At 33.3% G+C, this 576,716-nt stretch overlaps 3 protein-coding genes and 1 pseudogene across 3 annotated transcripts; 3 read left to right on the top strand and 1 right to left on the bottom strand.

Moving 5' to 3' along the window:
• The first annotated feature begins 113,720 nt into the window (after positions 1-113,720).
• On the top strand, positions 113,721-114,681 carry LOC149580322 ((R)-mandelonitrile beta-glucosyltransferase-like). The gene is made up of 2 exons (XM_089804110.1): positions 113,721-114,183; positions 114,272-114,681. The coding sequence occupies exons 1-2, from the start codon at positions 113,721-113,723 to the stop codon at positions 114,679-114,681; spliced, it is 873 nt and encodes a 290-aa protein (XP_089660236.1).
• A 29,599-nt stretch (positions 114,682-144,280) lies between these two features.
• Positions 144,281-145,806, top strand: LOC149580321 (linamarin synthase 2 pseudogene; annotated as a pseudogene).
• Positions 145,807-213,667: 67,861 nt separating this feature from the next.
• On the top strand, positions 213,668-215,318 carry LOC149580320 (linamarin synthase 2-like). The gene is made up of 2 exons (XM_089813514.1): positions 213,668-214,157; positions 214,246-215,318. The coding sequence occupies exons 1-2, from the start codon at positions 213,668-213,670 to the stop codon at positions 215,208-215,210; spliced, it is 1,455 nt and encodes a 484-aa protein (XP_089669640.1). The 3' UTR covers positions 215,211-215,318.
• A 318,212-nt stretch (positions 215,319-533,530) lies between these two features.
• LOC149580319 (7-deoxyloganetin glucosyltransferase-like) lies at positions 533,531-535,362 on the bottom strand. The gene is made up of 2 exons (XM_089813505.1): positions 534,754-535,362; positions 533,531-534,675 (listed from the first exon to the last, which is right to left on the bottom strand). The coding sequence occupies exons 1-2, from the start codon at positions 535,259-535,261 to the stop codon at positions 533,693-533,695; spliced, it is 1,491 nt and encodes a 496-aa protein (XP_089669631.1). The 5' UTR covers positions 535,262-535,362; the 3' UTR covers positions 533,531-533,692.
• Between the last annotated feature and the right edge of the window lie 41,354 nt (positions 535,363-576,716).

The following is a 576,716-nucleotide window of genomic DNA, read 5'->3' as shown; positions in this document are numbered from 1 at the left end:
TTCAATCTTGAGAGCTCTGATTTTTTCTATTTGATCTCTATTCTTCTCCATTAAGTTTGCTATTGCTACATCAAACTCCTTGGAATCTCTATTTGGAAATACTTTTGAGGTGTCAATCTCCTTGTATTGTGTATCATTCTCAGCTATGGCAATCTCTCTTCTTCTTTTTAGGGATTTTCTTAGTTCTTCCCTAGCTTCTTCCAAAGAATTCAAAATGAGATGTATCTCAATCTCTTGGTTCTCTACGATCTTCCTAGGTTTGCAGACTTCCATTTCTAGATCTTTTTCTCCAAGTTGTAAGGCTTCTCCTTGTTAGAAATAGCTATGATACCAATTATTGGAATTTACAAGTGGTAAGATTTACTTCTGAGAGGGGGGGTGAATCAGAAGTAACATATTTTACCCTCTAACACTTTTAAACTATGATTATTCACATGCATCTAACACATCTAATTAACATGAAATTAAAGACATGCATGAAAATAGATAACATGAGATTTTGGTCACCCAGAAACCCTCCAAAATGACAAGGTAAAATTGGCATGGGGATGACACCCACAACTTATCACTACAACAATATGTAACTAGTTAAGGTTACAAAGTTTGACCACCATCAATGATCTGCCCTATGAAAGGCCTACCCTATTAAAGGCTTTGCACTCTGTTAAAAGTGACCTGTCTAAATGATTTACATACATTCACTTGGAATGTTACCCTATTAAAGGATTTAACACCTTGTTAAAGGTTCTACAAAATAGTTGCTAAGCCAACCTATCTTCATATTATTTCATTCTCCTAATAGCTAGAAAGTATAGTAGAATGTATTGATCTAATGACTTACAACCTGATGGGGACACAACCCAAGAATAGAATGGACACAACAGAAAAGGGAAATTATATTAACTGAGAAAATAAGCTAGTACAAATAGTACAGAGAAAATAAACTTCAGAACATGCCCTAAGGGCTTACAATAGCATAAATCTGGAGAATATTTCTCCTTTTAGCACCTCCTCTCAAACTCCACTCCGAACTGCCTTTTACAATGCCAGAAATCTCCTTAAATAGACCCTGGAGGGTTAAGGACTAGGAGTACATTCTAGAAAGTGCTATTAGGCATCCACCAACGAAATAGAAGGTTCCAAAAGCTGCGTTAGAAGTCGGTGCAAATCTAGAAGAATCCAGAAATGGTAACCAAACTTTCGAGAGGCATAACTTTTGAATCGTAGCTCCGATTGATGAATCGTTTACATTTTCAAAAAGCTCTCAAAGCGCTCTATAGCTCTATGAACAAGTTTTTCTCATCCCCCATTTTTTGACCCTTTTTGAGGTCATTTAATGTCCCAAACCTGACTTTGAAGCATTCTTAGGAGGTCTCCAAAACTTGAAAAACTGCAATAACTTTCAAACCGTGGGGCCTATTGACCTGATTCTTTTTTTGGAATGCTCTAAATCATGATTACATTCATCTGGCCAATTCACACCTTCTAGTTGACCGAAATGATGGCCCAAATACATGCTCCTATTTTTTTAGGATTTTCAAACGCACTGATAGTTGAACTATGAGAGTTGGAACCTTTATTTGAGCCAAATGGGTATCCAAAAATGTAAAGACATGAAATAGAAACTAAGTCTAAGTACATTTTTTTGGGTGACACAGGATTGCCCTTATACCTATGGATGCTCCTACATCACAACCTTCAATTGCTGATTCTAGATCCTTATTCTACTCAATCTCTTCTGATCCTTCTTGATCTAATATATCTCTATTTGAAGTGTTGATGCTCTATTCCTACCAACTAGATCCTAAAATGTTGTTCCTCTTCTAAGTCTTCTCACCCCTTCCAAAACTTCATTAGCATTCACTTATGCATTCCCACATGACCTCTTACTCTCTTCCATTCATACTAAATTATGGGGTTTCAATCTCATTATAAAGGCTTCGAGACTTAGGGTTAGGTATGAATCTATGATGGAGATTCATCAATCTTTTTCAGCTTAATTCTTTCCACTTTTCTAATTGGTTTCATGCTCTATCCATTTTTATATTGGTTGCATGTTGATTACATAGGGAATGTAAAAGATTCAATCTTATCTTTAAGATCCTTCAAGATTCATCTTGAGTCGGCTCTAAAATAGTTTACATCTAAGTTTGTGAAGGCACAAACTCATATGTTGATTTTGTGTTAGTCAGCACTTATTGATTGCTAATGCTCAACACATATAATATTTCTATCTTGCTCAACTTCTATAGTAACTCTGTCTCACTTGGCAACTATACTGACTCGGCATCAATAGTCACTCAGAACTTGAAACTTTCTTGGCACTTGAATAACTTGGCACCTATTAAGTTGTAGGCTCAACACATACTATAGCTCAGCATCTATATTATTCTTGGCATCATCCTAGAAATTTCTCAAGTGTGGTCACACTCAATTGTCAAAACCAATATGAGGCCAAGAAGTTCTTCTCGAAGTTCACTTACAATATTTCTTTGTTCTCCACTATTATATCCAGAGTTCCTTTCATGGTTCCTTCTACCATTCCTTCTTTTTCCAAATTTTCTTCTATTGTTTCTTTTATCTCCAAATTTTCTATCCATTCTATAGTACTTCATTGTGTGTCCAAAGTTATTGCATAATTGACATATAGGTGCTCTGCTTCTAGGATTTTGCTGATCATCAGGTACATGACAATTATGAGCAATATTTCCTAATTTGTTAAAATTATAACACATGATATATATTCTATCTTCATAAGATCTTCTTTCTTTCAATGTCCTTAGATTAAATCTTTTTCTAGCTGTAGGGTTAGCATATCTAGAGATCCTACTATTTCTTCTATCATTATCATACTTAGGTTTCCTACAATCAATTACATTATGATTTATACCATGAAAATTATGACAATAAAAGTCCTTAAAATGGTTGAATGACTTATTAGTACAATCTCTTTTCATATGACCTATTTTATTACATAAAAAACACTTACCTCTAAATTCATACATGGTTTCCTTAGGAGTTTCCACTTTCTTTGGTTCATCCAAGATTTCATCTTCCTTATTTTTCTCTACTTCTTTAGGTTTCTTAGAAGATTGACTAGATTCAATCTTATCATCATATCCATCTTTTTATTTTAGATATAATCTAATCTCGAGTTTCTTTGCAGACATGTAAATTAGATAGCCAAGACCAGTCTTGTCATAAGAAGGTTTCTGTATAGACATTGAGTTATCAAGCTTTTCTCTGCTAGAAAAAAGTTTCTCAAGTTGTTGTTTGTTAGGATTAAACCATGGATAGAAATAAAAATTACATGCAACTATAACCAATAACAAAAAATAATATATCACATAGAAAAGAACACAAGACACCAAGATTTAACGTGGTTCACCTAATCCCTGGGCTACATCCACCAAACTGCATATTCGATATTATTACAATCTAGTGATTATAACTTGATGACAATCTATAATCCCTTACAGATTAATACTAGAAGAACCAATTTCTCATCACAACTTAATAAAAATACCTAACCCTAGCCCATTTTATATAAGTAATTTTATGTTGCTTTAGGGTTACAACATGTTGGCCATAAATTGGTGAATATTAGCCATTACTTTAGTGGAAAATCTACAAATAGTATGTACAATAATTTTCTAATTAGTCACCACAAACTAACATTGTTCACACTATGTTAGCTAACCTTTCACAATAGTATTGTACTTAAGGAGTTCTTCATGATCTTTTAATGTTTCAAGTTCAAATTTTTTTTTTGCTAGAATTTCTCTCAAATCTACATTTTTAGTCTTCAGTTGAGATTCAATTTTGCTAGGATCATTTCTCGAAGTCAAATTTAGATTTGTAATTTTGAATTCATACTTCAAGATCTTGTATTTTGTCTTCAACTTTGAATATTCAACATTAGTGGTTTTAGATTCAATAGATTCAGACTTGGATTTGAGATGTTCAATATTTTCCTTCAACTAACCAACATATACTTTTGAGTCTTATATTTTTCCTTTAGTTTATCTCTTTCTTTAGCAAGGAGATCAATTTGTTCAAGAGCTTGTTTAGGGTTCTTATTCAATTCTTGCATATCTATAGGGATCTTACACAAGTTGTTAAGATTCTTCAAAGCAATTGTCCTTTGATACCAATTGTTAGCAATAGGGATTACTAGGGGGGGGGGGGGGGGGGGTGTGGGGTGGGCGTGTGAATCAATAATCGAAAAACTTTAGTCTCCAACTAGATATTGTTACTTAATTTAAACCATGCATAACCAAGCAATAAAGTAATGTTGAATAGTAACAATAGCAATGCACAAAGATAACTCATAATACCATAAATTTTTAACTAGGGAAACCCTGGTGGACATGATCCCCATTATATAATAAACTAATATATAATTTCCTTGTTAGAGGATGGACCTTGTTAGGAGTCAATGAAAAAATTTAGTATAAGAAGTCCCTATTAGGAGACTTTGAATCCTTGTTAGGATTTGTAGTACAATGTATGCAAGAAGAGTCCACTACCCAAACATGCAATTTCAACTACAAGAAGAACATACTCCTCACACAAGTAATTTACTTTTATTTGTCTTCCTTGTTTGATCTTTGATCTTAGACGTGATCTCAAATCACCAAATACCTCATACAAAACTTTGAATATACTACTTTCAAAAAAGTTTACTCACGAGAACATACAAGTACTTCTCTTCCTTATTATTTTAAGATAGCACACTTCTTATCACAAGGAGTCCTTTGCCTAAATACCAAGCCTTTACATAAGTTACTACTAGGTCAGCTAAGAACAAAATTCAGTTTTCCAAGTTAGGGTAAACATCTTGGATGTCGGCCCTAATTGGACAAGTAATTGTTTTGTAATAAAACAATTCTTTCCTTCAATTCTTCTTTCTTGTTTCATCAAAACATGATTAACTCTATTTTGTACAGTTTGCACAAAATTTTGAGGTTATACATGTCATCACCAAAATGTGTAATAGTTCCATGTAAGTTTTTTTGTAATAATATGATGTGTGCAACACTAAGTATCCTTATTTTGAAGTTTTTTGTCAACATGTACATCATGTTTTGCCATTAATGACAACAATTACATATCACAATTAGCCAATTTTCAACATAATAGTGGTGAGTATCTACTTACTCTTTTATAATGTATAATATTAACACATTTATTGAGAGAATATATAATTAGCTATGTAGAGGGCTATGTACAAAGGAGAAATAGTTCCCAAATAAGAATCCTCAAATTATTTTTCTAGTACATCCAATGAGTTTTAATGGTTTTTCTTTGAAATAAATTTGGTCTTATGTTTCATTTCATTCTATGGTTATCATATACGAAGAAAAAGGGTCCCCATTGCCACAAACTTTCCAACACTCTTTTTTTTCACCTAAAATTTCCATGTAAAGTTCTACCATCTCCAATTTATTATCAGTATCTTTATGCAAACTCTATTTATTCATCTTTCCTATACATTCTATCCTTAACATAATCTATAAATCACACATTTTTCTTTCCTTCTCTTTACCATGCATAGTCTAGCCTAACCTCATCCCCAACTCCTATATAGGGCCTCCTTTTATTGTTTTTTTTAAGTTTTATTTATTTATTGATGTAGATGCTAATTATAACACCCTAAAGTTAGTCTAAAAGAACCAATATCTTCCAACATTAATTGAATTTCAATATTACATTTTATTTTGTAACTAGTATCTTTGTGCCCATGTCTAATTTGTGGAAACTACCTCTGATTCTAACATATTATTATTGAGACATTACAAGCTCAACAACACAAAATTATTTTGTTATGAATATACTTATTGATTTGTGTTTTATGACCCACCAAATAGTAGCAAAATACCATATATGTTATCCTCTCTTGAACAAAGTCTCATGTATGCCAATATTGATAAAAAAATCATACAACAACTCCAAGGTTCCTTCAATGTCAAGTCATGAATGTGGATTAGCTCAGTGGTTGATGTAATTTTTTAATTATCTCAAGGGGCCTTACATGTTTTTACTCATATTCATTTTAAGAAATGCTAGATGTGCAAGCTATCTAAAGGTTTTGTGATGAAGTACCATTTGGGTTTTAACAAAATACGCAGAAGTGAAATGTCACAGGGTTTAGAGATTCTAATCTATTTGTAAGAGAAGAAAAAAATTGTAATTTTTTAGAAAACCTAAAAAGAAGAAGAAATTTTTTTCTCAATGGATAGGCCTATTGATATTCTCCCAATTTGATTTGATTTACACAAATCATTACATATATTGGATTTATCTCACCTTGTAGCATCCAGATAATGTAGGATACATGGTACCATAGAGCAGGAGGAGATGCATTGTTTGATGTTCATTTTAAGGGTAAACTTGGCATTGTGAGGAAAGATTTAATTTTCAAAGTTGTATGAGCCTATGGAAATTTTAAATTTAGAAGAAAACTTCCTTGAGCTCAAATAAGATATCGATAAGAAACCAAGAAGTGGATGTGGAGGAAATACTTGGCACAATGTCCATAGCCTTTCACATTCAAAATTTACTTGTCCATCCTGTCAAGATACCATTGACTTGATCAAGTTCCAAATGGATTAGTATGAGGAGATATCTCTTAAGGGTGGTACTGATTTCTTCCAAATCCCAAGTTGGATGTCAAAGGTAGGTGGTAGTCATCAGTCATGTTGGGAACTAAAGGTTAAAGAGAGAAATCAATTGAATCAAGGAAGCATGGTTGAGCATAATTAAAATAAATATCAAGAGGAAGAAGTTTTGCACATCATTCTGCAAAGTGTTGAAAATAAAATCAAGGACATAATCATTTTCATCAAATGAAGAGTATACATAGAAGAAAAAGATCATCATAATGAAGAACTAGAAGAAACTCACCATAGGTATGAGGAGGTGGTCCTCAAGGAACTTTCTCCTATGATACAAAGTCAAATTCTTGAGGATGACTCACAAGAAATTTCACATGCCCTTGAAAGAGAAGTAAATAAGGTGGACAGAATGAACAAAGAATTACAAGTTATCACAAATGAATCAAGGTACAGAGAAGAAGTTGGAAAACCATCAAAGATAATACTAAAAACATTGGGAAGTGCTAAATGATATCATGAAGGAAGTTTATTCATTTCCAAATGTAGTTCAAAATGATCAAGTTACTACAAGTGGCATGGTTCACCATCAAATTTGGTCTTCAAAAATATACCACCTTTTATTGAATTTGATGATGAATTTATGAAGCCATTGGATGATCTTCCTTTTAGTCACAAGAATTCTATGCTTAACGAGATTCTACATAGAGAAATGTAATATGTTCCTAAAGATAAATCTACATGCAACACCATGAATAAGGATGATGAAGAATAATTTGAGTTGGTTAATATCACAATTGGATATTTCATTCAAATAACTTGGTGTTGAGAATAGATTAATACAAGTATAAATATGTGTTTCGATCATTATTTTTTCACTGATGTCAAACCTTCTAATTTATGGTAAATTTCTTAGATTATTATAGTACAATCATATGTTTGATTGATGAAGAGGATTTGATCAAATAGGGTAACAATGAAACCTAGAGGAAAGGTTGAGTTATGATATAGAAAAGGAGTACAAGGATCAATAAAGAAATTGAAATTATAGTGCATTGATAATCTATTTTAGGTTGCAAAGGATGGGTACACTGATTAAGTTCAAAAGAACAAGTTAAACAAAGTATGTCTACCAAGACTAATAATCTACATAATAGGTGCTAAGTAAAGTCTAGTTGATTTTGAGCATAGTGAACTTTAGTTCATCCTGAGTATTTTAATAGTGGATTCCAAGGAATGCAATATGTATCAAGCATCAGAAAAAAGTTAATGCCAAGTTTCAACATTATGAGAAAGATCATGAATTTGATGAATCTTAGCTGATAGGTTTGATTTCTTTCATTGTGTGAGCTATGTGGAAGATAAGCTTGTTGAGCTGGTGGCATAGAATTCAAGGGGAATGATTTGAGGAAAATTCAAAGAGGATAGAAGGAGAAGTTACTAGAAGGAAATGAAATTAAATTGTGGGTAGGTTCATTGAGTCGTACCTAATCCAACCTAACCCTAAAATAGGCAATGGAGGTTGAACAACAAAAGATCTTAATTTTCTATTTATAGAGATGGTTGGATAGAAGCAAAGGTTGTCACATGTGAGAACCTAAGGAAGATAATAAATCTAGTGTATTGCTTCATTCAGTGATAAGAGAAGAGACTACATTGATAAGAAAAGTAAGAAGGATTAAGGGTATGGATGCTTGAAGGGTGAACAAGCTATTAGAATTGAAGTGTCAGATAGCCAAGTAGAATGGAGGACTAAAATAGAGATTTTTAATCTACAAGTGTGTTGTAAGTTATTATCAGATAAAGCCCTACTATTACTTTCTAATCATTGTACTAGTCTAGGGTAAACACTTTGGATTAAGGTTGACCTAACAGTCATTTGAAAATTCTTTAATCAAGTGACATTCCAAGTGAATAATTTAAAGTCCTATAACAAGGCTCACTCCTAATAGGGTGATTGGAATCCGTTAACTAGGTCATATTTCACAATGTGCATTGTAACCTTTAACAAGGTTAGCCTTTCATAGGGCATCACTTCAGAAGAGGTAGAATGAGTAGCATGTTACTGGTGGGTTTTCCCAAATTGGGTTTCCATGTTAAATCATTGTGTTAAATGTGTTATTGAATTTGTTATGTTTCATGCTTATATTTCTGTAAAGTTGATTTGACAGTAAACTGCAAGTTTAAGAGATTGTATGATCTAATGAGTGCATGCATTATGAAAATGATTTATGAATATGGGTTCACTGAGTTGTGAAAAGTTTTAATTATACATCTGGACCTTGGATAACTGATTCACCCCTCTCGGTTATTTTAAAGAATTCCAACAATTGGTATCAGAGACATCTACTTAAGAGGACTAGTTTGAAGGTAATAGAAGAAAACAGATCAAGATGTCAGAAAGAGAGGTACCCAAGCTTAATAGAGATAAATTTATTGCGTGACAAAGTCTGATGAAGCTAGACCTAGGAAGTCTTGGAAATTACGCACAATCTACTATTACCATAGAGCATGTTGATATTGTTGGAGCCCTAATTACTAAAGATCTAAAAAAGAAGAAAGAAGACAACTAGACAATGTTGGAGATTGCCTCTACCCTAAGTTATGCCAAGTTTGATGATATCAAGGGTTGTGATAGTGTAAAAAAAAATGTGGTATGCTATTCACACTATTTAGGGAGGACACAAAAATGTTCTAAGAGCCAAATCTAAAAGTCTTACATGTAAGTTTGATGATATGAGAATGCAAAAAGGTGAGAATATTGCTCAATATTATTGTAGGATAATATATGTTGTTAATGTAATAAGAATATCTAATGGTATAATAGATGAAGAGACTATACTTAGTGAAGTCTTGAGAACAATTCTACCCATATCTGCTATTAGATTTTTTGCAATACAAGAACTAAGATGAATACCAAGTTCTAATATAACTCTTGAAGGTCTAGTAGGTAGGCTCACTTCTTTTGAGCTATCTAATTTTGATAATTTCAAACCTGACAATGTTGAATCTACTTTCAAAGTCAAGTAGTCATCAAAGGAACCCAATGAGAAGAAAAAGGAAAAAGTAAAGTATGTGTCCAGTGAAAATGATATAGATGAGGAGGATGTACAACAACTTGAAGCACTATTAGCAAGGAGATTTCATAGAGATAAAGGAAAGTTTAGAGGTAAGTTACATATCATGTGTTTTAATTGCAATGCGGTTGGTCATATTTTTGGTAGATGTCCAAAGAAGAAGAATTACAGAGGTGGAGATAAGTAAAAAAGTAGAAGAGATCAAGATAATGAAGATTACAAAGACAAAGGTGAGAAGTCTTGCTACATTGTTGAAGAAGAAAACAAAGATAAATTTGATGATTGTGATGATGAAGTGGTGTATATCACAATGAAGGATGAATTTGATGAGGATGAGGCAACTACACTAGTGTCTTGTGTGAACAAGAATGATAGATGGATCATTGATAGTGGGTGATCACATCACATGACTAGAGACAAAAGTAAGTTCATTACCTTGAATTATTATGATGGAAACAGTGTAAGGTTTTGTAATGATGCACCTTGTCTAACGAAAGGAAAATTTTCTATAAAACTCACAGAAAACATTTTATGTGAAAATGCCTCTTATTTTGAAGGACTTACCAATAATTTTTTGAGTGCAAAGTAATTCAATAATTCAGGTACTAAGGTTGAGTTTGAAAATAAGATTGCTAAGATATATGATACTAATGGAAAAACAATTGGAAAAGGTGATCAAACTAGATCTAATCTATTCTACCTTGATATAGAGTATGCTACTTGTTCAGTTGTAGAATTTGATGATGTGACACTATTGAATAAGAGGTTATGTCATGTAAATTTTGATAACTTGGTCAGTATCAGTAACATGACAAGAGTTAGAGGTTTGCCTAAGTTGAAGAAACTTGACAACATAGTTTGCAAACAATGTTAGTTAGGAAAAATGACAAAGTCAAGTTTTAAGACAAAGACTTGTACCTCTAAAGGAATATTAGAGATTGTTCATACTAACTTTTTTGGACCGACTGATGTGCAAAGCTACAAAGGAGATAAGTACATTATGCTATTTGTTGATGATTATTCTAGAATGATGAAAATTATGTTTCTAAAATAGAAATTTGACACTTTCCAAATATTTAAGTGGTACTTAGCAAGAGTTGAGAAGGAAATAGGTAAAAATTTGAAATGTTTGTGATCTAACAAAGGAGGATAATTTACATCAAATGATTTTAAGATGTTTTTTAATGACAGTGGAATCAAAAGACATACATCTCCTCCTAGGATCCCTCCACAAAATGGAATTAATGAAAAGAGGAATAGGTTTGTAATGGACTATGCTAGGACACTCATGATGGAGAAAATTATTGTTTTGAAATACTAAAGATGAGATGTAAGCACAAATTTCTATAACTTGAACTACATGCAAGTCATGAAAGATATTCATTTAACACCTTTTGAACTATGGTATGGATACTCACCCAATGTAAAATATTTTAAGGTCTTTGAAAGAAAGTATTATATTATCAAAGATTTTAGGAATGATAAATTACATGCAAAAGTGAAGAAAGTATATTCCTTTGTTATTCCACAAGAAGTAAAGCTTATAAGATTTTAAATACTAACACTAACATGGTCGTGAAAAGTGCAAATATGAAATTTGATGAATATATAGAAGTACATGAGGCTGAACCTATGAAGGAACCAAAAGAATACAAATCATTTATATACATTTATGAAGGTATGCCTACAGATGAAGATGTTATAAATCAAGTTTTAAATCAAAAGCAAGTTTTAGTGACTATCGAGTGATGTGCTATGAATGTCAAGTTACATTTAGAAGCCATGCTATAGTTAGGTGCTGAGTTGTAGAATGAAGTTGAGGCACATTTTGATTGTGATATTAGTGTACATGAAAGAGATTTCAAACTACCTAAAAGAGATGTACATAGTGATTTATATGTTGAGAGAAGAAATGAGGAAAACAAAGTAGAACCAAAATTGTCTAAGTATGTCAAGAGACATCACCCTGCTACACAAATCATTAAAGATAAATATTCTAGACAAATGATAAGGAAAAAATTGAGAAATGATACATTTTTGGTGAGCATGCAAGAACCTAGAACAATGAAAGATGCCTTAAAAGATATGCATTGGAGTAAAGTCATTAAAGAAGAGATTCAACAAATTGAAAAAAATAAGACATGGACTCTAGTTCCTAGGCCAAAAGATAAAGTTGTGATTGACACCAAGTGGGTATATAGAAACAAGTTAGATGAAAATAGTGAATTCACAAGGAACAAGGAAAGATTAGTTTGTAAAATATATGCACAAGAAGAAGGCATAAACTATGGAAAAATATTCACTCCTATTGGATGATTGGAAGAAGTAAAAACATGGCTTGCTTACTTTGCATAGAAAGGTTTCAAATTTTATCAAATGGATGTTAAGTCTACATTTCTAAATGGTATATTGGAGGAAGAGGTCTATATAGAACAACCAAAAGGATTTGTTGATGCAGGCAAAAAAAAATGGTATGTAAACTACACAAAGCTTTATATGGTTTGAAGCAAGCACCAAGAGCTTGGTATGGAAAGCTTCATAGTTATCTTGTGAAGATTGGATTTGAGAGGACTGATGATAACAACAATCTATACTTGAAGACATAGAAAGGAAAAGATATTTTAATATCTAAATTTTTTGTTGAAGATATCATATTTGGAGGTCAAGATACTTTATGTAAGGCTTTTGCAAATGAAATGAAGAAAGAATTTGAGATGTCTATGTTTGGAGAGATCAAGTTCTTTGTGGGTTTTCATGTACATAAGATGAAATATGGTATTTATATCACTTAGTCAAAATATGTAAAGGAGATATTGAAAACTTTTTGATTGGAGGATTCAAAACCAGTAAGCACATCTGTAGTGACAGGCCATAATTGTTAAAGAATGGTGAATCAGCTGAGGTGAACCAAACATTATATAGGTCTATGATTGGAAAATTATAATATGTACTACACAAGAGATGTAATATTGAATTATTTATTGGGATAGTTGCAAGATTTTCTAGGGAGAATCATCTGATATTTGTTAAGAGAATAATGAAATATCTCAAAGGAACATAAGACTATGGTCTATACTACAAGAAGAGTCAGAAATTCAAATTGAGAGCCTACACTGATGTTGATTGGGCTAAAAATATAGATGATAGAAAGAGCACTAGTGGAGAAGAATTTTTATTATGCAAAAGGTTAGTTACATGGACTAGCAAGAAACAAAACTATATATCTCAATCTACTACTAAAGTTGAATATGTTGTTGCTATAGTAAATTATACAAACATTGTATGGATCAAATAACTACTCAAAGGTATGAAGGAGGAAATCATAGAACTTGTGATACTTTATTGTGATAATACATGTGCTATAAATATATCAAAGAATCTTGTGATGCATACAAAGACTAATCACATTGCAATCAAGTATCATTACTTGAGAGAGTTAGTTCAAGATAAAGATGTGAAGATGGAAAATGTTAACACAAAAGAGAAAATAACTTAAATCTTCACAAAAGAGTTAACTAAGGATGCTCATGAGTATCTAAGATGTAAACTAGGGGTGATAACCCTATCAAATACTATCTAAGAAGCATGAGAAGTGCTTTGCTTCAAAAAAGTTGATTGACATATGTTACACATTAATGTAGTGGATTTTACTTTAGGAGTTGCCTAATGTAATCAAAGAGATAGAGTTACAAATCAATCACAAGCTAGGTGACTAAGGGAGAAACTAAAAATGTTCATATCTACATGTTAAAGATGAGAAGTCTTTGGAATTTTTGTCAAAGAGGGAGAAATCCTCTACGGAAAGAGAAATCTTGTAAAGGGAGATATTTTTGTCAAAGAAGGAGATGAAAGTAAACACAAAAGAAACCTGGAATACCTATTAAGTGGGATTTAATGTCAAATGAGATATAAAAAGTGATCTAGAGGGAGTCATAAGGATGATTCAATTGATTTTTTGTTGATCAAAACAATTTTTTTTAACCTATTCAAAATATGAAAGTTGCTAAAAGAGGGAGAGATTTCAATACAAAGAACTATTTTTGTTTTGGTATTTTGTTGGTTATACTAATCAAGTTTGGAAAGTTTGGTTTTCCATCAATGCTAAAGGGGGATATTATTGAAAATAGATTGATATAAGTATGAATATGTGTTTTAGTTATTATTTTGTCACTAATTTCAAACCTATTACTTGCTGGTAAGACAATTGCTTAGATGATTTTAGTATTGTCATTTGTTTGATTGATGAAGAGGATTTGATCAAATGAGGTAACAATAACACCTAGAGGAAAGGTTGAGAAATGATATGGAAAAGGAGTATAAGGATTAGTTAAGATAGTGGTATTATAGTGCATTGATAATCTACTTAAGGTTGTAAAGGATAGGTATACCGATTTTCATTTTAGATGCCAAGAAAAGTAAGTGTAAGTCAAGCAAAAAAATAGTTAGAGATGAGAAAAGTCAATTTTAGTGTAAGTTGAGTAAAGTTGAGTTGATGTCGAGCACTAGAAAACTTTAGTTTGTGCTATGTGTTTTGATAGTGGATGTTGAGCAACACAATATGTGTTGAGCATTAGAAGCAAGTTAATGTCAATTGTCAGGATTATGAGAAATATTGTGAATTCGATAAATCTAGGCAAACAATTTTCATTTCTTGGATTGTGTTAACCATGTGGAAGATAAGATTAATGAGATGGTGGAACATAATTCAAGGTGATCCATCTTGAGGTGAATTCAATGAGGATTGAGGGAGAAGTTACTAGAAGGAAATGAAATGAAATGATGGATAGATTCATTTAATCCTATCTAATCCAACCTAAATCTAAAATGGATGATGGAGGTTGAACAACAAAAAGATCTTGATTTTCTATTTAGAGATATGGCTATTTAGAAGATAAGGTTGTCATGTGTTAGAACCTAAGAAAGACAAGGAGTCTAGGGTATTACTTCATTGAGTGACCTAAGAGAAGAGACTACATTTCCAAGCCAAAAAAATCCTTAAGGTTATGGATGCTTGAAGGGTGAACAAGCTATCAAAATTGAAGTGTGTGAAAGCCAAGTATAATGTAGGACTAAAATAGAGATCTATAATCTCCAAGTATGTTGTAAGTTATTATCAAATCAAGCTTTACTATTACTTTCTAATCATTGCACTAGTTTAGGGTAAATCATTTGGATTAAGGTTAACCTAATAGTCATTTGTAAATTATTTAACTGGGTGACATTCCAAGTGAATGAGCTAAAGTCCTCTAACAAGGCTCACTCCTAATAGGGTGATTGAAATCTTTTAACCAAGTAACATTTAACAGTGTTTCTTGTAACCTTTAACAGGTTTGGCCTTTCAAAGGGCATCACTTCAAAAGAGTGAGAATGAGTAGCATGTTACTAGTGGTTTTTCCTAAATTGGGTTTCCATGTTAAAGCATTGTGTCAAATGTGTTATTGAATCTTTTATGTTTCATGCTTATATTTCTTCAAGGTTGATTTGATAGTTGCCTACAAGTTTAAGTGATTGTATCATCTAATGGATACATGCATGATGAAAATGATTTATGGATATGGCCTCACTAAGTTAAGCAAACTTTTAATCATATGCCTAGACCTTGGATAACTGATTCACCTCCCTCCCCATTATTCTAAAGAATTCCAACACTTGGGACTATATATAAAGGAGACCTCATGAAGTAATCCTTGATTTTTAATGATTCATATAGTAATACACACTAGGATGCAAGGTTCATGCTATATAAGGAAAAGCCACCAAATGCACTATTTCAAGTGCTTAATCACAAGAGTTATCCAACCTTGATCACCCATGAGTTTGATGTTTCCACCAAAGGGGTAATACACCACCAACTACATCCTCCTAAAGTTGTGAATAATCTACAAGGATTTGAACATGAATTACAACTTGAGACATGCCAAGTTGTTTCTTTCCTTTCTTCTAATGTTAATTTTTTTGATAATTTTTTTTTTTGATTATGGAGGTTTAGGAAAGAAAATTTTAATTTGGATTGACCATGGACCAAATGAATTGCCTCCACTATTGGTTGTGGATGATAATTTTCCTAAGTTTGAAAATAGGGTAATAAGTTTTTTTTATTGGAGTACAAGGATAAAAATGCCAATTTGAGAACCCTTACCCAAGCCTTGTTAGTCTTGAAAATATTGAGAAACCATGTTGGATAAAGTTTATATATTTATTTGTTTTTTGTCATCACTTTGGGATTCTTGTGCATACATAGAGTAGGTTTATCTTGAACCACTTGGTTCAAAAGGGTTAGAGTAGGTTTATTTTATGTTGGTTAGAATAGTTGTTCTCTTTTTAAGCTAGGAAGCTAATTTTCCCCAAGTCAATTGACTTGAGATTGATTTGAGTGGTTTACTTGTTGTTTCCTTTGGTTTTCTATCCCCCTTTAGTTTAGTTTACTTCTTTTTTAGTTTAGTGAGGGGAATCTAAATTTGTGAGAAAGGTGGAGTGTCAGAAAAAATATTATTGGTATTTTATCCAAGTGGATTTGTTTTGTATATTTGTTGGATATCTCTTTATCAAGTTCTTTGAATTGGAAATTGAATTCCTACTAACCTTATCTTGTAAAAATGATTTGTACTAAATTTGGATTGAATTCATGTCAGATCTGAGTAATTCAAGTCTTCTATCACAACATTTTACTCACACTTAATTTCTCTGAGTACTTTGAGAGCTCTCAAGGTGAAATTGGTATTATTGAAAATCATACATTTTCTTTAGTGTTTTTATGGGTATCCAAGACCTCTATGAGATTCAATTCTCATAAGCCAAAAAAAGGGTTGAAAATATAGAAAAATAAGGGAAAAAATGAAAAAATGAAATGGTTTGGATTTGGGTGTGTAGATAGCTCTCTGAGTGTTATAAAAATAATCGTTAGAGATAGAAAAATGTTCATGGTTAACTAAAATGATAACCTTGTCGAGGCTATAGATGCTTGACTAGCATCAAGGCTCTATCGAGGATACTTTTGAAGTAAGGATATCAAAATAGCTAAGTCCAGTGGAAGTGAGAGGCTTTCCAGGTTTTTGTCAAGCACAAAATGAATACACTTATGTGTACACATGTGTAATTGAGGATGCAAGTGTGTAGCCCAATTTTTGATTTCTTCCAATTTGAGTGTATTTCCTAGTTGTTGGATAGGTAGTAGTGGAGTCACTCAAAGAATCTTGGTCTTGCACAAGCTTCCTCCTTGCAATATTCAAGAACATTTCTTTGGTTAAGTGCTAGATGTTGTGGCATTTTCACACCTTGGCCCCATTGCAAATGGGAACCCCCTTTTTGTCTCTTGGTCTTTTCCTTTTGGCTTTAGTTCTTGGTAGTCTTGGGCTCAGTCTTCAAAGATCTCCTCTTTTGAATTTGAGTGGGTAAAATTGGCCAAGTCTAGAAAGTGTTGTCCATGTGGCTCCCAAAATGGAAACAATTTCTTCTTTGAGAATTGAATGTCTTGACATACTATTTTTATCTTGTCTATTTTTAGTAAATTTCATTTCCTCCTAGATTGACCTTATTTTAACTTTGGAAACACTTAATATTTTTATAAAGTCTATTTTTGGTAGGTCTATTTTGGCAACAAGTGAGCTCTATTGATAAAGAGACAAAAGGGTATATATTTCAATATCCAAACAAATGAGAAAGCAAGACAATGAATCATAAAATAGTTAAGTCTAGAATCACCCTTGAAATATCCAAAAGTTGAAAGGCATGAACCCATAAGGAAAAATGGTTTTTGCAGAGTTCTTCCATCATGGGAAAAATTAATGGTCACTCAAAAAGTTATGCCTTGGAGAAAAATGGTTGTTGCAAAATTCTTCCATCATGGACAAAATCAATTATCACTCAAATAATATCAACTTCGAGAAAACTAGTTGCTGTAGAATTCTTCCATCATGGACAAAATCCATGACCACTCAATAAATCCCTTCTTGGAGAAAATGATTGTCGCGGAATTCTTCCATGCTACAAAATTCTTCTATCATGGACAAAATCCATGATGACTCAAAATTTCCACTAATAAGAAAACTAGAAATCTTGGAAAAATGGCCAAGCATTGCAAATTTATCCTTCATGGAAGAAAAAATGGCTAAGTGTTTGAAATGTGTCCTTCATGGAAGAAAAACTAGCTAAGTGTTGGAAATTCCTCCTTCATGGAAGAAAAATAGCTAAGTGTCATAAATTCCTCATCCATGGAAGAAAAAATGACTAAGTGTCACAAATTTCTCCTTCATGGAAGAAAAATGGCTAAGTGTTCGAAATTTCTCCTTCATAGAAGAAAATATCTGTAATTGTTGGAAATGTCTCCTTCGTGGATGAAAATGGCCAAGTGGCTGAAATTCCTCCTTCGTGGAAGAAAAATGACTAAGTGTTAGAAATTTCTTATTCACGGAAACAAAAATGTGTAAGTGTTGGAAATTCCTACTTCATGGAAGACAAAATGTCTAAGTGTTGGAAATTTCTCCTTCATGGAAAAATGAGAATGACTATGTTTTGGAAAAAATTTCATTCATAGAGTAAATTGCAAGGAGTAGATAAAATTTGGCTTAATATCTTTCTAGAGAGCCAAAGAATATGTAATTGGTCTATAAGTTTCATTTTTGTTTTTTTTCATGATTCTTATATTGCCCATTTCCATTTTGTAGGAGGAGAGAGCTCTAGTTCTAAAAATTCAAGAAAAATGCTCGAGTCCCAAATTCTAGTTCCAACATCAAAGACATCCAAATATTGAGTGATCCAGTCATAACCATTAAAAGTTCAATAATCAAAGTCCAAATTCAAAAATACAAGAACATAGCGATGGAAGTTTAATATGAAGAAATTATAAAGTGACATAATCATTAGCAAGAGATTGCAATCCATTTTAGGGAGATAAATTTTCAACCAAGTACATGCAAGACAAAAATGTTTGAGGAGAGATTTTTAGAAAAGTTAGTCAATGTTGGATCTTAGTTATAAAATGATGCAGTTGGATAGAACTCAAGTGTAAATGACTTCCATTATCATTTTGTGGCATCCAATTATCTTTGATGAAGAATTAATGTCTCCAAGTCAAACTTCTATGCATTTAGAGAATGGAATCAATAATTAATTATTCAAGGAAGATTGAGTGTTTATTGAGTAATGGACATGCATAGGTTATTGCACTCCACTCTCTTTCTGTGGAAGTGTGCATAGTGGGAATCTATTACCCACCATGGTAGTGGATTTCTTATTATATTAATATTTATATATATATATATATATTCCTTTTCTTTTTCCTAACCCTAACTAGGGCCGATGTGGCATGATATGGACAATTGATTATTGTGATCATCTTGACCATCTATTGTAATCAAGAACCTATGTAATGGCCTCACTCCTCATTTGCAAAGGGAAGATTTTATAAGATTGTTGCTATGAGCTACTAAGATAATAGAGTTTTCATTGAAGCTTAGTGAATACTTGATGTGTCTCAGTGCTTGCTTGTTCTCTTAAATTCTCTCAATTATTAGATTTATTTTAGCCTAGTTTAAGTGTTGTGATTGCAAGAGGGAATATGGTGGTGAATTTATGAATTCCTTTGGTTCATACTTTTGACATTTAGTGATTCTAAATCATTGTGCAAAGTTAGCCTAAACCTATTTCATGCACATCTTTAACTTCTATCTTTCATATACATTATTCTTTATGATTATGTATGTGGTGGTATAAAAATCTTTTGCAAAACCCTTGAAGATTGCACCAGTTCATGTATAGTTATAGTATAACTTGGTGAAGCGGAGCTTGGTAAATTAAAGAATTTGTCTACCAGAGTACCATTTATTTTCATGAATTCTCTTACGAATATAATAGAATCTTTAAACCCTAACACATTTTATTTTCACATATTTTGTGTAAACCCAAGAGGTACATTATCACAAAACCTTTAGATAGATCCCACATCTAGTATATCTTAAAATGAATTAGAATAAACACATGTAAGGCCCCTTGTGGTAATCAGCAAATCACATCAACCACTGAGCTTATCCATAGTCAAGACTTGACATTGAAGGAACCTTGGAGTCATTGTATGATCTTCTAACAATCTTAGCATAGGCAAGACTTTGTTCAAGATAGAATAAGATATTTTGATATTTTGTTCTACTATTTGATGGGTCATAAAACCCATATCAACAATACTGAATGACTATAGTCATTCTGAAGCTTGATACAAAAATATTGGTAAGTATATAGTAAATTTGTAGGAAAGGCATTTTAATATGGTGCCCATAAACCCAACAATTTAGTTATTATGAATTGTTCTAACAGTCACTATTATTTCTTTGTTTGCTATTCATGATTGAAGGAAGCTTATTCCGTAATTACTTCTCAAAATTGTTAGTTTTAAATGAAAATTAATATTATTATTTTTCAACATCTTTACAGAATGGTTCCATAAGAAACCATATTATTTGACTTAGGTGGACAACATGCAAAGAAAATTTCAATGTATGCTATATCTTTTTCGTAATGATTCGTAGCTCTCTGTTAGCTTTGTTTTGTTGGAATATTAATTGTAGTTGGTCATTTCTCCCTGGAGCCAAATGCCCACCTACCACCCTTGACGGATTGCACAATAGCCAAAAAATTTATTACAGGTAGTTGAGTTTTCAAATTTGCAAATCAGCGGCAAAAACATTTTTGGTAGAGGACAAAAAGGAATGATTAGTTTTCATTTGACTAGTAGACAGAGAGAAGAAGAGAAGATTAGAAGTTGCAGAGAAGGAAGATGAGAGAAGTGATCAACAGATTCAAATGTCAGAGTGCAGAGAAAAGGAAGTTCATTACATGCCTGCAGTTGCACGTGTTTCTTCTCTGATCATTTTGTAAGTTGAATGTTTTATTGTTTCATTCATTCTGTTGAAGTAGTGTTTGCTCCAAGCATTGTAGTATGCAGTCATTAGAGCTGTAAGTTTGAAGTTTTTCTAGTTTGAAGTTTTAGGGTTATTTTAGGGTTTTCTGGTTGAAGCTGAATGCTCCCAAATTTTGTAATGATTTAATCCAAGTTGAATAGAAAGAAAGTAGGCATAATCCATTTGTCTCCTATTCATTACATTTGAAAAGTTTTATTCGGAAGCTTCAAGTTTTGGATTTCTAGTTTTAATGTTGAAAGTTGTTCACATTATAAATCTTCACTTGGTTAAGTCTCGTTAAAAGATCTTATCTCTATTGTCTCTACTGAGCTCACTCAGTATCTTCATCTATCGAACTCCACTTTCCAGTGGCTATCGAGTTCACTCGGTAATCGCATTGCTTACTGAGTTCACTCGGTAATCGCATTGTTTATCGAGTTCACTAGGTAATCACGCCCTGTAGTGTCTACCGAGTTCTTCATTTACCAAGTTGTTTCTTCATCTACCAAGTTTCTCTTCTACCAAGCTCACTCGGTAAACTCTCCTGCCACTTGGTTTCTTTGGTTACCGAGCAAAACTATCACTCAGTAATAGTTGTTGCCGAGAAAATTTTTAGGTTTAGGGTTGTGAGTTTTGAAGTTGTTTTAATATTTCTCACATGGTATCAGGCCTTTGAGGCCCCACATCCAAAGTGAGTTAGGGCATTTATTTTCTTGGGATATTTGACATGGCAGGAGGTGCAAGAAAGATATGGCAGCAACCACCACCCTTCAATGGACAAAATTATGATACATGGGAAAAGAAGATGAAGAACATAATGGTTGCAAATGATTTGTGGGAATTTGTAGTTAATGGATTCAATGATGTGACAGACCCAGTTCAGTATGTTGCCCTCACAAATGCACAAAAGACCCATTTGAAAGAGTCAAGAAGGAAGGATGCTAAGGCATTAAGTTTGATTGAGGTAGCAATGAAAAATATAGTTTTTCCAAAGATTGTAGCAGCAAATTATGCAAAGGAATCTTGGGATATCCTTGAGATGAACTTCAAGGGGACTGATAAAGTCTGCATAGCAAAGCTACATAATATAAGGAGGGAGTTTGAGAACCTTCAGATGAAGAAAAATGAATCAGTTGTAGATTTCAATTCAAGGACCTCCAATGTGATTAACCAACTGAAATCAAATGGAGAAGACTATCAAGAGTAGAGGATAGTGGAAAAGATATTGAGGAGTTTACCTCATAAATATGACAATTTGGTCATGACCATAGAAGAGGCAAAAGACCTCACTATTTTGACAATGGATGAATTGATGGGTACTCTTCAAACCCATGAGCATAGGATTAACAAATCTACATCTTCTTCTTCCCAAGAGCAAGCATTCAAGGCTTAGTCAAATCCAAGAGGAAGGGGGAGAGGAAGAAATGTCTCAGGCAGAAACTTTAGAGGTAGAGGTCGAGGTAATGGAGGACAAAAAAATGCTACAGTAGAAAGCTCAAGAAGAGCAGATGGAGCAAGTAGCTCACAAAATACCTCAAGAGGAGGTAAGAAAAACTACAACTCAAATAGGAGTAATGTAGAATGCTACTACTATCATAAATATGGGCATTATGCAAGTGAATGTTGGAAGAAGCAAAATGATCAGTCAGGACAAGAAAATGTGGCTAATGTGAACATGGGAAGTGGAAACAATACCACTACCTTCATCATGTGTAATGTTGGTGAAGAAGGAAGCCCTGAGGTTTGGTACCTTGATAGTGGATGTAGCAACCACATGAGTGGTAATGAAACCTTCTTTTCATTCATTGACAAGAGTTTCAAATCAGAGATTAAAATGGGTAATAATGGAACCCTACTAGTTGTGGGCAAAGGATCTATTATGGTCTGCACCAAGAAAGGTGAGAAGAAGGAAATAAAAAATGTGTATTTTTCCCCTGGTATGAAGCACAATTTGATTAGCATTGGTCGGCTCATTCAAAATGGATACAAAGTGCTGGTGGAGAATGATATGTGTGTCATTCAAGAAAAATATGGGAGCAAGAACCTACTTGCAGCAGTTAAAATGACAAAGAACATAATGTTTCCCTTGAGGATAAAGACATGTTTCTCATCTCAAGTTGGTGCTGCACCTCCCACATAATTACCTCTAAGGAGTGTGATTGAAGACCCCTCACAGCTATGGCACCTTAGATATGGTCATCTTGGCTATGCTGGTTTAAATTTGTTGTCAAATAAAAGAAAGGTAGAAGGTTTTCCACGCATAGGAAATTCATGTGACAAGTGTGAGGCTTGTATTTTGGGTAAGCAACATAGGCTTCCCTTTAATTCTAGAAATTCTAGGAGGGCTAGATATCCATTAGAGTTAGTGCATACTGACCTAGTTGGTCTTATGCAAGTTACTTCCATTGGGGGGAGTACATATTTCATGACATTCATTGATGATTTCAGTCATAGAACATGGGTGTATTTTTTAAAGAATAAATTTGAAGCATTTGATAAATTTGTAGAATTTATAGCCCAGGATGAAAGAGAATGTGGACACTATATCAAGGTCCTAAGATCAGATAGATGAGGGGAGTATACCTCCAATTTTTTTAATAAATTTTTGTAGGAAACATGGCATAAAGAAAGAGCTCACAGCCAGCTATACACCATAGCAAAATGGAGTGGCTAAAAGAAAGAATAGGACCATTGTTGAAATGGCAAGGAGCATGATGAAAGAGAAAGGTCTCCCAACTAAATTTTGGGTAGAGGATGTGGCAACAACAATTTACCTAATTAATAGGTGTCCTACAAAGGCAGTCTGTGATAGAATTCCAATGGAAGCATGGTCATGAGGAAGATGGACAGTTGAACACCTATGGGTGTTTGGATGTGTAGCATATGCACATGTGCCTAAAGAGAAAAGGTAGAAATTGGATGATAAAGGTGTGAAGTGCATCTTCACAGGGTACAACTTAGAATCAAAGGCATACAGATTGTATGACCCATTGAACAACAAGATTATTCTTTCAAGAGATGTGAAATTTCTTGAAAATCAGTCTAGGTATGGTTCAATTGATGAGTCACTGAGCACATCAAGTAAAGTGCCATTAATGAGTGAAGATGCTGATGAATAGAAAGAAGAAGGAGCAGATAGAAGAAAAGGCAAGCAGCCTCAGTCATTACCAAACTCCTCTAGGCATGACTGAGTGTCAGGGCCAAGCAGCAGTAGTGAAGATTCTAATCCCACACTCTCCTCCCTATTACCAAGAAAGACTAAGAGTCTTAAGGAGATATACCAAGATGAAAGGTATGAAGATTATGATGAGAGTGTTAATTTCACATTATTTTCTCATAGTGATCCAATTTATTTTGAAGAAGCTATTAAGGAGAAGAAATGGTATAAGGCCATGGATGAGAAAATAGATGCTATAGAAAGAAATGAGACATGGGAGCTAACTGAATTTTCTCCCAAGAAGCAAGTGATTGAAGTGAAATGGGTCTACAAGACCAAATGCAATGTTGAAGGCAAGATTGATAGGCATAAGGAAAGGTTGGTAGTCAAAGGCTACAAACAGTAGTATGGAAGACACTATGATGATACCTATGCCCCGGTTGCAAGAATGGAAACTATGTGTGTTGTCATAGCAATTGTAGCTCAGCACAAAAGGAAGGTATGTCAAATGGATGTGAAGTTTGCCTTCCTAAATAGTGTATTGAAAGAAGAAGTGTATGTGGAGCAACCACCTGGTTATGAAGTTGTAGTTGAAGAGAATAAAGTATATAGATTGAAGAGAGCTCTTTATGGGCTCAAGCAAGCTCCAAGGGCATGGTACAATAGGATTGAATCATATTTGATGAGAAATTGCTTTAGCAAAAGAAATGGTGAGCCCACTCTTTACATCAAGTCAGAAAATGGTAATGTGTTGATTATTGTTTTGTATGTAGATGATTTGATTTTTGCTGAAAATGACAAAGCTCTAATTGGTGAGTTCAAAGAGGCCATGAAAAGTGAATTTGAAATGATAGACCTAGGTCTCTTGAAATATTTTCTAGGCATAGAAGTAAAACAAATGCATGATGGCATCTTCATCTCTCAAGAAAAGTATGTAGGGAAAATCTTGGAGAGATTTAAAATGCAGAACAGTAAGGCAGCCCCCACAACAATAGTAGTAGGTCTAAAGTTGAGCAAGGAAGACTCTAGCAAGAGAATGGATCCAACACTATGCAAGAGTATGGTTGGAAGTTTAGATGATTGGGCTATAAGTTTAGATGATAGGAAGAGCACTTTCGGATACATGTTTCATATGGGATCGGGTGCGATTTCATGGCCATCCAAGAAGTAACCTATTGGTTCTCAATCTACACCAGAGGATGAATACATAGCAGCAAATGCAGTAGCATCTTAAGCTATCTGGTTAAGGAGGATCTTGATAGATTTAAATGAAAGGAAAGAGGATGGAACAACAATTTATTGTGACAACATCTCATCTATTGCATTGTCCAAGAATCTAGTCTTCCATGGGAGAAGCAAACACATAGAAATTAGATATCACTTCATCAGAGAGTTGGTGGAGAATGGGGTTATCAAGATGGATTTTTGCAAGTCTGAGCAACACCTAGCAGACCATTTTACCAATCCATTAGGCATTAGGACTTTTGTACACCTAAGAGAGTGTCTTGGTGTAGTTGATTTGGATCAGTAGTGATCCTTGTTTTTTTGGCTTGGGATAAAGAGGGAGTGTTGGAATATTAATTGCAGTTGGTCATTTCTCCCTGGAGCCAAATGCCCACCTACCACCCCTGACGAATTGCACAACAGCCAAAAAAATTATTATAGGTAGGTGATTTTTCAAATTTTCAAATGAGGGGGAAAAACATTTTTGGTAGAGGACAAAAAGGAATGATTAGTTTTCATTCGACTAGTAGACAGAGAGAAGAAGAGCAGATTAGAAGTTGCAGAGAAGGAAGAAGAGAGAAGTGATCAACAGATCTAGATGTCAGAGTGCAGAGAAAAGGAAGTTCATTTCATGCCTGTAGTTGCACATGTTTCTTCTCTGATCATTTTTTAAGTTGAATGTTTTATTGTTTCATTCATTTTGTTGAAGTAGTGTTTGCTCCAAGCATTGTAGTATGCAGTCATTAGAGCTGTAAGTTTGAAGTTTTTCCAGTTTGAAGTTTTAGGGTTATTTTAGGGTTTTCTAGTTGAAGTTGAATGCTCCCAGATTTTGTAATGATTTAATCCAAGTTGAATAGAAAGCAAGTAGGCATAATCCATTTGTCTCATGTTCATTACATTTGAAAAGTTTTATTTGGAAGCTTCAAGTTCTGGATTTCTAGTTTTAATGGTGAAAGTTGTTCACATTATAAATCTTCACTCGGCTAAGTCTTGTTAAAAGATCTTATCTCTGCTATCTCTACCGAGTTCACTTGGTATCTTCATCTATCGAGCTCAACTTTCCAGTGGCTACCGAGTTCACTCAGTAATTGCATTGCTTACCAAGTTCACTCGGTAATCACACCCTGCAGTGTCTACCGAGTTCTTCATTTACTGATTTGTTTCTTCATCTATCGAGTTGCTCTTCTACTGAGCTCACTCGGCATCCTTTAGCTACCGAGTTTCTTTTTCTTCATTTATCGAGCTCCCTCAGTAAACTCTCTTGCCACTTGGTTTCTTTGGTTACCAAGCAAAACTATCACTCAGTAATAATTATTGCCGAGCAAATTTTTAGGTTTAGGGTTGTAAGTTTTGAAGTTGTTTTAATATTTCTCCCAAGTTTTACTATTTCCTATAAATGAGTTTCAAGAATCCTTTGAAATGAATGTTATTTGGAATATGAATAATTTCAATCTATACCCACCCGATGACACAAGGGTTAATAGAAAGTTGTTTATGAGATGCTGAACTTGCTTTAGTAACATATTGATGCATAGATCTGGTCATGGAGTATGCCAATAAGTGTAATCTAAACATTGAAGATTTTTGAAAAATTGACAATAGGGTTCTCATAATATTTGATTAGAATAGCTTCTATCTTACTAATAGAGAGGTTTATTTACACTAAAATTTCACCTTGTCACAAAAACATGTGAGTGAGAAAAACAGATTCTATAATGTACCATTTGTTATATGTGAGAAAAAGCATGCAATTTTAAATATGTTGCATATAATACTAGAGCATCATGACATGAGAAAAAGAAATTATTATGAAATTTTTCATTATATTGATGTACATTTATCTAATATCAAATATGATCAACAGTCATAATATTAAATTTATTTGAACTTAGTTAAACGATAAGTATTTAAAAAATATATAAATGATTCATTGCACAAGGAAGGGTACCATGACAGTGTGCAGGCCATTCATCTTCATGTCTTTGGCCTCACCCATTGGAATTTCTTCTTGATGTATATAGACTTCAATACCTTTTCATGTTTTCACCTGTTCGTTGAGAACCATAAATTAATATACTTCTCTTGGCATTAAAGTTAATTTAGCTATTCCTGTCTTTTATGTGAGAACTAATGCTTTAAGTTTTTGCTTTATAAAGTATACCAAGTGACCACGCATTCATTGGCATTTGGTGGTAAATAATGATTGATAATGAAATTTATCCTAACGTTTTGTGTTTATCTGTTTATCATCTCTAATATGATTTCAAGTGGCCAAATGAATTGGCTTCTTTGATTTCATAGAGAATTGACCACTACATTATTTTTCCCCTTCACATACTCAATGTTATAGTCAAATGCTTGGAATTTTCTCACCCACTTATATTGTCATTCATTTAATTCTCTCTTCTCTAAGAAATATTGCAAGTTGTTTTGATCTATGCATATGACATTTTTTTTCTGATGAGATATGGTCAAAACATTGTAAGTGTGTGCATGATGGTGATCATCTCTTATTTTTATACAAAGTATAATTACTCGTCTTCTAATAAATTTTGTCTCTTGAATATAATGGGGTGACAATATTTCATCAAAACAATGTCAATATTTTCTTTTGATGCATCACATTCCAAGATGAAGGGTCAATTGAAACCAGGTAGTTCCATCACTAGAAATTAACTCGTGACTTCCATTTTTTTCAAATTTTTTGGTTGTGCACTAAGTTGTGAGAACCACTTCAAAAACCTTTTGTAATAACTACATAATCCAAGGAATCCATGTAGATAAAAGAGAGTCTTGGTTAGTGGCCAATCGAAGATGGCCTGAATCTTTTCCTAGTGTACCTAAACCCCTCAAACTTTGATTATGTGCCCTAGATACAATATCTCTGTCATTCCAAATTTACATTTTGATCTTTTTGAAAATAGTTATTGTAACTCCATTATCTCAATCAATTCATCCAAATTCCTCAAATTTTCCTCCCATATATTATTGTAAATACATATGTCATCAAAAAACTAGTAGGAACTTTCAAAGTTGTTTGTTGAAAATGTGGTTCATGCATGAGTAAAAAGTAGATGGAGTATTAGTCAAGCCAAATGGCATGAACAATGCATAATAACTGTAATGAAAATGGAACTTTAAGTATTCTCCACATCTTCCTTCCTCATGGTAATTTGATTGTAACTAGAATGAAGATCTATTTTGGAAAAATAGACTTCATCATGTAACTCATCCAATAATTTGTTGATCTTTGGAATGGGGTACCTATTTTTTATCATTTCCATGTTTAGTGCACAATAGAACACACACATTTGGAGAGTTCCATCCTTATTCCTTACCAAAAATATTGATGACACAAAAGGACTATAACTAGGTTTGATCCTTCCATTGTCTAGAAGTTCTTGGATTTTTGTCTCTATCTCATCCTTAAACCTTTTAGGACGTTAGTATGGGGTAGTGATGAAGATTTTTTCTCCTTCCTCCAACTCAATAGTGTGATTAAAGCCTCTATATGGAGGGATGAAAGGAGGGATGTTGGAAAATACCATACTATGCTTATCCAATACTGCTTGTAACTCATCACCCTAGTAGTCAATCTATTGCACCTTCATCAATTCTATTGAGATCAAACAATGTACTACCCACACAATGTCATGATGTCAAAAAATGACGTCCATCCATTGTGATGAGATTTCCTTAGACCCTATATTTGACATTTCCCTAAGGACCACTTTATTTCCATTCATTTGAAACTTTGTGCATACTCATCTCAAGTTTCTATCTATTAGATGTTGAGAATGACATCCATGTCATATAGATCTACAATAAAGAAGTATTGTGTCATTGTATGCTTCCCTATGGTGATTCTATGTTATGGGACTAGATGGGTATAGAAAAAAATGTTTCCTCCTAGTACCTTGACTTGGAATCCTACATGTTCCTTTGTAGCCAAACCTCTTCATTTTATAAGTGTTGAACTAATTAAATTGAGTTTGACCCCACAATCTAACATGAGTATGATCTATTATCCTTGGAGATTGCCTTGTACTAATTGATAATAGTACACCTTAGGGTGCCACAAAGAGAAATGGTACCTCCTATTGTTAATCTCATTATGGTTTTGAAAAAGTAGTGACAAAACACTTAGTCATTATCTAACAAAGAAAAGTACAAGCTAAATTCATAGTGTATGTTGAGCATAAACCTATGGGAAATACAAGCTGGGTAATATGAGAATTAGTGCTGAGAAAATAGAAGGAGCCAATAAAATAGTGTGTGCTAAGGGATTCAGGTGCTAAGTAAGAGTAAGTGTTTAGCCATTCAGAAGCTAAGTATCAATATAAAGACCATAGTGAAGACCAAGCATTAAATTCTATTGATATCGAGTTACTAGCCTTTGACATAGATGTTTGTTATCACACAAACTTCTATGTAAACCATTTTGGCTGACATAAACATGAATTTTTGATATTAATAAATAAGGATCAAGACATATTATGAATCCCTATGCCAATACATGCAGCCAATTAGATAAAGGGAAGAATTAGGACGCAATAAGGATTAACCACTGTTGTTGATTATGACCCAACCCATCTGTATAATTCCTAGTTAAAGAGGTAAACCATAAGAGGGAATTATCATGATGTGAAGAGAATTATTACATGCACAAGGAAAGGAATGCCAATAGCATAGAGAGCATTTCATGGTGGAAGTGATGGCTAAGTTGTGGAACTACAATGCAGAATCAGTTTGAGAAGAACATAGATAAGTGGTGAAAGGATAGAGAAGATAGATCTGATTAGGAGGATCAAGAGATAACTAGGAAAGACAAGATCTAACATCAACTAGCAAGGTGTTGATCGAAGGATCAAATATTGAATCATTTTGATAGGTGATATAGAGTAAATCTCTTAATAGAGTAGTCCCAATAGACTTTTTTGAATCTCCTAACAGAGTGCCTACTTAGTTATGAGTTTAAATCCTTTAGTCAAGGTGAGACCTAACAATCTTGTGAACCTTCAATAAGTATGGGCTTTCAAAAGGTAGATCATAGTTTGTTATCAAAACTTTGTAGCCATAATTGGCAACACTTTACAAGTGTAGTAGTGAAGATTTATGGGTCGCATCCCCACCCTAGTTTTACCTTCTCATTGGAGGGTCTTTGGGTAACTCAAATCTTATGTATTATGTTTTGATTTACATTATTCTTTGGATGTGATGCATGGTTACTTATTTTAGTTTACATGTTAAGTTATGAGATGGATGATTGGTGATTTTTTTATAGTAAAAGTTTGAAGTGTTGATTCAACCCCCTCCCCCTCTCTTAGAACTTAATTTCCCATTGTTATTTCCAACACCTAGATGTAATAGTGTGACAATCCTTTTTGCATGGTTTATGTTATCCTCTTTGGAAGCTTATTGATCATCTTCTTTGATTTCTAGTTCTTCATCCTCTTCATTGTTTGATACCACCTCAATCTAATGGACCTTCCCCTTGCCTAAGCATAAGTGTCATGGTTGCTATGACTCCTTACAATTAAAACAAAGCATCCTCCTACCTAAATCTTGTCACATGGCTTCATCCATTGATTTCTTCAATAGATGGAGCTTTTTTACTTTATCTTTTAGAGTAAGGGACATCTTGTTGTGTGAGTAAATTTTGGAAGAAGAAATTATTGTTGTCTTTTCCCATGCCTTCCTGATTATTTCCACAAGTGTGATGGTGTTAAAAAAATTCACCTAAACCTTTAAGGGCTCACTCAATCCATACATGAATAAGGAAACAAACCTTGTCTCTAAAATATATGTTACTAGTACTGATAGCCTCTGAAACTTTTTGATGTAGCTCTCCACTAATCTAGTTTTCTTTGGTTGTGCCAACTCCTTGAAGTTGAGCTACATATTCTTTACATCAAATTAGTCAATAAGTCTCTCTATGAAGTCAAAATATGAGTGAATCCCTCCAATTTAAGTCTCATGAACTTGATTGCCTCTTCTTTAGGCACAAGGTTGAGCTAGAAGTATGTATCAACCATCTAAACCCATGCTTGTGTTGATGTATGACCAAATCCATCAAAGCATGAAAATTTTATCTTTTATTGTAATTTTCCTATCTCCTAGAGTAACTTATCCTCAAATCCAAATAATCTTTAAAGAATAATTTTGCTCCAAATTTGGCATCAAAATAGTCTTGTCAAAATTGATCTTGCATCTTGTAGAGGGTAGGATCTTGTTCCCCACATTGTTCTAACCGTGAGGAAATGTTGCCATAATTGGTCATGTGTGGTAACACTCTATGTGAAGCCTCTCATTGATAAAGTTATCATTGCACCCATTGTTTTTTCTATTTGTCCTTCATTCTACCAAAAATCAAAGGGTCTCACCAATTTCTTCTTGCCCCTTTGCCAAGGTCTCATCAAGTTGTCATTTTCCATTCAAAAAAGGTTTAATCAGTTGTTATTGCCCTCCTTTTAGATCCCTTTGAGCTTGCATCATCTTATTTCTTCATTCACCCATCCTTCCTATTGATTGGGATCTTGGCAGCATCCAAAGTCACTAATAGGATTGCAATATCACTAGCTCTGATACCACTATAATGTATCAAACCTATTGATCAATGAAGGATGATGGTATATGGAGGTGTAGACTATTTAAGCATATAGAGGAGTGAAGTCTATGGCATACTAAAGAATGAGTATGGTATGCTTATGGTGGATGGAGGGAGGAGTATAAAGGGATGTAGTATGGTCAATGAAGGGAGGAGTACAAATAGGTCTAGTATAGTGAATGAAGAGAAGAGTATGATGGATGGAAGGAGGTAGTACAATTGATAGAGAAATGAGAACAAAGGGAGACCTATTATGATAGATGCAGGGAGGAGTATGGAGGAAGTAGTATGGTAGATGGAGGGAGGATTATGGAGGGAGGTTAAAGTCATAAAGGGTGTTTCTACATAAATTGGAAAGAGAATAAAAAATTATATACATGATAGTATTAGAACACCAAATCATCAAAGAAAATGCCAAGCATGAATAGATACTGAATGTAAATAACTTTCAATTAATACTCATAGACAAAGATGGTTCTCTAATTTTCTAGATTTGAGAAAAGTATTATAGGAAATAGAATAGGGTGAGGGTTGAATCCCATTGAAATGAAAAATCCAATTAGGGAAGATCTTCCACTTACTCAATGGCGAACAATCTAAAGCTACAACAAGAATTCACGATTACAAAGAAATAATCCAAATCACATGTCTTAAACAACTTAGAAGCTAGCCAATGAAACTTCCTGAAGGATTACAAAAAATACTGCAGGGAGACAAACTACAAAAATAAAATAATGAGCAAGCCTAAAGATAAAAACATCAATTATTGACCACATTACAAAAATTAATATTTGATAAATTTGATAATGTCACAATGAAAACCCTCCTTGCATTTATCTTGATATTTATTTATTTATTTATTAATAAAATTACAAATTATAATCTACCATATTCATTCTCAAAGTAAGCAATGCTCTTCCAAACACTGATTGAATTTTAGCCTTATATTTTAATTTTTAACCAATACGGACATTCACATTGTATCTATATTTGCTGAAATTGTATCTCATTATTCGCACATCTTATTAATGAAATTTATAATAGTATTTGAAATCTATTTTCAAAGATCAAATTATTAAAAAAATAACTAAGAAAGAAAATGGTGACAATAGATAACAAAGTATTTTATTGATTTGATTACATAGATAAAATATATTACCTACTCTCTATAAATAGATGACTTCCCATATGTATACTGGAGAAGAAACCTCTATAATGAAGATATGGATGACAAAATGATGACAAGACTAAGTTCACTATTGCAATTTGGCCATGTGTTTAACCATTAGAGATATTTCAAGAAATGTGCTAAGGGCTCCTAACAAATCTGTAGTTGAGTTTGAAATGGTCTGTGATTTGATGATGGTGGTATTGATTATTCCAAAACCTCCCTTAATTTCTACCATTAATAGCTTTGTGTGTTGGAGAAATTATTACCATAAAAAAATCAAATAAGATAGTTCTTAACATTAAGCCTTCTTACATGTACCCACTTACAACAAAACATTTGTGTTCCCCTTATCACCATTACTTTAAAAGATTCAGTCCTCTTGTCATGATGCTTATTGGCTTTTAACAAGTTTACCCAAAACTATTTGGATTTCCACCAACTAGTGTAATTGCTTTGATTTAGGGTTTTTCACCCAAACAAGTGGTTTTAGCTTACCAAAAACTCTTCAAAAAATGCTTTAGGGTTTTTCACCCAAACGGGTGGTTTTAGCTCACCACAAACCCTTCAAGATCTTTGTTAAAAAAACTGTTCCAATAATGGGTAAACGAGCTCTAAAATTTTGTCATGCACACTAATATTGAGTCTATATGAAAAATAATCCATCCATTGAGGCACATGGGTACCCATTCATTGTGCTCACTAGTTCACTTGGAATATTTTTCAAATACATGGTTCATCAATACGTAAAACATTTTGAGGTGTCAAACACAACCGATAATGCACCTCTTACTACAATCATAACTAATTTGATCTATAGGACTTTTAGCTTATTCTTTAGAACTGATCATCCCAACATAATCCAAACTTTTTGTACTAAGAATACATGATTTATTTATAAACCAAACCAAGCTTGTATGTTGTGTAAAGGAATAGAACTAAAGTTTGATAACTTATTAAAGCCCATTTCTCCCAGCCTATAACTCTTTTTTATTAAGAAAAAACTTACATCCAATAGTTTTAATGAAAGAAAATATTATTCAAACTAGTTTCTCTTGACTACATAGTCATTGATCCAATTATATCATTGTAGAGTTGCTCAATACCTTCATGCAATTAAGTTTTTAACACACCTGTCTCCTTTAAAGACTTGTCATTCTTGGTGGAGATAGTTTTATTTTAGGAATCAAAACACTCATAACACCTCCTATTGTTTGCAACACTAGTGACAATGGGGTAACATCAAGCAACAAAAATTCTTGTTCTTTCTCATTTTCTTCTTTGCTTAAAATTGCAGCCTGGAGAGAAACACCATAAGAAACTATTTTCATCAGGGTTGATGCTCTTACATAACTACATTCCTATTCATTCAAGAACTCTTATAGAAATTTGTAAAAAAAATATTACACAAAGAAAAATGCCATTCCTAGGAATCACATAGGCTCTAATACTGTATTAGAAAATTTTTTAAAAAAATTAAAAATGAAGACATTAAACATGAAGCTATTATCATTGAATAATAGATGCATATTTATACGATATCTTAACCCATTGAAACATTCCTAAATGACTACTAGTTAGATTAACAACACAAACATACATTTGATAGTTAATTGAAACTTATGGACACCTAACTCAAACACATCTACAATTAGATATCGATTCAAACTAAAACTCTTTGACAAACACCTAAACTAAAATTATGTTGCTAGCAACTTAAATAATGGTTTCCACATGCACAACATTTAATTATTAACTACTATTAGAGAATTAACTCCAACACCCCCACTTAATGTGACAACTAAAGGAAACATTATGTAGAAATTATACTTTGAAAATAGGTCATAGACAAGTAAGACTTCCTCAAATTGCTCTCAACTACTGGTATAGTCATACATCTACCATCAAGCTTTGAAACACCATTGGACACACCATCTCCCCATGAAATGCCTCAAAAACCTCATAAAGGTATGATGCCAAGCTTCTATATTTTCAGATCTGTATAAACTATTGGACACTAATCCACACATATGTATCTCATAACCCCAATGAGGTATAGTTTATCTGGTCTATTAGCTGCTACTACATCCTTTCCTATTTCTAGATCACAAACTTGTTTAAAATAAAATAAATTTTTCATTTTCAATGATGTGATCATCACCATCAAGATCTTTTAGTTCTTCTCTAGGCCTCATCTTCTTGATAACTTTTTTTTTCTAATAGACATAATTTAACAAGAACTATGCTTTGATACCATATTAAAAAAAAAAGAACTAAGAAAGAAAATGGTGATAGTAGATAACAAAGTATTTTATAAATTTGATTGCACACATAAAATAGATTACATAACCTCTCTAAATAAATAACTTCTAGCATGTATGCATATGGAGAAGAAGCCTCTAGAATGAAGACATGGATGACAATATGTTGATAAGATTGACTTTATTATTGTAATATGGCCATGTGTTCAACTGTTAGAGATATTTTAGGAAATGTATTAAGGTCTCCTAAAAAATCTATAGTAGAGTTTGAAATGGTCTAGTGATTTGACGATCTGATAATGGTGGTATTGATTATTCCAACACACGTTTCTTTATGGGTAGATAGGAAACTCCTACATCATAATTATATATACAATTGAGCTATGTCTACCTCATCTAGGTAAAGAGTTTACATCTTCAATGTACATTTTCATCTCTATAAACATTGAAATAAAAGATAAATTTTTTAATCTTCTCTTTATAATCAAAATTTCTTTAAAATATAAGTTAAATCTATTCCACAATACAAGATAAGTAAGCCAACTAGTGTTCAAATCTCAGCAACAAACATAGCCATTAAGTGGCTTCAAATAGAAACATTCGAAATTATTTATTAAATTTTAAGGAAACACATTGTAATAATCATTCTATTACAAATCAATGGTGATTTGATAACTCCATTATTTGGAGATTGAACATTCAGAGAAAATTTATTTCTCTATTTGCTTTTCAGAATTTGAAATGCAAAAGAAATTGATGTTTGAAGGTGAGTTATTCCATTATTACTCCAAAAAGTTAGGGTCAAATGAGAATTTATAATATTACCTTTTCACCATCTCTATACATGATGCATCAATAAGAGACTATCAAATATATTTAACTAAAGTGGAATCTCAGTATCTACTATATATTTTTCATGGTGATGAGTAGCTCTTGGTTAGCTTAGGTTCACCAATGTCTATAAATGTATTTCAAGAAGCCTGCCAAAAGAAAGATTGTTATTTAGAATATGAGAGATTTTAATTCATGATACCAATGAAACCAATAAAATTGAGGGAAATTCTATAAAAGATTTAGACAAGGGCTACAAAGATGTAGCTTGAATCCCTGACTTTAGGAGGAAGTAGTAGATAGTTGTTTTGACATGTCTATATGATAGTACAATAGTATGATGATACATACACTTTCAAAGATCCCCATAGTCCTATTGTCTTAAACTATTTGAATTTAATCTGTCATCAGTGTATTGAATTGAATAGTATGTTACCATGTGATTTGAAGTGAAATAAATCTCAAGCTTGCAATAAAGAAAATCCACATTCTTTTTAAAAAATCAACATTCTTTTAGTGGTTATGTGTAGTTCTAAATAAATGTGCAATGAAACAATAATATTTCCAAGGAGAAATATTATTTTCTATTGATTGAAAATAACATTACACTTTTAAAAAACATGTCAAAGTTGAGAAAAACCTAACCTAAGAGCTAATATGGATTTTCAACCAAATCCAAAATGGCATGATAATTCAAAGGTTTATGTATAGTGTGTATTTGTTGGCATAAAATTGAAGTTGTTTAATGTAAAAAATGTGTCAGTGTACATAAGTATTTATTATTTACACTTTACTTAAGTTTACTTAGGTTAATGTGTTGGTTTACATAAGTATTTACTATTTACACTTTACTTAAGTTTACTTAGGTTAATGCATATTCATATTAGTTGTCATGTAGACAACTAAGAGTTTGCATATTCATATGAGTTGTCATGTTGAAAACATAGTAGTTTGCACTCCAATTGAGCATATGTTATCTACTACCCCTCTGTATAAGATAAACCTTTACATTCTTATCCTCTCATTGTTGTGCATACATTCATACACAATGGAGGATAATCCACTCTTGGTAGACATGTGCTTGGTTGTTATGCTTAACTCTTTTTTCACTCCTAGTCATATAAGTTTCATTTATATACAAGGAAATTCTATAATTTATTCATCCAATTATATGATATCCAATTATCTAATTAATCCATTCTCATTTGATCATGTCTTGTCTCTCTTGTGCTATCTCTTGAGCTTCTAGATCTTGGCATTTCATTCTTGCCTTAGGAAAATTCTTATATGCTATCAAAGTTATACCAAATTCTTACATGGTGTTAGAGCTATACCAAATTCTTACATCATATCAAAACCATAGGAGTTTCATTGCATAGCCATTAAACAATTTTTATCTTTTTTTTTTCCAAGTCATGGTTGGAGCTTGCTGATGCAAATTAGATATTGGTATCACATTCAGAAGGTCAAAAAACCTCTGAATTGACTTTTGTTTCATCAAAATTTGACATCTAAGGTGAAATCTAGATTCATTTGATTTTTTGAGGTTTGACAGTGGTGATTCAAGAAAAATAATTATAGAGGTGATTTTTAAATAGTGATATCTCCCTCATACAGACTCCATTTTGTGACCATTTTTTTTTTGTTTTCAGGTAGGATTTAGTGATCTACACATTGATGCAAGTTGTTTGTGATCTCTATTCCTAAATTTTTTGAAAATTATCAATCATAACTTTTACAAATTTAGAGGCTTGGTTTGTGCTCATATGGACACATATTCAGGTGCTATTTTTTTTGAAAGTGCATAATTTTTGTTTGCTTTCTAGATCTAGTATTAGTTTGGATTAATTTTGAGTAGACATAGTACTTTTAGTATTTGGTCATTTTTGGCCTTATTTGGCATTCGTAATTAAATCTTTGAGATATCTTGTGTGTTATATTGTTGAGTCTGATATAGCTTCATATTTGTTGTTGTATCCATCAAAATTAGAAATCCACTTTGGTTCATTTTGATAAGTGAAAATTGTACACGCACTAAGTATAAAGTGTCAAAATCATCCATTTGGGGGTGGGTGGGGGGGGGGGGGGGGGGGGGGTATTCTTTGATTGATGATTGAGTGGTTTGGGGTGTGTGTCTTGAGTGTTTACACTTGTCTTTCTCTTGTGTTCTCTTATTTTGCATCATGGTTTCTCCTAGGTTTCCACTTTTAACTCCACATAATTATGCTACATAGAAAATTAGAGCATGAAGTAAACTGATGGAAAAAGGTTTAATTGATTATGTTGATGGAATCATGGTTGCACCTTCTGATCCTGATAAACTAAATGAATGGAATTATAACAATAAGGTTACTATTGGTACTTTGAGGAAGTATGTACATGAAGATTTTATCTTCCACATTGATAATTGTAAAACAATAAAGGAAGCATGGGATAAGTTTTCTAGCTTGTATGCAAAAGTAGACAAAGCTAGACATTTTGAACTTGATTAAAATATCATGTCATTAGATCCAAAGGAGTTTGACATAATTTAAGACTATATAATCAATGCACATGTGCTAAGGTCAATGGTTAAGGATTGTGGAATTACCATAGAGGATGAAAAATAGATCTATAATTTGATGAGAAAACTTCCTCTAGAGTATGCATCATTTTTTTTGAGCTTCAACACTCATAAGTTGACCTTAGGTTCTTCCTAAACCATGCATTCATTTGATTCCTTCATAGAGATGTTGATGGTAGAGCAATCAAATTTGATGAGCATGGTGATTCTAAAGTCTTAAAAGTCCAAAAAAATTGTGGCTAGTAAAGGAAATCAAGGAAAAGGGTCTAACAAGAAGAAAAAATCATGACAAAAACATTCACAACAAGAGAAAGAACACTCAACCTCCTCACCACAAGAGAACTACAACAGTAAGGGTAAATCATCCAAGAAGGAGTTCCTTGTGAATATTGCAAGAAGAATGGACATGAAGAAATCATTGTTACAAGAAGGAAATTGATGAACTCAAGAATCTTATCAAGAAGAATCAAATTGGTCTACCTTAAGAATGACTACTACACCCTCTTCTTCACATTTAGATTTTAATAAAGGAAAGGATCACATGGGAAAAGGTCAAGCCTTAGTAACTACTTCAAGTCGAGATTCAAGGAAATGACTTCTAGATTTAGGGGCTTCTCATCATATGGCATCTTCATAGTCTATGTTTTCATCATTACATCCTTGTCATAATCCACCTATCTTGATTGGAAACCATACTTACATGAATGTTGGTGGAAAAGGAAATATTGATAAGGGGGAGGAATACTTCAAAGATGTGTTGTGTGTACCTCACCTAAGTCACAATCTTCTTTCCATCTATCAACTCACTCATGGAGATAGAGGAAGGACTATGGAATTCACACATGATTTAGTTTTTAGTAGAGACTTGGAGACTAGAGAGATCATTTCTATAGGGGTCCTTGATCATGCATCTTGGCTATACTACTTCTCAAAATTTGATCATGATGATGACAGTGATTATTTAGCAGATTCTTCAGTAGATTTTTTTATCACACTTCTAGTGTTTATGCAGACTTTGAGGAGGACTTTGGCTACTTGAACTTGGGTATTCTCAAATGTGACCAAGTTCTTGAGCCATCCATTACCTCTTCTCCTATTGATATTTCATCTACTATTGTTCTTGATGATAGTTGTATTCACATAACCATGGATTCAAGTGATTCAGTGTAGTAGGATATTCATTGTCTTCTAGACTTAGTTCCATGGGATGACTACTTGACAGACATTTCTAGTTTGTTTATGAAGTCCTTCATTGGAAATTTTAGAGTCACTATTGACGGCATTCATCTTCTCTTTGGTGAAGGTAATTCTTCTTCAGTTGTTGTGAGGGAACACTATAACCCTCATCTTCATTCTCTACTTGATCAGTCGTTTGAGGTTGACATGATGGTAGATCCTTTGATACAATAGTTGGAGGAGGTCATTTTCTCTTCAAAGGAGACACTTGAGTCTTTGATACATGTTCTACATTCATCCTTACTTGAGCTTAATTTATCATTTTCAGTAGAGTGGCATAGTACACATGATTTGGAGGAGGCACCTTTCAATATTGACATGAGGACACTTGAGTAGGTTTCAAAGATTTCATACATTTTGAGGTTTCTTCTTATAGATGGGAGAGGCTTCATTGATACACCTTTGGTAATGTTTCTTCCTAAGGGAAGGAATGCTATTCTACACTCATGGAGGAGTTTTTACATTGAACCTTGCGCATCTACAATATTTGTACATTCTACTTTGAGGAATGGTTACTTGGTCTATCTTCCTCTTCTTCTCTCTTATGGGGGGGGGGATCTTTTCCTCACATGAGGTCTTCTTCTCTCTCATTTTCTTTTACTGTACTTATCTCTCTTTTTGGGAGGGGGTTTTTCCCATGTGGTTTTCCCTCTTTCCCCACTTTATGAGAGATTGCATTGCATCTATATTTTGCACTTTCATATTGTACATGGGTACCTAACATGGACTAGTAGTTAGGACCCAGCTTGCATTATTATATAGCTTTTGTGAATTTAAGTACATTTTCCTAAATTTCACTTAAGGAGGGGTGTTGGTGTAAATAAGTATTAACTATTTAAAGTTTAGTTAAGTTTACTTAGGTTAATGCATATTCATATTAGTTGTCATGTAGACACCTAGGAGTTTGCATATTCATATGAGTTGTCATGTTGACAACATAGTAGTTTGCATTCCAATTGAGCACATGTTGTCTACTACAGCTCTTTATGAGATAAACCTTTACATTCTTATCCTCTCATTGTTGTATGTATATTTATTCACAATGGAGGATAATCCACTCTTGTTGGACATGTGCTTAGTTGTTATGCTTATCTCTTTACTGACTCCTAGTCATATGAGTTGCCTTTATATACAAGGCACTTCTATAATGTATTAATCCAATTATTTGATATCCAATTATTTTATTAATCCATTCACATTTGATCATGTTTTTTCTCTCTTGTACTATCTCTTGAGATTTTAAACCTTGGTATTTCATTCTTACCTTAGGAAAATTCTTCCATGATATTAGAGTTATACCAAATTCTTACATGGTATTAGAGCTATAAAAAATTCTTACAAAATGAATTACATGTCTTGTATTGTACTCAGCTTCAAAGTTATATGATAAAGTTTTGTTTTATAAGGTTTTCTATTGAATTTGTAGAACTATTTTAATTATGTATAAGACATCTAGCCAAAGTTATTTTAGACAAGATGTCCATTTCGTCTTTATGGTTTTGGGTATTTATACTCAAAATATAATTTTTTAATATTGTAATGCAACTTACTACATCCTTGAATATGTCAATTCTATCTATAGCTATTAGGGAAATTAAATTCAAAATTCCATGTAGACATGACCAATCAAATAACTAAGATGCAATTGATTCGTATGTCATGCATGGTATTTCACTATGTGAATTACACTTATCTATCGGATTGGGTCTAAAATGGGACAAGTCTGCAATTTTATTTAAAAGGTATCCAAATCAAAATATATATAGCTCAAATTATTTGATATGGAAATATGTTTTTTTTATAAAAATCTCAAATATTCAACATAAAGATTCATAAACTTGATAAAAAAATGTTGATGTATTCAACTGTCATTGAGAATGATCAAACTAATCATTGACATCTACATAATTTATGTAATGAATATCTAAACAATGATTTAATATACTCATGACATCAAAGAGAGAGCTTGTCTGAAATGTCAAAATTGTAGCAGGATGATACATTGCCCTATGCTTATCAACTCAGTGTCATATGGTTTAAAGATCCATTCTAGGTGTGTGAATATTAATGATAATGTCTTCCCAATGTATTTGATATTGTCAATTCTCCTTATGTATTTTCAATGAACTTGTAGCAGGCTTACATGGCAAGAAAGAACCATACAAATGAATTACATTTGATTTTCTCTAAATAATTGTAGAATTGAGCATTAGGGTTGAAAAGTATTTTGAGTAGATAAAAGCCACCTATTGTTTCTCTTCAAAGTGCATAGGCAAACCTTCAAGCTATAGTTGCTCGGAAAACATGGGCATGAACATAAGTAGAAAAATAGTAAATAAGAAGATATAAATCTTGTAGAAACCCATGATAGCTCTAATAAAACTTGTGAAAGCTGGATGGAAAAAAAACACTAAAATGGAAAAATATTCAAAGTGTTGCAACACTAATATATTTTCTTAACTTTCCCATATCAATTACATTGCTCATATCAATTAAATTTTGTGGATGTATCAATAACATTACAAGATGCCTCTATTTATAGGGGACATAGATTATTTCTAAAAACATCTAAATTAACTGACATAGAACAAATAATTTTTTCTAGAATTACCTACACATAAATGACTTCTAGAACTTTACCTAACCCTATTCATCAATCCAAGAATTTCTAGAATTGTCTATTATGCCTTTACATTTCATTTGAGGGCAACACTCTCCCCTAATTTCAACCTCAAATATTGTTGTATACAAATTCAAGTGTGCCATGACTATTATTTATGTTTCTTTTCCTATATCCTCATGTCCACATCCAAGCTGTAGATTTTGAAACCTTTTGCCTTTTTGAGGCCTTTCTCTAATCTGTTCACAATGTTGTTGCATTCCTTCTTGCACTTGAACATTTGTACATGAATCAACCTCTGATAATGAAGGTTGGGGCATTCAAGTTCCTTTTTTTCTTGCTTGTTGTTTTCTTTTTGTTATCATTATTAACTATCCAAATCCTTTCTTTTGTCTGATGCCAAAATTGTTAGAAATAGAAATTACTGAGAGGGGAAGGTGAATAAGTAATGTAAAAAATTTAGTCACCAAATAAATTTTATTTATTACTTTGAACCATACATAAGAAATTAAACAAGTAATGCTAAACAATAACAATAACCATGCATAAAGATAACTCATAACACCATATTTTGTTAACTAGGTAAACCCTAGTGGGGATGATACCTACTATATAATATACTAATATTTATGTTCCTTGTCAGAGGATGGACCCTATTAAGAGTCAATGAGAAAATTTAGTATGGAGAGTCCCTATTAGGAGACTTTGAATCCCTATTAGGAGATTCCAACCCTACCAGGAGTTGTAGTACAGTAGATGCAAGATGAGCCCACTGCTCAAACATGCACTTCCAATTACAAGAAGAGATCAATACCCAAAGAAGTAATTAGTCCTTAGGTATATAGGTTTTGTAACTTCCTTCTTGACTAATATTTGACCTTAGGTAGATCTTGGATCACAAAATCAAGTTCTTAAAACTTCACATATATCACTCCACAAGATGTTCGTATATCACTTATCACAACACAATTGCACTCTCAATACACACATGAATCACAAGATGTCCTTTGGATAAAACCCATGCCTTTTAACAAATTGAAGCTAGGTCAGCTAAGACCATAATATAATTTTTCAACTTAGAGTAAATGTATAAGATGTCGGCCCTAATTGGTCAAGTAATTATTTTGTAAACAAACTAATTCCTTTACATTTAATTTCGTTGTTCTATTCACTGGTAAAATGTAAATATCTCTTTTCTGCATAGTTTGTACTGATGTCTGAGGTTATACACATCATCATAAATATGTATAATATCTCTATCTAACTTCTCTATTCATAATATGACTTTAGTAACAAGTTACATATAAAATAATACACTATTGTAAACCAATTTCATACTTAAACAATTTTCTATGTACGAAAAGCTAAGTATTTTTTTTTTTGAGGTTTTCTACAAGAATGTACATCATGTATTTCCATAAATGAAAATAATTACATATCTTCATTAGCCAATTTTCAACAATCTCCCCCTTTGGCATTGATGGCAACAAGATAGGACAAATTGGCGAAGTATCAAAAACTTGTCAAAACATTACAGTATCAATACATTAATCATCTTTTACAACTTATCGATCTTACATATGCTCCCCCTTTCAATATAGTTTCACACCTTACCTTACTTATAACTTTCTTATGCATCTTCTCCCCCTTTGAAATTAATGAAAAAGGTCAAAATGTCAAAAATTGTTCATCTGTTGTCAAAAACTTTGAACATCATCTGCCTTAAACTAATAATATCTTCATGCAATCATCAAAACCTTCCTTGACACTATTTAAACCTTTTATCCATGTATCCTTGGTTGTTTTAGCAAAAGTTAGAATTGCACATAGGGCATATGATTCAATGTCAATTGCATTGAGATTAGGGTATAAGAAATTTGAATAGGTGTCCTTGGCTTTAACACATTCCTCCAACTGTCTTTCAATAGTAGATATCTTTAGAGCAATGGATTCTCTTAATTTTGATAATCTCTTCAAAATATGTTCTTTCTTAAGTTCCTATTTCTTGATATCATTGTGAACATAGGCCACTTGTTCTTCAAAGTCATCAACTTTGTTGGAAGGTTATTGTATCTGGCTTGATAGATCTTCTAGCTCACTCATCTTTACTTCAATCTTTTTGTCAAAATCCTTGGTCAAATTATGAGATAAAGATACACTTAATGTACAATACCTTTCCATCTTGTTGACATCTCTAAAGTTGTTTGATACAAATATCAAGACTTAGCAAATCATTCTTGGTATTTTTACAAATTTGGTCCTAAATAGATTAGCATCACATGAAATTTGGGCCTTTGACTCTACAACATTCAATAAATTTGTAAATTCTTCATCAAAAGATTTTAACATTGCTTGTGCCCTCTATTTAGGATCTTCCTTTGTATGCTTGATAGCTAGAGTATTTTGTAATATGTCAATTACCTCCATTAAGGTTCTTCATAATCTCTTTACTTTTCTATTATTCTCAATTCGTTTTGTCAAAGATTAGATCAAGTTAGTTTGATCATCATCATCACTTATTAGGATAGCAAGAGAAAGTGGAGTAGATGAACTAGATGGTTTAGTTTCATCTTCCCTTTGCTTCTTCTCTGCTACCTCTTTAAGTCTTCTCTCTTCTTTCTCTTTCTCTTCCTTTTCTTTTCTTTCCTTTTGTTTCTTTTCTTCCTCCTCTATTCTCTTCATCTTTTCTTCCTCTACTCTCCTTTTCATTTCTTCTTCAAGAAATTTCTACTTGGCTTCTTGGATTTTTCTTTTTTTTACCTCTAATTTCCTCTTTTCCTCTTTAATTAGTTTTAATTGATCTTGAATAACCTCAGCCTAAGATTCAAGTTGTTTGAAACTCTCAAAAGGGTTAGTGTCATCAATGTTAATAGTAACATTGGCCTAGTCAATATTTATAGTGTCACCACTTACTAACACTTCCAGAGTTTTAGGTGCTGGTGTAGGTGTTGCCTTTGACTCATCATCTAACTGATAGTTGTAGTTATTTCATTCCTTATTGTATTCTTCTCACCCACCATAATAGAAATGGTCTCACCTTGTTTCTCAAGTAGGGTGCTAGATTGTTCAACAATATCTTGACTTGTTCCTCATCATTTGTTTTTCATATTGTCCTTATCATAGACTACCGAAGTTCTATAACCTCTTCTTGAGCTAGTGCTTTCTTCCATATAATTCTGTATTAGACTTTATGATTTATTGTGCCTTCAATATCCTTAAGTTTCAAATTGTTGACAATCATATATCTTATAGTAGAGCTATCAATCTGATCTTTCTCAATATCATTATATAAATCATAAAATTTGTGCATCTAAACAAAGTTTCCTTCATTTGTAATGGCTGAGTTTATCTTCTCAATCTTTGGCTTCCAAGGTTGCCTTGCTTTTCCTACTATATGTTTAGAAATAGTAATTTTCTGTGCCTGTTTTTCTTCTTGTTCTCCTTCTTCTTCTTCACTAGATTCCACAATTGTCAACAATGACTTCTATCTTTTTCCTTGTCTAGTAGCTTGTTGTTTGACTCTTTTAGTTTTTGTAGTCATAGCTTCTACTAATCTCTCAAATTTTCTCTCTTGTACACATGTTTGTTTAGTTGATACTATAGCATATTAAATTCTTTTTCCTGAATAATTTTTTGCAATAGACACTGATAATGGTTGTACATACATTATTCCTTGTTTCATTTTTTGACTAACTACCTATGACTCACTTTATGTCATGCTAGCCTCAATTAGATATTTTTTTTTATTATTGTCTCAACAAAAATATTTTGATATGATACTCAACTCATCTTGTCCATCTCCAATGGGGATGAAGGACACTATGATCTAGAAAGCTTTGTTCCTATATAGTAATAGGAACACTCAATGTTCTAGAATCCTACATATTGAATCATCTGAGAATATTACCAATATACTTACTCTAGCCTAGCCAAAGATTTATGTTTTGTCTATCTCTTATAATCTTCATTCCAAGAATGTACCTTCATGCACTAAGATCTTTCATTTCAAACTTTGCTAAGAGTAGAGATTTTAATTCTACAATCAAACCTTTTCCTATGCCAATAAATAACATGTCATCAACATATAAGGTAGTAACTAGGAAATAATCACCATTTGACTTGTAATATATATAGTGATCAGATTTGGATCACATAAATCCCAAACTCAATATTTATGTATCAAAATTTTGGTACCACATCCAAGGACTTTTTTTTAAACCATACAAGGATTTCTTCAATTTACAGACCAAATGACTTTTACCTTTCACCACTAAGTGCTTTGGTTATGTCATATAAATTTCTTCCTCCAAATCTCCATGAAGAAAATTTGTCTTCACATCCATTTTCTCAACTTCTAAATCATAAGCTAAGTTGCAATAGAAAGTGAAAATTGAATGGATGTCATTTTTTCTACAGGAGAAATTTTTTTGCCATAATCAATTCCTACAACCTAGGAGTAACCTTTTGCAACCAATCATGCTTTATACTTCTCAATGCTTCTATCTAAGCCCATCTTCCTTTTACACACCCATTTACAACCAACAGGCTTCTATCCTTTAGGCAATGGTACAAGCTCCCATGTGTCATTCCTCTTAAGAGTTTTCATCTCTTCTTCCATGGCTATTTTATAGGACTCTGAATCATTCATACCAAGAGCCTCTTCTATAGATTTTAGTTAATCAATATTAGCATTCAAAGAAAATATACACCTCAAATAATCATGAGAATATCCATACCTTTCTGGTACTTTCCTCTTTATACTAGATCTTTGAACAAGATCTAGTTTAGGTTCATGTTCAGGTTCATGATTAGAATCTCCCTCTTCCTCTAATGATTTAGAACTCTGGTTGCACATGAAAACTGACTAGTTGTTATGGAAAAAATTTCTATAGCCCTACTTCTTTGACATTAAATCAAGTTTCCATTTCTAAACTCTAGTTAATGCCCTATCCTATAGATATATTCACGTCTCTTTAGTAAAATCCAATCCAACCTAAGATTTCTCTTTTTTGGTAAAATTAGTTTAAAGAAGGATTAGGCCTACTTACCATTTTTTTAACATGTTGTAATGTTTAAATTCATTTTTTATGTTGCATGTACTAGAACAAACGTGTTCAGAGCTTAGAGTGTCCTCTACACAAGATGCGTAGAATGTCTAAAGTGGAATGTCCTGAATAATTATTTGCAATAGAAACTGATAATGGTTGTACATACATTATTCCTTATTTCATTTTCTATCTAACTACCTATGACTCACTTTTTGTCATACTAGCCTCAATCAGAGATTTCTTTATTATTGTCTCAATCTTCTTGTGATATGCTTTCTCTAAGGATGCTTGATGAGCCGATAGGGTAATCTCTTCGTATGTCTCGAATATATACTCATCTTAGTCCTTCTTAGAGTTCAACAATAGATTAATATATTTAATTGCTACATCATCACTTAACTCATAACCTAATGGATCAAAGAATGTTTCTTAAGGTTCTACTGCTTTAATATGAGTTAAATCTATATCAACCATAACACATATATCATTTTTGAATATTTCTAAAATTGCAAGCGTAATTCTAAATATTTGTTTCATCCCATACTGAAATGTTTTCATGATCAAATTTTTGCTATCCATGATTTTGTCTTCTACATACATATGTAATCTTCTCCATGGTACATCTCTCACTAATCATAATCTCAATGACAGATATGTATGGAAATCTCTCAAGTACATGAAAAAAAAAATGATTGATCAATGACTGAAATCTAAACTCACCATTCCTTGTCCTCTTGATTTTCTCTACATTTTCAAGAAGTTGTACTCTCAGAATTTCACTTAGCTTAATTATTCTTTGTCAACACAAATCTTATAAGCTACATAGATGAATCTTGCTGATAATTCATCAATCTTAGAACTTGCACAAATAGATTAGGCAATGATTCTACTTAGAAATCTTACATCATCTTGTTTAATGGTGTTGATCCCCATGGCCCTCCCATTATAAATTTCTTTTGTGTAGCTCTTAACCTTCTTCTTCACTAGTTTCTCACCTATAGGTACACTACCTTGTTTGCTAAGACCAATTACCTCATGAATAAGGTCAGCTAAAATGTCAATTACATTGTCTTCCATCAAAAATTTTCCATCATGAGTTCTACCTAGTATGATCTGAGTCCATTCTTCATTGTCCAATTCTTAGTAAAAGTGATATTTGAATAGGTCTAGTTCTTTCAAATGTTCAAATTTGGGCTTTACAGTCATATCATGGTTAAAGACAATTTCCATATCTTTGTTCATATACTCGCTTCCAATAGTTGCAAACTTTCTATTAAGATAACGTCTTATGTCTTCCAAATACACTACATTTTTTAGAGTAATAGATAATGCTGAATTAGGGTTCCCTTCTATGGGTTTCATGGAAACAACCTTCAATTTCTATCTCTCCTCATTCTCAACATTATGAACTACTAACATATCTATGATTTCATCAAATATTAAATTTATCAAAGAAATTATGTAGATAAATGAAAAAAACCTCTTTTTGAAAATATGGTTTGGTTTCAAATTACCTTGTCAAGTTGCTTCTAAGTACTCTATGCTTTTGATGTAATCATAATGAAGTGATAATCAAGTTTGTACTCCATTTTAGTCATCCAATTCGAACTTGCATTAATTGCATACTTTGCAGACATGAAAAAGAAGTCAATCACATTCTAAAATCAAATCTATGCTTGGAGTCTTTGTTTGATCTTCAAATGCTACTCGAAGTTTATCTTAGCTTCCTTGCATCACATGACAATGCTCTAGGAATATTTACTCCATGATATTTTTTGTAAAAGCATAGTTTTCATCTTCTTCTATAGAATTAACTTTCTCCATAATAATAGTAACTCTTAATTCCTTGGTAACAATTTTCGATAAGCTCCAAATTTCAAGCGAGCTTAGATATAGTCAAAACTTACCTCGATGCACATTTTACCAACTTTGCTATGCATAGTTCTATCTCTAACTGAAGTTTCAAATTCTAGTGCTATGAACAAGCTTAATTAAAATTAGTTGAATCAAACTTGATTATTGACTTCGATCTTCCTATCTCATCATCTTCTAACTTCTCTTCTGAGATGTCTAATCCTTTTAGGAATGCCTTATTGAGTTCTTCTTGAAGTTCAATGACTACATTTCTTTTTTCTTCATTGTCTTTGTTAGTTCCAAATTTCCTTTCATGGTTACTTCTATCTCCAAAGTTTATGTCCATTCTAGAATACTTTTTTGTATGTTCAAAGTTGTTGCATAATCAACATACTAGAGTTATGCTTCTAGGATTCTATTGATCAACATGTGCATGAAAATTCTATGCTATATGTCTAAAATTGTTACACTTATATCACATGATCTACCTTCTTTCTTCATAAGGTCTTCCTTCTCTCAATGTCATTTCATTAGATATTCTTCTATCTATAGGATTAGTCTTTCCAAACATTCTACAATTCCTTCTACCATTATCATATTTAGGTTTCCTACAATCAATTGCTTTATGACCCATACCATGAAAATTATGACAATAAAAATCTATAACATGATTAAATGATTTATTTGTACAATCTCTTTTCATATGACCTACTTCATTACATGAAAAAAACTCACCTCTAAATTCATACTTGGTTTCTTTTGGAGATTCCACTTGCTTAGGTTCATCCAATTTCATAGTTTCCTTATCTTATCCAACTTCTTTAGGTTTATCAGAAGATTGACTAGATTCAATCTTATCATCATATTTATCTTTCTCTTTTGGATCTGATCTATTTTTAGGTTTCTTTGCAGACATGTTAAATAGATAACCAAGATCAGTCTTATCATAGGCAGGTCTTTGTACTGACAAATAATCATCAAGCTTTTCTCTACTAGAATAAATATTTTCAAGTTATTCTTTTCACTGAGTTAATTCAACTTTCACAATAGTGTTGTACTTATGAAGTTCTCCATGATCTTTTGTCAATGTTTTAAATTTAGATGTCTTCTTTAACAAACTCACTCTAGGATATGTATTTTTAATCTTCAAGTAAGATTCAATTTTTCTAGGATGACTCTTCAAGGTCAACCTTGGATTGGTAATATTCAATTCCAGCTCCAAGATCTTATACTCTATCTATAATTTTGAATAATCATCATCACTAGTTTCAGATTTAGGCTTGGATTTGAGATTCTTGATCTTGTCCTTCAATTGTCCAATATATACTTTGGAGACTTTATATCTTTCTTTCAATTTATCTCTTTCTTCACTAAGGAGATCAATTTTTTCAAGATCCTCTTCAAGGTTCTTCATGAACTATTCCATATACAAAGGGATCTTACTCAAGTTTTTTAAGCCTCTTTTGAGTAACTGTGCTCTAATACCAATTGTTAGAAATAGGAATTACTGAGAGGGTGGTGAATAAATAATTTACAAACTTTAGTCACAAACTCAATGTTATTTATCACTTTGAATCATACATAATAAAATAAACAAGTAATGTTGAATAGTAATAGTAACCATGCACAAAGATAACTCATAACACCTTATTTTGTTAAGTAGGGAAACCCTCGCCAAGGGGAAACCCCAGTAGGGATGATACCCACTAGATAATATACTGATATATATGTTCCTTGTTAGAGGATGAACCTTGTTAGGATTCAATGAGAAAATTCAATATAGAGAGTCCCTATTAAGAAAGTCCAACCCTATTAGGAGTTGTAGTATAGTAGATGCAAGATGAGCCCACTGCCCAAACATGCAATTCTAATTACAAGAAGAACTCACTGCCCAAACAAATTATTAGTCCTTAGGTATATAGGTGTTGTAACTTCCTTCTTGATTGATCCCTAACCTCAGCTAGATCTTGAATCACAAAATCAGGTTCTCAAAACTTCACATGTATCACTTCACAAGAAGTTTGCATATCACTTATTACAATACAATTGCACTCTCAATACACACATGAATTTTCAAGATGTCCTTTGCATAAATACCATGCCTTTTCACAAATTGTTCCTAGGTTAGATAAGACCATAATATACTTTCCCAACTTAGAGTAAACATCGAGGATGTTGACCCTAACTGGTTAAGTAATTATTTTGCAAACAAAATAATTCCTTTACCTTTAATTCCACTATTTTTTTCATTCGTAAAATATGAATATTTATTTTTTGTATAGTTCATACTGATTTTTGAGGTTATACAAATCATCATCAACATGTCTAATATCTCTATCTAGCTTCGCTAGTCATAGCATGACATCAATAACAAGGTACATACAAAAGAATACACTATTGTAAACTAATTTCATACTTAGACAATTTTCTGTGTACCAAAAGCTTAGTATCTTTATTGCCAAGTTTTTCTACAAGCATGTACATCATGTGTTTCCATAAATGACAATAATTACACATTTCATTAGCCATTTGTCAACATAAATGCCATTATCCAAATCCTTTCTTTTTCCTGATGCCAAAATTCCATTATCCAAAACCTTTCTTTTTCCTAATGCCAAAATGCCATTATCCAAATCCTTTCTTTTGCCTAATGCCAAAATGCCATCATCCAAATTCTTTCTTTTTATCTTCCATGACTACGACGTTTAAATTTTACAAATAATTTTTCAGCAATTGGAAAAATCTTTTACCAAGATTTCCTCTTTTTACAGGACCAACTGATAATTTTTCCTCGTCTATCACAAATGTCGGTGATAGGATTCACTAAGAACCTTGATCAGATTCATGTCTTCTTTCAACTACCCCTTGAAATCCTCCTTATGACATCTACCACAAAATGGTGATAGGATTAACTAGAAATTTAAATTAGCTTCATCAATCACAAATAACGACAGGGTTCTTCGAATAACCTTGCTCTACAAATTAAAAATTCTCTTTGTTGTCACAAATGATGAAAAAAAAATTCCTTCCTTCTTCAACTATCCCTTGATTAGCTACTTCTATAAAAAATGGTGACATGATTCTCCCAATTAACCTAGATTTTATTTGCCAGTCACAAATTGTGATAAGATTTTATTAACAAAAATTGTCTACAAAAATTTTGCAGGGTTCAAGTTTTAATTCAAACGGGTGTTTGCAAGAAACATATAAAAGGGAAATGGTTTCTCTAATGTCATAGTGATTGGATTCAAGACACACAAGTCACTAGAACATCATTCAAAGTCAAGATAAAATGTTATAAAAAGCTTACATCTAATAAAATATAGATGACATGGTCTAATTAATGATTTTCATCTAGGCAAAAATGGGCCTTTGAAGTAGGATAAGTTATTTGGCTAAACAAGTAAATAAGTGCAATTCTCTCAATTTCCTTGTAATAAGACATGCCCAATATAGGATAATTGTGGAGCTCAACATTAGTGATTATACCCTAATTTCTAATTTCTTTTTTTCAATATTATGTAGCAACTTAATGTTCTTCATTCTAAGTTGTTTCAAAGTGATCTCCTAATGTCATAATTATTCAAGAAGTCTCCTAATGTTGTCATTATACCACTTCAACATGGATAGTTCTTGGTGTGTTGTAATTATACAACTTCAATTTGGATAGTTCTTGGTGTAAAATTAAAGATAGCTGTTCTAAACAAAACATAAATGTAGAATAAAATTTAGAAGAATACTATTAGCTAGAACTATGAAGATCGACCATTTGGTTGGATTAAAGTGGTATGGATTCTTTTCTCAAAATTCTACTAAACAATAGAGGGCACTAGGATGGATCTTAAAAACTTTGAGGGACTGTTGGACAACATCAACATGACAATTTCCTAGGCATCATCCCCCTAGTTAATAGGAGTTATTGCTGTAAAAAATATAAACATCTACACTTCAAAACAAAAAAACACCTAACATTAAAGCCTACATTAAAAAAAAAAATTACTCATATTCAAAAGACTTGAAGCCTTTACCTCAAAAACAAACTAATTCTCACATGTCATTGTAGTGCAACCTACAATAAAATTAATGATAATCAAAGAACAAAATTACTAAACCCATAGCATAAGAAGCCAAACGTTACTGAACAACAAGTATACTAAGATTTTGTAACTATTATTCACTCCATTGATAATATTGAGCTTCTTCAATTACCTTAGTAGACATTGCATGTAAGAAAAATGTGACAAAAAAACCCAACCATATAAATTGTTTACAAAGAGCCAACTACAAAAGCTTTGACAAGAAATGTTTTATTCAATTTTCTACTATTTATTCAATTTTTCTACTAGTTTATATGGAGAAAAAACAAAGAGACTACAAGAAAAATAGCATACAACCAATAGAAAAAAAATATAAAAATAATAATTGTACATTACTAAAAAAAAATTTGAAGTGACCATAGGATAAACTAATATTTGTGTAATTCTAAAAGAGATCTATTAATATGAGAATGGCATCTGAAAACATTAGTCTTATGCCTTTACTGTAGGACAAATTATGAACAAAATAATGTGTTCTAGACTACACTATCCTAGGTTGGAGATACTAGGTTAGGACAGATTGGTTCTAAAATAATTTTAGGATAGGATTAAAAATCCTATAATAGACTAAATTATACAAAGCTTAATAGAAAGTGGGTTACTAGAAACTGAAGCATAGATTTGATTATAAAATATATGAATCAATATGATCCAAACATCTAGTACTTTTGAATAGATAAAAATAAGATTTTTCAGAGTCCTAAACTAGATTTTCATAATCCTAAACCAGATTCTAATTTGCAATTGCTTTAATCTAAATAATTGATATGATTATTTACTTGAAGATTTATTTTTAACTGAAAATGATAGCTATACTATAATGTATCATTTATTATTATATATGAAAAGGGATGTGCCACTTAGAATATGCCACATTTTGGATTATCCTTAATATTGAACATGATTGACATAAACATAATATTAAATGTATTTTAACTTATTAAAATGACTTATATCAAATTCGTTCATCACAAACTCTCATGCCATACAACATAATATATAATTTCCTATGTCAAGTCAAGTTATTTGATACATGTTATACACACTATTCAATAAATTACATAGTTGAAGAAATATTTAAATGAGAAAAGAGATGGTTTTGCTCTAGGGAAATTTTAGCAAAAGCCAATTTGGAAAGTTGCATCAAGTCATCTTGATGTCTTTCAACTCTTGAAATGGGGTTTCTTTAGCATAGGCATTCATCTTCATCTATTTAGACTTCAATACCCACTTATGTCTTGAACTAATTATTTCGATGAGGACCATAAAGTAATATACTTCTCTTGGCATAAAATTTGATTTAGCTATTAATGGAAAATGGTCGATTCTTCCTATCTTTTATGTGAGAACTGGTCCTTTAAATTTTCTCTTTTTAAAGTATGCCTGGTGACCACACATTCATTTTTATTTTGTGTCGAATAATGATGGACATTGAAATTTATAGTAACATTTTTTTTTTTTATCATCTCTTATATGGTTTTGAGTGGCTAAAATAATTGATTTCTTTGATTATGCAAATTCAACTAACTATTATAGAGATCTCAAAAAGTGCATAATAATATAATTGAAATAACAATGAATGCATAACACAATGATTACTATGGGGAAACCCTTCTAGGAGAAAAACCCCACCCTCCAAAATATGCACAATATATTCTTAAATCAAAATATTACAATATACTTGCAATGCATGTTCTTATAGGAGTGCATCACCACAACTCAAACTCAGACTCAGACTTAGAGAGACTCCTTCTAGCATCCAATCTTGTAAATAGAACTTGATGATACAAACACCTACCTAGGCCCTCCTTTTATATTTATTTACATCTTGGAAACCATTTGTGGTCTTATAAAACCATGGGCCAAAATTATGGGCAAAACAACCATGCCACATGTTACCCACTTGTCATTTTTAACTCCAAGAATAGCATTTTTGTCCATAATTTTGTCCTCTAGTTTAGACCCCCTTAAAATTCATATCATGAGTTGTTTATATACTCTAAAATTTTTTCTCCTATATTGTAATAGGGACAAGACACATTTTTAACAACTCATACACCTTTTTCCAACTCATAAACATGTGTAAAACTACCACAAACGAATTCTAGAATTTTTTGAGAAAAGCTTACAAGGTGAGACACAATTCTCAACATTCTCCCACTTGTTGAACACTTTGCAAGAGTTAAGGGATCCAAAGTGTCATGGACTTAATTGCTAAGGGCTAAGAGGCCCATGGACTCTGAACACCATCTAAACTTCTCTATGCTCATGGGCTTAGTTAATGCATCAGCAACATTCACCAAAGTCTCCACCTTCTCCAGCTTTACCTTATTGTTACTATAAGGTATTAATTGTTACTATACCCTATTTGAACTCCATATCTAAACATAGTTTCTTTAGCTAGATATCTTCCTTGCAGGCATGAGTAGCTTCCATATATTCTGCCTTTGTAGTGCACAAAGTGACCACAACTTGTTACTTGCTCATCGAACTGATTGCACCACAAAATAATGTAAATAGATATGCACTGGTGGATCTTCTTGTATCAACATCGCCAAGCAAGTCTGAATCCACATAGCCTTGAATATCCAAAGGATGCTCATTTCCTATTCCATGGAAACATATAGAGTACTTTTAGGTACCTTGCATTTCAAAACTCATATTACTACATCTCAATGTGTTCTCCCTAAATTAGACATGTAATAGGAAAGTACTTCCACTACTTGGGAAATGTTTGGTCTTGTATAGACCATAGAACTTTCAAGAATATTATGATATGATACTCAACTCATCTTGTCCATCTCCAATGGGGATGAAGGACACTATGATCTACAAATCTTTGTTCTTATAGTAATAGGAACACTCAATATTCTAGAATCCTGCATATTGAATCTTCTGAGAATATTACCAATATACTTACTCTAGCCTAGCCAAAGATTTATGTTTTATCTATCTCTTATAATCTTTCATTCCAAGAATGTACCTTCATGCACTAAGATCTTTCACTTCAAACTTTGCTAAGATCAGATATTTTAATTCTACAATCAAACATTTTCTTTTTCCAATAAATAATATGTCATCAACATATAAGGCAATAACCAAGAAATAATCACCATTTGACTTGTAATATATATAGTGATCAGATTTGGATCACATAAATCCTAAACTCAATACATATGTATCAAACTTTTCGTACCACATCCTAGGACTTTGTTTTAAAAACCAAATGACTTTTACCTTTCACCAAAAAGTGTTTTGGTTATGTCATATAAATTTCTTCCTCCAAATCTCCATGAAGAAAATTTGTCTTCACATCCATTTTCTCAACTTCTAGATCATAAGCTATTGCAATAGAAAGTAAGAAATGAATGGATGTCATTTTTTCTACAGGAGAAAAAATTTCACCATAATCAATTCCTACAACCTTGGAGTAACCTTTTGCAACCAATCATGCTTTATACTTCTCAATGCTTCTATCTGAGCCCATCTTTCTTTTGCACACCCATTTACAACCAACAAGCTTCTGTCCTTTAGGAAATGGTACAAGGTCCCATGTGTCATTCCTCTTAAGATTTTTCATCTCTTCTTCCATGGCTATTTTCTAGGACTCTGAATCATTCATACCAAGAGCCTCTTCTATAGATTTTAGTTCATCAATATTAGCATTCAAAGCAAATATACACCTCCAATCATCATGAGAATATCCATACTCTTCTGGTGCTTTCCTCTTTCTACTAGACCTTCAAAAAAGATATGGTTCAGGTTCATGATTAGAATCTCCCTCTTCCTCTAATGATTTAGAACTCTGGTTGCACATGAAAACTGACTAGTTGTTATAGAAAAAATTCTTGTAGCCCTACTTCTTTGACATTAAATCAAGTTACCATTTCTGAACTCTAGTTAATGCCTTCTCCTATAGATATATTCATGTCTCTTTAGTAAAATCCAATCCAACCTAACATTTCTCTTTTTTGGAAAAATTAGTTTAAAGAAGGATTAGGCCTATTTACCATTTTTTTTAACATGTTGTGATGCTTAAATTCATTTTTTACGTTGCATGTAATAGAATGAACGTGTTTAGATCTTTGAGTGTCCTCTACACAAGATGAGTGGAATGTCTAAAGTGGACCATCAAGTGCAAATGTGCATACCAATACTTAGCATTGAAACATTAACATCAATAGCATTCTGAGTTGTAAATGGTTGCAGTAAATAGGTTGTTAAGAAAAGTCATTTAAATTTATGTTTTGGTTGTTCTCCAAACTACATGCTATTATATGTAAAATATAAATTTTCATTATGAAAGTTAGTTTTATTCATTTTTTATTGTTACAATATTATAAATGTGAGTTTAAGAGGAACAAATTAGTAAAATTATGAGATACAAAAAAATACAAGGGTGTTGTGTTGTCATCATAGAATATAGCATGCAGACACAAGTTTAAATAGATGGAACTAAAATAGTTTTATGAAATTATTTATATCATGGTCAATGTTAATTTATCTATAATTTTTAGTATTGAGTATGATCATGAATAAATGATTACCTGATTTAAGTAGTGTAATATTTCAACTATTTCATTTTTACTTTTAAAAAGTTAATATTCAAAATTCATTTGATATTACTATTTTTTTCTAGTTATTATCTTATTTATAAATGTCTTTAGTTTTTATTTAAAATATTGTGCACGAAAAAAAAGTTTAATTCATTTTGATGTTGAAATTAAATAAAATAGATGGAATTAAAATAATTTAATCAAATTTGAATATATATCATGGTCAATGTTAGTTTATCTATCATTTTTTGTGAGTAAATGATTACTTGATTTAAGTAGTATGATATATCAACTATTTCATTTTGACTATTAAAAAGTTAATAGTCAAAATCTAGTTGATGTTACTATTTTTTTTCTAGTTATTATCTTATTTATAAATGTCCTTAGTTTTTATTTAAAATATCATGGACTAAAAAGGTTTAATTCATTTTGATGTTGAAATTAAAAAATAGAAGAATTATGATTAAAATAATAATGAAATATACATTTATTAATGTAAAATATTTTATAAATAAAAATAAAAATATAATAATTACTTATATTTTATAATCTATGTTATATTTATTCTATTGATAAAATACAAAAAATATTATATAAGCTGTTGTAGTTTTGTTCACATGTCATGTAAATTGTATTATATATAGATCATTAATTCTCATTTGCTAAAATAAATTCTCTTGTAAATTTCAATTACAACTAAAATTTTCAGATTTTTCAAATGAAACAAAATCATCTCTAGTACATTAAGTGAATTATAAATAATAGTATTTAAAAAAAAAGTATTTTAATAGTTATTCAAGAAATGATGAAATGTTTGAGACATGTGAGATCAATTTTAATGAAAATGTAACCAATTTACAATTTCACATGAGATCAAATCCTAACTATTGTTTCTTTTTCCACAATTTTCATTTTTAGACTGTTCATTTTGCTCTAGAGGTACAACTTTTGTATTTTTATTTTTTTTAGTTTGGTAGTTTTACTTTACATTAATATTTGAAATGCATTTCAGTAGTGTGGTGAGTAAAGTTTGATGTGCTTAACTTACATTTGTATAGACTAGGTGTTGTAGAAGTATTTAGTTAGTTGTTTATTTGGATTATTCAGCGTCTTGATCTCATCAGATTATAATTTTAACTTTAGAATGGAAAAATTGGATTCTGGTTCAGGCGATAAGTTGGGCAATGGCAATTAGCCTCCAGTTTCTAGGACTTGGTAGGTAAATACTGGTAGATTTGACAAGAAGACATTTTAAGAGGTCAAGCTTAAAAATGGAGGTGAGATTAAAGAGGAGAAGAGTGTGAGAAGGGCATTGGCAGGATTGTGAATTGGTCCAAACTAGGCAGTGGGAGATGCACTCTACTGTTACCAAACACCAATATGATTTCTTCTTGAATTATTGTGTGTTATTTGGAAGTTGATATTTTAACTATCTCAAAAAATCATTGTTCTTTATAGGAAAAATTGTGTATGACCATTGACCAGTTGATGGTTGTGGGTGGGTTTCTAAATTGTAAATCTTTATTTTAGAAATATAAATATGTAGAGTTAACTCTTTATTAGATTTGTAAAGATATACAGTAAATTGTATTTTGAAAATTTATCATAGCTTTACATCAGAATTTTTTTGTGTTAGGAATATTAATTTCTACTAATCGTCTGATGCTTCTAGATTATTAGATTTAGGTTTAGGGTGTGTCAGTTAAAGTATTTTCTAGAAGTTTGAGTCAGTTATAATATTTTCCATAAGTTTGCAGATATTTTGTCTTCTCGGCTAATGCTATATTTCCCTACAATATTGAATGCTTGCCTATAAAATGGCACTATATACTCATTTGAGATCACGATGAATTAAATACAATATATTGTGTTCTATTTGTTTTTGTTTTTGTTTTTTTTATGCCTTTGCCCATCCAATACAATGGTATCAGAGCCCAAGGTTAAAGATCATGGAAAGATAAAGATTTCATAGCACAAGGATCAAAACTCTGGAGAGTTGAAGACTACAAAGTCAATGGTTGAAAAATGCTGGTAAGATTTGAGCTTATGTGAAGCTTTGTTAATATTTTGTGTTGAGAAGTTAAGATAGAAAATAGAAATGTAGATAAGGCTAAAAATGAATGGTTGTTTAAAGTTATAATTCTATGAAGAGGAAAATGCATGACTTTATTTGTTTCAAATGTGTTATTATACTAGTTTGCAGAAAATGAATGAATGAAGTTTCATATGTTAATTGTTGAAAGGGGTAAATATTTATTTGTGAAAAAAGCTTTAAATAAGTTCATAAAGAAATTTTGAAAGGATACAATAGTGAAAAAGGATAAAGTGTGTTTAATCTCTTTTGTTTCAATAGGAAAAGCTGGTAGAGTTCAAAAAGAGAAGACAAATAAGTTAGAAGAAGAATTAGTGATGGTGAAGAAAGAAAATGCAAGATTATTGTGTGAAAAAGATATTTTGCAAAAGGAATTGGAAAAAGTAAGAAATGAAATTGGAGAAGAAAAATCTAAATTGTGATGCAGGAGCATCCAGAGGTATAAGGGCAATCCTGTGTCACCCAAAAAATGTACTTAGACTTAGTTTCTATTTTATGTCTTTACATTTTTGGATACCCATTTGGCTCAAATAAAGGTTCCAACTCTCATAGTTCAACTATCAGTGCATTTGAAAATCCCGAAAAAATAGGAGCATGCAATTTGACCATCATTTTGGTGACCTAGAAGGTGTGACTTGGCTAGATGAATGTAATCGAGATTTAGAGCATTCCAGAAAAAGAATCAAGTCAAAAGGCCCCACGGTTTGAAAGTTATTGCAGTTTTTCGGGTTTTGGAGACCCCCTAAGAATGCTTCAAAGTCAGATTTGGGGCATTAAATGACCTCGAAAAGGGTCAAAAAATGGGGGACGAGCAAAGCTCGTCCATAGGGCTATAGAGCACTTCGAGAGCTTTCCGAAAATGTAAACGGTTCGTCAATCGGAGTTACGGTTCAAAAGTTATGCCTCCCGGAAGTTCGGCTACCGTTTCTGGATTCTTCTAGAATTGCACCGACTTCTAACGCAGCTTCCGGAACCTTCTATTTTGTCGGTGGATGCCTACTAGCACTTTCTAGAATGTACTCCTAGTCCTTAACCCTCCGGGGTCTATTTAAGGAGATTTCTGGCATTGTAAAAGGCAGTTCGGATTGGAGCTTGAGAGGAGGTGCTAAAAGGAGAAATATTCTCCAGATTTATGCTATTGTAAGCCCGCAGGGCATGTTTTGAGTTTATTTTCTCTGTACTATTTGTACCAGCTTATTTTCTCAGTTAATATAATTTCCCCTTTCTATTGTGTCTATTCTGGTTGTTGGGTTGTGTCCCCATCAAATTGTTAAATGAAATTAGTGTCCATATAGAGGAAATTGAAGAGCTAAAGGATAGGATAAAATTTGTGGAAGAAGTACATAATTGACAGGTGAAGGAAACATGTAAGCTTAGAGATAAAAATAAAGAATTAGAAGAAAAGTTAAAATTGATTGATGATGTTGAGAAAAAGAACAAAATTTTAGAAGAAAATGTGAAGAAATTGGAAGAGGAAAATAGTATGCTAAAGAAGGATTTGTCTACTTTGAAACAAGAGAATGAATGTTTGAATGTAAAACCATTTGTATGTGATGTATCTTATGACACAAATGATTTGAGTGATTATGGGATTGAGAAATGTGATTTTTCTAAAGCTAAAAGTGTTTGTGATGAGAAGTGTAAGAAAGTAAATAAGAAGAAGTTTGCAGATTTTGTTTGTTATGATATTAATAGTATTGGCTTGAACATTATGGAAAGAATGGGTTTCAAATGTAAAGGTTTAGGAAAGGATGAATAGGGATTATGAAATCTGATTGAGACTACAGTCAGACAAAAATATGTAGGTCTTGGATATGATGTAGGCAATGGAAAGATGAATAAAGGTTCAAGAGAATCAATTGAAAGCGTAAAGATTCTGCAATGTTCACATTGTAATAGGAAAGGGCATACACAGGATAGATGTTGGAATGTACATCCTTGTAATATTTATGGTTTGAAAAATCATTTTGATAACACATGTTGGAATAGAGATTGCAAAAATGATTCTATGGAAGGTTTTATAAAAATGGATTGTGGATGGAGCTATGGATCAAATTGGGACAGAATTGCAGAAATGATCAAAGGTTTATTCAAGTACAAATGTTCAAGTGTAAGAAGAAATGCACCAATAACATTGGGAAATAGATTAGAGCAAGGCATCAAAGAGGAAAAAGGTTATTAGTAAATCCTATCACTAACATTTGTGACAGATGAGGCAAGATTAGCAGTGGATCCTATGAAAACAGGAAGTCATTGGCAGCCAATTGTTGACAAAATATTTGTAGAAATTAAAACCCATAGCCTTGGAATACAGTACTCATGTATTAACAGATATGAAGATTACATGGCACATTGGAATTTGAATGCTACAAATTTTGATAGTAGAAATTACGGGGGAGTGTTAGAAATATTAATTTCTACTAATTGTGTGATAATTCTAGATTATTAGGTTTAGGTTTAGGGTGTGTTAGTTAAAGTATTTTCTAGAAGTTTGAATCGGCTATAATATTTTCCAAAATTTTGTAGATATTTTGTCTTCTCTGCTAATGCTAGATTCTCTAGAATATTGTATGCTTGCTTATAAAAAGGTACTATGTACTCCTTTGAGATCACAGTGAATTAAATATAATATATTGTGTTCTATGTTTTTTATTTCTATTTTTCATGTGCCTCTACCCATCCAACATTCTAGAATTTGATTGTGTCTAAGTTTTTTAGCATCAACATTTCCATCACACACACTAATCTATCATCAGGATGAAGAGTGGAAAATAATTAATTTGTTTTTCTTTTTTGGTTGTGAATATGAATATTTAATGTATAGAAAATCTAAAATATTTTAGGATGTTTACTTGCAGATCTTTATACTAAAAACTCTTTCATTATACATTTTAAAAAATTTCAAAATATGAAAATGTTTTATGAGGGATGAAATTTTATAGTTAAATATATTTGAGCTCAAGGAATTGGGATGAGGAATATCTTGAAAGGTTCAATACTCCACTTTTATGAGTATCATCTAGATGCAATGAGTACAATTCATTCTCATGAAAGAGAGTTTCTTGTGAACCAGTACTCATTAAACATATAGCAATGAATTTGACTCAAAATTGCAAAGTTGAATCCTTATGTTATTTTACATATAATTTATTTGTAAAGAAACCTAAAAAATAGATTTTAAATATTTTATAAGATAAAAAAATTATTCTAAAATAACAAATAAGTTGTTTTAATGCTATGGACTAGGAATAAAAATATATAAGTTGGGTGATAAACTTGTTTATTTAACTTTTAGATTGATTTTTTATTCTTAATTATGGATAGACCTATTTATCAATAAAGAATGATCAATGTGAGGCTATTTTTTGTAGTATTTATCTTTTATATTGTAGATAGATAGATAGATATACCTATATAGATAAATAGATAGGATAGATATGACAAGATTTAATTATCTATCCATTTGTAGACTTGGTTCTTCAATTTGAACAGACTGGGGATTGCCATACCATGCATAAAATTTAATAATTGATCAAAAGACAATTATATATTAAAAATTGTGAATATATATGAAACAACACAAAAGATAAGAAAAATTCAATGGTTGCTAGAGATTTTCCTCTAGTTAAAATATTGAACCAAACAAATACATCTGAATTGATTTCTACTCCATATGACTTTTTTAAAATGTTGTTCGTTGTAAGTTGTCTAGATAATTAAAGTGAAACAAATCCAATGTTGATACCTTATACAGAGTTCCAAATTCAAATCCCAAGAAGAACATATGGTATTCACATGGAAATAACAAACAAAGGTATGAGGTTAATAATGAGACATTTAATATTCCCCCTCTCTGAAATTCTAAAAATTGTATATGTTGGAATTAACAAGTGGGAATATTTACTTCTGAGAGGTGGGGGTGAATCAAAAGTAACTTAACTTTAACCTTTTTAAAACCTTTTAACTAAAAACATTCACATGCATCCAATTCATCGAGTAAGCATAAAAGTAAAAGATATGCATGAAAATAGATAACACACAAATTTGGTAACCCAGAAACCCTCCAAAATGAGAAGGTAAAACTGGGGTGGGGATGACACCCACAAAATATCACTACAACAATATCTAACTATTCAACGTTACAAAGTTTGACCACTTCCAATGGTCTACCCTGTGAAAGGCCTATTCTGTTAGACTTTACACTCTATTAAAAGTGACCTAGTTAAAGGGTTTAACAACCCTGCTAAAAGTAGGCCTGGTTAAAGGACTTTAGTATATTCACTTGGAATGCCACCCTATTAAAGGATTTACAAATGACTACTAGCCTAACCTAAGTCTATAGGATTTCCATATCTAATACAATAGCTAGAGAGTATTAGAAAGTCTTGACCTAATAACTTGCAATCTTCTATTGTTGATTACAGATCCTTGTTATGCTTTGCCTTCCTTGATCCTTGCTTGATTTGATATGTCACTCTTTGAATTTATGATACTCTGTTCCTAATCAATTGGATTTTGAAATGCTACTCTGTTCTTCACTAAGTTTTTTCAGTCTTCTACACTACGCTATAATTCACCCATACACTTCTCTCTCGCACATCCTTTTAAAGATTTCAAAGACTTAGGTTTAGGTATGAATCTATGATCAATATTAAATCTTCATTTCTCATTAATTTCTTTCACTTTTCCTATTGGTTAAATGCCTTCTCCATTTTTCTTATTGGATGCATGCTGATTACATAGGTAATGTAAAAGATTTGTTCTTATCTTCAAGATCCTTCAAGATTCATCCCATGTCAACTTCAAAAATGGTTTGCATTTGAGTTTGTGAAGGCACAAACTCATATGCTGATTTTGTGTTACTTGGCACTTACTAGTTTTTGATGCTTGACACATAGAAATTATGTATCACTCGGCTCCTATAGCAATTTTATTTCACTTGGCATCTATACTTTGCTTGACACCCATAGTGACTTGGCACTTGAACTTTTCTTAGCACCTAAAGATCGCTCAGCACCTAAAGTTCACTCAACACCTATTGAATTCTCTTGCTTGGCACACACTATAGCTTAGCTTCTGTATTATACTTGGCATCATCTTAAAAATTGGTTAATTGTGTTGACACTCAATTGTCAAAACCAATCTAAGACTAACAATCTCCCCCTTTGACATTAGTGGCAAAAACACTTAACTAAACATTATGCATCTGATCTCTATGAGTATACTACATATTCTCTTAGGCATATGTACAAGACTTCAAAAACTTGTTCAAAATTTTGTATACCTCAAAGTTTTGTAACTCCCCCTAAGCTAATGTTCCATTTCCATTCCTATAACCAAAATTCTTGTGCTGATTGTGTTTCATGTTGATGTATCTGATATTCTTTACCTTGTCTACCCTTGTTTCTATATCTGTGTGCCCTATTTTGCTTCCTATACTCTATACTTGTTCCCCTTTTTTTACATCTTCTTGCAATTTTGTGTCCTTTTAGATTTATTACTTCCTCAAAATTTGAATTTGAATATCTCACCCTTTGGATATTCTTTATTTCCATAAAAAAATGTATTATCTATCATTCTTATTCACATCTCCCCCAAAATTTTAAATCTTCTCATTCTTATTAGATGCAATAATGAATTATCTCCCCCTTTTTGACACTTATGTCAAAGGGTCCTAAGAATGAATAGAATACTTTTCCAAAAATGTTTTATTTACCTCCCTAATCATCTTGAGAGAAGCATCCCAATTATCTAAAGCAATTTCCAATGATTTGTGGTAGATGTCTATCTCTACAGCAAGATGTACAAGGCCTTGTAAAGTAGAAAGATTAGGATCTTTCTTTATAAAATTTTCCACATAGGTCATTTATTTATGGAGTACTTCTAAATGTGGGGTAATGGAAGATCAAATTTGTATCAATTTGTCCTTAATATTGGCCTCTTCTGGTGTCCATACAACTAACTCCTTCTATGTGTAAAGTGTAGTTGCAAAATGCTTCTCACTCTAAGCTAGATCTTTGGGTAGTTGTGTGCTAGAAATCTTGAGATTTTGTTCCAAGCTCATTATCCTTTGGCTAGTTTCTTGTGTGAAATAGGATGAATCACACAACTTAGAGTACAATGAGAATACATTCCCAAGTACTATTTTTTCCTTTTCAATCTTCTTAGTCAATTCAACTTGTGAAAGTGCTATTTGACTTGATATTTTCTCATTCACTTTTATTTGAAACTTCTTTTCTGACCATTCTAATAATTTTACATTTGGATCAAGGTCTTCATTTTGTACCTAGTCCACAATGTTGGACAATTGATCCATGATGGGTTGGGTTTCATCAAGTACTTGCAAGCTGAATGCATCAAGAAATATGTATTTTATTTCTACAAGTGCTTGCTTCTATCTATACTCATTTTTGAGTATCTCTTGTCTCTTTCTTCTCTCAAGTACCTCTTGCACTTCATTTATTTGTGCTAAATTCATTGTCCTTGAGTCATAACTCGGTATGACTATTTCTTCATCAAGTGTAGGGTCTCCATAGTTAATTTCCCTTGCAATCTTGGTAGAGCTCGAGCCTAGCACTTAAATTTGCAATGGTACTACATCAGTGCTTGGCTTCTTATTAGGAGTCCCCGAGGTAGGCAAGTTTGCCAATGTTTGTATTGCCTCTTGCTCATTTTCTTTAGGGGTTCTCTCCTCTTCTTCCTCCTCTTCTATACTACCTTGATCAATAATGATAATTTGAGGAGGTGCACCTTTACTTTGTGTAGTAGGAACATCTTGCCCTATTTTTCCTTTGTTGGCTCCTCGATAGTTGTTGTGACTATATCTGTATTATCAACCTTAGCAATTTTATCGTGTGCTTCTTGCTCTTTAGGTTGATCTGTTGTTGCTATGGGAGGTTGTGTAGGTGGTTCTTGTGTATTAACCTTCTCCCTTGTGATTTCTACTATACCCTTCTACAATTCATCCATTCTCACCAAAATTGGATTTGTACATAGCTATGATTGTAGTGTAGTTTGGTGAAGGATCTTTTTGAGATCCTTTGCAGTTGATGGATTGATGTTCTAAGTTGAAGTGTCAGGAACATCCTTTATAATTACTATATCTACAGGTGTTTTATGTGGAGGACTTGGTGATGGTAGCTGGGTGTCTTGGGCACTCTATTCTGGTTGCTACTCTTCAGCTGTTGCCTCTTCACCATGTGTTTTCTCTACTATTTCTTCTTCTTTCTCTTTCTCTCCTTCCTCATCCTTCCCCATCCTTCCCATTTTCTTCTTTTTCTTCTTCATCATTTCTTCCTTCTAATGGGTCTTCCTACCCTTCCTTCATAGTTGTCAATCGATATATTAGTTTCCTCATTTATGTGGACTTTTGCACAACATCTTCAATCTGATTTTGTAAAATTCTAAAGGCTCTATATGTGGGTGCAAATTTGTTCCCATGTTTCTTATTAGCATTTGTTATTTGACCTTTAGTAAGGTCTGGCATTACTCAAGCCAATGTTGATACCCTTATTTCCTTTTCCATTTTGAGATAGTAATGCTATTTATTTTCAACTAATGAGCTTAGCTCCTTAGGCATTGAGTTGTCTAGCTCAAGTGGGGTGGTCCTGAACTTAGCCATCATAGTGTAGATGGACTCTTCCACTATGCTTTTTTTTTCTTTTGACAACTTATTAAAATCAATAGTCTTTAGACTAGTTAAATCAGCATTGTCTCTAAGATTATTGCAAATGCTTTCCAATTTAGATGTGGTAAAATGTCTTACCAATCTGAATTGTTCTTCATCATACTTTGTCTTTTCTTCATCTAATTCAAGAGGTGCAACATAACTTCTTATTTTATTCTACTTTGTATGTGCTCCCTGTTCTATAGCCTTTTGTTTCTCTTGCTCTTTTACTACCTGAGTTATAGCCCTAGTATCAGCCCTTGTAGTTGGCTTGGCTAGACTTGGCTTTGTAGCTTTCTTCTTTCTTTTAGGCTATGCAACTAGCTATTTTTGAGCTTTTCTTTTCTTTGGCTTAGCCTTGGGTGTTTCTTGCTTGACACCTTCCTCCTCAACATCCTCTCCCATACCTTGGGTTAATGCAAGTGGTCCCTAACCTTGCTCCTCTTCATCATCCTTGGCATCTTCACCTTCTTCTTCTGCTACTTTTGCAATGCCTTCCCCAAATTTGGCTTTTAACTTCTTAACAATTTTATCTTTCCTTTTTAGAGTGGAGGCAGTCTTTAAATCCATATCCACTTTTGATCTCACCATGTCATAAGTTCCAAAATGTGGTACATCCTTGTCTATTTACTCTACTAGTAATGCAGTTCTTGTTGCTGATGCTTCATCTATATTTATTTCATATCCAAGAGGTCTTAGCCATCTCACTCTTGGTATGGTAGCTTGAATGTATGTATAGTCAATATCTACAAGAAAACATACATCATTTACATATTTCTCCACTAATAACACTAGAATTCTTAGCCTTTTCTTCATTGACTTCTTAAAGTCTTCAAAAGAGCTAATCATTAATGTCTTAAAATTAGCTCCCATCTGCTCTATGTATTCATTTACTTGAGCTATGATTGATCTATTTGTATTCCATGCAACTTTTCCAAAATAAGGAAATTCATTTTGAACATAAAAGAATATACATATCAAAATAGCACCAAATTTTCTTTGGGCTCCCTTGGTTCTCCTAATAGCTACTAGATTCTCATTAATCTGTTGCAGTTGCAGTTTTGCAAGATCATAGGTATGATCCTTCTTCACTAGTTTATATCTTATATCCACTGTAATGCAAAGCACATTATTGAGTTTGCTAGATTTGTAGAACTTTTGTGCAATCACCCTAATAGAAAAATCAACAAGAGGGTCTTGGATGGTATCAATTGTAATCCCTCTCTTGTTCCACTTAGCTCCAATATTTTTCTCAATTGCCTCGTTGAAATCACTCCTAAGTGTTTTTAGCTGATCTAGGGTTGGGTACCCTATCACTCTATATACAATTATCTTTGTGATTTTTATTGGTCCATCCTCCAACCATAAGCTTCCATCATGTATTTGGCTAAGTACTAGTCTAATCCATTCAGTCTTCAAAATGGTGGGGAATTCTAGGGCTCATGTCAAACCCTTCTTCTAAAAAATCTTGTATTCTTCCTTTAACACTCCATTCTCACATCATTTTTTATAGGCCTCCCTCATTTCTATGTCACCTATGGCTTCAATCTTGTAATTATAGCATCACCTTACATCTTGAACCATTACAACCTTAGGAGGTATGATGTATAGGGCTCTAGTTAGGTCACTCTTATATGCTACCTCTGGGATTCAACAGAAATTAGGTTGTTTGACCTAATTAGACACTAGCTGGACTTCAAAAGGTTCCTTCTCTTGAGTTTTCCTAGAGCTAGAAGCTATTTTTGCAATCTAGGGTTTGTATGCAAAGAAAATATGAAAATGTGTAGCTTGGTACAAACAAAACTACCTCAAGATTGATGAAATCATGTTGAAAATGTTGTTGAGATCTCCTTAGACACTAGATTCTCTACTTTGAACTTTCTCTACACTCTTTCTTGTCTTTGCTCTTTGTTCACAATGGAAAAAAATGATTGAAAATGTGATAATATACCCTATTTTCATTGCATATAATTCTTAGTGTGTTTATAGCTATCCACTTGGCTTTTGAAGGATTTATACATTGCTTAGCTTCCATTGTCTTTCCACCACTTAGCTTCCATAGGAGTATTCTTTACTTGGCTTCAACTGAGATTTCTTTCTTCACTTGGCTTGCTCTACCAACTCAGCTCCTACTAATCATTTAGCTTCTACTATTTTGACAATCAACTCAACATGTACTAGAATTTTACTCAGCTTCTGAGGGAAACTCGAAAATACTTACAAAATCTTGAAACATTAACTTTGCATCTTTGTTCATGCTGATCTCTTCTTTTTAGTACTTGCTTGTTTAGGAACTGATGTATGATAAAATTTTGTAAATCAATCCCTCATGTCTTTTCTTTCTTGGTTTGATGAAGTGTGACCACTTGACCTATTAGGTGAAATGATCCCTTCATTTGATGTGCTATACCCATCTTTCTTCTTCCATGTCTTATTCATTTCTCTTTTGATGTGTTCAACATCTACCTTCTCTTTACCTTTGTCATTCTTTGAGTTGGGTGCCTTTGACTTTGTTGTGCAATTTCTACTAATATGATTAGTCTTGAATCAACTGAAACATGTGGTTTGGCTCAACCATCTACTGTAGTTCCCTCTCAAATGTGTCCTTATGCAATTTTAAGGAATGTGTCCATATTCCTAATAGTAATGACAACTATACCTAGTGTTGTAGTCCCAATTGTAGTGATGTCCATTATTTCCTCTAGTTGGCTAATTTGGTGTCCTCATAGGTTTTGATCTGCACTCAAAAGCTCCATGTCCATACTTCTTGCAATTGTAGTAGTAACCTTATAATTTTGGTGTTCTAATAGTCCTAGTCTTGTAGTTGCGTGCTTGATGACCTTGCCTTTTGCACTTATGACAATGACTTGCATTCTTAGGTTTGTCATGTTGATGGGCATTCTTGCTCCTACGTACATTAGAGGTATGTCCCTTTTTACCACAGAAATGACAAGTAGGTTTAGTGTTCTTACCTTTGTTACTCCTTTCTTCTATAGTCTTGGAAGACTCTCCTTGTTCAGTGCTGGTGTATCCTAATCCTATAGTATCATTGCTTGCCCTTAGTGATTTTATAGTTGCTCAAAGTACTTGATGGCCTCATTAGGTTTTTTGAAGCTCTCTACAATCTACTTCTCTCTTTTCAAGTCATTTTTTAGTTGTTCATTTTGTATCTTCAGTATAGAGATCTCAATATCCTTAATATTCAGTTCATGATGTTTATTCATCATCTGACTTAGGGTGTCTAGCTACATGTTTGAAATTCTTGCAAGCTCAATTGACTTTTCTTCCAGTCTGTTGGCAAGGTTTCTCTTGTCTTCTTCTAGCATAGCCTTGTCTTCAATGGCTCTTTCCTTCTATTCAGTCACTTCACAAAGCATCATGGATTATGGCTCTTGTTCAAGCTTGAGTGTTCTTATTTCTTTTGCTTGACCTCAATTCTTCTCTATCAAGTCTGCTATTGTTGAATCAAACTCTTTGGAATCTCCATTTTAAAATAGATTTGAGGTGTCAATCTCCTTGTATTGTGTATCATTCTCAGCTATGGCAATCTCTCTTCTTCTCTTTAAGGATTTTCTCAGTTCTTCTCTAGCTTCTTCCAAAGCATGTAAAACAAGTTGTATATCAATTCCCCAATTCTCTATGATGTTCCCAAGTTTTTAGACTTCCATTTCTAGATCTTTTCTCCAAGCTATAAGGCTTCTCCTAGTGAGAACTAAGCTTTGATACCAATTGTTGGAATTAACAAATGGGAAGATTTACTTCTTAGAGGGGGGGGGGGGTGAATCAGAAGTAACTTAACTTTAACCTTTTCAAAACCTTTTAACTAAAAACATTCAAATGCATCCAATTCATCTAATAAGCATAAAAGTAAAAAAATGCATGAAAATGGATAACACACAAATTTGGTAATAAAAAAACCCTCCAAAATGAAAGGTAAAACTAGGGTGGGGATGACACCTACAAAATATCACTACAGCAATATGTAACTATTCAAAGTTACAAAGTTTGACCACTTCTAATGGTTTTCCCTATGAAAGGCCTATCCTGTTAAAGACTTTACACTCTGTTAAAAGTGGAATGGTTAAAGGATTTAACTACCTTGCTAAAAGTAGGCCTGGTTAAAGGACTTTAGTGCATTCACTTGGATGCCACCCTATTAAAGGATTTACAAATGGTTGCTAGCCCAACCTAAGTCCATAGGATTTCCATATCTAACACAAATGTTAGAGAGTATTAAAAAGTCTTGACCTAATAACTTGCAATCCTTTATTGCTTATTATAGATCCTTATTCTACTCTATCTACTTTGATCCTTTCTTGATTTGATATGTCCCTCTTCAAAGTTCTAATACTCTATTCTTGATCAACTAGATTCTACAATGCTACTCTATTCTTCACTAAGTCTTTTCACCCTTTTGTACTTTGCTATAATTCACCCATGCACTTCTCTCTCTCACATCCTCTCTTGCATAATGGGGTATTGTCCTCCTTTTAAAGATTTTAAAGACTTAGGGTTAAGTATGAATCTACAATCAATAAAATTTTCATTTCCTTCTCATTTCTTGCTCTTTTCCTATTGGTTGCATGCCTTCTCCATTTTTCTTATTGGTTGCATGCTAACTACATAGGTAATGCAAAAGATTCATTCTTATCTACAAGATCCTTTGAGATTCATCCCATGTTGCCTTCAAAAATGGTTTACATTTGAGTTTGTGAAGGCACAAAACTCATATGTTGATTTTGTGTTACTCGACACTTACTAGTTGTTGATGCTTGACACATATAAAAATTATGTATCACTCAACTCCTATAGCAATTCTATTTCACTTGGCATCTATACTTTGCTTGACACCTATAGTGACTTAGCATTTGAACTTCGCTCAGACCCTGAAGTTCACTTGGTACCTATTGAATTCTCTTGCTTGGCACACACTGTAGCTTAGCTTCTATATTATACTCAGCATCATCTTGAGAATTTGTTAAGTGTGTTGATGCTCAATTGTCAAAACCAATCTAAGACTAATAGTATATAGTTTTTAAAAAAATATTAAAAATGATCTTTGATTCATCCTACAATAGTAAGAACAAATATGGGATATTGTACTATTTAATAAAAAAATATGGCATGTTCAAAATTGGAAAACATCTTCAAATGAGTGTGTCTTTGTTTGAAGGTTTTGTTGTGAACATAACTACATTTTTACTTTACATGAGATTCCAAACTAATGATTTAACCACTATAATTTTAATAGTATACTCACCAATGATTTGTATTATAACTCACATCTCACATGTATGTATTCATAGGAAACGAAGAATGCTTTCAGGTATCTTGATGCAAACATCATTAGAATGATCAACCTACCGATCACTAAGGAATACAAACATAATCCATGCTAATCACATTATCAATTACATCATCAATTCCACATAAAAATAAATAATTTAATTATGATATTCTTCATAATAAATTGAGATTTAAAACTCATCAAATTTTCTATTTATTATGAAAGGAAAGGGCCTTTCTCCCTCACAAAGATACTTTCAAAAATAACATAACTGATCATAGACACCAAAATATTCTAACCTCAAATAACCACAAGTAGAAAAACTACCCTGCTCGAAATATATCCAAAAGATAATTTAGAAATAAAGTCTTACAACACTCATCCCTTAGATCTAAACTATTCAAAATCCATATTACAATCTTAATATGATTAACAATAAAATTTCCACTAACCTTCATGTGTAGGCTAGTACTACAAATATTATAACCATAATAAAAATAAACCAAAATATTGATAGAATAAAAACTATAAATTTATGCCAAACTAATAGTAAAATATGATATAACTATAACTTGCTAACTTAAATCCTAACCTACTAAACCTCATCTAAATTGTGCATATAGAAACAATATCAAAATTTGCAAAAAGAAAAAAATGACCTAAGGACCAAAAGTCCTATGAGAACCATAGCATAAGCCACTATGAAGAAGGTCCTAATTTTTTGGTATACTTTGAGGATACATATTCCATGCATCTTGATCCATTAGTTGGTCTAGATTCAATTTAATGAGGAACTCTACTAATTTCCACTCTCATAAGCATTATCATTCATAACTACATGCATTAAGTTCATCAAATGCCAAACTTAGGTATAAAAATGACTCTAATAATTAGTATTAGATTAACATCCAAAACTAAGTTGGTATATTAAATTTTCTTGTTGAACATTAATATACTCTTATCACCATGATGATATGATCAAAATGTTGTTTCAAACAAGACATCAAATCAACTACTCCACTCACAACCTATAGCTCAATTTTCTCCCAATGCTCATTTGTGTGCTTCAACATATATGATGGTGTTAGCACTAATGTATTTGTTCAAGAAAATGATGAAGCCCCCAAAAACAACCTCAACTCACCACTAAAAAATAAAAGTTCTTCTAATACATTCCTAATTCATATCTTAATCATATTCTAATATTTTTCTTTCCCTTTATAAATAATTTACTCTTCAATTATTGATAATAAAAAAAATCACAAAATATAGAAAAGATTTACAATATAGTTTTGTAACATCTTTCTTTTATATCCATTGACATTAGTGATAAACCAATGCCAACATTTCCTTTCTTTAGAGGGGTTTGGCTTAGTAAAAGGGATTTTATGTTTTTCTATGTCACCTTCGAGATCCTTCATTTATAAGATATCATTTGTAAGAACATTGGTTTTAGCTTTATAATATTTTTTTGGGGTAGGTTATATTGTCTTAGGAGGTAACTGGTTAATTTCCATAATCTATATCTACACCAATTTGTGAGGTTTATCAACTTGGTCAATAAAAATATTACTAGGATAGGATATAAAACAATAACTATGAAAGGAGTGTTCAAGCTCAACTAGATACATGGAGAATATATTAACTTGATGAATATTGAGAGGGATCCCTTTGGTAATGTTTGTGCTTAGTGAGAAAGAAAGAAATGAAAGTCTATATTTTCTCCCTAATGAATGTCATTGAGAATGAGAAGATTGTAGTCATCTGTAATATTGTGATACCCTTTAAGGGTGAAATATTTCATCACATTATAACTAGTCATAGTATAAAAGGGAGGTAGAAGAGACCTAACATGGCTACTTTGGATCACCTTCAGTCATTCTGCCTTTTATATAATTTCTTGACAAAATCCTTGCATTCTCTTGAACTTGTTTTCTTTATAATCAATCCTTCAAATTTTTGGTTGGTTACCTCCTCTATGAGTTTAGTTTTTACAATGAATTTGATGTTTTTTATTGTCATGATTCCCCTTTGCAAAGAATTTGGGTATTAGATCAATAATGACCCATTATAACCCTTCACACAGCTATGAAATAGGAAATAATATCTCTCATTTTAAATATGTCTCACAATTCATCAATCTACATTAATTCCTTCCCATGCTTTGGTTATATGTTTTTAAGAGCCCCTCAGATTGGGTTGTTATCCATAGCAACAAAAAAAAGAAAAAATAAAATGATAGGATAAGTAGGCCCACAAAGAAAATTAGGACTAAAAGAAAAATAGACAAATTACTAAAGGTGAGATTGATTCTTTAAATTACACAATAATATATGCTCTATGCTTTAAAGTATTAAACACCCAGACTTGACTGAGACTCTCTAAGATTAAATACTACAAATTGATAAGGATATAGTAGGACTAGTAAATGTTGGGTTCATATCTTAAATTCTATAAAGGGCATTTTTGGGGTTTAATCATTATTGACAAGTTAGTATGAAAGAATATGCTCTTTTGTTACTATCCTTTATATAGATGAGAAAGATCTTATCTTAGTTGTTAAATACTTATGAAGATGGTATTCCATATTTTTTACTAGGTGAAAATAAGTTTAAAGGGACCTCAATCCCTTTACAAATAGATTTTGAGAGGGATATGGAACTCCACTAAATAACCTATTACAAGGGTATAACACTATAAATTAGCAACTAATGAAAAACTAAGAATCAACATCCTAGAAACATAAAAAAAATATTTTCCTAGGCTCCATTAACTTGAAACATGTTTTTAACAAGGCTCTCATAACCTTCATTTTTACTAGCTATAAGATAGAGAAATAAAACCATATAATAGGGTCTTTACATGATATATTAACCTAAATAATAAGTTTTAACAAGGATCTCACAATCTTAATTTCTTCTATTATTCAAATAAAGTATATACAAATCAATGGGGAGAAAGACCCTCCCAAACAAAGAAGATAACTATGAGGCCTTTGAATGATATCCTAACCACTTCAAAATGGGTTTTAAATTAGCTCCCAAAACTAAAGTAGACACCAATAGACTCTCACCATCCAACCCATCTACAACACTATTTCTATACTCCTCTCCACTTAAACTCAAAAGTATCATACCTCCATAAGACCAATAATTGAATAGACCACCTAAAGTGAAATAAATACCAAATTCAACCCTATAGTCAAGCAACCACAACTCAGAGAAGACCAAGTAAAGCCAAAATTGACCTATTTCCAAAATCTATAATTTTCATCCATAGAACAAGCCTCCACCTTAATAGTGTTGGAATATTGCGTAAATTATGCATTCTTCAAAGATTTTTATCACATATTTAGGAGATGTCTTGTCATTCATACCAATATAATTCTTTCCCTTTGTCATTTTTCTAGGTATGGTTAGTGAGAATCTTGGCTTAGTATGTCTATTACATTGAAGATAATCTCTTATGTTTGTTCAATGTGTTTCAAGGATGTTTGTGGTTGACATATACCGATTTAAAGAGGTTGGAAAACTAGTTTGAGAGAGTTATATGTGATTGTCTAGGGACTTGTATTTTGTATTTTTTGGAAGAGATTGTGTTATGATTTTTTAATTCATGTACATGGATTATGAAATATTTTTGGTTGTTAACTTGGTGGTCTTAATGGGACATATCTTTGTGTCCTAGTCTTGATTAATTCCTGATTTGAATGGTGAAATCAATTTTCTTTAGTGACAAAGGTTATTGATTGATGCTTCTCATTAACACAACATAGATACTGATAAATTTTGAGTAATAGTTTTTTGGTTTTATTATGAGATTCCATGTTGATTTTTAATGTTTCTAGATCATGTCCTATTTATGTTGATGGTTAACATTTATTGGTGTGATTGGATTTGGTGATTTTATTGCGGCTTGGTGATGTTTTTATTGCTCTTGTCCAACATGATGGTGTAGCATGTTGTGATGTATAAACGAGTGATTTAAGATGTTGAACACTATGTTTGAGTATGATGATTTGGGTCCTAACTATGTCTTGGCTTACATGTTCTGAATCACAGTGTCATTTTAATTGTATATGATATTTAGAATTGAGGTATTCAGGATGTGTCAACATTGGTTATATTAACAAGATTGATGAAATGTATAAAAGATGCAATGATGTATGATCACAAAGATATGATAAGAGTATGTGTGTATGTGTGTATGAGAGATTTTTTGAAGATGTATGGTTAGAATCTACAATTAAAGAATTTATCAAATGTATTATGTACACTTCATTGGAAGTGTATTGACATGAAAAATATGTTAATATCTAGTTCATGATTTGTGGATTATTATTTGTGGTTGACTATATTCCATTCAAGGTTGTAGCCTTCATTATATTTCTTATGGTTGTTTCCCTTATTTATATTTGAGGACTAAGTTCTAGGCAATGTTCTTGAACCCATGCACACATTACCCTTATAATAATCGTAACTAGATAAAGAACTCAACAAATTATATTATCATGTGGGTTTAAAATCCACCATGGCTATTTCCCCAACAAGGTTTCACATCAAAAATATTGGTGCTATGTGTTATTTTGAATTATTTATTTCATGTTTAACTTTAATATATGAGGTTCACTGTTATAATTTGGTTAACATTTTGAAGTTGTGGAGACAATTGATTCACCCCCCTCTTAATCATGTGCATGATGCCTTGTTATTTCAAAAGGGACATATAGGAAAGAAGAGAATGAGATCAAGATGAGCCAATCCCACATCAAAGACACAAAGAGACTCCATCTCCAAATAGGTAAACCTCATCTTAATAGGAATCTCACTAGGAAGAACTCAACCACAAGCAAGAATAAGAGAAACTTGTCTAATAATATCCACCATAGAGAATACCAAGCGTAAGAAAGGAAAAGTGTAACCTAAAAAAAAAAAATCCCTTACCAAAAATATAATAATGGTAGATTGGGCCCTTGAAAGATAAGTTCAATGATGTAATTAACACAGGGAGGATGAATAACTAGTGCTAAAGGTACACCTAGCTATTCAAAATGCTTACACAAAGTCAACATAGTAGAAATAACAACAAAATAAACAAATCCAAAGATAGAGGAAGAAATTTCCTTCATTCAAATATTCATCCAAAGTTCTATAACATGACCAGCTGTAAGGCCTTTTGGGTTATGATACCAACTCAATTATAATCTTTGATGATCCAACTTCACATTCTTCTTCTACTCTCTTAGTCCTATATCCCTAAATCTAGTCCCTAAGACTCAAATCAAGATCTCTTAAATATATGTACAACCACAAGTCAACTTGTTGCAAATACACCAACTTAAACTCTCAAATTTAATGCTTGGACAAGCCACAAGTCAGCTCGTAGTAGATATCTAATACTGAATTAAATGTAAAGGTTAGCCTCAATAGGAAACTGAACACACACAACTCGACAAACAAAGAAAACACAAAATACTAATAGTCAACAAAACAATGAACTCAACATCTACTAAATGCATGATAACCACACAAACTTAGTAACCACATGAAATTGACATCCAAAGGATGACTCGACAACCACATGAACTTGGCATCCAGAGGATGACTTGGTAATCAAAGGGCACTCGGCAGCAACTGAGAACTCAACATCAACTAGGAATCTTAGCATCTACTAAATGGTTGGCACCTATTGAGAACTCAGCAATGCAAGACATTACACCTCAAAATAAACTAGGTAAATCAAAAAGCATGCAAGATAACAGTGCAACCCAAGATGCTCCTACATTAGTAACCTATCAAATAATAAACCCACGACCAACAAGCCCCACAAAGAGGCAAGAAAGATAACCCCAATAAGAAAGAAAAAGAAAAACACACCACAAAGGAACCAAAGGGAAAAAAAACCATAGAGCTAAGAATCAATGGACATAGAGTAGGATACCCAAGATAAATGACACCTAAAAACTATATGTCCACACTAAAGAAAGAAACACCCACATAAACCTTGCACAACAAGACAAAGAGAATGGTCACCAAAAGGATGGAAATTAATATCCCTACCTACATAAGGATTAAGATAAAGAGTCACAATATTAAATAGAAACCCTCGCTAAATGATGTTGTTTAGTGTGGAGCCTGATCAGTCCCCAAGTGGGAGATTGTTAGATTATGGTGACTGATCAGGAAAGTACTGTACATACTTCATAATATGGCCGACATGTTATAACCCTAAAGTGGTTTAATACTTGTATAAAAAGGGTTTAGGGTTGGGTATTTTTTATATGTGGTGATACAAAATTGGTTCTTGCGGTCGTATTGAGCTGTAAGGGATTACGGATTGTAATCAGGTTGTAATCACTAGATTGTAATAAGATCGGACTTGCTGTTTGGTGGACGTAGCCCAGGGATTGGGTGAACCACATTAAATCTTGGTGCCTTGTGTTCATTTCTGTGTGTTCTATTATTTTTGTTATTGGTTATATTTGCATGTAGTTTTTATTTCTGTCCGTGGTTTATCCTAACAAATGATAGTAGATAAAAGAAAAATAACCAAAAACCCCAATAAATGACACCATAAAAAAGACACCAACCATAGAGGAAGAGAAGGCCTTGAAAACCTAAAAAGAATAGAGCAAGACAAAAAAAAAGCCATAGATGGGCACTAAAGAGGCTAAAAAGGAAATATAGCACAACCATCAACTTTTCAACCTCAACCTAGAAAAAGACCTTCACCAACATAAAAACTCTACCTATGGACAACAAAGGCCATAAAATAAATAACAACACCCAATTACACAGCACCATGCTTCCCATCATCCACATCTTCCTCCTTGTCAACCTCTACAAACCCAAAATCTCTCATTCTCTTGCTGCTCTTGCCTCTCTCAATCATCTTAAAACTATCTCGTTGAGATTACATTCCATGTTAGTTGTACTCAAGTTCATTCAAAAGTTTTATAAGCCTAAATTAATATCCATACATATCAAGAAGCCTAGTATTAAAAAATAAATTAGGTGATCATCCTAAATGACACAATAAATGAATTAGTTAGTGATAAATAATAATGAATTAAAATATATGAATCATGGACTAATCAAATTAGATTTTAATAACTATAGATTTATAAGTGAAAATATGATTTCCTTGTAAAGGTTTTGAAATTATAGAAATTTATTTTCTATATAAGAGGAATTCACTTATTAGGACAACATTGGAAATATATTAAATGGCAAACTATGATAGATGTGCTAGTATAATAAGTAGGTTTATCTGCTATGACAAAGGTTACTTCAAATAGGTTAATGAAAATTTATCCTTGATTGAGTGAATTTGTTACAAATATTAACTAAATCTTGAAGTTACTCTGTTATTAAATATTTGGAAATTCTTGTATGAGACTAGTAGTTGTACATATTTTGGTTTATTAATGATATGTGTTAGGATAAATTATGACTAGTAATTTGAAAAATATATATTGATGTTTCATATTTAGGAAATAATAAGAATATGTTATAATGATGGATCAAATTGTGACAAGTCCCCACACAATAATTTTAATTGACATTTAGGGGAGAAGGTCCAGTAATGGAATACCCCAATTATAGCATTTTCAAAATCTCACATGAAAATTTCAAATCACTCCCCTTTTACAAGATCTTACATGGTAAGTTTCTTATTTATAATTAAGATTTTGGGATTATATCATCAAATTTAATGCTACATCAACATGCTTTTTACCAAGGTGTCCAAAATAACCCCCAAACAAAAATAAAAAAAGTGAGGTGGATGATAATACAAAAAGGATATACATGTAGTTGATGTGTATCATTGGTTACTTTTCGATTTTAAGGGTACATTTGGTATAAGTAGTCTTAAAAAAAAAACAATTTTAATGTCATAATTATTGTACAATTTTCTTAAAAATATAAATATTGTTTAGGAAGGAACTATTCATCAAAAATAAATAAATAAAATTCAATCAACAAATGTAAGTAGTAAATTAATAAAAATAATTATTAAATAGACAACTTCTAATACAATTATTAGATTATATTCAAATATTAGATCTTTTGTATTGACTAAATTAAAAATTTATTATTAAAACCTTATTTTTATTATAGAATACACCATAGTGCAATAGATATACAAAAAAACTCTCAATTTATATAAGAATAATAAAAATATTAATTAAATATACTAAAATGAACTAAAGAGGCTCAATTTTAGTTGTTGCATAATAAAAGAAAATAAATTAAATGTATTTTGATCAATGACATATTGAAGAAAAATTTGATATTCAAATAAGAAACAAGAGGGTTGGGGACAATAAAAGTTGTATGCAGATATTCTATTCGACTGGACAAGAATTGTGTACACTACTTACAAAGTTATAAACCTAATATTTCATAAAAAAATAATCTTGAAATATAACCACTAAAAGGCCATATACAAAGCTTTTAAAAAATGATTCAAAATCATTAAAGTGTCTAAGTCGGCCTTCTTCCTTTGGATGGTTATAATCCTTTGGGATCTCATGGATGATTGAATTAGCACTGTCACTATGAAAACATTATACTTGAAATCATGCTCTTTTGTAGCAATGTGATGGATTTCCTGCTTGATTGAAACAAACTTACCAAGAATCTACCTTAATAAAATTGCTCCTCACCAAAACTTAAGCTTCTGGTAAAAACTTCCATAGATCACATGGACAAGATCTATGGCTATTGGAATAAAAGAAGATCAAATAGATTAGTTCTTACATCTTGACATCTTATTCCAAATAAATTATACATTCTAGAAAAATTAAAACCCTTTCATTTCCTAGCACTTTCATGACTTGGTATAGAAAGATTTAGCGGCAAGAAATTAAGTACCTTTAGTAGAACTTCTTTTGTTTGAGGAGTAGTGATGGAGAGATGACTTGCATTGTTGACTGAACAACCTATAGAGTGTGACCTAGATGCACTAAGATGCTGAAATGTGTCAAGATTATTCAAATTTTAAATCAAACAATGGTGAGAAGAAAATAAACTAAATTGGTGAATGTAGCAATTAAAATGGTGAGGATAAAAAAAAAAAATCTTTTTGAAATCTTTATAATATGTTAGTGCCATTCCACAAGCAAACAATATATCAAGTTAAAAATAGGTGGGCAAAGGATTGGGTGGGAGACATTCAAATTTTAATTGCAATAGCAATTGTGTCACTAGAGAGTTGCTAGATTCAAACTAACCATAGCAGGTAACTGTGGCAGGTGGAGTTAAAGATGTGACCAATAACTCTAATAGAAAATATAATGGGAGCAAAATTCTTATGGGGGCCCACACAATGTGTCAGTTAAGCCTGACCCTCTCTAACCTGGTAGAGAAGATTAACATTATTTCTAACTTGGGTAAATGGAATTTGGAAGTGGTCTATGAAGGTTTACAACTTTCTTATTTTATTTACGAGAAACTCATCCTCTAGGCTAAGAAATATCCAAAGAAACACAAGAAAGAGATTTTTAAAAAATGTTAGAGACAAAACTAGTTGAGAAGAAATCTAAAAAGTTGAAGATCAAAAAATGGTGAATAGTTAAGATGCCCGCAATGATATTGTTGGATCATCTAAAGGTAAAGAGCATGAAGGGAAGCAAATGATTGATATAAAGAAGGACTACCTCCTTTAGGGGAGAATGAATATGATGAGGCCAACTTAGATTTCTAGAAGAATAGGGTTGATTCATTTCAACCTAAAAAGAGTGATGATATCCAATAGGTTGGAAATTCATATATGGGAAATAAACAGGATAGTAAAGATAAAGAAAGTGAACCAAATATGCTAGAAGGATCTCAAGAGGAAGGAAATATTTCTCCCTCCTTGGATCATGAGGAAAAAAGAGATACTAAAGACATGAGCCTGAGTGTGGTAACAAAATGAGGTCTACAAGTAAATAAAATGATTAAGAGGGTTATGCTTTAGTGGAGGATATCACAAATGGGATAATTGAAGTGATTAATATTTTGGTTATCAACTCCTAGCATCTTGACCAAGAGGAAGGAGAAATAAAACAATGTCCTATTCTTCATCCCTTTAGAGTTGAGGATTTCTTAGTTAGTGTGGATAGAAGCCCTTTCTTTCAAGGTGATTAGTCTTGTCTTATCTTATGGGAAAGGAAATTTAATCATTCAGTTGATTTGGAAGAGGTGGATTTTATCAAATATTCTTTCCCAATGACAATGGAAATTTCCTCCTCTAATATTAGGAAGATTAATTTCAAGGAGAATGCTCCTAGTTTTTTTGATAATAACTCAAAAAGGAGAAGGAAGAAGGTGGACAAAGATCTAAACTCCTCTACTTCAACCAGTAGATCCACCTGATGATCACATAAAGTAGATGTGAGATCTCCAAAAAATTATGTAAGAAGAGGGACAAATAGATATACCAAAGAAATGGAAATTATGTAGAGCATAGCAAATGGTAAAAAATTTATTATCCAGGATTTTACTTCTAAGAATTGAAGATTCTATCCTAGAATATGAAAGGGTTAAATAACCCTCATAAGTAGGATGTTCTAAAGAGCATAGTTAGAGATAATAAGCCTAACATTGTGGTGCTCCAAGGGATAAATACACCTAAAGATCTGGAGGGAAAAAATAAACTTTCTAAAAATGGAGGTGTATTGGGAAGCAGAGTGAAAGGTGCATCTGGAGGCATTTTGACCTTTCTAAAATCAAAATGTCTTTTCTAGCGATCTTATTTATTATGGTGGTAATATTATCAATTTAAGTTTTTATTACATGGGAGATAATTTCTTTTGCCTAGGTTCTATCTAATATTAATGATCCTAATAATAAAGCCTTGAGGAAGAAATTTTGGGATAGGATTTCTTATTTAGGACCTCTTTTAAGTATTCTAGCTGAATAATCATAGGAGATTGAAATACCATCTTAAGTGATAGGGAGAAGGGTAGAGGTAACATGAATTTTCATGATGGTAGACATGATCTTTTGGATTCCATTTCTAATGAAGGTCTAATGAAGGTCTAATGGATATACATCTTAGAGGAACTAATTATACTCAGTCAAACATAAGGATTAGAATTGGAGTAGATCTCATTCATGTTAAGTTAGATACAACCATCATATCCCATGATTGGATCTATAATTACTATTGTTCTCTATCACCTTTCTCTAAGATTGGATTAGATCATTTTCCCATTATTTTCTATATTGATCCTATCTTGGGTAAGATGAATTTTCCCTTAAGATTTGAACCAGATGATATAACATGATGATTTTCCAACACCATGGGATTGCTCTGAACCTCCTCTGCTATACTTTCAGTCTAGAATTAGTCAATGAGAGATGAGAACTCATCCTATTTGAAGGCTACTCAAAATTGAGATTTGTGGCTTGATTTGGAAAGTCCACTATCAAAGTCTACGAATGGAAGAAAAATAGGTTGATTATTGTGTGCATTAGATTCCAAACTATCATAAAATTTTGGTTGAGTAGTAACACCCAACTCCTAGTAAGAAATCCATGGCTTTCATATAATAAATGAAATCACCCAAAAAAGATTAGAAAAAGGCCTCCTCTATAAAATATATAGTGATCCTAGTGCTTTTCTTGATCCCACCCAAATAGAACTAGCTATGAAAATGCACATCACAGTTAGACATTGTGATTTGGAGACAAGCAACTAAGGAAGGGCACAAAAATAAATAGCCATGAACATGTAACGTAGATGAAGCTTAAATCAAATAGAAAAATACTATGATGAAAAAAATATGAATAAAAAATCATGTTTACAGATAAAGCTCACATGATACTCATATGCAAGACCAAGCACAAGTAAGGTGAAAAGAGGAAAAGGCATATTGGGCATAATTGTTGCCTTAGCCATCCCCATTCAAGCTCTCATTTCCCCAATGAATAAATGGTTGACAAAAGATTGATTTAAAAAAAAAGAAACTATCATCCTCATGCCAACTAACCCCATATTATTTTTTGATGGTTGTGTTGTTTTATGATATGGGTACTGGCCATGTATGACATTATCTACTTGATAACAAGGATGACCCATATTTTTTCCTCCCACTCCCCTAAAATGGCGTGATGTGTTCCTTAAATTATGTAACTACTACATTAAACTATTCTTTTAAAATAAAACTCAAAAATATATATGTGTGTGCATGTGTGTGTATATATATGTGTGTGTGTAAGTGGGTATATATGTGCTTGTGTATATGTGCACATGTGTGTGTTTGTATATAATATATATGTATGTATATGTGTGTGTCTGTGTGTGTGTGTGTGTGTGTATGTCTACACACATATTGTTAGAATATTTATAATAACTAAGAGATGGGGGTGAATCAATTACTCAAGGTCCATAAGTACCAATTGAACAAACAAACAATTAAAATTTCTCTGTTCTAGTTATCCTATTGTAACTTGGTTTCTACTATATAATCTCAGTAACAAAATTAACTAGTAGTTCATTATCCTAATATAATAGACTTCTCTGATTGTAAACATGTATATATAAAACACCATAAAATATTCAACACATGTTTGATGCTAGGATTTAACATGCAAACCAAATTTGGGAAAAAATTGACAACAACATGTCACCATTTTTTCACTCATTTGAAGTGAGCCCTATTAGGAGCCAACCATATTAAAGGCTACAATACACATTGTTAAATGTGACCTGGTTAGAGGGTTTAATTACCTTATTAGGAGTGGCCTTGTTAGTGGAGTTAAGATCATTCCATTAGAGTGGCACCTTGCTAAAGGATTTATGTAGACTATTAAGTCCTAAATGAGTGTTATGTCAACCTTTGATTAAAAGGATTCTAATACAAACCATTTACAATGATTAGAAATAAAATAGTAGGGTTTGATTTATATTATTACCACTCACTTTGCAAGTTCAAATCTCTATTTAGTTCATGTCTTGATTCTGTGATAAGCCTTCCTTGTCACCTCTATCCTTCATTTGCTTGACAACCCTTCAAGTATTCACCCTTCTCTTCACAAAAAACTTAAGCCTTCTACTTAGATTATCTTATCAACCTTAGTATTTTTTTTCCATCTTACTAGAAATAGACATAGACACTCTATTATGTTCTTCTTTTTTCATTTCACACTTTTCCCTCTTAGATTTTGTCTATGTGCCTCCTTAAATAGTTAATTATGGTCCTTTTCCAATTTTACAATCACCCTAGATCTTAGGGTTGATGATTCAATCCAAAAGATTCATTGTATCTACTCACCATTTGTTCATCTCCTTCTTTTCTTTCACTTCCCAAAACTTCTCATATAATTCATTCATTAGGTATCCTACCTAATCTTCACCTTGAATTAAATGATCTAACTCATCAATCCTTATCCTAGATATGCTTTCCATATTCCAAGAAATAAATTGAGTCAACTAGGAATCACAATTTCTCACACACATTAAAAATATTGTTCCTTGGCCAACACAAAGTTTTGACACTCGATCATCACTGATTTACTCAATCACAGTAGAACTTCTAGCTCGGTATCAAAATTGTCACTTGGTTGATATTGATGCTCAATCAATACTGAATTTATAGTTGGCACTTACTATGGCTCAATTGATACTATCATCACTCAACACAAACTTCATAATTCCTTGATCTTTTACTTTGATGTTTGGTCAAGTCTTACATAAATTTAAACAATCAATTTATCTTGTCAAAGTCTAATTAATCAAATGTCCACTATAGCATCCTATTCATAACTCAACCTTTCCTCTAGGTGCTTTTGTTGTGAGGAACTTCTCAAATCCTCTTGATCAATCAAATAGATATCACATTTAGATCAAATAGTAACATGTCTTATTAATAGATTTGACATCAATGACAATAAAACAATTGTTCCAATTGTAGTTTACAATACATACACATACATACATACATGTCCGCACCCGTGTGTGTGGAGGGGGGGGGGAGAGGGGGGAGAGAGAGAGAGAGAGAGAGTTGGTAATTTAGTTAGGAGCTTAACTCTCTTCTCTATTTTATAGGTTTTGTATAGGATTTGTGAGTCCGTTTAAGTGGACATATAGTTGATTTAAAATTAGCATGTATTACACAAATGCATACATAAATAAATCAAATTTATTCTTTATTTGTCTTCAACATATCTTTGACATACCTATTGTACACAAAGTTGGGATTACTAGTAAAGCTTATACCTCTAAAGAATAAGCGTTACTCTTAAATCTCGACTTTGTCATTTTTCCTAGCTGACATTGTTTGCACACTACATTATCAAGCTTCTTCAACTTAGGCAAACCTCTAACTTTCTTCATGTTACTGATACTAACCAAGTTATCAAAATTAACATGATATAGTCTCTTGTGCCAAAGCCATACATCATCAAATCTTACAACAAGATAAGTAGCATCCTCTATATCAAGATAGAACTCATTACCTCTAGTTTGATCACCTTTTCCAATTAGTTTCCCATTTCTGTCATATGTCTTAGCAATCTTGTTTCCAAATTCAACATTACATCCAAAATTATTTAATTGTGACACACCCAACAAGTTATAATTTAGTCCTTCAACATAGTAAGCATTGTCACATGAAATCTTGTTTGTGAGTTTGATAAAACCTTTTCCCTTTATCAAACATGGTGTATCATTACCAAATCTTACACTATTTCCATCATAAAAATTTAAGGTAATGAACTTACTTTTGTCTCCAATCATGTGGTGTGAGCATCCACTATCAACGATCCATCTATCATTTTTGTTTATACAAGTCACAAGTGCAATTGCCTCATCTTCATCAGATTCATCCTTCATTGCAACATACACCACTTCATCATCATGTTCATCAGAATCATCCCTGGTTTCTTCTTCAACAATGTAGCATGACTTCTTCCTTTTGTCTTTGTAATCTTTGTTGTCATCTTTTTTTTTGTTCTTGTACTTTTTTCCATCTCGGTAGCTCTTCTTCTGTGTACATCTTACAGCAGTATGACCAACCTCATTGCAATTGAAACAAATGATGGGTAACTTACCTTTGAACTTTTCTTTACCTCTATGGATTGTTCTTTCCAATAGTGCTTCCAATTGTTCAACATCCTCCTCATCTATATCACTATCACTAAATACATATTTTATCTTTCTCTTCTTCTTCTTTTACTTTACCTCATCAGAGTCTTTTAATAACAACTTAGCTTTGAAAATAGATTAAAGACTCTTAGGTTTGTAATTATCAAAGTTACATATCTCAAAAGCAATGAGTCTACCTACCCAACCTTCAAGGGTTAGATCGTTTCTTGGAATAGATCTCATTTCTTGAATTGTAGAAAATCTAGTTGCATAAATAGGCAATAATGTTCTCAAGACTTTACTTAGCATAGTATCATCAACTATATGACCAGTAGCTCCTCTAATTGCATTGACAACTTCTTTTATTCTAGTAATATATTGAGCAATATTTTCACCTTCTTCCATTCTTATATCATCAAGTTTACCTCTAATGCTTTCAAATTTGGCTCTTTATACATTTTTGTCTACTACATAGATGGTGTGTATGGCATTGTACATTTTCTATGTACTGTCATCGCCTTTGATATCATCAAATTCGACATAAGTTAGGGCAGAGGCAATTTCCAACATCGTTGATTGTGTTCTTTCTTCTTCTTCATATCTTTAGTAGTTAGGACTCCAACTAGATCAACATGTTCTACTAAAACGGTAGATTGTGCATGATCTCCAAGTCCTCTAAGGAGTAGCTTCATCAAAATTTTCCATGCAAGAAAGTTATCTCTATTGAGCTTGGGTACTTCTCTTTTAGACATCTTGATCTTTATGCTTCTAGTACCTTGAAATTAGTCTTCTTAAGCAAATGGCTCTGATACCAATTGTTTGAATACTTTAGAATAACTAAGAGAAGGAGGGATGAATCAATTATCCAAGGTCTAGATATATAAATAAAACTTTTCAAAACTTAGTGAACCCATAAAACATTCATACCCTTGCATGCATCCATTATGCAATCACTAAAATTTGTATGTTATTGTCAAATACACTTGCAAAAATTTAAAGCATGAAACCAACAGATTCATCAGCACACTTGACACAATAATTTATGTGGAAACCCAATTTCGGAAAAACCACCACTAACATTCTACTCCTTTTCACTCTTCTAAAGTGATGCCCTATGAAAAACCAACCCTATAAAAGGTTACAATACACACTATTAAATGTGACCTAGTTAAAGGAATTCAATCACCTTGTTAGAAGTGAGCCTTATTAGAGGACTTTAGGCCATTCACTTGGAATTCCACTCGATTAAAGGATTTAAAAATGACTATTAGGTCAATGTTAATCCAAAGGATTTACCCTAGACTGATACAATTGTTAGAAAGTAACAGTAGATCTTTGATCTGATACAATGTACAATTTCTCTTGTAGATTATAGATCTCTTTTCCGTCCTCAATTTTGCTTGGCCTTCATACTTTTTAGTCTTGATAGCTTGTTCACCCTTCAAGAATTCATATCCTTAAGCCTTCTTTCTTAACATACAATTGCAGATTATTCTCTTGGGTCACTTGAAGCAAAACCCTTAACTCCTTCTCCTCCTTAGGTTCTCACACATGAAAACTTTGCTTCAAGACTAGAAATTCCTATAAATAGGAAATTAAGATATTTTCTTGCTCATTTTCCATCTTCCAATTTAGGGTTTTGGATGGATTAGGTAGGATACAATGTATCTACCTGACATCTTGTATCTCTTCTATAAATTTCTCCTATAATCCATTTCAATTCTCCTGAAAATAGTTTACATCAAATTTTTTGCCACCATCTCATCAATCTAATCTTCCTTCTAGCTCACAAGTTTCAAGAAAACAAACTTGTCAGTTTAGATTCGATGAATCTTTGATCTTTAACATAATGCAGTTGCTTGACATTATCAACCTTCTGATGCTTGGCACATATTGCATTACTTGACATCAACTATAAAATCACTTAGCATCAACTAAAGTTTACTAATGCTTAGCATCAACTAACTTTACTTAGCATCAACTATCTTGCTTGACATCCACTAGAATTTTCTTTCACTCGACTCCAACTAGCTTTTTGCTCCACTTGCACTGAATTCGCTCGACACCTACTATCCACTTGGTCAAGCTTGGTAGACAAACTTTGTGTAACTTTTTCTTCTAAAATTTTTAAGTGTAGAAAACATTTGTAACCTTAAGTGAATTATCAATACATCATGTCATCACTGTCTTAACTAATCCTTGCAGTTCATTACATAATCATAACTCAACCTTTCCTCTAGGTGCTATTGTTACCTCTTATTGATCAAATCCTCTTCATCAATCAACTAAGTGATAGTACTTGAATCTTATAAGTAGTTTTCAAGTACCAACAAATAGTAGGTGTAGTGCCTACCCCTAGTTCGCATTTTTCTAACATTATTGAACTCTTTTAGAGCTAGTTTCATGGTGTTGGTTAGCAGAATTCTTTTGAGATTATCAGATATTGTGCTATGGATTCAGTTTATTATGTGATGAGATCACTTAGACTTTATATTTCATGTATTTATGATGATTATTTTTAGTGTTTGTAGTTATTAATGATGATTAGTAAGATGATTTATTATCATATGTGTTTTCTTATGGATACTTACCCCATATTTGCATGTGTATGGTGTGCGTGTTTGCTTTGTGTGTTTTCTTTTGTACGGTGTGTTTGATGTGGTCAAAGAAGGGAGTCGTAGTCACCTGCTAGTCGGGATCTACACGATGCACCACTTCCTGCCATTGCCTATTTAGTTTAGTATATATTGTGTTTGTAAATGCATGGTTTTTATGCATGTTGCAGGTACCGAGTATCGACTTGCTTGAATTTCCAGGATGAGCGCACCCTATCACATTATCTCAATGATAAGAGAGGGGAGATAAATTCTCAAGTCCAAATCTCAACCCCTTAAGCCATTTGTTCTAATTGGAAAATTAGGACAAGTATTCGAGTTGAGTACCCTCTGAATACGTTGGATGACGTAATTCGAGATTTAAACCTTTGGTTTGATTTTGTATGTATTTTGGCTATGATGGGTTTTCATATTTTTAACTTATGAGTCTTTGATGTATTTTCTATTAATTAAACCTAATTAAAAGATTTAATTAATGGTTTAATTTAATGGAAAATTAATATGGTATTTTAATATTTATTTTATTTAATTAATTGGGAAATTAATTAAATAAAATAATTAAATGTGAAATAAAAGTTATAATATTAAATTTGGAATGTGACAATATTTATTGGAGCTCATTTTTAAATAAATGACTAAATAATATTATTATTAAAACTAATAAATATTTTAGCAATTAAGTTTTGGAAAATGAAGTTTAAAAAGTGGAAGATATATTTAAATTAATAAAAGATTCTAGATTTCATGTGACTAAAATATAAATATATTAAGATTGAAAAGTGGAATTATTAAAGTTAGTACATGAGATTAAATAAATTAATTAATTAAATTAGGAAGATTAAATTAATTATTATATTAATTAATGCGTATTATTTTAATATTTTCTCACATAGGAGTTGGCAAATTCTCGAGACTTGTCATGTAGACAACACTAGAGTTTGCACTCTAAGTTTGCACAAGTTGTCTACACTTAGAAGTTAGCATTGAGAACATGGTGTCTACAACCTTAAGACTCATCTAGAAGGTTGGAGAAGACCCATGCTTGGTTGTCATGCTTATCTTCTAGTTGTTTCTAGAGACACTCTAGATGCATCTTAGAGGCCTTTAAATAGAAGCTCTCCTAGTGTATTTGAAAAAAGGCCACAAGCTACAAGCTTAATGGAAGCTACAAGCTACAAGTTTAAATGGAAGCTTCAAAGCTTACATGCATTGGAGAAGATTCATATGCTCGTATATTTTCTATTTGCTTCTATACTCCTTCTAGCACTTCTAGTCACTTGGAGGATTCGATTGGCTTGGATCTTGCAGGAATCGCGGATGATGGAGAAGGAAGGGATTCTCTATGGACTTCTGAGGCATGGCGGATTAGCATCAGTGTCCAGGTGCACTCGTGATATTCGCATATTCTCTTTGCACCATTTCTCTTCCTGTCTTCATCATGTTTGTTATATGTGTTTGATTATATTCCATGAATGAATTTACAATTTGAATTGGAATCTAGATATGTATTTATTTGTTTGAGAGGAAAACATTAGAAAACCCTAGATCCAATTAAAGAGACATTAGATCTAAACGGGTTTGGGTTCGAATGAGAATTAAATTGAGAAAGGTGATTTCAAATTTATAGTTAAACCCATTGGATGAATTAATGGATATGTTTAGAAAACAATTATTTAAAGGGAAGAATTCTTGTTTAGAAAAGAATCTAAATCTGAGTATATATTTTCCTTTATAAATCTGCATATATATATATATATATATATATATATATATATTTTAAATGCAGTGAAAATTCATAACAAATTTTGTATATATATATATATATACATATATACATACATATGCGTATATACATATATGTATATATTTATGTATATTAAAATAAGAAACTTTATTTACAAATCTGTACTTGCAAATTGTATATTTTAAAATGCGATGGGAAAACCTTAGTTAATATCCGAACGCATTTGTTAAAAAAATGTTTATAATACTAATGGATTTGGGGAGGGGCGGATATATCCACCCCTGCCCTCACCTGCCTTTATTTAATGGCACCGACGATCACCAGTACCCACTGACGCAGGTACTGCGACTGCCATCGCAGGCCTTGCGTCAGAGGGCAGGGCCGCACGGCCTCCCTAACATGCCACCAAGCGATTTAAAATCGCATAAACTTCTTTATGATAGTGATATAAGAATTGCTTAAAACGTTTCATTATTATTTTGTTTAATGATTATTAAATATGGTTGTAAGTGAGTTTTAATATATGCCACTTAAATTTCATTTTTATTAATTCATTTCTTTATTGTCAATCCTTAATTTATTTTAATTATATGGCATATTATTTCGAGAATGAATGAAAGGTTATCGTTTGAGTATTAATAACTTAATTGTTATTAGTGATTATTAAAATTATCAATGAGACTATCATTTATTAATAATTGCTAAGTATAACAAGTTACTAATGAATGATAGTATAAATAGTCGATATAATTATTAATTAGTTTAATGTAATTGACATTGATTAATAATTGAAATAATGTTATAAGTTAGGATCAATGGATTTGAGATCAAATTAGAAGGGAAGTTTTCATTGGAAGTTTATTTCAGATGTTAATAGAATATTGGTGATCCTATTAATAAGTTGTATTTTATATACATATTTAATTAAAATCAATGATTGATAGTTAATAGATATAGATATATATAGATATTAAACGTTATTTAATGGGTGTTAATCAATGTTAGTACTGTTTCAAAGTAAGATTTAAAATTACTGTTAAAGCAAATCTTATTAATATGTTTTGTAGGGTTAACTATTTGTATAGTTGACCATTAATTGGTTTCATATGACCTATTCATCAATCTAATTAAATTAGATTTAATTAAGATTGGTTAGTGGTCGAAGGAGAATAATTAATCAAATTATTACTCAACGTTCATAAGTGGAATATTTAAAGTAATGATGAACCTGTTATAGTCGATTTTAGAAAGGAGTCTTCTCACTTGATAAAATTCATTGAACTAATGATATAGTAATGCAATTATTAGATAATTTAAATATTTGTAAATTATTTGATGAGTAAGTTATGTAAATAGAGTTCTAACTAGAATGATTATCATTAATACAAAATTGTTAAGAAAATATTAGTATGACGAGTGAGGTCATTATGGATAAGAATTCCAAAATAACTTGTTATTATTATTGAATTATTAATATGATCATTTGAGTGTTGAATTATAGTTGACTCTTATCTTACAGAATTTTAGTTAGTTATTAGTCAACTAATATTAATTGGAACATTGCTATGGTTATGCAACTATTAATTAAATCAATTAATGAGAGTTAATTAGATTTAATTAATAATTAAGTTATGTAATAGAGATTTATTTGATATAATTCTTTTAGCGAGATTGTAAAAAAATTGATATCAAGTTGATATTACAACTATGATATTAATAATTAAGTTATGTAATTATTGATTAAATTAATTAATTAGAGTTAATTAGATTTAATTAATAATTTATGTGATGAAGTTTTAATTGATATGCTAATATCGACTTCTCTAGTAAGGCTGTTAGGTATTTACATCGGGGTTGATAAGTCGTACTAATGACCTTAGATGTTTTAATGGTGAGACTTAGTAATATTGAATTGAAAATTATTAAATGATAAAGGCCATGGAATTGTGTATCTAGGTTAATTGATTGTTTGATCATCTTAATAAGGTTATAATCTTCTTAATCGAAGATTGATAATTGGTTCTTTTATGAATGAATAATGATCCTTTGATTACGTTGAAAGTTGAAGTAACATTAAGGAAGAGTTATTCAACTAGTAATCTCAGTAAAATAAAGTGAATAATTTTATTAAAAGAAAAATGATTTAATGAGTAAATATTTATCCTTAAGTTATTCTTAGGATAATGCTATCAAGGAACAATTGGGTTGACTTTTAGGCCAAATGATGAAACTTAAGACACTTGAAAGTATACTTACAAATAGAAAACTGGAAACCCCTACACATTATTGAACTATGTAATATAGAAAAACCAAAACATGTGCTTGCATCGTGTATTCTATATGCTTCTTATTTTGGGTTTTGGGTTGGCTAGTGTTGACCAGTCTTAGGTTGTTACCAGAGGCTCAAGGGTTATGAGATGTGTTGGCATGTTGATCTTATTTGGTTTCGATCTTTATAAGCCCAACCATGGTTATGTGATCGTATGCTCTATGAAATGTTTATATTTGTTCATCAGTCTTCATGTGTGAAGCTGAGATGTATGTGTATGAGATACCTGAGCTAATCATTTTTGAGTCATCGATCAGTTATCCTTGGATTACATTCTAGTCACCATGATGGGACTGAAATGTTGATTTATTTCTTGATGATGTCATGTTGTGACATGTTTTGACTCAACCATTTTGGAGTCTTCGATCAGTATGATTTGAGATATTCTTGGTTGCTTGTTAAGAACCAATGGATATTGTGATTTATTTTGAGATATATTTTGGTTATTGAGAACCAATTGATACTTATGATTATCAGTAATGCCTTCAGTTGCCAATAGAGAACTATTGTGGTCATGATTTTCTTTGGATGCTTTTTGGATGCTCATGGAGATTTTGATGATTCTTATCTTGGAGATTTGATGATTCTTATTATGGATATTTGATGCTTTTATCATGGATATTTGATGGTTCGTTTTATGGATTATCTTTTGGATTTTCTTTACAGTCGCTTGTACAGGACTGTGGTGATTTATGATTCCATGAGCATTAGGGTAGGTAATCTACTTGTAGTGTCGGGAAGTGGCTTGCAATGGGGGTCGGGGCCCTAAGTGGCTGCCAGTGTAACTCATTATAAGTTTTGCTAATAAGTGATAACATTTATACACTAAATGGGGATTAAATGAACCTAAAAAGATAAATTTTTTGGTTCTCGCCCATGCCTTGAGTGCTTGTACAGGCTAGGATGGGAGTAGTGAGACGCAAGGTTGCGACCTTGCATTTCGTAGTATGCCTCGTCAGTATGAGAGGATACTAGTGGCCGCATGAGATCAGTATGGACCCGTGGATTTTAGTTAATTGCCAGGGTAACTTGTACGTGATAAATGCGATGACACTTTCCCACTTGCAGAGTAGGTTTCCTACATGTCATTGTTGTGCCTCTGGGAATTAGATGTCAAATTTGTGTGATGGAACCCTTGAGTAGTATACTTTTAGGATTCCGGGACTCATAGAGATTTATGCTTTGTGATTTGGATAGCCTGTTTGGGAATTGAGATTATCTCCTCAGCACGGTGGGAGTGGACCACTTAGGTTCCACGCGGTCGGGTGGTAGTATTTTTCACTCTTATCATTTGAGTTGTGCTTGAGACACCGTGGCTAGAGTATTCTTGGTTGGTATTTATCTTCATTATATTCTTGGATCATTATGATTGATGATATATCTTATGATGGATTTATTTACTGGTATGTTTCTTATATTGATGATTTGCATATGTTAGATGATGGTATCCTATGCTTTACTTTGCATGTTAGTAGGATGTTTTAGGAGTGACATTCCTACTATGATATTGCCAATGATCTCTTCGGTGCTTTGGAATGTTACACACGGAGGGATGGCTAGGATCCACGATGGTCTAATGATGCTATTTACAATTGGGAGGAACCGTGCACTTAGTTATTTATGTTTGTGATATATGGTTATCTTTTATGATGGATGTTTATATCTTTATGATGATGATGTATCATGTATGGTTTATGGTTTCATTATGTTATTGCATCATGGATTAGTATTGGATGATGATGTTCTTTATTTACTTGGATATTTATTCTTTTAAGCTTTTCATACCATATGTCATGTACAGTGGATGATTGAGCAATTGAAAATGTAATTTATGAATGCTGAATGTATCATTGTTATTTCATAAGGATGTAATGTTAGATGAATAGTTAGTTTAGATGTAATTCAATGTTAAGGGATCTTTAAAGAATGTAACTGTTATGTTAGGTTATGTTTACTTTTATTGATTTGTTACTATTGCTTCCGCAAGTGTTGTGAATGGTTTATCTTTCATGTTTTAAAAAAAAATTGTTTGGTAAACTTAGTGAAATTCTTTGGATCCCTTGGTGGGGCAATTACATTTGGTATCAGAGCCCAAGTTTCAACATTGGGAGCTTTGGGTATATTGAAATGCTACTAGTTATTAACAAGTTGAACAAAATGAAAATTTGAACTATCATGTGTATCTCTTTCAAACTGGAAACTTGAAACAAGGTGAACTGAATCAAAACTTAAAATTGTTACTTGCATATTTTTCATACTTCGACACTTAGCTTTCAAACTAAAATTTTTACTGAAAACTTAGATGAGGGCAAAACTGAAAATTGAAAATTCTACTTAAACCTAAATGAGGGAAAAACTAAAACTTGAAACTCATTCTAGTTGCAAAACATGTATCTTTCATCGATGTTGTAAGGCAGTAAACTTTTGTTTAACTTTGCAAATGTTAATTTGCTCTTGTTTAGAATGTATTAAGGGATTTATATTAGTAGTTGTTAAAAGAATGAATGTTGGATCGATATGGTTTTCGATTTACCATTAAACCAGAATCGTATTGCTCTTAGTGTGTTGTAATATCTTCAGTGGAATCATATTTCCCTACCAGAGGAAAAGGTTCAATGGGACCCGCAAAGTGAGTAACTTAGTTTCTCATTCTTGTAGGCTTCCAGGAGTAAGCCTAATCCCAGGGGGGGTGGATGTAGTGCCTGCCCCTAGTTCGCATTTTGCTAACATTATTGAACTCTTTTAGAGCTAGTTTCATGTTGTTGGTTAGCAGCATTCTTTTGAGATTATCAGATATTGTGCTATGGATTCAGTTTATTATGTGATGAGATCACTTAGACTTTATATTTCATGTATGTATGATGATTATTTTTAGTGTTTGCAGTTATTAATGATGACTAGTAAGATAATTTATTATCATATATGTTTTCTTATGGATACTTACCCCATACTTGCATGTGTATGGTGTGCGCGTTTGCTTTGTGTGTTTGCTTTTGTATGGTGTGCTTGATGTGGTTAAGGAAGGGAGTCATAGTCACCTACTAGTCAGGATCTACATGATGCACCACTTCCTACCATTTCCTGTTTAGTTTAGTTAATATTGTGTTTGTACATGCATGGTTTTTATGCAGGTTGCAGGTACCGAGTATCGACTTCCCTGAATTGCCAGGATGAGCATACCCTATCACATTATCTCAATGATAAGAGAAGGGAGATAAATTCTCAAGTCCAAATCCCAAACCCTTAAGCCATTTGTTCTAATTGGAAAATTAGGACAAGTATCCGAGTTGAGTACCCTCCGAATACGTTGGATGACGTAATTCGAGATTTAAACCTTTGGTTTGATTTTGTATGTATTTTGGCTCTGATGGATTTTCATATTTTTACCTTATGAGTCTTTGATGTATTTTCTATTAATTAAACCTAATTAAAAGATTTAATTAATGGTTTAATTTAATGGAAAATTAATATGGTATTTTAATATTTATTTTATTTAATTAATTGGGAAATTAATTAAATAAAATAATTCAATGTGAAATAAAAGTTATAATATTAAATTTGGAATGTGACAATATTTATTGGAGCTCATTTTTAAATAAATGACTAAATAATATTATTATTAAAGCTAATAAATATTTTAGCAATTAAGTTTTGAAAAATGAAATTTAAAAAGTGGAAGATATATTTAAATTAATAAAAGATTCTAGATTTCATGTGACTAAAATATAAATATATTAAGATTGAAAAGTGGAATTATTAAAGTTAGTACATGAGATTTAATAAATAAATAAATTAAATTGGGAAGAGTGAATTAATTATTATATTAATTAATGTGTATTATTTTAATATTTGCTCACATAGGAGTTCGCAAATTCTTGAGAGTTGTCATGTAGACAACACTGGAGTTTGCACTCTAAGTTTGCACAAGTTGTCTATACTCAGAAGTTAGCATTTTATTTGAGCACATGGTGTCTACAACCTTAAGACTCATCTAGAAGGTTGGAGAAGACCCATGCTTGGTTGTCATGCTTATCTTCTAGTTGTTTATAGAGACACTCTAGATGCATCTTAGAGGCCTTTAAATAGAAGCTCTCCTAGTGTATTTGAAAAAAAGCCACAAGCTACAAGCTTAATGGAAGCTACAAGCTACAAGCTTAAATGGAAGCTTCAAAGCTTACATGCATTGGAGAAGATTCATATGCTCGTATATTTTCCATTTGCTTCTATACTCTTTCTAGCACTTCTAGTCACTTGGATGATTCGATTGGCTTGGATCTTGGAGGAATCGCGGATGATGGAGAAGGAAGGGATTCTCTATGGACTTCTGAGGCATGGCGGATTAGAATCAGTGTCCAGGTGCACTTGTGATATTCGCATATTCTCTTTGCACCATTTCTCTTCCTATCTTCATCATGTTTGTTATATGTGTCTGATTATATTCCATGAATGAATTTGCAATTTGAATCGAAATCTAGATATGTATTTATTTGTTTGACAGGAAAACATTAGAAAACCCTAGATCCAATTAAAGAGACATTAGATGTAAACGGGTTTGGGTTCGAATTAGAATTAAATTGAGAAAGGTGATTTCAAATTTATAGTTAAACCCATTGGATGAATTAATGGATATGTTTAGAAAACAATTATTTAAAGGGAAGAATTCTTGTTTAGAAAAGCCTCTAAATCTGAGTATATATTTTCCTTTATAAATCTGCATATATATATATATTTTAAATGCAGTGAAAATTCATAACAAATTTTGTATATATATATATACATATATACATACATATACGTATATACATATATGTATATATTTGTGTATATTAAAATAAGAAACTTTATTTACAAATCTGTATTTGCAAATTGTATATTTTAAAATGCGATGGGAAAACCTTGGTTAGAATCCGAACGCATTTGTTAAAAAAATGTTTATAATACTAATGGATTTGGGGAGGGGCGGATATATCCACCCCTACCCGCACCTGCCTTTATTTAATGGCACCGGTGGTCACCAGTACCCGCTGACGCAGGTACTACGACTGCTATCGCAGGCCTTGCGTCAGAGGGCAGGGTCGCACGGCCTCCCTAACATGCCACCGAGCAATTTAAAATCGCATAAACTTCTTTATGATAGTGATATAAGAATTGCTTAAAACATTTCATTATTATTTTTTTTTATGATTATTAAATATGGTTGTAAGTGAGTTTTAATATATGCCACTTAAATTTCCTTTTTATTAATTCGTTTCTTTTTTGTCAATCCTTAATTTATTTTAATTATATGCCATATTATTTCGAGAATGAATGAAAGGTTATGGTTTGAGTATTAATAACTTAATTTTTATTAGTAATTATTAAAATTATCAATGAGACTATCATTTATTAATAATTGCTAAGTATAACAAGTTACTAATGAATGATAGTATAAATAGTCGATATAATTATTAATTAGTTCAATGTAATTGACATTGATTAATAATTGAAATAATGTTATAAGTTAGGATCAATGGATTTGAGATCAAATTAGAAGGGAAGTTTTCATTGGAAGTTTATTTCAGATGTTAATAGAATATTGGTGATCCTATTAATAAGTTGTATTTTATATACATATTTAATTAAAATCAATGATTGTTAGTTAATAGATATAGATATATATAGATATTAAACGTTATTTAATGGGTGTTAATCAATGTTAGTACTGTTTCAAAGTAACATTTAAAATTATTGTTAAAGCAAATCTTATTAATATGTTTTGTAGGGTTACCTATTTGTATAGTTGACCATTAATTGGTTTCATATGACCTATTCATCAATCTAATTAAATTAGATTAAATTACGATTGGTTAGTGGTCGAAGGAGAATAATTAATCAAATTATTACTCAACGTTCATAAGTGGAATATTTAAAGTAATGATGAACCTATTATAGTCAATTTTAGAAAGGAGTCTTCTCACTTGATAACATTCATTGAACTAATAATATAGTAATGGAATTATTAGATAATTTAAATATTTGTAAATTATATGAGTAAGTTATGTAAATAGAGTTCTAACTAGAATGATTATCATTAATACAAAATTGTTAAGAAAATATTAGTATGACGAATGTGGTCATTATGGATAAGAATTCCAAAATAACTTGTTATTATTATTAAATTATTAATATGATCATTTGAGTGTTGAATTATAGTTGACTCTTATCTTACAGAATTCTAGTTAGTTATTAGTCAACTAATATTAATTGGAACATTGCTATGGTTATGCAACTATTAATTAAATCAATTAATGAGAGTTAATTAGATTTAATTAATAATTAATTTATGTAATAGAGATTTATTTGATATAATTCTTTTACCGAGATTGTAAAAAAATTGATATCAAGTTGATATTAAAACTATGATATTAATAATTAAGTTATGTAATTATTGATTAAATTAATTAATTAGAGTTAATTAGATTTAATTAATAATTTATGTGATTAAGTTTTAATTGATATGCTAATATCGACTTCTCTAGCAAGGTTGTTAGGTATTTACATCGAGGTTGATAAGTCGTACTAATGACCTTAGATGTTTTAATGGTGAGACTTAGTAATATTGAATTAAAAATTATTAAATGATAAAGGTCATGGAATTGTGTATCTAGGTTAATTGATTGTTTGATCATCTTAATAAGGTTACAATCTTCTTATTCGAAGATTGATAATTGGTTCTTTTATGAATGAATAATGATCCTTTGATTACGTTGAAAGTTGAAGTAACATTAAGGAAAAGTTATTCAACTAGTAATCTCAGTAAAATAAAGTGAATGATTTTATTAAAAGACAAATGATTTAATGAGTAAATATTTATCCTTAAGTTATTCTTAGGATAATGCTATCGGGGAACAATTGGGTTGACTTGTAGGCCAAATGATGAAACTTAAGACACTTGAAAGTATACTTACAAATAGAAAACTAGAAACCCCTACGCATTATTCAACTATGTAATATAGCAAAACCAAAACATGTGTTTGCATCGTGTATTCTATATGCTTCTTGTTTTGGGTTTTGGGTTGGCTAGTGTTGACCAGTCTTAGGTTGTTACTAGAGGCTCGGGGGTTATGAGATGTGTTGGCATGTTGATCTTATTTGGTCTTGATCTTTATAAGCCCAACCATGGTTATGTGATGGTATGCTCTATGAAATGTTTGTATTTTTTCATCAGTCTTCATGTGTGAAGCTGAGATGTATGTGTATGAGATACCTGAGCTAATCATTTCTGAGTCATCGATCAGTTATCCTTGGATTACTTTCTAGTCGCCATGATGGGACTGAAATGTTGATTTATTTCTTGATGATGTCATGTTGTGACATGTTTTGACTCAACCATTTTGGAGTCTTCGATCAGTATGATTTGAGATATTCTTGGTTGCTTGTTAAGAACCAATGGATATTGTGATTTATTTTGAGATATATTTTGGTTATTGAGAACCAATTGATACTTATGATTATCAGTGATGCCTTCAGTTGCCAATAGAGAACTGTTGTGGTCATGATTTTCTATGGATGCTTTTCGGATCCTCATGGAGATTTTGATGATTCTTATCTTGGAGATTTGATGATTCTTATTATAGATATTTGATGCTTTTATCATGGATATTTGATGGTTCATTTTATGGATTATCTTTTGGATTTTCTTTACAGTCGCTTGTACAGGACTATGGTGATTTATGATTCCATGAGCATTAGGGTAGGTAATCTACTTGTAGTGTCAGGAAGTGGCTTGCAATGGGGGTCGGGGCCCTAAGTGGTTGCCAGGGTAACTCATTATAAGTTTTGTTAATTAGTGATAACATTTATACACTAAATGGGGATTAAATGAACCTAAAAAGATAAATGTTTTGGTTCTCGCCCATGCCTTGAGCACTTGTACAGGCTAGGATGGGAGTAGTGAGATGCAAGGTTGCGACCTTGCATTCTCTAGTATGCCTCGTCAATATGAGAGGATACTAGTGGCCGCATGAGATCAGTATGGACCCATGGAGTTTAGCTAACTTCCAGGGTAACTTGTACGTGATAAATGCGATGACACTTTCCTGCTTGCAGAGTAGGTTTCCTACATGTCATTGTTGTGCCTCTAGGAATTAGATGTCAAATTTGTGTGATGGAACCCTTGAGTAGTATACTTTTAGGATTCCTAGACTCATAGAGATTTATGCTTTGTGATTTGGATAGCCTGTTTGGGACTTGAGATTATCTCCTTAGCATAGTGGGCGTGGACCACTTAGGTTCCACGCGGTCGGGTGGTAGTATTTTTCAATCTTATCATTTGAATTCTCCTTGAGACACCGTGGCTGGAGTATTCTTGGTTGGTATTTATCTTCATTATATTCTTGGATCATTATGATTGATGATATACCTTATGATGGATGTATTTACTGGTATGTTTCTTATATTGATGATTTACATATGTTAGATGATGGTATCCTATGTTTTACTTTGCATGTTAGTAGGATGTTTTAGGAGTGACATTCGTACTATGATATTACCAATGATCTCTTCGGTGCTTTGGAATGTTACGCACGGAGGGATGGCTAGGATCCACGATGGTCTAATGATGCTATTTACAGTTGGGAGGAACCGTGCACTTAGTTATTTATGTTTGTGATATATGGTTATCTTTTATGATGGATGTTTATATCTTTATGATGATGATGTATCATGTATGGTTTATGGTTTCATTATGTTATTGCATCATGGATTAGTATTGGATGATGATGTTCTTTATTTACTTGGATGTTTATTCTTTTAAGCTTTTCATACCATATGTCATGTACAGTGGATGATTGAGAAATTGAAAATGTAATTTATGAATGCTGAATGTATCATTGTTATTTCATAAGGATGTAATGTTAGATGAATAGTTAGTTTAGATGTAATTCAACATTAAGGGATCTTTAAAGAATGTAACTGTTATGTTAGGTTATGTTTACTTTTATTGATTTGTTACTATTGCTTCCGAAAGCGTTGTGAATGGTTTATCTTTCATGTTTTAAAAAAAAATTGTTTGGTAAACTTAGTGAAATTCTTTTGATCCCTTGGCGGGGCAATTACAACAAGTTTGACATAAAGGACAAAACAATGATTGAAACACAGTCTTCTTCAACAATCTCTCTCAACAATGATCTTTTCAATTAGATTTCATCAGTTGGTTCATAAATTAGACTTCATGTCTTCAATTTCAATCCATTTTGTTAGGTAGTTAGTGCGTACAAGGATATATGATTTCTCATTGGATGGAGGATCAATTGGGCCAATGAATTCCATGCCCCATTTGTCAAATGGTGTTAATGCTAGTTGTGGATTGAGAGGCATTTCATCTATTCTTGTTGGTTAGCCCATCCTTTGACACTTGTCACAATTTTGTGTATAGTTGGCTACATCTTTGTGAAGCATAGGCCGATAGTAACTAGTTGTTAAAATTTTTAAGGCTATTCTTTTTGCTACAAAGTGCCTTCCACATGGTTCATTATGACATGCATGTATAATTTCGTATGTCTCATCCTCTCTCTCACACCTTATCATAACTTGATCAGGTCTAGTGTAAAATAAGATATTATCAATCTAAGAGAAATGGAAACTTTTCTCTACAAGAAACTTATTTTCCTTGTAAGAGAAATGTTCTGGCATTTTATTAGCTGCAATTTAGTTAGCAATGTTTGTATACCATGGAGTTTGGATAGAAATATGAAATAAATGCTCATCTAGAAATGTATCATCTACTAGAGTACTGTCATTCTCATCATGGTGGATTCTTAATAAATAACAAGCTACCACATTGGCTCTTCCAAGCTTATCAACAATGATAATATCAAATTCTCGCAACAATGGTAACCATCTTGCTAACCTACCTATTATAGAAATTTTATTCATGAGATATTTAATTGCTTCATGATTAGTATGAACAAATATGAGATAGCTAGTTATGTAATGCCAGAATTTGTTTAGAGCATAAAATATTGCTAATGGTTCTTTTTTAGTCACTGTGTAGTTTAATTCTGGTCCATGAAGGCTCTTTCTAATATAATATATTGCATTTTCAAGATGTTGAGATTGTTGTCCTAAAATTTCACCTATGGCATAGTTAGAAGCATCTATATATATGTGAAAAGGAAAAGTCCAATTAGGGCCTTGCAAAGTTGGGGTTGTACTGAGAAGTTTCTTAAGTTGCACAAAGGCTTCATTGCATTCAAGTGTCCAAATGAATTTAGCTTCCTTAGTAATGTATACAAGGAATTAACTATTTTGTTGAAGTCTTTTATGAAACATCTATAATATCCAACATGTCCTAGAAAAGATTTTACATCTTTAAATTTTGGGGGTATGGGGAGTGTTTAAATTACCTCTATCTTAGGTAGATCCACTTGTATTCCTGTAGCCGATATGAACTGACCAAGTACCACCTCTTCCTACATGAGCATGAATTTTTTTTCACTATTAAGTGCCAGATTATGTTCTTGACACCTTATAAGAACTTTTTCAATATTCATCATGGCTTCCTCAAAGGTGACTCCAAATGTTTTGAAGTCATCCATATATATTTCCATACAATCATGTCATATATTAGCAAAGATGCTAATAAAAACTCATTGAAATGTTGTAGGAGCATTACATAGACCAAATTGAAAAATAGAGTATGCAAAAGTACCCCATGGACATGTGAATGTTGTTTTATCTTGGTCTTTAGAAGTAATATTGATTTGATTATAATCACTCTACCCATCTAGAAAAGAGAAATACTTCTTTCTAGCTAGAATGTCTAGAACTTGATCTATGAATGGTAAAGGAAAGTGATAATTTTTGGTGGCCTTGTTCAATTCTCTATAATCTACACAAATTTTCCATTTCCCTCCCTTTTTGTGCACTGTGACCAAGGGTGTCACCCATCTACTAGTAGATATAGGATAAATAAAACTAGCATCAAGGAATTTTTACAATTTAGTTTTAACTATTTCTCCAAGGCTTCAATTTATCCTTCTCTAGGGTTGATAGAATGGTAGGCACCCTTCATTGATGTATATTCTAGGAGTGCATAATGTAGGAATCAACCCTTTCATATCACCATAGTCCCATGCAAAAGCCTTTTCATGCTTTTGAAGTAGATTTGTTAACTATTCCATTTTTGTGGATGATAATTTGAGATTAGCATAAAGATTATGACCTTTGGAAAGCTTAATAGTAGTGGTCGACTCTATCTGTCATGTTCCCTTTTCAAATAATTAAAAATAATAAACTTTGCTAAGGCAGGCAGGCTCCAAAAAGGTGAAGTTTCGGCAAAAGGGGCTAATCTTTGGAAACCAATGGACTAATAAATAAAAATTATTATTAAATTATAATTTATTAACCACTCTTGGATGTGAGTTAGGGTTATGCCCTCTTTTAAGGGGTTTGGAGGCATTTTGGGCTCATTCCAGGACTTGATTTTTGCTCATTTCTTTATTATTCTTCAGAGGCTGCCAAACCTGTGGAGAAGGAGACCCAAGAATGGGAGTTTGCAGGTTTCCAGGAAGACTAAGGATGGGATTTTGAAGCCATTCCATGTCCATTCTAATACAGAGGTTTCCTTTGTGCTGAACAGTGCAGATTTGTGGGTTTTCGGGTGTGATTTTTGTAAGAGTTTGGTGCTTTCGATTGAGTATTTCAAATCAATTTGGGTTGCTGCTGTATATCAGACATTTAGATGTTAAAATAGATCTAAATATATGTATTTGGTCATGATTATACTTCTATGATAGATTATCAGTGCTTTTGTGGTGTTTTCGAATATTTTGTGTTGTCTTCCGAAGCTGGATGAGCATTGTTTTCGCCCTCCATTTGGGAGCTGTTGTGTAAATATTATACAGATCTAGAAATTTCATTTTGTAGGCTGTTATACTGCTGAAATTTTTTTAAAAATTTCCACTTTCAGATTTATTAATAATATGTGAAGCTGTGAAGTTTTTGGCACTATTTCTGGCATACCCGATTTGGGGTTTATTGAGAAATTGGTAGATCTTTGAAATATTGGTTGTTTGATCTTAAAGATCTAATTAGAGGTTTGAAATATCATACAAAATCAGTAAAGGGACATTTCACTATCATAGCAGCTTCAAAAATTGGACTTGTATCTAATTCACATGGTAAGAGTTGACGAAGAATGTCTGGTTCATTGAGCAGAGTACATTTCTCATCACATTCCTCATATGTAGTTAATTCTAACACAAAACCTTCAAATGCATCTTTTTCTACTACACAATTTTTAGTAAGAATATTCTAAAGTACTAAATCCTCTCTCTGTAGCTTTAGAAAGGATTTTCTATGTAACATCATAAGTTGTGCTATAGAGTTTAATTCTTCTTCTCCATCCCATAAATCTAGCCAAATAGATGTTCTTAAATCTGGTAGTGGTTGTGCTAGAGGATACAAATAAAATTTCTTTTTTGCTTGGCCATTTGATATTGTCATATTCCTTAATCTACAACTTATATTTGCATCAATTGTAGTTAACCATGGTCATACTAGAATGATAGGGTAATCAAATAAATTAACTTGGAGAGATAAAACCATGAAATTTGTAGGATACTCTAGAGAGTCTAAGGTTACAACTATTTTTTCTATCATCCCATTAGGAGTGACAGTAGAACTATCTGCAAGTTGCAAAATTGTTGGAGTAGCCCTTAATCCTTCTATTTGCAATTTCTTCATAGTATCCTTGTTCATGACATTTATAGCTGCACCAAGATCTATTAAAGTATTTTTAAAAGATTGACCATTTATAGTCATATTCACAACTAGACTGCATGGATTAGAATATTTTAGACTGATGAATTTTCCTAACATAATGTGAGCCAATTATACCACAACATGGACTATTGTTGGGTCCTTTTTCTTCCTCCTAGGCTTCTTTAATGACTTTTCCATAGATAAGAACATCTTTAATAGCTTGGAATAGGGGTATTTGGAAATGCATGTTCTTCAACGGATATTTAATATCAAAAGACTGTTCCTCTATTTGTACAAGTTTACTTTGTAAAAGCTTCCCTGGAAAGGAGGTTCAACCACTAGTAGAGCTTGGGCTAAGATAGTGACATTGGTTGGGGCAACCTTTTTAGGGACTAGGGATTTTGATGCTATAGGAGTATCTGGTATTTCAATTATAAGAGGCAATTTAGGCATTGGTAAAGTTGTACTAGATCTTAGATGTATATTTGTAACATTTAGAGCATAAACAAGATATTACTAAGCATCAACAATATACATGGGTTGTTGTGACTATGGGTTATTTTGATTTGGCTGAGGTTGTGTAGGTAACTATGTTTGCTTTTGAGGTCCAGGATTCATAGATAGTGGTATTAGTGCAAGTTGTTGGGCTGGGGGTGGTAATTGTGGAGTACTAGTATTTTGGATAGGCCATTGTTGAGGTCCTCTCCACTGGTTTATAGATTGACAATTCCCCTGGGATGGTTTCCATTGGTTCTACTTGTTCTGCCATTGGTTATTCTATTGGTTGGGTTGGGATGGTTGGGAGTTTTAAGGCCATTGGGGTTGTTACAAATTATTTTGCCAAGCATTATTCGAATTAGGTTGATTACATTGTGATGACCTTGGGGATTACAATTTTTCCATTGATTACCATATAAATTTGAATTTTGTAAAGGGTCCTAAGGCATACCTTGACATTGGGCCCATGGAAGGCATTGAACAAAAAAGAATACTTGCTCATCAGCTCAATCTATCTTGATGTACTCAGTTGGAAGATGTTGAGTCTCCATGTTGACAACCAATTTTCATTGGCAATCCTTCTTTTTCTTCTAGCAATGAGGGTAGTATTCAGCTAGTTGTAATTCAGCTTCTACATGTTTCTTCTTTATAGTCATTGTTTCAAGACGTCTAGCAACGTCATTTATAATATTTTTCTTAAAATCTACAAGTAGATTAGATATCTTGAGCTCTAAAATACCTTGACTGATTCCTTTAGTGATTGTGGAATGAGGTCCCTGGCCTTTCTTCATAGTTGACCTTGAATAGTTTTGATAGATTTTCTTGAGGTCATCCCAGGAAGATTGATATACATCACCACTAGCCATCAAGTATAGTGCTTCTAGACAATTATCATTCACACCTCTCAAAAAGACTAGCTTTTGTGAATCCTTAGACAACACATATTGAGGGCTCTTCTGTAGTGTATACAAGAAACGTGAACCATAGTCTTACAATGTTTATTTCTCTTGTCATATCTTAAAGATATCATCTCCTCTTGAACCAAATGCTTTACAACACTCTTTATATTTATCCAAAAATAGAGTTTGCATTTCATCCCAAGTTCATGATGCATTGGTTCCTAAGCCCATGAACCATCGTAAAGCTAACTCTTTAAATATTGTTGGAAATAATTTGAGCTTATGGACATCAGTTTTGTAGTCCAAACTATGACAGAGTATGTCAAATTCAAACAAGAAAGTATTAGGGTATTTGGTTGCAAGGCCATAAAAATTTGGAAGAGTAGCTGTAGGTATATTCTTGAGATTATCAATATTTATGAGGCTTGGAAGCGGAAATGAGAAAGTAGGTTGTGTTATTACTTGAGGTATTAGATTGTGAGGTTGCTACTGAAAAGAAACATTGGGTACTAGATTATTAACAGCTGGTGGATTTGGAGCAGTATTATCAAGGAAACCAGCCAAAATTTTAGCAAAAGTTTGAAGACCACTTGTATCTATAGGTTCTACTCTTGAGGATGATTCCTATAGGAAAAATAGGGCTTGCATCTTCAAAAAGCTACTCAACTTCTTCTTCTTCAATTTCTTTGTTCAAATTAATAGACTTCAGTGGAAGAAATCTACCATATTCATCTCGTCATCTTCCTCTTCAATGCATGCAATTGAATTCTTCACACTGGTGAAGAAAGCTTTAAGATTGCAAATTTTCTAAAAAACTTAACTAAGAACTATGACTCAAGAATGCTTCTATCTTGACACCATCCCCGACAATAGTGCCAAAAATGGGTTGCCTCATAATAGGTGTCTAATAATCATGCCTAAGGCCATACTTAGGAATAGTGTATTCAATCTAAGGACTATTTTTTCTCACCATGAGGTGCACTTAATTTTGTCAACCTAGGGATGTATACTTGAAATGGTCGGCATAGTACATGTGCACTAGGTTTCTTAATGAGTTATTATACTTATGCTACAATAAAGTAAAATGCAAGAAAAGAACCTACACTAGTGTTGCAGTAAACTAACATGCTTAACGCTTTACTAAAATGAATAGTGGAAATGTAATTAAACACTAATATATATTCCAACTCAACTCGTCTACTATAACTATTCTTACATATGCTATAGGAACACTCACAAAGTATGATGCTATAGGAAGGAATTACAACTTCTACCTACAATACTAAAGATGCTTGGAAATAAATTTGTACTATTCTAATCTAATCCACCTCCCAAGTGGGCCCCCTTGGTTGGCTTCTACTAATCTACTAACACAGAATGTAAACCAAGAGCTATTTCATTATGTTCTAGAAATTCCTTACATGAGAATGATACATAAAACTATAAAAATAACTCACTTCTAAAGTCAATAGTTTCTTGTCATAAAATTTCTTCTAACCCATTGGTCTAATCCCTATAAATAGAAGATCAACACTTATTCTAAAATAGGAAAGCAAAACAAACTAACTACAAATCGGCTAGAGAAAAAGAAGGAAAGATAATAGCTCACGGAATGAGTAATAAAGTCTGGATAACCACTTTGACACAATAACAAATGCAGAGAAAATATAGCAATTCTTCATAGCTCCTCCATATTTTTGGTTGTGTCCCTTGGTATCATTATGGCTTTATCCACCATGGGCAAACCTTAATGTCTGTTCTCCTTGAATATTGTTGGCTATCTTCAACATTTCCCTTTGAATACTTTCGACCATCTTCAATTTTCTTTGCTAATAGGTTAGTTATTATGCAGAGATATTTGCAAATAAGCATTATCAAATTAAATTCAAATATTAGAACACACATTTGGTTGGTTATATGAAATGCTACATTATATATATATATATTGGAAAAATATGACATACTATCTACTCGTAGGTTAATCATCATTTCAAGTAAACACAAGTTCACAAATGTCTTGGTGGAAGTAAAATAGAGTCTTTAAAATTATCATAAAATAAAGGCAATAATTAGACTCATTGGATCTTATAGATGGCATTACAAAGGCTTATTAGTCTAAAATCTTCCAATCAAACTTGGTCATCAACTTTTTGCACCAAAACAAAGAAAGTATGGTTTAGCTCTTTAAGAATTATGTTGGTTGTAACAACTTGAATAATATCATACTTAATAATCTCCTAGAACTACTAAAAAAATGTTAGTGGAAATCCATCTGGGCCTGGGACCTTGAAGGCCCCCATAGTAAAAAATACCTTTCTAACTTTGTCCTTTCTCACTCTACTAGTGAGATCTTTGTTTGTTCATTCATCCACCACTGGGTGTATAATCTCCAATAACTCCCTCTCAACTGATAGGTCAATCTAAGGTTGAGGGGTGTTGTAAATATCTTAGAAATAATAAGTAGGCCATCTTCCAATTTCCTCCTCATTAGTAAGCTCAACATTATCATTATTAATGAGCTTTCTAATAGTGTTTAGACTTTGAAATGTTCTATCTAAAAATTTTGAATTTTATAAAACTTTTATGAAATAAAATATCACTAAGTTTCTAAATCTCAATTAATGAATTTAAGACACATATAGAATGTTTACTATTTAATTTTATATTTTTAATTTGATATTAATATATATGTTTTTAATTAATTTTATTCTTATCTAATTACATTTTCTACTACCATCAACAAATTTGTTTGAATAGTTGATTATATTTACAATTAACTAGTTTATTATAAAAAAGTAATAACTTATTATTGAACATACATTATTTCTTTTGTAATATAAATATATAGACTAATTGTAACTTCCAATTCTAAAATGATGTTAAATTTCTAAAAATTTAAATCAATGTTAAGAATCATTTATGTTTAAATATATTTTTGAAACAATAATTGATAAATTTCTAAATCTAAACAACATAATTTAAAAGAAAATAACTTTTACAAATGTTAAATAAAAAACTTTAAATTTTTTTTCCTCTAATAATTTTTTTTTGCACAAAGCAAATATAAAACTAAAATAACATATTTAACAATTTACAACTGATTTAGAAATATTTACAAATTTTAAATTTTGTGTTGAACGTTTTAGAAAAAATAAATCAACATAAAATTTACTTAAAAAACAGAATTTGAAAAGAAGAAAATAACAACCAACTATATAATAAGTATTTTTTTAATATATATAAATTTTTCTGAATATTTTTTAGATTTATTTTTCAAAATATTTTCAATTAAAAATTAAGAAATACAAAAAAAATAAAAATTACTATATCTTATATTTTTAAACATATTTAAGAATATACATTCTAAATTTGTATTTATGACAATAAAGATTATAAAATAGTAATACATTTTTTAAATAAAACAAATTAAAAACATAGAAATGAAAAATACCTATATAAATAGTTTCACAAATAACACAATTATAAACAGAGTAACCACTACATTTAATATGCATTAAATTGTACTATATTCCACATCCCAAACTGTAAAACAATAAAACATCTTATTTAAATAAAGGCAAAAAATACCATTCTCCACGCCCAATAGCTCAATATAAAAATGAACATTATAGCAATATAATATGTTGTTTTCATTATTTCCACAAAGCCCTAGAATTTTCATTGTAATCCACGGCACAATCAAACAACACACCCAACAAAGCCCTAAATTTTTAGAAAATAAAAAAATGTTAATTTTTATGAGGTTTGTGGTGTTTTGAATTGCAAAAGGTATGAAATATTGTTGCTCATATGAGTATTAGTTATAATTCAAGCGGTTTTACTACAAAGATTGCTATCATACAGAATCATTAATTTATTGCTTAAGATTTAACAGTATTCTTGCACAAAAAGAATATATATCATCATAGTCTAAGTTACGGTTATTCATACACAGCAGTAATAGTACATTTGACAATCAAAATGATATCATATTATAAAGTCATTTATCTTAATATTTATAAAATCTACTGTAACATAAGTCCAATGGCATATTTTCAAAAATTAAATAAATATACTTATTGATATATTTACTTTTTCATTAGTACCTTTTACAAATATCTTTATTCCTCTCTTTGAAAAATTAATTTTGATCTATCTGGTTTAAATTTTGTACATAAGTACATGTATTTTGTGTATGAGACATGCTCTCTTAATGATGTGACATAGACCTAAGCCCATGTCACATGGGATAAATGACTTGTCTAACCTATATGATACTTCAAAGTACCTATTTTACATCTCATCCATCTATTTTTGTAAAAGTTCTGCGCCTTTAATTTCAAGTAATAAATTGACTGCTATCCTCTATCACTTATGAATCTATATGTACTCTAAGATTCTCCACCACATAAAAGAGGACTTGCAATAAAATGAGAATATATCTAATTTCAGGTTTTTTTAAGAATTAGATTTATTTTTGCATTGGACCAAAATTGGAATAGATTTATTCCAATTTTTCTATTCCCATTTCCTCATTCGGAACGAGCCCTTAGATCATTTGGAAGATCTTTACTTGAACTTCAAAAATCAGTCCTTTAACTTCAATTCATGTATGTCACGTGAAAATAATTGTCCTTACGCATATTTCTCTGTCTTCCTTTATTCAATTGGCAGTCTGATCCTACAACGCAAAAGCTATAAATTAAATGTCATAGTCCAATATTTATGAATTTGGGTCCCATGTAATGTTAGGTTGTTTGGGGTATTAAAACATGATTTTTCAACAAAATCTTCCTGTTCCAGTCGTAATGGGATTAACTTAATCTTACGCACTCTAATGTTCCTGTACACCATGTGAACCTAACATTCTACACACCCAATACTTGTGAAGTGTATAAATCCGAGGGCCATACTCAACTGATTTCAACGAATTAGAGAGATGAAGATGAGCGGCATGCATGCAGTCATGGTGCCTTTCCCCGCGCAAGGGAGTATCAATCCTCTCATCGATTTGGCCCAGTTGCTCTCTACAAGAGGGGTTCTCATCACTTTCGTAAACACTGAATGCAGTCACAAGTGCATGTCCAAGGAAGCTGATTTGGGTAATAATGAGGAACCCGCATTCAAATTTATCACCATTCCAGATGGGTTGCCGCCAGATCATGGCCGCCTAGCCAATCTCGCCGAGTACGTAATCGCTTTGGAGAAACTCGGCCCAGTGTTGGAACATCATTTGCGGTGCAACTTATCAGACGGGAAAACTCCTCCCGTCACCTGCATTATATCAGAAAATTTCATGTCTTGCACACACCAAGTGGCCAAGAATCTGGGAGTGCCCCGAGTCATCTTCTGGACAATGTGCGCCGCGTCTTCAATTGCTCAGTTCTCCACCGACCTTCTCATCTCCCGCAGACATATTCCTGTCAAAGGTACAAAATCCTGATTGGCATTAAGTCTTCCTCATGTTTGTTTTCATTGCTAATTTAAAATGATTGTCATCATGATAAGTGATTGCAGTGGAGGAGTCGAAGAGGGCGGACAAAGTGATCACTTGTTTGCCAGGTAATCTTCCACCTCTGCTGCCGAGTGATCTATCTTCTTTCTATCGCGCTGCAGACACATCGGACTATGTGCTGGTCAACACGTTTGATGAGCTCGAGCCCCCCGAGACAGTAAGCGCACTGTCCTGTAATCCCTGCCCTGCTTTGGCAATTGGCCCCGTGTATCTTCCCAATTTTCTAGATGGAATAGATTTGAACAAACAAGCGAGTCTTTTGGAGCAGGACGAGAGCTGTCTCAAATGGCTTGACGCTCAAAAGCTCAATACCGTGATATACGTTTCCTTCGGCAGCATCGCTGTCAAATCGAACGACCAACTGGAGGAATTGGCAATGGGGTTGGAAAACAGTCAACACCCTTTACTGTAGGGGAGGGAGGTTCTTCCTTTCTCAACATCAACAGGTTTATTCATGAAATCACACAACTTTTCAAATTGGCTTCTCTGACAACTGGCTAGCCGCCAAAGTATTGTCTATGTATTCAATGAGATGGCACCAATGCATCGAGTAGTTTGTTGCATATTATGTATCAGATTATATATGCTTGCACTGCACTGTTAATTTAGCGGAAACATGTTACCAGATTCATGTGCGAAATAATAGTGTTTCAGGTTCAGTTGTCAAATATGCTTTCTACGCTATTAATGTTCACCGAATAATTGTATGTCCTTTTCAGCACAACCGTATATTTGAGAGTGCTTGGAGCTTAGACGTCCAAGTTATTTGAAACCCTTCAGTCAGTTTACTTTCTGAGTACTTACGTTTCTCTCACGCCGAGATCGTTATGATTAATATGGCACTTTTCATGTCTTTGATCTCTTGCCTACTTCCCTATCACTTTCTTTTTCCTGGTTTGGAAAGACTCAGTCGCTGCTAAAATTAAATAGCTTAACATGTCACTGCTGCAGAACACAAATTAAATAACTCTACTGTCAAAGTCGAAAGAATCAGGTATATAAGAGCATGAAGAACGTACAGAGCTATCCAGATAATTAGTAGTAGTCCGAATTCTTCAGAAAGGAAACTGTTTCTTCTCAGGGCTTCCAAATGGTACAACATTATTTAAATCTAAAAGATACATCACGTTCTATATTTTTTCTACGATAAGCAAAAAAATGAAAAATTAAATTTTATAGCATTTTAAATTAGTTAAGGTGGTCAAACACGGGAGATTTTTAATTCCAAAAATACTAAAGTCAAAAATTAATTATTATTTATTTATTTCGAATAAAAGTACCCAAAAATATGTGTCAGAGCGAGGCACGAGTCTACTACTTATGGGTAGAATATTATTAAAAAAATTATCGTTTGATTTTGATTAAAGTGGTCAAACATACGTCTACTTCATATTTTTGTTTTGAAATTTATGTAATATTGCATTAAAATTCAAAAGTTTGGCCAACCAATTTTTTATTTTTTTTGAGATAAGTCCTAGTAGTTTGAAATATGATTCAATTTTCTAGAGATTCTTTTCCCTCGACTTTTTGATATAAAGTTAATAACAAGTAGAAAATTGCACATCAAGTTGACATAACCTTGATTTTTTGATTTTTTATTGCCACTTAAGGGCATAGTTTGGTTGACCATGATCCTGCACATACCTAACAATTAAGGCCAAAAATAATGTTCTCTAATAATGGAAATGGTCTTATCTCGGCCAAAATGTCTTGTCATTCCTCTATTGTTCTTCTCTTTGACCAAGTTTTCCCTCATGGAACTCCTTGGAATACACAATTGACTTCCCTTGAACAATATAGCATCCTAAATGATGTAATCTAATCGCCTAGTCCTATCTAGAGTAGCAGGTTCTTTACAAGCCTTCCAAACTTCTACAAAGTCAAGATCCTCAGGATACAAATTCTTGAGCTCATCAAACCCAACCACTTCAACCTACATTACTTTCAGCAACAACTATCTCCTACTTAATGCATCTGTAACCCTATTAGACCTTCTGTTTCTATGTTTTAATACAAACATATAGCTTTGCATGAACTCTACCAATTTCAAATGTTTTTGATTCAATTTACCTTGGCTATTTAGGTACTACAATGCCTAGTGATCAGTATACAGAAAAAATTCTTTTGGCAACAAATAATGCCTCCATTTCTTTAAGGCCTGAGCTATTGCATATAACTCTTGACTATAAACATAATACTTCTTTTTTGCATCATTCAATTTTTTACTAAAATAGGCAATAGTCTTACCTTCTTAGTTCAACACAGCCCCAATAGCACTACCACTGGCATTGCAATTCACCTGGAACACTTTGTTGAAATTAGGAAATGCCAACACAAGTTTCTCTGTGACCTTCTTCTTCAAAAATTCAAAACTCCTTGTAGCTCCTATAGTCCACTTGAACTCTTTTCTATCCCCTTAATACCTCTGTACTATCACATCCACCCACTACCTCTCATATAATTTTACAAACTTGGAATCTTGAACCTAGGCCACATTCCACCTCTGGGTAGATTTAGTGACGGAATGATGGCATAACCTATATTGCAAGGTCTTTTAACATTTATCGAAGGTAATTGACCACTTACCGCAAGAGATCCTATAAGGCCAGTACATAAAATCTTTGTATGGCCACTGAAGCCCTAGCTGTGAATCAGTTTGACACAGATCTCTAGGTTTAGCTTGCAAAGCTTTGCCACTAGAAGTAGGTTGTAGACAATTATACTGCCTATGGAGCTCAACTCAAAGCCTGCCTACATTAGTTAGAGGTTGGAGATCAAGCTTCCAAGGAATTTTTTAATGCATTGAGGGCTCACCATTTTGTGCTGGGGATCAAATGCATTTAGGAAGGTCAACATCCCTTCTATGAGCTTCTTGACATTCTCCAAGTTTTCATTTGCCACTATGAAAAAAGTCTCGTAGCACAGGGCCCTTTGAAAGCCTAGAATCAAGCCTTGTAGGCTTGTTTGAATGTCACTCCTAAAAGACTCACTCTAGAGCATAATGTGTTCTATGAGTAGAAGCTCACTTTAGTGGACCTCAAGGAAGCTATTTTCTCCATGGCAGACAATAAGGCCCTTGGTTGTGATTTTTTTCCTTGTGAATTTTACAAAGCCTTTTGGGAAGAGATTGGACTAGACCTGTATAAGGTTTACCATGAAGCCTACAATTCTTGTTCTTTAGGAAATATTATTAGTAAGGGGAATATCAAATTGATACCTAAGGTGGGTGACACTGAAGATATATGCAATTGGAGGCCCATCACCAAGTGTTGAATGCCTCTTACAAGATCATTGCCAAGGCTCTCTCTCTTAAAATCTGACATTTTCTTCCTTAGATTATTTGCATTGAACAAATGGTTTTATCAAATCTTGTTATATCTTGTACAATATAATTGTTGTGTGCGAAGAGATAGAATAGGCTCGACACTCCAAGAAAAAGGCCATCTTTCTCAAGATTGATTTTGCCAAAGCTTATGACCGGATAGAGTGGCCCTTCATTCTTGCAATGTTTTGGACGGTTGAGTTTGGCCCTACATTTTTGTAGTCAGTCTAGATTCTTTTTAGGGATGCCTCTGCTTGCATCTCCATCAATAGCCACTAGTCTCAAGCCTTTGGGCTTTATCATTCAATTTGACAAGGTTGTTTATTGGCACCCTCTCTATATGTGTTGGATGTTGAAGGCTTTAAGTACTTGCTCACAAATGCCATCTCACAAGGGAGGGTCCATGGTATTTCCCTTCTACACTCCCTTGATTAGCTTGTGAATGGCCATTTTGCAGATGACTCCTTCCTCACTCTCATTAAGGATAAGGATAATGTTGCCTCCGCTTTGCAATGTCTTGACACCTTCTATCTTGCTTCAGGGTTTGCTATTTAGTGGCACAAAACCCACTACTACAGGTAGTCTTCCCTTGCCCTGTGTGCTTGGCTTAGGAAATATCAATGGAAACAAGTCCAGCATGGTGAAGCTTTTCATTTTCCAGAAATCCATTTTGCCTTCCAAGCTTCTGCCATTGAGCTCTGGAATGCGGTTCTTGTACAAATAGAGAAGAAGTTGGAATATTGGATCACCAAACCTCTCTCCTTTGCAAGAAAATTTTAGATTTGTTCCAAAGTGTTGGCCACCACACATGTGTACTACTCCTCCTATTGGGCTCCTTCAAAGGCCTCTTATCTCAAACTTGAGCACCTATTATGCGACATCCTCTAGGCTTTAGATACTTCTCACTACGGCTTTCATAGAGTTGCCTGGCATTTCTGTTGTCTTCCCAAAGAGTCTGGTGGCCTAGGCTTGCTATCTACCTAGAAGCAAGGTACTACTCTTTGTGCCAAATAGGTTACCTAAGCTCTTTCTGACAATGAAGCTTGGAAGATTTTGTTGTAACATTGAATTTCTTCAGGTTTTCTAGTTCACCAACTAGCCTAGGAGGGGATTGGTTTTTAGACCCTTCTTGGGACCACTAAACCTATCTAGATTTAGGGAACTTTTGTTGCCAAGAGTATTTGGAAAGCTTGGGTAGCAGTTAAGCCCTGGCTCCACTAGGTTGGTGATGGGTTTAGAGATGGGCTCTCCATGAATCAACACAATCTCTAGTGGTTGCCATTATTTGCTATCCAAGGTGTTCCCCTAGCTAAAGTGCATGGGGCTAGTGCTCTACATTTTTTAAACATGGCATAAGAACCCCTAAAGATATTTTCTCCACAGTTACCATGAGCTTATAGTCATAGGAGGACATGGAAGTGCAATTCTAACTCACTTGTCTAGATTGCTAGACTTTTGATCTTTTAGTTTCCGTGGTGCCTACACATTTGTTACATAAAGTTGGCATTTGGTCCTTTCACCCTTAGTGGAAAGACTAGAAGTGGTATCTAGACACCTTGGTAACTAGCTACAGGCCTAGGTTGGGCTATTGATGGCTGGTTAATCACCCACCCATGGTTGAAGTTCTCAACCAATGATGGCATTTGCAATCTTCTCACCGTACTTGGACTCATAGGTTCTTTACTATGTGGCAAACTGAAATGTCCCTTTTCTGATTTTACATGATATTTCCAACCTCTAATCAGATTTTCAAGATCAAACAACTAATATCACAAAGATCCACCAAATTTCTCAAGAAACCCCAAATCGGTTATGCCAGAAATTGTGCCAAAAGCTTCACAGCTTCACCTATTATTAATAAATCTGAAAGTGGACATTTTTACAGAAATTTTAGCAGCATAACAGCCTACAAAATGATATTTCCAGATTCATATAGCCTTTACACAATAGTTCTCAAATGTAGGACAAAAACCATGCTCATCGGGCTCCTGAAATTAACACAAAAATGCCCGAAAACACCACAAAAACACTAATAATCTATCTCAGAAGTTTAATCACATTCCAATACATATATTCAGCTCTATTTTAACACCTTAAAGTCTGAAATACAGAAGCCACCCAAATTGATATGAAATACTCAACTGAAAACACCAAACTCATACAAAAAACACACTCGAAAACCCACAAATCTGCACTGTTCAGCACAAAGGCAAACTCTGTATGAGCATCCACATGGAATGCCTTCAAACTCCCATCCTTAGCCTTCCTGGAAACCTACAAACTCCCATTCTTGGGTCTCCCTGGAAACCTGCAAACTCCCGTTCTTGGGTCTCCTTCTCCACAGGTTTGGCAACCTCTAAAGAATAACAAAGAATGAGCAAAAATCAAGTTCTGAAATCCTTCCAAAATGCCTCCAAACCCCTTAAAAGAGGGCATAACCGTAACTCACATCCAAGAGAGGTTAATGAAACATATTTTAATAATAATTTTCATTTATTAGTCTAACAGTTTCCAAAGATTAACCCCCTTTTTCCAAAACTTCACTTTCTTGGGCCTGCCTGGCTTAGCAAAGATTATTATTTTTTAATTATTTGAAAAGGGGACATGAAAAGTCCTCCCCTCCCAAACATTGCTTGTCCTCAAGCAATGGCTGAATAATAAACCAATCAATCCACCTGGATCCCAAATGTAGTCATGAACTATACTACTGCCAAATAACATAGGCTTCTGCAATATCCTCTGCAATATGACCAAGAGGAATCCATAATCAAACTGACAATTACAGCTCAACCAAACTCCAAAATCACCACTACCACAATCAGAAACCCATGAGACACAAACTCTTAGAACATTAGAACCCATGTAAAGTGGACAAATCAAACTGCCAACACAATAAATACCATCAATGCATCCCACTGGCTATAGAGAATGTACAATCCAACTCTGCAACAATGGTGAATGCTCTCATATGAAACTATACCAAGTATGGAGAATCCACACATTGTACAACTCCTGCAGTCAACACAACTCTGTAGATCATTGGCCACTGTCTCATAACCATAACTCCCATGCACCCCTGATGGTGAAAAGCCATCACAAGATAAACAACAAGAAATGGAACCCAAACCAAATTTTTCTGCCATCAACTCCTCAACACAAGGATCAATTGCTAACTGATGTACATACCCTACTGAAGCATCACTCCAAAACTCCTACTCTAAGTCATGTATTATCAAGCTATCAACTGCAGGACCTATCGCCATGTCGTGCCCATCACAACTCTCATCCCGAGGCATCAAACTATTCCATAACTGATGATAAGCACTAGGAACCAAAGTACATCTCTGTATCATAATCTCATCAACATGGTCATCGAAGGTAAATTGATGAGCGTACCTCACAGTGTAATGCTGATAGAATGTCCCAATCTCAGTCAGTGGCTCAGACTGTAATCTAGACGAAACTAACTGCAATTGATCATTAACCATGTTGGAACTGACTACTACCTCTGAAGATATCACCAAGGGAGTAGTATTACTAGCAGGAACCATGCCAACTGTCGACTCACCAACATCACACATGCTCTTTGATACATCTCTAGTCTTTGTGCCATCAGTACTAGAGGCCACCACCATGTCAGGCATACAACAATCTGCTACAAAACCCAACTCAACTGAACCTGACTCTAGTGGGAATGAACCTGATATGCCAATGTTAGTATCAAGGATGGATGCATCCCCATCTCCACTGTCTCTGACAATCTCGGCCATGGACATCCTCAGATCACCAAACACCACAGCTTGTGACTGTATAGAATCAGGTAAAGACTGTAGCCGCTCTAACTCCATGGTCACCTTAGCCAAATGAAACTGTGACTCCTTGAAAGCCAACTGTGTACTCTCAAGAATCTCAGAAGTCACCTCAATCTGCTTAGTAAGCTCACTCACCTCATCTTCCTTGTCCAACAATGCATCATATGTTGTACTGCCCCACTCCATAAGATAATCTCTGTCAGCTACCAACTGCATATAATTCTATCTCAAAATCCGAATTGCCTCCCATAAAGAGTGGATCTCTGTCAAGGAAAGATAATTGCCTCCCTGCTCATCACTAGTAGGAGAACCCCATCCATAAACTGCTAACAACTGACGAGCAGCATCAAAATGCTGGCAAGTGATAGCAATGTCTCGATCACTAACTCTTAACTGATTAGACACATGATGGCACTGGCTTGAGTGTCTCCTACAAACCTCCTCTGATGCACTGTCTAAAGGAGTATCCTCAAAGTCACTAGTCTCTAGATTATTACAATCCATACCCTATGAATCAAATCTAAAGCTCATATCAACATATGGAGTATCAAAGACATTAGCACTGCTGTCCAACTCCTTTGTACCCAAGGAAACTAAGTCTTCAAAATTGCCCACTGCATCCTCCTAGATGTCATCAATGCCAATATGATCCTGGGACTCATCTGTACACACTGCCAAATATGAAATATCATCAACACATTCTAGCAAGTATGGTCGACTGGATATATGAACAAAGCCCAACACCGGTGTATAAAAACTAATACCAACATTGGATAAGCTCCTGGCACAAGAAAAGACAACACCGTGCAATCTACTAATCAAATCCATGGTAGCACCCAAACAATCATTGCTACCAAAAAGTGTTAAATATTTATAGTCAACTGAACCCCGAATGCCAATATAACAATCTCGAGTCCATATCTGTAAACTAGAATTAGCTGGTAACTCAAGCAAAATCCTCACTTGAGTAATATGACCAATACCAACTAACTCCACATACCTATCATGATGAGATAATGTAGTGACAATACTGTCTTCACTCACCTTCAGCTAGCAGGGTAAATCATGTGAAGTACTACTAGCCTCAACCTCATGTGACAAAGCATCTAACTATGTCTGGTACTCGCTCTCAGAAAAGTCATGAATGCTCAATGTCTGCTCATCTGCACTAGGTATCTCACCATCATGCACAACAACATCCTCATAATCATCATCCTTGAGGTCAAATCTATCTATCACTCTTTGACTAAAATCATCAAATGTAGTTACCTGATCATGACCTTGAGTAGTCATTCCATGATACCACCAATCATAGGCTACATCTTCCAAGTGTAGACTTGCAATTTGAACAACATCACTCTCCTTCATGGGATTAAGTGTGAAGAAGGTCTGTAATTTTTGTAGCCATGCTCTAGCTGAAATTTTATTTGTTTCATCAAAAGTAGGTGCTATAAACTTGCTTATTTTATTTTTGAGCTCTCTTCCACTTATGTCATGCTCCCTTCTATACTCTTTCTTGGGCATCAAAGTGTTCATCATATCCACATATTCTCTAAAAGGAACTGAACTACAAAAGTCATCATCTAAGCCATTATAAGTAGCTCTTAATGTAATCAAGTTACCTGTAACCTCTTCCATAGGATTAATGGCTGGATTTGGTACTGGTGGCTCATCTACAGGCAAGAAAATAGTTTTGGTTGATTTAGATGGTGTGGATTTCAGATTTCTTGGCTCCTCTGAAGTGCTCCCTTTCTCATTAATAGATGCAACTCCTTGTAGTTTTTCTGTCAATATTCGCAAAGCCTCTTTAGTTTCTGCCAAACTATCCACTATTTGCTTCTGAGTATTTTGGATGTCTTGGAAGAATTTCTTTTCCATCTCATCTGGATCAGCCATACTTTTCCCTTCCTTGGATTTTTTACTTTTACTTTCAACTGGAGGTTTGATCAAAATTTCTTTATTCTTTTCTCGCTGCAAATATCTTTTTTCTCTTTCACTTAGTTGCATGCAACCATAAATTTTGACATGTAGCTGATTAGAAGCAACATGCAACCACCAAATTCACTAAGAACTAACATGCAAATGATTAGAAGTAGAATGCAACCATAAATTTTGACATGCAAGATTTGGGTAGTTATCAAAACTAACATGCAAGATCTGGGTAGTTGTCAAAACTAACATGCAAGATCTGTGTAGTTGTCAAAACTGACATGCAAGATTTGGGTAGTTGTCAAAACTGACATGCAAACTTCTACAACCACCAAATTCACCAAGAACTAACATGAAAATGATTAGAAGTAGAATGCAACCATAAATTTTGACATGCAGCTGATTAGAAGCAACATGCAACCATAAATTATGACATGCAAGATCTAGGTAGTTGTCAAAACTAACATGCAAGATCTGGGTAGTTGTCAAAACTGACATGAAAACTTCTACAAACCCTCAAGCTAGCAAGATCATGGCTCTGATACCACTGAAATGTCCCTTTTTTGATTTTACATGATATTTCCAACCTCTAATCAGATTTTCAAGAGAAAACAACTAATATCACAAAGATCCACCAAATTTCTCAAGAAACCCCAAATCGGGTATGCTAGAAATTGTGCCAAAAGCTTCACAGCTTCACCTATTATTAATAAATCTGAAAGTGGACATTTTTACAAAAATTTCAACAGCATAACAGCCTAAAAAATGACATTTTCAGATTCATATAGCCTTTACACAACAGTTCTCAAATGTAGGACAAAAACTATGCTCATCGGGCTCCCGAAATTAACACAAAAATGCTCGGAAACACCACAAAAACACTAATAATCATCTCAAAAGTTTAATCACATCCCAATACATATATTCAGCTCTATTTTAACACCTTAAATTCTAAAATACAATAGCAACCCAAACTGATATGAAATACCCAACTGAAAACACCAAACTCATACAAAAAACACACCCGAAAACCCACAAATCTGCACTGTTCAGCACAAAGGCAAACTCTATATGAGCATGCACATAGAATGGCTTCAAACTCCCATCCTTAGCCTTCTTGGAAACTTGAAAACTCCCATTCTTGGGTCTCCCTAGAAACCTGCAAACTCCCATTCTTGGGTCTCCCTAGAAACCTGCAAACTCTCGTTCTTGGGTCTCCTTCTCCACAGGTTTGGCTGCCTCTGAAGAATAACAAAGAATGAGCAAAAATCAAGTTCTGGAATCCCTCCAAAATGCCTCCAAACCCCTTAAAAGAGGGCATAACCATAACTCACATCCAAGAGAGGTTAATGAAACATATTTTAATAATAATTTTCATTTATTAGTCCAACAGTTTCCAAAGATTAACCCCCTTTTTCTGAAACTTCACTTTCTTGGGGCTGCCTGCCTTAGCAAAGATTATTATTTTTTAATTATTTGAAAAGGGGACATGACACAAACCATTACTAAGCCTAAAATTATGCATTTTTCCTAGTCTATTCTTTTCCAAGGTTTTCATTAGGGCCCTTGGCTACAACATCTAAATGTTCCTAACCCTCGTTGCCCTTTCTGTGGTCAACCAGAGACTTTTTTGCACATTTTGTGGTTCTATCAATGGGCTCATTGTTATTGGCAATGGATCCATTATCTTTTTCAACCCTTCCTCCTAGAACCTTTCTCATGGAATAGGTTGTTCTAGGTGACAACACTTAGATTCCCTTCAAGTACTCCTAGTTATAGCTTGCTTTCAGACTGGAGATCTAATTTACCATTTGGAAAGATCACAATGCAGTTATTATGCTAATAAAAAAATTGACATTAATGTTGCTATATATGCTAAATCATGTATTTATAACCATGTCATGTTGCATATTCAAGTACAAATAGATAAAGTGGCTCTGGAGGTGGATCACCTACGGGAGCTTTTGGAACATTGGGAAAGTGCCCCCTATATAGTGGCTCGTGTTCTACTAGATTTGACCTCTGGTGACTGTACCACTCCTTGTAGTTTCTGTCGAGGACATAGTAGTTCTATTCGCAACTCACACATGCCTCACTCTCAACCACACCGCTCTCCTAGCAATGGTGCTTTTGGTTAATGCCACTCTTCTGGAGGCTCTAGTGGTTGGCACTGCTCTGCCTTACCTCCTCAAAGGTCTGGCTTGGGCCGATAGTCCCCAATGGCTCCTCATGCTTCTCCTACTACTAGTTAGCCCTCTATGCACTTAGACTCCAAGTGGGTGTTTCCTCAGATGGTCTTAGCCATTTCTCCTCCCAAGCAAGAGGGAGAAAAGGAAGATAATGCTATTGTTGATGATGGATGGGCTCCCCCTAAGTTGTCTGCACACCCCACCCACATGTTGGGATCTAATGATAAGGATCCTCCTCCCTTTGCTAGCCCTGCATTGGCAGCATGATGCTCTTTATGTTTTTAAAAGTTTTTTTTGATGAATAGTTGATATCTAGCCTTAGGCTATTTGAACTCGCAAGGTGATCATGTTTCCCTAGCCCCTTTCTTTGTGAATATGTAACTTTATTGTATTTTTTTAATATGAGGAAGGGACTATTCATCTATATATATATATATATATATATATATATATATATATATATATATATATATATATATATATATATATATATATATATATATATATATATATATATATATATATATATATATATCTAACTTTTTGAGTCTTATAGGAATGGATTTACCTCTTCTATTGTTAGGCTATATTTATAGATGACTTATATATAATTATATATGAAACACATAGAAAACTAATTTAACATTGTTTAAAAATTAAATAATTGATTTTTTCATCTCATAATCATCATACATAGGATTTAATATGAAGCATTAGAATAATAGTTATGATAATAATTTATACAGAAAATGTTAATTATTAATTAGTCATTAAAATTATTAATGGTACTAATTATATATCAAAGCCTCTATAAAAATTAAATAGTTATGAGGAAGATTATTACTTGAAAAGATAATATTGACAAATTTCAATGAGGTAGTAGTACTATTAAATATATAAATATGCATGTCCTTTTTTAGAATCTAAATTATGATTTTTCATTTTTTATGTTAACATTCTATCTAATAATATTAAAATATTAATTTAATGACTCAATTATTTTCTATACTATGCCTTATAATAGATTATAACATATTATAATGGAGGAGGGAAACACAAGAGGTAAGGTTGTAATAAAAGATAGGCATATTGCTTGGAAGAACTTCAATGCCAAAAGCTCTAAAATGGTGATTGTTAGAGAAGTTATGAACCCAAAATCCTTGAAGAAAAATAGGGCAAGATCCAATTAGAACTCATAGAACCGGCTTTGGTGGCCATCACTAACCATGCGAGAAAGGTGGGTATGAACTTTCTCAACAATGCAAAGAACAACATGATTTTCAACTTCCAATCTATAAAATGGATCTTTCATGAGTTGGAGGAGGTAAAAGAAAGAATGGGACAGATGGAAAGCCAGGGGAAGAAGAATGAGCAAGGGAACTTGACCGACCTAGGGGATCGAATCAAGATGGTTGAAGAAAGGATGAAAAATATGGAGAAATTCAACCACAACATGGCTAACTTGATGCTCACTATTCTTAATTCTCTCAATGATAACATTGTTAGTCTAAATGGCAAGGTGAAAGCCAAGGGGTTTCTCATGGAGAAGGATGGAAATTAAAATGATGAAGACATGATGGAAAAGGACACCATAACGGACATAACCCAAAGCCACATGGATCAGAGTTATGAGAAGAACTAGGAGCTCTTTGTATAGGAGTTTCAAAGAGCCCACAAAGTGACAAAGACCATGTAGGACCTCAAAAGGAAGAGGAGGGAGTAAGCGAAGAATATACAAGCTTCGCCTTTGGATTCTATTATCTCTGTAGGTTTTTTTCTTTTTTCCTTTTTGACTATCTTTCATTCTAGCTTTTCTGTTGGCCATTGTTCTATTGCTAGGCATTTTTTGTTAACATGCAGCCCTTTTTTATGTAAGAAATTTTGGACTTTAGGATCCCTATAAAACCTTATTTAATTAATCAAAAATCATATCATAACATATGGAAAATACATGCCACTATGTCACACTTATTTTAACTCAAAACCTGGCTAAATGGTACAAAAACAAGAGGAGTCCCAATTGCTATTCAAAATCAAAAATGTTTTTTAATATTAAATTAAACAAGACATAAGGTATGATCAATAAATCTATAATAGCTTTTATTTCAACCCTAAATATAAATAAATTAATATCATACTTAAACATAGCGTAAAAATGTATACATAATCAATTTGTTGTACAATACATTTTTATTATAATAAACTATTATAAAATATAAATGTCAAATGGGAACTATAAAACTAATAAATGTTAAATAAATATTGAATCACAATGATATCTTATTTGAAACAATATACTTATGAAACCAAACAACCCAAATCCTAAGCCTAAATTTATATAACATATATAGAAATGGCCTAGAGGCTTAGAGGCTTAACTATTTTTTAAAGATATATTTTATTGAAAATTTTAAAGCCTCAATATCTCTATCACTATATATATTATATAAATATAATATACATTAAGCTAGTTATTTAACATCATAAAGCCACATTATTAATTATTATTTATCAATTTTATTTAGCATAATGTAATTTAACAGTTTTTAATAAAATCTACAATAACCTAAGTCTAATGGCATCATTCCAAAAATTAAATAAATATGCTTACTAATATATCTACTTTTATCTTAGTTAGTTTTATAAATCTCTTAATCCTTCACTTTAACATACTAATTTTGATCTATCTTCTTCAAATGTTGTATATAAGTACATGTATCTTTGTGCATGAGACATGCTCTCTTAATGATGTGATTTAGACCTAAGCCCATGTGACATGGGATAAATGGCTTGTCCAACATATATGATACTTCAAAGTACTTATTTTCCATCTCAACCATCCATTTTCCTAAAATTTTTGCACTATAAATTCTCATTTAATCTCAAGTAATAAATTGAATGCTATCCTCTATCACTTATGAATCTATATGTACTCTAAGATTCTCCACCATATAAAGAGGGACTTGCAATACAATGATAGCTTATAAACTTTCATTTGGAAGGTCTGAAATTAAAATATATTTGAACTTAATGCATAACTAATAAATCAAAAAAAATTAAAATTAGTCATTTAACTTAAATTCATGTATCTCATGTGAAAATAATTGTCCTTGTCTATTACTCATATTTATTTTTCTTCTTTTTTAATTGGTAGTTTAAAAGTCATAGTTGAACATTTATGAATTTGGGTCATGTTTAGTCTTAGGTTGTTTAGGGCACCTAAAACAAGATCTTTAATAAAAATATCTTCCAATTTACAGCAATGAAACTAACTTAATCTTATGCACTCTAATGTTCCTCTATGCCATGTGAACCTAACATTCTACATACCCAATACTTGTAAAATGTATAAATTTGAGGGCCATACTTAACTGATTTCAAGCAAATAGATAGATGAAGATGAGGGGAGTGCATGTGTTCATGGTGTCTTTCCATAAAGAGGGCTTGATTGAAAGACCCACCTCCCAAATATTTGGCTCTCATGATTCGGCACCAAGAGGCCAAACTCTAGGATAGTTTCCAACCAATATTCACCATGAGGACTTTATTTAGATCTCCAATTCTCGTCAAGTTCAAACCCACTTGGGATTAAGGTATACAAACCTTTTCCCAACTAATGAGGCTCAATTTTATCTTCTCCTAATATATTCCTAACCATAGAAAATTCTTTCGGATCTTCTCAAGTAAATCTCTAAACCTACTAGAGATTTTGAATGAGGAAAAAAGTAAACAGGGATTCCCTATAATAAGGCTAAGATGAGTTGAAGTTTACCTACATTCATAGAGCCTTACCTTTCCATCTTGCCAACTTCTTCTACATCCTTTCCACTATAGTATTCCAGAATTGGGTGGTAACTTCCTTGACTATAAGGGGGAGCACCAAATAGGTATTGAGAAGGTTCTCAACCTAACATTATAACTCCTTGGTAATCCTTTGTTGTAGAGCCAGGTCCATATTGAAGAAGTAAGCCTTACTTTATTGGTAATTAATGTGTTGTCCTAACAACTTTCACGTATCTATGAATTCAAAGTTTTCTTCTAGGCCTCAGCATCTCTTATAGAAGAGATTCTATAAAGGAAAGAATCATCAATAAATTGTTGTACTATCTTATGTGGGAGGGTCATAGCTAGTTTGAATCAGGCCATTTGTCACCAAGCAGCCATAGTTAGGAGCTTTCTACCAGGAATCTCTGCAACCACTTTGAACCACTTTTTCGGAGGCCCTACTCAACCCAAAAGAATTTTCCTGGGGATTCATTAACCAAAACAAAGAATTGAACATTGTTTATCATTTCCCCTAAAGGGTAATGAAATTCTCCCTAAAACTAAATTTTCTAAGAATTTTAATTAAAAATTATCTTCTCATCTTATCATAAGTGTTCAAAATATCCAAGTTTCATTGCCATACTTAGGTTCCCACTCCTCTCCATAGAGTGAAGGACCTCATGAGAGGTAATCATAACATCTAAAATTTTCTAACCATGGAAAAGCCCATTCCGAGTAGTACTAATTTCCTTATCCAAGATAGGTTTTATTTTATTCTTCACCACCTTGCAGATGATCTTGGTCCACTTCACAATAGGTGTATAATAATCATGCCCAAGGCCATACTTAAGAATAGTGTATTTAATCTAAGGACTCTTTTCCCCCACCATGAGGTACATTTGATTTTTTCAACCTAGGGATGTATACTTGAAATGGTGAGCACAGTATGTGCACTAGGTTTCTTAATGAGTCATTATGCTAATGCTACAGGAAAGTAAAATGTATGAAAAGATCCTACACTAGTGCTATAGGAAACTAACACACTTAACTCTTTACTGAAACAAATACTAGAGCAAGTAAATACTAATATATATTCCAACTTAGTTCATTTACTATAACTATTCTTATAGATGTTATAGGAACACTCACACAGTATGATGCTATAGTAAGGAACTTACAACTTCTACCTGCAATACTAAAGATGCTTTAGAAAAAAACTATACTATTCTAATCTAATCCAGCTCCCAAGTGGGCCCCCTTGGAGATATTTCAATATGTTCCAGAAATTCCTTGCATGAGAACGATACATAAAACTATAAAAACAACTCACTGCAAAAGTCAATAGTTTCATGTCATAAACTTTCTTCTAACCTATTAGTTTGATCCCTACAATTAGAAGATCAACACTTATTCTAAAATAGAAAAGAAAAACAAACTAACTACAAATCCACCAGAGAAAAAGAAGGAAAGATAACAACTCACAGAATGAGTAATAAAGTCAAGACAACCGCTTTGACACAATAATAAATGTAGAGAAAATATAGCAATTCTTCATAGCTCCTCCATATTAGTAGTTGTGTCCCTTGGTACCATTATGACTTTTTCCACTGCACCTAAATCTTAACGTCTTTTCTCCTTGAATGTTGTTGGTTATCTTCAACATTTCCCTTTGAATACTTCTAACCATCTTTAGCTTCCTTTTCTAATAGGTTAGTTATTATGTAGATATATTTGCAAATAAGCATAATCAAATTAAATTCAAATATTAGAACACACATTCAGATGGTTATATGAAATACTACATTATATATATAATATTGGCAAAATATGACATACTATCTACCTAGAGGTTAATCATCAATTCAAGTAAACATAAGTTCACAAATGTCTTGTTGGAAGTAAAATAGAGTGTTTAAAATTATCATTAAATAGAGGCAATAATTAACCTCATCATCTGTCCCCTGGTAAACTGATGCTTGTCCTGAAGCATTGCATTTTCTAGTCAGTGATCTGAATTCTCCAACTTTAATCCTTCCTCTCCTGCTACTTTTGAAGGTGTAGTAGAATCCTCATGTTCTCTCCCAAACATCCCTTCTATTTTCCTCCTGCAACTTGTCAAGTCTGTTAGCATTAATATCATACAAGGGCCACATGAGCATTAGAGGTTGCATAGTGAGTGGGCACCATAGTTCTAGCCTAGCTTGTTTCTCCAACTCTATAACTTTGGAACTTGGTGAAGGGGTGACCTCTAGATTGATAGGATTGTGTGGTTCTGATCTTTTAAGTGTCTCAGGTAATCTAGCCCACCAATTTTTAGCACCAACCATGGCTCTTTGAAAGGTAAAGTAAGGTAGGTTCTCATAGTCTACATAGACCTTGATTTTGGTAGTGAAGATTTTTTCCCTTACTTCGTTGATCTTATCCCCATAGGTCAATCTAAACCAATCCCTAATAATTTCTTCTGGTTTACTGCTCTTAGCTCTCAATGATAGGGGCTTTGTTCTTTCCTCATCTCTGTAATTATTCAATTGTTTGTCATAATTAGCTTCATTATGCATCTAGGACATCAAAGCCCTCAGATGTATATCCCCTATATAGAGCAACAGATTCCATTGAGTTTCTGCTAGAATGATATAATTTTGCACATATAACTCATAGACCAAGTTTTGCTACCAGGATGGTAGAGTCTGGTAGAAACCATAGAATTCCTAAGTTGATTTGAATTTTACATTTATTTTCTTGAGAGTTAGCATAAGTTGGAATAAAAAGAATTGTTCCTTTAAACACATAGCATAAATCTGAGGTGGTGGTCTGGAAGCAAGTGCTTGATCAACCAATTTGAGGGCATGATTCATCCTTTGTTTTTGGTTTCCCGATTGCTCTTCCAAATATATAATTTCCTCACCTTGGGACACTATGACTTTCTTCATCTTCTTCTATGACTTTCTTCATCTTCTTCCTCTCCTCTTCCCATAAGGCTATAGAAAGAATATGTTGTCTAAACAATTGGAAAAGAAGTTTTTACAGGGTAATGGAACCACTGTCCTCTTCATAGTTATTTTTCATCTTCCTCTATTCCCTCCATAACCACTCTATGAAATTTATAAGCTATGTTGGCTTGTAGGGAACTAGGCTATTGTTTGAATAAACTAACTCATTCATTATGGGAATTATTTTTTGGCCTATAGGGGAATCTTTAAAAAAAAAATTAATTCAACCCTACATTCCTCATTAGGGTTTTCATGAATGTTTGTAGTTTCAGGGTGAGGAGGAGAGTTATTGGGAACAATTTGTACTGGGGATTCTTTATTGGATGGTTTGGATGAAGTAGACTAAGCTTCTACTATCACTTTAGAAACTTGTCCCCTCATTCTAGGACTTCTTCTCATAGGGGTCTCCTCTGGTATCATACATAGCCTTGTTCCTACTTCTTCCTTTTGGTGTCTCTGATGTAGGAGTAACTACTGTAGGACTCGTCTTAGTTTTCTTTTGCTTTGCAATTGCAAGGCTTGGCTTTTCTACTATCAGTGCTAAGGTCTCTTCTTGTAATTTTTGTTTTCATTTTGCTCAGGCAAAGGTAGGTTTTTGAGTCTCTTAAATAGGTAGACACATTTTCTTCCACATTTATAGCTTCAGCATCTTAAGTGCTTTGTTTAGTAGATTCATCAGTGGTAACTACATTCTCTTCACTTGGCTATTCATTAAGGATAGCCTAGGTTTGTAGGGTTTTAGCTTGGACAAATTCTACCCATGACATTGGAGAGGCATCCCTAAGTAATCTTTCTATGAGTAATTTAATTAGGGCATGATGGTTGAAAAAATTCTCCTTCCCCTTTTGGGTTTCTCCAGCACTAATGTATAACATGTTATACAAGAAATTGGGAACATTTACTAGATAATTGTGCCTTATATAGCTAAGCAATTTAAAATGATGTGCATGTAAATATGAAAATCTTACTTCACATGTGAGGTACCTGATAATGTGCATAACTAACTCATTGTATGGCAGTAGAAGAGATGTCCTTTTGCAACCTTGCTTGGTGATATCCAACTGAGGATCAATTGGTATGACAAACTAAGCCCTAGCTAACCTTGCATCATGTGTATTAGAATAATGTTCTCTTATTGCTAGTAACCCAGTTACTTCTGCTATTCACTCTTCTATAGCAACAGCTATTAAACCCCATACAATAGCTTCTCCCTCGTTAAATGTTCTTGTAAATTTGGTGGCTATTTCTTCATCAAACACAGTTAAACTTAGGAAATACCCTAGCTAGCCACATGCATTAAATCTCCTCATTGCATCTATGTTCGAGAGTAAAACAGTATGCTCCTCTAGTTCTCATCACTGCAATTGTCCACCCATTTTTGCTTGACAATTTCACTCTCTGCTCTGGTCGCACTATTTCCCTCCTATGAATTTAGGCTTTCTCTTGTTGTTGTTTTATAGACCCATTTTCACATTTCATTTTTTAGCTAATTAATGTCATGACAATTTGTTAGAAGCAATAATAATGTGGTTTTAATGAGAGTAAATCGTGGATTTGTGAAAATTGTCCAAAAATAGAATTTAGATAAATTGAAAATTAAATATGGGTCACATCATAGCCTAAAAGTAAGGAATCATTCAAGAATAAGGGGTGTGACACCTAGACACTTGCATACTTATAGAAATTGAGTGTCATTAATAAAAGAAGTATAATGATTTGGAAAAGAATATTTATGAATAAATAGGAATTTCATTGGGTTTTAGTAACCTTCCCTACCCCCTATGAAACATGGACAAGTGTCCACACTTTTTAGACTTAGTACGAGGTATGGAACTGGCATAACACTACCATAATATAAATAATGCAGTATTAGATATAAGAAAAAAAATCTATGTACTATAAATGAATAAATATTTGAAAAGATGATACCTATTAGTTGATTGTTGCATGTACCAAAAAGTGGTGGAAAGTACATTAGCAATGACAATATATATCAGCAAACTTGCGATGTTTATTGAAAGCATTGGAAAATGAGGATGTGGAAGGTGGGTGGGTGGTAGGTAAACAAGTGAGATGAGTTGGAAAAGAATAAATTAGAAGATGAATGGAGAAATTTGGAACTTTATGTGGACATAAAGTTTTTATTATGGGCATGTATGAAGAAATTAGTAGTGAAAAGCTATAGGTAGGAGGTCACACCTTTTGCTATAGGAAGAGTTACTTGGTGTGCATTTGAATTTGGCCATTGAAACTACTGCAAGAAGTCCTCTTTAGTTTGGGGCCATTTATATAACTTGAGTCTATGGCTATTAACTAATAACTTAAAAGGCACTGGATCAATAGTAGTTAATTGGATGGCTCCATTTACAAAGACATGGTTAATTTCATATGGACCCAACCATCATTTCTGCAGCTTGCTTGGCATATCTTTAAATTTGGAATCATGTAGCTATGCCCAGTTACCAACTTAAAATTGTTTGTTGCTAATGTGGGAGTCATGCCATTGTTTCCTTTTCTTCTATATGATTTTAGTGCATTCTAGAGCAGCCTTACACATTTCATCTAAAGAATTAAGATGTAGAAGATGTTCTCTCTATGCTGTAGGAAGTTCAATGTTCAACTCCAAAGCAGTCCTTAAAGTTTTATGTTCAAATTCAATGGGGAGCATTGCTACTTTCCCATATAGGAGCTCAAATGGTGTGAACCCTATAGTAGTCTTCCATGTTGTTCTATAGGCTCAAATGGCTTCTAGTAATATGCTATTCCAATCCCTATGGTGCAAATGAACTATTTTTGTCAAGATGGCCTCTATCTCCCAATTTGTGACTTCTACTTGTCCATTAGTTTGAGGGTGATAGGGACTTGATTTATGGTGCCTGATATTATATTGTTTCATAAGTTTTGTGATCAGATTAGAAGTAAATTGAGCACCTTGGTCAGCGAGTAGTTCTTTGGGTACAGCATAGCAAGTAAAGATTTTTTCATACAAAAATTCTATAACTTTTTGATCATGAGCATGCTTCATGGCTTTGACTTCAATCCATTTTTTCAGGTAGTTAGTGCATACAAGGATATATGATTTCTCATTGGATGGAGGATCAATTGGACCAATGAAGTCCATGCCCCATTTGTCAAATAGTGTTAATGCTAGTTGTAGATTGAGAGGCATTTCATCTATTCTTGTTGGTCAGCCAATCCTTTAACACTTTCTAGACTTTCGTGTATAGTTAGCTACATCTTTGTGAAGCGTAGGCCAATAGTAACTAGTTGTTAAAATTTTCAAGGCTATTCTTTTTGCTACAAAGTGCCTTCCACATGGTTCATTATGACATGCATGTAGAATGTCATATGTCTCATCTCCTCTCTCACACCTTCTCATAACTTGATCAGGTCTAGTGTAAAATAAGATATAATCAATCCAAGAGAAATGAAAACTTTTCTCTACAAGCAACTTCTCTTCCTTGTAAGAGAAATGTTCTGGCATTTTATTAGCTACAATGTACTTAGCAATGTTTGCTTACCATGGAGTTTGGACAACAATATGAAATAAATACTCATCTAGAAATGTATCATCTACCAGAGTAGTGTCATTCTCATCATGGTGGATTCTTGATAAATAACTAGCTACCACATTGGCTCTTGTAGGCTTATCAACGATGGTGATATCAAATTCTTGCAACAATAGTAACCATCTTGTTAACCTACCTATTATAGCAAGTTTATTCATGAGATATTTAATTTTTCCATGATCAATATGAACAAATATGGGATAGCTAATTATGTAATGCCAAAATTTGTTCAGAGCATAAACTACTCCTAATAGTTCTTTTTTAGTCACTGTGTAGTTTAATTTTGGTCCATGAAGGCTCTTGCTAATATCATATATTGCATTTTCAAGATGTTGAGATTGTTTTCCTAGAATTGCACCTATCGCATAGTTAGAAGCATCTTTATATATGTGAAAAGGAAAAGTCCAATTAGGGCCTTGTAAAGCTAGGGTTGTAGTGAGAAGTTTCTTAAGCTGCAAGAAGGCTTCATTGCATTTGGGTGTCCAAATGAATTTAGCTTCCTTAGTAATGTATACAAGGGACTAACTATTTTTCTGAAGTCTTTTATGAAACATCTATAATATCCAACATGACCTAGAAAAATCCTTACATCTTTCAGTTTTGTGGGTATGGGGAGTGTTTAGATTACCTTTGTCTTGGCTAGATCCACTTGTATTCCTATAACTGATATGAAATGACCAAGTACCACCTCTTCCGGCATGAGCATGAAACATTTTTCACTATTAAGTGTTGGATTATGTTTTTGACACCTTATCAAAACTTTTTCAAGATTCATCATGGCTTCCTCAAAGGTGACTCCAAATGTTGTGAAGTCATCCATATATATTTCCATACAATCATGTGATATATTAGAAAAGATGCTAATAACAACTCATTGAAATGTTGCAGTAGCATTACATAGACCAAATTAAAAAATAGAGTATGCAAAAGTAACCATGGCCATGTGAATGTTTTTTTATCTTGGTCTTTAGAAGCAATACTCATTTGATTATAACAACTATACCCATCTAGAAAAGACAAATACTTCTTTCCAGCTAGAATGTCTAGAACTTGATCTATGAATGATAAAGGAAAGTGATCATTTTTGGTGGCCTTGTTCAATTCTCTATAATCTACACAAATCTACCATTTCCCTCCCTTTTTGGGCACTATGACCAGGTGTGTCACCCATCTACTATCAGATATAGGATAAATAAAACTAGCATCAAGCAATTTTTGTAATTTAGTTTTAACTATTTCTCTAAGGCTTGGATTTATCCTTCTCTAGGGTTGATAGAATGGTAGGAACCCTTCATTCATGTATATTCTATGAGTGCATAATGTAGGACTCAACCCTTTCATATCACCATAGTCGCATGCAAAATGCTTTTCATGCTTTTGAAGTAGTTTTGTTAACCATTCCATTTCTGTGGATGATAATTTGAGATTAACATAAAGATTTTGACCTTTGGAAAGCTTAAAAGTAGTGGTAGACTCTATCATAGTAGCCTCAAAAATTTGACTTGTATCTAATTTACACAGTAAGAGTTGATGAAGAATGTTTGGTTCTTTGAGCAGCGTACAATTCTCATCACATTCCTCATATGTGGTTAATTCTAACATGAAACTTTCAGATACATCTTTTTCTACTACACAATTGTTCGTAAGAATACTCTAAAGTACTGAATCCTCTTCCTATAGCTTTAGAAAGGATTGTCTATGTAACATCATAAGTTGTGTTATAGAGTTTAACTCTTCTTCTCCATCCCCTAAATCTGGCCAAATAGATGTAATTAAATTTGGTAGTGGTTGTGCTAGAGGATACAAATCAAATTTCTTTGTTGCTTGGGCATTTGATATGGTCATATTCCTTGATCTACAACTTATATTTGCATCAGTTGTAGTTAACCATGGTTATCCTAGGATGATAGGTAACCAGATAGATTAACTTTGGGAGACAAAATCATGAAATCTATAGGATACTCTAGAGAGTCTAAGGTTACAACTATGCTTTCTATCATCCCATCAAGAGTGATAGTAGAACTATCTACAAGTTGCAGAATTGTTGGAGTAGCCCTTAATCCTTCTATTTTCAATTTCTTTATAGTATCCTTGGTCATGACATTTATAGCAGTGCACCAAGATCTATTAAAGCATTTTTAACAGATTGACCATTTATAGTCACATTCACAATTGGACCACCTCGATTAGAATATTTTAGAGTGATCAATTTTCCTAACATAATGTTAGCCAATTGTTCCACAACATGGACTATAGTTGGGTCCTTTTTCTTTCTCCTAGGCTTCTTCAAGAAGGCTTCTCTAATGACTTTTACATACATAAGAACATCTTTAATAGCTTGGAATAGGGGTATTTGGACATGCATGTTCTTCAACTAATCAACAATATCAAAAGACTGCTCCTCTATTTGTACAAGTTTACTTTGTACAAGCTTCTCTGGAAAGGAGGTTTAACCACTAGTAGAGCTTGGGCTAAGATAGTGACATTGGTTGGGTCAACCTTTTTAAGGACTGGGGATTTTGATGTTGTAGGAGTATCTAGTATTTTAGTTATAAGAGGCAGTTTAGGAACTATTAAAGTTTTACCAGATCTTAGATGTATATTTGCAACATTCAGAGCATAAAAAAGATATTGCCGAGCATCAATAATATACATGGGTTGTTGTGACTATTGGTAATTTGGATTTGGCTGAGGTTGTGTAGGTAACTATGTCTGCTTTCTAGGATTCACAAGTGGTGGCATTAGTGTTGGTTATTAAGTTGGGGGTGGTAATTATGGAGTACTAGTAATTCGGTTAGGCCACTTTTGAGGTCCTCTCCATTGGTATGTACACTACCAATTCCCTTAGGATGGTTGCCATTAGTTCTGCTTCTTCTTCCATTAGTTATTATGTTGGTTGGACTAGGATGGTTGGGAGTTTTGAGGCCATTGGGGCTGTTACAGATTATTTTGCCAAGCATTATTCCAATTAGGTTGATTATAATATGGACAACCTTGGGGATTACATTTTTGCCATTGATTACCATATAAATTTGAATTTTGCAAAGGGTCCTAAGGCATACCTTGACGTTGGGCCCATGGATGGCATTGAATAATAAAGAATACTCTCTCATCATCTCCATCTATCTTGATGTACTCAGTTGGAAGATGCTGGTTCTCCATGCTGACAACCAGTTTGCATTGGCAGTCCTTCTTTTGCTTCTGGCAATGAGGGTAGTATTCAGCTAGTTGTAATTTATCTTATGCATGTTTCTTCTTTATAGTCATTGTGCCAAGATGTGTAGAAACATCATTTATAATATCCTTCTTCAAATCTACAAGTAGATTAGATATCTTGAGCTTTGAAATACCCTGACTGATTCCTTTAGTGATTTTGGAACAAGGTCCCTGGCCTTTCTTCATAGTTGAACTTGAATAGTTTTAATAGCTTTTCTTGAGGTCATCCTAGGAAGATTGATATACATCACCACCAGCCATCAAGTGTAGTGCTTCTAGACAATTATCATTCACACCTCTCAAAAATAATAGCTTTTATGAATCCTTAGACAACACATGCTAAGGGTTCTTCTGTAGTGTAAACAAAAAATGTGAAACATAGTCTTACAATGTTTCTTCCTCTTGTGATATCTTAAAGATATCATCTCTTCTTGAACTAGATGCTCTGAAATACTCTTTATATAAATCTAGAAATAGAGTTTGCATTTCATCCCAAGTTCATGATGCATTGGTTCCTAAGCCCATGAACCATCGTACAGTTGACTCTTTCAATGTTGTTTGAAATAAGTTGAGCTTATGGGCATCAGTTTTGTAGTCCAAGCTATGATAGAGCATGTCAAATTCGACCAAGAAAGTATTAGGGTCTTTGGTTACAAGGCCATAAAACTTTGGAAGAGTAGCTGCAGGTATACTCGTGAGATTATCAATATTTATGAGGCTTCGAAGAGGAAATGGAAAAGTAGATTGTGCTATTTCTCGAGGTATTAGATTATGAGGTTGCTATTGAAAAGAAACATTGGGTATTGGATTATTAAAAATTGGTGGATTTGGAGCAGTATTATCGAGGAAACTGGCCAAAATTTTAGCAAAAGTTTGAAGACCACTCGTATCTATGGGTTCTGCTCTTGAGGATGATTCTTGTAGGAAAAACAGGGCTTGCGTCTTCAAAAGGCAACTCAACTTCTTCTTCTTCAATTTCTTTGTTCAAATTAACAGACTTTCTTGGAAGAAATCTGCCATATTCATCTTATCATCTTCCTCTTCAATGCATGCAATTGAATTCTTCACATTGGTGAAGAAAGCTTTAAGATTGAAAATTTCTAAAAAAACTTAACTAAGAACTATGACTCAAGAATGCTCCTAGCTTGACACCATCCCCAACAACAGTGCCAAAAATGGTCTGCCTCACAATAAGTGTCTAATAATCATGCCCAAGGCCATACTTAGGAATAGTGTATTCAATCTAAGGACTATTTTTTGCCACCATGAGGTGCATTTAATTTTTTCAACCTAGGGACGTATACTTGAAATGGTTGGCATAGTATGTGCACTAGGTTTCTTAAAGCGTCATTATGCTTATGCTACAAGAAAGTAAAATGCAAGAAAAGAACCTACACTAGTGATGTAGGAAACTAATACACTTAACTCTTTACTGAAATGAATACTGGAAATGTAATTAAATACTAATATATATTCCAACTCAGTTCATCTACTATAACTATTCTTACAGATGCTATAGGAATACTCACAAAGTATGATGCTATAGGAAGGAACTTACAACTTCTACTTGCAATACTAAATATGCTTGAAAATAAATCTACACTATTCTAATCTAATCCACCTCTGAAGTGGCCCCCCTTGGTTGGCTTCTGCTAATCTACTAGCACAGAATGTAAACCAAGAACTATTTCATTATGTTCCATAAATTCTTTACATGAGAATGATACATAAAACTATAAAAACAACTCACATCTAAAGTCAATAGTTTGTTGTCATAAACTGATCCCTATAAATAGAAGATCAATACTTATTCTGAAATAGGAAAGCAAAACAAAATAACTAAAAATCCACTAGAGAAAAAGAAGGAAAGATAATAGCTCAGAGAATGAGTAATAAAGTCTAGACAACCGCTTTGACACAATAACAAATGTAGAGAAAATATAGAAATTCTTCATGGCTCCTCCATATTAGTGGCCATGTCCCTTGGTATCGTTATGGCTTTTTCCACCATGGGTAAAACTTAACATCTTTTCTCCTTGAATATTGTTGGCTATCTTCAACATTTCCCTTTGAATACTTTCAACCATCTTCAATTTTCTTTGCTAATAGGTTAGTTATTATGCAGCGATATTTGCAAATAAGCATTATCAAATTAAATTCAAATATTAGAACACACATTTTGATGGTTATATGAAATGCTAAATTATATATATAATATTGGCAAAATATGACATACTATCTACTCGTAGGTTAATCATCAATTCAAGTAAACACAAGTTCACAAATGTCTTGGTGGAAGTAAAATAGAGTCTTTAAAATTATCATAAAATAGAGGCAATAATTAGACTCATCGGATCTTATAGATGGCATTACAAAGGCTTATCAGTTTGAAATCTTCCAACCTAGCTGGGTCATCAACTTTTTGCACCAAAACAAAGAAAGTATGGTTTAGCTCTTTAAGAATTATGTTGGTTGTAACAACTTGAATAATATCATACTTAATAATTTGCTAGAACTAATAAAAAAATGTTAGTTGAAATCCATCGAGGCCTGGGGCCTTGAAGGCCCCCATAGCAAAAAATACCTCTCTAACTTTGTCCTTTGTCACTCTACTAGTGAGATCTTTGTTTGTTCGTTCATCCACCACTGGGTGTATAATCTCCAATAACTCCCTCTCAACTGATAGATCAATCTGAGGTTGAGGGGCGTTGTAAATATCTTAGAAATAATACGTAGGCCATCTTCTAGTTTCCTCCTCATTAGTAAGCTCAACATTATCATTATTAACGAGCTTTCTAATAGTGTTTAGACTTTGAAATGTTCTATCTAAAAATTGTGAATTTTATAAAACTTTTATGAAATAAAATATCACTAAGTTTCTAAATCTCAATTAATGAATTTAAGACATATATAGAATGTTTACTATTTAATTTTATATTTTTAATTTGATATTAATATATATGTTTTTAAAATTAATTTTATTCTTATCTAATTACATTTTCTACTACCATCAACAAATTTGTTTGAATAGTTGATTATATTTACAATTAACAATTTTATTATAAAAATGTAATAACTTATTATTGAACATACATTATTTCTTTTGTAATATGAATATAGAGACTAATTGTACCTTCCTATTCTAAAATGATGTTAAATTTCTAAAAATTTAAATCAATTTTAAAAATCATTTATGTTTAAATATATTTTTGAAACAATAATTGATAAATATCTAAATCTAAACAATATAATTTAAAAGAAAATAACTTTTACAAATATTAAATAAAAAACTTAAAATTGTTTTTTCTCTAATATATTTTTTTTGCACAAAGTAAATATAAAACTAAAATAACATATTTAACAGTTTACAACTGATCTAGAAATATTTACAAATTTTAAATTTTGTGTTGAACATTTTAGAAGAAATTAATCAACATAAAATTTACTTCAAAAATAGAATTTGAAAAGAAGAAAGTAACAACTAACTATATAATAAGTACTTTTTTAATATCTATACATTTTTCTGAATATTTTTTAGTTTTATTTTTAAAAATATTTTCAATTAAAAATTAAAAAATACAAAAGAAAGTTACTATATGTTATATTTTTAAAAATATTTAAGAATATACATTCTAAATTTGTATTTATGATAATAAAGATTATAAAATAGTAAAAAAAAATTTAAATACAACAAATTAAAAACATAGAAATGAGAAATACCTATATAAATAATTTCACAAATAACACAATTATAAACAGAGTAACCACTACATTTAATATGCATTAAATTGTACTATATTCCACATCCCAAACTGTAAAACAATAAAACATCTTATTTAAATAAAAGCAAAAAATACCATTCTCCACGCCCAATAGTTCAATATAAAAATGAACGTTATAGTAATATAATATGTTATTTTCATTATTTCCACAAAGCCCTAGAATTTTCATTATAATCCACGGCACAATCAAACAACAGACCCAACAAAGCCCTAAATTTTCCGAAAATAAAAAATTGTTAATTTTTATGAGGTTTGTGGTGTTTTGAATTGCAAAAAGTATGAAATATTGTTGCTCATATGAGTATTAGTTATAATTCTAGCAGTTCTACTACAAAGATTGCTATCATACAGAATCATTAATTTATTGCTTAAGATTTAATAGTATTCTTGCGCAAAAAGAATATATATCATCATAGTCTAAGTTGCGGTTATTCATACACAACAGTAATAGTACATTTGACAATCAAAATGATATCATATTATAAAGTCATTTATCTTAATATTTATAAAATCTACCGTAACATGAGTCCAATGGCATATTTTCAAAAATTAAATAAATATACTTATTGATATATTTACTTTTGCATTAGTACCTTTTACAAATATCTTTATTCCTCTCTTTGAAAAATTAATTTTGATCTATCTGGTTTAAATTTTGTACATAAGTACATGTATTTTGTGTATGAGACATGCTTTCTTAATGATGTGACATAGACCTAAGCCCATGTCACATGGGATAAATGACTTGTCTAACCTATATGATACTTCAAAGTACCTATTTTACATCTCATCCATCTATTTTTGTAAAAGTTCTGCACCATAGATTCTTCTTTAATTTCAAGTAATAAATTGACTGCTATCCTCTATCACTTATGAATCTATATGTACTCTAAGATTCTCCACCACATAAAAGAGAACTTGCAATAAAATGAGAATATATCTAATTTCAGGTTTTTTTAAGAATTAGATTTATTCTTGCATTGGACCAAAATTGGAATAGATTTATTCCAATTTTTCTATTCCCATTTCTTCATTCCGAACGAGCCCTTAGATCATTTGGAAGATCTTTACTTGAACTTCAAAAATCAGTCCTTTAACTTCAATTCATGTATGTCACGTGAAAATAATTGTCCTTCCGCATATTTCTCTGTCTTCCTTTTTTCAATTGGCAGTCTGATCCTACAACGCAAAAGCTATAAATTAAATGTCATAGTCCAATATTTATGAATTTGGGTCCCATGTAATGTTAGGTTGTTTGGGGTATTAAAACATGATTTTTCAACAAAATCTTCCTGTTCCAGTAGTAATGGGATTAACTTAATCTTACGCACTCTAATGTTCCTGTACACCATGTGAACCTAACATTCCACACACCCAATACTTGTGAAGTGTATAAATCCGAGGGCCATACTCAACTGATTTCAACGAATTAGAGAGATGAAGATGAGCGGCATGCATGCAGTCATGGTGCCTTTCCCCGCGCAAGGGAGTATCAATCCTCTCATCAATTTGGCCCAGTTGCTCTCTACAAGAGGGGTTCTCATCACTTTCGTAAACACTGAATGCAGTCACAAGTGCATGTCCAAGGAAGCTGATTTGGGTAATAATGAGGAACCTGCATTCAAATTTATCACAATTCCAGACGGGTTGCCGCCAGATCATGGCCGCCTAGCCAATCTCGACGAGTACGTAATCGCTTTGGAGAAACTCGGCCCAGTGTTGGAACATCATTTGCGGTGCAACTTATCAGACGGGAAAACTCCTCCCGTCACCTGCATTATATCAGAAAATTTCATGTCTTGCACACACCAAGTGGCCAAGAATCTGGGAGTGCCCCGAGTCATCTTCTGGACAATGTGCGCCGCGTCTTCAATTGCTCAGTTCTACACCGACCTTCTCATCCCCCGCAGACATATTCCTGTCAAAGGTACAAAATCCTGACTGCCATTATGTCTTCCTCATGTTTGTTTTCATTGCTAATTGAAAATGATTGTCATCATGATAAGTGATTGCAGTGGAGGAGTAGAAGAGGGCGGACAAAGTGATCACTTGTTTGCCAGGTAATCTTCCACCTCTGCTGCCGAGTGATCTATCTTCTTTCTATCGCGCTGCAGACGCATCGGACACCATGTTCCAGTGGAGCCTGCGAGAGTCCCGATTTCAAAGCAAGGCAGACTATGTGCTGGTCAACACGTTTGATGAGCTCGAGCCCCCCGAGACAGTAAGCGCACTGTCCTGTAATGCCTGCCCTGCTTTGGCAATTGGCCCCGTGTTTCTTCCCAATTTTCTAGATGGAATAGATTTGAACAAGCAAGCGAGTCTTTTGGAGCAGGACGAGAGCTGTCTCAAATGGTTTGACGCTCAAAAGCCCAATACTGTGATCTACGTTTCCTTCGGCAGCATCGCCGTCAAGTCGAACGAACAACTGGAGGAATTGGCAATGGGGTTGGAAAACAGTCAGCACCCTTTTCTGTGGGTGTTGCGCAATGATATAGCGGGAGGTATGCCTGCCATTCTCCCCGAGGGTTTTGAAGAGAGAGTGAGAGATCGGGGACTGATTGTGAAATGGGCGCCTCAATTGAATGTTTTGTCCCACCCTTCCGTGGGAGGGTTTCTGAGCCACTGCGGGTGGAACTCTTGTCTGGAGAGCATGAGCATGGGAGTTCCAATGCTTGGGTGGCCGTATTTCGTTGACCAGTTTCTCCACTGCCGCTTCTGCAAAGATGTGTGGCAGATTGGCTTGGCCTTCGAGGGAGTGGAATTTGATGAAAATATGGTTGTGAAAAGAGAGGAGATTGAAAAAGGGGTGAGAAGACTGATGGAAGCTGAGCAAAAAGGGAATGGAGTTGAAGGATGCCGCGTTTAAAGCGGTAGGGGAGGGAGGTTCTTCCTTTCTCAACATCAACAGGTTTATTCATGAAATCACACAGCTTTCCGAATTGGCTTCTCTGACAACCGGGTAGCCGCCAAAGTATTGTCTATGTATTCAATGAGATGGCACCAATGCATCGAGTAGTTTGTTGCATATTATGTATCAGATTATATATGCTTGCACTGCACTGTTAATTTAGCGGAAACATGTTACCAGATTCATGTGCAAAATAATAGTGTTTCAGATTCAGTTGTCAAATATGCTTTCTACGCTATTAATGTTCACCGAATAATTGTATGTCCTTTTCAGCACAACCGTATATTTGAGAGTGCTTGGAGCTTAGACGTCCAAGTTATTTGAAACCCTTCAGTCAGTTTACTTTCTGAGTACTTACGTTTCTCTCACGCCGGGATCGTTATGATTAATATACCACTTTTCATGTCTTTGATTAAATAGCTTAACATGTCACTGCTGCAGAACACAAATTAAATAACTCTACCGTCAAAGTCGAAAGAATCAGGTATATAAGAGCATGAAGAACGTACAGAGCTATCCAGATAATTCGTAGTAGTCCGAATTCTTCAGAAAGGAAACTGTTTCTTCTCAGGGCTTCCAAATGGTACAACATTATTTAAATCTAAAAGATACATCACGTTCTATATTTGTTCTACTATAAGCAAAAAAATGAAAAATTGAATTTTATAGCATTTTAAATTAGTTAAAGTGGTCAAACACGGGAGTTTTTAAATTCCAAAAATACTAAAGTCAAAAATTAATTATTATTTATTTATTTAGAATAAAAGTACCCAAAAATATGTGTCAGAGCGAGGCATGAGTCTACTACTTATGACTAGAATATTATTAAAAAAATTATCGTTTGATTTTAATTAAAGTGGTCAAACATACGTCTACTTCATATTTTTGTTTTGAAATTTATGTAATATTGCATTAAAATTCAAAAGTTTGGCCAATCAATTTTTTTTTTTTTTGAGATTCAATTTTCTAGAGATTCTTTTCTCTCGACTTTTTGATATAAAGTTAATAACAAGTAGAAAATTGCACATCAAGTTGACATAGCCCTAATTTTCTGATTTTTTATTGCCACTTAAGGGCATAGTTTGGTTGACCATGATCCTGCACATACCTAACAATTAAGGCCAAAAATAATGTTCTCTAATAATGGAAATGGTCTTATCTCGGCCAAAATGTCTTGTCATTCCTCTACTGTGCTTCTCTTTGACCAAGTTTTCCCTCATGGAACTCCTTGGAATACACAATTGACTTCCCTTGAACAATATAGCATCCTAAATGATGTAATCTAGCCACCTAGTCCTGTCTAGAGTAGCAGGTTCTTTACAAGCCTTCCAAGCTTCTACAAAGTCAAGATCCTCAGGATACAAATTCTTGAGCTCATCAAACCCAACCACTTCAACCTGCATTACTTTCAGCAACAACTATCTCCTACTTAATGCATCTGTAACCCTATTAGACCTTCTATTTCTATGTTTTAATACAAACATATAGCTTTGCATAAACTCTACCCATTTCAAATGTTTTTGATTCAATTTACCTTGGCTATTTAGGGACTACAATGCCTAGTGATCAGTATACAAAAAAAATTCTTTTGGCAACAAATAATGCCTCCATTTCTTTAAGGCCTTAGCTATTGCATACAACTCCTGACTATAAACATAATACTTCTTCTTTGCATCATTCAATTTTTTACTAAAATAGGCAATAGTCTTACCTTCTTAGCTCAACACAGCCCCAATAGCACTACCACTAGCATCACAATTCACCTGGAACACTTTGTTGAAATTAGGAAATGCCAACACAAGTTTCTCTGTGACCTTCTTCTTCAACAATTCAAAACTCCTTGTAGCTCCTTTAGTCCACTTGAACTCTTTTCTATCCCCTTAATACTTCTATACTATCACATCCACCCACTACCTCTCATATAATTTTACAAACTTTGAATCTTGAACCTAGGCCACATTCCACCTTTGGGTGGATTTAGTGATGGAATGATGACATCACCTATATTGCAAGGATTCTTAACATTTGTTAGAGATAGTTGACCACTTACCGCAAGAGATCCTATGAGGCCACTACATAAAATCTTTGTATGGCCACCGAAGCTCTAGCTATGAATCAGTTTGACAGAGATCTCTAGGTTTAGCTTTCAAACCTTTGCCACTAGAAGTAGGTTGTAGACAATTGTACTGGCTGTGGAGCTCAACTCAAACCCTACCTACATTGGTTAGAGGTTGGAGATCAAGCTTTTAAGGAATTTTTTAATGCATTGAGTGCTCACCATTTTGTGGTGGGGATCAAATGCATTTAGGAAGGTCAAAATTCCTTCTATGAGCTTCTTGACATTTTCCAAGTTTTCATTTGCCACTATGAAAGAAGCTTCGCAGTGCATGGCCCTTTGAAAGCCTAAAATCAAGCCTTGTAGGCTTGTTTGAATGTCACTCCTAAAAGACTCACTCTAGAACAATACGTGTTATGTGAATAGAAGCTCACTTTAGTGGACCTCAAGGAAGCTATTTTCTCCATGGCAGACAATAAGGCCCTTGGTTGTGATTGTTTTCCTTATGAATTTTACAAAGCCTTTTGGGAAGAGATTGGACTAGAATTGTATAAGGTTTACCATGAACCCTACAATTCTTGTTCTTTAGGAAATATTATTAGTAAGGGGAATATCAAATTGATACCCAAGGTGGGTGACAATGAAGATATATGCAATTTGAGGCCCATCACCAAGTGTTGAATGCCTCTTACAAGAACATTGCAAAGGCTCTCTCTCTTAAAATTTGTCATCTCCTTCCTTAGATTATTTGCACTGAACAAATGGTTTTATCAAATCTCGTTATATCTTGTACAATATAATTGTTGTCATAGGTTCTTTACTGTGTGGCAAACCATTACTAAGCCTAAAATTATGCATTTTTCCTAGTCTATTATTTTCCAAGTTTTTCCTTAGGGCCCTTGGCTACAAAATCTAAGTGTTCCTAAACCCCATTGCCCTTTCTGTGGTCAACCAGAGACCTTTTTGCACATTTTGTGGTTCTATCAATGGGCTCATTGTTACTAGCAATGGATCCATTATCTCTTTCAACCCTTCCTCCTAGATCTTTTCTCATGGCATAGGTTGTTCTGGGTGACAACACTTAGATCCCCTTCAAGTACTCCTAGTTATAGCTTGCTTTCAGATTGGAGATCTAATTTACCATTTGGAAAGATCACAATGTAGTTATTATGCTAATAAAACAATTGACATTAATGTTTCTATATATGCTAAATCATGTATTTATAACCATGTCATGTTGCATATTCAAGTACAATTAGATAAAGTGGCTCAGGAGGTGGATCACCTATGGGAGCTTTTGGAACATTGGGAAAATGCCCCCTATACAATGGCTCGTGTTTTGCTAGATTTGGCCTCTGGTGACTGTAACCCTCCTTGCGGTTTCTATCGAGGACATAGTAGTTCTATTTTCTACTCACACATGCCTCACTCTCAACCACACCACTCTCCTAGCAATGGTGCTTTTGGTTAATGCCACTCTTCTAGAGGCTCTAGTGGTTGGCACTGCTCTGCCTTACCTCCTCGAAGGTTTGGCTTGGGCCGGTAGTCCCCAATGGCTCCTCGTGCTTCTCCTACTACTAGTTAGCCCTCTATGCACTTAGACTCCAAGTGGGTTTTTCCTCAGATGGTCTTAGCCATTTCTCCTCCCAAGCATGAGGGAGAAAAAGAAGATAATGCTACTGTTGATGATGGATGGGCTCCCCCTAAGTTGTTTCTACACCCCAGCCACATGTGGGGATCTAATGATAAGGATCCTCCTCCCTTGGCTAGCCCTACATTAGCAGCATGAGGCTTTTTAAGTTTTCTAAAGTTTTCTTTTGATGAATAGTTGATATCTAGCTTTAGGCTATTTGAACTCGCAAGGTGATCATGTTTCCCCTGGCCCCTTTCTTTTTGAATATGTAACTTTATTGTATTTTTTTAATATAAGGAAGGGACTATTCATCAATATATATATATATATATATATATATATATATATATATATTACTCTAACTTTTTGAGTCTTATAGGAATGAATTTACCTCTTCTATTGTTAGGCTATATTTATAGATGACTTATATATAATTATATATGCAACACATAGAAAACTAATTCAACATTGTTTAAAAATTAAATAATTTATTTGTTCATCTCATAATCATCATACATAGGATTTAATAAGAAGCATTAGAATAATAGTTATGATAATAATTTATACAGAAAAGGTTAATTATTAATTAGTCATTAAAATTATTAATAGTACTAATTATATATAAAAGCCTCTATAAAAATTAAATAGTTATGAGGAAGATTATTACTTGAAAAGATAGTATTGACAAATTTCTATGAGGTAGTAGTACTATTAAATATATAAATATGCATGTCCTTTTTTAGAATCTAAATTATGATTTTTCATTTTGTATGTTAACATTGTATCTAATAATATTAAAATATTAATTTAATGACTCAATTATTTTCTATGCTATGCCTTCTAATAGATTATAACATATTGTAATGGAGGAGGGAAACACAAGAGGTGAGGTTGTAATAAAAGATAGGCATATTGCTTGGAAGAACTTCAATGCCAAAACCTCTAAAATGGCGATTGTCAGCGTAGTTATGAACCCAAAATCCTTGAATAAAAAGAGGGCAAGATCCAATTAGAACTCATAGAACCGGCTTTGGTGGCCATCACTAACCATGCAAGCAAGGTGGGTATGAACTTTCTCAACAATGCAAACAACAACATGATTGTCAACTTCCAATCTATAAAATGGATCTTTCATGAGTTGGAGGAGGTAAAAGAAAGAATGGGATAGATGGAAAGCCAGGGGAAAAAGAATGAGCAAGGGAACCTGACCGACCTGGGGGATCGAATCAAGATGGTTGAAGAAAGGATGAAAAATATGGAGAAATTCAACCACAACATGGCTAACTTGATGCTCACTATTCTTAATTTTCTCAATGATAACATTGTTAGTCTAAATGGAAAGGTGAAAGCCAGGGGGTTTCTCATGGAGAAGGATGGGAATTAAAATGATGAAGACAAGATGAAAGAGGACACCATAACAGACATAACCCAAAGCCACATGGATTAGAGTTATGAGAAGAACTAGGAGCTCTTTGCAGAGGAGTATCAGAGAGCCCACAAAATGACAAAGATCATGTAGGACCTCAAAAGGAAGATGAGGGAGTAAGTGAAGAATATACAAGCTTCATCTTTGGATTCTATTATCTCTGTAGGTTTTTTTCTTTTTTCCTTTTTGACTGTCTTTCATTCTAGCTTTTTTGTTGGTCATTGTTCTATTGGTAGGCATTTTTTGTTAACATGCAACCCTTTTTTATGTAAGAAATTTTGGACTTTAGGATACCTATAAAACCTTATTTAATTAATCAAAAATCATATCATAACATATGGAAAATACATGCCACTATGTCACACTTATTTTAACTCAAAACCTGGCTAAATGGTACAAAAACAAGAGGAGTCCCAATTGCTTTTCAAAATCACAAATGTTTTTTAATATTAAATTAAACAAGACATAAGGTACAATCAATTAATCTATAATAGCTTTTATTTCAACCCTAAATATAAATAAATTAATATCATACTTAAACATAGCGTAAAAATGTATACATAATCAATTTGTTGTACAATAAATTTTTATTATAATAAACTATTATAAAATATAAATGTCAAATGGGAACTATAAAACTAATAAATGTTAAATAAATATTGAATCACAATGATATCTTATTTGAAACAATATACCTATGAAACCAAACAACCCAAATCCTAAGCCTAAATTTATATAACATATATAGAAATGGCCTAGAGGCTTAGAGGCTTAACTATTTTTTAAAGATATATTTGATTGAAAAATTAAAGCCTCAATATCTCTATCACTATATATATTATATAAATATAATATACATTAAGCTAGTTATTTAACATCATAAAGCCACATTATTAATTATTATTTATCAATATTATTTAAGCATAATGTAATTTATCATTTTTAAATAAAATCTACAATAACCTAAGTCTAATGACATCATTCCAAAAATTAAATAAATATACTTACTAATATATCTACTTTTATCTTAGTTATTTTTATAAATCTCTTAATCCTTCACTTTAACATACTAATTTTGATCTATCTTCTTGAAATGTTGTATATAAGTACATGTATCTTTGTGCATGAGACATGCTCTCTTAATGATGTGATGTAGACCTAAGCCCATGTGACATGGGATAAATGGCTTGTCCAACCTATATGATACATCAAAGTACTTATTTTCCATCTCAACCATCCATTTTCCTAAATGTTTTGCGCTATAAATTCTCATTTAGTCTCAAGTAATAAATACAATGGTATCCTCTATCACTTATGAATCTATATGTAATCTAAGATTCTCAACCATATAAAGAGGGACTTGCAATACAATGATAACTTATAAAATTTCATTTGGAAGGTCTCAAATTAAAATATATTTGAACTTAATGCATAACTAATAAATCAAAAAAAATTAAAATTAGTCATTTAACTTAAATTCATGTATCTCATGTGAAAATAACTGTCCTTGTCTATTACTCATATTTCTTTGTCTTCTTTTTTAATTGGTAGTTTAAAAGTCATAGTTGAACATTTATGAATTTGGGTCATGTTTAGTCTTAGGTTGTTTAGGGCACCTGAAACAAGATCTTTAATAAAAACATCTTCCAATTTATAGCAATGAAATTAACTTAATCTTATGCACTCTAATGTTCCTCTATGCCATGTGAACCTAACATTCTACATACCCAATGCTTGTAAAGTGTATACATTTGAGGGCCATACTTAACTGATTTCAAGCAAATAGATAGATGAAGATGAGGGGAGTGCATGTATTCATGGTGTCTTTCCATAAAGAGGGCTTGATGGAAAGACCCACCTCCCAAATATTTGGCTCTCATGATTCAGCACCAAGAGGCCAAACTCTAGGATAGTTTCCAACCAATATTCACCATGAGGACGTTAACTAGATCTCCAATTCTCGTCAAGTTCAAACCCACTTGGGATTAAGGTATAAAAAACTTTTCCCAACTAATGAGGCTCAATTTTATCTTCTCCTAATATATTCCTAACCATAGAAAATTCTTTCGGATCTTCTCAAGTAAATCTCTAAACCTACTAGAGATTTTGAATGAGGAAAAAAGTAAACAGGGATTCCCCATAATAAGGCTAAGATGAGTTGAAGTTTACCTACATTACATAGAGCCTTACCTTTCCATCTTGCCAACTTCTTCTACATCCTTTCCACTATAGTATTCCAGAATTGGGTGGTAACTTCCTTGACTATAAGGGGGAGCACCAAATAGGTATTGAGAAGGTTCTCAACGTAATATTACAACTCCTTGGTAATCCTTTGTTGTAGAGCCAGATCCATATTGAAGAAGTAAGCCTTACTTTATTGGTAATTAATGTGTTGTCCTAACAACTTTCACGTATCTATGAATTCAAAGTTTTCTTCTAGGCCTCAGCATCTCTTATAGAAGAGATTCTATAAAGGAAGGCATCATCAATAAATTGTTGTACTATCTTATGTGGGAGGGTCATAGCCAGTTGGACCTTGGCCATTTGTCACCAAGTAGCCATACTTAGGAGCTTTCTACATGGAATCTCTGAAACCACTTTCAGCCACTTTGTCGGAGGCCCTACTCAACCCAAAAGAATTTTCCTAGGGATTCATTAACCAAAACAAAGAATTGAACAATTTTTATCATTTCCCCTAAAGGGTTATGAAATTCTCCCCAAAACTAAATTTTCTAAGAATTTTAATTAAAAATTATCTTCTCATCTTATCATAAGTGTTCAAAATATCCAAGTTTCATTGCCATACTTAGGTTCCCACTGCTCTCCATAGAGTGAAGGACCTCATGAGAGGTAATCATAACATCTAAAATTTGCTAACCATGGAAAAAAACATTTCGAGTAGTACTAATTGCCTTATCCAAGATAGGTTTTATTTTATTCTTCACCACCTTGCAGATGATCTTGGTCCACTTCACAAAAGGTGTATAATAATCATGCCCAAGGCCATACTTAGGAATAGTGTATTCAATCTAAGGACTCTTTTCCCCCACCATGAGGTGCATTTAATTTTTTCAACCTAGGGACGTATACTTGAAATGGTGAGCACAGTATGTGCACTAGGTTTCTTAATGAGTCATTATGCTAATGCTACAGGAAAGTAAAATGTAAGAAAAGATCCTAAACTAGTGCTACAGGAAACTAGCACACATAACTCTTTACTAAAACAAATACTAGAGCAAGTAAATACTAATATATATTCCAACTTAGTTCATTTACTATAACTATTCTTACAGATGTTATAGGAACACTCACAAAGTATGATGCTATAGTAAGGAACTTACAACTTCTACCTACAATACTAAAGATGCTTTAGAAAAAATATATACTATTCTAATCTAATCCAGCTCTTAAGTGGCCCCCCTTGGTTGGATTCTACTAATCTACTAACACAGAATGCAAACAAGGAGATATTTCAATATGTTCTAGAAATTCCTTCCATGAGAACAATACATAAAACTATAAAAACAACTCACTGCAAAAGTCAATAGTTTCATGTCATAAACTTTGTTCTGACCTATTAGTTTGATCCCTACAATTAGAAGATCAACACTTATTCTAAAATAGAAAAGCAAAACAAACTAACTACAAATCCACCAGAGAAAAAAAATGAAAAATAACAACTCATAGAATGAGTAATAAATTCTAGACAACCGCTTTCACACAATAATAAATGTAGAGAAAATATAGCAATTCTTCATAGCTCCTCCATATTAGCAGTTGTGTCCCTTGGTACCATTATGACTTTTTCCTTTTTGTAGTCAGTCTAGATTCTTTTTAGGGATGCCTCTGCTTGCATCTCCATCAATAGCCACCAGTCTCAAGCCTTTGTGCTTTATCATTCAATTTGACAAGGTTGTTTATTGGCACCCTCTCTATATGTGTTGGATGTTGAAGGCTTTAAGTACTTGCTCGCAAATGCCATCTCACAAGGGAGGGTCCATGGTATTTCCCTTCCAGACTCCCTTGATTAGCTTGTGAATGGCCATTTTGCAGATAACTCCTTCCTCACTCTCATTAAGGACAAGGATAATGTTGCCTCCACTTTCCAATGTCTTGACATCTTTTATCTTGCTTCAGGGTTTGCTATTTAGTGGCACAAAACCCACTACTACAGGTAGTCTTCCCTTGCCCTATTTTCTTGGCTTAGGAAATATCAATGGAAACAAGTCTAGCATGGTGAAGCTTTCCATTTTCTAGGCATCCATTTTGCCTTCCAAGCTTCTGCCATTGAGCTCTGGAATGCGGTTCTTGTACGAATAGAGAAGAAGTTGGAATATTGGATCACCAAACCTCTCTCCCTTGCAAGAAAATTCTAGATTTGTTCCAAAGTGTTGGCCACCACACATGTGTACTACTCCTCCTGTTGGGCTCCTTCAAAGGCCTCTTATCTCAAACTTGAGCACCTATTATGTGACATCCTCTAGGCTTTAGATACTTCTCACTAGGGCTTTCATAGAGTTGCCTTGCATTTCTGTTGTCTTCCCAAAGAGTCTGGTGGCCTAGTCTTGCTATCTACCTAGAAGCAAGGTACTGCTCTTTGTTCCAAATAGGTTACCTAAGCTCTTTCTGACAATGAAGCTTGGAAGATTTTGTTGTAACATTGCATTTCTTCAGGTTTTTTGGTTCACCAACTAGCCTAGGAGGGGATTGGTTTTTAGACCCTTCTTGTGACCACTAAACCTAACTAGATTTAGGGAACTTTTGTTGCCAAGAGTATTTGGAAAGCTTGGGTAGCAGTTAAGCCCTGGCTTCACTAGGTTGGTGATGGGTTTAGAGATGGGCTCTCCATGAATCAACACAATCTCTAGTGGTTATCATTATTTTCTATCCAAGGTGTTCCCCTAGCTAGAGTGCAAGGGGCTAGTGCTCTACATTTTTTAAACATGGCATAAGAACCCCTAAAGATATTTTCTCAATAATTACAATGAGCTTACAATCATAGGAGGACATGAAAGTGCACTTCTAACTCACTTGTCCAGATTGCTAGACTTTTGATCTTTTAGTTTTTGTGGTGCCTACACGTTTGTTACATAAAGTTGGCATTTAGTCCTCTCACCCTTGGTGGAAAGACTAGAAGTGGTATCTAGACACCTTGGTAACTAGCTACAGGCCTAGGTTGGGCTATTGATGGCTGGTTAATCACCCACCCATGGTTGAAGTTCTCAACCAATGATGGCATTTGCAATTTTCTCAGTGTACTTGGAGTCATAAGTTCTTTACTGTGTGGCAAACCATTACTAAGCATAAAATTATGCATTTTTCCTAGTCTATTATTTTCCAAGGTTTTCCTTAGGGCCCTTGGCTACAACATCTAAGTGTTCCTAACCCCCGTTGCCCTTTCTGTGGTCTACCAGAGACTTTTTTGCACATTTTGTGGTTCTATCAATGGGCTCATTATTATTGGCAATGGATCCATTATCTCTTTCAACCCTTCCTCCTAGAACCTTTCTCATGGCATAGGTTGTTCTACGTGACAACACTTAGATTCCCTTCAAGTACACCTAGTTATAGCATGCTTTCAGATTGGAGATCTAATTTACCATTTGGAAAGATCACAATGCAGTTATTATGCTAATAAAAAAATTGATATTAATTTTGCTATATATGCTAAATCATGTATTTATAATCATGTCATTTTGCATATTCAATTATAAATAGATAAAGTGGCTCTGGAGGTGGATCACCTACAGGAGCTTTTGGAACGTTGGGAAAATGCCCCCTATACAGTGGCTCATTTTCTGCTAGATTTGGCCTCTGGTGACTGTACCCATCCTTGCAGTTTCTGTCGAGGACATAGTAGTTCTATTCGCTACTCACACATGCCTCACTCTCAGCCACACCGCTCTCCTAGCAATGGTGCTTTTGGTTAATGCCACTCTTCTAGAGGCTCTAGTGGTTGGCACTGCTCTACCTTACCTCCTCGAAGGTATGGCTTGGGCCGATAGTCCCCAATGGCTCCTCATGCTTCTCCTACTACTAGTTAGCCCTCTATGCACTTAGACTCCAAGTGGGTGTTTCCTCATATGGTCTTAGCCATTTCTCCTCCCAAGCAAGAGGGAGAAAAGGAAGATAATGCTATTGTTGATGATGGATGGGCTCCCTCTGAGTTGTCTGCACACCCAACCCACATGTTGGGATCTAATGATAAGGATCCTCCTCCCTTTGCTAGCCTTGCATTGGTAGCATGAGGCTTTTTATGTTTTCTAAATTTTTTTTTTTTATGAATAGTTGATATCTAGCCTTAGGCTACTTGAACTCGCAAGATGATCATGTTTCCCCTAGCCCGTTTCTTTATGAATATGTAACTTTATTGTATTTTTTTAATATAAGGAAGGGACTATTCATCAATATATATATATATATATATATATATATATATATATATATATATATATATATATATTACTCTAACTTTTTGAGTCTTATAGGAATGGATTTACCTCTTCTATTGTTAGGCTATATTCATAGATGACTTATATATAATTATATATGAAATACATAGAAAACTAATTTAACATTGTTTAAAAATTAAATAATTGATTTGTTCATCTCATAATCATCATACATAGGATTTAATATAAAGCATTAGAATAATAGTTATGATAATAATTTATATAGAAAAGGGTAATTATTAATTAGTCATTAAAATTATTAATGGTACTAATTATATATCAAAGCCTCTATAAAAATTAAATAGTTATGAGGAAGATTATTACTTGAAAAGATAATATTAACAAATTTCAATGAGGTAGTAGTACTATTAAATATATAAATATGCATGTCCTTTTTTAGAATCTAAATTATGATTTTTCATTTTTTATATTAACATTCTATCTAATAATATTAAAATATTAATTTAATGACTCAATTATTTTCTATACTATGCCTTATAATAGATTATAACATAATATAATGGAGGAGGGAAACACAAGAGGTAAGGTTGTAATAAAAGATAGGCATATTGGTTGGAAGAACTTCAATGCGAAAACCTCTAAAATGGTGATTGTTAGAGAAGTTATTAACCCAAAATCCTTGAAGGAAAAGAAGGCAAGATCCAATTAGAACTCATAGAACTGGCTTTGGTGGCCATCACTAACCATGCGAGCAAGGTGGGTATGAACTTTCTCAACAATGCAAACAACAACATGATTGTCAACTTCCAATCTATAAAATGGATCTTTCATGAGTTGGAGGAGGTAAAAGAAAGAATGGGACAGATGGAAAGCTAGGGGAAGAAGAATGAGCAAGGGAACTTGACCGACCTGGGGGATCGAATCAACATGGTTGTAGAAAGGATGAAAAATATGGATAAATTCAACCACAACATGGCTAACTTGATGCTCACTATTCTTAATTCTCTCAATGATAACATTTTTAGTCTAAATGGCAAGGTGAAAGCCAGGGGGTTTCTCATGGAGAAGGATGGGAATTAAAATGATGAAGACATGATGGAAGAGGACACCATAATGGACATAACCCAAAGCCACATGGATCAGAGTTATGAGAAGAACTAGGAGCTCTTTGTAGAGGAGTTTCAGAGAGCCCACAAAGTGACAAAGACCATGTAGGACCTCAAAAGGAAGATGAGGGAGTAAGCGAAGAATATACAAGCTTCTTCTTTGGATTCTATTATCTCTGTAGGTTTTTTTGCTTTTTTCCTTTTTGACTGTCTTTCATTCTAGCTTTTCTGTTGGCCATTGTTCTATTGCTAGGAATTTTTTGTTAACATGCAGCCCTTTTTTAGGTAAGAAATTTTGGACTTTAGGATCCCTATAAAACCTTATTTAATTAATCAAAAATCATATCATAGCATATGGAAAATACATGCCACTATGTCACACTTATTTTAACTCAAAACCTGACTAAATGGTACAAAAACAAGAGGAGTCCCAATTGCTATTCAAAATCACAAATGTTTTTTAATATTAAATTAAACAAGACATAATGTACGATCAATTAATCTATAATAGCTTTTATTTCAACCCTAAATATAAATAAATTAATATCATACTTAAACATAGTGTAAAAATGTATACAAAATTAATTTGTTGTACGATAAATTTTTATTATAATAAACTATTATGAAATATAAATGTCAAATGGGAACTATAAAACTAATAAATGTTAAATAAATATTGAATCACAATGATATCTGATTTGAAACAATATATCTATGAAACCAAACAACCCAAATCCTAAGCCTAAATTTATATAACATATATAGAAATGGCCTAGAGGCTTAGAGGCTTAACTATTTTTTAAACATATATTTTATTGAAAATTTTAAAGCCTCGATATCTCTATCACTATATATATTATATAAATATAATATACATTAAGCTAGTTATTTAACATCATAAAGCCACATTATTAATTATTATTTATCAATTTTATTTAACATAATGTAATTTATCATTTTTTAATAAAATTTACAATAACCTAAGTCTAATGGCATCATTCCAAAAATTAAATAAATATACTTACTAATATATCTACTTTTATCTTAGTTAGTTTTATAAATCTCTTAATCCTTCACTTTAACATACTAATTTTGATCTATCTTCTTCAAATGTTGTATATAAGTACATGTATCTTTGTGCATGAGACATGCTCTCTTAATGATGTGATGTAGACCTAAGCCCATGTGACATGGGATAAATGGCTTGTCCAACCTATATGATACTTCAAAGTACTTATTTTCCATCTGAACCATACATTTTCCTAAAAGTTTTGCGCTATAAATTCTCATTTAATCTCAAGTAATAAATTGAATGCTATCCTCTATCACTTATTAATCTATATGTGCTCTAAGATTCTCCAACATATAAAGAGGGACTTGCAATACAATAATAACTTATAAACTTTCATTTCGAAGGTCTGAAATTGTTAGAAAGGTTAATCTTTCCTTGGATATATATTTTAATTTGGATATTCCAAGGGTCCCTACATGTAGTTTGTCCACTTGTACACATGTGGAGGACATGTCATTGTTTGTCCTTTATTCCACATGTAAGGACAAATCTTGTTTATTTCTTTATTTAGTTTATCCTCCTTAAGAGGATTGTGACACTTTGCACACACCTATTATGAATGTGGCATTCATAGAAATGGGAGTTACAAATGCAACTCCTCTCTCATCTCTATATAAGAGATGCTCCTCCTTCTTTCTTCACAACTATAACAACACTCTTAGCATTTGATGTTATTGTATTGAGCTACTTTTGCTCCAACACACTCTCTCTCTCTTCTCTAGACATTTTCCTTCATTCATAATACTCACAAGGGGTTTTCTTTGCTTTCCCCTTATAAATCCTTGTCTCCATTGTTGAACCATCTTGGTGTATGCTCTTGGAGTTTCTTATCTTATGGTAACATTGTTTCACACTTAACTTACTTGGATTGTTTCTCGTTCCTTGCTCAAAATTATCATTTCTTACATGGTATCAGAGCTTGGTTATCTAATCCTTGTTTTAAGTTTTGTGGTGAAGGTTGCCATTCATTGGAGCACACCTTATTTGGAGACGTTATTGAGAGAAGAATTTTGTGTTGTGATTTTAGCTCTTTTTAACAAATCTTGTGTATTCAGGTTTCATATTTTTTATACTAACCCTCTTTGGAAGGCTTGCCGCCAAAGGGTTTTCTTGGTAAATTTCATTTTTTTTTTGTTTTGGACGGCATGCCGCCAAAACAAAAAGTATTACATTAGTAAAGTTTTATATAACTCTCTATTATTTCTTACTTCATTTAAAAAAAAAAAAATATTCCTATATATTGGGTTTTTGTTGTATGCTCTTCAAAATTCAATTTCTTCCATTGCTTATTCTTACATCTATTATCATTGCATTTCTTTTATAAAAAAATAAATAAAATCTTCAATTTTTTTGGGTGGCCGCGCCACCCCCACGCTGTCGCGCACAACCGCCGTAGTTTGCAGAACCACCACGCCACCGCACGGAACCCTCTTTCCATCGCGAGCCACTCACGCCGCCACGTGCGCCACCAGTCTGCAATGCCGTTGCCAAGCCGCTGCCACCAGTCTGCATCATGGTCGACGCCCTCTTCTCTGCATCGCCACCTGCTCTGCCGCATCAGTGGCTAAATTTCAAGCTCCGCCACCGCCGCTCGCCGCCTAAACCCTGCATATTCAACGTCGGTGTTTGTTTATCCCTAAACACCCCCCTTCCACCGCTTCTTGGCGTGGCCCGCGTTCCGGCCACGTGGCAACCACCGCCTGCGCGGGTAGAGCCTGCATCCTTATCTTCGCATTTTCGAATTCTCGAAACCATGCCTATTTCCACCGACCTCCACCGACCATCCATTTTTGGCCAATTTTTGCCACGCGGCCATCGCCGCCATCGCTCCGCTTCTCATACAAAAGACTCCGCCCACCCTTTTAACATAAGAAAAAAACTTGTTTTATTTATTAAAATAAAACTTTTCTAACATTTTTTTTATCTCATTTTCTTCTTTATTTTTTTTAAACAAATAAAAACATTAATTCAAACAAAAAAAAAATATATATTCTTAATCTTATATAAAACCAAAAAAGGAAAACACCAAATTTTTTTCAATTAATAAAATTAAAATTTTTTTTCTCTCATTTAACAATTTTTTTTAATTAATCTAATTTTCAAATTAAGGAATTTTTTTTCAAAAAAAGCGAAGAATTTTTTTTTTCTTAATCATGTCAACATTAATTCTAGAAATCAAACTTAATTATTCTAATTATCATTCTTGGAAAACTCATATCTCATTTATTTTTCGTTTTAAACATCTCTTCAAAATAGCCACTGACCCTTCTCTTGAACCCGGTTCAGCGGCTACTCAAGACGAGAAAGATACTTGGAAAGCTAAAAATGAAGAAGCTTTAGGGTTAATTGGTATTTCCATTATTCCAAATTTATATGTCTTAATTGCTCACTGTTCTAAAGCTCATGATGCATGGTCCATCTTGAAAACCAAGTATGACAGTGGCGATGAATACCGCAAAATACAATTGCAAGATCAACTTGAAGATCTCAGGTATGCAGATTTTAAAAGTATGGATGAATTCCTCTTAAAATTTGATTCTCTTAAAAGTCAAATTATGGCTTTAGGTGTTCAATTAGAGGACATTCATTTAATTCATCTTATTCTTAAAAAATGTCTTCCTAGACAGTTTCAACAGTTTATAACTAATATTCATGCACAGCTTGCTATTCCTACTTTAACTTCTCAGTTAACTTATGTTATTTTTCAAACTTTATTAAGACAGGAAGAAGCTAAGCTAATTCAGTTTGGTACCCTCAAATCAACTGAACATGCATTTGTGTCTAGAAATTCAACTAATAATTTTCGTTCCAATAATAATAATTACAAACAATCTAATTCTAATTCAAATAACTCCAACAATAAATTTCATGCAAAATATAATAATCATACCAATCATCCTAATAATACTCGTAATACTAATAATCAAAGGCACCATTCCAATTCCAAACCTCGTTGTTCTTATTGTGACAAAGATGGTCATCTTGTCAATAACTGTTTTAAAAAGCAAAATGATAAAAAACCTATGAATCATAGTAACAATCATCAAACCTCAAACCATAAAAAAGGTAATTCGACTAGTTCTAATCCTCATCATGCTTTTACTTGTAGCTTTAATCTTTGTAGACCTTTAGAATGGATTGTTGATAGTGGTGTATCACAACATGTCACTTCTCATAAAGAAATTTTTGATTCTTTGCAACCTGATATTGCTAACATTCCTATTTAGTTAGCTAATAATCAGACTTGTAAAGTTGAAGGACTAGGTGATGTTACTATTCCTAATGGTAAATTGCATGATGTTTTATATGTACCTGACTTGAAAACTAATCTGCTTTCTGTTTCACAGTTATGTCAGAACTATAAAGTTGAATTCTACAAAGATACATGTTATATCATAGATCCTCAAACTCTCAAAGTGATTGCTCATGCTAAAATGGATAATGACAATTTGTTTAAATTCCATGAATTTGCTAGTTCACGATATTCTTTACATACTTCTATTGATTTCAATATATGGCATGAAAGACTTGGTCATTTAAATTCCGATTATATTACTTTCATGCAAAAGCATAATATGGTTGATGGCTTGCCTCACATTATTCCTTCCAAGATTGCCTATACAGGTTGTATGAGTGGTAAGATGCATAGGGAGCCCTTTCCAAGTGGAAAATCATGGTGAGCAATTCATAAGTTGCATCTTGTCCATAGTGATCTTTTGGGCCCCATGGAGAATACCTCCATCCAAGGTTCTCGGTATGCACTTACCTTTGTTGATGATTTTTCTAGATGAACTTGGATCTATTTTTTGCATAGCAAGGATCAAGTTCTTGATATATTTATTGAATTTCAGTTATATGTTGAAAGGCAATCTGGGTATAAACTTAAAATTCTTAGAACTGATAATGGGAAGGAATATGTGAATAATTCTTTTCATTCTTATTTGAAATCATGTGGAATTAAGCACGAGCTTACTATTCCTTATACACCACAACAAAATGGTGTGGCAGAAAGAAAGCATCAGACCATTGTTGAAATGGCTAGAAGCATGTTGCATGCTAAGAATTTGCATTATAAATTTTGGGCTGAAGCCATGTTTTGTGCAACTTATATTCTTAATCGGACTCCTACCAAAGCTCTCAAGGCTATCACTCCAGAAGAGGCTTGGTCTGGTAGGAAACCGAATTTACATCATTTACAAATATTTGGTTCTATTGCTTATGTTCATACGCCTAAACAGAAAAGGCATAAATTAGATGCTAAGTCATCTCCTTATATGTTTGTTGGGTATGATGAAAACACTAAGGATTATCATGTTTATGATTCCACTACTAACAAAGTTCAAATTGCTAGAGATGTTTGTATTGCAGAAAATGGAGTTCATGATTATGAAGAATTCAGTGGCACTAAGATTGTGCTGGTGGAGGACCAACCTCCTTCTCTTAACCCTACTCTTTCTCTTAATCAAGTACCATCGATTATTTCTGCTCCTACATCTCATGATACTCAAGTAGATACTAATGATACTTTTATTACTCATGATTCTTCCTCTAGTGATAATTCCATTACAACTAAACGTAAACCTAAATGGGCTCAAAACCTAATCAATGAAGCTAATGATTATATTTCTAAATCTGGTGGAATTAAACATAGAAGGATTAATTATTGTAATTATGCTTTGATGACTACTATTATGAATTCTAACGATCCTAAGTCTTTTGATCAAGCTAACTCTCAACCTCATTGGCAGAAAGCCATGCAAGAGGAATATGACTCTTTACTTGCTAATCAAACTTGGGACTTACCTAAATTACCTCCTGGCAAGAATCTAGTTTCATGTAAATGGTTATACAAAAAAAAATTGAATACTAATAATGAAATTAGTAAATTTAAAGCTAGACTAGTTGCTAGAGGTTTTTCCCAAATTGAAGGCTTAGACTATAATGAAACTTTTGCACCTGTTGCTAAAATGCCTACTATCAAATTAGTTCTTGCTTTAGCATCTAAAATGAATTGGCCCATTCATCAAATGGATGTTAAAAGTGCCTTCTTAAATGGTGATTTACATGAGGAAATCTATATGGCTCAACCTCTTGGATTTGTTAAGAAAGGTAGTGAAAATCTAGTTTGCAAATTGAACAAATCTATTTATGGTCTTAAACAATCACCTAGAGAATGGTATTCTAAAATTAATTCTTTCTTTATTTCTCAAGGTTTTACTAGAAGTAAAAATGATCCTAATTTGTATATTAAACATACTAACGATGATATTATCATTGTTATTGTTTATGTAGATGATCTAATTCTCACTTCTAGTTCAGACATTTTGATTTCTGATATTAAATTCCAAATTAAATAGAAATTTCAAATGACGGATTTAGGTATCTTACATTATTTCTTAGGTATGCAAATTTTTCAAACTCCTAAAGGTATCTTTGTTTCTCAAAGCAAGTATGCTTATGATCCTTTAGAAAAATTTAAGATGAATGACTCTAACCATGTTTCAATTCCATGTGAATTAGGAACTAAATTAATGAATGATATGAATACTCCTTTTGTTGATGAAACTTTGTATAGACAGTTAGTAGGAATTTTAAATTATTTAACTCTTACTAGACCTGATATTGCTTATAGTGTTGGTTTAGTTTCTCGATTTATGTCTAAACCTCAACAAACTCATTTTAAAGTTGCTAAACGCATCTTAAGATACATTAAAGGAACTATTAATCTAGGATTATTTTATGATGCAAACTCTGAATTTACTTTACATGGCTATACTGATTCCGATCTAGGTGGAGATCCCAATGATGGGAAATCTACTTGTGGTTATTTTTTCTTTGTTGCTTCAGGTCCAATCTCTTGGAAAAGAAAAAAAGAACACTCTATTTCCCTATGCTCAACTGAAGCTGAATACAAAGGTTGTACCAATTCCGCTAAGGAAGCTTTGTGGATTCGCAGACTTCTTGACGATTTGGGTTTACCTCAACAATCACCTACACCTATACATTGTGACAATCAAAGTGCTATTGCCTTGGCAAAGAATCCAGTTTATCATGCACGCACCAAACATATTTCACTTCAACATCACTTCAGTCGAGAACAAGTTGAAGACAATCAAATTATTCTTCTTTATTGTAAAGGAGAAGATCAAGTGGCTGATATTTTAACCAAACCACTTTCTAAAGAGAGATTTCAGTTCCTTTGTAAAAATTTGGGTTAAAAACCCGTTGAAGTAAACTCCCCAAGTAAAGATTAAGGGGGGATGTTAGAAAGGTTAATCTTTCATTGGATATATATTTTAATTGGGATATTCCAAGGGTCCCTACATGTAGTTTGTCCACTTGTACACATGTGGAGGACATGTCATTGTTTGTCCTTTATTCCACATGTAAGGACAACTCTTGTTTATTTCTTTATTTAGTTTATCCTCCTTAAGAGGATTGTGACACTTTGCACACACCTATTATGAATGTGGCATTCATAGAAATGGGAGTTACAAATGCAACTCCTCTCTCATCTCTATATAAGAGATGCTCCTCCTTCTTTCTTCACAACTATAACAACACTCTTAGCACTTGATGTTATTGTATTCAGCTACTTTTGCTCCAACACACACTCTCTCTCTTCTCTAGAAATTTTCCTTCATTCATAATACTCACAAGGAGTTTTCTTTGCTTTCCCCTTATAAATCCTTGTCTCCATTGTTGAACCATCTCGGTGTATGCTCTTGGAGTTGCTTATCTTATGGTAACATTGTTTCACACTTAACTTACTTGGATTGTTTCTCGTTCCTTGCTCAACATTATCATTTCTTACAGAAATTAAAATATATTTGAACTTAATGCATAACTAATAAATCGAAAAAAATTAAAATTAGTCATTTAACTTAAATTCATGTATCTCATGTGAAAATAATTGTCCTTGTCTATTACTCATATTTCTTTTTCTTCTTTTTTAATTGGTAGTTTAAAAGTCATAGTTGAACATTTATGAATTTGGGTCATGTTTAGTCTTAGGTCTTTTAGGGCACCTAAAACAAGATCTTTAATAAAAAAATCTTCCAATTTATAGCAATGAAACTAACTTAATCTTATGCACTCTAATGTTCCTCTATGCCATGTGAACCTAACATTCTACATACCCAATGCTTGTAAAGTGTATACATTTGAGGGCCATACTTAACTGATTTCAAGCAAATAGATAGATGAAGATGAGGGGAGTGCATGTATTCATGGTGTCTTTCCATAAAGAGGGCTTCATTGAAAGACCCACCTCCCAAATATTTAGCTCTCATGATTCGGCACCAAGAGGCCAAACTCTAGGATAGTTTCGAACCAATATTGACCATGAGGACTTTAACTAGATCTCCAATTCTCCTCAAGTTCAAAGACACTTGGGATTAAGGTATACAAACCTTTTCCCAACTAATGAGGCTCAATTTTATCATCTCCTAATATATTCCTAACCATAGAAAATTCTTTCGGATCTTCTCAAGTAAATCGCTAAACCTACTAGAGATTTTGAATGAGGAAAAAAGTAAATAGGGATTCCCTATAATAAGGCTAAGATGAGTTGAAGTTTACCTACATTACATAGAGCCTTACCTTTCCATCTTGCCAACTTCTTCTACATCCTTTCCACTATAGTATTCCAGAATTGGGTGGTAACTTCCTTGACTATAAGGGGGAGCACCAAATAGGTATTGAGAAGGTTATTAACCTAACATTACAATTCCTTGGTAATCCTTTGTTGTAGAGCCAGGTCCATATTAAAGAAGTAAGCCTTACTTTATTGGTAATTAATGTGTTGTCCTAACAACTTTCACTTATCTATGAATTCAAAGTTTTCTTCTAGGCCTCAGCATCTCTTATAGAAGAGATTCTATAAAGGAAGGCATCATCAATAAATTTTTGTACTATCTTATGTGGGAGGGTCATAGCCAGTTTGACTCAGACCATTTGTCACCAAGCAGCCATAGTTAGGAGCTTTCTACAAGGAATCCCTGCAACCACTTTGAACCACTTTGTCGCAGGCCCTACTCAACCCAAAAGAATTTGCCTGGGGATTCATTAACCAAAACAAAGAATTGAATAATGTTTATCATTTCCCCTAAAGGGTAATGAAATTCTCCCCAAAACTAAAATTTCTAAGAATTTTATTTAAAAATTATCTTCTCATCTTATCATAAGTGTTCAAAATATCCAGGTTTCATTGCCATACTTAGGTTCCCACTCCTCTCCATAGAGTGAAGGACCTCATGAGAGGTAAGCATAACATCAAAAATTTGCTAACCATGGAAAAAACCATTTTGAGTAGTACTAATTGCTTTATCCAAGATAGGTTTTATTTTATTCTTCGCCACCTTGCAGATGATCTTGGTCCACTTCACAAAAGGTGTATAATAATCATGCCCAAGGCCATACTTAGGAATAGTGTATTTAATCTAAGGACTCTTTTCCCCTACCATGATGTGCATTTAATTTTGTCAACCTAGGGACGTATACTTGAAATGGTGAGCACACTATGTGCACTAGGTTTCTTAATGAGTCATTATGCTAATGCTATAGGAAAGTAAAATGTAAGAAAAGATCCTACACTAGCGCTACACTACAATACTAAAGATGCTTTAGAAAAAATCTATACTATTCTAATCTAATCCAGCTCCCAAGTGGGCCCCCTTGGTTGGATTATACTAATCTACTAACACTCACAAAGTATGATGCTATAGTAAGGAACTTACAACTTCTACCTACAATACTAAAGATGCTTTAGAAAAAATCTATACTATTCTAATCTAATCCAGCTCCCAAGTGGGCCCCCTTGGTTGGATTATACTAATCTACTAACACAGAATATAAACAAGAAGTTATTTCAATATGTTCTAGAAATTCATTGCATAGGAACGATACATAAAACTATAAAAACAACTCACTACAAAAGTCAATAGTTTCATGTCATAAACTTTCTTCTAACCTATTAGTTTGATCCCTACAATTAGAAGATCAACACTTATTCTAAAATAGAAAAGCAAAACAAACTAACTACAAATCCACTAGAGAAAAAGAAGGAAAGATAACAACTCACAGAATCAGTAATAAAGTCTAGATAACCACTTTGACGCAATAATAAATGTAGAGAAAATATAGCAATTCTTCATAGCTCCTCCATATTAGTAGTTGTGTCCCTTGGTACCATTATGAATTTTTCCACCACAGCTAAACCTTAACGTCTTTTCTCCTTGAATGTTGTTGGTTATCTTCAACATTTCCCTTTGAATACTTCTAACCATCTTTAGCTACCTTTGCTAACAGGTTAGTTATTATGTAGAGATATTTGCAAATAAACATTATCAAATTAAATTTAAATATTAGAACACACATTCAGATGGTTATATGAAATACTACATTATATACATGATATTGGCAAAATGTGACATACTATCTACCTAGAGGTTAATCATCAATTCAAGTAAACATAAGTTCACAAATGTCTTGTTGGAAGTAAAATAGAGTGTTTAAAATTATCATTAAATAGAGGCAATAATTAGCCACATCATCTGTCCCCTGATAAACTGATGCTTTTCCTAAAGCATTGCATTTTCTAGTCAGTGATCTAAATTCTCCAACCTTAATCCTTCCTCTCCTGCTACTTTTGAAGGTGTAGTAGAATCCTCATGTTCTCTCCCAAACATCCCTTCTATTGTCCTCCTGCAACTTGTCAAGTCTATTAGCATTAATATCATACAAGGGCCACATGAGCATTAGAGGTTTTATAGTGAGTGGGCACCATAGTTCTGGCCTAGCTTGTTTCTCCAACTCTATATACTTTAGAACTTGGTGAAGGGGTGACCTCTAAATTGATAGGATTGTGTGGTTTTGATCTTTTAAGTGTCTTGGGTAATCTAGCCCACCAATTTTTAGCACCAACCATGGCTCTTTGAAAGGTAAAGTAAGGTAGGTTCTCATAGTCTACATAGACCTTGATTTTGGTAGTGAAGATTTTGTCCCTTACTCCGTTGGTCTTATCCCCCTAGGTCAATCTAACCAATCTCTAATAATTTCTTCTGGTTTACTGCGCTCAGCTCTCAATTATAGGGGCTTTTTTCTTTCCTCATCTCTGTAATTATTCAATTGTTTTTCATAATTAGCTTCATTATGCATCTAGGACATCAAAGCCCTCAGATGTATATCCCCTATATAGAGCAATGGATTCCATTGAGTTTCTGCTAGAATGATATAATTGTGCACATATAACTCATAGACCAAGTTCTACTACCAGGATGGTAGAGTTTGGTATAAACCATAGAATTCCTAAGTTGATTTGAATTCTATATTTATGTTCTTGAGAGTTAGCATAAGTTGGAATAAAAGGAATTGTTCCTTTAAACACATAGCATAAATCTGAGCTGGTGGTCTGGAAGCAAGTGCTTGATCAACCAATTTGAGGGCATGATTCATCCTTTGTTTTTGGTTTGTCAATTTCTCTTCCAAATATATAATTTCCTCACCTTGGGACACTATGACTTTCTTCATCTTCTTCCTCTCCTCTTCCCATAAGGCTATAGAAAGAATATGTTGTCTAAACAATTGGAAAAGAAGTTTTTACAGGGTAATGGAACCACTGTCCTCTTCATAGTTATTTTTCATCTTCCTCTATTCCCTCCATAACCACTCTATGAAATCTATAAGCTATTTTGGCTTATAGGGAACTAGGCTTGTGTTTGAATAATATAACTCATTCATTATGGGAATTGTTTTTTGGCCTATAGGGGAATCTTTTTTTAAAAAATTAATTCAACCCTACATTCCTCATTAGGGTTTTCATGAATTTTTGTAGTTTTAGGGTGAGGTGGAGAGTTATTGGGAACAATTTGTTCTGGGGATTCTTTATTTGATGGTTTGGATGAAGTAGACTGAGCTTCTACTATCACTTTAGAAACTTGTCCCCTCATTCTAGAACTTCTTCTCATAGGGGTCTCCTCTGGTATCATACATAGCCTTCTTCTTACTTCTTCCTTTCGGTGTCTCTGATGTAGGAGTAACTACTGTAGGACTCGTCTTAGTTTTCTTTTGCTTTGCAATTGAAAGGTTTGGCTTTTCTACTATCAGTGCTAAGGTCTCTTCTTGCAATTTTTGCTTTCTTTTTGCTCAGGAAAAGGTAGGTTTTTGAGTCTCTTAAATAGGTAGACACATTTTCTTCCACATTTCTAGCTTTAGCATCTTAAGTGCTTTGTTTAGTAGATTCATCAGTGGTAACTACATTCTCTTCACTTGGATATTCATTAAGGATAGCCTAGGTTTGTAGGGTTTTAGCTTGGAAAAATTCTACCCATGACATTGGAGAGGTATCCCTAAGTAATCTTTCTATGAGTAATTTAATTAGGGCATGATGGTTGAAAAAATTCTCCTTCCCCTTTTGGGTTTCTCCAGCACTAATGTATAACATGTTATATAAGAAATTGGGAACATTTACTAGATAATTGTGCCTTATATAGCTAAGCAATTTAAAATGATGTGCATGTAAATATGAAAATCTTCCTTCACATGTGAGGTACCTGATAATGTGCATAACCAACTCATTGTATGGCAGTAGAAGAGATGTCCTTTTGCAACCTTGCTTGGTGATATCCAACTAAGGATCAATTGGTATGACAAACTAAGCCCTGGCTAATCCTGCATCATGTGTATTAGGATGATGTTCTCTTATTGCTAGTAACCCAGTTACTTCTGCTATTCACTCTTCTATAGCAACAACTATTAAACCCCATACAATAGCTTCTCCCTCATTAAATGTTCTTGTAAATTTTGTGGCTATTTCTTCATCAAACATAGTTAAACTTAGGAAATACCCTAGCTAGCCACATGCATTAAATCTCCTCATTGGCTCTACATTCGAGAGTAAAACAGTATGCTCCTCTAGTTCTCATCACTGCAATTGTCCACCCATTTTTGATTGACAATTTCACTCTTTGCTCTACTAGCACTATTTCCCTCCTATTAATTTAGGCTTTCTCTTGTTGTTTTTTTATAGACCCATTTTCACATTTCATTTTTTAGCTAATTAATGTCATGACAATTTATTAGAAGCAATAATAATGTGGTTTTAATGAGAGTAAATCGTGGATTTGTGAAAATTTTCCAAAAATGGAATTTAGATCACTTGAAAATTAAATATGGGTCACATCATAGCCTAAAAGTAAGGAATCATTCAAGAATAAGGGGTATGACACCTAGACACTTGCATACTTATAGAAATTGAGTGTCATCAATAAAAGAAGTATAAAGATTTGGTAAAGAATATTTATGAATAAATAGGAATTTCATTATGTTTTAGTAACCTTCCCTACCCCCTATGAAATATGGACAAGTGTCCACACTTTTTAGACTTAGTACGAGGTATGGAACTGGCATAACACTACCATAATATAAATAATGTAGTATTAGATATAAGCAACAAAATCTATGTACTATAAATGAATAAATATTTGAAAAGATGATACCTATTAGTTGATTGTTGCATGTACCAAAAATTGGTGGAAAGTACATTAGCAATGACAATATATATCAGCAAACTTGTGATGTTTATTGAAAGCATTGGAAAATGAGGATGTGGAAGTTGGGTGGGTGGTAGGTAAAGAAGTGAGATGAGTTGGAAAAGAATAAATTAGAAGATGAATGGAGAAATTTGGAACTTTATGTGGACATAAAGTTTTTATTATGGGCATGTACGAAGAAATTAGTAGTGAAAAGCTATAGGTAGGAGGTCACAACTTCTGCTATAGGAAGAGTTACTTGGTGTGCATTTGAATTTGGCCATTGAAACTACTGCAAGAAGCCCTCTTTAGTTTGGGGCCATTTATATAACTTGAGTCTATGGCCATTAACTAATAACTTAAAAGGCACTGGATCAATAGTAGTTAATTGGATGGCTCCATTTACAAAGACATGGTTAATTTCATATGTACCCAACCATCATTTCTGCAGCTTGCTTGGCATATCTTTAAATTTGGAATCATATAGCAATGCCTAGTTACCAACTTAAAATTGTTTGTTTCTAATGTGGGAGTCATGCCATTGTTTCCTTTTATTTTATATGATTTTAGTGCATTCTAGAGTAGCCTTACACATTTCATCCAAAGAATTAATATGTAGAAGATGTTCTCTCTATGCTGCAGGAAGTTCAATGTTCAACTCCAAAGCAGTTCTTAAAGTTTTATGTTAAAATTCAATGAGGATCATTGCTACTTTCCCATATAGGAGCTCAAATGGTGTGAACCCTATAGTAGTCTTCCATGTTGTTCTATATGCTCAAATGGCTTCTAGTAATATGCTATTCCAATCCCTATGGTGCAAATGAACTATTTTTGTCAAGATGGCCTCTATCTCCCAATTTGTGACTTCTACTTGTCCATTAGTTTGAGGGTGATAGGGACTTGATTTATGGTGCCTCATATTATATTGTTTCATAAGTTTTGTGATCAGATTAGAAGTAAATTGAGAACCTTGGTCAGCGACTAGTTCTTTGGGTATAGCATAGCGAGTAAAGATTTTTCATTCAAAAATTCTATAACTTTTTGATCATGAGAATGCTTCATGGCTTTGACTTCAATCTATTTTTTTAGGTAGTGAGTGCATACAAGGATATATGATTTCTCATTGGATGGAGGATCAATTGGACCAATGAAGTCCATGCCCCATTTGTCAAGTAGTGTTAATGCTAGTTGTAGATTGAGAGGCATTTCATCTATTCTTGTTGGTCAACCAATCCTTTGACACTTTCCAGACTTCCATGTATAGTTAGCTACATCTTTGTGAAGAGCAGGCCAATAGTAACTAGTTGTTAAAATTTTCAAGGCTATTATTTTTGCTACAAACTGCCTTCCACATGGTTCATTATGACATGCATGTAGAATGTCATTTGTCTCATCTCCTCTCTCACACCTTCTCATAACTTGATCAGGTGTAGTGTAAAATAAGAAATAATCAATCCAAGAGAAATGGAAACTTTTCTCTAAAAGCAACTTCTCTTCCTTGTAAGAGAAATGTTCTGGCATTTTATTAGCTACAATTTAGTTAGCAATGTTTTTTTGCCATGGAGTTTGGACAACAATATGAAATAAATGCTCATCTAGAAATGTATCATCTACCAAAGTAGTGTCATTCTCATCATGGTGGATTCTTGATAAATAACTAGCTACCACATTGGCTCTTCCAGGCTTATCAATGATGGTGATATCAAATTCTTGCAACAATAGTAACCATCTTGTTAACCTACCTATTATAGCAAGTTTATTCATGAGATATTTAATTTTTCCATGATCAATATGAACAAATATGAGATAGCTAATTATGTAATGCCAAAATTTGTTCAGAGCATAAACTACTGCTAATAGTTCTTTTTTAGTCACTGTATAGTTTAATTTTGGTCCATGAAGGCTCTTGCTAATACCATATATTGCATTTTCAAGATGTTGAGATTTTTTTCCTAGAATTGGACCTATGGCATAGTTAGAAGCATCTGTATATATGTGAAAAGGAAAATTCCAATTAGGGCCTTGTAAAGCTAAGGTTGTAGTGAGAAGTTTCTTAAGCTGCAAGAAGGCTTCATTGTATTTGGGTGTCCAAATGAATTTAGCTTCCTTAGTAATGTATACAAGGGAGTAACTATTTTTCTGAAGTCTTTTATGAAACATCTATAATATCCAACATGACCTAGAAAAATCCTTCCATCTTTTAGTTTTGTGGGTATGGGGAGTGTTTAAATTACCTTTGTCTTAGCTAGATCCACTTGTATTCCTGTAGCTGATATGAAATGACCAAGTACCACCTCTTTTGGCATGAGCATGAAACATTTTTCACTATTAAGTGTTGGATTATGTTTTTGACACCTTATCAAAACTTTTTCAAGATTCATCATGGCTTCCTCAAAGGTGACTCCAAATGTTGTGAAGTCATCCATATATATTTCCATACAATCATGTGATAGATTAGAAAAGATGCTAATAACAACTCATTGAAATGTTGCAGTAGCATTACATAGACCAAATTAAAAAATAGAGTATGCAAAAGTAACCATGGGCATGTGAATGTTATTTTATCTTGGTCTTTAGAAGCAATAGTCATTCGATTATAACCACTATACCCATCTTGAAAAGAGAAATACTTCTTTCCAGCTAGAATGTCTAGAACTTGATCTATGAATGATAAAGGAAAGTGATCATTTTTGGTGGCCTTGTTCAATTCTCTATAATCTACACAAATCTACCATTTCCCTCCCTTTTTGGACACTATGACCAAGTGTGTCACCCATCTACTATTAGATATAGGATAAATAAAACTAGCATCAAGGAATTTTTGTAATTCAGTTTTAACTATTTCTCTAAGGCTTGGATTTATCCTTCTCTAGGGTTGATAGAATGGTAGGCACCCTTAATTGATGTATATTCTATGAGTGCATAATGTAGGACTCAACCCTTTCATGTCACCATAGTCCCATGCAAAATGCTTTTCATGCTTTTGAAGTAGCTTTGTTAACTATTCCATTTGTGTGGATGATAATTTGAGATTAACATAAAGATTTTGACCTTTGGAAAGCTTAAAAGTAGTGGTAGATTCTATCATAGTAGCCTCAGAAATTGGACTTGTATATAATTCACACAATAAGAGGTGATGAAGAATGTCTGGTTCTTTGAGCAGCATGCAATTCTCATCACATTCCTCATATGTGGTTAATTCTAACATGAAACTTTCAGATACATCTTTTTCTACTACACAATTGTTAGTAAGAATACTCTAAAGTACTGAATCCTCTTCCTATAGCTTTAGAAAGGATTGTCTATGTAACATCATAAGTTGTGTTATAGCGTTTAACTCTTCTTCTCCATCCCCTAAATTTGGCCAAATCGATGTGCTTAAATTTGGTAGTGGTTGTGCTAGAGGATACAAATCAAATTTCTTTGTTGCTTGTGCATTTGATATGGTCATATTCCTTGATCTACAACTTATATTTGCATCAGTTGTAGTTAACCATGGTTATCCTAGGATGATAGGGTAACTAGATAGATTAACTTTGGGAGACAAAATCATGAAATCTATAGGATACTCTAGAGAGTCTAAGGTTACAACTATGTTTTCTATCATCCCATCAAGAGTGATAGTAGAACTATCTACAAGTTACAGAATTGTTGGAGTAGCCCTTAATACTTCTATTTTCAATTTCTTTATAGTATCCTTGGTCATGACATTTATAGCAGTGCACCAAGATCTATTAAAGCATTTTTAACAGATTGACCATTTATAGTCACATTCACAATTGGACCACCTGGATTAGAATATTTTAGAGTGACCAATTTTCCTAACATAATGTTAGCCAATTCTCCCACAACATGGACTATAGTTGGGTCCTTTTTCTTTCTCCTAGGCTTCTTCAGGAAGATTTCTCTAATGACTTTTCCATAGATAAGAACATCTTTAATAGCTTGGAATAGGGGTATTTGGACATGCATGTTCTTCAACTAATCAACAATATCAAAAGACTGCTCCTCTATTTGTACAAGTTTACTTTGTACAAGCTTCTCTGGAAAGGAGGTTTAACTGCTATTAGAGCTTGGACTAAGATAGTGACATTGGTTGGGTCAACCTTTTTATGGACTGGGGATTTTGATGTTGCAAGAGTATCTTGTATTTTAGTTATAAGAGGCAGTTTAGGCACTAGTAAAGTTTTACCAGATCTTAGATGTATATTTGCAGCATTTAGAGCATAAACAAGATATTGTCGAGCATCAATAATATACATGGGTTGTTGTGACTACTGGTAATTTGGATTTGGCTGAGGTTGTGCAGGTAACTATGTCTACTTTTGAGGTCCAGGATTCACAACTGGTGGCATTAGTGTAGGTTGTTAAGTTGGGTGTGATAATTGTGGAGTACTAGTAATTGGGTTAGGCCACTTTTGAGGTCCTCTCCATTGGTATGTAGACTACCAAATCCCTTAGGATGGTTGCCATTAGTTCTTCTTGTTCTTCCATTAGTTATTATGTTGGTTGGACTTGGATGGTTGGGAGTTTTGAGGCCATTGGGGCTGTTACAAATTATTTTGCCAAGCATTATTCCAATCAGGTTGATTATAATATGGACAACCTTGGGGATTACATTTTTGCCATTGATTACCATATAAATTTGAATTTTGCAAAGGGTCCTAAGGTATACCTTGATGTTGGGACCATGGATGGAATTGAATAATAAAGAATACTCTCTCATCATCTCCATCTATCTTGATGTACTCAGTTGGAAGATGTTGGTTCTCCATGCTGACAACCAATTTGCATTGGCAATCCTTCTTTTTCTTCTAGCAATGAGGGTAGTATTCAGCTAGTTGTAATTTATCTTATGCATGTTTCTTCTTTATAGTCATTGTGTCAAGATGTGTAGCAACATCATTTATAATATCCTTCTTCAAATCTACAAGTAGATTAGATATCTTGAGATTTGAAATGCCCTGACTGATTCCTTTAGTGATTGTGGAACAAGGTCCTTGGCCTTTCTTCATAGTTGAACTTGAATAGTTTTAATAGCTTTTCTTGAGGTCATCCTAGGAAGATTGATATACATCACCACCAGCAATCAGGTGTAGTGCTTCTAGACAATTATCATTCACACCTCTCAAAAAGAATAGCTTTTATGAATCCTTAGACAACACATGCTAAGGGTTCTTCTCTAGTGTAAACAAAAAATGTGAAACATAGTCTTACAATGTTTCTTCCTCTTGTGATATCTTAAAGATATCATCTCTTCCTGAACTAGATGCTTTGAAATACTCTTTATATTAATCTAGAAATAGAGTTTGCATTTCATCCCAAGTTCATGATGCATTGGCTCCTAAGTCCATGAACCATCGTACAGTTGACTCTTTCAATGTTTTTGGAAATAAGTTGAGCTTTTGGGCATCAGTTTTGTAGTCCAAACAATGATAGAGCATGTCAAATTCGAGCAAGAAAGTGTTAGGTTCTTTGGTTACAAGGCCATAAAACTTTGGAAGAGTAGCTGCAGATATATTCTTTAGATTATCAATATTTATGAGGCTTCAAAGAGGAAATGGAAAAGTAGATTGTGCTATTACTCGAGGTATTAGATTATGAGGTTGCTATTGAAAAGAAACAATGGGTATTGGATTATTAAAAATTGGTGGATTTGGAGCTCTATTATCAATGAAACTGGCCAAAATTTTAGGAAAATTTTGAAGACCACTCTTATCTATGGGTTCTGCTCTTGAGGATGATTCTTTTAGGAAAAACAGGGCTTGCGTCTTCAAAAGGCAACTCAACTTCTTCTTCAATTTCTTTGTTCAAATAAATAGACTTTCTTGGAAGAAATCTGCCATATTCATCTTATCATCTTCCTTGTCAATGCATGTAATTGAATTCTTCACACTGGTGAAGAAAGCTTTAAGATTGCAAATCTCTAAAAAAACTTAACTAAGAACTATGACTCAAGAATGCTCCTAGCTTGACACCATCCCCAACAACAATGCCAAAAATGGTCTGCCTCACAATAGGTGTCTAATAATCATGCCCAAGGCCATACTTAGGAATAGTGTATTCAATCTAAGGACTATTTTTCGCCACCATGAGGTGCATTTAATTTGTTCAACCTAGGGACATATACTTGAAATGGTCGGCATAGTATGTGCACTAGGTTTCTTAAAGAGTCATTATGCTTATGCTACAAGAAAGTAAAATGCAAGAAAAGAACCTACACTAGTGATGCAAGAGACTAACACACTTAACTCTTTACTGAAATGAATACTGGAAATGCAATTAAATACTAATATATCTTCCAACTCAGTTCATCTACTATAACTATTCTTACAGATGCTATAGGAACACTCACAAAGTATGATTGTATAGGAAGGAACTTACAACTTCTACTTGCAATACTAAAGATACTTGAAAATAAATCTACACTATTCTAATCTAATCCACCTCCGAAGTGGGCCCCCTTGGTTGGCTTCTACTAATCTACTAACACAGAATGTAAACTAGGAGCTATTTCATTATGTTCCATAAATTCCTTACATGAGAATGATACATAAAACTATAAAAACAACTCACATCTAAAGTCAATAGTTTGTTGTCATAAACTTTCTTTTAAAAGCTCACAGAATGAGCAATAAAGTCTAGACAACCGCTTTGACATAATAACAAATGCAGAGAAAACATAACAATTCTTCATGGCTCCTCCATATTAGTGGCCATGTCCCTTGGTATCGTTATGGCTTTTTTCACCATGGGTAAACCTTAACATCTTTTCTCCTTGAATATTGTTGGCTATCTTCAATATTTCCCTTTGAATACTTTCAACCATCTTCAATTTTCTTTGCTAATAGGTTAGTTATTATGTAGCGATGTTTACAAATAAGCATTATCAAATTAAATTCAAATAGTGTTTAGACTTTGAAATGTTCTATCTAAAAATTGTGAATTTTATAAAACTTTTATGAAATAAAATATCACTAAGTTTCTAAATCTCAATTAACGAATTTAAGACACATATAGAATGTTTACTATTTAATTTTATATTTTTAATTTGATATTAATATATATATTTTTAAAATTAATTTTATTCTTATCTAATTACATTTTCTACTACCATCAACAAATTTGTTTGAATAGTTGATTATATTTACAATTAACTATTTTATTATAAAAATGTAATAACTTATTATTGAACATACATTATTTCTTTTGTAATATGAATATATAGATTAATTGTACCTTCCTATTCTAAAATGATGTTAAATTTCTAAAAATTTAAATCAATTTTAAAAATCATTTATGTTTAAATATATTTTTGAAACAATAATTGATAAATTTCTAAATCTAAACAAATGACTTTTACAAATATTAAATAAAAAACTTAAAATTGTTTTTTCTCTAATATATTTTGTTTGCACAAAGTAAATATAAAACTAAAATAACATATTTAACAGTTTACAAATGATCTAGAAATATTTACAAATTTTAAATTTTGTGTTGAATATTTTAGAAGAAATTAATCAACATAAAATTTACTTCAAAAATAGAATTTGAAAAGATGAAAGTAACAACTAACTATATAATAAGTACTTTTTTAATATCTATACATTTTTCTGAATATTTCTTAGATTTATTTTTCAAAATATTTTCAATTAAAAATTAAAAAATACAAAAGAAAATTACTATATGTTATATTTTTAAACATATTTAAGAATATACATTCTAAATTTGTACTTATGATAATAAAGATTATAAAATAATAAAACATTTTTTAAATACAACAAATTAAAAACATAGAAATGAGAAATACCTATATAAATAATTTCACAAATAACACAATTATAAACAAAGTAACCACTACATTTAATATGCATTAAATTGTACTATATTCCACATCCCAAACTATAAAACAATAAAACATCTTATTTAAATAAAAGCAAAAAATACCATTCTCCACACCCAATAGTTCAATATAAAAATGAACATTATAACAAGTTAAAAATTGCACATCAAGTTGACATAAGCTTGATTTTTTTATTTTTTATTGCCACTTAAGGGAAGAGTTTGGTTGATGATGATCTTGCACATACCTAACAATTAAGTCCAAAAATAATGTTCTCTAATAATGGAAATGGTCTTATCTCGGCCAAAATGTCTTGTCATTCCTCTACTGTGCTTCTCTTTGACCAAGTTTTCCCTCATGGAACTCCTTGGAATACACAATTGACTTCCCTTGAACAATATAGCATCCTAAATGATGTAATCTAGCCACCTAGTCCTATCTAGAGTAGCAGGTTCTTTACAAGCCTTCCAAGCTTCTACAAAGTCAAGATCCTCAGGATACAAATTCTTGAGCTCATCAAACCCTACCACTTCAACCTGCATTGCTTTCAGCAACAACTATCTCCTACTTAATGCATCTGTAACCCTATTAGACCTTCTATTTCTATGTTTTAATACAAACATATAGCTTTGCATGAACTCTACCAATTTCAAATGTTTTTGATTCAATTTACCTTGGCTATTTAGGTACTACAATGCCTAGTGATCAGTATATAGAAAAAAATCTTTTGGCAACAAATAATGCCTCCATTTCTTTAAGGCCTAAGCTATTGCATATAACTCCGGACTATAAACATAATACTTCTTCTTTGCATCATTCAATTTTTTACTAATTTAGGCAATAGTCTTACCTTCTTAGTTCAACACAGCCCCAATAGCACTACCACTCGCATTGCAATTCACCTGGAACACTTTGTTGAAATTAGGAAATGCCAACACAAGTTTCTCTATGACCTTCTTCTTCAAAAATTCAAAACTCCTTGTAGCTCCTATAGTCCACTTGAACTCTTTTCTATCCCTTTAATACCTCTGTACTATCACATCCACCCATACCTCTCATATAATTTTACAAAATTGGAATCTTGAACCTAGGTCACATTCCACCTCTGGGTAGATTTAGTGATGGAATGATGGCATCACCTATATTGCAAGGTTTTTTAACATTTATCAAAGATAATTGACCACTTACCGCAAGAGATCCTATGAGGCCACTACATAAAATCTTTGTATGGCCACTGAAGCTCTAGCTATGAATTAGGAAATGCCAACACAGGTTTCTCTGTGACCTTCTTCTTCAAAAATTCAAAACTCCTTGTAGCTCCTATAGTCCACTTGAACTCTTTTCTATCCCCTTAATACCTCTGTACTATCACATCCACCCACTACCTCTCATATAATTTTACAAACTTGAAATCTTGAACCTAGGCCACATTCCACCTCTGGGTAGATTTAGTGATGGAATGATGGCATCACCTATATTGCAAGGTTTTTTAACATTTATTAAAGATAATTGACCACTTACCGCAAGAGATCCTATGAGGCCACTACATAAAATCTTTGTATGGCCACTGAAGCTCTAGCTATGAATCAGTTTGACATAGATCTCTAGGTTTAGCTTGCAAACCTTTGCCACTGGAAGTAGGTTGTAGACAATTATACTACCTGTGGAGCTCAACTCAAAGCCTGCCTACATTAGTTAGAGGTTGGAGATCAAGCTTCCAAGGAATTTTTTAATGCGTTGAGGGCTCACCATTTTGTGGTGGGGATCAAATGCATTTAGGAAGGTCAACATTCCTTCTATGAGCTTCTTGACATTCTCCAAGTTTTCATTTGCCACTATGAAAAAAGTTTCATAGCACAGGGCCCTTTGAAAGCCTAGAATCAAGCCTTGTAGGCTTGTTTGAATGTCACTCCTAAAAGACTCACTCTAGAGCAATATGTGTTCTATGAGTAGAAGCTCACTTTAGTGGACCTCAAGGAAGCTATTTTCTCCATGGTAGACAATAACGCCCTTGGTTGTGATTCTTTTCCTTGTGAATTTTACAAAGCCTTTTGGGAAGAGATTGGACTAGACCTGTATAAGGTTTACCATGAAGCCTACAATTCTTGTTCTTTAGGAAATATTATTAGTAAGTGGAATAAAAAATTGCTACCTAAGGTGGGTGACACTGAAGATATATGCAATTGGAGGCCCATCACCAAGTGTTGAATGCCTCTTACAAGATCATTTCCAAGGCTCTCTCTCTTAAAATCTGTCATCTTCTTCCTTAGATTATTTGCATTAAACAAATGGTTTTTTCAAATCTTTTTATATCTTGTACAATATAATTGTTGTGTGGGAAGAGATAGAAAAGGCTCGACACTCCAAGAAAAAGGCCATCTTTCTCAAGATTGATTTTGCCAAAGCTTATGACCGGATAGAGTGGCCTTTCATTCTTGCAATGTTTTGGATAGTTGGGTTTGGCCCTACTTTTTTGTAGTCTATCTAGATTCTTTTTAGGGATGCCTCTGCTTGCATCTCCATCAATAGCCACTAGTCTCAAGCCTTTGGGCTTTATCATTCAATTTGACAAGGTTGTTCATTGGCACCCTCTCTATATGTGTTGGATGTTGAAGGCTTTAAGTACTTGCTCGTAAATGCCATCTCACAAGGGAGGGTCCATGGTATTTCCCTTCTAGACTCCCTTGATTAGCTTGTGAGTGGCCATTTTGCAGATGACTCCTTCCTCGCTCTCATTAAGGATAAGGATAATGTTGCCTCCACTTTGCAATGTCTTGAAACCTTCTATCTTGCTTCAGGGTTTGCTATTTAGTGGCACAAAACCCACTACTACAAGTAGTCTTCCCTTGCCTTGTGTGCTTGGCTTAGGAAATATCAATGGAAACAAGTCCAACATGGTGAAGTTTTTCATTTTCCAGGCATCCATTTTGCCTTCCAAGCTTCTGCCATTGAGCTCTGGAATGCAGTTCTTGTACGAATAGAGAAGAAGTTGGAATATTGGATCACCAAACCTCTCTCCCTTGCAAGAAAATTCTAGATTTGTTCCGAAGTGTTGGCCACCACACATGTGTACTACTCCTCCTGTTGGGCTCCTTCAAAGGCCTCTTATCTCAAACTTGAGCACCTATTATGCAACATCCTCTAGGCTTTAGATACTTCTAACTAGGGCTTTCATAAAGTTGCCTGGCATTTCTGTTGTCTTCCCAAAGAGTCTGGTAGCCGAGGCTTGCTATCTACCTAGTAGCAAGGTACTAATCTTTGTGCCAAATAGGTTACCTAAGCTCTTTCTGACAATGAAGCTTGGAAGATTTTGTTGTAACATTGCATTTCTTCAGGTTTTCTGGTTCACCAACTAGCCTAGGAGGGGATTGGTTTTTAGACCCTTCTTGGGACCACTAAACCTATCTAGATTTAGGGAACTTTTGTTGCCAAGATTATTTGGAAAGCTTGGGTAGCAGTTAAGCCCTGGCTTCACTAGGTTGGTGATGGGTTTAGAGATGGGCTCTCCATGAATCAACACAATCTCTAGTGGTTGCCATTATTTGCTATCCAAGGTGTTCCCATAGCTAAAGTGCATGGGGCTAATGCTCTACATTTTTTAAACATGGCATAAGAACCCCTAAAGATATTTCTCCACAGTTACCATGAGCTTATAGTCATAGGAGGACATGAAAGTGCAATTCTAGCTCACTTGTCCAGATTGCTAGACTTTTGATCTTTTAGTTTCCGCGGTGCCTACACATTTGTTACATAAAGTTGGAATTTAGTCCTCTCACCCTTGGTGGAAAGACTAGAAGTGGTATCTAGACACCTTGGCAACTAGCTACAGGCCTAAGCTGGGCTATTGATGGCTGGTTAATCACCCACCCATGGTTGAAGTTCTCAACCAATGATGGCATTTGCAATCTTCTCACTGTACTTGCAGTCATAGGTTCTTTACTGTGTGGCAAACTGAAATGTCCCTTTTCTGATTTTACATGATATTTCCAACCTCTAATCAGATTTTCAAGATCAAACAACTAATATCACAAAGATCCACCAAATTTCATAAGAAACCCCAAATCGGGTATGCCAGAAATTGTGCCAAAAGCTTCACAGCTTCACCTATTATTAATAAATCTAAAAGTGGACATTTTTATAGAAATTTCAGCAGAATAATAGCCTAAAAAATGACATTTCCAGATTCATATAGCCTTTACACAATAGTTCTCAAATGTAGGACAAAAACTATGCTCATCGGGCTCTCGAAATTAACACAAAAATGCCCGGAAACACCACAAAAACACTAATAATCAATCTCAAAAGTTTAATCACGTCCCAATACATATATTCAGCTCTATTTTAACACCTTCAAGTCTAAAATACAGCAGCAACCCAAACTGATATGGAATACTCAACTGAAAACACCAAACTCATACAAAAAACACACCCGAAAACCCACAAATCTGCACTGTTCAGCACAAAGGCAAACTCTGTATGAGCATACACATGGAATGGCTTCTAACTCCCATCCTTAGCCATCCTAGAAAATTGAAAACTCCCATTCTTGGGTCTCCCAAGAAACTTGCAAACTCCCGTTCTTGGGTCTCCTTCTCCACAGGTTTGGCAGCCTCTGAAAAATAACAAAGAATGAGCAAAAATCAAGTTCTGGAATCCCTCCAAAATGCCTCCAAACCCCTTAAAAGAGGGCATAACCGTAACTCACATCCAAGAGAGGTTAATGAAACATATTTTAATAATAATTTTCATTTATTAGTCCAACAGTTTCCAAAGATTAACCCCCTTTTTCCGAAACTTCACTTTCTTGGGCCTGCCTGCCTTAGCAAAGATTATTATTTTTTAATTATTTGAAAAGGGGACATGATAATTCCTCCCCTCCCAAAAATTTCTTTTCCTCAAGCAATGGCTGAACAATAAACCAATCAATCCACCTGGATCCCAAATGTAGTCATGAACTATACTACTGCCAAATAACATAGGCTCCTGCAATATCCTCTGCAATATGACCAAGAGGAATCCATAATCAAACTGACAATTACAGCTCAACCAAACTCCAAAATCACCACTACCACAATCAGAAACCCATGAGACACAAACTCTTAGAACATTAGAACCCAAGTAAAGCGAACAAATCAAACTGCCAACACAATAAATACCATCAACGCATCCCACTGGCCTATACAGAATGTACAATCTAACTCTGCAACAATGGTGAATGCTCTCATATGAAACTATACCAAGTATGGAGAATCCACACACTATACAACTCCTGCAGTCAACACAACTCTGGAGATCATTGGCCACTGTCTCATAACCATAACTCCCATGCACCCCTGATGGTGAAAAGCCATCACAAGATAAACAACAAGAAATGGAACCCAAACCAAATTTTCCTGCCATCAACTCCTCAACACAAGCATCAATTGCTAATTGATGTACATACCTTGTTGAAGCATCACTCCAAAACTCCTGCTCTAAGTCATGTATTATCAAGCTATCAACTGCAGGACCTATCGCCATGTCGTGCCCATCACAACTCTCATCCCGAGGCATCAAACTATTCCATAACTGATGATAAGCACTAGGAACCAAAGTACATCTCTGTATCATAATCTCATCAACATGGTCATCAAAGGTAAATTGATGAGCGTACCTCACAGTGTAATGCTGATAGAATGCACCAATCTTAGTCAGTGGCTCAGACTGTAATCTAGATGAAACTAACTACAATTGATCATTAACCATGTTGGAACTGACTACTACCTCTGAAGATATCACCAAGGGAGTAGTATTACTAGCAGGAACCATGCCAACTGTCGACTCACCAACATCACACATGCTCTTTGATACATCTCTAGTCTTTGTGCCATCAGTACTAGAGGCCACTACCATGTCAGGCATACAACAATCTGCTACAAAATCCAACTCAACTGAACCTGACTCTAGTGGGAATGAACCTAATATGCCAATGTTAGTATCAAGGATGGATGCATCCCCATCTCCACTGTCTTTGACAATCTCGGCCATGGACATCCTCGGGTCACCAAAGACCATAGCTTGTGACTGTATAGAATTAGGTAAAGATTGTAGCCTCTCTAACTCCATGGTCACCTTAGCCAAATGAAATTGTGACTCCTTGAAAGCCAACTGTGTACTCTCAAGAATCTCAAAAGTCACCTCAAGCTGCTCAGTAAGCTCACTCACCTCATCTTCCTTGGCCAACAATGCATCATATGTTGTACTACCCCACTCCATAAGATAATCTCTGTCAGCTACCAACTACATATAATTCTGTCTCAAAATCCGAATAGCCTCCCATAAAGAGTGGATCTCTGTCAAGGAAAGATAACTGCCTTCTTGCTCATCACTAATAGGAGAACCCCATCCATAAACTGCTAACAACTGACAAGAAGCATCAAAATGCTGGCAAGTGATAGCAATGTCTCGGTCACTAACTCTTAACTGATTAGACACATGATGGCACTGGCTTGACTATCTCCTACAAACCTCCTCTGATGCACTGTCTAAAGGAGTATCCTCAAAGTCACTAGTCTCTAGAGTATTACAATCCATACCCTGTGAATCAAATCTAAAGCTCATATCAACATATGGAGTATCAAAGACATTAGCACTGCTGTCCAACTCCTCTGTACCCAAGGAAACTAAGTCTTCAAAACTGCCCACTACATCCTCCTGGATGTCATCAATGCCAATATGATCCTGGGACTCATTTGTACACACTGCAAAATATGAAATATCATCAACACATTCTAGCAAGTATGGTCGACTGGATATATGAACAAAGCCCAACACCAGTGTATAAAAACTAATACCAACATTGGATAAGCTCCTGGCACAAGAAAAGAAAACACCATGCAATCTGCTAATCAAATCCATGGTAGCACCCAAACAATCACTGCTACCAAAAAGTGTTAAAGATTTACAGTCAACTGAACCCCAAATGCCAATATAACAATCTCGAGTCCATATCTGTAAACTAGAATTAGCTGGTAACTCAAGAAAAATCCTCACTTGAGTAATATGACCAATACCAACTAACTCCACATACCTGTCATGATGAGATAATGTAGTGACAATACTATCTTCACTCACCTTCAGCTGGCGGGATAAATCATGTGAAGTATTACTAGCCTCAAACTCATGTGACGAAGCATCTAACTGTTCCTGGTACTCTCTCTCAGAAAAGTCATGAATGCTCAATGTCTGCTCATCTACACCAGGTATCTCACCATCATGCACAACAACATCCTCATAATCATCATCCTTGAGGTCAAATCTATCTATCACTCTTTGACTAAAATCATCAAATGTAGTTACCTGATCATGACCTTGAGTAGTCATTCCATGATACCACCAATCATAGGCTGTATCTTCCAAGTGTAGACTTGCAATTTGAAGAACATTACTCTCCTTCATGGGATTAAGTGCGAAGAAGGTCTATAATTTTTGTAGCCATGCTCTAGCTGAAATTTTATTTGTTCCATCAAAAGTAGGTGCTATAAACTTGCTTATTTTATTTTTGAGCTCTCTTCCACTTATGTCATGCTCCCTTCTGTACTCTTTCTTGGGCATCAAAGTGTTCATCATATCCACATATTCTCTAAAAGAAACCGAACTACGAAAGTCATCATCTAAGCCATTATAAGTAGCTCTTAATGTAATCAAGTTACCTGTAACCTCTTCCATAGGATTAATGGCTGGATTTTGTACTGGTGGCTCATCTACAGGAAAGAAAATAGTTTTGGTTGATTTAGATGGTGTGGATTTCAGATTTCTTGGCTCCTCTGAAGTTCTCCCTTTCTCATTAATAGATGCAACTCCTTTTATTTTTTCTGTCAATATTCGCAAAGCCTCTCTAGTTTCTGCCAAACTATCCACTGTTTGCTTCTGAGTATTTTGGATGTCTTGGAAGAATTTCTTTTCCATCTCATTTGGATCAGCCGTACTTTTCCCTTCCTTGGATTTTGTACTTTTACTTTCAACTGGAGGTTTGATCAAAATTTCTTTATTCTTTTTTTGCTGCAAATATATTTTTTCTCTTTCACTTAGTTGCATGCAACCATAAATTTTGACATGCAGCTGATTAGAAGCAACATGCAACCACCAAATTCACCAAGAACTAACATGCAAATGATTAGAAGTAGAATGCAACCATAAATTTTGACATGCAATATTTGGGTAGTTATCAAAACTGACATGCAAGATCTGAGTAGTTGTAAAAACTAACATGCAAGATTTGGGTAGTTGTCAAAACTGACATGCAAGATTTGGGTAGTTGTCAAAACTGACATGCAAACTTCTACAACCACCAAATTCACCAAGAACTAACATGAAAATGATTAGAAGTAGAATGCAACCATAAATTTTGATATGTAGCTGATTAGAAGAAACATGCAACCATAAATTATGACATGCAAGATCTAGGTAGTTGTCAAAACTAACATGCAAGATCTGGGTAGTTGTCAAAACTGACATGAAAACTTCTACAAACCCTCAGGCTAGCAAGATCATGGCTCTGATACCACTGAAATGTCCCTTTTCTGATTTTACATGATATTTCCAACCTCTAATCAGATTTTCAAGATCAAACAACTAATATCACAAAGATCCACCAAAATTCTCAAGAAACCCCAAATCGGGTATGCCAGAAATTGTACCAAAAGCTTCACAGCTTCACCTATTATTAATAAATCTGAAAGTGGACATTTTTACAGAAATTTCAGCAGCATAACAGCCTAAAAAATGACATTTCCAGATTCATATAGCCTTTACTCAACAGTTCTCAAATGTAGGACAAAAATTATGCTCATCGGGCTCCCGAAATTAACACAAAAATGCCCGAAAATACCACAAAAACATTAATAATCTATCTCAGAAGTTTGATCACATCTGAATACATATATTCAGCTCTATTTTAACACCTTAAAGTCTAAAACACAGCAGCAACCCAAACTGATATGAAATACTCAACTGAAAATACCAAACTCATACAAAAAACACACCCGAAAACCCACAAATCTGCACTGTTCAGCACAAAGGCAAACTCTGTATGAGCATGCACATAGAATGGATTCAAACAACCATCCTTAGCCTTCCTAGAAAATTGCAAAATCCCATTCTTGGGTCTCCCTGGAAACCTGCAAACTCCCGTTCTTGAGTCTCCTTCTCCACAGGTTTGGCAGCCTCAGAAGAATAACAAAGAATGAGCAAAAATCAAGTTCTGGAATCCCTCCAAAATGCCTCCAAACCCCTTAAAAGAGGGCATAACCGTAACTCACATCAAAGAGAGGTTAATGAAACATATTTTAATAATAATTTTCATTTATTAGTCCAACAGTTTCCAAAGATTAACCCCCTTTTTCCGAAACTTCACTTTCTTGAGCCTGCCTGCCTTAGCAAAGATTATTATTTTTTAATTATTTGAAAAGGGGACATGACACAAACCATTACTAAGCCTAAAATTATTCATTTTTCCTAGTCTATTCTTTTCCAAGGTTTTCATTAGGGCCCTTGGCTACAACATCTAAATGTTCCTAACCCCCGTTGCCCTTTCTGTGGTCAACCAGAGACTTTTTTGCACATTTTGTGGTTCTATCAATGGGCTCATTATTACTGGCAATGGATCCATTATCTCTTTCAACCCTTCCTCCTAGAACCTTTCCCATGGCATAGGTTGTTCTAGGTGACAACACTTAGATTCCCTTCAAGTGCTCCTAGTTATAGCATGCTTTCAGATTGGAGATCTAATTTACCATTTGGAAAGATCACAATGCAATTATTATGCTAATAAAACAATTGACATTAATGTTTCTATATATGCTAAATCATGTATTTATAACCATTTCATGTTGCATATTCAAGTACAAATAGATAAAGTGGCTCTGGAGGTGGATCACCTACGGGAGCTTTTGGAACATTGGGAAAATGCCCCCTATACAGTGGCTCGTGTTCTGCTAGATTTGACCTATGGTGACTGTACCACTCGTTGCAGTTTCTGTCGAGGACATAGTAGTTCTATTCACTACTCACACATGCCTCACTCTCAACCACACCACTCTCCTAGCAATGGTGCTTTTGGTTAATGCCACTCTTCTGGAGGCTCTAGTGGTTAGCATTGCTCTGCCTTACCTCTTCGAAGGTCTGGCTTGGGCCGATAGTCCCCAATGGCTCCTCATTCTTCTCCTACTACTAGTTAGCCCTCTATGCACTTAGACTCCAAGTGGGTGTTTCCTCAGATGGTCTTAGCCATATCTCCTCCCTAGCAAGAGGGAGAAAAGGAAAATAATGCTATTGTTGATGATGGATGGGCTCCCCCTGAGTTGTCTGCACACCCCACCCACATGTTGGGATCGAATGATAAGGATCCTCCTCCCTTTGCTAGCCCTGCATTGGCAGCATGATGATTTTTATGTTTTCTAAAGTTTTTTTTGATGAATAGTTGATATCTCGCCTTAGGCTATTTGAACTCGCAAGGTGATCATGTTTCCCCTAGCCCCTCTCTTTGTGAATATGTAACTTTATTGTATTTTTTTAATATAAGGAAGGGACTATTCATCATATATATATATATATATATATATATATATATATATATATATATATATATATATATATATATATATATATATATATATATATATATATATATATATATATATATATATATATATATAACTCTAACTTTTTGAGTCTTATAGGAATGGATTTACCTCTTCTATTGTTAGGCTATATTTATAGATGACTTCTATATAATTATATATGAAACACATAGAAAACTAATTTAACATTGTTTAAAAATTAAATAATTGATTTGTTCAACTCATAATCATCATAGATAGGATTTAATATGAAGCATTAGAATAATAGTTATTATAATAATTTATATAGAAAATGTTAATTATTAATTAGTCATTAAAATTATTAATGGTACTAATTATATATCAAAGCCTCTATAAAAATTAAATAGTTATGAGGAAGATTATTACTTGAAAAGATAATATTGACAAATTTCAATGAGGTAGTAGTACTATTAAATATATAAATATGCATGTCCTTTTTTAGAATCTAAATTATGATTTTTCATTTTTTATGTTAACATTCTATCTAATAATATTAAAATATTAATTTAATGACTCAATTATTTTCTATACTATGCCTTATAATAGATTATAACATATTATAATGGAGGAGGGAAACACAAGAGGTAAGGTTGTAATAAAAGATAGGCATATTGGTTGGAAGAACTTCAATGCCAAAACCTCTAAAATTGTGATTGTTAGAGAAGTTATGAACCCAAAATCCTTGAAGAAAAAGAGGGCAAGATCCAATTAGAACTCATAGAACCAGCTTTGGTGGCCATCACTAACCATGCGAGCAAGGTGGGTATGAACTTTCTCAACAATGCAAACAACAACATGATTGTCAACTTCCAATCTATAAAATGGATCTTTCATGAGTTGGAGGAGGTAAAAGAAAGAATGGGACAGATGGAAAGCCAGGGGAAGAAGAATGAGCAAGGGAACTTGACCGACCTAGGGGATCGAATCAAGATGGTTGAAGAAAGGATGAAAAATATGGAGAAATTCAACCACAACATGGCTAACTTGATGCTCACTATTCTTAATTCTCTCAATGATAACATTGTTAGTCTAAATGGCAAGGTGAAAGCTAGGGGGTTTCTCATGGAGAAGGATGGGAATTAAAATGATGAAGACATGATGGAAGAGGACACCATAATGGACATAACCCAAAGCCACATGGATCAGAGTTATGAGAAGAACTAGGAGCTCTTTGTAGAGGAGTTTCAGAGAGCCCACAAAGTGACAAAGACCATGTAGGACCTCAAAAGGAAGATGAGGGAGTAAGCAAAGAATATACAAGCTTTGCCTTTGGATTCTATTATCTCTGTAGGTTTTTTTCTTTTTTCCTTTTTGACTGTCTTTCATTCTAGCTTTTCTGTTGGCCATTTTTCTATTGCTAGGCATTTTTTGTTAACATGCAGCCCTTTTTTATGTAAGAAATTTTGGACTTTAGGATCCCTATAAAACCTTATTTAATTAATCAAAAATCATATCATAACATATGGAAAATACATGCCACTATGTCACACTTATTTTAACTCAAAACTTGGCTAAATGGTACAAAAACAAGAGGAGTCCCAATTGCTATTCAAAATCACAAATTTTTTTTAATATTAAATTCAACAAGACATAAGGTATGATCAATTAATCTATAATAGCTTTTATTTCAACCCTAAATATAAATAAATTAATATCATACTTAAACATAGCGTAAAAATGTATACATAATCAATTTGTTGTACAATAAATTTTTATTATAACAAACTATTATAAAATATAAATGTCAAATGGGAACTATAAAACTAATAAATGTTAAATAAATATTGAATCACAATGATATCTTATTTGAAACAATATATTTATGAAACCAAACAACCCAAATCCTAAGCCTAAATTTATATAACATATATAGAAATGGCCTAGAGGCTTAGAGGCTTAACTATTTTTTAAAGATATATTTTATTGAAAATTTTAAAGCCTCAATATCTCTATCACTATATATATTATATAAATATAATATACATTAAGCTAGTTATTTAACATCATAAAGCCACATTATTAATTATTATTTATCAATTTTATTTAGCATAATGTAATTTATCATTTTTTAATAAAATCTACAATAACCTAAGTCTAATGGCATCATTCCAAAAATTAAATAAATATACTTACTAATATATCTACTTTTATCTTAGTTAGGTTTATAAATCTCTTAATCCTTCACTTTAACATACTAATTTTGATCTATCTTCTTCAAATTTTGTATATAAGTACATGTATCTTTGTGCATGAGACATGCTCTCTTAATGATGTGATGTAGACCTAAGCCCATGTGACATGGGATAAATGGCTTGTCCAACCTATATGATACTTCAAAGTACTTATTTTCCATCTGAACCATCCATTTTCCTAAAAGTTTTGCACTATAAATTCTCATTTAATCTCAAGTAATAAATTGAATGCTATCCTCTACCACTTATGAATCTATATGTACTCTAAGATTCTCCACCATATAAAGAGGGACTTGCAATACAATGATAACTTATAAACTTTCATTTGGAAGGTCTGAAATTAAAATATATTTGAGCTTAATGCATAACTAATAAATCAAAAAAAATTAAAATTAGTCATTTAACTTAAATTCATGTATCTCATGTGAAAATAATTGTCCTTGTCTATTACTCATATTTCTTTTTCTTCTTTTTTAATTGGTAGTTTAAAAGTCATACTTGAACATTTATGAATTTGGGTCATGTTTAGTCTTAGGTTGTTTTGGGCACCTAAAACAAGATCTTTAATAAAAATATCTTCCAATTTATAGCAATGAAACTAACTTAATCTTATGCACTCTAATGTTCCTCTATGCCATGTGAACCTAACATTCTACATACCCAATACTTGTAAAGTGTATAAATTTGAGGGCCATACTTAACTGATTTCAAGCAAATAGATAGATGAAGATGAGGGGAGTGCATGTATTCATGGTGTCTTTCCATAAAGAGTGCTTGATTGAAAGACCCACCTCCCAAATATTTTGCTCTCATGATTTGGCACCAAGAGGCCAAACTCTAGGATAGTTTCCAACCAATATTCACCATGAGGACTTTATTTAGATCTCCAATTCTCCTCAAGTTCAAACCCAATTGGGATTAAGGTATACAAACCTTTTCCCAACTAATGAGGCTCAATTTTATCTTCTCCTAATATATTCCTAACCATAGAAAATTCTTTCGGATCTTCTCAAGTAAATCTCTAAACCTACTAGAGATTTTGAATGAGGAAAAAAGTAAAGAGGGATTCCCTATAATAAGGCTAAGATGAGTTGAAGTTTACCTACATTACATAGAGCCTTACCTTTCCATCTTGCCAACTTCTTCTACATCCTTTCCACTATAGTATTCTAGAATTGGGTGGTAACTTCCTTGACTATAAGGGGGAGCACCAAATAGGTATTGAGAAGGTTCTCAACCTAACATTATAACTCCTTGGTAATCCTTTGTTGTAGAGCCAGGTTCATATTGAAGAAGTAAGCCTTACTTTATTGGTAATTAATGTGTTGTCCTAACAAATTTCACGTATCTATGAATTCAAAGTTTTCTTCTAGGCCTCAGCATCTCTTATAGAAGAGATTCTATAAAGGAAGGCATCATCAATAAATTGTTGTACTATCTTATGTGGGAGGGTAATAGCCAGTTTGACTCAGGCCATTTGTCACCAAGCAGCCATAGTTAGGAGCTTTCTACCAGGAATCTTTGCAACCACTTTGAACTACTTTTTCAGAGGCCCTACTCAACCCAAAAGAATTTTCTTGGGGATTCATTAACCAAAACAAAGAATTGAACATTGTTTATCATTTCCCCTAAAGTGTAATGAAATTCTCCCCAAAACTAAATCTTCTAAGAATTTTAATTAAAAATTATCTTCTCATCTTATCATAAGTGTTCAAAATATCCAAGTTTCATTGCCATACTTAGGTTCCCACTCCTCTCCATAGAGTGAAGGACCTCATGAGAGGTAATCATAACATCTAAAATTTTCTAACCATGGAAAAGCCCATTCCGAGTAGTACTAATTGCCTTATCCAAGATAGGTTTTATTTTATTCTTCACCACCTTGTAGATGATCTTGGTCCACTTCACAATAGGTGTATAATAATCATGCCCAAGGCCATACTTAAGAATAGTGTATTCAATCTAAGGACTCTTTTCCCCCACCATGAGGTACATTTGATTTTGTCAACCTAGGGATATATACTTGAAATGGTGAGCACAGTATGTGCACTAGGTTTCTTAATGAGTCATTATGCTAATGCTACAGGAAAGTAAAATGTAAGAAAAGATCCTACACTAGTGCTACAGGAAACTAACACACTTAACTCTTTACTAATACAAATACTAGAGCAAGTAAATACTAATATATATTCCAACTTAGTTCATTTACTATAACTATTCTTATAGATGTTATAGGAACACTCACAAAGTATGATGCTATAGTAAGGAACTTACAACTTCTACCTACAATACTAAAGATTCTTTAGAAAAAAACTATACTATTCTAATCTAATCTAGCTCCCAAGTGGGCCCCCTTGGTTGGATTCTACTAATCTACTAACACGGAATGTAAACAAGGAGATATTTCAATATGTTCCAGAAATTCCTTGCATGAGAACGATACATAAAACTATAAAAACAACTCACTACAAAAGTCAATAGTTTCATGTCATAAACTTTCTTCTAACCTATTAGTTTGATCCCTACAATTAGAAGATCAACACTTATTCTAAAATAGAAAAGAAAAACAAACTAACTACAAATCCACTAGAGAAAAAGAAGGAAAGATAACAACTCACAGAATGAGTATTAAATTCTAGACAATCGCTTTGACACAATAATAAATGTAGAGAAAATATAGCAATTCTTCATACCTCCTCCATATTAGCAGTTGTGTCCCTTGGTACCATTATGACTTTTTCCACTGCACCTAAACCTTGACGTCTTTTCTCCTTGAATGTTGTTGGTTATCTTGAACATTTCCCTTTGAATACTTCTAACCATATTTAGCTTCCTTTGCTAATAGGTTAGTTATTATGTAGAGATATTTGTAAATAAGCATTATCAAATTAAATTCAAATATTAGAACACACATTTAGATGGTTATATGAAATACTACATTATATATATAATATTGACAAAATATGACATACTATCTACCTAGAGGTTAATCATCAATTCAAGTAAACATAAGTTCACAAATGTCTTGTTGGAAGTAAAATAGAGTGTTTAAAATTATCATTAAATAGAGGCAATAATTAACCTCATCATCTGTCCCCTAGTAAACTGATGCTTGTCCTGAAGCATTGCATTTTCTAGTCAGTGATCTGAATTCTCCAACTTTAATCCGTCCTCTCTTGCTACTTTTGAAGGTGTAGTAGAATCCTCATGTTCTCTCCCAAACATCCCTTCTATTGTCCTCCTACAACTTGTCAAGTCTATTAGCATTAATATCATACAAGGGCCACATGAGCATTAGAGGTTGCATAGTGAGTGGGCACCATAGTTCTGGCCTAGCTTGTTTCTCCAACTCTATATACTTTGGAACTTGGTGAAGGGGTGACCTCTAAATTGATAGGATTGTGTGGTTCTGATCTTTTAAGTGTCTCGGGTAATCTAGCCCACCAATTTTTAGCACCAACCATGGCTCTTTGAAAGGTAAAGTAAGGTAGGTTCTCATAGTCTACATAGACCTTGATTTTGGTAGCGAAGATTTTGTCCCTTACTTCGTTGATCTTATCCCCATAGGTCAATCTAAACCAATCCCTAATAATTTCTTCTGGTTTACTGCTCTCAGCTCTCAATGACAGGGGCTTTGTTCTTTCCTCATCTCTATAATTATTCAATTGTTTGTCATAATTAGCTTCATTATGCATCTAGGACATCAAAGCCCTTAGATGTGTATCCCCTATATAAAGCAACAGATTCCATTGAGTTTCTACTAGAATGATATAATTGTGCACATATAACTCATAGACCAAGCTTTGCTACCAGGATGGTAGAGTCTGGTATAAACCATAGAATTCCTAAGTTGATTTGAATTTTACATTTATTTTCTTGAGAGTTAGCATAAGTTGGAATAAAAAGAATTGTTCCTTTAAACACATAGCATAAATCTGAGGTGGTGGTCTGGAAGCAAGTGCTTGATCAACCAATTTGAGGGTATGATTCATCCTTTGTTTTTGGTTTGCCAATTGCTCTTCCAAATATATAATTTCCTCACCTTGGGACACTATGACTTTCTTCATCTTCTTCTATGACTTTCTTCATCTTCTTCTATGACTTTCTTCATCTTCTTCCTCTCCTCTTCCCATAAGGCTACAGAAACAATATGTTGTCTAAACAATTGGAAAAGAAGTTTTTACAGGGTAATGGAACCACTATCCTCTTCATAGTTATTTTTCATCTTCCTCTATTCCCTCCATAACCACTCTATGAAATCTATAAGCTATGTTGGCTTGTAGGGAACTAGGCTAGTGTTTGAATAAACTAACTCATTCATTATGGGAATTGTTTGTTGGCCTATAGGGGAATATTTTATAAAAAAATTAATTCAACCCTACGTTCCTCATTAGGGTTTTCATGAATGTTTGTAGTTTCAGAGTGAGGAGGAGAGTTATTGGGAACAATTTGTACTAGAGATTCTTTATTGGATGTTTTGGATGAAGTAGACTGAGCTTCTACTATCACTTTAGAAACTTGTCCCCTCATTCTAGGACTTCTTCTCATAGGGGTCTCCTCTGGTATCATACATAGCCTTGTTCCTACTTCTTCCTTTTGGTGTCTCTGATGTAGGAGTAACTACTGTAGGACTCGTCTTAGTTTTCTTTTGCTTTGCAATTGCAAGGCTTGGCTTTTCTACTATCAGTGCTAAGGTTTCTTCTTGTAATTTTTGTTTTCTTTTTGCTCAGGCAAAGGTAGGTTTTTGAGTCTCTTAAATAGGTAGACACATTTTCTTCCACATTTCTAGCTTCAGCATCTTAAGTGCTTTGTTTAGTAGATTCATCAGTGGTAACTACATTCTCTTCACTTGGCTATTCATTAAGGATAGCCTAGGTTTGTAGGGTTTTAGCTTGGACAAATTCTACCCATGACATTGGAGAGGCATCCCTAAGTAATCTTTCTATGAGTAATTTAATTAGGGCATGATGGTTGAAAAAATTCTCCTTCCACTTTTGGGTTTCTCCAGCACTAATGTATAACATGTTATACAAGAAATTGGGAACATTTACTAGATAATTGTGCCTTATATAGCTAAGCAATTTAAAATGATGTGCATGTAAATATGAAAATATTCCTTCACATGTGAGGTACTTGATAATGTGCATAACTAACTCATTGTATGGCAGTAGAAGAGATGTCCTTTTGCAACCTTGCTTGGTGATATCCAACTAAGGATCAATTGGTATGACAAACTAAGCCCTGGCTGACCTTGCATCATGTGTATTAGGATAATGTTCTCTTATTGCTAGTAACCCAGTTACTTCTGCTATTCACTCTTCTATAGCAACAACTATTAAACCCCATACAATAGCTTCTCCCTCGTTAAATGTTCTTGTAAATTTTGTGGCTATTTCTTCATCAAACATAGTTAAACGTAGGAAATACCCTAGCTAGCCACATGCATTAAATCTCCTCATTGCCTCTACGTTCGAGAGTAAAACAATATGCTCCTCTAGTTCTCATCACTACAATTGTCCACCCATTTTTGCTTGACAATTTCACTCTCTGCTCTGCTTGCACTATTTCCCTCCTATGAATTTAGGCTTTCTCTTGTTGTTGTTTTACAAACCCATTTTCACATTTCATTTTTTAGCTATTTAATGTCATGACAATTTATTAGAAGCAATAATAATGTGGTTTTAATGAGAGTAAATCGTGGATTTGTGAAAATTGTCCAAAAATGGAATTTAGATCACTTGAAAATTAAATATGGGTCACATCATAGCCTAAAAGTAAGGAATCATTCAAGAATAAGGGGTATGACACCTAGACACTTGCATACTTATAGAAATTGAGTGTCATTAATAAAAGAAGTATGAAGATTTGGAAAAGAATATTTATGAATAAATAGGAATTTCATTGGGTTTTAGTAACCTTCCCTACCCCCTATGAAATATGGACAAGTGTCCACACTTTTTAGACTTAGTACGAGGTATGGAACTGACATAACACTACCATAATATAAATAATGTAGTATTAGATATAAGCAACAAAATCTATGTACTATAAATGAATAAATATTTGAAAAGATGATACCTATTAGTTGATTGTTGCATGTACCAAAAAGTGGTGGAAAGTACATTAGCAATGACAATATATATCAGCAAACTTGCGATGTTTATTGAAAGCATTGGAAAATGAGGATGTGGAAGGTGGGTGGGTGGTAGGTAAAGAAGTGAGATGAGTTGGGAAAGAATAAATTAGAAGATGAATGGAGAAATTTGGAACATTATGTGGACATAAAGTTTTTATTATGGGCATGTATGAAGAAATTAGTAGTGAAAAGCTATAGGTAGGAGGTCACACCTTTTGCTATAGGAAGAGTTACTTGGTGTGCATATGAATTTGGCCAATTGAAACTACTGCAAGAAGTCCTCTTTAGTTTGGAGCCATTTATATAACTTGAGTCTATGGCTATTAACTAATAACTTAAAAGGCACTGGATCAATAGTAGTTAATTGGATGGCTCCATTTACAAAGACATGGTTAATTTCATATGGACCCAACCATCATTTCTGCAGCTTGCTTGGCATATCTTTAAATTTGGAATCATATAGCAATGCCCAGTTACCAACTTAAAATTGTTTGTTGCTAATGTGGGAGTCATGCCATTGTTTCCTTTTCTTCTATATGATTTTAGTGCATTCTAGAGCAGCCTTACACATTTCATCTAAAGAATTAAGATGTAGAAGATGTTCTCTCTATGCTGCAGGAAGTTCAATGTTCAACTCCAAAGCAGTTCTTAAAGTTTTATGTTCAAATTTAGTGGGGAGCATTGCTACTTACACATATAGGAGCTCAAATGGTGTGAACCCTATAGTAGTCTTCCATGTTGTTCTATAGGCTCAAATGGCTTCTAGTAATATGCTATTCCAATCCCTATGGTGCAAATGAACTATTTTTGTCAAGATGGCCTCTATCTCCCAATTTGTGACTTCTACTTGTCCATTAGTTTGAGGGTGATAGGGACTTGATTTATGGTGCCTGATATTATATTGTTTCATAAGTTTTGTGATCAGATTAGAAGTAAATTGAGCACCTTGGTCAGCGAGTAGTTCTTTGGGTACAGCATAGTGAGTAAAGATTTTTTCATACAAAAATTCTATAACTTTTTGATCATGAGCATGCTTCATGGCTTTGACTTCAATCCATTTTGTCAGGTAGTTAGTGCATACAAGGATATATGATTTCTCATTGGATGGAGGATCAATTGGACCAATGAAGTCTATGCCCCATTTGTCAAATAGTGTTAATGCTAGTTGTAGATTGAGAGGCATTTCATCTATTCTTGTTGGTTAGCCAATCCTTTGACATTTTCCAGACTTTCGTGTATAGTTAGCTACATCTTTGTGAAGCGCAGGCCAATAGTAACTAGTTGTTAAAATTTTCAAGGCTATTCTTTTTGCTACAAAGTGCCTTCCACATGGTTCATTATGACATGCATGTAGAATGTCATATGTCTCATCTCCTCTCTCACACCTTCTCATAACTTGATCAGGTCTAGTGTAAAATAAGATATAATCAATCCAAGAGAAATGAAAACTTTTCTCTACAAGCAACTTCTCTTCCTTGTAAGAGAAATGTTCTGGCATTTTATTAGCTACAATGTACTTAGCAATGTTTGCTTACCATGGAGTTTGGACAAATATATGAAATAAATTCTCATCTAGAAATGTATCATCTACCAGAGTAGTGTCATTCTCATCATGGTGGATTCTTGATAAATAACTAGCTACCACAATTGCTCTTGCAGGTTTATCAACGATGGTGATTTCAAATTCTTGAAACAATAGTAACCATCTTGTTAACCTACCTATTATAGCAAATTTATTCATGAGATATTTAATTGTTCCATGATCAATATGAACAAATATGGGATAGCTAATTATGTAATGAAAAAATTTGTTCAGAGCATAAACTACTGCTAATAGTTCTTTTTTAGTCACTGTATAGTATAATTTTGGTCCATGAAGGCTCTTGCTAATATCATATATTGCATTTTCAAGATGTTGAGATTTTTTTCCTAGAATTGCACCTATGGCATAGTTAGAAGCATCTTTATATATGTGAAAAGGAAAAGTCCAATTAGGGCCTTGTAAAGCTAGGGTTGTAGTGAGAAGTTTCTTAAGCTGCAAGAAGGCTTCATTGCATTTGGGTGTCCAAATGAATTTAGCTTCCTTAGTAATGTATACAAGGGACTAACTATTTTTCTGAAGTCTTTTATGAAACATCTAAAATATCCAACACGACCTAGAAAAATCCTTACATCTTTCAGTTTTGTGGGTATGGGGAGTGTTTAGATTACCTTTGTCTTGGCTAGATCCACTTGTATTCCTGTAGCTGATATGAAATGACCAAGTACCACCTCTTCCGGCATGAGCATGAAACATTTTTCACTATTAAGTGTTGGATTATGTTTTTGACACCTTATCAAAACTTTTTCAAGATTCATCATGGCTTCCTCAAAGGTGACTCCAAATATTGTGAAGTCATCCATATATATTTCCATACAATCATGTGATATATTAGAAAAGATGCTAATAACAACTCATTGAAATGTTTCAGTAGCATTACATAGACCAAATTAAAAAATAGAGTATGCAAAAGTAACCATGGGCATGTGAATATTATTTTATCTTGGTCTTTAGAAGCAATACTCATTTGATTATAACCACTATACCCATCTAGAAAAGAGAAATACTTAATTTCCAGCTAGAATGTCTAGAACTTGATCTATGAATGATAAAGGAAAGTGATCATTTTTGGTGGCCTTGTTCAATTCTCTATAATCTACACAAATCTACCATTTCCCTCCCTTTTTGGGCACTATGACCAGGTGTGCCACCCATCTACTAGCAGATATAGGATAAATAAAACTAGCATCAAGCAATTTTGTAATTCAGTTTTAACTATTTCTCTAAGGCTTGGATTTATCCTTCTCTAGGGTTGATAGAATGGTAGGAACCCTTCATTGATGTATATTCTATGAGTGCATAATGTAGGACTCAACCCTTTCATATCACCATAGTCTCGTGCAAAATGCTTTTCATGGTTTTGAAGTAGTTTTGTTAACCATTCCATTTCTGTGGATGATAATTTGAGATTAACATAAGGATTTTGACCTTTGGAAAGCTTAAAAGTAGTGGTAGACTCTATCGTAGTAGCCTCAAAAATTGGACTTGTATCTAATTTACACAGTAAGAGTTGATGAAGAATGTCTGGTTCTTTGAGCAGCGTGCAATTCTCATCACATTCCTCATATGTGGTTAATTCTAATATGAAACTTTCAGATACATTTTTTTCTACTTATATTTGCATCAGTTGTAGTTAACCATGGTTATCCTAGGATGATAGGGTAACCAGATAGATTAACTTTGGGAGACAAAATCATGAAATCTATAGGATACTCTAGGGAGTCTAGGGTTAGAACTATGCTTTCTATCATCCCATCAAGAGTGATAGTAGAACTATCTACAAGTTGCAGAATTGTTGGAGTAGCCCTTAATCCTTCTATTTTCAATTTCTTTATAGTATCCTTGGTCATGACATTTATAGCAGTGCACCAAGACCTATTAAAGCATTTTTAACAGATTGACCATTTATAGTCACATTCACAATTGGACCATCTGGATTAGAATATTTTAGAGTGATCAATTTTCCTAACATAATGTTAGCCAATTGTCCCACAACATGGACTATAGTTGGGTCCTTTTTCTTTCTCCTAGGCTTCTTTAGGAAGGCTTCTCTAATGAATTTTCCATACATAAGAACATCTTTAATAGCTTGGAATAGAGGTATTTGGACATGCATGTTCTTCAACTAATCAACAATATCAAAAGACTGCTCCTTTATTTGTACAAGTTTACTTTGTACAAGCTTCTCTGGAAAGGAGGTTTCACCGCTAGTAGAGCTTGGGCTAAGATAGTGACATTGGTTAGGTCAACCTTTTTAAGGACTGGGGATTTTGATGGTGTAGGAGTATCTGGTATTTTAGTTATAAGAGGCAGTTTAGGAACTAGTAAAGTTTTACCAAATCTTAGATGTATATTTGCAACATTCAGAGCATAAACAAGATATTGCCGAGCATCAATAATATACATTGGTTGTTGTGACTACTGGTAATTTGGATTTGGCTGAGGTTGTGCAGGTAACTGTGTCTGCTTTTGATGTCTAGGATTCACAAGTGGTGACACTAGTGTAAGTTCTTAAGTTGGGGGCGGTAATTGTGGAGTACTAGTAATTGGGTTAGGCCACTTTTGAGGTCCTCTCCATTGGTATGTAGACTACCAATTCCCTTAGGATGGTTGCCATTAGTTCTGATTGTTCTTCCATTAGTTATTATGTTGGTTGGACTAGGATGTTTGGGAGTTTTGAGGCCATTGGGGCTGTTACAGATTATTTTGCGAAGCATTATTCCAATTAGGTTGATTATAATATGGACAACCTTGGGGATTACATTTTTGCCATTGATTACCATATAAATTTGAATTTTGCAAAGGGTCCTAAGGCATACCTTGATGTTGGACCCATGGATGGCATTGAATAATAAAGAATACTCTCTCATCATCTCCATCTATCTTGATGTACTCAGTTGGAAGATGCTGGTTCTCCATGCTAATAGCCAGTTTGCATTGGCAATCCTTCTTTTGCTTCTGGCAATGAGGGTAGTATTCAACTAGTTGTAATTTATGTTATGCATGTTTCTTCTTTATATTCATTGTGTCAAGATGTGTAGCAACATCATTTATAATATCCTTCTTCAAATCTACAAGTAGATTAGATATCTTGAGCTTTGAAATACCCTAAATGATTCCTTTAGTGATTGTGGAACAAGGTCCCTGGCCTTTCTTCATAGTTGAACTTGAATAGTTTTAATAGCTTTTCCTTAGGTCATCCCAGGAAGATTGATATACATCACCACCAGCCATCAGGTGTAGTGCTTCTAGACAATTATCATTCACACCTCTCAAAAACAATAGCTTTTATGAATCCTTAGACAACACATGCTAAGGGTTCTTCTGTAGCGTAAACAAAAAATGTGAAACATAGTCTTACAATGTTTCTTCCTCTTGTGATATCTTAAAGATATCATCTCTTCTTGAACTAGATGCTTTGAAATACTCTTTACATTAATCTAGAAATAGAGTTTGCATTTCATCCCAAGTCCATGATGGATTGGTTCCTAAGCCCATGAATCATCGTACAGTTGACTCTTTCAATGTTGTTGGAAATAAGTTGAGCTTATGGGCATCAGTTTTATAGTCCAAACTATGATAGAGCATGTCAAATTCGAGCAAGAAAGTATTAGGGTCTTTGGTTACAAGGCCATAAAAGTTTGGAAGAGTAGCTGCAGATATATTCTTGAGATTATCAATATTTATGAGGCTTTGAAGAGGAAATGGAAAATTAGATTGTGCTATTTCTCGAGGTATTAGATTATGAGGTTGATATTGAAAAGAAACATTGGGTATTGGATTATTAAAAATTGGTGGATTTGGAGTAGTATTATCGAGGAAACTAGCCAAAATTTTAGCAAAAGTTTGAAGACCACTCGTATCTATGGGTTCTGCTCTTGAGGATGATTCTTGTAGGAAAAATAGGGCTTGCGTCTTCAAAAGGAAACTCAACTTCTTCTTCTTCAATTTCTTTGTTCAAATTAACAGACTTTCTTGGAAGAAATCTGCCATATTCATCTTATCATCTTCCTCTTCAATGCATGCAATTGAATTCTTCACATTGGTGAAGAAAGCTTTAAGATTGAAAATTTCTAAAAAAACTTAACTAAGAACTATGACTCAAGAATGCTCCTAGCTTGACACCATCCCCAACAACAGTGCCAAAAATGGTCTGCCTCACAATAGGTGTCTAATAATCATGCCCAAGGCCATACTTAGGAATAGTGTATTCAATCTAAGGACTATTTTTCGCCACCATGAGGTGCATTTAATTTTTTCAACCTAGGGACGTATACTTGAAATGGTTGGCATAGTATGTGCACTAGGTTTCTTAAAGAGTCATTATGCTTATGCTACAAGAAAGTAAAATGCAAGAAAAGAACCTACACTAGTGATGCAGGAAACTAATACACTTAACTCTTTACTGAAATGAATACTGGAAATGTAATTAAATACTAATATATATTCCAACTCAGTTCATCTACTATAACTATTCTTACAGATGCTATAGGAACACTCACAAAGTATGATGCTATAGGAAGGAACTTACAACTTCTACTTGCAATACTAAAGATGCTTGAAAATAAATCTACACTATTCTAATCTAATCCACCTCCGAAGTGGCCCCCCTTGGTTGGCTTCTACTAATCTACTAACACAGAATGTAAACCAGGAGCTATTTCATTATGTTCCATAAATTCCTTACATGAGAATGATACATAAAACTATAAAAACAACTCACATCTAAAGTCAATAGTTTGTTGTCATAAACTGATCCCTATAAATAGAAGATCAATACTTATTCTGAAATAGGAAAGCAAAAAAAAATAACTACAAATCCACTAGAGAAAAAGAAGGAAAGATAATAGCTCACAGAATGAGTAATAAAGTCTAGACAACCGCTTTGACACAATAACAAATGTAGAGAAAATATAGAAATTCTTCATGGCTCCTCCATATTAGTGGCCATGTCCCTTGGTAGCGTTAAGGCTTTTTCCACCATGGGTAAAACTTAACATCTTTTCTCCTTGAATATTGTTGGCTATCTTCAACATTTCCCTTTGAATACTTTCAACCATCTTCAATTTTCTTTGCTAATAGGTTAGTTATTATGCAGCGATATTTGCAAATAAGCATTATCAAATTAAATTCAAATATTAGAACACACATTTTGATGGTTATATGAAATGCTAAATTATATATATAATATTGGCAAAATATGACATACTATCTACTCGTAGGTTAATCATCAATTCAAGTAAACACAAGTTCACAAATGTCTTGGTGGAAGTAAAATAGAGTCTTTAAAATTATCATAAAATAGAGGCAATAATTAGATTCATCGGTTCTTATAGATGGCATTACAAAGGCTTATCAGTTTGAAATCTTCCAACCTAGCTGGGTCATCAACTTTTTGCACCAAAACAAAGAAAGTATGGTTTAGCTCTTTAAGAATTATGTTGGTTGTAACAACTTGAATAATATCATACTTAATAATTTGCTAGAACTAATAAAAAAATCTTAGTTGAAATCCATCGGGGCCTGGGGCCTTGAAGGCCCCCATAGCAAAAAATACCTCTCTAACTTTGTCCTTTGTCACTCTACTAGTGAGATCTTTGTTTGTTCGTTCATCCACCACTGGGTGTATAATCTCTAATAACTCCCTCTCAACTGATAGATCAATCTGAGGTTGAGGGGCATTGTAAATATCTTAGAAATAATAAGTAGGCCATCTTCCAGTTTCCTCCTCATTAGTAAGCTCAACATTATCATTATTAACGAGCTTTCTAATAGTGTTTAGACTTTGAAATGTTCTATCTAAAAATTGTGAATTTTATAAAACTTTTATGAAATAAAATATCACTAAGTTTCTAAATCTCAATTAACGAATTTAAGACACATATAGAATGTTTACTATTTAATTTTATATTTTTAATTTGATATTAATATATATGTTTTTAAAATTAATTTTATTCTTATCTAATTACATTTTCTACTACCATCAACAAATTTGTTTGAATAGTTGATTATATTTACAATTAACTATTTTATTATAAAAATGTAATAACTTATTATTGAACATACATTATGTTGGTAAACAGATTTGTCACAGAAGAATTTGGCCCAATGGAGAGTGTGGCAAACCGTTCACAACAGTTGGATAGGCCCTTGGTATGCGGCCTTCCTCTGCGTTTAGAGGGGCAGCTCCCTCGTATGATATAATTTTTAAAGGGTTTTTCAGTTAAAGGAATCTAAAACTTCAAATTTCAAGAGAAAATCATTCAGGACGAATGCACCACACGCCTTCACAACTTTCTTCGATAAACAAAATCGATAACAAAGGTGCTCAAGAGCTACGCTTGAAAGCAACCAGTATTATTAAGCACATTCATAATCTTTCATAAACACTCACATAGAACCATGAGAATGTCTACTACAGCGTATAACAATTTGGATTTTAAAATAAGAAACCCAATGAACATCTCATTTCATTTCCTTGCAACAAGAAAGCAATAGAGATTTTTCAATTCAGAGATAAAAAGTGTACATACTTTCCAAAATTTATCCCTAGATCAAAATTTCAGCATAGTGTTCCCTTATTTTTCCAACCAAAAAGTCCCTTTACAAAGCCAAAAGGTGTCCTTATATAGACATAGAGGTTAATAACTACCTCTCTGAGGTTAATAACCACCTCTGAAATACAAAATTTTGGAAGGTTAATTAACCTTAAGAAAATTAACCTATTGGAGAGGTTAGGAAAAATGTATTTTTAGTGGTTAGTATTAACCTTTTACTTGGAGGTTAAGAAAAACACATTTTTGATGGTTAACATTAACCTTTTAAGAAGTTAAAAGTTAATAAATACGTGGTTTTGGCGGCAATCATTAACCTTTTATAACTTGAGGCTCAGAAGCTGGATTTCAATGATCTCAAGCGCTGTACGGAGCTGGGGAACAAGCTGGGGACATGGAAGTTTGGAGACTCAAAAAAATTCAGTGATAAAATGGCCAATTAAAAGCTTAAAATTGGACAATTTAATAAAAATTAACCAAGGCTTATAAAATTGAACGAATTTTATAGCCGGGCAACAGCTGGCTCTAACTAGGGACAAGGACTGACAAGGACGAAGCTCGAATCTAGAATGAATAAAGTAGTGCCTTATCCATTGGGCTATAAAATAGAGTCATCTAAGGGACCATTTTACAAAAGAGGGAACAAACACCAAAAACGGGACAGCAGAAAGAAAAACTAGGCAACAAAACAACACAACAAAAACTCCTATTTAGACTATATACAAGGTAGGTTTCCCTACCTCTCGTGACTCAAGGTATAATCATGCAAATCCATTCACTGGCTGGGGAAAATAGATACCATAACGTGCTAACATGTGGCCACTTTCAGGTTCCCGTGGACTCAAGTGAAAGTTCTCTTTTTGAATCCCAATTTTGAGACTCTTAGCATGCTTCACATCACTTGATAAAAGAATGTATCCAAATAACCATGTCTCATCAAAAATTTCTGATTTTGGAATCAACTTAGCTTCATGTTGCATGTTGTTGATGACTTCATTTCGAAAGGATTGAAGGATAAGGCTCTCAAGTTCCTGGATGAATTTATGATCTTTTTCTCTATTTGACAAGCCTTGTACTTGAAATTCTAGTGATTGGTGATCATGGATTCCTGAACTTATTTTTGACACCAGACACTTTTTCTTTTCCATAGGAATGTTTTCGTTTGTATTCTCTATGAAATTACTCCAATATGAACACACATCCTTGTCACATTGAATCTTCCCATGATGTATTTCTTCCTTTTCTCCCATTATATTGCTCAAAGGAGAAATAATCATCTTTTCCATTTTGGTGCACATATCCTCTAATGAATCTATCCGGTCAAGAGAATTGATTATCAGTTGATATTGATGTAAGGGAAATTCTTTTAAAAGAACATCATCATATATGCCTTCATCTTCACATTTTTCAATCATTAGATCACAACACATTTCTTCAAGGCCAATTACTTCTCTAGTGCAAGGTACCATCATAATGTTTTCTTCAATATGGTTTCCACTTGTGAACTGGAATGCTTCAAATTCAGGCTTCATGCATGAGGAAGAATAAGAACTTGATGTGTCATCTTCTCTTACTTGAAACTTATCTTTCATTTCCATGTCTATTGTACTTGTCATTAGATATTCATCAATGTTTAAACCAGCTTTGTGCATTAATTTTTCTTGATGACCATCTTCACAAAATGGAAAAACTTCATATTCCACTTGCATGTAACTTGGAAGGGGATCTCTTGACAGCTCATCATCTTTCTCTTGAAAATGATCTTCTACTCTTGTGATGATCATTCCACTTTCTAAAAACTCCTCAACATCTGCAAAAGTAAAGACTTCAATCTCAGGAGTTAATGGAGATGTCTGCAAGATTTCACTTGAGATTATTTCTTCACCAGTGGTGGTAGAAGATTGTGAAAAATATTCTAAAGAGTTGACTTCATCAATAGAGTCCTCATCATTAATGATTAGGGGTGAATTAATAGGAAGGTCTTCTCCACAGAGAAAGTCATCATCTGAAGCATTTAGGCACCAAGTAGGAATAAAAGTAGTATGAAATTCATCTTGATCCGCATTTCCCCCATCTTTAACCATATCTTCTATAATTCCTTGAGAAATACTTGATATTTCTTTTCCCTTTTCATTAGGATTGAGATGGTTGAATATGTTCTCCTGTTTTACATTACTAGACCCTTCTCCTATAGACATCATTTCTTGACCATTTCCTTGACTAGACATAGAATCCTCATTTTCTTTTATGCATGAAGATTTAGATGAGTCATTTCTAACATTTGGATCAAGAGATATTTTGTTACTAAGGAAATAATTCTTGGATGAGTCTTCTTTCTCAAGTTCTCGCAGTGTTTGTAGTAAAGAAGAATGTACATTGCCAGGATCCAAGCGTGCATTGCCATAGAATCTTTTTAAAAATTCAACTTGATTAGGATCAATGGGGGCATGATTTTGATGAGCAATAGAGGCAGGCTTTGGGCTATTCTTCTGACCACCATTATCCATTCTCGATTCACATGAATTATTTTTTTGATCAAGTTCTTCATTATGCTCATGTGTGGAACTTCTTTCTAAAGATGAATTTGTCTTGTGAGAGAAAAACTGATAATCTTTACCATCTTCTTCTTCTATATTTTGCAAAGTTTGGAACAAAGATGGATGGATCTTTTCTGGATCTAGTTTTCGCCCACCATAGAAACTCTTCAAGAAGCTAGCCTGCTTAGGATCAATGAAAATCTGATTTTGTTGGGAGAGAGGTGAAAGAGAGACACTCCCATTATTTTTCATTGCTGATTTAGATGAAGCACATTTTTCAGCAAGGCTTTTTTTATCTTTATATGCTGAATTTTTTTTCCAAGAAGGATTCTTGATAATGAGAAAGAAACCCATATTCTTTTCTATCATCTTCTTTGATCTTCTGAAAAATTTGTAGCAAGTAAGGATGAACCATTCTTGGATCTAGCCTTCTGCCACCATAAAAATTCTTCAAGAAATCTACTTGTAAAGGCTCATAAGGAATTGGTTTCTTTGGATAGGAAAAGTATTCCTCATTAGAGTCACTGTCACTATCACTTTCCACTTTCCCTTTGTACCAAACCATGCTTTAAATTCAAACCTCAGATAGAGTCGCCAATATTCAATCTTCTAAATAGAGTCGCCAATATTCAATCTTCTAAATAGAGTCGCCAATATTCATTCAAGGGAAGGTACCTTCATCAGCCGAGTTACTGATTGTTATTTACTTGACCATGGATGTGACCAAGATTTTGTCTGTTCCTTCTTGGAATGACCACTATCCTTTCAACAACCACAATGTTCTGACCAATAGGAGCCCTTCACAAGATTTCCCTGAACTCTTCTTCTTCAAGAACTTGGTTTACTTGGTGATATTGTTGTGCACTTCGTCTACACCTCCAGGCTAGAGTGTTCAAGTTTGAGATGATATCCTCCTGGGTCTCTTGAAAGTCGAGGTTTGGTTGGAAAACAAGAAAAAAAATGTTCTCATGCGGAAGCACCATTGTGCTTCATTACAGGCGACTGTCAATCTTTCTTGTTCAGTCATCCCCAGTAGAGTCGCCAAAAATTTGTTGGTAAACAGATTTGTCATAGAAGAATTTGGCCCAACGGAGTGTGTGGCAAACCGTTCACAACAGTTGGATAGGCCCTTGGTATGCGGCCTTCCTCTGCGTTTAGAGGGGCAGCTCCCTCGTATGATATAATTTTTAAAGGGTTTTTCAGTTAAAGGAATCTAAAACTTAAAATTTCAAGAGAAAGTCATTCATGACGAATGCACCACACGCCTTCACAACTTTCTTCGATAAACAAAATCGATAACAAAGGTGCTCAAGAGCTACGCTTGAAAGCAACCAGTATTATTAAGCACATTCATAATCTTTCGTAAACACTCGTATAGCACCATGAGAATGTCTACTACAGCGTATAACAATTTGGATTTTAAAATAAGAAACCCAATGAACATCTCATTTCATTTCCTTGCACCAAGAAAGCAATAGAGATTTTTCAATTCAGAGATAAAAAGTGTACATACTTTCCAAAATTTATCCCTAGATCAAAATTTCAGCATAGTGTTCCCTTATTTTTCCAACCAAAAAGTCCCTTTACAAAGCCAAAATGTGTCCTTATATAGACATAGAGGTTAATAACTACCTCTCTGAGGTTAATAACCACCTCTGAAATACAAAATTTTGGAAGGTTAATTAACCTTAAGAAAATTAACCTATTGGAGAGGTTAGGAAAAACGTATTTTTAGTGGTTAGTATTAACCTTTTACTTGGAGGTTAAGAAAAACACATTTTTGATGGTTAACATTAACCTTTTAAGAAGTTAAAGGTTAATAAATACGTGTTTTTGGCAGCAATCATTAACCTTTTATAACTTGAGGCTCAGAAGCTGGATTTCAATGATCTCAAGCATTGTACGGAGCTGGGGAACAAGCCAGGGACATGGAAGTTTGAAGACTCACAAAAATTCAGCGATAAAATGGCCAATTAAAAGCTTAAAATTGGACAATTTAATAAAAATTAACCAAGGCTTATAAAATTGAAAGAATTTTATAGCCTAGCAACACATTATTTCTTTTGTAATATGAATATAGAGACTAATTGTACCTTCCTATTCTAAAATGATGTTAAATTTCTAAAATTTTAAATCAATTTTAAAAATCATTTATGTTTAAATATATTTTTGAAACAATAATTGATAAATATCTAAATCTAAACAATATAATTTAAAAGAAAATAACTTTTACAAATATTAAATAAAAAACTTAAAATTGTTTTTTCTCTAATATATTTTTTTTGCACAAAGTAAATATAAAACTAAAATAACATATTTAACAGTTTACAACTGATCTAGACATATTTACAAATTTTAAATTTTGTGTTGAACATTTTAGAAGAAATTAATCAACATAAAATTTACTTCAAAAATAGAATTTGAAAAGAAGAAAGTAACAACTAACTATATAATAAGTACTTTTTTAATATCTATACATTTTTCTGAATATTTTTTAGATTTATTTTTAAAAATATTTTCAATTAAAAATTAAAAAATACAAAAGAAAATTACTATATGTTATATTTTTAAACATATTTAAAAATATACATTCTAAATTTGTATTTATGATAATAAAGATTATAAAATAGTAAAACATTTTTTAAATACAACAAATTAAAAACATAGAAATGAGAAATACCTATATAAATAATTTCACAAATAACACAATTATAAACAGAGTAACCACTACATTTAATATGCATTAAATTGTACTATATTCCACATCCCAAACTGTAAAACAATAAAACATCTTATTTAAATAAAAGCAAAAAATACCATTCTCCACGCCCAATAGTTCAATATAAAAATGAACGTTATAGTAATATAATATGTTGTTTTCATTATTTCCACAAAGCCCTAGAATTTTCATTGTAATCCACGGCACAATCAAACAACAGACCCAACAAAGCCCTAAATTTTCCGAAAATAAAAAATTGTTAATTTTTATGAGGTTTGTGGTGTTTTGAATTGCAAAAAGTATGAAATATTGTTGCTCATATGAGTATTAGTCATAATTCCAGCAGTTCTACTACAAAGATTGCTATCATACAGAATCATTAATTTATTGCTTAAGATTTAATAGTATTCTTGCGCAAAAAGAATATATATAATCATAGTCTAAGTTGCAGTTATTCATACACAGCAGTAATAGTACATTTGACAATCAAAATGATATCATATTATAAAGTCATTTATCTTAATATTTATAAAATCTACCGTAACATGAGTCCAATGGCATATTTTCAAAAATTAAATAAATATACTTATTGATATATTTACTTTTGCATTAGTACCTTTTACAAATATCTTTATTCCTCTCTTTGAAAAATTAATTTTGATCTATCTGGTTTAAATTTTGTACATAAGTACATGTATTTTGTGTATGAGACATGCTTTCTTAATGATGTGACATAGACCTAAGCCCATGTCACATGGGATAAATGACTTGTCTAACCTATATGATACTTCAAAGTACCTATTTTACATCTCATCCATCTATTTTTGTAAAAGTTCTGCACCATAGATTCTTCTTTAATTTCAAGTAATAAATTGACTGCTATCCTCTATCACTTATGAATCTATATGTACTCTAAGATTCTCCACCACATAAAAGAGGACTTGCAATAAAATGAGAATATATCTAATTTCAGGTTTTTTTAAGAATTAGATTTATTCTTGCATTGGACCAAAATTGGAATAGATTTATTCCAATTTTTCTATTCCCATTTCTTCATTCCGAACGAGCCCTTAGATCATTTGGAAGATCTTTACTTGAACTTCAAAAATCAGTCTTTAACTTCAATTCGTGTATGTCACGTGAAAATAATTGTCCTTACGCATATTTCTCTGTCTTCCTTTTTTCAATTGGCAGTCTGATCCTACAACGCAAAAGCTATAAATTAAATGTCATAGTCCAATATTTATGAATTTGGGTCCCATGTAATGTTAGGTTGTTTGGGGTATTAAAACATGATTTTTCAACAAAATCTTCCTGTTCCAGTAGTAATGGGATTAACTTAATCTTACGCACTCTAATGTTCCTGTACACCATGTGAACCTAACATTCTACACACCCAATACTTGTGAAGTGTATAAATCCGAGGGCCATACTCAACTGATTTCAACGAATTAGAGAGATGAAGATGAGCGGCATGCATGCAGTCATGGTGCCTTTCCCCGCGCAAGGGAGTATCAATCCTCTCATCAATTTGGCCCAGTTGCTCTCTACAAGAGGGGTTCTCATCACTTTCGTAAACACTGAATGCAGTCACAAGTGCATGTCCAAGGAAGCTGATTTGGGTAATAATGAGGAACCCGCATTCAAATTTATCACCATTCCAGATGGGTTGCCGCCAGATCATGGCCGCCTAGCCAATCTCGCCGAGTACGTAATCGCTTTGGAGAAACTCGGCCCAGTGTTGGAACATCATTTGCGGTGCAACTTATCAGACGGGAAAACTCCTCCCGTCACCTGCATTATATCAGAAAATTTCATGTCTTGCACACACCAAGTGGCCAAGAATCTGGGAGTGCCCCGAGTCATCTTCTGGACAATGTGCGCCGCGTCTTCAATTGCTCAGTTCTACACCGACCTTCTCATCTCCCGCAGACATATTCCTGTCAAAGGTACAAAATCCTGACTGCCATTAAGTCTTCCTCATGTTTGTTTTCATTGCTAATTGAAAATGATTGTCATCATGATAAGTGATTGCAGTGGAGGAGTCGAAGAGGGCGGACAAAGTGATCACTTGTTTGCCAGGTAATCTTCCACCTCTGCTGCCGAGTGATCTATCTTCTTTCTATCGCGCTGCAGACACATCGGACACCATGTTCCAGTGGAGTCTGCGAGAGTCCCGATTTCAAAGCAAGGCAGACTATGTGCTGGTCAACACGTTTGATGAGCTCGAGCCCCCCGAGACAGTAAGCGCACTGTCCTGTAATGCCTGCCCTGCTTTGGCAATTGGCCCCGTGTTTCTTCCCAATTTTCTAGATGGAATAGATTTGAACAAGCAAGCGAGTCTTTTGGAGCAGGACGAGAGCTGTCTCAAATGGCTTGACGCTCAAAAGCCCAATACTGTGATCTACGTTTCCTTCGGCAGCATCGCCGTCAAGTCGAACGACCAACTGGAGGAATTGGCAATGGGGTTGGAAAACAGTCAGCACCCTTTTCTGTGGGTGTTGCGCAATGATATTGCGGGAGGTATGCCTTCCATTCTCCCCGAGGGTTTTGAAGAGAGAGTGAGAGATCGGGGACTGATTGTGAAATGGGCGCCTCAATTGAATGTTTTGTCCCACCCTTCCGTGGGAGGGTTTCTGAGCCACTGCGGGTGGAACTCTTGTCTGGAGAGCATGAGCATGGGAGTTCCAATGCTTGGGTGGCCGTATTTTGTTGACCAGTTTCTCGACTGCCGCTTCTGCAAGGATGTGTGGAAGATTGGCTTGGCCTTCGAGGGAGTGGAATTTGATGGAAATATGGTTGTGAAAACAGAGGAGATTGAAAAAGGGGTGAGAAGACTGATGGAAGGTTCAGAAGCGCAGGAGCTGAGAAAAAAGGGAATGGAGTTGAAGGATGCTGCGTTTAAAGCGGTAGGGGAGGGAGGTTCTTCCTTTGTCAACATCAACAGGTTTATTCATGAAATCACACAGCTTTCCAAATTGGCTTCTCTGACAACCGGGTAGCCGCCGAAGTATTGTCTATGTATTCAATGAGATGGCACCAATGCATCGAGTAGTTTGTTGCATATTATGTATCAGATTATATCTGCTTGCACTGCACTGTTAATTTAGCGGAAACATTTTACCAGATTCATGTGCGAAATAATAGTGTTTCAGATTCAGTTGTCAAATATGCTTTCTACGGTATTAATGTTCACCGAATAATTGTATGTCCTTTTCAGCACAACCGTATATTTGAGAGTGCTTGGAGCTTAGACGTCCAAGTTATTTGAAACCCTTCAGTCAGTTTACTTTCTGAGTACTTACGTTTCTCTCACGCCGGGATCGTTATGGTTAATATGCCGCTTTTCATGTCTTTGATCTCTTGCCTACTTCCCTATCACTCTCTTTTTACTGGTTTGGAAAGACTTAGTCGCTGCTAAAATTAAATAGCTTAACATGTCACTGCTGCAGAACACATATTAAATAACTCTACTGTCAAAGTCAAAAGCATCAGGTATATAAGAGCATGAAGCACATATAGAGCTATCCAGATAATTAGTAGTAGTCCTAATTCTTCAGAAAGGTAACTGTTTCTTCTCAGAGCTTCCAATGAGCAACACCACATCAGGTAAATAGCAGCAATCCCGATTTTTCACGTAAGTGACTAGTTGTTGAAAAGTGACTCGTCTGTTCTTCAACAGCGGCATTTTAATACACAAGTATGTATTTTAATGCTTGAATTTGTTGATTGTAGGATTTCAATATTATGATTTGAAAGATAACATGAAAATGATGTAGGATAAGATCTATGCTCATCTTAAATTTCTCTTTCAATTCATCTATGCCTATGTTTCAAGAACATGCTGATGTATTTTTACAACAAAAAAATATAAGTGTTATCTAGTGGAACATACTTAGTCTTAGACTGCATTGCAATACAAATAGTAATGTACGATCAATGAGTTGTTCAAATAGAATGTGTTATGATCCTAAAAGATAGATGTATAATAAAATTATTATTTTTCAATTGTTTATTATATTATATTTTACTATTATAAAATAATATAATATAACTTATACGCTCATTTCATTTCTAGCTAGAAGATTTGTCTATTTGTAAATAATTTTGCAAAGAAAAGTGTGGAAAGCAAGTATTTCAAATCAAATTAATCTTCTTTTAAAATAAAAAGAAATTAATTATATAGTAGTAGGTTAAAGTAATCATAGTGAATCTATAAGTAATTTCATCAAAAGAGTAGAAATACTAAATACTAATAAAACTTAATGACTAGTCCAAAATAAATTAATATGAGGAAGCTTGAACCAATTATCATTGAGATAATATATTATATTAATAATTCAATATATAAATTTGACAAATATTTGATTAACTAAAAAATAGGTCATTCTCATTTGTTGATAGGAAACTAATTCACTAATTTTGCAAAGTGAATACAATGACTACTTTCCTTGGATATTTTGATCTCTTTGTATTGTAAATATTTTCCAATGTATAATAATAAATTTTTTATAATAATCTAATAGACAGAAGATTTTTGAACCTAAAACATGGATACTTTTAAACTTGTGATTTCTTAATTTATTTTGAGATATTGATTTCTTATTGCATAAGAAGCAAAATATTGTCAAAATTTATGTTTACAATGGAAAAATTGTTTTCCATCTCCCCATGTTTAATAATTGTATTCTTATGCTAAGAGCATATGCAATGACGTATCTAGCTAAACTTATTCTTTCTTCAATAGATCAAGTTTCTTGCACAATTCTATATTAAACAAGAAAAAAATCTGTTAATAAAAGTAACTTTCTAAATTATCAAAAATAAGCAATACATCTAAAAGGTGTTAATAAGAATGATCTATAATTTTGAAGAGATGACTATTCAATTTTTGAATAAATATGACAAGAGATTGTACCAAATTACACAAGTTTTACAACACAAAATAATTAGAAGATTTAAGCTTGTGTGATAATTTATTCATTTTCTATTAAATATAAATATTTAATAATATTAAAGATACTAATGTTTTTTCATGCAATTCTAGAAGCATAGACAAATCTCTAAGATGAAGAAGATCCAAATTTTACAGAGATAAAGATAAATATGAACAGCCTTAACCAACAAAATATGAAAAATGAGATACTATAAAATCACTAAGATGACTACTAGATCCATGTAGTCCAAGCATTAGGTTCCTTAAACTATTTCAATACTTCATTTTTTCCTAATGAAAAGTGTAAAGGTACAAGCCTACTATCCCATAGACCTAAGTGCATAATGTACTTTCTCTACAATTTACAAGGTAGTGTAGACAATTCCTAGGATTCAAACTCTAGGGACTTTCAAGACAATGAGATTGTAACCTACCTCTTTAGACTAGGTAGAGAAGTAACATACAAGGGAGCTTCAAGGGATCAAATTGTGAAGATTGCAAAATAAGAAGAGATCATTAAAACTAGCATGATGCCCACTTTAATCATGTTCATTTTCAAAGATCTTTCATGCACTTCATAAAATTTAGAATACTTCATTTTAGTTGGAGCTTCTTTAATGACATTTTCTTGATCTAGACTAAAAACTCCCCTCCTTTATTTCTTTAAAGAATAAATATACTTCATAGTCCTAATTATCAAAACTTTTGCACACCCAAGTGCACAAAATACTTTTCATATGCTTTGTACGACTGTGCATTCAATTCCCAATATTAGAATCTATGTTCTCAATCCCTTCAAGATAGTGTATCTATTGTTCCCAATGTTTTGAATCCACATCTTCAAATCAACTACCAAAGTGAAATACAAGGAGGTTAAGATTCAATAGGAAAGATCACAAAAAAGAAGAGAACATGAAAAGTAGTATGATGCCCACTTTAGTCATTCTCATTTTCAAAGATATTTTATGTGCTTCATAAAATTCAGAATACTTCAATTCAATTGGAGTTTCTTTAATGGCATTTTTTTGAATAGAAGTAAAAACCCCTTTGCTCCATTTCTACTACAAAGAAAAATACATCACAACCCTAGTTATCAAAATTATGGTAGACCCAAGTGTGCAATGTACTTTATCTATACTTTGTAAGGCAGTGCACATAATTCCTAGGATTCAAATCTGCTTTCTCAAGTCCTTCAAAATAGTTTATATGATTCCATACAAGGGATATTTATGAGATCTAGCTGCAAATATCACAACAAAAGAAGAGATCATGGAAATAAGCATGATGCCCACTTTAATTGTAACATCTCGCTTAGGAACCCAAAAGAAATAAACCTAATATGTTACAATGTTTACTGAACTTTGCAATTAAATTATTTTAGATATAAGAATAATATTTATGTATATATAGAAAATTCATGATAATCACATAGTTCTAATAAAAAATTTAAAATTGTAGTCCTAATGTTCATTTTATTATTTTCTTCCAAATTTCCATAATCAAATATTGCCTATATTATCTAAACAGGTTTAAAAGAATATAGTCATAATAATTTTCTACATTTTTTCTATAATTTTCCTTAGTCAAGTTTTCTTGATTAATGAGTTTTCCATTTCAAAATCTAGATCATAATTCCTTATTCAAAAATCACTACAGTAACTTAATAAGCAATATGCAAATACCCAGGAAGACATGAAGTAGATGGATCTTTGAATAAATTCTAGAACTGGGTTTCAAACCTTACTTCAAAATCACAGCTAAAGTCTGAGACAATCTATGAATGCATGCAAATTCAAACCCTTTGAAACTTTCAACAATTCTTTTGATCTAATTCTAAATTTTTCTCTCAAAAATCTATGTAATTGCAAAATGAGCTCTAGATCTTTGATAAAGATTTCTCGCCTAAATTAGGGCTCTGATTGTGCAATCACAGAGGGAACTCACTGATCAATTACTATTTATTACTTTATTACCTTTTACCATTTCATGCACAACTCTTTAGATATTTAATTAAAACAAAAATTAATTTAAATAATTAGCTTTCTCTCTTTAATTAATTATAGAAGCATTTTTAATAATATATTTATTAATTTAATTAATAACATTATTTAGTGTTTATTATTAAAATAAAAATCCTAAATAGTTATCATTAAATTAAATAAATATAGCTATCGCACAATTAGAACTATAACGTTATCTTTAAATTCATTCTTTTAAATTTTATTTTCCTCCAATTTATTAATTAGTGCAAGGACTAATTAAAGCATAGTTTTATTATTTAAATTAATAATAATAATAGTCAAAGCTCATTGTTTAAATGCAAGTTCTCGAATTTAATTATTATTAAATAAATAATTATAATAAAATAATATTAGATTTGTAATATTTTAATATTTTAATGATCTCTTTGCCCAACTTTTCAAATTAGACTTTCAAATAAAATCTTTTAAACTAAACTGCATATTTAATTAATTAATAATTAATTAAATATCATCATATTCTAATTTCTCTTTACCTATTTTTCTAAAGTTAGACTTCGGAATCAATTAAATATTCTCATACTTTAATATTTCCTTTTTAATCAAATAATATTTAATAATTCTCAATGTTACATGATTCACCAAAATATTATAATTAAATCATTAACCAAATAAATCACATAGAAAAATCCACATAAAAGGAACATTACCAAAACAGACCAAAGCTCAAAATCAAACAACATAGACAAGGATAAACTCATAGGTTTTTAAAAGGGTAGAAGGTCAGTTACCAGTCCTCCTTGCAAGACAAGTATTTAGGCTATGGCTACGATTGGACTTGGACATTATCTCCCCATTCTTATCATTGAGTTATTGTGATAGAGCATGCTCATCTTGGGAATTCAGGGAAGTTGATGCCTAGTACCTACATTCTGCATAATAGACAAGTGTGTACATGTATATAAATATATCTAAACAAAACAAGCAATGGCAGAGAGTGGTACATCGTGTAGATCCTAACTAGCAAGTGACTATGACTCCCTCCCTTAACCATATCAAACACAACAAATAGAAAGATAAAATATAGACATATACCATACACATGCAAGTATGGGGTAAGTACAATAATAATTATAAGTTGAATATCAAATGCTCAGATAAAATAATGCATTGTTACAAATATAAAGTAATCATCATTAAATAATCATCTAACATTGCTATGAAAGAAATCACATTTATTAACTACGAATCATTAAAGCATTATTAATGCACCAGAAACCATAATCACTAAAAAACACATGAAATATAGTCAACTAAATAATCATCATTGATATATCTCTAGTCCAAGTTATGAAATAATATCCTTGAAACTAACACATCCATGAAATAGGCATAAAAGAGTTTGGTAAATATAATGGAAAAGCAAACTATAGGTGGGCAGTACATTAATTGTGCTCATTTTCAAAGATCTTTCATGCACTTCATGAAATTTAGAATACTCCATTTCAATTGGAAATTCTTGAATGACATTTTCTCAAATAGAACTAAAACTCCAAATTATAATAGTCCATTTCTGTTTGAGTTTCTTGAATGAAATTTTTCTAAATAGAACTAGAAGTTATCCTTCTCTACTTACTTCAAGAAGAGAAATTACATCACAACCTTGATTATCAAAACTAATATAGACCTAAGTAGAAATACAAATTTCTAAACTTTCAAGGATAGTGCACACAACTCTTATGATGATAGAGTGGCAAATGAGTTGGCAAAATTTTAGCCATAATGTCACACGAATAATTGAATGGGAGGATGTCAACCAAAGTTTTTCATCAACTCAAGTGATGATGGAATGCAAGTGTACCTATCATAAGATCGTATGAATCATTACAAACGGTGGTGTGATTTTATGAATCTACACGGGCAGGAAAGCCAATAGATTTTCTTTCATAAAGTTAAATTTGGGAAAGATTGCATGAGGATTTACTTCAAGAAAATGACGAGCGATGTAGATCTGTTCAGATGTAGAAAACTGATAAAGTTGGATGACAAGGACACTTTAATCAAAGCCCACTCTAACTATAGCTCGTGACAGTTAATTTTGGAAGGAAAGATATTGATCACATGTGCTACTGTGAGAGGTTTCTCAATTTTTGGGAAACCTTGTGATCTTATGATGGGTTTTTATTGCCTTAATGATTTCATCTTGGGTGTGATTTATTTAATTTTTTGTGACTACCAAAATTCAATCTTTAATAAGTTGATGCCAAAAAACTTTCAGAAATTAGTGGTTGATTTGGGTGAAGAAATAGGTGTGAGTGACTACATTGAACCATTGGAGATTGAGGCTTACATCAGAAAGACTGAGGCTACTTGGGTTTCTCTTTTGGAAGGAGGATTACTGTCATTCATGGAAGGAATGAAAAGACCATGATGAACACATATTGATGCAATTAATCAACTCTGTGAATGACAAGAAGGTGAACATCAATGAGATGACATTTGAAATCATGGAGGAGCTTATTTCTAGGGTTGGAGGGTTTTCCCTTGAGGGAGAGAATTGGCAAGCCAAGGTGAATGATGAAACTAGTCTAAGGAAGTTCTTTAAATTTAGCAAGGAATTGGTTTACATGAATGGTGGGTTTGCTAGAGAGGATCTTTGGGAGCCCTGGGATATGATTTTCTACACCATTATGAGGTATATTACCCTTGAATATTTTTTATAGGTATTTTATTACTACCATTTACCCATTCTCAACCATTTCAGGTACCATGATATGATTTCTTTTCCATGCCTTATTATGTATTCCATGGAAGACTATGTCTTGAAGGCTAAGAAAAAGAAAGATGAAGGAAAACCCTTTTATATCATCCATCAAGGTTTCATGCACAAACTTTATGAACACTACCTTTCCTTAAACACACTGCTTCTAGTCAACCCACAGGCTAATGTTACTCCCCAAATCTCCATGGAATCTATCCTTGACTCAAGACATAAAAAAGACAAAAAAAAAAACCATAGTTATGAGGTGAAAATAAGCCTCATTGAGTCTGATATAGATACAAGGAGGAGTAAGAAAACTACTTGGAGAGCTAATAAATGAATCCAAATGGAGAAATTCTAGTCCCCCCCTAAAAAAGGCTTTAGCTATGAGTCTACTAAGAGTGAGAAAAATCTCACCAAGAGGAAGAGGCCACACCAGGACAATGGAAAGAAAGTATTCTCTAACCCACCTAGCCCCTCACACATCTCAAACACCCAGGAAGTCATCTTGTCCATCACTATAAGTGAAGGGGAGGACATCATCTCCCCCATGAAGGCACTCCCAAAGGTGGGGGGAAGAAAGGGAAACATAGCCCTTGACAACACCAAACAAAGGCTCAGCTATAGATGTTGGAGTATTCAATGAGGGAGATGGTAGATAACCACATTGACATTTCCCAAAAAATGGACACCTTGGAAAAATTCTCCGTGATGGTCATGCACTCTACTGCCACTAGTCTTTATTTCCTATAGGTGAATAAGGACGAGAAGGATTTTGGCAAGGAGAGTGAAACTACCTGTTCCATTTATGGTTTCTTGGAAGAGGATTGGCTAAAGATGCTCCTTGATAAACCTATCAAAGAGGAGGGGGTGGACTTAAATAGGGAGGAGCTTGAGGAAAAGAAGAAGGAGGAATAGGGAAATAAAGTGAGAAACTATCCTTGGCTTAATTTTTTGTGTTTTTTATTTGTTTTGGATCCCACTAATCTTGGTGCCCTACGGGGATTTTTTTTATATGTATATGATCAGGTATTAGACTAATAGTAGCAATATGTCTCCTTGTTGTTTGTATGTTTTTATATTTTATTTGCTAGTTAGAAATAAGACAGATGGTAATGATTACTCTATTTTGAAGCTTATCTTTATTTGTTTTTTGAAGTATACAATTGGTATTGATTAGATAGGTAACCTCTAACTAATCCTTCAACCTTTTTGTACTCTAGCGTCAACCTCCCTTTGTTTTGGATGCCATCTAGTACTTCAAAAACTCTTAGGATTTGAATCTACATTATCACATTATTCAAAACACTATATATAATTCAAGTTGGATACCATCCCATGTCTTTAAATCATCTAGAGAAGTGTAATAAAAGGTAGCTTCAAGAGATTTAGTTACAAAGATCACAACAAAAGAAGAGATCATGAAAAAGAAGCACGGTGCCTGCTTTAATTATGCTCATTTTTTAATATCTTTAATGCTCCCTTTTAGTTGGAACTTCTTCAATAGATTTCTCTGAATATAACTAAAAAACTCCCTTTTTTAATTTCTTCGAAGAAGAAAAATGCATCATAGTCCCAATCATCAAAACTGCTATAGACCATGTGCGCTATGTACTCTCTCTATACCTTACTAGAAAGTGCAGACAACTCCCAAGATTCAAACCTACATTCTTGAGTCCTTTAGTAAAGCATATATAATTTTGGGGATTTAAACCAGCATTTTTATGTCATTTAGAGAAGAAAAATACAATGGAGCTTCCAGATATACATTTACAAAGATCACAACTAAAAAAAAAATCACAAAAATGTGCCAATGTGTGTCACCTCTTCTATTTCTCAGTGAAACTCTATCCTCCTCTCTCATGGACATATTCCCATCAAAGGTACAAAATTTAGGTTTTCGTCAAGCCATTTATTTTCAATTCTTATATGTGTTTGTCATAATTGATTACAGTGTACACTTGTTTGCCTCGGTTTTAAAGAGATGAGGAAAGCTCGGGGACTAATTGTGAAATGGGTGCCTCAAGTCAAGGTTTTCTCACCCATTGTAGGTAGAAATCATGCTTGGAGAGAATGAATATGGGATTTCCAATGCTTGGGTGTCCTTATTTCTTTGACTAGTTCTTGGACTGTAACTTTTACAAGGATGTCAGGAAGATTGGCATGGACTTGGAGGAAGGAGATTGATAAAGAAGTGAGATGAGTGATTGAAGTGGAGGCTCTAAAGAAAAGGTGGATTTTAAAGCTATTGGGCAAGGAGGCTCTTTTTTTCTCAACCTCAATAAGTTTATTCCTAAAATCAAGAAACTTTCCTAATTGGCTTCTATGAAAACTAGGTAGACAAAGAATTTTTAATCAAACATACATTAATATTACTATGAACTGGTGATCTATGGCACCATTGTATCCACCATTTTATTTCCTATTATGTATCCAATACATATTTAAATATGCTTGCTACACTATCAATGTTAGCAGATTCATAGGTAAAATATGCTTGCTTTAATGTTAATGTATGAAATATCTTATCAGTTCAGTTTTCAAATATTCTTTTGGCATTGTTAATGATTTCCTAATTATATATTCAGAGAGAATGGAGCTTAGAACAAGTTATTTTGAAACTCTCTAGGTAATTTACCATCCAATTATTGAAAACTGATGGTTTCCCCTTGAGCCAAATTCCCAGTTACCTAGCAAAAGCATTAAACATGGTAGGTGAGTTCAAATTGAAATGAGAGAGGAATTTTTTGAGACAAGACAAAAGGGAAGAATGTTCATTCATCTCATACAGGTACATAGATTAGTTGAAGAGAACCGAGCATTCAAAGAGAAGAAGGAAGGTTCAAGAAACTAGGAAGAAGATCAAAGTGTGTAGTAGCAAAGGTTTTGATCTCTTTGTTCTCTGTAAGTTCATTTTGTTTGTCTTGTTGAAGCAATGATTACTCTAGGATTTATTGTATTCAGCCATCTTGTGTTGCAAGTTCATATTATGAATAAAGGTAGTAGGTTAAAGTATTTTGATTCTGGTTGAAGCCATATGCTCCCTGATTTGTAATAGTTGAATTAGTTTTTGAATAGAAAGCAAGCAACTAGGCGTATTAGTCAATCTCTAGTTATTTGGCTTATTATTGCCTCTATTCCTATCTATTTATCTTTTTGTTTATTATTTGTAAAAAATAGAGTTGCAACTCTCTATTCATGCTTTTCATTTTAATGGTGGAAGAACCTATATTGTAAGTTGGTCACCAAGTCACTATGTTCCCTTGTAAATTGAGATCTTTCTGCTAACTCAGTCATTGTATTTGGTAGTGTTGTATAAACTGAGTTATTCCTTTTGCTTACCAAATTGTCTTAGCCTCTATTATAACTGAGCTCACTTGGTCCTTACATGACTAATTTGATGAAGCTCACTTGGGTCCTTTGTCTATCAAGTTGACTCGACCGAGTGTCAACTCAAGTATAAACTAAGCATACTCAGTTGCTATTATTTCCAAACTTTGTGTCCTTTATTGCATGGTCATCTCTTGAGTTTCCAGAATTTGTGAAAATTTTACATGATAGTAAAGCTTTAAGGCCCCACATCCTCATAAGTTTGGGCATTATTTTCTAGGTATTAGACATGGTAGCAGCCACCATCCTTTAATGGTCAAAATTATAACACCTAGGAAAACAAAATGAGAACCATTATGGTTGAAAATGATTTATGGGAGTTTGTGGTGAATGGTTTTAATGACATAACTAACCCAACATAGTATGTTTCTCTCAACAACCATCATAAGACTCAGTCGAAGGAGTCAAGAAGAAGGATGAAAAAGCCCTAAGTTTGATTAAGGCAGCAATGATAGAGACTATTTTTCATAAGAAATCAACAATTAATTATTAAAAATAAGTATGGGATATTCTTGAGATAAACTTCAAAGGACTTGATAAAGTTCAAGTAGTGAAGCCACAAATGATTAGAAGGGATTTTGAGAATCTTCAAATGAATGAACCCAATACAAATTTTAGCTCAAGAATATCTAGTTTGATAGACCAAATCAAATGAAATGGAAACTTGAGTATGAAGAGGAAAGGATAGTGAATAATATATTGAGGAGTTTATCTCAATAGTATGACAATCTTGCAATGACCATTGAGTAAGAAAAGGACCTCACCACATTGACAATGGATGATTTGATGGTTACTCTTCAAACCCATGAACACTGGATTAATAGGTCAACTAAATCTTCCCAAGACAAAGCTTTCAAAGCTCAAGAAAATTCAAGAGACAATGAGAAAGGAAGGAATGCCTCTGGTAGAGGCTCAAGAAGTAGAGATCATGGAAGAAATGGTTAGAGGAATGTTGGAGGAGAAATATTAGGATGAGAACACAATCAAGAGGGAGCAAGTAGCTCTCAAAATAACTCTAGAGGAGGTAAGAAGAACTATAGCTCCAAAAAGAGAAATGCATAATGCTATTACTATCATAAATTTGGGCATTATGCAAGTGAATGCTGGAACAAGAAAGGTGATCAATCAAGGTAGAGTGAAAATGTAGCTTATGTAACTATGAGAAATGCAAATAATCCCACAACCTTCATCATGCTTAACATTGGTGAAGAAGGAAACCCTAAGGTATGATACTTGGACAATGGTTGTAGCAACCACATGAGTGGTAATGAAAGTTTATTTTCATTTATTGATAGAAATTTGAAGTCTAAAATTAAAATGGGAAATGATGGAACCATTCCCATTTTTGGTAGAGGATGTATCATGGTCCGTACCAAGCAAGGTGAGAAGAAGGATATACAAAATGTTTATTTTTCATGGGTATGAAGCACAATTTGATGAGTGTTGGACAACTCTTGTAAAATTGTTACAAGGTACTGTTGGAAGATGACAAGTGTGTCATTCATGAAAAGGATGGGAGTAAGAAGATACTAGCAACAATCTAAATGACAAAGAACTAGGTGTTCCCATTGAGGATAGACACATGTTTCTCTTCTCAAGTCATTACTACACTTCCTACACATGCATGTACAATAGTACATCAGTAATCATCTCTCAAGAGCATTATTGAAGACCCCTCCAAGCTATGGTATCTCAGGTATGGTCATCTTGGCTTTGTTGGTTTAAATTTATTGTCCAAGAAAAGAATGCTAGTTGGTTTACCAAACATTATATATTCATGTGGCAAGTGTGAGGCTTGTATTTTGGGTAAGCAACATAGGGTTCCTTTTAATTCTAGTAATTCTAGAAGGGCAAGGGAACCATTAGAATTGATGCATTTTGATTTAGTTGGCCCTATGCAAACCACTTCTATTAGGGGGAGTATTTATTTTATCACATTAATAAATAATTTCAGCCATAGGACATGGGTGTAATTTTTGTAAAGAAAAAGTGAAGAACTTGATAAATTTGTTAAATTTAAAGCTTTGGCTAAAAAGGAATGTGGACACTATGTCAAAGTCCTAAGGTTGAATAGAGGAGGGGAGTATGCCTCCAATTTGTTTGAAAATTTTTATAGGAAAAATGACATCAAGGAGGAGCTTATAGCTAGTCATACTCCTCAGGAAGATGGAGTGGCTAAGATGCAAAATAGGACCATTATTGAGATGACAAGGAGCATGATGAAGGAAAAGGGACTCCTAATTGAATATTGGGGAGAAACTATAGCAACAACAATATACTTGATTAATAGGTGTCCTACAATGGAAGTTCATGATAAGATTCCTCTTGAGGCATGGTCAATACATAGATCGACAATTAAGAGTGTTTGGATGTGTAGCATATGCACATGTGCCAAAGGACAAATAAAAAAGTTGGATGAGAAAGGTTTGAAGTGAACCTTCACAAGTTATAGCTCAAAATAAAAGGCTTATAGATTGTATGATCCAATCACCAAGAAGATCATTATTTCAAGAGATGAGAAGTTTCTTGAAACACAGTCATTGGATGGCCTGGTGGATGATTCTTCAAGTACTTCAAGTAAAGTGTTGACTACTGATGAAGAAGATGAAATTGGTGATAAAAAAATGGAGCAGCTCAAGAAAACTCCAAGTTGGTATGTATGATAGTAGCATCAATAATACTAAAACTTCAGATCCCATCCTAGCCTCTCTATTGCGAAGAAAAACTAAGATTCTAAGGGAGATATAACAAGATGAAAGGTATGATGAAGACTATAATGAGAGTGTTAATTTTGCATTATTTTATCATAGTGATCCAATCTAGTTTGAAGAATCTATGAAAGAGGAGAAGTGGTGTAATGCCATGGATGAGGAAATAGATGCTATAGAAACAAATGAAATATGGGAGTTAAATGATCTACCTCCCAAGAAACAAGTAATTGGAGTTAAATGGGTTTACAAAACCAAGTACAATGCTAAAGGAAAAATAGATAGGCATAAGGCATAATTAGTGGTCAAGGGGTACAAACAAAAATATGACAAACATTATGATGAGACATATGCCCCATTTCCAAGAATGGAAACCATGCATGTTGTTTTAACAATTTTAGCCCAACACAAATGGAAGTTATATCAAATGGATGTGAAGTCTTCCTTCTTGAATGACGTATTGAAAGAAGAAGTATATGTCGAGTAGCCACCAAGTTATGGAGTTTCAAGTGAAGAACATAGGGCATATAGGTTGAAGAGAGCTCTTTATGGGCTCAAGTAAGCCCCACAGGCCTAGTATAGTAAGATTGACTCATACTTGATGAGAAATGGCTTTAGCAAAAGTGATGGTGAGCCCACACTCTATATCAAGGCATCAAATGGTATGGTTTTTTATTGTTGTCTTGTATGTACATGACTTAATCTTCACTAGAATTGACAATTTCATAATTGGTGAGTTCAAAGAGGCCATGTAGAATAAATTTGAAATGATAGACCTAGGTCTCTTGAAGTACTTTCTAGACATTGAAATAAAACAAATGCATGATGACATTTTCATCCCTCAAGAAAAATATGCAAATCAGATCATAGAGAGATTCAAAATGCATAATAGTAAGGAAGCCCCAAAACTAACAATAGAAGGTTTGAAGTTGAGCAAGGAAGATTGAAGTAGAAATGTGAATCCAACATTATACAAAAGTATGGTTGGAAGCTTGATGTATTTGACTACAACTTGGCCTGACATGATGCTTATAGTAAGTTTGATTTCAAATTTTATGGAAACACCAAATGATTCTCATTGGCAAGATGGAAAGAGGATCCTAAGGTATGTAAATGGTACCAAGGGATTTGGCATTTTGTATACTAATGATAATGATTTTAGGTTGATTAGTTACACTTATAGTGATTGGGATGGAAGCCTAGATGATAGGAAGACCACTTTTGTTTATATGTTTCATATGGGCTTGGGTGAAATTTCATGGGAATTGGTGTAGGAGCACCCACATAAAATTTGGACATGATTTATGCATGAAGAATTTATCCCAATTTTGTCTTTACGATAAGATCTTTTCTTGGGATTCATAAAAATCATTGTGGGGCCATTCTTCCCCATTTTATTTTGATCTAGAGTATTCTATTCTTCCTATTTTGTAATAATCTAGAATTTTTTGTAGACCATCTTAGCAAGTACAAATAGAGTTTTAGGTTTAGGTTTAGGTTTAGGGAAAGTCTTTGGAATATGAAATTTCGAGGAGAAGAAATCTGTAGGAGAGAAAATGTATTTACTGTTCATTTGATGAATTAATTAAGATGAATTTTAATATATATTTCTTGCTAGTGTTGGTTCCTTTTTGATATTGCTTCTATTGATTTTTTTTTACATCATTTATGGTATCAAAGCTTGGGGAAAGCTCTTAAGGCAATTAGATTTTATGTCTGGATCAGAGTCAGAAGTTGAAACATCAAACATGGTCACCAATGCTGAACTGGCAAAGAAGATGCAAGAACATGAGAAAATCAATAATTGGTTATTAGATTAATTTGAGAAGATGAAGGGCCAAATGGAAAAGATAACAAAGATTTCCTTAGAGAAAGAGGAAGAAGGGGAAGAAGAGGATACCCCTGAGCAGGAGGTGGTTAACTTACTGGAAAACTAGCAATACTTCATAGAGGCCCTTGAAAGAGTTGGTAAGAAGGATGCCAAAGGTGATCTACCCATCTCCTCAGGAAAGATGGTTGTTGATACTATTATGGATTGGATAGAAACCTTGAACAACCATTTTGAATGGGAAAATATAGTAGAGAAGGATAAGGTAAAAACTGCCAAGTCAATGTTGAAGGGACCAACCCTCACTTGGTGGAATTTCATTCAAGGAGAAAGGGTCAAAGAAGGTAACAACATGATGAATTCATGGAAAAGGATGTGTGCCAAGGAGAGAGAAATTTACTTACTTGAGGATTATGAAATCCAACTTCATTGAAGGAGACAAAGTTTAAGACAAAAGGAGCTAGATGTCACTGCCTATACTGAAGAATTCCAAAATTTGGCCTGAGAGCAAAGCAGAGTGAATGTGAAAGTGTAAAATTTGCTAGATATCTAAATGTATTGAGGTTGAACATTTAAGAAGAACTTAATTTTTTGTGTCCTAATATAGTACAAAAGTGTTATCAACTAGCTTTGAAGGTGGAAGCCAAATTGAAAAAATAGCAGAGGAAGAGGAATAAATCAAAGGGGAAGATGAAATTTCCAAGGAAGAGGACAAAACCATGAAGAACATAAGGAGATAAAGCAAGAAACTAGTCAAAATGAAGGAAATTTCAAAGGTAATTTCAGAGGTAGTTCAACAGGTGGATTTGGTGGTAGAAGGGCAAGTTCGATTATTTGTTTCAATTGCAATAAGGAGGGACATTATGCATCTAGGTGTCTAGATAGAGCAAGTTCAAGTTTACAAGGTGAAAGAAGAACACATTTGGTACAAGATAATGAATACCAAGAGAAGGAGATGGCTGACTCGGATAGTGTACCAGAAATAGGAGAAAGTTTAATGATGAAAAGAACACTTTTGAAAGTGCCTACTACTAGGGAACTACCACAAAGGAAAACTATCTTTGGGACTACTTGCAAATCTAGGGGTAAGGTATGTAAGGTCATTATTGACTCAGGATCTACTAAGAATTTAGTTTCTCTAGAGATGGTGCAGAATTTAAAACTTAGGAGGATACCTCATCCTTTTCCTTATAAGTTTTCATGGCTAACAAAGGGAAAACAAACTCTTGTAAATGAGCAGGCATGGGTTGATTTTCAGATTGGAAAGTATAAGGAATTTGTTTTGTGTGATATAGTTAACATGGATGCATGCCACCTATTATTTGGTACTCCATGGTAGTATGATTTGTGGGCATAACATGATGGAAAACTCAATATATACACCATCAAGAAGGATGTAAAAGTGATTAGATTGATTCCATTTGCTAATCATGAAGAAGTGGAAGAAAATAAAGAGAGGGAAGCCAAAATTATGATGGTTGATAAAAAATAATTCTTACAAGACATGAAGGATGAACCTAAGCCTTGTTTTCTTTTGCTACCCAACCCACAACCACAAGAATTTGTTGGAAATGACAGAAAGGAGGCTGAAATAAAGAAGGAAATTCCTAATGAAGTGAAAGAACTTTTGGATAAATATGAAGGTTTGATTTCAAAAGGTACGCCAAAGTCTTTACCACCCATACGAGACATTAGTCATTGTATTGATTTCATTCCTGGAGCTACTTTACCCAATAAGGCTGCATACAAGATGACACCTCAACAAAATGAAGAGATTGCTAGACAAGTAAAGGAGTTACTTGATTCTGGCTTGATTATGAAAAGCTTGAGCCCATGTGCTATACTTGCTATTTTGGCACCCAAGAAGGAAGGAATCTGGAGGTTGTACATTGATTCTAGATCCATTAATAAGATTACAATTAGATATAGGTTTCAAATGCCAAGAATTGAGGATTTTCTTGATTGTTTGGGAGGTGCAAAGTATTTCTCCAAGATTGACTAAAAAAGTGGGTACCATCAAATAAGGATAAGAGCTAGAGATGAATGGAAGACAACATTCAAAACCAATGATGGATTATATGAATGGAAGGTAATTCCATTTGGACTCTCTAATGCTCCTAGTACCTTCATGAGACTTATGAATGCAATACTCAAAGACTTCAATGGAAAGTTCATCATAGTATATTTAGATGACATACTACTTTTCAGCAAGACAAAGTAAGAACACCTAGAGCACATTGACATGGTTTTGAAAAGACTTCATGAGGAGAAATTGGTAATAAATTTGGAAAAGTGTTTTTTCATGCAAGAGGAGCTGACATATCTTCGTTTTGTTATCTCCCAAGGTAGCTTGAAGATGGATAAAGATAAGGTAAGTGCTATACCATCCTGGGCACCCCCAAGAATAGTTGGAGATGTTAGAAGATTTCATTATCTTGCTACATTTTATATGAAATTCATAAGAAATTTCAGTCATATATGTGGTCATATGTTAGAAACTATTAAAGGAGGAAGGAAGTGTAAGTTTGCATGGAGTCAATGAGAAAATGAAGCTTTTGAATTGCTCAAGAAAAAGGTTAGTGAGCAGCCAATTCTTTCTTTACCTAATTTTAACAAAGTTTTCCATGTAGAACGTGATGCTAGCAAGGTTTCCATAGGGATAGTTCTTAGTCAAGAAGGAAAACTAGTGGCTTTCTTGAGTGAAAAAATCAATGAAACCAAGCAGGAATACTCTTCATATGACCTAGAAATGTATGCATTGTTTCAAGCTTTTAAATGGTGGATACACTACTTATTACCAAAGGAGTTTGTTGTGTATACTAATAACCAAGCCCTTAGTTTTCTAAATAGCCAAGAAAAATTAAGTCATAGGCACATGAAATGGGTTGAGTATTTACAAGCCTACACCTTCACCATCAAGCATAAGAAGGGCATATCAAACAAGGTTGTTGATGCTCTTAGTAGAAGGAATTTGATTGTCTCCTAGATATAGCTAGAAAGTGTGGGAATTGAAGCACTCAAGGACATGTATGTAGCAGATCCAGATTTTTGCGATATCTACAAGGTGTGTATGGAGTTTGGTGAAAGATACCATGCTGATTTTCTTAATTTTTTGATACAAGACAAACTTCTTTTCAAAGGAGGACAACTATGTGTATCCAGGTGCTCTATGAGGACAAACATTATCAAAGAGAAGCATAATGGAACAATGGGTGGACATTTTGATTTGGATAAAACCTTAGAATTGGTTAGAAGGTACTACTATTGGCCAAAACTTCAAACTAACGGTAGATACTTTGTGGAAACATGTATGATTTTTCAAAGGGCCAAATGAAGGACTACAAATGTAGGGCTTTATCAACCTTTTCCAATACTATCTAGACCCTAGGAAAGCATAACGATGGATTTTGTAATGGGGCTACCATGGACAAAAAAGGGACATGATAGTCTATTTTTTGTAGTACATAGCTTCAAAAAAATGGCTCACTTCTTACCATGTAAGTTGACCTATGATGCCTCTCATATAGTAGATCTCTTTTTCAAGGAAGTCATAAGGATTCATGGGCTACCTCTCAACATAGTTTTAGATAGGGATGTGCAGTTTGTAGGCCACTTTTGGAGAACTTAATGGAGGAAACTTGGAACCAATTTATCATTCTCATCAGCCTACCAGCCTCAAACCAATGGCCAAATAGAGGTAGTTAATAGAACAATGGGAAATTTGTTAAGAACACTCACAAGACAACATGTAGCAAAATGAGATGTAATCCTACCCCAAGCTAAATTTGCATATAATAACTCCATCAATAGAAGTATAAGAAAGTCACCATTTCAAGTGATGTATGGAATTCATCTGAGAGGGACTTTTGAGTTAAGAGACATGAGTTCACAACAACAAGTTAGTGCCCAAGGAGAAGAATTTGGTACAACCATAAAAGAAATCCATGATACAATCAAAGCACAACTCCAACAAACCTCTGACAAGTATAAGAAGCATGTAGATTAGAAATGAAGAAACTTAGAATTTGAAGTGGGAGATCTAGTATGGGAAAATCTTAAGAAAGAGAGGTTACCAAAAGGTAAATCTACCAAGCTTATGTTGAGAAAACTAGGTCCTTATCAAATATTAAAGAAGTTTAGAACCAATGCTTATGAGATTTGATTGCCACTTGAGATTGACATTTCTCCCATCTTCAACATAGTAGACCTCACACCATTCAAAGCACCCACTGAAGAAATTGATACAGGATAGATTGTTGATATAGAAGACATTCAACATCTACCATTTAAGAAAACACCACAGCTAGAAAGGATACTTGACACCAAAGTCATAAAGAAGACAAGAGGAAAGGAGTCCAAGTAGTATTTGGTAAAACTCAAAGGTTATTCAGAAGCATATGATGTGTGGATGATCGAACAAGATATCAAGAAGCAAGGTACCACTCTACAAGCACTCATCTCAAGTGGGCTTGAGATAAAATTTCCTAGGGAGTATGGTGCATGAGCACCCACATAAAATTTGGACGTGATTTTTGCATGAAGAATTTATCCCAATTTTTTCTTTATGATAAGATCTTTTCTTGGGATTTGTATAGATCATTGTGGGGTCATTCTTCCCCATTTTATATTGATCTAGAGTATTATATTCTTCCTATTTTGTAATAATCTAGAATTTTTTGTAGACTATCTTAGCAAGTATAAATAGAGTTTTAGGTTTAGGGTAAGTCTTTGGAATAGGAAATTTTGGCGAGAAGAAATATGTAGGAGAGTAAATGTATTTACTATTCATTTGATGAAATAATTAAGAAGAATTTTAATATATATTTCTTGCTAGTGCTGGTTCCTTTTTTATATTGCTTCCATTGAATTTTTCTTTGCATCAAGAATCCAAGAAACAACCAATTGTTATTCAATCTATAGGAGAGGATGAATACATAGCAATTAATGTAATAACATGTCCATCTATATGGCTAACAAGAATATTGGTAGAATTGAATGAAAAAAGAGAGGATGGAACCACAATCTTTTGTGACAACATTTCCTCAATTGTGGTGTGAAAGAATCCATTCTTCCATGAGAGAAACAAGTACATTGAGATTAGATATCACTTCATTAGAACGCTAGTGGAGAATGGAGAAATCAAGATGGAATTTTGTAAGTCTGAAAAACAACTAGCAGACATATTCACTAGGCCATTAGGCATAGCAAGTTATTTGTGCCTAAGAAGAAGTCTTGGCATAGTTTATTTGGATCAAGAGTGATCATTTCTTGTTGGCTTGGCTCAAAGGGGGAGTGTTGAAAATAGAAGGTTGTCCCTTGAGCCAAATACCCACCTACCCAACAAAAGAATTAAACATGGTAGGTGAGTTCAAATTTGAAATAAGAGGGAATTTTTTTGATACAAGAAAAAAGGGAAGAATATTCATTCATTCCATATGGGTATAGAGATTAGTTGAAGAAAGAAAAAAATTTAGAGAGAAAAAGGAAGGTTCAGGAAACCAGAAAGAAGATTAGAGTGTGCAACAACATAGGTTTTGATCTCTTTTTTCTCCGTAAGTTCATTTTATTTGTCCTATCAAAGTAGTGATTGCTCCAAGATTTATTTTATGTATCCATCTTATGTTGCAAGTGCATATTAGCAATAGAGGTATTTTGATTATGGTTGAAGCCATATGCTCCTAGATTAGTAATAGTTGAATCAATTTTTGAATTGAAAGAAAGCAAGTAGGTATATTAGTCAATCTCCATTTATTTTCCTTATTGTTGTCTCTATTCCTATCTATTTCACTTTGTGTTTAGTATTTCTAAAAATTAGAGTTGCAACTCTCCATTCATGCTTTATATTTTAATGGTGGAAGAATCTAGACTATAAGTCAGTCACCAAGTCACTCAGTTCCCTTTTAAACCAAGCTGTCTCTACTAACTTGGTCATTGTATTTGGTAGTGTTGTCTAAACTAAGTTCTTCCCTATGCTTACCAAGTTGTTTCAATATCTATTCTAACCAACCTCACTTAGTCCTTACATGAATTAGTTGACCAAGCTCACTTGGGTCTTTTTTCTACTGAGTTGAATTATTAGTGTCAATCGAGTGTTAGTTCAAGCATCAATTGAGCATACTTAGTTGGTGTCTTTCCAAGCTCAATGTCCTCTATTGCATGGTCATCTCCCAAGTTACCAATTTTTTTGAAAATTTTACAAGTACCCATGTTGGAATCATTATGATTAATCTATCACTTTCATGCCTTTGATCTCTTGTCTACTTTCCTATCACTCTCTTTTTCCTTGTTTGAAAACAATTCACTACTAAAATAATAATATGGTAATACTTTAATATATTACTATTGTAGAAAATGAATTGAGTAAATCTACTAACAAAGTTGTGCAATGAATCAAGAATGTAAGGCATTATAAGAGCATGAAGAATGTACAGATCATCTATTTAAATAAATGTTAGTGGTCCCAATTCATCAGAAGGGTAATTATTTATTCCTAGGGCTCCATAAGAACATTAATAACATACACAACCTATTTAGTTAAACAACAACAATCCTAAATTTTCACAAAACTAATGTGTTATTGAAATTAGCTGCTTGTTCTCAAGTGGTAAATCTTTTAGTTGAATATCATCTTTAGAGGTAGTACAAGGATTTAACATCAATGAAAAAGAGAGTTAGTATAAGAGGGAAGTCATGACTAATTGATCAAGTGAGCTCAAATCATTCATATATGACCCCATTAATTTCTATTAAACTTGTTTCCCTATTCATAAGAGTGAGAACTATTTGACAAAATTTGGGAGAGAATCTCAAATTCTCAAGCATTGTATTGATAAACTTCCATTCATTTATTTCATAGTATTTCTCACAATCTATTAGTAGCATGTTGACTTATTCATTAGAATAATACATTATCTTCTTGAAAGTAATAGTATTTTTCAAGATGTATCTACTTTTGAAAAATATTATTTAGAAAGATTTAATAACCTATGGTAGGATATTTTAAGCATTAGAGCCAACAACTTAGCCAACATTTTTTAAGAAGTGTTCGAAAGAATAATAGGTCTCAAGTTCCTAATCAAAATTATATCCACATCTTTTGGGATGAGTTTAATAAGACTAGAATTGATCTTAGTGCCCAAAGATATCTTCTCTATGGCTTCATATACCTAAAGAAGTTCTTCCTCTATCTACATGATATTTTCAAAATTCTACCTGTAGTTTATTTTGGCCTTCTTATTGCTTATTTTGATATTAGCATTATTGATCTCCTAAATCATGATGACCTTATAAAGATACTTTTCATCTTAATCTAATACATTTTTTTGGGATGATCTATTTGATTATATTCCTTGCATATTCCATAGAGTGGTACAAATCCTCAATGATGAATATGTTAGTGTAGTAGGAAGGAAAAGCATGTGTAATATCTTCGTATAATCTCAATGTACTTCCTTCTTCACAAGGGTAGAGAATTAAATCTCTAGAGTCCTTTCTCTTGAGGACATGAAAGAAGATTTTTTTATCTTGATTACTAAGATTAATTCAATTCATCTTTATCCTAATTCTTTCCCCATAGATCTTCTTATTATGCAGCTTCCTGGAGGCATCCCTAGAATTAGATAATACTTCCATGGATTCCAAATCATCTAGATATCCTTGTACCTTCCTCTCTTCCTGGCATAATGAGTTATGGAAAACATACTAAAGATACTCTTCTATCCTATGTTATGTGACCTTATTTTTTCAAGAGTTAATATTCTATGACCAACTTTTAATTTCACTATAAAAACTTTTAATACATGAATCAAACCACCTAATCATTCTTACAATACCTTTAATATCCTAATCAATGGGTAGGGAGGTATTGAGAGGAATAAAATTTAGGTTTTCATAGTAGAAGGTCTAACAATAAGAAAGATAGTGGTGACAGTAGTGTGATAATCAAATAAGAAGTAGGAAACATCATTGGCACTCACTCCATTGGAATACTTTCTATAGTTAGTTATTTCCTAAGTATGTACATTGAATCTATCCATCCTACAATAAATCCTCTTCTCACCTTTTTGAAAGTTAGATAATGTATGTTAAATGCCCTTAAAATCTACCTTATTACCAGCCAATGGGTCAAAAAGTTTTATTTTTGTCATCATTTTATACCAATAAAAATTTTCACTACCCTTCCATTCAACTATAATTCCCTCATATTTTTTTGAGGCCTTTCAATCATATTGAAAATCCTAGCTACAAACCAAGGTATATCATTTAGACTAAAAATTCACTTCCAGAGTTCAGTCTTTTTCATTACTAGCATTAGAAGCATACATAGACAAGATGCCATATTCTATATTAGGGAGATACAAAAAGATCTATTGTGTGGAGAAATGCCCCAACCTATGCTATATTTTTTGCAGTTAGGTTCAATAAGGATAGAAGTTCCACCCTTCCCTCTCTGATGTTTAGTAGAGAAGAATATTGCTTCCTATATACAGTTAAGTGAAATTTCAATCATAAATTATACTAATTTAACCTCTTGCAAGAGGATAAAATGCATATCATTATTTACATTCTAAGGCATATTTTATTAACAAATTTTCTTCCAAGGGTCTCTAGCCCCTAACATTATAGGATGCATATTTAAAGTCCATTAGGAAAATTCAATATTTTGTGTCCATGAGAGCTTGAAATATCTTTTAAAATAATTTGGTAAATTTTATACTCAATATTTTAGAAGGCTTAATGTTTCTTCTATTCCAAGGGGTCTTTATCTCTTTCTCCATATTATCATTTGTCCATATTCCATAGGTTGGGAGGCGGTATCTTTCTCAATTTCCACCTTATTGGTCATCTTTTTTCTACCTTCATTTTCATCATTAAAGATAAATACCACATATGGTTCCTTTTCATCCATGATAGAAGGAAAAATGATCATCTCTCTATTCTCTCTTTCTCCAGTTCCTTCAACTTCATATTTTACCAAACGGAAAAACTTCAATCCATTTACCTAGTTTTTATTATTATTTTTACATATTCTATTAATTTTAAAAAATATTCTTTTGTCATTTTTAAACAAAATGTACCATGATATTAAAGGTTATGAATTACTAGGGTGTCTTATGAATACTAAAAAAATAATATGATTATTATTAAGTAAAGTTATAAGAAAAAACCAACCTTTTCTACTTTCTAATAATAAACCCATTTATTGGTTTCTCTACTAGAATATTGCCATTTGATGTCGTATTGATCAATGCATGAAATTTACTAATCATTGGGTAAAAGAACAAACTTGTGTCACCTTTCATAAAGAAATGAGATATCAAAACTTAAACCATTCAACTTTAATGACAAAAAAGGGACACTTGTGTTTAGAATTTGAAGATGATGTAAACTTATAAAATGTGTAAAATTGGATGAAGTTTATGCCTATAGCTTTTTCAAAAAATGGATTGAAATTTTTATCATTCTCTTAGCTTTTAAAGTCTATTTTCTAACTTTTTATAAATGCTTAAAATATAGAGTTTCGTTCCCACCAAACAAATATACACAAATGATCATATTTCTATCTGATTTTGTAATATCTTATAGTTGACATGTATACCTAGTGGACAAAAAAAAAAGTATTTTCGACTTATATGATTCAAGTTATAAGTGTTCAAAGTCAAATTTATCAAAATTTGACAATTTTATTTTTCCTGCCAAAATTTTTCTATCAAGTCTACATTTTTTATTAAAAAATACATATTCTTGAAGATGACTCTCTCCTTTAGAGGTACACATAGTTCTTATTTTTTGAACATGATTTACTATGTTTTCTTTTTTTGAACATACATCTTCTTGAATCTTAAAATACCTACTTGTAATATTTTAAAACTATAACATTAAAAATTATCAAAATACCACACAATTTCTATGACTGTAATCTCAACTCTGAGATCTACAAAAGATTGTTTTTAGTTTTTAAAAATAGTTAACTTTGTATGGAAAAATCAGCCTTGAAATTGAAAAGTTTAGAGAAGTTATATCTTTTGCTTGTGTGACTGCCACTTAGGATGACACATAGACAATTGTGGTCGAAACCCTTTTGTTTGTAACTCTTTTGGTCATAACCCTTTCACTCCTAACAGTTTTCACCGTAACCCCTATCGACCAAAAAAACTGCTAGCAGCCATGTTGCTGGTTTCATATAAAATAAAGTGTATTCTATTTCAATTTATAATAAGTATATAGTAAATTGTGAAATATAAAGGAGCATTTTCATAAATTAATATTTTTTTGAAGCCATATTTATCAATAATTTTGACGACAATTACAAAGGAATGTCAATTAGGTATTTTTTTTCACCTAGTTATTTTTATGTAATCTATATTGAAACTTATTGAGTTATATTTCTAGTGGGATCTAAATTAAAATATTTTCCTATAGATCAAAGTATTCAATGGGTAATAAAAGACTAGATCAAGGAAATACAATAGAATAAGAGATGAAAAAATTAAAGGTCATACAAAATGTAATCAAAACCAACCTACTAAAGTTCATGAAGAAGATGAGATTCATGAAGAGGATGAGATTCAAGAAGATGAATAAATTGGTAGTTATAATGATAGAAACATATTATTAATTTGATGAATTTGGATAACGAACTACTTTTTAGTCATATTCCATGTACACATATGGTAAAAGAGAACACTATTAAAAATCATCGCCAAAACATGTGGGTTGAATATTTAAAAAATAAAAGTATATTTGGAAAGACACAATTATTTGTCAAGTTATTTAGGAGAGAGGATGTGAGTTCTATTTTGGAGTTGTTGGGTGTTGATAATAGGAAAAACCATGTGCATAATGTTAATAAAACAATAGTTGAAAATTTGCAAACTGCTTATAACAAAATTGACAACACAACTTTAGGAGGTGATTTGAGCATTGCACATAGAGCATTGATGATTACTATTTCTAATAGAAAGTTGTTAGATAAAAAGAAAACACATATATTTTTTGACTTACTACATGTATATCTAGAAGAACCACTAAAAAATATGTTAGAAGGAGAAATATACTAGATGAAAACATTGAGAATAATTCAGTAAATATTTATAGAGTTCCTATAAAAGATAAATTTTTTGATGATGTAAAAAGATAGGTTATTGAATTTTGGACCACATTCTCTAGTGTTTCTTCCAATAGATTTGATACTCTACAAATTAAAGATCAAGAGACATGGGCAAAAATTGAACATTCAAAACATTTTATAGATATAATACAAAGTGAATTATTTCAAACATTCAAGCAAGAATTTTCAAATGTGAAAATATGCCAGAGAATGTTTGAGAGCCATGTCCTTCCTTTGTATGCATAAATAAGATATGTGAAACTTGTTGTTGTCAAAACCATGTTGAATTTGGTCTATAATTGTAATCAAATAAAAAAATTATGGCAGTACTTGATCCAAATTTGGTCATCCTTAGTAGTATGACACAATTTGTGAAGTCTATAGCATGTGATAAATTAGAAGATTCAGATTAGCTCAAAGTACAATACATAAAAGATCAATGCACAAATTGTGGAGATTTACATAAATTTCCACTACAAATTGAGAATATTAATGAATCAATACCAATTTCATAGATGAGATATGAATATGAGACATACCAAAATAAGACAGGAGTTGAATCAAAAAAAATTTATTGAAGGAAAGTGAATTGCAATATGATGAGTTTATGACCAAGTTTCATCCAATGATATATCCACATATCAAACATTTTCATGGTGCACAATGGAAAGCTAAAAAAATTCATGATTGAAAAAATTATTTTCCACCTAGTTGTATTCTTTTGGTTGTAGATTTCTTTGAGAACTATACATTTTCACCTCAAATGGAGCTTCAAGGGCAATATTTTAATTTGGAAGAAATTGCAATATGTGCAAGTGACTTATAGATATGTACAATTTGAGGAGGGTAAGTTAAAAATTTTAGATGAAAATGAACACATTATCATCAAGGAGGCTCATTTCTATATTAGTGATGATTTATGTCACTCATTGGTTTATAATGTTCTCTAAAGATCTTAGAAATTATGGAATAAATATTTTAGAGCAATGGATCTAGTCTGATGGTTGTGTAGTTTAGTATATATGTGTACATTTTTATTAAACTTTATTTAAAACTTATATTTATTTGTACGTGCGTATTTCAATTTTATGTACATATATGATTTTTTAAACCAATTTCATGAACTATCAAGATAATTTAAATCCATTAAAGCATTTAATTGGTTAGCCATGCAACATGCTAGAAGTAATGTAATATTTTTGCAGAACTTATTTGAAAGTGGAGATGGAAAAGGGGAGCATGATGGAACAAGAGCTTGTATAAAACATGCACTTTGACAACATGAAATTGTACGTACATATTGTACATTTAGTGTGTTCTTGATCTACTTATAACATATATAGGTTTTCTCTAGAGATCTAGACATGTATATATAGATTTAGTGTATTTTAAATTATATACATACATGTTACATATTCAAGTAATAAGATAGAGAGTGCAAGTAAAACTATTGAATGGTGCAAAGATAATTTTGCTACCATGGAAAATGGGAGCATGATGGAACAAGAGCATGTATAAAATGTACACTTTGACAACATGAACTTGTAGGTACATATACATTTAGTATGTTCTTGATCTACTTATAACATATATATTTTTTCTCTAGAGATCTAAACATGTATATATAGATTTAGTGTATTATAAATTATATACATACATGTTACACATTCAAGTAATAGGATAGAGAGTGTGAGTAAAATTATTGAATGGTGCAAAGATAATTTTGCTACTCGAGATACTAAATACAATAATTTTTATTTTTGGGAAGTGAAAGGTAAATATTATATATTTATTTAATATATATATTCAAGTAAACAATTAAAGATTTTAGTTATATATTTAATCTAAAACATGATCATTATTTTCTATATTTGTAACATATATAGATTGATCTAATCCTTACGATTGCCAAATAATTTATGGTATTAGAAGTTTACATCAAGTGGTGGCTATAGGACACCACAAGCCTCCAGTGATTAAAGTAATAGAGAAATCATGTTTTTGTGATGACTTCATTTAGGATAATCCAATAAATATATGTAAAAATATTGAAAATAGATATGTTTCACATTGGAATTTTAAGGACATAGTCAGAAAGCCTCCTTTTGAAGATGCTGACATTGAGATTGACATTCATGATCCTATATATTTATCTGATTATGAGCATGTTTTTTATTTATTTATGGTAGGTTTGTGGCACACACACACACATGCTTGTGCACACACACACACACACACACACACACACACACACACATGCTTGTGCACACACACACACACACACACACACAAACACACACACACACACACACACACACATGTATTTTCATTAAAATAAACTTATATATTTAACACTTTATAAACACATCTATTTTTATGTACATGCAGGAGATTATTTGTTTGTCGAAGCCTTAGCCGATAATGGAGTGTGTGCACCAAGTTGTGGTGCCAAAAACATGACACCCCATTTTTTCTTAATTTTTAAAAGCATGTATGTGTTATGGCTTGGGCTGCCCAAGCCATAGAATGTACATGCTATCGTGTGTACACACTTTTAAAAATTAAGAAATTTTATAAATGGGCTACAAACCTGTAGTCCATCTCATTTTTTTTGTATTTCCTCTACACAATGCATATGTGAGTTGAAGAAATTGAAGACTTCCACCACCTGCCTCATCAAAATGCCTCTTCATTGCCGAAGTTTGAGATTGAGATCATGTCATATTTTTTCTACAGTTGTTTTTGCATTGTTTTATATGTTTTTGCATTGTTTTGTAGGTTTTTTAAAATTTTGCTTTAAAATTTATTTATTTATTTAGATTGCAATTGGTTTCTTATCAGAAAATGTGAATAATGAACTGCCAAATTCCCAACCCAATCAACAAGATCAAAGCCAAAACCCTCCACAAGATCTAAATGAAAACCTTCTACAAGATGAGAATCAAAACCCTCCACAACAAGAGCAAGAAATTTTGCAACCTGCACCAACTGGAAGACCTCCTCCTAGCACACAAGAAAACATAATAAATGAAAGAGAAAGAGGGAAAAATGAATTAGAAGAACTCATTGGTAGGTTGAAAACTTGTGGAAAAACCAATACAATGAGAGAAAAATTGGCATCCTCCCTCGAGTCCATTATGACCCAAGTAGCTTTCATTTGTGGGCAGTTGGATATTTGGCATGTTAAGAGGGATGGACAAAGAAGATATTATGCAAACAAATTATCATATCAAGATGTAAAAATTAATAAATAGGAAAAGGTATCATTTGTGCATTTCTTAAAAAACTTGGTGAACAAAATATTGTTAGAGAGACAACTAAAAAGTTCCCCATCCATTGGTGCATACGTGATGGTATTAGAAATAAATTTTGGAATAGATGGTGGATGGTCTTTAATGCCCCTCCCTACAATAATCATGAGTTCCCAATGTATTTCTTAAAGAATTTGTATTGTGAATTTGTCCATGGGGAGATCTCCAATTATTTTGATATATTAGAATCTTAGGGTAGAGGTGGGGGTCATCATTTGAGAAGCTAGGGGCACATCGTGACCCTAATGTAGTTAGAGCACATGTTGTCAAGCCACAAGGTGAGCATGTGATTATTTTTTTAGTTGTGAAGGAACATGTAGAGACTAGCACTCTAGGAACCATTAATGCTTTGACATAGACCCTCATTCATTGCATGAGTCCATTAGTTAAGGAGGAGACTTATGTGCATCACAATCACATGTGCACATCATGTGGATCCTTAATTCGATCATATTTTGTATGTATAGTGAATGACTAATTAATTAGCATGTATTGAAATTGTTCAAAATTCAAGGTAAGAGTGTTGGTAGCCCTAGTAGAGATCCCTTGGCCCCAATTTTTTGTCTCATTGATGAGTCTAGAGGTATGTATCAATTTAATCATTTAAATTAATACATATATTTATTAAGTAATCATATAAAGAATTGACCAAGAAAATTATGCATATGTATTAATTGTCTACTGGACCATTGACATTCACTAGGGAATCTAAGCCTAGGCATGATACAAGCTTCATAGAGGTACATTTGTTTCCTGTTAATTTAATTCATTTGATTATATTTGTTTCATGATTCATGCAACTTGTATTGTATGACATGCAACTCTTTACATTTGAGACTCCTCCTCATCTTCGACAATCCATTGGTTATGGAGTTGCTATAGCGATGGCTAGTTCAGAGCCATTGATTGAGGTATGAAAGAATTTTCTTGATTTTAGTTGTTGTTTATAATAATTAGTATCAAAATTTCTAATGTTATTTATAAGTGATTATATTGATTGAATTGTTGTAGGGCCTTGTTACACCTGATCATCCATGAGCCTTTGAGGTGGATGTACATGGTGACTATTTGATGGTGGAAAGAAAATAATTAATTTTTTGTATTCATATATTTGATTTCAATGTATAATAATTATTGATTCATATCTACTTTTTTTGTATCAGCTCGAGTTGGAGAAGAGCCTAAACAAGAGGATGAGCGAGTGTGTGAGGAAGACCCCATCATCACCATCATCTCCCTCAACACGATGATCAAAGACCTCTAGCAATTTGTTTCCTTCCCTCACGGGAAGGAGAAGATGTAGTTGATAGACACACATGTATAGGCATTAGTGCACATATATGTTAGATTTTATGTCAGTGGACTTATTTGATATACATTTGATGTATATATGACATTTTATATTTGATGTATGAAATATATTTGATGCATGACATTATTAGACTTATGACGTTATTGGTTAATATATGATATGTTTGTTCATGCATGACATTATTGGTTATCGTAATATATTATGTGTTTGTTAATGTATGACATTATTGGTTATCATTTTATATTATATGTTTGTTCATGTATGACATTATTGGTTATCATAATATATTATATGTTCATTCATGTATGACATTATTGGTTATCATAATATATTATCAAGGTTGCATGGGTACTTGTACCCACACCCCTGGTAGTCATACCCATGTACCCAAGTACCGAGTACTCAGTGGAGAGCATCATAACTAACAATATTGATTGAGATTTCTGATTTTTTTTTCAATTTTTTGTTTGTGTATCAACTCGTTGTTTATCAAGCTTAATTCAATACCTAATCAATTCAAAAATTTGATAGAATATTGATTAACAATAAAATTTATCAATATTCAACCATAAGTTTATCATATCCAAAATGTCATTGTCATATGATTTATGATCTTGTTCATGTTTAAAGTGTTCCTTCTCTATTACTTGTTTATCAAGCTTAAGTCAGTACCTAATCAGTTTGAAACTTCAATACAATATTGATCAATAATAAACTTTATCATTGTTAAAGCCAGAAATTTATCATTTGCAATATGTCATTGTCATATGATTTATGATCTTCTTGTTCATGTTGAAAGTCTACCTTCTATGTTATTCATCTAAACATTTATCATAAATTATTATTACAAACATATAACAAATCTGAAACTAAAAACAATACATTGCATTTGCAAACTTTATCACTATTCTTGATTTGAAAAATCATTTTCATGACTCATAAATTCAATTTTTCTATAAATACAAAAGTATAATTAAAAATAAAGTTTGACATACCCAAGTACCCCCATCCCCTATTATAAAAAATAGTTGTACTTGTACCTATACTCATACCCTAAGTACCCCAAGTACCCCCCCGTCTCAATGCAACCTTGTATATTATATGTTTGTTCATGTATGCCATTATTGGTTATCATAATACATATCTTTTTTTTATTGTTTACATTTTAATTACATTTCATGTATTTCATTTTAATGTAAATTGCATCCAAAATGATGTAGAGTGCTCACACAAAAGGCTAGTAGATTCCCAGCAAGAACACTTTTAAGGAAAACTACCTTTCTTGCCTTCGCAAGTGTCTTCAAAGAATCTTTCTAACTTGGTTACAATATTGAAAAAATTTCTGCTCAACATCACAAAACTACTTGATCACTTTCCCTATTCAAGACTTGGGAAGCAATAAGGGAAAAATGAGCAAATTTGAGGAGTGGATCATAATCAACTTCTTGCTTCAAACTATCATCTTAGCCACTTCAAGGAACACCTAATAACTATCTCAAAAACTTCAGTCTATCATCTATTCCATCCTTCCAAGAGATTCTTCAAAATCCTATGAGTGAAAATAATCTTCCAACATCCTATGACTATATTTTCCTTGCAACAACATGTAATTTGTTGATTTTCAGACAACTCTTCACAAAGGGAAGTGGTTATGTTTCAAACCCATGAAATGACTATTAAGAAAACCAAGAAGATTATTAACATCTTCCAATAAGTCCATTCAGTGATAACATGTAGCTATATAAGGTGTAATGACTCTTAAAACACTTATTGAGTCAATTTATTAACAAAAACAACAAAAAAAGGATAATCATTAGGACTAAGGAAATTTGGGCTTATAGGCGACCTCAAGTTCCTTGAATTTACAAACAAGGATTAGCTTATTATCATAAAAGAATAAAATGTTCAAAATGATGTGTATGATCACCACTTTACCTTCTATGATGAATCTCCATCATTAGATGAGATGACATATCCAGTTGCCACAGTCAAAGATCATTGCCCTATGGCATTTAGTGACTATTAGGGACGATTCGATTTGGCATGCCTAAGAATATTTGAGCACTCAATGAGATAGGAGGATCTTGGGGCTAGTGTTTACGTATCCACTTGAAGCTAACATAATAGACATTTTGATCCCACAATGAAAGGTGAGAGAGATTTGGTAGTTGGCAACTTTGTACTAGCAAACACTACAAGTTTTAGCATCACCCAAGATGGCATTGCAAAATAAATATGGAGTAAGATCACCAAAGAGAGAGAGAGAGAGAGAGAGAATTTATTGTAGGTATCCATAACATGGTCCTGTAGCACCTAGAATCGCATCCAAACTTCACACAAGCTCTAAGATATGCCCCATCAAAGATTGCTAGCCTATGACATTTAGTGACCCTTAGGGACGATTTGGTTTGGCATGCCCAAGAACATTTGAGAACTCAATAGGATGGGAGGAGCTTGGCACTAGTGTTTACCTGGCGACTTGGAGCTAACAAAATAGACAATTCAATCCCACGATGAATGGCGAGGGAAATTTGGTAGTTGGCAACTTTGTACTGGCCAACACTACAAGTTTCAACATCACTTGAGATGATGTCACAAAATCAAAATAGATTATGATCTCCAAAAAGAGAGAGAGGTTATTATAGGTCTCAAAAACATGGTCCTATAGCACCTAGAATTGCATCCATACCTCAAACGAGCTTCAAGATATGCCCTATCAAAGATCACTTCCCTATGACATTTAGTGACTCTTAGGGATGTTTTGGTTTGGCATGCCTGAGAATGTTTGAACACTCAACAAGATGGGAGAAGCTTGAAGCTAGGGTTTTCATAGCCACCTAAAGCTAACAAAATAGATAGTTCAATCCCACGATGAATGCTGAGGGAGATTCGGCAGTTGGCAACTTTGTACTAGCCAACACTACAAGTTTCAACATCACCCAACATTGTGTTGCAAAATCAAAATGGAGTAAAATATCCAAAAAAAGAGAGATGTTATTGTAGGTCTCTACAACATGGTCCTGTAGCACCTAGATTCGCATCCATACCTCACACGAGGTCTGAGATATGCCTTTTCAAAGATTGCTGCCCTATGGCATTTAGTGACTCTTAGGGATGTTTCAGTTCAGTATGCTCGAGAACATTCAAGCACTCAACAAGATGGGATGAGCTTGGGGCTAGGGTTTATCTAACCACTTGGAGCTAACAGAATAGACATTTTTATCCCACAATGAATGGTGAGGGAGATTTGGCAGTTGGCAACTTTGTACTAGCCAACACTACAAGTTTCAGCATCACCTAAGATGACATCGTAAAATGAAAAAGGATTAAAATCTTCAAAAAGTGAGAGAGGCTATTGTAGGTCTCTACAACACGGTCATATATCACCTAGAATTTCATTCATATCTTGCATAAGCAATGAGATATGCTCCCTCAAAGATTGCTACCATATGGCATTTAGTGACTCTTAGGGACATTTTGATTTGGTGTGCCTAAGAACGTTTGAGTGCTCAATAGAATGAGATGATATTGGGGCTAGGGTTTTCTTTTCCATCTAGAACTAATAGAATAGACAATTTGATCCCATGATGAACAATGAGAGAGATATGAGAAAGATATGTATGCCTAGGCCACTTTGTGCAAGATATGAGCAAAAGTTGCTAATTAGGCCAAATTGGGTCTTTCTAAGTTTTTGGTCAAGATATCCTAGGATTAGGTGTTTCTAGTTTTTTTTTAATAGTTTGGAACCTTTTCCAAGTCCTAGAAGTGAAATCTAGTGAACCTTGCATTAGTTGCACTTTTTGTTCAAAATTGCCAAAGTTTTAAAAGTTGCTTAAAAATGCAAATCTGACTAGAAACCTTCTAATCTTTGAAAAAATGTTTCCAATGCTCATATACCCAAACATGAATAGTTACAATTTCCCAAACTTTCATTTGCGACTCTTTTGCAAAAATTGCAAAAGTTTCTCAACCAACTTTTTGAGTAACATTACAACTTTTGAGCAATTTTTGCTCTTTACATATTTAGGTCAAATGGGTCCATCTAGGACTATTCTAGGACCCTAGTTAAGATTCCTAGAACCTATTAGGTTACCAAATACCTTAGTTTCCCATGAAAATTAAAAGACAATGAATAAACAATTAGATACCAGCTACAGATATTTCAAAGACTTTGAAAACAATATATATTATTCTTTCAAGAAAAATGAGGTATTGATTTTGAAAATAAAATTGAAATGATTCCCATCAGTGGCATGGCCAAGAACTAACTTTTTAATACAGTGACCAATAGTTGGCCTCACTCCCCATGCCTTCCCATTTTTATGGAGGAAAGTTTAATATACAAAGGAATATATATAGAGGAATTGCAGCTACATCTATTAAATATAGAAAGGAAGATATAGAAAACATTCTTAATAGAGAGATTAATCAGAGAGAAAAGGACATTTCAAAAGAAAATGGTCATCTTTGTGCCATCTATGGTATGCTAATTACTTAGGATGAAGAGAAAAAACCTATAGCTATTGGGAAAGAGTGCACATGTACATAGACACAATATTTTCAGATAGAGAGGTAAAAAGTGTTGTAGAATTGTCCAAGGAGCAATGTGAAGTGAAGCCTCAAATTGGCTCATTAGTAAAAAAAGAATCTGGTCACACATTTCATTCTAGCACCACATATGTTTCAATTAGAAATGCCTATTCATCAATGACCTTGCATTTATAAGACTTGGGAAGCCAGTATACTCAAGCTGGGCATGATCCCTCAAAGTTCTCATCAAAATATATTAATGATCTTATAGAACAGCAAAAATCTCACTACCACCTTTAAATTGAGACTTGAGTTTAAATGGAGATTGTCAATTCCCAAACATGTCCCAGTCAAGTAGATGCCTAGTTTACAAAGAAACCAATAGGAAACAAGGTCATGGAAATGAACTTAATGCTCAGGAAGGTTCAACAACACTAAAATAACTTATTTCCAAATGCTTAGCCCTTCACCAATTCCCAAACTTCTACCATTCACAAATCAACATGCTACAAGATGTTAAATCCTTCATGGTACTTGACCTAGGGCTTTATTGGAAAAATCACAAAACATATTCTTTAGTTGTATTGAAATGAGGCCGAGAAACTACTTTTTTCTCTTTTGTCTTGAGCTCTGTAAAGCCTAAACAACAAAAAAGTAGTGGTAGTGGGGCTAAGCCCTATATAAATTATGGCTTTGAATAGGCACGAACCTTGGCCCTGCCCCTACCCTATAACTATTCTAAAGGGTGGAGGGGCCACAAGGAGGGAACTATCCACCTATCTTGAAACCCTAGAATCTTAAAAATGACACTACTAACTACCATTTCCCAAGTGGCCATGAAATTTCAACCAAGGAAATTGTAGCTAGAGGCCCATTTTTGCTATGTGCACCAAAATGTTGTCCTAAAAATATAGTTTCACTAAAAATGCAATAACTTGAGTTAGAAAACATGTAGGATGATGAGACTAGAAGAAAAAGAAAGCTAATTCAAAGCTCTATCTCAAAAATCTATCACATCTAGTTTGAAAGTACATAAATTTTATGTAGCATGCAAAAAATAGTAAAAATGACTCAAAAACTGAATTTCGTCCTTTGTAACTTCTTCCAATCCGTATATTAATGCCCTCCAGACTTCAAAAATGAGGTATATATATGTCCTATGTCTATTTTAATGGTTACAACCAATATTTTAATAGTTTAAACCTTTTTCTCACTTAGTTACAAATTTGACCAACTTTTACAACTTTCAACAATGCAACTTTGCACAAAAAGTGCAATTTTTACATTTTTCACTTAATTCCACTTCTAGGACTTGGAAAAGGTTCCAGCACACCTAAGACCAACTAAGAATAAGTAATCCTAGGATTTCTTGACCAAAAAAATTTTAAATCCAAAATTTTCCTAATAAGAATTTTTTTCTTATAAATTTCATAAAGTGCCTTAAGCATACAAAATGGTGTCTTTCTTTGACAACCACAGACTTCTCATCCAAGGGTTGTTTATTCTAGCATATGTAGGTTAAAAAAAATATGAAAACCAAAATATAAACCAAGTGCCTTGGTGTTTTGCACCAGCAACACACCCCCAAACATGAATGAAAAGAGAACAATGACCATGGAATGGAATACAAACACACCTTAGACCTATTAAGGTCTACATACAGTAGTTAAAGTGATTCTATTGTGCCCAAACACCACTAATATATAGTTACACCAGTTTTCCATTGAAAAGACTAGTGGCCTTTCAAATTGTAAATTGACTATAATATGGAAAAACCCCACATGAATACATAGTTTAAAGTGGGATTCAAACAATGTTTTAAGACATATAAAACATATGTAAAACTCACACACTGGAAGAGACTAGAAGCCACTATTGTAACAACATTTGGAAAGTGTTGATAAATTAGGTTGCAGTTACAATACAGGTACCCTTTTACAGGTTCCAATCTATAAAAAAAATATTGGAACATCAAGGGCATGTGAATCAAGTCCAAATCCAATGTTTTAGACCTTGGATCACTCTGGAGCAAAAGTTATAGTGACTGCAAGGTGAAATGTTGAATGGTGCATGTATGGAGCCATACACCTAGGGTATGGTGGAAAAATTCATTCCTTGCTTGGCCATCTATAAAACCTACAAAATCATGAAGTAAATTGATAAATCTTACATTCCACTAAGGTGCATCAAATTCCCATAGTGGAAAGTGCCAAAACAACAAGGCCCTAGGTGATACCCTTGGTTTAATGCTGATTTCAAGGCACCTTCTGAAAAACTTGAATAACTTGCAAACTATAAAGGATCAAAACATGAAACCATGTGAAAATGAAAGGTAACTCACCCCTCTAACTCTCGTGCTAATTGGCATATGTCCCAATATTTGTACCAGTCCATACAATGCTCTTAAATGTAGATTTTTGTAGGAAAAATAGTTTTTTTTATTAATTTCTTGCTAAAATAAGTAGACCATACCTATCACCTGCTTGTAAGGGATAATATAGGTTGTCCCCAATGGTTATAAGGTTTATTTGAACCAACTAGCCCTTTTGGGAAGAGTTTTTGAAAGTTTAACAACATTTTAAGAAGTTGTTCAAAAGTTGTCAAGCAACTTTTTGAGAAACTATGAAAAGAAAGACAATCAAACCAAACTTCCTAAAAAAAAGTTGTTTTAAACAACCCAATCTACCATGGAAACTAGTATAGTCTACAAAAACAATATAAAAAATGCCTTAACACTTTGAAAATTAGTAATTTTGTGGTGCAGGAGCACCTCAAACATTCAAGCCAAAGATAAAGATCATGAGGACCTTCATGAACCTCAAGGGAAATCTAATGGATGGAATACACAATCAGAGTCAACAAGACAATCAGAGGATAAGGCAAATTAATTAGGAAATACTAAAGCCTATAATGGCTTCTTGATTCTACAAATCCTAGAAATTGTTAAAACTCCTAAAGGGGCCAAATTTTCTTTGTAAGGGGGCACAATGGAGTCCTTGGGTTAAATTGGAATGTTTAGGGTCTAGGAAAGTTTAATGATCATAAAATAGCAAAATGAGTAAGTGGTATTTTTGTTTAAGAGAATTCAATAAATTATATGTTGGAATTTTGAATTTTTAAAATCCAACAACTAGTTTAGGATTTAGAGAGAAGTTGGAGTTGTTATTTTTTAAAGCATTAAACCTTCAACCCAACCAATGAGAATTGGTTGAAACAATTTGGAGAAGTTATTTTGAAGCTTTTATATATGTGAGAATCGGGTGTACAGATAGACACAATAATATTGGTGAAATGTAGCAATAAAACTCTTCGTGTTTGTAAGTTTGTTCATTCTTGAGAACCTCAACTTAGCTTGTTTTGATATGCCAAAGAATCAATAAAGTTATTCAATCAGCATCACTATTTCAAATGTGTTTATCTTTTCATTAAAATTGTTGTCGCACTAGTCTGTAGGACATTAAGTTTTCTTTGTCTATTACTATTGTTGTAGTAAGAGTTTAAGGAATGGGAGTCATTCCATGAATAATTTAGGGCCCAATATTCATGGGATGACCAAACTAGCTTGTATTATTAAGTGCTCACTGAGCATATGTAGATTAAGACAAGTTTTAAGTATTAGTGTGAAGGTATCATGGAGTTGAATGCCATGTACAACAATGATTAATCTGCCTGAGCAAGGAGTCGAGTTTGTGTTTGGGGACATTTCAATAGAGTAAAGTAAGGGTGATTTCATCACCAATTGGATGCAAGATTGCATGGAGAGTGAACATTTAAGGAAGCCCTAGTGAATAGGGTTTGGAGTCAAGAATTGGGGATCAGGAGTTGCAGAACTTTTGGGACTGATTCCTTTTGGAATTTGACCATTTGATGGTATAAGAAAACATTGTTTAAGAGTAGGAAGTGCCAAGTGGAGTCTTTCATGTAGGTCCTTTGTTAATAGGTCAATTTTTATGCATAAGAATAGGATATCGGTTCAGCGGAGGAGTATAGGTTCAAAATAACCATATAAAAGCTTTTGGTAGGTTAAAGAACTTTGAAAAGGGTATCAAAAAAAATCCTTAGATTAGAAAGTGTTTTGATATAAAGTAGAGTTATTCACATTCTAATTATGCAGCAAGATAATAGGCAGGGTATTGGGTTTTTGGGTTCAATGTAAGGGAGTTTTGTGAAGAGGGAATATGGGATTGAAGTAAAGTCTTAGAATTACTTGAATATAAACAATTGAAAGCCTTACAAAACTGAATTCATCATTTTAGGATCCTTGAAGGTAGTCTTGATAGGTCATTTCCTTGGAGTATTTAGATTGTTGAAGGCCCAAACACCCAAACCACTGTAATTTCTAAAACTTATTGTATATTGAAGCCCACCACCCTAGCTTGCTGCATCATTTTGCCTTCAAATATCATGCTATAGCATGTTGAAAGTACACAATGATATTAAATTCTCTCATTTTAGGGTTTAGAAATTCTTTATATCTCCTCCTAGGTCTTTCCCCTTCATCCTTATGGTTTGCATCGGCCTCCTTCAAGTTTTAAAAGGAAAATCCATAATTTCTTACAAAATTGCAATATAGCAACTTTTGGATTTTTCTTACTTGCTCAAGTCTTAACACTCCTAACTTGTTATTTAGTCTATCCCTTAGTAATTCCATGCTAGGGACCCTTCCCTAACCTAATGACTCATCCCTTAGTTTACTCATTTCCCTATGGAAAAATATGCCTTGATTTTTAGGCCAAAATAGTGACTCTTATAAGGACATTAAATGATATCAAATACCCTAACTACCACATCTAGGTCAAATGACACTTATTCTACTTACAAGGCTCACTTGGATCATAACACAACAAAAATGAAAAGGTGAGGGCCCTATGATTCAAGGTGACCCTGCACCACTCTTTCTCTTTCTCCCTCTCTCCCTATTTAATGTAATGAACCAATTGGATTTGCTCTACATTTTAATGTCTTTAGTATTGCCTTGTGGTCTAACTTGTGAACTTCCCAAAGAGTCTTGTTATCTAGTTTTCCACCATATTTTATCAAGGGACATTTGATGCAACAACAAGGTTTGAATAATGAAGAATCTTCCTCTCTATTTTCCAATCCTTGAATAACCATGAGTTAGGGTTCTTCATAGAATATCATCTAAGCCATGTGCCGGTTACAACCATTGCACCGATATGTTACTCTAAACCTTCACCATCTATAACCAAGTGATCCAATTTTTGTTTGGCTTGGACACAATGACACAAATAATAATCTACCCCTTCTTCATTGTCTTTAGGTGCAATAACAAAAAAAACATAGTCTACAGTGATAAATGTACAAAATGTAGTCATTAATTCAGAAAATAATTATGTAAAATTTATAAAGTCACATATTAAAATTACAAAGATATATAAAATATATATATTAGTAGGTTGCACTATATCAGACAAGCGGTCAAAGTCAATAGACAAATCCATCTCTACCATTTCCAATGCTTGTGGGGGATGATAGGTGTCAATTGGGTCCAAAACCTATATATCCCATTTGTCCACCCATTTAGTCAACTCACAATCATCCCAATTGTCCTCTGCACATGATGGACAATAGCATGCCATTTTTTGTGCGTGGATACTCCATGAACCTGCATCAAAGCTTCTAAAAGAGTGCAACTCAATTGATCCTATTAGTTTGCAACAATCCTTATATGGTGCAATGTTAGTATTATCTATCAACCAAAAAAATCTATGAACCTTAGACTCACCTTCCTTACCTAGACCCATTTTAGCGTTACACCACTGGATGATGGATTTTGCATCTATAATATTTCTCCATCTTTTTATTTTGTTTCTTCACAAGCTAAGGATCTTTTGATGCATGTGCTTACACCATCGTGCTCTCCCTTTCCATGAACAACCTCTGTGAAATTCCACATATATTGAATTCTACACAACCTATGCATCCTACTCAACCAATAGAACATCCATGCATTCTTGAATTGAGATGCACAAATTGTTTGAACAAATAATGTGCTGAAAATGTGGTATTCCTCTATTAGCCAAATCCCCAGAAAATATTTGAAAATAACCATGTACAAACTCCGTTGAATGTGATCAATCATTGTTGATGTAAAAATGGTACTCCCTCAAAATCTTCCTGTCATCTTCTGTACTTGTAGGTGAATGCATGAATATTATGAGAACAAATATGGAAACCTATTGAGTAGTATAATACTTTTCTTGCACCTCATTTTTTGGTTGTAATGTATATTTCTCTATGAAGTCTACAACCAAAACAATGATATCCAGTGGAAATGTATCCTTGCATAACCTGAATTGCAAATCTAACCATCGAGCTCTATGTGTATGTCTTGCATACTCATAAATAATCTTTTCATGAAAAATCTTCATGAACTCATACATTAGAATCTTTTCAATGAATAAATCACATCTTTTACCCTATTTCCCATCTTTTAGAGCATATGTCACTATCTTATATTTTTCGTAATCTACTATTTCATTTCCAATTGCAAGTGTACTATCCATATGTTCACAAGTTGATAAAAGTTGCAAAGAACCACAAAATAAGAATGTACCATCCAAGCATGCTGTCTTATAAAATTGTTGGCCATTGCCTATTTCACATAAAATGTTGGATATGAATTCCCTTAAAGATCTTGGTGGCTCATTCATGTCATAATCCTGCAAAACAAACTTAGAATGCAAAAACACACATATATGCCTAAAAATATCAAAATGGTCAGAAAATTCAATATGTATCCTACAACAACAAGTTGTGTGCGTGTGATTTATCTTCATATAAAAAGGTTTACCCATCTCAAAAATTCTTTGACTTATTCAAATTTGAGGGTACATACCAATAAATTTTGCAAAAAATTGTGTGTGAGTTGAGTCTAGAAAATGTTTCACATGTGGGTAGTGATTTTGGCTACCAATCTTCCTTCTTACAACATCTCTTTGATTGGGAAAACACGTGTGTTATTTTTCCAAAAATCTTTGATCAATGATTTCAAAGCTTCACTAATTTATTTTTCCTTTCACAATAGTCTATCACTAAATATCCATAACTAATTTTTTGTTGGATCCTTCCAATCTCTCATGCCTTAGCATGTCTCTCCTTAGAGTACCTTTACTAATTTTAAATGTTTCACTTGTCTTTAGCATGAGTCAAGCTTTCTTCATTTGGGTACTTACTATTGTCTATGTAAGTGCTTGTCTTGTGATATTAATATCTTCGGTGCATGGTTTAGAACCCACTTTGTCATAAGAACTCATTAGATTCTTTACAATATATTTTTTCATTTGAATCATCCATTGTTCTTAGCCCAAGAATCTTCATGATATGCCTAAATTTCAAATTCCTCATCATTTCAACAAATAACTGACTTTGACTTGTAATATTTAATTCTTCAAAGAATAATCTTCACATATGATTAACTTCTCTTTGACAAGTATGCTTGCTAATCTTGTCAAGCATTGATTTCAAAATGTTAGTATCAATATCAATGAAATATTTTGGTCTTCTAAAATAAATTATAGAAGGTGTTATAATCTCTTCCATTCCCTTAACATGTTGAACATCAACATAAGGTTGAACTTTTGCATACCTTGAACCAAAGATGATGTGCCTCGGTAATAAGATGCAAAAGATGGAATATCACCTACTTCATATGTTGATGTTGTTCCTTCTACATGACATGATGGAGTGTGTACATCATCGAATCTACAAATTAACATCTCTTAAACATGAGAGGATGATATGACTCTAACATTGGAAGATGGTGTAGCTTCACAATTCAATTGTCTTCTTGAGTGTAACAGTCTCGTTCATTCTCTTTGTCTTTCCAATTCTTCCTCTTTGTTTTTTTGTATCGATGGTTCTTGTTCCTCTTCCTAAGTCAATTCTTCATTATTGATTTGTAATTTTCTCTATTCATGTAGTAGTTTCATTTTATCTCTTTTAATTGCCAAATCTCTCTCCCTCTCTTCCTTTGTTTGAGTTTTTGGTTTCTTCCTTGACATGATGACGATTTCTATATGTGAAATTATTCAAAGATCTGAATTACTTACAATTTATAAATTACAAATCATTTAAATACATGTAAAAATTATAATTATTTCAATGAATACACAATATATATTAAACAACTTGCCAAATTTCTAACTATTTCCAAATAAAAATTCATTCAAACATACAAATTTAAATGAATTCACTATATATTAAACAACATGTCAAATTATGATCAAATTCGTCTCAATATAAAAATAAAGAATATTTAAAAAGAATTGCACTAATCTTTTCTATAGAAAGAATATTCAAAAAGCCTTCAAATAGAATATCCAATGATTGAATTTGGTGTTTGCTAGCTTCAAATAGAATGAAAGAATGTTCAAAAAGCCTTTAAATAATGTTTGTTAACTTCCAACTACTTGAAACCCATGTTTTCTATTAGAAAAAAAAAATACACAATAGACAAAAAGAAAAATATGGATCAGCAAGGACCCAAGCTTGCATTATTACCATTTTTTGGTGTTTTCATGTAGCACATATGCATTATAGTGCATAGCACTATAAAGTGCATACCCACTATAAACTGCGTATGCACTATGTGAAAAATAATATCTCCCTATCCCACCATCCCCCATCGCCTACTCTCTCTCACTCTCTCTCCTTTCCCATACCCTAATCTCTCTCTTGCTCTCCCTCTCCTACTCCCTCTCCCACTACCTACTCCCTCTCACTCTCTCTCCTATCCCCTACTCTCTCTAACTCTTTCTCCTCTCCCATCCCCTACTCTCTCTCTCTCTCCCCTCTCCCATCCCCTATACTCTCTCTTACTCTCTCTCGCTCTCCCTCTCCCACCACCTACTCTCTCTCTCCCATCCCCTACTCTCTCTCACCCTCTCTCCCCTCCCATCCCCTACTCTCTCCATCTCACACACTCCCATCCCCACTCTCTCTCCCTCTCCCACCACCTACTCTCTCTCTCCCATCCCCTACTCTCTCTCTCTCCCCTCTCCTATTCCTTACTCTCTCTCCTCTCTCATACTCTACGACCTCTCTCTCACTCTCCCTCTCCCACTTCCTAATATCTCTCTATCATCCCCTACTCTCTCTCACCCTCTTCCTCTCCCATCCCCTACTCTCTCTCTCTCTCTCTCACACACACACACTCCCATACCCCCTCTCTCTCCCCCTTTCCCACTACCTACTTTCTCTCTCATCCCCTACTCTCTCTCTCTCCCCTCTCCCATCCCCTACTCTCTCTCTTCTCCCATCCCATACTCTCTCCCCTCTCCCATCCACTACTCTCTCTCACTCTCCCTCTCCTACTCCCTCTCCCACCACCTACTCTCTCACTCTCTATCTCCCATCCCTTACTCTCTCTCACTCTCTCTTCTCTCCCATCCACTACTCTCTCTCTCTCTCTCTCTCTCTCTCTCTCTCTCTCTCTCTCTCTCTCTCCCTCTCCCCTCTCCCATACCCTACTCTCTCTCTGACTCTCCCTCTCCTACTCCCTCTCCCACCACCTACTCTCTCTCTCTCCCATCCCCTACTCTTCCTCACCCTCTCTCCTCTTCTATCCCCTCCTCTCTCTCTCTCTCTCTCATACACACTCCCATCCCCCCCTCTCTCTCCATCTGCCAATGCCTACTTCTCTCCCATCCCCTACTCTCTCTCTCACTCACACACTCTCATCCTCCTCTCTTTCTCTCGCTCTCACTCTCGCTCTCCCTCTCCCTCTCCCACCACCTACTCTCTATATCTCTCTAATCCCCTAATCTCACTATCTCTCTACTATCCTATTCTCTCTCTACCACCCCCTACTCTCTCTCTCTCACACTTTCACACTCTCTCCCATTACCTACTCTCTCTCTTACACACATTCCCATCCCCCTCTCTCTCTCTTCCTCTCCCACTCCCTCTCCCACCACCTACTCTCTCTCTCTCTCACACACACAGACTCTCTCCCATCCACTACCCTCTCTCCCCTCTCCCATCCCCTACTATCTCTCTTTCACACACACACACACTCTCTCTCTCCCATCCCCCCTTTCTCTCCTCTCCCATCCCCTACTCTCTAGATCTCTCACACACACTCCCATCCCCCCTCTCTCTCCCTCTCCCACTCCCTCTACCACCACCTACTATCTCTCTCTCACACACTCTCTCTCTCTCCCTCTCTACTCTCTCTCTCTCTCTCTCTCTCTCTTCCCCATCCCTTACTCTCTCTCACTCTCTCCCATTCCCTACTCTCACTCTCTCTCTCCCATCTTGTACTCTCTCTGCACCCTGTACTCCCTCTCACACTCTATCCCATCCCCTACTCTCTCTCTTACAAGCATTCCCATCCCCATCTCTCTCTCCCTCTCCCTCTCTCTCTCTCCCCTCACCCATCCCCTACTCTCTCCATCTTTCAAACATAGAAACACTCCCATCCCCCCTCTCTCTCTCCTCTCCCATCCCATACTATCTAGATCTCTCACACACACTCCCATCCCCCATCTTTCTCCCTCTCCTACCACCTCTCCCACTGCATACTATCTCTCTCCCTCTCTCTCTCTCTCTCTCTCTCTCTCTCTCTCTCTCTCTCTCTCTCTCTCTCCCATCCCCTACTCCCACTCTCTCTCTCTCTCCCATCCCTTACTCTCTATGCCACCCCTTCTCTCTCACACTCTCACACTCTCTCCCATCCCCTACTCTCTCTTACACACTCTCATCCCCCTCTCTCCCTCTCCCACTGCCTATTCTCTGTCCCGTCCCCTACTCTCTCTCTCTCTCTCTCTCTCTCTCTCTCTCTCTCTCTCTCTCTCTCTCTCTCTCTCTCTCTCTCTCCCCCTCCCTCCCTCCCTCCCTCCCTCTCTCCCTCTCTCCCCTCTCTAATCCCCTACTCTCTCTTTCACACACACAAAGACACCCATCGCCCTCTCTCTCTCCCTCTCTTCTCCCATCCCCTACTCTCTTTCACTTGCTCTCCCTTTCCCACTCCCTCTCCCACCAACTACTCTCTCTCTCTCTCACTCTCTCTCCCTCTCTACTCTCTCTCTACCACCCCCTACTCTCTCTCACACTCTCACACTCTATCCCATCCCCTACTTTCTCTCTCTTACACACATTCCCATCCCCCCTCTCTCTTCTGCTCCCACTCCCTTTCTGACCACCTACTCTCTCTCTCTCCTCTCCCATCCCATACTCTCTCTCTTACTTGCACACTCTCATCCTCCTTTCTCTCTTTCTCTCCCTCTCCCACTCCCTCTCCCACTGCCTACTCTCTCTCCCATCCCCTGCTCTCACTCTCTCTCCCATTCTGTACTCTCTCTCTTACACACACTCCCATCCCCCCTCTTTGTCCCTCTCCCACCACCTACTCTCTATCACACTCTCTCTCCCATCCCCTACTCTCTCTTCTCACACACACACTCCCATCCCCCTCTCTCTCCTTTCCCATCCCATACTCTCTAGATCTTCCACACACACTCCTATCCCCCCTTCTCTCCCCCTCTCCCACTCCTCTCCCACCACCTACTCTCTCTCACTCTCTCTTCCTATCTACTCTCTCTCTCCCATCCCCTACTCTCACTCTCTCTCCCATCCCCTACTCTCTCTCTATGCCACCCCTGCTCTCACACTCTCTCTCATGCCCTACTCTCTCTCTTACACACACTCCCATACCCCCTCTCTCTCTCCCTCTCACACTCCCTCTCCCACTGCCTACTCTCTCTCTATCTTAAGCTACTCTCTCCCCCCTCTCCCATCCCCTACTCTCTCTTTCACACACACACACTCCCATCCCCCCCCTCTCTCCTCTCCCATCCCCTTCTCTCTCTCACACACACTCTACCATCCTCCTCTATCCCTTGTTCTCCCTCTCCCACTCTCTCTCACTGCCTACTCTCTCACTCCATCCCCTATTCTCAATCTCTCTCTCCCATCTTGTACTCTCTCTACCACCCCTTCTCTCTCTCACACACTTCCTCTCTCTCCCATCCCCTACTCTCTCTCTCCCCTCTTCCATTCCCTACTTTCTCTCTCTACCACCCCTACTCACTCTCACACACACTCTCTCTCTCACACACACACTCCCATCCTCCTTTGTCTCTATCTCTGTCTCTTTCTCTCACTCTCCCTCTCCCACTCCCTCTCCCACTACCTACTTTCTCTCTCTCCCATTTTGTACTCTCTTTTCCACCCCTAATCTCTCTCACACTTCCTCTCTCTCCCATCCCCTACTCTCTCTCTCTCCCCTCTTCCATTCCCCACTTTCTCTCTCTACCACCCCTACTCGCTCTCACTCTCACACTCTCTCCCATGCCCTACTCTCTCTCTCTCTCTCTCTCTCTCACACACACACACTCTCTCTCTCTCTCTCTCTCTCTCTCTCTCTCTCTCTCTCTCTCTCTCATCCTCCTCTCTCTTTGTCTCTCTCCCTCTCCCACTCCCTCTCCCACAACCTAATTTCTCTCTCTCCCATATTTTACTCTCTCTACCACCCCTACTCTCTCTCTCACTTTCTCTCTCTCTCATCCCCTACTCTTAATCTCTCTCTCCCATCCTGTACTCTCTTTGCCACCCATAATCTCTCTCACACTTTCTCTCTCTCTGATCCTCTACTCTTAATCTCTCTCTCCCATCTTGTACTTTCTTAGCCACCCCTACTCTCTCTCTCACATTTCTTCTCTCTCCCATCCCCTACTCTCAATCTCTCTCTCCCATCCCATACTCTCTCTGCCACCCCTACTCTCTCTCTCTCTCTCACATTTCCTCTCTCTCCCATACCCTACTCTCTCTCTCCCCTCTCACATACACACAACCATCCCACTCTTCTCTCTCTCTCTCTCTCTCTCTCTCTCTCTCTCTCTCTCTCTCTCCCCCCCCCCCCTTCCCTCTCTATGCACTATTTAGGTCTTAATAGTGTGTGCACACTAAAGCACATATGTACTAAAGTGCGCATGTGCTATTAAGACTAAAATTTTAAAAAGATTTAAATAACATGTGCACAATATAGAGTGCACGCACTATTTAAAGCTTTACATTCTACCAAGCCTAAGGCTTAGTTTTTCCTTGGGGATCCAACCCAAAAGTTTGGAGTCTATAAACTAGTTTGAGATGTGTTTTGCTGCAAACATACAAAAAATGATTGATTTTTCTTCTGTGCTCTCCTTCAAGTTTCCACATGGTTGACCATTGATAAAATCATGTTACATGACATTATAGGTCTCTGTGTTAGTTATATAACCATATAATTTATTTTTTATTTAAACTATTTCAAGCCTTTCAACTATAATTTCTTTTGAATGTATGTCTATTTTTTGTCAAAAACCAACATGTACTAATTGGGCTATAGATTTTAGCTCATTCATCAAATTTTGCAACAACTTAGGCTTTTAGAAACTAGACTCCATATACACACTTTGAAAAAAGGAAGTTTTGATTTTAGATTAGTTTTCAATCATTTCTAGGGGGATAGATAGATATTTCACATTTTTGACATGTGTCTAATTAAAAACTTCATTAAAAAATACACATTATAAAATTACCCAAAAAATTTAGGATAAACTACATAGTGTCAGGTAACTTTTGACTAGAGCGATTAAAGAATTCCAAAAAAAAAGTTTAAATTTTAGAGGGGCAACATTTTGTACTGTGTTATGTTTTTTTGGAATAAATAATACCACTTTTTGTGGCCCCCTTTTTTGAGGACCAAAAACTACACCATTTTGAAAAAAAATTAGTAGTTTAGAAACTAGATTCAAAGGACTACTACTTTTGTTTTTGTCATATCTTAAAATTTTGATCGTAACTATCTTCAAATTCTTGTTGATGTTAAGAAATTATTGATTTCAAAAAGAAATGGCACCACAACTTGGTGCACTTAACCAATGTAGAAAATGTAGATTATTATCTTCTAAGATGCACAAAAGAAAAATACAAGTTTCTAGAAGGAGCTATAGATGCTAATGGACAATCATATCCAATTAGATCAGTTGTTGTTGAAGGAACATATTATCAACAAAATATGATAACTGATAGTGGTATTGAATTTATTGAATAGATGCCTGGAGAAAAAAAGTTGCATTACAATAACCATGTTTTAGCAAAAAAGTCATGAAATGTAACCATGTTTTAGCAACAAAGGTTTTAGCGATAAAGGTTTGATTAGTTAACATTGAGGGGGGTTTATTATCAATGAAAAGAATGAAATGTATAGTTATGTGATCAATGCCTATGCTATTCAACATTAAGTTCTTGATAGATCATTAATTAATTTTATCAACTTGTCATGTACCTTTTACTATTTATAATTCATATGTATATGTATCATGAAATTTTTAGCTAACATAAGACAATTGATTTACATATGTAGAAACCCAAAGCCCTTTCATGAGCATCCCACACAGTCTCATGGATCATCAGGTATAAGTCAATACACCCCATAGAGATTAATGTCTTTTACCATTTGTAAAATATCTCTCTCATTTCCAAATATCTCTCATATTTTGTGGAGTGTAGGTACTAGCAAATAGGTAACTTATTTGATAATGACTAATGTTTATGTCTAGATATTTTATTTATATTCTATTGAATTTTCTAGTGAATCTTATGCTTTAATGTCAATGTGAATGTTCTAATGAAACTTATGTGTTAATGCATGTTATTATGTGATAATTCATGAATGTTACATTTTTATTAATAGAATGAATGTATTTTAGATGTTAATGGGGAATTTAGATGTTTAGGAGGGGTGAGCTTCCACTTTTATGCGGTTGGCCCTGTAGGAGAGAATATTAAACTATTCTCAAAGCTAAGTCAAGCTCAACATTAATCTATGATTGCATGATAACTAACTATGTGAATGTCTTTTAATAGCATGATTAATAATTTTAGATCAATCAAGTGGCTATACCATGAGCCAGAAGAGGTCAGGGAGAAGGTTAGTCAGTTGGAGAGAAACATGAAGAATATAGCTAATGAGAACTAGGAGGATCATGAGGAAAGATTTAGTCTAGCTGAGAGGAGAATTAAGAATCTAGAAAACTACAATCATAATTTGGCTAATCAGATGATTTCTCTCCTCAATTCGATCAATGACAAAATTTTCTCCTTAACTAGTGTGCTAAAAGATAGAGGCGTACTAGTAGGTGAGGACAGAAAGGATAGAGGTAGAGCCAGGTCTGATGAAGATATGGCCACTGATAACACCTTTACAAGTTTGGACTAGGATACACAGAAAGCCCATGAGTAGATGGTCGAGGAGAACTAGAAGATTTATGAGGCAACCCAGGCCATGTAGGATCTCGAGAGGAAGAATGAAGAGTAGCCCTCTTGTTCTATCTATTTTTTTTTTGCTATATCTCTTTTGGCTTTTGGTTCTGGCTTTTGCTAAGTTCTATTAAAGAGTTTTTTTTCCTGGTCTTTTTGTTAGCCTCTAGTATTGGCTAGGCCTTGTGCTTATTATCAACCATTAGACTTGTTTTATTTTGGCTAGGCTTCTATTGCTTATTTTTAGCCATGTTTATGTAGCTACTTTTGGGTTTCAAGGTCCCTATAAAACCTATTTATCTTATCAAAAACTATGTGAATGTCTTAGTTTTAGGCAATGCAAATGGAGGCCATAGTTCAATATGCAATCTCAATTCATATGCACACGACATTAGCTAGAGCTGAAAAAATGCAACATGTTTGTATTTTTGTTAGAGGTATTTAATTAGGTATTTTAAGTTATAAACCATCATGAACATTCTAATTTTTATTACAGTCTATAATATTAAAGACTTAATAGACCTATTATATAAATGCAAATGTGGTGAGTTTTTTCAGCTCCCCCTATTGTCCATGCATATAGAACACAGTTGCATATGCATTATCAATTCAAGTAAGACATTTTAAGTAGGGTAGGCACCTGCAACTTGATAGATGATTCCTCTATGGGGGAGATGGTATTATCAGTTGAATCCTATAGCTTGGAAACTCTATGGCCTTTTTTCTTTGCAATATGGAGATGTGTGGACCAATTTAAGGATGACTTGAAAAAGAAATGGTTAAGTGTATACATTTTCTAGAACTTATGTCAATTATTTTAATTTGACACTTTTTATTTTATTTTAATTATGGAAGTTTTCTAACATTAGATTTTGTGACTCTAGTGCTTGTTAATGGTGACAAATGGAATGTGTTGACCAGATATAATGCAAACAAGTTTACTAGGATTACATCAAAATATGATGTGAGGTATGTAGTATTTGGTACTTTTCTAATCTATATAGATAATGAAATCTATAGATAGAATTGAAAAGTTCATTATGCTGAAATATGGTTTACTTCAGCTAAGAGATGATAAGGTTATTGATTTCAAGTGAGTTCTTGAATGTTTGGTAAACTATGCTTATGACTTATGGTATGTGTATTCTAGTCTAAATAATTTAAGGAATATTGTTTTTCCTTCCACAAGAATCTCTAATTATAGAAATAAGGAACTAGAATAATCAATTTAAAACATATGGACAACTCATAAGTTTTAAGACCTCCATCTTTGTAAGTTATTTATGGAGATTTATATTTAGTTTTGGTCTACGACTGAAAATCAAATTTTTTACTCGAGTGCTTATTGATGGGGATAAATGGATTGTGCTTGCTAAATTTAATGCAAACAAGTTTGCTAGGATTGTATCAAAATATGAAGTGATGTATATAGTATTTGGTACTTTCCTAATCTATATAGATGATGAATTCTATATATAGAACTTAAGAGTATTATGCTGAAAATAGGAAAGATTAGATTTCAGTAATTTGTTGAATTAGTACTTGTCATTCTTATTATCTAATTGATTTAGCACTTTCATGTCTTCTCTTTTGTATTTGCAAGCATGTCTTTTAGCCTTATTGCAAGTATTAATTCTGAAAGCAGTTATAATAATAATTATCTTCATTTAATTTCAAGTATTAGGAGATAGTATTTATTTTTAAAGTATTTATAATAACTACTATCAAATCTCTAGGCATGGAATGCAATTCATTACCTCACAAGTAGCTTACAATTTCCCTTCATTGATATTTTAGTGGAGTTAATAACTAACATATGAGTACTAGGAATACTAGCACACCGATATCATCGATATTTTTATAGTGGTTATCAACTTCTTTGAAAGGGCCAATTAATGCTAAAGAAAACTCTGTTGTTAACTTGTGCAAAATTAATAACTGCTACAAATTGTTCGATATGATTTTGTTTGAGATGCTGCTACATTTTCTTTTCAACCCTTTCTAAAGTTTTATCAGAAAAAGTGATACCATTAAATTAAGAAAAAATCTTGAGTAATCTAGTCCAACTAATTTTAGGAATAATCTTGACTAATGTAGTCCATTTGAAATTTTATTTGGGCCTAATTTACTAATTATGCCTTATTTATGAATATGACAATGAAGCATCACATGCCACTTATCTTGTTAGGATTTAACCACTTACATAAATAACAATCACATGCAAATATAAAGAAGATTAGAAAACAATAGATCACATAGAAGAGAAAACAAGACACCAAGATTTAATGTGGTTCATCCAAATCTTGGTCTACATCCACCAAACAGAAAATCCAATATTATTGCGATCTAATGATTACAACCTTATTACAATCCATAATCCCTTACAGTTCAATAACATCGCAAGAAGCAATTTTTGTAGCACACCTTATGAAAAAATCCTAACCTTAAGCCCTTTTATACAAGCATTTTTACCTCTTTAGGGTCATAACTAATAATTACATGTCAGCCCAAAATCCCAATAAAATAGGGCCAAATTTTTTTTTTGGGTCAATATCCCAAGCCCCAAAGAATTATGAAGTATGTATAGTACTTCTGTGATCAATCACCACAAACTAAAAATCTCCCACTTGGGGACTGATCAGACTCAAAATTAGACAACGATCTCCTACTTAGAGACTCTATTGCTCTTTCATTCTTGTTTAGCCTAGAAGACCAATCAAAGATGAAGATGAATTTAGCTTCTCTCTTGTCACTACCTTTGTAAACATATCCACTAGATTATCATTTGTATGTATCTTGTCTAGCTTTAATTGTCCATCATCCAAAACTGACCAAATGAAATGGTACCACAACTAAATGTGTTTTGTCTTTGAATGAAGAACTAAATTATTTGCAAGATTATGGCTATTAGTGAACAAATAATTATCCCTCCAAGGATTTCCCAATTCTTCCAAGAAGAACTGAAGCCATAACACCTCCTTGGCTACCTCTGTAGTAGCAACATACTATGCCTTTGTAGTGGATAAAATATTGACCTTCTGTAAATGAGAAACACAACTCATTGCTACCCCACCAATAGTAAATACATAACCTATAGTACTCCACTTGGTATCAATATCCCCTGCAAAATCTAAGTCAACATACCCCTATAAATTATTAGTAGAGCCCCCAAAGTGTAAGAACTTATTGGGTGTTCCTCTCGAATATCTAATAATTAATTTAACTACATTCCAATGCTTAGTTCCTTGATGACTCATATACCTGCTGACAACTCCCATTGCATGTGCAATATCTAGCCTTGTACATATGATACCATACATCAAGATTCCTAAAACTAAAACATAAGGTACATTAGACATATCTCCTTAGTAAACTTCAAATGACCATGTAACGGTGTGTTGACAGCTTTAGTATTCTCCATAGAAAAATGTTGCAATACCTTCTCAACATAATCAACTTGAGATAAAGTCAATTTCCTATTTTTCCTATCTCTACAAATATTCATACCAAGGATTTGTTTTTCTACCCCCAAATCCTTCATAGAAAATCCATGTGCTAACTAGTATTTTAGCTCCTTAATGTGATCCATGTTAGACCTAGCTACAAGCATATCATCAACATATAAACATAAAATAATATAGCTATCATCATCCAACCTCTTAAAGTAAACACAATGATCTTAGTGACACCTACTATATCCTTGCTCATGGATAAAACTATCAAATTTTAGATATCATTGCCGAGGTGCTTGCTTCATGCAATATAAAAATTTCTTCAATCTAAACACTATGTTCTCCTTACCTTTGACCTCAAATCCATGTGGCTAAGCCATATATATTTCTTCATCCAAATCACCATGAAGGAAGGCTATTTTAACATCGAGATGCTCCAAATGAAAATATTCAATAGCCGTAATAGTTAAAATAATGCAAATAGAAGTCATTTTAACAACAAAAAAGAATATCTCATCAAAATAAATACCTTTTCTCTATGAAAAACCTTTTAAAACTAACCTAGCTTTAAACCATTTCTTACCTCCATCCTCTTCTTTCAACCTATAAACCCACTTTTTTTGTAAAGCCCTTTTACCTTTAGGCAAATTGTATAAATCTCATGTCTTATTTTTAGGAAAGAGTCAATTTTGTCTTTCATTGTAGAATCCCACTGAATTATACTATCCACCTACAAAACTTTATCATAACATTCAACTTCACCAGCATCAGTTAGTAAAATAGAATACAAAGAGGATCAAAATCTTTTTGGAGGTCTACATAGCCTTGTTGACTGGGTAGCATTCATTGGTGTGTGGTATTTTTTGTTGCAGTTGTTACACTTCATGAGGAATTAATGGAACATCATCTTTTGGAGTATCATCTAGCACTACATAATCATCTTCTTTTTTCTTATGTTGTTGCAATAAATCTTTGTAAAACACTTTCTCATTGAATATGACATCCTTTCTTCTTACAATTTTATGATTTTCAAATCCAAAAGTCTATAACCCAATTCATCAATGCCATATCCAACAAATACACATTTCTTTGACTTATCTTCTAGCTTGGTTCTATTTCTAGAATCTATATGAAAAAATGCTTTACAACCAAAGGTTTTGAAAAAAGAATAACTCACCTTCTTACTAGTCCATGCTTCTTCTAGAATACCATAGCCCAAAGGAGTAGAGGGACCTCTATTAATCAAATATACAACACTATTGAAATCCTCTACCCATATTTTAAAAGGAAATCCAGCATGTAATGTCATTCTCCTTGCACACTCCATTATTATCCTATTCATGCGTTCAACAACTCCATTTTTGTATGGAGTCCTTGGAACAATTTTATGTCAATGAATGTCATTAGTAGAACAATAATCTTCAAATTCATGACTACAATACTCACCAACATTATCAAATCTAAGACATTTTAATTTCTTACCAGTCTCATTTTTAACCAAACATTTCCATTTCTTAAAAGTTTGAAATACATTAGATTTCTGTCTAAGGAAATAAACCCATACTTTTCTCGTCACATCATCAATAAATGTAACATAATAATGAGAGCCACCAAGAGAAAGTCTCGAGCATACATGGCTTCCATCATCATTTCATGTCATCCAATTATCTTTGATGAAGAATTAAGGTCTCCAAGTCAACATGTATGCATTTAGACAATGGAATCAAGAATAATTTATTCAAGGAAGACTAGACATTTATCGAGTAATGGACATGCATAGTGAATACTCATTACACTCCACTCTCTTTCTGTACAAGTGTTCATAGTGGGAATCTATTACCCATTATGGTAGTGGATTTATTATTATATTAATATATATTCCTTTTCTTTGCCCTAACCCTTATTTGGGCTGATGTGGCATGATTTGGGCAACTAATTATTGTGATCATCTAGGTTTTAAGTGAATGGTTTTTCCCCTAGTTACTTATGCTTTATTTGCAAGGAAAACACACTTTCACAATAATTGAGTCTTTATAATTGTAAAGACTCTTTGTGTTTCAAAGGTATAGCTTCCTTCTAAAATGATTTGCAATATAAATCTTTCTATAAATGAATCATTGTTGTCATTCTTTTAACCAGAAAGAACTTAAGAGAAGATGTAAACATCCTTTTATAACCATAAAAGAATATTGCATATTCGAATAATTGTAATCAAACATATGCCATATGACACAATATTTGGAATCTCAAACTTGCTCAAGCTTACTAGAATGAACTGAAAGATAAAATAGCAACAAAATCATTAATGAAATAGCATCTATATGGCATGAACCTCACACTAACTCCATAAACCAATAAGATAACCACACAATTATCAGATATATGCCATAGAAATAACCAAACAATTAATATCTGTTATCATTAACTTTTTGTTCATAAAATACAAAAGAAGGTAACTATAATTACTTAACCAAAAAAATATCTAAGAAAAATCTAGAGAGCTGACCCTTAAGATCGTTTAAAATATTTCATATATAGCCACTTCGGGCTTTCCAAATTCCAAAAAAAATAACTCCACGTAGGGAGTTGAAGTATTTCATGCAAAATACCAACATAGTTTATAAATTTATTAACTAAAAATAAAAGAAAGAGAGCTATTGTCTCTTTGTCTTCTCTCAAGCTCTAGTTGTACTACTCATAGTCCATGGTTTGTGGGTGTTAGAGCCACCACCATCAATTTCTTTCAAAACTCTATGAGCAACAAGGAAATCAACAGGTTCTTGCTACTACGAAATGCCTAACTATTCTAGCCCAAGTTTCGACATCTTCATGATTTGGCCAAAGAGATATGACTTTTTGTCTTGAACCTCTAGGTGGTTAATGCAAATAATCTTCATAGAGTCCATCCTAGCAGCTATGGTTAGATCATGTACCGATACCTTACTTTTTTCTTTCAACAACTTGATTCTTGCAAAGAAGGTTGCCTTTAATTCTTTAGGAACGTTTTCAATGTGGTCTTGATTCCCCATGATTTTCATATCAATGCATTTTATGTCAGCCACTAAGATTTCCTTTTGGTAGCCCACTCCTTCAATAGCTTAGAACATTCATCTAGTACCTACTCCATTAGTATGTTTCTCCATTCCAAGTTGGCATGGGCAATGAATAAGAAGTCAACGTCAACCTTAGCCTCTAAATTATCTTTTTCAAACTTATTGACACCATACTCTTGAACTTTAATGATATTAATGATGTACTCATCCCATTTGATCTTCCTAGACTCCCAAGCATTCATTTCTGAATCTAAGGCTATGGTTAACTTATCTACCTCTCACTAGTATTAGTGAAATGAGAAGAGTAAAATGTTGCTTGAGTGTGCACAACAAAAATTGAATGATCTCTCTTGACCTATTCAAGGAATCTTTTCTTTAAAGGAGATTCCTCATCAATTCCTTTAATTCTTGCATGTCTCTTTGGTCTTTGCATATTTGATGAGAGATCTGGACATTCCCTACCCTCTAGATTTTCATGTTAGCAGCCCTTGAAGCATGACTAAGGATAGTCTTTTCTATTGCATGGTCCTAAGTTTTTATTTTTTGTATTCTTTTCTCAGTTGTTGGCTTCATAACCTCTGCTAACCACTTCCTTGTTTCATTGTCAACATTCAGTATAGTCTCTATCTTGGGCATTTTGGTTTTAGGGGTCTTCCCAAGCATTTTCTAACCATGTCTTCCACTGGGAGGGTTTCTGGAAATAACCTTCTCTTCTTGCTCATAGATAACTCAAACCAATTAGGTACTAGATGATTATCCTTAGGGGGACAATTTTGTATCGTGGGTGTAGGACTGAGAGACATCACACTTGATGTGGTAGCACCTCCTATGATTTATTGATAACCCAGTTCCATTTCATTGGTGAGAGATTCCTTGATTTCTTCTTGATCATCATGGGACATGGCCTTTCACTATTCATGCATCCTTCAACTATTAAAGCATGTCCACTTGAAAGAAATAAGGATGTGAGATGAACCTTGAACATGATGTTCAAGTTCAACACTAAGCCTTGACTTACCTACCGTGGGTGAGGTAACAATTTTTTTAGAACTAGAAACAACGAAAGGTGAACATGGACAAGCTTGATTCCTTTGAATATTACAAGCTCCTATTCTTGAATGCCTTTTTCTTGAGAGTTATTCATTTGTTTGTCATAAGACAGGTGAAGTTCTCATGTGTAAATCATCTTCTTCTGGTACTAACCAATCAATCTCTAGTAAGGGATAGTCTTCAACTTTCTCAATGTAGATAGGGTCTACAACTTCTTCTTCATTTTTCTCAGTCACCCATGAGATATCAAATGGGATATTGAAATCCTTAATTTGTGACAAAGTTAACCTAGACTAGAGCTTTTTCCCAACTTCAATGTTGGTTTGATAGCTAGCCCAAAAATCCTCTAAATGGGGTATGTGTTTGTCAAAAGAACAAATTTTAGAATACTTCATGGCAAATTAACAAATTTTAGAATACTTCATGGCAAATTCCTAGCTGTCAAAATTTAGCCTAGGCGAGTAGGTTAGTAAATTCAGGGATTTGATTTTTGTTTTGAGTTTTAGAGCATCTTGAATAGTTTTTCATTTGTAATATCCAAGCTCAATGGGGTAGTTATATCATGAACCTTTTCTTTCCTTACAATTTTTTGTGACCTCCACCAACTGTCTACACACTTTGATTAGCACCATACGGTCTAGACAATATTGAGGAAGCCTCAGTGGTTTACTTTTGTAACCCCCAATTTTGAGATATGTGAATCATGGAAATTGGGTGAAGTAACTACCATAAATGTTGATCAACCAAATGGTCTCTTATATCAATCATATGTTTTCTCTCCCTTGTAACTCGAACACCAATTTGGCTAAATGTGTGTCTTGGACTATCTTGAATCCATTAGGGCTTTTTTTCTTGTATAAGAGTGGGTAATATTCATAAATGGGCATTCCTGGGTTCCAATATGAGTGTCGAATTCCTTTCCACTCTTTTCCACAAGCTAGGATATAGAAAAAGTAGGAGGTCATGTAAAAAAAATTTGTTCCAAAGGACTGGGAAAGTTCTTCCTACAACCTAGTCACTATTATATCCACCCAATCAATATATTTATCTTCCCCTAGAATTGTCCAAAAAAACAAATACATCCAGTTTTCCCAATGGAAGGCATGAGGATTTCCTTGTACCCTATTTAGCAATGTAATAACATCCTTAATCTCAAGAATCATATGCTCTCTAGTCAAAGGTTTTGCAAGGTGGGAATCCCCTCTTTCAAACTTGAAGAGCCAACTCTTAGTGATATTGATGTTTAACTTTGTGATATTCATGGAAAATTGAGCATAGGAGGAACTGATGGTCCAGTTTTCATACACTTCACATGGAGGAATTCTCAAAGCACCCATAACAACAACTCTTCTCACGTATACCACAATTTTTCCATTGAAAGTGTGAATACATTTCTTAGTAGCATCATATCTATCCCTACAAGCTAAGACTAATTCAAGACAAGGAAAAGCCTCTAGGAATACAAGCATTGCAATAGACCACTATCTATGCCCTTTTGAGAGATGGAGCCAAGTAGAGAATTTGCAAACCTAGCCAGTAGTTTTTTTATATCTTCATTGGTGAGAAAGGTGTCTTCCATGTTAGGGAGGACACTACTTATGACTAAATCTCTAATCTTGCCAGGGAGTTTTGGATGAAAAAGGTTAGCCATGATAGGATTATGAATAGAAAAGAAAGATGCAAAACAAATTTAGAATCTTAAAGAAATTTAGAAGGAAAAGGTACCTTGAAAGTGAAGGACTAAAGACTCACTAGGATTAGTGCATGTAGATTTGTAGGAAGGTAAAGCTCAAACTATCACTGTTTACACCCAAACAAGACAAACCATTTTCCAAAAAGTGAAAATAGTAGGGAATGAAAATATGCAAATTGCTTTTAAAACATCAAGCTTGGAATTAAAGGATACATATGGATGACACTACAGGTGACAAGATAGGAGTTACAATCATTACCAACTCACTCAAGTTCCACAAGTATTGCCACATACCTTTTCATTATTACCCTTAACTTCTCATTAATGCAATTCTTTTCCATAGATTTTGCAATTTGTGCTATTGCTAAGTTATCTAAAAGACACGTGGCATTAGGAACATACATCTTTATGATTGGGTGAACATGAATGCTTGAACTATGAGGTAGTTAAATGTTCAAGTTCAAAGGTCACAAAAAATTGAAAGCTATTCTCATGACTTGACCTAAAACAAAAAAAAACTCGTGAACATGAACTTTGAACAAATAAAAAAAGTGTTCAATGTTCAAGTTCATTTTGTCAATGGGCTTTAGTGTCTGAGCATAACTAACTTTCTTAAAATGACTAAGGTGCTTGTTGAACCTTGAACCATAAACACTGAACAAAGTGTTCAATGTTCAAGTTTGTAGGTCTGTTCAACCAAAGGACTTTTGAAATAAGAAGACCAAGAGGGTTAATTTTGACAATGAAATATCTATAAGACATGACTCTTGTTTAACACTTATGTATTATTACTTGACCATGTACCAAAAATAATTGTGGACCATTAATTTTTAACACGGGTTATTAGTTATAGTCGAGGACATATATAAAGGCCTCACACCTCATTTACAAAGTGAGGATTTTTTAAGATTGTTGCTATAAGATACTAAGATAATAGAGTTTTCATTAAAGCTTGGTGAATACTTGACATGTCTTGGTGCTTGCTTGTTCTCTCAAATTCCTGAATTAGATTAATTTGAGCCTAGTTAAAGTGTTGTGATAGTAATAGAGAATATGATGGTGTATTGATGAATTCCTTTGGTTCATACTTTTGGCATTTTAGTGATTCTAAATCATTGTACAAACTTAGCCTGAACCTATTTCATACACATGTTTAACTTCTATCTTTCATATACATTGTTCTTTATGATGGTGTATATGGTGGCATGAAAATATTTTGCATAACCCTTGAAGATTGCACTAGGTCATGTGTAGTTTTAATACATAACTTGGTGAAGCGGAGTTTAGTAAATTAAGCAATTTTTCCACCAAAGTACCATTTATTGTCATCACTTCTCTTGGGAATAGATTAGAATCTCTGAGCCATATCCCATTTCATTTCCACATATTTTGTTCAAGCCTAAAAGGTACTTCATCACAAAACCTTTAGATAGATCCCCCTTATGATAATCAGAAAATCACATCAACCACCGAGCTTGTCCACAACCAAAACCTAATATTGAAGTAACCTTTGAGTCATTGTCTGACCTTCTAGAAATCTTAGCATAGACAAGACTTTGTTCAAGATAGGATAAGATATTTTGGTATTTTGTTCTACTATTTGGTGGGTCATAAAACACACATCAACAATACTCTTGATAACAATAGTCATGATAGCTTGTTACAAAAATATTGGTAAGTATTTTGTAAATTAGTAGGAAAGGCTTTTTAATATGGTGTGCATAAACCCAACAATTTAGTTATTGTGAATTGTTCTAGTAGTCACAGTTTGAATGTGCAGAACAATTTTTTTTCTTTGTTTGTTATTCATGATTTAAAGAAACTTATTCTGTAATTACTCCTCAAAATTGCTAGTCTTAAATGAAAATTATTCTTATTTTTTTTCAACGTCATTATAGGTTGGTTCCATAAGAAACCATATTATTTGACTAAGGTGGATAGCATGAAAAGAAATTTTCAATGTATGCCATATCATTTTCATACTGATTCGTAGTTCTTAGTTAGCTTAGTTTTAGTATTGCCTATAAATGAGTTTGAAGTAGCCTTTGAAATAATTGTTATTTGGAATATGAATAATTATGTACTAAATTTCTAGATTAGATTGTGTAAAGATTTTTTCATCAACATTTTGAATCACACTATGTGATCCATCATCAGGATGAGAGAGCAAGAGGTGTAAAATCTTTACACAATCTAATCCAGATACTTAGTACATAACTATCATGATTGTGGAAATCTAATGCATTAATATGAATAATTTCAATCTATACCCAGCTGATGACACAAAGGTTAATAGAAAGTTGTTTACTAGATGTTGAGCTTTCTTTAGTGACATATTGATGCATAGATTTGGTCATGGAGTATGCCAATAATATAGAAACCCAGGACAACTATAATACACCTTGTGGAAGGTGGATGGACAAAATAATGTGAAACTGAAAAATAATGAAAGTGCTATGAGACTAATATATTTGATTAATCATTTTGTCGATATCAATAACATTACATGATGCCTCTATTTATAGAGGTCTTAAATCATTTTCGGAAACATCTAAATAAACTAACATAGGAAAAATAGACTTTTCTAGAACTATCTAAACATAAATGACTTCTTGAACTTTACAAACATAAATATTAATTTGACCTAACCCTATTCGGTAACCCTTGTGGAATTTCTAGAATCCTCTATTATTCTTTTACAATTCATTTGAGGGGAAAATTACACATTCCAACACTCTCACCTAATTTCAACCTTAAATGTTGTTGCATATGAATCAAAATCTTTTCATTTTTCTGATGCCAAAATGCCATTTTCTGATAATCTTCATATCTATTAATTTCTTCATAAATAGTATCTTCCAAGGCTGTGGCCTTTAATTTTGACAAATATTTTGTCAGCAATTGGTTGCCAATGATTTCCATTTTTCTCAGGATCCACTGGTAATCTTGCCTCATCTATCACAAATGCCAATGACAAGATTCACTAATAACCTTGATCAAATTCATGTCTTCTTTCAGCTACCCCTTGATAGCTTCATCTGACACAAATTGTGATAGGGTTCTCCGAATAACCTTGCTCTACAAAATAAAAAATCTCTTCGCTATCAAATGGTGAGAAACAAATTCCTTCCTTCTTCAGCTATCCCTTGATTAGCTGCTTCTGTTAAAAAAATAATGATATGATACTCCCAATTAACCTTGCTTTGATACCATTTGTAGAGGCCCAAGACAACTATAATACACCTTGTGAAATGTGGATCGACAAAATAAACTAAAATTGAAAAATACTGAAAGTGCTCCAGCACTAATGTATTTCATTAATCAGTTTGTCGATATTAATAATAACATTACATGATGCCTCTATTTATAGAGGTCTTAAATCAAATTCAAAAACATCTAAATTAACTTTTCTAAAACTATCTAAACATAAATGACTTTTAGAATTTTACAAACTTAAATATTAATTTGACCTAACCCTATTCAGTAACCCTCTTAAAATTTTTAGAATCCTCTATTACTCTTTTACAATTCATTTGAGGAAGAAATTACACATTCCAACAAATAACTGTAATCCAAACATTGAAAAGTTTCGAAAAACTGACAACAGGGTTCTCATAATCTTTGATCAGAATTGCTTCTATCTTACTAATAGAGAGGTTTATTTACACTAAGATTTCACCTTGTCACAAAAACATGTCAGTGAGAAAAATGGATTCTATAATGTACCATTTGTTATATGTGACAAAAAGCATGCGATTTCAAATATGTTGCATACAAGACTAGAGCATCATGACATGAGAAAAAGAAATTATTATAACATTTGTCATTATATTGATGTACAATTATCTCATATCAAATATGATCGACAGTAATAATATTAAATTTATTTGAACTTAGTTAAATGATAAGCATTTTAAAAAAAAATCAATGGTTCCTTGCGCAAGGAAGGGTACCATGACAGCGTGCAGGCCATTCATCTTCATGTCTTTAACCTCTCCCATTGGAATTTCTTCTTGATGTATATAGACTTCAATATCTCTTGGCATTAAAGCTGATTTAGCTATTCCTGTCTTTTATGTGAGAACTAACCCTTTAAATTTTTGCTTTTTAAAGTATACCCGGTGACCACACATTCATTATTATTTGCTCGTAAATAATGACTGATAATGAAATTTATCCTAATGTTTGGTGTTTTATCTCTTTATCATCTCTGATATGATTTCGAGCAGCTAAATGAATTGATTTCTTTGATACTATCAATAAAGCATTTTGAAGGAAGCAAAAACTATTCCAAACGTGAGGATGCCCATTCATACTATCAAAGTTATGATCACCAAACAAGTGTTAGCTGAAAAGATTAATATGAGTTCTTAACGAAGGAATTTTTTTTTATAGACCTCTCAAATCAATCATATTTAAATTTGACTCTAAAAATATAAAAGTACAAATAAAACTTTGTATTTGAAGGGTGATTGAAACACTCTATTTACACTTATGTTGAACCAATTTTATTAGCTAATCATATGCATGATGCAAACACCAACTTGATTTGATAGATTTTTAGATTTTTGTAGATTAGTTTAGTAACTATTTAGATGGTATATTTAGAAAAAATGGGGGTTACGGCTTTGATGTAGAAAAAGATTCTTTGTGAACAATCATTTCATTTCTTGACAAGACATATGATTGTAACATTCTATCAAATGATTTAGGTCCCTTGTCTACTATTCCACATTTTGCACCATTCTCTACCACAATATTTCAACAATAATTTGTTGTAGGAATATCCCTACCATTTTTCTTGGATGAATGTCCACACCCTATTCCAAAGCTCTCATTTCCACATGAGAGTGGATGACATAGGTAGAATGCTTAGCTTTATAAATTCCAATTGCTTTTGTTTGAGATTTTCATTCTTTTACATGCATTTCATACAAATCATATGATCATTCAATTCCATGGGACAATATCTCTTTCAAGCATTTTGCCAACATCATTTATCTTATTTGAGCTTCTATATTTTAGATACACATGTACAAAAATATATGCACATGTCATACCTGAAAAAAAATCCACCTTCCTCATGCTTTATGGATGTTCATAACTAGTTTTAAAGCTTTTCATTTTATTACTTGTAGGGAGGCTTTGACAAAGGTTGCTAAATTTAGCTTTATACGTGTGACATAAATTTGTTGAAGATTTTTAAAAAAAAATCAACAAATCCTTTTTTAGTATATCCAACAATCATTGCAATCATTGCAATTCAAGACATTACATTCCTCTTTAAAATTCTAACATGATTTTAATTTGTAAACTCGTCAATTTGATTTCCAAATATAAAATTTTCTAGGTTTTCATGATAATTAATATTTATTTTTCTTATTTTAATAGATGTACCAATTTTTTTCAATAGTTGTAAAAATGGTATGCCAAAGTAAGTTAATTTATAAATGATAGAGAAGATTGTCAAGCAAATAAAACACCTTTTTAGTTATAGGATTGGATATCCCTTACTACCAAAGTACTGTGCTAATCTTCATTAAATATCAATCCGGGAGTGTGAACTTGAGATGATGTCTACAAAGTATATGCTCTAGTTTTTGCTAAAAGTCACTAGTACCTTGAATGCAATAGCCATTAAGTAAATCTAGTTTATCCCAAAGAAAGAAAACTATCAAATTCTTAGAAGGAAATTCTAACTATTTAACCATACATCTATGCACCTACTGCTACAGGAACAGTGATTGGTTCTGTTTACAATGGCTATAGGAACAATAGTTCTAAACATAACTTAGGAAACTGAGTCTAACTCCTAATTACTAAACTAAACTCCCCCTTGCACGTGGGCCCCAAGGAAGAAAGAAGGAAAGATCAACTCAGACAAAAGTATAGAAGCTTAGCAAAGTCATGTATTCATTCAAATATGCAATATTATAATAACTTGGAAAAACAACAAGATATCTATCAACTCTATCAATCTACTTACTACCTAACCTCATAGATGCAAATGAGGTCTTGTTTAAAAGGAAGGAAAATAACAAACTCCTACAATTACGATATCCTCATGAAGGATAGTCAGTTATAGTTTAAGACTTATGCAAGTATGAAATTGTAAAGATATCTCCTTAAATTTCCACAAATATAGAGCATAGCAGATGCTAGATCTACTCTATTATATGACTTAAACAACTTCCAAGAATCTAGGTATCATACTTTGCATGTTTAACTGATTGCTTTGATGCTTGCTTTCTTGCTTAGCCCCTTTATTAGGTCCCTCTTGTTTATTCATTAAAACAAGTCCCTTCTAACTTTGCCACCAAGTCTTCAGCTACAACAACATCATAATGTTTCTCTTTAATACCATCAATTCCTTAGCATTAATCCTTCGCAGTTGTTTTTTATCAACTCCATCTCGGCTTATATTCCTACAATCAACATTTAATGCACACAAAACTTCCCAAAAAAAATTATTTATATTTATTAATTTATAAAGAAAAAGTATTAATTATTCAACTAACAGTTTTTGCAATCTCTTCAGCTACAGGAAGATCTACCCATATCAAACATTCATGAAGGAAGATTTTTACCACAAAATGAAACACTTTTTAGATATAATTCTGATTATCATTCTTATGCCATATATCCATACCTTATACATCAAAAGTTTAAAATATTATACTTAAAATATGATAAAGTTCAGTATGTTATAGACAAATGTTTACAAAAGGGGCCAAAAAGACTTCTATTTCTTCATGCCATCATTTTCCCCCCCAACCATCCTAATGCTGGTCCCTTCAGCATCTACAAATATTTGATACTTATCCACAAACTAAGATCATTAGCGATCTTCTGCCCTAATTCATGAGCTCTGTAATTAAAATATCCATGATTTTGTGTCAACCTTTCCCATTTTTTTCCTTCAATAACCATGTTATATTCAGAAAATGAATCATACTTTCGAAGCATAGGATGCAAGAGTATTAGTGGTTGGAAACGAAGAGGAACCCAATAACTTTTTTGATTTTTGCCTAGCATCATATACCTGGGCATCTTGCTGATAGCCAACTCCAAATTTTGAGGAGAGTGCAACTCTCTTGTTTTCAGATCTTTTGATAATTAAATCCATCTTTGAGTAGAGGCTCATATGGCATCAGGGGCAATTGCAGAACAATGCTACTCCCAATCCAGAAATGCCTATTCTTAGACAAGGTGAATTTTAGTAGCAACACTTTTATTGTTGTTAACAGAGATCCAATAAAAGAATACCCTATGAGTGTTTTGCACTTTAGGCCGAATGTATAATGATTCAAACATTTCTTTTTCCCTATAAGGAGTGGCCTGATTCTCTCGACTGATCTCATTCTGCATCAATGACATAACTGCTCTAAATTGTACATCTCCCACATATAAAAAAGAATTCCAATCCTTATCATTTGAAACAACAAGATTATGAACATATAACTCATAGAGGAGATTCTGCAAAGCCATCGGGACTGATTTGAATGCTGCATGAAATTTCTAGGGAGTGTACAAAGAAGGGTTCAACCCTCAAGTAATTGGAGACAATTGAAAATTAATCATTTGCTCTTTTAGGAATAGTGTATAAACTGGAGATGGTGACTTGCAATTTATAAGTTTTGGAATGAACTCTATCACCTTTGTGACACATTGCTACAGGACCATAATTTCACTATCTTTTTCTTCAATTTTTTTTGCTTGTATGGCATCAGGGGTAATTGCAGAACAATGCTACTCCCAATCCAGAAATGCCTATTCTTAGACAAGGTGAATTTTAGTAGCAACACTTTTATTGTTGTTAACAGAGAGCCAATAAAAGAATACCCTATGAGTTTTTTGCACTTTAGGCCGAATGTATAATGGTTCAAACATTTCTTTTTCCCTATAAGGAGTAGCCTGATTCTCTCGACTGATCTCATTCTGCATCAATGACATAACTGCTCTAAATTGTACATCTCCCACATATAAAAAATAATTCCAATCCTTATCATTTGAAACAACAAGATTATGAACATATAACTCACAGAGGAGATTCTGCAAAGCCATCGGGACTGATTTGAATACTGCATGAAATTTCTAGGGAGTGTGCAAAGAAGGGTTCAACCCTCAAGTAATTTGAGACAATTGAAAATTAATCATTTTCTCTTTTAGGAATAGTGTATAAACTGGAGATGGTGACTTGCAATTTACAAGTTTTGGAATGAACTCTATCACCTTTGTGACACATTGCTGCAGGACCATAATTTCACTATCTTTTTCTTCAATTTTTTTTTCTTGTCCCTTGATAGTTCTAAGAAATTGTTTCCTTTCTAGGTCCCAATTTACTTTTTCCCATTTAAACTGTTGGTATAAACTAAAGTTGGTTGTTAATGGAGTAGAAATATTCAGTGGTGTATGACAATGGACAATAGGTCTATTATCTTCAAGGTAGTGTTCAGGACGATAGTGGATAAAAGGGTTGACACTTGGACTAGTAGTAGTGCTATCGCCTTGAGAATGGTGACATTTAACAAAGTTGTCACTTTGACTAGCAACAGTGCTGTCACCTTGAGGAGGCTAATGAGAAATATGACTATCAACTTTTCCTGAAGGCATAATGGTTGCAGGATAGGGCACAATAGCCATTTTAACTTGAAATGTTTCAAGAATTTCCTAAACCATTTCTTGTGTAATGGATGGATATTCTTCTGGTGGTAAATTATTAGTTTCCTCTGCTAGCTATTCAAACCTAGACACTATTTTCTTTGAGGACTCTATGTCACTATCAATGTTAATAGGGCTATTTGGCTTTGCTGGAATTTTCTCAAGATCACTTTCATGTTCAAGAGTATGGGTTGTAGGCTTTGATGATTACACAGGTGTATTTACTAGAGCTTTTGAATTAGTAGGTGGAATGGAAGGTTCATTTTTCAAGTCCACCCTAGACAATCTGGTAACTCATCATGAGGTGAGATTGTTTTCTTACCCTTATCAATAGATTTTCCTTTATTAAGGTTGGATGTAGCTTCTTGTGATGTTGGGGATACTTCTTATAAACCTTCCTCTATAGTAGCTATGTGTGATTTTATCTTTTAGGGGTTGAGGTTTCTACGAGAAATTTTTTCCTTTTCACAGTTTTGGGTGCGAATGTAGAAGCCTAAGCTTCTTGAGCTATTTTATATACTAGTTTCCCAATTTCTATAGCATTTTTCTCTCTTGTCCCCATTCCTTGCCCTTTAGGTCCATCCCTTTGGGGTCCCACTGTCTTGAGTTTTACGAAATCCTCCCATGTTCCCAAGTGTTTCCTAGTCAATTCCCTTTCAAATATGGCCCTAACTAAGCAATGGTGGGATACTAACTAGGTTTTTCCTTGCTGTACATAAGTAGCTTGCCTTTTGATAATATTATAAAAGAAACTTGGGAGATTTACAGGACAATCACAATGCCACAAACCACTCCAAATTTTGAAATGAACAGCATGCAAATAGGAATACCTCCCCTCACAGGTAAAATACCTTATGATAAATTGAGTTGGATGGATAAATTGAAGAGGGAGAGATAATTGTAATGTACATTGCTTTTGTTTTCCCTCTAGCCAAGGATCTCCATGTACTGAAAAATTTCTCTTTTTCTTCTTGTGCATCCATGTCATCTGTGCATCGTTCTTAATTTGTAGGCAAACTAAAAACTTATTCCACCACCTCCTCTGTAAACTCTATTTGGATACCCTTAATAGTTACATATCCATCCCTTAGTGTATTATGAAATTGGAGTGCAATTTCTTGATCAAACTACTTCAAACGGAGATAGTAAGCTAGCCAGCCCCATTGTTAAAACAAGCTACATGGTATATAAATAAGTTTCTGGATGGTAAAAATATCCACACAATCTCATCCAAAAATTGATTTACATAACTATGATGAATTGTGAAAATCTGATTGCATTAAAAGCTACATGTTGTTGGGTTTGCCAGCAAGACTCTATGATCCATTGGTTCATGCCGCTAAGGTTCTCCACCCATGCTTTCTTTTTTAAAAAACATGCTATAACTAGCAAATTCACTATAAGTGATTGAGAGTATGGGAAAAGATGGCTACAAGGGTTTCAACAATGACATTTGGAAAAGAAAACAAAAGCTTTTAAAATACTTCAACACTTTTCAAACATCCCATCCTTCAATACTTCATGATGGCATTTTAATCACCAAAACATAATGAGGATAAAAATCATGCCCAAAACATATGCCATATTAATGAGGGGTTATGTGCTTGTGAAATCATAATTTAATGGTTGGCTTTTATTATTATTATTTCACACACTTTAGAAGTACAAAGGAGCTCAAGCTCATTAGTGAGATGACCCTACCCCGTACATCCTACATGCCAACTTAAGATTTACCTTGATTTGCATTTATGATTTCAATTTTCCCTCCCCCCAACCTATTAGAGACTAGGTCCCACCAGACCTTAAAGATTGTAAATTCTAAAAATCAAAATAACAAGCTTTTGTAAATAAATAATAAATTAAATAAATGTAGAGGGATCAAGTGTTACTAACTTGAGGTAGATAGGAAGGGTGCTCTAAGTAGTATCATATGATAGAAAGAAGATAGGATGGAATGATGATGGAAAGACAAGAAGATGGGATGGAATGAGGTGGAAAAGAAATGAATTTCACATGAATGCAATTTTTTTTATTATGAGGACCTTGAAATAAATTCAAGGGGCTACAGGCATCTGAGTGGAAAACTCAGACAAAATGGCTACAGGAAGAGATGTTTCTATTGTGTTGAACTGTTGAAGAAATTCCTCTTAGGTTGTTGTTTTATGATATAACTTCAGTCGATGCCCATTAACCAAGAGTTTGAATTTGACTGGATCAATTGTTGATAGTTGAACTACTCCATTATTAAAAATTGCAATGATTTCATATTGACAAAGCCATCAATTCTAAATAAATTCTTGATGATGTTGATATCATGAGTCATACAGGAGTACCCAATCACCAACAAAGAATTCTCTATCTTTAATGAATCTGTCATGCCACTGCTATCTCTGACTCTAAATTAATTTTGTATTATGAAGATCTGATTTCCACCATTCTTCCAAATCATTGAGATGCAAAATGTAATCCTATTGTGCTACAAAAAGGGTAATATAAGGTTCCAAAGCTATCCGTAGAGTCTTATGTTCAAACTCAATGGGCATAACAACTATCTTCCCATATAGGAGCTCAAAAGGTGTAAACCCAGTAGTGGATTTCCATGTTGTTCTGTATGCCCATAAGGCTTTAGAAAGTTGAGCTACCCAATCTTTTTGATGCAAGAACATTATTTTAGTAAGTATATTTTCTAGCTCTCGATTTCTCACTTCAACCTGTCCATTGTCTTGTAGATGATACAAAGAAGATTTTCCATGCCAAATTTTGTACTCCTCCATGAGTGCAGCTATCAGATTAGATGTAAATTGAGGCCCTTGATCTAATTGTAATTCTCTTGGAACACTGAATCTAGTAAAGATACATTCATACAAAAACTTTGCAACATTATTGTCATGAGGATGCTTTATTGGCTTTGGTTTTGCCCATTTAGTAACATAATCAATGCAAACTAGGATGCAACTCTTCCCTTCTGATGGTGGTTCAATAGGGCCAACAAAATAAATCTCCCATTTATCAAATGGTGGTACTACTATCTGTGGCTACAGGGGCATTTCACCTATTTTCATCGGTTTACCCATTCTTTGACATTTGTCACAACTTTTTGTATATTGAGTTGTATCCTTGTGAAGTGTGGGCCAATAATAACCTGCATTTAAAATCTTCAATGTAGTGCTTTTGTTAGCAAAGTGGCCACCACAAGGTTCATCATGACAAGCATGAAGAACATCATAAGTTTCATCATCTCTAAGACATCTTTGTGTCACCTTATTTGGTCTAGCATAAAACATGAACCCTGAGATCCATGAAAAGTTAAAACTCTTTTCTGCCAAGAACTATTTTTCCTTTGCAGAGAAATGTGGGGTTGTTTTACCAGTGGTTAGGTAGTTGTCAATGTTAGCATACCAAGGGTTTTGTGCTAACAAAAAAAGAGATGTTCATCAGGAAAGCTATCTTCTATGACTACAAGATCATCAAGTGTTTGAAGATGAGACAAGAAATCAGCTACTGCATTTTCTTTTCTTGGTTTTTCAATAATGGTAATGTCAAATTCTTGCATTAGTAACAACCATCGAGCCAATCGTCCAAAGATTGCTACTTTGTTCATCAAGTATTTGATAGCAAAGTGATCTGTATGTACAAATATTTGTTACCCTATAATATAATGTCTAAATTTATTCAGAGTATAAATTATAACTAGCAGTTCTTTCTCTATTATAGTATAGTTATACTCGGCTCCTTAAAGATTTTTGTTGATATAGTAAATTGCATGTTCTACTAAATCTATCTTTTGTCCAAGTACTGCTCCAATGGCATGATCTATATGTATGTGAAAAGGTAACTCCCAATTTGGTCCTCAAAGCACTAGTGTTGTTTAGAGGTCTTCCTTAAGCTATAGGAAAGCCTTTGTAGAATCAAAATCCCATACAAACTCTACATCTTTTTGAAGCAATTTATATAGGGGTGCTACAATTTGACTAAAATCTTTTATAAAATGTTGTTAGTACCCTACATGTCCTAGAAAACTCTTGACTTATTTCAATTTAGCTAGTACAACCAATGTGCGTATAACCTTTATCTTTGCTATATCTACTTCAATTCCCTTGGGGGAAATAAAGTGTTCCAACACCATTCCTTCTTGCATCATTATGAAACACTTTTCACTATTTAAAGACAAGTTGTAGTCTTTGTATCTTTGTAAAAACTTGTCCAAGTTCTCTTTGGCTTCTTCAAATGTATGTCCATATGTGGTGAAGTCATCCATATACACTTCCAAATAATTTGCAGATATGTCAAAAAAAATGCTAATAACAGCTCTTTGGAAAGTTGTAGGTGCATTGCACAAACCAAATGGTAGGACAGAATAAGAAAGTGTTGCCTAGAGGCATGTGAATGTAGTCTTGTCCTCATCCTCTAGTGTTATCTGGATTTGATTTAAACCAATGAACCCATCCAATAATGAAAAGTACTTCTTTCTTATAAGATTGTCAGGAACCTAATCAACAAAAGGCAATAGAAAATGATCCTTCTTGGTAGCTAAGTTAAGTTCTATATAATCTATGTAGACTCACCAGTTTCCCCCCTTCTTGGGAATAATAACCAATAGTGAAACCCATTGACTATCTAAAATAGGATATATGAAACCAGCATTGAGTAACTTTTGCATTTCATTTTTGACAATATCCAATAATTATGGGTTTATCCTACGCTAAGGTTGTCTCAAAGGTTTGCAATTAGGACTTATATAAATCCTATGAGTACAGAGTGCAGGGTCCAAACCTTTCATATTTGTATACTCCCAAGCAAAAGCATCTTGTTGCTTTTGTAATAGCTATAGGATATCATGATGTTGTTCTTGAGACAAGGACTTGCTTAAGTTTAGTTCTCTCCCAGGGACGATTGTTGTTTTGACTATTTTTCAGCCATTAAAATTTGAGCCATTGGTTGTGAGTCTATCTCATTTGGCAAGAATGAATGTAGAAGCTGTGCAAACTCAAAATAATGAATTTTAGAGGGTAAAGGAAAAATGCTTTCTAAAACACAATCCTGCTTAGAAGATGTCTCAGATTGTGTTCCATAATAATTTAGTATGATAGAAGAAATGACATCATCTTCTTCTTTAATGCTTATAAACAAGTCCCATGAGATCATCATCAACTTTTTAATAGAATCTATGTCCATATCAGAGTCACCCATATTTGGTCAGAGAACTTGGTCATCCTATAGCAAAGGCTGAGCAGGAGAATACAAGGTTATGTTTTTAGTGTTCATCCCATCTGAAATAGTCATTTTCCCTGATCAACATGCAATATAAGAATCTTTCGTTGTTAACCACATTCATCCTAGAATGATAGGATATCCCCCAATACTTTTTTTTGGAGAGAGTACTATAAAATCAACTGGACAATCCCATAAATATAATGTGATAGTGACATCTTCTAACATACCATTAGGAATGATGGTAGAACTATTTACTAACTGCATGATTGTTGGTGTTTGTCTGAGACCAATGATGTTTAATTTAGACACTACTTCCTTGGTCATTACATTAATGGATGCGCTAGGTCTATTAAGACATTTTGCAGTTGGACTACTTGAATGGCAAGGGTTACAACTAGGCTACTAGGGTCTGCATACTTAGGCATCTTGAGGTTATCAAGCATAAGATTAGAAAGCTGGCCAAGGACATGGATAGTCTTTGGATCTTTCTTTTTCCTTCCTAGATTTTTAATATAGGCTTCTTTGATGGCTTTTGAATATATGGGTACTTCCTTTATTGCATCGACCAAGGGAATTTTTACCATCATTTGCTTGAGTTGTTCAAGAAAATCTAGTGTAACTTGATTTTAATTTGGCAAAATTTGTTCTTTTAACCTACTAGAAAATGGTGGTTTCTGGACTGCAAGAGAGAGAATGGTGGTAGTTTCTTGATCTGACTCAGCATTTGTATCATCTACTTCTATTATAATGGGTTGCTGAGGTGATGCAAGCATTGTTCTAGATGAATATCATTCAAGGTGATGGAATAGCTTTGTTGCTGGGCTAAAGGTTTTGCACTATTAGGATTAGGCATAGGTTGTGCAGGTAACTATGGTTATTTTGGAGGGTCTATATTGGTTGCAGGAGGCATTAAGGCTTGTTGTTGAGGGGGATAAGTCAAGGCTAGTTGATGTTGTTGCTACTACTAGTTCTAGGGTTGCTACTAACCTTGGTTAGGCTGCTGCCAACCTTGGTTAGGTTGTTGCCAATTATTATAATTACCATGTTGTTGTTGCCATTGACTATTACCACCATAATTATGGAGTGGATCTTGAGCAATACCTAATCTTGGAGCCCATGCCCTTCATTGAGCAACATAGAGGACTTTCTCATCATCAATTTCCTTGAATTTAGTAGGCACATGATGTGATTCCAAACTAGCAATAGGCTTGCATCAGTAGTTGTGTTTCTTTTCTCTATAGTGGGGACAATATTCTATTAAGATAATAGTAGCATCCTCCTTCTTCTGTCGTGCTTGTATGGTGTCTAGTTGTGTAGCAACATCATTTTGATGTCTTTCTTGAAATCTAATATGAGGTTTGATAGTTCTATCTTAGATAATCTAGCACGAGGAGCTTTTTGGAGTAAGTCCCTCAAACCTTGTCCTTTTATTTTATTGTTGCTTTGGAATAGTTCAAGAAAATATTTCAGATTTTAAATGATGTCTTCTATGTAACGTCACCTCCAGCCATTAATTCTAAGGCTTCCATACTCCTGTCATGCACCCATTTTAGAAAGAGATTCTTTTGGGACTCCTTGTTCAATTGATGTTGTATGTTGCACTGCAAGTTAAATGTGAACCAATCAACACAGTCCTCCAAAGTCTCATCTTTCTTTTGTGACATCGTAAAAATGTTATCTCCTTTTAAGTCATGGCCTCTACAATATTCCTTATATTTATTAAGGAACAGGTTACTCATAGTTGGCCAATCTATCACAACATTGGCACCTAGATTCATCAACCATCTTAAAGCAGCTTCTTTGAGAGTTGATGGAAACAATTTTAGTTTATGAGCATCAATTGTGTAGTCATAACTTTGACAAAGGATGTCAAACTCAAATAGAAAGGTTTTTGGATCTTCACTAATAAGGCCATAGAACTTGGGCAGGGCAACTGAGGGTATATTCTTTAGATTTTGGTTAACCTACTGAGTAGGGATTGGAAAGGGAAAGATAGGCTGAGCTGCTACCATTTGTGGATGTTGTACTGGTGGCTGATAAATGACTAGAGCTAATGGATTATCTTGATATTCTGGCTTAGCAAAAGGATTATTCAAATGGAAGGATTCTTTAGATGTGGTTGGTGATTGCACTTGATCTAGTACTTCTGCAAATATGTTTTCAAATAGTTCTTCTTCTTCTACTCTTTCTTCTCTTTCTTCTCTTTCTTTAGGGTCAGGATAAAAAGGATCTTCTTGATTGAAGTTGGGAAGAAATATTCCAAGGTCGTCTCTTCTCCTATGCATGCAAAATACTAAAAATGAAACTAAGTGACTCAATAGTGACTACTAGACTGACACCATCCCTGACAACGGTGCAAAAATTTTTCAAGCCAATATAACACCTTTTTAGTTATAGGATTGGACATCCCTTACTGCCAAAGTACTATGTTGATCTTCATTAAATATCAATCCAGGAGCCTGAACTTGAGATGATGTCTGCAAAGTATATGCTCTAGTTTTCACTAAAAGTCACTACTACCTTAAATGCAATAACCATTAAAGAAATCTAGTTTATCCCAAGAAAAGATAACTATCAAATTCTTGGAAGGAAACTCTAATTATTTAACTATACATCTATGCACCTAATGCTATAGGAACAGTGACTAGCTCTATTTCTAGTGGCTGCAGGAACAACAGTTCTAAACTTAACTTAGGAAATTGAGTCTAAGTCCTAATTACTAAAGTAAGCTCCACCTTTCGCATGGGCCTCCATGGAAGAATGAAGGAAAGATCAACTTAGATGAAAGTATAGAAACTCCAAAAATTCATGTATTTATTCAAATATGCAGTATTACAATAACTTCGAAAAACAATAAGATATCTATCAACTCTATCAATCTGCTTACTACCTAACCTCGTAGATATAGACGAGGTCTTATTTAAAAGGAAGGAAAATAAAAAATTCCTACAATTATGACTTCCTCATGAAGGATAGTCAGTTACAATTTAAGACTTATAGAAGTATGCAATTGTAAAGACATCTCCTTAAATTCCCACAAATATAGAGCATAAGAATTGCTAGATCTATTCTATCATCTAACTTAAACAGCTTCTAGGAATCTAGGTATCATGCTTTGCATGTTTCACTGATCACTTTGATGCTTGCATTCCCACTTAGCCACTTTATTAGGTCCCTCTTGTTATTCATTAAAACAAGTCCCTTCTAACTTTTCCCCCAAGTCTCTAGCTGCAATGGTGTCATAAAGTTTCTCTTTAATACCATCAATTCCTCAATGTTAATCCTTCGCGGTTGTTAATTAACTCTAGCTTGGCTTATATTCCTGCAATCAACATTTAATGCACACAAAACTTCCCACAAACATTTATTTATATTTATTAATTTATCAAGAAAAATCATAAATTATTCAACTAATAGTTTTTGCAATCTCTTCGGCTATAGGAAGATCTACCTATATCAAACATTCCTGAAGGAAGATTTTTACCACATAATGAACCCTTTTTAGATATAATTCTGATAATCATTCTTCTACCATATATCCATACCTTATACATCAAAAGTTCAAAATATTATACTTAAAAGATGATTAAGTTTAGTATGTTATAGACAAATGTTCACAAAAAGGGCTAAAAAGACTTCTATTTCTTCATGCCATCAAAGATTAAATAGAATTTAAATTTCAAATATATTAGTATATTAGTCATTTATATAAGATAGTTGTGAAATATATGAATTAATGTTTTGATGTCTTGTAGAGCTTCCTCAAAAACTTGTTTTGTGTGTGTTCTTTAAGAGCCCATTGGGTTGTAAGAATTGAACTAGAATTGACATTGTTAATTTTGAAAAAATTGTAAACTATAGTTTAGATGCCAATTGAAATTTGGATTAATTTGAATTTATTATCTTATTTATCTAAAACTCTAGAATTCAATCTTCCATATAAATAGTGGAATTGAAAAAATTCCCATTTTAAACCCAATTCCACATAAATGAACATTAGAAAATAAAATGAAATGTATGTTTTTTCAAATCAGCCTAACTATTTTATCTATTTGGTTTTGATTTTTGAACAAATATGAGATTACCACCTTTACCTAGCTACTATACTTGCTGCTTACCAATTTACCTAGTTGAATGTTTGCTTGCCCTTACCATATAAGTTACACAATATTTGTCTATCTATCTATATTGGCAAAAGTAGATGGGCCATTGAATATATATATATATATATATATATTAATAAAAACTACTTGAAGAGCTCAACTAGGAAAGAACCAGAAAGAAAACCCACTATCGTCACAATATGTACAAGTGAAAAGCATCAATATTTACAACATATTATATCGATGATCAATTCAAAATTACAAAAATTAGGAGTATTCCCATCAAAAATTGAAAATCTTTGAATATTCACATTATCAGAGTCAAGTAGAATAGTAGGCATGGAGGACTCAAAGATCAACCGAAAATACCAATGTTTTAAAACATGCCTGAAGTTGGAAAAATTAATACACAAAAAATAAGGTAGCCTTTATACTGACATTCTTCCATATCCTTGCAAGAAGCACCCTTAGTAGAAGCGGAAGGCATACTAGGTTGTAGAGAATAACCCCAACCAAAATCTAAACATGGTAAAGGATCAACCTCCCATCCTGAACCCAAACCTTCAACAACAACAACAAATTTATCAATGAAAGAAGGTGCACTCCTAATTATAGCAACTGAAGTAGACTGAGCACCTAGTTTGTAGAAAGACTAGTTTAGAGAGGCTGAAGGCTTCGTGAGTAGAAAAGACATGTGCATCAGATATTGGTAAGCCCAAAATACCAAGCAAAGCAAACCTAGTTTTCTTCACACACTCAGCCAGCTGATGACCCAACACCCATGTCATGGCTTGTAAAGTTTCAGTCAGGAACCATGGGTTATGCTTTTTGAAGGACTTTTGCAATGCCTCAAATGTCACCATAACTTCATGTTTTTGCATGAGTAGGGATCTTGAAAATAATCCACCCACCAAGCCATTTTTGACCCACAAATCATAGCTCTGTATTGCCTATTTTAGCTTATTATCAACCTAGAATTCTAGTTGGACCAACTTAAAAGCAATAATTTCTAGACACGAAGTTGATTGGAGTAAGTCCAAAGTATTAGACAAGAATATTGAAACCAAATTTGAAGGAAACAAAACATGTCTTGAGGAGGTAGAGAAAAAATCCTCCCCAATAATGGTGTAAATCACGTGATGAATAGAGTAATAAGTTACACAATATTTACTAGTGTACAAAGTGGAATTACAGTGATGATTCACAAAGAAAATAATCATGGCAAAAATCTTGAACCAAATTACCATAACATTGGAATAGAAACCATGAACATTTTTTTTTAAGACTACTATAATGCCAATTTGCAGCTGGAATGAATTTACAACGAAAATTTAGAAAGAAACTTAGCACTTGTCTCATCAAGTTGTGGAGATGAACATGGTTCATAGCCATAGATAAATGACATCATTTGGTTTTGAATTATAATAGAAAAATCTCTTTCAAAAGTTAGGGGTCATTAATGATCTCTTTATTTAAGAAGTATGTTTTTAAAAAAATCATGGACTCCAAGAAAAAGGATAATAATTAGAAGTCTTTATGCTAAGAAGTATTTTTAAAAAAAAATTCGTGGACTTCAAAAAAAAAAATAATAATTAGAAGGCAGATTAGAAAGGATGCTCAATAGCCACAATAAAAATTAATAATATGCAAATTGTGCCTATAATGTAGGCTAATCACAACGTTTATTAAATAGAAGAAAATAGCCAACCATTATATAGTTATATAATCGATCTTCAAAATATTTTTTGTATCTATTATACAATTGCTACTATATGAAAGAAACTTTCTTTGTACAAGATTCTAATATCTAGCAGAGATAGATAGGAAGAAAAAAATAAAGATCCAGTCACACTAATTTTGCTAATTAGGTGCTTATACTCCTTTCATAAAATTGTTCTAGTAGTTGCAAAAAATTGACCTATAGAGAATATTTATATATAATTACTAGGCAACCTAGTTGACACAATAGATAAACAATGAGATACCAAGTGTGAAAGGGAGTGTTGGGATAAGGTGACTCAGTCTTACCAAGATTTATTGTTTTATTTGTGCCTTCATAAAAACTTGCTAAATAAAATTGTATTCTTTCACAAGAAAAGATTTTGTGTAGAAAAATGTAAAGCTTCTATTTTTTGGTAATTTATTCTATAATACTTTTTAAAATGCAATGGTTGTGCATAAGGAAGTTTCTAAAATAAATTATAGATGCGTTGAATGTAGATTCTTTAGAAATTGTTTCCTTTTGTACAAAAACTCTTTAAGTACAAGGCATTGTTGTAGATAATAATGTGAATGAGAGCATTGTTTGAAGAGCATTGTTACGCTATCAGAATTGTTCTAAATTTGATATCATAGTTGAATACTCTTGGAGAGTTGTGGCTCTATAGATTGTATTGTAACTATTGTTTTTGATAATACAATTGAGTCTAGCTTTAGAGTGGTGGGTTTTTCCTGAGAAGGGTTTCTCATGTATATCTTGTGTTCTATGTTTATGAGTTTAATATCTCTGTATTTATTTCTATTTATTTATTTAGCTTGGAGTAATTTAAGGTTTTATGAGATAAATTTCAGCATCATCTTTCTAGTTAGATTTAGCATTTGGAAGCATTTCCACACTTAGACTTCCAATTGTTATCAGAGCCTCGCCAGCTTTGTTATTATTGTTGGGTAGACAAGTTTTTTTGTGTTGATCTAGTTTCAGTGGGAGTTTTCTTGAGGTATTTTCATAATCTTATTGTAGGTTAGATATGGCAAGCACATCTAGTAGACTAGAGATGGATAAGCTCAATGGTGGTAATTTTGAGTTGTGGAAACTTAAAATGAAGGAAATGCTTGTAGATAGAAATCTATGGGATGTAGTTTCTTCAACGAAATCTCAAACTACATCGCAAGAAGACTAGGCTATGGCATATCAAAAAGCCAAGGGTTTGATAAGACTTTGTTTAGCTAATTGTGTACTCCTGAATGTTCATGAAAAGAAGACTATAGCTAGCCTTTGGAAAAACCTCGATGATATTTATGAAGGAAAATCCTTGGTAAATAATTTATTTTTAAGAAAGAAGTTATATTCTTTGAGAATGGACAAAGGAGATTTTGTTGCTGATCACTTGAATGCATTTGATATGTTTATTCCTCGATTGAATTTTTTTGCTGATAAGTTTGATGATCAAGAAAAATGCATGCTTATGTTATGTTCTTTGCTAGATTCATGTGATCACCATGTTATGGCTATTGGAAGCACAACAACCACTTTCAAATTGGAGGATGTGGTTGGGTCACTGTTATCTGAAGTGATGTGAAGAAAGTCTTTAGAGATGGATAAGGAGGCTATTGTTTCTTGTGGTAGAACAATAGAGAAAGGAAAGAAAAAGGACAAGAAGGGAAAATTCAAGTCTCTTGGGAGATCTAAGTCTCCTAGTAAAAAATCCAAGGATTTTTTTTGGAATTGTGGCAAACTTGTCTCATCTTCGAAGAGACTACAAAGAGGAGAAGAAAAATAAAGGCAAAAGGGATTTCTCTAATTTTGATACTAATAAATCTTCTCAAGATGATGTAGATGATTTTTTTGTAGCCTTGGCAACACATACATCAGAAGATGTTTGGTTGATAGATTTAGGTGCTTCTTTCACGTAACATCTCATAGAGATTGGTTATCAAAGTATGAAGAGTTTGATGGTGGAAAAGTGTATTTGGGTGATAACTCTCACCTAAATATTGTTGGTTGTGGTATATTTAAGATTAGATTCCTTGATGGTAGAGTGAAGGGGATTGATGGTGTACTACGTATCCTTGATTTAGCAAGAAATCTACTTTTAGTCAGCAAGCTTGGTGATGTGGGTGTGTAGATTATTTTCTCGAGTGATGGATGCAAGATGACAAGAGGTTTTATGGTGCTTGCTAAGGGTGTTAGGATGGTCACCTTGTATAGGTTGGATTCATGCACGATTCAGTGCAATAACACTTCTATGAAGTCTAAGAAAAGGGCTTTAGATTCTTCATCGTCACCAATAGATCAAGAAAAGAAGAAGACCATTGTTTCTACATTTGATGGTCAATCTTTTTGGGTACCTAAGGGTGCTAATACTTTAGAGATGAAGCTCCCTGCTGAGAAGATAATGTTATGGCTCCAAAGACTTGGTCACATTGGTGAGAAGGGTCTTAGAGCCCTAAAAAATAAGAGCCTAATTGAAGGCCTTGATGATTGTAATATGGAGTTTGACTTCTACAAACATTGTATTTATGGTAAACAATGCCATGTTTTCTTTTATTCTAGTTCTTATAAGTCTTTTAGGGTTTTGGATTGTATTCATTCAAATGTGTTTGGTCAAGTTAATGTTCCTTTTATAGCTAGATCTTTTTATTTTGTCTCATTCATAGATGATTATAGTAGGACATTTGTTTATTTCCACAGAAGTAAATTTGAAGTTTTTAGGTGTTTGGTCTAGTTAATGTTCTTTTGATATCTAGATCTTTGTATTTTGTCTCATTCATTGATGATTATAGTAGAAGGAAATTTGTGTATTTCCACATAAATAAATCTGAAGTTTTTAATAAGTTCAAGGAATTTAAATTCTTGGTTGAAAATTAGATTCGTAGAAAATTTAAGTGTTTGAGGATTGATAATTGTGGTGAGTTTTGTTCAGCAAATTTTGACAAGTTTTGTAAGGATCATGGAATTGAGAGACATAAGATAACTCTATACACTTCACAAAAAAATGGAGTTATAGAGAGGATAAATAAAACATTGATGGAGAGGGCTAGGAGTATGTTGAGTGGTGCTGGTCTTGAACAAAAGTTTTGGGCTGAAACGGTAGCCACTACATGTTAATTAATTAATAGGTCTCCTACTTTAGCACTTATTGAGAAGATGCCCATGCAAGTGTGGTCTAATAAGAAGCCCTCTTTGAGACATCTCAAAGTCTTTGGTTGTGAGGCATATTCTCATGTGCCAAGTGTAAAAAGATCAAAGTTGGAGAACAAAGAAGTTGAGTGTATCTTCATTGGCTATGGTGCTAGTGTGAAAGGTTACAAGCTTTGGGATCCTGTTGCAAAGAAGGTGCTCTATAGTACAAGTGTTATATTTCATGAGCTAAAAACTTCCATAGTTCTTTTGTAGCCAGAGAAGGAAAAGAAGAAGAAAAAGGAAGTAGTTCATTTTCCTACTACCTCTAAGGGAGAAGAACTGCAAAACCCTCCTATAGACTTGAGAATGAGGAGAGCTTAAGCAACTCTAAAAGTTCTAAAGAAGAGCAAGAACCTGAACCTCAAACTTTGAGAAGGTCTACTTGTGAAAGAAAATGAACTGATAGATTTGGTTATTCACCTGAGAGGTTTGGATATTCTTTATTGGATTCCAGTTCTATATTTGATTTGATTTCTAACACTGATGAGCCTAGAACTATTAGAGAGGCTATGGGTATGAATGATGTAGGTTCCTAGATAGAAGCCATGAATGAAGAGATGGCAACATTGAAGAAGAATTCTACATGGGATTTGGTACTTTTTCCTAAAGGATAAAAACCTATTGGATGTAAATGGGTGTTCAAGAAGAAAGTAGGTCCATGGCAATATTGAGAAGTATAAGGCATGGTTTGTTGGGAAGGGCTATTTACAGGTGGAGAGAATTGATTATGGTGAAATATTATCTCCTATAGAAAAGCTAACATGCATTCAATTATTGTTATCTCTTACAATAGCTTATGATTTTAAAGTTGAGCAAATGGATGTGAAGACAAAATTTCTTCATGGTGATTTGAAGTAGGAAATTTATATGTCATAACTAGAGCATTTTGTTGAAAAAGGTAAAGAAAATCTTGTTTGTAAGTTGATGAAATATCTATATGGTTTGAAACAGTCTCCTAGAATGTGGTATCAAAAGTTTGGATCCTATGTGTTGTCCTTTGGATTTTTGAGATCTAAATTTGACCATTGTGTGTATTATAAATCTGAAAATGGTCACATTCTTATCATAGTCCTATATGTGGATGATATGTTATTTATTGAGAATGTTTAAAGAATGATTTTAGATTTGAAGTCTTAGTTAGAAACATAGTTTGAGATGAAAGATCTAGGTGTAGCTAGATATATTCTTGGGATTGAGATCATCAGAGATAGAGCTAGCATAAATCTTTGGATGACCTAGAGGAAGTATGTTAAATCTGTGTTGGAGAAATTCAGCATGACAGCTTGCAAGCAATTAATTGTTCCAATGATACATGGAACATAGCTATCTAAGGAGGATTGACGAAAATCTCCTATAGAGATGGAGGACATGTCTCGAGTACCTTATACAAGTGTTGTTGGTAGCTCAATGTATGCTATGATTTATACAAGACCAAACATTTCCCATGTAGTGGGAGTTCTCAGTCGATTTATGGCTAATCTTGGAAGGGTGCATTAGGATACAATTAAGAGAATGTTCAAATACTTGAGAGGCACATCTGAGTATTGCTTGTGTTTTCAAGGTAGCTATTTTGTATCTCATCATTTTATTTGCATTCATGGATATGTGGATTCAGGTTGGGCAGGTGACATTGATAGCATAAGATCCACTAGTGGATATGTTTTTATGATGTTTGGTGGTGCAATTAGTTGGATGAGTAAGTGGTGGGTTGTAGTTGCTTTAACTACTATGGAAGAAAATTTCATGGTAGCTACATATGCTTCTAAAGAGGCCCTTTAGCTTAAGAGGTTGTCTTCTAATATTGGTTTTGATGCATGATAGATTACTATCTATTGTGATAGCCAAATTGCTATCTATTTAGCAAAGAATACTACTTTCCATGCTAGAAAAAAGAATATTGACGTATAGTATCATTTTTTTCATGATATGGTGGAAGATGAAAAGGTGAAATTAGAAAAGGTTGTGACTTTCGAGAATGTTGCAGATGCATTGACAAAGCCAATGAACACTGAGAAGTTCAGATGGTGTGTTGGTTATATGGGCTTTGGGGCCTGTGTCATGATACATTAACTCTTGTAAAGTCTTTGTCAAGTGGGATATTTTTGGGATAAGGTGACTCATCCTTATCATGATTTATTGTTTTATTTGCACTTTCATGGAAAGTAGTTAAATAAAACTATATTCTTCCACAAGAAAAGATTTGGAGTAGAAAAACAGAAAGCTTTTGTTTCTTGGTGATTTATTCTACAATGCTTTTTTTTATGCAAGGGTTGTGCATAAGGATGTTTCTAAAATAAATTATAAATACATTGAATGTAGATGCTTTAGAAATTAGTTTCTTTTGTACAAAAGCTCTATAAGTACAAGGCATTGTTGTAGAGAATAATGTGAGTGAGAGCATTGTTTGAAGAGCATTGTTGTGTTGTCAGAATTGTTCTAGATTTGATATCACAGCTCAACAGTAATATAGTTGAGTCTGGCTTTGGAGTGGTGGGTTTTTCCTGAGAAGGGTTTCCCACGTATATCTCGTGTTATGTGTTTATGAGTTTAGTCTCTTTTCATTTATTTATTTAGCTTGTAGTAGTTTAAGGTTTTATGAGATAAATTTCAGCATCATCTTTGTGATTAGATTTAGCATTAGGAAGTGTTTCTGCACTTAGGCTTCCTTTCAGTTTGTTTTTAAGACTACTGTAATGCCAATTTGTAGCTAGAATGAATTTATAGTGAAAATTTAAAAAGAAACTCAACACTTGTCTCATCAATTTGTCGAGATGAAAATAGTTCACAGCCATAGATAAACGAAAATTTTGGTTTGAATTATAAGAATAAAAGCTCTTTCAAAAGTTAGGGGTTATTAATATTCTCTTTATGCTGAGAAGTATGTTTTTTTTTTTAAATTCATGGAATTCAAAAAAGAAGAGGGATAATAATTAGAAGACAATTTAGAAAGGATGTTCAATAGCCACAAAGAAAATTAGTTATATGCAAACTATGCTTGCAATGTAGACTAATCATAATGTTTATTAAATAGAAGAAAATAACCAACCATTATATGGTTATATAATCGATCTCCAAAATATTTCTTGTATCTGTTATACAATTGTTGCTATATGCAAGAAACTTTCTCAGTTCAAGATTCTAATATCTAACACAGATAGACAGGCACAAAAAAAAAAGATTCAGTCACACTATTTTTTCTAATTAGGTGCTTATACTCCTTTCACAAAACTATTATGGTAGTTGCAAAAATTTGACCAATAGAAAGTATTTATTTGTAATTACTAGGCAACCTAGTTGAAATGATAGATAAACAATGAGATATTGAGTGCAAAAGGGAGGCATTCTATAAATGTTTCCTTCCTTTATATAGATTAGGGAAGAAGTACTTTGAATATGGCAATACCTAGTTGATAAGGGATGAATTGCTTTCAACAAAAGCTACTTTTGAGAGTTCCATCATGTCATCAATAAACTTATGCAAGTTGTTTAAGGAAGAACCTCCCTCGCCAACTACTTTCAATGCACACTCCTTCACCTCTCTTCCCTTCTTCTTCATCTCCTCCACTTTCAGACCCTCCATTAGTCCTCCCACCCCTTTCTCAATCTCCTCCCTTGCCACACCCCATAATTTCATCAAATCCCATTCCATCGAAGGCCATGCCAATCTTCCACACATCCTTATAGAAGCAGTAGTCCAAAAATTGATTAGTGAAATATGACCGTCTGAGCATTGGAACTCGCATGCTCATGCTCTCCAAGCATGAGTTCCAACCACAGTGGGTCAAAAACCCTCTCACAGAAGGGTGCAACAAAGCATTTAATTGAGGCACCCATTTCACAATCAGTCCTCGATCTCTCACTTTATCTTCAAAACTCTCCAACAAAGTGGAAGGCATACCTCCAGCAATATCATTATGCAACACCCATAGAAATGGGTGCTTGGTATTCTTCAACCCCAATGCCAATTCCTCTAGCTATTCATTCAATTTGACGGTGATGCTATAGAATGAAACGTATATCATAGAAGTTAGTTGTTGGGCATCTAGCCATTTGAGATAACTATTTTCCTACTCCAAGAGACTCACTTTCTTGTTCAAATTTTTTCATTACAGTAGATTGGGAAGAAACATGGGCCCAATTGCCAAAGTAGGGTAGCCATTGTATGATAGCATGCTTACCATCTTGGGAGCATCCAACTCATCAAACGTATTGACAAGAACATAGTCTACCTTCTTTTGAAACTAGTACTCGTGGAGGCAATGCCAAAAAATAATGGCAGATGCATCAGTAGCGTGATAGTAGGAAAGAAGATTGGTTGGGAATAAAGATAGAAGGTTTCCTAGCAAACAAGTTATCACTTTGTTTGCCCTCCTCCACTGCAATAACAAACATTTAATTTTTTAGTGCTCACATTTTTTAGAAGTTGAAAATACTTTCTTCCATAGGTTTCATGTTGAAATGTGTAATTTCTCCCTCAAATGAAATCTCAGAGCATAATAGAGGATTCTATAAATTCTAGGGTTATGTAAAGTTCTAGAAGTAATTAATGTTTAGATGGTTCTAGAAAAGTTTATTTTTCTTATGTCAACTAATTTAGATGTTTTTGGAAATGATGAAAGACCTTTATAAAAGATTATCTTTATAAAAGAGGAAAGGTGGACAAAAATTTTGATTAAAGAGGAAGCGATGTTTTGGTGCTGCTAAAGTATTGAGGATCGATTTGTAATATAGAAAAGACAATTGTTTTGAAGAAAACCACACACAAAGCATTGAGTAGTTGTGAGAAAAAGGAAAGAGGGAAAGTTGGCAAGAAAGCAAATTATTAAGAAAAACAAAATGAGTGGAAAGAATAATTTTCATGAAGATTGTGAAGGAACCAAAGTGTTTGTAAATCATGGAAGAAAGGATAGAGAAAAGAACAAAAGGTATGGTCATTTGAGAAATTCTCCTATTGTTGTTAAAAGAAAAAAAGGATATGAAATGGAATCAATTTTGATATTTATGTAGGGTTTTTATTCAAATTGTTTGAAGATTTAATTCTGGAAGAAAAAGGCATTTAGAATTTTTGAGAAAGAGTAAAGTGTGTTAAATTATTGATTTCAATGGGAAAAGCTAGTAGAGTTAAGAAAGAGAAGACAAATAAGTTAGAAGAAGAATTAGTGATGGTGAAGAAAGAAAATGCAAGATTATTGTATGAAAAAGATATTTTACAAAAGGAATTGGCAAAAGTAAGAAATGAAATGGGAGAAGAAAAGTCTAAATTGTTGAATGAAATTAGTGTCTACATTGAGGAAATTGAAGAGCTGGAAAATATGTTAAAATTTGTGGTAGAAGTACATAATTGGTAGGTGAAGGAAACATGCAAGCTTAGAGAAAAAAATAAAGAATTGAAAGAAAAGTTAAAGTTATTTGATGATGCTAAGAAAAAGGAAAAAGTTTAGAAAAAAATGTGAAGAAATTGGAAGATGAAAATAGTATGTTAAAGAAGGAATTGTCTACTCTGAAGTAAGAGAAAGAATGTTTGAATGTGAAACCATTTGTATGTGATGTATCGTGTGACATAAATGATTTGAGTGATTATGGGATTGAGAAATGTGATTTTTCTAATGTTGTTTACAAAAGGAAGTGTAATGATGAACATGAAAATTGTATTGATAGAACTTCTAGCTATTATAATGACAATATTGGTTTGAAGATTATGGAAAGAATGGGTTTTAAAGGTAAAGGTTTATGAAAGGATGAACAAGGATTAAGGAATCCAATTGAGACTATAGTCAGGCCAAAATATGAAGGTCTTGGATATGATTCAAGTAGGTGAGAGATGAATAAAGGTTTAAGAGAATCAATTGAAAGCATAAATATTGTGCAATATTCACACTGTAATAGGAAAGGGCATACAAAGGATAGATGTTAGGATATACATCCTTGTAATATTTTTGGCTTGAAAAAATCATTGTTATAAGGCATGTTGGAACATCAAAATGGATTGTGGATGGTGCTATGGATCAAATTGGCAAAGAATTATAGGAATGATCAAAGATTTACTTAGGTACAAATGTTCAAGTGTAAGAAGGAATGTAGGAACATTGGGAAATAGATTGGACAAAGGCATCAAAAAGGCAAAATGAAGACATGATTTGATCAAGGTTATTTGTGAATCCTATCACTAGCATTTGTGAGAGATGAGGCAAAATTTGTAGTGGATCTTGTGAAAAGAGGAAATTGAATTGGTGGTAACCAATTTTTGACAAAATGTTTGTGAAAATTAAAGGTCATAGCCTTGGAAGATACTATTCATGAAGAAATTAACAGATATGAAGATTATCAAAAAATGACATTTTGGCATTAGACAAAAGAAAGGATTTGAATTTGTATCCATCAACGTTTGAGGTTGAAATTAGGGGGGAGTGTTGAAATGTGTAATTTCCCCCTCAAATGAAATGTAAAAACATAATAGAGGATTCTAGAAATTCTAAGGTTATGTAAAGTTCTAGAAGTAATTTATGTTTAGATAGTTCTAGAAATGTTTATTTGTCTTATGTCTGCTAATTTAGATGCTTCCAAAAACAATAATAGACCTATGTAAAAGAGGCACAATGTAATGGATTTTTATTGATCAGGTAATGAAATTACTTTATAATTTATATAAGTTCCTGTGGTGTGTATTTTGTGTTCGATTATCTTTGTGGATCCAATCCATCCACCCCCATCATTTTATACCTTTGAAAGGAATATGTCTAAGGGAGTGGAGGAGGTTGGTGTTACATTGAGCAATAGAAGAGGTAGTGCACATTGTCTAGAAGATGACTTGGGGTACTCCCAGATTATTGGCCACTTGATAAGTACAACACATGAAAGTTTATGTCATAATGCAGGTAATGGGAGGAGTTCTTCTATTAGATAAGTTGCATAGTAAATGATGCTCCAAGGCTAGAACAAGATTTTGCACTACAGTTGCATTCTCGGTAGGATTTGAGCAACAACCATGATCAAGTGGTAACCCATCTGGAATGGTGAGAAACATAAATGTGTAAGTGGCCAAGAATTTATCATGACTATATTTAGCAGCTTCCATGGACATGCACTTGTAACTCCATTCTATGTTTACGAAAGTGATGAAAACCCCTCATGAAGGGAGCAAATGGGCCAAATTTAAAAGAGGATTAATAATGCCTTGCATAGGGAAAGACAACATTACTACATGTAGGCCATTCATCTTCATCTTTCTAATTGCTTGACATTACTTAAGCTTGGCCTTCATATATATATATAATTAGATGCCATAGAATGTTAGGTTGAAATGCTTCTTTCATTTTATTAAAATATGAAATACTAAAATGATAAATTCTCTAAAGTACACCATCAAGTCCAAATTCTCTTAATAAAATTAACCATTGCAAAATTATCATCAATAGCATTTTGAGTTGGAAATGGTTGCAATAAAAAAAGGTTGTTCAAAAAGGTCATTTAAATTTATGTTTTGATTGTTCTCCAAAATAATATATAAATTTACATAATTCAAAGTATTAGTGAAGTTGAATGGTTCACAAAGAGCTCACTAGGGATAAGTCTTGCTGAGTGTAGCTCAAAGACATCATAAGAGATAAGGTTGTGATCATGCCTAGAGTGAATTTGACAATGTGGGTGTTCCTTAGTCCTTGGCTCTTAGTGAAGAAGTTTCAAGCACGTGTGAACCTATATGGGATATGTAAAACTTGTTTGTGGATGACCTTCATAAAAAAATTACTTTTATTGATTTTTTTTATTGTTAGAATATTATAAATGTGAGTTAAAGAGGAACAAATTAAGCCATAAAAATCATGATATGCAAAAAAAAAAATCTTGACAGTGAAATTTATAGTAACCTTTTTTCTATTTATTGTCTTTGATATGACTTTGAGTAGCTAAAATAATTAAGTTTTTTTGGTACTATCAATAAACATTGTTAATTTTAACTTCTCTTAAAACATTGTTATTATTTTCTTCTCTATCAGTTATGATTCAATTTGAAAGAAGGATTTTTTTCCCAATTGCGAGGATGCCAATTCATAGACAAACAAGTTTTAGCTAAAAGAGATTAATATCAATTCTTACCCAAAGAATTTTTTATAGACCTCTCAAAAAAATCATATTTAAATTTCAATCTTTTATCTAACACCTTATATTTCAACTTCAAACATTCATTTATTCTCCAAACACAAAAATTTAGACAATACATTCATTTCTTAAATATAAAGATGAAAATTTATAGTAATAATAAGTTCAAATATTTTTATAAGTGAATTTAGTTTATAAGTGAATTATTTAAAATTAAAATTAATTTTAAATAATTAAAGTTAATCTCATAATCTATGAATTAAATTCTTATTAATTGTTTTTATATATTTCTATATTTTACAATAGTTTTGAACAAAGATTTCCAGTCATCTATTTTAATTCTTAACTAAGATTTCTAATCATCTATTTTTTAATTAGTCCCTACTTATAAAGTAGGGATTAAAGTTTTGGATATGTTTGTAAGAATTTGATATAGTTCTAATACCATGTAAGAATTTTCCTTTGGGAAAAATCACCCAAGATCAAGGAACTCAAGCACAAGAACAAGAGTAGACCAACAAGGTATGATCAGAATAACAATATCCAAAATTGATTTTCCGTAATTCAATATTTTGTCATGCCATATGTCATGTCCATACACACTAGGAGTGTCTAAATATGAAGGCCTCTAAAATGCTTCTAGAATGCCTAGGAATCATAGTGATAAGTCCTACAACAAGGCACATATCAACCAAGAGTGGATTATCCTCCATTAAGCATAGGAGTAAGTGTGATGATGAGAGGATAAGACTACAAAGGTGTAGCATGAAAAATTATGTTTTAGACACCATGTGCTTAATAAAGAGTGCAAATAACTGTGTTGTCAACATGACAACTAAGTTAATTATGCAAACTCTAGTGTTGTAGACAGTATGTGTTGAATTAGAGTTGCTTACTCTAGTGTTGTCAACATGACAACTTACAAGAGTACACATACTCTTAGGTGACTAACTAATAAATAATAAAATAATGCACTGACCTAACTAAACTTAAGTAAAGTGTAAATAGTGAATACTTATTTACACCAACAATGCTATTTTGTATTAGTTGCTATCTTTGTATTTGAACAAGTTATAAATAAATTCCATTTATACTATGGTTCCTAAAATGTTTATTATTAAAATGAATTTCTTAATTTTGATTTTGATTTTTTCATTGGTTGATTCATTTTTTATGGATAGTTTTTAATTTTTTATCTTAGAAAAATTGCCTAAAACTACGAGTGTACATCCATGTTCTAGAAATTTCCAATTGGCTTTAATATATTGATAAATGTCTCATTTCCATGTGGGGCTAACATGTCATTTGGTGGCATATATGTAACAAGGAAATACATATGTTAGTTCAAATGTTTGTAACATGCAACAATTCTCTAAACATTTGTCCCTTTTTTTCATTGTCAAAAACTTTAGGAAATCAGTATTCATAATCTTTAGATGTATAGAAAGAGATCCCTACGTAGTGGAAAAAAATGGTAGTCTTTACTTCAAATTAAAACTTCTGAATATAAATAAATCAATTATGGATAGATTCTAAGAGAAGGATGCAATAATTTATTTACATTATATTTGCATTTGTAATTTCTTTTAAAAGTTTCTATAGATTATGGCAAAACCATCAGTGGGAGACATGCATCAAAGAAAGGCTAAAATAGTGCATCGATATGATGTTTTTCCTTTATTTTGTGTATTTTTGTGGGCTTTTTAATTCTACATTTTATACATTATGAGATGGTATTTTTGCCAACTCAATGTCAAATTTTATTATGTAATAGTTTGTTGTCAATAATAGATAGTAGAATACTATCTCAATGCTATCTCAAATTGTTGCCAGTCTTACTGTCACATTTGTATTGATATGAACCAATCATAACTAACTTTTTCCAATTCATTCATCCTAGTTTCATAGATATGTAGTGATGTTGGGAATGTGTATATGCTAGAAACAAAATAAAAATCGAAGAGCCTATTATGATCTTTATTGTAGCTCTGCAAAAGAAAATAAGTAATTCTAAATGTTTATCTTCTCTTCAAAGTTTTTTTTGATAATATAGTGGGATTTTCCAAATCAGACAAGGAAGTAATTCCAAACCATTGTCTTTCTCAAAGTTGTTAATAACAGTTGCAGAGATAAATCTCTAGTTCTCTTGTATGCATAGCTTCCTTCTAATCTAGATACAACATTTAGAAGTATATGTTTCCAGACATACATTTTCACTTTTCATCCAAAGATTGCATGTTGATCTTTCCAAATTTTATTTTAGAGTTAAATATTGTTAGATAGTGTTATTATTATATTTTAATAATGTTGTCACTTTAATTTAACTAAGGCAAGTTAGATTTCTGAAACTGCTCCACAAAATGGGCTTTTTAAGCACCAAGTTATTCAATAATATGTTTCTATTAAATACTTAGTGTTGGACTATCTCATAATGTAATAGTTTGTTGTCATTTTGTCTAGGAATAGTTATATGTAAATAATTGATTTCAATTTTGTGTTCTAAAAATTTCTTTGTTCTTCAATTAGATTGAAGTAATTTAATTTCTTTGTGATCATTTTTCTTCAATTTTCTTATTGGACAAAAAAAAAATTTCTCATAGTCTATTTCATTTAACATCATCAAAAATAAGGAAAATATTCTTAGTCTCCATCAAATCATCATTTTGTTTATGCTGTCTATTCCTCCATTGTAGGGAACTGTAATACAACAATGTACTCGCCAATTGCCAACTCTTCTTGATGGGGACAACACCCAAGAACCAAAAATGGACACAACAGAAAGGGAAAATTATATTAACTGAGAAAATAAGCTAGTACAAATAGTATAGGAAAATAAACTTCGAAACATGCCCTAAGGGCTTACAATAGCATAAATCTGGAGATAATTTCTCCTTCCAGTACCTCCTCTCAAACTCCACCCCGAACTGCCTTTTACAATGCTAGAAATCACCTTAAATAGACCCTGGAGGGTTAAGGACTAGGAGTACATTCTAGAAAGTGCTAGTAGGCATCCATCGACCAAATAGAAGGTTCCAGAAGCTGCGTTAGAAGTTGGTGCAAATCTAGAAGAATCCAGAAACATTAACCGAACTTTTGAACCATAGCTCTGATTGACAAACCATTTACATTTTTGAAAAGCTCTCGAAGGGCTCTATAGCCCTATGGACAAGCTTTGCTCATCCCCCATTTTTTGACTCTTTTCGAGGTCATTTAATGCCCCTAACCTAACTTTGAAGCATTCTTAGGAGGTCTCCAAAACTCGAAAAACTGTAGTAACTTTCAAACCATGGGGCCTTTGGACCTGATTCTTTTTCTGGAATGCTCTAAATCACAATTACATTCATTTGGCCAATTCACACCTTCTAGGTCACCAAAATGATGGCCCAATTACATGCTCCTATTTTTTTAGGATTTTCAAACGCAGTGATAGTGGAACTATGAGAGTTGGAACCTTTATTTGACCCAAATGGGTATCCAAAAATGAAAACACATCAAACAAAAACTAAGTCTAAGTACATTTTTTTGGGTGACACAGGATTGCCCTTATACCTTTGGATGCTCCTGCATCACTTCTATCTTTTGTAAATCCTTTATTTTATACTTTCTCCATAAAAATCTGCAATGTTGCCAACTCTTCTATCTTTTTTAAATCCTCTATTTTATACTTTTTCCATAAAAATCTGCAATGTTTTTAATGTAAAATTGTGGAGAATATTTGATGTTGCATTTTGTATGTAGGCATTACCATTCAACATGTTGCATTTTATTTATGTATAAAAGCCAGGTGTATTCTATAGCAAATATTTTGTTTGATATGTTTTGTTAGAAATATTAATTTCTACTCCTAAAATCTATTTAATCATATCCGTCATTAAATGTTCCTAGAATTTTAGGTTTAGGTTTAGGTTGTGTCAGCTGTAGTAGTTTTCAGAACTCTGTAGATAATTCTCTTGTCAGCAAATGTCAGATATTTCTAAAGTATTCTAAACTTGTCTATAAAAGGGAGTGCTATGTATCCATTTTTTTCAATCAAAAAGTAATCAAATACAATTAACTTTTATTGTGCTGCAACACATTGCATTTCATATTTTATTTTTGTGTGCCTCTACTCACCCATTAAAGTCTTATTGGAGCTTGGTTAAGAAGAGGAGTTTGAAGGATTGTGCATAAAGAGGATTGTAGTAGGGCATGGCTTTATAGAATTTTGAGGCTTCAATTCCAATATTTTTTGGAAAGAGTTATGATGAGTAGGCTTTTAGAATGAAGCTTATATTTGATTCTTATGAGTTATTAGATATAATCTTAAATGGTTATACTAAACCTATAGATGAGTCTACTTTAAATGCTAATCAAAAGAAAAAGCTTGATGAAAATAGGTAGAAGAGTAAAAAATCTTTGCAAATTATTGGACAAGCTCTGGATTACTTAGTTCTTGGAAAAATTAAGCCAACTATTAAAGCCAATAAAGCTTGGGACATTCTTGAGACTACATATCAAGGTACAAGTAAAGTAAAGATTGTTAAATTGCAAGCACTTAGAAGAGCATTTTAGAATTTACAAATGAAGGATTTTGACTCTGTAGAGTAATTTTTGAATCATGTTATGAATGTAGTTAATCAAGTAAGGATGAATGGTGATGAGCTTTCTGACTAGAAAGTTGTAGAAAATATTTTAAGAAGTTTGCCTCCTAAATTTGATAGTATTGTGGTTGTAATTGAAGAATCTAAGGATTTAACAACATTGTGTATAGATGAGCTGTTTGGATCCTTGTATAATCATGATGACAAGTTGAACAAGCATAATGGTAATTCACTGGAGAATGTATTTAAAACATAAAAGACATTTGATAGAGGTAGAGGAAGAGGAAATGCTAGATTTAGAGGAAGAGGAAGACGTAGATATAATTTTCAAAATGAAGAAGGAAAGAGTCTAGATCCAGGAGGAAGGAGAAATCAATACTTCAACTCAAGGGGATGTAGTAACAACTAGACATCTCGAAGGTATGATAAAACAAATGTTTAATGTTATTACTGCAAGAAATTTAGACATTTTGCAAATGAGTGTAGAAATAAACAAGCTGATATGAGTAAGAAAAATGCAAATTTCTCTAAGAATAATTCTAAAACATTGTTCATTACTTGCAATGTAGCTCAAGAGAGCACAAATGATTTTTGGTTTTTAGATAGTGGTTCTAGCAATCATATGATAGGCAATAAAGAGTTTTTTGAAATTTTGGATAGATCAATTAAATCAAAAGTGAAGTTGGGAAATAATGAGATAGTGAAGTGAGTGGAAAAGGCACAATCAATTTTATAACAAAGCATGGTAAGAAATCTATTTCTGATGTATACTTTGACCTGGTTTGAAACATAATCTTATAAGTGTGTGATAGCTTAGTCAAAAAGGTTATAGAGCTATTTTTGAGAAAAATGCATGCACTATATTTGATATGTCTCCTAGTAACTTGGTGATTGCAAGTGTAGAAATGACAAATAATAGAATGTTTCCACTTTGAATGAAGATCAATATGATTGATGAAGTTGCAGTAAGTCAAGATCAAACATGGATATGGCACTTGAGGTATGGTCATCTAAATCTCAAAGGATTATCTTTATTGCAAAGAAAGGAAATGGTAAGAGGCTTACCCCCAATTGAAGCATCATTAAGTCCATGTGAAAGTTTAAATTTGGACAAACATCATAGAGAGATTTTTCCAAAAGGGATGTCATATAGAGCAAGGGTACCTTTAGAAATTGTGCATTCAGATATATGTGGTCCAATGAAAATGCCATCATTAGGGGGAAGAATTTATTTCTTAACATTTATTAATGACTTTAGCAGAAAGACATGGGTTTACATTCTTAAATAAAAATCTAAAACTTTTGGAAATTTTAAAGAATTCAAGGCTTTTGTTGAGAAACAAAGTGGTTTACCTATCAAGGTATTGAGATATGATAGAGGAGGAAAGTATAAGTCAAATGAGTTTTTAGATTATCGTAGGGATAATGGAATCATAAAGAAATTTACTACTAGTTACTCACCATAGAAAAATGGTGTTGCAGAGAGAAAGAATAGGACAATAATGGAGATGGCAACGAGCATGTTGAAAGGTAAGAATCTTCCTAATGAGTATTGGGCTAAGGCAATTTCTTGTGTTGTTTATATTTTTAATAGGAGTTCAACAAAGATTATGAGGGACATGGTTTGACAACAAGCATGGAGTGGTAAGATTAATAGTGTTTCTTATCTCAAAGTATTTGGTTGTATTGCATATGCACATGTTCCTAAAGAAACTAGAAGTAAGCTAGATGATAAGAGTGAGAAATTCTTTTTTGTTGGCTATGATGAGAAATCTAAGGCATACAGGTTATTTAATCCTATCACCAAAAAAGTCCTTGTGAGTAGGGATGTTGTATTTAAAGAGGATGAATCTTGGGATGGAAATATAGATACAAATGTTATAGGTGCTGCAACAATACCATATGATGAGAAGGATAAAAAGGATCATGAAGATCAAGATGATCAAACATGTGACTAAGAAGGAACTCCATCATGAGTCCACAAGAATATCACTTAGAAAATGAAGTTAAGCATGGAGAATCTTCAAATTCACAAGTAAGTAATAATTCAAACCCTATACTTGCACAATTGAGATCAAGCAATAAAATTAGAAGCTTGAGTGGGATTTATGATCAAGGAAGTAAAATAGATTTTCAATCAAGCTTTTCTTTATTTACTCAAGATTCTATATATTTTGAAGATGCAATTAAGGAAGAACATTAGATTAATGCAATGAATGATGAAATAGATTCAAATGAGAGAAATGATACATGGAAATTAGTTGATTTGCCTAAGAACAAAGATTCTAGTGGTGTAAAATGGGTTTATAAGACTAAGTTTAAAGCTAATGGAGATGTAGAAAAATATAAGGCAAGGTTACTTGCTAAGGGATTTTCACAAGAATATGGGGTTGACTATAGTGAGACATTTGCACCTGTAGCAAGACTTGATACTGTCAGAATAGTATTAGCTATTGCAGCTCAAAACAAATGAATGGTTCACCAAATGGATGCCAAATCAGCATTTTTGAATGGATATTTGGATGAAGAAGTCTATGTGCAACAACCACTAGGATATGAAATAAGAGGACATGAAGACAAAGTTTATAAGTTGAAGAAGGAGCTCTATGGAGTGAAGCAAGCTCCAAGAAACTAGTATAGTAGAATAGATTCATACATTATCAAAAATGGATTCAAGAGAAGCACCAATGAACTTACATTTTATACTAAGATCAATGAGCAAGGTCAAATTTTGATTTTTTTTTAATATGTGGATGATTTGATCTTCACATGCAATTTATCTATTGACATGTTTAAATCAAAATTGAAAAGAGAATTTGAAATGACAGATCTAGGATTGATTAAATTTTTTCTTGGCATTGAAGTTACTCAAAATGATAAAGGAATTTTCATTTACCAAAGTAAATATGCAAAAGATATTTTGAAAAGATTTAGATTGATAAATTGCATTCTAGTTTCTACACCTATGGTAGTAGGCACCAAAGTAAATAGAGAAGATACTAAAAAAGGTTTTGACTCAACTATATTTAGAAGATTGGTTGGTAGTTTGATGTATCTTACTACTACTAGACCAGATATTATATATGGAGTGAGTTTAATCTCTAGATTCATGGAATCACCTAAGAAATCACATTGGAAGGTAGGAAAAAAGATTTTGAGATATATTGCAGGAACTATGAATCATGGCATTTTGTATTCTACTTTAGATGATTTTGAGTTAGTTGGATATACAAACAATGATTTTGCAGGGAATACTAAGGATAGAAGGAGCACATATGGATATGAATTTCATCTTGGGATAGGTATTGTAGCCTAGGCATCAAAGAAGCAACGTATAGTAACTCTCTCATCAAATGAAGTAGATTATGTAGTAGGAACAACAACATCATGTCAAGTATTATGGATGTGAAAGATTTTGAAAGGCTTAATGCAAGCTCAAGATGGACCTACTACAATCTATTGTGATAGCAATTCTACTATTGCACTTTGAAAGAATGATGTGTTTCACAAGAGGAAAAATAAATATTGACACAAGGTATCACTTCATTAGAGAGCTGGTCAATAACAAAGAAATTTATCTATAGCATTGTAGATTAGAGGAGCAAGTTGCATATATCTTCACCAAGGCCTTACCACAAGTATAGTTTGAAATTTTGAAGGAGGTTCTGAGAGTTGTAAATATTAAAGAAGTTTGTAATAGTTGATAGTAGAAATTAGGGGGGGAGTGTTAGAAATATTAATTTCTACTCCTAAAATCTATTTAATCATATCTGTCATTAAATGTTTCTAGAATTTTAGGTTTAGGTTTAGGTTGTGTCAGCTGTAGTAGTTTCTAGAACTCTTTAGATAATTGTCTTGTTGGCAAATGTTAGATATTTCTAGAGTATTGTGAGATTGTCTATAAAAGGGAGTGCTATGTATCCATTTTTGTCAATCAAAAAGTAATCAAATACAATTATCTTTTATTGTGTCACAGCACATTGCATTTTATATTTTATTTTTGTGTGCCTTTGCCCACCCATCACATTTCGCCTATCTACCCTTATCTCATTACAAGGCTTATTACAAGCAATATGAAGACAACAAGAGGCTAAGGTCTTCCAATTTTGATGTTCATTGTTCAAATATGCAATTCATCCATGACCATGAATTAGATAGAATCATGAATTGTAATTTTATTATCAATTCAATTCAATTTCTTTTATTTCTTTTTCTCTTTCTTTATAAAATTTCCAATACAAGTCAAAATTCTATGTGAAGAGGTCTAATGGGGTTTTGCATAATTTTGTTATGTTTGTATCATTTATTTTTATTTGTAAAAATCTAGGTAGTTCCCAATGGGAATTCTAAGCTTCTTTATTGCTATGCAATTTGGGTTTTAGGCTTATTACAATTTAATTCACATGCTTAAATTGAAGAGAAACAAACAAAGAAAAGGTTATTACATTTTTCCTTAATTTTCCAACATTGCTCTACAATTTAGTTTTCCGTCTAGGGCATACATTTGAGCATGATAGCAATAAAGAAGGTGTTTCATGTAATTTCTCATTTGATTTTTGTTTTCTTCTTATTTGAAGGCATACTGGAGGATTCAAACAATGAAATGAAACTCTTAGGATTGTAATGACTGCCATTTTAGAATAGCATTTAGATTTGTTATTGGTGTTTCTTTGCCACAGATTTCATTTACAAAGGTATATATTTTGTAGCTTTTCGTATTGAAATATAAAGGAATTAAATAAAAAATTTGATTATTATTTTCTATACTTTGTGATTGGTCAATTCAACCTAGATTCTTTGAGTTTGGCCTTATTGGAGCATTCACAGGTGGGATTGAATCTATGTTATTATTTGTGCTACTGTTCTTTGTCAGTTCTAAAACTTGGTTCATAGAACATTTGATTTTTTCTAGTTAACATGTTTTCTTGGGGTGTGGTTAATTTGTAGCTTTTCTTTTTCTTTTCTGCATTATGTTCTAATAACTACATACATTGTTTCTTCATTGATTGACACTATACATTTCCATTCATTGACACTATAAATTTCCATCTACACTGATGATGCCCAATTCAATTAAGGATGAAATATCAATGCCTCGACTATGTTTCTAGACCTCTAAATAGTATTGAGGCATATGTTAAATCAATTCTCACATTCATTATGGTTTCTATAATTGGTAATGACTATTTAACTACTTGAAAGAATTTAGCACATCTTCTTTAACATGTATCTTAACCCGTAGATTCTATCACCTTTTCCACATTTGTTTGTTTAAGTACTATGATGATTGATTAATGAATTGTCTTAGGCATATGAAATGCATGGAGGAAAATTAATGGGCTACTCACACTTGAATAAGGGATTCATCTATTTAACTAATCTATAGATAATTTTGAGCATCACATAAACATCTTTACCCATTTAATAGAGACAAGAGATGGCAATTGAGGTTTATTTTGTAATTTACAATTAATAGGATGCTATGACAATTACAAATGAAGGACTTAAAAATCTATAAATATGTTATTCTTGATGATAAAATTTTGAGGACTATATGTCATTGAGAATCCATGTAATAATGAAATTTTATGAATGAAGTGTGCATGGAAAACACTGACTATGGAAATCAAATATATTTTAAGAATGGTATGAAGAATTGAGTAGGTAGATAAAATAGTTAATACATAGGTAGTGAATTGTTAGAACTATTTAAATATTCAAATATTATTTTATATTCTCCATTGTTATTATGAAATTGTAAATTAGATAGATTTGTTGTCACTTTCAGTTCTCCAATTTTTTTGCTTCAGCTGATATCTCAGGCAAAACTCTATACTGTTGTAGCATTCAATAATATGAGTGGAATTGAAATCTACTTTAACTTTGCCCTCTTTTCTCAAAAAGTTCCTCAATAGTGTTATAATTATGTTTAATTAATTTAACTAACATTTTATATTGTAAAATATAATTAAAATTAACCTATTTCCAGGTTTTACCCTTTATAAATATCTTGAACAGAGTATGATGCTTTTGTTTTACAATATCAAGCTTAGATAATCTTAGATTGTAATTTACAAAGAAGAAATATTACCATATATTTTATATATACATGTGTTCCTTAACTCTCATTTATCATATTTTTCAAACATTAAACTATTTTATCTTCAATTACATTTAGTGTTTTGGATACAATTAATTCTACTTGACCAAATTGAATTGAAGATTAAAACAAAATCATTTAAGAACAAATTCTTACATGAACATCTTTTTGGGAAATTTAATTTCCTCTCAATCTTGTTAATTTTTTTAGGCGGGACTCTAGCTCTTTAGAGCTCTTGTTTGTAAATAATTGATATCAAATTTGTGTTCTAAAAATTTCTTTTTTCCTCTATTAGATGGAAGTAATTTAATAAATATGTACAATGTTTTCCAACTTTATATGGGCTAAGTCTAAAGTGTTCAAATACACATCATTGAAATCAAATTTATTTTAATATACAAATTATTTATATATGTAAAGTAAATATAAGAAAACCAAAAAAAATCATGACTAGAAAGTGCAACCTTTTTTAAAGCTTTTTAACATTTCATACAATGCATTGTTATAAACTAGTTGTGATAAGTTATAAACTAGCTTTTATAAGCTAGATGATATAATATTTGGCATCTTTTGAATGGGAAAAAAATCATGACTTATAAATTTGCTAATCAGAAAAGTAAGCTAGATTAGATTTGCACAAATGTTATAATGGTATATAATGTTATAATATTTTTACTAAGAAATATTCAATGAAGCTAGTACCTAAAGTGATTTTAAAATCATCATTATTTTATACTAATTTATTTATACTTTTTCTTATTTCATTATATTATGCAAGGACTCTAGCTATGCACAACTCTTGTTTCTAAGAGAAAATGGATTGAATGACTAATTTTAATTTTTATCTATTGACTCCATTTCATCTTTAATAGCTTCTAATGGAAGTTATATATGATTTGATCTTAACCTAATTTTTAGATAAATAGATAAATGACCTAAATTCTAGAATTTATACTTTTGCATTGCTAAATTTATATATTTCTACTTTCAAATTATCTTTGATCAACTTCTTCTCTAATTCCTCTTCTTAAATTATATCCAATTTAGACATATTTTTTAGATATTATTAGTTTATTTCATATTCCAAAACTCCCTTTGCTTCTAGAAAACTAACATTAAAATCATCTTCTTCCCTAACTCTCCTTGTTTAGTTGTATCTAATTTAGACATATACTATTAGCTTCTACTCCCACATTAACTATTTGAGATCTTATTAGTCCATTTCATATTCTAAAGCTCCCTTTCCTTCTAGAAAACTAACATTAAAATCATATTCTATTTTAACATTATCTTTGATCAACTTCATCCCTAATTCACTTTTTTAGTTGTATCTAATTTAGACATATAATATCATCTTCTACTTCTATGTGACTATTTGAGATCTTATTAGTCTATTTCATATTTCAAAAATCCCTTTGCTTCTAGAAAACTAACATTAAAATTATATTCTAATTTTAAATTATCTTTGTTCAATTTATTCTATAACTCACCTTGTTTAGTTGTATCTAATTTAGATATATACTATCATCTTCTACTTCCACATAAACTATTTGCAATATTTTTAGTCTATTTCATATTTCAAAACTACCTTTTCTTCTCGAAAACTAAGGTAAAAATCATATTCTATGTCATATAGAAAAAAATTAGTATATGAAAACATTGACAATACTTGCATATAGGGGTACTCTATGTTTAAGCACGGACAATTAGTTTATGCTTAGTCATTATGCATGGGTTATTTGATCTAAATTTCACTTTTAAAAGATTAAAGAAAAAATATAAAATTATATTTGAATGGTGATTGAAATACCTCATTCACATTGATGCTATGTTCAACCAATTTCATTAGCAAAGCACATGCATGATGTAAACACCAAAGTAATTTGATAGAGTTTTAGATTTGAGTAGATTAGTTTAATAGCTATTTCGATGGTATGTTTAGATAAAATGTAGTTCAAGGCTTTTATGTAGACAAATACTCTCTGAAATTCATCTTCTACTCATTTTACAATCATTTCATTTCTTGATAGAACATTTGATTGTAATATTCTATCAAACAATTTGGGTTCTTTATCTACGATTCCACATTTTGCATGATTTCTACCACAAGATTTCTGACTATTTTTTCATAGAAATATCCCTACCATTTTTCTTGGATGAATTTCCACACCCTATTTCAAAGCTCTCATTTAGACATGAGTAGCGAGGACATAGATACAATGTTTGGCTTTATAAATTCCAATTTCATTTATTTGAAATTTTCATTACTTTAAATGTATTTCTTACAAATCTTATGACCATTTGATTCCATGGAATAATATCTCCTTGAGGAATTTTACCAACATAATACACCTTATTTGTGCTTCTACAGTTTGGATACAAATCTAAAGAAACATGAAAGGAGATACTTGACAAAAAAAATCCACCTTCATCATGCTATATGGATGTGCATACCTTCTTCTAAATCTTCCCATTTTATTACTTGTAAGGAGGGCATTGAATCAATGTTTTCATGTCTTGTATAGCTTCCTTAAAAACTTTTTGCATTCTCGAAGAGCTCATTTGGTTGCTAGAATTCAATAAGAATTGACATTGCTAATTTTGAAACAATTGTAAACTGCAGTTTGAATGCACTAAATTGAAATTGGAATTTGGGTTAATTTGAATTTGATATTCCAAATTTCCCCAAATACTAGAACTGAATCTTTCATCTAAATAGATGGAATTGGAAAAATTCTCATTTTAAATCCAATTCCATAGAAATGATACTAGAACTCAATCTTTCATCTAAACATCTATAGAAGGGAAAATTCTAAATTTAAATCCTACTCCATAGAAATGAGCACTAGAAAATATAATAAAATGTAAGTTTCATTTAGATCAAGCTAATAATTTGATCTATTTGATTTTCATTTTTGGACAAAATATGAGGTTACCACCTTTACCTAGTTGCTCTGCTTCCTACTTATAGCCTTACCCAATTTAACATATGCTTGCCCTTTCCACATAAGTTAGACAAAATTAACTAGCGTACAATGTGAAATTACACTAAAGATTTCACAAAGAAAACTACTCTTCTTCCTTGATTATGGTGGGGATATTTGGTGAGATACCATACACAAAAAATTGATTTATTATTTATTTATTACCCTGCTATTTGCATTGATTGACAAAGGGGCACCACATTCAGGTGTGAATAATTTGCATTAATAGTAAAATCCTTGAAAAAATAAAAATTGATAAATATGGCTAGTTCTGAATATTGATGGAAAAAGAAGAAATAGTAGGATGATAAAATATTCATTGCCCTTTGTTAACTTTGTTTTTTCCACTTACATAGAGCCACCCAGATATTGTAGAGTAGTTATTTATGGAAAGAGCTTTGAAAATATTGAAAGGATATAATTTTCTATAGTTGGATCTGATTGATATGTTCAAAAAATATTAAATTCTATTTTTCTTTAATAATTATTTTTGGGTAGATAGTATAGAAATGTGGTATTTGAGCGACAACAAATAGTTTGCAACCACATGCAAAATGTAGGAAATGTATCTATTCATTTTGAAAATATTGAAAGGATATAACTTTGTATAGTCGGATGTGACTGATATGTTCATCAACTATTAAATTCCTTTATTGATAATTTTTGGGTAGATAGTATAGAAATGTGGTATTTGAGTGACAACAAATAATATGCAACCATATGAAAAATGTAGGAAATATATTTGTTCATTATGAACTAGGTGCACTAAATAGTCCTCATCCATATTTAATACTTAAGATTTAAAATTTGATAAAATTTCAGCAAATGAACCCTAATCATTTCATTTCAATCTTTTCCTCAATATTAAACTCACTTTGGAGTCAAATGAATTAGAGAAGTTTTAGAGTGCAAGGCTTACATTGAATATTGTTTCATACATTTTGGATTCAAAATTCATAAGTTAATATTCAATAATTTGTAAGGAAGCAAAGGTGCATGGAATCACTTCCTATGCTAATCTTGAGAGGATGATTATGCAAATTCAGCTAACTGTTATAGAGATTTTAATGGAAAAATAAACTTGCATAAATGAAACATCACTATAAGAGCATAACACAATGGGGAAACTATTTTGGGAGAAAAACCCAACCCTCCTATACCCACATAATGTATTACCAAATCAAGATGATTACAACACACTTTCAATGCAAGTTCTTATAGGAGCACATCAAGACAACTTGAGCTCAAAGAGACACATTCTAGCATGCATTCTTGCAAATAGAACTCAATGATCAAACTCATCCCCAAGCATTCCTTATATAGTGATTTTACAACCTAGAAACCACTCATGGTTTTACAAAACCATGGGAAAAATAGGCATGCCATATGTTACCCATTCTTAATATTTGTAACTCCAAGATGGGAGAACAACCAAGCGAAAATAGTATTCTTGTCCATAATTTTGCCCCTGACATTAGAGCCTCATAGAAGTCATGTAATGAGTTTTTTATACTCTAAAAATATTCTAGTTATATTCTACTAGGGACAACACACATTTTGAATAACTCATATTGATGTACACCTTTTTCAAACACATAAGTTACATGTGAAAAACTACCACAAGCAAATTCTAGAATTTTCTAGAAAAAGCTTGCAAGGTTGAGAAAAATGTTTATCAATATTCTCTCACTTGTTAAACATCTTGCATGAGTTAGGGGATCCAAAGTATCATGAATATAATTGCTAGGGCTTGAGAGGCCCATAGACTTTGAACACCATATAAACTTCAATGTTCTCATAGGCTTAGTTAATGCATCAACAACATTCATTAAAGTTTCTACCTTCCCCAGCTTCACCTTGTTGTCATCAACCGTATCTCTCACAAAATATTATTGTACATCAATGTGGTTTGTCTTCACATGAAATTTCAAGTTCTTCACTAGGCAGATTGCACTTGGACTACCACAATAAATTGTCACTGCACCTTGTTTGAACTCTATATATGAACACAATCTCTCAAGACAAATTGCTTCCTTGCATGCATGAGTAACTGTCATATACTTTGCCTCTATAGTGGAAAAATCAACCACAACATTTTTCTTTCTCATCCAATTGACTGTACCACTAAATAATGTAAATACATAAGCATTGGTTGATCTTCTTCTATCAACATCAGTAGCCTATTCTGAATCCACATATCCTTGAATATCTAAGGAATTCTCATTTCTAGTTCCACGAAAAACACATAGAGTACTCCGAGGTACCCTAAAAGTATCTAAAAAATCTTTTTTACTTCATCCCAATGTGCTCTTCCTAGATTAGATATGTAACAGGAAAGTACTCCCACTTCTTGGGCAATGACTATTCTTGTATAATCCATAGCATACATAAAACTTCCAATAACACTCTCGTATGGTACTCAACTCATATCTTCCATCTCCAATGGGGATATATGACACTATTAGATATAAATACTTGTTCTCATAGTAAGAGGAAGACTCAATGCTATGGAATCATGTGTTCTAAATCCTCTCAGAATAGTAGCAAAATACTTACTTTGGCCTAGCCAAAGTTGTCTATTTTTCCTCTGCCTTATAATCTCCATTCCTAAAATCTTCCTTGCTACACAAAGATCTTTCATTTCAAACCTTTTCCTTTGCCAATAAACAACATGTCATAAACATATAAGGAAATAACCAAAAAAAATTACCATTAGACTTGAAATATATACAATGATCTAACTTTGATCACACAAATCCCATACTCAATACACCTCCAAACATCGGAGAATATCCATAGCTTTTTTCTATTTTCCTCTATCTACTAAATATTTAAACAAGATCTGGTTTAGGTTCAGGTCCATGTTTAGGTTCATGACTAGGTTCTCCCTCTTCCTTTAATGATTTTGAACTTGTAGAGCTGTCCTCAACATCTTATCTTTCTAAGGGCCTTGGTTCAATTTCCTTAGGTGTAGAAGGAAGTTGAATCACATCTTTATTTTCTTCTATCTATTTTAGTTGCACTGTAATAGAAGAGGGCTCAGTTTCTCCAAAGATAACACTTCTAGAATATAATACCTTTTGTTCAATGGAATCCCAAAGCTTGTATCCTTTCACACCATAACTATACTCAATGAAGATACATTTGATAGCTTTATTATCCAATTTTTCTTCCTTCTCCTTTGGCACATGAGCATATGCCTCACAACCAAACACTCTCAGATGTCTAAGTGAAGGCTTGTAGACCAACCATTCTTTGGTTGGTGTCTTATAAATAAGAGATGATGTAGGAGACCTATTTACTAGGTAGCAGGCATTGGCTACAACTTCAACCCAAAAAACTTATTTAGTCCATCTCCCCACAACATACTCCTATACTTCTCCATCAAGGTCCTATTCATTCTTTCTACAACTCAATTCTGCTATGGAGAATACAAAGTTGTATTCTATCTTTTGATACCAAAATCTTTTAAAAATGTGTCAAAATCATTAGAGCAATATATACCACTGTTATCAGTTCTTAAACACTTTATCTTCTTTTTAGTGTCCACCTCAACCATTGCTTTAAATTCTTTGAAACAACTAAAAACTTCAAATTTACTCCTAAGGAAAGAAATGCATGTTCTTCTATCGAAATCATCAACAAAAGAAACATAAGGAGTTGATCTACCAATACAAGGAAATTTAATTGAACCAAATACATTTGAATGGATTATATCCAAAATGCATGGGACTTATGAGAACTTGAGTAAAATAGAATCCAGCTTTGTTTACCATAGATACAATGCTCACAAAAATCAAACTCAAGGTTGCATTAGTTAAACCAATCAACAAGGGACTTATTTTTTAAGGTTCAAAAACCCTTCTCACCTATCTGGTCAAGTCTCTAGTGCCATAACATATTCTTCTCTATGTGATACTTTGATTTAGTAGATAAAGCACCCTTGGGTATGTACCCAAAAGCCACAACCATCTATTGAAAGAAAAACCCTCTCCTCCAAGAATGAAATCCTTTTCATAATCTTATCAGAAGTACTAATGCACTAAACCATGCATCCATCAAGCTAGTACAATGAACCCAATTTTCTTCTCCTTGCTATTACTATAACACCTCTCACCATTTTCACACGTGCTTTAGAAAATTGTACATGTACACCTACATCTATTAATTTTGTAATAGATAATAAATTCGTTGCTAGTCCCATGATATGTAAGACACCATTAAATCATCTAATTTTACCATCATAAAATTTCACATGAATATTTCCATCACCAAAAATATCAAGAATTGAGTTATCACCTAAATACATGTTACCACCATCAAACTTTGCATACTTACTAAACCAATTTCTATTACGATTCAGGTGGAAAGAAGTGCCTAAGTCTATCAACCATGCATTGCCACCTTCATGAGTGTCTAAGGATATGATGAAATCATCTCCATCTTCCTTCTCTAACTCACACTCAAAATCTTCATCATCATCATCATCATCATCTTCTTGTTCTTCTCTTTGCAGTCCCTTTGGAAGTGTCCAGGTTTGCCACAATTCTACGAGATTGCCTTGGACTTACTAGGAGATTTTGATCTCCCCTTATTCTTGGACTTAGAATGGCCATGCTTCTTTTTGTTTTTGCCTCTTTTTTTTGGTCTTCCTCAAATACTCAAAGCCTCTTTGGCATTCAAAGAGACCTTTCCTCTCATCTCTTAGGTAATCACTTTACATATCTAGTCCATTACTATTCTCTTTACAACTTTTCCTTGATATTTATAATCAACAATGAACCAACCTTAGAAAACATCTCTTATGCCTCCTTAAATAGGTCATTTTGATATTTTTCTACTTAAACATGAACATAAATCTTAGGGTTAGGTCAAATTCATCAAATCCTTGCATCATTTTATTTTCTTTTTCTTTCTAGAAACTTATAATAAAATCCTTTCCTTTGATTACATAAAAAAATATTTTCATACATTAAAAGTTCCATCTCATCAATCCTTATCATTACCATTTTCTGACTAATCTAAAAGTTCAACTGTGTCAGCCTCAAATTTGATTGTTTCACAAATTATAAATATTATTGTCACTTGACAATCACTATGTTCTTCTGCTCATTCATCACTATGTAGCTTGGCATACCCTATCTTGCTCAATCATTATTGGCATTCATCCAATACTAACATTTCCTCATCAACTTACTCCAAAATAACAATCACTTAGCTTATACTATCTGTTTGATATCTTCTTAAGTTCCTTGATCTTCCACTTCACTTGGTTCATTTATCAAACAACTCTGATACTTGGTCATACTTAGAGTTTAGTTCAACTTCTTTTTTTCTTTTCTAAACAACAACTTCAACTGTCTTCTTCACTTCATGTATTTATTAAATAATACATTATCTTGTTAATGACTAACTTATCAAGTTCCCACTGTAATTCCATAATACTTATCTTTCTCAACAACTTGACTAGCTTACCTTTCTATCTCCTCTTTTCAAATCTCTTCATCAAACAAATGATATGGTACTTTACACTATTAGTAAATGTCTCTTTAGTAGGTTTAACATCAATGAAAACATAAGAATTATTCCAATTGTAGTTTCTAACAATCTCCCTCTTTGGAATTGATGTAAACACCTTTAGTTATCATGCAATACAAAATATTCAAACTTGTATTGTTAGCTCCCTCTATGTTTGTGTTTCTCACTTTTGTAGTTTCAATTTGCTTCTCATCCATCCAATCTCTGGATGCTCATTCTGACACCAAAAGTAGTAATATCACTAGCATATTGTGCCCTCTTTTATTTTTAGAATAATCTTAGCACATACACTCTCTCTATTAGAGTAGAAGGGTATGTGCAAGATCAGGGTCAACCAAACTATGCTCTTAATTAGCAATACAAATTCAACAAATTAGGTTTATGTCAACTTAATGTGCAATTTTCTACTTGTATTAAATTTATATCAAAAATTTGAGAGAAAAGTATCTCTAGGAAATTGAATTTAGTTTCTAAACTAATATTCCTTATTTGAGAAAACTAAAAATTGATTGGTTAGAATTTTGAATTTTAATGCAATAGTACAAAAATTTTAGGACAAAAATAAGAAGTGGATGTATGCCTAAACACATTAATCAAAATCAAATAATAATATTTTAAAATAATATTCTAGATAGAAGAAGTAGACTTATGCCTGGATGTGACACATATTTTTTGAGTTTTTTATACTAAATAAATAATAAATTTTCTACTTTAGCATTTTTGGAATTAAAAAACTCTCATGTTTGACGACTTTAACTAATTTAAAACTTTAAAAAAATTAATGTTTCATTGTTTTCCTTATAGTAGGAGAAGCATGGAATGTGATGCATCTTTGGATTTGAAAAATGTTGTACCATTTGAAAGTTATAGTTATTTTTCAAGCAGTGTGTCAATCAACATTTTATATGTAGCTCTATTAAAAAAAGTAATAATTACTTACTTAACTCATAATTTGAGAAACCATACATTTATGGAAAGATAAGAACATTTTTTAAAAACCCTTTTCATTTCATCAAATTTTGGTGAAAAAAAAGTTGTCAGCTACATGTTTGAAGTAAGAAAACACACACAAGAATAGGCCAAAACACATTGTTAGGACGTTTTTAAAGTTGACCATAAAGGATTGGTATTAAAAGATATAGTAGGAATTATAAAGGCATTAATTGTTTTAATTTAGTATCAAGATGGGTGGGAAAAAATTTGGAATAGATTTTGAAATGCTTTGAGGCATTTCATAGCTACATATTATTCAGATAGATAGTTTTTGGTACACCATGACCCTGCACACACCCAAAAGTGTAAAGAGATTAATTAAGTGTCATTCTCTTGAAGAAGGAATATTACAATTAGAAAATATTGATACAAAGATTAATCTAGTCGATATGTTGAAAAAGGTTGCATTCTGAGATAAGCTCAAATTTTGTAGAGCTTCTCTCGACATTGTCACAATAGAGCCATAAGAATTCCAAGCAGGGGATAACTCTATGCAACACTAATTGGACATCAGGTGAGTTATTGTAAAGGTTGAGGAATAAAAAACATGTAACGAATCTAGCAGGTGTAGTCCAATCATTGTCATCTCTTCATCTTCCTTGCCTTTTTGTCTTCCACTAGATGTTACTAGAAAAGGATATGTAAAAACTAGTTTGACATTGCAATATATTTGTACTATAATTTCATGTAAATAATAGATTTCTCCCCTTCTTGAAGAGTGGGTGTAGTCCAACAAAACTTGATGAACCACTATAAATTATGTGTCCTCTCTTTGTACTTTTTTGTTTGGTATAGTTTTAAATTATATTATTTATTTTCTATTAGCTTGACAAAAAAGATACGTTTACATTACAATTGTATATAAAGAATTTGTATTGTAAAGATTTTCCATTTGCAAATAACAATTTCATCTTTAAAAATATTGAAATAAAAATGAGATTGATTAACCTTTCCTTTAAAATTAAAGTTTTTTAAAGCTATAAATTTTTAATAAAAAAAAACAAATTTGATCCACACTACAAGCTAATCAAAAGACATATGTGAATTGACTGAATTCAGAGAAAATAGAATTTAAGATGGTGTACATAACTTTAAAATTTTAGTTAGTGTGCATTATGCTAATAGTTACAATTTGATCATGGAGAACAATACTATTTCTTTAATTGGTATTGAGTATTTTAAGAATAGCAATTTTTTTAATTTGAAGACACTTTGTTCAATAATTTTTGCACGAAGTTGTTTTTTTTCAAATAAAAATTGATATTAGTGTTTCTCAACCACACGTATACAAGATGGCTTGATAATAAAGCATCCCACTAAAATCATATTTAACTAAGCTACATAACCTAAAAAGAAAACATGAGTATGTACTAGATATTTTTCCTACTGATTAATCTGTCTTCTTTAGTTTTGTTTTGCTGATCATTTTTGAGTTAATTAGTCTTGTAAAAATGAAGTCAATGAAACCAAGGGAAATTCTTTAAAAAAAAATCTTGTACAATTTGAACGAGATAATTTTCTATGAAATTCAAGCATCTCAACAATGAATGGGCCAAGCAATGTATTAATCTAAGTCAAAGACACTAGTACTGCATGTTGATTAAAGAATAATTCTAGATCAAGATAGAAAAACACTATCAACCTCTTAATACACAAAGGTTAAGAAAATTGGACTATTGGAAGTTGAGAGATTGATGCTCAAATTTGGTGTTGGACATCATCACTAAACACCAAGAAGTTCAAAACAAATTATAATAGAGTATTCATAACCATAGATATGATTTGTAATTTTTTCCATCTTACTAATAGAAAGTTTTAATCACACTATGATTTCACTTTTCCACAAATAGATAGCAATGAGAAAGAGACACTCATTCTTTTGCTAAATTTCCATACAGAGTTCAATCTTCTTCAGTAAAATTAGTTTATTTATGTGCTTAACATACTCAATGTATCACACTAGTTTTCCTTCTCTCTACCATGTATAGCATGGCTATACCACTTCTCTTTCCAATCCTATGTATATATTGTACCAAACATAGAGAGGAATGAAAGATACTAGCATACAAAGGAGTGGAGTATGGAGGTGTAGACTATTACAACTAATAGAGTGGTGAAGTATGTGGCATACTAAGGAATGGGTATGGTGTGCCTATGGTGAATGAAAGGAGGAGTACCAAGTGAGGTATTATGATGGCTGAAGGAAGGATTATAAAGGAAGGTAGTATGATGGATGGAGGGAGGAGTACAAAGTGATGTAGTAGGCATGATGGAGGGAGGAGTACAAATAGAAGTAATTTGGTGGATGGAGGGAGGAGCATAGAGGGATGTAGTATGGTGGATGGCGAAAGGAGTACGAAGGGAGGTAGTATGATGGATGGAGGGAGGTAGTATAGTGGATGGAGGGAGGATTACATGGGAGGTTGAAGTCAAATAAGGTGTTTGTAAAGAGATTGGAAAGAGAATACAAACTTATATACAATAATATTACAACACCAAATCCATCAAAAAAAGTATCTAGCATGAGGAGCTATTGAATACAAATTACCTTCACTTAATACTCATAGGCAAAGATGGTGCTCCAATTTTCTAGATCTAAGAAAATTATCACAAGAAACAGAATAGGGTGAGGGTTGAATCTCACCAAAATTGGAAATCCAAGTAGGGAAGATCTTCCACTTCCAAAATGGTTAACAATCCAAAGCTTCAACATGAATTCACAAATACAAAGAAATAATCTAAATTGTATGGTTTAAATATTCTACAACCTATCCTTATAAAGGGCTTTAGGGAAACTTTCCAAATAATTGAAAAAAATAGCACAAGACAACAATTTAAAAAGGTAAAATAATTAGCGAGCCTACAAAGTATAAACATAAATTTTTGGCCATTTTACAAAAATATTATCTGATAAAATTGGGAACATCACAATCCTCCTGTCCTAAAAATTTCTTTCCCTAAAGAAATTGTAGACTTGGGTGCTCAAAAATTTGATTTCTTTCCTAGGCGGTATCCTCAATCAGAAGATCCTTCCATTGTATAAATAATCTCTTAATGGTGTGGGACTTGAACCTTCTTTCTCAAACATCTATAATTTTTTTTGGCTCTAGAAATAACTTCTTGTCTTCATCAATGGGAGGCAATTCCTTCGACAATATTACATGTTGTCTGATCAACTTCTTAAGAAATGACACATGAAAAAAAATGTAGATTTGACTTCCTTTAGGAAGCTCCAATTTGGGGGCTACTTCTCCTACCCTATGAGCCTCTCTGCAAGACCCATAGAAGCATGGTTTTAACTTTTCCTTACTAGAAAACTTTAGGTAGGATTGTCTATATGGTTGAAGCTAAGGGTATACGAGATAACTAACCTAAAAACTTCTTTCTACCTAGTGTTGATTAGCATAAATCTATTTATTTTGATCCCTTTATAAATATTCTTTGGGATATTTTATGATATCTAAACTCTCTTGTATTTTTTCTTTAGCCCTCACTACATGAATGTCACCCAATGCTCTAGATCCATGAATGACTAGGGCTTGTATTAATATATAATTCCTGGAAGGGTTTCACTCCTATTGACATGTGATAGTTCTTATTGTAATAGTTCAAACCCAAATGTAGCCAAAAATCTTAGGCTTTATGTTGTGTTGAAACATAGTTCCTTAGATAGTCCTCGAACCATTTGTTCACAATATTTGACTGTCCATCTAATTATGGATGGTATCTCATACTTGGTGACAACTCTATCCACACTAGCCTAATGAATGCCATCCAAAAAGTGCCAAGGAAATGTCTATCTCTATCAATTACTCTATTATGTAGGAGTCCATGTAAGTGGAAAACCTCAAAAAAAATAACACTTCCACTTGAGATTCTTGGTATCTGGTAGAAATGCGAAAGAAATGGGCATACCTAATCAAATAGTCAACCACAAAAAAAATGCAATCCTTTGCTTGAACTTTGGGTAGCCCAGTGGTGAAATCCATTAAGAAACTTTTCCACTTTTGATTAGAGAATGAAATGGTTGAAGAAGTTCTTCTGGGAGGGTGTGCTTAGACTTATTTTTAAGTTAGGTAGAACATTGTTGTACATTTCCATGTAGACTATTATCATATTTTCATGTAGGTTTTTAGGTGGGTGTCCAACCAATGGTAAATTATGCATGTCCTTTAGAATACTCTACAACCTTATACGTATCATATTTTACTTGACCATCTATCAACTGGTAGGCAAATGTGTTCTTGGAGTATTCAACCAATAGGTGTTCCTTCTAGTCTACTGAAATTTGAGACCAAGAGAATATTGTAGGCCTTCTTCATAGAGCATCAACCACTACATTATTTTTCCCCTTCACATACTCAATGTTATAGTCAAACGCTTGGAATTTTCTCATCCACTTATATTGTCATTCATTTAAATCTCTCTTCTCTAAGAAATATCGCAAGTTTTTTTAATCTATGCATATGACATATTTTTCTCTAATGAGATATGGTCAAAACATTGTAAGTATGTCCATGATGGTGATAATCTCTTATTCATATATGGAGTATAATTACTCTTCTCCTAATAGATTTTGACTCTTGAATTTAATGGGGTGACAATCTTTCATCAAAACAACCTCAATACCTTCTCCTGATGCATCACATTCCAAGATGAAGGGTCAGTTGAAACTAGGTAGTTCCAACATCTGACATTAACTCGTGACTTCCTTCAACTTGTCAAAGATGTGTTGTAGCTTCTCATCCCAATTGAAAGATCCATTTTTTTCAATTTTTTTGGTTGTGCACTAAGTTGTGACAACCCCTTAATAAACCTTTTTTAATAATTGCATAATCTAAGGAATCCATGTAGATCAAAGAGAGTCTTGGTTAGTGGCCAATCGAAGATGGCCTAAATCTTTTCCTAGTGTACATGAACCCCTCAAGCATTGATTATGTGCCCTAGATACAACATCTCTATCATTCCAAATTCAAATTTTGATCTTTTAGAAAATAGTGATTGTAACTCCATTATCTCGATCAATTCATCCAAATTCCTCAAAGATTCCTCCCATATCTTACTATAAATAAGTATGATATTAGAAAAAACTAGTAGGAACTTTCAAAATTGTTTATTGAAAATGTGGTTCATGCATGACTAAAAAGTAGATGGAGTATTGATCAAGCAAAATGGCATGAACAACTCATAATAATTGTAATGAAAATGGAACTTTAAGTATTCTTCACATCTCCCTTCCTCATGTGAATTTGATGGCAACTAGAATTAAGATCTATTTTGGAAAAATAGACTTCATCAAGTAACTCATCCAATAATTTGTTGATATTTGGAATGGAGTACCTATTTTTTATCATTTCCATGTTTAGTGCATAATAGTCCACACACATTTGAGATTTCCATCCTTCTTCCTTACCAAAAATATTGATGGCACAAAAGGACTAGAACTAGGTCTGATCCTTCCTTTGTCTAGAAGTTCTTGAATTATTTATTCTATCTCATCCTTAATCCTTTTAGGATGTTAGTATGGTGCAGTGATGAAGGGTTTGGCTCCTTCCTTCAACTCAATGGTGTGATTAAAGCCTCTATATGGAGGGATGCCAGGAGGGATGTTGGCAAAGACCATACTATGCTTATCCAATACTTCTTGTAACTCATCACCCTAGTAGTCAATTTGTTGCCCCTTCATCAATTATATTGAGATCAAACAATGTGCTGCCCACACAATGTCATCATGTCAAGAAATGGCTTCCATCCATTATGATGAGATTTCCTTTGGCCCTATGTTTAACATTCCCATAAGGACCACCTTCTTTCCATTCATTTGAAAAATTTTGTATACTCATCTAAAGTTTCCATCTATTGGATGCTGAGAATGGTGTCCATGTCATCTAGATCTACAATAAAGAAGTATGGTGTCATTGTAAGCTTCCCCATGGTGATTCTATGTTGTGGGACTATATGGCTACACAAAAAATGTTTTCTGCTATTACCTTGATTTGGAATCTTGCATGTTCCTCTATAGCCAAACCTCTTCATTTTATAAGTGATGAATTAATTAAATTGATTCTAACCCCACTATCTAACATGAATATGATTTGTTATCCTTGGAGATTTCCTCATACTAAGATAATAGTACACCTTAGAGTGCCACAAAGAGTGATGGTACCTCCTAGTGTTAATCTAATTATGGTTTTGAAAAAGTAGTGACAAAACACTTGGTCATTATCTAGCAAAGAAAAGTACAAGCCAAGTGCATAGTGTATATCAAGCATAAACCTAAAACCAATACAAGCTAAGTAATATGAGAATTATTGGTGAGCAAATAGAAGGATCCAAGAAAATAGTGTGTGTTGAGGGATTCAGGTGCCAAGCAAGAGTAAGTGTTGAGCCATTCAAAAGCTAAGTATCAATATAAAGACCATAGTGAAGGCCAAGCATCAGATTCTATTGATACCGAGTTACTATCCTTTGACATAGCTGTTTGTTATCACACAAACTTCTATGTTAACCATTTTGGCTGACATGAACATGAATTTTTGATATTAATAAATAAGGATCTAGACATATTATGAATCCCTATGCCAATACATGTAGCCAATCATATTAAGGGAAGAAATAGGTAGCAATAAGGATGAACCATGCTTGTTGATTATGACCCAACCCATCTCCATAATTCCTACTTAAAGAGGTAGACCCTTAGAGGGAATTGTCATAATGTGAAGAGAATTATTACATGTGCAAGGAAAGGAATGCTAAGAGAATAGAAAGTATTTAATGGTGGAAGTGATGGCTAAGTTATGGAACTACAATACAAAATTAGTTTGAGAAGAACATAGATAAGTGGTGAAAGGATAGAGAAGATAGATTTGATCAAGAGGATCAAGAGATAACTAGTAAAGAGGAGATCTTGCATCAACTAGCAAGGTGTTGATCAAAGGATCAGATGTTGAATCATTTTAATAGGTGATACAGAGTTAATCTCTTAATAGAGTAGTCCCAATAGACTTTTTTAAATCTCCTAAATGAGTGCTTACTTAGTTATGAGTTTAAATCCTTTAGTCAAGGTTAGACCTAATAGTCTTGTGAGCCTTTAACAAGGTAGAGCTTTCATAAGGTAGATCATAGTTTGTGATCAAAACTTTGTAGCCATAATTGGCCACACTTTACAGCTATAGTCATGAAGATTTATGGGTGTCGTCCCCACCCCAGTTTTACATTCTCATTGGAGGGTTTTTGGGTAACGCAAATCTTATGTATTATGTGTTGATTTGCATTATTCTTTGGATGTCATGCTTGGTTACTTGTTTTAGTTTACATGTTAAATTATGAGATGGATGATTGGTGAATTATTTTTTATGGTAAAAGTTTGAAGTGTTGATTCAACACCCCCACCCACTCTCTCTTAGAACTTACTTTCCCATTATTATTTCCAACACCTAGATGTACTAGTGTGAAAATCCTCTTTGCATGGTTTATGTTATCCTCTTTGGAAGCTTATTGATCATCTTCTTTGATTTCTGGTTCCTCATCCTCTTTGTTGTTTGATACCACCTCAATGTAATGGACATTCCCCTTTCCTAAGTATTAGTGTCATGGTTGCCATGACTCCTTACAATTAAAACAAAGCTTCCTCCTTCATAAATCTTGTCTTGTGGCTTCATCCATTTATTTCTTCTTTAGATGGAGCTTTATTTCTTTATCTTTTAGAGTGAAGGACATCTTGTGATGGGAACACGACCCAACAATAGATGGACACAATAGAAAAGGGGAATTATATTAACTGAGAAAATAAGCTAGTACAAACAGTGAAGAGAAAATAAACTTCAAAACACGCCCTACGGGCTTACAATAGCATAAATCTGGAGAATATTTCTCCTTTTAGCACCTCCTCTCAAGCTCCAATCCGAACTTCCTTTTACAATGCCAAAAATCTCCTTAAATAGACCCCCGAGGGTTAAGGACTAGGAGTACATTCTAGAAAGTGCTAGTAAGCATCCACCGAAAAAATAGAAGGTTCCAGAAGCTGCGTTAGAAGTCGGTGCAAATCTAGAAGAATCCAGAAACGGTAGCCAAACTTCCGGGAGGCATAACTTTTGAACCGTAGCTCTGATTGATAAACCGTTTACATTTTCGGAAAGCTCTCGAAGTGCTCTATATCCCTATGGACCAGCTTTGCTCATCCCCCATTTTTTGACCCTTTTCAAGGTCATTTAATGCCCCAAACCTGACTTTGAAGCATCCTTAGGAGGTCTCCAAAACCCGAAAAATTGTAATAACTTTCAAACCGTGGGGCCTATTGACCTGATTCTTTTTTTGGAATGCTCTAAATCATGATTACATTCATCTGGCCAATTCACACCTTCTAGTTTACCGAAATGATGGCCCAAATACATGCTCCTATTTTTTTGGGATTTTCAAACGCACTGATAGTTGAACTATGAGAGTTGGAACCTTTATTTGAGCCAAATGGGTATCCAAAAATGTAAAGACATAAAACAAAAACTAAGTCTAAGTACATGTTTTGGGTGACACAGGATTGCCCTTATACCTCTGGATGCTCCTGCATCAGACACCCAGGGTAGATTGAAAAGTGACCCTGTCACTTTATGGATGGTAGAGGAAATCCCAAATGGGAAACCTCAGCTGCTAAAATCCAAGTTAAGTCCTTGATCAATCATCCTTTCCATTTGACCAAATACTCTTCATACTGCCTGTTTCTGGTACTCCGACCAACACGATGATCTAGAATGTCTTCTATCTCCTCCTTGTTAGAAGCAAGAATTGGACATGGCTCTAAAACTAGCTCCTCATCTGCACCATCATCATGATACTCTGTTAAATCTGCAATGTTGAAAATGGGAGAAATGTGAATACCATCTGGCAGCTCCACCTCATATGCATTTCCTGAGTTATGTTTCTTCAAAACTTTGCAGGGGCCAAATTTCTTCATTTTCAGCTTGTTGTAAGTACCAACTAGAAATCTTTCTTTTTGTAAGTGCACCATGACTATATCCCCTACTTGGAATTCCTTATGTCTTCTCCTTTGATCAGCCCTAGCTTTATACTCTTGATTCATCTTGATAATGTGTGCTTGAACCTCCTCATGTAGATGCTTGATGTGTTCAGCAAATTCCTCAGCTTCAGCACTTGTCCTCTCCCCTTGTTCTATCTTCCTCAATTCTGGTGCAGTCCTTGGGCTATTCCCATATACAATTTGAAATGGTGATTTTCCAGTACTCCTATTTACAGAGTTATTATAAGCAAACTCTACCTGTGATAGAATCAAATCCCATCCCTTGGGCTTATCTCAGACAAGACATCTCAGCAAATTGCCCAGACTTCTATTTACCACTTCTGTTTGGCCATCAGTCTGTGGGTGATGCGTGGAACTGAATTTCAAGTCTGTTCTCAACTTCTTCCACAATGTCCTCCAGAAATACCCCACAAATTTAGTATCTCGGTCAGAAACTATACTCCTTGGAAGACCATGTAGTCTTACCACCTCTTTGAAAAACAAGTCTGCAATATGGATAGCATCATGAGTTTTGTGGCATGGAATGAAATGTGCCATTTTGGAGAACCTATCAACCACCACGAATACAGAGTCATTACCCCTTTGTGTCCTTAGCAATCCAAGAAAAAAATCCATACTTATGTCCTCCCATGGCTTTGATGGAATAGGCAATGGCTGATATAGGCCAGTATTTTGACTAAACCCCTTGGCAACTTGACAAACCTGGCAACTCTGTACAAACTTCTTCACATCCTGTGTAATTTGAGGCCAAAAATAATGTTCTCTAAGAATGGAAATGGTCTTATCCTGACCAAAATGTCCTGCCATCCCTCCACTATGTTTCTCCTTAATCAGATTTCCCCTCATGGAACTCCTTGGAATGCACAATTGACTACCTTTGAACAACATGCCATCCTAAATCAAATAGTCTAACCACTTGGTTCTATCTACAGCAACAGGTTCTTTACAAGCTTTCCATGCCTCAGCAAAATCAAGATCCTTGGGGTAAAAATTCTTGAGTTCATCAAACCCAACTACTTCAACCTGGATTGTTGTAAGCAACAGTTGTCTCCTACTTAATGCATCTGCAACCTTGTTAGATTTTCCACTTCTATGCTTCAACACAAATGTATAACTCTGCAAGAATTCTACCCACTTCATATGCCTCTGATTCAATTTACCTTGGCTATTTAGGTACTGTAATGCCTGATGATCAGTATATAAAACAAATTCCTTTGGCAACAAATAATGCCTCCATTTCTTTAAGGCCTGAACTATTGCATAGAACTCTTGATCATAAACAGAATACTTCTTCTTTACATCATTCAATTTTTCACTAAAATATGCAATAGGCTTACCTTCTTGGCTTAATATAGCCCTAATAGCACTACCACTAGCATCACAATCCACCTGGAATACTTTTCTAAAATCTAGAAGTGCCAACACAGGCTATTCAGTCACCTTCTTCTTCAGCAATTCAAAACTTCTCACGGCTGCTGCAGTCCATTTGAACTCTTTTCTATCCCCTCTTATTGTATCAGTTAGAGGTGCACATATGCCACTGAAATTCTTAATAAACTTCCTATAAAAACTAACCAGACCATGAAATGATCTTACCTCAGTAGCAGACCTTTGAGTAGGCCATTCCAAGATGGCTTTTACCTTCTCTGGATCCATTTTGAGACCTTGACGTGATATAACAAATCCCAAATAGACTAACTCCCTTTTTGCAAAGACACACTTCTTTAGATTAATTAACAGTTTCTCTTCCCTTAGCCTTTCAAGGACACTACAAATATGCAGTAAATGTTCTTCCAAAGTCTTGCTGAAAATTAAAATATCATCCAAATAGACAATAACAAATTTTCCCAAGAACTTCTTAAGTACCTCATTCATGAGCCGCATGAAGGTGCTTGGGGTGTTCGTCAATCCAAAGGGCATGACTAACCACTCATAAAGACCCTCCTTGGTCTTGAAGGGTGTTTTCCACTCATCTCCTTCTCGAATCCATATCTGATGATAGCCACTCTTCAGATCTATCTTTGTGAAGTACTGAGCTCCACTCAAGTAGTCCATAAGATCATCCATCCTTGGTAAAGGAAACTGGTACTTGATGGTTATCCTATTTATAGCTCGAGAATCTGTACACATCCTCCACTCTCCATCCTTCTTTGGTGCAAGTACTGTAGGTACTGCACATGGACTCAGGCTCTCTTGAATCAAGCCCTTCCTCAACAACTCCTGAACCTATCTATTTAGCTCCTCTGTTTCAATAGGAGTCACCCTGTGAGCAGCCTTGTTAGGCAAACTAGCTCTTGGAATCAGATCTATCTAATGACTGATTTGCCTTACTGGTGGCAATCCATCTGGAACATTATCAGAGATAATATCTCCAAATTCCCCTAGTAAATTTGAAACTTCAAATGGTATTTCACTACTACCTTCTTTATCTTTCCTAGGAATCAAAGCATAGCACATACGCTGCTGTTTCATGCCATCTAAAAACTTCCTTCCATCAACAAGACAAATCCTAGCACTGCTACATACTTTTTCACCTTCCTTTTTCATGGGCTTCAATTTGTGGCGAACTCCATCCTTTGTAGAGAGTATGTGTTTGCATGTCCATCATGTATTGCATGTCTATCAAACTGCCATGGTCTACCCAACAATAGATGGCAAACATCCATCGAAATAACATCACAGAGAACTTCATCATGGTAACTCCCAATTTTGAATTTTACTAAACATTGTTCACTTACCAGGACCTTATGATCATCTTTTACCCAAGAAATCCGATAGGGCTGGGGATGTTTCTCCCTCTTGAGCTTCAGCTTAGAGACCATCTCTTCTGATACCAAGTTATCAGTGCTACCACCATCAATGATCACATCACAACATTTATCCTCACACTTGCATCTGGTACGCAACAAACTCCTCCATTGTCCTGGTTCATTCTCACCACTTAGTAGGACTCTTTCATTTACCAAGGTCTCTCCTCTTTCTGCATCCTCTGAATGTGATGATTGTGCATCCTCATCCACATGAGCAACCCTAGCTTGGCCCTCAGCTCTCCTATCTATCCTTCCTTGTCATTGAGGGCATTCAAAGGCATGATGACCTTCTTCATTACAATGGAAATAGGTACCACGGAAGCCTCCTCTTCCTTGTCCATGTCCTCTACCTCTTCCTCTTTAATTTCCAAAGTCTTGATCACGGGAGCGGTTGAAACCCTCATTCCTCTGGTTCCTGCTAGTACCCTCATCTTCATTTTTCTTTTGAGTTTCATTGCGGCCTCCATATGATCTACCGCTTCCCCTTCCCCCTTGACCGTGCCCTCTTTGTCTTCCTTCAAACCTTTTACTCAGCTTCTCTTCAACTCATAGGGCAAACTGGTATGCTTCTTCAACGCTGGTCATTCTTACCAAACTTAATTCCTCCTAGATGCTAGGTCATAACCCACTGATATAACGAGCAACCTTCTCCTTATTTGCTTCTGCATGCCCCACTCTAATCAGGAGTCGGTAAAACTCCTCTGTATATTCTTGGACTAATCTTCCTGCTTGCTTTAACCCATGCATCTTCTTAAATAGATCAAGCTCGTAGTCCACAGGAATGAACTGCTTCTTCAATTTGTCCACCATGCGATCCCATCTTGTGATCTTCTCCTTTCCTCTTCTAAGTCTTTCCAGTTGAACCTCTTGCCACCAAATTTTGGCATGGCCTTTCAGTTTAGCCTTTGCAAACTTAACCCTATCTGGGTCCCTTATATCCTCATACTCAAAGTATTCTTCCAGTTCATTGATCCAATCGATCAACTCATCTGGTTTCAAATTTCCCGAAAATATACCCACTTCAATTGTAGGTCTTTTCCCAAACTTAGTAATGGCCCTAAAAAGCCTTTCCTCTATAGGATTCAGAACTTCCCCGTCAACTTCCATTACTTCCTCTTCATTGTCATCCTCACTATTGTCATCTGTGGCAACATTTGCTCCTCTACGAAGCTCCTCTTGCAATGCTTGTACTTGTCTCTGGAGGGCTCTAACCTCCTCAAGATCAATAGCTCTGGCCCTTCTACCACGCTCTCTTCGTGGAGGCATTTTCTAACTCGAACCCACAACCACATAGTCTTGGTGCAAACTGCCTCACAGTCGACGCTCTGTATACACACTCAGGAAAAACCTCGCTCTGATACCACTTGATGGGGACACAACCCAACAACAGAATGACACAATAGAAAAGGGGAATTATATTAACTAATAAAATAAGCTAGTACAAACAGTGCAGAGAAAATAAACTTCAAAACATGCCCTACGGGCTTACAATAGCATAAATCTGGAGAATATTTCTCCTTTTAGCACCTCCTCTCAAGCTCCAATCCGAACCGCCTTTTACAATGCCAAAAATCTCCTTAAATAGACCCTGGAGGTTTAAGGACTAGGAGTACATTCTAGAAAGTGCTAGTAAGCATCCACCAAAAAAATAGAAGGTTCCAGAAGCTGCGTTAGAAGTCGGTGCAAATCTAGAAGAATCTAGAAATGGTAGCCAAACTTTCGGGAGGCATAACTTTTGAACCGTAGCTCCGATTGACGAACCGTTTACATTTTCAAAAAGCTCTCAAAGCGCTCTATATCCCTATGGACCAGCTTTGCTCATCCCCCATTTTTTGACCCTTTTCGAGGTCATTTAATGCCCCAAACCTAACTTTGGAGCAGCCTTAGGAGGTCTCCAAAACCCAAAAAATTGCAATAACTTTTAAACCGTGGGGCCTATTGACATTATTCTTTTTTTGGAATGCTCTAAATCATGATTACATTCATCTGGCCAATTCACACCTTCTAGTTTACCAAAATGATGGCCCAAATACATGCTCCTATTTTTTTGAGATTTTTAAACGCACTGATAGTTGAACTATGAGAGTTGCAACCTTTATTTGAGCCAAATGGGTATCCAAAAATGTAAAGACATAAAACAGAAACTAAGTCTAAGTACATTTTTTGGGTGACATAGGATTGCCCTTATACCTCTAGATGCTCCTGCATCATCTTGGTGTGTGAGTAAATTTTGTAAGAAGAAATGGTTGTTGTCTTTTCCCATACCTTTTTGATTGTTTCCATAAATGTGATGGTGTTAAAAATCTTCACCCAAACCTTTAAGGGCCCACTCAATCCATCCATGAATAAGGAAGCAAGCCTTGTCTCTAAAATATATATTACTAGTACTGATAGCCTCGAAAACTTTGTGATGTAGCTCTCCACTAATCTAGTTTTCTTTGGTTGTACCAACTCCTTGAAGTTGAGCTCCATATCCTTTACATCAAATCAATCAATAAGTCTCTCTATGAAGTCAATATATGATTGATTCCCTCCAATTTAATTCTCATGAATTTGATTGCCTCTTCTTCAAGCATGAGGTTGAGCTAGAAGTATGTATCAACCATCTAAATCCATGCTTGTGTTGATGTATGCCCAGATCCATCAAAGCATGATAAGCTTATCTTTCTAATACTTTTTAAAATGTCATTATTGTAATTTTCCTATCTCCTAGAGTAACTTATCCACAAATCCATATAATCTTTAAAGAATAGTTTTTCTCAAAATATGGCATCAAAATAGTCTTCCCAAAATTGATCTTGCATCTCGTAGCAGATAGGATCTTGTTCCCCGCATTGTTCTAACCATGAACAAATGTTGACATCATTGGTCATGTTTGGGAGCACTCCATGTGAAGCTTGTTGTTGATAAAGTTATCATTATTCCCATTGTGTGTTCTATTTGTCCTTCCTTCTACAAAAAATCAAAGGGTCTCACCAATTTCTTCTTACCGCTTCTCCAAGGTCTCATCAAGTTTTCATTGTCCATTCTACAAAAGTTTGATCAATTTTTATTGTCCTTCTTTTAGCTCCCTTTGAACTTGCATAATCTTAGTTCTCCATCTACCCATCCTTCCTACTGATTGGGATCTTGGTAGCATCCAAATTCACTAATAGTATTGCAAGATCACCAGCTTTGATACCATTATAATTTATCAAACCTACTGATCAATGAAGGATGATAGTGTATGGAGGTGTAGACTATTTAAACATATATAAGAGTGAAGTCTATGGCATACTGAAGAATGAGTATGGTATGCCTATGGTGGATGGAGGGAGGAGTACAAAGGGAGGTAGTATGGTCAATGAAGGGAGGAGTACAAACAATTCTAGTATAGTGGATTAAGGGAAGAGTGTGATGGATAAAAGGTGATAGTATGATGGATGGAGAAATGAGTACAGAGGGAGACCTATTATGATGGATAGAGGGAGGAGTGTGGAGGAGGTAGTATGGTAGATGGAGGGAGGAATATGGAGGGAGGTCAAAGTCATAGAGGGTGTTTATACATAAATTGGAAAGAGAATACAAACTTATATACTTGATAATATTAGAACACCAAATCATCAAAGAAAATGCCAAGCATGAATAGATACTAAATACAAATAACCTTCTATTAATACTCATAGATGAAGATGGTTCTCTAATTTTCTAGATCTAAGAAAAGTATTATAGGAAATAGAATAGGGTGAGGGTTGAATCCCATTGAAATGAAAAATCCAATTAGGGAAGATCTTCCACTTACTCAATGGAAAACAATCTAAAACTCCAACAAGAATTCACAAATACAAAGAAATAATCCAAATCACATGTATTAAACAACTTACAAGCTAGCCTTATAAAGGGGTTTAGGTAAACTTCCTGAAGGATTACAAAAAACACTGTGGGGAGACAAACTACAAAAATAAAATAATGAGTGAGCCTAAAGATAAGAACATCAATTATCGACCACATTACGAAAATTAATATTTGATAAATTTGGGAACATCACAATGAAAACCCTCTTTTCATTTATCCTTATTAATAAAATTACAAATTATAATCTACAATAGTCATTCTTAAAGTAAGCAATGCTCTTCCAACATTGACTAAATTTTAACCTTACATTTTAATTTTTAACCACTATGGACATTCACATTGTATCTATATTTGTTGAAATTGTATCTCATTATTCACACATCTTATTAATGAAATTTATAATATTATTTGACATCTATTTTCAAAGATCAAATTATTAAAAAAATAGCTAAGAAAGAAAATGGTGACAATAGATAACAAAGTATTTTATTAATCTAATTATACACATAAAATAGAGTACATAATATCTATAAATAGATGACTTCCCGTATGTATACTCGAGAAGAAACCTCTAGAATGAACATGTGGATGAAAAAATGATGGCAAGAATGAGTTCATTATTACAATTTGGCCATGTGTTCAACCATTAGAGATATTTTAGGAAATGTATTAAGGGCTCCTAACAAATTTGTAGTTGAGTTTGAAATGGTCTAGTGATTTGATGACAATGGTATTGATTATTCCAAAACCCTCCCTTAATTTCTACCACTAATAACTTTGTGTGTGGGAGAAATTATTACCATAAAAAATTGTAATAAGATAGGTCCCAACATTAAGCCTTCTTAACTGTACCCGTTTACAACAAAATATTTGTGTTCCTCTTATCACTATTACTTTAAAAGATTTAGTCCTCTTGTCATAATGCTTATTGGCTTTTAACAGGTTTACCAAAAACCATTTGGGATTTCCACTAGCTAGCTCAATTGCTCTGCTTTAGGGTTTTTCACCCAAACAAGTGGTTTTAGCTTAACACAAACTCTTCAAAAAATGCTTTAGGGTTTTTCACCGAAACAAGTGGTTTTGGCTTACCACAAACCCTTCACTTGAACTTTGCAAAAACATTGTTCCAATAATGGGCAAACAAGCTCTAAAATTTTCTCATGCACATTAATATTGAGTCTATATGAAAAATAATCCATCTAATGAGTCACATGGGTACCCAATCATTGTGATCACTAGTTCTCTTGGAATATTTTTCAAATACATGGTTCATAAATATGTAAAACATTTTGAGGTGTCAAGCACAACCGACAATGTACCTCTTACTACAAGCATAACTAATTTGATCTATAGGACTTTTAGCTTATTCTTTGGAACTGATCATCCCACCATAATCCAAACTTTTTGCACCAAAATTTTTGCACTAAGCACACATAATTTATTTATAAATCAAACCAACCCTATATGTTGTGGAAAGGAATAGAACTAAAGTTTGATAACTTATTAAATCTCATTTCTCTTAGCCTATAACTCTTGTTTATTAAGAAAAAAATTACAACCAATAGTTTTCATGAAAGAAAATATTATTCAAACTAGTTTCTCTCGACTACATAGTCATTGATCAACTTATATCATTGTATAATTGTTCAATACCTTCATGCAATTAAGCTTTTAACACACTCATCTCCTTTAAAGACTTGTCATTCTTGGTGGGGATAGTTGTATTTCAGGAATCAAAACACTCATAACACCTCCTATTGTTTGCAATGCTAGTGATAGCAAGGTAACATCAAGTAGCAAAAATTTGTGTTCTTTCTCATTTTTTCTTCGCTTAAAATTGTAGTCTGGATAGAAACTCCATAAGAAACTATTTTCATCAGGATTGATGCTCTTACATAACTGCATTCCTATTCATTCAAGAACTCTTATAGAAATTTACAATAAAATATTAGACAAAGAAAAATACCATTGCCTAGGAATCACATAGGCTCTAATACCATATTAGAAAAAAAAATTAAAATTAAAAATGAAGAAACTAAACATGAGTTGTTATCATTGAATAATAGATGCATATTTATACATTATCTTGACCCATTCAAACATTCCTAAATGACTTCTAGTTAGATTAACTACAAACTACTTCATGATTGACAACACAAACATAAACTTGATAGTTAAACTAAAACTCTTTGACTGGCACCTAAACTGAACTTATGTTGCTAGCAACTTAAATAATTTTTTCCACATGAACAACATTTATTTATTTACTACTATTGGAGCATTAGCTCCAAAACCCTCACTTAATGTGAAAACCAAAGGAAACATTATGTAGAAATTATAATTTGAAAATAGATCATAGACAAGTAAACTTCCTCAAATTGCTCTCAACTACTAGTATAGTCATGCATCTATCATCAAGCTTTGAAACACCATTGGACACACCATCACCCCATGAAATGCCTAAAAAACCTCAAAAAGGTATGATGTCAAGCTTCTATATTTTTAGATCTTCATAAACTATTGGACACCAATCCACACATGTGTATCTCATAACCCCAATGAGGTATAGTTTCTCTAGTTTGTTAGCACCTCAAAAAATTGAGCATCTATCTAGCTGCTACTACATCCTTTCCTATATTCAAAGCACAAACTTGTTCAAAATAAAATAAATTCTTCATTTTCAATGATGTGATCATCACCATCAAGATCCAGTGGTTGTTCTCTAACACATGTAATTTAACAGGAAATAGGCTTTGATACCATATTAAAAAATAGAACTAAGAAAGAAAATGGTGATAGTAGATAACAAAATATTTTATTAATTTGACTTCACACATAAAATAGATTACATAACCTCTATAAATAGATAACTTCCAACATGTATGCATATGGAGAAGAAGCCTCTAGAATGAAGATGTGGATGACAACATGATGATAAAACTGAGTTCATTATTGTAATTTGGCCATGTGTTTAACCATTAGAGATATTTTAGGAAATGTGTTAAGGTCTCCTAAAAAATCTATAATTGAGTTTGAAATGGTCTAGTGATATGATGATCTAACGATGGTGGTATTGATTATTCCAAAACAAATTTCTTTATGGGTAGACAAGAAACTCCTAAATCATAATTATACATATAATTGAGCAATGTCTACCTCATCTAGGTAAAGAGTTTACATCTTCAATGTACATTTTTACCTCTATAAACATTGAAATAAAAGATACATTGTTTATTCTTCTCTTCAGAATCAAAATTGCTTAAAAATATAAGTTAAATCTATTCCACAATACAAGATAAGCAAGCCAACTAGTGTTTGAATCTCAGAAATAAACATAACCATTAAGTGGCTTCAAATAGAAACATTTGAAATTATTTATTAAATTTTTAGGAAACACATTGTAATAACCATTCTATTACAAATCAATGGTGATTTAATAACTCCATTAGTTGGAGATTGAACATTTAGGGAAAATTTGTTTCTCTATTTGCTATTCAAAATTTGAAATGTAAAAGAAATTGATGTTTGAAGGCGAGTTATTGCATTATTACTGCCAAAAGTTAGGATCAATTGAGAATTAATATTATTACCTTTTCACCATCTCTATGCATGATGCATCAATAAGAGACTATCAAATATATTTGACTAACCTGGAATCTCAATATCTACTATATATTTTTCCTGGTGATGAGTAGCTCTTGGTAAATGTATTTCAAGAAGCCTGCCAAAAGAAAGATTGTTATTTATAATATGAGAGATTTCAATTCATGATACCAATGAAACCAATCAAATTGAGGGAAATTGTATCAAAAATTTAGAAAAGGGCTACAAAGATGTAGCTTTAGTCCTTGACTTTAGGAGGAAGTAGTAGATTGTTGTTTTGACATTTCTATATGATAGTACAATAGTATGATGATACATACACTTTCAAAGATCCCCATAGTCCCATTGTCTTAAACTTTTTGAGTTTAATTTGTCATCAGTGCATTGAATTGAATAGTATGTTACCATGTGATATGAAGTGAAATAAAGCTCAAGCTTGGCATAAAGAAAATCCACATTCTATTAAGAAATTCAACATTCTTTTAGTGGTTATGTGTAGTTCTAAATAAATGTGCAATGAAACAGTAATATTTGCAAGGAGAAATATCATTTTCTATTGATTGAAAAGAACATTAAACTTTTTAAAAATATGTCAAAGTTGAATAAAACCTAATCCAAGAGCTAATATGGATTTTCAACCAAATCCAAAATTCTATAATAATTCAAAGGTTTATGTATAGTGTGTATTTGTTGGCATAAAATTAAAGCTATTTAATGTAAAAAATGTGTTGGTGTACATAAGTATTTACTATTTACATTTTACTTAAGTTTACTTAGGGTAATCCATAGTCATATTAGTTGCCATGTAGACACCTAGGAGTTTGTATATTCATATGAGTTGTCATGTTGACAACACAGTAGTTTGCACTTGAATTGAGCACATGTTGTCTACTACATCTCTTTATGAGATACACCTTTACATTCTTATCCTCTCATTGTTGCACATACATTCATGCACAATGGAGGATAATCCACTCTTGGTGGACAGGTGCTTAGTTGTTATGCTTATCTCTTTGTTGATTCCTAGTCATATAAGTTTCCTTTATATACAAGGCACTTTTATAATGTATTCATCCAATTATATGATATCCAATTATCTAATTAATCCATTCTCATTCGATAATGTCTTGTCTCTCTTGTGCTATATCTTAAGCTTCTAGATCTTGGCATTTCATTCTTGCCTTAGGAAAATTCTTACATGGTATCAAAGCTATACCTAATTATTACATGGTATCAAAGCTATACCAAATTCTTATATGGTATCAGAACCATCAGAGTTTCATTGCATAGCCATTGGAGAGTTTTTTTTTTTTTTTTTTTTTGTAGATCAATGTTGGAGCTTGCTAGTGCAAATCAAATATCAGTATCACATTTAGAAGGTCAAAAAAACCCCAAATTAACTTTTGTTTCATCAAAATTTGACATCTAAGGTGAAATCTAGAGACATTTGACTGTTGGAGATGTGACGGTGGTGATTTAGAAAGAATAATTACAAAGGTGATTTTTAAACAGCGATATCTCCCTCATACAGAATCCATTTTGGGAGCAATTTTTTGTTTGTTTTGGGGTAGAATTTAGTGATCTAAACATTGGTGCAAGTTGTTTGTGATCTATATTCATAAATTTTTCTAAAAATTACTAATATTGAATTTTACAAATTTAGAGGCTTGGTTTGTGCTCATAGGACACACATTCAAGTGCTATTTTTTTGAAAGTGCATAATTTTTGTCTACTTTCTAGATTTGGTATTAGTTTGGAGTAATTCTAAGTAGACATAGTAATTTCAATATTTTGTCATTTTTGGCCTTATTTGGCACTTGTAATTAGATCCTTGAGATATCTTGTGTGTTATAGTGTTGAGTCTGATATAGCTTCATATTTTTTTTTGTAACCATCAAAATTAGAAATCCACTTTGGTTCATTTTGACAAGTGAGAATTGTACACACACTAACTATAAAGTGTCAAAATCATCCATTTTGGGGGAGGAGGGGGTAGCGGGGGTGGGGGGGTGGGGTGGGTTTCTTTGATTGAGTGATTTCGGGTGTGTGTCTTGAGTTTTTGCACTTGTCTTTCTCATGTTCTTTTATTTTACATCATAGGTTCTCCTAGGTTTCCACTTTTAACTCCACATAATTATGCTACATAGAAAATTAGAATATAAAGTAACATGATCAAAAAAGGTTTAATTGATTATGTTGATGGAATCATGGTTGCACCTTTTGATCTTGATAAACTAAATGAATGGAATCATAACAATAAGGTTACTATTGGTACTTTGAGGAAGTATGTACATGAAGATCTTATCTTCCACATTGATAATTGTAAAATAGTAAAAGAAGCATGGGATAAGTTTTCTAGCTTGTATGGAAAAGTAGACAAAGCTAGGGGTTTTGAACTTGATTAAAATATCATGTCATTAGATCTATAGGAGTTTGACATAATTCAAGACTATATCACCAAGGCACATGAGCTAAGGTCAATGGTTAAGGATTGTGGAATTACCATAGAGGATGAAAAATAGATCTATAATTTGATGAGAAAACTTCCTCCTGAGTATGCATCATTTGTTTTGAGCTTCAACACTGATAAGTTGACTTTAGGTTCTTCCTATATTGTGCATTCATTTGATTCCTTCATAGAGATTTTGATGGTAGAACAATCGAATTTGATGAGCATGGTGACTCTGAAGTCTTCAAAGTCCAAAAAAATGGTGGCTAGTAAAGGAAATCAAGCAAAAGGGTCTAACAAGAAGCGAAAATCATGGAAACAACATTCACAACAAGAGAAAGAATGCTCAATCTCCTCACCATGAGACAACTCCAATAGTAAGGATAAATCATCCAAGAAGGAGTTCTTTACTTGTGCATATTGCAAGAAGAATGGACATGAAGAACATCATTGTTATAAGAAGGAAATTCATGAACTCAAGAATCTTATTAAGAAGAATCAAATTGGTCTACGTTAAGAATGTTTACTTCACCCTCTTCTTCACATTTAGATTATAATAAAGGAAAGGATCACATGGGAAAAGGTCAAGCCTTAGTAGCTACTTCAAGTCAAGATTCAGGGAGATGACTTCTAGATTTAGGGGCTTCTCATCCCATCTTCACAGTCTATGTTTTTATCATTACATCCTTGTCATAATCCAGCTATCTTGATGGGAAACCTATAATTACATGAATGTTAGTGGGAAAGGAAATATTGATAAGGGGGAGGGATACTTCAAAGATGTGTTCTGTGTACCTCACCTAAGTCATAATCTTCTTTCCATCTATCAGCTCACTCATTGAGATAGAGGAAGGGTTGTGGAATTCACACTTGATTCAATTTTTATTAGAGACTTGGAGACCAGAGAGATCATTTCTATAAGGGTGGTTGATCATGCATCTTGGCTATACTACTTCTCAAAATTTGATCATGATGATGACAAAGATTACTTAGCAGATTCTTTAACAGATTTTGATCAAACTTCTAGTGTTGATGCAGACTTTGAGGAGGACTTTGGAAAGTTGAACTTACGTATTCTAACATGTGATCAAGTTCTTGAGCCATCCATTGCTTCTCCTCCTACTTATATTTCATATACTATTGTTCTTGACGATAGTTGTATTCACATAGACATGGATTCAAGTGATTCAATATAGTGGGATATTCGTTGTCTTCTAGACTTAGTTCCATGGGATGACTACTTGATAGAAATTTCTAGTTTTTTTATGGAGTCCTACATTGTAGATTTTAGATACACTATTGATGACATTCATCTTCTCTTTAGTGAAGATTACCCTTCTTCAGTTGTTCTGAGGGAACACTCTTACCCTCATCTTCATTCTCTACTTTATTAGTCTTTTGAGGTTAACATGATGGTAAATCCTTTGATACAATAGTTGGAGGAGGTCACTTTCTCTTCAAAGGAGACACTTGAGTCTTTGATACATGTTTTAAATTTATCCTTAGTTGAGCCTAATTTATCTTTTTCAACAGAGTGGCATAGTAAACATGATTTGGAGGAGACACCTTTCAGTATTCACATAGGGACACTTGAGTAGGTTTCAAAGATTTCATACATTTTGATGTTTCTTCCTACAGATGGGAGAGGCTTCATTGATACACCTTTCATTCTATTTCTTCCTAAGGGAAGGAATGTTGTTCTACACTCGTGGAGGAGTTTCTACATTAAGCCTTGTGCATCTACCACACTTTTACATTCTACTTTGAGGGGGGGGTTACTTGGTTTGTCTTCCTCTTCTTCTCTCTTATGTGGGTGATCTTTTCCTCACATGAGACCTTCTTCTCTCTCATTTTATTTTTCTACACTTATCTCTCTTTTTAGGAGGGAGGTTTTTCGCATGTGGTTTTCCCTCTTTCTCCACTTTATCAGAGATTGCATTGCATCTATCTTTTGCACTTACATATTGTACATGGGTACCTATCATGGCCTAGTAGTTAGGACCCATCTTGCATTATTATATAGCTTTAGTGAGCTTAAGTACATTTTCCCAAGTTTCACTTAAGGGGGGTGTTCATGTAAATAAGTATTTACTATTTAAAGTTTACTTAGGTTAATGCATATTTATATTAGTTGTCATGTAGACACCTAGGAGTTTGCATATTCATATGAGTCGTCATGTTGACAACACAACAGTTTGCACTCCAATTGAGCACATGTTGTCTACTAAATCTCTTTATGAGATACATCTTTACATTCTTATCCTCTCATTCTCATACGTACACTTATGCACAATTGAGGATAATCCACTCTTGGTGGACATGTGCGTAGCTGTTATGCTTATCTATTTACTAACTCCTACTCATATCAATTGCCTTTATATACAAGGCACTTCTATAATGTATTAATCCAATTATCTAATTAATCCATTCTCATTTTATCATGTTTTGTCTCTATTCTACTATCTCTTGAGCTTCTAGATCTTGGTATTTCATTCTTGCCTTAGGAAAATTCTTACATGGTATTAGAGCTATACCAAATTCTTACATGCTATCACAACTATAACAAATTCTTACAAAATGAATTACATGTCTTGTATTCTACTTAGCTTCAAAGTTCTATGATAAAGTTTTATTTTATAAGGTTTTCTTTTAAATTTTTAGAATTATTTTAATTATCTATAAGATATCTAGACAAATTTATTTTAGATAGGATGTCCATTTTATCTTTATGGTTTTGGGTATTTATACTAAAAATATTTTTTTTTAATATTGCAATGCAACTCACTACATCCTTGAACATATCGATTCTATCTATAGCTGCTAGGGTAATTGAATTCAAAATTCCATGTGGACATGACCAATCAAATAATTGAGATGCAATTGATTCACATGTCACGCATGGTGTTTCTTTGTGTCAATTAGACTGATCTATTAGATTGGGTCTGAAATGGGACAAGTCTGCAATTTTATTTAATAGGTATCCAAATCAAAAAATATATAGTTCAAATTATTTGATATGGAAATATGTTTTTTAAATAAAAATATGAAACATTAAACACAAAGGTTTATAGACTTGATAAAAAAATGTCGATGTATTCAACTATCATATAGAATGATCAAACTAATCATTGATATCTTCATAGTTTATGTAATGAACATCTAAATAGTGAGATAATATACTCATGACATCAAAGAGAGAGCCTATATAAAATGACAAAATTGTAGCAGGATGATACATTGCCCTATGCTTATCAACTTAGTGTCGTATGGTTTAAAGATCCATTGTAGGTGTGCAAAAATTAATCAGAATGTCTTCCCAATGTATTTGATATTGTCAATTCTCCTTATGTATTTTCAATGAACTTGTAGTAGGATTACATGGCAAGAAAGAACCATACAAATGAGTTACATTTGATTTTCTCTACATAAATGTAGAATTGAGAATTATGGTTACATAGTTTTTTGAGCAAGTAGAAGCCGCCTATTGTTTCTCTTCAAAGTGCATAGGCAAAGCTTCAAACTATTGTTTCTCATCAAACATGGGCATAAAAATAAAGTAGAAAAATAGTAGATAAGAAGATATAAATCTTGTAGAAACCAATGACAGCTCTAATAAACCTTGTGAAAGGTGGATGGACAAAATAAACTAAAATGGAAAAATATTCAAAGTGTTACCACACTAATATATTTCATTAACTTTCCCATATCAATTACATTGCTCATATCAATTACATTTTGTCCATGTATCAATAACATTACAAGATTTCTCTATTTATAGAGGTCTTAGATTATTTCTAGAAACATGTAAATTAACTGACATAGAACAAATAAACTTTTCTAGAACTATCTACACATAGATGACTTCTAGAACTTTACCTAACCCTCTTCGTCAATCCAAGAATTTCTACAATCATCTATTATGCCTTTACATTTCATTTGAGGGGGATATTACACATTCCAACACTCCCCCCTAATTTCAACCTCAAACATTGTTGCATACAAATTCCAATGTGCCATGACTATCATTTATTTTTCTTTGCCTATATCTCATGTCCACATCCAAGTTGTAGACTTTTAAACCTTTTGCCTCTTTGAGCCTTTCTCTAATTTGTTCCCAATTTTGTTGCATTCCTTCTTGCACTTGAAAATTTGTAAATGAATCAACCTCTGATAATGAATGTTGGGGTATTCAAATTCCCTTTTTTCTTTCTTTTTGTTTTCTTATTGTTATCATTATTAACTATCAAAATCCTTTCTTTTGCCTGATACCAAAATTGTTAGAAACAAGAATTATTGAGAGGGGAAGGTGAATAAGTAATGTTCAAAATTTAGTCACCAACTGAATGTTATTTATTACTTTGAACCATACATAAGAAAGTAAAAAACTAATGTTGAACAATAATAGTAACATGTACAAAGATAACTCATAACACCATTTTTTTTAACTAGGGAAACCTTGGTGGGGATGATACCCAATAGATAATATACTGATATATATGTTCCTTGTCATAGGATGGACCCTGTTAGGAGTCAATGATCAAATTTAGTATAAAGAGTCCCTGTTAGGAGACTTTGAATCCCTAATAAGAGATTCCAACCCTGTTAGGAGTTGTAGTATAGTAGATACAAAATGAACCCACTACTCAAAAATGCACTTCCAATTACAAGAAGAGCTCAATACCAAAATAAGTAATTATGCCTTAGGTATATAGGTGGTGTAACTTCTTTCTTCACTAATCTCTAACCTCATCTAGATCTTGGATCACAAAATTGGTTTCTCAAAATTTCACATATATCACTCCACAAGATGTTCATATATCACTTATCACAACACAATTACACTCTCAATACACACATGAATTTGCAAGATATCCTTTGCATAAAACCCATGCCTTTTCACAAATTGAAGCTAGGTCAAATAAGACCATAAGATACTTTTCCAACTTAGAGTAAACATATGGGATGTCAGCCCTAATTGGTCAAGTAATTATTTTGTAAACAAAATAATTCCTTTACATTTAATTTCACTATTCTATTCACTAGTAAAGTGTGAATATCTCTTTTCTGTATAGTTTTTACTGATGTTTGAGGTTATACACATCATCATCAACATTTATAATATCTCTATATAACTTCTCTAGTCATAATATGACTTCAATAACAAGTTACATACAAAATAATACACTACTGTAAACCAATTTCATACTTAGACAATTTTATGTGTACCAAAAGCTAGGTATCTTTATTTCTGAGGTTTTCTACAAGCATGTACATCATGTATTTTCATAAATGAAAATAATTATATGTATCCATTAGCCAATTGTCAACAATGTCTCCCTTTGGCATTGATGACAACAAAATAGGGAAATTTGGTGAAGTATCAAAAACCTGTCAAAACATTACAGTATCAATACATTAATGATGTTTTACAACTTATCCATCTTACATATGCTTCCCCTTTCAATATAATTTCACACCTTACCTTATAATTTTCTTATGCATCTTCCCCCCCTTTGACATCAATGACAAAAGTCAAAATGTCAAAAATTTCTCATCTGTTGTCAAAAACTTTGAACATAATCTGCCTTAAACTGATAATATCTTCATGCAATCATAAAAACTTTCCTTGAGGCTATTTAAAACTTTTATCCATGTATCCTTGGCTATTTCAGCAGAAGTGAGAATTGCACATATGGCATATGATTCAATCTCAACTGCATCAAGATTAGAGTATAAGAAATTTGAATAGGTGTCATTGGCTTTAACACATTCCTCCAATAGTCTCTCAATAGTAGATATCTTCAAAGCAATGGATTCTTTGAATTCTGATAATCTCTTCAAAATATGTTCTTTCTTAAGTTCCCATTTCCTGATATCATTGTGAACACTGGCCACTTGTTCTTCGAAGTCATCAACTTTGTTGGAAGGTTGTTGTATCTGTCTTGATAGAGCTTCTAGCTCATTCATTTTTCCTTTAATCTTGCTATCAAAATCCTTGGTCAAATTATTAGATAAAGATACACTTAATGTACAATAGCTTTCCATCTTGTTGACATCTCTAATGTTCCTTGATACAAGTATCAAGATTTATCAAATCATTCTTGGTATTCTGAAAAATTTGGTGCTAAATAGATTAGCTTGATGTGAAATCCAGGCCTTTGACTCTGCAACATTCAAAAAAAATGTAAATTCTTCATCAAAAGATTTTAACATTGTGTGTGCCCTCCATTTAGGATCTTCCTCTGTATTCTTGACTGCTAGAGTATTGTGTAATCTGTCAGTTACCTCCATTAATGTTCTTTGTAATATCTTTACTTTTCTATTCTTCTCAATCAGTTTTGTTACAGATTAGATCAAGTCAATTTGATCATCATCATCACTTATTAGGCTAGCAAGAGAAAGTCGAGTAGATGAACTAGATGGTTTAGTTTCATCTTCCCTTTTCTTCTTCTCTGCTACCTCTTTAAGTCTTCTCTCTTCTTTCTCTTTCTCTTTCTCTTCCTTTTCTTTTCTTTCCTTCTCTTTATTTTCTTCCTCCTCTATTCTCTTCATCTTTTCTTCCTCTACTCTCCTTTTCATTTCTTCTTCAAGAAATTTCTACTTGGCTTCTTGGATTTTTCTTTTTTTTGCCTCTAATTTCCTCTTTTCCTCTTTAATTAGTTTTAATTGATCTTGAATAACCTTATCCTAAGATTCTGGCTATTCAAAACTCTCAAAAGGGTTAGTGTCATCAATGTTAATAGTAACATTGGTCTAGTCAATCTTCATAGTGTCACCACTTACTGAGATTTCAAAAGTTTTAGGTGTTGGTGTAGGTGTTGCCTTTGACTCTATCATCATCTAACTTGTTGGTTTTTTAAAAATACTAAGCATCAAAATTCTCAATACCAAAATGATATCACTTCATACAATCTAAGGATTAGCCAATTCCTACTAACAATTATATGTGCAAACCATTTGGACCCAAATTCAACAAAACCAAGGGTGGTTCTCTACTCTTTAGGCTCTGCAAAACTAGGGTGGGTATACCCAGGGATGATTCAAGACTGGGAAACACTATATGAGAATTATTTTAGTTTCATTACAATTCTCATCTCAAATCCTCAAATACATGCATAACTCTTGATAATTCGATAAACACATCCCATATAACAGATTTGGCCAAAATTCTTCTATAGATCTGCATGTGTTCTCAGCAATAGTGGCAAACTAAAGCTAAAACATTCCATGCAAACAAGTACTGGCCAGCTTTGAAGATCTTCACAAAATAAGTAAAATTGATTATAATTCTACATTTGAAAACCATTTATGACATATTTCTCTTCCAACTAAACCAATTTGACCAGTGCCTAATCCATTAGGGTTCAGAGTCTATTACAAATCTATAGATCTAATTTGTTGCCTTACCACAAATATTATTAGCAATTCTTATCAGAATTCATCATTCAAAAATCCTTCCTACTACTATAGAAACCTTATAAAATTCATCAAATTTTTTACTTAATCCATTGAACTAATAGTAGTGGTGAACAGATATACAAACTAAACTAGATTGCATTCAATTGCACAAGCCTTTACTCATACAATATCAAGATAGCTAAGTAACTACAAGGAGACAAAATTTAGAAAGAACTAATATGGGGACAACTTATAATTTGTATTCATTTTCTTTGAAAATTGTATACATTTGCAATAAAATTAGAATGACCCTAGGAAGAAACATAGAAATCATTCTATATTCATGTATTCTCAGGAACTAATAGAGAAAATACATCATAAACTTGCTCCAAACATTGGACTGAAAACAAACTAAGTATATCACTTAAGCATTGGAAAATCATATGATTCTCTAGCCCTAGAATCTCACTTATATAGTGTGAGATCTAGCAAGCTTTAGGCTAAGAGAAAATGACAAGTTTCCTTTAAAAGATATAATTACATACACCTATCATAAAATTAGAAAAATGTGGGTAACAAAAGATATCTAGATCAAACATTCCTTTTGGTGGGTCTGCTTCTATCACATCCTCTATTGTTATTGATTTGGCTACTATTCTAATCCCTCTTTGTATGCAACTACCAAGCTAGCCAATGATGAAGTTTCTTCTGATGGTTGCAAGTTAGTCTCCACCTATGGGTTTTCACCATCTTTATCTTGTACAGTGGAAGTAACTTCTACTTTTCCCTCTTCTTTAGTTGTATTAGTGTCTTGTGGGCTCGATTTTGCAACTAAAAGTGACTGATCATTCTTGTCTTCTTCTCCCTGTTAGCCTTGTGTAGTGGTGGTGTTAATGATTTGGACCTCATCACCTTGCACCTCATCATCATCAGTTTCTACTTCCTCAAACAGTTCATTAGGAGCTATTTCTACCATCCACTAGTCAAACAGTGTGTCATCTGGCCAATTGAATTGCAAAATATCACTCTACCTCTTGAGCACATACTCAACCTCATTATCAATAAAAACAAATTATTTTTTCAAAGAATCAAAGAATATTTGGGTTTTCACTATTTCTTTAGTTGTTGTGGCCCACCATGCATGCCCTATTTCATTGATAACTTGATTCATTCTTAAACAAAATAAATTGTCAAGCTCCTTAGCCCATTCCTCTTTGCTTTTCAAATTAGTCTTCTTATCTAGGGCACAAGGAAACAAACTAAACTTTTGGCTCTTGTAATTGTTCAAGTAACCTACTATTATTCTCTATAAATGAATCCTTTTATTGTCAAAATCAGCAAGATCAGAAACAATATCAAAAGTTTTCTCAATTTGATCATAGGAGGTTTTTATAATAGAATAACATAAAAATGTCATCTCCTTCCTCATTCTTACCCACTTATTGACAATGGGTTTTAAAGCCTCATCATTGGCTTTCAACTCCTCCCAAGTACTGATCACCCTGGCCAACTGATCATGAACTAGTGGCTATTCAATTTTATTCCCAAAATATGTAAGAGCTTTTCTTAATTTTTCTTCATACTTTACATTCAACTCCACATGCAAAGCCCACAGTTTATTATTTTCTTCTTCAAATTCCTCAGCAATATAATATTCTAGCCTTTGGGGTGTATCTAGTATTTCTATGAGGGGGGTGGATTTGAAGGGTTCAATTGGGGGGCGAGGGTATGTTATTCTTGGTCTTGTGGACCATCCCATTAGCTTGTTCTCAAGCTCAATTCTCCTCTTTGCCTCTTTATTATAGGAATCCACAATTGCCTTATACTTGCTCTGCAACTCAGTCATTTCTCTTTCCTCCCTCTCTACAGTAGCCAAGGAAAATTGAGAGTAATCTACATTCATTTGGGCTACCTATACATCTGAGGTATCGAAAACTCTCCTCACAATGATACTTCGTGTTAGTCATGAATCATCAGGCTGTGATGGAGTAGCCCTGGATCCTCTTCTCAATGACCACATGACAAGAGCAACTTGGTAATTACTAAATGTAGTTCCCAATAACTCTTTTTTATTTGGATCTTGCAATCCCAAATTATTTGACACAAAATTGAAAATCAAGGCATCAACAATGTCCCAATTGTTCCTTTATTTTATTTTGAATGGAGGCTTCATCCATTTTTGGATGCTCTATTTTCATATTCGTACATCTTTCCTCAAAAATGTGCATGTTTGACCTCTAAGAAAATTGGTGGAAAGCCCTAGACTTTACAAAACTATCAGATAAAAATTGCTGACTTGCTTGTTCTAAAATAGGATCTAATTCTCTTCCTCTAAAATCTACTACAGTCAAGTCAAAACTTGGCACAGGAGGCTCCTGGGGGTTCCCTTCATCAAGCTCTACTTGGGTAACAAAAACTCCCCCTTGTGATCCAATTTGTTCAATTTTCTCATCAGTGACCTACTCCTCATCAATTCTCATGGGGCTTTGGGAAGGTAGGTAACTCTCATCATGTGGTTCCTCTTCCCTTATTATCTTTCTCCTCTTAGGAGAAGGTTAAGGAGGCCTTTCTTCAAAAACAACACTAGTAGATTCAACTATCTATTTTCCTTTATCCAAAATGGGCCTTTGACCCTGAATGATAGTATATCCTGACCTCTTTTGAACAACTAGTGGGCCTACCCCTATGTTAGGAGTGAAGCCCAATCTCCTCATTATTTCTCTGGCCTTATCTAGAAAAGAATCAATGAAATATTTCTTTTCCTCATTCATCACCTCCATTATTTCAGGGAATGTATTCATAAGATTATTAATTCTATCTGCAATAGTTACAACATTACTTAGAGGGTTGTAATATTTGTCAAAACAATTCATGAAACTCAAAACTTTTGAATAGACTCTCCATTTTTCTTTCTTTGTTTCTTGCTCCTGCAGAGAGTACTCATTCCTTATTACATCTTCAGGGAAATAAAATTCATTCTCAACTGGATGAAGTTTGATCCTATTCCTAAGAGCCAAATGAAAGAAACCTTCTATATCATGAAAAATGAGGGTTAGATACTGCCATCTTATACTTATCCAAAAATTTGTAAAGGGAAACCCATCCTTCCTTGGTTATCACAAACTGGTGGGCTACTATGCAAGTGGGAAAAATTGATCCTGTTCCCCTTTTGTGCAAAAAGGCTTCTTCTACTCGTCCCAACTACCACAAGAATTTAGCTACTCCTACCTTTAAGGGCACCTGGTAAGGTAGTACATGAGGTGTTCCCTTGAATCCATAAATTCTAATAACAATTGAAATTGAATATGGGATGACATCTCCCCAATTATGTGAAACCTTCAAATTATGGGGTTTATCTATAGGCCTAACAAGGTTTATAGTCTCTTAATACGAGGCACCTCAATTTGGAGGCAAAGTACCTGTCAAATCTAACAAAACTAGTATTTTCTACTTCCCCAGTCATATCTACACTCCACAATTGAACTGACAGTGCTTCCCCCTCTTGTTCTCTATTCAAAACCATTTCTTTACCAAAGTATGTAGCCCCCTTAAACATAAACATGTGCATCAATAGGGAGTATTGGCCCCAAACCTTCTCCACCTTGCCCTTAGAAATCCAAACCAATCCACTATGAATCTCATCAACCAGGTAAGAAGAAAAATCAAAAATTATTTCCACACTGAAAGAGGAGATTTGAGTGATCATATACATGAAACTCATAGGGATAAAGTCTTCTTCACTCTCTCCAAAAAATCTACATAGGGTCGTGTAAATCTCTACTACCCTGGCATTGAAACATGCTTTCTTGAAAGGTTCTTTAGAGGATGATGTTATTGCTGGTAGGGTTCCAATTCTACCTATGTGGGCCTTTACCGCACCTTGTGTAACTATGTCCTTCTTAGACATATATTCCTTTTCTAAATCTTTCAAATTAATGGGCACATGATACCTAGAGAGAGGTCCCAAACGAAACTTCCCTAATCTCTTCTGGACTAAGGGTGATTAGAATTTCACCATCTACTCTTCTCACTACCCTAGTGGCTTGATCATAAATCTTCACCATGGCTTCAAGGAGATCATAATCCATAAACACACTAGGGACAACTAGCTTTCCTAGGTCAAAATTCCATATATTGGCATGTGGGGCAAATAGTTTCCTTTCTGCAAACCATTTCTTGAACAAATTTAAACCAGTTTGTGAGGTTTGAGCATCCTAGACCCAATTACCCTTATCATACAATCCATCTACTATCCTCAACCTAGGGTTTAATGAGGTCAACTTTTTAACTTGCACTATCTCTATAGTAGACTTAGGAAGCAACTCAAGCGAATCATCATGTACATTTGTATCCAAATAATTTACTTGACCTGAAAGCTCCTTCTTTAGAGGCATCTTTGATTATGCTTTACAGAACTGAAATGCTTATAAAAAATTCAGTAGGATTACTTACTTGAATTTTGTCCTCATTTTCTTTTGTATTCTTGCAAATTTTACACAAACAAACTGCTTCACAATCTTGCCAAAATTCAGCATGATCTTCTTCGATAATTTCTTTTGCTTAGGAAAGGCTCAAAATCTTTGTTCACGTAAGGTGAAACTAATAAAACCTTCTATATTATACTCTATTTTTCCTCACATGTGAAGCTTTTATGTTTAATTAATACACAGAGTGGCACCATCTTCTACATTTAAATCTGTGCCATTGATCTTTAAAAATCCTACGATCATGGGATAAAGAGAAAGACAACCTGGCATTCTAGTTGACAAGTTGGCCAGTCAATCCAATAAAAACTACCCACATACATAGCTCCTTCCCTAATGGCACTTTCTTCTAGACCCACTGGTGACTGAGGACACATGTCAGTAGGTTGCTACTTTGCTATACATAAAGAATGAGCACCTTGTCATAGTGAAGCAGCGATAGTCATTGATTCAATCTAGATCTTGTGGATGATACATTTATACATTGCTTAGAAGAATAGTGGTGGGCCCTCATTCTCTACCTTGCTATACATATCATCTAAGCAACTCTTCATGTCAAGATAGTGAAGGTTGTTGATCTGAGATCAAATCAAAGGTAAAGAAACTACACAAAGTACCCTGAAAAGTGGTGGGTCCCATACTCGCTATGTTGTATAGATTAAACAACTTGCAACTTTCCATAGCGAGATAGCAAGGATCGTCAATTTAAGTTGATCTCATGAATGGGATCCCTTATATGCTTTATGAATGGGGCATGGGTCCGAGGCACTGATGATACAGGAAATTTTGCACTGCTGGCACCCAACAAGACCTTACTTTTAATCCTAGTCACCCCTCCATGTTGCTCAAGGTCCCACCGACTGTTCTTTTCATGGTGCATCACTACTTTGCTAACTGCAAGATGTCAAAATTTTTCGATAGCAAGGTAGCGTGCTCCAGTGAATTTAATAAAACTTAGCACTAGAAGAATAAAAACCCATCAAATCACCATCACCCCTACTAACTACTTCTAACAATAGTAGTTATTACTTGTCATGCCACCTAGACAGACTATGATTACTAAGAAACTTGGAGGCCACTGTGTCTTTGATTTCACAACACCTCACTACTTTGCTAATGACAAGATGCTTATTTTTTCTGATAGCGAGGTAGTGAAGCATCAAAGATACATTTATTCTGCTGTTGACTTCTAGCTGCTTCTACTGGGTCCCTTTTCCTATTTTGACATTACTTACCAAGTACATGTGATTGAAAAGTTGGCCGAAAAAAAAATCCTTGACCACCATACCTTCATTTTAAGGTCCTTTTTTATAAACTTTTTGGCACTCGATACCTCGCTATGTATAAAAAGTGCTCAACTCTTCATAGTAAGGTAGCGACAATGGTAGATCCATTTAGATCAAATGCTGAGGAACCTGAGAGGAAAGGTTACTTGAGCGCACGGGAAAATTTACAAGAAAATAGAATATTCACCCTATTTTTTAAAAGGGGTTTTGCACCCAAAACTTACAAAAGGAAATAAGACAAAGGGTATTAATGAAATTTTTCAAAGGTTAACAAATCTAGATGACCAAAGACCATAAACCCTATTCACCATTAATGGATACAATCTAATTTTTTTATACCTGGACAAAGGAATTTTATCATGTGAAAATTAAGACCAACATAATTGATAGCTACAATTTTTTCATTCCTTATTGTATCCTTCTCACCCACCATAATAGAAATGGTCTCACCTTGTTTCTCAAGTAGGGTGCCAAATTGTTCAACAATATCTTGACTTGTTCCTCATTATTTTTTTTGTTGGAATTATGATATATTTGTCATTAGTCACAACACTTATTTGATTTTGAATGCTTACCGATCTCATCACCTAGTCTACAGTTCACACCGAGCATTCAGCAGTTACCTTATAAAATTTGCAAGTAAACAGTTGATACTGAGCAGATAGTGATTACCGAGCAGAATAGTGTTCTCTGAGTAGATAGTGATTACCGAGTAGAATAGTGTTCTTCGAGTAGTTAGTGGTTACTGAGAAGAATAGTGTTCTCTGAGTAGTTAGTGATTACCGAGCAGAATAGTTGATATCGAGCAGTCAGTAATTACTGAGCAGAACAGTGTTCTCGAAGCAGTTAGTGATTATTGAGCTTCACAGTATTTACCAAGCAGACAATGCTCACTGAGTCATCAAAGGAATCAATGTTTACCGAGTAAACAAGGTAAATGAAGGAATCAGTGTTTATTGAGTAAACAAGGGAATTAGTATTTACCAAGTAAAGAAGGTTATCAATGGATTTAGTTTCTACCAAGTGACACAACATTCACTAAGTCACCAATGGTTACCAAGTTCTGAGCTACTTAGAATGATTAGTATGGACTGTGCCTCTACTCTTACCAAGTGCATGATGATGCAGAGTATTGAAGTGGATGCCAAGTATCAAAAGGTCACCGAGTCAGTTTATGGAACCAAACTTTTCTACCACCTAGCCGACTTAGTAATGTTTGTTCACTTGTGTTTTGGTTGACCTTGCCAGTGTAAATATTTGAATGGTATATATCATTTGAAACAATGAGATGCAAAAAAATAAAAATGAATCATAGTTGAGTGTGATATGTTGTAGCAATTTGAGAAGAGGGAAAGCGAATCACCAGCAGAATAGAGGAATACAGCAAGGTCAACATTGATGCAAAAAAGATATATTTGTCACATCAGGTGATCAGAGCACAAGGATCTTATCAGCAATCAGTTGCAATCAGATTCACTGCTTCATCCTAACAGGTGGATCTAGCAACCCTATTTTCTCCTAACAGGGCAGATCATCAAAAATGATCATTGTAAGCCTTAAACGGCCAAGTTTATACTGCAGTATTGAAGTTTTGTGGGTATCATCCACACCCCAGTTTTACTTTCTAATTCGAAGGTTTCTAGGTCACCAAAATCTGTGTGTTCATGTGTTATAGATGTTTATCTTTTCATGCATACAGTAGATTAGATGGATGAATAGTAAAAATATTATTATGCAAAAATTGAATTAAAGTTTTAGAGTTACTGATTCACCCCTCCCCTCTCAGTAACCTTGTTAGTCTTGATTATTTCCAACATTTTTTTACATATTGTCCTTATCATAGACTTCCAAAGTTCTATATCCTCTTCCCAGTTTGGTGCTTTCTTCTCTATAATTTTGTCAAAAAATTTCTAATTTATTATGCCTTCAATATTCTTAAGTTTCAAATTGTTAGCAATCATATATCTCATAGTAGAGATATGAATCTGATCTTTCTCAATATCATTATATAAATCATGAAATTTGTGCATCTGAACAAAGTTCCCTTCATTTGCAATGGTTGAGTTTATGTTCTCAATCTTTGACTTCCAAGGGTTCTTTTCTTTTCCTACTATCTATTTAGAAATAGTAAATTTCTCTACCTATTTTGCTTCTTGTTCTCCTTCTTCTTCTTCACTAGATTCCACAATTGTCAACAATGACTTATATCTTTTTCCTTGTCTAGTAGCTTGTTGCTTGACTCTTTTAGTTTTGGTAGTCACAGCTTCTACTAATCTCTCAAATTTTCTCTTTGGCTCACATGGTTGTTTAGTTGATACTATAGCATAATTAATGCTCTGTCCTGAATGGTTTTTTGCAATAAACACTAATAATGGTTGTACATACATTATTCCTTGTTTCATTTTCTATCTAACTACCTATGAATCACTTTTTGTCATACTAGCCTCAATCAAAGATTTCTTTATTATTGTGTCAATCTTCTTGTGATATGCTTTCTATAAGGATGCTTGATGAGTCAATAGGGTAATCTCTTCATATGTCTCAAATATATACCCAACTTGGTCCTTCTTAGAGTTCAACAATAGATTAATATATTCAATTGCTACATCATCACTTAACTCATAACCTAAGGGATCAAGGAATGTTTCTCGAGGTTCTAATGCTTGAATATGAGTTAAATCTATATCAACCATAACACATATATCATTTTTGAGTCTTTCTACAATTTCAAGCATAATTCTAAATAGTTGTTTCATCCCATCCTGAAATGTTTTCATGATCAGATTTCTGATATTCATGGTTTTGTCTTCTACATACACCTATAATCTTATCCATCATACATCTCTCACTACTCATAATCTCAATGACTGATAAGTATGGAAATGTCTTAAGCACATGAAAAAATATATGATTGATCAATGACTAAAATCTAAACACACCATTCTTGGTCCTCTTGATTTTCTCTAAGTTTTCAAGAAGTTGTACTCTCAAAATTTCATGTAGGTTAATTTGTTCTTTCTCAACACAAATCTTATAAGCTGCATAGATGAATCATGTTGATAAGTCATCAATCTTAGAACTTGTACAAATAGAATAGGCAACAATTTTGCTTAGAAATCTTACATCATCTTCTTTAATGGTGTTGATCACCATGGACTTCCCATTATAAATTGCTTTTTTGTAGCTCTTAACCTTCTTCTTAACTATTTTCTCACCTATGGGTACACTACCTTGTTTGCTAAGACCAGTTACCCCATGAATAAGGTTATCTAGAATGTCAATTAGATTTACTTCCATCTAGAATTTTCAATGATGAGTTCTACTTAGTATGATCTGAGTCAATTCTTCATTGTCCAATTCTCGGTAGAAGTGATATTTGAATAGAACTAGTTCTTTCAAATGTTCAAATCTAGGCTTTACAGTCATAGCATGGTTAAAGAGAATTTCTATATCTTTGTTCATATACTTTCTCCCAATAGTTTCAAAATTTCTATTAAGATAACTTCCTATTTCTTCCAAATACATCATGTTGTTCAAAGTAATAGATAATGCTGAATTAGTGTTCCCTTCTATAGGTTTCATGGAAACAACCTTCAATTTTAGTCTCTCCTCATTCTCAACATTATGAACTACTAACATATCTATGATTTTATCAAATATAAAATTTATCAAAGAAATTTTGTAGATAAATGACAAAATGCCTCTTTTTTTAAAAATGGTTTGGTTTGAAATTTCCTTGTCAAGTCACTTCTAAGTGCTCTATGCTTTTGATGTAATGGCAATGAAGTGATAATCAAGTTTGTACTCCATTTTAGTCATCCAATTCAAACTTGCATTAATTGTATACTTTGCAAACACAAAAAAGAAGTCAATCCCATTCTAAAATCAAATATTTTCTTGAAATCTTTGTTCGATCTTCAAACGGAACCTGAAGTTTATCGTAGCTTCATTGCATCACATGACAATTATCTAGGAATATTTGCTCCATGAAATTCTTTGTAAAAGTATAGTTTTCATCTTCTGCTATATAATTAAATTTCTCTATAATAATAGTAACTCTTAATTCCTTGGTAACAAGTTTTGATAAGCTCCAAATTTCAAGTGAGCTTAGCTATAGTCTGAACTTACCTTGATACACATTTTCCCTACTTCACTACCCATAGTTCTATCTCTAAATGAAGTTTCAAATTCTAGTGTTGTGAACAAGCTTAATTCAACTTAGTTGAATCAAACTCAATTATTAACTTCGATCTTCCTATCTCATCATCTTCTAATGTCTCTTTTGAGATGTATAATCCTTTTATGAATGCCTTATTGAATTCTTCTCAAATTTCACTAACTACATTTCTTTGTTCCTCATTGTCTTTACTAGTTCTGAATTTCCTTTCATGGTTCCTTCTATCATTCTTGATGTTTCTTCCATCATTCCTTCTATTTCTAAAGTTTCTTCCATTGTTCCTTCTATCTCCAAAGTTTTTTTCCATTCTACAATACTTTTTTGTATGTTTGAAGTTGTTGCATAATCAACATACTAGAGTTGTGTTTCTAGGATTCTGTTGATCAACATGTGCATGACAATTATGTGTTATGTGTCTAAAGTTGTTACACTTACTTCACACGATCTGCCTTCTTTCTTCATAAGATCTTCCTTCTCTTGATGTCTTTTCATTAGATATACTTCTATCTATAGGATTAGTATTTCTAGACATTCTACTATTCTTTCTATCATTATCATATTTAGGTTTCCTACGATCGATTGCTTTATGACCCATACCATGAAAATTATGACAATAAAAATAAATAACATGATTAAATGATTTATTTTTACAATCTCTTTTCATATGACCTACTTCATTTCATGAAAAATACATACCTCTAAATTCATACCTAGTTTCTTTTGGAGATTCCACTTGCTTAGATTCATCCAATTTCATAGTTTTCTTGTCTTATCCAACTTCTTTAGGTTTATCAGAAGATTGACTAGATTCAATCTTATCATCATATTTATCTTTATCTTTTGGATCTAATCTATTTTTAGGTTTCTTTGCAAACATATTAAATAGATAACCAAGACCAGTCTTAACATAGGTAGGTCTTTATATTGACAAATAATCATCAAGCTTTTCTCTGCTAGAATAAAGCTTTTCAAGTTGTTGTTTTCACTGAGTTAGTTCAACTTTCACAATAGTGTTGTACTTATGAAGGTCTCCATGATCTTCTTTCAATGTTTTAAATTTAGACGTCTTCTTTCCCAGATTCACTCTAAGATCTATATTTTCAATCTTCAAGTAAGATTCAATTTTGCTAGGATCACTCTTCAAGGTCAAATTTAGATTGGTAATCTTCAATTCATGCTCCAAGATCTTATACTCTATCTTTAGTTTTGAATAATCATCATCACTAGTTTCATATTTAGGCTTGGATTTGAGATTTTTTATCTTGTCCTTCAATTGTCCAATATATACTTTGGAGTCTTCATATCTATCTTTCAACATATCTCTTTCTTCACTATGGAGATCAATTTGTTCAAGAGCCTCTTTAATGTTCTTCATCAATTGTTCCATATACATAGGGATCTTACTCAAGTTGTTAAGCCTCTTTTGAGTAATTGTTCTCTAATACCAATTGTTAGAAATAGGAATTATTGAGAATGGGGGGGGGGGGGTTGAGTCAATAATTTACAAACTTTAGTCATCAACTCAATGTTATTTATTACTTTGAATCATACATACGAAAGTAAACAAGTAATGTTGAACAATATAGTAACCATGTACAAAGATAACTCATAACACCTTTTTTTTTAACTAGGGAAACCCTAGCCAAGGGAAAACCCCAGTAGGGATGATACCCACTAGATAATATACTGATATTTATGTTCCTTGTTAGAGGATGAATCTTGTTAGGAGTCAATGAGAAAATTTAGTATAGAGAGTCCTTATTATGAGACTTTGAATCCCTATTAGGGGAGTCCATCCCTATTAAGATTTGTAGTATACTAGATGCAAGATGAGCCCACTGCCCAAACATGCACTTCTAATTACAAGAAGAACTCACTGCCCAAACAAGAAATTAATCCTTAGGTATATAAGTGTTGTAACTTCCTTCTTGATTGATCCCTTACTTCAGCTAGATCTTGGATCACAAAATCAGGTTCTCAAAAGTTTGTATATATCACTTCAAAATAAGTTCACATATCACTTATCACAATACAATTCCACTCTCAATACACACATGAATTTGCAAGATGTTCTTTGCATAAATACCATGCCTTTTCAAAAATTGTTCCTAGCTCAAATAAGACCATAATATACTATCCCAACTTAGAGTAAACATCTAGGATGTTGGCCCTAGTTGGTCAAGTAATTATTTTGTAAATAAAATAATTCCTTTACCTTTAATTCCACCATTTTTTTCACTGGTAAAATTTGAATATTTATATTTTGTATAGTTTGTACTGCTGTCTAAGGTTATACACATCATCATCAACATGTATAATATCTCTATTTAACTTTGCTAGTCATAACATGACGTTAGTAACAAGTTACATACAAAAAAATACACTGTTGTAAACTAATTTCATACTTGGACAATTTTCTATGTACCAAAAGCTAAGTATCTTTATTTCCAAGTTTTTCTACAAGCATGTACATCATGTGTTACCATAAATGACAACATTTACACATCTTCATTAGCTATTGTCAACATAAATGCCATTATCCAAATCCTTTATTTTGCTTGATACCAGAATTCCATTATCCAATTCCTTTCTTTTGCCTAATGCCAAAATGACATTATCCAAATCCTTTCTTTTGCCTGATGCCAAAATGCCATTATCCAAATTCTTTCTTTTTATCTTCTAAGGCTACAATCTTTAATTTCTATTTTTAGCAATTAGTAGAATCTTTTACCAAGATTTCCTCTTTTTATAGGACCAACTAATAATTTTGCCTCATTTGTCACAAATGTCAGTGATAGGATTCACTAAGAACCTTGATCAAATTCATGTCTTCTTTCAACTACCCCTTGATATCCTCCTTGTGACATCTACCACAAAATGGTGATAGGATTAACTAGAAATTTAAATTAGCTTCATCAATCAAAAATGGTGACAAGATTCTTCGAATAACCTTGCTCTACAAAATATAAAATTCTCTTTGCTATCTCAAATGATAAAAAACAAGTTCTTTCCTTCTTCAACTATCCCTTGATTAGCTACTTCTATCAAAAATGGTGACATGATTCTCCCAATCAACCTAGATTTTATTCGCCAGTCACGAATGGTGACAAAATTTTATTAACGTAGCTCTAATATCACTTGTAGAAACCCATGATAGCTCTAATACACCTTGTGAATGGTGGATGGACAAAATAAACTAAAATCAAAAAAATATTCAATGTACTACAACACTAATATATTTCACTAACTTTCCCATGTCAATTACATTTTGTCCATATCAATAACATTACAAGATTCCTCTATTTGTAGAGATCTTTGATTATTTTTGGAAACATCTAAATTAACCAACATAGAGCAAATAAACTTTTATAGAACTATCCACACATAAATGAATTCTAGAATTTTACCTAACCCTATTCGTCAATCTAGGAATTTCTACAATCCTCTATTATGCATTTACATTTCATTTGATGGGGAAATTACACATTACAACAAATCTAAGATAAGAGAATGGGATTGTCAGCATCTACAAAATTTTAGTAGGGTTCAAGCTGTAATTCAAAGAGGTGTTTGCAAGAAACATATAAAAGGGAAATGGATTCACTAATGTCGTAGTGATTGGATTCAAGACACACAAGTCACTAAAACATCATTCATAGACAAGATAAAATGTTATAACAAGATTGTACATCTAATAAAATATAAAGGACATGGTCCAATTAATGATTTTCATCTAGGTAAAAATGGGCCTTTGGAGTAGGATAAGTTATTTGGCTAAACAAGTAAATAAGTGCAATTCTCTCAATTTCCTTGTAATAATACATGCCCAATATAGGATAATTGTGGAGCTCAACATCAATGATTATACCTAGATTTCTAATTTCTTGTTTTCAATATTATGTAGGAACTTAATGTTGCTAAAAATAAAACTTCATTCTAATTTGTTTCAAAGTGATCTCCTAATGTCATAATTATTCAAGAAGTCTCCTAGTGTCATCATTATACCACATCAACCTAGATAGTTCTTGGTGTGTTGTAATTTTATACAACTTCAATTTGGATAGTTCTTGGTGTAAAATTATAGATAGCTGCTCTAAACAAAACATAAATGTAGAATAAAATTTAGAAGAATACTATTAGCTAAAACTATGAAGATTAACCATTTGGGTGTATTACAGTGGTATGGATTCTTTTCTCAAAATTATACTAAACAACAAGGGGCACCAGGATGGATCTTAAAAACCTTATGCTAATATCAATGTCCACCCATGTTGCTTCTTACAAGTCTCTCATAGTGAAATGTCCCTTTTCTGATTTTTCATGATATTTCCAACCTCTAATCAGATCTTTAAAATCAAACAACTGCTATCACAAAGATCCACCAAATTCCTTAAGAAACCCCAAATCGGGTATGTTGAAAATAGTGCTAAAAGCTTCACAACTTCACAAATTATTAATGAATCTGAAAATGGAAATTTTTACAGAACTTTCAGCAGCATAACAGCCTACAAATTGATATTTCCAGATCCGTATAGCCTTTACACAACAGCTCAAAAATGTAGGACCAAAACTATGCTCATCGGGCTCCCGAAATAGCACAAAATATGCTCGGAAACACCACAAGAACACTAATAATCTATCTCAGAAGTTTAATCACATCCCAATATATATATTCAGCTCTATTTTAATAGCTTAAAGTATAAAATACAGCAGCAATCAAAACTGATATGAAATACTCAACCGGAAACACCGAACTCTTACAAAAATACACCCGGAAACTCACAAATCTGCACTGTTCAGCACAAAGGCAAACTCTGTATGAGCATGCACATGGAATGGCTTCAAACTCCCGTCCTTAGCCTTCCTGGAAACCTGCAAACTCCCGTTCTTGGGTCTCCCTGGAAACCTGCAAACTCCCGTTCTTGGGTCTCCTTCTCCACAGGTTTGGCAGCCTCTGAAGAATAACAAAGAATGAGTGAAAATCAAGTCTGGAATCCCCCCAAAATGCCTCCAAACCTCTTTAAAAAGGGCATAACTGTAACTCACGTCCAAGAGAGGTTAATGAAACATATTTTAATAATAATTATCATTTATTAGTCCAACGATTTCCAAAGATTAACTCCCTTTTTCCGAAACTTCACTTTCTTGGGCCTGCCTGCCTTAGCAAAGATTTTCTTTTTTTTAAATTATTTGAAAAGGGGACATGACAAGTCCTCCCCTCCCAATCATTGCTTGTCCTCAAGCAATGGCTGAACAATAAACCAATCAATCCACCTGGATCCCAAATGTAGTCATGAACTATACTACTACCAATTAACATAGGCTCCTGCAATATCCTTTGCAATATGACCAAGAGGAATCCATAATCAAATTGACAATTATAGCTCAACCAAACTCCGAAATCACCACTACCACAAACAAAAATCCATGAGGCACAAACTCTTAGAACATCAGAACCCAAGTAAAGTGGAAAAATCAAACTACCAACACAGTAAATACCATCAACGCATCCCACTGGCCTATATGGAATGTACAATCCAACTCTGAAACAATGGTGAACCCTCTTGAATGAAACTGTACCAAGTATGGAGAATCCACACACTGTACAACTCCTGCAGTCAACACAACTCTGCAAATCATCGGCCACTATCTCATAACCATAACTCCCATACACTGCTGATGGTGAAAAGACATTACAAGATAAAGAGTAAGAAATGGAATCCAAACCAAATTTGTCTACCATCAACTCCTCAGCACAAGGATCAAATGCTAACTGATGTACATACCCTGCAATATAATGTTGATAAAAAAAACCAACCTCAATCAACAACTCACCATGAACAAGTGATACAACCCACTGTGACTGATCACTAGCTAAGTCAGGAGATGTCATAGCCAAAGGAGTAGAATCAATAACAACACTTGCTGAAGCATCACTCCAAAAATCCTGCTCTAAGTCATGTATTATCAAGCTATCAACTACAAAACCTGTCGCCATGTCGTGCCCATCACAACTCTCATCTCGAGGCATCAAACTATTCCATAATTGATGATAAACACTAGGAACCAAAGTACATCTCTGTATCATAATCTCATCAACATGGTCATCAAAGGTAAATTGACGAGCGTACCTCACAGTGTAATGCCGATAGAATGCGCCAATCTCAGTCAGTGGCTCAGACTGTAATCCAGATGAAACTAACTGCAATTGATCATCAACCATGTTGGAACTGACTACTACCTCCAAAGATATCACCAAGGGAGTAGTATTACTATCAAGAACCATGCCAACTGTCGACTCACCAACATCACACATGACCTTTGATACATCTCTAGTCTCGGTGCCTTCAGTACTAGAGGCCACCACCCTGTCAGGCATACAATAATCTACTACAATACCCAACTCAACTAAACCTGACTCTAGTGGGAATGAACCTGATATGCCAATGTTAGTATCAAGGATGGATGCATCCCCATCTCCATTGTCTCTGACAATCTCAGTCATGGACATCCTCGAATCACCAAACACCATAGCTTGTGACTGTATAGAATCAGATAAAGACTGTAGTCGCTCTAACTCCATGGTCACCTTAGCCAAATGAAACTGTGACTCCTTGAAAGCCAACTGTGTACTCTCAAGAATCTCAAAAGTCACCTCAAGCTGCTCAGTAAGCTCACTCACCTCATCTTCCTTGGCCAACAATGCATCATATGTTGTACTACCCCACTCCATAAGATAATCTCTATCAGCTACCAACTGCATATAATTCTGTCTCAAAATCTGAATAGCCTCCCATAAAGAGTGGATCTCTGTCAAGGAAAGATAACTTCCTTCCTGCTCATCACTAGTAGGAGAACCCCATCCATAAACTGCTAATAATTGACGAGCAGCATCAAAATGTTGGCAAGTGATAGCAATGTCTCGGTCACTAACTCTCAACTGATTAGACACATGATGGCATTGGCTTGACTGTCTCCTACAAACCTCCTTTGATGCACTGTCTAAAGGAGTATCCTCAAAGTTACTAGTCTCTAGAGTATTACCATCCATGTCCTGTGAATCAACTCTAAAGCTCATATCAACATACAGAGTATCAAAATTTGTAGCACTGCTGTCCAACTCCTCTGTACCCAAAGAAACTAAGTCTTCAAAATTGCCCACTACATCCTCCTGGATGTCATCGATGCCAATATGATCCTGGGACTCATCTGTACACACTGCCAAATATGAAAGATCATCAACACATTCCAGCAAGTATGGTCGACTGGATATATGAACAAAGCCCAACACCGGTGTATAAAAACTAATACCAACATCAGATAAGATACTGGCACAAGAAAAGACAACACCGTGTAATCCGCTAATCAAATCCATGATAGCACCCAAACAAACACTGCGACCAAAAAGTGTTAAAGATCTCCAGTCAACTGAATCCCAAACACCAATATAACAATCTCGTGTCCATATCCGTAAACTAGAATCAACTGGTAACTCAAGCAAACTCCTCACCTGAGTAATATGACCAATACCAACTAACTCCACATACCTGTCATGATAAGGTAATGAAGTCACAATACTATCTTCACTCACCTTCAGCTGGCGGGATAAATCATGTGAAGTACTACCTGCCTCAACCTCATGTGATGAAGCATCTAACTGCGCCTGGTACTCTTTCTCAGAAAATTCATGAATGCTCAATGTCTGCTCATCTCTACTAGGTATCTCACCATCCTGCACAACAACATCCTCATAATCATCATCTGAACCCACTACACTGTAGTCACTACCTGTTGTAACTATACCATCCTGAATACCTGTGGCATCACCCTTTGACAACCTGTAAACAATTGTCTCAATTTGAGTATCAAGTTGACTGTTACTATCAATCTGTGTAATATCCTTTCCCACCACCTCCTGTGGCAAAGTAGAATCTGAGACCACTACCTGGCTATCAGCTAGTTTCTCAAACTCCTCATGCAAGTTCTTGGGAATTGTGTCATCTGTCCTGTGAGAAAATCTGCCAAATAGAAATCCAGTCAACTTATCCACCTTAGCTGGGTCAGATAACATGTCATTTATACGGTGGTGCTCAACCAACTGTTTAGACATGTCATGGCTTATTTTCATAAGTTTATCTCGAATGTCTAAATAACCATCCTTTCTACTATTTTGACTCTGGCTATCAATTGTCCAAGATCGTTCCCTCTGAGACTCTGTACTATACCTGTCCATTCTGGATAAAGTAGAGTGTAACCCCAATAGGATATAACTTCTTCAAGCACCAAGAACTAACATGCAAATGATTAGAAGTAGCATGCAACCATAGATTTGGACATGCAACTGATTAGAAGCAACATGCAACCACCAAATTATGACATGCAAGATCTGGGTAGTTGTCAAAACTGACATGCAAACTTCTACAACCACCAAATTCACCAAGAACTAACATGAAAATGATTAGAAGTAGCATGCAACCATAAATTTTTACATGCAGCTGATTAGAAGCAACATGCAATCATAAATTATGACATGCAAGATTTGGGTAGTTCTCAAAACTGAAATGCAATATCTGGGTAGTTGTCAAAACTGACCTGCAACTTCTACAAACCCTTAGGCTGGCAAGATCATGGCTCTGATACCACTGAAATGTCCCTTTTCTGATTTTTCATGATATTTCCAACCTCTAATCAGATCTTTAAAATCAAACAACTGCTATCACAAAGATCCACCAAATTCCTTAAGAAACCCCAAATCGGGTATGTTGAAAATAGTGCTAAAAGCTTCACAACTTCACAAATTATTAATGAATCTGAAAATGGAAATTTTTACAGAACTTTCAGCAGCATAACAGCCTACAAATTGATATTTCCAGATCCGTATAGCCTTTACACAACAGCTCAAAAATGTAGGACCAAAACTATGCTCATCGGGCTCCCGAAATAGCACAAAATATGCTCGGAAACACCACAAGAACACTAATAATCTATCTCAGAAGTTTAATCACATCCCAATATATATATTCAGCTCTATTTTAATAGCTTAAAGTATAAAATACAGCAGCAATCAAAACTGATATGAAATACTCAACCGGAAACACCGAACTCTTACAAAAATACACCCGGAAACTCACAAATCTGCACTGTTCAGCACAAAGGCAAACTCTGTATGAGCATGCACATGGAATGGCTTCAAACTCCCGTCCTTAGCCTTCCTGGAAACCTGCAAACTCCCGTTCTTGGGTCTCCCTGGAAACCTGCAAACTCCCGTTCTTGGGTCTCCTTCTCCACAGGTTTGGCAGCCTCTGAAGAATAACAAAGAATGAGTGAAAATCAAGTCTGGAATCCCCCCAAAATGCCTCCAAACCTCTTTAAAAAGGGCATAACTGTAACTCACGTCCAAGAGAGGTTAATGAAACATATTTTAATAATAATTATCATTTATTAGTCCAACGATTTCCAAAGATTAACTCCCTTTTTCCGAAACTTCACTTTCTTGGGCCTGCCTGCCTTAGCAAAGATTTTCTTTTTTTTAAATTATTTGAAAAGGGGACATGACACATAGCCCATGGTCAAAGTATCCAGATGAACAATCATGATGCTAGCTTGTTCATTGGATTGTCAAATAATTGGAAGCAACTCAGTGTGGGTTTTCAGAAGAGACAACCCTCTTTCCCTCTACAAACTATCTAGAAACAACAACGAATTTTGTTTTGATGCCCTACATTCTAAGAGGGACTGTTGGGTGACATCAACATGATGATTTCCTAGCCATCATCTGCCCAGTTAAAGAAGTTATTGCTATAGAAAAATACAAAAATTGACACTTCAAAACAAAAAAAACCTAACACTAAAGCCTACATTAAAAAAAAAAATTACTCATATTCAAAAGACTTGAAGCCTTTACCCCAAAAGAAAACTAATTCTCACATGTCATTTTTGTGCAAACCTACAATAAAATTAACGAGAATCAAAGAGCAAAATTACTAAACCCATGGCATAAGAAGCCAAACATTACCAAACCACAAGAATACTAAGATTTTGCAACTGTTATTCACTCCATTGAGAATATTGAGCTTCTACAATTACCTTAGTAGACATTGCAAGTAAGAAAAATGTGACAACAAAACCAAGCCATGTAAATTGTTTACCAAGAGCCAACTATAGAAGCTTCAACAAGAAATGTTTTATTCAATTTTTCTACTATTTATTCAATTTTTATACTAATTTATATGGAGAAAAAACAAAGTGACTACAAGGAAAATAGCATACAACCAATAGAAATAAAATTTAAAAATAAAAATTGTAGATTAATAAAAAAAATTGAAGTGACCATACGATAAACTAATATTTGTGTAATTTTAAAAGAGCTTTATTAATATGAGAATGGCATGTGAAAATATTAGTCTTATGCCTTTATTGCAGGACAAATAATTGGCTATGAAATTCAATCATCTCAATTATGAACAAATTAATGGGTTCTAGACTGCACTATCCTAGGTTGGAGACACTAGATTAGGGCACATTGGTTCTAAAAGAATTTTAGGATAGGATTAAAAATCCTATAATAGACTACATTATACAAAGCTTAATAGAAAGTGGGTTACTAGAAGCTAAAGCATAGATTTGATTATGGAATATATGAATCAGTATGATCCAAACATCTAGTAGTTTTGAATAGATAAAAATATGATTTTTCAGAGTCCTAAACCAAATTTTCATAATCCCAAACCAGGCTTTGATTTGCAATTTCTTTAATTTGAATAATTGATATGATTATTTACTTGAAGATTTTTTTTTACTGAAAATGATTGCTATTCTATAATGTATCATTTGTTATTATATATGAAAAGGGATGTGCCACTTATAATATGCTACATTTTGGACTATCCTTAGTATTGAATATGATTGACATAATCATCATATTAAATGTATTTTAACTTATTAAAATGACTTATATCAGATTCATTCATCACAAACTCTCATGCCATACAACATAATATATAATTTCCTTTGTCAAATCAAGTTATTTGATACATGTTATACACACTATTCAATAAATTACATAGTTGAAGAAATATGTAAATAAGCAAAGAGATGGTTTTGCTCTAGGGAAATTTTAGCAAAAGCCAATTTGGAAAGTTGCACCAAGTCATCTTGATGTCTTTCAACTCTCCAAATGGAGTTTCTTGAGCATAGGCATTCATCTTCATGTATTTAGACTTCAATACCCACTTATGTCTTGACATAATTATTTAGATGAGGACCATAAAGTAATGTAGTTCTCTTGGCATAAAACTTAATTTAGCTATTAATGGAAAATGGTCGATTCTTCCTATCTTTTATGTGAGAACTAGCACTTTAAATTTTCTCTTTTTAAAGTATGCCTGGTGACCACACATTCATTTGTTTTTTGTGGTGAATAATGATGGACATTGAAATTTATAGTAACATTTTTTCTGTTTATCATCTTTGATATGGTTTTGAGTGGCTAAAATAATTGATTTCTTTGATACTATAAATAAAGCATTGTAAGTTATAACTTGTCTATGGCCAGAAAGCACTATTATTTTTGTAAGGAAGAAAAGGTGTGTGGAGTCACTTCATACACTAATCTTGAGAGGACGATTATACAAATTCAACTAACTATTGTAGAGATCTCAAAAAATGCATAATAATAGAATTAAAATAACAATGAATGCATAACACAATGATTACCATGGGAAACCCTTCTGGGAGAAAAACACCACCCTCCAAAATATTCACAATGTATTCTCAAGTCAAGAAGATTAAAATACACTTGCAATTCATGTTCTTATAGGAGTGCATCACGACAACTCAAACTCCAACTCAGGCTCTGAGAGACTCCTTCTAGCATCTAGTCTTGCAAATAGAACTTGGTGATACAAACACTATCCAAGCCCTCCTTTTATAGTTATTTATAGCTTGGAAACCATTTGTGGTATTACAAAAAAATGGACCAAAACTATGTGAAAAATAACCATGCCACATGTTACCCACTTATCATTTTTAACTCCAAGAATAATATTTTCATCCATAATTTTGTCCTCTAGTTTAGAACCCAATAAAATTCATATCATGAGTTGTTTATATACTCTAAAAATAGACCTCCTATATTGTACTACGGACAAGATACATTTTTAACAACTCATACGCCTTTTTCAAACTCATAAATATGTGGAAAACTACCAAAAACAAATTCTAGAATTTTCTGAGAAAAGCTTGTAAGGTTGAGACACAATTCTCAACATTCTCCCACTTTTTGAACACTTTGAAAGAGTCAAGGGATCCAAAGTGTCATGTACTTAATTGCTAGGGTTTGAGAGGTCCATAGACTTCAAAAACCATCTGAACTTCTCTATGCTCACGGGCTTAGTTAATGCATTAGCAACATTCACCAAAGTCTCCACCTTCTCCAACTTCACCTTGTTGTCCTTGATCATATCTCTTAAAAAATGATATTGTACATCAATGTGTTTGGTCCTAGCATGAAATGTCATGCTAGATTTCTTAAGTAGAGTGCACTTTGACTGTCACTATTAATTGTCACTACACCCTGTTTGAACTCTATATCTGAACACAATTTCTTTAGCCAAATACCTTCCTTGTAGGCATGAGTAGCTGCCATATACACTACCTCTATAGTGCAAAAAGTAACCACAACTTGTTTCTTGCTCATCCAATTGATTCCACCACAAAATAATGTAAACAGATATACACTGGTGGATCTTCTTTTATCAACATCACCGGCCAAGTCTGAATCCACATAGCCTTGAATATCCAAGAAATGCTTGTTACTTATTATATGGAAACATATAGAGTACTCTGAGGTACCGTGCAAGTATCTAAAAACTCTTTTTACTACATCTCAATGTGCTCTTCCTGAATTAGACATGTAACGGGAAAGTACTCCCACTGCTTGGGCAATGTCTAGTATCGTACAAACCATAGAACTTTTAACAATATTCTAATATGATACTCGACTCATCTCTTCCATCTCCAATGGGGATGGACACTGTGATCTAGAAAGATTTTTTCCTATAGTAATAGGAACACTCAATGATCTAGACTCCTACATATTAAATCTTTTGAGAATATTACCAATATACTTGCTCTAGCCTAGCTAAAGATTTATGTTTTTAAAATCTCTTATAATATTCATTCCAAGAATGTACCTTCGTGCACTAAGATCTTTCAAGTCAAACTTTGTTGAGAGTTGAGATTTTAATTCTGCAATCAAACCTTTTCCTTTGCCAATAAACAACATGTCATCAACATACAAGGTAATAACCATAAAATAATCACCATTTGACTTGTAATGTATACAGTGATCAGATTTAGATCACATAAATCTAAAACTCAATACATATGTATCAAAATTTTGGTACCATATCCTAGGAATTTCTTTTAAACCATACAAGGATTTCTTCAATTTACAGACCAAATGACTTTTACCTTTCACCAAAAAGTGCTCTAGCTATGTCATACGAATTTCTTCCTCCAAATCTCCATGAAAAAAAGTTTTCTTTACATCCATTTGCTCAACTTCTAGATTATAAGTTGCTACAATAGAAAGTAAAAATCGAATGGATGTCATTTTTTCTACAGGAGAAAAAATTTCAGCATAAACAATTCCTACAACCTGGTAGTAACCTTTTGCAACCAATCATGTTTTATAATTCTCAATGCTCCTATCTGAGCCCATCTTCCTTTTGCACACCCATTTACAACCAACAGGGTTCCATACTTTAGGAAATGGTACAAATTCCCATGTGTCATTCCTTTTAAGAGTTTTCATCTCTTCTTCCATGGCTATTTTCTAGGACTCTGAATCATTCATACCAAGAGCCTCTTCTACAAATTTTGGTTCATCAATATTAGCATTCAAAGAAAATATACACTTCCAATCATCATGAGAATATCTGTACCTTTCTAGTGCTTTCCTCTTTCTAATAGACCTTTGAACACGATCTGGTTCAAGTTCATGTTCAAGTTCATGTTCAAGTTCATGATTAGAATCTCCCTCTTCCTCTAATGATTCAGAACTTTGGTTGCACATGAAAAGTTATGGCAGAAATTATAGTAGCCCTACTTCTTTGACATTAAATCAAGTTACCATTTCTGAACTCTAGTTAATGCCCCATCCTATAGATATGTTCATGTCTCTTTAGTAAAATCCAATCCAACCTAACATTTCTCTTTTTTGGCAAAATCAGTTTAAAGATGGATTAGGCCTATTTACCATTTTTTTTTAATGTGTTGTGATGCTTGAATTCATTTTTTACATTGCATCTACTAGAACGGATGTGTTTAGTGTCATGCCCAAACTACGGGGCAAAAACACACACAATTTTTTTTTTAAAATTAATAATTATTATAATGCTCAAGTTGATAAGTTTGCAATCACATTTCAAGAAAACATTCTCTTCATTATATCATAAGTTTATAACTCTTGTGGAGGAATACATTGTTAAGATCAGAACTTTCATTATAAGATTGATATCGATCATTGGTTACGTTCTTACATTTCTAAGTGAATAATAAAATAAAACAAAAATTCCACTGAATATTAAAGCAAAACAATTTTAATTCTTCTTATGGGTCTCACGTAAAATTTACCATTAATATTAATTTGTAACATTTAAACTAATAAATCAATCAATCCTTTTTTTTATATATAAAAATTAATTTAATAACATTAATAAATCTAACATTTAACGTAACTAAAATTAACTCGATAATACATTTAAACTAGTTTAAAAAAATTATGTTAGTATAGAACTAAAGTTACACTAATTTAAATGATGATAGAACCTATAAATTAATATTAATTTAACATGATACTTAATTCATAACAAAACAAAACTTTTTAATATAATTCAAATACAATCATAAATCAAATACCAAATTCAATGATCACTAAATTAAAACTATATTTGCAACTAAGATATATATATATATATATATATTAACTAATTTAAAATCCAAACTATATTACACTAAAAAAAATCTAATACTAAACTAACTTAATTTATAACTAACTTACTAAAACTATGAACAAATAATAAAAAGTAACTAGCAAAATATAACATATACTAAACTAAATTTAAAATGATCTAACTATCATTTAACTAGAACTAAATTCTAACTAATCTAAAATCTTTTTTAAAAAAACTTTATTAATGAAACTACTAACATGACAAAAAAAACCTATACCATCCCAAACCTAGCGCTAACCTACCTATTCACCCCTCACATCCTACCTTACTCCCTCCAACATGTCACGTCGACCACTCAAATCACGTGCACTTTCCAAGCACTAACCACTGCAAAGGATAAGGGTGACCAATAGGAAAAAGGACAATAGCACTAAAAGAAACAAGACCCCCTACGTAACTACCCATGTCACACCAACAAACAACTTTCAACACTAAACAAAAAAAACTCAGCGCATTCCCCAAAAGAGATTCGACCCCTACACAAAGTCAAGAAGTGGTGTACAAGGTGATGTCACCCAAGACTGGCATCTTCTAGTTTACAAAAAGACTAATCATAACCTTCCTAAGAGCTGGCGTCAAGTGGATGCAAGAAATTTATGGCTTAAAGTTTATATGGTAAGAAAAGATATTAGTAGCTAGGATATTTAGATTTTTTATAAAGTATTAGTTTTATTTCATAGAGGGTCTATTATTTTATTAGTCTGTAATAGTATCAACTATATTTGTGTTTGCCATACAATTTCCAGAATGATAAATGTGCTACTACAGGCCTCTTTATATGCATTTTGTAACTTACTTGTTGGTTTAAGTCTTACTATGGAGTCTTATAGGATTGGTGTTTTAATTCTTAATGATATTAACTTATCTTCTTATTATGCATCATGCTCAACAAAACAACTATTGCAAGATCATCAAAATCTACATAAATTTCTTATGAATACCTGGTTAATGATTTCCATGAACCTCAAATGCTATACATCTCAATGATACCCATATTACATAGTATAGTCATCTATATATTCATTTAACTATCTATTATAACTGATGGAGCATGTAATAAAATAACATAGTAACTAAACTAATCTTAGGGAAATTGAGAAAATAAGGAGATCAGAATGATAATGTTTTATTCATTTTGAAGGGAGTATCAAAACACACAAAATTCTTTCCTCTATCATGTTCCAAAATTTTAAGTTCGGATATCTTGACATAATTCTCTCCTACATGCTCTTGCAAATTTACTTTCAACACAACCAGCCATGAACTAAATCTTTTCAACCTCAATGGAGATACCATATTTACATGGATTAGCAACATCCCTCTCTAAGGCCCATATGAATGGAGACAACACCACACTTTACAAAATTGAATCTTGCATAAATGAACATCATCGTTTCATCTTATCTTTGATATACATTCATATGACAAAAAAAAAAAACGAAACCTCAAGAGAAGCAAAAATTATTCAAGCACTTATCTTATTGACAACTTGATTCAAAGGCTCGACCAAGAAAGAACCAGGAAGAAAACTCGGCTTCGTTGCCATTAAAACAAGTTATTAAATTCAATTTTCCATAGGATTTCAATCCCGAATTTTCAACAATCAAATAATTGAATTTTATTCATGACCCTCATCAAGGGATTCATAACAATTTTTGCAACACATTTCTAAAACCATGGAGGGGACAGAATCTGATCAGGTGACAAAAGGCATGACCAAAACACAAATCAAACATGCATATTCATACTAGGTTTTCACAGTAGGATTCACAATGAATCAAAACTAGGGAAAGGTGGATTTTTCCAATAGAAGATGTTAGACACAACATCAAACCAGGTGCCCAATCGGGGCTATAAATCAAGAACTTCCATTCTTCCATTCTTACATGCCAAAACTCATACGTGATTTGTACTGACAGGTAGGGGCCCATAACACCCTACCCTCTCTCGCTCTTCTCATCCTGAGAAGAGACTCTACACTGTTGGAGTCCAACTAAAATGTCCTTTCCCAAAATTGGCCACTTATGCCCTCTCCAAGGGTGAGTAATGCCAAAACACCCATGCAAGAACATTTCAAAATTCATACAAAAACATGAAAGGAAAACATTCAAAATAACATGGTTTTCAAAGCTTCCTAACATACCCACAAATATACAAACATTCAAACAACAACAAGGTAGCATAAGCATGAAACAAACACAAAATCTGAATAAGGGAGATGAGAATTCCTACCTTCACAAAGAGGTAATGGCAATGAACAAGTTTGAGTAGAGATTTTTCCTTCCTTGCTTCAATCTTCCAAGACTCCTCTCTAAATGTAGCGATTACGTAACAACCTCCACTAGTCCAAGAAGGGCCTCTAAATAAGCCTTAAACTCAACCACCAAAGGGATCAATAACTTCTCCCACCAACCTACAAATATAGAAGCTCCTAACTCAACCCATACTATGGTTAACCACTAAGTGGAGGTGAGGTGAGACAACTCATGGTGGCCATAGTCAATTTTCGCACAAAGGCAAAAAGAGACTTTTTGAGTGACCTCAAAAGTCAATAAAAGGGGCTTAGGGGTTGGAAAAGACCCCCAACCCATACCCATACCCCTTGGGTATAATTATTTCAAATTTTAAAGCCTTAGGAATAGGTTAAGAACCAAGCAAAAGCTAGGAAATAATTAAGACCATCTAACAACTCTAGAAATGCAGATTAAGCACTAATCCAAATTAAAGGTGACTAAACTTGATTAAGAACCCAATTAGTAAACTAACACTAACTTAAACCAACTTAGGTCCAAAGGTTATACAACTAACCCTAACTAGCACGCTAAAGAGCACAAACAATTCACGAGTGTCAAGCGACACTAAAAGAACATAGTTACGAACATTAACATTCACTGAACACAGAAAGATACATACATACATCTCATAATACAATACTTGAATTATGAACAACAAGGTTTCCAAAATTAGCACATAGAGATTAGTTTTGTTCCTCTATCAATTTCTCGACTAAATATCTTGCACACTCATTGCACACATCAGTAGCCCCATAAAATCACATGTACATATATATATATATATATATATATATATATATATATATATATATATATATATATATATATATATATATATATATATATATATATATATATATACGTATTAGAAATTCACATAAATTGAAACATACATCGATCAGGGTTTCTTTCATCCTACTTAATTCTTAACCATTTAAAATCTCTTAAATCAAAGTATAAATCCTACATTTACTGATTTCATCAACATACATATACATAAAACATTAAATGGAAGACATTAAATATTTGGAAATAACATCACATGACATGAAATAATATAATATGTTCTAAGCATCAAATAATGTCTCGACATCTCAAGTCGTGAGTATCAAAATGACAAAGTAACATCTAAGGCTATGAAGGGTCGGGGCAAGGCCTCACATTTAGAGCTTTGAGTGTCCTCTACACAAGATGTGTGGAATGTCTAAAGTGTACCATCAAGTGCAAATGTGCATACCAATATTTAGCATTGAAACATTAACATCAATAGCATTCTGAGTTGTAAATAGTTGCAGTAAAAAGGTTGTTAAGAAAAGTCATTTAAATTTATGTTTTGGTTGTTCTCAATACTACATGCTACTATATGTAAAATATAAATTTGCACTATACAAGTTAGTTTTTTTTTGTTTCGTTACAATATTATAAATGTGAGTTTAAGAGGAACAAATTAGTAAAAATCATGATATACAAAAAAATACAAGGGTGTTGTGTTGTCATCATAGAATATAGCATGCGCGCACAAGTTTAAATAGATGGAATTAAAATAATTTTATCAAATTATTTATATCATGGTCAATGTTAATTTATCTATTATTTTTAGTATTGAGTATGATCAGGAATAAATGACTACTTGATTTAAGTAGTATAATATTTTAACTATTTCATTTTGACTATTAAAAAGTTAATAGTCAAAATTCATTTGATATTACTTTTTTTTTCTAGTTATTATCTGATTTATAAATGTCCTTAGTTTTTATTTAAAATATTGTGCACGAAAAAAGTTTAATTCATTTTGATGTTGAAATTAAATTAAATAGATGGAATTAAAATAATTTAATCAAATTTTAATATATATCATGGTCAATCTTAGTTTATCTATCATTTTTAGTCAGTAAATGATTACTTGATTTAAGTAGTATAATATATCAACTATTTTATTTTGACTATTAAAAAGTTAATAGTCAAAATCTATTTGATGTTACTATTTTTTTTCTAGTTATTATCTTATTTATCAATGTCCTTAGTTTTTATTTAAAATATCATGGACTATAAAAGTTTAATTCATTTTGATGTTTAACTTTAGAATGGAAAAATTGAATTATGGTTCAGGCGGTAAATTGGGCGATGGCAATCGGCCTCTAGTTTTTAGGACTTCATAGGCAAATACTGGTAGATTTGATAGGGAGACGTTTTAAGAGGTCTAGCTTAAAAATGGAGGCGAGATTAAAGAGGAGAAGAGTGTGAGAAGGGCATTGGTGAGATTGTGAATTGGTCCAAACACCAATCTAATTTCTTCTTGAATTAGTGTGTGTTATTGGGAAGTTGATATTTTTACTATCTCAAAAAATCATTGTTCTTTATAGGAAAAATGACATTAAGAGCCAAAGAGAAGAGCATATGACCATTGACTAGTTGATGGCAGTGGGTGGGCTTCTAAATTGTAAATCTTTATTTTAGAAATATAAATATGTAGAGTTAACTCTGTCTTAGATTTGTAAAGATATATACTAAATCACATTTTGAAAAATTATCTTCAAATGATTGTAGAAAGTATATGGCTTTACATTAGAATTTTTCTGGAATTTGATTGTGCTTGAATTTTTTTACATCAATTTTTCCATATGAAGAGTTGAAAATAATTGATTCATTTGTCATTTTTGGTCACGAATATGAACATTTAATGTATAGAAAATATAAAATATTTTAGGATGTTTATGAGTGCAATGATTACAATTCATTCTCATGAAAGAGAGTTTCTTGTGAACCAATACTCATTAAACATATAGCAATGAATTTGACTCAAAATTGCAATGAATCGTTATGTTATTTTACATATAATTTATTTGTAAAGAAACCTAAAAAAATATTTTATATATTTTGTAAGATAAACAATTATTCTGAAATAATAAATAAGTTGCTTTAATGTTATGAACTAGGATTAAAAACATATAAGTTGGGTTATAAAATTGTTTATTCAATTCTTAGGTTGATCTATTATTCTTAATTATGGATAGACTTATTTGATTTATTTATAAATAAAGAATGATTAATGTGAGCCTATTTCTTGAATTATTTATTGTGATATATATATATATATATATATATATATATATATATATATATATATATATATATATAACAAGATTTAATTATCTATCCATTTGTAGACTTGGTTCTTCAATTTGAATAGACCAGGGATTGCCATACCATGCATAAAATTTAATAATTGATGAAAATACAATTATTTATTAAAAATTGTGAATATATATGAAACAACACAAAAGATAAGAAAAATTCAATGGTTGCTAGAGATTTTCCTCTAGTTAGAATATTGAACCTAAAACATATATCTAAGTTGATTTCTACTCCTATACGACTTTTTAAAAATGTCATTCTTCGTAAGCTACCTAGATGATGAAAGTGAAACATATACAATGTTGGTAGGTTATACAGAGTTACAAACTCATATCCTAATAAGAAGATATGGTATTCACATGGAAATGAAAAATAAAGGTACGAGGTTAATAATGAGACATGTTTAATATTCCCCCTCTCCAAAATTCTAAAAATTGTATATATTATTCAAAAGAATATTAAAAATGATATTTGATTCATCCTACAATAATAAAAACAAACATGGGATATTGTAATATTTTAAAAAAATTTGTGGCATGTTCAAATTTGGAAAACATCTTCAAATGAGTGTGTCTTTCTTTGAAGGTTTTGTTCTGAACATAACTATATTTTTACTTCACATGAGATTCTTGACTAATGATTTAAACACTATAAGTTTAATACTATATCACCAATGAGTTGTAGTATAACCGACCTCTCATGTGTATGTATTCATAGGAAACTAAGAATGCTTTCAAGGATCTTGATGCAAACATCATTAGAATGATCAACCTACCAATCACTAAGGAATATGAACATAATCCATGTTATTCACATCATCTATTCCACATTAAAATAAATAAATTTATTATGATATTCTTCATACTAAATTGACATTTGCAACTCATCAAATTTTCTATTTATTATGAAAGGAAAGTCCCTTGCTCCCTCGCAAAGATACTTCCAAAAATAATATAATCGATCATAGACACCAAAAAATTCTAACCTCAAATAACCATAAGTATAAAAACTACCCTTCTCGAAATACATCCAAAAGATAATTTAAAAAGAAAGTCTTACGATGCTCATCCCTCAGATCTAAACTATCTAAAATCCATATCACAGTCTTAATATGATTAACAACAAAATTTCCACTAACCTTCATGCCTAGCCTAGTGCTACAAATATTATAACCATCATAAACATAAACCACAATATTGATAGAATAAAATCTCTAATATATATGCCAATTTGATAGTAAAATATGATATAACTATAACCTACTAACTAATACCCTCATCTACTAAACCTCATCTAAATTTTACATAAAGCAACAAGATCAAAATTTGCAAAAGGAAAAAAATGACCTCAGGACCAAAAGTCCTATGAGAATCATAGCATAAGCCACTATGAAGAAACTCCTAATTCTTTGGTATACTTTGAAGATACCCATTCCATGCATCCTAATCCATCAATTGGACTATATTCAATTTAATGAGGAACACTATTGAGTTCCACTCTCATAAGCATTATAATTCATACCTACATGTATTTAGTTCATCAAATGCCAAACTTAGGTATAAAAATGACTCTAATCATTAGTATTAAATTAACATCCAAAACTAAGTTGGTATATTAAATTTTCTTGTTGAACATTGATCTACTCTTATCACCATGATGATATGATCAAAATGTTGTTTCAAACATGACATAAAATCAACTAATCTACTCACAACCTATATTTCAGTTTTCCCCCAATGCTCATTCGTGTGCTTTAACATATATGATTGTCTTAGTACTAATGCATTTGTTCAAGAAAATGATGAAGCCTCAATAAAAAAACCTCAACTCACCACTAAAAAATAAGATCATGCTTCTAATACATGCCTAATTCATATCTTAATTGTATTCTAATATTTTACTTTCCTTTTCTAAGTCAATTACTCTTCATAATAAAAAAAATCACAAACTATAGAAAAGATTTACAGTATAGTTTCATAACATCTTTCTTTTATATCCATTGACATTAATGACAAACCAATGCCAAAATTTCCTTTCTTTGGAGAGGTTTGGCTTATCAAAAGGGATTTTATGTTTCTCTACATTGCCTTTGGGTTCCTCCATTTATAGGATATCATTCATAAGAATATTGGTTTTGGCTTTATTATATTTTTTGGACTAGGTTTAATTGTCTTAGGAGGTAAGTGGTTAATTTATATAATCTATATATGCACCAAGTTGTGAGTTTTATCATCTTGGTGAATAGAAATATTACCAGGATAGGATATAAAACAACAACTACGAAAGGAGTGTTCAAGCTCAAATAGATACATGGAGAATATATTAACTTGATGAAGATGGGGAGGAACCCCATTGGTAATGTTTTTTCTTAGTGAGAATGAAAGAAAAAAAGGTCTATATTTTTTCCCTAATAAATGCCTTTGAGGATGAGGAGGTTGTAGCCATCCATAATATTGTGATACCCTTTAAGGGTGAAATTTTTCATCACATTATAACTAGTCATAGTAGAAAAGGGAGGTAGCAAAGACTTAACATAGCCACTTTTGATCATCTTCAATCATTCTCCCTTTTATATAATTTCTTGATAAAATCCTTGCAAACTCTTAAACTTCTTTTCTTTATCTTCAATCCTTCACATTTGTGGTTTCTCACCTCCTCTATGAGTTTAGTTTTTACAATGAATTTGATTTTTTTTATAATAACTATTGAAATTTGATTGAAAAGATCATTGTTAAGAGAGGTTGTTGAAGAAGACTATATGTTTCAATCATTGTTTTGTCACTGATGTCAAACCTATTATTTTCTAGTAAGACAACTACTTATAAGATTCAAGTACTATCACTTAGTTGATTGATGAGGAGTATTTGATCAATAAGATGTAACAAAAGCACCTAGAGGAAAGGTTGAGTTATGATTATGTAATGAAGCACAAGGAAAAGTTAAGATAGTAATGACATGATGTATTGATAATCTACTTAAGCTTACAAACATTGGCTACACTAAGAAATTTTAAAAGAACAAGTTGCATAATGTCTTTCTTCTAAGCTTGACTGAGTGGATAATAGGTACCAAGAAAAGTTAGTGCAAGCCAAGCAAGAAAAAGTAAATTCTAGTGGATGCTAATCAAGATTGTTGATGTTGAGTAAAGTCTAGTTGATGCTAAGCATTAGTAAACTTTAGGTAATGCCAAGTGACTTTATAGTTGACGCCAAACAATGTAGCATGTGCCAAGCATAAGAAGATTAATAATGTTGAGCTTCTACATTATGTTAAAGATCAAAGATTCACCAAATCTAAGTCGATAAGTTTATTTTCTTAAAACTTGTGAAATAGGAGGAAGATAAGATTGGTGAGTTGGTGGAAAAAAAGTTGATGTAAACCACTTTTACAAAAAATTCAAATGTATTCTAGGAGAAGTTTCTAGAGGAGACAAGATATGGGGTAGATACATTGTATCCTACCTAATACATCCAAAACCCTAAATTGGATGATATAAAATTAATAGGAAAATATCCTAATTTCCTATTTACAGGAATGTCCGATCATCAAGTAAAGATTCATGTGTGAGAACCCAAGGAAGAGAAGGAGTAAAGGGTTTTGCTTCATCAAGTGACCCAAGAGAAGAATCTAAAATTGCATGCTAAGAAAGAAGGCTTAAAAAGATATATGCTTGAAGGGTTAACAAGCTGTCAGAATTGCAAAGTATGAAAGCCAAGTAGAATGGAAGATAGAATAGAGCTTTGTAATCTACAAGAGATGTTGTAAGTTGTGTCAAATCAAAGCTCTATTGTTATTCTCTAACAATTGTATTAGTCTAGGGTAAATCCTTTGGATTAAGGTTGACCTAACAGTCATTTGTAAATTTTTTAACTATGTGGAATTCCAAGTGAATGGCCTAAAGTCCTCTAACAAAGCTCACTTATAATAAGGTGATTGAAATTACTTAACCCAGTCACATTTAATAGTGTGTATTATAACCTTTAACAAGGTTGGCCTTTCATAGGGCATCACCTTAGAAGAGTGAAAAGGAGTAGCATGTTACTGGTAGTTTTTGCCAAATTAGTTTTCCACCTAAATCATTGTGTCAAGTATGCTGATGAATCTATTGTGTTTCGTGCTTTACATTTTTGTAAGTTTATTTGATAGTAATATACAAGTTTTAGTGATTGAATACTCCATTAAGTTGTATGCATGGTTATGAATGTTTTATGGGTTCACTAAGTTCTAAAAAGTTTTATTTGTACATCTAGACCTTGGATAATTTATTCACCCCATCCCCCCTCTCAGTTATTCTAAAGTAATTCAACAATTTGTATTAGAGCCATCTGCCTAAGAGCACTAGTTTCAAGGTACTAGAAGCACAAAGATTGAGATTTTTGAAAGAGAAGTACCCAAGCTCAATAGAGATAACTTTCCTACATGGGAAAAGTTTGAAGAAGCTAGACCTAAGAGGACTTGGAGATCATGCACAATCTACCATTACAGTGGAACATGTTGATCCAATTGGAGCGCTAACTACTAAAGATATGAAGAAGAAGAAAGAGCACAATTAAGTGATGTTGGAGATTGCCTCTGCCATAAGCTATGCCAAATTTTATGATATCAAAGGTTCTCACACTGGAAAGAAAATGTGGAATTTCCCTATACACCATCTATGGAGGAGACCAAAATTTTCAAGAGCCAAATTTGAAAGCCTCAAAGGTAAGTTTAATTATATGAGGATGGAAGAGCGTGAAAATATTGCTCAATATTTTGCTAGGAGAAAAGAAGTTTTCAGTGCAATAAGAGGAGCTACTGGTCATATAGATGATGATACTGTGTTACATAAAGGCTTGAGAACACTACTGCCTATTTATGCAATTAGATTTTCTACAATTCAAGAACTGAGATGTATTATAGGAAATGATCTAACCCTTTAAGGTCTAGTACGTAGACTTACTACTTTTGAGCTATCTAACTTTGACAATTACAAGCCAGAGAGTCTTGAAACTACTTTCAAAGCTAAGTTTCTATTGAAGGACTCTAATGAGGTGAAGTGAAAGAAGAAGAGAAAGATAAAATATGTATCTAGTGACAATGATACAGATGAGGAAGATGTTGAAAAATTAGAAGCATTACTGGCAAGAAGATTTTGTAGAGGTAAAGCCAATTTCAAAGGTAAGTTATCAATCATTTGTTTCAATTGCAATGAGGTTGGTCATATTGTTGCAAGATGTCAAGAAGAATTATAGAGATGACAACAAGTACAAAAATAGAAGAGTAGATGACAAAAAAGATTACAAAGACAAAGGAAAAAATTCATGCTACATTATTGAAGAAAAAATTAGGTATGATTTTGATGAACATGAGATGAAGTGGTATATGTTGTAATGAAGGATGAATCTGATGAAGATGAGGCAACTGCACTTGTGACTTGTGTGAAAAAAAAAGATAGATGGATCATTGATAGTGGATGCTCACATCACATTACTAGAGATAAAAGTATGTTCATTAGCTTAAATTGTTATGATGGAAATAGTGTAAGATTTGGTAATGATGCACCTTGTTTGATAAAGGGAAAAGGTTCTATCAAACTCATAGATAATATTTTGTGTGGTAATGCTTATTATGTTGAAGGATTAAATTATAACTTGTTGAGTGTCTCACAACTAAACAATTTGGGATACAAGGTTGAATTTGAAAACAAGATTGCTAAGATATATGATACTGACGGAAAGTTGATTGAAAAAGGTGATTAAACTAGGAGTAATCTATTCTATATTGATATAGAGGATGATACTTGTCTTGTTGTAAGATTTTATTATGTATGACTATGTTGCAAGAGGTTATGTCATGTTAATATTGATAACTTTATTAGTATTAGTAACATCAAGAAAGTTAGAGGTATGCCTAAGCTGAAGAAACCTGACAATACAATGAGCAAACAATATCAGTTAGGAAAAATGACAAAGTCAAGCTTTAAGAGTAAATCTTATATTTTTAAACAAATACTAGAGATTGTTCATACTAACTTGTGTGGACCAATTGAAGTGCAAAGCTATAGAGGAGATAAGTACATAATGGTATTCATTGATCATTATTCTAGGATGATGGCAATCATGTTTCTAAAATAGAAATTTAATGCTTTTCAAATGTTTAAGTGGTGCTTGGAAAGAGTTGAGAAAGAAATAGGTAAAAGTCTAAAATTCTTGAGATCAGATAGAGGAGGAGATCTCACATCAAATGAGTTTGTGATTTTTTGTAGTGAAAGAGAAATCAAAAGATAGACATCTGCCCCATAACCCCACCACAAAATGGGATCGCTGAAGGGAGAAATAGGTCTATAATGGATAGTGCCAAAACACACATGATGGAGAAAAATGTTGCTTTGAAATATTGGAGAGAGGTTTTAAGTATTGTTGTATACACATTAAATTGTGTACAAATCAACAAAGGTACTTATTCAACACTTTTTGAAATATGGTATGGATATCCACCCAATGTGAAATAATTTAAGATATTTAGATGTAAACTTTACATTCCTAAAGATGTTAGGAATGACAAGCTTGATGCAAAAAGTGAAGAAGGTATATTCCATGGCTACTCCACAAGAAGCAAAGTTTATAAGTGTTTAAATACTAACACTAACAAAATTGTGGAAAGTGCAAATGTGAATTTTGATGAATTTATAGAAGTACATGAGGCTAAACATATGAAGGAACTAGAAGAATATAAATTATTTTTATACTTTTATGAAGGAATGTGTGCTAAAGAAGATTCTACAAATCAAGTTACAAATCAACAACAAGTTTCAGTGACTACTGAGTTACATCTTATGAATGTCGAGTTACTGTCAGGAACTAAGCTACATTCATATGTCAAGTTACAAAATGAAGTGGGTGCACATTCAGATTTTGAGATTAATACACAGTGATTCTGAAGTTGAAAGACAAAATGACGAAACAAGAGTTGAGCCAAGATTGTCCAAATATGTTAAAAGAAATCATCTTGTTGATCAAATCATTAGAGATAAAAATGATAGACCAATGACAAGAAATAGATTGGGACGTGAATCATGTTGGCTAAGCATGAAGGAATCTAAAACACTAAAAGATGCATTAGAAGATGTAGACTGGTACAAAGCTATGGAAGACTAGATTGAATAGATAGAGAAGAAAAAAAACATGGAGTCTAGTTCTTAGACTAAAAGACAAAAATGTAATTGGCACCAAATGGATATTAAGAAAAAAGCTAGATGAGAATGGTGAAGTCACAAGAAACAAAGCAAGATTAGTTTTCAAGGGATATGCAGAAGAAGAATGAATTGGCTATGGGGAGACATTTGCCCCTGTTGCAAGAATGGAAGGAGTAAGAACTCTACTTGCTTATGCTACATTCAAAGGCTTCAAAGTTTATTAGGTGAATGTTAAATCTACATTTCTAAATGACATACTAGAAGAGGAAGTTTACATAGAATAGCCAGAAGGTTTTGTTGATGATATCAACAAGAACATGGTATGTAGAATGCACAAAGCACTTTATGGTTTGAAACAAGCACCAAGAGCCTAGTATGAGAGACTTCATACTTATGTTGTGAAGATTGGATTTGAAAGGACTAATGATAACAACAATTTGTATATAAAGATAAAAAAAGGAAGAGGTATTTTGAAAATTGAAATATTTGTTGATGATATCATATTTGGAGGACAAGATGCTTTAGGTAAAGATTTGGCAAATCAAATGAAACAAGAATTTGAAATTTCAATGTTTGGAGAGATCAAATTTTTTGTGGGTTTGTAAGTTTATCAGGTGAAGTATGGTATATACATCACTCAGTCAAAGTATGTCAAAGAAATATTGAAGACTTTTGGATTAGAAGATTCCAAAACAATAAATACACCGATGGTGATATGACACAATTTGTCAAAGAATGATGATTCAATTGAGGTGATCAAAGATTATACAAGTCTATGATTGAAAAATTGCAATATATAGTACATAGAAAACCTAATATTACATTATCTATAGGGATAGTTGCAAGATTCTTTGCTAATCCCAAGGAGAATCATTTAATGGCTAAAGAGGATAATGAGATATTTGAAAGGAACATAAGAGTTTGGTCTATACTACAAGAGAATGAAAAATTTGAATTGAGAGCCTACACTAATGTTGAGTGGGCTAGAAATTTTGATGATAGAAAGAGCACTAGTGGAGGATCATTTTTCTTAGGCAAGAGACTAGTTACATGGACTAGCAAGAAATAGAGTTGTACTTCACAATCTACTGTTGAAGCTGAATATGTTCCTGCTACTATAAACTGCAAAAAAATTGTATAGATCAAATAGCTACTCAAAAGAATGAAGGAAGAGATCATAGAATCAGTGATACTTTATTATGACAATACAAGTGCTATCAATATATCAAAGAATCTAATAATGCACACAAAGACAAAGAACATTGCAATTAAGTATCATTACCTAAGAGAATTAGTTAAAGATAAAGAGGTGAAGATGGAATATGTTAACACAAAGGAGAAAATTGCTGATATCTTCACAAAACCATTACCTAAGGATGTTTATGAACATATAAGAGGTAAACTAGGGGTAATACCCCTATCAAAGGCTATTTATGTAACAAGAAGAGTGCCCTGCATCAAACAAGCTGATTTTCATATATTACAAATTAATCCGGAGGATCTTACTTTAGGAGCTACCTAAAGTAATCACAGAGCTGAAACTTCAAATCAATCACAAGAAAAGTAACAGAGGGAGAAACTGAAGAGATTGTAAAAGCTTATATCTGCATATTTTAAGATGTCAAATTTTTGGTATATGTCTTTGGCATTATTGTCAAAGAGGGAGAAAGTACATTAAACTAATCAAGAAGGAGATATTTACTGATCAAGAGTCATCAAAATAAAGAGGGAGAAAGTAAATCAAAGAAAGAAAGTGTAATCATAGAGGGAGATATTCCTTATAAATGCTCAAGGAGAAAGTGTAAGAGATTGTTGTCAAAGAAGTTGAACAAGACTGATCTAAGAGGAAGATCAAATAATTCTTGATGTTGCAAATTAGAAGAGGACACATGAATGATGTAAGAAAGAGAGGGAAATCCTAATCTACCTAGTAAAAGGGAGATTCAAGAAGGAACTCAGAGGGAGTTATAAGAAAGAATTTTGTAACCTAATCAGAAGATGGAAGTTGCTAATAGAAGGAGAAATTTCAATCCATGTTTTTATTTTTATTTTTTCTTATTGTTTTAACCTAGTTAGATTGGTTGAACAAGAGGTTTATCATTTGATTGACTTGGTTGATCACTTTGGTTTTCCATCAGTGCCAAAGATGGAGATTGTTGAAATCTAATTGAAAAGATCATTATTAAGAGAGATTTTTGAAAGAAGGAGATTGTTGAAGAAGACTATTTGTTTCAACCATTGTTTTGCTAGTTATCTCAAACCCACTATTTTCTAGTAAGACAACTTCTTATAAGATTCAAGTACTATCACTTAGTTGATTGATGATGAGGATTTGATCAATAAGATGTAACAAAAGCACCTAGAGGAAAGGTTGACTTATGATTATGTAATGAAGTACAAGGATCAGTTAAGATAGTGATGAAATGATGTATTGATAATCTACTAAAGGTTACAAATGTTGGCTACACTAGGAAAGTTTAGAAGAAGAAGTTGCACAAATATTTCTACCAAGCTTGGTGGAGTGGATAATAGATGCTAAGCATTGTTAGTGCAGGCTGAGAAAAAAGTTAGTTGGAGCAAAGAAAAAGAAAATTCTAGTGGATGTCGAGCAAGATAGTTGATGTCAAACATTAGTAAACTTTAGTTGATGCCAAGGAATGCAGTATGTGCCAAGCATTAGAAGATAATGTTGAGTTGCTACATTATGTTAAAGATTGAAGATTCACTAAATCTAAGCTGACAAGTTTGTTTTCTTGAAACTTGTGAACTAGGAGGAAGATAAGATTGATGAGCTAGTGGCACAAAAATTGATGTAAACTATTTTCAAGGAAAATTCAAAAGTATTCTAGGAGAACTTTCTAGAGGAGACAAGATATGGGGTAGATACAATGTATCCTACCTAATCCATCCAAAACACTGAATTGGACAATGGAAAATGAGTGGGAAAATATCCTAATTTCCTATTTATAGGAATTTTTGGTTATGCAGCAAAGAGTCATGCATGAGGACCCAAGGAAAAGAAGGAGTAAAGGGTTTTGCTTCATCAAGTAACCCAAGAGGAGAATATGCAATGGGATGCTAAGAAAGAAGGCTTAAAGAGATATATGGTTGAAGGGTGAACAAGCTATCAGGACTACAACATATGAAAGCCAAGTAGAATGGAGGAATAAATAGAGATTTGTAATCTACAAGAAAAGATGTGGGTATGTGCAAGATTATGGTGTACCAAACTATGGCCTTAGGTGGCAGTGAAAAATCAGAAAATCAGGATTATGTCAACTTGAGACATAATTTTAAAGTTGTTATGGACTTTATATCAAAAAGTTGTAAGAAAATAATCTATAGGAAATTGAATGTAGTTTCTAAACTACTAGGTCTTATTAGGAGAAAAAAATAATTGATTGGTCAAAAGTTTATTTTTAATGTAGTACTACAAAAATTTTAGGGCAAAAATAAAAAGTAGGTTTATGTCTGACCACCTTAATCAAAATCAAATGATAATATTTTTTAAATATAATTATAGATATAAAAAGTAGACTCATGCGCGAATGTGACACATATTTTTTGGTATTTTTATTCCAAATAAATAATTAAATATAAATTTTCTACCAAAACATTTTTGGAAAAAAAACTCTCGTTTCTGACCATCTTAACTAATAGGAAAATTTTATCTGGTGAATTCTTGGCTGAAGCTGGAAATCAATCAAAGATGGGTGATCTTCTTGTTTCTCAATCTAGGGAGTTCTAGATTTTATCTCGGGCTGATTATGACCTTCCTTTGGATGAACCTCCCCTCTAGAGGCTATGATTGAAAAAGGAGATAACTCAAAGCATAAACCAAACCAAAGAAACAGAGTTGATATTAAGAACATTACTAAAGGGGTAGAGAAGAGAAGTAGCAAAATAGTCCAACAAACCAAGATAAATTCTCTTGCTTCTCCTCTGGATAAATCTAGAAAAAGAGCAGAACAATAGTCCAAGGTGAAACTGAATGTTGGTCCTCTAGAAAAATTTGGAAGAAGAAACACTAAGAAAACTAGAGAGTTAGAAAGTATGCAGAATATTGCTAATGGTAGGCAGGCAACTATTCTAGATTTTACCCCTAAAAAACAGATATGAAAAACATTACTTGGTATATTAGGGGGCTGAATAGTATTCATAATCTAGATATTGTTAGGATTTTGTTAGATAACAAAAGCTTGAGTTTCTCCTACTTCAAGAATAAGCTGGTTAGATAAGGATTTTGTTAGATAACCTAGAGGAAGGTGAATTCTTGGCTAAAGATGGAAATCAATTAGAGATGTGTGATCTTCCTCTTTCTTAGTCCAGGGAGTTCCAAATTTTATCTCAGGCTGATTATGACCTTTCTTTGGATGAACATCCCCCCATAGAGGCTATGATTGAAAATGGAGATAACGCAAAGCATAAACCAAACCAAAGAAAAAGAGTTGACATTAAGAACATTACTAAAGGGGTAGAGACTAGAAGCAACAAAATAGTCCAACAAACCAAGATAAATTCTCTTGCTTCTACTCTGGATAAATCTAGAAAAAGAGCAAAACAACAATCCAAGGTGAAACTGAATGTTGGTCCTCTAGAAAAATCTGGAAGAAGAACCACTAAGGAAACCAAAGAGTTAGAAAGTATGCAAAATATTGCTGATGGTAGGAAAGAAACTATTCTGGATTTTACCCCTAAAAAATAGATATGAAAATCTTTACTTGGTATATTAGGGGGCTGAACGGTATTCATAATCTGGATATTGTTAGAATTTTGTTAGATAACAAAAGCCCGAGTTTCTCCTGCTTCAAGAATAAGCTAGTTAGATAAGGATTTTTTTAGATAACCTAGAGGAAGGTGAATTCTTGGCTCAAGCTAGAAATCAATCAGAGATGGGTGATCTTCTTGTTTCTCAGTCCAACAAGTTCCAAATTTTATCTCAGACTGATTATGACCTTCCTTTGGATGAACCTCCCCCCCTAGAGGCTATGATTGAAAAAGGAGATAACTCAAAGCATAAACCAAACCAAAGAAAAAGAGCTGATATTAAGAACAGTACTAAAGGGGTAGAGACTAGAAGCAGAAAAATAGTCCAGCAAACCAAGATAAATTCTCTTGCTTCTACTCTAGATAAATCTAGAAAAAGAGCAGAACAATAGTCCAAGGTGAAACCAAATGTTGCTCCTCCAAAAAAATTTGGAAGAAGAACCACTAAGAAAACTAGAGAGTTAGAAAGTATGCAAAATATTGCTGATGTTAGGTAGGAAACTATTCTAGATTTTACCCCTAAAAAATAGATATGAAAATCTTTACTTGATATATTAGGGGGCTGAACAGTATTCATTTTGTGGATATTGCTAGGATTACATTAGATAACAAAAGCTTGAGTTTCTCCTACTTCAAGAATAAGCTGGTCAGATAAGGATTTTGTTAGATAACCTAAAGGAAGGTGAATTCTTGGCTAAAGCTAGAAATTAATTGGAGATGTGTGATCTTCTTGTTTCTCAGTCCAAGGAGTTCCAAATTTTATCTTAGGCTGATTATGACCTTCCTTTGGATGAACCTCCCCTCCTAGAGGGTATGATTGAAAAAGGAGATAACTCAAAGCATAAACAGAACCAAATAAAAAGAGCTAATATTAAGAACATTACTAAAGGTGTAGAGAATAGAAGCAACAAAATAGTCCAGCAAACCAAGATAAATTCTCTTGCTTCTACTCTAGATAAATCTAGAAAAAGAGTAGAACAATAGTCCAAGGTGAAACCAGATGTTGGTCCTCTAGAAAAATCTGGAAGAAGAACCACTAAGAAAACTAGAGAGTTAGAAAGTATACAGAATATTGCTGATGGCAGGCAGGCAACTATTTTGGATTTTACTCCTAAAAATAGATATGAAAATCATTACTTGGTATATTAGGGGGCTAAATAGTATTCATAATCTGGATATTGTTAGGATTTTGTTAGATAACAAAAGCTTGAGTTTCTCCTGCTTCAAGAATAAGCGCTAGAGAAAGAACGTTTCTAAGGAAGTTGTGACTAGAAGAACAAATTTGATCAACAATCCTAGGTGATTTTCCTAGTCTGGGAGACTTCTCTGGTTGCCTCGCTTTCTAGTCTATTTTTCCAGGTTCCAGTGTCCTCACTAGTTTCTCTTTCTGAACACTTTTGATGGTTTTAGGTCCTTGCTTGACCTAGTTTAATTGTACTGCTGGTTTCAGGTCCGTTCGAAACTTGCTAGAGCTTCGTGGTATATCTTTCTTTTTGATGTAAAGGGTTTTAGGGCCCCTTCAAAACCTGCTTTTACCTTAATCTAAATCTAAAACTAATAGAAAATTTTATGAATTTTTTTTATTTTATTTTTTAAATTTTTCTTATACTAGGCGAAGCATAGAATGTGATGCAACTTTTAGATTTAAAAAATGTTATACCATTTGAAAGTTTTAACTATTTTTCAATCAATATGTCAATCAATAGTTTACAATAATCTTCATTGATAATTAACAAATAAATACTTATCAAACTTAGAATTTGAAAGCAATAATATCGATGGAATCTTGAGAGTGATATTAAAAACTCTTTTCGTTTCATTCAATTTTGATCAAAATAACATTCTCAGATGGCTACCCAAAGTTTGAGTGCCACTAAAACCCTCCTCAAACATATTTGTTGGGTTGACTAGGTAGGGTTGGTAAATACTAGGCCTAATCAGATATCCGATCTCAAATTGGATATTTGATATAAAATCGGATATCTGATATGGTCTAGTGACTTCCCATCCCTTTTTCGTGGAAAATTTCAAATGACAAGTTTTTTTTAATTTTAAATATGGAGGGAAACAAATTTAAAGGGAAATAAACATAAAACAATAACTTTAGACAATTTTAGAAGAAATTATATATTTCATGAATGTGTGAACATTAATATTATAATTATTATTACATTATACTAATATATATGATTATTATTATTAAATATAATATAGTTTTAAAAATAATATAGTGATATATATGACATATATTATTATTATTAAACATATATAATAGAATTATATGACAAAATTATTCTATATAATAATGTATATTGTTATAATTATTATTAAATCTATAATCTTGTAACATATATGATTATTATTGTTATATAATCTAATAATATATTATTATTATATTAAAATATACAATATAATATAACTATTAAATATAATATTGACATGTAATGGGTCAAAGGGGCTTATGACCCCATTTGACCCATAAGAATGATTCTAATATGTCTCTAGCAGTCCTAGTACCCTTAGGAACATATGTCAACATGTGATGGGTCAAAGGGGGTCATAGGTCAACTTATGACTCCCTTTGACCCATAAGAAAAATTTTAATATGTCCCTAGGGGTCCTAGGACCCCTAGGGACATATGTCATCATTTAATGGGTCGAAGGGGGTCGTAGGTCAACCTATGACCCCCTTTGACCCATAAGAATGATTCTAATATGTCCCTAGGGGTCTTAGGACCCCCAAAGACATATTTCACCATGTAATGGGTCAAAGGGGGTTATAGGTCAACCTATGACCCCATTTGACCCATAAGAATGATTCTAATTTGTCCCTAGGGGTCTTAGGACCCCTAGGGACATATGTCATTTTGTGATGGTTCGAAGGGGGTTATAGGTCAACCTATGACCCCCTTTGACCCATAATAATGATTCTAGTATGTCCCTAGGGGTCTTAGGACCCCAAGAGACATATGTCATTGTGTGATGGGTTGACCTATGACCCACTTTGACCAATAAGAATGATTATAATATGTCTTAGGGGTCCTAGGACCCGTAGAAACCTATGACCCCCTTTGACCCATAAGAACAATTCTAATATGTCCCTAGGGGTCCTAAAACCCCTAGGGACATATGTCATCATGTAATGGGTCGACAAGGGTCATAGGTCAACCTATGACCCCCTTTGACCCATAAAAATGATTCTAATATGTCCTTAGGGGTCCTAGGACTCTTAGGGACATATTTCGTCAAGTAATGAGTCAAAGGGGCCGTAGGTCACCCTATGACCTCCTTTGACCCATACGAATGATTCTAATATGTCCCTAGGGGTCCTAGGACCCCTAGGGACATATGTCATCATGTAATGGGTCAAAGGGGGTCATAGGTCATCCTATGACCCCGTTTGACCCATAAGAATGATTCTAATATGTCCCTAGGGGTCCTAGGACCCGTAGGGACATATGTCATCATATAATGGGTTGAAGGGGGTTATAGGTCAACCTATGACCCCCTTTGACCCATGAGAATGATTCTAATATGTCCCTAGGAGTTCTAAGACACCTAAGGACATATGTCATCATGTAATGGGTCGAAGGGGGTCATAGGTCAACCTATGACCCCCTTTGACCCATAAGAATGATTATAATATCTCCCTAGGCATCTTAGGATAGCTAGGCACATATGTCATCATGTAATGGGTGAAAGGGGGTCATAGGGTGACCTATGACCCGCTTTGACCCATAAGAATGATTCTAATATTTCCTTAGGTGTCCTAGTACCCCTAGGGACATATGTCATTATGTAATGGGTCGAAGGGGGTCATAAGGTGACTTATGACTGCCTTTGACCCATAAGAATAATTCTAATATGTCCCTACGGGTCCTAGGACCCCTAGGGACATATGTCATCATGTGATAGTGATGTGGACATAATGCAAGCACAAAATAGATTCAACGGGAAAAGGGAAATTGTATTAACTATCAAAATAAGCTAGTACATTCAGTACAGAGATAATAGACTTCAAAACATGCCCTAAGGGCTTACAATAGCACAAAACTGGAGATAATTTCTCCTTTTGGTACCTCCTCTCAAACTCCGCTCTGAACTGCCTTTTACAATGCCAGAAATTTCTTTAAATAGACCCCGAAGGGTTAAGGACTAGAAATATATTCTAGAAAGTGCTAGTAGGCATCCGTCGACCAAGTAAAAGGCTCTAGAAGCCATGTTAGAAGTTGGTGCAAATATAGAAGAATTCAAAAATGGTAACCAAACTTCCGGGAGGCATAACTTTTGAACCGTAGCTCTGATTGATGAACCGTTTACATTTTCGAAAAGCTCTCGAAGTGCTCTATAGCCCTATGGGCCAGCTTTTCTCATCCACCATTTTTTGGCCCTTTTTGAGGTCATTTAATGCCCCTAACCTAACTTTAAAGAATTCTTAGGAGGTCTCTAGAAATTGAAAAACTGTAATAACTTTCAAACCATGGGGCCTTTTGACTTGATTCTTTTTCTGGAATGCTCTAAATTACAATTACATTCATCTAGCCAATTTACACCTTCTATTTCACCAAAATTATGGCTCAATTACATACTCTTATTTTTTTGGCATTTAGACGTATCCCAAGGTGTTCAAATACTCTATCCTAGAACACTGATAGTGGAACTATGAGAGTTGGAACTGTTATCTGACCCAAATGGGTATCCGGAAATGAAAACACATGAAACAGAAACTAAGTCTAAGTACATTTTTTTTTGGGTGAAACAGGATTGCCCTTATACCTCTGGATGCGTCTGTATCAAATAGGTCAAAGGGGATCCCTTTGACCCATAAAAATGATTCTAATATGTCCCTAGGGCTCCTAGGACCCCTAGGGACATATGTCATCATGTGATGGGTCGAAGGGGGTCATAGGGTGAGCTATGAACCCTTTTGACCCATAAGAACGATTTTAATGTCCCTAGGGGTGCTAGGACCCCTACAGACATATGTCGTCATGTGATGGGTTGGCCTATGACCCCCTTTGACCCATAAGAATGATTCTAATATGTCCCTAGGGGTCCTAGGACCCCTACAAACATATGTCATCATGTGATGGGTCGAAGGGGTTCATAGGTCAACCTCTGACCCCCTTTGACCCATAAGAATGATTCTAATATGTCCTTAGAGATCCTAGGACCCCTCGGGACATATTTCATCATGTGATGGGTCATAGGTCAACCTATGACCCCCTTTGACCCATAAGAATGATTCTAATATGTCCATAGTGGTCCTAGGATCCCTAGGGACATATGTCATGATGTAATTGGTCAAAGACCTATGACCCTATTTGACCCATAAGAATGATTCTAATATGTTCCTAGGGGTCCTAGGACCCCTAGGGACATATGACATCATGTGATTGGTCAAAAAGGGTCATAGGTCAACCTATGCCCCACTTTGACCCATAAGAATGATTGTGATAACATATGTCATCATGTGATGGGTCGAAGGGGCCCTTTGACCCATAAGAATGATTCTAATATGTCCCTAGGGGTGCTAGGACCACTAGGGACATATGTCATCATGTGATGGGTTGAAGGGGGTCATAGGTTAACCTATGACTCCCTTTGACCCATAAGAATGATTCTAATATGTCCCTAGGTTTTCTACGACCCCTAGGGACATATGTCATCATGTGATGAGTCAAAGGGGGTCATAGGTCAACCTATGACCCATAAGAATGCTTCTAATATGTCCCTAGGGGTCCTAGGACCCATAGAAAAATATGTCATCATGTGATGGGTCGAAGGGGGTCATAGGTCAACCTATGACCCCCTTTGACCCATAAGAATGATTCTAATATATCCCTAGGGGTCCTAGGACCCGTAAAGACATATGTCATTTTAATGGGTCAAAGGGGGTCATAGGTCAATTGATGACCCCCTTTGACCCATAAGAATGATTCTAATATGTCCCTTGGGGTCCTAGGACCCCTAGGGACATATGTCATCATGTGATGGGTCAAATGGGGTCATAGGTCAACCTATGACCCCTTTTGACCCATAAGAACAATTCTAATATTTCCCTAGGGGTCTTAAGACCCCTAGGGACATATGTCATCCTGTAATGGGTCGAAGGGGGTCATAGGTCACCGTATGACCCCCTTCGACTCATAAGAATGACTCTAATATGTCCCTAGGGGTCCTAGGACCCCTAGGGACATATATATTATATTTATAGATTATAATACTAATAAGATAATATATTATTATATATTAATAACAAAGCTCATAATAATAATAATATGAAAGAATAATATATGTTATATTTTTAGGTTATAATAAGAATAACATAATATATTAATAGATTTTATGTTATATCTTTACGTTACGTTATTATATATAATATATTATTATATATTTTTACATAATAATATAACTAAAATAATTGATAAGGTATAAACTATTAACTCACAAACTCGGTTTTCCCTCCAAGATGTCTTAGGGGGCATATTAGATATCCGATTTAGTTCAAATATCCAATTTGAAATCAGATATCCGATATAACTTGCATCAATTTCCAACATATTCCTTGTCCCTATAGACTTGACAACATCATTTTTTGAGTTTTTTTTTATGGGTTTTACAAAATGTTTCATTTTGGGTCCCAACTAATCGAAAAAAGTTTGAAAATATAACCTTAGGTGTTTGATATTGTATTCTAAATGGGTAGCAATAGTCATCGAAAGGCTAAATGCAAAAAGAAGATATCCAATGAAGAGATTGTGGCATATAGGGAAAGGGACAAAGTGGAACACTGAAGAAAAAGATAAGGTATGCTAAATATCAGCCAAGTTGACGATGAATTACTTGAAGATGAAATCATAGGGTCAGATAATGAATATGTATAGTTGGGGAATAAAAATTTACCTATTGAAAATGATAATGCAAAAATTGAAAATGTAGAGAATGAAAATTTTGAAGACAAAATGCTACCAAGTCATAATCTAAATTGCATAATTGACCATGTCGAACATGACAATGCACAAGAAAAATACATATCTCTTAATTATAATTGACATGAAGGTTCTAAAATATGTAAATGGATAATTGAAATTGATGAAATGATTATTACCAGTTTGGAAGAGAAAAAATCATAAAGAACCAGTTGATTATGGGCTTCAAGACTATATGAGATGTTTTTTGGCAACAAGACAGTGGTAGAGCAATGCCAGCTTTTCATGCACTTATTAAAGATGCAAAAGATGAGACCTATGCTTTCCAAATTGAAGACTCATGTTAATAAAATGTTGGAAAGACATACCATTATTTTGAAGAATCTTTTCAGTGCTCTCAATAGCATTGAGAAAAATAGCAGGGAGAAAGATAACAAAGCTGGTCAAAGGGTTATTACAACCTCTTTGGTAAGTCATCATTTGAGAAAGGGTAGATATATGAGACAAAATTGTATTGATTTGAATTTAAATCATACTACTTTGTGAAGAGCACTTAGTTGATGAGAGAAAATTGATGATCCTCTTCAAAATGAAACATGGGCATTTGGTGGGAGACTTCCATGTTTTGATAAGAAGATATCTAATGATGTGAACGAGGAAATTACACAATTTTGTCACTCTAACTCACGAGTATTACCCAATGCTAAAGATGTGTTAAAGTTGAGAATTGGGATCAAAGACCGCACGCCACATCCTAAACACTAGTTGGAGGTAAGTCAAACCATGTTGTTCAAATAATTTAGAGAGAGTCATATACATCTCCAAATATCACAAAGGGCTTTTGAATCTTTGAAGCCATTTTATTGTGTGCCACTCAAAATTTGAAATACATGTTGTTCCAAATATCATGTTGAGTTTTCTATGCACCATGAACTATTACACTCCATTCGTTCTACTTTGCATAGTAAAGAAATGTTGGAGAATTGTGGTGCTAGTGGGCTTCCAAAATCATCAAGAGACTTGCTAGATAAAATTTTATGTCATAGAGTTGATGGTTGTTTCTTTTATAGAAATGCTTGCTTAAATGAGAAGTGTTCAGAATGTGGTGGCTTATCCAAGTTTGACACATGTTTCCATGAGGGGTGTGAACAAGATCTTGGAAAGACAATAGTGAAAAAAAAGTTATATGAAATGGTGATATACACATTGAAGAGTGGAGGTGAGACCTCTAGATGTGAATTGGTTGGAAAAGATATCAGTGTGGCTTGTTTTATTTTAGATTTCAAGCAAATCCTTTTTACAAGTATGCAAGACATAGTCATAGGTCTCAGTGGTTGGATCAACAATTTAGAATGTGCAAGGAGACTTTTCCCATTGGCACTATTATATCAGTTGTTGATTTTTGCTGAGAACTACACATTGCAACTTCAAAATGAGACACAATCTCAGCATTACAACTCTATTCAGATTGCTATTTTTGTTCACATAACATATAGACATGCCCCTGATAGTGCGAAAGATAATCAGAAGATTATTAGAGAGTATCATTTTTATATGAGTGATGATAGATCTCACTCTCATGAGTTTGTGCAACAATGTTTTGAGAATTATTTTTATTTCTTACATGAGCATGCAATTGCTATGGATAGACATATCATTTGGTTAGATAACTATACAGGTCAATTCAAGAATGCTCACATGTTTTATTGGTTGTGTAAGATGCATGTAGAGAGAGGGGTGCCTCATATTTGGACTTTTTTTGAGTTTGACCATGAAAAAGGGGAACATGATGGAGCAGGGGCATGTGTGAAGAGAGCTCTAGTTAAGGAGCAACTAAAGATTTCAGTAGTGGAGCTTCTTGATGCTCATAGCATTGTTGATTGGTGTAGTTTAGCATTATCATAGGGGGGACTCTTGATTCAGTGGTACACAGGTTCTTTTGGTTGGTTAAGGAAGGGTCCATAGCTGATAGATTGGATTGTGCTACAATGAGAGAATCATCAAAAATGCATTCAATTTTGAGCTCTAATTCTAGTACATGGACCATTTGGACATGACAGCTAGCTTGATTTTGTCCTAGTCGTTTTCAGTGTGATTGGGATCACTATGAGCCAAGTGAGTGGGTGGATGTGTGAGCTCCACATTATCTTACTCCATTGTCTATCATACCCTCTATCAGAAATGATGACATGGAAAGTTCACTTGAGCATAACCATCTATCAGATCTACTTCAGCCAGGAAATGTCTTTGCATTGGTTGCACCATAGGGGAATGATGAGAAATTCAATTATTGGTTAGCACGTTGTGTAAGAGTTAAACAAAAACTTGCACAACCAATCACAAATGATGATTCACATATCCTACTAGTTCAGTGGTTGTCGTTGGAACATGGCTATGGACATACATGCATAGAAGGAATGTAATTCCTGCATTCGAAGACTATCAGAAGCAAAAAATAATTCTCATATATTCGCATATTATTATAGCAACAAATGTAAAGTTGTTGAAGCATCAAGGAAAACCAAAAGTAAAAGAACTTTTTAGTATTGCTAATGCTGATCATGAAGCCCTGTTGGAGACCCTAAAATAGAGAGAGGACCCTATTGGAACACTCGACTAGGTATATTTACTTCTTATGTTATTTTCTTCTTAATGATTCAATGAACTGATGATTATCTTATTTAATACAATAAGTTACTATTTTTTTAATGATATTGGAATGTAGGTACATCATGAAGAGTTGTGGGGGTGGGGGGTGGTATTGGGGAGAATTCCTAAGATTTATGATGTATTATGATGTAGAATGTGAACTTTTTTTGTATATGGTTTTTGTAATAATGAGAAAGATAGGTTAAATTAGTTGCACATTCTAATTTGTATTTTGGTAGGTTCTTTGTAAGGAATTATAAGAGGAAGATATTGAACAAGTTCTTGCAAATCATATTTGCATGTGATACAAGGCTATAAGGACATTTTAAAGAGCATTTATAACTATATGAAAGATAATTGCTTGCGGATATCTTATTACAAGTTTGACTTTTTCCTTATTTGACATAAAGCTGACATTATAATTATTAAAAATATTTTTATCAAACTAATCAAGTAAGAAAAATCTAGAAAGTACAGATGAACAATTAGAATACTTGATTTCTTCCATTTTGCAACCAATCATGGAATTTGAAAGTATAAAGAGTCATAATATTGTATAATGTTTTGAAAGACTTTCATATTGAAAAGTTGTAAAGGACCATGAGCTTTGAATTTTAGTAATGTCTAGGTTTGCATAGGGTAAGTGATTCATTAGATAGGTCCTACTAAGGTCTCATAATAATCTCAAGTCATTTCATAAGTTGAAATATTCAATAAGTCACTTAAAATTTAGCTTATTGCTTTAGAAAATTCAAATCTTGAATGTAATGGCTACATGAGCATTTTGGAGGGAAACTCCATAGTTTAAATTTTATGAAGGAATAGGAAGTGAAACCAATTGGAGGTTATTGAGGGGGTTGTTAAACATCTTGTGAAACTTATAATTAGTGTTTGTATGGACTGTAAGGGCAGTATGTACAGACTAATTCAGAATTTTGAATAAAAAAGTTTGGATTTTAATAGCAATTTGAAGGTTATTTGGATTTTCTGAGTTCTTTATGATATTTTAATGCATTGAGGCATCTTCTAAGATCTGTAAAAAAGTTTAGGACCAAGTTTTGATTTCATTTTTGAAGGGTTACTCATCTAACTTGCTGATTGTTGGCTGTAGCAGTCCTTTTCATAAGCATTTTGACAATTTTTTCATCTAAACATGGTCATTCCATGAAATTCTTACTTGATTCTTCATGGAATACCATTTTCCTAACATGTATAATGTCTTCTAACCCTGAAATGATCAACTAACCCGAATAATTTTTGGCCACCAAACATAAAAGGGTGAAAACAAGGGTTGAAAGTGAGGGGACAGTCCTATAAGAACAGATTTTCCTTAAAGAGGGCAATGTTTGTGAGTTTATTTATGCTTATGGTGATAAAACATAGATTTTTGAATTTTTAATTAGTCCAAAAAGGCTTGGCACGTGTGAGATTGGTGATGCCCTAGGAACAAGAGTTTTGAGAAGGTGAATTGTGGCTTTTGGGTTTAGGGAACCCATAGACTGAAATTGAGAGTGGTTTTGTCTAATTGAATTCATTTTAGGAGCCTATGAAAAGTTTGGAGTCCAAATCTTAAGTCCTTCTAGTGGTTGCTTTGTAAATGCATCTTTTCTACATTATTAAAAAATAGGAGAAGTGTGAAAGTTCATTGATATTTTCCAAAGGAAGGGTATCTAAGTGTTATATATGTTTTGTGAAAGGATAAAGGGTATCCAAAACATCTATTTATTCAAGGAGTCTTTTGGAAAAAATAAAAGTTACTCACCTATTTGTCTTGCTGCTGTCACAGAATTGTAAAGTTACATAGACAATATTTTGGCATGTTGTGCATTTTGGCTTTAAAAGTATTGAAACTCAAGGCTAAGTGTTGAAACATGGTGAATATGTCAAAACAAACTCATTGAAGCCTTAAAACCTCTTGGAGTTGACCATTTTTGGAATTTGACCATCAGGACCTAGAAAGGTCACTTCGCACATTGTTACAAATTTGCTCATTTTAGGTTGTTACTTGTGTCCATCACCCTATCCTTTTCATCACTTTTATATTGTCAATATTTGGGACTGAAGTAACATGTTGCATTTGATCCTTTTCATTATCATCCTTATGTTCAAGTGCAACATGGTTCATAGTGTTTCTCCTTTTTGTTGGTTTATCATGGTTACCATACATTATTAAAACCATGTCAACTGTTCCTCCATTAGTTACCATGCTTAGAATCATTGGGAAAATTGCATATACTCTGAATTTTTAGTAGCAAGGTTCTCACAAAATTTTTTTACAATGCTATAAAAATAATCTTCTAAGCTTTGGTTAGCTACCATCTCCTAATGAGCTATTCATTAATATGGTGATTTAACATCATTCTAATATGTTGAGCTCTTAGGCCCACCCCTTGAAACAAGAGTAAAATTGATAATTATTTCTTTGCATGTAGTCTCAAGCCTCCCCAAATGAACTAGTCATTACCAAGGTGGTTCAACATCACCCATTAGTGTTGAACCCTTAGGCCCACCCTTCCAACTGAGAGGAAAACTAGTTCTTAGTCCAATCACATTATTGTAATATAAGGAACACTAGTGCAAAGCACCTAATCATTTTTCTTTTCTGGATGTAATAAGGTCTAGGGATAGATCTAATGATCTCCCTGTGACCATCCACATTTGTAATGGGCACAAGACCCCATGGTGCAACTATAAGCCTTGGCCATCAATTGGTCCAATAAAGTGGATTTTTGGTAAATTCCAAGTTTTTTAGGTAAGTCTAGATTTTTAGAACATCATTAGGGTCCCTAGGAGTTTGTAGAGTCCATTTGCAATCAAATTTGCAATAAAACTTGTCTTAGTGCAAAAATTACAAAAAGTTGCTTAGCAACTTTTGCAATTTTCTTTACAACTTTTCAAAATCTAACTCCTAATGGCTAGAACTATTTGAATTTTTAGTGCCATTAGCTCTGAGTGGGTGGGTGAACCCTAGTGGGACCCTTGTTCTGGCCACAGAGACTATCCATCGTCTGCGGCCAACCCGTACTAAGGAATCCCCAAGGTTCTCTAAATGTGTTTTAAGGTCGATCTTTCAAGGGTCATAACTCGGAGCTCATGAGGGCTATCGATGAACTATTGAATGCTATAGGACAGTGATGTTGAGGCCTAAAATAAACTATCTCATTTTTTAGAGATCACATTCAATTTGGATTTGTCACAACAATCTCACTCGATGCCAAAACTCGCAGTGTGCCTTAGTTCATAGGTGCACCACAACATAAATTTGAAACTGATGATCTTGGCATTGAATTTTCATTGCCATTAGCTCTGAGTGGGCAGGTGAACCCTACTGACACCCTTGTTCTGACCACAGAGACCATCCATCATCTGCAACCACCCCATACTAAGTAGTCCCCAAGGTTCTCTAAGTGTGTTTTGAGGTCAATCTTCCAAGGGTCATAACTCAGAGCTTGTAAGGGCTATCAATGAACTGTCAAATGCTACAGGGTGGTGATGTTGAGGCCTAAAATAAACTATCTCATTTTTGAGAGATCACATTCTGTTTGGATTTGGCACAGTGATCTCGCTCGATGCCAAAACTTGTAGTGTGCCTCAGTTCAGAGGTGCACCATAGTGCAACTTTGAAACCATTGATCTTGACATCAAATGGTTAGTTCCATTAGCTTTGAGTGGGTGGGTGAACCCTATTAACACCCTTGTTCTAGCCACGGAGACCATCCATCATCTACGGCCACCCCGTATTGAGGAATCCCTAAGGTTCTCTAAGTGCATTTTGAGGTCAATCTTCTGAGGGTCATAACTCGGAGCTTGTGAGGGCTATAAATGAACTGTCAAATGGTACAAGATGGTGATGTTGAGGCCTAAAATAACCTATCTCATTTTTGAGAGATCACATTCAATTTGGATTCAACACAACGATCTCGTTCGATGCCAAAACTCGCAGTGTGCCTCAGTTCATAGGTGCACCACAGCATAACTTTGAAATCGCTAAGCTTGGCATCAAATTATCAGCGCCATTAGCTCTAAGTGGGAAGGTGAGCCCTAGTGACACTCTTTTTCTAGCCACAGAGACCATCCATTGTCTGTAGCCACCCCATATCGAGGAGTCCCCAAGGTTCTCTAAGTGCATTTTGAGGTTGATCTTCTGAGGGTCATAACTCAGAGCTTGTGAGGGATATCGATGAACTATTGAATGATATAGGATGGTGATGCTAAGGCCTAAAATAAAATATCTCATTTTTGAGAGATCACTTTCTATTTGGATTCAGTACAGTGATCTGGAACATTGAAGCAGGAGGCATACGCAATCGACAAATATGAGCTATCTGCTTTGCCAGACGTAAAGAAATCTTCCCGATTCCATCTGAATAATAGTAGGTGATACCATCTATATGAACGTACTATCAAGAATAAGGGAAAATTCATGATCTTGAACATTTAATGTTTACCTTGAAGAGTTAGATGGTTGCCCCATTTTCGTGGCATGTATGGCTGAATCATTTGTATAGTGGAAATCTCCCATCCATTTTCTGATGGACTTGATAGTAACTTCATCATTTGAAACAAACATCTAGACTAAATTTTCACTCAATTGACTAGTCGAGAAGCCAAGGAATTCAAATCTTTTGTTGCCTATTGTAATGCCTTCCTTCAAAATTGACAATATTCTATCATATACTTGTGATCTTTGTGGTCTTGCACGAAAACCATATTCAGTTTTTGCAGTTAACGAAATTGAATGAAGCTTATTAAAGTCCTCCTCCACAAAAGAGACTTTGAGGAAATCATCAACATACTTTGAAAAATGCCTTGTCACTCGACTTAAAATATTCAAGTTGGGGCCCAAAAAGTAGACCCTAGTTAGAGTAACTAGGGCTCGATGGAATTTCAATGTGTCATTATGTCCAAAAATTGTCAGAGACTTCAACTAATTTTGACTAGTTTGCAACTTCTTTACTTGATTTTGAAGCCATGTTTTTGGGTCGAAACATGTCGACTTCAATTTATGTACTTCTATTAAGGCTAGACATATGTGCAAAGTTGATTTCTTCTCATTATTTAGCAAATCAAAAAAGTGACAATTCAGTGTTGGGCCATTGAGTATCCCACGATGAATAAGAGAGTTTATTTGAAACAATATCTCATAAGGTAGATTAACACCCTCTGGAACATTAATAGTTGGAACCATACATGGAAAGGGAGAAAATGAATTGCCATTTTCTAGAATAAGTTGCTCTATCATTGCTCTATACAGAGGCAAGCTTTCAATAATTTTAGTAAGCTTGATACCATCAGGAAGTTTTAGACAAAATGTATTTGACTATCCAATGCTACAGAATGCTAAGAAATCTATTGTCCTATACTAGATAATCTCAATGTCCTCTTTGCAAAATTTGTAAGGATCCTGTTCAACTATCAAACATGATCTTTGCATTGCAACCTTCTTAAAAATTCTTTGACCAAACTACCATTGCGACAAAAAAAAATAACATCACATGTTAACTTTATTAGCATTCTACTCCAAGTTTGCAAGCACCATAATATTTGTAATAAAAAGACAATTGCGTGTGAAATAGGAGGTGAATTTAAAACCTTGCCTGAGTAGAAAAATTTGATATCCCTCAGAAATTGTATACCTTTTTTATAGTTTGTGATAACAACTGCCTTTTCCTCATTTAACAGATTCTTAGTTATCGAAGGTGGGTGTGATAGAAAGTCAACATGTAAGTATGCTTAGAAAAGGGTTAAGTAGCAATCAATAAGTAAGAAGGCTAAGGTGCTTCTTCGGGAATCTAGCATCATGTGTTAGTATTTAATGTTAAAAAAATTACTTATATGTCTTATGTTCCTATTATTATCTTTATAAGTCACACATCTTTTTTTATCTTATTACAGTTTATGTTTAAAAGACAAAATGTATGTTAAAACCATTTGGTTAGCTCAACCACTCAGAATAAGACTTTTCTACTGCCAGGGACGTTGACAATAAATATTGAATTCATTTGATATTAATTTTTAAATGGGCTAGTGAACTGACTGATTTTGATCTTGAAAATTTTATGGTTAAATAGGTTTTGAGTTAGAGTAGTGCAAGGATGGGGATTTTTAAGAAATTTTGTCATCTATATCAGCATTGCCAGAATGCAATAAGTACTAAATAGACCATACATTCTTATAAGTCATAAATCTATACAAACCCCTACTCATATAATATGAATCAATAATAAAAATTTGAACTGTAATATACCATTTATTAATAATGAACATGTTAAAAGAAGAATTTAAAATTGATGATTGACAAACTAAATGGATGTCTACTTTTCTATATTTTTCATTCGTTCATCAATTGGACTAGCATATCCATAGACAAAGTACTCAAATATATATCAAAATACATAGATCCATATACAAAATGTGGCTGATCATGCCATCAGAATGTGTATAATATCAATGTTTCTGTATACAATGTGGCATATGCCATCTCAAAATGTCTCATGATGAATCCTACAACAACTATACTATCCTAGGGTGCTGGTGGATGATCAAAATGCAGCCTGTTCGCTACACTAGGTGGATCGGATGCCTCCTACATAAATAAAAATGGAAAACCCAAAATTAGACTACTAAATTTATATGATTTTTTGTATCTAACATTGAATTACTCAAATGTATAATGATCTTTTTTGTAATGAAGATTTATACTATCAAAATTTCATAATAAAGACCTCTCTCATTGACCTCCTATGCCGGTCAAGAGTCCTCTCATATACCCTCGACAGTGCTTCTACCTCTCTAATTGTGGGCTATATATGTTCAAATATGTTTGTCAGATGAATCTACAATTTAAACTATAACATTATAATTCATAGCATGCTAAATTTATAACATATTTAATCATGAATTCAAACTACAACTTACTATTGTAGGGTCCTCCTCAAGAGAGAGTGGTCGCCTCATCAAATCTACATAACTCTCCCATCGGACCTCATGTGCACTAGGAGTCTCCTATGAGATATAAAATAGTAGTTGTTAATATCATGGAAATAAATTTTGAATTTATTTTTGAAGATAAGGATAATAAAAAATAAATGATACTTATACATACAATGGGGCTCTCAGTGTGAATGGAAATCCTTGATGGTTTACAATGCAAAATTTGTATATGCTCATCACCAGTAGCCAAGCCCTATATACAATAAAGAATGTAATTAAGTGGGATTACCAAAAACATGTTACAAGAATGCATCAATATTTAATAAAATAGAAAGCACCTAATTACCTTTCCTTTGTCAATGTGTGCTGGCTCACCCCACACTTTGTCCCCTTGGGATAGGTGGTACCTGCAAGATAAAAGAAAGTTTAGCAACCATAAATGCTACAATAAATAGAAAAAAAAATGTGAACACAAAATAATGTACCGTAGATGTCTCAATGCCAAATGAAATGGCCGAGAGTGTGGCATCATCAATCTATCTGAGCACCTCCTTAGTCATCAACTAAACATGAATGAAGATCACATACATATAAAAGTCAATCTGGGTTAAAAATTAAAATTACTCTATTATAAAAATTAACATTAAATCGCATATGTCATAACAAAAAAAGTATACACATACTAACACCGAAGGAGTCCATGCCTCTACATTCCCCTCCTCTCTCACATCAAGGTCTATAGCCTCTACATGTGTGTCTAGTGTATCCTCGTCTAATACAAAATGATACTCAGGAAGATCACCAATGGGACCCAGGAAAATATTCTTGCACATAATGCAAGTGTGAGGCACACAAACATGTGATGAGCTAGCTGATGATGAACTGGCACCAACATCATCAACACGAGGAGGCAAGACTGACCTAGCTTGAGATATCATTAGGCTACTCAGGCTATGAATGGCTTTGATGGTCTGAGAGCTAGCCTCTGCCATAATATATGGATGCTACACTCAAGGAGGAGGGGAGATATCAGTGGGGGGGACAAAAGTGCTAGCTTTCTTCTGTTGGGAAGAGGGTCTATCCTGAGGAGCTCCTAGTCCTAAGCCCATGTTGGGCTTCATGCTCCAATAGTTCCCTTTAAGTTTTAACACAAATTTTTCATATAATTTTCCAAGGAAATAAAATGGTATGTCTAAATTTTCATGTGGAGGGATATCAAACACCATCCACCAATGATCCCAAAAGTTTGCACGTATGGCGTCATTTGTGCACCATTTAATGGATAGTTTGGATTTTTTTGGGTTGACTGGTAAACCCATTTTTGGGTTTGCAAAAAGGCTAGCCAAATTATCTTTGGTTATGTTGAGGGCGGCAACCTCATCATAGTCCAAACCATCATCAAACATCTCATGCATTTCATCATGCCAATGAAGAGTGACATTTTGTTGGTCTGTAAGGGTTTCAATGTTATCCACTATGGTGTTTAATGTGGATAACATAGGAGAAAATGTGGGTACATTATTATATGTTCTATGCAAACCTCTCAACTTAGTGAGATTTTCATTTATCAAATCCTCAATTCGAGGAGGATTTTGAGGGGGTAGAGGATCATTTGGTGGATGGTTTTGTGGGGCAACTGGATCATTTGGTGGGGGTCATCATTCTGATCAGCCATTCCTATTGAATTGTAAAACGTAATATATATTAAAAAAAATCTTAATTTTAACCATTTTTTTTGAAAAAAACCCTAGATTCAACTAAAACAAACAAAATCATGCTAAAATCTATTGAATTTAGTTTTAAACGATTTGGGGTAAAAAAAAACATACCTTAATATCTGATATCCGATATTCAATCATATATTCAATTGCCCAAGCAAAAAACTAGCCCCAAATAACATGATAATGGGCCCACGGGTCTGTGTTTTTTGTTTTATGTTGTGCATAGATATCAGATATCTGATATATTTTATATTAATTATAACATATAATATCTTATGTTTTTATTATTATATGATATTTTATATATAATATATTACATTATATATTATATTATATTATATTATATAATATTTAATATTTTATTATTATTATATTTTATATATATTATATTACATTACTGAATATTGTAATATAAAATATTATATTATGTTATTATAATATAATATTATTATTATATTATATTGTTATAATTTATAATATATTATACTTTTTTATTATATATTATATTATAATATAGAATATTATATTATATTATTATAATATATAATATATTATACTTTTTATTATATATTATATTATAATATATTACTTTTTTATTATTATATTATATTTTTTTATATATTGTATTATATTATATTACATTACTATATATTATAATATGAAATATTATAATATAATATTATTATTATAGTATAATATTATATGATTATAATATAATATTAATATTATTATATTATATAATATTAAATAATATATTATACTATTATAATATAATATTTTTATATTATTATAATATAAAAATAATAATATTATATGATATTATAATAATTATAATTATGGGATTGTAATTATCGAATATCCGATAATGCTCAGCCTTACCTTCCAGGTTTGGTACCTAGATAGGTGGAAAAAAATTAGAGTAGATTTTGAAGTGCTTTTGGATGTCTTCAAACTCTATTTTTTTCACATGACCAATTTTTGGCACACCACAATCCTGCACATACCCTTGTAAGTGGTATTAGATCAAAGCTCTGCCATTACTCTCTAACATTTGTATTAGTTTAGGGTAAATCCTGTTGATTAAGGTTGACCAAATAGTCATTTGTAAATCTTTTAACTGGGTGGCATTCCAAGTGAATGGCCTAATATCCTCTAACAAGTTTTAATAGTGTGTATTGTAACCTTTAATAGGGTTGGCCTTTCATAGGGCATCACTTTAAAAGAGTGAAAATGAGTAGCATGTTACTAGTGGTTTTCCCAAAGTGGGTTTCCATGTAAATCATTGTGTCAAGAATGCTAATGAATCTGTTATGTTTCATGCTTTACATTTCTACAAGTTGATTTGATAGTAACATACAAGTTTTAGTGATTGATTATTGTAGTAAGCTGCATGAATGGATATGAATCTTTTATGGGTTCACTCAGTTGTGAAAAGTTTTATTAGTAATCCAATAGTAATCCAATAGTAACAATAGTAACAATTCCCCTTTGTGAAGAATTAGGGTATTAGGTCAATAATGACCCATTGTAACCCTTCACACAGCTATGAAATAAGCAATAATATCTCTCATTTTAAATATGTCTCACAATTAATCAATCTACATTAATTCCTTCCCATTCTTTGGTTATATGTTTTAAGAGCCCCTAAAATTGGGTTGTTATCCATAGCAACAAAAAAAGAAAAAAAGAAACTGATAGGATAAGTAGGCCCACAAAGAAAATTAGGACTAAAAGAAAAAAGAAAAATACTAAAGGTGAGATTGACTATTTGAATTATACAATAATATTTGCTCTACACTTTAAAGTGTTAAACTTATAGAGTTGACTAAGACTCTCTAAGATTAAATACTACAAATTTACAAGGATATAGTAGGATTAGTAAATGTTGAGTTCATATCTTAAATTCTATAAAGGGCATTTTTGGGGCTTAATCATTATTGACAAGTTAGTATTAAAGAATATACTATTTTGTTCTTATCCTTTATATAGATGAGAAAGATATTATCTTGTGGTTGTTAAATGCTTATGAAGATGGTATTCCATATTTTTTATTAGGGGAAAATAGGTTTCAAAGGACCTCAATCCCTTTACAAATAGATTTGGAGAGGGATCTAGAACTCCACTAAAGAACCTATTACAAGGATAAAGGGTAAAAGCACAAACCTGTGTCACCCTTTTATAAAGGAAAAGGCTAACAAAAGTATAATTGTTCACCTTCAATGACATAAAATTGGTATTATTATTTTTAATTTGGAAATGAAGTAAACTAATGAAATGTGTAGAAATGGATGAATTTTAAGATTATAATTTTTAATAATTATTTGGAATAAGAGTTGATATATTTTCCTAATTTTTATAGATAATTTTTTAGGTACTAAAAAACACTGAAAATTAGGGGTCTAGTTCCCACCACAAAACTATATGCAAATAAACTTATTTCCCTTTGATCTCAAACTATATATATATATATATATATATATATATATATATATATATATATATATATATATATATATATATATATATATATATAGAACAAAAAAAAATGAAAATCGTCTTTAGAACTATATTTTCTCTTTTATAAGGATTGAAATTTTAGCTTACCTAAAATTGATAGTTTTCATCTCTCACCACATTTTTCAAAACAAATATATTATAACTAGGAGAAAAACTATACATTCTAGAAGAGGACGATATCCTTTAGAATGTCATATAAATTTTAGATATTTTTTATATGATTTAATTTTTTTCTTTCTCAAAACTGACATCTTTTCAAGTGTTAAAATACTTGGTTGTGGAATTTTTAAAGCTTCAATGTACTATATCTAATTAAAACACTAAAAACTCCACATGAGAATATTCTTGACTTTGAGCTCTATAAAATGGTGTTTATATGAAAAAATATCATAAAAAGTAGTAAGAGTTATTGAAATGCCACTTTTCTAAAATAATTTTATTTCTTTAGTAATTGGATACAAACTAGTATAAAACATGCATTTAATAGACATTTCCAATTGGAAAAGTGACATAGATAAGTCATTCTGATAAGTTAGTCTAATAGGTGATGCAGATTTGTACTTTTATCATAAAACACTATAAATTAGAAACTAACAAATAACTAAGAATCAACATCCTAGAAACATAAAAATAATATTTTCCCTAGGTTCCATTAACTTAAAGCATGGTTTTAACAAGGCTCTTATAACCTTCATTTTTACTACCTATAGGATGTAAAAATAAAACCATATAATAGGGTCTTCACATGATCTCTTAACTTAAATAATAAGTTGTAACAAGGATCTCACAATCTTAATTTTGTCTATTATTCAAATAAAGTATATACATATCAATGGGGTAAAAGATTGTCCCAAACAAAGAAGATAGCTATGAGGCCTTTGAAGTAAAACCTAAACTCTTCAAAATGGGTTTTTAATTAGCTCCCAAAACTAAGGTAGACACTAATAGACTCTCACTATCAACCCATCTACAACACTCTTTCTATACTCCTCTCCACTTGAATAGGAGAGTATCATGCCTCCATAATAGCAATAATTAAATAGACCACTTGAAGTGAAATGAATACCCAATTCAACACCATAGTCGAGCAACTACAACTTAGAGAAGATCAAATAAATAAAAAATTAACCTATTTCCAAAATCTATAATTTTCCTCCATAGAACAATCCTCCACCTTAGTAGTGTTGGAATATTGTGTAAATTATGCATGTGTCAAAGATTTTTATCACATATTTGGGATATGTCTTGTCATTGATGTCAATATAATTCTTTCCTTTTGTCATTGTTCTAGGTATGTTCAATGAAAAGCTTGGTTTAATATGTCTATTACATTGAAGATCATCTCTTATGATTTGCAATGTGTTCCAAGGATTTTTTTGTCGACATATGCCAATTTAAAGAGGCTAGAAAACTAGTTTGAGAGAGTTATAGGTGATTGTCTAGGGACTCGTATTTTGGATTTTTTTGGAAGAGATAGTGATATGATTTTTTAATTCATATACATGGATTATGAAATATTTTTGGTTGTTAACTTGGTGGTCTTAATGGGACATATCTTTGTGTCCTAGTCTTGATTAATTTCTTATTTGAATGGTGAAATCAAATTTTCTTTAGTGACAAGGGCTATTGATTGATGCTTCTCATCAACACAACATAGATACTGATAAATTTTGAGTGATAGTTTCTTGTTTTTATTGTGAGATTCCATGTTGTTTGTTAATATGTCTATATCATGTCCTATTTATGTTGATGGATAACATTTATTGGGGTGATTGGATTTGGTGATTTTATTGTGGCTTGGTGATTTTTTTATTTCTCTTGCCCAACATGATGGTGTAGCATGTTGTGATGGATAAAAGAGTGATTTATGATGTTGAACACTGTGTTTGAGTATGATAATCTGGGTCTTAACTATGTCTTGGCTGCCATGTTTTGAATCAAAGTGTCATTTTAATTGTATATGATATTTAGAATTGAGGTATTAAGGATAGGTCAACATTGGTTATATTTACAAGATTGATGAAATATGTAAAAGATGTAATTATTTGTGATTGCAGAGATATGATAAGAGTATGTGTGTATGATAGATTTTTTGAAGATGTATGGTTAGAATCTAAAATTAAAGCATTCATCTGATGTATTATGTACACTTCATTGGAACTGTATTGGCATGACAAATATGTTAATATCCTGTTTATATTTTTTGGATTATTATTTGTGGTGAACTATAGTCCATTCAAGGTTTCAACCTTCATTATATTTCTTATGGTTTTTTCCCTTATTTATATTTGAGGACTAAGTTCTAGGCAATGTTCTTGAACCAATGCACACATTACCCTTATAATAGTCATAACTGGATAAAGAACTTAACAAAGTATATTATCATCTGGGTTGTATCCCCATGATGGCTTTTCCCCCAACAAGGTTTTCATGTCAAAAATATTGGTTCTATGTGTTATTTTGAATTATTCCTTTCATGTTTAACTTTAATAAATGAGGTTCACTATTATAATTTCTTTAAAATTTTGAGGGTGTGGAGATAATTGATTCACCCTCCTCTCAATCATGTGCATGATGCCTTGTTCTTTCAAATGGGACATATAGGAAAGAAGAGAATAAGATCAAGATGAGCCAATCCCGCATCAAAGATACAAAGAGAATCCATCTCCAAAGAGGTAGACCCCACCTTAATAGGAGTCTCACTAGGAAGAACTCAACCACAAGCAAGAATAAGAGAACTTGTCTAATAATATCCACCAAAGAGAACACCAAGCCTAAGAAAGGAAAAGTGTAACCTAAACAAAACAATCCCTTACCAAAAATATAATAATGGTAGATTGGGCTCTTAAAAGATAACATCAATGATGTAATTGACATAGGGAGGATAGATAACTAGGGCCAAAGGCACACCCTACTATTCAAACTGCCTACATAGAGTCAACATAACAAAAATAACAATGATAGAGGAAAAAACTGCCTTCATTCATATATTCATCCAAATTTCTATAGCAATTCTAGCTATAAGGCCTTCTAGGTTATAGCCATGTATCAACTCAATTATAATCTTTGACGATCCAACTTCTCCTTCTGCTGCTACTCTCTTAGTTCTATATTGCCAAACCTGGTCCCTAAGACTCAAATCAAGATCTCTTAAATACATGCATGACCACAAGCCAACTTGTTGCAAAAACACCAACTTAAACTCTTAAATTAAATGCTAGGACAAGCCACAAGTTAGCTCACAACAAATATCTAATACTAAATTAAACTAAACACACACAACGAGTGACAAATGAAGACACTGCATAATACTAACACTAAACACCAAAATGAACTTGAAATATACTAAACACTTAGAAACCACATGAACTTGACATCCAAAGGATGACTCGGCAACCACATGAACTTGGTATCCAAATGATTACTTGGTAATCAAAGGGCACTCGAAAGCAACTAAGAATTTGATATAAACCAGGAAGCTCAGTATCCACTAAACACTTAGCACCTACTAAGAACTCAGTAATGCAAGACATTACAACTTGGTAGAAACTAGGAAAATTGAACACATGCAGGATAGCAATGCAACCCAAGATGCTCCTACATTAGTAACCCATCAAATAACAAACCCACCAATAATAAGCCCCACAAAGAGGCAAAAATGATAACCCCAATAAGAAAGAAAAATAAAAATACACCACAAAGGGACCAAAGAGAAAAAAATCCATAGACCTAAGAACCAATGGAGATAGAGTAGGATACCCAAGAAAAATGATACCTAAAAACTATATGGCCACACTAAAGAAAGAAACACCCACATAAACCTTGCACGATAAGACAAAGAGAAGGGTCACCAAAAGGATGAGAATTAATATCCCTACCTACATAAGGATTAAGGTAAAGAGTCACAATATTAAATAGAAACCCCCACTAAATGACACCACAGAGAGAGAGAGAGAGAGAGAGAGAGAGAGAGAGAAAGAGAGAGAGAGAGAGAGAGAGAGAGAGAGAGAGAGAGAGAGAGAGAGAGAGAGAGCACTAAATGACACCATAAAAAAGCCCCAACCATAGAGGAATAGAAGCCCTTGAAAACCTAAAGAGGATAGAGGAAGACAACAAAAAAAGGCATATATGAGCACTAAATAGGCTAAAAAGGAAATATAGCACAACAACCAACTTTTCAACCTCAACCCAAAAAAAGACCTTCACCAACATAGAAACTCTACCTATGAACAACAAAGGCCATAAAGGAAATAACAACACCCAATCACCAAACACCATGCTTCCCATTACCTGCATCTTCCTCATCATCAACCTTTACAAACCAAAAAGCTCTCATTCTCTTGGTGCTCCTACCTCTCTTGATCATCTCAAAATTATCCCATTCAAATTACATTCCATGTTAGTTGTACTGAAGTTCATTCAAAATTATTATAAGCTTAAATTAATGTACATACATAACAAGAAGCCTAGTATTAAAAAGTAAATTAGGTGATGATCTTTAATGACACAATAAATCAATTAGTTAGTGATAAATAATAATGAATTAGAATATATGACTAGTGGACTAATCAAATCAGATTTTAATAACAATAGATTTATAAGTGACAATATGATTTCCTAGTAAAGGTTTTGAAATTATAGAATTTTATTTTCTATATAAGAGGAATTCACTTATTAGGACAAGATTGGAAATATATTAAATGGTAAACTATGATGCATGTGCTAGTATAATAAGTAGGTTTAATTGCTATGAGAAAGGTTACTTCAAATAGGTTAATGAAAAATTATCCTTAATTGAGTGAATTTGTTACAAATATTAACTAAATCTTCAAATTACTCTATTATTAAAGATTTGGAAACTCCTGTATTGGACTAGTAGTTGTACATATTTTGGTTTATTAATGACATGTGTTAGGATAAATTATGACTAGTTATTTGAAAAAAATATATTGATGTTTCATATTTAGGAAATAATAAGAATATGTTCTAATGATGGATCAAATTGTGACAAGACCCCACACAATAATTTTAATTGATATTTAGGGGAGAAGGTCTAGTAATGGAATACCCCAATTTTAGGCTTTTCAAAATCTTACAAAATTTTAATTCACTCACCTTTTAGAAGATCTTACATGGTAAGCTTCTTATTTATAATTAATATTTTGGGATTATATCATCAAATTTGATGCTACATCAACATGATTTTTACCAAGGCATCCAAAATAACCCCGCCCCCCCCGCCCCCCCCCAAAAAAAAAAGGTCAGGTGGATGATAATACACAAAGGATATATGTGTAGTTGATGTGGCCTCACATCATTGGTTATTTTTGCAATTAAGGGTACATTTGGTATGAGTAGTCTTTAAAACAATAACAATTTTAATGTCTTAATTATTGGTACAATTTTCTAAAAAATATAAATATTCAATCAACAAATGTAAGTAGTAAATTAATAAAAAAACTATTAAATACACAACTTCTAATATAACTATTAGATTATATTCAAATATTAGATATTTTGCATTGACTAAATTAAAAATTATTATTAAAACCTTATTTTTATTATACAACACACCATTTTTTAATAGATATACAAAAAAACTCTCAATTTATATAAGAATAAAAACAATATTAATTAAATATCATAAAATGAGCTAAAGAGGCTCAATTTTAGTCATTGCATAATAAGAGAAAATAAAATAAATGCATTTTGATCAATGACATATTGAAAAAAGTTTGATATACAAATAAGAAACAAGAGAGTTGGGGACAATAAAAGTTGTATGTAGATATTTTGTTTGACTAGACAAGAACCGTGTACACTACTTACAAACCTACAAACATGATAGTTCATAAAAAAATTAATCTTGAGATATAACCACTAAAAGGCCATATACAAAGCTTTAAAAAAATGATTCAAAATCATCAAAGTGTCTAAGTCAGCCTTGATCATTAGGTTGGTTATAATTCTTTGGGATCTTGTGGATGACTGAATTAAGATTGTCACTATATAAAACCTTATACTTGAAATTCTACTCTTTTATAACAATGGGATGGATTTCTTGCTCGATTGAAATAATCTTGCCAAGAATCTACCTTAAGAAAATTGCTCAACTCTAAAACTTAAGCTTCTAGTCAAAAATTTCATAGAACACATGGACAAAATCTGTGGCTATTGGAATAAGAGAAGATAATAAATTATACATTTTGGAAACATTAAAACCCTTCCATTTCCTAGCACTTTCACGACTTGGTATAGAAAGATTTAAGGACAAAAAAAAGAAGTGTCTTTAGTAGAACTATTTTGTTTGAGTAGTGATGGAGAGACAACTTGCATTGTTGACTGAACAATATATAGAGCACAACTTGGATGCACTAAGATTCTAAAATGTGTCAAGATTATTCAAATTTTAAATCAAACAATGGTGAGAATGCATTAAACTAAACTAGGGAATGGGGCAATTAAAATAATGAGAATAAAAAAAAAATTCTTTCTAAAATCTTCCCAATATGTTAATACCATTCTATAAGAAAACAATATATCAAGTTAAAAATAGGCGGGCAAAGTATTGGGTGGGAGACATTCAAATTTTAAATGTAATAGTAAATATGGTAGTAGAGAGTTACTAGATTCAAACTAGCCATAGCAGGTAATTGTGGTAAGGGGGAGTTAAAGATGTGACCAATAACTCTGACGAAAAATATAACGAAAGAAAAATCCTTATGGTTAAGCCTCACCCTCTCTAACCTATTAGAGAAGATTGACATTATTTCTAATTTGGGTAAACAAAATTTGGAAGTGGTCTATGAAGATTTACAATTTTCTTATTTTATTTGCAAGAAACTTGGCAATTGGGTTAAGAAATATCCAAAGAAGCACAAGAAAGAGACTAAAAAGAACTATTAGAGAAAAAACTAGTTGAGAAGAAATTTGAAAAGTTGAATACCAAAAAATGGTGAATAGTTAAGATGCCCACAATGATATCGTTGGATCATCTAATGGTAAGGAGCATGAAGGGAAATAAATGATTGATAAAAATGGGCTACCTCCCTTAGGGGAGAATGAATATGATGAGGCCAACTTAGATTTCTAGAAGGACATGGTTGAGTCATTTCAACTTAAAAAGATTGATGACATCTAACTGGTTGGAAATTCATATATGGGAAATAAATAGGATAAGAAAGATAAAGAAAGTGAACCAAATATCCTAGAAGGACCTCAAGAGGAAGGAAATGTTTCCCTTTCCTTGGATCACGAGGAAAAAAATAAATACTAAAGACATGATCTTTAGTGTGGAAGCAAAATGAGGTCCACAAGTAAATAAAATGATCAAGAGGGTTATGCTTTAGTGGAGGATATCACAAATGGGATAATTGAAGCAATTAATCTTTCAGTTATCAACTCCCAACATCTTGACCTTGATGAAGGAGAAATAAAAAAATATCCTATTCTTCATCCCTTTAAACTTGAAGATATCTTACCTAGCGTGGATAGAAGCCCTTTCTTTCAAGATGATTAGTCTTGTCTTATCTTATGGGAAAGGAAATTTAACCATTCAATTGATTTGGAAAAGGTGGATTTTATCAAATCTTCTTTCCCAAATGACAATGAACATTTCCTCCTCTAACATTGTGAAGATTATAGTCAAGGAGAATGATCCTAATATTTGTTATGATAACTCACAAAGGAGAAGGAAGAAGGTGGACAAAGATCTAAACTAATCCACTTTAACCAATATATCCACTTGATGATCACATAAAGGAGATGTGAGATCCACAATCATCCTATAGGAAAAAGGAAAAATAGATATACCAAAGATATGGAAATTATGTAGAGCATAGCAGATGGTAAACACTCTACCATCTGAGATTTTACTTCTAAGAAATGAAGATTCTATCCTAGAATATTAAAGGGTTAAATAAACCTCATATTTAGGATATTCTAAAGAACATAGTTAGAGATAATAAGCCTAACATTATGTTGCTCCAAGGGATAAATATGCCTAAAGATCTAGAGGAAAAATCAAACTTTCTAAAAATGGCGGCATATTAGGAAGCAGAGTTAAAGGTACATCCAAATGCATTCTAATCTTCTAAAATTGAAATGTCATTTCTAGTAATCCTATTTATTATGGTGGTAATATTATCAATTTAAGTTTTCATTACATGGGAGATAATTTATTTTGGGTTCTATCTAATATTTATGATCCTAATAATAAAGCCTCAAGGAAGAAGTTTTGGGATAGGATTTCTTATTTTAGGACCTCTTTTGAGTACTCTAGCTAGATAACCATAGGAGATTTCAATACCATCTTAAGTGATAGGGAGAAGGTTGGAGGTAATATGAATTTTCATGATGGTAGATAGGGACTTTTATATTCCATTTCTAATGAAGGTCTAATGGATATAGATCTTAGAGAAACTAATTATACTCGGTCAAACATAAGGATTGGAGAAGATCTCATTCACATTAAGTTAGATACAACCCTCATATCCCAAGGTTGGATCTATAATTACTATTGTTCCCCATTATCTTTTTCTAAGATTGGATCAGATCATTTTCCCATTATTTTCTATATTGATCCTATCTTAGGTAAGAATAATTTTCACTTAAGATTTGAACTAGATGATACAACATGATGATTTTCCAGTACCATGGGATTGCTTTGAATCTCCTTTGCTATGCTTTCAGTCTAGAATTAGTCAATGAGAGATGAGAACTCATCCTATTTGAAGGCTACTCAAAATTGAGATTTGTGGCTCGATTTGGAAAAAAAAATGTTCACTATCAAAGCCTCAGAATGGAAGAAAAATGGGGTGATTATTGTGTGCATTAGATTCCAAACTATCATAAAATTTTGGTTGAGCAACAACACCCAACTCCTTGTAATAAATCCATGGATTACATACAATAAATGCAATCACCACAAAAGGATTAGAAAAATGCCTCCTCTATAAAATATATAGTGATCCTAGTGGTTCGTGTTACCTCACCTGAATAGAACTAGCTATGAAAAGGTACATCGCAATCAAGCATTCTAATTTGGACACAAGAAACTAAGGAAGGGCACCAAGATAAATAGCCATGAACATGTAACATAGATGAGGCTTAAATCAAATAGAGAAATACATATATGAAAAAAATATGAATAACAAATCATGTTTGCAGATAAAGGTCACATGATACTCATATGCAAGACCAAGCACAAGTAAGGTGAAAAGAGGAAAAGGCATATTGGGCACAATTGTTGCCTTAGCCATCCCCATTGAAGCTCTCATTTCCCCAAACAATAAATGGTTGACAAAAGCTTGATTTTTTTTAAAAAACAAAGAAACTATCATCCTCATGCCAACTAATCCCATATTGTTTTTTGATGGTTGTGCTATTTTATGATATGGGTACTACCCATGTACCACATTATCCACTTGATAATAAGGATCACCCTTATTTTTTCCTCCCACTCCCCTAAAATGGTGCAATGTGTTCCTTAAATCATGTAACTACTACATTAAACTGTTCTTTCCAAATATAACTCAATATTATGTGTGTCTATGTGTGTGCACGCATAGGCGTGCATATGTGAATATATGTGTGTGTTTATTTATATATATATATATATATATATATATATATATATATATATATATATATATATATATATATATATATATATTGTGTGTGTGTGTGTGTGTGTGTGTGTGTGTGTGTGTGTGTGTGTGTTGGTTGGTGTGTTTCAACTATTAAGCAACAAAATACTTAATACCAAGATAATGAAACTCACAAAATCTAAGGATCAGCTAGTTCCCACTGACAATATATATGTGCTTCTTATTTGGATCCAACTTCAACAAAATCAAGACTAATTTTGTACTGTTTAGGCTTTGGAGAACCAAGGCAGGTATACCTAAGGGATGGAAGATTATCAAAATAACACCATACATATATTTAGTTCATTCCATGACACTTTGTAATAATACACGTCCCTTAAAAGTAGATATGGTCACCATTCTTCTTAGGTTTAGACATAATTCTAGCCACAATAGCTAACTACAACTCAAAAGTTAAGTGTAAACAAGTGTTGACTAGCATTGATAGCTCTTTAAATGATAGAAAAAATTTGATTTTAAATTTAAGCTTTATTCTTACTTGTGATCTTTTCATCTACAAACTAAAATAATTAGATTAGTTCCTTATCTATTGGGATTTAGAGTCTATTCAATTCATAGATTTGATTGATTGCATTACAATCAATGTTATTAGAACTTCTTATTGAAACTCATTGTTATAAACATCCATCCTATTACCATGGCTATCCTATCAATTCTACTAAAGCATTTACTTAATTCTTTGAATTAAAAGCAATAGTAAATTTGCATACAAATTGATTCAATTGTATTCAATTGAATAAGACTTGCTCATATAGTCTCAAGATAACCAGATAATGAAAATGGAGACAAGATTCAGTCAAAAAAGATGTGGGGATAGTTCATCTTTGTATTCATTCCATTTTGAAAAATTGTATATAGTTGAATAAGACTCAAAATGACTCAAGATGAAACATCTAAATCCTGTCAATTTGATGTATTCTCATAACATTGCAGAGAAAACATATCACAAAGTATACATCAAGAAAAGCTAGACTGAACAAACTTAGTAAAGACATAGAAAGACAATAATTTAGACCCTTTCTCTAACCCTAGAATCTTACTTATATAATGTGACATGCAATAAGCTTCAGGCATAGAGAATTGACAACTAACCTTTTTGACAAAAGATATTTACATTTTATACCTATCATAAAAAGATAAAATTGTGTATAATAGAAAAACTTTACATTAAAGTACTCTTTGGTGGACCTCATTTTCTATTATATCTTCAAAGGCTATGAATTCCATGATTGGTTATTTTGTTATTCTAATTCCTCAGAATATGTGGTCATCAAGCTTGTTAATGATGTGTCTTATTCTGACACTTCCAAGTTAACCTTAACTCGAGGATTTCCATTGTCTTCATCTTGAATTGTTAGGGCAATACTTATTTTTAAATTCTCATCTACCCCATCATCTTCTGTCACTTGTTCTGAAGACATAAGTTCTTCTTACCATTTATTAAAAATAGTGTCATCATGCCAATCAAAATTAAGGATTTCTTGCTACATTTTTATGACAAAATTTCCAATCTTTTCTATTTCAATAAAAAAAATTCTAATAAAATTGTAGAATAATTGTACTTTGACAAATTCTCATTACTCAATTCCCGTAGTACATGTCCCTTTTCATTTATTACATTGTTCATCTTGTGGTACAAAAACTCATCTAGTTCCTTTCCACATTCTTCTTTTTCTTTTATTTTGTCAACCTTTTTAAGGGTACTAGGAAAAAGATCAATCTTCTATGCTATATACTTGGAAAGATACATTACTATTCTCTTTTGAACAGAAATCTATTTCTCATCAAAGTTTTTCAAATTACTAAGTATATCAAAAAATTCTCTATTTGATTACATGATAATTGGATGATAGAAATGCACATGTAACAGTAATATCATCATTTATTCCATTCCATTTCTGCACAATGGACTTCAATTTGTCCTCATATTTCTTTATTTCATCCCATATATATAGGATTTTTGCCAACTATTCATAAAAAGCTAGCCAATCAATTTTATCTACTAAATAAAAAAATGTTTTCCTAAACTTCTCATCATATTCATTGTTTATCTCAACACACATTTCCCACAATTTATTCTTTTCCTCTTCAAATTCCTCTGCAGTGTAGAATTAAGGTCTCTGTGGGGTATTTGGTAACTCAATAATGGGGATGGATTTAAATGGCTCAACTGGGGGGTGAGGATATGAAATTCTTGGCCTACTATGTTCTCCCATTTTACTTTTTCCAAGTTGTTTGTCCATTTGTAACACTTGATTTTCTAAAAATTGTATCCCCTTCCCTCTTTCCTCATATGCCTTAAGTATTTCTTCAAACTTGGCATTGAGTTCTAAGAATCTACTCTTTTCTTTCCCAACTACCACATTCCCAAAATTTGACATCTCTCAAGCCATTCTTATGACTTGTTGACTATCTACTTCATCAACTTTGTATACTATAAGAGCACCAATATGTTCAACAGTTGAAATTTCTTGCATCTTGGTCTTATTTCTTTTTTCAATAGACCATATTACTAGGGCTTGGTGATCATTACTAAATTTTATTCCCCTATGTGCTTGTAATATTTCTTCTTCTATTTTGTACTGTGCATCTTTTTCCTTTCTGATAGAGTCAAAAATCATAGCATTAGCTATGTCCCACTCTAGCAAAACTGAGACACCTGACTCTCTAACTATTTGTCTTTTGGCCTCAGGTGTTAGCTAGGAAAAATCCTCCAAAAATTTTTCCTTCACCTCTTCTTCAATTTCAGAGTCTGATTTTCTTGGTCAAAATTTCCTATATTTCTCCTCCACAAAAATTGTGCAAAGGAACAAGATTTAACAAGCTCTTCATCATCTATGAACTTTTGAGAAGCTTGAGCAATGATAGGATCTATCTCCTTACCTCTGTAATCAACAATAGTGAGGTCAAAAGATGGCATAGGAGGCTCCTCAGGCACTCCAATCTCTATGCTAGCAGTGGTAACAACAATATCTACTTCCCCACCCATTTGTCTTAGTTGTTCTCTTAGGGATGCTTCATCTCCTATCCTGAGTGGGGTTTGAGATGGTAAATATTCTTCTGCATTAGAAGAGGATCCCTATTCTAATTTTTTTTCTCTTGGGTGCACTGGTGTTAGGTGGACTCTCTAGTCTTGGCCTTTTGTAGGGGGGAACATGTTGTATATTTTGAGCCACAATATATCCTTCCCTCCTCTGTAATGTATACTAGCCAAGGGTAACTATCATTCTACTCTTTATTAGGATATATTTTGACTAATATTTTCTTCTTTTCATTCATAGTTTATATTATAAGGGAAAAATTATTCATCAATGTATTCATTTTGGCCCTCTAGTACTTTTTATCTTTCAAGGGGCTATAATCAAGATCAAAAACATTAATGAATTCTAAAATTTTATTGAAAACTATCAACTTTTCTTTTCTAACTTCTTGCTCTTGTAATGAAAATGTATTTGCAATAACACCTCTTTTGTAATAACCTTAGCTTTAGTTCTTTCCCTTAAGAGATCATATAATCCCTCTGGATCAATGTACCTTGCATGTGATTGGGCCCTGTGATATCTATCCAAAAATAAACTTAGATTCCTCCATCCTTTCTTAATAGAAACAAAATCATGTGCCATAGTAACAAAACAAAAGAATGTGCCTTTACCTTTGACTATCATATCCCTTTGCTCAATTTTTCTAATCTACCATAGAAATTCTTCAATTCTTATCTTCAAAGGCACATGGAAAGATAAAACATGAGGTTTTCCCAAGAAAACATAGACCCTAATCATAGTACAAACATTATATGGGATTATGTCCCCCCAATTATGAGTGACCAATAGTCCCTTGGTGTGGTGCTTGGGTCTAATTAATTCTAGTAGAGGCTATGGGATCCTTGGACTATCCCCTCTTAAGAGAAATCCGAGCCTTGATGCAAAGTATCTATCAAATCTGACATGGCTAGCATCCCTGACTTCCCAAGTCATGTCAGCACTCCATAACTGAATTCCAAGCTTCTCTACATCCCTTTCTAGTTCCAGCTTCATTTCCTTAGAGAAGAAAGTAACTCCCTTGTAAATACATATGTGCATCAACAAGGAATACTAGAAAAAAGGCCTATTTATCTTATCTTGAGATATTCCAACTAAACCATTATGTATTTCCTCATATAGGAAAGTAGAAAAATCAAGAATTGTGCTCATTCCAAACTACAATGTTTGAACCATAATGAGAACAATAGATCCTTGGATAGAATCCTACTAATCCATCCCAAATATTTTTCAAAGAGTAAAATATAGGGCTTGGGCTCTAGGATTAAAATGTTTTTTTAGCAATGGCTATGGGGTGCTTGGTGTAACTAGGGGTAGTGACCCAATCTTAACAATATGTTGCTACAATGGCCCCAATCTCAAAAATACCCTCTATGAATCATATCTTTCCTAAAGCTCATCCATGTCAATTGTCTAATGGATTGCATGGTTAAGGTTAAGTTTAAACACCTCACCAATCAATGCAAGTGAGACCCTAAAAAGGTTTTCTCTAGCATGATTCTTTACAATCCTAGTAATGTGATCATATTTCTTAGCCATATCAAACAATAGATCACTTCAAAAGAAAACTCTAGGAACCATCAATTTACCAATATCAAACTCTCAAACATTACTCAAAGGGGTGTCTTGGTTGCGCTCAACAAACCATTTTTTAAACAATTCTAAACTTCCTACAAAAACTTGAGCATCTCTCGCCGAATTGGCTCTATCATAAAAACCCTCATCTATAACCAACCTAAAGCTTTTTAGGATAAGCTCTCTGCCTTTTGTTAATTCATTTATAGACAAAGGGAAATTTTCAAGTAAATCATCATGAATAGACCTTTTAAGATAAACAGTTAAACCAAAGAATTCCTTTCGTGGAGGCATTTTGAAATTTCAATTTTACATAGTTATAATTCCTTAGTTTTCAAAAGTCACAGACCACTTACCCGCTGAATTATGCTTTATTTTCTCTATAAATTGTCCTATAATTTTCTGAAAACATTGTAGAATTTAGTGCCCTAGCTCTAGAAACCCTTACACTTTGAGAATTTTTGCGATTATGTGGTTTGATAATGATGAATTTGCAAATTATATCAAGGTATTGAGGTCACACGAAGAAATTTTTGAGCAATATTAATGTTCATTAGCCATTAACTTCATGTTGTGCTTCAGATTTTAATTTCATCCTTTGATCTCACAACATTAGATGACCTTATTAAAAACACAAAACTACTTTAAAGCTTTTAATGTCCTAGCCACATGTCAAGAAGACACTTCCTTGCTTTGCTTAAAGTTTGAGCATTTTGAAAATGCAGGTAAGCACTACTCATCGATCATCTAAAGATTAATGATCATGAAATTTTATTATATTTTTCCAATAAACCTTTTAAAATTTTAGTCCAACTATCATACTCATCTCCATACTAGCAAGAACTAAGTTATCTGGTCAATTAAATCACTCTATTTTAACGTCTTTTCCAATCTGTCATGAGTCAACAATTTTTGTCATATTGGCCCCACCTTGCCACATGGAAAATTGGTGCTTCCCAACATTGTTTAAATTTCATGCAACTTTATCTTGTAGGTAAGTGCTAATTGTTGATCTTACCAAGATCAACAATCATAGAAAATTGTACCTTTCATATATCTAGTTAGCTAGACAAACCAATAAAATGTCTCCATTTTGCAAAGGTGTCTAACAACTACCATGATAGAGACTTCATTATTTCCTTTGAAAAGAGTGGGTCCATGACATCATCATAGGTAGGTATCATTTAGGCACTTGCCCACATTGTTTAAAAAACTTGCATCTTTAGGTAGTGGGTAAGCACCATCCATTGATCTGACAAAGAGCAACACTGGAACAAATTTACATCAGGTAGAGTGGAATCAAGCACTTTAGTTGATGGATGCATGACACTTCTCATAATAGTATCTAACAACTATCAATAGTATTAATACATTTTAGATACCGTGGCACTGATATCACCATGTGCTAGATGTCAACAAGGCGATTGCCCTCTTTATTTAAAAAATTTTCACTTTCATCTTACTGGTAAGCACTAGTCATGGAACTTGTTGAGATCAATGGTGTAAAAGAAACATTTTTGAGAACTACCATGTGTGATATTTCTTCTATCATCATCTTAGACAAGCGTCGCCACAATGCTTCCCCACTTTAGTTAATGCTCATGCAACTCTATCAAGCAGTAAAGCATCTTCTATTGATTGTACCAAGATCAATGGTGCCACAATACTTAAAGCAGAAAAACCCACTAAAAAGAGCCAACTAATGAGATTCTAGGAATTTAGAACGTGCACTGCTAAGTACTAACAACTTCTAAAAAGGGTCTGACGAACTCCAAATTCACAACTCAATGAAAACCTATTGTCAGTAGGTGCTATGCAGCACAAGGGCGCTTGCCCACTTTGATTAAAACCCAAGCAACTTTATCTTGTGGGTAAGCACCAATCATCCATCTTACTAAGATCGATGGTTGAACAAAATTACTTATCTAAGTTTAGATTTTTTGTTTAATGCTTAGTAGACATGACCATGGTTAAGGCAAGCTTGGAAATTAAAAGCTTTAACTCAAGTAAATAAAATAATGAAATCTTTGTAAAAATAAAACTGAAGGTAAGCCCATCCCATGCTAATGTAATTTGGAAATTTTATTTAATTACCCTTTTGAAAGCTAGGGCACACTACGAGGTTTTTTTAATTTTTGAACTAAAGTATTGACAGAGAAAAACCAATTTTTGAAATATGACCCTAGGTTTTTCCACTTTGAGGTATAACATATGACAAAGGGTGAAAAACCAAGCTAACATTATATGTATATGTATATGTATATGTATACATGTATATGTATATATATATATATATATATATATGTATATACATATACATATATATGTATATACATATACATGTATATATACATGTATATATATATATATGTATATGTATATACATATATATCTATACATATAGATATATATGTATAGATATATACGTATATGTATATATGTATATACATATACATGTATATATAGATGTACATGTATATGCATATACATATACATATATATACATATATATACACATATATATGTACATATATATATATATACACATATATATGTGTATATATATATATATATACATATATATGTGTATATATATATATATCTATACATGTATATATATATATACATGTATAGATATATATATAGATAGATAGATAGATGTATATGTATATATATATGTATATATATATATATATGTATATATGTATATATACATATATACATATATATGTGTATATATATGTATATATATACACATATATACACATATATATACATATATACACAAAAATACATATATACATATATAGATACATATATATGTATAGATACATATGTATATGTATATGTATATGTATATGTATGTATATATGTGTATGTATGTATATATACATATTGTTAGAATATTTAAAATTACTAAGACATGGGGTTGAATCAGTTACTCAAGGTCCATAAGTACCAATTGAACAAAAAAACAATTAAACATTCTCTATTTTGTTTATCCTATTGTAACTTGGTCTCTATTATATAATCTCACTAACAAAATTAACTAGTAGTTCATTTTCCTAAGATCATAGACTTTTTTGAATGTAAAAATGTAAATGTAAGACACCATAAAACATTCAAAACAAGTTTGACACTATGATTTAACATGCAAACCAAATTTAGGAAAAACCACCAACAACATGTCACCATTTTTTCACTCATTTAAAGTGAGCCCTATTAGGAGCCAACCCTATTAAAGGTTAAAATACACACTATTAAATATGACCTAGTTAGAGGATTTATTCACCCAATTAGGGGTGACCTTGTTAGTGGAGTTAACATAATTCCATTAGAGTGGGACCTTGTTAAAAGATTTGCATAGATTGTTAAGTCTTGAATGAGTATTATGTTAACCTTTGATTAAAAGGATTCTAACACAAACTATTTACAATGATTAGAAATAAAATAGTAGGGTTTGATTTATATGATTATGTAACTCAATTTACAGTTTTAGATCTCTATTTAGTTCATGTCTTGATTCTTTGGTAAGCCTTCCTTGTCACCTCTATCCTTTGTTTGCTTGACAAACCTTCAAGCATTCACCCTTCTCTTCACAACAAACTTAAGCCTTCTACTTAGATTCTCTTATCAACCTCAACAGTTTTGTTCCATCTTACTGGAAACACACATAGATTCTCTATCATGTTCTTCTCATTCCATTTCACACTTTTCCCTCTTACATTTTTCCTATATGCCTCCTTAAATAGGTAATTCTAGTCCTTTTCCATTTTCATAATCACCCTAGATCTCAGGGTTTGCAATGTGATCCAAAAGATTCATTGTATCTACTCGCCATTTTGTTCATTTCCTTTTCTTTTGCTTCTCAAACTTCTCATCCAACTCATTAATTAGGTATCCTACCTAATACTCACCTTGAATTAAATGATCCAACCCATCAATCCTTATATTAAACATGCTTTCCATATTCCAAGAAATCAACTAAGTCAACTTGGAATCACAATTTCTCACACACATTCAAAATATTGTTCCTCAGCCAACATTAAGTTCTGACACTCGATCATCACTAATTCACTTAGTCATAGTAGAACTTCTAGCTCAGTATCAAAATTTTCACTCGATCAATACTGATGCTCGATCAATACTAAATTTGTACTCGACACTTATTGTGGCTTAGTTGATACTAGCATCACTTGACACAAACTTCATAGTTCCTTGATCTTTTACTTTGATGTTCGGTCAACTCTTACATAAGTGATCTATCTTGGCTTGTACTATAAAGACTTGAATATTGTTGTTTATCAACATGATTTAGACAATCATTTTATCTTGTCAAGGTCTAACTAGTCCAATGTCCACTGTAGCATCCTATTCATAACTCAACCTTTCCTCTAGGTGCTTTTGTTATGAGTAACTTCACAAATCCTCTTAATCAATCAAATCGATATGGCATTTAGATCAAATAGCAACATGTCTTATTAGTAGATTTGACATCAATCGCAATACAATAATTGTTCCAATTGTACTTTACAATACATACATACATACATACATGTGTGTGTGTGTGTGTAGAGAGAGAGAGAGAGAGAGAGAGAGAGAGAGTAATTTAGCGAGGAGCCTAATTCTCTTCTCTATTTACAGCTTTTGTATAGGATTTATGAGTCCATTTAACTATACATATAGTTGATTTTAAATTATCATGTATTACACATATGTATACATAAATTAATCAAATTTATTATTTATTTATCTTCAACATATCTTCGACATACCTATTGTTCACAAAGGTGGGATCGCTAGTTATATATATCTTGTTTGGTTGTAGGGACAACCATAGAAAAAATCCCAAAAACTATTTGAGATATCCCAAAAACTAAGGTATGTCTTTAGTGTCAAATGAACAATAATTGATAAATATTTCAATATAGTATATTCTAAGAAATTCTACTTAAATAAGTTTGTAACTTTTATTGGGTTGACTATATCATTTTACTAGTAATTTTCTACTCATTAATTATATTTATTTATATTTAAATATTATAATAGCTAAATAATTTTATTTGAGACAACCAATCTTATTTGTAATAAAACTTATAAATATTCAAGTCAAATTATTTAAAATTTGATCAAGTTAGTTCATAAATCTAATAAAATTGTTGGATACAAATACATCCACCTAGATAGTAAAAATTTCAATTTAAAACAAGACTACCACACATGGAACTTTATGCAAATGTACAAATCCTTAATAATGAAACATCTTGTAGGTAATCAATAGTGGAAGTAAAACATGTCTATGGACAAAAATAGAGTAGGTCTATAACATTGGCATACAACCCAATATTGGGTAGCTAAATGGAAATAATATCATGGGACTTTATACTAAAAAAATTTGAAGTGATCATTCTAATACATGGAATAGCATGGAAAACCTTTCCAGATTGACTATAAGATGCCACCATTGTTTCATACTTGATTAATGAAAGTATCCTTGCACTACACTTGTAACCATGAGAAATGGTTTCTTTGCTATTATAGAGAAACATCTAGTTAAGTATAAAAACCAACTAATGATAAATAAGCTCTCTATACTAGAAAGCTTCATTGTACCTCTCATAATTTTGCAACAACTACAAGTAGTAGTGGAATGATAATAAAAACTTCTTAAAAATTAAAGAAAACATGAATTATGAACAATATGTTCAAAAGTATGGATTATCCTTCATTTATCAACTAAGCAAACTGCTAATGGTTTTCAAAAATTTTCACCTTGTGGAAGTATAGCCAACCAATCTAGAAGAGGACTTAGAATACTCTCTCTCTCTCTCTCTCTCTCTCTCTCTCTCTCTCTCTCTCTCTCTCTCTCTCTCTCTCTCTCTCTCTCTCTCTCTCTCTCTCTCTCTCTGTGTGTGTGTGTGAACATATACTTCTGTTTAGTTATAGATTTGTGTTTCATTAACTATCCAACATAAATTTTAGACCAATTCAAGGTAAAGCTCATAGAGAAAAATTGATTTTTATTTTAATTTGGCTATGTCAAACAAAATTGAGCCAAGGGATACATATCACCTAGGATAGAGATATGCTGTGACCTAATAACCTATCACCCATCAAATACGAGACAATTATTTTTTCACTAGATCAACACTCTTTTTAAAGCTTTCTTGGTAACTCTAGTGATAGTCTCATGGGTTGTCTAGTTCATTTTGACAAGTGGTAGGTTCTGATTAGCTCTGAGGTGACTTTCCCACCATTTAGGATTATAATTTTGAATTACTTTTTGAAACATGATTATGTGAAGTAAAGAGTTAATTTCAATCCTTATAATATGATATAGTACAATTGTGAGCCTTTATAACACCTCTATTCTAACATTTCAAATTAGTATTACACATAGAAAAGACCATCTTAAAACATAATCCAAATGGGATATTATACAAGAAAGAGAAGTGGACAAAAAAAGGTATACTTGTGAACCCACAATAGTTTATCTCACTTTTGTGGCACAAATGAAATTGATAATGCTAAAAAAATCAAACTTTGATTGTTCACAAGAACTCGATGTGGTTGAGTGAACACAAACATTATGTTTGAGCAAACCCTATTTCATTATGTGTTCACACGAACATAATTTTATATGTTCACGCGAACATATAATGAAATAGGGTTCACATGAATGCATAATATCATGAATTTTTATTTTAAATTTTTATTTTTCGATTTCATTTTCACTTCTACAATGATCAGAAAAGTGCTCTGGGTGTTGGAGTGAATGTCTTGTGGGTGCGAGTGAGCTACATCTTCCTCATCAATTTTTTGATTCTTGTGCTATTTTGGGTATGTTTATATGTGATTATTTGAGTATTTTTATTTTTTTAAATGACTTTTAAATGTTTTTTAGTTTTTCAATAACTATTTTAGTGTTAATTTAATATTTGTATTGTTTATTATTTTTATTTAGTTATATTAATTTTTTAATTATAGTTTATTTTTTATTGGTTAATTATATGTTAGTGTTATTAGAAAAAAGTTAAAAAATATTAGGAAAAACAATAGAAAAAATTAGAAAAAATATTAGAAAAGCATTGGAAAACATTAGAAGACATTAAGAAATTATTAAAGAATATAAGAAAAAAATTAGTCTAGAATATTAGAAAAATATTAATATAACATTCAAAAAAAATTATTAATATAACATTAGAATCTCCTCTATTATATTTTAATCTAGAATTAGTCAATGAGAGATGAGAACTCATCCTGCTTGAAGGCTACTCAAAATTGAGATTTGTGGCTTAATTTGGAAAAAAAAATGTCCACTATGAAAGTCTAAGAATGGAAGAAAAATGGATTGATTATTGTGCGCATTAGATTCCAAACTATCATAAAATTTTGGTTGAGCAACAACACCCAACTCCTAGCAAAAAATCCATGGCTTTCATACAATAAATGTAATCACCACAAAAAGATTAGAAAAAGGCCTCCCTTATAAAATATATAGTGATCCTAGTGGTTCATGTGATCCCACTTGAATAGAACTAGCTATGAAAAGGCACATCTCAATCAAGCATTGTGATTTGGACACAAGCAACTAAGGAAGGGTACCAAGATAAATAGCCATGAATATGTAACATAGATGAAGCTTAAATAAAATAGAGAAAAACATAGATGAAAAAAATATTACTAACAAATCATGTTTACAGATGAAACTCACATGATACTCATATGCAAGACCAAGCACAAGTAAGGCAAAAAGAGGAAAAGGCATATTGGGCACAATAGTTACCTTAGCCATCCCCATTGAAGCTCTCATTTCCCCAAAGAATAAATGGTTGACAAAAGCTTATTTTAGAAAAGAAAGAAACTATCATCCTCATTCCAATGAACCCCATATTATTTTTTGATGGTTGTTTTCTTTAATGATATGGGAATTGCCCATGTACCACATTGTCTACCTTATAACAAGGATGACCCTTATTTTTTCCTCCCACTCCCCTAAAATGGTGTGACATGTTCCTTAAATTATGAAACCACTAGATTAAAATATTATTTTCAAATACAACTCAACAGTATATATGTGTGTGTGTATATAATATATATAATATATATGTATATGTATATCTATGTATATATATGTGTGTACATGTATATATACATATTTTTAGAATATTTAGAATAACTAAGAGGTGGGGGTGCATCAGTTACTCAAGGTACATAAGTACGAATTGAAGAAAATAAAAATTAAACATTCTTTATTCTACTTATCCTATTGTAACTTAGTCTCTACTATATAATCTTAGTAATAAAATTAACTAGTAGTTCATTGTCCTAAGATAATAGACTTTTCTGAATGTAAGCATGTAAATGTAAAACACCATAAAGCATTCAACACAAGTTTGACACTAGGATTTAATGTGCAAACCAAATTTGGGAAAAACCACCAACAACATGCCACCATTTTTTCACTCATTTGAAGTGAGCCATGATAGGAGCCAACCCTAACCCTATTAAAGGTTACAATACACATTATTAAATGTAACCTAGTTAGAGGATTTAATCTCCCTATTAAGAGTGGCCTTATTAGTCGAGTTAACATCATTCCATTAGAGTGGCACCTTGTTAAAGGATCTAGTAGACTATTAAGTCCTGAATGAGTGTTATGTTAACCTTCGATTTAATGGATTCCAATACAAACTATTTACAATGATTAGAAATGAAATAGTAGGGTTTGATTTGTATGATTACAACTCACTTTGCAGCCTCAGATCTCTATTTAGTTCATGTCTTGATTCTCTAATAAGCCTTCCTTGTCACCTCTATCCTTCATTTGCTCAACAACCCTTCAAGCATTCACCCTTATCTTCACAAGAAACTTAAGCCTTCTACTTAGATTCTCTTATCAACCTTAGTAGTTTTCTTCCATCTTACTAGAAACACACATAGACTCTAGCTATTATGTTCTTCTCGTTTCATTTGACACTTTGCCCTCTTACATTTTTCCTATGTCCCTCCTTAAATAGGTAATTCTAGACCTTTTTCATTTTTACAACCACCCTAGATCTTAGGGTTTACAATTTGATCCAAAAGATTCATTGTATCTACTCGTCATTTTGTTCATCTCCTTTTCTTTCACTTATTGAAACTTCTAATCAAATTCATTCATTAGGTACCATACCTAATCCTCACCTTGAATTAAATGATCCAACTCATCAATCCTTATCTTAAGCATGTTTTTCATATTCGAAGAAATCAACTGAGTCAACTAAGAATCACAATTTCTCACACACATTCAAAATATTATTCCTTGGCCAACAATAAGTTTTGACACTCGATCAGCATTGATATACTCTATCATAGTAGAACTTCTAGCTCAGTATCAAAATTGTCACTCGATCAATATTAATGCTTGATCAACACTAAATTTTTACTCATCACATACTATGGCTAAGTTGATACTAGCATCACTAGGCATGAACTTCACAATTCCTTGATCTTTTACTTTGATGTTTGGTCAAGTCTTACATAAGTGATCTATCTTGGCTTGTATTATCAAGGCTTGAACATTACTATTTATCAACATGATTTAAACAATCAATTTGTCTTGTCAAAGTCTAACTAATCAAATGTGCACTATAGCATCATATTAATAACTCAACCTTTCCTCTAGGTGCTTTTGTTATGAGTAACTTCTCAAATCCTCTTAATCAATCTGTAATGCCCTGCCAAGGGATCCAAAGAATAAACCTAAAGTTTCACTAAGTTTGGTAGCATTTTTTTTTCCAAACATGAAAGTAAAAACCATTTATAACTTATACATAGTAATGAAAGCAATAGCAACAATCCAAATGAAAGTAAACATAAACATACATAATAGGTTGCATTCTTTAAGGATCCCTTAATGTTGAATTACATCTAAATTAACTAATATTAATGAATCCATCTAATATTGCATCCACATAAAATAATAATGAGAAGTCCAATGTTCATGCATTACATATTCGAATGCTCAATCATCCACTGTACATGCCACAGGGTATGAGAGGCTTAAAAGAATATACATATGTGAAATAAAGTACATCATCCTATTCTAATCCATGATGCAAATGCAATAAAATAAAGCTAATCACATGATACTTCATCATAAAAGATAACCATATATCATCAAACATAATTAACTAAGTGCACAGTTCCTCCCAACCGTAAATAGCATCATTAGACCATCATGGGTCCTAGCCATCCCTTCGTGCATAACATTCCAAATCATCGAAGAGATCATCGATATTATCAAATAGGAATGTCACTCCTAAAAACATACTACATCATATACAGAAAATAATCTAACATGCAAAATAAAGCATAAGATAACATCATCTAACATATTCAAATCATCAATGTAAGGATACATGTCCACCATCATAATCCATGAACATAATGAAGATAGATGCCATCAAAGAATGCATCAGCCACGGTGTCTTCAAACGAGTCTCAAATGGTAAGAGTGGAAAAAGAACTATCACCCGACCGCATGGAACTTAAGTGGTCCACTCCCACCGCATTGAGGAGATAATCTCAAGTCCCAAATAGGTTATCAATCACATAGCACAAATACTCTCTCAGTCCAGGAATCCTAAAGGTTTACTAACTCAAAGGTTCCAACACAAACCAACATCTAATCCCAGAGGCACAACAAAGACATGTAGGAAACCTACTATGCAAGTGGAAAATTATCATCAAACGGATCACGCTAGAGTTACCCTGGCAGTCTCTTGATAGACCCCAACCCCATAGTGATCCCTATGCAGCCACTAGTATCCTCTCATATAGACAAGGCATACTACAGAATGCAAGGTCACAACCAAGCATTCTCTCTACTCCCATCCTAGTCTGTACTAGCACTCGAGGCATGGGCAAGAACAAAACAATTATCTTTTTAGGTTCATTAAGTCAGTATTAGGTGTGAATGCTCTCACTTATTAAGACAACTTACAATGAGTTACCTTGGCAACCTCTTAGGGCCCTAGGCACCATTGCAAGCCACTTTCTGACACTACAAGTAGATAACCTACCCTAAGCTCATGGAATCATAAATCACAAAATCACCACAGTCCTATACAAGTGACTAGAAAAATACCAAAAGATAATCCACAATAAGAGCATCAAATCTCCATGAGCAAAAGAAAAGCATCCATAGATAATCATGACCACAACAGTTCTCTATTGGCAACTGAAGGTATCCCTAATAATCACAAAAGTCATTGGTTCTTAATAGGCAACCAAAAAGTATCTCAAAGTAATACTAATCAAAGACTACAAAATGGTCGAGTCCAAACATGTCACAACATGACATCATCAAGATATAAATCAACACTTCAGTCCCATCATGGTGATTGGAAAATAATCCAAGGATAACTGATCAATGACTCAAAATGGTTAAGTCAAGTGTCTCACATACATATAACTCAACTTCACTCAAGAAGACTGATGAGCAATAACAATCAGTAAATACAAACATCTCATAGAGCATACCATCATATTGCCATGGTTGGGTTTATAAAGATAGGAATTAAAAGACATCATCATGACATCACAATCATAACCCCTGAGCCTCTAGTAGACGTCCTATAATTGGTCAACACTAGTCAACCCAAAACCCAAAATAGATAGCATAGAGAAAACACAATGCAAGCACATGTTTTGGTTTGCTAAAATTACATAGTTGAATAAAGTGTGGAGGTCTTAGTTTTCATTTTCAAATTTAGATATCAAGTGGAAAAATCTTTGTACGTTTTTTTCCCTAACCCATGTGTAGTTTTGATGAATAAAAGTTTTTCCCCCTAACTCTTAGAATTCAATTTTCTAAATGTTCTAAGAATAAATGTTATACGTTATTTTGGTAATGAGTTATCATTTTTCAATAACTCAATTTACTATTTTGAGAAGAATCAAAGTATTTGTAAACTTAAATGTTATAACTTTTAATTATCCTTAATTAGACTAAATTCTAATTAAGTAAATTGATTAATTTAAAAACTATATTATTTATTTATAATTTAAATTAACTTGAACATTAAAAATTCTATTAATATTATATATATACACACACACATATATATAATATAATATAATATATAAAATATAATAAACAATATATGAAATTATCACATAAAATTGAATCATAAAATTTGATTCACATCACTGCGCAATTCAAATCACTGTTAGCATTATAATAAAAAAATGCCATGTCACGTCACCGCAGTGTGGAGTTTCGTGTAGGCTTGCTGATGTAGGCCTGTAATATTATACTATCGCAGAGCCTGCGGCAGTAGCACCACTGGCCTCTACTTTAAATAAAGTGGGGTGGGGGTACGAGTTCGTCCCTCCCCGCCCCATTAAAATTTGCAAATTTTCTTTTATAACATTTTTTTTTAAATATGTTTTTTACCATATGCAATTTGGATTTGGATTTAATAAAAGTTCTCCACTACGATTCATTTATATATATATATATATATATATATATATATATATATATATATAGATATAGATATATATATATATATATATAGATATATATACATATATACATATATAAATATACATATATACATATATACATATACATATATACATATATACATTTACATATATACATATATACATATACATATATACATATATACATATATATGTATATATGTATATATATATATATATATGCATACACATAAACATATATATATATACATATGTATATATATATATATATATATATATATATATATATATATATATATATATATATATATATATATATATATATATATGTATGCAAATTTGAAAAATATATAAACATGTATATTTCTATAGAGAACATATACACAATTTTTTTAAAGGGCTTTCAGTTTTAAGAACTTTCCTATAAAATATTTGTTCCCTAAATTTACCCATTAATTCTTCTAACAGGTTTGGCTATAAATTCTAACCCTTGCTCCATAATTTCATCGGATCTATGCATATGGAAGTTTCTCATAAATATTTTAACTTCCCATAACAAAATGCATACAACCAAAAATATGGAAATCCTCAGAAAGCATTCAGAAGACACGAAGAAGACAAGAAGTGCAAGAAACAAGATTTCATAAGAAAAATTCACAAATGTCTACTTGGACATTGATGCTAATCCACTTCTCCTTAGAACTCGCAGAGCAAGCTCCTTCCTTTTCCCATGTTCTCGGGTCCTCCAAACATGCTCCCTAAGCTTCTAGGAGTGCCTGAATATAAAGAACTCTTAGGAAGCACCTAGAATGTCTCTAGAAACAACCAGAAAGTGTTGACAACTAAGCATGAGCTTTTTCCAACCTTCTAGATGAGTCATAAGGTTGTAGACACCATGTGCTTAATTCGTGCACTAACTCCTATGTTGTTGACATATGTGCAATCAAAAGGTGTGTTTACTCCTAGGCAAGCTTATAACTTTTATTTTAATTCTTTTATAACTTTCATTATTATTATTTATTTATTACTTTATTATTATTTTTATTATTTTAATTTTAATTTCTTTTATTTAATTATTTTTCTCAATTAATTCTCATTTAATTAATTATAATCAAAATGTCTAAATGTCATGATATTATATTAATTTTTTCCAAACAATTAATTTATTAATTAAATCTATTTATTTAAGACTTAATTAATAGAAAATTCACCATAGACGTCCAAGATAAAATATGAAAACCCATCATAGAACAATCCATACAAAATTAGTCTAAAGGGTTAAAACTCACAAATTATGTTGTCTAACACATTGAAAAGGTAAAATATCCATATACTTGTCCTACCTCTCTAGGACAAAAGGTTTAAGGGTTTAGGATTTGGACTTGAGAATTTATCTCCCCTCTCTTACCATTGAGACGGTGCAATAGGGTATGCTCATCCTGGCAATTCAGTGAAGTCGATACTCGGTACTTGTAACTTGCATAAAATCTATGCACGTATAGACAATATACTAAGCTAAACAGGCAATGGCAAGAAGTGGTGCATCGTGTAGATCCCGTCTAGTAGGTGACTATGACTCCCTTCCTTAACCACATCAGAAACATCATACATAAGAAACAAACATGCACACCGTACACATGAAAGTATGGGGTAAGTATCCATAAGAAAACACATATGATAATAAATCATCTAACTATTCATCATCAATATCTAAAAACACTAAATAATCATCATGCAAACATAAAATATACAATACCAAATGATCTCATCATATAATAAATGAATCTAAAACAATATCTAATAATCCAAAAATAATGTCACCAATTATCATCACCATAAAACTATCCTAAAAGAGTTCGACAATGATAACAAAAATGTGACCTAGAGGCAGGCACTATACAATCAAATAGATATGACATTTAGATCAAAAAGCAACATCTCTTATTAGTATATTTGACATCAATGAAAATACAACAATTTTTCCAACTATAGTTTACAATACATATACATACATAGATATGTGTGTGTGTGGAGAGAGAGAGAGAGAGAGAGAGAGAGTTGGTAATTTAGTGAGGGTCCTAACTCTCTTCTCCATTTACAAGTTTTGCATAGGATTCGTGAGTCTATTTAAGTGGACACAGAGTTGATTTGAAATTATCATGTATTACACAAATGTATACATAAATAAACCAAATTTATTCTTTATTTATCTTCAACATATCTTTGACATACCTATCATACACAAAGGTGGAATTGCGAGTTATATATATCTTGTTTGATTATAAGGACAACCATAGAAAAAAAAAACCAAAAACTAAGGTATGTCTTTAGTGTCAAGTGAACAATAATTGATAAATATTTCAATATAGTATATTCTAATAAATTCTACTTAAATAGGTTTGTAACTTCTATTAGGTTGACTATATCATTTTACTAGTATGTTTCTACTCATTAATTATATTTATATATATTTAAATATTATAATAACTAAATAATTTTATTTGACACAACCAATATTATTTGTAATCAAACTTATAAATATTCAAGTCAAATTATTTAAAATTGAGAAAGTTGGTTCATAAATCAAATAAAATTATTGGATACAAATGGATCCACCTAGACAGTAAAATTTTCAATTTAACACAAGACTACCACAAATGTAACTTTATGAAAATGTATAAATCCTTGATAATGAAATATCTTGGAGGTAATCAATAGTGGACATAAAACATGTCTATGGACCAAAATAGAGTAGGTCTATAACATTGGCATACAACCCAATATTGGGTAGCTAAATGGAAATAATAAGTTGGTACTTTATAGTACAAAAATTTGAAATGATCATTCTAATACATGGAATAGAAGGGAAAACTTTCTAGATTGACTAGAAGATGCCACCATTATTTCATACTTGATTAATGAAAAGACCCTTGCGCCACACTTGTAACCACGAGAAACAGTTTCTTCACTATTTGAGAAAAACATCTAGGTAAGAATAAAAACCAATTAATGATAAATAAACTCTTTATATTAGAAACCTTGATTGTAACTCTCATAATTTTACAACAACTCCAAGTAGTAGTGGAATGGAATGGTAATAACACACTTATTAAAAATTAGAGAAAATATGAATTATGAACAATAACAAAAGTATGGATTATCCTTCATTTATCAACTAAGTAGACTACCAATTGTTGTAAAAAAATGTCACTTAGTGGAAGTACAACCAACCAATCTAGAACAAGACTTAGAATTCTCTCTCTCTCTCTCTCTCTCTCTCTCTCTCTCTCTCTCTCTCTCTCTCTCTCTCTCTCTCTCTCTCTCTAAGAGCATATACTTTAGTTTAGTTATAGCTCTGTGTTTCATTAACTCTCAATCATAAATTTCAAACCAATTCAAGGTAAATCTCAAAGAGTAAAATTGATTTTTAATTTTAATTTTAATTTGGCTAACTCAAACAAATTGAGCCAAGGGATACATATCACCTAGGGTAGAGATATGTTATGACCTAATAACCTATCACCCATCAAATATGGGACCATTATTTTATTGCTAGATCAACCCTCTTTTTTAATCTTTCTTGGTAACTCTAGTGATAGTCTCATGAGTTGTGTCTAATTCATGTTGACAAGTGGTAGGTTCTAATTAGCTCTAACATGACTTTCCCTCCATTTAGGGTTCTAATTTTGAATTACCTTTTGACACATGATTATGTGAAGTAAAGAGTTAATTTGAATCCTTATAAAATGAGAGAATACAATTTTGAGCCTTTCTAACACCTCTATTTTAGCATTTCAAATTAGTGTTATGCAGAGAAGAGACCATATTAAAACAAAATCCAAATGGGATATTATACAAGGAGAAGTGGAAAAACAAATGGTGTACTTGTGAGCCCACAATAGTTTGTCCCACTTTTTTGGCATGAACGAAATTGTGTTAAAAATAATCAAATTTTGATTGTTCATGTGAACTTGATGTGTTTGCACAAACACAAACATTATGTTTGCGTGAACCCTATTTCATTATGTGTTTGCAATAACATAATTTTATATGTTCACGTGAACACATAATGAAATAGGGTTCATGTGAATGCATAATATCATCAATTTTTATTTTAAATTTTCCTTTTTCAATTTTATTTTCACTTCTATGATGATTAGGAAGGCACTATGGCAGTTGGAGAAAACATCTTTTGGGTATGAGTGAGCTACATCTTCCTCATCAATTTTTTGATTGTTGCACTATTTTGGGTATGTTTATATGTGATTATTTGAGTATTTTTTATTTTTAAAATAAATTTTTTATGTTTTTTTGTTTTTCAATGAATATTTTAGTGATAATTTAATATTTGTATTACTTATTAATGTTAAATATTTATATTAATTTTTAATTTTTAATTATTTTTTATTGGTTAATTATATATTAGTGTTATTAGAAAAACATAAGAAAATAATAGGAAAATATTAGAAAGTATTAGAAAAATATTAGTTTAGAATATTAGAAAAATATTAGTATAACATTAGAAAAAAAAATATTGATTTTCTTTGAGCGTTAAAGGTCAATAGATTTCTCAAGAACTCCAAGACCAATTAGTTCCCTAGGACACAAATTAGGAACTGCATCACATATTCCAACCATTATTTTTTTATCTTGCATACTCTCTATGTGTTTATTGTACTTCATCACTTTCTTCTTCTTTTCTCCAATTGCTCTTTTCTAACAAGCTAGTGAGCTTGTTTCTACATCATTCAAAATATTGTCTTCTTTCTTTTTCTCTCTCCTCATGCTCTTTTTGAGCTCCTTACTTTTTTTTGAGCTCTCCTCACCAAGTGTTCAATTTCCCTCTCCTCACTCTTTCTATCTCTTTCTCTCTCTGAGCACTCTTTCTATATCTCTACTAAATTTAACACTCATACTTTTGGGATAGAAGATTTTCAAGACTGATAAATGGTATGTGACTATATATCTATTTGGAATGAATTGACCAAATAGAGAAATTGTTCCATTGCACAAGAAATTCCACAAGTGTGATCTCTTTCAAATCCTAACATAAGTTCTATTATGCACAAAGATCTAGCTTGGGACTAGGTCACCGAGCCCCACCCAAACCGCTTGTTCCACTCTTCACACTTACCCAAGGAATTATATGTATTTTTATTCACTATCTCATAGTTTCCCTCATGAATATTGAATCATTTAATAAGGACCTAGTATTGTATCACCTAGAGTCTATGCAATTCCATTTTTCCCTCTAATCCCATGAAGGGTAATATTTCTTTTTTTCTAGAAGTGTTTCTTGAATACTCATGGGGGAGGAGATGCTCTACTTGGAATTTTTTAGGCTCTATTGGAAGATTATGTACATAACCTCTTGGTCTTCTAGAAGCTTAAAAGTACTCGAAGTCCACCAACTTTGGTTCAACACCATTGAATTGTTTGGAAATTGTCTTCCATAAATATACAATTTGACCTGCAATTTAGCATCATTCTCATAATTTACAAACAGATTATGATAGGCTTCCATGAAAAAACACTTTAGATCTAGTTCAAACAAGTTTTTGATAAGATAAACAGGCTTTGAAGGGACCTTGAAACCCTTTACAAATCAAGAATTTTTAATGAAGCCCAAACCAAAAAAAACTACAATCCTAAGGAAGAATGGGTCACACAAGTTAACTAAAAGTTAAACTCTCATTAAAATAAAATATTATATTTTCTGATTTTATACATGTGTATAAAATAAAAATTAAGTCTTAAAAATACAAAGCTAGGTTAAAACATAGATTTTTAGTTCTAGTTCATAGTTATATAATCCTAATTTTATTTTATTGTATTAAATTTCCCTCACTTGGACATCATGTAATGTAAGGGAACTCATAAAAAATAGTCTTTTAAACTACCTCGCCAAATTATCCTTAGGCCATTCTTGCACTGGAGGTAAGTTTTTACAAGGGAAACCATCAACATGATAAGATCAAAACCGCATATCATCTCAAGTAATTAAATCCTTTGAAATATGAGTTGGTTTAGTCAAACCTCAAGTGCTTGTGACACATGAATTGGGCATCTGAGTCAATCTATCTTTCTATTGGGTTTTTGTGCACCAACTAAATTAAGGACAACTCTATTCTTCTCACATATTTCAATAGATGTACACTTGACATACAAGCCTTAAATGTACACCCTAAATGCACCTTTTAGTTGGCCTTGATACAGGTGTTTTCCAAGAACTAAACCTATTAAACACTCAAGTTCACTTTCTCAGATCTCTTTCTCTGTTCTTCTTAGTCTTTTTCTATTTCAAATCATATACATAATTTCTCTTGAGCCTCATAGTCTCTTTTCTCACAAAAATCTCTCTCATGCATGATATATATGTTTAGATTAGATTATGTATGATTTGTGTCTTTTAAATATAAATTTGTGTACTAGGCTAGTGTAAATTTAATTATTTCACTTGAAAATATTTTAACTTGTAGTTTTTGCACATGCATGTACCATATTGAAATTCTTATTGTAGCTCCTGGTGTAGCTCTTGGTGTGGCTCCTAGTGCAAGTTCTTATGTGGCTCATGCTATGACACCTCCACACATTGATATTGATACACTATTTTGATTTGCAAAGCAAGAGATTACTAGATTAGAGTAGTATATACTCTCCTTGGATGATGGTGTATATAAAGACATCTATGCAACCATATGTAGGAGCTTATAGGATCTAACTACTAGAATTAGAGCACATCATTCTTTTACACTGGATGTATTTGTTGCCATATCTCTAGATCTTACGATGAGATTTCCAAAGATGCATATTTTGAATACATCAAGAAGGTGGCCCCAAAAGATATAAACAATTGAGATTTGTTTCAATCATATGAAGGTACTCGAAGAAGGGTGAGGGGCTATCAAGTGCCATGTTGTATAGATCCTATTGTTCCTAGTATGATCTATCCTTGTTTCTTAGCCATGCATGCTCATTATCCTAATAGGAATCAAATTCCTCTTTATTTTGCATAGAAATTGTATGCTAAGTTCTATGTGGGGCTCAATGTCAACTACTTAGATATTCCATAGTATTGCATATAGTGGCATGGTTAGATTATAGATCATCACTAGTATCATAGTGTAGAGTGTCTACCACCTCTAGATGTCAAATAGTTGGTTAGGTAGAGACTTCCTCTAGTGAATCCAACTCTAGCTCCTATTATCAATAGCTTCCTAGAGGGGAGCAATTGATAGTATTGGACACATTGCATCTGCAACTGTCAATATCATATCTAACACTTTTGGTTAATATATTCACACTCGATATAGTCATTTAGGTTGAGTATCTACAAAGGCATGGAGTAGTACTTTAGGAACCTCCCCTGATGAGGCATATAGAGTTGTTGGACTAATATTAATAGGTGATGTTTGTGCTCATTTTGGAAAACACACACATATGGATCTAGCATTATTTTTTTGGAGGACTTGTTGCAAAGTACTAAATATATTTTACATACATAGGAGATACTAGTTCACTTAGTTATGAACACCATTAGACTAAATTAGGGGCACATAATTCTATAGGAATAGACCATACCATCGACAGTCACTCCACAACATAGCTCACAACATTCTGCACTAGGCTCGTAACACTCTAGAGATGGCTCGGGTATATAGGTTGGAGATGTTACGATCACAGCTAATGACCTTAATGATTTTCATGAGTAGTTACAAGGGCTATCTTAGATTAATACCATTTTTGCTATGGGATCATCATCATTGATGGATGTGTTATTCCAGGACATTGATTCTACATCGTTACCTAGCTAGTTACACATGCCACTTCACTTGTCATTACTAGATACAGTTATAGACCTTCGGTTTGACTTGGGTGGTTAAGGAGATTGTGGTGTTGAGGGTGCTTTAGTAGGTATTTTTGGTTTTAATCATTATATGTATGTTAATTTTGTAAATGCATGTTTAAAAGGAATGTATGTGTGTGTGTGTGTGTGTGTGTGTGTGTGTGTGTGTGTGTGTGTGTGTGTGTGAGTGAGAGAGAGAGAGAGAGAAGGTGAAGGTAAAGATAGAGAAAGGGAAGATGAAGGGGAAGGAGAGAAGGGGGAAAGAGAGAAGAGAAGGAAAAGGGGAAGAGGAAGAGAGAGAGAGGGATGGAGAAGAGAAGTGAAGGGGAAGAAAGAGAGAGAAAGGGATAGAAAAAGGAAAGGGGAAGAGATAGAAAGGGAACAGAGAAGTTAAGGGGAAGAGGGAGAGAGAGAGAGAGAGAGAGAGAGAGAGAGAGCAAGGGGCAAGGGGCAAGGGGAAGTAGAAGGCAAGAGAGAGTTGTCATGAAAAAATAAATATTAAAATAAAATATATTTTTTTAAAATATTATATATCTTGATTTAAATTATTTCTAACAAATTGTTGCATATAATAAATAAATTTTTGTACTTGATGAACATATAAATCAATTTGTACATACACTAAGCATATATTTTATCAATTTGAAAATTATTTTGAATTTCAAATATAATTTTTTATATCCTTCAAATTAATACTTGAGAAGTAGAATATGAATTGATAACATCTTGATTCCTAATAGGGGAAGATGGTCTACTCTGACTTTTCTTTTCACCTTCTCGCTTTGAGATGTCTAAGATGGGAAAACCAAGCTCTATAAGTTGATCAAAATAGGGTCTTGCCCACCCTATTTCTTGGTACTTCTAAGGAATCTTATTTGTTCTAGGGTGTTGAGATAATTTTGTCTTTGAGCTGCTTGTCTCAATTGTCTTCTACTCTTTGGATCTCTCCTTTGAATGGCTCTGTCCAAATCTTCAACTCTTCTTTCTTCCTCCTCCAATATTTGGCTAGCATTCCTGTAATGTTTAGCATTCGTCCTATGTCTCGAAACATATGTATTTAGGGATGAAATTATGTCTTCTTGATCATCTTGAAAACCAAGATTAGGTTGGAGCACTGGAATAATATTTTCATGATGGAGTACCATTTTTCCTCATGACATAAGATTTTTAGTCAAGAAACTATTTGTATCCCCAACGGAGTTGCCAAAAATCTGTTGGTAAATAGATTTTTTTCTTTTGAGTTATAACTCTTGAATTCCCAAACTTGGAACAATATTTGGTTACAAATAGTTGAAAAGCCACTTGTGGATGAATGGGCTTTTCTTTGAATTGGTAGGTACAACTCCCTAGAATAGATTTGCAATGAATTATGTTCTTCTCCTAAACTAATTCAGGGTGTGTTCTTAACTTAAGAATAGAAGAGCTATAACCAAGCTAGATGAATATAACTTAGGTGAATAAAATTTCTAAATGTCAAAAAAAGTTTATGAATTAACACATCTTATGAATTTGTAAAGCCTAACCGAATAATAGCTAGTACTGAACTGAGTTAATTTGAATATGAGCTATGATTAATAAACCAAAAATGTTGAAAGGATTTCTCTTTGAATGAACAGTATCACTACCTATCACATTCATTCATTTCTTCAAAAAAAAGGGAAGTGAAACTCGGGTTCTTTCCTCGTTTTGACATAAACAAAAGAGAAAACATAAGGCTAAATCTAACAGAAACTAGAACATAAAATAATTGATATAAAATACCATTCAATTTTCTATAAAAAAAGAAGTAATTCACACAAAAAATTTGTTGACATTTCATTAATCTTTTAATCTCATACAACTACAATTTGAGATGACTGTCACAATGGAAGTTCAATCAATTCATCTTCTCAAGATTGATAAATGGCAAGGCACCAATTTGCCACATTTCAATAATCACAAAAGAAAACAAAAGAAAAGGTAGAATGCGAATCACTTCAACTTCTTCCCCTTTTCTACTTTTTCTCTATAGGCCTTGGTGGAAACTATGATTAGTATGACCTCTTCATGCCTAGGTACATGGATATTGGTATACCTTACAAGCCATTTAGAATGCTCTCTAGAAAACTCCTTCATAGCATTGAATTGATTTGGAAATTCCTCCTTGGCCATGTGTATGCATCCATAAGTGCCTGTAGTTCAATAACCATGTGTTGACTATGGGAAGATATATTAGACAAACTATCCAAAAAACTGTAAAAGTTCTCCTTCATGACAATGATTCCAATAAGTACTTTTCCCTTGCCGCTAGTCAGAGATTATGTATGTAATACTCTCATAAGTTCAAATCCTTTATCTTGTGTCTTCTTCACCTTATCCTTTGTTTCTCTAAGTACTTTTTCTATAGACTAGATCACCTGAGTCTAAAATTGTATGCTTTGAAGTCACTTGAATAGACGTTTGTCTCCCTTTGGTAGAATTTTTTCTTCAACCACTTCCTTGGCCTTCATTTGGATTATCATCTTCAAGAGGGAGATGCAATCATCACACTTCATCCTTTCTCCAGCTAGAGTATTGTTGTTTGATATAATATTATCTTTTTCTATTTTAAACCTTAAGATAACATTACCAATTTGCTCTACAATAGTAGCTCCTAATTTAAGCTTCTCAATCCATTCTTTATCAATCTGACCAAAATTCCTATCTTCTTGGAGTTGAGAGATGAGGGCTTGAACCTCAACAGTAGTAGGATTTTGGGTCACTGATATTCTTGAAATGCTTACTTATTTAATTCTTCTATCTCAGCCTTTATCCTAGTCTGAGACAACTTTAGACTTTCTAGCTTCCCTTTGATCACCTCATTGGTTGACTTCCATAAGACAACTTTGGTGTCATTCCTTGCTTCTCCAAGATCCACAGAGTGCATAGTAAAATCTTTGGCCATCGTGTCCTCAATCCATCCTCCTTTGTTGGGCTTGTAAATCTCCATTGTTAGGTGACCTATTTCTAGATCTTTCCCAAGTATGGATAAGGTTTTCTGCTTCTTAACTCTTGTCAATGTAGACCCAAAATGAACCATAAGGGATAGAGTATCTTTTGTGAAAGTACTTTCATCCTTTCTTTTCCTCTTCCTTTCTAGAGTATCTTCCAACTAGGAGTCTATACCTATCACTTTGGAGGCCATCCCAAGTGATTCTATACTAAACATCTTCTTCTTAATTGGAATTATTGTCACAGCAATTGAAGAGAAGGGATTCTTTGATTCTTGAGAGATGAACCTCGAAGAAGTCTGGCCCTTTTCCACTTCTAAAGTTTCTTCATTGCCTCATCCAACACAGTAGACTCACTACTGCTACTCTTTCCATATCCTAAGTCTACTACCTGTATTGAAGAGCCACTTGGCTATAGAAGTGTAGAACTTGCTAGCGGAATGAGACTATGATGATGGGAGGGAATTGGAGTAGTATGGGGAGAAGGAATTGGAGAAACATGAGGTGATGGAGCTGGTGTGACATGGGGAGATGGAATTGAGGTAGTTGTGCTATCCTTTGGTTCCTCTATCTTCTTTTCCTTAGCTCTAGTTTTGGTTCCAATGAATAGTAGGGAACCATCATGATTGGTCTTGGCTATGGGGACATTCTTGTCTAGAGGTTGATCTCCTCCACCTGAAGGTTGAGCTCGTCCTTGAGTGGTTTCTATGGTCATGCCTGGTATAGCACTCTGAGATTAAGTAGGTGTTGCAGCTGCTAGACAAGCTTGAGTGGATGCACCTTTGCTCCAGCTCCTCTTGGTTGTCCATTCAACCCATTTCCCCATTCTCTTGAAGATCATGGCCATCATGATATCAAAATCTTCCTCAACATCTACATATAGCCCAAAACTAATGGGAATTCCCCTTAACTTAGTTAAATATGTATTGCTATACATATTTTGTCCATCATCCTCCAAGCCTTCTACATCAAAATTGATACCATATATTTTGATTTCTCCATTGTGAGCCTAGAAAAATCACAATCTCTAGTTTTGAGCTCATCTCTATAGTTTTCCCAATAGTCTTCGATCATGGTAACATGTTTAATCACACTAGCAATCCGCAACACGTCTCTTACATACCCATTCAGGTCAAACATAGGTCTTACAACTTCATATGGTTTTAATTGATATTTAGTCTCAAATGCTTTGATCATATTTTTAGCATCAGAAGAAGACTCACAACTATAAGCCCCAACCTTCATAGGGAATTCATACCCTTTCTTCTTCGGGCTTGCACTCAGTACATTCACTTGGATCACCTATCTCACAATCTCTATTAGCACAATCATATCACTTAGATACCTAGACAACTTTAAAGGAAATCTGTCAAAAGCTACAAGACACAAATATGAAAAGGATGAGAATAGCATAATATAGCTACCAAACTGACTAATGGCCCCCATTGGCTTTGGGTTGAACCTCCTCTCTAGGCATCCTTGGAGTTCCCTACAAATTCTCATTGTATTTTGCATGATTAACTTCGACATATTCTGTATAGCCATTCTACAATTGTAAGCATGGATAGAATTCATAGCTTTTCACATCATTAGGGAAGTTCTCTATTTTGAGAAGGCCTGGCCATAATTGTAGAGAAGCTAACATATAAATTAGGAAAGAAGACATGTAAAATATGTTGTAAAACTTTGTAGTGCTAAGGGCTCTGGGCATATGCTCACTCACTTCATAGGCCCAATCAACATAATGTGTATCTAAATAGATGATTTGAACTAGAAAGAAATATTGTTCATCAAAATTATGTGCTTCTACCTCACCATTTAATCTATTTAAGAGAACTAGAATATCTATGATCTCGAGCTTGAGATCAGTGCCGAATAGAGTTTTAGGAACCTTACTCTTGGTGCCTTGTAACTTTTGGAACCAGGACCTTATAATTTCTTTTATCCACACCATTTTCTTCAAGGGGAACTCACATATTCCCCCTCCTACTGTAAACTCAAAGAACTCTTCTCATTCTGGAACTTAGAGGCAATTTACCATAGTTTTCCTATCAATAGAGATTAGAATTGTATGATTAGGTAGTAGAATTTTTTTGGTATCCAAGTTGTAGTGAGTTATGCATTCAACAATCAACTTAGGAGCTTGAACTACCACTAGAAATTCAATTTCCTATAGTAGCCCACTTCCTTAGAGCTTCTTAGTTATGGAGTGAATTGGCTCTAACCTCAACCTCTTTTGAAAATCCTACATGTCATAGAAATAGAGCAAGGTATCTATCAAACACTGTAATGTGGATTTGACCACATTAAGTCCGTCAAACCTAGCAAATCTGGTTGCCATTTTATCTGAGGTAGAAGCAAATTAAAACCTTGGAATTGAAGGAAGCACAAAGGATAGAATTTGGAAGTATAAGAGATTTGAAAATGTTGTGTAATTCAATAGCATAATAGTTTAAGAAAAATAGGTAATTTGAAAAACTATTATGTTTCTTTCTATATAGAAATCGTAATCCACCCATTAATCTTAAAGATTTGTGCCACACAAATAAAATAAAGGATCAATCCATTGGATTAGTAAATGCAAGAATTTCTAATGGAATTTTCCATTTCTTTTCACTATTCCCATTTGTTAGCTTAAAGAATAAATTTGACAACTAAGTGTCAATACACTTAACCAAGATCAAGAATAGGTGTCGAGTGCAATAGATGTCGAGTAATCTTCAGGTGTCGAGTAAAGTGTAGGTGCTGAGTAAAGTGTAAATGCCGAGTGAAGATCAAGTGCCGAGTAAAGTTTAGATGCCGAGTAACACAATTTTGTGTAAGTGTCGAGTAACTCAGTAGAACAGCATGTGCCGAGCAACAGAAATATTTCAGGAGCCGACTAATCCAGGATATCAACATAAGAGTTTGGAATCGCACAAACTATGATGAAAATAGTCTTTACAGCCAACATAAGGAAATCTCGAAGGATTTAATGATCAGATCGAATCTTTTATATTTCCTATGTAATTTGCATGCAACCAATAAGAAAAATGATAAAATCATGCAACCAATCAGCAAAAGATAAGTATTAAGTGGAAATAAAGATTGAATATGGATCGTAGATCCAGACCTAACCCTAAATCCTCGAATGTCTTTATAAGGAAGACGATATCTCATAGAGAAGATATGATAGAGAAGGAGATGATGAAGATGATGATATAGAGGAGAAGATATAGAGCGGTTGATATACTATTTTCAAAAGCAAAAGATATCAGATCACAAAGGATCAAGATCAGATAAAGCAGAACAGAGCCAGCATTCAGCAATCAAGGATTGTAAACTATCAGGTTCATTATACCTAATACTTTCTAGCCATTGTATTAGCATGGAAATCCTATGGTGATAGGTTAGCTTAACAGCTATTTCATTGATCCTAGAGATAGGTGATTAAATCCTTTAACAGGGTGACAGTTCATGTTAAGTGTTTGTAAATCCTCTAACCAGGTCACTATTGACACAGTGTAAAGCCTTTAACAGGGAAAACCATCAGAAGTGGTTAAACAATATTGCTGTAGTAATTTTTGTGGGTATCATCCCCACCCCAGTTTTACCTTCCTATTCCTGGAGGGTTTCTGGGTTACCAATTTTAGGTGTTATGTGTTATTGATGCATGTGTTAATTTCATGTTTACTTAATGTATTTACATGCATGCAATTTATTTCCACATAAAAGTTTTATAGGAAAAATTTTAGTACTTTTGATTCACCCCCCCCCCCCTCCCCCCCCCCCCTCTCATAAGTACTCTTTCCATATTTGAATATTCCAACAATTGGTATTAGAGCGTTACCAGGTTCTCATAAGGAAAAGTTTAACAACTTGGAAGAAAAGATCTAGAGATGGAAGCTTTCAAACTTGGAAATATCATTGAAAATTAGGTGATAGATGTGCAACTTTCTCTGCATAGCTTGGAGGAATTTAGAATCAATTTGAGAAACTCATTAAAAAAAAGGAAAGATCTGGCCATAGCTGAGAATGATATACACTACAAGAAAATTGATACCACCAACATATTTTCCAACAGAGATACCAAAGAGTTTGATGTAGCAATAGCAGAACTGATGGAGAAAAACAAAATTCAAGCAGAAGAGATTAGATCTCTCAAGATGGAACATGAATCACAGGCCATAATGATATGTGAAATTACAGAACAAAAGAAAAGAGTAGTTGATGATAAGGTCATGATGGAAAATGACAAAAGGAATCTTGTAAATAGACTTGAAGAAAAATGTACTAAACTGACAAGGATCTCAAACATGCAGATGGATACACTTGCTCAAATGATGAACCTCCATCATGAACTCAATGTGAAGGACATTGAGATCTCTACTCTGAAGATGCAAAATGAACAAATGCAGAATGAATTGAACAGAGAAAAAGAGGTAGCAGAAAATCTCAACAAGTCAAGTGAAGCCATCAAGTATTTTGAACAGTTGCTGAAAACTTCAAGATCTTCCCATGATACATCAAGACTTGGTTACAATAGCACTGAAGTTGGAGAATCATCAAAAAGTGCTGAACAAAGAAGTGACAAAGGTAAGAATACTAAACCCACTTGTCATTATTGTAATAAGAAGGGACATACTGCTAATGTGTGCAGGAGCAGAAGATTTAATCAACCAAACACACCCAAGAGTAAGAGTTTCTGTCACAAGTGCAACATGCAAGGACATATGACACAAGATTGCAGATCCAATTTCATAAGGACTCAAAAATTTGATGGATATTCTTATAATTGCAATAAGTATGGACATAGGGCATTTGAATGCAGATCAAAACCTATGTGGACATCAAATCAACCAGCAAAAATAGAAGGAAAAGAAAGTCATCATCATTGGGATTACAATACTAGGTACAGTTGTCATTATTGTCAAGAATATGGACATACACCACAGAACTACATAAGAACACATTTCAGAGGGAACTACAAAAGATGGATGAACCAAACCACATGTTTTAGTTGTCTGAAAATTGGTCATATCAACAAAAACTGTCCTACAAGATCAAAGGCACCCAAGTCTGAAGAGAATAAAGGCAAAGAAAAGATTGATATTGAAAAGATAAGGGGGCAAATGAACAAGACTTGGAAAAAGAGAGATGAGTGCAATACATCAAGTGAAGGGATCACTTCACCCAATGGGACAAGTGATCACACTTCATCAAACTAAGCATGAGAAGTGTATGGGACTGATATACAAAGTTATATCAGACATCAGTTCCAAGACAAAGAAGCAATTCAAAGTATAAATCTACATGAAACAAGATGTCAAGACGAAAACTAAATGTTGATGCCGAGCTACCTTTGGATATTGAGTCAAAACTCAAAACAGATGTCGAGCTCCCAACAGCGACCAAGCTAATAACCGATGCCGAGTTAAAAAAAACTCCAATGGAAGCCGAGTAGAAAGGAAATTTAGTAGATGCCGAGTTAGGTTGAAATTTCTTCAGAAGCTGAGTTGGCAGTTGAGCATTTAATGCGATGAAATTAGGGTATATTATCATGATTTCAATTAGTTTTTTGCATCGCAATCAAGAAGCAAAGGTGAAAAAGGAGAGGAGAAGATCAAGAAAAGTTCAGAAGCAATTCGTGAAAGATTCCAACAACGATCTCATCGATTCAAGGTATTTCTCTTAAGTGCCGAGCTACGTAGGTCTCACAAACTTGTTTGAATTATAAAACCCTAGTTTGGAAAACAATGGCATCCAGGTCAGGAACCACCAAGGGTTTAGAAAGCCATGAAGTTTAGTTGGTCAACAACAAAGTAAAACAACCTGAATTTAAGCCCATACCTGAAGTAGCATACAAGAATGATCCTGCAGGTGCATTATCAGTTATTCCGGATAAAGTTGCTATGGTAAAAGATGTTCGCAGATGCTACAATTGTAAAATTGGTGCCATAGGAGACTTAGAAATTCATAATGCATATGATAAATTATGTGAAAACAAAGTACTGAAAAATGAGTTTTCCATTGTAGAAAGAAAAGGATTAACCAAAACCCTAGCATTTCTGACTGTCTTCAAAATAGAATGGGTATGGATAGTTTTGAGATGAATACATAACAGAGCCTTTTGGTTAGAGTTAGGGCTAGTAAAATTCACCACAAAAATCATTCATAGGGTTGCTGGTATTCCAACCCTAGATCGGCCAAAGACCCTGCGAAGTGACAAAAGGGAAGTAATTGAGAGAAATATAGGTGCAAAATGGAACAATAGAGGGATGACTATCGACACAGTCACTGATCCTCTACTAGACTTTGCTGTAAGAATTATTTCACACAAATTCTATCAATCAATCAGATTAAATAGTGTACCTTGTATAGCAGTTGATGTTGCATACAAGATAATAAAAAGGGATCACACTTATGATTTGGCAGAGCTCATGTTTCAACAGATTAGTGAAAATCTGGGAGCTATAAGGAAGAGCAAAGGAGGTCAATGTAAATTTGGATCAGTTTTGATATGTATGTTTTTCTATCTGATGAAATAATTTTCTTCTATAGGGAAAGTTAAATGGAATCCAGACAAAACAATTGTTGAACAAATTAATGGATACATTGAACAGATGGGTGAAAATTTTGATGCCCAAATGACTGGTTATTTTGAGGACTTCAAAAAGTCCATGAATCAAAGAATGAGAATTCCAGTTTCAATGACTGAGAAATATGAAAAAGATATTTTCTTTCTTTTAGATATAGATTATACTTATGTGCAAGTAGTTATACCTAGAATAAGATGGCTTAGGCCACTAGGATATGAACTTGATGTTGATCAAGCCTCTGCAGTAATAATAGCCTTACTTGCAGAAGAAGTAGACAAAAATGTAAAAATCTTTGGAACTTATGATGTTTGCTTCAGTAGTAAAGAAGAAAGAGAAAATGGTAAGACAAATCAAAAGAAAGTTTCGTGTAGAAGAAGAAGGGACGGCAGAAGAAGAAGGAGATGACATTAAAAAGGAAGAAGAAGTCATTGAAGAAGAAGAAGAAAAACTTCAGGATCAGACTCAAGGGTCAGAAGGAGACAAAGAGGAAAGTGCTGAGGTTTAAGTAGCCAAGGAAGCACCAGTCAAGAAAAAGACCACAACTCCATCTGCTCCTAAATCCAAGGGGAGGAAAGTAGCTGCCCCAGCACCAAATAGACCAACCACAGGGGCCACAACTCAAAAAGAAAAAGAAGAGGCTAAAGGGAAGAAGAAAGACTCAAAGAAGACTGCTGCTGAGTCAAAGAAGAGGAAGTTCATTCCCCAGCCTGAAACAGATGAGGAGGAAACAAAGTCAGAAGACAACAGTCAATCTCAAGAGGTAAGACAAATACCCCAGATTGATGTTGATAAATTATGTACAGAAATTAGAAATAATGATTTGAAAGGATTAAAGAATCTAAATTTTTCTAAGCTCACCAAAGGAGAGCAAAATAAATTAGAGGAGTCTGTGTATGCTATGATGGCTGAATATAAGCACACACCTCTAGAATTAGATGACTCTATGCCAAGAGAACTGTATACAATCATAGAGGATAAATGGCATTTTTGTTTACAAATGGAAAAAGAAATAAGGGAGTCAACATTGGCAAGATTGTTGCCTGATTTGACAAGAGATCAAATAATAAATGCCATAAAAAGGCATAATAACATATTCACTCCCAAGTATAGAGCATTCAGTATTCTACAGAATAAAATTGAAGAGGTAGTTACCAAATCCACAAGATTGTGACAAATAGTTTACAAGAAGATTGAAGATGTATATAATGAGGAATATAAGGCAGAAGAAATTGCCAAGATAAAAGAAAAGGGAGCATCAAAAATAAAAGAGAAGAAACTAGTGGAGAAGGAGAGTAAAGGAGAAAAGGAAGGAGAGGCACTCAATGAGGAGAAAGAGGAAGAGAAAGATATAGCTAAGCCACAAGATCAAAGTATGCAAGACATACAAGTATCTCCTCCTAGTCCTCCTCATGCCACCATCACACCTACAGATTTCATAAAAATAAAGGATGTTACAAAAATTTCAGTTCAAAACATCAATCCATTAACTGCAGAGGATTTGGAAATCCTTGACCAATCATTTTTAGTAGCAAAATTAAGTTCAAATCCTATATTGGTCAGTATTGATGAATTACAACATCCAGAAGTCAAAGCAAAAGCAAGGGTAAAAGCACAAATGCCACCTTTGATCACACAAACTATTGGTATTCTATTCCTTCCACCACCACCTTCACCAAGTATAAGTACTAATACACTCCAAGTGCCAAGTATAGCAGCAGGGGAAACAAAAGAAAAATCTGAACAACCACCAAGTTCAACCCCATCTAGCATTCAAAAAGGGGATACTCAAGCTGAAGAAAAAGAGACACAAAAAAAGGAGGAGACTGCAATACAAACACTGGTTGCATTACCCAAATCTGGGACTCCAACACAAACTCTTCAGCAGCCGAGCACAGATGGATTACAGCTGAAAATCAGAACACCAGGCTCGAGTTCATCAAAAGCAGTCAGGAGACTTCACTATGGAGTTCTTGAGCTTGATGAAGAAATTAAAATCCCATATTATGAATCTAGCACTCTTACAGAAGAAAAGATTAATGAAATTCAGAGTGCACTAGACAAAAGAAGGAGACAAGAAGCACTAAGAAAGGAATACAAGCATAAGCGTACATTGAATGAAATTAAGGACATATTCATGGAAGCTTTTTGCTTACAATATCTAGATGAGTCAAGACCAATCATGGAACAACTTTCTGATATAGTTGACCAGGTGACTAATGAAGACCAGGAAACAAATGTAAAATTACTTGAATGGTTAGAAAAGAAGTTCCAAGGAAAAGTATACAGTAAAATATCTAGTGATATAGCACTAGCACAAGAAGAACTGGCAAAGAAAGTTACAACAGTTAAAATTGTACTAGGAAACATCTTTTCCTTGTACAACAAGTTGTGTGATTTTTTAACATTCACACAAGACACTAGCCAAAAAATACAGAGTTTGGAAAGCAATCTGAAAACTTCTAGTATGCAACTCCCTACAGATCCAGCTCAGAGTGAGAAGCATTTTGTCCAATCGCTTCACACACAAAGAGAGCTAGCTGTTTTGGCAGCAGAGGAGACGACTACAAAAGCCAAATTGATACAAATGCAATCATCAATTACTCCTCATTTGAGATTACTTCATAAGGAGCAAATAAATGCAAAGACAGTCCTCAGGAAAGACCCCAATCTTTCTTCATTTGATGGACTTGTACACCTAGCAGCAAAGATTGCCATCCAGCATAAGACATTAGATGTCGCATTAGCAAATTGGGATGCAACTCTGAAGATACTCCTTGAAGTATATAGTACATTTTTGGCCAAATATGGCATTTCATTGTAAAGACCCTTGACATAAGTGTCAAAAAAGGGGGAGAATAAGTAATTAAAGAAAGAAGTTGAGTACAGGAATGAAATGATAAGTATAATAAAAGGGGGAGTAAGTATAATAAAAGGGGGAGATAGCAGAGATAGCCAATTTTGAAATTTTGACAGGGAGATAGCAGAGATAAGCAAATTTTGGAATTTTGGGGGAGAAAGCAAATTTTGGGAAGCAAAGTTTGAATTAAGGATTAATTATTGAGTCACATGGGTTAAGTGTTTTTGCCACTCATGTCAAAGGGGGAGATTGTTAGCTTAAAGAATAAATTTGACAACTGAGTGTCAATACACTTAACCAAGATCAAGAATACGTGCCGCGTGCAATAGATACCAAGTAATCTTTAGGTGCTGAGTAAAGTGTAAATGTCGAGTGAAGATTAGGTGCCGAGTAAAGTTTAGATGCCGAGTAACACAATTTTGTGTAAGTGCTGAGTAACTCAGTAGAACAGCATGTGCCGAGCAACAAAAATATTTTAGGAGCTGACTAATCCAATATATCAGCATAAGAGTTTGGAATCGCACAAACTATGATGAAAACAGTCTTTACAGCCGACATAAGGAAATCTCGAAGGATTTAATGATCAGATCAAATATTTTATATTTCCTATGTAATTTGCATGCAGCCAATAAGAAAAATGATAAAAGAATGCAACCAATCAGCAAAAGATAAGTATTAAGCAGAAATGAAGATTGAATATGGATCGTAGATCCAGACCTAACCCTAAATCCTTGAATGTCTTTATAAGGAAGACGATATCTCATAGAGAAGATATGATAGAGAACGAGATGATGAAGATGATGATATAGAGGAGAAGATATAGAGTGGTTGATATACTATTTTCAGAAGTGAAAGATATCAGATCACAAAGGATCAAGATCAAACGAAGGAGAATAGAGCCAGCATTCAACAATCAAGGATTGTAAACTATCAGGTTCATTTTACCTAATACTTTCTAGCCATTGTATTAGCATGGAAATACTATGGTTATAGGTTAGCTTAACAACTATTTCATTGATCCTAGAGATAGGTGATTAAATCCTTTAACAGGGTGACACTTCATGTTAAGTGTTTGTAAATCCTCTAACTAGGTCACTATTGACACAATGTAAAGCCTTTAACAGGGCAGGCCTTTAACAGGGAAAACCATCAGAAGTGGTTAAACAATATTGCTGCAGTAATTTTTGTGGGTATCATCCCCACCCCAGTTTTACCTTCTTATTCCTGGAGGGTTTCTGGGTTACCAATTTCAGGTGTTATGTGTTATTGATGCATGTGTTAGTTTCATGTTTACTTAATGTATTTACATGCATGCAATTTATTTCCACATAAAAGTTTTATAGGACAAATTTTAGTACTTCTAATTCACCACCCCCCCCCCCCCCCCCATCTCATAAGTACTCTTTCCATATTTGAATATTCCAACACCATTGGCCCAAGGCAACTTTCCTTTATTACATACTTACTTTCCCATTTTTCACCTAGTTTTGGAGAATTACGAATAGAGTACTCTGCAAGGAAATATCTGCTCAACCAGATTCTGCTAACTACACTTCCCCAACTATGATTAGCTTGTTTCCATTGTCGTCTTAAGGTTCCTTACATGAAATTTGTGTACCCAATTTGCTTAAAAATTATATTTGTTCATGAATATGGAAAATCACCTTCATGGGTTGAAAGCCCAGCGAGGAGAAGGTGATCTTCAATTTTTTTCTCAAGCTTTGTTTACCTCCTAACTTTTGGGTTATCATTCTCTTTGAGTTCAGAAAACCACAAAAGGACTATGGGGGTGAAAAAAGGGCCCACTTCTTCATTTTTTCCCTTACAAATGCCTTCAGAGGAAAATTGACTTCATGGGTCAAAAGCCTGCCATGGATAAGTCATTTTAAAGTTTTCTTCTTAAGGTGATTTTGAGTACCATGATGAATCTTGAATGTTATCCAAGGCAGAATACTATGATGAAAGTAAGGCTTATCCATAGAACAACTCATTCTCTTCTTGTTTTAATCTAGAAACCACGTTTATTAACCTCTATAGAAAATCACCTTCACGAGTCAAAATCCTTCCAAGGAGAAGGCCATGTTTGATTTTCCGCAAGCTTCATTTTTTTAATGTGTAAATCATGATAAGCCATGAACAAGTCCATCCTCAAAAATAATTTTATGAAAATCTTTATGAAACACCAGGATCTCCATCAAATTAGGTTCTAGACTACCCACAAACTCATGACATAGATGAAAACCCACCTGGTTATGTAATATGGGAGAAGGAAAAGGTGGGAAATCTGATGGAGAAAATTTTCACCTGAGGAGGAAAGACTAGACTAAGAAATACCCAAACCAAACTAAAATAAAAATCTTTTCCACTTTTTGAAATGGGTATAGGATGAAAAGTGGGGCAACAGCTAGTTCTAACTGGGGACTTGGGTAGAGCATATCCAAGCAAGGAACTCAAAATCTCTAGTTTTGCGAAGAAGATAAAAAGTGACAACATAACAAAACAAAAAAGACAAAGAGAACAAGAAAAAAAAAAAGCAAGGAAAGGAGACTAACTAGGAAACACAGAAAGAAACTAAACATAAATATAATACAATACAAGGGTTACCTATTCTCAATTTGCAATTTGATAAAGCTTCAAATCCTAACCATTATAGGTTAGGGGTAGTACTTTACCATCTTCATAAGCCAATTTGAAAGAATTGTTCTCAAATTCTTGATGAATTCTGAATGGACCTTTCCACAAGGTGTCAAACTTCTTATGCATACCTTTTGGAGCACTCTACTTATCCGAGAGTAACACACTATTTCCTACCATGAATTTTCATGGTCTAGCCTTCTTATCAAATAGATCCTTCACCCACATCTAATGTTATGTGATGTGATCCACCATTTCATTTCTTTCCTCTTCAAGTTTGATCAAATACAAAATTCTCTTCTCTAGACCATCTTTGTAGATATCATCTTTCATCACTATTATGAGTTTATTTGTAGCCAATTCTAAAGGTAATGGTAGATTAGCTTCAACCACATACACTAATACAAAAGGAGATATACCAATTTCTCTTTTTAGGTGTTACACTATCTGCTCACAATGCCTCATGAATTTTCTTGTGCCAAGTCTTTTGATTGTCTAAGACTAGCTTCTTAATAATATTCATCAAATTCTTGTTCCTAGACTTAGCTTGACCATTTCCTTGTGGGAAATATTTGGATGAGTGACTAACCGTAATTCCATACTCAAAGAAAAAATTAGTAATCTCAATTGAAGAAAAGTAGGTTGCATTATCCATCACTAATTTTATAGGAACACTAAATATGACCTACACATTCTCCTTAATAAATTCACACACTACTTCAAAACTAGTTTTCTTGGTTGCTTGGGCCTCCACCCACTTAGTGAAGTAGTTAGTTGCAGTTATCACATATTGGTGACTAGTATTGGATGTTGGATTAATAGGGCCAATAAAATCAATACCCCATTGTTGAAAGGGTCCTTCAATGATGACAGGTCTTAATGGTAAAGTAGCCAATTAAGGATGTCTAGCAAACATCTTACATTTGCACACTTTTCCACCTAGGAATAGGCATCTTTGAACATCCTAGGCCAATAATAGCAATGTCTTAATATTTTGAAAGATGTGACCGAGGATGAAAAATGCCCTCCACAAGCTTCATCATGAAATGGTTTCAACAAATTTTCTTGTTGTTGTTTGTCTACACATCTAAGAAAAGTCCCATCAATAGCCCTTTTAAAAAAATTTCCTTCCCAAATTATGTACTTAGCTACTTTCAACTAAAGATCTCTTCTTTGTTTTGCATTTAAGCCTTCTAGACATTTGTTAGATTATGGTGACTGATCAAGAAAGTGTTGTAAATACTTCATAATTAGTGGGGTTCGGGCTGTGTCCGACGTTGTAGCTGACATATTATGGCCAACATGTTGTAACCCTAAAATGGATAAAATACTTCTATAAAAGGGTTTAGGGTTAGGTATTTTCATTATTTTGTGATGTGAAATTGCTTCTTGCAGCAATATTCAGCTATAAGGGATTACAAACTGTAATCAGGTTGTAATCACTAGATTGTAATAAGATTAGACTTGTTTTTTGGTGCACGTAGCCCAGGGATTGGGTGAACCACATTAAATCTTGGTGCCTTGTGTTCATTTCTATGTGATCTATTATTTTTCTATTATTGGTTATATTTACATGTAGATTTTATTTTTATCTGTGGTTTATCCTAACAAGTGGTATGAGAGCCTAGTTGTTTTTCAGTTATCCTCTATAGGAAAGTTTCACGATTGAGTGAGAGTCTCATGGTTGAGTGAGAGCAATGGAAAATGAGGGTAAGCTTAGGGTTGATAGGTTTAATGGGCAAAACTTCCAATTATGGAAGATGCAAATGGAAGACTATATGTATCAAAAGGATTTATGGAACCCGTTGGAAGGAAAAGCCAAGAATCAGGGAACTATGTCAGATGCTAAATGGGATCTTTTGGATAGAAAGGCACTCAAAAGAATTTGGTTATACTTGGCACCATTAGTGGCATTTAATATTACAAAAGAAAAGATGACAGAAGAGTTGATGAAAACTCTAGCGACATTGTATGAAAAGCCCTCCGCTTCAAACAAGGTATTTCTCATGAGGCATTTATTTAATATGAAAATGGAAGAAGGTGGATCTATTGCAGATCATTTAAATTATTTTAATAGAATTACTAGTCAATTATCTTCTGTGGGTATCAATTTTGATGAAGAAACTAGGGCTCTCTTGATTTTGTGTTCTTTGCCTGAAAGTTGGAATGGCTTGGTAAAGGATGTTAGTAATTCTATTCTTGGATCTACTACCCTAAAATATAATGTTGTGATCGGTGTTGTTTTGAGTGAGGAAACTCATAGGAAATCCTCAGGTGGATCTACATCAGGAAGTGCTTTGAACGCACAAAGCAAGGGCTGAACGACTAAGAGAGGAAGTAACTCTGGAAATCATGGAAAATCAAGAGGAAAGTCAAAAGGGAAGAGGTCTCAATCAAGAGGACCGAACGAATGCACTAGGATACAAAAAGAAAGATTGCTAGAATCGAAAGAAAAATGAAGGAGATAAATTAGATGGAGACAAGGAGGCAAATGTGGTAAGTAACAAATCCGAAGAGGATGCTTTGCTTCTATCTTTAGAAAGTGTTGATGATTCATGGGTTTTAGATTCTAGCGCTTCATTTCATGCTACACCTCATAGAGGTTATTTCATTTATTATGTCCAAGGGGATTTTGGGCTTGTTTATGTGGGGGATAATGAACCCTGTCAGATTGTTGGAAAGAGAAAAATTAAGATTAAGTTGTAGAATGGAAATAATTGGCTACTACATGAGATAAGACATGTTCCAAGGCTGAGTAGAAATTTAATTTCAATAGGGAAACTCGGTGATGAGGGTTGTGTATTTACTTTTAATGATAAAAATTGGAAGGTTTCAAAAGGTTTCCTTGTAGTAGCAAAAGGTGTGAAAGTAGGCACCTTATACCTTTGTACAGGTCATATTGTTCCTTCTACTTTGATTGTTTTAGAGAAAAATGAATGTTCAAGAACAATTGCTGCAATTGAGCAGGGAGAACAAATAGCTACTGTAGATTCTAATACAGTGTTGTGGCACAATAGACTTGGGAACATGAGTGAGAAAGGTATGAGAGTACTTCATTCAAAAAAAGTTTTACCAGGTTTAAAATGTGTTAATATGGATTTTTGTAAAAGTTGTGTGTATGGAAAATAAAAGAGAGTGAGTTTTTTAAAGAATGGGAAGGAAAATAAAAAGGAGAAATTTGAGCTTGTGCATACAGATGTATGGGGACCAGCTCATGTATCTTTGCTTGGTGGCTCTCATTATTATGTTACATTTATTGATGACATAGCTAGAAAAGTATGGGTTTATTTCCTTAGACAGAAATCTGATGTATTTCAAACTTTTAAGAAATGGAAATGCTTGGTTGAAAATGAAACTTGTAAGAAATTAAAATGTCTCAGATCTGATAATGGTGGTGAGTATTGTAATCATGAATTTGAAGATTATTGCTCCACTAATGATATTGATAGACAAAAAATTGTTTCAAGGACTCTGCAAGAAAATGAAGTGGTTGAACGCATGAACATGACTATAATGGAGTGCGCAAGGAGCATGAGGTTGCATGCTGGGTTTCCCTTACACATGTCGACAAAGGATATCAATACTGTAGTATATTTGATTAATAGAGGTCCCTCTACTCCTTTGGGCTATGGTATTCCAGAGGAAGCATGAACTGGTAAGAAGGTGAGTTATTCTTTTCTCAAGACCTTTGATTGTGAAGCTTTTGCTCATATAGACTCTAAAAATAGAACCAAGCTAGAAGCTAAATCAAAGAAATGTGTCTTTGTTGGATATGGCATTAATGAATTTGGTTATAGGCTTTAGGATTTTGAAAATCTTAAAATTCTTAGAAGTTGGGATATCATATTCAATGAGAAAGTGTTGTACAAAGTTCTATTGCAGCAACATGGGAAGAAAGAAGATGATTATGGAGTGTTGGATGATACTCCAAAAGTTGATGTTCTAGCCATTCCTCATGAGCTGCAACAAATGCAACAAAAAATACCACACACACTGGTGAACATTAGACGATCAACGAGGAAAATTAGACCTCCACAAAGATTTTCTCCCTCTTTGTATTCTATTTCACTTACTGATGCTGGTGAACCTGAAAGTTATGATGAAGTTATGCAGGGGAATACTAAGATTCAGTGGGAGTCTGCAATGAAAGATGAAATGGACTCTTTGCTGAAGAATAAGACATGGGATCTATGCAAGTTGTCTATAGGTAAAAAGGCTTTACAGAATAAGTGGGTTTACAGGTTGAAAGAAGAGGAAGGAGGTTAGAAAAGATTTAAGGCTAGGTTATTGTAAAAGGATTTGCACAAAAAAAGGGAATTGATTTTGATGAGATATTTTCTCCTATTGTTAAAACGACTTCTATTCGTACTGTTTTAAGTTTGTGGCTACTAAAGATTTGCATTTAGAGTAGTTGGATGTTAAAATAGCCTTTCTTCATGGTGATTTGGATGAAGAAATAAATAGGGCTCAACCATAGGGTTTTGAGGTCAAAGGTAAGGATAACTTAGTGTGCAAATTGAAGAAAAGTTTATATGGCTTGAAGTAAGCACCTCAGCAATGGTATTCAAAATTTGATAGTTTTATGCATGAGCATGGATATAATAGGTGTCATTTAGATTAATATGTTTATTTTAAGAGGTTGGATGATGATAGCTATGTTATTTTATGTTTATATGTTGATGATATGCTTATAGCTAGGTCTAACATGGATCATATTACGGGGCTAAAATGCTAATTAGCACATGAATTTTCTATGAAGGATTAGGCAGTAGCAAAAAAAATCCTTGGTGTGAAGATTTATAGAGATAGGAAGAACAACACATTGACGCTATCTCAGGCTGATTATTTTGAGAAGGTGTTGCAATGTTTCTCTATGGAGAATGCTAAATTTGTTAGCACACCTTTACCTAGTCATATGAAGTTGACTAAGGAGATGTGTCCTAAGACATAGGAAGAAGAGGATAAGATTTCCAAGGTACCCTATGCTTCAACTATAGGAAGCTTAATATATGTTATGGTATGTACTAGGCAAGATATTGCACATGTAGTGGGAGTCGTTAGCAGGCATATGAGTCATCCAAGATTTGAGCATTGGAATGTTGTCAAGTGGATTCTCAGATATTTGAGAGGAACATCCAATAATTGTTTACACTTTGGGGGCTCTACTACTCATTTATAGTGCTATTTTGACTCTAATTTGGCAAGGGATATTGATACCAGGCGGAGTACTATAGGTTATGTCTTTACTGTTGGTGGAGTAGCCGTGAGCTAGGTTTCTAGGTTACAAAAGATTAATGCTCTATCCACTACAGAGGAAAAGTATGTTGCTGTTGCAAAAGTATCCAAGGAGATGATATGGCTTCAGTTCTTCTTGGAAGAATTGGGACATCCTCAGAAGGATAATTATTTTTTTATAGATAGTCAGAGTGTCATTCATCTTGCAAAGAATTGAGCTCTACATTCTAAGACCAAACACATACAATTGTGGTACAATTTCATTCGTTTAGTTTTGGAGGATGGACAGTTAATGCTAGAGAATATACATACAAATGACAATCCAGCAGATATGTTGACAAAGGTTGTAACAAGGGAGAAGCTAAACTCCTCTTCAGCTTCAATTGGTCTTTTAGACTAAACATGAATCAAAGAACAGTACAGTCCAGGGCGGTTTGATCCAGTGGTAGCCCCATGTGGTAGTGGTATTGCTATAGGATCAGTCTCCAAGTGGGAGATTGTTGTTTAGTGTGGAGCCTGATTAGTCTGCAAGTGGGAGATTGTTAGATTTTTGGGCCATGGCCGACATTGTAGTCGACATATTATGGTCGACATATGGATGACATATGGATGACATATGGCCGACATGTTGTAACCCTAAAATGGATAAAATACTTGTATAAAAGGGTTTAGGGTTGGGTATTTTCATTATATTGTGAGGCAAAATTGCTTCTTGCAGTGGTATTGAACTGTAAGGGATTATAGATTATAATCAAGTTGTAATCACTCGATTGTAATAAGATCGAACTTGTTGTTTGGTGGACGTAGCCCAGGGATTGGGTGAACCACATTAAATCTTGGTGCCTTATGTTTATTTCTGTGTGATCTATTATTTTTTTGTTATTGGTTATATTTGCATGTAGTTTTAATTTCTTTCTGTGGTTTATCCTAACAACATTCTCTGTAAGTTAGCAGATAGGTAATATTTTCTAACCATGAATCATGAAGACCTACTACCATCACTAGTTGTTTTTCTTCTAATTCTTCTAATTCTTCAACGATCTTATTTTTTGCAATTGCTTTACACAATGCATTACCCCTTACTAGCTTGGTAGGCTTAATTTCTATATCATATTCTAGCATCTTTGCTATCCATGCTCCTCTAACATTGCAACCTACATCCTATTGTGTTAGCACACTTTTCATAGCTACATCTAGGACAAAAATGACAAAGTGTGAATGCAAGATATAGAATCAAAAATTCTTGAGTGCTTTGACTATTGCATAAGTGTGTTTCTCTATTTGTGAATACTTCAATTCATGATTTTTCAAAGGTATTCTCATGAAAGCTATTGGGGCTTGTACCCCTTCATCATTGTCTTGTATAAGTATTGCCAATAAAGTATGTTAAGAAGCATAATAGTAAATGAAGAAATCTCACTTATAATTTGAGTGACTCAAAACTGGGGCATGAGTGATAGGAGTTTTTATATTCTAAAAGGCCTACTTTCCCACCTTGTTTCATTTGAAATTTGAATTTCCCTTCATCATATCCACAATATGTTTAGTGGTTTCTATGAAATCTAATACAAACCTTCTAAGGAAATTCACTTGCCCAAAGAATGGCTTAACCCCTATTTTATTTGAGGGTAGGCTTAATCTTTGAATGGCCTTTACACATTCAGGGTCAATTCTAATGCCCTCTTGAGACACTACATGACCAGGGAGTTTTCCCTCTGTCACACAAAAAATTGATTTTTTTGGATTGAATGAGATTCCATGCTCTCAGCATCTTTGTAAGACTTTCCTTAAATCTTTCCTTAAATCTTTGGATTGAATGAGATTCCATGCTCTCAGCATCTTTGTAAGACTTTCCTTAAATCTTCTAGGTAGTCTTTTTTCTTTCTTGAAAACATGGTGAGGTCATCCAGATATATAACTATAATCCAGTCCTTTAGATTAGCAAATATTTTCTTCATACATCTCTAGAATGTGGCACCAGCATTGATGAGTCCAAAGGGCATTTTGTGATATGCAAATGTCCCCCAAGGGGTGGAAAATTTCATCTTGTGTTGGTCTCTCTCTTCTACCTTAGCTTCGTTGTAACTCAAAAATCCATCAAGCATAGACATCATTTCAGATCTAGCCATTGTTTGTAATAAGTAATCCATATTGGGAAGGAAAAAATTATCCTTCAGAGATGTCTGGTTCAAATTGCAGAAATGAACATAGATTCTTATTTCTCCATTCTTCTTTCTAACTGGTACTATGTTAGCTATCTAGGTAGAGTGATGGATGGGGTAGATGATTCTTGCTTTCAACATTTTATCTAGCTCCCAAAAAATGACATCTACGACTTTAGGATTATAATTCCTTTGTTTTTGTTAGAAAGGAACCGCATCAAGTTTGAGTGGAATGTGATGTTTTACCTTCCCACCTCAATAGCTTTTTAGATCTTCATAGCTCCAAGCAAAAACATCCCTATATTCCATGAAGAGTCATTTCGTAGCCTCCTTTTCTTCAGGTGAACAAAATTTTCCAATATTGATCATTTTACGATCATGAGTGTCTTCAATATTTACCCCTTCATATTCTCCAATGGTAGGTCCCTTTTCTACCCTCTTCTGCTTTAAGTAGCCATCATGTCTATTAAATAATTTTTCCAAGGCTAAAAAGTATGGGGGAATGATTTTAACTTGTAGTTGAATTTTATCATTTTGATTCTTCTCAACGTCAGAGCTTTTAGGATTTTCATTCTTGGATTCATGTGCAGAACTAGATTTGTCATTTTCTAGGAACAGTTGTAAGCTTTTTTCATCTTCAAAAACTTGCCAAAACTCTACATTATCTAGAATAGAAGGTTGATATATAATTTCAATCTGGTATTTCCTATCCTTAAATTCTGGGTGGGGAAGTAGCAAAGAAGTAGAAACTACTAGAGAATTAGCTTTTGTGTTCATCTCCCTTGGCACTACTTTAATAGAAAAGGCATCTAGACCTTCTATTTCATCCCAAACTCTATATCTATAGTTCTTTAACTTGTGATTCTTCACAGAATATTGTCCTTTAATTTGCCTAACAATGAGTTCTGCATCACCCCAAGCTCTCAAGATCTTTACTCCTCTTTCTTTTGTTGATATTATTCCCAATAATAGAGCCTCATATTCTACAGTATTATTCATATTTCTGAATTCTAATTTGAAAGCCAAGGGCTCAAGTTCTCCCTTAGGGGGTATCAACACTACACCTATACCAGACCCTGAGGAAGCACAACCTCCATCAAATTCAAGTGTCAATATGCCTATTACATCTTTGTTCCCATTTAGAGTTCCTTTTCTTTGATCTTCATCCCTTTGTTCATCTAGAGCCCTTTTAGTAAATCACATGTAATTGCTGAATTATAGTTCTTGATAGAGGATCTAGGCCTTAAGATCATCCAATTTTAGAATCGTGAATTTTGCCTTTTCTTCAAGTTCTAACTTAACTTTCTTATTCCCAATAGGTATGACTACTTGGGACCAAGCCAAATTAATTTCTCCTCCTCGGTCTCAATAGAAACTCCTGCTTAAAAGAAGCCCATAGCTCACCGGAATATCTGCTACTAGTATAGTCAATAAGAGTTTCTTCTCTAGATGTGAGGCTAAGGCTACTTGAGCATCTTTGATTTTCCCAAGCAAATGGACTTGTTTGGCATCCATAAAATAACATCTCCTATGCACTTTAGTAAGATTGAGACCTAGGGCTTTAGCTACAGAATATGGCATCACATTATTTGATGTTCTTGAATCTATTATACAATTATTGAGTTTACATCCATTGATATACAATGAGATATAAAAAGGGTTAGGTTTCTACCTAGGAGACATTGCTAAAATAGTATAATCTTCTTGATTAAATAGACCAGATGTCAAGGTTTCATCTCCTTTTTCAACGATCACACTATGATTCAAATCTAATGTGTTCCCTTTACACCAGTCTACCAGTCTCTTTAATTCAAAAGGGTGAGACTTCAAATAATCTATAAGAGATATTTGAATTTTTTATTCTTCATGAAATTGAATGAAATTGAAAGGTATTATGTCCTTACCCATTTTTGAAGTGTATACTCCTTGATCAGTATGTACATTATTTGTCGAAGGACTAGAATAGTTCTTGTAAGCATGACTGGAGGATTGATTCTTCAGCCTTTGGCCTTGAGTAAGCACTATATATGAATTTCCATCAATGGTTGAATAACATTCACCTTTTGGTTTAGAATTTGATTTGTATTCTAAAAATAAATTTCCAGAGTCATCATTTGAATATGAATCAGATTTTGAACAAGGAGTTGCAGTGTTCAATTCATTGGTAGATAATAATTGCATCATACAAGTAGTCTCCAGAAAACTCTCACTATCATGGTCTATGGTCAAGTGAAAGACACACATGTTTCCCTTCTTTAGTGCTACTTCAATCTGCAACCTAGGTTGCAAGCCTACAAGCTACAGATATTTTTCATCGTTGTTCTTTCCAAGAAAATTTTGATAATTCTACTGATAAGAATTACTTAACCTAGGTAATTGCCTTTTTACTATTATTAATTCATTTGATAATTTTTTAATCATCTCATCAGATGATTTAGTATTACTAGAACTTGCTTTAGTTTGATGTTCTCACTTCTATTTTCTCATGGAAATCAAACCATCTTCAAATTCAATTGACTTCTTTTGTTAGTCTGCTAAATCTATGGGATGGTCTCTTCTCAAATCATAATTTAAATTTGGAGGCATCACACTGATAAAGAAGGTTTTCAAATTGCCAGCTGTAGATATATTAGCAGTTGGAATTTTGCTAATAATCTTATTGAACTTGGCAACAAAATCTCTCATACTCATAATGGATTTCTTCTTAATTGAAGTCAGTTGTGTTAACAAGGCATGTTCATCTTCTGCAATTTTGAACCTTGTCTCAAAGGCCATTCTCTTATTGTATCCCAATCAGTAATTGAGCCATCATCTAGATTGTAAAACCAGTCTACCACACTAACTACCAAAGTTTCCACAAATAATCTTATGGTGACATCCTCATGCTCAACACCTAAGATGTGAGTAGCTACGAAGAAATCTTTAATATGTATATTTGTAGTAACTTTCCCATCTCCTAATAATTTTGAGAAATTCTTCCTTGACCAAGCTAGGAGGGGATGGTAAGTTGTTAGTGCTAGTGGTCTTATTGTCGCAGCCCATGGAGTCGCCGTGATTGTTCTAGCAGTGTATGGTGGGAAATTAACAATTGGAAGAGTAGTAATTCCGTGCAGGGCCAATAACTAACAAGTAGAATGCAAAGTGCTAGTGCCTTGATTCTTAACAGGGGAAGGTGGTCTACTCTAACTTGTATTTTCACCTTTCCACTTTGGGATGTCTAAGATGGGAAAACCAAGCTTTGTAAGTTTATCAAAAATAGGGTCTTGCCCACCCTGTTCCTTGGTACTTTTGAGGAATCTTATTCATTCCAAGGTGTTGAGTTAAGTTTGTCTCTGAGTTTCCTATCTCAATTGTCTTTCTAGTCTTCATATATCTCTCCTTTGAATGTCTCTTTCCAAAGCTTAATCTCTTCTTTCTTCCTCCTCCAATATTTGACTAGCATTCCTATAATGTTTAAAATTCCTCCTATTTCTCCAAACAAACATATTTAGGGATAAAATTATGTCTTCTTGATTGTGTTGAAAACCAAGATTAGGTTGGAGCACTAGAATAATATTTTCATGAGGGAGTACCATTTTTCCTCATGACATAGGCTTTTTAGTCAAGCAACTATTTGTATCGCCAGCAGAGTCACCAAAAATATATTGGTAAATTCTTTTTGTTCTTTTGAATTATAACTCTTGAATGCACAAACTTGGAACAATATCTAGTTACAAATAGTTGAAAAGCCACTTTTGGATGACTAAGCTTTTCTTTGAATTGGTAGTTACAGGTCCCTAGAATAGATTTGCAATGAATTATGTTCTTCTCCTAAACTAATTCAGGGTATGTTCTTAACCTGAGATCAGAAGAGGTATAACCAAGCTAGACCTAAATAGAATCTAACTCAGGGGAATAAAGTTTCTGAATGTCAAAACAAGTTTATGAATTAATACATCTTATGAATTCGTAAAGCATAACCAAATAATAGCTAGTACTAAAATGAGTTAATTTGAATCTGAACAATGATTAATAAACCAAAAATGATGAAGGGATTTCTCTTTGAATGAACAATAAAACTACCTATCACATTCATTCATTGCTTCAAAAAAGGGGAAGTGAAACTCTATTCTTTCCTCGTTTCGACATAAACAAAAGAGAAAACATAAGACTAAATTTGACAGAAATCAGAATAGAAAATAATTGATATAAAATACCACTAAATTGTCTCTATAACAAAAAGTACATCACACCAAAAAATTTCTGACCTTTCATTAATCTTTTAATCTCATACATATACAATTTCAAGATGATCATTACAATGGAAGTTCAATCGGTTCATCTTCTCAAGATTGATAAATGGCAAGGCGCCAATTTTCCACATTTCAATAATTACAAAAGAAAAGAATGAAAAGGAAGAATGCAAATCACTTCGACATCTTCCCCTTTTCTACTTTTTCTTTGTAGGCCTTGGCAAAAACTATAATTGGGATGAGCTCTTCATGCCCAAGCATGTGGATATTGGTATACCTTAGGAGCCATTTAGAATGCTCTCTATCCAACTCCTTCACAACATTTAATTGATTTAGCAATTCCTCTTTGGCCATGTGTATGCATCCACTAAGTTCCTGTAGTTCAGTAACCTTATCTTGACTATGGGAAGATATATTAGACAAACTATCTAGAAATCTAGGAAAATTCTCCTTCATGACATTGATTTCAATAAGTGCTTTTCCCTAGCCACTAGTCTGAGAGTCTATATGGAATCCTCTCATAAGTTTAAATCCTTTATCTTGTGTCTTCTTCACCTTATCCTCTATTTCTCTAAGTTCTTTTTATGTAGACTGGATCATCTCAGTCTTAAATTGCGTGCTTTGAAGCCACTTGAATGGAGGTTTGTCTCCCTTTTATAGAATTTTTACTTCAACCACTTCCTTGGCCTTCATTTGGATGATCATCTTCAAGAGGGAGATGCAATCATCACACTTCACCCTTTCTCTAGCTAGAGTATTGTTGTATGATATAGTGTTATCTTTTTCTGTTTCCAACCTTAAGATAAGATTACCAATTTGGTCTATAATAGTATCTCCTTTCGATTTAATCTTCTCAATTCAAACTTTACCAATCTAACCAAAATTCCTATCTTCTTGGAGTTGAGAGATGAGGGCTTGAACCTCAGCAACAGTAGTATTTTGTCTTATTGATATTCCAAAAATGGCTGCTAATGGAGTGACTAGCTATCTGATGAACTTAGTTAATTCTTCTATCTCAGCCTTCATCTTAGTCTTAGAAAAATTTAGACTTTCTAGGTACCCTTCAATCACCTCATTGGTTGACTTCCATAAGCCAACTTTGGTGTCATGCCTTGCTTCTCCAAGATGCATAGAGTGCAGAGTAAAATATTTGGCTGTCATGTCCTCAATCCATCCTCCTTTATTGGGCTTGGTGATCTCCATTGTCAGGTGACCTATTTATGGATCTTTCCCAAGTATAGACGAGGTTTTCTACTTCTTCATTCTTGTCAACACAGACCCATAATGAACTGCGAGGGATACAATATCTTTTGCAAAAGTACTTTCATCCTTTCTTTTCCTCTTCCTTTCTAGAGTATCTTCCAACCAGGAGTCTATACCTATTACTTTGGAGGCCATCCCAAGTGATTCTATACTGAACATCTTCTTCTTAACTAGAGTTATTGTCACAACAATTGAAGAGATAGGATTCTTTGAATCTCAAGAGATGAACCTAGAAGAAGTGTTGCTATTTTTCACTTCTAAATTTTTCTTCACTACCTCATCCAACTCAATAGACTAACTATTCCAACTCTTTCCATCTCCTAAGTCCACTATCTATATTGAAGAGCCACTTGGATGTAGAAGTCTAGCATTTTCTTGCAGAATGGGACTATGATGAGGGGAGGGAATTAGAGTAGTATGTCTAGAAGGAATTGGAGAATCATGAGGTGGTGGAGTTGGTGTGACATGAGGATATGGAATTGAGGCAGCTATACTATCCTTTGGTTCCTCCATCTGCTTTTCCTCAGCTCTAGTCTGGGTTCCAATAACTAGTAGGGAACCATCATGACAAGTCTTGGCTATGGGGACAGTCTTGTCCAAACACTAATACATTTGGCATCGATTTGTGATGGCCAAGTGTCACAATTACGATTGCAATGTGTCACCAGTGTGATAGTAATAGACATCGTTGTTTTTTAGTTGCAAATTATGACATCTGTCCTCTTCTGTTGCAATTATGACTCCCATCCATCGCTATGAAACCACTTTGCTATGGCAAGAATCCCATCAGAATTCTTGCGGCGTACATCACAATTGCAACGTCCATCACGAGGTTTGCGATAGGGAAGTGATGACATCTGGTGATAGGGTCGCTGTAGTGGCGGCCATCCCAATACTTTCCCTAAACATTGCAATTGCAACATCTACGGGAAATTGCAATGGGGGTCAGCATTTGGCGATGGTAGTTGGCATCGCCGCCACAATGGCACTGTCACAATGCATGGGGCGTACGTTGCAATTTCAATGTACGTCACTAGCATTGCGAGAGTGCCGCTATGGCTACGATGCAAGGGCCATCACAATGGTCCTGTGGAAATCCATGGAAAGCATTGTGACGGGACCGCTATGGCGGTGACATCAACTACCATCACCGCCACAACAACCCCACCACAAGCATATTCAGCCTACTGCTTCAGCCACAAACATTAGCAATGTGGTACTTTTGGCTAGAAATACATTTAGTTTCTTGACTATATTTCTGCAACCTATGTGGATGCATAGATTTTACACATGACCCATTCATTTCCCTTCCCTTATAGAGAAAAGTACCATTTTTGCCTCCCTGCCAAAAGGAACATATAAAGATTCATTAGGACTAAATGAAATTTTCTCAAAAAAAAACATATACACTACAACATTAATACAAAAAACAAGCACCTGAAATAAGGAACCATCTTCTAGGGATAGGAGCTTAGCAGCCTCACTCTCATTATCTATAGAATTGCGGACCACACTACCATTCTCTAGATGCTCACCAGCTACAAGTTTACCATTCGAATCATTTTTTGGAAGTTTAGTAGCATGATGCCGAGTAATAATACCTGTCAAACCATTTGTAGAATGTTTGACATTCTCATGATCTGTTACCATTAATTTTTGAATAAGCTTCAAAATTTCTACCAATATAGTTCTCATCATCATTGCTCACATCACAGTTCTGAGAATGTCTAACAACCATAATATTAAAATTACCCACAAAATCAATTCCCTTTATTTTGGATTCCTACTTCTTAACATTATTACTAGGCCCATTTGATGTACATCCATTACTTATGGTATGACTTGACTAGAAGACATTATTTGTTTGAATACCATTGGTTCTTGGAGGCACCATCTATAATGTAGCATCATGATCTACTGATGATATGGATTTACTACATGATTGGCCAGGACTTGTGTTCTTTTTTAGACTTTCTAAAATAAAATTGACATTTGAAAAATTTTCTACCTATTGGGGTATCTTGTTTACACCTGCAACACTAAAAGAGATTTTTGTCGTTTGGAAAGAATGCATGTTTTTTGTCAGTTGGGGGGCATATGAATTTTGTAAGTGATTTTCCTTTGGATGTCCAATGTTCAATGACACCCTCTTCTTTAGTTTAGAGCTATTATACTAAGATTCAGACCCACTTGTTGTTTGAATGCTAGTTTTTTTATCTTGTATATAGAATAACATGTAAGCTTTTTGGGAAAGCACACTTTTCTCACTAACTGAATAGACCTAGAGTACTAAATGTCATAAGAATAACTTCAATTAGTCTAAGCAACTTCAGTATAATTAGTGTTACCATACAAAGAAAAGGATCTACATAAAATTGTAGTGCTTTTGTGTGTTCTATTATACACAAATTATAATGAGCTTGCTCCACAAAATTAAACATGTCTTCACAACTATAGCAAATGTATACCTGATTATCATCTAAAGCATGCCAGATGCCTGTGGATGAACAAATAAAGTAGAAATAATGACTAGAATGTGTTCTCCAGCTATCATGAACAAGAACACCATAAAGAGTGTACTTAAAATTTCCCTCCTATGATTGATCAATAGACAGAGAAACTAGAATATCATTCAAATGTGCAAAATTTATTATAAAACCAGTAGATATTACAAAAACTATATTATTAGATTCCACTGAAAATGTGATCCATTGGCAAATAATATTGTAAGGGCTACTTACATGTGAACTGCTAACAAATGGTTTGAGATCCAACATACAACCAAAGTCTACTTTTTTGTCAATTTTTCCTCTAGATCCAACTACACTGAAGCGCTTGAGATGAATTGCAAGAACATGTGGTGCTTTATCAATTTTGAGTTGTTCTAGAGCCTTCACTTTTACTTTGCATTGTTCACATTGATATCTTTTCACACCCCCATCTAACTACTCCACTGCTGTGTAATGGGATAATGCTTTCAACAAGGAATCTGCTCGAATGATCTCTAGGCTCAAATCTAAGAAAGGATCAAATTTATTTGAGCAATAAGAAAATTGTGTGAACTTCACTTACAAGCTAGATTGAAGCAATTGTTAATGAATAAAATACTTTTCTAAGACTATAACCTAGAGTTCCTAGTATAAAAATAATTTTGAAAGGTTTAAGTGACTCAAAAAGTAGAAATAATGAGTAGAATGTGTGCTCCAGCCATCATGAACAAGAACACCATAAAGAGTGTACTTAAAATTGCCCTCTTATGATTTATCAATAGATAGAGAAACTAGAATATCATTTAAATGTGCAAAATTTATTATAAAACCACTAGATATTACAAAAACTATATTATTAGATTCCACTGAAAATGTGATCCACTGGAAAATAATATTGTAAGGGCTACTTACATGTGAACTGCTAACAAATGGTTTGAGATCCAATGTACAACCAAAATCTACTTTTTTGTCAATTTTTCTTCTAGATCCAACTACACTTAAGTGCTTGAGATGAATTGCAAGAACATGTGGTGCCTTATCAATTTTGAGTTGTTCTAGAGCCTTCACTTTTACTTTGCATCATTCACATTGATATCTTTTCACACCCCATCTAATTGCTCCACTGCCGTGTAATGGGATAATGCTTTCAACAAGGAATCTGCTCGAATGATCTCTAGGCTCAAATCTAAGAAAGGATCAAATTTATTTGAGCAATAAGAACATTGTGTGCACTTCACCTACAAGCCAAATTGAAGCAATTGTTAATGAATAAAATACTTTTCTAAGACTATAACCTAGATTTCCTAGCATAAAAATAATTTTGAAAGGTTTAAGTGACGCAAAAAAGCCAAAATAATGACCAGAATGTGTTCTCTAGCCATCATGAACAAGAACACCATAATCAATCATTTTCTAACATCTTTTTTTTTTTTTATCATGTAGTGCATCATTCTATTTGTGGATGATTTTGATTGGTGAAAACAAAGTGAATATTGTTACCAGTCACAAAAATTGTTTCTAGTGTTGAACTAGAATATACAACAAACTCTATGACTTGACTTCTATTAGTATATAAAGCTTTCACAAAGCTTCCTCTTATCATATGTAATATGTTAGGATACAGAGCAATCCAGATTAATCATTTAAGAAACAAAATGGCTAAAGAGATGAAATTCAATTGCTTCAAAAATTTAGCTAGGCATATTAAAAATGTAATGTTGTAATACAGAATTGAGCCAGCCTGGCATAATGAAAAAAGAATAGGAAAATAATATAAGCCTTTAATTCTTTAAAAAAAAGTGCCATTTCTGGGATATTTCAATAGCCTTTTACTAATTTTAATAAGTACACGCATAAAACTGAAATTATAAAAACAAAAATATGTTAGTTCAACCTGAGAAATGAAATTAACCTAGCATTTGAGTAAATAATTGTTTAGCAAATGTATAAAAATGTAATTTTACATCATGCATCTCATTCTATAGAAGATCAATATCTCATATTCTAGTGTTGATGGATAGACTTAAAAAATTCACTCAATCATGCCTGAATTTCATAAATAAATAATTAACAAAGTCTATTTCCCTTCCATGAATTTTTTTGACCTGGAACTTTTGATAAATCTGGGTAATGAAAATATAGAGAAAATAAATGTTGTTTCACATGTAAAAATGAATGCTTAGTGTTCTTTTAATAAATTAATATCTTCCATGACCTATATTTACATATTTTGATATCTTAAAAATGTGGCTAACTTTCATGAGTAAAAAACTATATGGACCATATTCATTGTAAACACTGCTTTAAATCAATCAAGAGTAATGCTCCTCACTATAATTCTATTTCTTTTGAACATACCATTTTATATTAATATAGAAAGCAATGACATGGTATTTAGAATTGGTTGATGGCCTATACATATCATTAAATTCTAAATTCCTACTACACATTCTCATCTGTATTGCATGATATCTACCCTACGAAGATATATCTTATTTGACAATTGATAAAATGATGATAGCGAATGAAATAAAATAAGAAAACATTAAGATTTCTTTAAAAATGAGAACATTCAATGAAAACCTGTACCTAGTAAATTTAGATCAATCAAAAGTTAGCTTCAAAAAGCATGATAGTTGACCCAAATAAAACATATATAATAGATGATGAGTAGGCTTACCCTTCCAAAATTTTCTCCATTTCTTGGATTAGCTTCTCAGAGGACAAGAGAGACTCCTGTGCACCAACTAAATTATCAATACTAGACCTTAGAACCTCAAAATCATGCCTAACTTTGCAGAGCTCCTACTCATTTTCTGTTACACATTGTCTTTGTCTTGATGTTTCCTGTTCCATATCTTCAAGCTTCTACTGCATTTCCTTGAGGACACCACTAGTACCCTTTGCAACCTTCTCCATTTCTTCTACTTGTTCCCACATGCTCTCAATCTATAGTGCCTTTTTCTTCACTTGATCCTGACTAGCAGAAGCTTTTTGCTTCTCTAAAAGCTGAGATGTTCAAGGAGATAAAGTGGGAAAAATAGAGAGGAATAGATAAAGAGATATGGAGGAATAAGGAGAAGGGGAGATAAAGAGATATATAGATGGTGAATGAGAGAGAAAGATATAAGGAGATATAGAAAGAGGGTGATAGGGATAGAGGGATAAATAGGTTATAAAATAAGTAGAGAGAGCTAAAGCAGAGATGGAGATAGGGAGAGGTAGCAAGAGGAGGACAGAAATCATGAGATATGCTCCTAAATTTTCCAATTAGAGTCCTTTCTCATTGGACAAATAATTAAGATATTCATAATGGTGCCTAGTAATCATGTATTACATAAATACATGCAAAACATACAACAATGTATTTTTTCTATTTGATTTTCTACCTCTTCAGTGTACCCATTGCACATCAATGTAGTATTGCTAGTTTTTTATTCATGTTATGCATGGAAAAAGCATATAGTAAGGGTCACATCAAATTTTTCATTGGTAAGGAGAAATCCAACAAATTACCGACCATATTACATGGGCCTAAGGAAAGCTTTATGCTTGACCAAAGGCAAGGCACCTGCAGCTAAAAGTCAGGATGATCGAACTGGAGTGAACAATGACTTCATAGAAAACACTTTGAAAACTTGTTAAGAAAATCTATCAACCTACAATAAGATTGTATTAAAACTAGAATTATATAGATCCATATTATTAAAACTTAAAATACCTGTCAGTATTAAGTGTTCAAAAAAGCACACGCCAGACACCTCTTGGAATGTTCAAGGCCTCCATAACCTTTGCTACAATAAGAAAGAAATCCAAACAATATTAAATCTTTTCTGAAACTCCAATTCAAAAGGATGTATAGTTATGTTCTAATAATCAAATACTAACAATCAAAAACACAAAGCTGAAATGGATATGTCGCTAGTTTTTCTCCATTCATTCAGAAAACAAGCTTGATACTAAAATGTAAGTGTTTTCTCTTTAAATTATATCATGCTAATCACAAATACTAATCACAGATTACTTATTCAAAAGGGTGCAATAATGAAAGAGGAGCCAAATACTAAAATATGCAATGAAGAGTTGCAATTCTTCAACTGATATTAAAAAGACATCAATAACCAGTACAAGGACATTATTCAGACAGAAAATTACTTTATATTCTATACAGACATAAGTGGTAGTAATCCACTAGACATCAGAAAGCTAGATCCCATGAGTACAATGATTAAGATCAAGAATAGTGACATATATATCACATAAGTAATAAGAGTTACATCAGAAATTGCAACAATATAGATCACCCATCATTGGGTCATCACCATTACAAAGATATTATATCAAACAAAGATCAAATAAATATCCAACGTCTTTACTAACCAAACAGAATCAATCATATCACATTTCAATAAGGTAGATATCAGAAACAGTGAATAACTTCATACTAGTATGGTACATATCACTTTTACATTATGATAAATCTGTAATAGTGATTACTTGCTCTTGCAAATTGCTCTCCAAAAATTCTAATTATACTTATTGCAGATCAGTAATCAACATTAGATCGCCAGGATCTATGACATTAGGTCATTTAGTTGACTATCACTATACTTCCAACTTCAATATATATAATCCTTGTTTAGTCTTTGATATTGATTGGATTGGGAATTTTCACAAAGTCATTTCCATCATTATTGGAAGTGTTTTTGGTTATCAAAGTTTGATTGAAGATATCAGAACTACTTAAAAAGACATTTGCATATTGTTCGTCTATATTTTTTACCAAAGATCAATTGCATCTCTCTAGCAGTGAATTAAAGAATATATCAAAAGCATGGGTGATATTACTTGTACATAACATCAAGATACATGCACAATTGCATTGATATATCTACCTGGAAAAAATATTGTTATTAATACCTAACATTTATTTGTGGCAAAATAAAGAATTGAGTATAAGTAATAATAGAAAGAAGTTTATTATGATTTAAAATATAAGGATTTAGTCACAGACCCTTAGGAGTCATATAAGGGAACATCAAACATTAGCTCTAACCTCAAATAAGGGATTATTAACAAGCTGAAAGTTATCCTTGTTTCTGAAGTCAAACCTCTCTTCTTCCAAACTTTCCTTGTTTGATTTCTCTGGACAATGTTTTAGGTCATAGGTCTTAGCTAGGTTGTCCACTTTATCATTTCTTCCCTTGACCTTTTGTTCCTTGAAATGTTTTGTTCCTACACCTTGATTTTCTATTTTTTATGTTTTCATGAACATCTATCAACTTATCATTTTTTCACGTATATCAATCCAAGGTCCTATGATATATAGTTGTTGATCTATTCTTGCTTACTGTCTTGTTACCTCATCCTTAAAGGACTTCAATGCTATATGTGGAGATTTTTGACAAGGTAAATGTGAGTGAATTTCTTGAAGCAATATTTGAATTACAATACTTAGTCTGAACAATCTCTCCTATTTAATTTTTTACAACTTCTCTCTTTCTTGTGAAGCTATCATCTTGGCATGCCTAGATATCATAGAGCTCTTTCAACATCTTCAGCACGATCCCTTAATTTCCCTAGTTCTTCACTTGCCATAGTTTAATCAAAAGATTTTCTCACCTACTTGTTCCTGTCCTTCACTATCACATCTCTTTGTCTATCTTCCTCAAGGTGATTAGATTTGACACACAATGTATTTTTTGATTGACTGACATTAGAAATATTACTCTTCTCATGCACAAACATTGACATGCTAGTCAATGTCATGTACTTTTTAAAAGGTGAAGGATAATTTTGATCAACATCCTTATCTCCAAGCAGCTTCACATAATCTAAATGATGACCCCTAGATTCAATCCCGACTATGTCATCCTCAATGTATGACACTGAGATGCAGTAAGAACAATCTCATAATCATCATCAATCCATATACTCATTTCATTTGTGATAGAAGGAGGACTCAAAAAATTAATTGCTTCTATTCCTTCCAAGTGTCAAAAACTATTTTCTCTCCTTGTATCTTATTACCACTATTTTTGGTGGTCTATTAAGGTTAGATTCTAAAAATCTTCCTCCCATTCACTTCCTAACTTGGGTTTTTCTCATTCTTCCTTTTTCAAGCAAGGCTTCAATTTTCCTCTTTCTGGATTTAAATGTTGTGGTTGTTGTATGGAGAGAAATAGCTTTAGGATTTAAATTCTCCACCTCTAGCTCATGGAAACCTTTTTCTTCTACATATGCATGAATCGGTCTTTTGTACATAGCACTATGCATTGGAGTGGCAGTTAGATTTGTACTTTTTACACCACTTACCAATATTTGGCATGAGTAAATTTGCCTTGTTTGCCCAAAAGTGTTTACTCCTCAATGATAATCTATAGCATAGCTTTAATTTTAATCGAATGAATGGGAACAAGCAGCTGGAACATTTGAGAACTACCAATTGCTCTAACTCAAATGTGCCCAACTTCACACACAGGTTAACTAGTAATGTTCTTATTGTAGTTGCACCATTGAATGTAGCAATCATCATAGAAATATTTAAGATATCATTCATCCTTGACAGCTTCCAAGAAGTTCTCCAAATTAGCACAAAAATTCCTTTTGTCTAGTCCTCTCACAAATCATGGGCTCACCACCAATTCTCAACAAGTGAAGAGACATTTAGCAGAGCAATCATTTGATCAAAAAGATCATTTGTAGATACATATGAATTGAATTAACTTGACTTATTATCTACTATGCCTACATATATTTACCATTAAATAATAGGAATGTCTAAACTCACTTGGAATCTAGGAGAAACTGAATGACCAAAGGTTTTCCATGACAATGAAGCCAATAAAACCACCCATTTATCTTCATCGCTGCCCGCATCAGAATTCACCTCGATAAGGTATGCCTTACCCTTACCAAGAGACCTATGTTTTTGGTTTCCAATTTTCTTTGCAATGAAAAAAAAGATTCATTCTTCTTAACTCATTACTTGATTCTTTTCCTAACTTAGGAGATGTGACTTTAGGCTGATTAGGAGCCTTCACATCTGATTTTTTATTCCTGAAGTTCTTATTGTATTTCTCCGAAGGAGGTGTGACTTCAACATCAAGAGCATGGTAGAAAATTGTATTGCCTTCTCTTCTATAGGCTTGAGTGCCAAGAAATATTCTTATTTATGAACCCACGTCCTAGCTGATATTTCTTTGGTTCCATTGAAAATTGGTATATTATTTGTTCAAGGCATCTTTATACTCAATTAGTTGTAAGCTTTGTCTAGCTTTTCAAAGTATGAAGCCTTAGATGCATAGGAAAATAGTCTAAACATAGGACAAAATAGAGAAATATTTAGTATTTTATTGAGCTTCACTTTGTTTCGAGAATAGTTTAATATTCTCTACTAAACAGGGCCAACCACGTGAAGGTGGAAGCTCATTTGGCCCCAACCCCCTCCCCCTAACATCACTCTACATTCCCCATTAACATCTAACATTCATTCATTCTTTCAACCGTTAATAAAATGTAACATTCAATCAATATCACATGATAACATTCATTAACACATTAAATTCATTAACATGCAACATTCATCAATATTCTGCATTAACACATAATTCATGAAAATTCATTAGCACATAATTAAATTCATTGAGACATAAAATTCAGTCATTATCAATTAAGGTATCTAGATGACAATCATTTCTTTTTTTTCTTTCTATTTCTTTTTTCTATGTAAGCTCTAAGAGGAGCATTAGTGTCATCATCAATTCCCCCCTCATGAGTTGTTCTATTCTTTGTTCTTGATGATCTCAAATTCCTATGTTGTTGCAAAGGGGGGTCCTAAGAGTTAAATTAAAAATAATTTATTATAATTGTTTTAAGTATTTAATTATTTTAAATAACATAACTGTGGCACTCTTTACCTGATCTGACTACATCATTTTTTCGGGACTCAATGTCAACATGATCATGAACATCGACCCCTCGATCCTCTACAGCTACTATACAAAATGTTATGTTAATCCAAACACCAATTGCAATTACATATAAAAAATTTAATAGCAAATGTATACCTCCACCATTGGGATGCACATCATGCGAACCTTCAACATCCACAGATTGTGTAGAAGGATTGTCAGGCTACATTCCAACATCCTACGCATTGTTATCATTGCTTGCTTAAAATAGATATACTCACTTTATATTGGAACTTAACATCAAATAGACTAATTGGTAAAGTATTCAATTTCAAATAAATTTCATTTAGCTTATTTACCTTGGCTCAGATGCATCATTATTAGAACCTTCCACATTGATTTCAACTTGTAGTTGTTCAACCACAGCTATATAGCCTTGTTGGAAGCCAATTCTCTTATCCTCTTCTGTGAGGCATCTCTTGAACTCTGAGCCCTACATTTTTGCGTGGTATGGTGAATTTTACTTGCATTGTTTCATCAACCAATGGAGGGTAGTTAAACTATCAAAAGGAAATGGTAAATAGTTAGCAGGGTTTCCAACCCTTGTTACACCTTATTTTGGTCATGTTGGAGTTGTTCTAAACTATCTTTGGTCTTTGGGAGTCCTAGAGGATCCAATTTCACTCTTGGTTGGGTGTGTAGAATAAAGGTCAAGTGCTGCAATCTACCCTATCACTAGTAACATCAAGTTTTCCTTAGACCTAATTTGTTTTGGGTTGTATTGATGTTTGTTTTGGTTTCTATTTATGTTATAGGGTTGGAGTTGTCCAAAACACTTGGTGTCAAGGTTGGGTGTATGAGGCCTTGAATGGTACAAGGGAGAAGTAACTAGTATGCAGCCTTATGTGATGAGTTGGGTCCATGAATTAAAGGAGCAAACATTGTAACAATAGATTAGTTCCTTGTTTGAGGGTGAATCAAGCCTTGAATGTTCTTGTGGAGAATAGAGGATTGGGGTGATAACTTGAATTGCTTAGTTTTTCCAAGGTGCAAGGAGTTTTTTGGTGCTTGTTGCAAGAGCACCTAGGCTAACCTCTACTAGTTAGTCAATTTTGGCTTGTACTTGACTCTAGCCAAGTCAAGAAGTTAGTGTAATTTGGTTGAGGACCTTAGAAGGTCTTGTTTTATGTTGGCTATCTGAATTAGTCACTAAGACTAAGGTCACACAAATAGCCTTTGTTAGTTGTTATTTAAATTCTTAATGTTAGGAGTTAGGGCATCTATCAAAGTTGCCAAGTGTTGTAAGAATGTTGTCATAACAACATTTTGCACTTATTGCAAATATTCCATGCAACATGGATAGCCTTGGATTCCTTTGATTTTGGGAGGTTATTTTTGACCAAATAGGCCCTAGAATGGTGGAGAAGACACCTAATGGAGTGATGTCTTGAATCTCCAAGAATTAGTTGCATACTGTAAAAAGTTTGAGTTAATGAAGTGGCTGGAAAACTCTATTTTTGAAGTGATATTTTAGTTTTTGAAGGAAAAGTCATACTTGAAGCCTAAAACATGTTGATATAGTGGTTGAGACGTGTTCTATTGTCATTTTGAAGACTTTTTCATATTATGTGTTAAGGGTTTGGATGAAATCTTGAATATGGTAAACCTAAGAGCCAAGAACCTTCCCAAATCAGTAAAATGGGATGGAATATGAATGAATTCAATGTGAAGAAGGTCCCCACAATGAAGTTTAAAATTTTTTATGTTTTAGTGGATTTGGCACTTAGATCCATCTAAGTGAAAGTGAGAAAGAGAACCAAAATTAAGCTATGGATCATCCAAGGTGGAGTTTTCAAGGTGTGACTCTTGTAGTAAAGAGTGAATAGGATTTAGTTAATGATCTAATCCTATTAGGAGATCTTATAGAAGCATAGGATACTAGGAGATAAGAGAAATCTCTTGGTGGAAGTGGAAAACTAAGCCTAGGAGTTTCATCTTACACCAGTGCTTCCAAAGCGTGTTACTATGCATCATATATTGGTGTGGAGGAACACTGAGATCCAAGTTGAGGATTAGGAGCATAGACAAGCTAGTCTATCCTAGCATTTCCCATCACATTATATAAAAAAATTGATACAATTTTTCATTTACTAATACTTACAACTCTTGCTTGAAGTTTCGAAAAACCACCAAAGCCGAGCTTGTGTTTCCCATGCTTTTCTAGTCTTGCCTTTGTTGGCTTTGATGTGTCAGGTAATCTATGAAAAGTTTGAAATATGTTAGACAATATAAATATAGAGGTTAATTAGTACATAATTCGATTCTCAATAGTATCACATACCTTGCTATACTCTCCACTAGTGTAATATTATTTTTCTTGTCAACTTTATACTTTCCATCCAAAATTAGAGCCTGCCACTCAGCCTCAGGAACATAGGGCGGATGCTCGTACCTGGGGTTATCCCATAAATTTTTTCTGTACTAGTCCCTAATATACTTCAAAAATAAACCAACATTTTCAAGGAGCTTGTTTCTCTCGAATGCATGAGGTCCAAAGAGTTGGTTCATGCTCTCTATAAGATCATCCTTCAATGGTTTGCATTGGTTATTCCACCTTTTAAGTAAAAACAAACATGTTAGACTCATAAATGAAGTGAAGCTACTTTTAATATAGTTCAAGAAATGGATGAAAAGGAAAACTATTATAGCAATGATATGAAATATAAATAGTGGTTTGGGGTTTTAGTTAGGATATGATGTTCCACCAGGTACGTATGGTGGGACCGAATATTCGCAAATACTCATCACCAAGTTTTCTCCAAAAAACATCATTCCCTACAAAACAATCATGGGATCATTAGTCAATGAAGAGTGATCAAAAACCAAATTACTATTATATCACTATAGAATAATAATAACTTTAAAGTACCTGGAACTTTGGCTACTTTTAATGGAATGACTTCATCATCGCTGACGATCAATATGACATCCTTCACCGTTCTCGTACTAGGAACATAGGAACATCTAGGAAATGATGTTGCAGCTCCTATTACAAAAAGGTTCATAAGTTTCATAAGTCTTCGTCACGAAGTATAAAAGAAAAAATGATAATTGATGTTAAAAAGTTGTAAAAAGAAAACTATTTGTTGCTGTCATAAGAGAGAAAAAGAGGGATTTGTGTACTAGCAGATGGTGCAACAGTCGATGCCTATAACCTGCTTGTTGTTGACTCAGTAGTTGGAAAGAGATTTGTGGTTTTCTTGGATGGAGGTGGCATCATCATAGGATTCAATTGATGTGAAGCTGAAGAATAAAATTGTTAGAGCATGCATAAATATAGAATGCGTGGACTAGCATGGACAAGATTGTTAGAGCATTAAAAAAAGGATTGTTCGAGCATGTATTATCAATGATTATGATCATTCCTATATATATTCAGTGGAAAGTAGAAGTGGGGAATGGAACATGAGATCTACCTGAACCACCTGCAGCACCCTCATCATGGGAACGAGGCTTGAAATCATGCAATAAACTTTGTAAAGACAACGCATCCATATTTTAATTAATGCCATAAAAGAGCATAACATAAAAACCATTATTGAACTCTTGTTATAATTAAAAATTTCATTAATACTTACTTTTAAGGTTTCAGATGTGTGCATCAATTCAGATCCCCTTTCTCTTATTTCCTAAGCAGTAGGCTTTATGGTTGCCAAACGTAAAATTTCTCTACCAATTTTCTTTAGCAACTTTTTAGTCGAACCGATCGAGTCATCGGTGTCTCCTAAATCAATATAAAAAGGGTCCTCCTTGGGGGGGGGGGGGACAATAACAATAACATTTTCCATCACCTTTTCGTTTCAAGTTAGACCACAATCTAGTGATTGTCTCCCTATTTTTTTCTTCACTTATATTATCTGACATGATCGTTCTTTGCAGGAAGCAAAAATTGGGCTATGAAAACTTCGGTCTACAACTTTCACAAACTAAGAAAAACTGTCGAAAGTATACAAATCTTCTTAGACCTAGCTAAATACTTTAATATTTTAAAAATACTTTCTTTGACTTTATTCCTAAGACATTTAATCCAATCACCATTTATAACATTCAGTCAATTGCTCTAGGCAAATTTCTGGATAAGATTATTTGTAAAACTTTGACCAACCGCCTGAAGGTCTTATTTCAAGAGACCTTACAACATTAATCCACTAAAAGAAATTTCAAAACATATAAGCTAAAAGTCTAGTTAAAATATACATTAGATTAAAAAATATACAATTTTCATACCCGAGCATGCAGCTATATAACTTGTGCAACAACCTTCTTGCTTAGCTATAGAAGCTCTCCAGCAATCAAATCATACAAGCTACAAAACCTAAAAATAATTTCAAAACATATAAGCTAAAAGTCTAGTTAAAATATACATTAGATTAAAAAATATGCAATTTTCATACCCGAGCGCATGGCTATATAACTCGTGCAATGGCCTTCTTGCTTAGCTGTAGAAGCTCTCCAACAATCAAATTATACAAGCTACAAGGCCTAACAAAAATTTCAAAACATATAAGCTAAAAGTCTAGTTAAAATATACATTAGATTAAAAAATATGCAATTTTCATACCCGAGCGCACGACTATATAACTCGTGCAATGACCTTCTTGCTTAGCTATAGAAACTCTCCAGCAATCAAATCATACAAGCTACAAGGCCTAACAAGAATTTCAAAACATATAAGCTACAAGTATACTTAAAATATACATTAGATAAAAAAAATATACAATTTTCATACTGGCTAAGCACGCGGCTATAACTCGTGCAACGGCCTTTTTGCTTAGCTATAGAAGCTCTCCAGCAATCAAATTATATAAGCTACAAGGCCTAACAACAATTTCAAAACATATAAGCTACAAGGTAAAACATACTACATGACATGGCAAAAGGAACAAAATTTACAAGCTTTAGCAAGAGATATTAAACAACATCATAGTGCTAGAGAGATCACAATTATATGAGTCAAACATAGTCATGAAAAAGCACATAAATTAGTTATTATATGCAATTAAAAGATATATAGTTAGATAGGGACATTCATAGGGCATATTGAAGAAATGAAATGGTCATATAGATTTCATATGGGATTTTGAAGATGTTAGTGTTCTAAGGAAAAGAATCCATTCATATAACCATAATGACTCTATTAAGGTTGATTCTAGTGAAAAAAGACTTGAAATTTTTGAAACTCCCATGCAAAAAGATATAACTGAAGAGATTGAGATGCACCTGGTGGAAAAGCAGGAAACTCAACCCTAACCCCAATAAAATAAAAATTGAACCCTAAAAAAATAAAAATATTTTGGAGTTTGATCCCATGCCGAATCAAGAATTTTTTTAATGGTACATAGCTGAAGTTGTGTTGTAGGCTCTTGCTACCAAATCAAGAACCTAACATTAAACCACATTAAACTTGAAAACCAAATGAAACAATAAACTAGATTGAACCCTAATATCACCACCAAGTCTAATTGAATGCTGAACCATGTTGTACTCTACACTTACAACTTAACCAATATGAACTTTAACCATAAATCCTATATTGAAACTTCGCTAACTATATATCAATAATATTTTAAATAATTTACAATATTAATTATTATCTTATCAAATGATTACATATACATCTTTATTTATTTATTTTTACCAATAATTAATATACATCCTTATTACATATAAACCTTACACCAAATCAAATCTCAACCCTAACACTAAGCCCAATTCTATATTTTACTTGAACACTTAAAATAAAGATTAAGACAAGTAGAACCACCATATGCCAAATTGAACTTTAAAATAAATTTCAGCCTAAACCTTACAACCATCATCATCAAGCTTATCTCCTATAAGGTTTAGAGTATTTGGCATTCTAAAATCTGTGATATTGCTATCAGGATTTAACTATGTGATTTTGAGCCAAACTCATTGACCCATGTTTCATGAGTAGTGATTCAACATGAATCCATCTCTCATGAGAATAAATGGAACACTTATCACTCATTGGAACAAGTATTTTTCGAAAGGTTCTAACTCATTTCATTAGAATCCCTTGATTTTAATTCCATATCCTTGATTAGTTTAGCCCAACTCTTGGTCACACCTTCACAACCTGGACAAACTCAACTACTTAGTAGGCCAAAATTGCCCAAACTCATCTTTTCAACTTGGAGACCTAGAAATTGCCACCAAGACCATCTAAGACCAATTAAGAGCACTACCTCCACTGCTAAAGCAAAAAGAGGGTGGTTCCCATTTACAATGTGGCAATGATGTGTAAATCTCACAACAGGTGTATTACATACATTATGATTATATTATTATTATCTAATTGATTGCAGGTTCCAAGACAAGCTTATTTCATCTTATTTTTAGGTTAGAGTTATATCTCTGACTATAATTTGTTTATTATCTAATTTGGATTTATGAATTTAGGGCGAACTATAAGGCAAACTAGGAAAAGGAAATTACACATTACAAAGGGGAAAACTTGATGAAGAGGTGCGACTCTCCCTCACATGCAAGGTATAAACAAGAGAATGTTTCATTTGATGAGTACACCCAAGGGAGATCAATTTGGGGGATAATATATTACTCTCAAAGGAAAAATCAAAACATAGTAACTCAATTAATTAAAGGTGGTGATCCTTTATTCCTTATACCAATAAAGCACAAAGGACAATTCATTCCAAGCCTGGAAGGGTGACTTATCAATCATCACCCATGGCTCCATTGAAACAAATCCTTAATTCATCCATCAATCATTAATCCCTCAAGAAATCAAGCATCAATCAATTAGCATGATCAAGCAAAAAATCATCAAATCACATCAATCACAACTTCATCTTGGGACTACGAAAACAAATAATTCAACAATTAAGCATCTCTCTATCAAATCAGCATTCATTCAATCATCACTAAAAAATGTATTAGACTAGAATTTATTACATCATCACACATCAATAATCTAATCAACAATCACTTAAATCATCACTCAGTAATAGCTCAAATGATACAATCAAGCAATTGGATTAGATTAGTACTGGATACAATAGGCATTATGTGTTGTAGCAATTATTAAGATATGTATGATGAAGATGCAGTCTAACTTATAATATCTTATGAATTTGGTATAGTTAATGATGTGAAATACTAAACAACTTAGATTCTTTATCTGTTTATTGAATTTTGATATTCTCCTACAAAAAAATCATGTATAGGTTAGCAAAGAAATACAAGGGGGGAGGGCAGATGCAGGTTCCCCTTTTAAATAGACCACCCCATGTTGGATGGACGTATTCTTGCCACTCATGAGCCAATGGGCATTGTATTATTCCCTTGGGCTTTGTTGTGGCAAAAGTTCCAAAGCAGCCTATTGTTCTTTCCTTTCCAATGTCTACAATGGTTTCTTGTAGAAGTGAACTAAAGGTTGGAATTTATCATATCTGGCTTAATAAGGAGACATGAGTAGTGAGGGCAGAGATGGGTTCCCCTTGTAAGTAGACCACACCATGTTGGGTGGATGTGTTCTTGCCACTTGTGGGCCTAGGGGTGTTGTAACCTACCTTTGGGATTAGTTGTGGCAAATGTTCTAGGGCACCTTATTCAAACCCTAATATGGTTGGCTATTCTAAATAAAACTATAAATTATGTCTGCATATGAAATGTTAGTAATTTAGTTGTTTATTTACTTTAAGTTTCAACAGCTACCATATGTTTAATTATAGAGAACAATTTATATACAAAGTTTGTTGTGAAATTCTTACTTTGGGTAAAAATTAGTAGGGGACACTGTTACACTTTTAACATGATAGTTTTTAAATATTGCATGGGAGGATATTGCAGTTACGTCCAATCATTTCTCACCTAACAGAGAACTACTACGTACACTTGTGTGCCTATGCACACAATTATGTGTGTATGGAAATATAGGTTTTGGTAATCTAGATCTTAATATCAAAGCTAAATTTATGTTGTTAACAGCATTATCAAAAAAATTTATAGGAATTTTATGAATATGGGCTATCTATCTTATGTGAAAAAGTGTCTTAAATGCTGTGCCATATTGCTTCTTTATATTTGCCCGTAACAGATTAGTTGTGATTGTATTGCAAGTGAATTAAAATATTTTTAGTGAGTTACTCATTTTGGAAAGCTAATTCTAGTTGCTTTTCTTAGGTTTGGTTCATACTTTTGTCATCCAGTGATTGCTAGATTAGGGGATGACAAAAAACCATTTATCTGCACAATGGATTCTATTGGAGCTAAGTACGTATTCCTTTTCTTGTATAAAGTTCATTTAACTGTTATGGAAGCTATATTTTGCACCTTATTCATGCATAATGGAATTAATTTTTGAATAATGTTATATTTTAACAAGCAAGATCATATGTTGGAATGTAATCTATTATATTATTTCTTTGTATGCATAAGTGTTAATGGTGACCTCCTAACATCTAGCTTTCACTGTCATCAAATAGAGAACTTGTAACATTTTAGGGTCGAGACATACTTTGTGAAAAATGAACACTATTTTCCTATGTCTGGGGACATGGTGGGGATCAAAGCTCAATTTTTGATGCAGCGAAGGCTTATTAGGTCAAGATTGATTAGATTTCTTTGTACAATATTTTTTAGAGTTGGGTCTTTTTATTACTTGAAAGAGATATATAAGAGAGCTGAGATAGAAAAGAAAAAATTTACCTAGGTCAAGGCTCATTTGACTAAAATTGAATGGGGCAGTATACCTTGTATTTTTTGGAAGTGTAGTTTGATTTGATCTTTCTTTTTATAGATGATGTCCTGAAAGAGGTATATGTAGAAAGGCGAGCTAAATAGGGGTTTGCAACACAAATAGTTTATGGGAGAAATCAAATAGTTTATGGGGTTTGCCCTCATATATCTAATCTATATAGGGGCGCACCATATAGAGAAGCGGGAGATCAAAGGTGCCAAGATCCTCCATTTGATTTTTTGACTTGTGAAAAATATGAAATTCAACACAAATTTCAAAAGATTTAAACAACCTAACCTTTTTCAGATGCATGATAGAGGCTTTACGCACTTTAATTAGCCATAGGTGAGTAGGCAAAGACTTGAATCCATAATTTTTAAAACTGCTGCTAGATTTTGAAGAATAGCTTTTACTTCTGAGACAGTTCCTTGTAGCCCATCTGCCATAGTCAATAGATGATGTTTAGATTATGAATGAAACTGAGGTAGCCATAAGCTAGTCTGATTTAGGGCTTGAATCACATCTTACCTAGGATGCATACTTGTACAGTCGCTTCAAGAAAATTCCTTGGGAAATCTTTGTAAGTTTGTGAGTCTCCATTTGTTAGAACATAGATAGCTAGTTATGCTCAGTTGCTAGAGCGTGTTGATCACAGATAACATGATGAAAATGTTTGAAATGCGTGCATATATTGTATGGCGCATATATATATATATATATATATATATTTTGAATTAGAGCCTGAAACTGTCGCAATTACTACACCTAAGTTTCTTGATGTCGCAATTGTGATGTTGTTGAGCTATATTTGAAAAAAAAGACAAAAAAACACATTGGCATCGCAAATTGGCATCACAAATTGACCCCTAATGTATTAGTGAGAGGTTGATCTCCTCCACCTAAAGGTTGAGCTAGTGCTTGAGTGGAAGCTATGGTCATGCCTAGTGTAGCACTCTAAGATGAAGTAGGTGTTACAGCTATTGGAAAAGCTTGAGTGGATGCACCTTTGCTTTGGCTCTTCTTGGTTGTCGATTCAACCCATTTCCCCATTCTCTTGATGATTCTAGCCATCATGATATCAAAAACTTCCTCAACATCTACATATAGCTCAGAACTTATGGTTATCCCCCTTAACTTAGTTAAATATGTATTGCAATACATATTTTGTCCATCATCCTCCAGGCCTTCTACATCAAAATTGATGCCATATGTTTTGATTTGCTCCACTGTGAGCCTAGCAAAAGCATGATCTCTACTTTTGAGCTCATCTCTATAATCTACCCAATATTCTTTGACAATGGTAACATGTTTAATCACACTACCAATCTACAACACCTCTCTTGCATACCCATTTGGGCTGAACATAGGTCTTATAACTTCATATGCTTCTAATTGATATTTAGTCTCAAATGCTTTGAGAATATTTTTAGCATCAGAATGAGACTTACAACTGTAAGCCCCAACCTTCATAGGGAATTCATACCCTTTCTTCTTCAGGCTTGCACTCAACACATTCACCTAGATCACCTATCTCATGATCTCTATTAGCATGATCATATCGCTCAGATAACTAGGTAGCTTCAAAGGAAATCCTTCAAAAGCTGCAAGACACAAGTATGAGAAGGATGAGAACTAGATAAAATAGCTACCAAACTAACTAATGGCCACCATTTCCTTTAGGCTAAACCTCCTCTCTAGGCATCCTTGGAGTTCCTTGCTAATTCTCATTGTAAATGCATCATTAACTTTGACATATTCTACATTACTATTATGCAATTGTAAGCATGGATAGAATTCATAGTTTTTGAGTACCATGATGAACCCTAGATGTTATCCAAGGTAGAATACTATGATAAAAGGAAGGCTTATCCATAGAACAACTCATTCTCTTCTTTTTTTAATCCACAAGCAACATTTATTAAACTCTGCAAAAAATCACCTTCATGAGTTGAAATCCCATCAAGGAGAAGGCAATGTTTGATTTTTAGAAAGCTTCATTTTCTTTTATGTGTAAATCATAATAAGCCATGAACTAGTCCGTCCTCTAAAATAACTTTATGAAAATCTTTATGAAACACCAAGATCTCCATCAAATTAGGTTCTAGACGACCCATAAACTCATGACATACAGGAAAACCCACCCGATTATGTAATGTGGGGGAAGGAAAAGGTGGGAAATCTGATGGAGAAACTTTTCAGCTAAGGAGGAAAGACTAGACCAAGACATACCCAAACCAAACTAAAACACAAATCCTTTCCACTTTGCAAAATGGGTATAGGATGAAAAGTAGGGAAACAATCCAATATAATTCCATTGATACTTTTGTACAACATGTTTGAATCAAATCTACAACAACATCATGCTCACTTTTTCCATGTCCACTCTCAAAGAAAGTTTATATATGTTTTATATTTTTATTATACAATGATATCTATAATGCATAAAATGGTCTAGACGATTTGAATTCCATGGCACATCCATCAAAAAAAACATATTGTTTATCAATATTTATGCCTCTTTCTTTCAAATAAGAAAAAACTTATTGAAGCAATGTTCTACATAGTGAATGTCATGTTCTTTATCATCACTTATATTAAAGTGATATTCCTTTTTAATGACTCATGCTACAAGTATACTCTAAACACCATCCAAATCTAATTGTGCATATCTATAAAATAATATGTACCATAATAGTAACATGCTTAGAAGAAAAAAATTGATTGAATTTCTTTTTTATGAACAAAAGAATAGTTTTCTGCAAAATCAACAATTAATAGAATAGTTCCAAGCAAGAAATTGTCTCTCAAAGTTGAAATTGTTGTGCTTTCCACTTTGCAAAATATGCGTGATGAATATAAGGTCGAATCAAATTCTTAAATTTATCCATAAATGTTACAATAGTGTTAGTGAACAGATTGTCCTTTGAAGAAATGTGTGTAAATCCGACCCTAAATGCCCAAGTGAAAGGATAAACTAACACCAATAGTTGGATAGGTTATCATGGAATTATAAGCTTACTCTAAATTTTTATTGGGTATAGCTCCCCATATAAGATATCCAATGAATAAAATGTGGATTCTTTTAACCAAAAAGCACAAAAGGATATCAAGCATCTACCCGTAAACACAGAGTAGACACATAGACTTAATAATTGAAAAGAAAGGAAACATAATACAATAGATTACACAAAGTTAATTTGTTGTACACTGCATTACATACTGTAAATGAAAATATATCCTCCATCCTCTTGAGAGGATTAAAAGCTCAGAGCTTTAAAAGATGTTTTGAAAAGATGGTACAACAAGAAAATAGTGACATTAGCACGTATTTCAGACAAAACTAAAAATGATGCCAATTCCTGTTATCATCCAATATGATGATGGTTTTAAAATTTCAAGTTTAGAGTTTTTGAACCACTTTGAACTAAAGTTTGAAGTAGTTCAAAGTGGTTCAACAGTTCAAATAATTTTGAAAATGCAGATTGGTTAGTTCAAAAAGGTTCAAAATTCAGTCTTTGTTTATGATTCAATTTTAGTTAGCCCAACAGTTTTAGAGGATGTGAGGTGTAGAGTTTTTGAACCACTTCGAACTGAAGTTCAAAGTAGTTCAAAATGGTTCAAACAGTTTGAATCAGTTCAACATGTAGATTTAGAATCTCAGACTCAAAATTGTCAACTCCATTGATTCATAGTAGAAGTGTTCAAAGAAAAGTTATCAGAAGTGTAGGTTCAACACAAGAAAATTTCATAATGTCCCAAAGGTTCAAACTATAATGATTCAAATGCTCATGTTCAATGCTAAAATCCAAAGCTCAAGGATTGAAGATATGAGTGAGTTTGAAAGTAGAGGTCTAACAAGTTCATAGTTTAAGATGCACGTTGAAGAGTTCATTCAGACCCCAAGTTCATAGTATGGACTGATGATTCATTAATTAAGAATGTATAATATTCATAAGTGTGAAGCTTTGTTATTTGAGCATTTAAGATTTTCCAAAGTACAAATCGGCTAACTTAGGAAGGTTTAGGATCCACTTTCAGTCCATTGCCAGAAGCTAATTTTGATTTTGGGGTTCCTTGCAGAATTTCAAAAGTTCAATAGTCTAGGTGGCTCGATAGTTTCAGAGTTCTATTCTATACTTCAAGTCCACAGTTTGAGTATTTTGGTAGATTGTTGACAAGCATCTCTTCACCATGGAGCCTTTCCACCTATCCTCTATCATGAGCACATGGGGGGATATAGAAATTGCCACCAAAATGTTTGACTATTATCTCATGCCAGCTGACTAGTTGGAGATACCTGAATTTAATGCCTCATATGCATGTTGCACTAGTATTCCCATAGCACCTGAGTTGAAGACATACTTAGTCCAACTCCAAGTTCCAATTTTAGAGCCAATTTTCAAAGTTCAATTCAAAAGTGTTGATTCAAATGCATTTAGTTTGTGAATGCTAGTTGCGTGACAGGTTATTTAGAAGGTCCAAGTGCATGCCAAAAATTGAACTTTGGTTATGATATCTATGCTGACTAACCAAATGAATGAAACTCCACAAATAAGGGGATCTTGAGAGTATTCCTTTGCCTTCAAATTATTTCGCCAATCATTTTCTTCAAAGCAGTTATGGTATGATTAGACAATGCATAGGCTTGTAGCTACTGGTTTGATAATAAAGGAGGATAATGGTGATGATAAACATAGACGAGTCATGGTATTCTCCAAAATGCCTGCAAGTATATTTAAGAATGGTTAACTAGATACTATTCCCATAGGACATGACAATCATCATATAAAGAACTCATGCTTCCTTCCTTTTCCTATGCAACTTCATAATGATGTCTTCCTTTATATTATTCTCGTGGTATGAATAATCCAAAGCCAGGAAAAACAATGACAAGGCAATCAGGTATCTGAAGGATGCAAAATTGGACACACACTAAATGTTTTCATTTTTCATAACATGTGCATATCAGACATGGGGTATGTTTGATAAAGGGCCCACATACATAGGTAGAAGAGTGATGTGATGAGAATAGATATTCCATTTCACTTGTCTCATTCCTCATCTTTCATTGATTTAAAATCAAATGTTCAACAAGGTTTTTAAGCTCTAATGATCAGTGGCTAGGGATTTCAATTCAGCAAGTCAGATTTTCTGACAGTCATATAGACCCTCAAATAGAGATCTGTAACTTTTTACTAAGACATTATTTTCGAAATCTACTCAGTGAAAATGTGGAGAACTAGGATTTGGATAACATATCCAAAATTCAGTAAGATCCAATGGTGGGATAAATAGTAATGCCTCCCACACCAAGACTCATTTTTTCTGACAGAGTTATTTCGAATCCGCCTAGAATCAAGAGTATTTCAATATTGGAATAATATAATAATGTGCCACTTGTCCAAGTCTCATTTAATATGTCAAATTATTCTTATAAAATGTTTACATCAATGTTTTATAAGGTTATCAAAACATAAATGAGAGAAAAATGATGTGAACGGGAGCAACCAAAAAGAGAGCCAATTTCAAGATTTAGTTAGGAAACTAAAAAACCACAGGAAAGAACAGGTTAAATATGCCAACATCAAAGACAATAGGGGTTCCATTCTTCCTTTTTTCAGATTGTAGACTGTGGGCTGCAAAAGGGAGAAGATTTTGCAAGTTATTCCATTTTACTTGAGAGGCAAAGCATGGGTTGTTTCTCTTTTCCAGAACTGTGTGTCTGAGTTAGAGATAAGATTTTGATGGTTGATGTAATATTGTGAAAGAAGTTTCCGTCTTTCTTAAAAATAGTGATTTGGCTGTAATGTGTAAGAGGGTCTTTGTAGTCTTTTATATTCAGAGAAGGGAGACTGGAAGTAATTATATCAAAATTGTGATTATGGTGTATTTTCCTTCCACTGATCATGATCTTGGTATCATTTTTTGTTTTATTTGAAATATGTGCTAATGTCATTATTTTCTTGTTGCACCATCTTTTCAAAACATCTTTTAAAGCTCTGATTTTTTAATCCTCTCAAGAGGATGGAGGATATATTTTCGTTTACATTATGTAATGCAGTGTACAACAAATTAACTTTGTGTAATCTGTTGTATTCTATTTCCTTTCTTTTCAATTATTAAGTCTACGTGTCTACTCTTTGTTTATGGTTAGATGCTTGATATCCTTTTGTGCTTTTTGGTTAAAAGCATCCACATTTGATTCATTGGATATCTTATACAGGGAGCTGTACCCGATAAAAATTTAGAGGAAGGTTATCAATCCATGATAACATATCCAACTATTGGTGTTAGTTTGTCCTTTCACTTGGGCATTAGAGTAGGATTTACATGCATTTCTTCAAAGGACAATTTGTTAACTAACAAATAGGTAACTTCTCTTCAACATATTCTAACCTTTTTGTCTCTTTCCCCAACTTTGTTTCATTCTTCACATACTCGTAACTTTTGCAATTCACCTATTTCTCTAGATCAATATTTTCAATTTTCAAAGGAAAAAAAGGTAATTCACAATATGTTTCACATATTCCTTTTGTGCAAATTATTTGACCAATTGCCATCTATTTTGTCACATAAAATGGAGGAGATAAACTCACTTTGTCTACTAGGAGGAGCATTGCAAAAAGCACATGTGTCTTCTACAAACTTTCAAAACACCTAATAGTGGAGATCAAATTCAATATGATAACAACAAGTTCCAAACACTTTGCTTGACCTAATGAAGTATGGCTTCAATCTTTCAAACAATGTTTGCACAATTTTTATATTACGATATTCACTAAAACATAATAGATATAACTCATGTTGTTTGTGTCAAACCAATGCTTTGTATGATGTTCATATTAACTAGATGCAATCTTATGTCTGATAACATATCTACTATTTGATGAAGGATGAGTGTTATCAATCCAAAATGATATGACTAAACTTTTTATTCCCTCATCAATCCTATCAGAACGACGTGCTCTACACATAATTTCTCAATTACCTTCCATAGTAGTATCATCTTAAATTAATCTTCTCTTAACATATTCTTTAATTGTTTTCCTACTAAAACCAATTTCAGATAGAATTGAAGATATTTATCTAGTTTGGATCATATTCTTATTTACAATAGATGTCAACAACACTTTTCTTGCCATGTACCTATCTTTAGTTCGAGACCGCTTTCCTATGTTTCTCAAACCTTATTTAATATTTTCAATTATATTAGTTTGTATGTTAGAAACTTTTGTCTTCTTTGAGGTTGTGTCTACACCTAACAATTTCAATGCCTCTTGCAAGTTATTTTGAGTAAGAACAAGTGAAATCAACTTAACTTATTCAAGCATTTTAATGTTATCAATTTTAGTCATTATTTATCTTATCATCTTATTTGTTGACCTTTTCTTAGATAGACTTAAGGGTTAAATAGTACTTGCAAGTGTTCTCAAGTTATCCACATCCATCTTAAGTAAATGATCTAAATTTTTATTAAAAATTTTATTCTTTACAGTTTGAGCAATGTTTATGAGTTCTTCCATACCAATATGAGCACATGATCCTAACCCTTCTCCAACTTCCATTACTTGAATTTCTATAGGGAGTGATCTTGATCCCTATCCAACATTCATTGTTTGATATTCTATAGGGAACAATTCTAACCCTTCTTTGACTTTTAGTACTTGAACTTCTGTATGGAGTGACCTTGAACCTTCTACAACATCCATTATTTGAGATTTTTCAGGGAGTGATCTTAACCCTTCTCCCATATGCGCTTCTTCTACTTGTGTTGAGCCCCCTTCAACACTTTCTTCACCTTCACCTTGTTGATTGTTTAAAATACATCTATAAATGAATCAAATTGGACAAAAAATAAGATTAGTACATAATTAAATTCAGGACCAAGAAAAATAAATTATATATATTTATATATATATATATAATTACATACCCTTTTTATTTCTAAAATAACATGCCAATGTTTTATCAAGATTTCTTTGTTCTACTTCTGCAGATCTGTTCCTCAAATGCTTGCTTTGTCTTTCTTTCTTGTTTCCCATTAATTATTTCAAAAAATTCTCTTAATTTTGTATCTTTTTGTAAAATTCATGAATTCTCCATCAATATATAGCCCTTATGGATTTGTTTTCAATAATATTCTTCAAAAGTTCATCTTCAACAAAAATCCTTTACCTTTAAAAATTGCCTTTGCCTTCAAAAAATCGTCTTTGCCTTCAAAAATTTATTACCTTCAAAAACCTACCTTTTCCTTATAAAATTTTCCTTCACCTTCAAACATGTGTCTTCAATTTGCCTTCATAGTAGGAGATTACTTAAAAAATTTCAATTTTTTATTTGAAAAAACTTTATTTTTTTTTATAATGACCTATTGATTAGGTGTTCAGGAAAACATCCAAAAATTAAAAAAATATGGTTGCTGGGTTTTTTGATAGACATGTTCACACAAACATGTGTTTGCACAAACATATCATATATGTTTGCACAAACATGTTTTAAAAAAAAAAAACTCTATTCTTTTTAAGAAAAATAGAAAAAAGTGGCCTTTCAATGCTCAAAATTAGGATCAAATGAGCTCATACTATAAATCTAAAAATGTCAAATTTTTCTACTCAAACCAAGGTTTCTAATGACTATATTTTTAATAGGTATTATATTCATTAAGACTTTCAAATATGAGTTTAACTCATTATAGGTTGATTAATGATTGAACATTGACTAACCTTGACACTTCAGGAAAAATTGTAAATTAGATGAATTTTTTTTTGAAAAAAATCTAGGAAATAGGTTATTGAGTTAGCTTTCTATTGTAAAAAGAAAATTTGATTTATGACACATTGAGTTCAAGTTATGCTTATCAAAATGAACATATGTTGAATTATGATTGATGTCACTTCAAAACTTCATAAACTATACAATATTCAGCCAAATTGAATCAAACTAAATGGATCCTCTATCTATTGATATTATAAATCCAATATCAAAAGAATTACATCATTATCATTTATAGAAAAAAAATTATGCTTGTCAAAATGATGGTTACTCTTTAAAAATATTGATTTTTCATATCTCCCACTTTTCGGGGGAGAAGAAAAATTTGACTAAAATAATTTTATTTTTATTTTTATTTAAATATGGTTACAAATTAACAAAAAAGTAACAGAAATCACTAGTTTACATAATCTTGAAATTCTTAATATTTTTAGAGATATAGTCACTCGAATGTGAGGTTTGTTTCAAAAATGCTAATTTTAGGGTCAAAATTCGTTAAAAAGTGGCAGCCATTATTGTCATTATGTTTTACAATATTGAACGGAGAAAAGCATAAGGACTGGAAAAAATAATAAAGTGTAGGTTAGGCCCCATACTAATGAACATGGTATTTTTTTCTACAAATTTAGACTTTGTTTCCAAACTCATAGATTCTACATGGTTGAAGAATTCTCATAAGGAAATCAAATGATACAATAGAAATAAGATTACTTTCACTTCTAGAGAATGTAAAATTTTCCTAGAATGGGATCAAAAAAATCTAATGAGAAATAAGTTCATCTAATTTATGTGGTGGAGCCATTTTCTTTCCATTAAAGAAGTACAAGCAATTAAAAGGATAAATTTTCGTAATTGGCATAACAAAGCTCTTGATCTAAATATTTATAGAGAGTGTGGAATCAAAGGTTTGATCAAGTTTTTGTTTGAATAATGTTCTCTTTTCATTTAAGATTTTAGTTTCTTGAGAAAGTCTTAGTTTTAATTTTTTTATTTTAGCTCAATATTAAGTTAACCATACTTAATGACTAACCATGAAGGAATAAAAGAGATTTTGCAAATTGTTTTGTTATATAAGGAACTATTTACAAAAATTTAACGCCTTGTTTAGGGTAAGCATTCACATCAACCATAATATTGAAATGGTCAAATTCAAGGAAAGCTTTAAAAGACAAAATGAATTAGAGTGGAAAAAAACCTTGGTTAGGTTGGGGTTCCATGGAGGGGGCTCCTTGAATATAGAGTAGGCAACCGCTAAGAATTTTTAGGAGTGTTTAAACATGAGTGGTCTAATGTATTGTAGCTTAAAAATTTCAGCTCCTAAATCTATGGAAGTTGGAAAGATTTTAAAATGTTAAAAACTTTTTTTTTAGTGGGAAAGAATAAGCACAACTTGCCATGTGGCAGAAGTGTTCCCTAAGCTGCTGGGGCTATTTCCAACCCCTACTCTTTTTCACCTGCTCAATTTAAGAGGGCTAAAAAATAGGAGCTCCTATTTTGAAGGAAAGTATTATGAGTAATTCATTAGCCCCCAAAAACATTATCATGGGACCTCTACTCCCCAAAAAATAGAGCCCAGGGCCCCCCTCATGAGACCCCTTTCTTAGGGAATGTAGAAAATGAAATTATCCATTTGAATATGATTTCAAGGAAATGAAGGAATAGTTTGTATAAAATAACCCCTTAATGATGTCCAAAAATGCTCAAATGAAAGTGTTACATTTACATAGAGATCAAGGCAATGGCTTATAAATATTACCCCATCATTACAAGCATGCATTCAAGAGTGTAGTTGTCATGATTTTAATTAATTTTAACATCTAGATAAAGATCCCACCTTGCACATTTATGATGCAGGAGCATCCTAGGTCACCTTGTTATCTTGCTCATTTTGTTCACCTAGTAGTTTTCTTCATGTGCCTAGTAACCCAGTTTTCTTCATGTGCCTAGTAACCTAGTTTTCTTCATGTGTCGGGTTACTGTAGAAATTCCTTCATGTGCCGAGTTATTATAGCAATTCCTTCATGTGTCGAGTTACTGTAGCATTCCTTCATGTGCCAAGTTACCTAGTGGATGCCGAGTGATTCTTCATGTGCCGAGTTACCCAGTGGATGCTGAGTGATTCTTCATGTGCTGAGTTACCTAGTATATGCCGAGTGTTAGTATTTGGATGTGATTTTCTGAGCCGACTCGCGAGATTTATTTCATTCACGACATTTATGTTAAGATCTTTTCTTGGGATGAGTCCAAACCATTGTTGGGTCGACCTTCCTCTTGTGTAATGTTCTAGAATGTTCTGTAAGCCATTTTGGCAAGTATAAATAGAGAGTTTAGGCTTAGAGCTAAGTAAGTTTTTGGAAGAAAAAGTTCTGAGGGAGCAAAACTGAAAGTGTGAATTTTCTATTGGATCTTTGTAACTGAATGTATTAAATTGGTCGTAACCTAGAAGGCCTCATAGCTAGGCATGTATGAAGATATTTTGATTCAATAGAAGCATTTTCCATTTGTGTTTGCTTCCATTGTGTTAACTCTTGCAGGGTGGTTTGGATAGCTGGGTGAGCCCTTGGCCCTAGTTATTCATCCCTCTTGCTTGTGTCAATTGGTATCAGAGCATGAGGTTCATCCTTGTGGAGATTGGATCATGTAAAACCCTAATTTGGATTTGGTTGTAGGGTGGCAGATCTATGGATTTGACCTATAGGTTGTAGAGGGTTACGATCTTGCAGGAACCTGATTTGTAAAGATGGTTCATGGTAGAGGAAATAATGTTGATAATGCTATATTGGATCAGTTGAGACAAATTGCAGCCAGATTAGATGTTGTGGAGATAGCCCAGAGGAGAGGAGCACATCTTGATGATGCATGTGATGATGAAGCAGTAGCACCAAACCATAATCCAGAACCTGAAGAAGATCAAGATGAGGAAAGATTATTGAGAGTATTGTCTAGAGAAAATTCAAAACTTGTTGTAGAAGTTGTTCCTTATGATGGAAAATTGGATACCAATGCTGTGCTGGATTGGATCTTTGATATGGAGAAGTTCTTTGAGTATGAAAACACTCCTAATAATAGAAAGGTGAAGATTGCAGTCACTAGGTTGAAAGGTCATGCATCACTATGGTGGGAACACTTGCAAAATGATAGACAAAGGAGAGGAAAGGAGAAGATCAGAACTTGGCCAAAGATGGTGAACAAGGTAAAGAACAAATTCCTTCCTGCTAATTACCAAGTTAGCTTGTTGAGAAAGATGCAAAATTTCAAGAAAATAGACATGACTGTGAAAGAGTATACTGAGGAATTCTATAGACTAGACATCAGATCTAGACATGTGGATGATGATGTTGAGAAAATTGCAAGGTACATTAGTGGATTGAGATCTGGAATACAAGATGAAATAAGTTTTGTGAAGTTGGAAAGTGTAGAAGAAGCATACTAGTGTGCCTTGAAGGCTGAGGAGATCTTGACAAAGAAGCATGAACAAAGACAGAGAGGTAGAGGTGGTAGATTCCAGAGAGGTAGAGGTAGATCTTATGGAGAAAGTGGCAAATCTGACAATTCTATGCAGGATAAAGGAAAATCTAAATGGAAGAATGATGACTAAAGAAAGACTGAATGGAAAAGTGGTAATTCTTATTGAGGATGCACTAATTCTTACCAAGGAAGAGGTAATTCTTATTCTAGAGGTGGATTTCATGGTAATTGTTTTAGATGTGGTAAAGAGGGACATAGATCTTTTGAATGTAGATCCTTTGAAAGTAGACAAGGTAACATAAATGTTGTGATTCAAGAAGATGATGAGGGTTCACCAAGTGGACCTGAGGCTGGAGAAAATTTGATGGTGAGAAGAACCTTATGCAATAAGGGAAGTGATGAGGAACCTATTTTAAGGAGAAGTCTTTTCAAGACAAGATGTAAGATGGCTAGAAAATGTTGTAAAGTGATCATTGACAGTGGAAGTTCTACAAATTTGGCATCATAAGAGCGAGTTACAGAGTTGCAGTTGCAGAGGCTGAAACATCCCAAACCTTATCATGTTTCATGGATCAAAGATAAGCATAAGATATTGGTAAGTGAGTAATTCCTTGTGAAGTTCAAAATTGGAAATTACTTTGATGAAGTTTTGTGTGATATTATGCCCATGGATTGTTGTCATATTTTGTTGGGTAGACCTTGGCAATATGATAGATATGTTGTACATGATGGAAGATTGAATCAATATACTCTTTGGGTAAATGGGAAGAAACAAACATTGTTGCCCTTGATTGAAGTTTTGGATGAGGTTAATTGTACTGCTATAAAAATTTTCATGGTTAATGGGAAACAATTTGAAAAAGAAGTGAAGAAGAATCAGGTTTGTTTTTCTATAATTCCAAGAAAATTGAGTTTTGTCAATGGAGACCGAGTGCTAGAAAATAATGTTAATCGAGTGCCAGTTAGTGGTGACCGAGTGACAGATGGTAGTATTGACCAAGTGCTAGGAGAAATTGCAGAGTCGCTGAATGAGTATAAAGGCATTATTGCTGAAGATATTCCTAATGGTTTACCTCCAGTAAGAAGTATAAGTCATTGTATGGACTTGATCCCTAGAGCTATTTTTCCAAACAAAGCACCATATAGATTGACACCTACAGAGAATGAAGAACTTAACAAACAAGTGCATGAATTGTTGTAGAAAGGTTTGATCAGAGAAAGCTTGAGTCCATGTGATGTACTTACTATATTAGCACCTAAAAAGAATGGAGAATGGAGAATGTGTACTGATTCTAGAGCCATTAACAAGATAACAATGAAATATAGGTTTCCTATGCCAAGAATGGATGGCATAATGGATTGTTTGAGTGGAGAAAAGTATTTTACCAAGATTGATTTAAAGATTAGCTATCATTAGATTAGAATCAAAGAAGGTGATGAATGGAATATTGCTTTAAAGATAAAAGATAGTTTGTATGAATGGTTGGTTATGCCTTTTGGTCTGACTAATGCACCTAGTACTTTCATAAGGTTGACGAATGAAGTTCTAAAAAGATTCTTGGGTAAGTTTGTGATTGTTTATTTGGATGATATTCTGATATTTAGCAAGACTAAGGAAGAACATATTGAGCATATTAGGCAAGTATTGTAGAGGTTGAAAGAGGAAAAGTTGCTGATTAATCTGAAAAAGTGTTCTTCTATGCAAGAGGAGATTGCGTGTTTGGGATTTGTGATTTCAGCTGACAGTTTGAAGATTGATCCTGAAAAGGTTAAAGCAATTTTGGAATGGCCTACACCTGAGAATGTGAGTGAGGTAAGATCATTTCATGGTTTGGCTAGGTTTTACAGAAAGTTTATAAAGAATTTCAGTGGTGTTTGTAATGCTATGACTGAAACAATGAGGGGAGATAAAAAGGATTTCAAGTGGACTAATGGAGCTGATGAGAGTTTTGAGACTTTGAAACAAAAGGTTGTTGAATTACCTGTATTGGCTTTACCTTATTTCAACAAAGTATTTCAAGTTGAATGTGATGCAAGTGGTAATGCAATAGGAGCTATATTAAGTCAAGAAGGTAAGCTTGTTGCTTTCTTTAGTGAAAAGTTGAATAATGCTAAGAGGTAATATTCTGTGTATGATCAAGAGTTTTATGCTATTGTTCAAACATTGAAGAAGTGAAGACATTATTTGATGCCTAAGGAGTTTGTGTTATATACTGATCAAAGTCAACATAAATTGAATCAAAGACATATGAAGTGGTTTCAGTATTTGCAAAGTTTTACATTTGTAATCAAGCATAAGAGTGGAGTTGCTAACAAAGTTGTTGATGCATTAAGTAGAAGACGTTCTTTGTTGACTGAAATGAAGGTTGAAGTTTTGGGTTTTGATGAGATGAAAGAGTTATATGATACTGACCTTAATTTTTCTGAGGCATGGAGAGAGTGCAAAGCACCAAATCTGACAGATCACATAAGTAAGTATGATGAGTATTTCATTCAAGAAGGTATGTTGTTCAAAGGTATTCAATTGTGTATTCCTAGAAGTCCTATGAAGGTGAATCTAATTGACGAAAATCGTAGTGGTGGATTAGCTGGACATTTTGGAAATGATAAAACATTGAGTTTTTTGAAAGAGAAATATTATTGGCCACAAATGTATAAGGATGTTCAGAAATTTGTAAAGAGCTATGAAGTTTGTCAAGTTGCAAAGGGAGTGAGTCAAAATAATGTTTTGTATACACCTATTACTGTTCCTAAGAAACCTTGGACTGATGTCAGTATAGATTTTGTTCTTGGATTGCCTAAAACAATGAAGGGGTATGATTCTATATTTGTTGTAGTGAACAAATTTTCTAAGATGGCTCATTTCATACCATGTAAGAAGACATCAGATGCTAAGAATTTTGCTAAACTTTTCTTTAAAGAGATTATGAGATTGCATGGATTACCAAGAAGCATTATTTTAGATAGAGACAATAAGTTTGTTGGTTATTTTTGGAAGACTTTGTGGAAAAACATGGGTACTAAATTGAAGTTTAGTTCTACATTCCATCCACAAACAGATGGATAGATAGAGGTTGTGAATAGAAGATTGGGTAATTTGCTAAGATATTTAGTTGGGAATAAATCAAGTAATTGGGAGATGGTATTGGCACAAGCTGAATTTGCATATAACAATTATGTGAATAGGAGTACAAGGAAGACACCTTTTGAGATTGTTACTAGAATGCATCCTAGAGGTATATCAGATTTGAGAGATGTTGCTGGTGAAGAAAAGAAAAGCACTGCAAGAGAAGAATTTGCTGATTTTATGGAGTCTTTGCATAAAGAAGTGAAGTTGAGGTTGGAACAAAGCAATTAGAAGTATAAGGAGAATGTTGATCAGTCTAGAAGACACCATGATTTTCAAGTTGGTGATGAGGTGATGGTTCATCTAAAGAAAGGAAGATTCCCAATTGGAACATATAGCAAGTTGAAGATGAAGAAATTTGGACCTTGTAAGATACTGAAGAAGTTTGACAGTGGTAATGCTTATGAAGTTGAGTTACCTGATGACATGGATATATCTTCTATATTTAACATTGCTGATTTGTATAATAATCATGAGTCAGAGGATGAAGTTTTTATACCAGATGATTATCCTAAGAAATAGAGTGAGGAAGTTGAACAGATATTGGATCAAAGAGTTGGCAAGAGTACAAGAGGAAAATATTACTATAAATATTTGGTGAAGTGGAAGAACAGACCTATTGAAGATGCTTCATGGATTTCTCAATTTGAGTTGGATTCAGCTCAGGTTGGGACATCTCAATGATTCAGGAGAATCATTTCTTTCAACCTCGATTGTTTGATGCAGGAGCATCCTACATTACCTTGTTATCCTGTTCATTTTGTTCACCTAGTAGTTTTCTTCATGTGCCTAGTAACCCAATTTTCTTCATGTGCCAAGCAACTGTAGCAATTCCTTCATGTACCGAGTTACTATAGCAATTCCTTCATGTGCCAAGTTACTGTAGCATTCCTTCATGTACCGAGTTACCCAGTGGATGCCGAGTGATTCTTCATGTGCTAAGTTACCTAGTGGATGCTGAGTGATTCTTCATGTGCCGAGTTACCCCGTATATGTTGAGTGTCAATATTTGGACGTCATTTTGTGAGCCGACTCATGAGATTTATTTCATTCACGACATTTATGTTAAGATCTTTTCTTGGGATGAGTCCAGACCATTGTTGGGTCGGCCTTCCTCTTGTGTAATGTTCTAGAATATTCTGTAAGCCGTTTTGGCAAGTATAAATAGAGAGTTTAGGCTTAGAGATAAGTAAGTTTTTGGAAGAAATTTTTTTGAGGGAGCAGAACTAAAAGTACGAATTTGTTGTTGGATCTTTGTAACTGAATGTATTAAATTGGTCATAACCTAGAAGGCCTCACAGCTGGGCATGTATGAATATATTTTGATGAATCAATAGAAGTATTTTCCTCTTCTCCTCCTTTGGTTGCTATCCATTTGTGTTTTCTTTCTTTGTGTTAACTCTTGCAGGGTGGTTTGGATAGCTGGGTGAGCCCTTGGCCCTAGTTATTCATCCCTCTTGCTTGCGTCAATTTAAAATGATGAAGGAAATTTTCATGACAAACATGTCCCATTGCATACCAATTCACTCATATCATACCCATTATTGATGCATGGTGTAGAAGTCCAAGGAAATATAGAGAAAAAATCACCAAGGAATTATTCACATGCCCAAGTATATTCACCATTGTCATAGAATGGTGTCTGCCATAGACGCTAAGTGAAAAATCCTAATAAACATAATTAATTATTATTATTATAAACAAAAATTATATCTAATATTGTTTAAACTATTATGATCACCTAACTCTAATTTATGATACTAAAACTCACTGTTATGCTAATGGTTTCATTGTGAAATCTCACATTCCACAATAAAATCAAGAAATCGTAGAATATATCGTGTAACTAGAAAATTTATTGACATGTCTTTTCTTTGAAGGTCACTCTATTTTCTAATTACATTACTATGGAATATGGTTTCGCAATTACCATTTTCCATTTGCATTTTCTTAAAATTATGCAAAGTCATTTCAAAAAATTATTCTACAAAACCTCAAGATTGGAATGACTCTTTCTAGATCAAATCATTGGCTCAGCATGGATGACTATGATCTATTGATGTGTCATTGTCTAGTTTGGATGGTTTCCATCGCAAGATCATCTGGGATCCAAGAAGTCAAATCAATGTTTCCTTGTAAAGCTAATATAAAAACAAAAAAGTAACAATAACCAACTAATGGTACAAGAAATGAAAAATTGCAAGAAAAAAAAGTAGTAGGGAAGGAAGCAATGGAATAGAAGTTGTACTTGTTGCCATCAATGGAGTAGAAATGGGAACTTCGTGTTGCTTCCACCACTTGCATAAAGATTGAACTTATCATCACAACAACCACTACTAATTTACTATTATACAAGTGACCTTTATTTCTATCATTTCCAAAAAAAATTGAAGCTAAAAATCTAATTATAACAAAATAAAATTTATAAATCTAAAGTGGGTGTTTAGAAGAAACCCATAGAGAATCTGAGGGTACCCCTATTGCAGGTAAATTAGATCCTTGCAAATGATGACATAGAAGAAACACAACAACAAAGCAACAAAAATGCAAGATCTAATACCAAATCACAACTCTTTATTCATAGAATAATTGATTACATGCAATAAGCCTGGCTATAAGGCCTTTTGAGTTAGGGCCAAATACAATAGCAATTACAATAACAGTTCTACAAGACCACACAAGATTCAACTCATAATCCCAATCTCAGCTAGTTTAGATCCACACTTTGGTAGAAACCTCCAAGGAAATCTAAACTTGTGTTCGCAAGCCCACCAAGCAATCTCCTAATTTTCAAGTTGTAGCTAATAGCCCTTCAAATTTTGCATCCTCTTCTCCAAGTTGGATGACAATCATTATGATTAAAGACTCCACAAGACTGCTACTTATACCCAACTAAGCCACAAGTTGACCTAGTTCATTACAAATTAAATTAAAACCCTTACATTAAATATATGTTGAGACACAAGTTAGCTACAACACAAATTAAATACCCAAAGTTAGCTCACAAACTACTTGGTAGCTAAATGAACTAAGACCAAACTGAGTGTCAGAAAAACCAAGCTGAGCAACAGCCTAAACACTAGCACTACCAAGCTCCTAGTACATATTGAGCTGTAAGTGCATGCCGAGCAACCCATATGAGCCAAGCACACAAAGGCTGTGGAGCAATCTCTATTTTTTGAGCACACAAAGAGTGTCGAGCACACAACACATATCAAGATCCTTTAGTAATCAATTCCCTTAAATAACTAATCCCCTTATACACAACTACACCCTTTAGCAACTGAGCACCACTATTTGGTGACCAAGTCCACAACACTTAGCCAAAATACCTCCAACATTTAGGATTGCTAAAAACTCTAGGATGCTCCTGCATCAAACACCCCCAGTTTGAAAAGATGTTCTTAGTATCTGGAAGAACATGTTATGGGATTCAACACATAAATCCCAAACTAGTTCTTCACATACATATCCTCCAAGTCTTTAACTTGTACACTCTTTCCCTTGCTCTTCTTTTTCTTCTTCACATCCATCCTAGGTGTGCTACAAGTTTTCTTTCCACACTAATCTCCAACCTTCTTAGAATCCTTCAATTGATTTACTTGAATGCCAATACTTAGGTTCCTTCTACCAAGCTCTTTATTCTATAAAGGAATCATAGAATGCTTCTTGCCACCTTTCACAATAGTAAACACATTCTTGATACAATAGGTACAACCCTACAATCATATTTCCAAGGTCTACCAAGCAACACATGGAAACTGTTCATCTCCACAATATCACACAACACTTGATCCTTATACTACCCAATATGGAAATCAACAAGGAATTTCTCCCTCACCTCCAAAGCATTCTCACCTTGCAACTAGCCAATCTTATAAGGATAAGGATGTCTCACTATCTTCAAACCAATTTTCTAAACCATCTCCTTAGCAACAAGGTTATACTACCACGATCCATAATCACCTTGTATACTATACCACCAGACTTACAACAAGTGCTTAAAAAACTAGTCCTTTAACAAGATTACATTGTCCTTTGACCAACTAGTACTCGTTGAGCCAATAAACTCTCTCCTTTCTCAGCTTGACTATCTCAGACTACAACCTCATTCACAATAGCATCTTTCCAACCATGAGGACATTCAAAAGACCTATGTCCTTGTTTACAACATCTAAATCAATTACCTCTAAACTCACATCTATCAGTCCTCCTTTTTTGATCAATAGGTTTTGGTTTACATTCTGCACTCGGTTTAGCCTTTTCCTAGCTATCCTGATTCTCCTTCCCTCTAGCATTACCTTGAATTTTCCTCTTCAACTTATCTTCTTCCTTTAGGGGATACTGATAAACATCCTCAACCAAATAAATATTCAGCATACCAACCTCATCTTGAATATTGAATCTCAAACCATTAATGTACCAAGACACCTTCTCCTTTGACAATTCTCTATGCCTATTATGAATAATTAACTTCTAGAACTCCTTAGTATAATCTTTCACATAAATTTCTTTCTATTTCAGATTTTACAACTTTTTAAACAACTCAAGTTCATAATCAATAAGAATTAATGTAGCCTTCAACTTAGTCACCATCAACCTCCATCTAGTGATCTTCATTTAATCTTCCTCTTCTCTATCTCTTTGCAGTTCTTTCCACCAAAGAGCAACATGTCCTTTCAACTTAGTTTGTGCCAACCTCACTCTAAGTGGATCCTTGATATCGTCAAGCTCAAAGGAGTCTTCCAATTCACAAATCCAATCAATCAGGTCTTTTCGAGTCCAATTACCCGAGAAATAAGAAACCTCCATCTTATGCTTCAACCCCAACTAAGATCCAGGTCTAGAAAATTGACCAACCCTAGTTTCAATAGGTCTCTCCACATGACTAGTTTTACCCTCACCACTACATCCAACAATTTCAAAGTCTTTAAAAACTTCCTCATAACCATCTTCAATACCCACATGCTTAGGTACACCACCTAAAGCACTCACAATTTTGAGCAATCATGTCACTCTTAATCAATGCAATCTCAGACCTGAATTCTACTCTAATATTCTTTGAGATCCATTCTTTCACAAAATCACTAAGATCATCAATTTCCCTAGACTCCAATCTTCTTGGAGGCATCTTCCAAGATTTTTGCAAACCCAAAGCAATAGATCCACAAATCTATAAGATCAATCAACTCCACTAGATCAACCTTCTCTTCCAACCTTCACCAAAGTCCTAGTGCAAACTACCTCAACTTTGGCAATTGGTCTACACACTCAGGAACGCCTTCATTTTGATACCACCTAATGCAACAATAATATGAAGGTACCCCTATTGGAGGTAAACTAGATCCTACAAATAACCACACAACAAAACCACAATAACAAAGCAACAAAAATGCAAAATCTAATATTGAATCACAACTCTTTATTCATACACTAACGGATTGCATGCAATATGCTAATTTGTAAGACCTTCCAGGTTAGGGTCAAACACAATAGCAATTACAATAATAGTTATATAAGATCCCACAAGATCTAACTTACAATCCCAATTCAGCTACTCTAGCTCCACACTATGGTAGAAACCTCCAAGGAAATCTAAACTTTTTCTCACAAGCCCACCAAAAAATCTCCTAGTTTTTAAGCCATAGCTCCTAGCCCTTCAAAGTTCACATCCTCTTCTCCAAGCTGGATGACAATCATCATGACTAAAGATTCCAAAAGCCCCATACTTATATCCAACTAAGCCACAAGCCAGCCTAGTTCATTACAAGTTAAATTAAAACTCTTACATTAAATATATGTTGTGCCACAAGTCGGCTACATCACAAATTAAATACCCAAAGTTGGCTCATAGATAACTTGGCACCTACAAGAACCAAGGCCAAATTGAGTGTTAGGAAAACCAAGCCGAGCATCAGCCTAAACACCAGCGTTGCCAAGCTTCTAGTGCATGTCAAGAGACCCATACGAGTCGAGCACATAGAGAGTGCCAAGTAATCTATATTTGTTAAGCACACAGAGTGTGTTGAGAAATTGACATATGTTGAGCTCCTTCAGCAGTCAAGCCCCTTCAATGATTGAGCTCCTCACACACAACTACACCCTTCAATGACTAAGCACCACTATTTGGTGACCGAGTCCACAACACTTAGCCAAAACACCTCCAACATGCAGGATTTTTGAAAACCCTAGGATGCTCCTACATCAAGATGGAATGGGGAATAAGTTTGTTTTACCTTAGAGGCTCTCCACAATAGCTTCCAAATGGTTAAACATGCTTGCATTTTAACTGTAGTAACTACCACATGAAAAAATGCCATCACCATTTTCTGCTTAATTTTTTCTCAAAAATAGAAAATAAGTATAAGGATTCTAAATTAAATTGGGCGGGATACGAAATTTTGAATTGAATTGGGGAGGATAAAAATCATACAAAATGAATTAAAACTTTTGTTACCTATTTGTTAGTCAAACTCTTATTTATCTACTTCTATTGTATGATTGAATTCTACTTGTATGTTGATGGCATGCATATAATATGACATCTATACCATGCCACTTTTTTCATCAAGATAGCTACAATTCTCTGCGTCCACAAGCACAATGATCAAGAAGTAGGTGGTAGTTTCAAGACTTAGGCACTACATTTGAGGTATTTTGTCAAACACATTACAAGCTTCCTATGATTTCACATTTCCTCATTAAGATGAAGGAGTCAAATCATCACATTTCTCTGCAAAAGGAAATTGTAGAAAATGTAATCTTCACATTTCTCATTGAGGCATACTATCAAACAATTTATATGTAGCTTCCATGTTATACTTTGTATTTTGCCTATTAGTGACTACACTCTGTGACATTGTGTGTTTGAGAGGAGTCCATGTGAGTCTAGGAGCTTCTATCAAATAGTACATTAGCATTGGATACCATTCCATGTTAAAATGAATAACAAAGCATTTCAAACTATGTGACCAAATGCTTGGAGTGTTCGGTTATATATAACTGTACACTATATTTGACATTTTCTCATTTAAATATCATGCATCATTTTCCTCTTGAGGCCTGCAAGACACATATCCCATCATTTTTTTATATTTTGTCAAATAGTTCATATGTAGACTAGTTAGCACCTCTATGCTTTGATGGGTTGGTTGCATTTGCTTTAAGATTCTTTTCAGAAGAGGTCAAATCCATTGACTTCTTATGAGGACATTTTCCTAAGGTCTCCAAACGACAATTTTTATAGTTGTGTTTCTTTCATGCATGAATACCAAAGAAACCTCATCAACATTTTTGGCAATGTCCATCACACAAGATATCTAACTTTTATTGAGGTTAAGATTTTGATTGCAAATACATTTTTGAACTTTCCTTCTTAACCTTTTCCTTCTTTTAAGAGGTTATGATTTGTGGCCAAGACACATTTTCAAAGTGCTTTCCTTAAACTTGTTTTTTGTTAGAGATGTTAAGAATTTGTAATGCCCCACTCAGGAACCCAAGAGAAATAAACCTAACATGTTACAATGTTTCCTAAACTATTTTTTTTTTTTTTTTAATTTAAACAACATCAAGATAACATTAATGCGGAAGAAATAAAAACATACACATCAAATAAACATTTGCAATTACAGATACAGTTTCAATTCCTCAAGGGTTCCTTTATGTTGAGTCACATTTAATAGTTTAAAATTAATTAGTTTAAATTCCAAGTACAATGTCTCAAGATCATAAAGAAATAACAGATACATAATCACATAAGCAAAGCATAAGTATATCTAATACAATGAAAGTACATCCACTAAATAACACCCACTGCACATGTTGCAAGGTATGTGAAAATAGATACAATACATCAAAATATATGATAATATATATACATCAACGGAAAAGAAGTCTCTGAGATAAGAAATAAGAATGATAAAGGTACATCTTCAACAATGAACATCCAATAGCTGACAATGTGAAGGGGGACCCAAATGGTAAGAAGACACTACCTCCCAACCACATGGTTACCTAGTCAGGCTTCCACTCCCACCATCTAGGAAAGATAATGAACGATCCACATATGGCTAATCAAACATAAAACATTCCTAGGCAAGGTACTCCTAATAGCCAAAACTACCTCAAAGGTAACACATGCTACTCAAGAAGATAAAATAATCCAAAAGTAAGAACACTCAATCCAATACCAACTCCACACAACCAACATCATACACGAACCAAGTATAAACCAAATACCAAGATCATAAGATAAAGTCAACAAAAGATAATCACCTCAAGTCAAAAACCACATATCAAGAGTACATCATCCATGAATCACCAATCATCCTCAATGAAAGTAATAACCACAATAAACACATCCAACAATAAGTACACCACCAGAGGTACACAAATCTATAGAGGAGACTCAGGCTACATACTAGGGAGTGTCATCACATGGCTGCTTGAGTTACCCTGGACTGATCTCTAATAGACCCCGAACCCTCAAGCGTTGAGTTACCCTGGACTGGTTACTCTGAACCCCGGACCCTCAACATCACACATATGAAAAAAAAAAAGCCCTCTCAAGAAGACGAGGAACTCATCTCATTCCCATCCTTAGTCAATACAAGCACTCAAGGCATGGGTGGATCAAATATCTCTAACTTATCTTTTTCAGTGTGTTTTCCCCCAAAAAGTTTTAATTACTAGATTATCACTTATTACATAACTTGCATTAGGTTACCCTGGCACTAAGCACTTTGGGTCCCAAACCCCTATGCAATTGACTCCCAAGTCATGTACCTAGACAACCTCTCCTAAGCACATAAATCCATAGTTGTGTCCCATACCACTACACTCATTAAGATCAAACTCAGTTCCTTAATAGGCAACCTAATAATAAGATGGTTCTCCCATCCAAGTACACATAAATGCTCCACAAGTAAAACTCATAAATATAGTCTCAATTTGAATCACAAGACATATCATGACATCCAACCACAAAATAGTATCAAAGAAATTCCATAAAAACTCTGGTGTATGTCCTAACTAGTCGACATCTAATCAACACCAAAATCCCAAGCATAGACAGTATAAGCAAAACAATACAGTTTCATAGTTTGGGTTTTTTTTTTTTTTTTTTTTTTAACACAATAAGGTAAAAAGTAAAGTTTCAGTTTCCATTTCCAGTATAAGTTTTTGGTAGATAAGAATACAAATTTAACCCTTGCAATTAAACTCATTCTTGTTCATATAATATCATATCATGACTTAGAAGTAATATTAATCATTTATTAAATTATTCGATTACTAAATAGAAATATTTCTCAATTCCATTAATAATTCAAATTGTTAAATAGTAAATATTATTAACAATATTACTTGCTATTTATTTTTAATTCCAAACTTATTCTAATAATCATTTACATTAATAATTATTAATTATTTAATAATTAATTAATAGTGAAAAGTAATTGACAAGAATCTCGATTAAATGATATTTACTAAAATCTTAATTAATTAATTTTTATTTATTATTTTTAAAAATAAAATATTTTAGACTATGAATTAAATCCTTTTTAAATAAATAACATTAATTATTTAAACAATTAATAATAAATTTATTAAATTAAAATTATTAATAATTAATAAATTAATATTAAATAAATTCAATACAATTCAATTTAAAAAGAAATTCCATTTTAAAATTAATAAAAAATATTAATAAACATAGCGTATTTTTAAAAAGCCCACCGGCTTTATAAAGGGTCGCCGGCCTTTTGAAGCCCTGCAGCAACTCTGTCGTAGCAGGCTGCTGTTGCGGCAGTAGCTAAGTTGCTGACCATAGAGGTAAGGCAGGGTAGGGGGTGGGTAAAAACCCGCCCCTCCCCATATATTCTTTTTAATTTTAATTTTTATTTAATGTATAATATTTAAATCGTCCACCTTTTTTTTTTTAATTATTATATTTAAAAGTTAAGAATTGTTTTATTATTTGATAAATTTTCATTTCATTATTTCAAAAAAATTCTACAATAAAATATTATATATATATATATATATATATATATATATATATATATATATATATATATATATATATATATATATATATATATATATATATATATATATATACTTTTCATTGCAAACTTTTTCCCAAATTAATTTTTGTTCTTAAAATCTATTGAGAGAGGACGTTTATCTTTTAAATCTCAAGCTTGATTTCAATATCCAATAGACTCGTATTTAATTAATTTCTTATTCAAATACAATCCTCTAAAAATAAACTCAACGAGGTATCCATCTAAGCCATGTACAGATATTTCTCAAACAAGAACAATATTGCATACCAGAAAAATAACACATGCAAAAGACACAGAGCAGATAGAAACTTGAAGGGTGAAAACCACTATACAGTCAAGCCACAAGACCCTACCTGGATCTAATGCTAACTTCTGACAACTAGATGCAAATTCCTACCGCAAGCAAAATCTTTCAAGCCACGGAAAATTCTTTTCTTTCCAAACCCTTCAAGTTGCTCTCCATCAACCTATGTGTGCAATAATGACCCTAAAACCTCTAATATAGAATCTAATTAACTTTTAGGGTTTCTATCACCACCACTTCTAAAATTATAATTATTTTATTTAATTAATTCTTTCATGCACAATTAATTTCCTTTTTAATTAAGACAAAAGAATTATTAAATTACTTTATTTAATTTCCACTTGACTTTGTTTTAAATTAATTTATTAACTTTTTAAATTTCATGTGCACTTTAAAATATCTTTATTAAGTTCACATATTTTATCTTTTAAATTAGTTTCTTATATTTTAATCTTATGCATGCATCATGCGAACTTAAATCTTTTTCATAATTTAATATCTTTTCACTTCTTAATTTTTTTTTAACGTTTAATTTGATAAATATTTATTAACTTAAATGACAATAATATTTAGCATTTATTTAAAAATGAACTCTAAATATATTATTATTAAATTAAATAAATATTATCACATTCTAAATTTATTCTAAAACTTTTATCTTCAAATTCAGTTCTTTTTATTTAATTAATTTCTTAATTAATTAAATATAATTAAATATTAAAATATCATAATAATTTTTCATTAAATCAAATCATTAATTTAATCTTTAAATTAGACTTAATTAATAGAAAATTCATCAAAGACTCACAAAACAACACACGCACAAAATACTCACGAGTTTTAAAAAGTGTAGACAGTCTGTTACGAGTCCTCCTTGCAGGACAAATATTTTAGGATATGGCTAGGATTGAACCTAATCATTATCTTCCTATTCTCACCATTTGAGTATTTGTAATAGGGCACGCTCATCCTGGCAATTCAGGGAAGTCGATGCCCGGTACCTGCATCCTGCATAAAAAATGAGCATGTACATGTATATAATTATATCTAAACTAAACAGGCAATGGCAAGGAGTGGTTCATCGTGTAGATCCCGACTAGCAGGTGACTACGACTCCCTCCCTTAACCACATCAAACACGTCAGACAGAAAGATAAAATAAACACGCACACCATACACATGCAAGTATGGAGTAAGTATTGTAAAAATCAGAAGTCTAACATCAAATGTGTACATATAATAATGCATCTCTATTAATACAACATAATCATCATTAAAGACATTATGTTAACATTTTTATGAAAGAAACCACATTTACTAACTAGGAATCATCAAAACATCATTAATGTCATGTGAAATGAAATCAAATAAACAATTATAATCGATATATTTGTAATTCAAGACATGAAATAATATCGTAATATTGTAAATCTAGTATCTCTAAAACTAATCAATGCATAAAATCAGCCTAAGGAATTTGACAATGATAATAAAAATGCGAACTAGGGGCAGGCACCACAGAATTGGGATGGAATTGTGTGTTTTGGAGAGAACGATTAACCTTGAATAACTTTTGACTTAGAAATCAAATTTTGAAAATTTGAAATGTTGGACATAGATGGAAATGAGCTAGAGACCATAAGATTATAAAATTATCAAGAATTCAACTAATGATTATCATTTTTAAAGTTCGAAGTTGGGATGCTTTTAAATTTGTTTCAACTCAAAAAATAGAATTTTTGGACATTTGACTCACAGAATTTTTGGACATTTGATTCACACAGATCATATAAAATATTAGCCACCTCATAGATATATTTTGGATAGCTTAACCATCACACACTAATGCTTGATTTTCTAGACTAAAAGTGTTAGATAGTCAAATTTGACTTATTTTTTTCAAGCTTAATTCTTCCTTAATGTGAGATGTTTAAGAATGACCAATATATTTAAATGTTATATATTTCAAATTATTATTTTTTAAATGACATATGTACTATGAATAAATGATTGATAAACAGATTTGCTTTCTATCTACACAAACAAAATTCTCATTTAAAAAATTGAACTTCAGAAAAAGAGACTTTTAAATAAATTATATCAAATTTATGGCAAACTCCCATAGTGTGCAACATAATATGTAATTGTCAATGTCTACCCAAATTACTTGCTAGTTATAAAGTCCAATCAATCAATTACACAGTTAACGAAATTAGCATATAAACCAATAAATGGTTCTAATGTACGGTAATTTTTGCAGCAGCCAAAATGGAAAGTTGCAGCATGTCATGAATAAACCTGTGACTCCACTCCGTGTTCACAAAAGTGATGAAAACCCCTCGCGAAGAGAGGAGGTGAGCCAAATTGAGAAGAGGATTAAAGTCTTTCATCTTCATGTCTTTCAACTCTCCCATTGGAATTTCTTGAGCCCCGCTATTGATCTGCATGTGTATAGACTTCAATACCCACTTATAATGATTGTCAATGACAAAAGTATACCCGGTGACAAATAATGATTGACAATGAAATTTATGGTGATGTTTTGTCTGTTTATCGTCTCTGATATGACCTTGAGCGGCTAAAATAATTGCTTTCTTCGGTACTATCAATAAGCATTGTTAGTTCTAACTTCTCTATGGCCAGAAAGAGTTGTTATTTTTAAATGAAGAATATTTTTTTCCCAATTCTGAGAATGCTAATTCATACAGTCAAAGTTATTGTGCTCAAACAAGTTTTAGCTGACAGAGATTAATATCAGTTCTTACTCAAAGAATTTATAGATCTCTCAAAAAAAAAAATGATCTAAATTTCATCTTTTATCCTTCATCTTATCTTTCAACTTAAAACATATTAGGCATGACATTTATTCTCTGAACTCAGATATAAAGATGAAAATTAATAAAAATAAGATCAATTATTTATATAATTCAATTCAATTTATAACTGAATTATTCAAAATAGTTAAAATTAATTTTCAATAATTAACATTAATTTTATAATATATGAATTAATTGTTTTTAATATACCTTTTTTTTTTTTTCCTATTGTTTTAAAGTTCTTAATTAAGATTTCTAGTCAACTATTTTATTTCAAAGAGGAAATAGATAGGAGGACTAATTTTGATTTTTATCTATAGACTCCATTTCATCTTGGATAGCTTCTAATGAAAGTTATTTATCATTTGATCTTAATCTAATTTTTAGATAAATAGATAAATGACCTAAATGTTAGAATTTATACTTTTGCTTTGCTAAATTTATATATTCCTACTTTCAAAATATTTTCAATCACCTTCTTCACCTTGTTAAATTGTATATGATTTAAACATATACTGTATTCTTCTACTACCAAATGAACTATTTGAGAACTTTTAAGATCTTATTAGTCTATTTCATATTCCAAAACTCCCTTTGCTTCTAGAAAACTAACATTAAAGTCATATTCTATATTCAAATTATCTTTGATCAACTTCTTTCCTAACTCACCTTGTTTAGTTGTATCTAATTTAGACATATAGTATCATCTTGTATCCCACGTGAACTATTTGAGATCTTATTAGTCCATTTCATATTCCAAAGCTCCCTTTGCTTCTAGAAAACTAACATTAAAATCATATTCTATTTTAAGAAAACTAGCTCTGGTTCTAGAAAACTAACATTAAAATTATATTCTATTTTCAAATTATCTTTGATCAACTTCTTCCCTAATTCACCTTGCTTAGTTGTACTTAATTTAGACATATACTATCATCTTCTACTTCCACATAAACTATTTCAGATCTTATTAGTCTATTTCATATTTCAAAATTCCCTTTTCTTCAAGAAAACTAACATTAAAATTATATTCTATTTTTAAATTTTCTTTGATCAACTTATTACCTAATTCACCTTGTTTAGTTGTACCCAATTTAGACATACACTATCATCTTCTACTTCCACATAAACTATTTGAGATCTGATTTCAAAACTCTATTTACTTCTAGAAAACTAACATTAAAATCACATTCTATGTCATATAAAAATAAATTAGTCTATGGACACATTGACAAGGCCTACATATAGGGGTACTCTATGTTTAAGTCTAAACAATTAATTTGTGCTTAGTGATTATGCTTGAGTTAATTTATCTAAATTTGACTCAAAAAATATTAAAGAAAAAATTTATAATTTTATTTGAAGGGTGATTGGAATACTCCATTCACATTGATGCTATGTTGAACCAATTTTATTAGCAAATCATATGCATGATGCAAACACCATAGAGTTTTAGAATTGGGTAGATTACTTTAGTAGCTATTTAGATGGTATGTTTAGACAAAATGTGGGTCAATGATTTGATGTAGACAAAGATTCTTTGTGAAATTCATCTTGTACTCATTTTACAATCATTTCATTTCACAAAAGGACATCTGATTATAATATTCTACCAAACAGTTTGGGTTCTTTGTCTACCATTCCACATTTTGTGTGATTTTCTACTGCAAGATTTTCAACAACATTTTTTCATAGAAATATCTAGGTACCACTTTTCTTGGATGAATGTCCACACCCTATTTCAAAGCTCTCTTTTAGACATGAGTAGGGAGGACATAGGTAGAATGTTTGGCTTTATATATTCCAATTGCATTTATTTGAAATTTTCATTGTTTTTGCATTTAAGGCATTTTACCACCATCATGCACCATATCGTACTTCTACATTTTGGATACACATCTTAAAAAATGTATGCAAAGGTGATACTTGACAATAGAAAAATCACCTTCATCATGCTTTATGTCCATGCTCATACCTTTATAAGATAGTTGTGAAATATATGAATCAATGTTTTGATGTCTTGTAGGGCTTCCTTAAAACCAATTTGTTGGACATCTTTAAGAGATAATTAGGTTGTCAGAATTGATGAATTAAATTGTTTTTATACTTTTATATTTTTTTCCAAGATTTCTAGTCAACTATTTTATTTCTAAGAGGAAATGGATTGAAGGACTAATCTTGATTTTTATCTATAGACTCGATTTCATCTTGGATAGCTTTTAATGAAAGTTATTTATCATTTGATCTTAATCTAATTTTTAGATAAATAGATAAATGACGTAAATGTTAGAATTTATACTTTTGCATTGCTAAATTTATATATTCCTACTTTCAAAATATCTTCAATCAACTTCTTCACCTTGTTAAGTTGTATATAATTTAAACATATACAATTATCTTCTACTACCAAATGAACTATTTGAGATCTTTTAAGATCTTATCAAGTCTATTTCATATTCCAAAACTCCCTTTGCTTCTAGAAAACTAACATTAAAGTCATATTCTATTTTCAAATTATCTTTGATCAACTTCTTCCCTAACTCACCTTGTTTAGTTGTATCTAATTTAGATATATAGTATCATCTTGTACTCCCACATGAACTATTTGAGATCTTAGTAGTCCATTTCATATTCCAAATCTCCCTTTTCTTCTATAAAACTAAAATTAAAATTATAGTCTATTTTAAGAAAATTGGCTCTACTTCTAGAAAACTAACATTAAAATTACATTCTATTTTCAAATTATCTTTCATCAACTTCTTCCCTAATTCACCTTGTTTAGTTGTACCTAATTTAGACATATACTATCATCTTCTACTTCCACATAGTCTATTTCAGATCTTATTAGTCTATTTCATATTTCAAAATTCCCTTTTCTTCAAGAAAAATAACATTAAAATTATATTCTATTTTTAAATTTTCTTTGATCAACTTGTTACCCAATTCACCTTGTTTAGTTGTACCTAATTTAGACATATACTATCATCTTCTACTTCCACATAAACTATTTGAGATCTGATTTCAAAACTCCATTTACTTCTAGAAAACTAACATTAAAATCACATTCTATGTCATATGCAAATAAATTAGTATATGGACACATTGACAAGGCCTACATATAGGGGTACTCTATGTTTAAGCCTGAACAATTAATTTGTGCTTAGTGATGATGCTTGAGTTAATTTATCTAAATTTGACTTTTAAAATATTAAAGAAAATATATATAATTTTAATTGAAGGGTGATTGGAATACTCCATTCACATTGATGCTATGTTGAGCCAATTTTATTAGTAAATCATATGCATGATGCAAACACCATAGAGTTTTAGAATTGGGTAGATTACTTTAGTAGCTATTTAGATGGTACATTTAGACAAAATGTGGGTCAAGGATTTGATGTAGACAAAGATTCTTTGTGAAATTCATCTTGTACTCATTTTACAATCATTTCATTCTAGAAAGGAGATCTGATTATAATATTCTACCAAACAGTTTGGGTTCTTTGTCTACCATTCCACATTTTGTTGTAATTTCTACCACAAGATTTCCAACAACATTTTGTCAAAGAAATAACTAGGTACCACTTTTCTTGGATGAATGTCCACACCCTATTTCAAAGCTCTCATTTAGACATGAGTAGGGAGGACATAGGTAGAATGTTCGGCTTTATATATTCCAATTGCATTTATTTGAAATTTTCATTCTTTTTGCCTTTAAGGCATTTTACCAACATCATGCACCATATCATACATCTACATTTTGTATACACATCTAAAAAACATATGCAAAGGTGATACTTGACAATAAAAAGTTCACCTTCATCATGCTTTATGTCCATGTTCATACCTTTATAAGATAGTTGTGAAATATATGAATCAATGTTTTAATGTCTTCTAGGGCTTCCTTAAAAACCAATTCACTGCACATCTTTAAGAGCTCATTAGGTTGTCAGAATTGAACAAGAATTGACATTGTTAATTTTTAAAAAATTGTAATCTGTAGTTTAGATGCCAATTGAAATTTGAATTTGGTATCTCTAGTTATCCCAAATACTAGAATTCAATCTTCCATCTAAACAGTAGAATTGGAAAGTTTCTCATTCTAAACCCAATTCGGCAGAAATGAATATTAGAAAATAAAATGAAACATATGTTTTTTCAAATCAGGCTAATTATTTTATCTATTTGACCTTCAACATCTGCTTGCCCTTTTGGCGCATAAGTTACACAAAATTACCCAGTTGAACATCTGCTTGCCCTTTTGGCACATAAATTACACAAAATTAACCAGCGTACATAGTGAAATTACAGTTAAGATTTCACAAAGAAAATTACTGTTATTCCTTGAATACGGTGAGGATCTTTAGTGGGATACCAAATGCAGAACTTTCTTCATTCATAAGATGACTGATACATGCAAGCATGCAGATCCACTATTGTGATACATGCAAGCATTCATAAGTTTGCATTGATTGACGAAGGGGGAACCACATTCAAGCATGGATAATTTGCATTAAAAGTTAAATCCTGGAAAAAATTAAAATTGATAAATAGGGCAAGTCCTGAATATTGACAGCAAAAGGAAGAAACGGTAGGATGATAAAATGTTCATTTCCCTTTGTTAACTGTGTTTTTTCCACTTGCGTAGAGCCACCCAGCTACTATAGAGCACTTGTTTATGAAAAGGGCTTTGAAAATATTGAAAGGATACAACTTTGTATAGTTAGATGTGGCTGATATTTTCATCCAATGTTGAATTCTATTTTATTTTCATGATAAGTTTTGGGTTAATAGTATAGAAATGTGGTGCTTGAGAAGGGCAAATAATATGCAACCATACGCAAAATGTAGGAAATGTGTCCTTTTAGTTCACTAGGTGCAATAAATAGTCCTCGTCCATATTTAAAAAAATATTATTTAGATTTGAAATTCGGAAATTTATTCGCGCCAGCGCTACCGGTCACGTTAAAAAGTTTATCAGGCGCACTGCTGTTTATAGGAGGGCCGTGTTGCACCGATTTCTGCAGTCTAAAACCAAAAAAAAAAAGTTTTATCGAATTTTAACAATTGAACCATAATCATTTCATTTCAATCTTTGCCTTAATATCAAAGTCACTTCGGAATATCACGGGCTGATCTTGTATCCTCTGGCCCCTTTTTTCTGAATTGTAATCTTATTAAATTTTATTAATTGAAAAGGACTATTCATCAAAAAGTCACTTCGGAGTGGAGGTCATGCAGTTAGCCAATCACAAGCAGAGTGGGAAGCCTAAGTAAAATCTCATATTCATTACAGGTTTCATAAACAGCCAATAGAGAGTATTATTTATAAGATTGATAAACAACGAGATACCTAGCGCGAAAGCGAGGCGCTCTATATATTTTTCCTTGCTTTATACAGACTAGGGAAGAAGTACTTCGGATATGGAAATGCCTAGTGATTGATGACGGACGAATTGCTTTCATCGGAAGCCGATTTTGAGAGTTCCAACATGTCCTGAATAAACCTGTGCAATTTGAGAAAGGAAGAACCTCCCTCCCCAACTGCTTTGAATGCAGCCTCCTTCACCTCCCTTCCCCTCTTCCTCAGCTCCTCTGCTTTCGGACCCTCCATCAGTCCTCTCACCCCTTTCTCGATCTCCTCCCTTTTCACAACCATATTTTCATCAAATTCCACGCCGTCGAAGGCCATGCCAATCTTCCACACATCCTTGCAGAACCGGCAGTCCAGAAACTGATCAGCGAAGTACGGCCATCCAAGCATTGGAACTCCCATGCTCATGCTCTCCAGACAAGAGTTCCACCCGCAGTGGGTCAGAAACCCTCCTACGGAAGGGTGGGACAAAACATTTAATTGAGGCGCCCATTTCACAATCAGTCCCTGATCTCTTATTCTCTCTTCAAAACCCTCCGGCAGAGTGGCAGCCATACCTCCTGCAATATCATTGCGCAACACCCACAGAAATGGGTGCTGACTATTTTCCAATCCCATTGCCAATTCCTCCAGCTGCTCATTCGATTTGACGGCGATGCTGCCGAAGGAAACATAGATCACAGAAGTCGGCTGTTGGGCGTCAAGCCACTTCACACAGCTCTCATCTTGCTCCAAAAGACTCGCTTGCTTGTTCAAACCTTTTCCATGCAGCAGATTGGGAAGAAACACGGGCCCAATTGCCAAAGCAGGGCAGCCATTACAGGACAGCACGCTTACTGTCTGGGGAGGCTCCAGCTCATCAAACGTATTGACGAGCACATAGTCTGCCTTCTTTTGAAATTGGGACTCATGGAGACAGTGCTGAAACAAAGCGTCAGATGTATCGGTAGCGCGATAGTAGGAAAGAAGATCGGTCGGCAACAAAGGCGGAAGGTTTCCTGGCAAACAATTTATCACTTTGTTCGCCCTCCTTGATTCCTCCACTGCAATAATAAACGTTTAGTTGTTCCAGTACAAGCATTTTTGAGAAATGAAAACAATTATTACAATAGATTTCGTACGTTTGACAGGAATATGTCCGAGGGAGAGGAAGACATTGGCGTTGCACTGAGCAATAGAAGAGGCGGCGCACATTGTCCAGAAGATCACCCGGGGCACCCCCAGATTCTTCGCCACTTGATAAGTGCAAGACATGAAATTTTCTGATATAATGCAGGTGATGGGAGGAGTTTTTCCGTCAGATAAGCTGCACAGCAGATGATGCTCCAAGGCCGGGCCGAGATTTCGCATTGCAGTTGTATACTCGGCAGGATTGGAGAGACGGCCATGATCTGGCGGCAACCCATCTGGAATGGTGAGAAACCTAAATGTGGAAGTGGAGAATTCATCATCACTATCTTTAGCAGCTGCTTTGGACATGCACTTGTGACTCCATTCAGTATTTGCGAAAGTGATGAAAACTCCTCGTGAAGACAGCAAGTGGGCCAAATGAAAAAGAGGATTAATAGTGCCTTGCGCTGGGAAAGGCACCATTACTGCGTGCAAGCCGTTCATCGCCATATTCCTCATTGGTTGACATTAGTTGAGCCTGGCCTTCATATATATAATTAGATGTCATGGAATGTTAGGTTGAAATGCTTTTTTTTTGGGCTCTTTTGATTGGAAAATATGCTATATTTTAATAATATTTGCCTAATTTTCTCTGGTTTCTAATTCAGTCTTAGGTGAGGCATATCAAGCATTTCAAGATACACTTGCTTGTCATTGTTTTGTGATTGTCTTAGATTATTGAATAATTTGTAAATCATTTTATGATTGAATAATAATAATAAAGGGATAAAATATTTATTACACAAGATAATTTATAGATAAAGTGAATTACAATAGTTGATTAGAATTTCAATCTTTTAATTGATATTAAAGAACAGGATTTAATAATTGGACATTTAAATATGTTCATTTCAAAATCATATGTGACAATTTCAAATCACTTTTAATAGTTTACATCGACTTAATTGACAAGATTCTTATTTATAACTAATCTTTTATACCCAGTCTTCAAGTAACATATTCATTAAAATGTACTTTCTTATTGAAAACTTCCTTACACATAGAGATCACTAATAAGGAACATATTTCATTTAATCTGTCTATTCACTGTCAAGAACCACCTCTTTAAGAAAAATTATAATTATTAGTTTTATTATATTAAAAGATTAAACACTACAATAATGAATACTATATTAAGTATAATTAGTTATTTAATCCTCCAACCTAACGGAATTTATATCCAGTGATGAATATCACTAGTGAAATTTGTACAATCGTATATCTATCAAACATGGCAAAGTTTCACAGCTCCTTTGAATGATCCAGCAACGATAAGCAAGGAAATTCAGAGCGTTTGGGTTCTACCATACATTCACAGCTTTCAGCCTTCCTCTGCAGAAATTCTAATTTAGATAGGATATTTAAAGTTGCCATAACTTCATTACGCTCTATAAAATGAAAGTTCACACTGGGCATATTCTCTTCAAAGTTATTTGCATACGCATTATACTGTCTATCAAACAATCCATTATCAGCAGATGTGTTGTCAAAAAGGAATAACGTACGAGACCATGGAGAAATGTGGATCATATGATAGAGTTAGGTGAGAGAACCAATGGTTGTGCATATAAATTGACTAGTTGTTGTCACAGATATTTTGCGAACCCTAATTCTTTGACATTAACTAAAACTACTATTTCTGAGCTCTAACTAATGCCCCTCTTATGGATTTATTCACGTTTCCTTACCAAAATCCAATCAAGGGATCATGTTGAAAATTAAAGCTTGCGGAGTTTATGGTGAACATTAAATTACAACTCCAGCTCCACCGTTATAACTCTAGCTCCAGGGTCCACTGTTTCACCGTCAATTTCCAGTTTTATGTAATTTGGGATGGTAATAATCAATGCTGCGAGATAAAAAGATGGCCCCTCTCAATTGGACAACAAAATGCCTGGAGACGATTCTAGATGTGCGATAGCGCATCCAAACAAGAGGATTGTACAACCAAGCACGCAAATTCACCATCTTTAGAAAATGACTGGCGAACAGTGCATCACCTTCCCATCCACAGCTCTTACCCGATACACACACATGAGACAACCATGTCCTGTTCGCCAAAAGTACTGTACAAAACAAATAGACGAGAGCAAAAGTTTTCCACATCATGACATTGAATTGCTCTATATTTTTACCCACCTCGTAAATTCCTTGCCTAATGTGTTTTCACACGAAGAAGCTCTTTCTCATCGGTTTGAATATTATAGCAGAATAGAGTCACTTATTGAATCTTTTTGTAAAGGTAGCAGATGAACTCTAACTAATTTTAGTTTGTTAGAATTACTGAGAATCATTTATGTGTTGGAAATTTTAACGTCAACGCCAGCTGTTTGTCTTCGAGCCCCACACCCATCTACCCTGTCAGCACCGCAGGCATTTATGGACGGCAGACATTCATTTTTGGTAGGTGAGAGTTTGAAATTTGAATGTTGAGAGGGAAAATGAAATATGATAAAAGGAATGTTATTCATTCATTCAGTAGAGAGAGAGAGCAAATCAAGCAGATCAGATTAGAAGTTGCAGAGAAGAGCAGTGGAAGAAGATTAGCAGATCCAATCGTCAGAGTGCAGAGAAGGAAGTTTGTTTATTTCGTGCCTGCAGTTGCACGTCTTCTCTCTGATCATTCTGCAAGTTTATTGTTCATTGGATTCGACCTGTGAAGCAGTGATTGCTCCAGGACTTTTTGTATGCAGCCATTGGAGCGGCAAGTTTAAAGTTTGAAGTATTGAAGCCGTTTGAAGTTTTAGGGTAAATTTAGGATTTTTTGGTTGAAGTCGAATGCTCCCAGATCTTGTATTGTTTTAAATCAAAGTTAACTACTAAGCAAGCAGGCATACTCGAATTTATTGTTCTTACTCTTCTATTCATTGCATTTGACAAGTTTGGTTGAAAGCTTAAAGTTTTGGCTTTCTGGTTTTAATGGTGAAAGCATTCACATTGAAATATTTTCTAAGTTATATTTCTTAAGTTTGAAACACAACACTCAGCATCTTCCCTCTTAGTTGGAGCCAAGCTCACTCGGCACCTAGCAAGTGTTGAGCTATCTGGCACTCGACACCTTCATGTGCCAAGTAAAACTGGCACTAGGCACCTTCATGTGCCGAGCAGTTCTTTCAAAGTGCTGGGTATAATTTTTAGGTTTAGGGTTGTGAGTTGTTGAAATATTAATTTGTATTTTTCGAACATGGTATCAGAGCTTTGAGGCCCCACATCCAAAGTGAGTTAGGGCATTTGTTTTTTCTTGGGATATTTATTATGGCAGGAGATGCAGGAAAGATTTGGCAGCAGCCACCATCATTTAATGGATAGAATTATGATATGTTTGCAAAGAAAATGAAAACCATTATGGTTGCAAATGATTTGTGGGAGTTTGTGGTAAATGGATTCAATGATGTGACTGATCCAACTCAATATGCTGCTCTCACAAATGCACAAAAGACTCATTTGAAAGAGTCAAGGAGGAAGGATACTAAGGCATTAAGCTTGATTGAAGCAGCAATGATAGAGACAGTATTCCCAAAGATTGCAGCAGCAAATTATGCAAGGGAAGCATGGGTTATCCTTGAGACGAACTTCAAGAGGACTAAAAAAGTTCGTACTGTAAAGCTACAGAACATTTGGAGGGAGTTTGAGAACCTTCAGATGAAGGAGAATGAATCAGTTGCAGACTTCAGTTCAAGGACCTCCAATGTGATTAACCAACTGAAGTCAAATGGAGAAGGCTATCAAGAGCAGAGGATAGTGGAGAAGATATTGAGGAGTTTACCTCATAAATATGACCATTTGGTCATGACCATAGAAGAGGCAAAAGACCTCACTACTTTGACAATGGATGAGTTGATGGGTTCTCTTCAAACCCATGAGTATAGGATCAATAGATCCAAATCTTCTTCTACCAAGACCAAGCATTCAAGGCTCAGTCAAATCCAAGAGGAAGGGGGAGAGGAAGAAATGGCTTAGGTAGAAACTCCAGAGGCAGAGGCCGAGGTAATGGAGGACAAAGAAATGCTGCAGCAGAAAGCTCATGAAGAGCAGATGGAGCAAGTAGCTCACAAAATACTTCAAGAGGAGGTAAGAAAAACTAAAACTCAAATAAGAGTAATGTAGAATGCTACTACTGTCATAAATATGGGCATTATGCAAATGAATGCTGAAAGAAGCAGAAAGATCAGTCAGGACAAGCAAACGTGGCTGATGTGAATATGGGAAGTGAAAACACTGCCTTCATCATGTGTAATGTTGGTGAAGAAGGAAGCCCTGAGGTTTGGTACCTTGACAGTGGATGTAGCAACCACATGAGTGGTAATGAAACCTTGTTTTCATTCATTGACAAGAGTTTCAAATCAGAAATTAAGATGGGTAATAATGGAACCCTACCAGTTGTGGGAAAAGGATCTATTATGGTCCGCACTAAGAAAGGTGAGAAAAGGGAAATAAAAAATGTGTATTTCGCCCCTGGTATGAAGCACAATTTGATGAGCATTGTTCAGCTCATTCAAAATGGATACAAAGTGCTGATGGAGAATGACATGTGTGTCATTCAAGAAAAGGATGGGAGCAAGAACCTACTTGCAGCAGTTCAAATGACCAAGAACAGAATGTTTCCCTTGAGGATTGAGACATGTTTCTCATCTCAAGTTAGTGTTGCACCTCCCACACAATAAGCTCTAAGGAGTGTGATTGAAGACCCCTCATGTCTATGGCACCTCAGGTATGGTCATCTTGGCTATGCTAGTTTAAATTTATTGTCAAATAAAAGAATGGTAGATGGTTTGCCACATGTAGGAAATTCTTGTGACAAGTGTGAGGCTTGTATTTTGGGTAAGCAACACAGGCTTCCCTTTAATTCTGGAAATTCTAGGAGGGCTAGATATCCATTAGAATTAGTGCATACTGACCTAGTTGCTCCTATGCAAGTTACTTCCATTGGGAAGAGTACATATTTTATGACATTTATTGATGATTTCAGTCGTAGGACATGGGTGTATTTTTTAAAGAATAAATCTGAAGCATTTGAAAATTTTGTAGAATTTAAAGCCCAAGCTAAAAGAGAATGTGGACACTATATCAAGGTCCTAAGATCAGCTAGAGGAGGGGAGTATACCTCCAATTCTTTTGTAAATTTTTGCAGAAAACATGGCATAAAGAAAGAACTCACAGCCAGCTATACACCACAGTAGAATGGAGTGGCTGAAAGAAAGAACATGACCATTGTTGAAATGGCAAGGAGCATGATGAAAGAGAAAGGTCTCCCAACTGAATTTTGGGGAGAGGTTGTGGCAACAACAGTTTACCTAATTAATAGGTGTCCTACAAAGGTAGTCTGTGATAGAATTCCAATGGAAGCTTGGTCACGAATAAGATGGACAGTTGAACAGTTAAGAGTGTTTGGATGTGTAGCATATGCACATGTGCCTAAAGAGCAAAGGCAGAAATTTGATGACAAAGGTGTGAAATGCATTTTCACAGGGTAAAGCCCAAAATCAAAGGCATACAGATTGTATGACCCACTAAACAACAAGATGATTCTTTCAAGAGATGTGGAATGTCTTGAAAATCAATCTTGGTATGGTTCAACAGATGAGTCACCAAGTACTTCAAGTAAAGTGCCAATTATGAGTGATGAAGTTGCTGATGAACAACAAGAAGAAGGATCAAATAGAAGGAAAGGCAAGTAGATTCAGACATTGCCGAGCTCCTCAAGGCATGACCGAGTGTCAGTGCCGAGTACCAATGAAGACCGAGCTAGTTAGCAATGCAACAGCAATGAAGATTCTAATCCCACACTGTCCTCCCTATTACCAAGAAAGACCAAGAGTCTTAGGGAGATATACCAAGATGAAAGGTATGAAGATTATGATGAGAGTGTCAATTTTGCATTACTTTCTCATAGTGATCCAATATATTTTGAGGAAGCTATTAAGGAGAAGAAATGGTGTAATACCATGGATGAGGAAATAGATGCCATAGAAAGGAATGAGACATGGGAGCTAACTGAATTGCCTCCCAAGAAGCAAGTGATTGGAGTGAAATGGGTCTATAAGACCAAATGCAATGCTGAAGGCAACATTGATAGGCATAAGGCAAGGCTGGTAGTCAAGGGCTACAAACAACAGTATGGAAGAGATTATGATGAGACCTATGCCCCGGTTGCAAGAATGGAAACCGTGCGTGTTGTCATAGCAATTGCAGCTCAACACAAGTGGAAGGTATTTTAAATGGATGTGAAGTCGGCCTTCCTAAATGGTGTATTGAAAGAAGAAGTATATGTGGAGCAGCCACCTGGTTATGAAGTTGCAAGTGAGGAACATAAAGTATATATATTGAAGAGAGCTCTTTATGGGCTCAAGCAAGCTCCATGGACATGGTACAGTAGAATTGACTCATATTTGATGAGCAATGGCTTTAGCAAAAGCAATGGTGAGCCCACTCTTTACATCAAGGAAGCAGATGGTAATGTATTGATTGTTGTCTTGTATGTAGATGATTTGATTTTTACTGGTAATGATAAGGCTTAAATTGGTGAATTCAAAAAGGCCATGAAAAGTGAATTTGAGATGACAGACCTAGGTCTTTTGAAATACTTTCTAGGAATAGAAGTAAAACAAATGCATGATGGCATCTTCATCTCTCAAGAAAAGTATGTAGGGCAGATCTTGGAGAGATTTAAAATGCAGAATAGTAAGGCAGCCCCCACACCAATAGCAATAGGTTTGAAGTTGAGCAAGGAAGACTCTAGCAAGAGAGTGGATCCAACATTATACAAGAGTATGGTTGGAAGTCTAATGTATTTGACTGCAACTCAGCCAGACCTAATGCATGCAGTAAGTCTGATTTCCAGATTTATGGAAACACCAAAGGATTCCCATTGGCAAGCGAAAAAAAGGATCCTAAGGTATGTGAAAGGTACCAAAGGATTTGGGATTTTATATACTGTAAATGATGATTTCAAGTCGGTTGGTTATACTGATAGTGATTGGGCTGGAAGTTTAGATGAAAGGAAGAGCACTTCCAGATACATGTTTCATATGGGATTGGGTGCAATTTCATGGGCATCCAAGAAGAAACCTATTGTTGCTCAATTTACAGTAGAGGTTGAATACATTGCAGCAAATGCAGCAGGATGTCAAGCAATTTGGCTAAGGAGAATCTTGACAGATTTGAATGAAAGGCAAGAGGATGGAACCACAATTTATTGTGACAACATCTCATCAATTGCATTGTCCAAGAATCCAGTCTTCCATGGGAGAAGCAAACATATAGACATCAGATATCACTTCATCAGAGAGTTGGTGGAGAATGGGGATATCAAGATGATTTTTTGCAGGTCTGAGAAGCAGCTAGCAGACATTTTTACTAAGCCATTAGGCATTGAAAGTTTTGTACACCTAAGAGAGAGTCTTGGTGTAATTGATGTGGATCAGCTGTGATCCTTGTTTTGTTTGGCTCGGGACAAAGGGGGAGTGTTGGAAATTAACGTCAACGCTAGCTATTTGTCCTTTAGCCCCACACCCATCTACCCTGTCAGCACTGCAAGCATTTATGGACGACAAGCATTCATTTTTGGTAGGTGAGAGTTTGAAATTTGAACATTGAGAGGGAAAATGAAATATGATAAAAGGAATGTTATTCATTCATTCAGTAGAGAGAGAGAGAGAGAGAGAGAGAGAGAGAGAGAGAGAGAGAGCAGATCAAGAAAATCAGATTAGAAGTTGCAGAGAAGAGCAGTGGAAGAAGATTAGCAGATCCAATTGTTAGAGTGCGAAGAAGGAAGTTTTTTTATTTCATGCCTACAGTTGCACGTCTTCTCTCTGATCATTCTGTAAGTTTATTGTTCATTGGATTCGACCTGTGAAGTTTTAGGGTAAATTTAGGGTTTTCTGGTTGAAGTTGAATGCTCCTAGAGCTTTTATTATTTTAAATCAAAGTTAAATACTAAGCAAGCAGGCATACTCGAATTTATTGTTCTTACTCCTCTATTCATTGCATTTAACAAGATTGGTTGAAAGCTTAAAGTTTTGGCTTTCTAGTTTTAATGGTGAAAGCATTCACATTGAAATATTTCCTAAGTTATATTTCTTAAGTTTGAAATAGAACACTCAGCATCTTCCTTCTCAGTTGGAGCCGAGCACACTCGGCATCCATTGGTGCCGAGCAATTATTTTGTGCCGAGCTCTTCTTGTGCCGAGCTCACTCGGCACCTCTTGCTTGTCACTCGGCACCTAGCAAGTGCCAAGCTATCTGGCAATCGGTACCTTCATGTGCCAAGTAAAACTAGCACTCGACACCTTCATGTGTGGAGCAGTTCTTTCAAAGTGCCAAGTATAATTTTTAGGTTTAGGGTTGTGAGTTGTTGAAATATTAATTTGTATTTTTTGGACATTATGATATATGAAACTAAAAATGTATGTCGTACAATTTAAGCTAGATTGTTTGCAGTTGTTATTGTCAACTTTAAAACCATCTAAAATCATGTCCATATGTTGGAGATAAATAATTGATGCATCTATCTTCAATCTTGTGGCTAAGCCACTTCCATAGATCAATTGAATTAATCTCCATGATTACTCGGTCAAATATTAAACTAATCTCCAACCTTACCTGCTCATGTACCGTGAACAGGATAGTGGTCTCATGAAGCTAGTGGTGTTCGTTCTTATTTCCTTTCCTGTTTGGTCTATTAGATTCAATACCCCCAACAAAAGACACATTTCATTTCTTCGACCATAAAAGAAACACACATTCTCTTTCATCAACCCATTAAAAGAAACACACTTTTTTTTAACTTCAAACTATTTATAAAAAATCCACAGAGTTTGAATTTGTAAATTCCACCATTCAACAATAAACAAGTGGTCTTAAATTTGAGTTATGAAAACTCAACATATTGATGATTCTGATGAAATATGATTCATTGATAAAAAGAATGTTCCCACGATCGAGATTCAAATAACATGAATTGAAAAAAAATCAATGTCCTTTGATAGAGTTTTCCCTGATGAGGAAGTTCTTTTCGGGTATCCTTCGACTATGTGAATAGTAGCAAAGTTATATTTTCATGATCATTTAAAGTCGAGATCAAGAATCGATTTTATGGATGATGGGTTCTTTAATCGCTGAAATTTATCATAGCCTGATATCTTTCCCTTTGTAGAAGATTCATTTAATTTTGACGTACTTAATCAAAATTTCCATCTAATAGACCTCCCTAGAAAGTATTTTGTTTGTGATATCAAGTGTAGGCTTGGCAATATTGATGTTCTGTGTTTGCAAGAAATTAAAGTCTCTAGGATCCTTCTCAGCATGAAGCTAGTCGAAGTGGTGTAGTCACTCTCCTCTCTCCTCGACTTTCTCCTTTTGTTATTTTTCATGGTTCTGACCCCATGTAGAGAGTAATTTGGATTTTGTAGTCTTTTCAAAATCATTCTTTTGGCATTGTCAATATCTATGCTTCTAACAATGCAATTGAGCACTCACACTTGTGGAGGTGGCTAGTTGATTCTTTGCCACCTGCCACCTAGTTATTCTATGGGGATTTTAATATGGTTGAGATGGTTGTTGATAAAGTGGGCCTGTTGGCTTTTCGATGGTCAGTTGGTGAGCGAGAAGCCTAGTTCTACATGTGAAACAAGTTGGGTCTTTTTGATCCCAATGTTTATCGCCACCAGACTGATGGTGTCTGGTACACATGGTCAAACTTTCAAGAGGGAGCTGACAAGGTCCTTAAAAGGTTGGACCATAGATCCTAATCAGATCCTAACTAATTACATAAAGTTAATTTAAACCTTTAATGAATCAAATTAAGGTAATCAAAATAAGAGAATAACAAGATTAAGCTGTCAAAAGAGAAATTGGGAGAAAGAAGATGCAAACAATTTGATCTTGGAGTTCATCCGTATGGACTACGTCTTCGGGTCCTCCTCCAATAGGGGGACCAACCGATTATCTCAAAAATCACGTACAAATGTTTACAAAATCACTCCTTTGAAGTGCAACAACATTACGCTATTTCAAAGTACAGGAATGAGCACTTCAAAAATCTCCCTTATACTCAACACTTGGACGTTCTCTCCTTTTTTTGAATGCCCTTAAGAGTCCCCTAAACCCCCTTTTTATACATGAAATTAGCCAAAATAAGGCTATAACAAAATGCTATAATATTAGACCCTTCAATTAATTCCTCCCTTCGAATTAACCTTTAGCCATTTTTGAAAGATTTGGCTTATGTTAATTTTGGGGTCAAAATAGATAATAACCTTATTTTACTAAGGTTAGGTCATCGGTTTAAAGGATAAATTAAAACTGCGCTAAATATATCTTAAAGCACCAAAATAGCACATTGGCAGTTGAACATTTTGGAAGAGGCGCCGGTCGGGGGTTCCAACCCCGCCAGCGGCCTCATTTCCCTCCAATTTTTGGCGAGAAGGCATTATATCTAATGTGTGTTGGATATATATTGAAATGAAGCAATGGGCCAATAGCCACCTACCAAGCTTTAGAGCTGGGTGGTCGCAGGTTCAAACCCCCCCGACCATCAACTATATTTTTGAATGGCATTTTTTTTTTTAAAAAAAATATATATATATTAATGCCACACCACCTCGGACTTCAATCGAGCGCCATTTTCACATACGATCTCCATTTTTGACAAAACGAACATCATTGGAGAGCTCTTGACAAGACCTTCAATTTGATGTCAAATTTGACAAAATTTGGAGAGTTTGATTTTTTTTCCTTTTTAAACAACATCTATACCTAAATTTGACCAACCTTTGACTGGTTGTAACTTTTGTGTACAGACTCCTTTCTCACCCGTTCAAATTGCAATAGGTCCAAAATTTCAAGGAGTTTAATTTGATGCTGATTGTTGGAGTTTTGGAGATACTTGAATTTTTGACAAAAATATCCCCCCGGATCAACCATGCTATGATTTATGTTCAGTCTTTTTTTCCTTTTTTCACATAAGCCTACTACCTGTCACTCTGCTCCCTGACGTGACTCTTTCAGACCATTTCCCCATCCACTTCTCCATTACCTAGCATTTTGCCCCTCCTTGTAATTGTAAAACTCAATTTTACCTTAATACTTCTGTGTTGTCCCATCTACCCATCACTACCCATATTTTAAAAACTTGAAACCTTGAACCTAGGCCCCACTCATCCTCTAGGTGGATCTAGTGGTGGAATGATGCCATCACCCATATTGCGAGGTTTCTTCACAATTATGGGAGGCAATTGGCTACGTACCACAAGAGATCCTATGAGGCCACTATAAAAGATCTTCATATGGCCACTGAAGCTCTTTCCATGAATTTGTTTTATATGGATCTCAAGGTTCAACTTGCCAACCTTCACCATCAGAAATAAGTTGCAGACAATTATGCTACTTGGGGAGCTCAACTCAAAGCCTGCCTTCACTGGTTGGATGTTGGTGATCAAGCTTCCAAGGAATTTTTAAATGTGTTGAGGGCACACCACTCTATGGTGGGGATCAAGTGCATTCGGGAGGGTCAGCATACCCTTTGTGAGCTTCTTGATATTTTTCAAGCCTTTTTTTGCCACTATGAAAAAATTCGCTTAGGGTTCCTCGACAGCTAGGGACCAAGCCTTGCAAGCTTCTTTGGCTATCATGCCTAAAAACCTTGCTCCAAAATAATATGTGTTCTGTGAGCAGAAGCTCACTCTAGAGGACCTCAAGGAAGCTGTCTACTTCCCTTGTAAATTTTACAAAGTATTTTGGGATAAGGTTGGTCCAGACTTGCATAAGGTTTATATCAAGGTATACAATTCCTGTTCTCTAGGTAATCTTATTAACAAAAGGAATATTAAGTTCATACCTAAGGTGGGTGACCCTAAAGACATCTACAATTAGAGACCCATCACATTTTTGAATGTTTCCTATAAGATTATTGCCAAGGCTCTCTCACTCAAAACTCACCATCTTCTTCCTTAGATCATTCACCCTAAACAAACAGGTTTTATCAAGTCACATTATATCTTGGATAATATAATTGCTATGTGGGAACGGATGGAATGGGCTCATCATTCCAAGCAACATGCCATCTTTCTCAAAATTGATTTTGCTAAAGCTTATGATAGGATTGAATGGCCTTTCATTCTGCCCATGCTTTAGGCTCTTGGGTTTGGCCCTACTTTTTTGCAGTCAGTCCAAATGCTCTTTGGAGATGTCTCTACTTGTATCTTCATTAATGGTCATCAATCTCAAGCATTTGGGATTTGTCATTCAATTTTCCAAGGCTGCCTATTGCCACCCACATTATATGTCTTGGCAACAGAAGGTTTTGGGTATTTGCTCGCAAATGTCATCTCCTAAAGAAGGGTCTACGGTATTTCCCTTCCAGATTCCCCTGAACAGCTTGTGAATGGTCATTATATAGATGAATCTTTCCTCTATCTCATTGAGGATGAAGAAAATGTTGCCTCTTCTTTGCAATGTCTTGACACATTCTGTCTTGCTTCAGGGTTTGCCATTTAGTGGCATAAAACCCTTTGTTATAGACAATCTTACCTTTCTTGTCTTGCTTGGCTTGAGTAATATCAATGGAAATGGATTCAATATGGGAAAGCTTTTCCTTTTCTGGGTATCCCCTTTGCATTCCAAGCATTAGTTGTTGAGCTTTGGAATGTGATTCTTTCTAGAATAGAGAAGAATCTAGAGTATTGGATCACCAAACCTCTCTCACTTGTAGGAAATTTCTAGTTTTATTCCAAAGTGCTAACCACCACCCATGTTTATTATTCTTCCTATTAGGTTTTGTTAAAGGTCTCATACCTCAAACTTGAACACCTTTTATATGACTTCTTTTGGGTGTTAGACACTTCTCATCAAGGTTTTCACAGAGTTGCCTAAGATTTCTGTTGTCTTCTTAAGGAGTTTGGTGGCCTTGGCTTACTGTCTACCCAGAAGCACGGTACTTCTTTATGTGCCAAATGGGTGATTCAAGTTCTTTCTAGCAATGAAGCCTAGAAGATTCTATTAAGGCATTGTATTTCATTAGGCTTTCTGGTTCACTAGCTAGCCTAGAAGGGGATTAGGTTTGAAACTGTTCTGATTACCCCTAAAACTACTCAAATTTAGGGTACTTTTGTTGTCAAGAGTATTTGGAAAGCCTGGGAAGTAGTTAAGCCCTAGCTCCATTGGGTTGGCAATGGATTTAAACATGGGCTTTCCTTGAACGAACATAATCTCTGGTGTTCACCTTTATTTACTATACAAGGTGTTCCCTTGGCTAAGGTGCATGAGGCTAGTGCTCTACATTTTTTTAAATGCAGCATAAGGACCCCTAAAGATCTTTCCTGCAGAGTTACTATGAGCTTGTGGTCATGGGAAGACATGCGAGTGCAACTCTGGTTCACTCGTCCAGATCAACAGACTTTTTGATCTTCTATTTTCTATGGTGCCTTCACATTTATTACACAAAGTGGGCATTTAGTATTCTCACCGTTGATGAAAATATTGGAAGTGGTATCCAGACACTTCGGTAACTAGCTATAAACCTAGGCTAGGTTATCGATGGCTAGTTCCTCACCTGCCCATGGTTGATGTTCTCAACCAATGTTGGCATTTGCAATCTTCACATCACACTTGGAGTCATAGGTTCTCCACTATGTGGCACACCATTACTAAACCCAAAATTATACACTTTTCCTAGTGTATTCTTTTCTAGGGCTTGCCTTTGGGCTCCTGGTGCAACATCTGGGAGTTCCTAACCCCTGTTGCCCTTTTTGTGGTCATCCAAAGTCCATTTTGTACATTTTTTAGTTTTGTAGAGGGGTTCAGTGTTATTGGCGATGGATCCATGATCTCTTTCACCCCTTCCACCCAGAACCTTTTTCTTGGAATATGGTTTTTCTGGATGATAATACCTTGATTCTCTTTAAATATGCACAGATATCACATGCTTTCAAATCAGAGATCTTATTTACCATTTGGAAAGATCGCAATGTAGTCATTTCTGCTCAAAACACACTTGTCATTAATGTAGCTATGTACTCTAAAGCATGTATTTATAACAATGTCGTGTAATAGATTCAAGAATAGATAGATAAAGTGGCTCTAGAGGTGATGCACTTACAGGAGCTTTTGGCTATTTGGAGAAATGCCCCTTGTACGATTGCTCGTGTTTTATCAGATTTGGCCTTCGATGACTGTACCCCTCCTCACGGCCATCACTAAGGATGTAGTAGTTCCACTCATCACTCGTGCATGCCTTGCTCTTAACAACACCACTCTCCCAATAGTGGTGCTTTTGGTTAATGCCACATTTCTGGAGGTTCTAGTGATTGATACTGCTCAAGCTTGCCTCCCCAAAGGTCTATTTTGGGGTGGTCCCCAATGGCTCCTCATACTGCTCTTGCTACTGGTTTTCCATCTACTCACCTAGATCCTAAGTGGGTGTTTCCCCAGTTGGATTTAGCCATTTCTCCTCCTAGGCCTGAGGGAGAGAAAGATGAAGATAATACTACTACTACAAATGATAGTTGGGCTCCCCCTAAGCCATGTACTATCCCCACTTTTGGGTGGGGCTCTAATAATAAGGATCCTCCTTCCTCAACTAGCATTGCACCAGAAACTTGAGGATATCTTTATTTTCTATTGTTTCTACAATTTTTTTGATGAATAGCTAATTTCTGGCCAGTGGCTGTATGAATTCACAGGTGATCTTGTATCCCCTAGCCCTTTTTTTGTGAATATATAACTTTATTGTATTTTTTGTAATATAAGGGACTATTCATCAATAAATAATCAATGCATGATATTTCAAAGTTTTCCCATAGTTAACAAAATAATCTTTCATTATGTTCTTGTTAGTTGCATTCATTCAACATATCATAATGGGTAGTTTATATATTATGAAAGTTGAAGTCGTAAACTTCTATTACAAGCAGTAATGTTAGACTTCAAATACTACATGATCATCATTTTTTTGGTTGAAATATAGTTTTAAAATGTAGAAATAATAAAATAAGATCATTATGCTCTTATTGTGTTTCTGTAAAAGTCTTGTAGCTCTTTGTTTTCCCTGTCTTGTTGTGTTCTTGCTATTGTTCACTTTCTACACTTGGTATTGTTGGAATTAATTTTGAACTGCTTCATTTATTTCAGTGTGGACTTACTTACCATTTCCAACTTTTGATGTCAAGTCAATCACTTTTCATTCAAGACTTTTGGGTTAAGAATAAATATTAAATTATAAATTTCTAAAACCTTCCTATAGTGGATTTGAAACATGAATTAAATGTCCTTAATTTTTGCTTCCTTTTTCTTTGTCTACAGCATACAGTGAGTCAAGTTTTATTTATTTATTTTTGTGTTTGAAAAGTCTAAAAATAGGGCATAACTTTCTACAAAATAGGGCAACATGAAATATGTGCAATTGTAGCACTATAAAGAGATATTAAGGAGAATAGAGGTCTATGGTTGTTGATGAGCAGCTCCTCCATAATTTTTTATTTAGGAATTTTCTAATGTTATGAATTCTAGATATAAAGGAATCAAATTTTATATGTTTTAATATATTAGTATATAATTTCTTGAATCCTTATAGCTTTGTCTTTCTCTTTGTTTTGTTTTATTTTCCTCTATCTCTTACCATTAGTGGTATTAGAGCTGAAGTTTTGAAGGATATTGGGTGAAATTTTTTGTTTGGGAGGCTCTCAAGAGTAGAAAGGTTTTTTTTCACAATCAACAATGGCAGCAAGCACAAGCTTGAAAAATTCACAAATCCCATAGTTCAATGGGAAAATTTTTGAGTATTGGGCAATGACAATGAGAGCATTATTTTCTTCACAAGACTTATGGGATCTTGTTGAAAATGGATACCAAGAACCAACAAATGCAATAACATACAATGCACTTTCTCATACTAATAAGGATATATTGAAGGATAGTAAGAAGAAAGATTTGAAAGCTTTGTTTTTAATCTTTCAAGGGGTGGATGAAAGCATATTTCCAAGGATTTTAGCAACAACAACATCCAAGCAAGCATGAGATGTTCTTCAAACAGTGTACCAAGGAATCGAAAAAGTGAAGATAGCCAAACTACAAACATTAAGAAGAGATTTTGAGTCTCTTGACATGTAGGAATCTGATACAATAGATTCATTCTTCACTCAACCTCTTGGATTGGTAAACCAAATTAGATTTCATGGCGAGATAGTTGAGGAAGAAAGAGTAGTAGAAAAGATATTAAGATGTTTTCCTCCAAGATTTGACAGTATTGTGGTAGCCATAAAAGAGTCAAAAGATCTCTCACAAATATTAGTTGATAAGATACATGCTTCCCTCACTTCTCATGAGCATAGACTAAATAGAAAAACATGTAAAAGTTTGGATCATGCCTTCAAGACACAAGTTTCAATCAACCATGCTAGAGATAGGGGAAAAACAAGTTTCAAAGGTAGAGAAAGGAACTCAAATAGAAAGTCAAACCGATGTGTGTTTTTTAGATTTAGGGTGCAACAATCACATGACAGGAAATTCAGAAATGTTTTCTAGTTTGGATGAAAGTGTAAAATCTAATGTAACCTTGGGCAATGATAACAAAGTAGAAGTTAAAGGAAAAGGCAATGTCAACATTCTAATCAAGAAGAGGTTGAATAAACATATATCTAATGTTTATTTTTTCCTGGTTTAAAACATAATTAAATGAGCATTGGCAACTTGTTCAAAAGGGTTATAGAGTATCTTTTTAAAATGAAGTGTGTATAATTTTAGACAAATTTTTAAGCAATCATCTCATTACCAAAGTGCAAATGATAAACAATAGAGTGTTTCCCTTAAACATTAGGCTTGATTTGAATGTGAAAAATGCTCTAGAACAACCTACAATGATCACACAAGATGGCGATGAAAAAGTTGTAGTAGTCACACAAACAATATTTCAAGTTGAAATAAGAGATGAAATTTGTCTTTGGCATCTAAGATTTGGGCTTTTAAACTTTGCAGCACTAAACTTGCTTCACAAGAAAAGCATGGTCAAAGGATTGCCCCTCATAGAGAAACCAACAAGGGTGTATGAAGGTTGCATCTTTGGAAAGCAACAAAGAGAATCATTTCTAGTAGGTATGTCAATGAGAACCAAGAAACCTTAAGAGATTATCCATTTAGATTTGTGTGGACCAATGCAAACACCCTCCATTGGTGGAAGTTACTACTTCTTGACATTATTCAAGAAAAACATGGGTCTACTTTCTAAAACATAAGGATGAAATGTTTGTTTACTTACATCAATTTAAAGCTCTTGTTGAAAAGCAAAGTGGTCATCACATCAAAGCATTATGAATAGATAGAGGTGGTGAATATATCTAAAATGAATTTCTAAATTTTTGCAAGAATATGGAATTCATAAACAATTCACTACTAGATATACCCCTCAACAAAATGGAATATCTAAAAGAAAAAATAGAATGATAATGGAAATGGCTAGAAGCATGATGAAAGAAAAACATTTGTCAAATGAGTATTGGGCTGAGGTTGTATCATGTGTAGCATATATAATGAATAGATGTCCAACCAAGAGTGTGAAAAATATGATTCTTGAAGAAGCATGGAGTGGAAGAAAACATAGTATTTCTCATATGAGAGCATTTGGATGTATGACATATGCACATGTGTTGGATCAGTTGAGAATAAAATCAGATAACAAAGGAGAAAAGTGTATATTTATATGTTATAGTGATGAGTCAAAGGCATATAAGCTATATAATCCAATCAACAAAAAGGTATAATTAGTAGAGATGTACATTTTGTAGAAGATGAAGCATAGGATGGAACCTTGGATGAGAAAATTAGTATAGCAGCCAATATACCACAAGAGGAAGATGAAGATTTTGCATCAGCACATACTTCAATTGTGACTCCACCTACACCCATTCAAGGTTAGCAGTTGGGTCAAAGGACACCATCATCAAGCATTCAGATAGTCCCACACATGCAAGTAAATACACCATCAAATATTCAACAAATATCATCTTCAATTGGGACTCTTATTGCCAATCCATGAAGTCCACAATCTATAAATTCAAGTGACATGTCAAATCCTACACTAGCAAGCTTAAGGAGACAAAAAATCAAAAGTTCTAGAGACATTTATGAGCAAGATAATGCTGAAAGTACTGTAGATTGGACTTCTCTTTTTTCTTTATATTCATAAGTTGATGATCCAATTCAATATGAAGAAGCAATTAAAGAATTAAAATTGATCCTCAAGTAATTTATGAAGAAATTTATTCCATAGAAAAGAACCAAACATGAGAGCTCATGATTCTTCCACAAGGAAAACATGTGATTGGAGTAAAGTGGGTTTACAAGCCAAAGTTGAATGCAAATGGTAATGTTTAAAAACATAAAGAAAGGCTTGTAACAAAAGGTTATTCTGTAGTGCCTTCCCCTAGGTCACATTTTTGTTATCATTGTCAAACTCTTTTAGGGCTAGTTTTATGTTGATGGTTAGTAGCATTTTTTTGAGACTATAAGATATTGAGCTATGGATTCGGTTATTATATGATGAGATTACTCGGTACTTTATAGTTCATGTATGCATGATGATTATTCAAGTGATTTTAGTTATTGATGGTTATTAGCTAGATGGGTTATTATCATGTGTTTTCTTATGGATATTTACCCCATACTTGCATGTGTATGGTGTGCATGTTTGCTTTTGTATGGTTAGTCTGATGTGGTTAAAGAAGGGAGTCATAGTCACCTGCTAGTCAGGATCTACAGGATGCACCACTTCCTACCATTACATGTTTAGTTTAGTATATATTGTGCTTGTACATGCATGGTTTTTATGTAGGTTGCAGGTACTGGGTATCGACTTCTCTGATTTGCCAGGATGATCATACCCTATCACATTATCTCCATGGTAAGAGAGGGGAGATAAATTTTGAAGTCCAAATCCCAACCCTTTAAGCCATTTATCCTAATTGAAAATTAAGACAAGTATCTAAGTTGAGTGCCCTCCGAATGCATTGGATGACGTAATTCATGATATTAACCCTTGGTTTGATTTTGTATGTATTTTGGCTATGATGGGTTTTCGTATTTTACCTTGTGAGTCTTTAGAGTATTTTCTATTAATTAAGCTTAATTAAAAGATTTAATTAATGGTTTAATTTAATGAAAAATTAATATGATATTTTAATATTTATTTTATTTAATTAATTGGGAAATTAATTAAATAAAATAATTAAATTTGAAGATAAAAGTTATAATTTTTAAAATTGGAATGTGGTAATATTTATTTAAGTTAATAAATATTTTAGCAATTAAGTTTTGTAAATGAATGTAAAAGTGGAAAAGATATTAAAATTATTAAAAGATTAAAGGTTGCATGATGTGTGTATGTGATTAAAATATAAATATATTAAGATAAAACAAGTGAAGTTATCAAAGTTAGTGCATGAGATTTAAAATTAATAAATTAAATTGGAAAGAGTAAAATAAATATTATATTAATTATTGTGCATTATTTTAATGTTTAGGAGTTTGCAAATTCTCGAGAGTTGTCAAGTAGACAACACAGGAGTTTGCACTCTAAGTATGCACAAGTTTTCTACACTTAGGAGTTAGCATATTATTTGAGCACATGGTGTTTACAACCTTATGACTCATCTAGAAGGTTGTAGTAGACTCATGCTTAGTTGTCATGCTTATCTTCTAGTTGTTTCTAGAGACATTCTAGATGCATCTTAGAGGCCTTTAAATAGAGGCTCTCTTAGTGTGTTTGGACAAGCTTCAAAGCTTACATGCATTTGAGAAGCTCATACGCTTCTACATGCTCATATCCTTGTATAAGCACTTCTAGTCACTTGGAGGTTTCGGCTGGCTTGGATCTTGGAGTAATTGCAAATGTTGGAGAAGGAAGGAATTTTCTATGGACTTTTGAGGGATGGAAAATTAGCATCAGTGTCCAAGTGCACTCATGATTTTCTCATAATCTATTTGCACACTTTCTCTTCCCGTCTTCATCGTGTCTGTTATATGTGTCTAAATACTCTCTGTGATTGAATCTACAATTTGAATTGGAATCTAAATATGTATGTTAATTTTTGTTTGGTTGTGAGGAAAATATTAGAAAATCCTAGTTTCCATTCATGAAAAGAAATTAGATCTAAATCAGGTTTTGGTTCGAATTTATATTGTGAAATTAGAAAGACAAAATTTGAAATTAAAATAGAAATTCTAGGTTGAAAATTCGAATGGTTAGATGTAATCTTTCTATCAAATTATATTTTTAGATTAAATTTAGAGAAAAATTATTTTAGAGAGGAAATTGTTAATTTATAGATTTAGAAAATCTTGTTTGTTTAAAATTAACTATGTATATGTTCTCTTTTCAAGTTATGCAAATCTACACACACACACACACACACACACACACACACACACACGCATATATATATATATATATATATATATATATATGCTATTATAATTATTAATAATCTGTATATTTTTATATATACATACATACACACACACACACACACACACATATATACACACACACACATATATATATATACATATATACAGACATATATAAATATATATATATATACATATATATATACAAATATATATATATATACATATATACATATATATACATATATATATACATATATACATATAATAAATATATATACATATATATATACATATATATATATGTATATATATGTATATATGTATATATATATATATGTATATATATATATAAATCGTAGTGGAAGAATATTTATTAAAATCCAAATTGTGATCTGCATTGGACAAACATTTGTTAAAAAATATGTTATATAAAATAAATTTAGTTATAACTTGGGGTGGTTATACCAACCCCCAACTGTATAGTCATGCACAGTCTGTGCGCACGGTACCTGCACTTTGCAGTGTATCGGCGCTGCAGACGTTGCGTGACCGCATGGCTATTTTGGACAGTCTGGCGGCTTATATAAGGTGGGTCGGTATTTAAATTATATGCTCAACGATTTATTAATCACCCAAAACTTCTATGACTCGCCCTTTTTAAAGTTTGGAAATTCAATTTTGTTTTATGTAAATTTTAATTAAAGTTTTAATATACATTTATTATTAATTATTATTATTATTATTATTATTATTATTATTATTATTATTATATATATTTTAAACATTTGATACTATATAAATATTTATGTTGATAATTGTTAGATATGAAATGTCGAATTGTCAATTAGTGTTAATGATGCAGGAGCATCCAGAGGTATAAGGGCAATCCTGTGTCACCCAAAAAAAAATACTTAGACTTAGTTTCTGTTTCATGTGTTTTCATTTTTGGATACCCATTTGGGTCAAATAAAGGTTCCAACTCTCATAGTTCCACTATTAGTATTCGTATAAATCCCAAAAAAATAGGAGTATGTAATTGAGCCATCATTTTGGTGAACTAGGAGGTGTAAATTGGTTAGATGAATGTAATTGTAATTTAGAGCATTCCAGAAAAAGAATTAGGTCAAAAGGCCCCACGGTTTGAAAGTTATTGCAATTTTTCGGGTTGTGGATATCTCCTAAGAATGCTTCAAAGTCAGGTTAGGGGTATTAAATGACCTCAAAAAGGGCCAAAAAATAGGGAATGAGCAAATCTATCCATAGGGCTATAGAGCACTTTGAGAGCTTTTCAAAAATGTAAACGGTTCGTCAATCGAAGCTATGGTTTGAAAGTTATGCCTCCTGAAAGTTCAGTTACCATTTCTAGATTCTTCAAGATTTGCGTCGACTTCTAACGCAGCTTTTGGAACCTTCTATTTGGTCGGTGGATGCCTACTAGCACTTTCTAGAATGTACTCCTAGTCCTTAACCCTCCAAGGTCTATTTAAGGAGATTTTTGGCATTGTAAAAGCCAGTTTGGAGTGGAGTTTGAGAGGAGGTACTGAAAGGAGAAATTATCTCCAGATTTATGCTATTGTAAGCCCTTAGGGCTTGTTTTGAAGTTTATTTTCTCTGTACTGTTTTGTACTAACTTATTTTCCCAGTTAATATAATTTCCCCTTTTCTGTTGTGTCCATTCTATTGTTGGGTTGTGTCCCCATCAAGTGGTATCAGAGCTGGTTTTTTCCTGAGTGTGTAGACAGAGCGCCGACTGTGAGGCAGTTTGCACCAGGACTGTGTGGTTGTGGGTTTGAGTTAAGAAGATGCGTCCACGAAGAGAGTGTGGTGGAAGGGCTAGAGCTATTAATTCTAGGGATGTTAGAGCCCTCCAAAGGTAGGTACAAGCATTGCAGGAGGAACTCTATAGAGGAACAACTATGGTCGCAGGTGATGAAAGTGAAGATGACAATGAAGAAGAAAAAATTGGACCAGAAGGGGAATTTGACAGGGAAGTTCTGAATCATGCAGAGGAAAGGCTTTTTAGGGCCATTACTAAGTTTGGAAAAAGACCTACAATTGAAGTGGGTGTATTTTTAGGAAATCTGAAACCAGATGAGTTGATCGATTGGATCAATGAACTAGAAGAATACTTTGAGTATGACGATATCAGGGACCCAGATAGGGTTAAGTTTGCAAAGGCCAAACTGAAAGGCCATGCCAAAATTTGGTGGCAAGAGGTCCAATTGGAAAGAACCAGAAGAGGAAAGGAGAAGATCACAAGGTGGGATCGCATGCTGGACAAAGTGAAGAAGTAGTTCATTCATGTGGACTACGAGCTTGATTTTTTTAAGAAGATGCATGGGTTAAAGCAAGAAGGAAGATCAGTCCAAGAATATACAGAGGAGTTTTACTGACTCTTGATTAGAGCAGGGAATGCAAAAGAAAATAAGGAGAAGGTTGCTCATTATATCAGTGGGTTGCGACCTAGCATCTAGGAGGAATTAAGTCTGGTAAGAATGACCAACGTTGAAGAGGCATACCAGTTTTCCCTACAAGTTGAAGAGAAGTTGAATAAAAGGTTTGAAGGAATACAAAGAGGGCATGGTCAAGGACGAAGGGGAAGTGGTAGGTCACCTAGAGGCCGCAATGAAACCCAAAATAAAAATGAAGATGAGGGTACTAGCAGGAACCAGAGGAATGAGGGTTTCAACCGCTCCCATGACCAAAACTTTGGAAATCAAAGAGGAAGAGGTAGAGGACATGGAAAAGGAAGAGGAGGCTTCCGTGGTACCTATTTCCATTGCAATGAAGAAGGTCATCGTGCCTTTAAATGCCCTCAATGACAAGGAAGGATAGATAGGAGAGCTGAGGGCCAAGCTAGGGTTGCTCATGTGGATGAGGATGCACAATCATCACATTCAGAGGATGCAAAAAGAGGAGAGACCTTGGTAAATGAAAGAGTCCTACCAAGTGGTGAGATTGAACTAGGACAACGGAGGAGTTTTTTCCATACTAGATGTAAGTGTGAGGATAAATGTTGTGACGTGATCATTGATGGTGGTAGCACTAATAACTTGGTATCAGAAGAGATGGTCTCTAAGCTAAAGCTCAAGAGGGAGAAACATTCCCAACCCTATCGGATTGCTTGGGTAAAAGATGATCATAAGGTCCTGGTAAGTGAACAATGTTTAGTAAAATTCAAAATTGGGAGTTACCATGGTGAAGTTCTCTGTGATGTTATTCCGATGGATGTTTTCCATCTATTTTTGGGTAGACCATGGCAGTTTGATAGGCATGCAATACATGATGGTCATGCAAACACATACTCTCTAACAAAGGATGGAGTTCGCCACAAATTGAAGCCCATGAAAAAGGAAGGCAAAAAGGTATGTAGAAGTGCTAGGATTTGTCTTGTTGATGGAAGGAAGTTTTTAGATGGCATGAAACATCAACGTATCTGCTATGCTTTGATTCATAGGAAAGATAAAGAAGGTAGTAGTGAAATACCACTTGAAGTTTTAGATTTACTAGGTGAGTTTGGAGATATTATCTCTGATAATGTTCCAGATGGATTGCACACAGTAAGGCAAATCATTCATCAGATAGATTTAATCCCAATAGCTAGTTTTCCTAACAAGGCTACTCACAGGATGACTCCTACTGAAATAGAGGAGCTAAACAGACAATTTTAGGAGCTGTTGAGGAAGGGCTTGATTCGGGAGAGCCTAAGTCCATTTGCAGTACCTGCAATTATTGCACCAAAGAAGGATGGAGAGTGGAGGATGTGTACAGATTCTCAAGCTATAAATAGGATAACCATTAAGTACCGGTTTCCTTTACCAAGGATGGATGATCTTATGGACTGCTTGAGTGGAGCTCAGTACTTCACAAAGATAGATCTAAAGAGTGGTTATCACCAGATATGGATTCAAGAAGGAGATGAGTGGAAAATAGCCTTCAAGACCAAGGAGGGTCTTTATGAGTGGTTAGTCATGCCCTTTGGATTGACAAATGCCCCAAGCACCTTCATGCGGCTCATGAATGAGGTAGTTAAGAAGTTCTTGGGAAAATTTGTTATTGTTTATTTGGATGATATTTTAATTTTCAGCAAGACTTTGGAAGAACATTTATTGCATATTCGTAGTGTCCTTGAAAGGCTAAGGGAAGAGAAACTGTTAATTAATCTGAAGAAGTATATCTTTGCAAAAAGGGAGTTAGTCTATTTGGGGTTTGTTATATCACCTAAAGGTCTCAAAATGGATCTAGAGAAGGTAAAAGCCATCTTCAAATGGCCTACTAAAAGGTATGCTACTGAGGTAAGATCATTTCATGGTCTGGTTAGTTTTTACAGGAAGTTTATTAAGAATTGCAGTGGCATATGTGCACCCCTAACTGATACAATAAAAGGGGATAGAAAAGAGTTCAAATGGACTGTAGCAGCTGCGAGAAGTTTTGAATTGTTGAAGAAGAAGGTGATAGGACAGCTTGTGTTGGCACTTCCAAATTTTAGAAAAGTGTTCTAGTTGGATTGTGATGCTAGTTGCAGCGCTATTGGGGCTGTATTAAGGAAATAAGGTAATCCTATTGCATATTTTAGTGAAAAATTGAATGATGCAAAGAAGAAGTATTCTATTTATGATCAAGAGTTCTATGCAATAGTTTAGGCCTTAAAGAAATGGAGGCATTATTTACTGCCAAAGGAATTTGTTTTGTATACTGATCATCAGGCATTATAGTACCTAAATAGCCAAGGTAAATTGAATCAAAGGCATATGAAGTGGGTAGAGTTCTTGCAGAGCTATACATTTGGGTTGAAGCATAGAAGTGAAAAATCTAACAGGGTTGCAAATGCACTAAGTAGGAGATAGTTGTTGCTTACAGTAATGCAGGTTGAAGTGGTTGGGTTTGATGAACTCAAGAATTTTTACCCTGAGGATCTTGATTTTGCTAAAGCATGGAAAGCTTGTAAAGAGCCTGTTGTTGTAGATAGAACCAAGTGGTTAGACTATTTGATTCAGGATGGCATGTTGTTCAAGGGTAGTCAATTGTGCATTCCAAGGAGTTCCATGAGGGAAAATTTGATTAAGGAGAAACACAGTGGAGGGATGGTAGGACATTTTGGTTGAGATAAGACCATTTCTATTTTGAGAGAACATTATTTTTGGCCTCAAATGTCACAGGATGTGAAAAGGTTTGTAGAGAGCTGTCAAGTTTGTCAAGTTGCTAAGGGATTTAGCCACAATACTAGACTATATCAGCCATTGCCTATTCCATCAAAGCCATGGGAGGACATAAGTATGGATTTTGTTCTTGGATTGCCGAGGACACAAAGGGGTAATGACTCAGTATTTGTGGTGGTTGATAGGTTCTCCAAAAGGGCACATTTCATTCCATGCCACAAAACTCATGATGCTGTCCATATTGTAAACTTGTTCTTCAGAGAGGTGGTGAGACTACATGGTCTCCCAAGGAGTATAGTTTCTAACAGAGATACTAAATTTGTGGGGTATTTCTAGAGGACATTGTGGAAGAAGTTGAGAACAGACCTAAAATTCAGTTCCACGCATCACCCGCAGACTGATGGCCAAACAAAAGTGGTAAATAGAAGTCTGGGCAATTTGCTAAGATGTTTAGTTGGGGATAAGCCTAAGGGATGGGATTTGATTCTACCATAGGCAGAGTTTTCTTATAATAACTCTGTAAATAGGAGTACTGGAAAATCACCATTCCAAATTGTATATGGGAGTAGCCCAAGGACTACACCAAAGCTGAGGAAGATAGAACAAGGGGAGAGGACAAGTGCTGAAGCTGAAAAATTTGCTAAACATATCAAGCTTCTACATGAGGAGGTTCAAGCACACATTACCAAGATGAATCAAGAGTATAAAGCTAGGGCTGATCAAAGGAGAAGATATAAGGAATTCCAAGTAGGAGATTTAGTCATGGTGCACTTACGAAAAGAAAGATTTCGAGCCGGTATTTACAATAAGCTGAAAATGAAGAAATTTGGCCCTTGCAAAATTCTGAAGAAACATGAGTCAGGGATTGCATATGAAGTGGAGCTGCCAGATGGTATTCACATTTCTCCTATTTTCAATATTGCAGACTTAACAGAGTATCATGATGATGGGGTAGATGACGAGCCAGTGTTAGAGCCATGTCCAATTCCTGCTTCTAAGAAGTAGGAGATGGAAGAAATTCTAGATCACCATGTGGGTAGGATTACCAGAAATAGGCAGTATGAAGATTATTTGGTGAAGTGGAAAGGACGACCGATCAAGGACTCAACTTGGATTTCAGCAGCTAAGGTTTCCCATTTGGGATTTCCTCTACCATTCATAAAGTGACAGGGTCACTTTTCAATCAACCTTGGGTGTTTGATGCAGGAGCATCTAGAGGTATAAGGGCAATCCTGTGTCACCCAAAAAAAAAATACTTACACTTATTTTTTGTTTCATGTGTTTTCATTTTTGGATACCTATTTGGGTCAAATAAAGGTTCCAACTCTCACAATTCCACTATCAGTGTTTGTGTAAATCCCAAAAAAATAGTAGTATGTAATTGAGCCATCATTTTGGTGAACTTGGAGGTGTAAATTGGCTAGATGAATGTAATTTTAATTTAGAGCATTCCAGAAAAAGAATCAGGTCAAAAGGCCCCATAGTTTGAAAGTTATTGTAATTTTTCGGGTTGTGGAGACCTCCTAAGAATGCTTCAAAGTTAGGTTAGGAGCATTAAATGACTTCTAAAAGGGCCAAAAATGGGAAATGAGAAAATTTTTCCATAGGGCTATAGAGCACTTCGAGAGCTTTCCAAAAATGTAAACGGTTCGTCAATCGGAGCTACGGTTCAAAAGTTATGCCTCTCAGAAGTTCGATTACCATTTCTAGATTCTTCTAGATTTGCGTCGACTTCTAATGCAGCTTCTGGAACCTTCTATTTGGTCAGTGGATGCCTACTAGCACTTTCTAGAATGTACTTCTAGTCCTTAACCCTCCAGGGTCTATTTAAGGAGATTTTTGGCATTGTAAAAGTCAGTTCGGAGTGGAGTTTGAGAGGATGTACTGAAAGAAAAAATTATCTCCAGATTTATGTTATTGTAAGCCCTTAGGGCATGTTTTGAAGTTTATTTTCTCTATACTATTTTGTACTAGCTTATTTTCTCAGTTAATATAATTTCCCCTTTTCTATTGTGTCCATTCTATTGCTGGGTTTTGTCCCCATCAGTTAATCAAGAAGAAATATTGAATTATTAATTTTAATATTAAGGAAGTAAAAAATGGTTGATATTAATTATTAAGAGATGATAAATTATACTATGTTGATAATAATTGTTTAATGATGATTATTATAATGATGTAAATTAAGAGACTTAAATTGATATTGGAATAAGATTTAATTGACAAGGGGTCATTATCATTGTTATAACATTGCTATAATTTGAATTGCTATGTTTAATACGTCATGTATTATTAAATAACTTATTGATATACCTTAATGGTGTTAAGAGTTAGTTAAATATTAACTATTGAAGTTTATGGAAGGGTTCTCTGAGTTTATTATTTATTAATATTTGTTGGGGTTAGCAAACTATTAATAAATAATACTATAAATGGTTTAAATAGTTATCAATTAATCTGATCAGAGTTAATCTAGAGGATATTATTTAATGATTAAAGTTTTGTAAAAGATATTAATTTTTGGATTTGGAGTATAGTTTATTTTTAATTGATATTCATTGACTTGACAATATAACTATGTTATTAATAATGAAGTTGTGCGGTATAGTCTTAATTGAAATGATTATCGGTAATATGAGTTTGTTAAGGAAATATTAGTATTCATAAAAGAATGATGAAGGTGGTCATTATAAAGTTAATAATAAGATTTCCAATATAGCTTGTTATTAAATATTAACAAGTTATTATTACTGAACTATTAATATGATTATTTGTGTATTGGGTTGTAGTTGACTTTTTACTTACAAACTATTGTTAGTTATTAGTCAACTGATTTTCATTGGGTTGTGGTATGGTTATGTAAATATTAATTTAGTTAATTAATTAGAGTTAATTAAGTTTACTTAATAATTAAGATATGTAATAAATTTTTAATTGATATGCTAATATTGATTCTTTTAGTGAAGTTGTTAAGTATTTACATCGAATTTGACAAGTCGTACTCTCATGACTTCAATAATGACCTTAGATATTTTAATGGTGAGACTTAGTAATATTTAATTGAGAACTATTAGAATGTTAAAAAGATCATGGATTGTGTACCTATGTTAATTGATTGATTTAATTGATCATTTTAATAAAGTTATAATCTTCTTCTTCAAAGATTGATAACTGGCTTTCTTATAATATAACAATTAAGGATCCTTGATTTATGTTGAAAGTTGAAGTAACATTAAAGAAGAGTTAATCAATTAGAATATGGATCTTAGTTAAATAAAGAGAAAAAGTAATTAAGGGGCAATGATGATCAGTTTAATGAGTAAATATTTACCCTCAAGCTATTCTTAGAATATTATTTTAATTAATGGAAGGATAATGCTATTGGGGAACAAATAGGTTGACTTGTAGGTCAAATGATAAATCCTATACACTTGAAGTATACTTGCAAATAGAAAACTGAAACCTCAACACTTAATTCAACTATGTGATTTTAGTAAACCAAAACATGTGTTTGCATTGTGTTTTCTCTATGCTATCTATTTTGGGTTTTGGGTTGAATTGTGTTGACCAGTTATAGGACGTCTGCCAGAGGCTTGGGGGTTATGTGATTGTGATGGCATGTTGATCTTATTTGGTCTCGATCTTTATGTATCTGAGACACTTGACTTAACCATTTTTGATTCATCGATCAGTTATCCTTGGATTACTTTCTAGTCGCCATGATGGGACTAAAATATTGATTTATTTTTTGATGATGTCATGTTGTGACATGTTTTGACTCGACCATTTTGGAGTCTTTGATTAGTATGATCTTGAGATATATTTTGGTTATTGAGAACCGATGGATATTTTTGATTATCAGTGATGCCTTCAGTTGCCAATAGAGAATTGTTGTGGCCATGATTATCTATGGATATTTTCCAGATGTTCATGGAGATTTGATGCTTTTATTATGGATATTTGATGTTCTTATTGTAGATTATATTTTGGTATTTCTTTCCAGTCACTCATATAGGACTGGGGTGATTTTATGATTCCATGAGCTTAGGGTAGGTTATCTACTTGTAGTGTCAGGAAGTGGCTTGCAATGGGGGCTGGAGCCCTAAGTGGCTGCCAGGGTAACTCATTGTAAGTTTTGTTAATAAGTGATAATATTTACACTAAATGGGGATTAAATGAACCTAAACAGATAATTTTTTTGGTTCTTGCCCATGCCTCGAGTGCTTGTATAGACTAGGATGGGAGTAGTTGCGACCTTGCATTCCATAGTATGCCTTGTCAGTATGAGAGGATACTAGTGGCAGCATGAGGATCAGTAGGGACTCGTGGAGTTTAGCCAACTGCTAGGGTAACTTCTACATGATATATGTGATGACACTTTCTCGCTTGCAGAGTAGGTTTCCTACATGTCATTGTGTGCCTCTGGGATTAAATGTCAGTTTTGTGATTGGAACCTTTGAGTTAGTATACTTTTAGGATTCCTAGTTTTAGAGAGTATTTATGCTATGTGGTTTTGATATCCTATTTGGGAGTTGAGACTATCTTCTCAGCACGGTGGGAGTGGACCATTTAAGTTCCACGTGGTCAAGTGGTAGTGCTTTATCACTCTTATCATTTGAGATCCATTTGAGACACCGTGGCTGAAGCCTTCTTTGTTGGCATCTATCTTCATGGATTATGATGGTGGACATGTATCCTTACTTTGATGATTTGCATGTGTTAGATGATGTTATCTTATGCTTTATTTTGTGTGTTAGATTCTTCTTGCATATGATGTAGGATGTTTTAGGAGTGACATTCCTACTATGTTAATACTGATGATCTCTTCGATGCTTTGGGATGTTACGCATGGAGGGATGGCTAAGATCCATGATGGTCGAATGATGCTATTGAGGTTTGGGAGGAACCATGCACTTAATTATTTATGTTTGTGATATATGTTTATCTTTTATGATGGATGTTTATATCTTTTGTGATGATGTATCATGTATGGTTTGTGGTTTCATTTATGCTATTACATCATGGATTAGAGTTAGTATGATGATGTACTTTATTTACATGGATGTATATTATTTTAAGCCTTTCATACCCTATGGCATGTACAGTGGATGATTGAGCAATCAGAAATGTAATTTAAGAACATTGGATGTATCATTTCTAAGGATGTGATGGTAGGTGAATAGTTAATTTAGATGTGATACAATGTTAAGGGATTCATGAAGAATGTAGCCTATTATGTATGTATGTTATGTTTACTTTCAGTTGGATGTTACTATTGCTTCCGCGAATGTTATGAATGGTTTTACTTTCATATTAAAAAAAAAAAAATTGTTTGGCAAACTTAGTGAAACTTTAGGTTAATTCTTTGGATCTCTTGGTGGGGCATTACATATTTACAATAGCTCGATGTAGACTACAATGAGACATTTACACCAGTAGCTCATTTAGACACCATGAGGACTATATTAGCCATAGTAGCTCAAAACAAGTAGGAAATTTATCAAATGGATATAAAATCAACATTTCTCAATCGTTTCTTGGAAGAAGAGGCATATGTGGAGTAGCCACCTAGGGGTGAGATTATGGGTCATGAAAACAAGTTTTATAAGCTCAAGAAGGCACTCTATGGACTCAAACAAGCCCCAAGAGCTTGGTATAATAGAATTGATTCTTATCTTTTACAAAATTGATTCAATAGGTACAATAGTGAGCCTACCTTATATACTAAGTTAAATGAGCAAGGTGAGATCTTAATTGTTTGTTTATATGTTGATGACTTGATTATCATGGGTGATTTATCAATTGATATGTTTAATTCAACTATGAAACAAGAATTTGAGATGACTAATTTGGGTTTAATGAAGTACTTTCTTGGCATTGAAGTGAAACAAAATGAATATAGTATATTTATTTGTAATAGGAACCCTATAAATGCCCAAGAACTAAACCAATTGTTGAAAGAGATCGTAATGTCTTTGGATAGATTTAAACCACATAACATGAACAAAAGGAATTCATGCAAACTAAAAATTCAACTACTGTTGAAATAATATTAGTTCTCAAACTAATAAAATTAAATACATAACAACTCACTAATTACTCTAGCATCATCAAATACATAACAAATTTTTCAACTCACTAATTACACCCAATTTGCTTGTAGCTGGAAATGCATCCAAGGTACCTATTAATGAGTTGATAGCAATGTATTTCAAAGGCCAAACCTGAAGGAATGACATCTAGAATGTCACAAGAGAGGATGGACATCCTCTAATGCCAAGAACATAACTATATATGCAAGTTCCTATCAAATGCAATTCACCATCATCTAATGCAATAATCCCATGCTAAACAATGAAGCTCCCACCTCTATTTATACTTTTCCTTAACACTTCTAGAAGGAAATAAAATATTAATTAATTGCATTTACTAGAAGCTTTCCCCTTCCAATAACTAATGCACTCTCTAGAAACTCCTCCCTTGTAATACAATAAATAATTGTGCTTCTAGAAAATTAAAGGCTAAGAACTCCACTGAGCTACTAAAAAAATGGGGACATTACATTATTTCTCAATAAAAGTATGCTAATGATATTTTGAAGAGGTTTAATATGTTGAAATGCAAATCAACACCAACACCATTTGTCACGGGTATGAAGCTAAGTCAAAATGACAAGGGATCTAATGTAAATCCAACTTTGTATAAGAAACTTGTTGGGAGTCTCATGTATCTAATAACCACAAGGCTAGATATAATGTTTGGAGTTAGTCTCATTTCAAGATTCATGAATTCTCCAAAATTTTCACATTGGTAAGTAGAAAAAAGAATTTTGAAGTATATTAGTCGAACACAAAATTATGGAATACTCTATTCAAGATCAACTAATTTTATGTTGGTAGGATATACTGATAGTGATTCTGTAAGATGCATTGATGATAGGAAAAGTAATTCAAGTTATTTTTTCATTTTTGGATTAGGTGTAGTATCATGGGTTTTAAAGAAACAACCAATCATCACTCTTTCATTAGTTGAAGTAGAGTATATAGCAGCCACAAGTTTAGCATGTCAAGTAATTTTGATGAGTAGAGTGTCGAAAGAATTGAAACAAAAACAAGAGGATGCAACAAAGATATATTGTGACAACAATTCAACCATAGTATTATCAAACAATCTAGTTTTTCACAAAAGAAGAAAACACATTGACACAAGTTATCATTTCATTAGGGAGCTCATTACAAATGGTGAAATTGTTTTGGAGCATTGTAGATAAGAGGATCAATATGCTAACATCATCACCAAACCATTGGGACAATAAAACTTTGTGCATCAAAGAGATCAATTGGGAATCATAGATGGTGGTTGCAATTAAGGGGAACTATTGGAATTAATTTCCAACTACCTCATTTATTTCATTGTGGACTTACTTACCATCTCCAATTTGCCATGTCTAGTCAATCACTTTTCATGCAAGACTTTTGGGTTAAGAATAAATATTAAATTGTAAATTTCTAAAAACTTCCTAGGGAGGATTTGAAACATGAAGCAAATGTCCTTAATCTTTGTTTCCTCTTTTTTGTCTATAGCATATGGTGAGTCTAGTTTCTTTTTTTCATTTTTGTGTTTCAAAAGTCTAAAAATAGGAAAGCATGAAATATGTACAGCTATAGCACTATCAAGAGATATTCAAGAGAATAGAGGTCTATGGTTTTCGATGAGTAGAAACTTCATAATTTTTATTTAGGAATTTTCTAGTGTTATGTATTCTAGATGTAAAGGAATGAAATTTCATATTTTTTCAATAGATTAGTATATAATTTCTTGAATCCTTCTAGCTTTGTCTTTCTCTCTTTTTTTTCTTTCTTTTTGTTTCTACCATCAGGTGTTAGTGCGTGAAAATGATCTTGGGCATTGACATTAGAGTGTTTATAGAAATGATTTAAAAAAAATACTAGAAGAAGAAAAAGCCATCAAAATTGAAGAGAATTTGATGCAGATTGCTACAAAAAATAGAGAAAGATTATATAATTGTTATTACGAGATTGCTGCGAATTGCAAAATTAGTTGCTAAGAAGACCAAGAAACAACTAAATTCTGAAAATCATAGAGGGATTTATAGGAAGGTGTGAAAGAGAATTCAAATTTACAAATTGAGAGATTAAAAGATATTTTTTTGTGGAGTTCAAGAAAAACTAAAAAAGGCAATTTATTTGTATAACTTTTCTTTGATTTCTAAGAAAGATTATTTGAAAGATCATTGGAAAAATTAGAGAAGTGTAAGAAGAATGTTGATTTAGGCAAGAATATAATTTTTTTGGAAAAAGATATTGAGATCTTAAATTAAAGCCATTAGTTTTTGATGTTGCTTGTAGTACAAAAGATTTGGTTTGTTCTTCTATTGTGTTAGTTGAAGCTTTTTAATAAGTTGCTGCAAGTTCTTCTATTGTGTCAGTTGAATCTTTTTAAGAAGTTGCTGCAAAACCTACTCAATTTAAGGAATTCAAAAATTTGATCAAATTTGTAAAAATCAAAATGGGAATTAGAACTTCCATTTCCAATTTCACCTATTTTGCTAGAATCTCAAATTCTTATCTTAGGTCCCTAATGGAAATACAAATTCTCAATTCTTGATTCTAATATGACACACCCAAACTAAGAACTACAAGTTTTAAGAATTTGCATATTCATATTCCAGTTTGGTTCCCACAAACAAGTTGGCTAAGGAAATTAACTATTCAGTTTTTAAAATGACTTAAATAAAATTAGTTACTTTCATATATCATAATTAATGGATTAAAATATATTACAAGTTAGATAGTCATTTTGATTCATAATAATGCAAAAATATTTAGTTAATTTTGACACAAGAAAACAATGTGTATCTATATCATGTCATATATGAAAAAGGCATCCACTCTTCATTTGAAAAAATATAGTTAGAGGGGCTAATTAATTTTTCCTTTTATTTCCATATCATCAACTAATATTGCAAGAAATTCTCTATCAACTGAGATAGTCATTCTTGCATATAGTATGTATGTTTCTTCAACTGCATAAAAAAATTATGAGCTATTTTTGTTATCTAAATGCATACAATAATTCTCTACACTTTAACCATTGTGATATGGATGTATATTCTAACATTTTTTTTTCAATCCAAAATACTATAAATCATCAAAGTAATATACATAATGATAGCTAAAACTTGTAAATCATCAAAATAATATACATCATGATAGCTAGAAGGATCTCAATGCATAGATTTAAATTATACTAATTGTATTTAGCTCGAATACAATGTAAGTGAAATAGTTGGATGAAGTTTAATTATTTCTCAATTCTCTTCTTTCATACAAGTAATTGAGTTGGCCCCACTGTGGTAGACAATTTTACCAAGGTTTAAAATGTATGTATTTTATTTTGAGGAGTAAATCATATCAAAGAAAAGTAATGTGATTTCCTTTAGATTTGTATTTCAAAATTAAATTGTAATTTGTTCAATAAAATGTATAGAACTATCTATAATCCTCATGCAATTTTTTTTAGCTATGTCTAGTATGACCTCATTGAACTTCTTTTTGGTTCAATAGAATATTTTAAACTATAGCATTATTGTGTGTGTGTGTGTGTGTGTGTGTGTGTGTGTGTGTGTGTGTGTGTGTGTGTGTGTCTATATATATATATATATATATATATCAAATTTAATTATACCTAACTTTACAAATATGAAAAAATCACTTTTAGTCTTAACCACAAATTTGATATTTTTAACACACTCTTTGTCATGTATTTTATCCTAAAATGTGATGATCTATGCCCAACCATTATTTTCTCTAAATGAAAGTTTAACTTTGACCTGACTCCAATTATAATTGATCTATTTAATAAAATTTTAGAATAATTGAAACCTAATTTATTTTGTTTGTATTTACCTATTTATTAAAATAAATATTTAAATTATATCAATTTTGTGTGGTTTGTATTCTAACATTTTCAAAAATTCAATCTACATTTTACAAATTAGGAGACAAATCTTAAGAAATAACTTATAGATTTCCTTATAAAATTGACATTTTTGAAATAAATATACGATAAATAATAATAGTAATGATAAAAAAAATACGGTTACATGTAACATATGATTTGTGAATCCCAATATGATTTATACTTAAGAAATTATAATGCAAGTGAATGAAACATCTGCACAAGTGAAAATATTAATGGTTTGATTTTGTCATAATTTTGAGGTTTGAATAAATATTTCATTAATATACTTAAAAGACAATAAGATTTCATTAAATTTCTTTGAAATCAATGATAAAATTTAAATTAAATTTCATTTTATAAATACATATTTAGTACGATTTTTTTTTAATGGAACAAAAGGATATCTCATGAATTGTCCTAAACATCTATGTGCCCTTTACTAATGTATAATCTTCACAAATTTAGTAAAAAATATATAAAATTACCAATTTAGGGTGTTATGTTAAAAGGAGGAATAGTGCTCCCACAAAAGGTTCCTATAAATATTTTTCCAATAATGTCCTAAGCATCTACATGCCCTATAGTAATGTATAATCTTCATAGATTTAGTGATTTAGCAAGACACTATGTATAATGGAGGAATAGTTACCAAAACAAATTTCCCAAAAGCATTTTTCTAGTTGAATAAATAAGCCAAATGATTTTCTTTGAAATAAGTGTGATTCTATGTGTTGTTTCATATTGTACCTATCAAATGCACATAACAAGAACCCCCCTTTCCCCACAATTTTAAGCACATCCTTTTTCTAAATTTCCATACAAAGTTCAATCGTCTTCTATGAAATCATTTTCTTTATATCACCTCCTTTTGTTCATTTTTCCCATATAGCATGTCCCTATCATACTCAATGAATCATGCTTGATTTTTCTTTCTCTACCAAACATATTTCATAGCCCTTCCTTCCAATCATATGGAAACCCTCCTCTAATTTTTCTTAAATTTTATTAATTTTTAATGGGGATACCATTTATAATATACTAAAAATCATTGTAAAAGTAATGATAGAAAATGTAACATATGATTTTTTAGGTTTCAAAGGACTCTAAAAAGGGCTCACATCTTTGGTTATTGAGATTGAATGATCGTATCCCATTTTTTCACTCCTTTATCTCCTAGTTCTATGATGTTCTCCCTTTCCCTTGTAATTTATTTAACCTAGCCTTGTGACCCTAAGTTATCTGAAGAATACTTGTGAGGACATGTTCCTAAAAAGAAAGATGGCTATGTGGATTTGGAAACTCTTTCCTTATATTCAATAGAGATGGGTATATGTTATAATAGATTAAAGGTATTGGTGAGATAGTGACTATTATTTCCCATAATAAAATTAATATATTGGAGGCCATAGATGATGTAAAGCACAAGGTAGCAGATTGGAGGATGGGTCATGAGGGTGAAGGCTGGTAGGAAGTGGGGAAAGTGCTAGATGATGAAACACATAATTGGAAATAAATTGAAGAGCATGTTCATTGGTTGGTTTCATATAGTTTCAAGTTTTAGTTTTTGGCAGTTTTTGTTGGTTAGGTGTAGTTGGTGCAGTCATTGCTAGTTGGCATTTGATGGTTTGGTTGGTTTGTTGTTAGTGACATTTTTGGTTACAACTTTGTCCATTTTTGGCATTGTAGGTGGTTATTAGGAATTTTGTATTTAGTCTGATATCCTATTTCATTTTTCAAAGTTGTTTTGATTTGGTTTGTAGGTGCCACTACTTATGACCTTATCTTTATGTCTTAAGGACTTTATGTTAATTTTTTTGTAATATTTCTAAACCTATCCCACTTTACTTATTCATAACATATGGTTTGTGAATTATAATATGATTTAAAAAAAATACAAGTGAAAAAAATAGTGATTTTGATTTTGTGGTGATTTGGATATTCAAATAATGATTTCTTTAATGCACTTAAAAGAAAAATAAGATTTCATTAAACTTCTTTGAAATCAATGCTAAATTTTAAATAAAATTTACTTTTGATATATATATATATATATATATATATATATATATATATATATATATATACATATATATACAAATTTTATAGAACAAAAAGATATACAATAAATTATCCATAATATCCCCTTTACATTAAATTATTCATTCATTTATCAATATATTTTTGTAAAATTAATTTATATTGACCATAAAATAAAATAACTTAAATGACTTTATCTCTATAATTTTAGTCTCACAATTATGTTCTATGAATTTTTGTAAAAAATGGTTACCTAAACTAAATTCTAAGAATTACCAAGCATTCACTACCTAAAATTCATATACCTAAAATTCAAATTCAAGAACCCTTAATTAAAAATTTAACATTAACATTTAAAATTTATTTTTTGATTAACTTTAAATTTTAAATTTATTTGTTGATTAAAAATGATAATTAACATTTTACATATTATATTTTCTTTAATATTTTATTGGTGCATGGTAGAAAAAGAAATCTTCATTTCACAAAATCAACATATAAAGTTAACATATTATTTTATTTTATAATACTAAATATTACATAATACATAATTGAAAAGTAATAATTATATATATATATTTGTATCTTTCATTTATTCTATCTATTAATGATTACTAGCTATATATATTATACAATATATAAAAAGAAAGCCTAGAGATATCAAGGCTTTAACTTTTACATGTGATTTTTAATAAACTTAAATCAATGCCTTAATATCTCTAGGATCCCTGGGTGCAAGTGCTAGGAATAAATTGGTTCAGTATGGCATAGTATTCAATTAGAGTTACAACTAGTGTCCAATTTGGTTTATTATTTAGATAGGCTTAGCAAAATTATTATAAGGTTAAGCTATAATTTGATTTATGGCTACAATTTAACTTTATTTAGTGTAGTTTTTAATTTAATTAGGTTTATAATTAATGTTCAACTTGGTTTTGTGTTAAGCTAGGGTTTCATTTGATATAGAGATGGGTTTAGAGTTCACTCCTCCTCCTTAAGCTCTATCTCATTGTAGGTGCCCTAAAAGTACCCTAATTTTTAAAACTTTTAAGTTGGCACTAATTATAAATTTCCACTAGTGTATTCCTTGATTCTAAGAAAGTTTCTATGAAGGATTGAATTGTTTCTAAGTCTAGCTATGTAGATGTGGAAGCAAAATGGATTAAAGGATTGAAATTTTTAAAGAAGTGGATAATTTATTTTTTGCTGTGCTTTTCGAATTAAAAACTCATTTTTCCACCATGGAGAAGTGCTTCTTGAATTTTTTGCAATACAGTAGTCGACTTGCAATTTTCCACCAAAAGAAAAATGCATAATGCAAAATTCATTTTCTGCTATGTCTTTCGTAGTTATTTTCAAATTTTCCATTGGAGAAGCAAATGTTTCATTCTCCACCAAAGCGAAAAGTGTAGTAGAAAACTCATTTTCTACTATGCCTTTCACAGTCATTTTTAGATTTTTTCATTTGAGGAGAGAAAAGGAAAATCTAAATCCACAATGAAGATACATGGGGTCTAGTATCAAGATCACTTGATAAATGTAATTTATGAATCAATATACATCGAAATTGTGCCCACAAGATCAAAGTAGAAAATTGAAGATTGGGTGCACTTTGCACACTCAAAAATGGAATTTCCACCAAGCATCAAATCCACAATAGAGAGATGGAAAAGAGCTCTTAATTGATTAAAAAAAAGAATGATAATCTCATAATGATTTATCACTTGAAGATTCTGACATCAACATGACATTAAATATGAAGTGGAAAATTCATTTTCTACTATCCTTTTGCAGTCAAGTTGGATTTTTCCACAAAAGGGAGAAGATAAAAGTAAAAATTCTGCAAAGAATAAATTGGAGTGTTCTATAACTAGTGACCTAATAGCAAAGAAGAAGTATTGCTAATTAATTGTTTATAAAGTGTAACTATTTTTAAAATGTGCAAATTTCACCTACAACAAAGAAGTGAAAAATTAAGAACTTGATACATTTTTCAACCTCCATTCAAATTTTTTTGCCAGAAGCATTCTAGAGACTCACTCCCAAAATTAAGTAAAGAATCAACATGGCAAGCATGGAAGATAACATACTAGAAAAATGAAGACATCTGGGTTAAATAACATGTAAAAGAAGAGTGGCTAGAAACATTATTTTATCAATTCTGATTTTGTAACAATCATATACACCAACATTTAGTAGCTCATGCCTTTTGTCTCATTGATTTTTTCTGATCGCTCTAGTCTGAATGAAGATAATTAGGTTTGGATAACCATATCCAAATCTGAGCTTGATCCAATGGTGGGATCAAAAGATATGCCCCTCGTAATAAGACCCAACTTTACAGGAAAAAATATTTTTTAGTCCAACCAGCAAAGAATTATTTTGATTTGAATTTAATAAATTTTGATATCACTTATCCAAACATCATTCAAATATGTTAATCCATATCCTTAAAAACATAGTTTATAAGTATGTTAGTTTTCAAAAGGAAAAATGTGTGAAATCAAAAAGATAAGAGTCAATTATAGAACTGAAAAGTCACCAAAAGAAACCAATTGGAATGTGAAGAGAATCTCCAGGAAGAAACAATGATAGAACTGAAAGGTCACCATTGGAGAACTGAATGGCTATGAAGAAGTTTATTTATTGTAAATCTTGGCTTGTATGCAGGGGTTCTTCTTTTCTATGAGAGACAAAGAGCTAGAGTGGGGGGAAGGAACTTAGTTTAGTTTTCTACATTTTCATTATGCATGTTAAGACTTCAAGTTTTTGTAATGGATTTAGCATAAGTTGTGAGCAAATAAAACCTAAGCATTCTTATTTGTGATGCTCAAGGCAACATGGATCTTATTCTATTTATTTATCCTTTGATTATAATCAATCAGAGTATTGTTATTTTTAGTTTTTGGCATCATCTTGCATCTCATCTTGAATATTGAATTTGTTGTAGATGAAAGTATTTGTAGACATTTTTATTACAGGAATTGGGATTATTTAACTTTCTGTTTCATTTCATTTTGCACTGCATTTGCATACATAGCATTCACATTGCATTACCAATGTTGGGGTGTCATGGGAAGTGTGAATTCCTTAGGTTGGCTAGGTGTAGAACTAAATTCTTTGCCTAAGTTAGTTATGTCTAGGGCTGGCTTGGTTTTCCTCTTTCATTCTCAGTTAAGAATGTACCAAATTAGTTTAGGAATGAAACAAGATTCATTGACTATCATTGATAAGGGAGTTGTACATTTTAATTTAGAGGAAATCTATCAACCTCATGATAGATTATCCAACTATCGGTATCAAATTTTTTCTCACAAGTTTGGGTATTTAAGAGTTACATTGGAAAGAACAATCTGTTTACCAAAAGATTTTTGGCAACTCTATTGGGGAACTAGAAAAGAATATTAGTGCTAAACCTTTACTTCCTTGGGTTTTATTATTATTTCTGCTAGGGATTAGCGACTCTATTTTGATTCTCATCATTTTTGGTTAAAGAGTCCAGTGCTTTCATTTTCAATTCTTTTTATTATCTATACTTGTAGGAGATTGACAACATTTTTATTAAGAGACCGTGCCCATTAAATTTGTGAAAGGAAGAAGGCCTGATCCTTCTTTTATTGAACTTCATCAAACGCATTATCTAGTATTGCATGATTTGTTTGATTCTTTTAGAGAAAGCATTAATCATGGGAGAAAAATGAATTTGAGCATTGAAGAAGATCATGCACTAGCTCTTTTATGGAGAAATGTTCATTCCAGATAGCACAAGATGAAAGAGTTCGAGGTAAAAAAGAAGTTATTGCAACATTGGGAGGAAAGGGTGTTGTAGCTAAGCAATGAATTAAAGGTGGAAGTTGAAGTGGCTTCAAAAGTCTCACCTAATTTTTTTTCCTATAATTTTTTAATCTTGAGTGAGCAAGAAGTTCAACCATCATAGCAAATCAAAAGGAAACCCACATTTGAAGAAATAAATGCTAAGAGTGAACCTAACATACAATCCCTTTGGACTACATCTAAACAAAGTATTACTCAAGCTAAAAGAAAAGGATTAAATCCCTCAAAAGAACATCAACCTGCTCTACTATTAAAGTGTGTGATCCAAAAATACTTTAATGCTAAAGATAAAGAAAAGGGAAGTATGTTTTAGCAAGTTTACCTAAAGAAAAATCAATCAAATAAGAACCAATATTAGTCAATTTCTTGGTTCTTGGAGAACAAGAAATACCATAGTTTCCAGAAGAACAAATTTCGATGGAGAAAGGCATCCTTGAAAATGACAAGGAATTGGTAAGAAAAATAGAAAATGAAAATTTTAGAATGCTTTATTTTGCTCCTAA

This window comes from Cupressus sempervirens, chromosome 1 (genome assembly GCF_028749045.1).
Source record: "Cupressus sempervirens isolate cs-2001-9-10 chromosome 1, ASM2874904v1, whole genome shotgun sequence".
Lineage (NCBI taxonomy): Eukaryota > Viridiplantae > Streptophyta > Pinopsida > Cupressales > Cupressaceae > Cupressus > Cupressus sempervirens.
Note: the sequence above shows the minus strand (reverse complement) of the source record. Positions and strands in the feature narration are given on the sequence as shown.

Bases quoted from the DNA above. Each gene is read 5' to 3' on its own strand.
- LOC149580320 (XM_089813514.1), top strand. From the start codon at position 213,668: ATGAAGATGAGCGGCATGCATGCAGTCATGGTGCCTTTCCCCGCGCAA. The intron at 214,158-214,245 runs GTACAAAATCCT...AAGTGATTGCAG, and splicing joins CAGACATATTCCTGTCAAAG to TGGAGGAGTCGAAGAGGGCG.
- LOC149580319 (XM_089813505.1), bottom strand. From the start codon at position 535,261: ATGAGGAATATGGCGATGAACGGCTTGCACGCAGTAATGGTGCCTTTC. The intron at 534,676-534,753 runs GTACGAAATCTA...TTATTATTGCAG, and splicing joins CGGACATATTCCTGTCAAAC to TGGAGGAATCAAGGAGGGCG.
- LOC149580322 (XM_089804110.1), top strand. From the start codon at position 113,721: ATGGTGCCTTTCCCCGCGCAAGGGAGTATCAATCCTCTCATCGATTTG. The intron at 114,184-114,271 runs GTACAAAATCCT...AAGTGATTGCAG, and splicing joins CAGACATATTCCTGTCAAAG to TGGAGGAGTCGAAGAGGGCG.